This window comes from Triplophysa dalaica, chromosome 13, assembly GCF_015846415.1.
Source record: "Triplophysa dalaica isolate WHDGS20190420 chromosome 13, ASM1584641v1, whole genome shotgun sequence".
NCBI lineage: Eukaryota > Metazoa > Chordata > Actinopteri > Cypriniformes > Nemacheilidae > Triplophysa > Triplophysa dalaica.
In genome coordinates this window covers 18,933,683-19,483,063 of record NC_079554.1, presented here as the reverse complement: position 1 = coordinate 19,483,063, position 549,381 = coordinate 18,933,683, and the positions used below count along the sequence as shown (strand labels likewise).

Genomic DNA, 549,381 nt, shown 5'->3' with positions numbered 1-549,381 from the left:
GATATAAACGTGGAAATAGGGGTTTCACTTCACAGAGAATAAATCAGTTCCACAGCATGTCTCGTTATCTCTGCTGTGTTTATTTAAAACAGTACTCTTTCTTTTAAATGAATGGAATAATTTTTTTAACGTTGTGATCGTATATGGAGCACAATGTTGCAGATTAACAATACATTTTCAGTGAATTAATCACAAATCCCTTCAATGAAAAACAGAACAATTCAATTCAATATAAAGGGACACATCCCCACACAGCGGTGATCATGTACCATTCTACATAGGGATGGGTACCGAAACTCGGTACTTTATCGGTCTCGGGGCTAAATTGTGAAAGACCGAAGTATCGATAAGCCCTGACGTTAACGGTCCTGCTATCGGTACTTGCGAAATTAAGAAAAACATTTCCTATTTATTATTGCTAAATAAACGTTACATAGCATTTTAACTGACCAGCCATTTCTAATTTGAGATAATATTTAAGACATTTACCTGCATTTTCGTTATTCGCAATCTCGCACTGCACGTAAAATGTACGTCTGTTCCACACTACACGGAGCTCGCGCGCACACAACACGAAAGCTCGCGCATATAATAGTGACGATGGCGGAGAGAAACAAACGTTCTAAAGTCTGGCTATATTTCAAGCGAGTAGACACAGATAATGCTCGTTGCAATAAGTGCAACAAGACTTTTGCTTGTAAGAGTGGTAACACAAGTAATCTGTCTAAACATATCTCTAAAGTGCATTATGTGCAGACAGAGAGATGCAAAGTTTTCGACTGCCTGCAAACTAATAGTTCGTCATCCACGTCCTCAGGTGCGTATGCTAGCCCAGCAGTCTTTCTAAATAACACAGACAGAATTTAAACATTGCATAAGGTTTCTTTAAATTATTATGTAATAATTGTATAAACACACATCACATAAAAAATAGTTTTTTTCTGCAGTAGCCTAAATAAATCTTAAACTTAAAAACCGCTTTCACAGTACTGAATTTAAAATGGATGAATAATAATAAATTATGCTTAAGAAATTATAAAGCAGAGCTTACCTAAAAAATTAATTTGTAGCGATGAAATACATAAACTTTTTTGTGTTCATGTAAATTGCAAGAGGTTCCAAACCTGTATAACGTTTAAGCCCAAACAGAGTTAACTACATTGTAATTTATGTGAATGTAAAGCTGCAGTTACAGTGAACCAAGCCACTCCAGCATCTGGTCCAAACAAAAGAGAATTCCAAAGCCCCTTCACACTGAGCAGCATGTGTGTGTGTTTGTGTGTTTATACATATTATGTCCCTATTTATCATAAGTATTAAATGCACAAACACACAAATGAAGGAAATATGTGCTGCACTACACACATCATCACAAAAGAGAAGATCTCCAGCCACAACACATAATTGGAAAACCATTTCTTTATTATTATTCTTAAACAAAAACAACAAAAAACATAAACAAATTTAGGACCACATGCATTTTATCTAAATTCTCTATGAATAATAGGCGGGTATCATTCATCTTTTACCTGAATTAAGATATGTTAGGTCAACGAATGTAAAGAATACGAATGTTTTAAATAGTGAAAAAAAACTCCAGCTTTAGTTTCGTCTTTCATAAAAAAAACGCAACAAAAAGTACCGATAAGAGTACCGTTAAAGTACCGGACCGATAAGTGGTACCGATAAAAGTAGTAGTACCGTTAAAACCTTAACGATACCCATCCCTAATTCTACATGAATAAAGTAATTAATCCATAAAACACATTATAACAATATATTTTATACACATTACCTGCACAATGGAGATATAAACGTGGTAATAGGGTTTCACTTCACAGAGAATAAATCAGTTCTACATAAAACACAAGACAATGCACAAATTAATTGCGGTTTTGCCTCGTAATACAAAGTCAAAATAACTCGACATAAAATAACACACTCGACGCCAAACAAACATCAGAAGATACCTTACAAGTTAATTGCAGGATACATCCACAATAAAGGGATTGTTTTTGTGTTTTAGACACTTTTAACTGTTAATTCTCTGACTGCTCAGAACATACAGCTTTCCCACAGCATGTCTCGCGCTATCTCTGCAGTGGGCGGTCCCTATTCCATACACTAAATGCCATCATGCATCAGACAGATGGCGCTGTCCCCATTTATGCAGTAATTTAACAATTTACACTCAGTCACATTTGCACTTTAAAAAACTAATGAAATCAGTAAGTCATTACAAAATGTCATGTGCTTGATTAATGAAACAAGCGTACGACTGAAAACTGGGCGTACGGTCGTTTCCACGCAACATTTGACATGTATCAATATGGACATGACTGGTTGTTACGATCAAATCTCACGACAGGTCTCAGCTAGTGTATGCAAGTTTTGTGATATGGTGAAGGTCCTACACGCACTACCCTTTTGATAACTGAAAAGGAATATTGACAAATAGAAAGATTTTTTCGTTTAGAATAACAAATGTAAAAGTAGATTCCGATGCGATTTGGTATTTTTATTACACAAATAAACATTTATTTTCTAGTCTAATTATATTATAATTTAAATGTTTGAACGGGTACGTTTGGTTTTCTCATCAGACTTTAGACTACATCCAAGATAATTTAAAACAATTAAGATGCACAATTAAAAGTAAAAGATAAAAAAACTACAATAATCAATATAATTTCAAGCAATGCATACGTTTACCTATTTGCAAGGTGATATATTCCTCTGACAAATATCCATTCTAAAGAAAACAGATAACACGCATGCTTTAAAGCTTTTTATTAGTGCGATATTCTCTGCGATAGAAAAATAAATGAAACAAAAATAAAACCAAAATTTACCAAACATAATTATCCAATAAAAAAATCAAACCTCAGATGGAGTACGGGTCGCAAACGCGGATGAACAGTGATCTCTTTAAAACAGCTTTTTACTTCCCTTGATTGCGCTATTTAAGGTTAAAGTTTCAACTTATAAATTCTATTTACTTTTGCCCAGAAAATGTTTTTCCATGTCGCAAAATCTAAGGGGGAAGCGTCTACACCCCTAATTGGGGGCGATGTGTAAATTATCATCAGCCGCATTTATCATCATTCATATACGATGAGCTTATACGTATGTTTGATGAATCACATAAACACTTTCATAAAATGCTTTTTGCACACGGATCTGCACTCTTTCTTCATTAGATTGATAATTGATGCAAGGCATGTTTTTACATGAACTCATTAAACAAGTTAAGCAATTCAACTCTTTTATAAGCTACAACAACTCGTCACCGGTCAAGTTGAAATATTTTGCATAGCCAGTAAAACAGTAAATTATTTAATAATTGAGTCATTTATTTCATGTGCAGCTGATGAAAGACAGTATGCAATGTACATTCAGTAATTCAGGTTATTTGTAACTATGTAAAATATATTATATGACAAGCATTTTCCTGTTTAATCGGGGAGTCTGAAATGCGGACAACCAGCAACAGAACCTAAACTTTGCAATGGGCAGCGAGTTGTTGGTGGATGGTGAGTGGTGAACCCCACTCCTGGCCTTGGCAGGTCAGTCTCAGAAAAAGGTACAAAAACTCAAAACATGTTTTTAGAAGCCTTCATACTCAATACTTAAGCAGTCTTCAAAATAGCAAAATGAAGGTGTGTATATAAGGTGCATAATGCTTATGTAATGCAACTGGCAGAAGCTGTGGAATCTACATTAAAACAATACAAAAGCTCAAGGCAGATTCACAAACTGTAATGTGTATGGTCAACAACAAGGAGCAAAGCAATGTTTGAAACGAAGCAAAAGGATTATAAATCCAAATCAAAGCAAATTTTAAAGACTAGAACTACGATACAAAATGGAAGATCGACAGACAGACAGACAGACAAAACAGCAATGTAAACAAAAACTGTGACATTGGTTTGAACCTGTGACCTTGTGGACAGAGCCCCAGACAGATGGTGCAACTGTGCTTTGGACGACCTGAGTTTACCTCATCTTTACCATACCGGTCAATTTGAATTTATTTATTTTTATTGAATACTTGAAATATTTGTAAATCTACATGACAAATGTACAGTGTCAAGCATCTGTTTCAATTTTCATTCTTTGACGGAGGTACCTGTCATGGTTCCACTACCATGTCATGTTTTATTCTTGTCTCAAGTGGAGCCATGGCATTGCCTGATGGTTTTATGTGGGAAAGACTTAGTTCTTTCTCGTGTCTCGTCATTGTTCCCTACATCTCGTCCCTCGTCAGCCTCTCCTTAGTGCTAATCCCCAGCATCTGTTGCTCGTTATGATCCTGTGTTTGTCTCCTATAAAGAGTCCTCATGTTTCATTGTCTTGTTGCTCGTGCATTGTAGATGTTCATGTCGCTATACGTCTTACCTGTATGTGATACCTGGTCCTCGTCTGAGTTTGGATGTTCCTTGTTCCTGGTTCGTGTTTCCCCGTGTCAAAGTGAGTGTTAGTTTAGTGTTTGTCCCCAGTGTTTGTTTTGTTAGTAATAGTTTTAGTAAGTCAGTGTCCCTGTTTAAAGTATATTTATCCCTGTATTGTTTTCTCCCATCGTGGGTTTTGTTTTGCCTGTTTTGTTTAGTTTTGTTTCTTGTAAATAAATATCTGTTACCACCTTTACCATCTGTGTCTGCCTGCAATTGGGTTCTTCCATGTCATATATCAACAGAATGCATGAGCCAACACAGAACCCAGTAGGCAGCATGGACGGTACGACGTCGTCCTCGTGGTCTCGCCAAGCCCACTTGCTGCTTGGATTCCGCCAGGGGAGTTACGGTGACCAGGAGTTCGCCAGGGCATTCTCGGCGGTGGCGGAGGTGACCGAGTTTGGTGAGGCGGAGTTGAAAACGATTTTCAACTGCTGCCTCACCCGGCGCCTCACACCGTCGGAGAAGAGGCTGCTGGCTCCCTTAGGGTTTGCGGACATGGTCAGGTACGTGACCAACCGGAGCGATCCCGGGGGTGGGGTTCCACATGGGACTTTCAACCCACGGTCGAGCGCTGCGGAGGGTCTCGTCCTGGCTACCGCTGCCCTGGGGGACTCAGTACCCGCTCGCTCGAGCTCCACGGCCGCCGGTTGTTCTGGTGGAGTCCGAGATGGGTGGGTGGCTAGAGACTCGAGGTCGACGTCGCGGGAAACCACCTTCCCGAGTCCTGTGGTCCCGAGCCCGGAGGGCCCCAGTCCGGGGCTATCCGGTCCGGTGCTATCCGGTCCGGTGCTATCCGGTCTGGAGCTATCCGGTCTGGAGCTATCCGGTCTGGAGCTATCCGGTCTGGTGCTATCCGGTCCGGTGCTATCCGGTCCGGAGCTATCCGGTCCGGAGCTATCCGGTCCGGAGCTATCCGGTCCGGAGCTATCCGGTCCGGAGCTATCCGGTCCGGAGCTATCCGGTCCGGAGCTATCCGGTCCGGAGCTATCCGGTCCGGAGCTATCCGGTCCGGAGCTATCCGGTCCGGTGCTATCCGGTCCGGTGCTATCCGGTCCGGTGCTATCCGGTCCGGTGCTATCCGGTCCGGTGCTATCCGGTCCGGTGCTATCCGGTCCGGTGCTATCCGGTCCGGTGCTATCCGGTCCGGTGCTATCCGGTCCGGTGCTATCCGGTCCGGTGCTATCCGGTCCGGTGCTATCCGGTCCGGTGCTATCCGGTCCGGTGCTATCCGGTCCGGTGCTATCCGGTCCGGTGCTATCCGGTCCGGTGCTATCCGGTCCGGTGCTATCCGGTCCGGTGCTATCCGGTCCGGAGACCCCGAGTTCCGGAGGTGTCAAACCCCAAATATTTTTGGGGGGCGCCGTGGGGAGGTGACGGTCCGAGCGTCCAGCCCGGCCGCAGAGTCCTCCCAGGTGCCGGAACCAAGCCCGCTCCAGGTGCCGGAACCAAGCCCGCTCCAGGTGCCGGAACCAAGCCCGCTCCAGGTGCCGGAACCAAGCCCGCTCCAGGTGCCGGAACCAAGCCCGCTCCAGGTGCCGGAACCAAGCCCGCTCCAGGTGCCGGAACCAAGCCCGCTCCAGGTGCCGGAACCAAGCCCGCTCCAGGTGCCGGAACCAAGCCCGCTCCAGGTGCCGGAACCAAGCCCGCTCCAGGTGCCGGAACCAAGCCCGCTCCAGGTGCCGGAACCAAGCCCGCTCCAGGTGCCGGAACCAAGCCCGCTCCAGGTGCCGGAACCAAGCCCGCTCCAGGTGCCGGAACCAAGCCCGCTCCAGGTGCCGGAACCAAGCCCGCTCCAGGATCCGGAACCAAGCCCGCTCCAGCAACCGGCGTCAAGTCCGGCTGCCCAGGCGCCGTCAAGTCCGGCTGCCCAGGCGCCGTCAAGTCCGGCTGCCCAGGCATGGTCCAGCCCTGCCGTCCTGCCGGGGACAAGAACATTTTCCCCCAGGACTACCCCTGTCAAGCCCCCTGGGGCTCCGCGCCCTGGCGCGTCCCCAAGGGCTAGGACTACCCCTCCCAGCCCTACCCCTTCTGGACAGTCCCCTGTGTTTCATCGTAATGATTTTTATGGAACCATCTGGAGCTGACATTGCTCTTAAGTTATACAGGTTAAGTTGTGCACTTTTCACCATTGTTGTCCTCTGTAACAGTGGTATACGAATAATACATTAAATAACCTTGTCTGACAGTAATGTTCACTTTAAAGGCTAAATTACACCTTTAATTTATTGGATGATGAATCAGTGTAAAAGACTGGCATTAGTTGAGCAGAAAATATGAAACATGTTCAAAGAATTATGTGACATCTTGAGTATGTTGTGTGAATAAACTAAATGCCATGTATGAACCTGTGAATCTTAATAATAGAGTCTTATTAAGCATTACTTGATTTTTCGAGACTTACAATAAAGTGTGTCTTATTTTAGGCCTGCAGAATTAAATGATAAGGTATCACTTGCTTGTCTACCAGAAAAGGACTATATTGTACCAGATGGTACTGAATGTTTTGTGACAGGCTGGGGAGAAACACAGGGTAGGTGACTTTAACAAGTTACAAAAAACATATCACTCACTTCCGTTTTTCTGTGGAAAACAAAAGGATGATTTTTGTGTCTCTTCAGCAGAACAAATAGGCACTGGAGCTGTTAACAAAGAAAACAAAAAATAACCAACTGATTGATACTTCAGTAATAAATGAAGTAATGTAATAATTAAAACTTTCAGATTTGTGTGGACTGAGGGTCGATTATCTTTCTTGTTTGTCCTATGAATTTAGCTTGTCAATTGTGATCAACATTTTGCTGCTTAAAACTATTTGTGTTCAACAGAACCATAGAAATGCAATGGCTTCACCTTTTTTTCGTTCCTCAGGAACGGGTGGACAGGGTTACCTGAAAGAAGCCGCTGTCCCAGTTATTGAGAATAATGTCTGCAGAAGTCCATTATTTTTGAATGGTCATGTGAAGGAGCACGAGATGTGTGCCGGAAAAATTGAAGGTGGAACAGATACCTGTCAGGTCAGAAAACTTTGAAACTTCTAAATTCCACAAAGAAGATGAAGATCTTGTCTTTAACATTGACAGAAACAGACATTTTAGGTCACAGTCACTTTAAAGGAGTGATTGGACGGGCACTTTCAACAAGTTGGTATGATTTATTAGGGTTTTCATGAAATGTCTGGAACATATTTTGCTTAAAAACACTCAAGGCCCTTCTTGCCTCATCAAAACCAGCTGTGCTCATGTTGTGCGTGGATGTTTACCTAAAATCGACTGAATGCTCACCTGCAGATCTCAGCCGAATAAGGTGGATTTTAGCTCTTGTCATTGACAAGTTATAACATTACACACACAACGTGAGAGCTATTATGCTGAGACAGATTTTTCAGCCTAAGGACGAATGATTTGAGACGTTTAAAATGAAACTAACCCCAGTGTTTGCCTCTGTCATTAGCAAAACGAACAGCTTGCTGCTGTTAAACAAATTAACGCACTAAATGTATTAACTGAAACATCTATTTAGGCCATGCCCCGATCACGTCAGAAGAACAGTTTGCAAGTAAAGTAGCTTGAACGCTTAAACTTGTAAGGCTTTCATTCACTTTTCGATTATGAATTTTGAATAGTCTGAATACAATGACATCATCGCTCACAGTTTTACCATAGCTAACAAGTATCAAAGTTGTAAAACTTGACTGATGGTTAATGCATTTTCTTCTCTCTCATTTAGGGTGACAGCGGTGGTCCTCTAGTCTGCAAAACCCAGAACAAGTTTGTTCTTCAGGGAGTGACATCATGGGGTGTTGGCTGTGCAGATGCCATGAAACCAGGAGTCTACGTCCGTGTCTCTAAGTTTGTTGAATGGATAGAAAAAACAATTAGAGGTTAATGTTAAACGCAAACATGCGCTCGCCTACTGACGTACTGTATATGAATGAAAAGATTTAAAATTATAAGTTGAAATACTTGTTCAACTGTTTTACATACATTGGGGGGCAGTCGTGGCCTAATGGTTAGAGGGTTGGACTCGTGACCAGAAAGTTGCCGGTTCGATCCTCAGGTCAGGCGGGTAACGATTGAGGTGTCCTTGAGCAAGGCACCTAACCCCTACTTGCTCCCCGGGCGCTGCAGCGATAGCTGCCCACTGCTCTGGGTGTATGTGTGTTCACCACTTGCTGTGCGTGTGTTCACTACTCTCTGGATGGGTTAAAAGCAGAGGTATATTTCGGATATGGGTCACCATATCTGACAAACAGGTCACTTTCACTTCACTTTCACTTAATTAAACTTACAAATTTGAGACGGTGTGTAATTGTGCATGTAATTATTTCGTCTGCAACTGGTTAATATGAAACAAACATTCATCTGGCAATATGTAGGTATGAAATATGTCCCTGAACCTTCCCCATGACTATGTGCTATGTACATTTTCCATATATATTTATATACAGAGTATACATCTTTCTATATATTTGTTAAATACACACAGATCAGGTATAACATTATGACTACCTTCCTAATATTGTGTTGGTCCCCCTATTGCTGCCAAAACAGCCCCTGACCCGTTGAGTTCTGAACCCCGTAGGTTTGCTGTGGTGTCTGGCACCAAGATTTTAACAGAATATCCTTTAAATCCTATAAATTGCAAGGTGGGGCCTCCATGGATCGGACTTGTTTGTTTAGCACGTACCAAAGTGTGTTTGATGGGATTGAGATCTAGGGAATTCAATTCAATTTTATTTTATTTATATAGCACTGGTCCCAATTTCCAATGCTGCAAAGCAGCTTTACATACATCATAATAAAAATAATACTGGGGGAAAATTAAAGAGAAGGCATATTATCAAGACACCTGGTTTTATTGCAAGTTTTTCTCTATGCAATGTTCACAGTTTTCGTTGTTGCAAAGCAGCTGTAACGACATCATAATAAAACATTTAAGATACATGGTATTATTGCAAGTTTTTGGGAGAGGCCAGACTCAACCAGGAGAGCCAGTTCTCCTCTGGCTTCTTAAAAATAGCACTGCTGCAACTGAAGAAAGAATAATTACTGTAAATTGACATTCATTGGAAATATTTCGTCGGGGTGGGTAGTGAATATTTGTGGCAGAGCAGATTATCCTGCTGAAAGAGGCCAAACCCACGCGGAAATACCATTTCCAGGAAATGCATTAATGCTTCAGTAGGTGGTTCACGTCAAAATAACATCCACATGGATGGCAGGAGCCAAGGTTTCCCAGAAGAATTTTCCCAAAACATCTCACAGCCTCCACCAGCTTGCCTTCCTCCCACAGTGCATCCTGGTGCCAAGTGTTCGCCATGTAAACGTGATGTAAAGGAAATTGTGACCCATCGGACCAGGCCACCTTGCTCCATTGCTCTGTGGTGGCCATTTCGTCAAGGGGTAACCTGACTGGTCTGCGCCATCCATCCCCATATGCAACAAACTGTGATGAACTGTGTATTCTGAAACCTTTCTATCAGAACCAGCATTAGCTTCTCGAGCAACTGCAGCAACAGTAGCTAGTCTGTAGCTAGTTGTACCAAACAAGCAAGCATTGGCTCCCCATGTGCATCAGTGAGCCTTGGCCGCCCATGACCACTGAACCATTGTCACCAGTTGACAACCTTGGACCAATTTTGATAGATACTGACCACTGCAGACTGGGAATATCCAAAAGAGCTGCAGTTTTGGAGATGCTCTGATCCAGTCGTCCAGCCTGTTCTTAGTGCTTGACCATTTTGTTTATGCTTCTAACAACTTTAAGGACAAATGTTCACTTGCTGCCTAATATATCCCAGTCACTAACAGGTACCGTGATAAAGAGATGATCAGTATTATTCACTTAATCTGTTAGTGGTCAGTGGTCAATGTCTCAATGTTTTGCCTGACCGCTATATGAATCCAAAAAGTATTGTAGTCTTTATTAATAAAATAAATGTATTCATTCAAAATAAATGTAAGTGTTAAATCCATTTAAATGAACAAGGAACCGACAAGTAATGGATGGCTCAGAATTGATTGACAAACATTATATGACCTGGTCCATGTCCTTATTATGATAATGATTGACAGACTGGACTGTGATGTTTGTTATTACCACATTCACAAGCTCTGTGCTCAGTTTGCTAGTCAAAGCTCCAACATGGAAGTTCAAAAAGCAGGTCTTGTATTCTGTCTTTTCCTCTTCTCAGGTAAGACATTTAAGTTTTCATCTATGTTATTCTTTATCTTAGTATAAAATTAAATAAATTATAATTTTTATGATTGATGATGCTCATATTGTCTGATGCCATCATAATGATAAATTCTGTTACCTCCAGTTTTCCTAAGGGACTGCACTGAACCTAGAGTTAAGATGATGGTTCAGGGTGGTTTTGTGCAGATTATAAGTGACATTTTTGTCCATTTGCCTTTGTTTACTTATGTCCGTCCAGTACCAATCTTAATGAAGGTTATAGTTCATGGACATTTTATGACTTCATGAGCCATTTTGTTAAAGTGGAAAGATTCCCTTCCACCACACACATTCAAAGGATTAGAGAAATGATGTCCTGTTTCTACCTCCAAAAGATTAGGTACTCAAGAGGATCAGCAAAACAGTTATTCAAGATGTGGCACCATTTCATTGAATATGTTAACCATTAAAATAAAGGCCTTATTATGGATTTTTTACTTTTACATTTTATCTGATTATAATGGAAAGCACGAGCACAACTCTTTATTGGTGAGTGTTAGATGTGATATTTATTTTATTTCTTTAATCAATTTTTATTAGGATACATATGTTTTGTAAGCAAACTCAAGCATAGACAAAAAATAATCTCTTGGCGGCCATGCACTATTCTTGTTCATTTTTTATGATTATCTTGAATAAAAAATACCATATATTTTGGCTGATATCATGCTAATTTACAGTAACAAAGAAGCGAAGGTCTCTAAAAACATATTTGTTGTAAAATTGAATGAGAAACTGAAGTCTTGATAAAATATCATGACCACGACAATACAACCCACCCACTAAAAGGTACTTTGAGGAAGAGATAATAAGTGTTATTCGCTTTGTCAGTAGAAACTATGACAACAAAAAATGACTGACCCTTGTTTGATGGAGGCTGTTTCTGTCACACGCTCTTGAATCTGCTCTGTACAGCTGCAGAAGAGTGTATGCACTGCACTGGAGAAGACTACAGAGGCAAGATCTCCATCACTGAGAGTGGATACACCTGCCAACGCTGGGACTCTCAGACACCACACCAACATGATTACATCCTTTTATTGTGAGAAACTAGCACTTACTGGGCATTAATGAACTCTCGCCAATTTAGTACAAGTACACAAAACCATTTTTTTTTGTAGTTTACCTGAGAAGAACTTGATGGAGAACTATTGCAGGAACCCTAGTGGAGAGCCCAGGCCCTGGTGTTATACCACAGATCCATCCAAACGCTGGGAGTTCTGCTCTATTCCTCGATGCAGTAAGATTCATTCCTGTCAGACTGAAATCACTGTAAAATAATAAATCAATTATCGATCATCTCTTTCCTGTAGAGACTGAACCCCCCACAATTGTACAAGAGCTCACCTGTACTTCTGGAAATGGACGATATTACAGAGGAACTATTTCTGTGACTAAATCAGGGAAAACTTGCCAGAGCTGGACATCTCAAACTCCTCACAAACATGTCAAATCTCCAGAAAACAACCCCTGCAAGTAAGAGTCAATGAGTTTGAATAATCAGGTCGTTCCACATAAGATTCAATAAACAAATTTCCTTTTTGGGTCAAATCATTCTTTAAAAAATAATTTCATTTCAGAGGTCTTGAGGAGAACTACTGCAGGAACCCTGATCATGAAAAAGCTCCATGGTGTTACACCACAGACCCTGAGACCCTCTGGGAATACTGCAATGTGCCCAATTGTAGAGATCAACCTAGCCCTGGTCTGTTTTAATGGAGACCTTGTTTGTCTGAAACTTTTATTTTTGCATGTTGTTTCAAAATCATATGTTTTATATTCAAAGAACAAAAGCTCTAACAGTCACTCTATTATTTTCACCTGATTTGTGTTTTTTTATCCTAACTTTAATTCTCTTGGTCTTGAGGTTGTTATAGCTTCTTTATTTCTAAATGTAATACTGAACTAAATATGTATTGATGAATCAAGGATGTGTATATTCAGAAACATTCATACATTTTACTTTAAGGAAGGACTCACTCCAGTTGAAATCTACAACTTAACCAATCTAAACACTTGAATTATGCTGAATACTCCATCAATTTATCAGGCAGACAGCTCATAGGACTAGGATGTTTGTATGGTTGATATATGACAGATCCCAGTTAACTGGATTATCCAGAATAATGCTAATGCACAGACCTAAAAAATGATTGTCATTGTCATGAGAAAACAAGTTTTTTTTAATGCTTCTAGCACATCAACTTTGACAAATGTTCACTTGCATCCCAATACAACCCACCCACTAAAAGGTACTTTGAGGAAGAGATAATAAGTGTTATTCGCTTTGTCAGTAGAAACTATGACAACAAAAAATGACTGACCCTTGTTTGATGGAGGCTGTTTCTGTCACACGCTCTTGAATTTGCTCTGTATAGCTGCAGAAGAGTGTATGCACTGCACTGGAGAAGACTACAGAGGCAAGATCTCCATCACTGAGAGTGGATACACCTGCCAACGCTGGGACTCTCAGACACCACACCAACATAATTATGTCCTTTCAATGTGTGAAATTACAACAAACTAATAGAGCGTTAATGAAATATTGTCCCCTTGTTAAAAATACCCAAAACGTGTGTTTTCGTAGTTTACCTGAGAAGAACTTGATGGAGAACTATTGCAGGAACCCTGGTGAAAAGCCCAGACCCTGGTGTTATATCACAGATCCATCCAAACGCTGGGAGTTCTGCTCTATTCCTCTATGCAGTAAGATTCACTCCTGTCAGACTGTCAGAAATCACTGTGTCAAATATTCAATCCATCAATTATGGATCACCTTTTCCTTGTAGCGACTGAACCACCCTCGATTGTACCAGAGCTCTTCTGTAGTTCTGAAGATGGAAGATATTATAGAGGAACTATTTCTGTGACCAAATCAGGCAAAACATGCCAGAGCTGGACATCTCAAACTCCTCACAAACATGACAGATCTTCAGTGAACTACCCATGCAAGTAAGAGTCAATGAGATGGGTTCAGGGAGATTGAGGTTCTGGTTATTTACTCTCTCACATTGTCACTTCAGTTTAGTGTCACTTCACTTTAACTTGAAGAATGATTTCATTTCAGAGGTCTTGAAGAGAACTACTGCAGGAACCCTGATCATGAAAAAGCTCCATGGTGTTACACCACAGACCCTGAGACCCGCTGGGAATACTGCAATGTTCCCAATTGTAGAGATCAACCTGGTCTGTATGGAGTAGCATCGTATAATTCAAATATATTGCATACGTTAGATTCTGGTTTCCTTCCCTGCACTTACATAAACCCATCACAATAAGTTTATCAATTTCAATCTTTTTTAAAAGCTACAACAAATCACTAGTCAAGATCTAAAATACTAAGTTGAAATAATTTGCATAGCCGGTAATAAAGTAAATTATTGCTTTAGTCATTTATTTTATGGGCAGCTGAGGAAATACAGTTTGAAATGTACATTCAGTAATTTAGCTAATTTTTAACTATATAAAATATATTGTCTGACAGGTATTTTCCTGTTTAATCAGGGAGTCTGAAATGCGGACAACCAGCAACAGAACCTAAACTTTGCTTTTGGCCGCAAGTTGTTGGTGGATGTGTTTCTGAACCCCACTCCTGGCCTTGGCAGATCAGTCTTAGAAAAAGGTACACCAACCTCCCTCATGTGTCTTTGCGATTGATACTGTTACAAATTGATGATCTGCAAACGCTCTGGTTTTATACCAGGCATTGATATTAGGCAGGTAAGTAGTGTGATGTAATATGTTCTGAAAAATGTACAATACATTCTAGAAATAGAAATACTTAAGAAACATTTAAAGACCTTAAACACAAATTATGTGAAAATAATGCAATTAAGGAAATTGGCATAGTTGCAAAGTTGTGGAATCTAAAAGAAAATGTTACAAAAAATTGAGAGCAACCGTAACATGTGGAGAATAACAAAGAGCAATGAGTTCCAGGTTTTATTAATCCAAAACTGGGCAAAATTTAAATGAATAGGAACAAAAACACATAACGCCATTAAAAGAACAAAAAAAATGTATGGATGAGTATGACAAGTTTTAACAAATTAAAGATGGAAAATCGACCAATTTGTCGTTTACCAAGAAGTTTAACACTTCTGAAACCCAACTACGTGGTCAAATTAAAGATGGTTAACTTTTGGGTATAAAATTCGGTGGTAATTTGAATTCATTCCTTTCATCACAGAATGGTATTTTAAAAATGATATTATAATCAATTCCATTTATTTATATATATTGCTTTACACACTGTGCATTGTTCCAAAGCATCTTTACAGGAGCAAATAAACAAAACAGAAAAACACAGAAAGGTATAACACAGCACAGTGCATAATATTTATGGACCAAGCAGGATCATTATAATAGATAATATCTAAAAAATAAATAAGTATATAAGTAAATAAATGCAGTCTCCTGGGGCCGTTTCAATAAGGAAATTCAACCAACACCAAGTTAAAATCTGAACTCTGAGTTGATTTACTCAGAGAATCGCTACTCTGAGTTTTCAGTTTCAGACCAGCTGATTTGAGTTAGTTCAGTCCACTCTGAGTAAGTTCACTCTAGGTTATGCGCGTGCAGCATGGCGATGAAACACCATCATCAATTGCGTGAAGATAGCACGATTCAGCATGGCAACGGCACGTGACAAAAAGCGCTCTGTTAATTTCTCGCCAATGGAATTCAAGGTACTGTTACAAGCGTACGGTGAATATGATCAGATATTGAGAAAAAAGAGCAACACAGCCGCAGCAGGAAAAGAAAGAGAGTTGGCGTGGGAGAAAATTTCTTCCCGTGTTAATGCGCAAGTTTATATGTCAATCACCTTTATATTTACTTTATTGAAACTGTGAAAATGGGAATTATATTTAACTCTCTCTCTCTCTCTCTCTCTCTCTCGCTCTCGCTCTCATGTAGGTGCAATCCTTTTGCAATAAAAAGATCTTGGCAGCAGCTGAATTTGAAAAACAATAACATTATTCATTCAGGAAATTTAAAAGAAATAAAATGCTCCTGCTAGTAGGATGCCTGATTGGGAAATGTTAAATATACTACTTAAACTGGCCTCAAAAGTTAAGATAAAACGTCCAAACGGGGCCTCACAATTCTCTCCAGACATAAATGTAACTCTCTGTGAATTAATACAGCTTCCACATCTACGGGTTCCTGAATAATCGGACATGCCATTTTTTAGGTCTCTGTGACTAAATTGAGCGCGATTAGGAACACGAATCAATAAACAAATGGCGTATGCCGTTTCAACACCGCTCGCGCTTCGAAAAGGGGTGGAGATTGTAACATCCCTAGGTTTGCGAAATAAAACCTGCTCCCGACCAGGTTAGGTTCACAGAGTGTTTCTGTTACTCACTCGGAGTATAAGATACCTCGATTTCTAAAATGGGCTTGAGATACCACGTTTTCTGAAACCATAAGCCCTGAGTATTCCGTTTTCTGGGGTTGACTGACTCTGAGTTTGCACTTACCCTGTTTTCTGAAACGGGCCCCTGGTGATCAAACCAACACTGCCCTGCTCATTATATTATACGCTACTATATAAACTAGTACTTTTTTCCTACTTTTTTTCGTTGTTGTTGTTGTATTAACTATAAACTGCTATAAAAAGGACTTGAAAACTAGGTTTTAACAATAAATACATTATCTGTCATAGTGCCGACAAAATTCATTTCTGTGGTGGAACTCTGATTAATGCACTGTGGGTCCTAACCGCAGCCCATTGCCTTGATGGGTGAGTGGCCATTTTTTATCTTATAATTATTTCACCATTTAAGGGGATAAGAAAGCAATGGTTTGAAAATAATGTTGCTTTCGAAGCAAGATGTTACATTTTTACCCACTACTACACAGGTCACAGATCTCCAAGATCTTCCTTGGAATCCACACAAAACAAGCCAACGAACCGTCTAAACAGGAACGAGATGTTTCTAAGATTGTTAAAGGACCATCTGGTTCTGACCTTGCTCTTCTCAAGTTGGACAGGTCAGAGAATTCCCTGTTGTCCATTGTTGTCTGTAACAAACATTCATTTCAATGTTAGATAATGTCTACTTTCAAATTTGATTGTAAAATCATCTCTCCAACCATTATGATGCTCTTAACTTCATGTAAATATTTGTCCCTATTCTGTTCTGTGATGTACTAATGGCAACTTATGAGACTATTTTGAGCTATATTTAAAGCAGAACTATTTAAATAACATAAAGAAGGCAAACTCATGATGAAGCGTGTTTTATTTTAGACCTGCAGAAATAAATGATCAGGTATCACTTGCTTGTCTACCAGAAAAGGACCATATTGTACCAGATGGTACTGAATGCTTTGTGACAGGCTGGGAAACTACACGGGGTAGGTGACATTAAAAATTAGGCGAATACAAAAGATGTGACTGCAAATCTGATGTTTTTGTACATCAAAGGACTTGAGAAAATTAGTTTTGTGAAAATAGACAGAAGTCAAAGCCCATACTCTCTTCAATTCACACTTTGAAAAATGTACCGTGAAATTTTTAATTTGTCGAAATGCAGTCAACATTTACTTTTATTGTGCGTTACACTCTACGCTACTAAAATCTGTTTTGGTTAAACTTATGAACAATATACTGTAAAATCGGAAGGCCATTTAAATAAAATATTTAATTTTTTGTTGATTAACTTCTGTAGTTATTTCAACGTTTCAAGCGCTTCTGTTCATCAGGAACTGGTGGAGAAGCTTACCTGAAAGAAACCAGCATCACAGTGATTGAAAATAAAAGCTGCAACAGTCCATCGTTTTTGGACGGCCGTGTGGAGGAGACCGAGATGTGTGCTGGGGATATAAAAGGAGGAACAAACAGTTGTCAGGTCAGAAAACATGCACTGAAGTCTAAATCTTACAAATGTGCATTGACAACGTGCCATAGATTATATACACAGTTTAACTTCTATTGACCAGATTATCTGTCCCTAAACAATATTTGTAAGCATCAAAATACACCCCACTTTGGCCAAAAGGAACGGAAACAAAGCACATATGCATTTACTGTACGCACAGCAATCCCAAAATGGATTTGAAGTTTTTTTTAACATAAAACTTACAATAGTCAAAAGTGGTTATAGTCTCTCAGTAAGACCATGAACTGATGGCTGGTGAACGTCTGTTAAACAATTATAGCTAATATTTGTTTTATTTGCAGTGGCATTTAGACGTGATATTTTATGAATGTGTGCATTTTCATCTCTCTAATTTAGGGTGACAGCGGTGGACCTCTTGTCTGCAAAACACAAAACAAGTTTGTTCTTCAGGGAGTAACATCATGGGGTATTGGTTGTGCTAATCCCATGAAACCAGGAGTATACGTCCGCATCTCCAAGTTTGTCAACTGGATTGAACAAAGCGTGAAAGAAAACTAATAAAGTTAATAAACTTTGATATTTTTCCTATCTAGCGCCTACACTTTTGAACAGTCTTCCCTGTACTGTCCGGGAGGCAGACACACTCTGTCAGTTTAAATCAAGACTAAAGACCCATATTTTCAATCTTGCATACACTACACTTCCAAAATCTAATTCCTCTTAGGGTTTAGGCTGCATTAATTAGATCAACCGGAACCAGGAACACTTCCAATAACAACTGATGTAGCCTACTTGTTGCTTCAAAGAGTACAGAACAGTACTCAACTCCCAGCCAGTCTTGTCTCATTGTTCCATGGTTACCATAGCTGGCAGGATGCAGTTCATGTCCAGATCTGATGGTAGTGCAGAGAGAGGGAAGCAGCAACCTGACATGAGCTGAGGTGATGGAGCTGGATAAAGGACGGGGCGACTTGACACGTCTTCACAACAAAATTTCCACTGCTATTAGATTATGAATGATAATTTTAATAAATATTTTTTTTTAGCGTTGTTGTGCAAGCAACACTGTTGAGCTTATGCATAGGCAGCAGCTTTTGCCAGAGGGGAACTGGAATTGGAGTTTTTTTTCTCCACAGGAGTTCTGTGTTCCTCACCACCCTTTGCATACTGTTATGCACTGTTTGTCTGGTCGGGGGGGGGGGTGCTGCTATGATATAGTATAGAGAAGAGTATTTTAAAGTTTTAATTAATTATATTGTTTATAGCACATTTATATTTAGTCATTTAGCAGACGCTTTCATCCAAAAAGTCTTACAAGTTGGGTAAACAATGGAAGCAATTGGGGCAAACATTAGGATAACAGAAAGCATAAGAGCATTAAAAACATGTCTCACAAAGCCTACTACAGTGTACGGAGCCACGTTTAGTTTATCTAAGCTTAAATAAGCATGCAATGATTTTTTATATTGTAGAAAAGATATAGAAATTAGAAATGATCAGTCAGGTGCAGTCGGAATAGATGTGTTTTCAGTCGATTCTTAAAGATGGCGACAGAATCTGCTGAATATAGCATTGTACAGTCTGTTTAATACTTAACCTGTGTTTCTCTCTCCTTTATCTTGAATGTTTCTCATAACCACTGTGTGTTTGTGTGCCTCCGTGTATATGTGTGGATGTGTGCATCTAGTATATGCAGGAATAACCTTACTGCAAATGTTCTACTTATAGTCAACATGTTTCTTGTACAGCTGCTTTGAATGAATCTAAATCGTAAAAAAAGCGCTTTATAAATAAAGCTGAGTTGAATAAAGTTACGTATTAAAGTAAGCTGATAATGGTTTAGCCTAAACCCAATCATATTCTCTCAAATGTCATTTAAATGTACAGATAATGTGTTAGAATAAAAATGTGCATTAAAACAATTATTTGGTTCTGTCTATACTGTATCATCTTTTATACAGCACTGTATTTAAACTTCTAAAATCCGACAAAACAGAGACACTTCTGCAAAATTTAGCAAATTTAAAAGCAACACTTTTGCATGGGATGTGATGAGCGTATATTCCTGGCAGTTCAACACCACAGTGTGGTTTCCTTTGGCGCTGTTGGACCAATGTCCAAAATTGCAAAATTTAGTTTCTTTTTTGTTTGTGTATTGACTTCACTTAGTTGATAATTAACTTGTTGATTTGAGACATGGATGGGAATTTTCTTTTTGTTGACAGGGAATATATATCTATACACTTCATTTCTTTTTCACTAAACTGTTTTGGTTTGCTCTGTCATAATTTACTGTGTAAACAGTAGAGAAAAATATTGTTGCCCTATAAATAGATCTTAAAGGAACAAAGATTTCACTGCATCCCCTTTTCAGTTTTCATTCTTTAATGCAATTTTGGGACAATAAACATTTTCACATGAAGGGAATCTCATGACATTCACTTAATAAACATTCTGGTAAATCGGTGAGGTCACAAACCTTAATGGTGGGCTCAGAATTGATTGACAAACATTATATGACCTGGTCCAGGTCCTTGTTAGGATAATGATTGATTGATGACTGACTGAACGGTGATGTTTGTTCTACTCACATTCAGAACCTCTGTGCTCAGTTTGCTTGTCAAAGCTCGAACATGGAGGTTCTAAAGGCAGGTCTTTTATTTTGTCTTTTCCTCTTCTCAGGTAAGCCTCTAATCTATCTTTCCTAAAATAGTTTTATTTCAATTACCTTTAAAGTGCATAGAATAAAAGAGACAATAATTTTTTCTGGATGTCCAATCTGATGAATTTTGTTACCTCCAGGTGTCCCTAGATCCCTCACGGAAAGTACAGGTAAAGCCATAAAGAACAAAAAAAACCAGTTTGCTCTATATTGTATTATACTCCATAATGTTTTTCCATTTGAAAAATCTCTGTAGGTTAGAGTAAAAGCCTTTTGTTTGGGATAGTTCTGCATTGTTCTTTTTACTAAGTTTAATCAGTTTTGCTTTTTTGTGACCTTAACATATACTGTATTTTTTTGTTTGAGGCTGTGCAGAGAAATGGTAAAAGATGCACAACTTTATTCAAAGTTGACCTTCTACAACTTCCTTAAGCACAACTTCTTTATGCTCTTTTTGCCATGATTTTTCCATCTACAGATGCTCTAGAAGCATATATTAAAACAGACGGGGCTTGGATAGTAAAAATCACCAAAACACGGTACACTGTGAATACAGTGGAAGAATGTGGCATCAAGTGTGACAAAGAGACTACTTTTACATGCAGGTGCAGTTAATACCATATTTAAAACAGTTTTGAATATGTACTATCAATTACGGCTCTTTCACGTCAACTAGTGAAGACTGGTCTGATCTAGATCTAGTCTGATATTGAAATGCTGAGCACATATTTGTGTATTGAAGGTCCTTTTACTATATTGAGAAGGATCAGGATTGTGTAACGTTACCTGCCAACTCTAAGACCGACCAACTACTGCGAAGAATGAGCACTACACTATATGAGAAAAAAGGTATGATTTATTCCCCAATAACGATTTAATTGCAAGACCTTTTTGGATATGAAAGTTTCCACAATGTCTTTTCAACATGCATTACTTCTGTTAAAATTTGATTAAAGCACATAAGAATTTATTTACAGTAAGAATGGACGAGCTATGTTAACATCCCCGAGTTAATATATAACCTTCCTATATTTGTCGAAGTGTAGTTTGGCCTATGTCAGTAAACAAAGAAAGGAGGATCACCTAAAAATCTATCGTCCCATGAGGAAAGATCAAGTACTCTGTAAAATTTGTTTTTCGTTTAGAAGAAATGTATTTCCTTACAGTATGGACACTGGCATATCAGGCATTCAGGATGTTTGTCAACTTTTAGGTAACTGTTATGAGAATATGTGACAAGTTTCATACTCAAAAAATGTCATTTTTAACCGAAATGGCTCTATAATAGAAAATAAATTATTAAAAAAATGTCTGGTCTAGTCTGGTATTTAAAAAGGTGTTATATTCAAATTATATAAGATTGTATTGTTTTACAATGAGTTTTTGAAATCATGTGTTCTGCTTGGTATTTCTTTACACAGAGTACTTACAGGAATGTGTCAATGGAATTGGCACAGACTACAGAGGGACAAAATCCAAAACAAAAACAGGAACATTGTGTCAGCGATGGGAGGGAATGTTCCCCCATAAGCCAAAGTATGTCCTGATGTCCTTTTTTGAGTTTTTTAACTCAAAAATTAAAGAGAGAAGCTTCAGAAAATAAAGGAAAACACATTAACCTGTACCTTTATTTATCTTGCAGCATAACACCGAAGACACACCAAAAAGCTGACCTAGAGTCCAACTTTTGCCGTAACCCAGATGGAGACAAAGGAGGTCCCTGGTGCTACACCACAGATCCTGAGAAAAGATGGGAAAACTGTGATATCCAAGATTGCACAGGTACATGCAGCAGCTCATTTTCATCTAGTTGTCACATCAATGGAGGACTATCTAACTTAAATTTACTCTTAAATATCTGTAGAGGAATGCATTCAATGCAGTGGTGAAAACTATAGAGGCAAGATCTCCACCACTGAGAGTGGTTACACCTGCCAACACTGGGACTCTCAGAAGCCACACAACCATGGCTACATCCCTTCAGCGTGAGAACATTAAACTTTTCATACCTCACATTGTCCCGTCTCTTCAAGTAGACATTTTCAAATGGTGTGTTTGTTTTGAAGTCTTCCTGAGAAGTACTTGGAGGAGAACTATTGCAGAAACCCTGATGGAGAACCCAAACCCTGGTGCTTTACCACCAATCCAAACAAACGCTGGGAACCCTGCTCTATTCCTCGATGCAGTAAGCGTCATTACTGAGACACTAAATTGTTTATAAACAAATAATTTGACACCCAACCGATGTCTTTGTACATTTTAGCCACTGAACCACCCACAATCGTACCGGAGCTGACCTGTGCTACCGGAGATGGAAGCTCGTACAGGGGTACCATTTCTGTGACCATATCAGGGAAAGCCTGCCAGAGCTGGAAATCTCAAATTCCTCACAAGCATGGTAGAACTCCAGACAAGTACCCGTGCAAGTACGTTAAGCATCAATGTCAAAGTCTTGATGAACTCGATTTAATGGACCTTAGCAGAGAGACGAAATACACACAAATAAAACTTTTATTAAAATAAAATTTTCTTTAAAACACAATAAGACGTTTGAATAAATATAGTTGTATTTTAGACATCTCAATTTCCACATTAGACTATAGCAAAACAAGTCCACGGCACGTACCGTGTCAAAGAAATGGCAAATAAACTTCTAACTTTACCATTTATTTATAATTATAAAATATTTATGTGTGAAACACCACTCTCGTTTTTAATCTGGTGGATTTAAAATTTTAATGGCTGACTAAAGTTAGCTTTTCATTTTGTGTGGAGAGTGAGGAATAAATTGCGCTCACACATACCTGATACGCCTTTGTAAGTAAGCAGTAGATCTTCTAATGTCATATTATTACGAAAATGATTTAATTTTAATATATTGTACAGGTGGTGTATTCCAAGCGATGGCGTGCGAGAATCTTTCACGTGACATCATTTAATGGCGGCCTAGCGTCGTGCTCTCGATGTGAAATTGAGAGCAGAAAGTTTGCAGCTATGCGAGATGTGGGCTATAAGCAAATCAAACAATGAAATTATTGTTAGATTGTTAATTGTAAAAATTTCCATAATATTGTACTTTGTCGCTGCAAAATATTTCGGAGTCAGCGTTCTGAAAGTCAAAAAATGTGAGGTGGCCAATTAAATGAAAGAGTTACTATTTAAAGAGCTTAGTGGAGACCAATCAAGTCAAAGAAGACATGCGTGTCAGAGGCTCAGCGTTCAAGATTTTATAACTGTTTAAATTTCAAAGCCGTTTAAAAATGAAAAATGTTGAACGAATGGCAGTATTATACACTGATGCAAACTATAAAATCTAACGTTAATGTGATTCGTAATTATCAATGTGACTAGACAAGAAACAATAATGGTGCCGCTTTAGGGTTCGATTGGGGATAAGATTAGGAATGTGTGCATGTTGTTTATGGATTTAATGGTTACAATCACACTTGTAGTCGTTTATTTACCACATTGCTAAGTCCCACACATCCCATTTTTGAATCACAAATTTTTTCAATTAAATGAAAAAATGTATCACAGTATTTTCATTATCGAGTCAGTACATTCAAGGATCATTCCATTGCAGAGGTCTTGAAGAGAACTACTGCAGGAACCCTGATAATGAGAGAAGTCCCTGGTGTTACACCGCAGACCCTGAGACCCGCTGGGAATACTGCAGTGTCCCAGTTTGTGGTGATCAACCTAAACCTGGTCTGTGTCCATGACTCACGAAAAATAGAGAGATTCTGATTTTCTTTCCCTTTCATTTATTATTTGCATCTAAAATGTAACGTAAATCTGCGATTCCCAGAAGATCCGATCATTCCTGTAGGAGAGGAATGTTATGAAGGAGATGGAAGCTCATACCGTGGTGTCATGTCCGAGACAATCAGTGGAAAGAAATGCCAGTTCTGGACATCCATGGAACCTCATAAACATTCCAAAACACCTCAGAACTTCCCCAAAGGGTAAGAATAGTCACACATACATAATCATTTACTGTGGTACAATTTATTGTTTACAGTTTATGGTGGTATCGAAAGACTTCGCCAAAAACAATTGTTTGTTCCACTGATGCAGAGATCTGAGGAGGAACATGTGCAGGAACCCAGATGGTGACCGAGCTCCATGGTGCTACACCAATGACCCCTCTGTTCGGTGGGAGTTTTGCAAAATTGACCGTTGTGGTAGCAAACCTGAACCGCCTCAGTCTCCACAACAGGAGCCTCCAACCAAACCATCTTTAGCTGTGGCTCCTGCGACCGACCAATCCGTTACTTTAGGTGGTTTATCTACATACAAGCCTTAAAACATAAAAAGTACTATAGTCTTGTTGTTCAAGAGACGTTATGACAGGGCGTGTTTTTTTTAGATTGTAAAATTGGCAATGGAGCAGATTACCGGGGTCCTACATCTACAACCATAATGGGAGTGACCTGCCAAGCATGGAGTTCTATGACCCCTCATCAACATGCCAGTTTTACCCCTGAGACACATCCAGACAGGGGCCTCGAGTCGAATGTAGGTTTATGAAGAATTTAAGATCTGAAGGATTGTAAAGGAAATGTTTAACATGGCCTTAATTGTTACTTGTTAGCAATGCCGAAATCCAGATAATGATGTGAATGGACCTTGGTGCTATACAACAGATAGAAATCAGAAGTGGGAACACTGTCAGATCCCAGACTGCGGTGAGTATACGTTTCAGTTGAAAATATTTGGAAATTGATGGAAATTCCATAAATTATTATTACCTAGTTTTAAAAGGTTAGTTCATCCAAAAATGTCATTCAATACCACATGGCTTTCTCATTAATTTATTTAACATTTTTTGGGTGCGTTTTCTTATCTTAAATAAATTCTTCATTCTGAAAAACACGCCATTAGGGTTTGAACGATATGAAATGATGTAATAATGTTATGACAACATTTCATTTCTTGGTGAATTTTTTTCTTTAAATATCATGTCTTGTAATGCGATATACACGGCATGTGTATTTCTATCCAATCAGAGAGTCTGAAATGTGGACAACCAGTGGTAAAACCTAGACGTTGCTTTGGGCGAATCGTTGGGGGATGTATTTCCAAACCCCACTCCTGGCCTTGGCAGATCAGTCTTCGAACCAGGTACACAAAAACTTCCAACCTGTTTCTCTGTGCTCAGCACTGTTACATAATCTAATGACACAACATTTCAGAGCTTTTTTCATTGAAGTAATTTCCACTAAACGGTAAATTAGGGCAGGATGGACTAAATGCTTATATTATCTAGATGCAAATGTTGTCAGTTTTGGTGCACACTGTCTTAAAGATATCCTTACGGCTACCAAATACAAAAAACTACAATTTCGACTACATGGGGATTTTCGTTGGATGAAAAAAACTGTAACACAATATTATTAAGACTAACATTTTGCCGAAGATTAGATATTTGAACATGCTTTCCTGTTGCTCAGTGGCAAGAGAATTGCGTTAACAATGCAAGATTGTGGGTTCGATCCCAGGGGATTGCAGATATCTATGTATAAATGTATAGGATAATGCAATGTAAGTCCCTTTGGATAAAAGCATCTGCCAAATGCATAAATGTAAATGTACAGTTAATAACTATGCTTTTCTGTCATAGTGCTGGAAAAATTCATTTCTGTGGTGGAACTCTGATAGATGCACAGTGGGTTCTAACTGCAGCCCATTGCCTTGAGAGGTGAGTGGTGTTTGTACAATAATGATTTTTATCATTTGAGGAGGTAAAGGTTTGGGAAACCAGCTTTAAAAGGCCATTTCTAAATATATACTAACCATCATACAGGTCTAGGAGGCCATCAGCTTACAAGATCTTCCTTGGAATCCACTCAGAACGTGCGTATGAGCTTTCCAAACAGGAACGAGATGTTTCCAAGATAGTTATGGGACCACCTGGAACTGACATTGCTCTTCTCAAGTTGGACAGGTCAGAGAATTCACTGTTGTTTGTTGGTCTGTAACAGTGGTGTGGTCAGTTTAAATAAAATACAAATATTAATCGATATGAGATGCAGGTGACTTAAAAATCAAAAAATGTATTGGATGCTAAAAAGTGTTTTTCCTTGCATAGCACATGTTAAAGGAAGAGTTCACACCGGAAGTGGAATTCTGTGATTATTTACTTACCCTTTTATAATTTTAAACCGGTTTGATTTTCTTTCTTCTGTAAAACAAAAGATATTTTGATAAATGTTAGTAACCAAAAAACGTTTATTGTACCGTTTGGTACACAAAACCAATGCATGTCAATGGGGACCAACGGTTTTCTTTTACCAACATTCTTCAAAATATCTTCTTTTGTGTTATGCCCTAGAAAGTCATACAGGTTTGAAATGACAAGAGAGCGTGGAAATATTGTCAGAATTTTTGTTTTAAATGTGAACTACTGTATTTAAGCAGAAAATACACTTCCCAAATCTGTTATGTGTAAAACGAAATTCAATTCAAACATTCGTAGCTGCAGTCTTATCGATATTCACCATACAATTTGTTTTTACTGACATTAAGAACTTACAATGAATTGTTTTTAATTTAGGCCTGCAATAATAAACGATAAGGTATCACCTGCTTGTCTACCAGAAAAGGACTACGTTGTAGCAAGTGGCACAGAATGCTATGTGACAGGTTGGGGAGAAACACAGGGTAGGTGATTTCAACAAGAATTTATTGTTAAATATTTTTCATATTTTTCACTTAAGACAACAAAAGAAATCATTCACCCAAAATAAAAATCTGTCATTATTCACTCGCCTCTATGTTGTTCCAGAAGACAAATGACTTTTGACCCTTTGCATTCTTTTCCATACATTAATAAAAACAAAGGGGACTAGAGGTTGTCAAGCTTGAAAATATTTGTTTTAATGATGTGGAAATGGTGAAAAAAATGATTTTGTTTTTCAGGAACTGGTGGAGATGGGACCTTAAAAGAAACGGGTTTCCCAGTGATTGAGAATAAAATCTGCAACCGTGCCTCATATTTGAACGGCCGCGTAAAGGACCACGAAATGTGTGCTGGAAACATAGAAGGTGGAACGGACAGTTGCCAGGTTAGAAAACGCTTCAGTCTAAGTTCCGCAGATCTGTTAATACAGCGACCCATGAATGATATGCAAATCCAGATTAAAAATCATTTCATTGAGTTTCATGAGTTTGAGTTCGAATGAGTGACAGTATGTGAGCATTTCCTTTTTTACTCGTTCAGGGTGACAGCGGTGGTCCTCTCGTCTGCTACAAACAGAACAAGTTTGTTCTTCAAGGAGTGACTTCATGGGGTCTGGGCTGTGCTAATGCCATGAAACCAGGAGTGTACGTCCGTGTCTCTAAATTTATCGATTGGATTGAAAAAAGCATGAAAGAAAACTAATAAAGGTCCACTTAAATACAAGTACATATTGTGCGATTGATTAAAATGTGTGAGAATTAAAGTATTGAAAGCTGTTTTAAAGTTTTGCTAACCGTTTGTGAAATGGCTTACGTCAGTCTACATGGTTACACTGTATTTCTTACTTACCTAGTCTAAATTTTGGCTTTCCCCAGTTTTATTATTGCTCACAAATTGACTTGAAATGTAATTGGATTAATTCAATCCCTAAGGGTTTTCCTACATTAAAGAAAAGGTAAAAATTATTTAAAGAAAGTCTCTTTATTTGTATTTCACTACAAACCTTTCACATGGACAGAAAAACATGTTTTTTTAACCAGTAATTTTCAAAGCAGAGTGACAGAATAGAACAAAGAAAAATGTTTTAAAGTTCATGATCATTTAAACATGTACATAGCCTTGATAGGGAGTTATTACTTTTGATATCTGTGTACTGTGTATATTCATTTTGTATTTGTAAAAACATACAAATACATATTTACATAGAAAAAGTATAATATATATATATATATTTATGATGTATACATGTATGTGCGGTTAATCGTTTTACAGCCCTAATACAAATAACGGAAAAGCCGTTTACTTTCGGTTTTAAAGGGGTGATATGTCACGGCTGAAACAAATATTATCGTTTGTTTTAGATGTAGTTCAATGTGTATACATGATTTAAGGTCAAAAACTGTTATTTCAACATACCGTGCATGTATGTATCTCCTCTTTGTTCCGCCTCTCTGAAATACACTGATTTTTTACAAAGCTCATCGCTCTGAAAAGAGAGGTGTGCTGTGATTGGCCAGTTTACCAGTGTGTAGTGATTGGTGGAATACTGCAAACGTGTGACAGAAATGTTACCATATTTGGTACATCATCTTCCAAAGAAATTGTACTGACAGGTACACAAACCTTACTTGCCTTACTTGACATTTGGGCGGTCTTAGTCAAATCATAGAACGAACTGACTCAGATTTGTGGGGTGTGGTTACACGAGGTGTTTCTGGCAGGTCTGGGAGAGCATTCGTTTTACATAGAATGCATCTTTCGTCTCCACACTTTAACTTTTGCAATTTTACGTGTCTAATACATGCATGGGCAACTTATAACACAGAAAAACACGAATTCGCGCCATATGACCCCTTTAAAGTAAAAAACGATGTTCAAATGTCAAGAATAGGCAATTTCGTTTAATCATTTGTAAATATATAATCATATATGTTATTCAAATGTACATTTATATTTCATTTGTAAAAAAAACCTGTCAAAATGATTCAGAATCAAACATTCCAACGAGTTATGTAATAATACTTTACAATCCTTAAATCATCAAAAAAAAGTTTTTTCAAATATTTGTTCCCAGTGATTGTTTACATTTTTTGAACACATGTTGGTTAATAACTATTATACAATAACTTCCGGTCAGAACCAGTTTGATTTAATAGCTAAGGTTTAGCAACACTACTCGTGTGCGTCATCATTTGTACAGCTTCACCCGCTTCCCTGGGCTCATGATGTTCCAGTCCAAAGTATGTGTACATTGTGGAGTGAGAGTTTGTCTGGAGTGAGAAGCCGCTTGTTTGAAACTTGTTTGATGTTGCTGAAATTAAGTGTGATATTTCAATTGAATCAATAAACAATAATGATGTGACAGAGGTTGCTCCGTTCTGTCTGTAAACAATCAGACGGATGTAACGTCTTTTTTGGATGTCACATCATACGGCAGCAGATTCTCAACCTGTTGACTCTTCAGATGGTTTTCTTTGTTCCTGTTTAAGAAACGATTTGCGCTCATGAGGAAATGTTTTATGTGTCAGACATTATTATATGCAGGGAGAATTACTTCACCTCTTTGGATTTTCGATGTCATCGATGGTTTCTGGAAGGGGCATACCTTTGGTTTCAGGTAAGAGCAGAACCAGTCCACCAGCCACAAACGCGAGAGCACCTGATGGAGAAAATGTTCACTTCATTTTTTTCACTCTCATGTCATTCCAAACCTGTGTATGATTCTTTCTTCTGCAAAACACAAAAGAAGATATTTTGAGAAATGTCGCTGTGGTTTTGTGTCCATACAATAAAAGTCGCTGGGGTTCAGTGTTATTTGGTTGCAATATTAAAAAAAATTGTATTTTGTGTTCTGCAGAAGAAAGTAAGTCCTACCGGTTTTGTTTTCATTTTTGAGTAAATATCAAATACTTTGTTGACACTAAAACGAAACACAAGTAAACACCCGCATTAACATGAACATCTCTGACTTAAACAGATGTGAAGGGAACACTTGATAGTACCGAAAATAATGAGAGGCAATTCTAGCCAGATGACAGCAAGCCGGTAAAGCAGGAATGGAGCTACAATCCCTCCAATGTCACATAACGTAGAACAGACTGATACACCCAAATTTCTGCAGGGAAAGACATGATATAGCTTTGCTGAGCAAAAACAATCATCCACTGTGAAATATACCGTGAATGAAGGTTAAACACGGTCAGTATTGGGTAACTCACCTGATAAAAGTGGGATATAGTTCAGTGTTCACAAATACAACCATTTCAAAAGCCATAGTGATGCCCAAACGGCCGATACAAGCGACAATGGTTTTAAACCAGAACATACCTGCAGATCAAAGCGAAAAGACATCCTGTAAACTGAAAAAATGACACTTTACGGTCTGGTTTTAGCACGCTGAAATGTTTTTCATTCTCTTAAGAAGCTTGTGATATAAAGGCGTATGCCTAAAATTTGTTTTGTAGACAAAATGTTATTGTGCATATTCCAATGCTTTAAAATGTGAAGATGAAGATGCTATAATATAACAAAGTTTGATTTATTTTAGATTTTGTCACAAGCCAGTTACCATAATTTCCCTGCTGAAAAAATAGAACCCTGCCCAAAACTCAAAAAATGCAATGAATTTAATGGTTAAAATGGGATGGGTGGATGTTGTTTTTTTCAGCAGGGTCCCTCTGTATTATTCTACAGTTTTAAGAAGTTTACTATTATTCTAAAATATGGGTATAAAATTACAGTAAAAAGGTAAATGAATAGTGTTTAGAACGCTGCTAAACTTTAGACTTTAGTCTTAACCATCCCTGCGGTCTAATCTTTATCCCTACAGTTTAGACATTGCCTTGATAATATACACATTACATTAAAACATGTAAACATTACACAATTGTATCTTTTCATTTTGTCAATGAAAAACTGACTTACGTCATACATTATAGAGGGTTTTAGTCATGATGAAGTAAAAGATTTTTGGTTCAAATGCCTGAAATAAGGTCAGGTTAACAAAAACTCAATATTTCAGGTAATGTTCTACGACATAAAACTCAACAGTAGTACCTAACTTATGATTTTAACCTCACTTTATGTGTCCTGAAAAGCCGGTTGACACGTTGTTGGAGACATTAAATTTCATCATGCATGAAAGAATCTCCAAAATAATGTAACATTGGCCCAATTGACAAGCAATCTGGATGGAGATCGAGGAACATGCTTTTAATAAAACTTAAAAAATTGTCAGAAGTTTGTGGTGATGTTGACGTCAAGCAACTATAGTGCACCTTAAACTTAGCTTTTCATTTCTGCCAATTGTATTAACAGGCAAAATTAATTTTTGTGTTCATTTCTCAAGATAATCTTGGACAAACATGTAAGCCTAAGCAACATCTGTTATCACATAGCTTTATTTTTGTGATAATCCTAAAGCTTTTTGTCAATGAAACCGGTGTGAGCTTTGGCCTACAAAAATATGTCATACCTGCGGCACCCTATAACGCAAAAATATCAGTGATCATTTCAGTCAACTTGATTTACAACAGTGCGACTTACTGTCGGGAATGAATGCCGTGATTAAGCAGGCTGCCCCGGACACAATATTCGCGGCTGCAAACGGAAGGCGTCTGCCGACCCGCTCAATAGTGAGGAGGATGAGGAACGCTGCTGGGAATTCCACAAGTCCAGATATGAGGAAGTCTAAATACACATTTCCTCCTATGATTCCCAACCTCATAATGAGACCCTGATAAACCACAGCGCTGGTGAACCTGCCAGAGTAACAGAGATTTAGAAGAGGTTGAGGATTTGATGTGATTTCATGTAAAATGTCTGTGGGTTTAGGATCATACGTGCCAGTTGAAACTCAAGATGAAGGTGTATTTTCTTAAATTGGGAGTTTTGATCAAGTCCAGAAAGGAAGCAGTAGAGGATAAATCTGCACTGTCATCTTTTAAAGTCTGATGGATAAAATACAGGTGTTAAAGGGGTCGTATGGCACGAATATGTTTTTTTCTGTGACTTTGATGTGTTGTCGTCCATGCATGTATTAGACACGTAAAATCACAAAATTTACAGTGTCAGAACAAAAGATGCATTTTATCCAAAAGCGAATGCTCACCCAGACCTGCCTGAAACGCCTCAAGTAACCACATTGATGATTTGACTAAGACCGCCCAAATGTATACGCAAGAAAGGTGGGCATACCTGTCAGTACAATTGCTTTGGAACCTGATGTTCCAAATATGGTAAGAGGCGTTATATTACCGTCACACGCTTACGGTTTTCGACCAATCACTATGCACCGGTTAACTGGCCAATCATAGCACACCTCGCTTTCAGAGCGATGAGCTTTTAAATATCTGCAAGTTTCAGAGAGGCGGAGCAAAGAGGAGACACAAACATGCGCGGTATGTGGAAAATTCAGTGTTTTTGAACCTAAAATCGTCTATACACATTACATTACATCTTAAACGATTGATAATATTAGTTTCAGCTGCGTCATATCACCCTTATAGATGAATTACACTTTTATTTTTTGTTTGCTAGAAGTAATATGAATGTATGCCATACCTCAATATTCTTGGACAGTGTCTTTTTGTTTTCTTTGGCTATCTCTTGTGTGATCTCCAATGCTTTGGCTTTTTTGTTTTGGGAGAGAAGCCATCTTGGTGATTCAGGGATAAACCTGAAATTAAAAGTGCAATTTTAATTAATTTCATGGCACTAATTGAATTGAAGATAGAAAATCTTCAGACTTCAGATCAGAACACAACAGAAGATATTTTGAGAAATGTCTCTGTGATTTTGTGCTCATACATTCAGGTCAACGGGGCCAACATTCCTCAAAATATCTTCTTTTGTGTTCTGTAGGAGAAATGACGTCATACAGGGTTGGAATGACATGAGAGTGAATACACGATGAAGGATTTTTCTTTTTTGGGTGAACTATCCCCAAATATATTGCACATAATGTTAGTGTCCACATGCACACGTCTCACCAGTAATATGACAGAAAGCAGATGTAAGGTACAGTGAAGGCCACCTGTATCCAGCGCCAGTTTGGTATGATGTAAGCAAAGAGAGAAAGTACTAAAATGCCGATGCTGAAGAACATCTGATAGGTCACTCCCACTGTTCTCCTGTACTCCACTCCCACAAGCTCTGTGACTAAACACAAGAAAACAACAGCCAATGTGATGCCAGGATATGTGAAACGTAAAATATTGAAAAAAAATTCTGTCATCATTTAGCCACCCTCATGTCATTTCAAACCTGTTTATGACTCTTTCTTCTGTGGAACACAAAAGAAGATATTTTGAGAAATGTCACAGTTGTTTTGTGTCCATATGACAGAAGATAAAGGAATATTTTACCCCAAAAATGGTCACCATTAACTTTCCAAAGTAGGAATAAAAATGTTATGGTTTGGTCAACAGCGACCATTTTTAGGTGAAGTATTCTTTTAATGGGGGAAATATTGTTTAAAATACTCTTATTTTGTGTTCTCTTTTAAGTTCTCCTGAGAAGTTTAAGGAGAAACATAGTTGAGACAAAGTTGATACCTTAATGAAACACAAGAAATCAAATCTCCTGAGGCATTAAAGATCAACATTTTACTCCAGGATGTGTGATCACGAATGAGCCTGAAATTCTCAACAGGACAGAGAAACACACGACACACATTGTGAGTTAATAGAGATATAACAATATCAAAATCTCACTGTACGATTATAGGAAGAAAGTCCACGGTACGGTATTTATTTTAAAATTACAAATGATGAATTGGAAAAGTGCCATAAGCATCTTGATCCTCTAACTTACACCTCTAACCAACAGTTGCGATAATGGTATGAGAATGACCTTAAAATTCCTTGTATAAAATAAAATAATTGCACCAGATGGACCTTGCCAAAGGTAACATCTATTTTTTTTCAAACATTCTCTATATTATGCTCAGAAGACCTATCGTTTCATGCAGTCACGTGACCAGGATAATATTAAGACAATTTTGCTATTGCGACAACGATAATATTGTTACATTCCTATTAATAATTTAAAAAAATGTTTTACTCAGTACGTATCCAACCATCCAGCCACCCTTCACCCCGAGGCCATATAAAGCTCTGAACACCAGAAGGACGATGTAATTGGGGGATGCGGCAACCAGAATTCCTGTTACTGAAATGAAGAAGTTTGTCAGCAGGAAACTCTTCATTCTACCGATTCTAGAAAAGACACAAGAAGAAGTCTCACTTAGACATGCATGATTTGAAACATGTATTTCATATGAAATAACGAAGGTGGAATCATAGTTTCTATGATTGAAAATGGCTTTTAAAAAAACATTCCTTCCTCTGTTTTCTACTGCTTAATGTAATGACGTTAATGAATGTTAATGTACTGCTTAATTTCATTCATCTGTTGTGTCCATGTGGGGAAAAAACTAACTTGCTCTGTCTTTTTATTGAGTTTGCCTATTGTGCCTCTATAGAACCCATCACCCAGCGTCAGAGTCTGACCTCACCAACATGCATCATGTTATGATAAATGTATTAATTTAGCAGATGCTTACATCGTACAAATGAGAGAGCATCTTCTCTCAACAGGTTTCACTATTATGAGAATTTACTCCCATTCTGAAACAAAAGCGTTGAGTGATGTCAGATCCACCGTGTCGGGTGTGATGGGAATCACGATTGGTCTTGGCACATAGTCTGGGTTTCAATTCATCCAAGTGTTGAATAGAGATTAGCTCAGGCTTTGTACAGGCTTTTACACTTGGACTTTGTAAAACATTTATTCATAGACGTCATTGTTCAATCGCAGGGTGGGTTTTCTATGCATTTATGCTTCCCGGACTGCTTCAACAAAATTAAAAGCACACAATTCTCTACGATGGCAAAGTATTAAGATATTTCCAAATATAAATTACAGAAAAACCCAAAACAGTTTTGCAACATATTTGTGCATTAAATTCTGAGAAAAAAGTGAAATCGGGTCATACTTGTCAGCCAGGTATCCAATGGAAATGCTTCCCACCAAAAAACCCACATTGAGTGCTGCCTGGAACATGTCAACATACCAGGCGTCCGCACACACTAGATCAAACTGTAACACACATCAAACATTGACATCTCACTCGGTTCCTTCCAATTACTTTAAACTAAATTATCAGTTTTGTGATCCACACGCTTACCTCAGTGACAAAAGACTGTCTCCCTTCATAGTCATACACCCAACCATCCGTGCAGGCCGACACAGCCGACCCCAAACGTCGGGCCGGGCTGGTCTCGCCTTCAGGATGGTCACATGTAAGATCGGTGGAGTTCCAGTCGATGTTGTATCTCTCACACTGACTGTATCCCACGCCTGCCGAGGTGTTCACGAGGGGCACGGTGACCCTTCGCGTGTCCTGAAGACTCCAACCACAATGCTCGCCGATCTGACTGACGCCTGGGTCACGGCACCAGTGTTCGGGGGTGAAGCCCTGGAACACAATTCCAACGTAAGCACAAGGGAAAGGCATGGAGACCAAACAGAACAGGGCAACTATTCGTTTTTGGCATCGACCGAACTGGCCGATCTCCTCCAAGATGTCGTCATATGTGGTCATGATCACTGGGAAGTGCAGGAGGACCTGAAAGCGTCTGCAGCTTTGAAACACGGTATATACAGACTCGGCTGATCAAAAGTCGAGAGAGAGGGTAGACCTTTGATCCATTCATGCAGGGACTGACCAATAATGCCTTCAGACAGCGCGAGGCCCACCGAGTTACATTTTAATAGAAGCGGAATCAGATGTTACGGAGTTTAGGGAATTTGTCAATATGTTATTTACAGTTTGTAGAGTATTGATAGAATGCCAAATATTGTGTTACTAAACTATCAGAGGTGTCTAGACAGTGAATTACAGCAATAGGAAAAAAAGCAATTTTACTTTTCAAAGCACATTTTAAACCCTTGAGTTCTTCCACATCTGTATAAATTTATTTGTTCTGATGAACACCAAGATATTCGGAAGAATGCTTCTGAACAAACAGATCTTGGCCACCATTGACTAACATACAATACAAGAAACATTTCTTTGTGGGGAACATTAAAGAAGAAATTTTGAAAAATGTAGGAAAGCAAACCGTTCAGGAGCATTTCTGACAACCATTGTAATTTTTTCTACTATGGCAGTCAATGGTGGCCAAGAACTCAATCATTCGTACTTTCTCGGAGATAAAAATAAGATAATTTTGATCTTTATTTGTTCTTTTTTATTTTACAAGGTTAACAAAGACATTGATTTCAATAAATACTGCAATGATATTGTTTATCATAAATTCTTTTGACCACAATCATAGTGTTTTTATATTGTGACAGCCTAAGCTGAAGAGCTCAATTTATGGAAACTCTGCAATGTTTTGAGGTAAAACCCAAAATCTTTGGATTTAGGCTAACATGATATCATGTTTTCATAACCCTGTTATCATGGCCAAAAGTAACCACAATCGCAATATCTATCAAAATATGTTTTAATAAAAAACTTTTAATTAAAATTATATTTAATTTGGACTATTTGTGTCGTCTCAAGTCATCCCACAAACCAGCTGCCGGTTAGTTCTGTGAATAATTTTCTGTAAACCATCAGATCAGTAAATGATTCTCCCGTTCATACAGTGAAGCTACAAACACAAAAATCACAAAAGAACTCATGCTGAGGAGCTGATCGTTTTATTCAAACCAAATGACATGATATCTCAGCACAGCCTTATTAAATATCAAAACCAAATGCTGTAAAACAAGAAAAATACCTTCAAATCAGTTCTAGAGACTCATACCATATGATAACCCATACAGCATTTGTAGACATTTTCATTAAATAAACCCGTCAAGACCAATATTTAGCTTGATTTTATCCACCTCTATAGGACGGATAAAATCAAGCCCACCAAAGTGCAAAAGACAAAACCTTCTCATAAGCAGTGGACAAACACAGAACTGGTGTGGGTATATTTGGCAACCATGTATGTGAGGAATACACTGATGGGTGGAAATACAAGCCTTCTCATCATTCAAAAGACAACCTGAGTAATGCATGTCGAGTGAATAATGTCTCGTTCCTTGCTTTGGCAAATCATTTTCCGAGAGCCTTCAATGCCCGCCGACTGACTCTTGCAAAGTTACACATCTCTCTACATGTTAAAACTGATTCAGCATAAACTTAACAAAACATTCAGCAAATAAAATAGACATTTGTCTGCGTTAATAAAAGACTCGGACATACAGATTCAGTTGCGTTCGGCTAATGTGAACATGAATGCATTTCAGCCAGATAATAATGTCATAAAGCGGTGATAAAATGACTCTTCGTGCAAGTGCAAAAGTGCTTGAGAAGCATCTCCTGCATTTAAATTGATGCGATTTTTTCATAGGCACTGATTTATTTATTCAAGAAAAACAACTAAATGATAAAGTTAAACAAATCTGAACTAACTACCACATAGTGCCGAAAAACATTTCTCTTCAATTGTGCCGAGAAAAGGTGATGGTAAAGGAACATGCAATGTCATTTCTTTTTGTAATGCTTTAAGCAAAGGGGGTTAAACCATTGCAAAAGACACGGATGATTTCCTTTAGACAAAGGTTTGCGTAAAGAATGCGTCGATGCAGAATGCAAAACCGGAACGTGGCGATTTGTAGATTTGCAGATTTGCAGATTTGATGCGAATATGAACTTGCAAAGCGAATCAATCTCCTCTTGCTGCTACAAGGCTCAAGATATGTGAAATACTGCTTCAGATTGTGTTTACACAGGTCTTCATCCTACCACAATCAAAATCTGATAAAACAGTGTATCTGTCCAGTGAGCTGGTGAAAAAAATAACAACAGTTGCCAAAATCTTTAAATAACAATAAAAAAGTCCACATAGTACCTTTGTGGGAGGACGAATGAATTCACATTGAACAACTCTGTACATCATTCATCTCAACCAACTGAAAAACAAACGCAAATTAACAATTAAATGACAAAAACGAGGTTTTGTCAGAAAGGCATTGACTCCAATTCGTGGACGAATCAACCATCTGCTTTTGATAAATAAATTTCCCTTTAGAAATGGAGCAACCGAACGCATGGTGGCAGACATTCAAAAGTTCAGTCGGGCTGCCCGGCGCCCTCAGACTTTCAGTAGATCCTCGTCGCTGTCATCAGGGTCTGGCTGTGGCTTCCTCTGGCTTCTACCGCTGCGTTTCATCTTGTTCCTGCTCATCGTGTCATCCAGCAGTCCGACCAGGTCTTCGTCGCTCTCCGCTTTGAGCAAAGCCGACTGCAGGCGTGAAGACGAATGCTGGGCCACTCGGACCCCCGGGACCGTGAGCACCTCCTCTTCGCTGTCCTGCTCATCTAGGGAGAATGATCGCAGAGCATCGGCGCTCACAGGTTTGGTTGTGATGTGACCGTTCTGCTGCGGCTCCCGTGTGGGGGTCTCCGTTTCTTCCATCAGCCATTCCATTTCATCTTCGCATCCATCTTCATCCACGTTTACCTAAAGAGAGAGAGAGAGAGAGAGAGAGAGAGAGAGATGAAGAAAGATGAGATAGAGAGTTTGTCTGGTACACAAACATGCACATTTAAATTTTTAAGCAAAAAAATATATATATGAAACTTCACCCTGGAATATTTGTAAGACACTGGATTTCCTTTCTTGCAGCAGCTGGACACTTTCTGAATAACATATTGCCTGAATAACATTTAAAAAAGAAAAAATTATTATGCATATTAAAAAAACATGCAATAACAAGTAATTGCATTTACCTTCTGTCCCGATTGTGCAGTAGCAGAACAATCAAACAGATTGTGACCACAATCAGCAGCAAACTAAGTACCGACCCCAAAGCCTGACTCCTCCCAGACAAGCCATCATGATCCTCCCCTCCATCATTAATGTGCTGGTCCTTGGAGCTGGATGAACTAATATCACGGTTAGCAAAATAAGATAAATGTATGCAGAAAATGTATGTTCAGGCTTAGGCGATACTCACAAAAAGTCACAAACAGTGGACGTGTGCCAAACAAACAGATATTGGCAGCCGTCTGTCTCGAGCAGGAATTCTGGGATACCCTCTCCTGCTGTAGGGCTGCAGTCGAACAGGATGGTCGAGGACACCGTCTTGGTTTTGTCACGGCCACATGTAGATTCAGAGGGTACGAGGACATCAAGATTTCCACCTGAAGTCAAAAATAACCCGTCACGTCGTACATCGGCGCTGCCAAAGTTTGATGATTAGCATCGGCAAGACCATGGCTTTGATTCCAATGAAACGCATAAATGTTCTACACGTCACTCGACTTAAAATGTCACGCAAAGAATTTCAACGTTGAAGATTAAAAGAGTTCCTCTGACCTTTAAGATAATACTTGGCTTTGTTGGTGGAACCGATTTTTCTGCGGTAGCTGTCATTAATCTTCACCTGACAGATATTGGCACCGAGGCACTTTGAAATGGAGCCGTCTGTGATCCCTGACAGTTGGATTTGGTAGATATAACGGTCTCCGTTGGGCCGAATGTCTCCTGTGGCGTTGTGTAAACTGGGAAAGATAGCAATGGCATAACTTATCTCAACTAAACTGACTGGTTCCTGTTAGGTCAGCTTAGTTTAAAAGAACCATAAAGGTATAGTTCACCCAAAAATGAAATTCTGTTTATTTATTCACTCTCATGTCATTCCAAACCTTTATGAGTTTCTTTCTTCCGCAGAACACAAAAGAAGATATTTTGAAGAACGTTAATAACCAAACAACACTGACCCTTACTGACTTCCATTGAACGAGTCATTTCTCAAAATATCTTTAAAATATTTTGGGTAAACTATACCTGTAAACCGAGTTTCTCTGACAATGAAAGAATGTTTTCATAACACAATATGGGATAATTTGACCTCTGATTCTAGTGCTTCGACAGGGGACAGAGGTCAGATGATCATATAGTGACTAGATTAATGAGACAGAGACACACCGATAATACAGTGCACCCAGGCTGAACGTGGCTCCTGTCTCGGCTACTTTGATGGTTCCGTTGACCATCTCCACCTCCATTTGCTTCACAGCACAAGCGGCACTAGTCTCCCACTCCAACCAAAACTCACACGCTGCTTTATCCTCCCTGAAACATAGACACACACAAATAAAACCAATGCATTTCACTCGCTTCAGAATTTTTTTACAGATCTCAAATTTGGTATATACATTTTCAACTGAGTCGCAGCGGCTAAACTCATATAGACTCGAGGCAGATTCCGGCTTGTATAATTTCCAGAAAGTATTCTCTCCTCTTAATCTCAAAATTTCCTGTCGTGTCTATATTTGAAGAGCTCTTTTCCAAAACGCTATAAATCCATTTTAAAAGTTTTCATGAATTTTTTTTTTTACCTAGACCCATACATTTTGTCAATATTCAATTTATCCTGTTAAAATGGTCTGTTGGCGCAGTCTGAACATGTTAACTCTTTCAGCGCCATTGACGAGTCATCTCGTCATTTTAAAAAAAACGCTTCCCCGCCAGTGACAAGTTTTTACGGCAATCAGTGTTTGTACTGTTGTACAGCGGGTGGCGCTATTACACACAACTGGGAAAAAGTACAGAATCCCAGAACCTAGAACATATATAGGTTTTAGCGGTTTTTAATGGTTGTTCTGAGTGTAATCTGGGCAGAATCTTTGACAAAAAACGTTAATTATCTTTATCTTATCGTTTAATCAAAATGGTGCATTTTTGAAGAAACCTACCCTCATATACGGAGTGATAAAAAACGAACAGATGAAGATAGAAGAATACGGTTTCTTTTGTTTAAAAGCTGACACTCTGTTCTTTCATTTGACATATTGTTTGTCCATATATTCTTTACAGAAAATGTACTGTGAGCCATTAAAGTTGGGTGAAAATAAAAAAAAAATTAAAACGTAGGCGGCAACTTTTTTTTAAAGAGGCTGGGATCGAATGAGTTAAACATTGATTGTTAAATGAAAAAACAATAATGTCGATTAAAAATTCAAAGTTTATTTTTATTTTTTCGAAACGCTACAAAAACATAATTTTTTCCAAAAAATGTTGGCTTATTTCTTTTTTAAAACAAACAAACAAGAGAACATGCAACATATGACATCAGGGACTCATACTATAAATTAATTTAATCAAATAAATGCAAATGCATGAAATAAATAACAGCTAAATAAAATAAATAGTAGCAAACTAAATAGTAAAATAAAATAAATATTTTCAATTTCATGTTTCAATATTTTCCACCACATACAACAAATTTTAAAATAACACGCATACAAGTACCACTAACGAGCGAATTCTGATTGGTCGAGAGGACACATCGCAATTAGGCTAAAAACAGGTTCAGCACTTATATCGTTTTGGAAAGAAACTGAATCTTCCAGAACATTTTAAACAAGGAAATATAGCGATTTGGCATGAAACATTGATGGAGCAGTGAATGGGTTTAGTACAAAGCAAAATGGCATGACAAACTCTGACTCATGACAAAATTTGGCGTTTAATGCGTTTTGGAAAAGAGATCTTCATTTATATATCAAAAAGTGACAAAAAAGTCATCAGACTCACCGCAGAAATTTGGGACGGCCCAATGTGCTCCCGCACTTCAGCTGTATGATAGTTTTGGCTGGCCGATGACTTCCACACACATCGTCTCCCATGGAATAATTCACAAGAATCCTTCCGTCTGGAGGTGAAACGAGCCGGCTTGACATCACCAACAAAACCACAATTAGTTAAGAAGTGGATTAAAAAAACACACGCACCGTTAATGGTCTCCATCGTCTGTGTGTACACGCGACCCAGAGTCTCTGTTTTCCCGTTGTGAAGCTTGCGACACACGCTGGCATCCTCCGGGCAGCTGGCAAGCCCACCGTTAATCGACTGGCACAGATTAAAATACCACCTGTACAAGTAAACAGAGAGTTTCATGCATTTGACTTGTCCATGTCTATGCAGTTTTTCTGGCGTGATGATGACAAAGAAAACTAGATGCTTACGATTCATCATTATGGCGGAATTTCCACGGCTCGGTGAGAGAGGAGAGGGTCTGCAGGTAGTACGTCTGGTGTTGTGCGGCAAACTTGCAAGCCATCTTCTTCGGTGGGCACACCACATTCGTCCTCCATTGGAATGAGGCCGAGCAACCCTGGGTTTCGCTCGTCAGCTGCGGTGTCCCACGGCCGGCCGTTCGGTCACACGAGAACAGAATAGACGACTGCCTCTTTCCTCTCTGTGCTGTGATTTACAAACATAAAAACAGCCTCAAAACCAAGCCCAACCATTTCTCTGATGGTTTGTTTAAACAATTTTAAATCTTCTGTTTTGTGACTTAAAGTGTTCAAATGCTTTTTAGGGTGACTGGACATATCTTATTTAAATAAATAATTTAGATCATAAACACACTTTGCCCAGCTTATGACAGAGGTACATACCATCAGAGCAGAAGCCCCATTTCTTATCTCTGTTGAAATCACTTGTTGTGGAACACCACTTCCTGCCATTTGTTCTGCCCTCAGTAGTGCACTCAGTATAAGACTTGTTCAAGAATTTAAAGGGGAAGATGCACACTTCATCCTTATCCGTCACTGTAAGATAATGTTTTTTTTCTTCAAATAGATGTTTTGCAAAAAACGTCATCTTAAATACAGCTGTTAGATAGTCATCACACTTGATTATGAAATGAAGCAGTCGTGTTTGTGTGACCTTGAGGACAGGGGTCTCCAGCGCTGTACTGCATCATCACCGCCTGCTCTTCTCTCCTGTAGCTCATGTGCTTTAATTTGCTGTTTCCATACGAAGCCGCTGAGCCGCTGGAGATCAGACACACCGCGCTGTCCTTGCATGCTTTGTCCGTCAAAGTGCCACATACGTTGATCTTATAAGAACTTTCAGGAACCTGAACATAGAAAAACAGAAGCAGAACAGAGCATCAGGCGTCTTCTCCTTATTAGTTATGATCATGTATTCACTTTCTTTTCGCATTGTAAGTTAATCAAATGGATTGGGTATTACTTTGGCCAAACTAAAATGTGGAAGTATTTATTATTTTTAGAGAGACCTCAAATAATGCAAAGAAAACACATTCATATTCACTTTTAAGCAATACAACAGTTATTACACTAATATTGTATCATGATTTTTTTATGTAATAGCCTTGATTTTTATCACAGATTTCATGTGTCTCGTCATGCTGTAAATCTGTCACATTGCTGTATATCACTCTTGAGGTTTGATTTTGTTCTGAAACGACAAGATCTCTTCATTTTCTGCGCGGCTGTATGTTCTACTTTAAACTTGCTTGACGGTGCAACCCAAATATGAATATTCTCCCATAATGAAGTCTTCCCTTCTTCATTGGAACACAAATTTATAATCTTATATTAGAAAGTAAACATGTTAACTTCCAAGGGGATTCAAAATCTCTAAATCGCTAAATCTTACAATACGTGAAAGAAAACAAAGAATAATTTGAGCTCATTTAGCAAAATAAAACAAATGCATTTAACAATATTTAACAGTAGCTTCAAATCTCATTGTGATAAAATATTATACAACAACTAGTCACAAAACACAAGATAAAGTGGCATACATTTTCTTTTTAAAGTTTAGATAATAGGTTGAAGTAAACATTTGGGTTGGCATACTTGTGAGTAAATTACTCAGAAATTGTCATCCCTCAAAGGTTTCAAGCAAAGATTTCATTACCTGAACGACCCCTGACAGCTTCGAGAGGTCAAAGGTGTACTGCAACTGGGAGACGGTGAGGCTACAGCCCTGTCGAGTGACGGCTTCGGGACACACCACAGGAGTGGCCCACTCGAAAACATACATGCACTCCTGAGCCCGAATCATCTGAGGAGAGCCCTTCACACAGAGAACCAACACTTACAGACACACCGCAGAAAATAACATCAGTTAACAGTTCACCGCTACATGACACACAAAGACTTACCAGCTCTGCACCTTTCTGACAGGTGAAAATGATTTTAGAGGAATAGTTGGAGGTGGGGTCTGAGGGGCAGACGGTTGTGCTGTTGAATGTGATGGTGACCTCTTCGGTTTCCTTGTTGTACTGAGGAGGGGATGTGATTCGCCCGATGTCCTTCAGAGGAATAAAAAAAAAAAACGTGACTGATATTTACATTAATACACTGTGTCTTATTATTTCAACAGGTTGTCAAAATATTTAACAGTGCACAAAGAACCATCCGACGTTTACTCACAACTGGGTCTCCATCAGCAGGGTCCATACACACGGCGGCCCCTGGTGGACAGTTGACCCCTGGGATGGGGTTAAGGGACTGGCAGATGTTGATGAAGAAGTCAGGAGACTTTTCTTTGTCCACATCATCATCTATCGCAGTATAGTAACCAGTGAGATGTATCAGAGGACTCAGGTCAATCTGGTTGGTGCCGTTCCAAACCGAGCATTTCACCTGCACAGACAGCACTCTTATGGTGATGGTTTCTCAAAGCCACATCTGAAAACCTTTGCGTGCCTTAAAGGTCTTACAAAGCATTGCATGACCCCATTACCTGTTGTTCGCAGACCAGCGGGGTGTGCCAGGAGAAGAAATGAGTGCATGTGTTGTCATCAGAGTACACCAACACGGGACCATCGGTCCCTCCTCCCTCCGGCTTGCAGACGAAGCTGAAGATGCTCTTGTGTTTGAGGGAGGGGCTGGCGGCACACACGTCTCCGCTCTCATAGGTGAGCTCCACCACCTGATCCCTATACACCAGCTTCCCGGAGGCTTTTCCAGCACTCGTTGCTGTCTGTGTTTCCTTGATGCACACACCTGAAGCAAATATCAATGGCTTTACATTACCACAGATATGAAGGGGAGGCCACATGGGCTGTAGCTGACAGTGCACTTATCTAGTTGACTATTTCAGTAAATCCATTCAATCCCGATATGCACACATATATAACATAAATCACCTGTTCCTGAACCACATCCGACGTTCAGTATCTCTCCACAGACGTTTAATCTGAACATCTTCCTGTGGGCCAAAGGATCGTAGACTATATATCCTCCATCTCGATTGAGGCCGTTCAGATCAAACAGATGACCTGTGGAGACCAGAGCTTATACGGTTTGTGTCAGAAGATCAGAACAATTCAAAAACAGCAACAAATATTGTACAGCCAATGTGACACTGAATGTTAAATGTGTACATTTGGATGCGTTTTAATAACAAATAGCATATCTTTTCTTTATGCCAGTCTGCGCTAGACACGACTGTGTGCAGCTGCCTAGTAAACTTCTATCTGCATATTATTGACATTTATTTTAGTGGTGGGCCGTTATCGGCGTTAACTTGAGAAAAATGCCGCCGTTAATCTATTCTCAAAGTTGGGTTGGGAGCTGGGTCTATACTACGCAAGCTATGATGACTTTCACCTTGATGTTTTAGCGTGGATGTATACCTAGCTGAATTGCACTGTAGGGGGCGAGAACGAGATTTTTCAACTCGCGTGATTCGCGCAATTCATGCATTTGCGCTGCCTCATCATTTCATGACCAGGGTTTCATTCGCGCGATTCACGCCTCAAGTAGGTCTATCGCGTCCTTGCATTGACTTAACATGTCAATCACTCGCGCTTGAGGCGCCATTCGCGTTTGGTCTGAACACAACACAACGTTACTGTGAAATAACCACATCAAACGTGACGTGCTTACATGGATGCAGCTATGAAGCCGCCGGGTTTGCTTGAGGGAACTTTTATTTTTAAGAAGCTTCCCAATAGAAACCTCGACAAGACTAAGGTTGTTTGCACCTTGTGCAATGCGGAATTGGTTTACTGTAAGAGTTCTTCCAGTCTCAAGTACCACCTAAACGCAAATCATCCCTTAGCTAATGCGGAAGTAAACACAAGTACATCTTATTGAACATCATTTATTTTCATCACCAATTATCATAGTAGAACAGCTTTCTCAAGCAGTTTGTGATGCATTTTGGAAACAGGAGATGAGCTCCTGGTCTAATGCGCCACCTGGCTTGAGAAACCCGTTCTCAAAGACTTACTTTTAGTCATTATTTGGGTAGCACACATATTCTGAATGCCTTCGGCAGAATTCAAATGAGCCATTTTAATCTAGATTAATCTATGCCCACCACTAATTTATTTATATTAAGGTAACATTTTACATTTGTTGTATAGTAATGTTTTGGATGATAAGAGCTAATTGAACACAATGTTGGTTTTAGTTAGTACCCTATATATGCTATACATGCTACATACCAGTAGTATTAAAACAGTGTGAAATTTGAGGACCTCGCACATCAGAGGACCTCAAACATCAAGTTCACACACGGCCTTAACTCCCCTTGTGACGGGCCTAACCAATTGTCCCGCGAATAGCAAATAGAAACATTTTGACATTAGAGATATAAAAACACAAGCGTCGATAGCCTTGTTGTTAGCGTGTCGACATATAGTGCACCTGAGTGCGATTTGTGTCTCAACGGTCCTTTGCCATGATCTCTGTCCAAAGCTTTCCTGTCTGCTTTCTACTGTCCTAATGAAGGCAAAAAGCCTCTAAAATATTTACTAAAAAAACAAGGAACTAACATGCACTGCTATAAGCAGAAGATGACTCAGCAGTCATGTGTTTGATGGTGCATGCAGCGTGACTGTGTGACTCACCCGTGGCTGGATTGGTCACTTTACAGTCGCCGTGTTCAGTGCTGTAAAGAGGACATGCTGCAGATGTGTACCACTCGAAATTAGACACACAATCATCCAGCGGTGGGTTCAGAGAGGGTTCAGAATCCTGACAGTGAGACAGACATACACAAAAACCTTTAACATCAAAAAAATACTTTAAGACACATGTCTTAAAAATAACTGAAAGCTTAAAGCACTAAAATTATATTTATTAACAAAAACTAAAATAATGAATATTGTTTAGCAACATAAAAAATAAACAAAATAATTATTAAATGAAAAAAAGCATATACCATATTACTTATATTAAAGCTTATTACTAACTTAAAAATAAAATGAACATTAAACAATTTGTAAAGCCAAAATCAAAATTATAATAACTCTGGTTGGAGGAATGAATAAGGAACATTGCAATATATTTAGCACAATATAAACGACAAGGATTGATTTTTTAACATGAAAATATACATTTCATGAAATAAAAAATAAAATAATTTGCTTTTCATATCACTGCATTGGTGCCGTTCAAATGCAGCTCGATTTAAAATCTATTTAAAAGATATTTAAAGCATTTACAGCATAGAGCATCATTTTCATTGGGGCCAAAAAGAGCATCAGCACAGGAAAAATGTGTCTTTAACATGTCTATATACGAACCACTTTGTCTGGATCGCAGCTGAAGCGAATGATGGTGCTTCTGTTTCTCTTGCCGTCTGCGCAGGCTTGTCCGTTTGTGTACTTCAGGACCAGAGTGTTTTTGTCCAACTGTGGACCCGTTTCTGCCTCACCCAGACTCACATACTTGTCTCCGTCCTTCAGACAGGCGGCTGCACTGGACGGGCAGTTCCACAAACCTGAGACCATTACATAGAAGATATAAAACTGACAGCTTTGCTAAAACACATGATATGAAATGGATCATTCTGACCCTAAATGCTGATTGGACAATGATTTATACGAAACTGGTATTAACTTCTTCTGCAAAACACAAAAGATAATTTCAAGAATGTTGGTAACCAAACAACACTGCACCCCATTGACTTCCATTGTTTCTCATGAGAAATTTCTCAAATTATCTTCTTTTGTGTTCCACAGAAGAAATAAATCATGTTTTGAACAACGTGATGATGAAAAAATTACAGCATTCTTTGTGGGGGGTGAACTAAAGCAACATAAAAAGCTACATCTCACCAGTCTGTGGCACCAGAGACTTGCACACGTTGATATAATATCGCTGCGCATGATTGGTCTCTTCAGGCACGACCATCCAATTAGATTTGTGCAGGGCCAATGAGGATAAATCATAAGAGTGTCCGTTTCCATCACTGCCAGAAAACAGATATTAAGCGTTAAACATGATTCAGAAAGGTACTTTGTGTATATGGAGACACCAAATAAGAAGTTGTTCTTACTTATATGAACAGGTTGTGGTTTTGAACGAAGGGCAGGCCAAAGCACTGTGCCAGTCGAACAGATACGTGCAGTCTGCCGTCTCCCGAATAAACTCTGGCTTCCCCTGATGAGAAAAGATACAGGATTAGATTTATCTAAGAACAATATTAAACTAGTCAATATTCTGATTCACTGCAAACTCACAGGATTCTTGCTGTGGTCGCAAGAGAAGAGAATGGCCGTGGATCGCTCGTAGATCTTGTGACAGGTTTCTCCGTGCGTGTAGTTGATCATGATGATCCCGTCATCAAAGGTGAGGTTTTGATTGGCCAGCCCTGCAAATACAAAAACATGAAACGTCACAAGTTCTCACCAGCCTTCAATTGATGGTTCACCCTAAAATGAAGATTGTGTCATCCTTTATTCACCCTCATGTCATCACAAACCGGTGTGATCTTCTTTCTTCAGCAGTACACAATGGAAGATATTCGGAAGAATGTTGGTAACTAAATGTCACTGGACTTCCATTGTATGGACACAAAACCACCACATTCCTCAAAATATCTTCTTTTGTGTTTCGCAGAAGAAAGAGTCATATACACATTTTAAATGACGTGAGTGAATAAATGATGACAGAATTTTAACTCTTCAATAATATTTAACATATCAATCCTATAGTGACACTTAAAAAAAAACTCACCTGTAATTCTGTGTTTCTGATCTTCTACCTGACAGGAGGACACGGGTTTATCGGCGCCATGCGGGCAGACGGTGCTTTTAATTGGTCCGCATACTGCTAAATGATACTCATAATGCAAACCCTTCACTTCATAGTCCTGTCCAGCCAGTGGTGTCAGATTGTACTCATAACCACTCTTCGGATCATTGACTTTACAGTTATCACCTGTAAGGGGACAAAACGTAGTCAAACCAATGAGAAAAGCTCTGTATATGGTTCTCTGACCTGATTGGCTGTTCATCCTACCTTGCACTCTTTTGATCGGACAGGCCTCTGATGTTCTCCAGATGAACACATATTCACAGCCGTCTATGCGATCGAACATGGGCGCACCCTAATAAACAAACAAAAAAAAGTTTTGGTGTCCTAAATACTGAACATGTATTAACAAAAACGCGCCACTGTTGTATGTCTGTCCACATGCTTACGGGACTGTCGTCACACTGGAAGATGATTCGGGTGGAGTAGCGGCCCGAGCTGCACTTGTCGCCGTTCTGATACACGATGCTGATGGAGCCGTCCTCAGTCACCTGCAGGCTCGACTGCACGTATCCCAGATTCCTCCCTGTGCCGTTGATCTGACCACACGCTCCTATCGCAGCAGCTGGCAAAAACAATTGTGTATCACGTGGCCAGTCGTAACAGAGGATAAAACGGGAAGTGACATCATGATGTCCTGCAGTCACTCACCAGCGCAGCCCAGAATGCGAGGCAGCGGTCTGCACACGTTGATATAAAACTTTTGAGACTTTGCTTGATCTGAGGTGTCCAGAGGAACATAAAACTTGCCATCCAGACTGAGGTCACCTAGGTCATACTCTCTACCTTGTGAATCTGGAAAAGCAAGATTAAAAAAAGCAAGACGTCTCAACTGTTCTGCAGCTTCAAATGAAAATAAAAACAATCAAGAGGTTTCCAACTTTCTGAAGCTTAAAAAGAAAATAAATTTGCCACTACTTTAATTCATTTTAAATGTCTCTACATAAGTGATAAGGATAAGGATAAATGACCCTTTTTATTTTGGGTGCACTTTTAAACAAATAGCTTTACCTATGACTTGGCAATCCACAGGGGCGGGCTCACATGCCAGAGCGGTGGACATCTCAAAGAAGACGTTGTGCGTCACATGTGTGCTTGTGCTTGTGCTTGTGCCTGTGCTTGTGCTCAGCTCTTCGTGAATAAACCGCAGAGATGCTGTAGCAGCATTTTGGTCACACACAAAATTAATGATGAAGGTGTTTTCAGTGCCTACGCAGAAACAGAAAACAATGCACATCGATAAGCATATAACACAAAATATATCACAAGATTGAAGTTATATAAACATATCATCGCTGTCTGCCTATCGCCTATATGCATAAGCGCATCATTAGCATAATACAACAAAAGAACGCACATCAACTTGAAAAGGGTGCTCGACCAAAACAAATCAATTAAAAAAATACAATTTAATTAGTTATATTAAAAAATAATGATATCTTTGGAGCTCTGGTGTGCATCATCATTATCATTACAGTTTTTCCTTTTTTACATTTTGGAGATATAATATCAGTGCCTGACAGCAGTATTGCTTGTTGTTATGGTTTGTTATATTGAATGTTATACGTTATGACATTTTTTGTTAAATCAGTTTTGTATGTAAAGAACACAACACAACTCATAACGCACCTGTTTGTTTGTCCAAAACCCCTTTGTACGTGAGAGTGAGAGAGCCATCGGTGGAGAACTGAAGAGATTGTTCAACCCCGACCTGACTCACAGGTTTCCCTTCCTCCATCTCACATCCGGCCACAGGTTTCCCATCAGCACTTCCACACTTATCCACAGCGTTACAGATGTTCACCTACAGAAGAAATGACGGTTTGTGACTCTAACTCATCAGTTTATAGTCCTGAGGAAAATTCTAAGATGTGGTTTTCATCAGGAATTTACAGCGGGATTTTAAATTCGGATCAAAATATAACTATTTAAAGTTTCGACTGCACTCTGACACGCTAAATATTCTCTCAAGATGGACTCAAAATCAAGAGAAACAATGAAAAGCGTTTCATACTACAAAGTCTTTTCCATCTGCTGTGACGGTGTATCCTTCTTTGAAGGCCAGGGACTGAAGGTTGAATTCAAAACCAGTGTTGGGATCTTTCACTGAGCAGGTCTGTCCATGATCATGTGAAAAATAGAAATTAAACATTTTTAGAAACAAATTGTTCTTGACTGCATGAAAGACAGACATGAAGGATGCCAGAGTGACGGTTAACCTTGTTGGTTTCCACAACCGTTGAGATGGCACAGGCTGCTTCGGTCTCCCAAACAAAATCAACAAGGCATTTCTGTTTCCCTTCAAATCGCAGGCCGGATCGCTAAAAACACAAAACGAAACACTCAGCATTCTCCAGACACACATTATAAGGATGTGTCACCTACACAAGTGTCCTCCATGCTAAAACCTGTCATGTTGTGCCTATCTTTTTACTGAAAATACATTTTTTTCCGTCACATACTCCAATTAAACAGTAAATTCACAAGTGTTTGTAGATATTGATTTGAAAAGGCTCATACCGTTGTCCCTTTCGAGCAGAGAAAGTGTATGCGTGTGGTATAAGTGCTCATCACGCCGTCACCCGCCACACATGCAGAGCCGTTCGTGTAAGTCAACATCAGCTGGTTCTCTTCCACAATCACCAGCCCTTGATTGGCAACACCAAAATTACTGACCTCCACCTTCTCAGACAGGCCTTCCTGCACCGGCAACATACACACATTTGTTATGACATCACTAAACATTGTTATAAGATCATTACGCAGTTGTGCAAGGAGTGATGTTACCTCCAAAAATGAACTTCATTTTTTATTGAATAGGATGCTGAAACGACAAACCTTTTCAGTCTCGAATTTCATCCTGCAGACGGAAGCTGCCCTGTCGCAGCCGGGTACGGCTTTGAGCGGCCGGCAGACGTTGATGTAGTATTTCTTCAGCACGCTGGGTTCAGAGGTGTCCAAGACCTGCCAGTTCCTGCCGCCATTAGATACAGACAAACTGCGAAGTGGCGAACAAATGATACGTTCAGTACAGACAACGCCAAAATATATATAAGCTCCAAGTTTATTACAGTTTACTAAAATGATTAAAACATTTCTGTTCATTGAAATCAAATCAAATATGGGACTAAATATGATTTCAATAACTAAATGAACAGTAGAAATGACGCTTTAGGAATAAACTAAGTAAATAAGTTTAAGTTGAGGCACTAAAATGATCAGCTGAAAATAAATAAACTAAACTTATATCTAAAACTGAAATAAAAATAAATCCAACTCGTACAGGAAAACCAAAAAGAAACTAATAATCAAGAGTTAAACTACAATGCACAACATAAAAACACAAAATATAAAAGCTAATTAAAACAATAATAAAAAAATACAAATGAACAACATTAATATTTATAAAACTATCATAACTTTGATGCACTCCAAATGCTAAAAACTCGAAATGTTCCCTTAAAGGGGCAGTTCGCCCCCCCCCGAAACGGACATCATTTACTCCCCCTCGAGTTGTTCTAAATCTGTAAATTTCTTGTTCTGATTAACACACAGAAAGATATTTTGAAGAATGTTTGTAACCAAACACTTCTTGGATCCCATTGACTACCATAGTAGGAAAAAATGGCAACGGTAATCAAAAGTGGCCCAGAACTGTTGTACATTCTTCAAAATATCTTATTTCCTTTTCCTTTGTCAGTCAATGGCGGCCGAGAACGGTTTGGATACATGAGATCTTCATAATATATTACATTTACATTTATGCATTTGGCAGACGCTTTTATCCAAAGCAACTTACATTATACATTTGTTTCTGAATATGTGCAATCCCCTGAGATCGAACCCATTACCTTAGCGTTTCAAGGCGCCATGCTCTAACCAGTGAGCCACAGTAAAGCATTTTAGAATATAAATATAATTAATACAGATTTGGAACAATTTAAAGGCGAGTAAATGAAGAAAGAAGTCAATTCTAGGTGAACTGTTCCTTCAAAAAAATAAAAAAAAATTAAAAAAAATATTTTCAGAAAAACAAGCTTACCTGGACAGGTCATACTGCTGTAGTGTGTTTGGATCCGTCACAACACACTCGTGCGGTCTTTCCGGACAGGCGTAGGATGTGTACCACTTGAAGCTGTATGTCATATTGTCTTCATCCTAATATGACAAGACAGAAGCCATGAAGAAACAATATCTAAAGGTTTCCCAGGTACAGAGGTCATAACAAAAGAAATTCTTTAATGCTTACAAGTTTTTTTCCTGTGAACACAGTCAGCACAAACTATTTAAGAGCAGGTGACGTACCTGAAACTCGGGTTTGCCCGGGCCGGCCCCTCTGTCACAGAGGAAAGAGATGAGTGTGGAACGCTGCGTTTGCTGCGGGTTGTTGTACTGAGAGCCATTTGTGTAGGTCAGCTGGATCCGTCCGTCATAGTACGAAAGTTTGGAGTTAAACTGACCGAGATTCCAGGAGCTCAGCCCACTGTAGAGACACATTGAGAGATGTTTCGTGGTTCATTACGCTTTTCAAAATTGTCACAAAAGAAAAACCAGTACAAACGCAGGATGAACTTGCCTCTGGTCCACCTGACAAGCTCCGGCGGTTTCAGGACACTTGGCAGCCTTCACGGCGCCACAGACGTTGATCAAGTAATCATACTTTCCGCTGGACATGTTGTAATAGCTTTCGCTCGGTTTCCGCAGGGGCGACAAATCAAACAAAAGTCCTGCAAACAAACGTGAGAACGTTTAATTCTCTTAAAACATGCACGGGTCAGGGTTGGACTGGATTAATCGAGTACCTGCTTGGGGGTCTTCCACTCTGCAGTCATCTCCTTGTGTTTGAGAGAGGACACAGGCCGAGGCGGTGAACCACTCAAACTCATAGGTGCATCTGTCACTGGACACGTCTCTCAAGATGGGAGCGCTCTCCAGATATCCCGGCTTACACTTCAGAGTGATGATGGTTTTAATTTTCATGTTCTGTCTGCACACGTCTCCGTCTGTGTATATGAGGCGAACATCGTCACCTTCAGGTGCTTTTTGGGGAGAAGCGAGAAATTTTCCCAAACTCACATGTTTTCCATTTCCTGAGAGAGGAGAATTGAGTTAGAAAGTGACGTTTTTGAAAGAAAGATCATTTTCTTTCATTACATAATAAACATGTTTTTAATGCATGGAACAAGGTTCCAACATAATATCTATAGTCATATTTTTTCACACAAAAAAATAAAGAAATCAAGGAATGAGTTAGGGGCTATTCAAATTTCACCTCTAAAAAAAAAGTGCAGGAAATATTTGAGCCGCCCAGCTTTATATTTTTTTCAAACGAGCTTGGGAGCTGGCGCTCTCCTGCCGTCTGCCGTTGTTAAGCAACCATGGGCCGTATTTGCCGTGAAGATTAGTTTATGCGCTAAAAATCCTTTGCTATAACTCTACTAAATTTATTTATGATGTGATCATCTGTGTCTCCATCTTCGTTGAGCATTTCTACGCTGTTTCCAGAAAAGCTGAAGCTGATTAGTTCATGTCACACGACCTGCAGTGCGCTTGCAGCATTCTGAATATAAAATTTCACAAACTTGTCCATGCAAAAGATGCGAAATGTGAATGACCCCTTAGTGACCCTAAACGTTTGAACGGTATTGTAAACACAGACATATAAACGATCTCTGCACTGACCTACTGCACATATTGCTGCATCCTCAGGGCATGAGTTTGTCGCCTCGTCCAATATAATTTTATGGCAAACGTTGATGTAAAATCTCTTTTTATCAGACTTTTCTGCTTCAACAGCCTCCCAGTTATGAGATCCACTCGATTCTAGAAAAAAACACCCACACAATTACGTGCTGAAAATTTGGGAGACGTACATTAAAACACAGAAACATAACATTTCAGAAGGAAAAGGAAAGGATCGTATACATCTGATCACATCTGTACAAGAGATCATTCCTCAGCTTTAACAGACCTGGGAAGCGTGTTAGAGACGAGAGGTCGTAGCGCTTCTTATGGTCTGTGACTCGACAAAGTAGGTCTTCCTTCTCCTTAACACACGCGTACGCTGTCTGCCAGTCAAAATAATACGTGCAGTCTGACTCTCCCGTGAATTCCGGCTGGCCGTTCCCTGAAAACCACAAGTCTGGCGTCAGTGCGGAAGATGTGCAGGAAAGCAAACGTCTGACATCACAATGCAGTTCCTTTCTTTTTAACCATGAGCGTCACTCACCAGCTTCTGGATTGCACTCAAAGTTTATGATGGTCATTCGCTGAAATCCAGTGCTGCATATGCTGCCGTCCGGATAGATTAGCGTGAGGTCTCCATCTGAATACCTACAGACACCAAAATAGTTTTCTTTACAATGCACTGCACATGCAATGATAGCAATGATCCATGATATGGAGCTGATATGCAAACGTGAGGGTTTTTCCTGCATAGAAAAATTGCCTCCATCAAATTTTTGCAGACTCAGATTCTTGCCGAAATTCTATGTCGGGTGTCTTCACAAAAACAATCCGTGTATTCTGTCAACAGACTGTCATTTGTAAATGCAGATGCGGCATTACGCCGCAGAGGAGCGCTGTTTAGTTTATTTGGAGGCGGTTTTGGCTAGAAGGGATACAGCTACCTCCACTGTGCACGTGCACTTCAAGACAGCGTCATTTTTGTCACGCTAACAACAGTTAATTACTATTTTTATAAGGCTAGGTAGGTGTAGACATAAGCTTATGTAATTTACTATATTTTATAGCAAGATTTTGCATCACTTTCTAGCAACAACCCAGTAAGGCCAGATTCACATAAAATGACTAATATACACGCGGAAAAGAGGTAAGTAACGTTACAAGAGCTAAAAGGAGCTGTATCAGCAGAGTTTCACGACTCCTTTGAACCGATTCGTTTAAAATGTTAAACTTTTCAGTCACTATCGCATATATAAGATAAGCGAATCAAGCAATGTCAATGTGCTTTGCTAATTTAGATAGACTGGTTCATTTAATTGGCTTTTGTGGGCTGAAAAGTTAGTTGAAAAGGATAAAAAACTTTATTTGATAAAAAAAGTAATGTTTTGTATAACACAATAATTGTTTTTTCATCTCATTTTTATGTTCAATATGTACAGTGTTTGGTTAAGCCACTTAAAGGGACGGGAGGCCTACAAGTGTGTGTTTGCACAATATAAGGATGGCACGCCTCATTTTGAGCCAGGAAAAACCCTGGTCCTCATATTTTAACATTGCTGAATTATTCATTACAGATGTGAACTATATCCTGCCTTTAAGACTGATGTAAACCTGAGACAGAGAGACATTTGAAAGGTTTGAAAATGTGAGCTAACCTCAGCGTTTGGTTCTGGTATCTCCCAGCGATCTTCTTCACGTCGCCAGATTCTTTGACCTGACAGGACGACACGTAACCCTCAGTATTACAGTCACCAGCTATGGTCTCTCCACACACGTTCAGATAGAAGAAGTACGAGTCCTTGCCACTCTTGGCCTTGGCCACATAGGGTTGATCTGTAGCTACGGGAAGAGACAAAAATAACATGAGCAACCATTAGTGTTCCATCATAAATTACAGATTTGTGGTGAATCTTCTGATGTAAACTCACAGGTTTGTGTCAGGTGAGTGAGGTCGATGGCGATGTCGTGCTGAGCGCTGGTCAGTTTGCAGTCGTGACTCTCCAGGTAATCTCTGTGGCAGGCGTACTCGGTCACCCACTCGATCTCATACCGACAGTTTGAGTTGCTTATCATCTTAGGGTTATTTCCCTGAGAAACCAGTGAGATCAACGTCCACCAACATGACACAACATGGCAAAACACAAATTCAATATTATAAGTCTGTACTAAATTGTGACAAATTCTTACCGCTTGCCTTGTAGAGGGACAAATGAGTGTTATAGTCACTGCCGGACTGTGGCCCTCACAGAAGTCTGGGATGTCTTTGACACCCTCGTACCGCAATCTCAGTCTGAAACAGAGAAGAGGCTAAAAGTCATTGGTGGGGAAGATGGGAAAGAGCTTGGGTACACTTGGGTCTCTGGAATAGGAACTGTGAGGTTGCAGGTTTAAATCCGTAAAGGGCAATAATTGATTTGCAGAAACAAGAAAACTATTACACACTTAAGAACGAAACACAATAGGATATATGAATATATTCCAAAACATCACATACTTGTCATTGGAGAGCAGCTCCAGCTGTTGGACCGGCTGACCCATGTCAAAAGATCCTTTGCTGGAGGTGTGACAGGCGGCGGAGCCTTCAGGACATCGGCTTCCATCTCGGTCTGGACAGAAATATTCAAGCTTTTTAGTATATAAACATGGCTAACTTATCAAAGTCATAGCTTTCAAAAGACTTGTTTCATTTAAATAAGAAACTGAAGAGGGACTGTGTGTAAGTAAAGCTTAGTTTGTCACTGCTATTAAAAAAAGGTAATTGAAGGTAACCTACTTAGACTTCTGCATATATTAATGTAGAAATCTACGTCATCGTCGGGGTCGTCGACCAGATAACCGTCCTTGAGTTTAATGAGAGGATTGAGGTCGTGTTTCTTCCCATCAGAATCAAAGACGTAACAGGGGACCTTAAAAACAGATGTCAATAAAACACATGGACTGGTTGGTAAAAAACGCTCATATTAGTTTGCGGTCCTTCTGAAACCTCTGAATCTCTGTATTGCATGATTTTTGCCATAAATCACTATTAAGTGTTATCCTTTATGTTGTGACTGGGTTTTGCTAATATCTAACTAATAAAAAGTGCTTGTCTACTTTGTATTTAATCATTTAAAATGTACAGTGTATTTTCAATTTACTGAAAAACCTGTGAATTTGGACATCCAAGGTTTTGGAAGGACAATGACGATTGACTGGTTTGTTGTAAAGCATTCAGCATAAGATACACTATATAATAAATGTCTTTAAAAACCCCAGACTCTTGCAGATGCTCTCATGTCTCATCACCTCCACCCACCTCTTTATGTGGTTTGAATTTGTCTTTTCTGCAGGCGACATACGTCCTCCATTCAAAGTAATGCACACACTCTGAAACGGTCACAAACTCTGGCGTGCCCTTTGATCAACACAAAAAACAGACGTCATTAAAAATGTATTAAAATTACCCTCCAAATGCATAAATAAAAAGTTATTGGCTACATTATTGAAAACTATATCATGCAGCACCTAACAACTCAACTTCCTGTTTTTCTGTGGTTACAAACATGTCACATGACCTCGTCTTATTGCTTAGAATGCAAACAGTTTTAGCTAGGTTCCATTATGGTTGGTTGCATAATGTATGTGAACAAATTCAGTAAATCTTTTAAATCATGTGACCGACTCAAAAAACATCATGGACCTTTGCGTCTCTGAGCAAATTTAGATCTCATACATAATGCAGCTGCCATTAAGATGAATGACGGTGCTGTACTTCTCAAGTCTTAAAGACCTCCTGAAGTGCATCAAAATGTGCAGCTTTGCTCAGTTTGTTGGGAGTAATTTCCAATGAAAAAGAAAGGGCGGGACACACCAAAAAGCTCTACCCCCTTCTAAAATAGCCAATAGTTAGCTTGCCTTAGCCTGGATTCTGATGGTGAAGCTGAAGTGCGGATAAATGATGTCAAATAAAGCATTGCCCCATATTAGAGGAAGTCAAAAGACGAGATTCTATCTTCTAAATGCGAATTGAGCTTAATATTCAAAAGCTGAAAAACTTCCCTTTGATTTAGTTGGTACTTTTAGAACCGACGTGATTTAAACACATCACTGTCTCATCCTCACATAAGCCAAACATGAAATACGAAAATATCCACTTCTCCAGTTAAAAAAAGGAACAATGCAGATTCAGCCGCACCAGCTCTCGCTTCATCTTAACAGTGTAATATTTTTCTTCTTGCTCAGCAGGAATCTGAAAGGAAACAAGCGTCACAGCAGGTGCCGCTGAGGAAATCTCACCATGGTTTTGCCGCATTGAAAAGTGATGCTGCTCTGAACGGGACTGCTCTTGACGTCGCATTTCTTCATGCTGTTGAAATCGAGGACGGCGGGCGAGACCTTCTGTAAGGAGAGCTCACCTATGGGGATTAAAAGACTCTTGTTTGGTATCTGTCATACCTTGGTAAATGTTCTGAATTAAACCGTTATCATTATACCATATTACATTTAAAATGTAAGTGAAAGCTTTTAGTGTAAACTGGCACATTATTGGACACACTTATGGAACAGAGATAGAGGTATCACTGTTAAATACAAGAACTCACATATATAAATTACTTGGCGAAGTTTGCCAATGGGCCAAACGACAAAGTTAATATATTATAGCTTGAGACAGTGTACAGCCGGAATCTTATAGGTCACAATTTCTAGAAGTACAGAAACCCAGAGAACACACAGCAGGAGTGACCTACTAAAACAAAACACAGTGCCAACTGGTTGTCTATACATGCCAGCCAGACCAACTGCAGCTCGAGACCTCCAGAGAACATTTGACATGCCATATCTTTACGAAGACTTTGTTTGGAAATTGTATACAACTGTACTGCTTTCTACAACATACAACCAAAAATGCTAAAAAAAAATTGTTGAGTTTAATGCATCGTATTGTTTAATTCAGTGGGTGGCATAAAGTTCTCAAAAATATCAAAATGCTTCTTTTCAAATTTTCAGTCAATAAAATGTAATGGTAATATGTAACGCTTTAAACTAAAAGAAAAACATTATTGAGCAAGTATATAAAATAATAGGTGTTCAGGGTGTCGTACCTTACTTATAATAATCATTTAAATGTTGAGCTTTTGGGTACGGTTTTGGGGGAAATGTCAGTTTGACGCAATTTGATTTCAAAAAGTTTGAAGATAAGATAGTAAGTAACTTACAACTTTATGTTTCAAACATAGATGGCAACTGGGAGATTAAAAATAACAGATGTAAAATAATCAAAGGCTAAAAGATATATATAGTTCATTTGAAAAATCTTTATGATAACTAGCAAATGTTTATAATTTTCATGTCACATGTAAAAATCTAAGCGTTTAGTTTACTGGCATTTGGTATTTTTTAATATAGTTTACCTATGCACCATAAGTTAAATGATAAACTTACAGGAATTTCCATTATTGTAATTTTCGACTACATCACCTGCTGCTTGATAGCTGTGACCTACTTACAGCAAAACACAAATATACTGCCGCAGTAACACAAGATAACATCAGGACAAACATGTATACACACTATATACACAAACCTATGGAAATGCGCTGAAGAACGAGAAAAGTGTCTGACTAAAAATGTAACAAAGAAAATCGGACATCAAGCTGTCAATCATCACAAAACAACCAAGACATGTGAGGCAGAAAGACAGGTTCAACTACAATGAATATAGTAATGACACAGTCTTCACAGCATGAGACACAGTTATAAATAGACACTTCACATGTCTTTTGCGAAATAAACTTCTGCCTGCACTTTACATGAAATAAAATCTATAAACACATTACACAATCTCTGCATGTACTGTACAACACACGACCTTAGAACACAGCGGCATGATATTTATGTTGTTTGCAAACATTTTGTGCAGTCACTTGACATGCCATGCAACAGTCTCAGTGTTTGTTCAAACCACAAATGAAGCCAAACCCATCATGTGAATCTAGAGATAACACAATCACACTCTGAGCTGCTATTGGTCAGGTTCAGTTGATAGGTGCTTGTCATACAGAGGTCAGCTGACTTGTTTTATAAGACCAAACAATCCAGCACTGTTTAAAAGAGATGACGCTTAAAATATCAAAGTACTGTATTCGATTAAACAACTATGATTTATGCAAGGATCAGAAACTACTGCAAAGTTAGAAAATAATCACTGTTTACTCTCCTTAAACGTTTAAGAACAAACCGAAGTCAAAACTTCATGCTTTTCAACTAAAAGAGTCGACAAACAATACACTAAACTCAAACCAGAAAGAAACTGATTTAACTCTGATAACAAAATATAATATCCCTGATGCTGGACAGGGTTTTTCAAGCCGTAACACTGGAACGGTATAACAAAGGTAAGTAAAATATGACGCAGTAATACTAACGGTTATTATCACGGTAAACCATTAAAACCGGCAATCGTTACATCCCTACACACTACGCTAATAAATGAATGCAGGTATTTGTGGTAAAATCATTCCTTAAGAATCAATTCCCCAGTCAATACAGGTACAATACAGGTACTACTTAAAACCAAACTCTTCCTTGAATACCTGACAGACAAAAAAAAACAGGTAGTGGTCTAGCTTTTGTTAAAACCAGTTACTTTGTATTGGCACCTAATGTATTATGGCTCCTGTATGACATATCGCTCCTTTGCTTTGTAAGTCGCTTTGGATAAAAGCGTCTGCTAAATGACTAAATGTAAATGTACTTATGTACCAACCATATAATCACACTAAATAAAACCTTTATAATGAAAGAAACATTGCTAAATTAAAGATGCAGGTCACACAAAAGCCAAAAAAGGCACATGCAGTCCAGAGGTACACCCTGTGGATGCTTTCGGTGTGTTTTGACAGATTGCACTCACCTACGGACTCTTTCTGGCCACTCTGTTGGTTTCGAGCACAAACAGCTGTGTCTTTTCCACAGTCTGTATCTGGTGAAGATTCACAAAGCTTCAGTGTGTAACTCACATTGCTGTCCTGGTCAATGGCCTCCCATTTGTAACTTCAAAAGAAAACACACACAACCTTATACGAGATGTTCCATTCATTCTTACTGCAGTGTAATGATGGTTTATAACATGCATTATATAGATATAGATTACTGCTATTAGATACCTTAAACAAAGCATACACACGAACTGACGTCTCATGTTGACATCCATTAATACAGCCAGGCTAAAAGCTAGCAGTGACTAGTTCTCAAAATGTTCAATTGCTAAGCTTTGGAGATATACAGGCACATGAGTTTGATTCCTAGAAAGCATCTGCTTATGCTATACAGTAGGAATGAATAATAATAACGTTACCTGCACAGATCCTGGAACCATGGGCTGTCATCCGGTGCTGCTGCTGCAGCTGAACGGACACACTTAAGCAATATCAACGCACAAATAACAGTGGTACACATATGGCGAAAAAGTGCCGATTTACAAATACGTACACGACCCATATTTTACATCGGGATATATATTAGTGCGCACGGACCGACATGATACAGCAGTATGTCTGATTATTAATCACTACCGTGTAGCAGGAACAACTCACGGTCACATGACGAGACGGCGCGTGGTACAGATTACGTGGACGGCTTGTCGAGGACATGGGCGGGGTTTGGCGGCCTGCGAAAGCAGATTGAAAGCGCATTTTTGACGCAAAATATTATCAAAAATCGAACGAACCTTTTTGGGGAAATAAAATGTTTGATAATAATGTTAGTAGTATGCTGTTTAAATTAAAATAGTTGCGCTGTTGAACGTCGGAGCCGCCGTGCGCCCCCTTGTGGAAGAACACAGTACTGTATTAAAAAAAAAACATTTATTTCGTACTGTGATGATATCTTGTGCACAGTTTTTGACAATTGGTTATGTTACGAATAAAATATGCCAAAGCAACGTCTCTTATGTAAACTATAATATATTTACAATACAACTAAACATTTTGGAAGTAAGAGAGCTGTATCGTCTTGAGGTATTACGGAATATACAATGTTGTGTGTTAAGTCAGGATGGCCGAGCGGTCTAAGGCGCTGCGTTCAGGTCGCAGTCTCCTCTGGAGGCGTGGGTTCGAATCCCACTTCTGACAAAAATCTTTTTTCAAAGTCACTCTTTAATGAACAGTTTGTAATAGAACAAGAAAGCTTCACAAACTTTGTAAAACAACCAAAGGAAAACAATTCTTAAACCGACAATAATTGTACATTTCGATAAACTAAAGATCCTGTATATTTTCATTATGCATACACATATCTTTTATTTTTACACATTGTTTGTTTATCTACTTATAAAGATCAGCCAAAAGAACGAGTAGTCCACTTTTTCATTATTAAACTAAATTCTATCAGCATTTTGTAATACAAAGATTGATAATTTAGGATCTTTAAGATCGAATTGTATTTATTACTTCAAATAAACAAGGCTTTAAAACAACATTATCTATAAAACAAAACAGATGCAGAACGCAAATGCGGCATATAGAACATCACAACTAGAAGGCCCAAACACAAAACATATAAACTAAAGCAGTCCATCCTGCCATTCGTAAACAGGAATTCTTTAATTGCATCACCAACCGGCTTTCTGAAAGACTTTTTACATCAGTGCACCTAAAAATGAAATAAAAACAGCAACAAATTAGCATTATATAACAAAAATGCCAGGGAATGTTAGAAAGTTTTAAATGGTTAAAGCTTGATGTTATTTCAAAGTCAATTCAAAATGGGATATTTTAATGGCACTGTTCGATATTCAATATCGGTTTGTAGTGTTTTCCATTTACTCAAAATGTTTAAATAACTTTCAAAGGTTCCTATAGTGGCCAGCAGGTGGCGACAAATGCGCGCTTTTGCAAATGAGTCATTGAATCGTTCACTCAATTGATTCTTTTAAAGCTTTTCGGGCCGAAATAGGTGACCACCATTTTCCGTAATTAAAGTATTCTTACCTACAAATGTAACGAGGCAACAATAATAAAACCAACAACAAAATCCTTTTCCCACAATACGTTTATAGTGTATTCTTTCAGTACATCGAACCAATGAGAAGACCTGTTTTCATGTATATTTTATGGACACTTATAGATTTGCCCACTTACTACATTATGACACTAATATGATTAAAAAGGTCTTTATGAGAAGTTTCTTGGTGTTGTGAGTGTGCACTAGCAGTCAAAATTTCAGTTTTTTTAAAGGAATGAATTAGAAAAGATTCTGCAGGTGAACAGTTATTTGCTTTAAATTGTTTTTTCAGACAAATATAATTAATTATTTAATGCTGTTTTAAAAGCATTGTATGTGACACATTACTAAATATTTTATTTTTCAAAACTCCAATTATTCAACACGTGATGCTAAAAATGACATTACATTTCAGTACTTTATTTAAAAAACCACAGTCAAAAAATATTTTGTCGACCCAAATGTTGAAAGTTTCAATACAATTTAGACTACATACCCTAAAGGGACACTTCAACTAAAAATAAAATTATTTTCATCCTTTGCTCATCTATATATCATTCCAAACCTGAATGACTTTCTCGCTTTTGCAGAACACAAAAGAAGAACAACCTTGATTCTATTGCAAGGACAAAAAACCACTAAGACATTTCTCAAAATATCTTCTTCTGTGTTCTGTTTTGAATGACATGAGGTCAATAAATAATTATGACAATACGCTTATTTTGGGGTAAACGGTCCCCATTATGACCTTTACAAACAAGCAGTGTTAAAACTTTCCAATGGCAATGTATGTACAAACAGAAATGTTAAAATTAATAAGTTAGACAGAAAAGTTAAATGATAAAGTTACTCACAAGGTTTGATACGAGACTCTGAAGTAAGCTTTGCCTCCACAGGTTCAAAATCCCCCCTGACATCCAAATGGTCAGTAGCCTCTTGAGATGACTTTCCATCAAACATGGGTTCATCTGAAACATTCATCTTTGAAAGAACCTCCTCCAGGAAACTATCAGCTTCACACGACTGCCCCGTTAACTCCATCTCTTGCTGAAATCGGATTCCCAGCATACTGTCAATATACGTGGCGAGCCCCGCGTCTACCAGTAGTTTGGCAAGATTTTGGCTTTCAGTTGTAATGTCAACCTCCCACTGAGTCTCAGACACGTGCTGTCTGAAGCGTATGTGAAGGTTCCTCCGACACATACAGTTCTGAAAGAAGATGACGGCTTTATCAGACCAGTCCTGGCCGTTGGGTTTAACTCCCCTCAGCAAACAGTGGTAGGTGACTTTGGGCAATCCAGCAAGTTCCTTTGGAAGTTGTTTAAGCTGGCTGATTTCTTGTTGGGACAAGACCGCATACCGGCCATAGTCGACCAAGTTTATAAGCACTGAGGTGGAATCCCACTGCACCAGCTCTGCTCTGCACCATTTTTCAGACATTTTCACCAGACAGCACGCACCTGGAATTAAACGAGCATCTGGAAACGGCACCATCACCTCCTGAAGGTTCTCAAGCAAGGCCGACACGGTCTCGAGGATTAAAAGATGATCTTCAAGAATAATGTAAAATTCAGCCGGGGTGGTGACTGCGGCTGCAAATCCTTTATAGTCAGCATTCATTTGGACCGGTGTGTGGAACAAGGTCTGTGTCTGATCTGCGTTGTTTACACTTCGCTCTGTACAAGTTTTTGAGGAGGCAATATGGTCAGCAAGCAACTCTTTCAGATTGTACTTGGGTTTATTTTCGTTTGTCTGAGATGGGGTAGCACACCTGGGTACTTCAATTGCATTTGCCTTACATGTAAAAACATTTTCCGGTGGGATCCTCTCAGTTTTGGTTGCTGACGTGTCACATTTTTGTTTGGAGATGACCAGTGTTTCTGGTTTTGAGATGGTCTTTGACCTCTTACATTTGTTCTTCAAGGACAACTTTGGCTTTTCAAACGTCCTTGCGTAGGTGACGGCTTTTATTTTTTGCTTCATTGCCAACGTCAGATTGTTTTTAACCTGTACTGGTTTGGTTTTTCGTTGGACTGGGGCGTCAGATTTAGTTTTGAGGATGTGAGCATCGTCCTTTTGGGTTTTGATTTGGGACACTATTGGGCTTTTGTCTGGCAATGGTAACAATGCATCTTTTCCTTGATCAAGCTTGTTGCCACCCTCAAGAACTTCAACGTTGACTTTCCATGAACTTCCATGCTTTTGAACAAACTCGACCATTAAAGGTTTACCGACTGCTTCCTTGACAAACGCCTCGTTCTGCAAGGAATGAGATTTTGCAAGGACACAAGGAAAGCTCAATCTGGGCTGAGATAAAAACACATTAGTAAGCAGACGAATGTTCTTCCTGTCAACGGTTGCTGTATTTCCATAGTCGACAAATTCAACTTGCAGTTGTTTACAGGATAACACTTTGGTGATGATAGCTCTGTACAAAGCCATGTCTTCCTCAAACTCGGCAGCAATGAGATCGTCTACCTTCACTTCTGATGTCACACGTTTCATGTTATCTGTAAAGACAGCGGAGTTTAATTCCTCGCACATTTGAAGGATCCTTGGTTCATCGTCTTCCATCTGGATGAAAAAGCGACCTGAGTCGCAATGAGAAATGAAGCCCACACCTGTAGAACCTGGTTTTATTTTGATATCAGGAAGATCACTAAGTTTTGGCAGATTTACTTTAGGAGAGCAAGGAGTTTTGCGCTGCTCTGGGACCGTTCCTTTATTTGGTGCTTTGTTCTGTTCTGTTTTTGGAGGTTTCTTCGGTTTTGAACTTTTTTTGCTGCCTGTATTGACCGTTTTACGGCTGCTCTCTCGGGAATTCACTTCTTTGCTCAAACCATCTGATAGGGAATCACACGCAGGTTTGCTGACACATGAATCACATTCTTTCACGCCATAAGTTGCAATGAGCTCTTTGACTTTTTTATTCACATGCACGTCTCCATCATAAAGATCACACACGAAATGTCCGCTCTTGTCTCTTGTCACAATTTTGGCCTTAAGGGAATGGTTAAGAACGGCCGTCTCGAGCCACGCGTGGACTTCTGGCAAATGTTCCCCATCGGTAACATCATAAAGACTGCATCTCAAAGCCTGCATAGGTGTCATCAGCAACTCGACGGCTCTCCTGGGAATCGGCATGACGTAAATTTTTTCAGAAATCTCCTTGTTGCCGTAGTCTACGAAGAACACGCTCAGATGCTTCGGGGACTGAACAGGTTGTGCCAGAGCCCTGTACCAATGGCCGTCGTAAAAATATCGTGCCAAGCAAACATTACCGCTGCAGTCCTCGGACGTGGTAGACAAGAGCTGACTTTCTTCAGCAACTCTCTCCATTAGCTTATCAACAATCTCAGTGTTTCTGTTTAGCTGAAAATAGATTTCCCATGGACTAGAGATACTGGTAACGTACACCAGCTCCTCGCTTCCTGAACTCACATTGAATGATGAGTAAACGAAGGAGCGAGGGTACACAGATGATGTGAGCTGCTTTGGAGTGTGCGTTTCCACTGCAACGCCTTTTTCCAGGAGGTACGCAGTGGCCTGATGAAAGGGTTTGCGGATGTTGACAAGATTAAAGAGCCCCTTTCCTTGCTCATAAAGCTGGGAATTAATCTGGCACATCATTTCGGATGAATCCTCACAGACGAAATCTTTGAACAAATTGCATGCTTCTGCGCTCCACGCATCTCTTCCAACAGGTTCGGTCTGGTTTAAGCTGCACCTGAACCCTTGTTCCTGAAGTTCAAAGAACTGTGACGCAAGAGCTTGGATGTTCGGCATTCTTTCCTTGAGTACTACACCATAATCGACCAGAATCACAGAAATTTCTTTTATGTTTTGACATAACATACAGGCTCTATACCATCTGTTATCCCGTTGACATTTTACAGCACAACAGACTGACGGCGACTCAAACGGAACCATGTGCGTTTGGTAAAACGTCTGCATCTCCCCCATCATTTTGTCCAAATCACCTTTTGTGCTCCTGTCCTGGCACCAAAAATCAGAAGGAGAACTTACATGGGAACAAATGACATTAACCTCACATCCAGGTTTGAAATGAATGGGCTTAAAGATCTCTGTGGCAGTGACTTTTGGTTTTATCGTCTCATTGGCAACATCAATTTCTTGTTTCCAGTCTGATTTACACCAGCTCACTTCATAAGGATCCGTTTTATTTTTTTTCTTGTTCGAAGCCTTCTCCTTGTCTTCACGTTGCCTCTTAACATTCACAGACGGCAATGTTGGGTTGTATATCCAACACTCAGCCATGTTTGCTGCTGTCAAAACGGTCGCAATACTACTTCCACCTCCTTCCTCAAACAACTCAACAATGTATTTACCATTTCTTCTGTGAATAACATGAACCCGCAGGGTTTTGTTGGATGTGACTTGCCTGAAGAAATCTGAAGTTACGGTCGGCCAGCTGTCCTCAAGCGGAGCGATGTGCGCTAAAGCACAATTCATGGCATATTCTGGTTCAAGAGCAAACTTCCTGGGGAGTTTCTTTATTAACATGCCAGGCACCTTTTCTGTGTTCCCAAAGTCAATAAAAAAAACCTCAGCTCCATTTTCCAAAGTGTCTACTACAAGTGCTCGGTAGTAATGCAAGTCATTTTCATACATGGCACAGCAAAGGACCCCGGGCACTGGGTCTTCATAGATCTCCTCGTTCAACTTTACTTTGCTGAAGTATTCAGTAATTTCCTTCATCATCTCGTCAAACTTGCAGTTCTGTGCTTTGGTCCTAATCCAGAAACTTTTGGGATTCTGGACGTACAATACATAGCCTTCAAACAGAGAACCGTCCTGTATCACATCACTAGAAACCCAATCAGAGGTCTGGATCTTTTTAGTCTCTGCTGCGTACCATTTCGAAAGAGGAAAGCTTGGTTTGCACTCGCTTTTAGATGCTTCAACATCTTCCACTTGCTCCTCTGGATGATTCTCAGTGACGTTCAAAGTGACCAGGTAGAAGCTCTTATCTTTGCAAAAGCCGTCGACTGCAACCTCTAAAGATTTCCCAAGCAATGCACTCTTGAGAGTCTCCATCTGTTTTTTTTTAACAGCGTCATCATGTTCGCCCAGGCAAGAAAGTGAACACGGGACAGCCATGATGGGTGTGGAGAGGAATTCTGATGGCAGTTGAAGGATTCTTTCGACTTTTACTGACTCGCAATATCCACTGTCGACGAACATCACTCTGACATGGGAGCTAACTGGAAGGCACTGCACGACCCCTCGGTGCCATTTCTCATCCTTTCCTTTGACTGCACAGAGCAATCCCAGATTTTCAAAGACCTTGTTGCTTACACTACCGCTGCCTGACTCGCATTCAAGCACCAATCTTTGGGACATTTTCTCTGCATCTTTCCCCATGGATGTTAAACGGCAGTAAAACAAACCAGCGTTTACGGCAGCGGTTACAACGGCTTCTACTTTCTGACCAACTTTGAGCTTTGGGCCATTAAGAGACAGAATCTCTTCGAAGCCTGGTAGGTTTGAGGATTTGAGACTGTATTCTTGACCCATTTGCTTTTCGATCAGGAGATCTGGAACAGACTCGTTGCTTTGCTTAATTGGTACATCAATGAGCATCTCAACCAGTAAAAGAAACGTACTGGTGTCCACATGTTTTGCCAGTTTCAGTTTTAATAAGTCACTTTTAATGTCCGGCACTTCAAGAATCAGGACTTGGTACGGTAAACGGGCATGGATATATCCATTGATTTGGCTGCCTATTAAGGAGGAGAAGTAATTCTCTGTCAAACTGTTCCATTGGTTCTGGACTGGTAGTATGTTGGCAAAGAAACCACAGACGATCTTTGGAGGGAGCATCCGAAGTGTGTCGGATAGCATGGACAAATTATTGGGTCCGACAGTCAAAACATCTCCATGGTCCAGCAAAAACACGTGAAACAGACCGTTTTCTTTGATTTGGACTCGTCCTCGGTACCAGTGACCAGATTGTGGATCTTCTACCAGGCAAAGTTCTCCGAGCTGAACAGAAGCGTTGGTCTTCACAGCGTTCTGAATTTCGACTTGAAGAATGTTGTAGTCTAATTCACAGATGGTCATATATTGACCCTGGAAGTGGACCAGCGTGTCATCAGGACTGCAGTCAATGTGTGTTAGCTTCAGCTCCACGGGCCACAATGCACATGGAGCGAGGAAATTTGAATCCTCTTTTGACCTAAAATAAACACAACAAAGGAATAATGTTCATTTTTAAATCAATCATGCACGTTTGAAACTGTTAAAATGACAGCCAGGTCAAGGAAAAAAAAAACATGTATTGTGACTTGTGCTTGTTGACATTTCTTATGAATAACAAAATAGCAGGATGATGCTACAGTATGGCAAGCAGAGACATTAATAAATTGAAAATAAACATAACTATTGTGTAAGACTTTCGATTAAACAGTTTGTGCATCACTCTCTGTCACTTAATTATTCATTCAGAGCCAGAATGTCTTTACATTATATTGGATGATTTTATCTAGAAAATAGCAAATTACAAAAAAACAGCCAGGGTCGCAAACATTATGACATGTGTATTCAAACTCCAATTTTCAACCCTTAAAATATATCACTAATTCTACAATTGAGGCCAACGGATCAGACACCAATAAATGGCCTCTTCCTCGCATCATAGATATTAATATCAACAAGATGCGACACTGCCATTACAATGAACAATGAATGCAACGTTCAATATTGCAGCTCTAGTGAAGGCTGTCCCGCCTTCCAGTAAAATGAGCCAATCGTTAATTATTGAAGAGGCTCAGAGGTGATATATTTTTGTATGCAAAACCAAGCAGCGAGTTAGGATTTTAGGACTTCCGGTTCCATCTCTCCAAAGACTATGGTTTTTTTTTTAAGGGTTTTTGGTAAATCGCTTATTATAATGTCATTATAACCCGCTTGTGATTTTTTAAAGCCTTACTAGGCTCTGAAAATTTTAAGAAGTCTGCAAGTGTAGGTTGTCTTGTTTTAAAAAAAGCGGTCTATATCCGACTATTTTAAAAGACAGAGTGACAAAATAACAGAACGATTCATCAACTGAGGTCATTATGACGGGTACTAAATTATAAATTGGTGCAACCTACTGAGAAAGTGGGTCGCACCAGTGGGAAAAATGAGTCTAGAGCCCTGCAGAACATTTAATTATTCGCAGTTAGTGTGATGCAGTGGAGCGCAAGTTAAGTTTCACTTTCGCCGGACATAAATGACACATGCTTACGTGTCTTAGGTTTAACTCAAAACGCAGTACATGGATGTTAGCATTTTCAGACGTTTCAGTGTGAATAAGCAGCGTTTGGGAAACGCTTGAAAATGCTAGTGTGGACGAAGAGCGTTTTGAAAACGAAAACTAGTTTAGACAGCATCTAAATGAACCTCCATTGAAGCCATGGGTGGTGGTCAGGCACGATGGGGTTGTGTTAGGATCCCACTTCGATTGCACAGCTGGACAAGGCGAGCGCCTCTCTCGTGTGTCTTGTTTTTGATTTGGCAACGCTTCGCACTTTGAAACCATCTATACAGCAGTAGCGAACCCTCAGGTTGGGGCGCCTTCTAGTGGCATACTGCTGGCTGACAGTACAGTAAATCAATGGGAGAGATTCATTTTGTATTTTGACTGACAGTAAAACTGACCAATCATATAATTTCTAAATGGGCGCGCTTTGTTTATTGCTCTCTTTCCCCCATCTGGGGGTTTTTCTCCCCAGTCAGGTAAACCGGAAAAAGCACACGAAGTTGTTTCGGCAACCACCAAAAAATTGCAAAAGGAAAAGAAATGCGGAAAACGTCATTCAAAACAGCATGTGGATGTACTTTGTTATCAAGTAATTTGATCAACAAATTGTAAGTTATTTATGATTTATAAGGCCGCCGTGCCTCAATTCATTCTGGGTGCTGATGTGCACATTTGTTGCTTAACGTTAGCTTTATTTAAGACAAGTGATTTTGACTGGGGTCAGTCTTAAATTTAACATATTGTGCATATTTCCTATTATTCTAAACAACAGTGTTATGTTACGTCAGTTCCATACGTTTAGTTCAATGTAACTTTAGCGGTTTAATACTAATATTTATTTTAATCTTAGTTTATTCCCTGGTGAATCTCTGTTTACTGTCTGCTAGTGTAGAACAGGTTTTCTTTGCTGAGAGCCTTCTCATGAGGTGTCACTTTTTAAACTCGCATTGTGTACTTTAGTATGTGTTGGTTTATTATGATCAGACTGGGAGGCAGTGTCTGTGTGCTCCATTATTCCGTTGAATAGCACATACACGCGACACACCGATCATAATGCAACTGTGTAATAATGCTGTCTATTTGTATTCACTTGTTATTTTGATGTTAACTGTCTTGCTGTGTTCGGCTTTATGCGTTTCAAGTCTGGAGTAGTGTTGTCAATATATCATGAAGTAAGTGTGACGGTATAATAATGTAGTCTCACTTCTATATGAACGCAGAGTATTGTGGTAAGTGTGTGTTGGGGTGGGTTGCGCGTGCGCAGATGGCCAAGGGTCAAACGTCACGGTTCTCTACTGCTATACAGTACCACACACAAGTCTTATTAGCAAAATTCATTATGAATTCTAGAACTTCCGTGTGTGCATAGATGCATAGAAATGAGTAGCCCCGATATTCTTTGTGCATCATGAGATCCACATATGCAGTAAAATGCTTAAGTATAAAACATACAATAAACAAAGTAAAATTATAGATGCAATAACAGATACAGAGGTAATCCTCACCTCTCCATTTGACTACAGTTTATGAATCCAATCTAAGCATGAAGTCCTGATGAATGTTCATGCACATGCCTGTCATCTGGAGGTCAACAGACTGATGAAAAAAAAACAGGGTCTTAACATAAACAGTACCACATACCACTGTAGCTGTCTATTATAATGATGTTTTGAGTTAAAAACGTGTAAGATGTTAACGTTAACGCAAAATACCTTTTATGAAAACTTAAAGTTAACAATGTTAAACTAATATTTTAGCTCAAATATACCCACTTTTGCAACTGCATTCAAGCTTACATCTTATGGTCCATCAAGCCTATAACTTTGAATCGCACATGCATCGTTTTAGCACACGAATGACACGACTTTACTGAGCACTTGACAGCGAGCGACTGCAACTTGATAATTATTTGCTCAGACGTAAAAAGTATTAATTTCTTACGCATTTTTTAAAAAAACACAATATTTATTTGGGTAAAAGCGTCGCTATTTAGTGTTTATTGGTAGAAAACTTCTTTTTTTACCTTTTAGTGCGCCATTGCAAATCAGCACGCAAAGTCGTCTGTAAATTCAACGTGCGTGCGCTGAGCAGCGCGCACGTGCTTGAACAAGCCAATAAGGATTCAGCTTCTCCAATACGTGAGAATCCCTTCTAGAAATCCTAAATATCATGACAAGTGTATATTTACCGTCTATTGTTACTTTATTAAAATAAAGGGAATGTTTTTCTTATGATTAACACAGAGCACAAACGTCAGAGCTTCTTTGCAAAAGAATAGGTTGCGGTTTTCGTGTATTTTATTATTCAAATGTGGTGAAGGTTTGTTTATAAATGCACTGTAGTGTGAATCCATGACACTACATAGGCACATATGCCATCAAAGTGTGTAAAAAAGTTAGGCTACTAATATTTTGCAAGAAAACGTACAACTGCGCTATAAATTAATAATGCGACGTTTTAATTGAGTCCCTGCAATACCGGCAGGCGCCACCGGGGGCCGCGGCACACAATGCATTTTGTTCAACAAGTTGCAAAGCAAGCTGCATTAACATGCATTCATTTGGCAGACGCTTTTATCCAAAGTGACTTACAAGTATGAGAGCATGTAAACATTTTGTGTAAATACTACCATTAGTTTACAAGGCCAATTTTTTAAGTTTTGAAGGATGCTGCTGTTCAGGTGGAGGCTAAACTATACTTTTAACATTTTTTTGGACAGGACATTATGTTAATGACATTGTATTTTGGAAATTAGATTTTTGGATCTGTCCATAATAGTCTTCTCTCGTCATGTATCTGTCCATCTGTTTGATTGTGAAGTATGTGAACGTCGGCCTAAAGGCCTGCATCCTTGAGTCTTGCCTTCAGATGGCTGATGGAAGTACTGTAATCGTAATGCACCAGAACATGGTTTGCCAACCACCAAACAACACATGAAGTATCCAGCGGTCGATGTGTACAATCGAGGATTTCTCCACAGATCCGAATACTTCATTTTTGTGCACATGAATTGAAACACGAGAGTTAGAAGTATAGATGATGGTTGAATGTTTTATTTGGGGTGAACTGTCTCTTTAAGGACGGGTTACATCCTGTGTTTTCTTAGTAGACTGCAGTCTATGGTGGCTGCTTTAAATGAGGCTTTGCCATCACAGCAAGAACTTGAATTACTGTATAAAACACTGAAAACATTAGCAATTACTTCCAACAACAGTACACAGTAGTTTGCAACATCTCTGTGAAATGCTCGGTGAACATAAATACATTTTAAACACATACATAAAAATATTTCAAACATGAATACTATAGTGTAAAATAGATATTATTCCTCCACTGTTCTAACCAAATTGTTGTGTAGTGTATATAGTTTTGTGGAGGAGGACTCTGATTTGACTCTATACCTAAGCTACAAGTGTAGCACCGGATTTGAAGGAGATGATATCTCTCTTGGTTAATCATTAAAAGCCAGAATCCATTGGCCGTCTTCTGTAAATAAGATAAATGCCCCTAAGGTACTCACCTCTGTGACGCACCATTTCAGAGACAGCACAGCTTTAATTAACACCACAAGGTGTTCACTTCCTTATTCTGGGATTAATATTATATTTGAATGATTTAATATAGTGATTTTACTATGCTGTGAACCTTTGTGGAAGGGCAAAACGCATAGTTGACAAATTGTTTAAATGCTTTTTGGAGATTCATCTGGAAGTTTTGGAGATGCGATCATTTCAGGAATGGACAAATGCACCGCGGTGCCAAACGTTATAATAGGCTGTGTGGATTCTGAAATGTTTTAACAACTTCTTTTTTTTATGCGCGGGGCAAGCTTTTGTTTTCACTTGGTTTTAATTTTGCATTCCGGTATTTCTTTTTAATTTCTCCTTGAACATGCCAATGAAAAGGAACACGGGGAGTCCATTGAAGAATGGCACGTTTTATCAACTGCAACCCAAAAGAGCTTGCAGGAGCGCAGATGACCTCCACGAAACAATCACCGTTGACCAAGACGACCTTACAAAAAACGTGTTTTTCAAAGCCAGGCTTGAGGAGGAGGATTCTGGAATTAAATCAGGTGCGTAAATCATAAATTGTTATAAATGTGGCTTTCATTAAACCACAGCTATGCTGCCATTGTACCGTTCCCAGTGTCGCCAGATTGATACGTTATGAATAGTTTTGGCAGGCGTCACAGTTTTGTATAAACCGTCGGAAAGATATGTGCGTTATATATTCCACAGAGGCTGATGAGAGCAATGGAAGCGTATCTTCTGAGGAGGATCTAGATTATTCCAAGACCTTCTCTTTAAAAGAAACTGTGCTAAAGAAAAGCATCAGTCAAATTATCAAGGACAAGAAGAAACAGACTCATCTTACTTTACAATGGTATTCTCTAGCCTTTATCAATCATGTACAAAGAGCAAATGTTTTATATTGTTTTGTATTTTGTTCCTCTTGAACTGGAATCTACTGTGCTGAAAATGTTTTTGTCCCTCAGGCTCGAGGAAAACTACATTGTCTGTGAAGGTGTTTGCCTGCCTCGCTGTATCCTCTACGCTCATTATTTAGACTTTTGCCGGAAGGAGAAATTAGATCCTGCTTGCGCTGCCACGTTTGGGAAGGTAAGAGGAAATAGTATTATAATATCCAACTCTTATAATTTAATGCTCGCCATTATCAGACATCAATTGAATACAATGAAATACATTTCTTGTGTTAGACTGTATAGAGATTGATAATCCCTTTGATGCTAGGTTTGAGTTCTAATTGTTATTGCAGACTATTCGACAGAAATTTCCTTTGCTTACAACACGGAGGCTTGGAACTAGAGGCCATTCAAAGTAAGAGGAAACCAAACACAAGGACACTTTTGGTATATTTGTGATACGTATAAGTTCTTTACTGATGTCCACGGTTTTTGTTCAGGTATCATTATTATGGTATTGGAATTAAGGAGAGCAGTGCGTATTATCACTCGGTGTACTCAGGAAAAGGCTTGACACGGTAAACTCTGACCTTTATGTTTTAAGCATCTGATGTCATTTGGGGGGGTTTAGACAAACTTTAATTTCATATTGCATTAATTCTTGCATACATTTTTACATGAATCACATTATTTTAATACTTTTAAATTTTAATATCAGTTGTTTATCATGTCACCTTTTTATGCATTTGCACAGATTCTCTGGAAGCAAACTCAAAAATGAGGTTGGTAGCTTTACTATGAAAATCAATTAGGCTATGCTATACATTATACGTGAAATTCACTTTTTATACAATTTTATGTCAATTTTATGTCTGATTTTAATTCTTACAATCAGGAAGCACATCAAGACTAAATAATTAGAAAACAAACTTTTTTAAAACCGTCGTGCTCATACATCTTTTTTTCCTATATAATGTCAGGGAGGATTTACCAGGAAATATTCACTTAGTTCTAAAACGGGGACGCTTTTACCTGAATTCCCGAGTGCACAACATTTAGTGCTTCACGAGTCTGTTTCAAAAGAAAAGGTTTGTTCATTTCAGCAATCTTTGTGTTTATAAGAACTACTTCCAAGTTGTTTGCTGCAAATTGTTATGTTTGTTTCATTTTTTAGGTGGACACATTAATTATGATGTACAAAACACACTGTCAATGCATTCTAGACAACGCCATTAATGTCAACTTTGAAGAGGTACTTTCTAAAGCTCCGTTCGTGTGATAATCTAGATTCATTCACACTAACAATTCATTTTTATTGTGCACCAGATCCAGAACTTTCTTCTTCACTTCTGGCAAGGAATGCCTGAGCATCTCCTGTCCCTGCTGGAGAATCCAGTCATTGTGGACATCTTCTGTGTGTGTGACTCTATACTTTACAAAGTAAGTTTCTACGATTCACAGCCGTAACAATCATTAGTTTGAATCACGTCAGACATTTAGAAAACTGTCTGTTCTGTATTTCACAGGTTCTGACTGATGTTCTCATTCCTGCTACCATGCAGGACATGCCTGAGAGGTTGGTCTGTTAAACTACATACATTACCCAATCCGTTTGTATTCGATTCGTTAAGAATTCGGTTTTGTCAAAGTGGTTTTGAGTGAGATTAAGGAAATACCTTCAGTCTTTTGGCAGACATTCGAAATTTTGCCAAGCACTGGGAACATTGGATGGTGTCTTCGTTGGAGAATCTCCCAGAAATCCTTTCAGACAAGAAACTGCCCATCGCTCGCCGGTTCGTGTCCTCCTTAAAGAGACAGACCTCCTTTTTACATCTTGCACAGGTAAAACGTTTTTCTTAAACGGACGCATGGTTATTTACCGTTCTTTTGACTGAGTGTGTCGTTCATGCGTTTATATCTATTCAGATCGCAAGACCTGCACTTTTTGACCAGAACGTGGTGACATCCATGGTGAATGATATTGATAAGGTGGATCTGAACAGCATTGGTTCTCAAGCGTTCCTTTCCATCACAAACGACCAAGATTCAGACTTCTACTCTGAATGTGAGTTTTCATGGCTCGGCTGTTTAAACTTAAAAATGTCAAATGTTGAGGAGGCGCTTTCATGATGTTTCTCGTCTTTTAGATGACTCGGTTTCATTGTTTCAAGAGCTGAAAGATCTCTTGAGGAAAAATGCCACCGTAGAGTCTTTTATTGAATGGCTGGACTCTGTGGTGGAACAGAAAGTTATAAAGGTTTGTCGTGTTCCAAGACATTTACCCATAATTCCCAAGATGATATTTCATATATTATCTTTCCTTTTAGCCTAGCAAGCAAAGCGGTCGGTCGGTTAAGAAGCGAGCTCAGGATTTCCTTCTGAAGTGGAGTTTTTTTGGCGCACGAGTGATGCATAATCTCACTCTAAACAATGCTACCAGCTTCGGTAAGCCTTCCGCATACAGTACACACACTTCCAAACTGTAGTCGTCCAGCTACTTTAACATACTCCATGTCATTTTAAAGTATTTCCTTATTCTCTGACTAGATGTAATTTATTCACCTCCTTTAACCCGAGAACCACGGTAGAGAATGAGCTGTAAAATGTATTCAGCCAGCCTGTACAAATAAGTCTTTATCTTTGTAGCGCGTGCCCTGATTAGGGATCGACCTTTCTCAGGTCTCCTAACATTTGAAGACCCCACAGGTGTTCACAAAACCAAACACTATCACCTGGAAGGCCAACCATTTGACCTCAGTACTAGTGAGACAGATGCAAAACTCTAAATAAAGTACTCTACTGCAGTATTTGCTATAATAAAATAGCATACTGTAGGAAATTACACTTATTGTACTAAAGTATAGGTACAGTATACTGTGTGTAGTATTCTGTTGTAGTAACTGCACTGAAATTTTTTTTACATGAAAAAAATATGTACATCAGTTGCACGTAATAAAGATTATTTATAATTACATCACGTCAAGTTGCCAAATGCATGTTTTTTTAACAACCATAATTTTTATATGTCAACGTTTTAGGTTTTCATTTGGCGTTCACAACGTAAATGTTTTTAGTTACTATGACATAAAGCTTTCTTTTATCTCTAACAAGATAATAAATAAACAGAGCTTAACAGAAACTAAAATGTAGAAATGTTACCATCCCCTACCTAAGCAACATGTTAGGCCCTATTCACATTTCGTGTCTAAACCCGGGGCGCTTTCTCTCTTCAAATGACTTGCGGTGCGCACACAGCACTCCAATAGGTTGAATAATTTCCATCTTGATTCTTGGATCGGGACTTAGTTCTGTCAGCCACCCTAGTGCTTTGAAAGGCAGGGGTGGAGTGAGCCATTGGTTGCAGTTTGAAACCTAACCACTAGATGGCGCTAAATGTTTTGGACCTTCAAGAAATAATCTTAGCAGTTTGTTTTAAAACAAAACAATATAACCTGGTCTATTTTCACTGAAAGGTTCATTCCACCTCATTCGGATGCTTCTGGATGAGTATATCCTGCTGGCAATTGAAACACAGTTTAACAATGACAAAGAGCAGGACCTCCAGAACCTGCTGGAGAAATACATGAGGAATGCAGGTGACTTGGACATTTCTCTGTTGGTGAAAGAAATTGGTTATGCTCATAATTAAACACAATTAATGATGTTTGGTTTTTGACAGATGCCAGTAAGGCTGCATTCACCGCATCTCCAAGTTCCTGTTTCTTGGCCAATCGAAATAAAAGCAGCATGGCGTCCGGTGATTCCGCCGTCAAGGACGAGAACCCTCCAGAACATGATTTTCTATCACTTGGGCCAAATAGTGTTGTGTACCATGCTACCGATCCAGACAGCTTTACTGTATCTGGTACTTTCAAGCATCATGAACATATTCTTTACCATAAATGCCACTTGGTCTGACACGTTTTTATTTAAAAGATCGGTGTCTCACTTATTCATACACGTAAAAAAGATCAAGAAAACGTTTGCTGTTACTATATGCTTATTGCTTATGATTCTGTAATATTTTCAAGGACAAATGGATTACTCGCAGACCAGCGGTCCCCTGATGACGCCTCCCATCTCCCCAGCCATGATGAACCGTAGCAGCGTGATCAACCAGGGCCCGATGGCTGTGAGACCTCAGAACTGTCCCATCCAACCCCAGGTGTCCTGCCAGGCCTTCACAGATACCATGTATCAGAGCCTTCCCATTACTAGCCCCGGATCATATCCCCACTCCACTTATTACCAGACGATGTTTAGATCTCAAACACACCCCCCGACGTCAGCGTACCAGGTCCGAGCCGAAAGCGGACGCTACACGTCCTTCTCTGGAAACCAGCTGGCCAAAGACTGTTTCGGCAACAGCTGTACCGTATCTCCATACAACACCAGGGTGTCGTCTACTGGATACACGGGTGACACCGGGATAGACACTGAGGCCGTTCAGCTGCTGGACTCTGGAGGGTTTAGTTTTGGAGGAGGTGCTAACAAAGTGGAAGGATGTTCAGGTCCAGTTTGCTCCAGCACAGGACACAGCGGTGAGAGAAACTTAAAGGAAAAGTTCAATTAAAATAAATATTCTGTCATCGTTTAGTTACCCGAATGTGGTTCAAAACCTGTATCTGACTCTTTCTTCTGCGGAACACAAAAGAAGATATTTTGAGAAATGTCTCTGGTTAAGTGTCCATACAATGGAAGTCCATGGGGGGCAGTGTTGGGTATCAATGTTCTTCAAAATGTCTTCTTTCAAGTTCTACAGACGAAACAAAGTTTGGAATGACATCAGGGCCAATAAATAACGACATCATTATTTTCATATTCTCTTTGGTTACAAAAATGCTAGTGTTTTTAATGATATATTAACTTTAAATTAAAGTGATAGAAAATCTTTGAAGAAGTTTTACATCGACACAAAAAAATTGAAGTGCTAAGAAAATTATGATCCATCGTTGTTTGGCAAGAACTGCGTTAAGATTCCTGAAAATGTGCTTTGTTCAGGGTACTATGGTTCCGGTGGGTATGTGGATGCTCAAAGGATGAGCACATTTATCGATCAACACGTGTCGGTGATCAGCAGTGTGAGCAGCAGCCGCTCCGTTTCAGCTTACTCTGAGGTCCACGACCCTCTCAACATCCTGGATGACACAAGCAGGAAGACAGCCAGACCCTTTTATACCGAACTGGCCTCTATGGGCGCGCACACATCAGGTCAGGAAGATATAAAACATTTGAACGAATAAAACATTGACAGTTAAACCTTATATCTGTTTCTTATTGATATCATTTCTCTCATATTTCAGGAGCCTGCGTACCCCATTCCTGTACCATCAATGCACCCTGCATGTACGGAACTGCTGCTTCATATCACTCCCAGAATGCATTGCTGCCTCATCAGGGAACCAACGAGATTCGGGATATGGTTTCTTCCTTGCCTCCCATCAACACTGTGTTCATGGGCTCATCCGGTGGGCCGCCCTGACTGTCCTCTGTACTCACTGAAGGTGGGACATGTGCATATCTGTAAACCAATAACAGTACATTTTATTTCCATATACATTTCTGATTGATAAAATGTATTTATTATTTATATTTTGTTTAACTTAAGTGGAAATTTTGTCATTATTTATTCACTCTCTTGTCGTTTCAATCCTGCATACATTTCTTTCTTCTTCGGAACACAAAAGAAGATCTTCTGAAGACCGGCACCCATTCACTTGCATTGGTTTTGTCTCCATACAATAGAAGTCAACGGGTGGCTGTTCAGTTACCAACTTTTTTCAAAATATCTTCTTTGGTGTTCTGCGGAAGGAAGAAAGTCATACAGGTTAGAAATCAAAAGAGAAAATTAATTTAAGCAAGAAAATGATGAGAGATTTTTTTGTGAACTATCCCTTAGTAAAGTTGGTACGTCTTACAGAAAAACACATGAATTTCACTTTTTCACATTTACAATTTTGACATGCGATCACGTTTTTGCATGTGTAAAATTCATTTGGCTTTTCTGTAATCGAGAATTGTGTAACATTTAATTTGTTAAACTTCAGTTCAAACTGCTGAGCCCAATAAAAAACTAAAAACATTTTTAGGCCTTAGGTATACTGTACCATAACATACTGAATTGTTGGCGGTTTATTGTAAATTGTTTTCAAGAAAACTTCTGCCTTGTGGAGGTCAGGGTTTTTTTTTTATTTAGGCTGCAAACATAAAAAATCTATAAAATCTACACTGTGAACATCTGATTTTTCAATTTCTCCATGACACATGCGTACAAAAAAGATCTTTAATTATGTGATTCTGTAGCCTTCAATTTCAAAAGATTTCTTTCTTGGAAAATGCATTTATTCAGAAAGGACGTTCCTAAAGCAGTAATTACTAATAGAGAAATAAAAGCAGTAGAAGGACACTATAAATAGAGCAGACGTATTAAATGTTAAGTAAGTCTCATTGCGACAGAAAAAGAATGAATGTATGACTCTCTCCCTCATAGCCCTGATGTAGATTAGGAAAGAGAAACACAATTGATGAAGCCGTGGATGTGAATCTCTTGTTATTGGAAGAGATTAGTTGATTTCTTCATTGTTCAAAAGATACATGCTGTTAAATGTGTTGACTAAAACCAGAAGGCGTCTACAAGCTGGGCTCACCTCGTTTTTTTTAAGTAAGCTTTGTTAGTCTTTGAACAGATGGAGGCTAATAAATCCATAATCAGCAACATTAGATCGGCCGCTTTATTTGTGTGCAGAAATGATATCGCCGTAGACCTTCACTATATATTTGTACGTATTGAACTGGACCATGAGGTTTCGTGCATTTGTCTCTGCCGTGTGTAAAGACCTGACGATAAATGATAAAACTGGCCACATTGTGCTGGTCTTTATCTACTCGAGGGTAAAATCCATTTCAGGCCATGGACAGGAACAGATGGCTTGAAATGTAATGATTACAAAATCCTGACGTTAAAATAGTTTAATTACAAAGTCAATAATGCCTCCAACAATTGCCCGGGCTTTAGTGTAAAAACAACAGAAGGCTGAACGCAAACTTTGGGACAATGTTTAACCAGAACTTTGCATTAGGCAGGGAGTCTCCATATGCACCTATGGCAGAACAAAGATCAACAGATCCGGTGCAATTATGCCTTCTTAACATCAGTGTGTGAGAAACAGAGATGGATTTAGTGCAATAATGTGTGCTTACCCGAGTACTGTCACAATCAGATTTACCACTTATGCTTTTATAATCAATGGCGGCTCTTCAGATGTGCACTTTCTGATTTTCGTGTTGTGGATTTACAAGCCTTGTTGAATCACATTAAATCATTTCTCTGCCATTTAAAAAAGGAAAGCATTTGTGATAAGGCTAAAGTTATAAATCATAATTGATTTATTGTTGCTTATTAAAGGTTGGGTTTGAGCAGCTAAGAGCCACGGCTTTATTCAGACAGAAGTTAAAGGAATAGTTCAACCAAAATTGAAAATTATTTAATTACTGATTGACTCTCATTTCTGTATGGTGTTATCTTCATCACAAAAGAAGATATTTTGAAAAATGTTTTGCCAATATTGATTTCCATTATATGGACACAAAATAAAATGAGAGTAAATCAATTACAACAACCACAACTGAATAATTGTTTTTTAGTTAAATACACCTTTTACACAAATTATTTTTTGTTTGGAAAAAATGTACAGTATTTGTGATCTTTATAACAAGAATAAATAAAAAATATATGTTTGCTTGAGCCTAAATAGATGATTTTTTTTGCTAAAACAAGACGTATTCTTTTAATGAACCACTAGAGTATCACTAAAGATCAGAGTTTTCAATAGAATCTTTAACACCTTGATGAAAAGAGAGGAGACGAATGGACCCCTGATCCTTGAAACATACAGAACCGTATAAAACTCATCGTTGTATGTCTTGCAATGCTTATGTCTTACAAAGATGCTCAAATAATCATTCTTGTTATTCAAAGTCATATATTGTTAACTTATTACATAACATTTAAATTTTGTCAAATAAATGTATTTATAGAAACGTTAAGCTTTTTATTTTGATACAATATGAATTAAATTAACTACAACAGTAGTGCTCAACTTCAGTGCATTTTTGCTCGATGGCTGAAAAAAAATGATTTTGATGTCAAATAATATTTGAAAGACTTGGATATCAGATCGCACTGAATATGAGCTGTTTTCACATATGACACGAAACAGTTATGAAGGTCACAGAGACCATCTATAGCACACAGCACACATGCAGATTGTATTTGGACAGAAATTGTCGACATATCCATCTGTAAGATCAACTCGGCAGTGCGAGGACTTGTTTCCTCAGCACTTGAAATTGTACGGTTGGGAGGATGAACCTGTGTGGCAACACATCCATGAAGAATTTTATCAATATGTACAGTTTGCAAAGGAAGCGTTTGACTACAGTTTTGCCATTAAGGTTTTTGTGAAAGTGTTATCAGAATTTCAATAGCCAAATTAATAACTTATACTGTACATGAATTATATCCCTCCTGAAAAAAAATGATATAAATGGTTTCTGTTACAAATATTATTATGAATCATCAGCTGTTTACCATTAAAACCTCTACAAAATTCCTTTAGGTGTGTTTTCACTGCTGAAAAAAAACGTAGAAACCCAATAGAACCATCACAGAAATTCAGGTTTCCATTAGAATACTGTTACAACTCAATAGCTTTTCCCATTAAGATCATTACAAATTTTATTTTATTTTCAGCAGGTTCTACAGTATGTAAATGTGTTCTATCGGTTCTCATTCGTCAGATAACATGCCACCAATAGAACCCAATACATTGCAGTAGAGACCATTATAGTTTTTTATTAAAACCAATACAACTCTCATTTTTAACCATTAAATCCATCAGAAATATTCTGATGATGATTTCTGCCCTGGTTAAAATTATGGTTTCTACCATGCTTTAAAAAACAATAGAATCCCAGCTTCACAGAAATTCTAATGGTTCCTATTAAAATACCAATTGACGAACCATTGGCTTCTTCCTTTAAACCCATTACAAAATTCATGATTGAAGATTTTTCCAATGTAATCTATCACATACCAGTAGACACCATCATTTCTATAAAATCTAGCACAAATTCACATTTTAACCATGAAATCCATTACATTTTCTATTGGCATGGTTCCATTGTTTTTCAAAAGGTATTGGATATATAAACATGCTTTATGGTTATCCATTTTAAGTACACTTATTTTTCTATTTAAATACAAAACTAGCACTTGGCCATATGTGTCATTGAGCATCATGTATGGTACAAGCTGTTTTGTGTGTCCACATAGGGGCAGTGTAGTGCAAGAAATGTGAAATGATCATTGTTTTCATTCTACAAGACTTTTTCATCTAAAAAAATTATTATGATTAAAGCTGTTTGTATTTTACTATTTTCTGTATTTTGAATGACCCATACAGATATTATGAAATATATACTAGATATATATTTCTCCCACCCTATAGCATTGAAGTGTGCCTTTGGCAGATTGATTGCCATCAAAACTGTGTTGAAACATTAAAACATTACTCTGCTTGTCTAAGCGTTCTAGATCAAGTTTGGGACTTTTCAAGCTGACAATCCAAGTTTACTAATTCGTGGATTCAGTGTGAGATCTTTTTCATCGTTTTTCTAACATCTATGGTTTTACTAATTATTTCATTCGGCCCTTCAACGGTTCTTCTCACAAGTCCCCGCACCCCGAAGCTGTCTATCAGCTCATAGGTTTGACTAACAAGAAGCCTGAGAATTCCACAACTGCATGTGCGCTAACCTGGAGTGAGCAGCAGGCTGGTGTAAGAGCATTTGGAGAGCAGTGACAGACATTGTAGGCATTTCTCTCATTGGTGATAAATATCTGGGGGAATCTCTCATGGGTTTTCTGGCACAGGGCGTCCTGCAGCACGGCACCAGAGAGAAACACAGGGCACGCTGTACATAAATACTCACTGTAGGTGATGTGTGAGAGTGAAGAATTATAATCCAGTGAGATGGATGGATAAGAACACTTAAATAAGAGCGCTGGGATAGTTTGTGAATCACATCCCTTAAATCTTGCAAGACACAGAATGCTCTCTGAAGTACACTCGCTTTATATTTTCTATGAACATTTCATATTGGACATTTTTGAGAAAAAAACATTTACTCCTAAGAGCTCTTCACTGAAGAACAAACACATTCCTGTTTTGAAAAGGTTAAATAAGGTTAAATAATAAAAATCGTTGCTATCCTTCTGTAACCTTGTTGTCCAGATTTGCTGTTTTTCAAGAAATAAAACAATGACAAACAATGTACTTTTTCAATTATTGCAAACTGTGTTGTCAAAGTTGACAAGCACTTTTGAATACTCTGCATTGGTTAGATATTTGCAAAACCCAGTGAAAAACATAATGTGTGACTATAATGATAATGATAAAAATTTAAGTTTTTTATAAGGTTTCAGAAGGTCAACAGTTAAGGCAGAGCTCAGCAAAAAACAAAGTATAATTTTATTGCATTTAGTTTTTAAAACATTATTATGATGTTTGTGGTACCACAATAACATATTTTTTGATTTCATTCTCATAGCAAAGAATTGCAGGGAGTATTATAGTGACTTACAGTTTGAGTCTTTTTTATTCATTTGTCTATTAAAAAAACAATCTGACTGCTTTACTTTAAGAATTAATCTCTAAAAACAAAATTTGATCTTGTATTAAAAGTGTTCATGTTCCTCCTGGAAAACCAAACAGAATCCTTTGATTTCTTGCACCGTACAGTATGATTTATACTTTTCACATGTAGATCAACAATTGCCTATTACTGCTGCCTCCTGCACGTGAGTTTTCTTTGTTAATCTGCTTTTTTCTGGTTATCAAAGGTCAAAACAGCTTAACGTCCTTTGTATGCTTTTCACTTTTCATCCCCTCATTAAATGCAATAATAATGGCATATACAACACTAGATTTCCTGACCGTGCAAACACAATCTTAATAGCGCTCTGTGCTTTATATAAACACTGAGGAGGCAGCTGGTCTCTCTTCACGTATGATCTCCATTAGACAGAGCTTCTATTGCAGATGGAGTCTTTACACGTTTATCTATTAGCCGGCTCAACTGAAAGGAGTCTATTCATAACATGATTTTAATGAGGTGAGACGCCTATTGAGGGCCACTTAATGCAAATGAAATAAAGTGTCAAACGGGTCAGATCACGTGAATGGGTTTTGACACCTTTCAAAACATTTCCTTAAAAAATGAATAAAGCTCATTTGCTGAAGTCTTCAATAACTTTTGCCATTTTTATGAGATTTATTTTACAAGTCAAGGTTTTCTGTTGGTATTCCCCAGATATTAGATTTTCCTCTTAAGAGTTTTAAGAGACACCAGTAAGATCTCCATTAAGTCTCCAATCAGCAATAACATTTTTCTCTGTGTGTCTAGTTCTTCGATGTTTTGCTTTTGCGTTTGGATTGTGTATGGCAGGCCAACCCCCCCAATCTTTTTGTTACAGGCCTTTTGGCTCACTGATTCGTGTGTTCCTTTTGTCATGTTGTCCCATGTCTCTATGGCAGCCTAGATGAGGTTCAGTTAAGGCAAGACATGTGATGTCTGTGTGAGACGGCCAGGTGTGACGGGACTCTTTTCAATGAGCTGTTGAGATGTGCCGAGACAAATCTCTTCCAGACAAAGACTCTAATATAAAGATGAATATAAGTAACATTGACTCCTGTGCGTTAATACACACATTTATTCATTTTGTCATTCATTTATTCAAATAAACCATAACTGTGTCTTATGGTGTGATTGGGAAATGTAGAAAAAAACTAACAATTAAAATAAATCACTCTTCTATTCTCTTCTATTTTATATAACAAATATTATAAAATGTACTATTAACAGTTTGTTATTTTTTTATATGTAAATGGTTTGCCATTAGTGCTATATACTTTCCATGATATAAAATATTCAATTTAAAATTAAAGGCAATACATTAACATATCAATCATTTAAAAAAGACTGTTAATAATATATTTTACAACATCAATATTTATAATATACAATAGAATAAGAGATTTATCTTAATTGTTTGTTTTTTCCTACACTTTCGCTGTCACACCATAAGACACATAACTGGCCAATCAAATATTCAGAGACTGGTTTAATAAAAAATATGTAAAAGTGTACTTTTGGCATTTAATCGTCCAGCTTTTTGAGGTTTTCACCTGGGAAGCTTTTTAAACAGCATTAAAGGAAATTCTATATACTATTATTGTGTGTGTGTATATATATACATATATATATATATACTGTATATATTGTGCATAGTAAATATAGTTTACTAATATAACAAATTACTATGTTGGTACAATTATATTTGTGTCTACAAAAGTACATTCAAACACTGAAATATAGACCTTCGGATTGAAAAGATTTTGAAGATCGTGAGAAACATTTTTGTTGATTGTTTCTAAATGTTTTACTGAAACTGGACATAACCCTTTATGTCTGTTTATTTCAATAGAAGCAAGAAAATCAACCTGCATTGTAAAAACACAAAAGTTTCAGTTGTATTTAAATGTTTTTATTTGGCACACTTGTCATTTATCAGTTGTGGCAACTAAATTTGAGAATACTGAAAGAAATTGAAATTAAACGGAGTGCATTCTTTAAGGGAGTAAACGTGTCCCAATGTTGCAAATTTGCCGATATTCAATTTGAAACTTAGGAAAGTGTAAAAAAAATAATCTTGACACTTTTAGGTTTAAATGGAAAATCTTATTTGATTCCATTGTGTACTGTTTAATCTCATAATATATAATCCGCAAAAAATCCCTCCAGATGAACTAAATTCAGTTTTTTGCTAGAAACAGTAACAGCACCGTGCAGATGCACAAACAGAAAACGATTTGCTTGCTTTTATACACAACATGTAATTAAATAAAGCATTTGAACCCTCTTGTCGGGAGCAGCATTTTAGTTTGGCCTTGAGGAAACAGTGCTCGATGTCTATGTGGAATTAACAGCTTTCTGAAGAGGAACTTTCCCTTTCTTTGAGCCAGCATGAATAAATCTCACAATAAAATGGAAAAATAAGCATGAGGCCTTACTAAATGCGCTCACACTTCAATGACAAACGGTTTGTCTCATATCGTGTGTTCTTCTGTGTTCCTGGAGTTTAAACATCAATTGTAAATTTACTGTAAAGGCGGAATCTTTTCATTTGCCACACGATGGCTGCAGGTGAAGTTAAGAAAATATACATTGTTTAATTCATTTGTATAGATTGTATAATGTTAGTACCTTAACCTGTTTAAGTGAAAGCCAATAAGAGATGAAGGTTAAGCATTGTGTTAGGTCATGGACACAATGGAACACTTATTGGTGTATAAACTGTACGTATGTATGTATGTATGTATATATATATATATATATATATATATATATATATACACTATACTGTACTGTTTATATAATAAACTGTAAATCACTTCGGATTAAAGTACATGCCAAATGCATAAATGTCAATGAATCAGAACACCCTAGCAACCATATTAAATTCACTTAGCAACCGCCTAGCAACTCTTTTTTGCAATTTATTTTTCAATGTCTATTTGAAAGTCATCCTGTATTATTTGACCTCTCTGCCTTTACTGTTTTGTCCTTTTATTCTAAGTTTCATGGAAACCCAGGAGACGAGACAGAGATGTCTTATTCAAGTCAAGAAACGTCTTTTTTTATTTAGTTGGGCTTTATGTCCCTTATGATGCCGCTGAGCCATGAGCTCCTGACTACATTGTATGAAACCATTATACATTGTTCTCTTGGTTTTAAGTCCTACAGGGTTTTTTTTCTGGACAGACCTTTCAAAAACGTAGGAACATGTGTATATACTCACCTGAACAAAGCAGACATAGTTTTTGCTATGCAGTTAGTCAAAGAAATAGTTCACCCAAAAGACATAATAACAAAGATTTTCAATTTAGTATATCATTTCTTCTTATTAAATGTTTCGAGGCGAACGGGCATATGGCTTCATTTGGGTGTTCTATATAATGTAAGGTTTGGTACAGTAAGATATTACCTAAAAGTTTAATGAATGATCTTCCATCTTCACTAAACCTTTAAGAATATTTCACAATACACACACACATTATGCACAAACATGCAAACATTTAAGAATAAAGCCACCACATTGCAACTGTTATCCCAACAAACAGAGAGAAACAGTCACATCACACATTTTTTTTGATTCGCACCTGTGTAGTCGTGAATTAGAGGAATATGTAGAATGCTGATCTTTCATCTGTTAATAAGTCGGTTTGCAGAGACGTCGTCTTTTTCATCTCACCGGCCGTCCTGCCTTTTGTCCTGCCAGTCTCACCTACAGCAATAGCACTACATCCCCATTCAATTAAAGTCTTTGAGAAGGGAGGAGATGGCAAAGAAAACAGACCTATTCTTCAGCAGGACATTGAAAAGGCTCTTCATTAGGGGAGATGTCTAGATGTTTAATTAAGATGATGCCCGGGATCAATGAACAAATTCTGAGATTATCCTAAATAGAGCGAAACTAAAATGTGAGAAATGTTTTTCAAATGGTGTGTTTATGGCCGTATAATGATGCCTTTTATAGCATAAGAATGAATGACCTGTCTGACTTGAAGCTGATGAATACCTGGGCCCTCAGCAACTGTAATGTATTCTTAATAAAGTCTCCGCTGCCCATTGAGGACGAATTCACACGTTCGTATCCCCGGTCATATCGGAATACTGAAGAAGGATCGGGGTCTTAATGATACGGAGAAGATAATTAATGCAAATACCAGCACTAATGAGCTAATTACAACCTTCACAGGTCTCAGATCAGTTTGCAAAGATTATTATGCTAACGACTGATGAACCTCTTTAATTAATGCAGATAGATAGATAGATAGATAGATAGATAGATAGATAGATAGATAGATAGATAGATAGATAGATAGATAGATAGATAGATAGATAGATAGATAGATAGATAGATAGATAGATAGATAGATAGATAGATAGGCTGTGAAACAGACAGACAGACAGATGGACAGAGAGACAAAGAAAATTGAGACAGATAGACAGATAGACAGAGATAGAAAAAAATAGAAACAGAAACAGAGACGGATAGACAGACAGATAATAGAGAAAGACAGAGAAAGAAAACAGAGACAGACAGTCAGGTAGACAGACGGACGGACAGACAGACAGAAATAGAGACAGACAGAGATAGAAAACACAGACAGATAGACAGTCTGTCAGGTATATAGAAAAACAGACATACAGACATAGAAAATAGAGACAAACAGACAAAGACAGAAAACAGATACAGAGAGACAGACAGACAGACAGACAGACAGAAATAGAGACAGACAGAGATAGAAAACACAGACAGACAGACAGTCTGTCAGGTATATAGAAAAACAGACATACAGATAGAAAATAGAGACAAACAGACAAAGACAGAAAACAGATACAGAGAGACAGACAGACAGACAGACAGACAGACAGACAGACAGAAATAGAGACAGACAGAGATAGAAAACACAGACAGACAGACAGTCTGTCAGGTATATAGAAAAACAGACATACAGACATAGAAAATAGAGACAAACAGACAAAGACAGAAAACAGATACAGAGGGACAGACAGACAGACAGACAAAGTAAATAGAGACAGACAAACAGTCAGAAAAACAAACATACAGACATAGAAAATAGAAACAGACAGACAAAGTTAGAAAACCAATACAGAGAGACAGACTGACAGAAAATAGAGACAGACAGACAGATAATAGAGAAAATAGAGATAAACAGATAGGCAGACAAACAGAAAAAGAAAATAGATATATATAGACAGATATACTGACAGACAGATTGATATAGAATAAATGAAACTGGAACTCTAAAACATTTTGATACAGTGATAAAATAACAAAAAATGTGCTTCTGTTGGAATATTTATGGACCTTTAGATAGACAGACAAACAGACACAAAGTTAGACAGACAAACACACAAGCAGACAGACAGATAGATAGGCAGACAGTCAGATCAGATACGAAGACAGATGGACAAATTCATAGACCGATAGACAGATAGACAAACAGATTCACTCAACTCTTCTTTCTCTCATTTTGTTTCTTGTGTGTCTTTTTCAGCTGTTCTAGGGTTTCAGGGCTGTTTATAACTCTGGTGTCTGTCCGAACGTGTGGAGGCCCTGCCACATGACCGGTGATTCATGGGGACGCCCATAGAGCTGTCAGTCCAGAGCCAGGTGTCAAGAAACTGGCAGAGCGCCTGAGTAAAGAAAAATATATTGACCTCATCCTGAAATACTGCAAGATGATGGCCCTGCTGGTCACAGGACCCAAGATACTGACATGTAGTGCTTTTCTAGGTTCTGAAACGAAACTTGATCATGTCAGAGCACAAGTCACATTGAACACTTATGATGTGCTCACATGATGACGGCCATTTAAGAAATATCATACCTAGTAGACGTAATCGGATCGTACAAAAGTACAATCGGGGTCAATAATAAATGGAAATAAATCATTCACGTGCAAAGGTTCTTGTAATCTTTCATGAGAAAGTGCTACAAGCAGCAATTGAAAAGTCCTTCAATATATTTTCTGTATGAATTGCATTTCCAAAAATCTAAACTCTGTCAGCTGTCAGACATTTTGATGGTGTCAAAATGAAAAACGTTATGAATTGTTGGTCAATTATTGAACGGCCGGTCACACCGCACGCATCATTCTGTTTGATGCAAATACAGAATAAAATGATGTCAATGTGACTTCATTAACGTTTTTATCTTTTAAATCTTTATATGATTTCTTGTCTTTTCACTCACTATAGATTTTAGATTTGTTAATGCAATACATTCATGTTTATTGCCAGTGTCTGGTTTTATTGAGACGCCACAAGAATCAGAAATTCTCGCCAAGACGAACCTGATCCATTCTTAACAGTTCCCAAGCCCATTACTCAAATGTGTTTCCCAAGCTGCCATGCTCCAAAAGTGTGCATACTTCAGGACCTTCATTACTCAATTTAGCGCCCGGTATTCACACTAACACACTGTATTCAAACAAACAGCCTGCGTTCAGATCGAACAGACTTCATCACCCCCGACTCATCCAACTAAATCTCCCGCAAATGATCCTCCAGCTGTCCGTGACATAAACCTTTGTGGCCCGGATCCTGGAAAATCATTTTAATCGTACGAGTCTGCGTCGATGATCCACGGTCACCCGTTCACCCCTGAGGTCTCGCTGAAGGCTAGAAGGCACGATGGTTTAAGCTATAAATTCTCAAGATTCCCCACAACATAGCCGCGATGCTTTAGAGTTTCTGCAGCTTGTTACAGGAGATGCCTGGGATGGTTTTCCCAGTGTATATTTTCATTTACTCCGAGTGCTTGGCACACTCTCTTCATAAACACAAGCCTAGGTACACATAGATAGAATAGTTGCTTTGCACTCCATGTGATGAAAGACGCTATTCATTAACATACCTCATTTACATAGCGAAGAGGCAATATTTCGGGCCCTGGGGAGCCACGGCAAGATAAACGGTTTCTTAAAGAAGCATAAGAAGTTACTTTCAGAAAGTAGTTTTGCAAAAATCATGAAATTTCAAATGGTTTAAAGTGTTGATAGGGTGTCTCCAATGTTTCATATGAGGAATTTGTTTAGGTTTTAATTCTTTACTTAATGATGCATTGCACCCAGATTCTGAAAATTGTTCCTTTAATCAAATTATTTCAGTACAATGTAAAGCCATTTTATAAAATATAAAGGAGGAGATGGGTTTTTTTCAATTTGTAAATACAAATACATGTAGTATTTTTTTTCCACTGAATTTTTTCCCACTAAATAGAAAACAATATTTGTATAATTTTTATTATTCTTAATTGTATGATTATTTTATATTTGTCTAAGTACATGTTACATATTTATGTTATACATTCTTACATATTTATTTAAGCCTAAAAACTGCATATCAACATGTGCACTAGTCTCTCTGTTTAATGAACTTTGCTTCATTCAGAAATGTGACCCTGTCTGTGAAAACCCAGATAAAGACATTTTCCTGGTTTACTGTCTTCTGCATAACGTAAAGAACATAAAAATATAACCTCGATAGCTTTAATTTTGACTGAGTAAGGCCATGTCAAATATTGAAATCAATGGTTGAGAATCCAACTTCTGTTATTATTTTACCGAATTTCGGTAATAAGGTGCTTAAAAGATTCTTCACAGCGATGCCATAGAAAGAACCAGAAAGAACCCTTCAGTGAATGGTTCTTTAAAGAACCATCTCTTTCTTACATTTTTATAATCTGAAGATGTTAAAGGTTCTGTATGGAACCATTTAGACAAAAGGTTCTTCTAGGTGATTGTGGTGCACCTATAAATAAACCGCAAATGTGTCCAAAAATGTAGAAAAACAAAACAAACAATACATCTCTACTAAAGAAACATCTCTCGTCAATATAAATAATAATAGAAAATTATATTTTATTAACAGTAGTTTCAATTTTTTGCAGTACATGGTACTTGTCCAGTACTAAAGGAAAATGAAAATACTATTGAAACCACCATATAATAATCATTGCATTATCTATATTCTTCATTTTTATAGCTATGACAAATTTGTTGCTCCTTATCTCATCATTAAATGATGCAACCTAGCCTGGTTTTCACAGACAGGGTCCCGAATTTATTTAAGAATGAATAGCCTACATGACAGGGATCCCCTGCTGCATGGTGGTCCAATGTAAGCTTAAATATGGGAGGCCCAAATTGTGTATGCCATTCTCTCCATGTCTATCATGCACCTTGTGTCCAAGTATGGTCACTATGAGGAAACTGTCACTGGGGACCTTTGTGGGAAATTAATGGCGACAGAGAAGGGCAAAAAAGACAGAACAGGTGCCTGTCACCAGCGGGTTCAGACCGCAGGCACGGGGCTGATGTAGGTGCTCTGATGGTATTTACCTTACACCAGTCTGATATTGCTGTCAGCAGCTATCTCTCATCTCTTCTCATTACTCTTCTGGCTGGCCCTGCACCAAACAAACAGTCACACGTATCCAACACATTTAAATTCGGAACATTTAATGATTGGAAAGTCAAATGTATCTTCTCACTGTGAAAACTATCATTTCATTATCATTAATACACAAAGACTTGCATTTGCTTTCCTTTAATTACAATATATCCAACATCCTTATACCATCGCTGTCCTTCCAAAATCTTGGATGTCCAAATTTGCGGTTTGTCAGGAAATTTACTTAATTGATTAAATATTGTGTTGTCAAAGTTGGCAAGCACTTTTTAATATTTTTTATTAGATGTTCGCAAAACCCTGATGAACAAGGGTGACTAATGATGATTAATGGCAAAAAACATGAAATATGGAGATATGAGGTTTCAGAAGGACAGAAGTGATGTGTACAAGATATTGAAAGATGTATTATCCAAAGCAACTTAAAGGCATAGTTCAACCAAAAATGAAAAATCTGTCATGAATTACTCACTCTCAAGTTGTTCCAAACCTGTATAAACTCCTTTGTTCAGTTGAACACAAAGGAAAACATTTGGAAGAATGTCAGTTACCAATCAGATCTCGTGCCCCTCTTCCTTTGTGTTTAGCAGAACAACGAAATTTAAACAGGTAAGCACTAATCTGAGGGTGTGTAAATGATGACAGAATTACCATATTGGGTGGAGTATCCCTTTTAATTGCATTCAAAGTATACAGAATTTTTCATTTGTTTTTGCATTCGAATTCAAAGTTATACGAATTGAGCTATAAAGAAATAATTTAGTGCGTTTACATGCACAGTCTCATTCCGATTATGCTTAATAAGCTGATAACATGTAAGGTCATGTATATGCGTAAAACGGTTTTCATTTATAGGGAAAGCTCATAAACAGTGTGCAAAATAGAAAAAGAACATTATTTGCCCTTTACTGCGATTTCGTGCTGCACGTAAACGCCTTCACGTTTTTCTCTCAGTTTTGTTTATGTGCGCATGTCTGTCTCAAACGGAAGAAAATGTAAAATAATGCATAAAAGTCTGTTCTCGAATCGTGCAGTTGATGTAAAAAACGGCAAATTAAAAACTATTGTTGCATTTGCAGGTACTGCGGACATGAATAACTTTTTTTTAACTTACAGTAAAGCCAAATAATCAGCAACATCAATGACAGTGAACCAAGCTAAATATTGTCGTATTCTTTGATTTAATAATAATGATTCAATAATTTGATAAAGTTCATGGTGCGAAGGAGTCTCCATTTTGACAAATATCCAAGACACATTTAGCTTCAGGTTGAGTGTACAGTATCTGATGTCCTACATCTGTCCACAAAAGCCCCTATAAATACAACACAAGTGTGACTGAAAAGACGACACAATCAATCAAGTGACATCTCATCCGGAGGAACACATCCATAAATCTTGTAACACCAAAACAACAGATTTTTTCCTAGAGTGTTTAGTTTATAAAAAACATGTTTATGGTCATGTAGATTGACAAAAGAGGAGCATGATTTTTTGGGTGAAAAAAATCGTACTCTTCAAATGTGTGGTTTGTAATGTTTTTACCGTTCAGTGCTGTCCCAGAGCCCTTATATCCCTCCATAAAGATGCAGAAACAAAAATCTCAATGGAGGGTTCAGAGACCAAGGACACATCTGCCCATATTGGAGCCAAAGCCCAAAATTAAATCATCTTATATTGTGTCGTCCCAGTCACTATTGAGTAAAAAAAACCTTTTGAGCCCAAACAGACACATACGTGTGTCAGTTGTGAAAATCAACCAAACCGGATAATGTTGATGCCACATTTGTGTTCTCCAACACAAATAGATTTGGCCAAATAATTAATACTCAGCCCATCCTCATCCGAATGAATTTCTTCCTTTTCTGTTTTAACCCATGTTTTTTTCAAATATGGACAAACTCAACCATTTGGTGTATTTAAACCTATGACCATTTAACCCAAAATGATGGGTTGCTTTAACCCATGGTTTGGTCACATTGGACATTTTAGGTCATTTAAACCAATATTGTACAACGTTGACGTGTGTAAATAATGACACTCAATAAATATTGATTTTGACTGTTCCTTTAAGAACCTGCACACCTCAAAATAAGGGTGTCCATCACCAACCGGTCCCTTCAGAACCCAGCTCCATACTCCCTTCACTGCCAGCTGTCTCTCAGATCACAGGACCCAACGATGATGGACGGCACATGACCATGACACTGTACCCCTGCGCTCCTCTAACCTTACCGTCAAACGCCTTTGTTGGAAGAGAGTGTGTGTTGTTACAAGCGAGCCACCCTAATTTTAACCGCTAACGGGTGCAGCCCTGCTGGGATCCAAGTCTCTGCCAGAAATAGCCCAACAACTGACAGTCATGGGTTTGACAAGGAGCCAGGATTACAGGCAAAACACATTTGAGTCGGGTGGAATTTCTTGCCCCTAAAAGTGCAACACTGATATTTTCTTCCACATTTTTTGCCCTTTTGTATACCGTAATATTTACAGTAGGGAAGGAAGGAAGCGGGAACCGGCGAACATTCAAAGAAACTTTAATCAAAAATAAACTAACAATAATACGGAAGTAAAAGGCCAGCAGCCACCTCACGGTCGACTGCCTGCTCCAAGAACATAAACACAGACTTAACACATGTCCAGAACCGGTCCTCTCTCGTCATACACTCTGCCGCTCATCCTTTTAAGCTTCCGATCTCCACCGTGAGAGATACGGAGCCGGTGCAACGCACAGCTGACACTCATTATCACTCGCGTCACCAGCCCCTCGCCATTCCCTCACGGCTATCGTCCCGCCTTGCTCGTCACATATACCCACCCTGTCTATTGGTCCTGGTTACGATTGCAGTTTTAGATGAAAAGTTTGGAGCAATCAGAATAAGATGGTAGTCATACTAGATCTTTGCGCTAAATTGATTTCCATTCAAACAATTGGAGGGAACGGAAGCTCACTTTAAGTGACGAGTATATTGTATTTTAACATAAAAGCACTTATTTGTTAAATTTCTCAATTGTATTATTTGTTTATATAAAAAATACATGGATTATTTTCAACCCAGTGTTGGGTCAAAAAAAGAAAATAGAAGAAAATAACTATGGGTTAAAAAAGCCAGCATAGGTTAAATTACAATCCAATAATTGGCTTCATTCATTTTTGAGCCACTGCTGTACTGAAAATAGCATAGCATTTTTAGAGTTTATCTTTTGAAATAATAAGGAATAAAATATATATATATTCACAGGGTGAAGCAATCCACACTGTCTACATTTCATTTGGACCGTATTATTATTTTTTTTTTTCTGACTTTAAATCAGACACACAGTTCAAATATCCTAAAATGACTTTCCACACTTAATCTATAACCACTATAGACATTATGATAGTGACCGGAGTCTGCGGACAATACAAATGCTTTGGGCCGTGACCTCATATCCTGTTTCCTGTTACCTGCTAATTGCAGTCGTGTCTGAAAAATCTATGACCCCTCATAAGGGAGACTTTGCAATTACAAGCCATATTTGTTGCCATAACAACAACCTCATACACTTGCTGATGCTTTCTGTCCAGTATCCATACAAGTTAGCAACTAGTTTAGATTTATTAAAAATAACCAAATAAAAAGTTTTTTAATGATGAGATTTAGAAAACCCTTCCATTTCTTTGAGCTTGACACATGCTTCAGACTGTACATTTACATAAAATCGTATGGTTTTTGGTTCCATTATTATTTTTTGTTAAAAATGATATTACAAAACGTGTCAGTAAATAAATTACTTTAACATAAATTAATTTGATTATCAAATTTTACCAAGAAATAATGTGTTGTGGTGTCGAGGAAGCTGGGAGAAACACGTTATGTGGCCAAAACTGTACTTCCGATAGACCTTTAATTTATTGAGTATAATTGATACACAATCAAATATTAATATCAATTAATCTTAATGCAAATTAAATATAAAATAAATTGTTTTATTACAACAGACCGAAAGTGAACTTCGGGCCAGGTGCGTACATCCTTTGAAACGTCTTATTAGGAAGATTATATTGGGTGATGCAAAAAAGAAACAAGAAATGATTATGATGTTTGTCACACTCTTTTCTGTTTATACCCTGTAAGCAACAACAACATGACCTTTAGCTCTATGTGCTGGAAACATGATATACTTCCTAGAAGAACATACTTGCTTCCATGAAACAGTCCGTAGTACTTCTAAATTCTGGTCCAAACAAGAATCTCAAGCTACACTCTTTTATAAACTAGTTAATTGGATGTCTGTGCTTGTATATGGAGCAATTTTCAGCGCATTGTTCAGGAGCACAACATCATTTCTTATAAATAACAAAAAACACTCGAACCGGAAAACGTCCCCCTGAACATCAGTCCTTTTAAGTACCCTAAAACGTTATCATTGGATGAAGCATAATGCTTGTAGAACATATGCCACTTGATAAATCCCAATAAAATATAACCAGATGCACTTCAGTATACTTCCATCATGTTTTATCTGTGTACGACAGGAGGCTGCAGAGATTCACTGACAATTTTCTGTTCTGAGGTACATTGGCAATCCATGCTCACTTGGTCTCCTAACCGAGAACAGTCGATGAACCATCAATACTTTTGATTCATTTTCCTTAGTTTGTAGTTGCTAAAACTGTGCGTATATGCATAATGTTGACATATACAGACTTATAACACAAAACTATCATTGTACTTATCTTGGACATTTGACGCGAATGATCTGACGAAAGACACACAAATGCATGACTTTTTCCGCAGCAGTTAATTACTTTTTTACGTGAATTGTACAATTTCTTCTTTGAAGAATCTCTCCTGTGCATTGTTTCTCTTTTTATTGAGAATAAATGAATAGCAGATCTCACATTCACTGATAATTCTTCACATTACTAGATTCACATCACACTTTATATGTACAAAAATAATAAAGACTGCTTACCAGCACACCAGTTCCTGAACTTTCAAGGTCTTCACTGTGGAAACTCAGCATGAGTCTATTCTGCACCCACTGGGACAGCCAAATAATTCCACTGAAACATTTAGCTATTCAAATATCAGTTTAAATAGCTGGCCTTGCGATTCTCAAAAGTAAGAATAACTTTAAAATTGAATGGAAATTGCATTTAACAAAACATAATGACACTTGTATACGCTATTGAATTCGACATTTGAATATCTGTATTATTATTCTAAAAGAGGCAATGGAAAGTGTTTTAAACAGGATGTTGTAAGACAGCCAAAATAATAGAATAATACACAACATTAATAGAAGAATGACAACGATAAATAATCAGCTTCTGACACGCATTTAAACCTGACCATGAATTAAACAAAGTGCTATATTTTGGCACATTTCTATAGAGTTTTAATTTTATTTTTAAACTCAGAATAGAGAGAATGTTATAATAAAATAATAGTAATAAACTTTATTTTATATAGTTTACATATAGAGGGTATGGACGTGTCGTCACCGTAGCGAGCCCTCCTGGGTGGCAAAACTCTCAGCAAAATGACTGTCTATAATATCAGTAAACGCAATTCCACACAACATGTCAGTGTCCAGTAACAAGTCCTAGAGAAGTCACCAGAATCAGAGGTAAAAGTAATGTAAATCAAATAAATATAGCGGAAAACTTTAAGGTGGAAGTGTATTTTTAATGTAAGTTCCAATTAATACATTTCTCATGACAAATTATGTTTTTATCAACGCTCATATATAGGTTGTTGTTAATACGTCATAGGTCAAAGAGCATACGGGTCACATGACCATAAAACATGGCGGACGCAGTATGTCGAAATGTATACAGGTTAGACAAAATGGTCTTGTTTTTGGATTGTGATACTGGTTCCTTGGAAATAGATAATATTCTTTAAATGCTTATTCTACTTGTAAAATACCATAAACATAAAGCAAAGTTCTTGTTATTTGACTGTTTTCCACAGATTTAATGATTTTCTATGATTATTTGATAATATTATGATAAAGCTGTTAAGACGTCTTGGCTACTGGAAAAATATGAATGTTTTAGATTTATAAGTGATGTGTTCTTTGCATTGTGATATTGTAATTTACCGATCGTTGAAAAAATAAAAAGAATATATAGAGGGTATGCAACGACGTCACTTTCCAAGGTGAACACGCCGGGGCTTTAGTCATGTTGGGGGGGTGGAACTACAGAACATGAAATGGGTGCTGCAACGATGTGTCATGCATTCTGACTTCTTTACAATGTTAACATGCTGTCTTCTTATGCTTTACATGGTAAACTTGTCAAAAAACGAGTTGGGCGTATTACACTCCCCCAGCAATCGTACAGGTTTCGGAAAGTTTTTTTTGAACAAATAAAACTGTTTTGTAACATATTTTCTTATTCCTTTATTGGATAATTCTCCCGGAAAAGCACATGGCAGTTCAGGTGTTTGTTTGTTCACTGCACTGGGTGATGAATGTTATTAAGCGATGGATATAACGCTGGATTTGGAGATCGTTTGAAACTGATATATGGAGCTGCCCAGCACTAAAAGATGCTGGACATGAACCGATGCTGTGAGTGAAACTGATGTCGACGATGTGCTTAAGTTCAGCCTACCCCTCCCCGCACGCAAAGTATGATTTCGGAAGTAATCGTACAGCTGAATCTATCTTTTATAAATGTGATCAAACTAAATACTCTTCGAAGATATGACGTATGCAATACTACTATATAGGTACTCAAGATTAATATGAGATTGGCAGACACCCTGTGAGTTAGGGCTGGAAAAATCTCTTCTGTGTGTATTTTTGTCCTCCTTTTTATTTGTTTGGCCTACATTTCTATTCATAAATAATTTTTAAGATGTCAAGGACTCCACTTGTGTTGTCAAGAGTAATGTGAATTTTTTTAACTTTCCATGCATAAAATAAAGCAACGTATATCTTTCAGACACAATTTTGTAAAGCAACTCTTAAAATAACTGTACAAGGCGGACAGTTCCAGTCCTTGATTTTGATTGGTTGAGCACATCTGGTGACTGGACAGCCACCTGTGACCTCATCACTGCACTTGCATTTCTTGGCAACCTGATGAATTGTTTCTGAAGAACTACATTGCTTGGCGGAGGAATAATAGTTTTTTTACACTTTACTTGCTGTATGTATATTTTGTTTAAAAAACATTGCCACGTATACAGAAATAATATTTTTCATAAAAACTGTAAACGCTGTAAAACCACTGCAATCTACGGATTCTTGACGCTTATTGCTTCACAATGAGACTGACGCTCACAAGGAGTAGGCCTATGTCTAAACCACAGCACAGCATTGAGCGACTAAATGGAGACCTGTAACTTACTGGAGTCAAATACACAGCTGGCACTGTGACCTCGGGGAATGAAGAGTTGATCTGGTAAGCGTGGATTTCCCCATTTCCTTCACAGTCGTGGCCGACCGTCTCGTCATCAAGACCGAATACGGCAACAGGTGTCTCTCGCTTCCCGTCCCTGTCACTGAGTCATTTATCGATGTGTCTGCATTTACATTCAAAACAATGAGACTATTCTGAATTTAACTGAATCTTGAACCCCGATGACATGAGAAAGTCCCATGTAGGCTACACGACATTTGATAGCTTACTACTTCGTTACGGCGAAGTCCGGACTTGGCGCCCAAACTGAAACAGACAATGCCCACTTTGACCAAGGATGGCAAAAGAGCTAACATGCAAAATGAAGTCTCGCTTAAACATTTAACCACCTTCATTCGGTAAAATACCTTGTTGTTAAGATCAAAAAGATAGAGTTCACCCAAAAAAGAAAATTCTTTCATCCTTTAATCTGCAGAAAATAAAAGAAGTGATTTTGAACAACATTGGTAACCAAACAACACCGTTCTTTTCTCAAAATATCTTCACAGAAGAAAGTGTCATAAACAGGTTTTGAATGACATGAAGGTAGAAAATGATGACAGAATATTTATTGTTGGGTTAACTATCTCTTTTAGTTAAATGTAAGTAAATTGACTATTTACAGTATAAATTACTGAATGCATAGTTATAAGTCTATTTGGTATATTTGAAAATATATGATCCTAAACTATATATATATTGTCCAAAAAATATGTAAGACTTGTGACATCTAAAGTCTGACCTTTGACCATTCAACAACCCCCTAAACGGTAAAATAACAAGTTCTGGTGGTCTCCAAGCAGATCTAAAATCCTTCAGTGGCCTGAAATGGTTTGTGCATACATTGTGCTCTCTCTACGGCTGGGACAGGTGCCACTCTAGTTCTCCTAAAACAGACACTGTTTCATGTTGCACGGCAGAACCCCCTCCCCTCATCTCTCAACAGTTGCCGTGGTCACATTGAGTGCAGTGGTTCACTTCCATGTCACAATCCCACAATTCACCAGAGCTCCTGCTACCTCATCAGCAACACATGGACCTCAACTGTTCCCCTGACCACAGTGCAACTGTAATCATTTCTTATGTTTATAAAGAAGTTCACTTACAAACTAACTTTTGTCATTGCTTTCTTACTTTTGTCTTGTTCAAATCATTAAATGTTCGGTTCAAATCTGTGCAAAAATGGAGGGTTGCCAGATCGTTGTGTTTGAAATTAAACTGGTGAGAATCCACAAATATTGCACGCTATCAAAAATACCCTTTTGAAAGAAACCTGAGCATGTGTCACCATTTTGTTAAAACATTTCCACATCCTTTTCTCAAGTGCATGTTTACATTCCTTCCTCTCTTCAACTTGCCTTGACAATGTCTTTGTGCTCTTTTTCTCTCATACCCCCCAGACCTCACAATCCACCCCCCGGCCCATCCCTCAGTTTGAAGATTACCTGCAAATTGTTGGCTGGGGCCAAGGGTCCTTTCTGTCAGCGGAGGCACAAAGCCAGCAGACTCCTTTATTCTTACATGTTAGAGAAAAGAGCTTATGTTGAAAACCGGGGGCCGGTTAAAGCTGTAAGTGTTGTGCCCTGATCTTCTCTTCTTCATCAGATGTGTTGAATGCACTGTTGTTTCAGCAGGATAGGTTCTATTAGCCGTGTATTAGCACTCAACATTTCCTTGTCCTTAAGCTGTTTGGGTAGAAATAGAAACCTTGTCAGGTTACACTGTCTAAAACCCTTATTGTTTGAGAGCTGTCACATCAGAAATGGAGAGTTCTTGCACGCTGAAACTTTATCTGCGAACAGGTGTGAAACCGCTAAACTTGAAGTGAGACTAATAGATTGAGTTGAATTAGATACAATCAGTAGGGATTTTATTACAACATCTATCTGAATACATTTTCAGTTTTTAAAGGAAAAATCTTAGCCATGCCTAGTAGTATACATTTTCTGCTGAATCTTCTTGAACAATATTAAAATGTGCCATAAAAAGTATAAATAAGCAAACAAACACTAACGTGAACACATTTTTTCTTTTCTCTTTTGTGCATATTATATGCACCACTCACGAATGGACAAGATGCATGACAGAAATTTATATTCATAATTTTGTTGTAGAAGTTATTCTTCCCAAAGAAAATTAAGTGCAAAGACAATATCTTAACACGCTCATTGGTCTTTTGGTGTTAAATAGAAAACCATTTGCCTCATTGTTTGGCAAACACACTAAAGCAGACAGACAAGTCCCTCTTAATTCAAATCATTCACCAATTATAAAAAAGCAGAGCTCTTTGGAAATACACAAATATGTGCAAATGCCCAGAAGAAATCTATCTCAGATAGTAAATGCAGAACTTTTTCTGTTAAGAGAATCAGTTTACACCCCAGATACTTGCATTAGTGTTTGCTGAGAAATAACCGGAATATTTGACCTCCAGCACTCTGGACAGCGCTAGTTTAACTTAATATGTGAAAGACTCCATGAAGTGAGCAGAGTGCCGGAATACCGAACATTCCCGTGAAATTCCCAGTAAAATCATGATGAGCTTTAACTATGACCTCAGCTGCTGTGCTGTAGTGTATCGGTTACTACAGTGGCATCGTCTTTGTCTACGAAAGTATCAGTGTTTTCTCAGTTGCACTATATTGTTGATTTTAAGCGTTCCATTGACAGAAAAATGCCCCTTGACCCCGGTACAAATTGCGTTAAAACTATTTGACCTTCGACCTGGAAATCTATGGAGCCCTGGGCAACTGGGCAAATTGAACCACGGCATTTTAAACTGTGATGGTGACACACTTTAGAATTAAAGTAATTGAATTGTACATTTTTTATTATTAAATTAAAAGTTGCTATTGTTACAGTCAAAGCTGAAATTTTAGGAAACGTTTGAATGACATCTGTATATTAATTTGTTCATTGCAAGCGGTTTGTTTATCTTACATATTGTGTTTTTGAGATTATTTATGTATACTATCACTGCGGTTGAAATTGCAAATAAATAAATCATTTAAATCCATAATAAAGATGCACTGAATAGTAATCTGAAACAGATTCTAGTCTTTTAATTGGGAGCTCTTGGTCTCTGTCTCACATAGAGAGACCTCAAAACCCCTTGTTTGATAATAATGTACGATTGGAGTCATTCTTATTGATTCATTCTAGCCTACCTAGTACATAAATTAATTTGCAGAACACTTGATAATCGCGTAAACGTTAAAAACGAACTGAGAGGTAAATAATTTGTTTCACTGTGTTTATTGTCATTTTTAATAATACTTTTTTAATGTTGAATCAAATGAATCGAGGATCCGAACTGCTTCGTCCGAAAGAACCGATTCTTTGAACTGACTCAAGCTCGCGAATAAAGACAAGAGTACAGAACATAAAAAGTGCTCATTGCGCTTCAGGCGAACGTGACGCACGCTTCTTCATTTTCCGTCTGCGCTCACTGAACCTCCGCATTATTTCAAATGAAGCGTCTTCTCGTGCCGTTATTTAGTTTTGATAGGTGATATTAACAGCTAGATTCGCCATGAGCTGCCTGGATGTAATGTATCAAGTTTATGGTCCACCCCAACCTTATTTCGCCGCAGCATATTCACCTTATCATCATCAGGTACGTTCATTTATAAGTCTCATTGTGATTCTATTGTAGGAACTTATGTGTGCATTTGTTAACATATTTATTGCATTTATTGCCTTTACAGTAAAAACTTTTGTTTTTGTATTTTCGTGGTTTTAGTTTTATAGCTTTAGGCAACATACTGTCATATTATTCACATATCTTGATGACAGTAAGTGAAAGCAAATTTTAAAAGTTTAGATAAAAATTCAATTAAACTTAAATTAATGACGAGTTTACGAATTTAAATAATTATCTTATAATAATTTATAATTGCATCCATAGTTATGCCCCATTTGTGAGTCACTTTGGATGAAAATCTAATGTAAATATTTTTATTAAAGGTAAAAAAGTTTTGTTGACAGTGTTGTTCAGTACTTTCCAGAAGTCAATGTTTATTTAGTTTCTCTTTGTAATGTTTATGTTAGACGTATTCTTAGTCTATAGATGCACATTTTAATATTTCAATACAAAAGCTTGTACTTGGTCTGTATTTTCAGAATTATATAAAAAGAGAAGAAATCTTCATATTTTAATATTTTGAAATATTATGACAACAAAACGAATGGCCTGGCATACACATATTCATTTCCCGTCTGCCAATATACCAATACTTTTTAAAAACAATTATTAAAATAAGGCAACTATTAGACTTTACTGTAAATTGATTGTGCCATTTTTAACATGTTTACAGAAATTGGCGTTTTACTCTAAAATGCAAGAAGCACCAGAAACGGTCAGTGGAAGCAGCTCGTCTTTTTCCAACATCTCCGGGCCACCCATTAAAGAAGAGGACTGCGCCCGGGAGAAAGATCACCCGCCCGAGGCAGAGTACATCAGCTCCAGATGTGTGCTCTTCACGTACTTTCAAGGAGACATCAGTTCGGTGGTGGATGAACATTTTAGTCGGGCTTTGAGTCAGTCCAGCAGCTACGCATCTGCATCCAACCACAGTAAAAGTGCAAGAGGTGCATCGTCCTGGAGAGGTGAGAATCTATAGATTTATATTCTCATCCTTTCTGAATTATTAGCAGTGAAAGCACATGGGAAGATTTTCTTATATTGTATTTCACATCTGTCTTAAAACGTTGACATTCAGAAAAATTGATACGAGTATTATAGACATAATACAAGCACACAAACATGTTACAATAATAATAATACTCTTAATCGAAAAATCTTTTATCGTTTTAATTTATAGATTTGATTCATCATTGACTTGTATTTGTATTTGCCGTCATGCAAATTATCCAAATGTGTCTTTCCAGACGGATCATTCCCTATGAGTCAGAGAAGCTTTCCTCCCTCGTTCTGGAACAGTGCGTATCAGCCGTCAGTCACAGCATCTCTCAGCAGCGCTCTTGGTTCTTCTCACACGGACCTCCCCTTCCCCGCAGACCCGTACTCTACCGCTTCCTTACACAGCCACCTCCACCAGAGCACCCCGGAGCCCTGGCACCCGTCTCACCACCATCACCCTTACTCGCTCAGCGGGGCCATCGGCACCCAAGGGTCAGCATACCCCCGGCCCTCTGTGCACGACATGTACGGAACGCACTTTGACCCACGTTACGGCTCTCTGCTCGTGCCCTCGGTGCGGCCACATAGACTTCCCCCTGCCACGGTATCCGCGTCCGGACCCTCACCGTGCGATATCAGCAAGAGCGAGCCGGGGAGCTCGGCGTGGACGGGCGCTTTCACGGCAACTAGCTCCGATATGGGCCAGAGCTTGAGTCTGAATATGGATGCAGGTGTGAATGGCAGTAAATCACTGATAATATAGTTTTGGAAACGGATGTTTACGTTTAAGGGTGAAATGTGTCTGCCATTAACAATATTGCCAAAGTTTATGATTGATTCTTTCCGTCTGTGTTTGTTCGTGCAGCTTTGGTCTTGCCAAAAAAGATTTTTTTTAGCAGTTTTTCTTTCATAAGTGCAGTTTTTGGTTATAACAGACCCAACCCGGTGTGCAATAATGTGCTGCCCCATTACTTCATTATTCACTCTTTCAAATGCTTTCTTGCTTCTGGTCAGCTCGCTCCCCTATATTTGCTGCTTATTTTCTTTTTCTTCTTTCCTTACGCTTTCCTTTTCTCCTTTCCTTCCTTCTCTCAGGTCTACAGAGTCAGGATAAGAGCAAGGACCTGTACTGGTTTTAGTGCCCTGCGGCCACTCCTTCCTCATCTGGCTTGTCTTTTCTCTGGCTTGTAGAGACTTTTCTGTAACAGATTCTCATCTCACTTGCAGCTCTGCGCTACACACTCTGCAGCGAGACCATCCGCAGCTGAGAACAAAGGCACGGTGGAAATCCCGGTCTAAACCTTTCTGAGAACCATTCGGATGAGTGCAAACTCTCTAGAAAAGACAGCACAAAGAGAGGCCCTGAGAGCTTTCCAGAAATACACGGTGATGTGACTGGCAGCTGCTCTCGAACCCATTCTCGAGCCTCCCCCGACCTTCTGCGCGCTCGGCAAAACAAACCCTGAACGAGATAAATAAATTGGAAAGAACATTTCTTAATGGGACATTTGAGAGCGGAGCTTGAGAATGGATGTTTTTTTAAGAAATGACAGTTTTTGGAGAGAGCAGCATTCCGTATCCCAGAACAGAGAGAGGCTATTTGAAGCCACTTGACTCTATCTATATTGCTTTCAACACCTGTCATTGACAACTGTTGTGGAACTAGGGAAGACACACACACACACGGTGGCAGTTTGTGTGGTGTTTGACCGAGCAAGCACCCTGGATTTCATAAAAGAGGCGTTTTGTTGTAGCCGGACGCGCAGCAAAAGGGAACAACTGGTTTGGTTTTTTGTGAGACGTGTTGTGCCGGCTGTCATTGCTGTTGGAAATGGACAGACAAAAAAAAAAACGCTGTATATACTTTGTGTCTTTGTCCAGTGCCACAGTATAAGATCAAACCGCATGTGTGATCATGACGATATGCAGGTTGATTTTTTTCATTTGTACTTTTTAAAAGAACGTTCTCATCCATTTTTAGTCGCCGTCAAGGTGACATCTCACCACGTGTTTGAATGTATCACATGTAATATATTACATTCTAAAGTATTTTTTTCCATGATGTTGCATTGAGGAAAATGAGGTGTTGTCTGTTTTTATCTGTTCATTCAAAGACATAAAACATGACGATACGCACTTTACTGTGTATTGCTTCTGAGGTAATTCATAGAAACGTTGCATTTTGGTTTCAGAATCAATTTGCAAACTTTTAAATCTTTTAATATGAAGGTTTTTTTTGCTTGGTTTGGTTGTTAAGACGAAAGCGAATCACAGTGGGCTGTGACCCTTATGACAGAAAATTCTGTCATTTACTCACCGTCAAGTTGTTCCAAACCTGTGATGAACACAAAGATACTTGGAAAAATGTTAGTAACTGATATTTCTGGGACATCATTGACCACGACAGTAGGAAAAATGATTGTATCCTTTCTTTTGTTCTCATGAACACAAAATGAGATATTTAAGGAAAGCAGACAGTTCTAGGGCACATTTGACAAACGTTTTAAATTTTTTCCTATATGGTTGCTAAGATTTTCCCCCAAATATCTTTCTTTGTGTTTTAACAGAACAAAGAAATCTATACAGATTTGGAAAAACTTTGGGGGAGTAATTCATGATGGAATTTTTTTTTTTTTTTTTTACCTGTTTTGTTTTCCGTTCAGGGTCTTTTTTAATGACTTTAGTCACCTTTATCATGTGCCAGCGTCTTCACAACTATACAGTAGGCATTGAGTGAATTCTAAAGGCGAGCGAAGTGCTTACAGGGCTATTAGACAGATATTAAGCAGTACATGTAAAGAACAACATTGACCTTCAACAGAATAAACCGCCGTTGCCGCCGGCTGGTGTATTATAGATGTAGTCGAGAGGCGACACAAAAGATGCTTTTTCAGTATCAACATGTTCAGTAGCTTTTAGAAAGCTTGAAAACGGTGTAGAAAGAACTTAAGCTACGTCTTTAACCATAAAATGTTTTGTTCATTGAGTTGTGAATCCGAAGCATGAATCACACATCCATCTGATCCTTTTCTTTCGGGTTGTTGGGAGTGAATAGCGGACAGCTGTAGATTAATATTGGCAATGAGAGACGAGACAGCAGTGGCCAGAGGTTGACTTTGCTGAAGTATAAGAAACAAATGCTACTTCTCAAAAGTGCCACTTAAGAGTAGTGAAGGGAACACTTAATAAAATTGGCTGCAAAACTGCAAAAGCCAACTTTTTGAACCACAATATAACATGAACAACCCTCACTGTGGCGGTACCCCTAAGGGCTCCTTCTTGTATATCCACAGGAACAAAACATAAAAAAATGTAGAAAAGGTAAATGTTGTACTTTGTGGGTACATCATTTATGTATAAATGTTAACAACATTTTAGATTTTGTACTTTTTTTTAATGGGGGATTATTTTCTTTTGTTCTGAGCAACTTGACCAAATATGTGTGCATCTTTTTATTATTTAAATGCATGATCTTTCGCATGACTTTTGCACTCCTAAAGCAACGCTTTACCAATTGAACCAGAGGAACACGCAAATGTGTTTACCTGTTTATCACCTTACAAAGTTCAATGTATATGTCCTACAAAAGAGTATTGTTGATAAGAAATGTCCCAGGTGAAACAAAGTGCTCTAAAATACACTTTAATATATTTAAAGCGCTCTATTTTCATACTCTAATTTTGTAATTAATATCCACAAAAATAGTATTTTTAAGATAAACTTAAGATCTAAGTGTAAGGAACTGTTCTATTTTGATAAACTATAATTAAAAATACTAAAGACTATATTTTTTGTATATTAAGTACAAACTTATTGTGTGAAAGTGCCGCCGGGTGGTTTCCAGACAGGGTTTAGCTTAAGCCAGGGCTAGGCCTCAGGTAAATTAGGATATTTGGGTCCTTTTTAAAAACATATTTTACAAAAAAACATGACTGCATTTTAACTGATATATTTCAAGATATTGAAAGTTGTTTTCGATCAAGACACCTTTAACACTTAAGTTAGTAACTAAACCCTATCCGGGAAACCGTCCCCTTCAAGTACATTTATGCGAGTGTACACATAGTCAAAAAAAACTATGAACACACAATTACGTAAAGCTGTTACATTATCCTTGCCTGGTAACTCCAGGGCTAATATTAGCGCAGCTGGAGTATGTAGAATCGCACGCACTGGGTTAGCACATCACCGTATGCAATTACGTACAGAGCGACACTCGATATCCACCATTTACTTGACTGGAGGATTTGTGAAGTTCATGTATTTGTAATTGACGGGGGTTAATTAGGGTTGACAGGGCGAGCTGTCAGTCATTCCCCCAAAAAATCAAAACACAATCTGTTGCATGTTTTTGTATTGCCTTCGAGGAATTTGTAAGCAGTTGTCGTGCGCACCGTTTGCCGGACAGAACAATCATCGAACATGTGAAAGGTCAATGCCACTGCACTTTAAAAGCAGATCAACAGTTGGTTGGTATTTTAATCAGCTTGCATCTTGTATCAATGAAGCGGTCGTGTTAACCAACAATGTGATAACTGTTGATGATTTGCCGATTGACTGCACATGTAGCCGGTGATATAATTATGTGTGGGGCGTTGGTGTTAAATGTTAAAGGGTGCAGATGACGCAATGTTAAATTACACATTGTATTCTACCTTTAATCCAAACGTCATTACTGTAAAATCATTTTTGACGTCTTTAATTTTTACAGTCAAATTGGCTTCAGAAGTCATTTCCACTTAGGCTATTGTGTTTATTTGTTTTATTTTTTTAATTGTTTTTAAATGTCTTTAACTCATCAAATAAGTTAAGCAATTTCAATATAAAACAACTCACCAATGGTTAAAGTTTTAAATAGAAACTTGAAATGACTTGTAAAGTCAGTTCGATTGTACATAAAAATGTAAGGCATGCAGCAAAAAATGTGAATACACAAATGCACAGAATTGAAAGTGTCAAAAGCATCAATATCACATGATTTTTTTTTTAATGGTTCAGGCAGATAAAAGAAAAATACAACTTCAAATTGAGACAAACTTTGGGGAACAGCACCTGCGGTCTAGGACATCTGTGTGAACTATGACTTCTGAAGCAGTTGGTTGACAATAATTTTACATCACATTAGTTCTGAGGAAATATCTAAAGATTTTTTGTAAATGCCACTTGGTTTTAACATTTTGATCTAATGAAATGAAATTTTTATACACAGTTTCAATGTCGAAATACTTTGTCGATCGCCTCGGTTCATATTTTGCCTGTTATGTCATTTTTTACACGTATTTTGGATATCATCTTACAAAGAACACTGTGGTCCCAAAAAGTGCTTGTGAACATTGTTTACTGATGCTATAGCTCTCATACTTCTATCTAAATTAATGCAGAATAAAGGATCAGAGGCCTGTCAAAAAATAATTCTGCTTAAAATAATCTCGGTATATCTCCAGTGTTAATCCAACCTCAATGTGAACGTAAACACATGTTGGCGAGATCAAAGAGGGAGTCGTGTTTTTATTTAGCCTATGAACAAATGCCACAACGACTGACAAGCTTTGCACAAACACAGACAGAGCTTCCGAATATCCAACACACTCAAGCACAACTAGGTGCATTCTTATTAAAGAGAATTGCAATCTACAATATCAAATCTACCAATTCCGGCTATTAACATTTTATCATCTGACGTTGAATAAATGAACCTGAGAACTCTATAAGGCCTCAGGAACGATTGCGATACAGTTTGGTTCTGAGCTTGACACCTTAGTATCTTGAGACCTCTCAATTGCGTTAAAAGCACCCTCATGACAAGCAATTCAGCGTGTCGCCTTTCTCGCGTGTGGTCTTTTTTAGAAGTTACAAACAAAAGCTGTCAGGGTTGTGGTTTGTGAGACGATGACTGAAAAGTGTTCAGAAGGAACTTCCCATTGCGGGCAGAAGAAACAGAGGTTGTATGGCGTGTGATAATAGCCTGCCGAGGTTGTTGTGGAATGTGAGCCGCGCTAATGCTGGAGCTGAAGGCCAAACGCTACAATACATGCGGAACGTGCACAAGTGCTACATGGCTGTCAATTTTCACACCCGTGCTGATGGTATTTTTCACATTAGTCAACATAAGCAGTGAATTTCAATGCGACTCTCAAAGTCGGGGCGCTGCATACAGCTGGTGCATACGGTTTGTATAGATAGAAGCTGTGCATAATTAGAATATTGTTCATTTTTGTGGTATTTATCTTGAAGATGAACATGAAGAGGGTTGTAATATGACCAAGACAGGTTTAAACCTGTGCCGTTTGTAGAATACACTTTGTTTCAAGGTTAAGAGTACCACGGTTCTTACATAACACTTAAATATCATATCAAACTTTAAATATCATAAAACATGTTCAAACAATTATGAGCATTTCACATTACATGACATTACAATTTTAATTGAGGATGATAAAGTATCTTTATGGTTAGGGAATGTTGCTGATCCTCTCTCTAAGACCAGCAGGTTTATGGAACCTTTGGCTCCTACACCAAGGTCTGGAGCTGTCAATCCTTAGAGGATGACCATCAAAATACTCCAGAACAAACAAAAGACCAAGGCGCTGTCTTTTGGGTTGGTTGGGCCTGAAATGGTGAACAATTATTATTTACTTAGAAAGGAACATCAAATATGGAAATTATACAGTCAAGTAATTTAATATAAATAACTATATATTTGAACATTGTCCCATGCTGCAGATTTTCTACACTTTTAAAAAATAAAGTTGCTACATAAAGTTCTTGTGATGTCATAAAAACATTTTTGGCTTTCTAAGAACCCTTTAGTCCACGCTTCTTTGAAGAACAATTTCTGTCTTGCCTCTTTAAAGTTTAAAGAACGCTTTTCCACCACGAAAGACTTTGAATTCTTTTGTGAAACAGAGAGGTTCTTCGGATGTTAAAGGTTCTTTACGGAACCATGCAGCCAAAAAATGGTTCTATTATTTTGAAGTTATGCATATGCTGTACATAACATATCGTTTTTGAATTTATACAATTTACAAAATGCATAAATCCCTGGCAACTAAATAAATGGAATAGTGAAACGGTATCCCATTTGATGTCATTACTGTACCACCAGTACAGTACCAGCAATAACACGCTGTTTGATAGCGAATGCTTTAATTTTAGCACTCTTAATAAATAAATGGAATTGATTAAAATAAAACAAAATTTATTGAAATATTTAATTTAAATAATCATGCTATACTGGAATAATTACAACGGTATCCGATTTGATGTCATACCACCAGTACAGTACCAGCAATAAGATACTGTTTTGATAGCTAATGCAATAATTTTAGCACTGCACCTTTCATGTGCAGAGATGAAGGGTCACTTTTACTTTTAAGATGATGTTGTGTCTGAAGTGTTAAGCTCAGATATCACATTTCACCCCACTCCACAGCGTTTGACTTTTCACCGAAGCCGAACATGCCTTACAGAAGCAAATGAATCCAAAGGTCTTGTCCTGAGAATTCCTCACATAGCTAATGTGCTTTGTTACAGTTATTCTGATGAAGCTTACAAAGCCTCTGCTTTAAAAAACTGACAAATTGGCAAAGTGAAAAAATGACAGGAAAATGGCACATAAGGAGCTTTAAAAGCAGGGTAAATGGGACGAATAATCAAACCCCAGCATGCTTCAACATGTGACAAATCTGTGATTTAACCTAAACGGTATTTGCTTCCATGGCTGTGTTTAGGTTTCCTAACATTTCCATTCATAAATGAATCTGTAAGCGCGCTTTACCCCCTGGCAGTGCGGCAGCAGACTTTAAATGAAAGTGAAGAACAAATGTAAACACGGGACATTTGATCAGACCCAAAGTTCTCTGCTGAAATACATGCATCAACAAATCTATGCCAGCTTACATTAACCAACCTGAGTACATTTCACCTCTCTGAGTGAAAATATATAACATTTAAGAGTGGTTATGTGGTTGAGTTTAGGAAACCAAATGGTTAGGTTCTCACTGCCAAAACTGATTGAAGCAGATTGACTTTTATTGAGTTTTGTTTACGTCTCTCTGGGATTAATTCAGCGACCTGTCATTTATGTAGTGAGGGATGTTAACACAGCATATAATTCTTTCCCTGTATGAAGTTAACATTTAACACTGTTCCTGGATCAGCAATATCAAATAACCAAAGTACCAAACACACATTTACCTGTAGAGAGAGAGTGGACTAAACTGACATAATGGCAATTACTTTTACATGAATGACATTCATCAAATTTAGCATATATCGTCACTGAATAAACATCAACATTTTTACATCAACTTTATGTCTTTTCAAACCTGTATGACTTTCTTTTTTTTTAGAATACAAAAGTAGATGTTTTGAAGAATGTTGGTAACCAAACAACTGTCCCCAGTTGACTTCCATTGAATTGACACAAAACCGCTGAGACATTTCTCAAAATATCTTCTTTTGTGTTCCACAGAAGAAAGAGTCATATACAAGTTTTGAACGACTTAAGGGTGATTAAATAATGAAAGAAATGACCTTATGGCTGAACTATCCTGTTATAAATATAAATAATTTTTACATATGTCTTTGTGTAAACATATTTATATTGGACCTTATACATATATCACGATAAAATTATTGTGACCTCTAAAATGATTTCCGCCTATTGCCTCAGAATTTACGGCCCAGCTGGGAAGCAGATCACATCATACATTCTGTCACATTGAGCGCTAAAAGTAAAGACAGCGCTTAAAGTAGCTTGCACACAGATTAAAGGCGCAGAACATTCCAGGACATAAAAAAATGAAAAGGCAACATCACACGCCAATGCTATTCCTATTTCAGGCCTAGTGCTATGCATTTGGCTTTTTTATGGCATTGGTTTTTTTATGGTTGGGCAGTTGCCTTTTCACACTTTGGGCTCTCGGTGTTAATACTGTATGTCATCCCGGTGATTTCATCAAAGTTACTCTGGCCACCCCTGGGAAGTGATGAGATTACCAAGATCCATTTCTGAAGACTTGGAAGAACACTGGAAGTCTGGAACACTCTGTGTCAGCATGTCATCGATTCCTGAAGTGTACGGTTGTTTGCTTAGGTGGTATATATCTTTCTTTTAAAAGTGGAGACCTAATTGTACCTTACAGTGCATAAGGCCCAATCTGCTGTGCTTTGAGAACGAGATGTACACAGAAAGAAAAGATAGAAAAAAGGAGCCATATGAAATATGTATTTTTCCCCAATTTTTTTAAAGACAAATGTGGCTTTAACCACACATTATTTCGTATTTAAACAATGTTTTTTCGATTATGTCAAGGCAGTTATGCAAAGGTAGAGTTATTGTAGGTTGCGTTACAGTCCTAAATAAATTGCACTTTCCCAAAATAAAGAAAATCACAAATGAGCTCTCAGTTAGATCTCAATTCATTTTACAAAGACATCATCGACATTAAAAGGAGAGCAAATGGAAACTTTGCCTGCAGCCTATCAAATATTTCTTCCAAGAAAAAGATGCCAAAACCACACAAATGTCATCGTTAGAGTTTCAGAAGGGATCTCAACAATGTGACAAATTTGTCGAATCTATACAGTCAGAATTTCAATATAAAGATCTCAATATGAATGAACTCAAACATCAATCATTAGATTGAACCAAATCCAGATTGTTTTACCTTTACAATCTACATTCATTATACACCCCCATACTCTTCAAGTATTTTGACAATTGTCTCATTTGATTGAGAGGAAAGACTGAAGCGTAAAATTAAGTGTTCAGTGTTTCAACGTAGAAACAGAAAGTGTCTTTCAACAGTTTCTAGTTCTTTATTCTCTTTGTTCAAAAAAGTGGATACAAATTTAACAGGGCAGACTTACATGTTTGTTTAGGCTGTAGTAAAGATCAAAAGATCTTGTATATAGCTGTAACAAAAGTAGAACCACTGTCAGTCCAGATATAAACCAGTTTTGTTTCAGTGTTCTCAACAGTGGTGCATCTCACACAAAATCAAGATTGTGTGTCAACCTTCTACAACATCGACAGGCCTTCATCTTCCAACGCTTCATTCATGCCTCATGACCTTAGGACTTGCAGTGATAAAAGCAAATAAACATTGTCTTACCTGGCCAGGTAACTTGAGAACCCTTAACTTCCTGCTGTGGATGTGTTAAGAGCTCAGTTGCAGCCACCCCTGCCATTAGAGCTTGCCCCAGGCTGAAGGGGCTTTTCGTGATGGGGGGCAACTAATGGACCTTAGCTACATGAAAAGCTGAAAAACTAAAAGCAGCACCTGAATGGAGAGGAAAGAAAATAGAGGAGAGAGAAAAGAGAACTAAGATGAGAGGCGATGCTGTGAAACTGAACTAACAGCCTAGAGAAAGTAAATGTGTTTGGTTCATTAAATCAGCAAAACTGTGCAAGAACACAAATTAACTTATAATATTGATTTATATGTGATCATAAACATTATTTAACATATTTCTTATGTTGTTTAATACACAAAAACAAAAACAGAAATGTTGCCTCGGGATTAAACTACGGTAAATTTATGCACTCATTTTTTTAAGCACTTAATTAATAATAAATAAATAAAAATTAACATACATAATAACGTAAAAGATAAACAAATAAATAATAAAATAACAAAAGCACGTAGTAAAATTGCTTCAAAACATCAAAAAAACATTTTTGATTGCTTCAAAACATCAAAACAAAATTGCCCTAAAAACTAAAAATAAGAAAATAAATGCTATTTCAAAATATGAAAAAATACAATAAAGCTGAACTATAATAACTCTGGACTCACACATTCAATAAATAATTACTATAAAAACTTTCTTAAGTATCACTTGACTATAAAAAATTAGGGAAAATTATTTCATTTATTCACCCTGGTGAAAAAATGTAAATGTGAACCTATATATGTCTCTTTCTATGTGTAACACAAACAAACATATTTTGAAAAATGTCCCAGTGATTTGTCTCCATTCAATGGAAGTCAATGGGGGCAAATGTTGTTATGTAACAAACTTTCTACAAAACTTTTCTTCAACTTTAGAGTTGTGTTATCCATGGCAGCATAGTGTAGTGTAGTAGCTGTATAAATTAGGTCTGTAGGTCATGTCCTGCACGTGAGCACAAGTTTATGTCAGTTCATGATAAGGTCGTAGTGACTGACTGCATGCAGTTTGTCAGACTGAGTCATGCAACAGTTGCTTCACATGTATAACTTACTACTGCAGTCCAGATGACTGATATTACGATATTAGCATGAACTGTACAGCAATTTCATCAGATCTGTTGCTGAATGCATCAAAGTCACATTTATGTGAGATTATCCTGAGACGAGATGATGTAATAAAACCAAGGGATTTAGTTTAAAACCCATCATAATGATCAAATGAGATTAAGTGCATACATAGTGATTTAAGAACCATTTCAGACCTTCATTTGAACTTTGCATATGGCAAGAATGACAAATAAGAGCTTTTTGGTCTGAATGTTATTGGAGCTTGATTTGTGTGTTTGTGTATTGGTATCATTTTCCGAGTTCTCCGTGTCACATTGCAGAACATTCACTGAAAAAAATCTGTTGGATTAACATGAAAAACATTATGTACATTGGTTGCACATAAGAAAGTTATGTTTACTCGGCTTAATTTCATTTTGTTCAAATTGCCAAATTTATGTTTGTTAACAACATGATTTTTATATGTTGATATTTCATACTTTCATTTAACATTATCAACATAAATATTTTAAGTTAATATGACAATACCCACTATTTAAGCAAAGGCAACGCATTTCTACAATAGTAACAACAAAACTGAAAAATATGAATAACTCCTTTAAATTTCAAGGGTAAATCAACATTACTGAACTTCACTGAAAAACAAACATTTAAAAAAGAAAATAACTCTTAAAATGCAGTCTTACGCAAAGCATGCTGGGAAATATAAATCCTCCGCCTAGTGGTAACAATTATATATGTTAACACAAAACAAATCATTTATGTAGTGTCAACATGAATGCATTAAGTTAGATAACTGAACATAAAAAGATCTTGTGACCAAATTTTACAAAAATTGTGTTGATTTTACTTAAATTAATAAAATTGGACAAGCAGCAAAACATATTTTTTTCAGTGTTGTTGAAAGGTGCCACATCAATCCATTTGGACACCGAGTACAAAAGATTGTAACATAGCTGTGTGTCTCGGCTCTCAGAGTTCACGTAATTTGAGGATTGAAAAACACCAGCGGACAGACAAGTGGTTGTCACACACGAAGCCTCTGCCTGTAGCCAGGCTGTGGCCAGGAAAGCAGCACCCACGAACAGGTGGGCATAGCGCCTGTCAAGCGGACAGAGATTGATGCTATGGCTGAAGGGACTGCTGGGTATTCTCTTTCCGCACGGACAGCTGTGCTGTACCGAACAGAGATGTGTTATCTCTTACAGCAGTGGGACACACTGGAGCCCTCTTCTCAAGGCAGTTTAAGTCCAGAAATGCTCATTGTGTGGGCTGAGCAGCATAAACGGATACTTTTTTAAAATAAAACATCACAACATGTGTATCTCTCTATTTATTTCTATATAAAGAAAGCAAATTGCGACCCGAAGTGGCGAAGCCTATTGCTCTTGAACTTTCTGGAAGCTTGGCAACTATTTTTGTCCTCGCAAGTACAGCCATTTCCCTAAACTTGTTTAAAATGGTTGTAGCTGAATATTAAAATGTATCTGTAAAGTCATTAAAATTCAGTAAATTATAGGGTGTTTTTTTTCACATAGATACAGTTGAAAGGGCCTCGCTCTTCTGAGAGAACGCTTTTTATTTATTTCGCTGTGCTACTTTCCATTGTTTCCACGGTTTTACTTCAGGGTTGAAATAAGTGTAAATATTGTCGACCTAAAGCGAAATTGCCTCAGACACAATTTATATATACAGTCTCACTGTTGGCTAAGAATAGCTATGATCCCCAGGAACCTTGAAGCACATGGTAGCCTATAGTGATTTTTACAAAGCGTCACAGCATGTGCTTGAGGAAACAGACTCAAGGATCTCAAAAGAGCGTAAAAGCAAGTTCCATCACTTCTCTTCAAACGTGTTTCTGATGTTTTTAAAGCCTCATCTAAAAGTCCATTATGAAGTAACAAAGAAAAAAGACAATTAATACAGAGAGTAAAGGTACACTAGCCCTCCTGTCTTAAATCAAACTTGGTCTTCTATAGAAGAGAAAAAAATCTTGTTTCTCTCCTCCTTGTACATCAGGTTACTTTGAAGATTTGGAGACCTCACCTGAAGCCCACCCCGGTCAAAAACCATCTTGGCTATTGATCGTCTTACTCCCCCTGGAAAGAGAAGTCTTCATTTATAAAAAAAAATGTAATAGTTGATCTATCGATGTATTAAATGAACAGTTTACCCAAATATGAAAACTCGGTCATCATTAACTCACCCTCAAGTTGTCCAAATCTGTGTAAATGTAATTGCTTGTAACCAAACAGTTATTAGCCATCATTGTCTACATCAGTAGACAAATATACATTTCTTTGTTCCGTTGAACACAAAAGAAGATATTTTGAAGAATGTAGGTAAGAAAACAGTTCTGGGGCACTTTTGACAAACATTGTTATTTTTCCTACTATGGTAGTCAATGGTGGCCAAGAACTTCTTGGTTACTAGCATTTAATATCTATCTCTGTTCTCATCAGAACAACAAAATGTATACAGATTTGTAAAAACTCGAGGGTGAGTAAATGTTGATAGAAATTTTATTGGTGAACTGGACCAATAAGTCGTTACAATATGAATATCTATTGAATCTTCACCAGGGATGAAAAGGCCTTGTAACCCTTTTTACACAAAATTTTGAGATTCAAAACTGTTCACTTCTGAGAAAGTAAAAATAATCTGCAGGCTTTCAAATTCAAACATCACAATTAAAAACATGTGAAAGTCCTGCACAAGGTCATAAGGCCGAACAATTTGGTACGCTTAAAAAACTGCAGTCAACTCTTCGAATGACTCGAACAGCACTTCGTAAACAAACAAAAAAAAAAACATACATGTTGAAAAGCGGTTCCGATGAATACGAAAATGTAACCTTGCCTTTCTATAGTAAAATCTGCCTCATTCTTTTAAATTGCTCTTTTAAAAAAGGGAGGAGTGTTTCTTGGCCTGTTGTCAAGCACTTAACATCACTCCATGCTATAAACCCAATCGCAATACTTGTGCTGACGGCATGTTCTCAAAAGCTGAAAAGCCAGACATTAGTTTTAAAGTATTCAATAGCCTATCCATCATATACAAAGGGACTACCAAGGTCTTACATCATTCATTCTTTGTCCTCCGGAGATAAAATCTCTCAGGTATTTCAGCAATCCTTTTATTAATTAAATGCATCACAAATGCTTCAATACCACTATAAACTTGGTCCATGGTTTCTTTTGGCTTTGCTTTTTCTACCGGAGACATAATTACGACTCAAAACGTGTGTAAAAGGGCTATTTCCGTTCATTGTCACACCCAAAATGCGTTTTGACTATTAAACTTGGATATTTTAAATTGGCATATTTAAAATGATCCTGACCAAACGAATGAAAACTCTACAGTGTGGTGTCCTTTAGAAATTTCTGTAATGTTTTTCGAAAGGCACATAAGTGTTAAATGAACAGAATGTGGATTCTTTGGTTTTGGAAGAATTCAGTATAAGTAAAAACCTCATGCACGGTTCAAATGTTGTAATAATATGAGTAAACCCTTGACCTAACCGAAAGGGACCTGGATATTTGAGTTATGATTTTTCGTCATTGATAAATCAATCTACAGCTACAGTATTTGATGATGATGTCATCCTTATGAACAGGGGTTGCGGACAATTTCTGTGTAAAAATGAATGTAGAAATGTAAGACGTCAAACAGCGGTTGAGCTTTCAAACTCTGTGTGGGGGCACTGAAATAAACACGAGGAATTTTGTGCTATTAGTATGATTCTTGTAGACTGTATTTTTGGGGTAATCTCACACAGGTATAGTTCAGCATCTGTTTTACCTTACAACCAGATGTTTGTGATATTACTTTTGTCAGCTTTACCTGTGTTTGTGACATACCAAACATTTCAACAGCAGACATATTGTCAAATACTGTTCACCCACTGTTTTCAATTAAACCCTTCATTTGTGATTCAGACGACTGCTTAGTTAAGAAATAAGACAGCGCCATCTAGCGTTCCAACATATTTTACTGGGTTTTCAATAAGTGCGACTCAAACTCAGTGTTATCCAGTGAATATCAGCATATCAGCGAAATGTATTCTTTATAAAGAATGATTTAATCATATTTTAAATATAATATGCTCAAGTTAACATAGGAAAAACACGATATATGCCTATGTTGTTTTTGTGTGTGGTTGTGACTTTGTGAGTTACGTTTTCGGTTTTGACTTCATGTTTATTTTGTTTTGTTATAGACATTTCTTCTTACAAAAAAGAGAATGTATGACATTGCAGTAAAAACAAGACAAATATAGACGACATCATTCTATGTAACACTTCAGTAGCATTTCCCTGTAGGTTTCTCCCCACAAGGGGGCGCAATGTTGAGGGAAATTTACCATCGTTATTCCCCAGCCTGCCATACTATATTATGTCAATGGGATTATGATACAAATAAACAAAATATATTTGTTGCTTCAAGTTGAAAACATAACCTACTTTAATCTCCAAATCGTGGTCAAATTTGTTGCGTTTTCTTCGATACTAATGTAAAACGCTTGAATTAGATTGACAAATAGCCCATCGAACGTCAGGTGAAATTCTTAATATGTGACCCTGGATCACAAAACCAGTCATAAGTAGCACGGGAACATTTTTAGTAAAAGACAAAAAAAACATTGTATGGGTCGAAATGATCGATTTTCTTTTATGCCCCAAATCATTGGGATATTAAGTAAGGATAATGTTCCATGGAGATATTTTGTACATTTCCTACCTTTCCTAAAAACTTCATTTTTGTGAATGGATGGCCTGCCACAGTGCCCCTGATTAACAACTTCAAAGGCCATTTTTTCAATATTTGCACTCTCATATTCCAGAGTTTGGCTGTATCTCAGCCACATATTGTCATTTTCTAACAACTCGTACATAAACAGAAAGCTTATATATTCATCTTTCAGATTATTAAAAAAAATCTCAATTTCGAAAAATTGACCCATAAGACTGGTTTTGTTGTCCAGGGTCACATTTGATGTTTGCATCTCTGTCCCTGTGTTTGTCGTAACGACAGTCATTAAACCCTATGGTGGTGGACGTTAAAAACAGGCCTGTGTTCTCCGGGGACCGGAGTCCAGTCATATTTAGGTAATCCACTCTGTCAAGTGTCATGTTGTGGGAATCCACTGGTCGCTCCCTGAAATTACAATCCTTTTAATGCAAAGTTTTCTATACAATATTAAATTAGACTAAGTATATAATTGACTGCTTTAATGATAGACTATGCTTTATCTAATAAAAGTGAGGTCCGTAGTAATATTGAAGGTCTAGTCTAGTTATATTAAACAGCAGGCATAATACTAACAAATAAATCGTAATGTTTTGAGAATAAATGCACAATTTCGCTGACGTGAAAATACTGCTGACGTGACGTAACATTCACGTCAAAAATGCGACTGTTCTCAAAATATTATGACGACATCATCGTTTTACGCGTAATTTCAACCTTTTTCTCGAAATATATTTATTAAAGGAATAAGATGTAAAAATTAATATGTATTATAAAGTGTGTTTTTTACCATCCACACTCAATATCCATACTTACTGCAACGTTGTCTACACAGGGCAGACCCGTCTGACTGGTTTAGTAGCCGCTTGGTGCCGCCTGTGTGAAAACACGGAAGAGTTCATTCAAGACGTTTGGGGAGAGCGTGGGTTGCTGATCCACGAACCACGATCCACGCACACACGTACACGAGTTTTTTTTTCTGTAAACATGCTGTCGTGAAGCTTCTCCAATGCGTCCTCGCGATTTATTTTTACTTTACACCGGTTTGAAGCGGAGATGTCTGGATTCTCATTACTACATGGACTGATCTTCGTCTGCTCGATTTACCCGCTCGCGCTTGCCGAGAAACCGGGTAAGTGAACAAAAACAAGGCAGATGATCGGACACAAAAGGGCTCGCGAGTGATGTTTGGTGGTCGACGACGACTTTCTGCTGTTTGTGTCACGTGCGGCGATACTTAGTATCGTAGAAAACGCGCATGCAAAAGTTAAAATGTTTCAGATTCGTCATTTGAACTCTTCCTCGGGAAAATATTCTTGGTTTCACTACAGTGTATAAGTGTAGGAACCGTTTGTTTTTGCCTGATGTATTAGGCTACAATAGTTGTACTGCAAATATGGTTATTTTGGTGAAACCGTATGTGTGTATAGTATTAGTGGTTACTGTTGTTAAATGGTTAATTTGAGTTTGAATCTGTTTTTTTAGATGCAAGACTGTTGTTAATATGCGAGAGGTTTGTCTTTGCCCACCTTTATCGTCTGACATATGGTCAATGTGTGAAGTTGTCTCTTTTGAACTCAAGCTTTAAACGTGAAGCAAAAACTTAACAGGTCAAATTGTAGATTGATTATAAGTATGTTTATACATGAAGGAAGATTTAGTGCTTGGAAAACTTTGGCTCATCAGAAAATCTGCTGACTACCCAACACAGAAGATACAGCAGTTGACAACAAACATACTTTTTCCTCAACTTTTAACTTCTTTTTGTTTACTTTCCTACCCTCAACTTTTAACTCACAGTTGGCCTGTATTTTCACCCAAGTGCCTGAATGTTTTCAAATGCAGATTAAACGGGGCTTTGGCCATTTATCTTTTGACCAATTGTTTATAGGTGATTTTACGGTTTTATTTATTTATTTGGCATACGCTTTTACTCAAAGCAACTTAAAAATGAAAAAGCACTAAACATTTTGCCTTAAGAGCAAACAATAGTGGGCTACAAAGCAATATTTATTATTAGTTAAATTCAGGAAAGATGAAGAATATAGAACATGGAGGCTTTTTTAATATTTAACGTTATACAGCACAGTTCACAGTTAGATTTTATTAGAAGGAACGGACGCTTCTAAAGTAAAGAGAAGATTCATTTCTGGGGGTTTCAAGCTAAAGTAACCAGTCTGAAAGAGAACTCTTTGACTACCCGAAATGCACTTAATAGCTTATATATAGCTTATAATAGCTTATAATTGTGTCATAATTTTTGAAGTCGAATGTCCTCAGCTAGAGTGAACTGATACTTCGCGTTTGTCGAGAGACATTTGCATTGCCTGTACATGCAGAACTCTCTCTGTTGTTAATATTTTGTGTTCCACCCTGAGGCCGAAGATGGCCAGGTGTTCCTCAACATGCTGAAAGGTCTGATTGTAAAGTTCTGCCATGTTAGAATGAATAAGAAAAGCATGAGTGGATAGCAGTCCTTCATTCTTAGTCATTATAACCTTTAAGTGGTGTTGTTACTCAGCCAATGTTCACAATTGATACAATTTTTTTTTTAAATCAAAACAGCCATGAAAAATTTATAAAAGATGATTTGTCTTGTGAATCACATTTCTGAAAAAGATGGTATTTAGAAAATATTGGAAACACGATATGGGTGGAAAACATGTCTATCTTTATGTAGGCACTGAAAACTAGGTCCCACAAATCTGAAAACCAATGAAGGGTCAACAAATAAAACCTTGATGTTAGTCAAGGACCATACAGCCTCAGAAGAAAATAAGAGACCATTCTATATGTACTGTGGCCATTCCAGTCCATGCAGTGTCTGTTGAATTTCAACAAAATCAAACCTCAGGAGTGACATTAAGTCATACAACAGCAATGTGAAAGAATGACAACGTGACAAGACACATGAAAACGTTGATAAAAATCTAGATTATTTTTAGCCGGTTCCTCTGGTTTTCATTTTCTGCAAATAAATGCACATAGAAACAAACAAAATTTTTCCTTTGCCGTATATGTTTTAGCTTAGTCTATGCTCCGTGGCAGAGCCATTGAGAGAGAGTTGCGCCAACGGAAGTTCAAAATTGTTGCGTGTCACATGATTCATGGAGCCTTCAGATAGTTCCAGGAAGTATTTTTTTCTCTATTAATGCTTAATTTCTAATTTTTTTAATTCATTAAATGACTCGCGTCTTTAAATGGGTTAACATTACTAGTAGTAACTTCAGGGAACAATTGGTTTGAGAGCCTCCATGAACCGCCATTGCTGTATAGTTCAATAGTTCCATTGGAGTCAATGGGGTCTACTCGACTCTCTGTCTCAATGCCTCTGCTCAGTGGTTCACAAAATGATAAATGTGTGATGTCATTCGTCTGCCACCTGCCCCAAGGTGGGTCCCTTCAGCTTACATTTTCCAACCACTAATTTTACACACAAACCCTGCCCTACATCTGGACGGAGTTCAGTCGCGACCACAAAGGCCACTGTGTGTCCGTTAACGTTTAACACTGACGTAACACTAGCTCAGGTCAAAGAAAGCGTTTTTGTCCCTTCCTGGTTATTTCACCTTCCCTTAGAAACCAATCGAGCTATTTATATAGTTCATACCTTATGTCTTTTGAAGAATGTCTTCAATGTCTTGAATGACTGTTATGTGCACACACATCAGCGTCAAATTCTTTCAGGGCTGCTGGAGGCCCAGCTGTCAGGTCGAAAAGGAAGAGTTGTTGGTGCCATCACAGGTGTGAGTGCCTTTACAGTGAGAGACAGTAGCATTACGGGCCGTATCGTATGAGTAAACGGGGACCGAAGTGTGAGATTTGTATGTGCACAAATGTGCATATTCATGCACAAACCCCCCCTGCGTGGGATCTCGGCGCCTCGGGCATGTCCACTGGGTCTGTAACCAGCAGCTGACTGTCTCTAACACCCACCTTTGTCCCGTCTCGTTTCTGGAGTGAATCGGTATGAATGAGTTGTTTGCTTTGAATAACGAAACGCAAGTTCAGGTCTATCTAAGTAAAGACTTCTTGTGTTTTGACTTGTCTTTGGGGCCTAAGGCATGTACGTGTTGAAACACTGTTTTAAATTAACTTTCTGTCTGCTTTTGTGCGACATAATATTATTCGATTTATGTTGCGTCGGCGTGTATCGGCTTGTTGGGTCTGTTGCGTGTAGAATTAGGTTGCTGAAGAATTAGGCATTAAGCGATAAGCCATTTGATAACAGAAATGTTTTGATATTTAGAAGAGTCCAGAGTAGTTCCTATCTATATAATTTTATTTTCCGTTAGGTGAGGGAAAAACTAATTTAGTTTAAAGTATTTTCTCTAGCATCAAATGGGATGTAAATTTGTCATACAGTCGACTATTTGTCTTACGGTTGGTCACCCCGTCTCAAGCATCGCCATTGGCTGAGAATTAGACATATTTATTAGCCACAAGCACTCGTGTCATTTTAAACTTTTATGTCAGTGTTTCTTCTGCAGAACTGAAAAGAAGATATTTTGAAGAATGTTGGTTACTGAACATTGGCGGAACCCATTCACTTCTATTGTAAGGATACAAAACCAATGCAAGTCAATGGGTACCACAATTGTACTTTAAAACATCTTCCTTTGTGTTCTGTAGAAGAAATAAAGTCATACAGGTTTGAAATGACGAGGATGAGTAAATGGCTTTCAATTTTACTATCCTTTAAAGAAAAACGTTCTTATTTTCCTTCTAGATGATGGCTGTGGACATTATGTCCTGGGTCAAGAGAGTGGTGTGCTCTCCTCCAAGAACTACCCAGGAACCTATCCAAACAACTCTTGGTGTGAGTGGCGAATCCGCGTGCCCATCGGTCACACCATCATCCTCAAATTCGGAGACCTCAACATGGAGAAGAAGGACTGCGAGTCGGACTACTTAGAGGTTCTGAAAGGATCCATTGGGACAGAAACCGGTGAGGCAAATGTATTTATTCAATAAACATATCATAGGTGTTGCTTTGCAAACATCGTAAAGTAATTTTCCAAATATGATGACTAAAGTAGGAAACATATCAGACTTTGTGTCTGTGCAGTACAAGTTGAAGATGATAACTGTTTTGCCTGGGCTTCCGATTAATGCATATGCCTCATTTCCACTGAGTGGTACGGTGCACTATGGTACGCAATGTTTTCCGTTTCCACTGTGAATGGTACCAAAATAGCGAACCGTACTGTACTACTTTTTTGGGACCCTTTCGTAAGGGTCCATATCACAGTAGTACCAATTGTACCGGAACCTAATTGGTGGAGCTAGTCTCACTGCAGAGCGCTGATTGGTTTTCAGAGAATCGTCACTTGCGAGTACTACAAGGGTAACCAAATAGTATAGATGCCAAGAGGCAAAACTCAATAGATCGTTCCATTGCAACACCAACTTCTATACTCTTTTGGGGAACGACAACACAGGAAGCGCCATTGTCATTTACAGATTGCTTTGTTGCGTGAGAATGACGTCGAACCCTACTTTCAAGCCTACCTGTTGTCAGTGGAAACGCAAGCCTGATAATGGTTACCGTAACGAACCATACCATAATGTACTGTACCGAACCGTACCGTATTTCTCAGTGGGAACAAGGAAGATTTATTTTGTACTATTAGGGCCTTAGATGAGATCTGGTATTGTTGGCTATTTCGTTGATGCTTGGGTCAGTACAGGAACAATCTCTGAATGGGAACAATTTTGTTCCTCAGTTTTAATAAAGGTTTACACATAGAGGCCCTGTTTACAAGGCATAGCTTAATCGAAGACTATGCCCTAGTTCAATTAAGTCACTTTTAACAAAAATGCCTCCAATTAAAACATTACTGACATGCTTCTTTAGACAAACAATGGCACATTTTAAGATCTGGCAGGGCAATATATTTTCAGTGAAGAAAATTCAATCTTTAATTTGAGTCTGGGAATAGTCTCTTACGCATTGTCTGTGAAACCGGGCAAGTGTCTTTTAAAAAACGTTTTATGATTAAATTACATTTTCCCTGAACAAATTTTGGACAAGAACATTTTGTGTTCTATAGGCTGCACTTGAACTTCCTGTGCATTATGGGAGTTTGTTTCACAGACTTCACACTCAGATCATACGGTGCTTAGTCAGTCTGTACTCCTTGAGGTCACATTACTGTGAGTAAACCTGAGGACCACAGTTTATATCAGGGTGGTAACATGTTCTGGCAGTCGTCACAGATTGATACGTTTACTGTAAAGCCGGAGGAAACCACAAAGGCCAATTTATCAGAGGAAGTGTATGGGAGAATACTTCATGTTGTCAGTTCCTTTAAACCCTGCATAAGTTCCCAGTTTACTAAAGGATGATATCACTTGTTATCACTTGTGTTCTTGTATAACCCAAAAGCTAGATGCAAGGTCACAGATTTTTTTGACATTGTGTTTGACATGAAGGGGCGTTGGAATATGTCTAAAAGTCTTATGTAGTTTGGTTGGCCTCATTCTACCCGTACATCAATGTGATTCAGTAAATTATGAATTTCAAGGAATTTATACTTCAGAAAATTAAATTGGAGTATTTCCCATGAAGTAAATGTCTATCTTCTTTAAGCCCTATCAGGTAGAACCAAAAAAAAGACAGAAGAGACAAGCACACCTTGTTTATCTGGACCCAGAGATTATTGACATTAGAGACACTTCTTTCCTGTCTGCATTTGATGGTGTTATGGTGTGTCTCCTTTTTTCCTTTTATGAAACCAAAGTATCAATAAAGTTTCAGTAGAACAAACAGGGCAGGAGAAGTAACCTGAGGACATAAAAGTTCTCACACTATGTCAGTTTTCACCCCTGCAAACGGCATCAATATGTCAGAGTCGAACCTCAAACACGTCTACTGATCAAAGGGTGCACTTCGGGATGACTGAAATTCTTCTCTGAGTGACTCTTGAACAGCGGTTTGGAGTTGGGGGGACTGAAGCTTTGTAGTGGTGAAATGTTTGACAGATGTGTCAGTCACACTTCTGATTGTTTTCACCCCTTTGCTACATTATGAAGTTTAGTGATTAGATATTCACAAACTTTGTAAAAGCTTGTGTGTGCTTAATCTGTTCTTCAGTCAACAGATGTTTCTTGGAACGACACACAATGTTTTTATTAAGCATGAAGAAAATATACATTTACAATTTTATTCGAAACTGTTCAGCAAAACACAAAAAAATGCGAAGCATACAAAACTTTGGAAAGAGATATTATGTACAGAAAGAGGTCTTTTTATTCCTCTTTCACTAAACTACCATCTCGGTATTCCCACATCTCTGGTTTCATCAAAGTTTTTTTTCAAGAATATCTGTCGAATAAAACTCTTGATGTAGCTGCAGATCTTCTGTTTCAATTTATAATACACCCTACACTTGTGTCCAAATACAAATACCCTATTGTATTAACTGCTTTGTTAAAAAAATTAGGTAATATTTAGACTTTAGTCTTTTGGACTCCTCTTTAGTTAAAGTGAAGCATTCAGTTTGGACATTGTTAATATATTGTTAGTGTTAATATAAGATTACATTTTGAATTAAAGTCATTTAAATAAACATTCCACTATGTTTTATGTCTTCCAGTCTACTGGAAATACTGTGGCGGTCCCATGCCTAAGCCTGCCCAGCTTCACACAGAGTCCAGCGAACTGACCGTCCGCTTCCGAAGCAGCCAGCACATCTCAGGAAGAGGATTTCTGCTTTCATACTCCACAGACAACCACAAAGGTAACGTCACTTGAAAATGAGAAGAAAATATCATCTTCACAGAGCCGACACCCCGTCTGGACTCGCTAGCTCCAGATCTCAAGAATCTACTGTTTGTATAGTTAGTAGGGCGTCACGATTATAAATCGCCTTTTAATGTTTTAAGTTTATTATTCACCAAAGAAAATCACAGTTTAAAAATGTCCAAAAACTGTGTGGGTTTGTGTCCGGGCATGTCACAGGAAGTAAGTCTGTCATCCTTTTGTCGCACTCGCGTCCTGTTGTTGTTGTTGTTGTCAAGTTAGCGTTCCGTTTCCCACTCCATTTTTACACTCATTGTATGTCCTCCTCTGCCTTCCTCCACAGAGCTGCTAACATGCTTGGACAGAGGCAGCCATTTCCAGGCTTCAAAGTACAGGTGAGAGCATGTGTGAATGTTTATGTCTGATCAGGATATAACAGCATGAAAATGTCAGACATCTTTGCAACTATGCTACTGTCCCTTTGCTAAGCCCCCATCGCTTGAACCTATACCTCACTCAGATGAGCTTTACATCATTTATCAAATCCTTAAAGTGATACTTCTCCCAAAAAGGTCATCATTTACTCACCTTCGAGTTGTTCCAAATCTGTATAAATGTCTTTGTTCTGATGAACACAGAGAAAGATATTTGGACGAATGCTTGTAAACAAACAGATATCCCCCCATTGACTCCCATAGTAGGAAAAAATTCTTCATCATTTTTTTAGCACAATTTGAAAAGACAATTTGAAGAATGTAGGATAGCAAACAGTTCTGGGGCCCTCTTGACTACCATTATAATTTTTCCTACTATGGGGAGATCTTCCAAATATCTTTCTCTGTGTTCATCAGAACAAAGAAATGTATACAGATTTGGAACAACAAGAAGGTGAGCAAATGATGACAGAATTTTCATTTTCAGCTCAACTATCCCTTTAAGATTGATTGACATCTGATAAGTTATGAGTTTAGCTTCTCACTCGACTATTTTCAACACACAAGTGTTTCCGAAAGCTTTATCTTTCGGCTATATATAACTGATGGCTGTAAGCAGATGTTTCGCTTTGTTCTCTCCCCGCGTAGGAAGTTCTGTCCGGCCGGATGTGGAGTGGTGACGGGAGACGTTTCTGGGGACGTTTCCCTGGGCTATAGACATGTGAGTACCGTCCCATTGTTTCTTCAGGTGCGGTCGGCATGCGACGGCTCATTTCACCAAACCACAGAGGTTATTTATGACGGCGACTTGCGTCCCGCACGGGTTTCAGATGCCGTCGTGGTCGTCGTAATGCACAAGCAGGAAAAGCGGCTTCCCCAAGCAGATCTTTCCCACAGGTGCTCAAACCTCCCGGGGCCTTTACTGGGAATGTAGAGCGGGCCAGAAGTCGGGGGTGGAATGTGCTAATGGTTCGTCCTATTGTCTGCCGGGCATTTGTTGTGACAGGGCTTGTGTGCAGCTGAGGTGTGTGTGTGCGGACTGCCCGAGGACACTCGGTGACGGATCATTTGTGCTGGCTCCATTGTTCTCTCCGGTCAGTTAGTGGGCAGTGAGGTCTGAATAAAGGCGTTTATGTAATTGTGCATACCTCTCCAGTGAATCGGGGTCGCAGCTTTGGGTTACGTGAGGGGTTGGCGGAACCGCAACGGCTGGTTTGATGTTTTTTGTGTGGAATGAATCATGTGCTCAGGCTTTGAGCCATAACTCTAGGGTTGTTTCTGAAAGCTTACCATTGTGGTTAGATTTCTTCCTGGTTGTGAAAACAAAGCTGGCCGGCCATTTATATGTGTCAGTGTCACGGGACGCTGCGGTTGTATTGATTTGGCGAGGGTAATTGAAAAGTTCTTTTCAAGAGTCCTTCGGTGGCTGTTGAGAAAATGTTATTAATGGTCACTGTGTGAGAGAGAATTGTTGTGCAAAATATGAGCTTGAAAGATTGAGACCTCTAGAGAAAATATGTGAGAGATGTGATGATAGCTCAAGCACGCGATTAGAAATACTGTGTTCAGCATACAATAGGATTTATTGCGATATTCAAATTCAACAAATTTACTTGCAAAACATTAATGATATGGGCTGGATTGATTGAATACGAGTGTTCGATTTTCTCAGACATTCAGAGCTATTATAATTGCCTGAAAAATATGCATTTTATTTTATCATTCATTTTGATCTTGTATAAATCTAAGATATCTATTTCTTTTGTGGTGAATGTAAAGGGACACTTCACCCAAAAATTTCAATTGTGTGATCATTTACTCGCCTTCGAGTTGTTCCAAATCTGCATAAATCAGAGAAAGATATTTGGAAGAATGCTTAACCAAACAAATCTCCCCCCCATTGACTAACATGGTAGGAAAATAAATTACTTGATAATTTTTTTTGTTCTGTTGAACACAAAAGAAGACATTTTAAAGAATGTAGGACAGCAAACAATTGTAGGGCACTACCATTTGACTACCATTGTTTTTTGACTTCCACTATGGAAGTCAATGGGGCAAGATCTGTTTATTTATAAGCACTCTTCAAATACCTTTGTAAGAACTCGGAAGTGAGTAAATGATGATTTTTGGATGAAGTATCCCTTTGATGTGTTGCCCAAAAAAAGAGGCTTGTTTCTGTCATGACGTTAAAATTCAATGAATCAACAATACTGAAAATCTGCAAAAAAACATTATTTTCACTTTAACAGCCATTCGGCTTGTGTGTATGGGTGGCATCATGCTGGTATTCGATGTGGGAAAACTTCAGTCAATCAGGGGTGCAATTCCCAAACAACGACATAACTCACTGGTTGACCGCCATAGTATAATGCATCGTTGGGAAAATTTACGATGTAGTTACGATTGTTTCCCAAAACCGCAATAACTCTGTCGGAGATCAATTGTTTGAACCAATTTGGTTCAGCAATCTAGTTGATGACGCCACAGGGGAAGTGGAGTAATGACGTCTACTAATAAATACGTTCAGACTGAACTATGCTGGAACTACGGAACTTGCAACCATAGTTGGCTATCGATGCTTTTGGGGAAACGCACCCCAGAGTGCGACCATCTATGCATTTAGTTTTACTTATCATACATTCCCACACACTGAAGTCATGGTTCGGATGAGCTCTTTTTGCATTTAGTATGAACCCCAATCACGCATAACAGATTTTCAAGAAAGACAACAGAGACACGACTCTGGGCTTAACGCACACCCGAATGGGCCTTGGCCAACAATGGAGCACAGGGGTTTGCATTTCCACCCTGCTGCTGTCTGCTTTTATATGCGAGCGTGGAAGGCTTTAGAAAAACCGGAGCGATTGATTACTTCACATTGGCTTTTGTGAAGACTGGGTGGAGCTGAGGATTCTGGAATTACACTGCAGTTAAGGGAGTGGATCTGCCCGCCAAAGCTTTTCCGCAGTTGCTCCAAATACATGTGCATTTATTCTTTGTTTTACATATAAATATCACTTCTAGATTGCTTAAGACCACAGTGAATAAAATGGTTCCTCTTTATGCAAATAAGAGAAACGGATTTCCAGTAGGGCAGTTTATTCTCACTAATCTTGTTTTTTTTGCTTTACATAGAGTATATCATATTATAAGGTGAATAAAGTTTGTTTAGAAATAAAAATGTTAAATTAACTTTATTCAGCTTTCCCATTCAGTTTAACGTTTTAATCATTCTGACGTTCTTGTTGCATGAGCTTGAATTCATTTAGAATACTCTGCTGTTGTAAAGTCATAAATCAAGTTAGAGATAGCCGATAGCGCTGTATTTATGGTCTTGACTGGAGGAGACATGTTCGGGTTAATGAAGCATCTCTGTCTGAATGCAGAACAGCTTTTCTGTAGATAAGATTCAATGAATGTTCTGTAAACTCATCAGAGTAATGATTCACTAATGATCTCAAAACAACACAGCAGACCACCCCAGACACTCTGTCGTTCTGCAGCCCATTGTTTTGCTCATGTTTGACTCCTTGAAGGCAAAAAAAGTTGAAAGCATTTTAACTTCAATGCCAAAAAGTGCGGTTTGTCGAGTCAATCCAAACTTTATCTCCCCCGTATTAAAAGAGGCCTAAACATGAATATTATTATATATGCACCTTCACTTCAACATCATTTTTGAATAATATAGTCACATCACTTACAATAAGGCTATATTTGTTAAGATTTAGTTAACGGATAAGCAAACCATGAATAATAACGTTACATCTTCAAATTCAAATGAAAAGTTGTATTTGTTAACTTTAGGAAATGCAGAAATTAAGGAACACGTACAATTGTATTGGCATTAACTAACATTAACAATGATTAATAAATGCTACAAATCTATTGTTCATTGTGAGTTGCTGTAGCGAAAACATTAATGTTAACAAATAAGACCTTATTGCAAAGTGTTACCAAATAGCTGGTGAGCTTATTTGGCGTAAATGAGTCCGACCAGAACAAGAATCTGAGCACTTAATCGAAATATGCTGTCAACATATTATGTTGTCAAGTGAACTCCATGTTTGAAATTTAATTGGATGTGATTGCTGAAAGACCTTTTACTGTCACGGTTGGGTTACCTGGTCCAGGCTATTGAACAAAGGTTAGTTTTAGCGAGGAATGTTAAGTATTTCTACTGCCTGTTACAATTACTCTAATTGAAATAGAGCCCCCTGACTCAAAAATTCCAAACGTATCTTGGCTCTAACCAAGAACGCATGGTTTGTGTTCAATAGAGGTCTCTCGGTATTTACGGGATGCCAGAATAAATTATTATATCCTATTGGATATAGTAAACAGTCGTGTCCTGAATCCTCCTTTTTATCTGTCTGCTGATATATTTACTGTAAGAGGAAGACCTATTTTGTACAGTAGATGCATTATTAAACACAAAGATTGTATACAATTCATACCTTCATGATTGTTTCTCCATTTTCCATTTCAGACGTCTGTTCTGTGTAAAGCAGCGGTGCATGCTGGGGTTATCATTGATCAGTTTGGAGGACCAATCACAGTAGAGGGGCGCAGAGGGCTCAGTCACTACCCTGCTGTAAGAGCCAATGGCATCCAATCCAAAGAGTAAGTCCATGTTTTTGTGTTCTTTTGGAAAAACAGCCTCACATGTGATGACAGCAACTTGCCACTTCATGTTTTTGTTATTAGATCCATTTGTAGAAGTTAACATTGAGCAAAACTTTTTCATTGACAGGTTGGTTTTCCATTGGTCAGAAAAACGGATCAAATTTTATTACATTAGTCAGTTAAAGTCAGTTGGCTGACTAACCAGTTCTAACCATTAGATCAAGGGTATGCTGTGAATTCTGTCCTGTTAGCGTGATGAACGGTCAGGGGTATTGTCTGGACAGTGGCTGAGATGTGTCACGAGGGATGGGGGCGGGTTGAAAACGACACTTAGATTGCCTCTTATTAGAGTCTCTGAGGACCGTTTGAGGGGTGATTTACTAAGAGGACGACAGGCTTTATTCATTCATTCTGGTGGTTGATGTTAAGGGTTGTCGTGGTATACTGGTGTTTACAATAATAATGATATTAACATATCTAACTCAATTATTGATTTTGTGGTAAAGGTGCAGTTTGTAACAATTTTGCAGTAAAATATCCAAAAACCACTAGGCCAGTGTTATATATTTTGTTCAGCTGAGTACTTACAATATCTCAAATGTTTTCAACTTTTTGTTAATAACGAGAAAATCGCCATTCTCCTGTAAATGGCGATATATCCGCGTTACCCTTTGTTTCCGTCTTTAGTGACGTAGAAACCACATGACAACAGTGTCATGGACAAATGCGGAAGTAGTGTCTTGTATCTAGCAATCCACTAGCTTTTTTCGAGCGTCACTTATTTATGGACCACAATTATTCGCAACATTTATAAAACTTTACCTCATCCGCTAACATGATTTCTCGTTCCCGTATGACTGATGGTAATGTAGTTGAAGACAACAGATCCCATCATTTCACGCTCCTTCACAGCGTTATTAAGCTTCGGCATTGTTGTTGTTTTGATCAACAAAACAACCTATTGTGCGCCATCTAGCAGCGGTTTTTACAAACTGCACCTTTAATATAAAATATATCACTGCTGTCCTTCAGAAACCTTGGATGGCCATAATTTGTGATTTAAATAATTTGTCTTAAATCATTATTATTTGTCACCCTTTATGTTTGTCACTGGGTTTCGCAAATATCTAACCAATAAAAAGTATTTAAAAGTGCTTGTCAACTTTGACATCACAGTATGTCATCATTTTAAAAGTACTGTTTTTTTCGAATCCAGACATATGAGGTTTTAGAAGGACAGCGATTATATGTTAAATTTTTTAATTATTCAATACTAGTGTCTGGTTGACTCTCCGACATAGTTGGTGAAGGTTCACTTTCCTGTAAATAAATAAGATTGCATAAAATTGAATTTGCCTGATAGCATTACTTTTTATTGTTATGCTATGTTCATTCAAACAGGTTTCAATGAACCTCTCAAAATAGTTATGAATTTCCATGAGATTGCGTTGGGCTTTTTGCAATACTTGAAATAGATTTTGTAATATTCCACATCATTAATACTGATGATTGTTTAAATTCAACCCCTGTAATGTGCTCTTCGATTATTGTAGTTCGCAAGCACTCCTAAATAAAAACCACATGAAAGATTTATGAAACGTAACCCAGTTATATTTGCGCGAGTGGATTAGTGGGGCATTTCACAAACAGATTGATCAATCAAGCTAAATCCATAATTTCCTTTTAAACAGATTATGTTGATGATGCAACAGCCCTCAGGGCCTGACTTGAACAATACAATACAATACGAGTTACAGTAATTGCATTACTTTGGGTTTGAAGTGAAGCTGGTAACACATGTCATTGTCCGTGCCTCACGATATTTGCATCATTCGGTGTTGACTGGAGTTTGATTTATTGATTTTAATTATTACATTTCCATCACTATTATTTGATCTGCCAGACGTCAGTTTCTTATTTTTTTGGGCTGCCATACAATCCACTGTATCCCGTATTTAATCATCCTGGTATAAACCACATTGCACCCGGAGCTCTGCATCTGATCGTTCGAATGCCATAAAAGTAATTTAAAAGTAATCACATCCAGGAAGTGTGAAAATGACAGGTTTTTAAGTAATGCCTGACAGAAAGGCAATTTTCCGGCATGCTCCTCTGTAATTAACACGCCGCCGCTCTTTTCACGGCCCCAGCTGTACCCCGAGACTCCTGTCAGACGGGTGGGATGCAGTGAGGGAGGTCTGGCCCGCAGCGTGACTGTGATTTGGCAAAAGGAAACAGAATTGACAGTGGGGAATCTCCCTGTCGGCTTCAGTGGGCTTGGCCTTCACATGACAGGACTTTAATGAATCACTTTAATAATGATCTTTTGAGTCTGAAAAGCTCGGTGTTGATTAACGTCTTTCTTTTTTCTTGCAGTGGATCCTTGTCTGAAACCCTCTTCACGTTTGTCACAAATGGTAAGATCGTCTTGTTAAATGATTGTTGTAAAATGAGTTTGGGAACAGAAACGGTTGATCTAAATGTGACATTTTTGTCGTCAAATTTGTCGTTAATTTTTGGCAGAACTAAATCTTTAATCCTGTTAATTCCGGATCCGTGTTGCCATGATTAGTTTTCCCACCTGCTGTCTTTCCAGCTGTCGACATTGTGTAACAGTTTTGTTTGACCAGCATATTGACACCTCTGGTAAAGAAAGGAAGTAGAGTATGAGGTGTTGGCGGGCCGGGTGTTTTGTTGACCAGTTTGAAAAGGGAAATCCGTATTTATGGTTTATCAGAATGAATGGAAGGCGTGGGAACATCTTATCACCTGAATTGGCTTTTCTCTGGCTGTTTGAATCTGGCATAAATCGACTTCCTCTGGATGATATGTGCCTGCACAGACTCGTTTCATCCGGATCAAGTTCACACGCCACATGCCAAATGCAAGTGCCAACAGGAGTCCCAAATGTTTACATTTACCTCTTACTTTATTTAAGTTGTATTTCAAATAAATAAATATAAAATTTAGTTTGATAATAGTCTTGGATAATCTTTTATTTTTATAAAAAAAAGTTTAATTATAGCTATTTTGTTATGTGCTTTTTTCATTTTTGTATTTATTATGTCACTATTTATATGTATTAAATTTTATTTCAGTTGTTGTTTTTTTATTTATTTTATTTATTTTATTTCCAGACATCATTTTAATCCTCCAACCTAAATTTATTTGGGGTTTATTGCTAGTGCAACAATACTAATTTTATTATGTTTGTTTGTCCAATAATATTGGCCCTATATTTTATTTGATTTCAAGAAAAATGTTAATAGTTTTAGTTTTAATTTACGATAATAACCCTGCTGTTTCTGACAACTTGGATGCATTGACCGTTTGCTATTTACAGGCATTAGTCAATTAATATGGACTCATGTATGTATGTTTCCGTTCGATATCACTCTAATCTCTTCTGGTCCAGAAGAGGATCTGTGTTCGGAGTGGATTTTTAATGAAATTGATGAGTATCTGGTGACTGAATGTTGATAGATGTTTGGACACAAATCAATGTATGTCAATTGATTCACAATAATCTTATTAGCATAAAGCTTCAGTCAACAATGACTCGTGCCATTAAAAGAGAACCCTACCGTGATCTCCAATACTCCAGTTTACACACTGTCTTTCCAACAAAGCTTGCAAGACTTTAAACATATCAATGCCTTGATTGGTGTACTTCAAATTGTTATTCCGTACTTTGAGTTTAGGACCCCATTGTTGTTCAAATGCCTGACACAAGTATGCTAAATGATTCAAACTGACTTCAGTAACCTTCTTCTGGTATCGTCCTCGTCCCCCTCCTGATGTTCTTCTGCCCACATGTTTGTCATCTGTTACGTGATCGTCTATCAAATCCGGACAAACACAGGATGTACATGGCCCATGTGTTTTTCCTCTCTTTTCTTCTATTGCTGTGTTCATAGCACATACGTCTCCTTTTAACTGTACACATGGTGGAAGTTTTAAGACCCGAGTGCTTCCTGTTGAGTCAGCGTACAAGTAACTGAGATTTTGCTCTGCATGTGTGCTTTATTATGCTTGTAAACACAATTCACGACTAGAACCTATAAACCCTCTTTTGATGTTCTTTGTTTTTTTTTGATGAATAAGAATTGTTGGTTTGGAATTCAATAATAAGTCAAGATTGTAAATTAAAACATGTCGCCACATCACAAGATCACAGAGATGTAACCGCTTTGACCTTTTGAAATCCATTTATGGCTAGATGTGTTCACAATATGTTACGATTCTTTCAATTTTTACGTACATTATCATTAAAACTTTAGATTTACTACAGCATTGACAGTGTGTATGTTCACAGACGAATCACTTTTTTGTTTCACTTTTGATGAAAGTGTCTTCTAAAAGCCTAAATGTAAATCTTTAAGAATCGGCTGAAAACACATCTCTTCCGTCAGCACCTGGCCAATCATTTCTGACTTCTATATCTTTTCTACTCTAGCTATATATAAAAAAATAAAATAAAATCATAGCTCTGTACACTGTAGTAGGCTTTGTGAGACATGTTTTATTGCTCTTATCCTTTTTGCTGTCCTAATGTTGACCCAATTGCTTCTCAAGTCCCTTTGGATGAAAGCGTCTGCTAAGTGTAAATGTAAATCGAATGTAAATGAATCACAATTGTGTCACACACTCATGTCCAAAGCCACAAAACACAAGATACAGATACAGAATGTGTTTCATTTCTCCTACAGACTGTGAGAAACGGGCGGTTCTTCAGACGGTGGGAGTCATCACCAGCTCCTCGTGGCATAATGTCACCTCGGATGGGACAGAAGTTGACTGGTTCCCTAACAGCACCCACCCGTCCATCTCTGAAGACCCCTGGGCCGCCGAAGTTGCTAACAATCCACTGTGGCTCCAGATCGACCTTGGAGAAAAGAGAAAGATCACAGGTAGTGCACATGTAAACCTCAATGACACGTTTGTATTTCCGTCTTAAAATTTCCAACTTACTGCAATGCATTGTAGGACTGCCTTCTCGATATAGGATGCATGAAGGTTGAGTTTTCCATCTTTGCAAGCTCCGACTACTAAAATTATCCTCAAAAAATGCATTTCTCGTGACCGGCATTGGACTTCCGAGCATTCCATTGATTAACATCCCCCACAAATACTGGTATCTATGTCTTTTGAACAGTTCCTGGTATCGCATGAAAGCACAGAAAGACCCTCTCTGTGTCCATTCATCACAAGTACAAACCCTCTTACAAAAGCACATTTAAATATAGGAAGCCGTTTATTTTGAGCGTGCAGTCAGGACAGGCGAGCTAATTCCGCTCGGCTCGAGGAGACGCGGTGTACTCGAAGCAAGAGAATGCTCACTTTGTCTCCTGTGTGGGAACTTTGCTTCTGGACGTGATGACCTTGAGTGAACGCGGCTCAGCTCCTTGTAAAAACGTTGTTATCTTTGTCGTAAATCTGCAAAGGTAAATAAGGCTCAGGAAGAAATATTTTTATACTCCAGGACGAGTCATCATTCTGTGTTTATAAGATGCTACCCAAGACGTGCTATTTTCATCGGTGCAAATAAAAAAGATAAAAGGGTCGGGCTAAGAGAATACAGTAAATGAGAACATTAAACGGGGATTTGAGTCTTTTACTTTTATTTCTCTACAGTGCTTATGCAAATCTAAAGATTTTTCACAAATGTGAGCACCCTTTTAACTCTAATGGATTTGATCGGCTGTCAATGTTTTCTTGTTCATCTACTGTGAAAATAATGTTGTTCTTCTGTTTCTTTATTGTCATAGTTGTGGTGTGGACAAATTAGATTTTTATAGTTATCCTTCTTGTGAACGAGCCTAAAATGATTTTTCATTGGTTTTCTAATTGTTTGCTATTTGTTTCGTGTTGATGTTTTATTGGTGTCACAAGATTTCTTTCATATCCTTAAAGAAGCTGCTTTAATTTTTTGCTTTGATTTCTTGTTTGGGACATGCACACTTCTTGACTGGCCTTTGAACTCTTTTGCCTTCGAGTAACTTCCTTTTACAACTCAAACACACTTTCAAGTCATCACACTTCAGTCCCGAAATTTCACACATCTTCTGATGGAGGTGGTTGCCTCACATCTGCGATGTTCTTAGTCGTTCATAGCAGGTAATAGCAAATCTTTGGGTGTTTACATGTCGTCATGGGAACATGCTGCTTCAGTGTTTTCCTCAGGGATGTGGTCGGCTCTAAAGTCTTTAGCGTCCGATAGGTCACATTGCTCAACTGACTGGCCGCTTTCATCACTGTTCTCCGTCCTATTAGAGTAAAATATCTGCTTTTGTTGTGATTCAATTTTTGTGATTAAATTATGTCTTTGTTCTACAGGTATTTTGACAACAGGCTTGTCTATTGGGGACATTGAATATTTTGTGAAAAACTACAAGATTGAGTACAAAGAAAGGAACCGCTGGAGGACTTTTGTCCAGTACAACAGCTCTGATGATATGGTTAGACTCTGTCTTTAACTTTTTTATGATTTTTTTTTCTTTGAAGCCGCAATCCGTTACTGTTGCATATTTATTACCATCTCTGTTTGAAACCTAAATTTCAGGTGACTTTATGTACTTTGACAACTCAAATAATCATTATTTAATTACCAAAAGTCATCATAAGCTTAACATTTTGAATCCGTGCAAGACAAGGAGATGGATTTAAACACCGCTTTTTTGTACTTAACCAATTTATATCTCTTTTTAACCAAAAAAAGTAATGCATGCTAACATGGGAGTCATTTTGATTGAATGTTTTTTAAGTATATCTGATGTTTTTATAAAATTGTACCAGCACTGTATGTTTAAGCATGTCTTGTAATATACTACAATGTTCCATCTCAGCTTTTTGACGGAAATTCGGACAGCTTCCTTCGAAAGCGCAACACATTCCATCCGTCCATCTTAGCTCGAGTTCTTCGTGTCATACCTCAGCGGTGGCACAGAGGAATTGCCATGAGAGTTCAGCTCCTAGGTTGCCCTTATATCAAACCCACCCCAGGTACGTGTGTGTGGACATACTTGTATGACTTACATAATTTTTCCTCGATTAAACTTTTGAAAACTATTTTAAACTTCTTCTCTTTAAACTAAACCACAGTCTCTTTGTAGTGAATTCTTCTCAGGTGACACAGGAAGCCCTGCCAACGCAACCCATTCAGAACATGACCAAACCGGTTGCTTCTCAGGCTGATCTGGGTACGACTGTCCGACATGAACTTATTAAACATTAAAGAAATCCAATTTAATTTTTTGTTCACCAACCGGCCTTTTATTTTTCCTTTTCAGTTCATCTGATTGTAATAATCGTACCCATTGTATTGCTTTTCATCCTTATGTTGGTGGGGATCTGTGTGGTTAAAGTGCTCTACAGGTAAGTCAGGTCATGTAGTTTTTATAACACATTACTGTTGTGTTTTGTCTGTATTTTGTGTTGTCTGTCTTAAGAGGGAGGAAAGGTCTGATATGTTCACTGAAGCATGGCAGGCTTATCTTGGTTCAGTACTCATCTGTTAGAATAGCTCTGTTATCAAACACAGCAGACAGCATCAGCATCGCATATGCGCATGCACTGATTCGCTTTCTCTAACCGATACTGAAGCCACCGGTGCCAATAAAGCAGCAGTCGTAGGCTGACATGAGCAATGGGCCTGTTTCGATTCCTCAGCAACACATTGCCAGGTGTTTATGTTCAGGGTTGCAAGAGGAGGAAGATAAAGAAGGGTTGAGGGTCAAGGGTCAGTGTCAGGAGATGTGCCAGTTGGATAAGTCCCTGGAGAGAGAGCTCAGTGTAGGGAAATGATGATCAATGAGTGGAGAGCTTTCATGAAGGTTTTTCAGGGGAATAGAAGGGCTTTTCTTCTGCTTTTTGAGTGATGAGGGCCACCTGTGTCTCTGATGCATATGTTTGTCATTGTCCCACAGTAAGAAGACAAAAGAGGACACGTACGGCTCCGCGGATGCACATCACACGGGTAAATAAAACTCTGGAGAGCACTTAAAGGGACAGTTGCCCAAAAGTAAAATGTATTTTGTCTTTCAAATCACATTTCATGTTATTCCAAAACTTTATGAATTTCTTGCGTTAAAGTAGGTTCATGTGAACAACGGTCAAAGAAGCAATGCACACACTTGCACAGACAGAACCACGTTTTCTGTCTCGTTTCAGCCTTTAATTATTCTGATTGTCTTCATGATGTATCCATTCTTTCCAATATACTTTTTGTTCCGCTCTTCTCCGCATGTATAATTAAAGGGCTTAGCTGCTTGACAAGCGTGAAAATAAATCCGCCTTTTCACGGCTGACAGTTTAATGATTCTCATCTCCAGGCTGCTGGAGGCAGATAAAACAGCCCTTTGCCAGACACCAGTCCACAGAGTTCACCATCAAATACAACACTGACAAGGATCCCATCCAGACATTGGACCTGGTTACCAGCGCAATGGCAGGTAAAGATTCAAATGGTTGGCAGTAAGAATTTTGTGTTCACTTTAGGCCACTTCGCAAGATGTTTACACTGGTCCAGAAGCACTTCTAGTGTTTTAAAGAGGTCATTTTTTGCCTGTTTTTCAACTTTTGTAAATGTTTTTTTTTTATGCGATCGACAACAAGTATTCATGTTTTGATTTTTTCGAAAAACGCTTTGTATTTCATATATTTTAATGATATTCTACACCACTGTCTCAAAACTCAGAAAACAGTTCTGTTGACTTCCTGGTTCTATTAAGTCCCTCCCTCTAAAAAGCTCTTTCTGTTGTGATTGGTCTCCTGCTTAGAGTGTGTATTTGAGATGTCCATTACCATATCCATGTTCCAAGGGCAGGGTTCATGTCAGTTTTGGGGTTTGTGATGTCACTAACCCGAGAGGAAGCTGCTTGTAGTCCCGTTCATTGTTGTCCTATTTATGTTAAAGAAAATATATCCCTTTGCACTGAACTTTGAGCATTGTAACTTAGCATATGTTGTTTGAATGGCTATATTACACACTAGCCAAGGTTAAAAAGTGAAATCCCATTAGAACACCCCTTTAAATCTCACATATATAATACAATCTTAAAGATATTTGTTTAACATTTTGATTCAGTTATAAATGTTTTGTTGGTTTTACTTTGTTCAAACATTTATGTAGAGTTAAAAAAACTAGGACAGGACGTTCTTCTGGACAAGCTTTACATAGTCCGAAGTGGTCTATATAACTTTGGGAAGAGGGATTCTGGACCAATGAGATTTCACTGTGAGCAGAGTCATGCAGTGTAAGGGATAACGAGATATCTCGTGGTAAAAGAATGCTAAACGAGTTAGCTTGTAGTAGACCAAAAATGACGAAATAAAAGACATTAAAAGGATAGTTCACCCAAAAATTTAAAATTCTCAGCCTCAGGTTAATCCAAATCTGAATAAATTTTGTTGTTCTGATGAACACTGAGAAAGATATTTGGAACAATGTCAGTAACCAAACAGATCTCATCCCCCATTTACTGCCATGGTAGGGAAAATAAATACTATGGGAGACAATGGGACATGAGATCGGTTTGATTACTAACACTCTCCCAAATATCTTCCTTTCTGTTTAGAAGAACAAAGAAGGGTGAGTAAATGGTGACAGAATTTTCATTTTTGGATGAACTTTCCCTTCAAAGTTTCAAACCATAACCTGTTTATTTTTAATAGAACTGTATTAGATCTAATAAAGTGTTTAGTTCTTCCTGGAGCTGTAGTCTGATAAACTATGACCGGCACACTTTCTTGAAGACTTTTTATTGACTGTCAAAGATGCAATTTATAATGTTGTTATCATTCTGCACCACGCCAAGAAGAATATTTATTGAAACAGTGGCAACAGGCTGAATGTTGGAAAGATGAACGTGCCTGCTGATATTTAATAAGCAGTTTTCCTCCCGGTTTCCTTCAGGGCTGTAATTAATGATGATATGAGGTTTGTGCAAGACATCAAAATTACAGGCACTTATTCAACCCGACGCCTGCGTTTCAGCCCCAAAAGAGCAAATACAAAAAGATTTCCATCGATTTTATATTTTTAGATCATTTTATTAATTACAGTTGGACAGAAAGCGGACAGTTTGTCGTTTCTTTGTTAGACATTGAGGGGTACGTACTTAAACGTCTGTCTTTTTTTGTTCCACAATTTGATGCCACTGGAGTTCTTTTGTTGCACGCTGCACATTTGGTTAACCAGACACCTTTAAAATATCAGCCTAAACCAAGTCGTACTTTATATTTTTTTTATGAAATCTTGGGAAGAAAATCAAGAATAACAAATTCCCAATTGTATAAAATGCATTTTTCAGCATTAACCATGTTCCTCTCTAAATGAATCTTTCTCTCTTTATCTTCAGCCGAGTACCAGCAGCCGCTGATGCTTGGCACGGACACGGTGTCTAGAAAAGGCTCGACATTCCGGCCCATGGACACGGACGCCAAAGACATCGAGGCTACATCTCACTATGACCACTTGCAGACAGGAATCCAGTATGCCCTGCCGCTGACCAATCAGGAGCCGGAGTACGCCACGCCCATCATCGAGCGCCACGCCTTCCGCAAAGATCCCTTCCTAGCGGATCCCAGCTACTGCGTTCCTGGGGTGGTACTCAACAAAAGCCCATCTTTTCGAGCTGTGGAGGGGAGTAACTGTAGGAAAGTGATCGGAGGGCTGGCCGGAGGATATCAGACGCCCCAGGTCAAAGGGAATTGCTCTGACATCTACGACAGCCCAAAAATCCGGAAGCCTGTTAGACAGAATGGAAGTTTGAAGTACCAGAGACCCCAAATAAAAGCCCCCTTGAAGGAGTGCTATTCAACTCCAAGAGACTGCGTGAGACTGACCTTCACCGGTCCCAGACCGGACCCGGAGGGCAGTAGATCGGACCCGGAGGGCAGCAGCTCGGACGGAACCTGAGCAGAGCTTTACTGTGACGTGTCTGATTTATCACCGAAATCACCTCCGGACTCCTCTGTTAACTTATTTGTATGCCAGGGAAGCTTTGTTTTATATTTTTGAAGTCAGTGGAGCCCGTTTGATTCGTATTTTGTTTTGTTTATGTGACACGCATCGTCTTAAATCGTTGCTTTTTTATTTCTCTTGTTTATTGGAGCATTTTGGGGTTTTATAAATGCTTCGTCAGGACCGGAGAGAGCAGTAATGTGTGGAAATATGCAGAAGTTTGTTCCCTCAACTGTGAAAGTGAGCCAGATGTTTATGTACGTATACAATGTGATAATTTCATTGTTATTCGACTCGGGTCTACACGTTAAAAGGATAATTCACGCAAAAATGATAATCATGTCATTGACGCCAAATTTGGATTTCTTTCTTTTGCAGAACACAAAAGATATTTTGCAGAATGTAAAACATAGTCCCTCAGTGACCTGCATCGTATGTATCTAAACACTTTCTCAAAGTATTTTCTTTTGTGTTCCACAGAAGAGTCATATACAGGTTTGAATGACATAAGGGTGAATAAATGACAGAATTTTTATTTTTGGGTTGGCTGTCCTTCTAAGGTCTATAGACAGGCTTTCGAATCCTATAGCATTGTTTAATCCAAAGGCATTTCATCTCTCCTTTATGCCAACGGTTGTCCTGATGTCTTTGCTTTTGGACATCGTCTCATTTCTAAGTGCTAAATGACTGTTCCATTACCACAAAGCATGTTATTTGGTCCTGCTCTCATTGATTTAGATTGTGTAAAAGAGTGCACACGTATGTACATGTTCGAATTGTATATTTAGATAAGACACAAGAAGAGAAGAAATGTTACTTTTAAGCATTTGATGATTATTTAACATTCTTGAAGATCTGGGCATCGCTGCTGTGTTTGAGGGACAATCCGTGTTCAAGATTACTGTGACGGGTCTTCATTTCTGTGAAATGTTGCTGGGATTTGCATTGGGATCGATGGTTAAGATTTGATATGCCCATGAGGATCTTGTCATGCTGCTGTGTTAAAGTGCGGAGAATCTCAATGACGCGTTCGTTCTTGTCTTCAAACCCGAATAAAAGCACCAGCAGTTGAACCTGCCGTGTGAAGGTCTGTTCGCAATAAAATGTGCACGTCGGCATTTTGTGAGTTTTTGGGAAGCAGGATGTCATCCCAGAACCCTGTGTGTGTGGTAATGAAAAGAATGTCACAATGTAGTGTTAGCTGATAGTGACCCTTCTGTTCAAACCCCAAGCATGTAACCCGGTCACACAACAGAGGCCCTGCCGACTGCCACAGATGTCATCATAAGGCCATGTGTATATAATGCTGGCATATGATATAGGCTAGATAAGAAAATGTAGCCTATAGATTAAATAAAAGCATCTCTCATAATGCATGCATTTAAATATGCTTTATTACGGCCATTGGCTTCATGGAATCAACATTAAAAATCGTCAAACAGCACTTGAACGTTTGCCAGTGATAATAGCTCAATTACTGTTAACACGTGCTATTAAAATCCGTCTCGTGTTTCGATCACAAGTGGTAGGTGGAGACAGACGTATAAACACGTGGTATTGACGTACGGCGTGTGGGAAGTTTCGAGACGACGAGTCATTCGTGGTTGATTAAGCGCGAAACAATACGTTTCCGTAACCTTTGGCTACTAAAGTTGATAATTTAGACACAAAGGTATGAGTCTTGAACGGATATTGACATTCAACATTAAGTACGCGCATAGGATTCGTGTCAAAAATCGCCCCTAATCGTTTACGTTTGACCACATGCGCCACCTTCTGGCGAGACGCGGGAATTCAATTTGCGCGAGCTCAGTTGCACAGTTGGTTCATCGGTTGTTAACTCGTTTTTATTATGCGGTATTAAATAAGTGCACTCGATAATGTACACTTTGGTTTCGGACACCACCAAAATTTCGTTATAATTTAACGTTATTTATATTTTTGCGCGTTCAGTCAACTGCACGTGGGCCGTTAGGACAACTTTGACACTTTTTAAGTGATTGAATTGCTCTCGTTCATTTGTATCAGTTTGGGGAAAAGTTTACGGTGACGCTCTTCAGAAGTTCATACGGAATTGAAACAACGTGAAGGTAAACGTGACATTAATTTTGATAAAATTAATAAATTATGAATTATGATATTTTTGCTCTTGTACCGCCTCCCACTGTTTGAACGGAGTACTGCAATATGTGAGCCTGGACATCAAAACCAGTCTTAAGTAGCACGGGAACGTTTGTAGTTATAGCCAAGAATACAGATTTTGATTTTTTTTTACAAGAAACATTAGGATATTAAGTAAAGATCATGTTCCAGGAAGATATTTGATATATTTCCTATTGTAAATGTATATAAACTTTCTTTTTGTGAATGGATGGCTTGCTACAGTGCCTCAGATGAACAACTTCAAAGGCGACTTTCTCAATTTTTTGCACCCTCAGATTCCAGCTTTGTAAACAGTTGTTGATCCGTCAGATAGTGTCCTATCCTACCAGACCATATATCAAAAGAAAGCGTATTTATCAGCATTCAGTTGATGTAAAAATCTCAAAACTTGAACCTTAAGACTAGTTTTGTTGTCCAGGGTCACATATGTAAATACTAGATTTATGAACGCACAATACATTTTTCATCGTGGGCAAATAAGTTTATTGAATCCAGTCATACGTCAACTACATCTGGAACATTGTTTCCAAATCTCCCGTGTTTCAGAAATGTATGACATTGGAAATAAAAAGCAGTGTTACAAAGATAAATGGAGAAATAAACCAGATTAAAATACTTTGCTATGGTGTCTGTGCTGTGCCATGCACTGGCAGTGTGGGAAGAACATAGCCCCCCGGGGGGACGCATTGCACCCCAATCCATAATCAGTAACAAAAAAAGAAAAGCAACACCATCAGCCCACCAGTCCACATACTGATAAGAGAAGACCATGTGGTCATCTGCTTAACATCTCAAAAACACCTGTGAAGATACAGTGGGGTAACAAACAGCAGAATATAACAGTAATGATCATGAATAATTGATGTGTATTGTATACAGGCTACATATAAGCATTTTTATTGCTATACAGCCCATGTTTATTTAGAGCGTGAGAGTTTAGTGATATGTTAAATAACCGAATAATAGGGAAGCAACACTGATTATAGAAATCTCTTCTAGCGAGCTATACAGTAGTGATGTTACAATTTACAGATTTGAGGCACTAGAGTTTACTTTACGCACACAGAATAGGGGAAGATGGTCGTTAAGAATCCTCAAAACAAGAGCAAGGTTTTTTGCAAAACAAAGAGGATATAGGTTTGGATTAAATTAATTTAAATAAGTCATTTTGCTATCTAAAAATGCAAACACACCCACTTAACTGGATAATAATCGGTAGTCTTTTCCAAAAACACTGTAAATACAGTATGTAAGTACGTTCAGCGACACTGTCAGGTCAACCGGACGCTGCTCGGGTTAGTCGTTCAAAAATACTTCACAGGATACGTAGGAGAAAATATCACAATGAAAATCTATCAGAGGTTTTTGTATTAATTTCACCTTAAAACCAAAAGAAAAGCTAAAGGTGTATTTCTTTGTCACATGAGGAATAGAAATCAGGGCGAAATATAACCCGGATGTTTCATTAAAGTTCTCTCCACTTTTTTGCTTGAACGAATGTGGAGACTGTGTGTAATGTAAATACATGACGCGTGTACATGCGCTGTTTCTGTCTCTGTCATCCCCAAACAGGAAGTGACATCGTTCTTGTGTCGTTGCTTTAGTGGAGTACAGCTAAGCAGGTTTAACAGCACAGGCTCACACTAGACTAAAAGTGCAACATTAAAACTGTTGATGTTTTGTATGAACGAACACTTTCGTTATATCCATCTCACCTAAGGATCAGGTTTACTTCAAAATTCTGTTGTTTTTACTCTCATGTCCGTACCTGTATGCTGTATTTTTAAGAAAACGTTATTCAGTTCTTGTGACCGAATAATAATCTCTTTAGAAATCACATCAGCATAGATGTTTTCGGGACACTTTTACAAAGAACTGCAGAATTTTTTCAGTTTGGGTATTCTGTTCCTTTAAGAAGGACCTCTACATCAGCTGAGATTCAACTCACCTACTGAAGGTCATTATATGTATGGAAAAGATACACAAACAAGATTGAGAATATGATTTTTCCCCCTCAACTTTCTTTACAACTAAATCAAGTTGGTGACGTAAACATGCGAACAGTCCTCCATGTCCGCTGAGTAACAGTCCTCTCTTCTCTGAGTGGTTCATTTCCAGTGAACAGAGTCAAAACAGTCTGTTCTTCATACGGCATCAGTATATTTTTATGTTACAAATTGTACATGTGCAATCTCTTTCTGTTTCTCACGTCAGGTGCTCCTCTTCAATCTAAAGGACTTTTCTTTGTATCTGGAGACCTAAGAAGAACTCTCTGTTGATTCCTCTGTCTTGGAGATCTTCTCTTCCGAAGGACTCTCACTTGACAAGGTTGTATCTCCATTTTCTGTTCTGTTGTTCGCTAAGTGCTTCCCTACAGCTGCGGAGGAAAAGAAGAGGGTGGTTTATTTAATGATTCTGTTTGAAGCTATGTTTTTTTTTTAACTATTAAAGCTGCAAATTGAAACGATTGTTCAAACAAATCAGATATGGGCAAGTTTACTGTCATTTAACTGACTTAAGAGACAAATAGAGAATATCTTGATTTATTTAATTGTGTAGCTCTCATTATAATCACTCGCCTTGTAAGGAGGTGGGTTCAGCACTGCCATTGTTCTGATTGGCTCCTGGTCCCTCCTCCAGTTCATCCAGGTACAAACGGTACCGATGGCCGCTGTCGTCTTCATACTCCACGTTCTCGTCATCCGAATCCACCTCCGGAGCCACATAAACCACCTCAAACTCGATCTCCCCCCTCTGGATAGAAAAAAAAATCTTGTGAGTTTCTAAAAAATTGGGTGTGAGTGTTTGTTATCTTAGGTAAACATAACCTTTGCTCCGAAGAGAGTTATCATTCTAGGGTAGTGACTTGTTTGTTATATCGTGCAATAAGGAACTATGATTTAAAGCGAAACGGTCCTATTTACACTTCACGAGAGCATTTTAACATTTGGTAAGCATTGGGTGTGGGATGAATCCACAGGTCTAATGATAAATGATAGGTCACACGCTTTTCCTGTTGTGACAGGCCGCTCACAGAGCAGCAAACTGAATCGAACAACAGCCGGTTTGCTCTGCGTGTGTCATTCACCTGCTGTGAAAGGATGGTGACTGCCTCTTTGTGCTTGGCGTCTCTCAGGTTGATGTTGTTGACTGCTAAGATGGCATCGCCGACGTGCAAACCTCTGCAGCGTTCTGCGGGCTGGGTGGGGTGAATTTCCGAGATTAGGATGGGAACTCCGTGTTCTTTACCGCCCTGGGTTATTCCGGGGATGCAAATATTAAATTAGGACTTTGATCTTGGCGCTTATCCATTGATGGCTCATTTAATATCATCCAAAAGAAAAGGGTGGATTGGGTTTACTTTATATACAGGCAAAATTTGAACTCACTGTTATGGAGATTCCAAGCCCTTCGTGATCTTCTTTGGTCAGAACAACTTTGCGTATAGGACCAACTCCTTGTGTCTTCTTCAAGGAGTCCGTGTCCTGGAGAAGACAACATACAGTAGGCTTTAGATATGACAGTCATATATTGTACTCTTTATGGTAAAGCTGCTTTGCAAAAGAGGCAGAAGTTTTTGTAGGTCTTAGAAAATATATACATATAATACCATACTGAAGGTCTGGTAACTTTGGCCGCTTTCTCTGGCCAAGGCCTGCCCAAGAGGCCTTTTATCTGACCAATCACATTTTGTTTTGTGTCGCATCATGTTTAGAGGCATGGAATTTAAGCGTTTAGTCTATCACAATGAATTCTTATTGCAACCATTGTAAACACGAAATCAACTTCCTGTTGTTTCCAGGCAGTTTAAAAAAAGCGACACGTCTCCCGGAAATCTTAAATAATTTAACCATTCAGATGACGACTTTGAATATGAAGAAATGTTTCCAGAAAAGTGTGTCTTTGACGTTCAGCCAATGGTCTTCAGCTGAGACTAATCCTGTCGTCACATGCTCTCTGAAATTTGTTAATTCCCACTTCAACCTGGAATTCATTTATGGAACGGTGCTTTTTAATGTTACCACATACTTGTTCTTCTAAGTTTTAATGCTACTAAATCACTAGTAACAGTAATGTTTTAATGTTATTAATACTTTAAATGTTAACAAATCTAGACGTTGAAGTGGGAATTATCGAATTTCCGAGAGCATTTGAAGTAGGGCTGGGACGATAAACAATATCATATCAAATCGTGATCAAATTTCTTTCGATAACGATAATAAGATATTGGCATTTTAACTCGATATGCATTAATCTTACACTCTTACAGACAGCAGAAATAAACACAACAACAGTAACTCATCGTGCAGCTTTTAGCATGCGCGTCAAAGTACAAAGTCCATTCCATACCGCACTTGCCAAAGATAACTCGACATGTGGAGGAAAACATGACTGGAAGCGGAAACGAACGTGAAACTAACTTTGAGGTTTATCAAGTGTCTTATTTTCCTTTGCAATCGCCGGTTTAACAAAACAAACTTGAGTCGCAATTACAACCAAGTTACTTTGAAACTCAAGCACAAACGTTTTTATATCTAACGTTAACATATCTGCTAACATGAGCTGGTGAATATGAAACAAACCACATTGAAAGATTGAACCTTTTATGTAAGATGCTTGCATTGAATGTACTACAGTTTATGTGAGATGCCTTTTTAAAAGAATCCCACTACTCGAGCAAGACATTATTGCAGCACAATATTGTGCGCAGGTGTTTCGTTAATAAACTGTATTTAAAATAGATTATTTTACATACATTATTATAAATGAAAATATTTATTTTTATGAATTATATATCGAAATAAATATCGTTATCGATCAATATAGAAAAAAACGATTGAGTTTACATTTTTGCCATATCGCCCAGCCCTTATGTGAAGGTAGCATAAAAAAATATGAACTTGGCTGTCTTACATGGCCCACGGGTGATAGCAAGGGCTTGTTGGGGTCGTTGCGCCCCCTGCAGGCTCGGATGACTGTTTTGTGGCGGTGCAGGTGAATTTCTGCTTCAAGCTGGTTCCACAGTTTATCATGAGCTGGTCCTTTCATGTCTCGCCCCAGCAACTGTATCTGCTGAACCCTGAAACAAAATGAAATGCACTCCGTTTTCCAGTGACGCCAGAACTTTTGTTCAGGGGATAGTGGATGTATAATTCACGAGGATAATTGGATAATTTAAGCTAACTGAGTAAACACCAATAGATATTGTCTTACCTCCCTGCCAGCTCTTTGTCCAAGTATTTGGCTGCTAGTCTGGCTCCATAAACCTCAGCCTGTAGTACCGCGATATGCCTGCGGAGGGCCTCGTTCTCTTTCTTCAGCAACTTTACCTCAGCTTCCAGCTTGGCCTCCTTCACTTTCTCTTTCTTACTGGCCTTTAGTTCCTTTTCCTGTGAAATACAAACGATTAGAATGAGAGAAGTTAAAGGGGTGGATCGCAGGAGTGTCCAGGTGGTTTGTTGACAGGTCTGACAGCAGAAATCACATCAAATCCACATAGATAACTGTCGTTCTGATGAGCTAAAGAGCCCAAGAAGGACATGCAGTTGGAAGTCTTGAGTATCAACCTCCCAGAAAGTACAAATGACAAACAGGGAGGATTGGTAGACAAACACAAACTTTCTGTAGGTCACAAAGGCACATGTGATGTATTTTGTGGTAAAAATGGTAACAAATGTAGATTTGGTAACTACATATTCGCTAATAGTGTGACACAAATCCAGGCAATGAAGATGATATTACATGACATCTCTTCAGTTAAAACATACTCAAATCTCTATTAAAGGGATAGTTCATAAAAAAAATCATAATTTATTGACCCTCATTAGATTCATGAATCTTAACTCTGTGAATCACAAAAGAAGATATTTTGAGAAATGTTATTTGGTTCTTCAAAATATCTTTTTTGCTCGACAGGAGAAAATCATAGACGTTTGAAAAGACATAAGGGTAAATAAAAGATGGAAGAACTTTCATTTCTTGGAATATACATTTGGTCATTATTTACTCATCCTAATGCCATTTCTCATGCAAAGCAATCACATGACCTTAATGAGATCACTAGTTTCCATGAACTTCTTTGATGAACTATTCCTTTCTAATCCAAAACACAAACAGAAAATTAAGCTTTTGTGACAGATGGATGAAATGGACAGAAAGAGCGTTAACAGCAAGGATGGGATGCACATGCACTCAAAACAATGCAAACTTACCATCTCCTCCACTGAGGGAACATGCTTCAGGTTGAAAAGAGAAAGAGAGGATCAAAGGTTAGCGCAGCAGTGTTAAAACGCAAAGCAGGTTACAGAAACATCTTCAGTCAGTCTTATGATAGCAGGATTATGTTAGGAAGACTTGACCGAGGCTAAACATCTGGTTTGACCAAGACCCACTTAGATGGGAAAAGCCGTCAGAATGACATGGAAAGCGATCGATCGCATTTCCTTTTTAAAAAAACTGTCACAACGGTCAACTAGCGTTACGACAACCAAAGAAATTTCGTCCGTAGCCATGTGTCCACAATGTTTTAATGTTCTGCCATTATTGTTGACTTTTTAAAATACCATGTTAAGTTGAAAGTTGAAAGTTTTAAAACGAATGTCGACACTCCTTCATTCTGTTTCTTTCCATCATGCTCTGAAACACTACAGGACAAGTCGATTTTGAAAATGCACATTTTCTATACTCTACACACCCAAAAGTATGTGGACATCCTTTTCTAATAAGTGAACTTGCCTCTTCCAGTCACTCACAATGTTGACAGCTAGATAAACAACCGCACTGCCATGTAATCCCTGCAGACATGCAGTCAGTTTGTCAGATTTCTGCCCAGGGCTGATGTAAGGGACGGTGAAGTAAATAAATCTAGAAGTGACAAGTCAACCACGAGAACCTCACGGAGCGTGAAGTGCATGGCTAACTGTTGGGTGCCTCCAATTTTCTTTTACCTTGTATAGGTTTGTGGTTTTAAGGATGAGGGCATGTCAAACAACGTCTCCCTAATCCAGCATAAACCAAGTAATAACTGAATCTTGACAAAAATACTATAAAGTACTAAAACACATGACCTGACACCAACAAAATTATAGGAAGTGTTTTCCCTAGTTTAAAGCTGATTCTAACAATGTTTATACGGATTGTGTATTATAATATTATGTGTATGATACGTTAGTTGGATTACATTAATAAATATTTGTAAATACTAAAGTATACTACAGTATTTTTTTCATGTGGGCTACCACAAATTATATTTATTATATACTGGATAAGATAAAATGATAAATAAACATATTGTATTTCTAATCCATAACACGGCATATTATTTACAAATGATATCAGAGTGTGTAACAGAAGCTACATATATTCAAAAATATTTATTTAGCCTAAGCCAGTTTGGAAAGCACTAGTCTAGACCATTAAAAACTTTGTTATACAATTTTGGTTTGTTTGACTAAAGCCACAGTTCTGTGTAAAAGTCAAAGTCCTGGTTTGACAAGATTCGCTTCTAATAAAGGAGTGGAAGATCTTGAATGGCCTGGTGAAAACCCTGTTTTCAAACCCGCTCTAAACTAGCTGGGATAAACCATGCTCAAAAACTCAACATCAATGCCAGACATCAATCCCTTTCCATAGGCTAAACGGAGGCAAATTCCACCATCAGTGTCCTAACATCTAGAGCAAATCCCTAGCAAAGGGATGAAGGCGATTATTGCAACAAAAACGTTATAAACTTTAAAAGAGATGTTTTATGATGAGGTGTCCACAAATACTTTTGGCCATATAATGAGCCAATGATTCATTTGTCCTCAGCATGTGTAACGTGTCGTCTCTTTGAAATCTTTCTGCAAGTCACTTTGTGCGAATTAATCAAAGCATAAAACCTGTGGCTATATAACATTGTTTCTGTTTAGCTAGACAAATATAAAACCGTAGCAAGATGTTGCACCCACCATCCTGTCCATGATGGAGTCGGAGTCCACCGTCTGACCGGCTTTGGCTTGAAGTTTGAGCTGCATGGCATGAAGCTGCAGAAGCTGTTCGTGGACCTCTTCCTCCACAACTGCCTTCTCCGCCTGCACATCCGTCAGCTCTGAACGCAGGTCTACCAGCTGAGCCTGAAACACACACACAAAGTATTAATAACCAGCCTGCCCAGATTCATGAATCATGCCGAGACAGAGTGCTGATTCAAACAGCATCTGAGTGTGATGTAAGTACTACACCATCTTTCCTCTCTCCAGAATGGTTAAAGTATGACTGCAACCTTAATATTAGCTCATCCAACATTAACCCAAAGGGTGGAACTGAAAGAGGCCAAATGCAGGAAGAAACAGAATTAAAAAGTTAAATATGAGTCCATCACACGGTTTTAGGGTAAATGAAGAAATTAAATAAAGGACACTTTATTTGATCAAGTTCTTGCAGACATTTGTAAAAAAAAAACAGGCAATTCAGCTTTGCATGAAATATTTATTTACATTTTAATGCATTCGGCAGACACTTTTATCCAAAGCGACTTACATTGCATGACTATACATTTGTATACGAGTATGTGCAATCCCTAGGATCGACCTTGACCTTGGTGTTGCTAGCACCATGCTCAAACCACTGTGTTACAGGAAAGCTGTATTTGCTTCCTCTTTCCAACATCTTCTCTTCCAAAGAACATATTCTCATCCCACGCACCCATCAACAACCACAGACGGAGTAAATAATGAGATTCTGACACCAGTGCCACTGGAAACAGCTCAGCCTCGTAGGTAACGTGCCTGCGTCAAGACAGACCTAAATCCATCTCATAGGAAATTCACTCAATTATTTATGTTCCCGGCCTGCATCGTGCCGCCTTCATATTCATCAGTAACACGGCAGAGAAACTTTGCTTTTTATGTCCCAACACTGAAATGGAAATACTAAAGAAGAGAGGTGATGAATCTGAATCCAGTATCCACTCGGAATACTTTAAATTCACACTGCAGCCCGTCCAAATAGAAAATGTTTATTGTTTACTTCACTTTAAACCAAAGCTAATTCAGTTTATCACTATGTGTGCTTTTTGGGAGTCAAACCATCGACCTTGTGATATAGAGGAGATTGTGAAATGTGCTTTTAATTAATAGTGTTTATGCTCCTCTTGAATTAAATATAAAACAACATTTTGTGACTCAACAAAACAAGGCTCCGAAGTGTATCAAGGGAGTTCAGTGTGTGGGATGCAGCAGTCAACTAGAGGAAAAAGCGTCTTCATTGCACACAGAGACATTTCATACAGTCGTCTTCAGAGATTGTTTTCTATTATGACATTTGGGTGGAAAATTACTGTATATGACCTACAAATATGTGTATACTTTTATCTAAAAAAAATGTTAAGGCGTCTCCCAAATTCATGTGTGTAAATGTAATACCAGGGGTTCTGAATACTCCCCACGCTAATCTTTAAATACCATGGAGTGGTACCAGCACTTTACTAGAAGCTTTAACCTCACCATCCGGCCCTCCTCATGCAGCGTGAGGGTTTTATCAAGCTGTGTGTTAATCTGCTCTGCTCAGCAGTGAAGTGATGTCTGTTTGTTTGACCTCTACACCTGCCAAATCAACCATTCAGACAGACATTCAGTCAGCCACCCACACTAATATACTGTGGAAATTGAGTCATAGTACACTGATTCATTCCACAATGGCAAAAAATATGGATCTCCCTCGGTGAAGAAAATAAAGCTTTTAAATTGGATAGGGAGCTTTGATCAAAACCCATTAACAGATTTTAAAAAAGCGTCTGGCAAAACCAGATTACCAGAGCTGGTCTCCTGAGACGGCTGAAACACACACACAGCCAAGATGCCAATTATCCAGACTGGGATGGAATATTATAGGACAGCGGGGCTTATAGTAAACTTTACGGCAACTATACTTAGTTCAAACATGACTGGCCAATGACATAAGGGTGACAGGTGAAATATCATTTAAAAGGCAGTTGTTTGTTGGTATTAAAGTCATATAAAAAATAAGATGGATCAGAATCTGGCTAAACAGGTTTAACAGGTTTAAGCTATAGATCCTGTAGTTTGGCAACTATATCAACAATGTTTGCGTACTGGTCATGTTTATGCCCACATGCAAACAGTATGTGGTGGATGATGAATGCGGCACCAACATTTTTTAACCAAATGACTATTATGGTTATGTGCGTGACACTAAACCATGACAGCATGTCTTTTGAATTGAAGTGTTCAAAGACAGATACAGGACATTGTTATGCACACTTGCATTATTTAGCATACAAAACTCAACCAACTATTATCTACCATCACTGACTTACCCGGACAGTCCAGGATCTATAGTGTGTATGATCTGTTTTAAAACACTAACATGATGCATTAGACATGAACCTTAATGGTTGGGTTTTTGATTTTCATGTGCTCATTTAGCTGATGTTTTTATCCAAAGTGACTCAAGATCTTTTCATAGATACAAAACTTAAGCTGTTCTTAAACGATATAATACAGGAATAAAGAAAGCCACAGAAAAAAATCTATGGGTAACAAAACCTTTTCACTCCAAAAGAAGTATCGCAATAGTACCACGGTGAAATCACATGCTAATGCAACGGTATTTTGATATACCGTGGTATGAGAGGTCAGATATTAGACCATGTTTATATATGTATATATATATATATATATATATATATATATATATATATATATATATATTAAAGAAAAATCACATTGATTACCATAATGCGTTTATTAACTGTTGTTGTTACTATTATTTTAACATCGTAGATCAGTTTCATGTATGACAGCAGCCTAACTAACCGCTCTCCTAAATGAATAAATGAATATTTTACGTTTCATCCTCAAGAATATGATCAGGATCTTGTTTCTTACCTCCAATTTGTGGTTAAGCTGAAAGATGGTTTGTGCTTTATGACAGAGCTGAGCGAAGCACGAGCTTAGACTGGTCATCTTCTGACGGCCCTCATACGTGATATCAGCCTGATCCGGATCTATCTCTCCCATTAACAGATCGACATCCACAAACGCTTTATCGAACTCTTTTTCCAGCACCTCAAGCCACCGGAACATGGACATGCCAGAGCCGGGAGCCGTAGCGGGACCGACGGAGAGGGCCGAACCCGGAGACGCGGCACCGCCAGCGGACGCGGACATATTCGACGCTGACACGGATCCAGGAAGAAGAGGCAAATAAACTCAGATTTCCTTGTTTCTCGGCGGGCTACGACTCTCTTTTTAAGTTACGTTAACGGTGGGATTGTTCACGGATAGATAGTGAAAGTGTTCGTGATGAGAGTGGTGTTTGCTGAGGGATTTTCCGTTCTCTCATCCGACCAGGAAATCCGAAATCGAACACAAGTCAACAGCGCGGATCGATTCGTTTGGTCTGCCACACGATGAGCTTCGTCGATGAGGAAAGCAGCTGATAGGCGAGCGAATCGATCGCTGAGTCAGTGAACCGCAGTGCGAATCGAAGGAAACCTGCGTGTTTTAACTTTGGGAATTTCGTGGGAATTTTTCGTTTCTGTTTTAGTTTTTTTTTGTTTACAATTCAAACTGTTTGTAAAATTATATTAGTCTAATTATAAAAATATTATCCATAAGAAGATTTCATTACAAAGGATGTGAAATGTTACAATGTGTTGAATTCAGGTTCCGTTATAAACGTTTAGGTCTAATTTATGTGTAGCCTTTGATTCACATCCTGCCAGCTTTTTGGGCTATAAAAATTAATTAAAAAAAAAAATTAAAAAATTATTTGTTCATCTTGGCAAATTAAGTTTATTTAGTGGAAGAGAGGACAAAACTCATCCAGAGGAAATGCATTTCTTTAAAGATTAGACTGAGAATAGTTCTATCAGCACTTTTCTCAAGTTTTCTAACAAACAGGACGATTTATGCTTGTATGTCAGTTCCTTCTCGGTGTCAAGTGTTGTTTTCTAACCAAGATAGTGATCTAAGCCATTGTTCCAAATAAAGCAGAGGAGTCTTTTTTTCACAACTGGGCATCTGGATGAGCTATTTAAACCCTGGGAGTTCAAAACGCTGCTTCAGGATAGTGTGTAAGGCTTCCCTATAAGGATGATATTTAACCTTTTTCTTTTAGTTTTGCTGTACTCTCAAAATGCCCACATGTGTCCGAAAAACTGCTTCTGTGAACAAACATCCTCTGTGCAGTGTTTCAGGGTTCAGTCTGTACAACTGGGCATCTCAAAAGATCTTAGGAAGATAAACCTGGGATACAGTCATCTCAAGGAGCTGAAGGTAATTGTTTATTTCTTTAGTCATGCACATCCACGTTTAACCATGTAAACGATGTTGATGTAAACTTATTGTGAATAACTTATCAGGCCACTTTATTCTACATTTGAAAAATCGTAATTCATGTTATTTTAAGTATTGTTATTATTATCTTTTATTAAATGTGTTCGGATTTATTCATTCCATGTATGCTTTGACCATAGGCCAGAGATTTCTCTGGTCGGCCGGGTCTTGAAGAAGTCATAATTTCATCAGGTGAGGTCGAGAAGATGGATGACAACATGTTCATATCTCACACTGCATTAAGAACTCTGGACCTTCAAAAAAACAAATTGAGACACCTTCCCAGAGGTCTTCCCCCTGGCCTGGAAATCCTTCATGTGGGACACAACAGGATACACAGCCTCCAAGAATCTTCCCTGGTGGGTCTCAAAAAGCTACGGATCTTGCACCTCCAGAATAACCAGATAAGCACTCTGCGTGCCAGTACCTTATCATTACTTGAAAACCTTGAGAGTCTCTACCTCGATGTCAATAAAATTAAGTCGATACACGGTGCCCCCAGGTTGCCAACGCTAAATATCCTTAGCATGGGAAGCAACAGTATCTCTTCCATACCTTCTGCTTTTTTCTCTTCAATGCATCTTCTCAAGATTTTAGATTTGTCTTCGAACCACCTAACCAAAATCCCTCACGGTCTTCCACAATCTCTGATTCATCTAAACCTGGACAGGAATCAGATCCAATCACTTAGAAATCGTGATATGTATCAAATGCACAACCTTGTGACTCAAGGTGTCAGCTTTAATAAATTAATATCAGTGGATTGGAGTCTTCGTCTGCCTAGCCTCTCTGTGTGTGAGTTAGCGGGAAATAAGTTACGAGAACTTCCTGGCAGTTTGGGATCTAAACTGGAAAACCTAGACTGCAGGCAGAACAATATTCAGGAAGTCACCTATCAGCAACTGGCGGGGATGAATCAACTTAAACATCTTTTTTTGGAAAACAACACCATACGCAATTTTGAAGCCGGTGCGTTCAGGAACTGCATGCAACTTTCTAATCTTGCTTTAGAACAGAATCTCCTCTCTGCTATCCCTAATGGGTAAGTAATGTCTGTAGTTAATATATGGGTATGCATATATATCGATGTATTTTAAGATGCCCTATAGCATTTATAATTAAATGCAGGATAATCAATGAGATGAATAATTGAATACAGTTTAAAAAATACTGACAGCATCAGTTCTGCATCTTTTCTTCTGTACAATGTTTTAAATCCTAAGGAATATTGAAGCATGTGATTTGACTTAGTGTGGATAATATGTTCTGCTTTATATTTATAATATCGTTACTCATTCATTTTACAACAGATCTGTTTTTTATATTATTGTAGAAAGTGAAATAAAGAAAACAAACGTGAAACAACTTCAAAAGTTTCATTGATGTGTTTCTCTTCGTATCCTTTTCATTCCAGGCTTCCTGAGACACTGGTCCGTTTGGATCTGAAGGAAAACAACATTGACACAATACACGAACGTGAGCTCAGACCTCTCCGGAAACTACAGGTGTTAAACCTCCGGAACAACAAACTCTCCTCCCTCCCTGCTCTGAAACTGCTTCCAAAACTGAAGGTTCATTTCTGGATGGAAACCCGTGGCAGTGTAGCTGTGAACTGCTTAAGATAAAAAAGACACTTTTAGCAAAACATGTGGAAATCAGCCCTGATTTCTGCAGAGAGCCTGTCCATGCGTCTCTTGAGGAATGGCGAGCTTATTTATTGGCACAAGACACCTGTCCCTGATAGCACACATACATCTTGCTTACGTCTATTTGACGTCTGCATTTATATCTTACAGACATCTACAATACATAGTTTGCTCATCTGCAGTACGTCTCAGAGATGTCTGCTGTCAGACGTCATATAGACATCTAGAAGACCTCTGTAAGATGTTTATGATTTAGAATGGATGTAAAGCTGCTCTTTCTAAGATGTTTAGCAGATGTTTTTACACAGCAGATCTCCAGATCTTTAACAGACATATAACAGACGTTCAGACGTCTCCGAGACATATTGCAGATGAGCAAACTATGTATTGCAGGTATCTTGCAGATGTAAATGCAGACGTCAAATAGACTTGAGCCAGATGGATTGTGTTATCTGGGGTGAGAGGCAGACCAAGAAGTTATTGCTGGAGAGCAAAGCCGAACACAAAGATAACGAAGAATAGGATTATGATTTATAACACTACACCTTATATTTAACATAACTACGTTGTTCCTATAATTCATGTACAGTCTTGTTTTGCTGCCTGTTTTGTCCTCATTCTCATCAGGATAAACAATAAACAGATTTTCACTTATGAATGTAACTATTGTGTCAAAATGAATTACACTTCTTTGTTTCATAACTGGGTCACTAGACTAAAGATATTTTAAAGAGGGTTAACTTGGACAACATTGGACCCCATTGAAATCAAATGTGTAAACTAAACCTGTAACTGTTTTTTGTCAATTTTCCTATAAAGTTCACAGCCTCTGTTATAAATAGGTAAACTAAAAAATAATAAAATTCAATAATACACGTGTAAAAGTCGTTTTAATCCTCTATTCAAACAAGTTCACATCTCCTTTAATAAACAATTTTCTCGTTAAACAACGTATTTTCTTTTGAGTAAAGTAATAATATGTTAAATCTTTTTAAAGTTAACAAATATATTTCGTTTTTATTTATCAAACGCAATTCCAATCATATGATTTACGCATATTACGTATTACTCCGCGGCGGCCAATCACATCTCACGTAAGAACCTCTCAGCGTAGATCTTAATTTGTTCCGAAATCAGCCTCCGAACGTCTCTTCCCACAGTAACCAATTCATGACGAAACTCGTGAGCGATCCCAGAACAGCGCTTAAACAGAACGAGCTCGCGCTCACTACGTCGTCCAATCAGACAGCTCCATGTCACAGCAGCGGGTTCAGAGGGGAAAGGTGGAAGGATGAAGAAATGGCAGCCGGCACGCTGCGGTGTTGGCAGTGACCAAAATGACTAATTCCACGACATTTCTTCTCTCGGATATATTTAGCACGAGGTCCTGATTTTAACCCCAGTCTATATTTTACCAGGAACTCGTTTGAAGACTTCAAACAATGGCTGTACTGTACGAGATGGCGTGGCGTGTTTTGTACGCGCTGTTGCACCTTCAGCGCGCTCTGATCACCTGGTTCCGAGTCCACATCTGGAGGTGGAAACGAGCCGTGGTGGCTTTATTATTGACCCTCGCACTCGGCTTTCACAATCAGAAAAAGACTGGACCGGTGGGCAAAAGGGTCACCCGCCGGGTGCGCTGGGGAGCGGACGGTCGGGCGTTAGAGAAGGTGCCGCTTCACGTAGGAATATTAATCGCTGAAGATGAGATCCACTACACTGACGTTGCCAATCTGGTGGTCTGGTGCATGGCGGTGGGCATCTCATACGTCAGTGTGTATGATAATCAAGGTAAGTCTGGGATTGCTGTTCATGGGATGCTTACGAATGAATTAAAGGGAAGTGAATTCCAGACAATCACATGAATGTGTCACACGGGACTTAAACACTTATGACGAACGGGCAAAGGGCAAAGTTACGTTGGCGCATCTGACCCCATGGTGGTTTGAGTATGTTCATGAATACTTTTTCTATACAAAATCTCGTTTGACAAATGCATATTTTGTTTTGTGTTCTGGTCAATGTTTGGTTTCCAAAGTTCATCTTTATATTCTCTATAGGTGCAATGATTGATATGTTAAATATATCTACAACAAACTTGTTTTTTAGTAAATATTGAAACTTTTTTTGATATTACAATTTTAGAAGGGATGATCCAATACATTTCCCAATAGTCTCTTTCAGCCCTGTATGTTTCAAAAGGAAGTAAGAGACTTCTGTAGTGTGTAATGTATTGTATTGCTTGCTTACAACCTTTGACAGATATTTTGTAACTGTCTAGGGTGTGGTATGTTTACAAAGCTCTAAATCACATCGCAAGTGTCTTTTTCTCTGCTTAAACATCATAATTGGGCTTTTTTTGGTCAGGAAATTACTTTAGGTTTACAATATTTGTTTAGACTACCTAAGATAAATGAATGAGAAATGTGTACTCTTTTTGACAATCGTAGAATATTAAAAAGTGTCCAATCTGAACACCCTGTTATGATAGGAATATGGCTATAGGACCGAATTATTTTGGTCTCCTAGATAAGGATGATCATAAGGTTTGTTGAATCTTATTTTTGGACGAGGTAAATAATGCATTCAGTATTTATCTGCTGCCTGATGGCATGCTGTATCATTTTCAGTTTCACTGATCTAAACCACATTGTCTTTTGTGGTGCTTAGTCAGAATTCATTTTAATCAGGTTTCTCTAAACACTCCGCCTGTGTTCCATAGGTTGGACAAACAGAAAATACATCCTTATTGGTTAAAACTGTGTTTGTGCTGGTTGGATTGTTGAGACAAGCAGAGTAACACTTTTCAAGGGAGGTGAAGTGAACTCTATTTAAAAAGTGCCACCATATGATATGCTCCTCATTTAGCCCTTAAATGTTACGTCTAAAATGTTGTTGTAGAAATGTGAGGTCGCCATTAACATTAAGGTTTAAATCATTAATATAAGAAGTTTCCAAATACTTTTTATGGTAGTTCCCAACTTTTCTCAAGTGAATTAAGAGAATATGAGGAGTTCCCATGAAATGTGAGTGTGTGTATTAAATGTTTCAGAGGTATCTTATTTCTATTTACAAACCCATTTTTTCCCCAGGTGTGTTCAGGAGGAATAACTCCAGACTGATGGAGGAGATCCTGAAACAGCAGCAGGATCTTCTGGGAATGGACAGTTCTAAATACTCGGTGGAATTCCTAAAGAACAAAAAGGATAAACAGGAGCATCAGGGTGAGGCTTGAAACTTGGCGAAAAGACAAGTTACTTTTAGGGCACGTTGTGGGAAGACTCCTAGTTAGAAGCCAAACAGGATGGATGAGAATATTTCAGGTTTTTTAAAGATCAGAATCTGGCTAGTTGTAGTCAGGTTAATCTGCAATAAAGACAGGAATATTCAATTTTCAGTATACATAAATACATTTCTATGCCCGCATTTGTCTGAAAAAAGATGAATGGCAACCAAGAGCTCTAAGAAATCAGTTTCATTTGCCCAAATGTGCCTTGAGCAATTCAACTGTTGAATAACCAGAACGTTTGGAACCTAAACCACAATGACAAGTATACATGAGAAACCACCTCTACTTATTGTCATTGGTAAATGATACAAAATGCTTGAGTTGACACGTCCTTAGGCATGAAATGGTATACACCACCTGTGACCTAGACAGCGTTTCTTTCCTAATAAAACAAAACATTTAACCATGTTAATAGAGAAACTGGACGGACATTTTTGAAAACGTTTTTAAATAAACGGTTTTCATCCTAAACTGCAAAGATAAAAAAAATCATTGATCTAATTTCATATCTCAATGTAATCTTAAGGAAAGAAACAGACACACTTTAAAATATCCCTATGTCATCTTCTGTCGCATAGTGTTGTCTTGCCAGTCAGTGGTGAAGGTTTTATCACCAGACGATGGCCAGCTCAGTATTGTCAAGGCAGCCCAGCAGCTGTGTAAGGCCGTCGAGCAGAAGGAGAAGACGTCCAAAGACATTGATGTCACACTTCTTGACTCATTACTCAGAGGTGAGGTTACAGTGCACCTGTCTGCTGGACCAGCAGCACAGACAAGCATTTAAATAAGAGAATATTCATCTTTGCTTGATATTTAGATGTAAATTGATGTTTGAAAGATTGTTGACAGCAGCAGGTCTATTCACACCGCAATGGCTAATCATTTTCACTATCATTGTTGAAAAAATTGCTTTGTTAGTTTCTTATTATTGAACAGAAAATATATTTTGGAAATGTAGGAAAGCAAACCGTTCTGGGGCACTTTTCTTGACAACCATTGTCATTTTGGTTATAAGCATTCCTCCAAACATCTTTCTCGGTGTTCATCATAACAAATAAATTGATATAGTTTTGGAACAGCTGGAGGGTGAACAAATGATGATTTTCATTTTTGGGTGAACTGTATCTTTAAAAAGCACCTGGTTAACAATCGGAGTACTCGTATAGTACTGATGTCTGTTGTTTTTCTGTGCAGAGTCACATAATAGACCCGACCCAGACCTGGTGTTGAAGTTCGGCCCTGTTGAAAGTACACTTGGATTTTTGCCCTGGCACATTAGACTAGCAGAGATTATGTAAGTATGTTTATGTGTGCATGTATTTATGTGAGTGTTCCTTTGTTTACACAATACGGGCCTGGCCCTTTTGGGGTCATTTTTACTCAAGGGTATCATGATGATGATATAATATGAAAGCAAAATTCTTGAATCGCACTGTAAATGAAATTACAATGGGTCTAAAACTATTCCTTGGTATATTTATACACTTATACAATATTTTACAATATCTCGGTTAAAAGTAAACATGTGAATTTGTGTTAGAGCGATATTGTTTCTTTAAAAGATCGATCACGAGATGGATACATTATATTTTGTCTAATAACTGGCGTTTTGCCTGGAGAGAGAATACTTAAATCTTGTAGTGAGATTATCAACACAGATTAACAGTTAAACCTGTCTGCACTGGCTCTGCATTAATTTGCATCATACAATAATTCTATTGCTACTGCAATTGGTTTATGTCCTTGAATTTCTCATTAGTTAGTGGTATGAGATATGATGCTAGTCTTGCCATCAAGATAGAAATAATTGATCAAAACAAAATTTTGCATTTTGTGAATCTCTAATAAATTTTCGTAGTTTTCTGAACATCCGCTAGATGGCAGTGTTTCACTTTAAAACATATTTGTTTCATTTTGTTAGCTACTAACAGTATTCATCCCAAATCTTAAATAAAAATAATGTTTTTATTTGCAGAAAATGAAAACTGTCATTAAAATCTCCTCTGTATTTTATCGGACCTCAAATACTGGAAAACAAGTTTATATTCACTTTAATCAATACAACAGTAATATTTGTACAATACATTTAGGAAATGTAAAAAAAATATTTTTTATGCAATAAGCTATTTTTCACGTGTCTTGTTATGCTGTCATTCTTTCATATTGCAATGACTTTTTCACTGCCGAAGTTTCAGTTGGTTGAAATTCAGTAGACACTGGACTGGAATGGCCACAATACATTTAGAAATGTTTAAAAAGGCAAAAAAAATTATCCGGCTGTATATTCCTCTTTAACATGTCACATTCATGCATTTAATATTCCTTATTTTTGTTTTATCTCCCATGCAGCTCCTTACCGTCCCACATCAACGTTTCTTACGACGACCTGCACGGTGCTCTCCAGCGTTACACGAGGTGCGAGCAGCGCTTGGGCAAGTGAAGAACCGTGTGTGGAGAGATGAACAGAATGAAAAGAAAGGGGTGGAGGGGATCCATCCCTTTCGTCATGTTTACAGTACAAGCACTGGAGCCCCAGCGTCAGCAACCTACTGCTGCTCGTCCCCGTCCGGATCATCTCCGCTCTTCTCCTCTGAGGCCTGCCTGGTGTCTCTGTGTGTATGTGGTTGTACTTGTGTGTGTGTGTGTGTGTGTGTGTGTGTGAACGGTAAATCTACTCATCTAAAGGACCCGAGCGCCACCCTGTGTCACGCCAACCACCAAGCCGGTCGCAATATGGAGCTCCGTTAGCCATATGGTGTAAATGTACTCACTTTCCATTTACGTAGTTCTGGAAACTTGGTGTACCTTGACGGACTCGTACGAACCACGTCTGTGCACTGAACTTAAAGGTGGTTATGTACAATGGTACGTCCCGCATAACATGACTCTGTGATGCTCGCCAAGAGCCCTCGGAGGTGAAATTGTTGAACTTGCAAAATGAGAGCTTTCCAAAAACTGGCTTTTAGTCTCTCAACTCCTCTGTGACGATGCGATGAGATTTTCCCATAGATGAATCTTCTGCATGTAGACTCAACATTATACTCCCATTACAGCTTTTCAATTTAAGTGGATTTGGTTATATTTGTGTTTATTTGTAATTGATGTTTGACTGTGTGGGTGTGCAACAAATGACAACAATAAGCATTAAACACTGATATTTGTAATTCCAAGTGCTTAAAATTGATAGTTTCGAGTCGTCCCCCTAGAGCTCTTACTGTTTGTAATAGCTCACAGTGCTAATTATGTTTTTATTTGATTATTTTTCGATTCCGACATCTGTTGAAACTATAAGTTGTTTTATTTTCCCCAATCAATATCTCTAAATCAAACACGTATGTTTTATATTGACATTCTTTGAGATCCATAATGGCATTGGCTTTGCATTATGCACGCATCACAACGGCTCATTGAGGAAGTCTTAAATGTAAAATTTGTGTCTTACTGTTGGCAGGGTTGGTTTACTAGCGTCCAGCGTGCATGTACAATAAACGTTACTGAACCGTCTCTTGCATGAGAAGGGCATTGATTTTTCTGCGGTGGAGTCAAATCCAAAGAGAATTCATATTCTATTACAATTTCACTCGTACTTCTGGTGTTTTAACTGATGTGTGTTTTTAATGTTGTCAATGTCTTTTAAAATCAGGCCCAGTGTATGAAATATAGTGGCATCTAGTAGGGAGGTTATGAATTTCAGCCAGCAGCTCACTCCGTCGCACACACTGTCTTTCACACCCCAGGATAAGATGTCGTCACATTTTCGCTTCTTCGCCGAAGAAGAGCAGTTTGTCCGTTTAGGGCTACTGTAGAAAGAACATGGTGGATTCCGTGCCAGGAGACCCGCGGTGTATGCAGATAGAATTAGCTAATTCATAGTAAGACATAACATATCATGATGTTGTCACGATGTCTTCATACAGAAGACACAGTAATGTCTATATATTACACCCTATATTATAAATGATACTGGATTTCTGTTCATAGATCCTACAAAACATTAACACATTGGACCTTTAATCAGATCATAGATGCATAAAAGGTCTTGTGTGTCAAGTCCTCATCATAATTTCTTTACAATAATTTTCATCCATACGGACTGCATGTTGTTAATAATAATAATAATAATTAATGTTAATTACTAATAAGAAAAAAGTATAATTTACCAACTAAGTAATCCAGAGGGTCCAGCCAAAGGCAAAAAAGCATAAAACAGAAAAGTCATGAAAAAGAAAAAACAAACAAAGCTGTCTGCCCTAGATAAGCAGTCTTTTATAAATTCAGATGATGTTCTTTATAATTGGAACAATAAAGCCAGTAAAGGATGGAGGGTAAGACACACCACCTATTCTTATAAACACCAATGCCCAAAATCATCTTAAGTATACATGTAGGTCAGACATGTTAGGTTCAAGAATGATCATTGTGAGGCTTTATTGTCAATAATTTGTTTACTCTTTTTTTTTAATGTTAAAATACACATTTAAATCCAAGTGAATTAATATCTCATTTAATTATGGATCAAAAGTATAATAAACAAAATAAATTGGGAAAGAACATTTGTTTATATTTGAGCTTTTCAGTCTTAGGTGCATGTTGAAAGGTACAAAATAATTCAGTTTCCGCTCATCATCTTTGAGCATTTTAAACACGACACAGTTACCAATTCAAATCTTAAACCAATAACTTTTTAATTATATATGTTAGATTTAATAAAAAAATAAACAAAAAAAAAAGTAAACCGGAAGTGGATCTGGACCAGTGTTTACATCTTGTGAAGCAGTCTATATTTACTCCTCATTTTCATCTCAATCGAGCTTGTGCTTTAAACTGCATGTATGTTGCTCAACATGAACATTCACACAACAGAATTATTTTTTAAGTATGCATATATCACATTCACTGTAAAAAAAACATTTGGTTCAACTTAAAAAAGAAGTAACCTGGTTGCCTTATTATTTTGAGTTAATGCAACTTAAAAATATTAGTTGACACAAGTTTACATCAAATTCACTGAGTTAACTAATATTTTTAAGTTGAATTAACTCAAATTTTAAGGCATTATGGCTTTTACAGGGATGTTGGGCCCTTCAAAGACATAACATGTAGTCAGTTAAATTCAGCATGTGACGTAGAAGGTTGTTAAAAGAGGCGTTCTTACCTTTTAGAGTCTGAATAGCGATTTTTTCCACTACAGATCCAGCAAATTACAGAAGGCTACTCAATTTTGGTGTGCCTTACATTTTGAAATGTTTTAAATTGAAGGTCATTGCGCAGATGAACAACCCCATTAAGTAGCAAATATCATTGCATCACGCTCAAAAATGACTTGAAATACTGAATTATAACAGTAGCAAGTCATGAAAACTAATAAAATGTAAGCAATTAGAAAGCTCAACGGTTTCCAAATGGACACAGATCACATGATTTTGCTCTCGATATGTTTAAAATGAAAATCAAAGAAACTAAACATATCAATGCCAGGAGATGAATATAAATATGAATAGAAGATTAGGAATTTATCTGTGTCCGGTTCACTGACCTTTACTGTGTGTTGTTGTATAGTGTTCTCTTTAATAATCCTTTGTTTCTTTTGTGTATGGTTGTGATAAAGAAAACGGCCCATTGGAGCTTGAGTCAGTCAAAGAATAGCATTGACCGTATTGGATCAGCTTGCTTACACCTTGAATAAAAACAAATCAATTGATCACCAGAGCGCATTGAACGGTGGTGAAAAAATAAGAAAATACCACAAAATAAAGACTCATTGTGGATTAGTCAAAGCCTGGATTATCATTGTGTTGTTTTAGGGAACACACAACAGACGGGATGCATTAGAGGTCACATAAACCCACTCAACACCCTTTACTGTATGATGTCTGCAGATCCTTGTTTTTATTGATTTCACTGTGTGGCTCTTTACATACAGACACTGCCAGGTCTTTCTTTTTAATTGGGTGTTTGTCTTCTCTGGGTACTCAGTTACCCCAAAAATAAAATTAAAAGGGTTAAAAGGAGCTGTGATTCCTAAAATGAAATAAGTTTGAAATATGATGTTTATGAAAATAGGGTAATAACAAGGCCGAGTGATTTTAAAAGAAGAAATTGTCTGTCATGGACTGTGACTGTAAAAATATATTTAATCTATTGGAGTTGCAAATATGGGGTTTGGTATTTGAGCTGAGCTCACTGGGATGTTTTGCTTATGCAGATCTGGCAACCCTGTTCAGAGGAAACTCAAGAATACAGACAGAACAATGAACGTCAGCTTCAGGGAAAAAATACGCAAATGCAAAGCTCCTTCAAGGAGAGAAGAACATGATCCAATCATCACAATGCCAGCTACCTCCTCACCAACATCCGAGGTAGCAGCATCCATTAAACACGTTGGCTGCTTAACACAAGAATTCCCTGAAGGTTACTATTGCACCTGCTGTCTGTACATTCCCGTCTGAACGAGCCAACGACCCCTTCTGTGCGGTTTAGGCACAAAGACTGTACTCCATGCTGCGGTTTCTCACACATGCAATGTAAGACTGAATCCTGTTCAGCATGCTGGCCACTGGTTTCCATGACAACAAAGGGGTGATGTGATGGTTGGTCAAAGCTTCTATGAAAACAGTACTTCCTCAGCCTAACACTGGCTGATATTGAACTGACAGCTTATAAACCTAAAGTGAATATTGATTGAAATTCACTTTGACCCCTTTTTGCATGCACATGCACATTAAACAGGTGTGTTTCGAATACAAACAATGTATTCATTTTAAACCAAAGTATCATAGCTGTTGTTCTTTTGGCACACTAACAAGCTTTGAGCTTAGATGTGTAGCTCCGTTGGGAACCGGTTACCAATTGCCTGCGCTTTCTGTTGAATTCCCGGTGCACAGGGTTTTGAAGAGTTTTCAGTGTTTCCTCAGATTTCATCCGTTGAAAATATATCTATCCATGAGAATTAATATTTGTTCATGAGTGCATTCATCTTTTAACCTCTTTTTCCTTTCTTTGGCTCTGGGAGATCAAGAATCAATAACAGCCTTTATAATAAGAAACACTAATAGCTTACACTGACATATAGAAGAAGAATAAACAATATAATTATTTTCCATACTGTACAATAAAATTTTTAGATAAATATTGGCCCTGCTGTTGATAAATATTGGGGAAAACGTATGATTATTGATAATTTTTAGGTATTATTTAAAATTATTTATACATAATAATAATAAATCATAGTGTAATAATGTTTAAAACAATTGCTACTATCTATATCTATATCTATATATATATGTATTTGATTGTACATTTAATATCTGTACTTACACTTATTTCAGCATTTTATCGTTCTATTTTATTGTCAAGCTTACATTTATTGATGAATTTTATCCTCATATTAATTATACGCTTACATAAAATGTTGCTGTATGTTATTTTTACATTCCAAACATCTATTTATCGCAGCATCCCTTTTTATCAGCGTCGTTGGCTGCAGCGTAACAGTGTAAACAGCGCCCCCCAGCGGCACACGTGTACCTCTCACTCAAAAGCGTCCCGCCTCCAGCAATCGCGGCAGTCCAGCGCTGGCGTTCAGAAGATGCACACCGAAACCCCAGGAACCCTCTGCTCACAAACCACACAAGAAAACGGGTGCATCCCCGTGCATGAATCTTAAACATCCAGCGACCTCTCGGACCCTTCGACATCCTCACCGCATCATCTCCCGGAGATACACCTGTTCATTTCCACCTGGATTATGGAAAGCTGAAGCTGGTCGGAAGGAATGATCACTGCTCTCTAACCGCTGTAGTTTCCAGCTTTAGATATGATTCCCGAACACCAGAACCATGTTGTCACCACGATTGAAACCATGCCAGAGAGCATCACGGCAGCTTCACCGTCTGTGTTTCAGAGGATGAAGAAAGTGTTGAGCAGGTAAGAGCAACTACATGATGGATCACATTTTTAATATTAGGCGTGCTGTGCATGTTTATGTGAACGTTTGGTCAGGTTAATAATGCATGCTCAAACGTGTTTGTTTTATTGTTTTTTTGCATTTTAAATCCACCTGTTTTGATGGCCAAATGAGAGTTTTAATAGTGAATCCCAATGTGATGTTGTGCATTGAAGCATCAGAAGGAACGTTTTGACTAAACTGATTGATGTCTTTTTTGGACTGGCATCAGGCTTACAGAGGTGATAAATCCTTATTTTATCTCAAAAACAAATGCATAGTCCAGGTTGACAGACAAGTGTGTGTTTGTGTGTTAACCCACCTGTTCCGATGACCAGACTAATGCCCAGTTTATAATAGTGAATACAAATCTGATATTGTTTGCATTTATGCATTGAAGCGAATGTCTTCACTGAACTTGATTTGTCTTTATTTGAGCTTCATGACCTAATTGCAGGTTTTCCAAATGGTTTGAGATGAGTAAGAACAACAAAGGTCTTTTGGATAAATGAATCTTTGACAATTAGTGGGACAGTGATCTTTTGTAAATGCCATGTTGCATATTGACGCAAACATGATGCACATTGTCCTTCAAATATTGTTTTTCTGAGCGCACGACGCTTGCACGCATTTCTTTCTGTAGAAGTCAGAAATCACTTCATCGCAGTGACTGAAAGGTCTTGTGGAGAAATGCACACTACGCCTCTTTTGTTTTGGGGTTTGTGCGTCCATCCATCACAAGCGTTTGCTGGCGCCGAAGGAATTTCTTCCAAGAATTCCCATTCAAGTGGCCATAGAAAACCTGTTGTGTACTTAAACACAACTGACCCGATACAAGTGTGATCCAAACAACCCAGGGTTGAAAATCTGCACTTGATTTTTGTTCTGAGTTCATTCGTTCGAGTAGGGGCGGGTGTCAGGAACTCTTTATTAAAGAGCAATATCACTTTTTCTTCTTGTTTAACAAAGCTTATTTGTTGTTCGTTTATATTTATCTATTTTAACACTACATATTTGCGGCCGCATTAAACAACACTTGCCTCTGAGACAGTTAACAGCTATAATAACCCATTATAATAAAATGTACTGATGTTAATGTATAATCACATCCCGTTTATGTTAGATGATCTGAGAAATTTCTTGCAGATGCACTTCTTGACCTCACATTCGAGTTATAGTTTGGTTAGTCATGCTGCTTGGAGCCATAACGGTGGCATTTCACTTCTACACACTTTATGCATGCACTGTAGCATTGCATGACTTGTGAATTGTTTTGTTTGTGATCCCGTGTGTAGTTTGGGCGGACGGATGCTGTTACTCCAGTTGTGTGTGTGGTTATGAATGGAGAATAACAGCTGGTAGTCCTGGGTCAGCGTCAGGCAGCCTGTGCTCTCTCTCCTTGCCATCTGCTGGTCCTTTTTATACCCACCACTTGCCTTTATTTTCCAGAACAATGTCCCTGGAGGTAGACCAGTGCAGGGGAAGATCAAGTTGCACGCTGGGTGCTTCTGTGCCCATTGTGAAACTGTCAAGAGTGGAATCTGCTCTTGGGGTGAAAGTGAGCCTTATTCTTATTATTGGGGAGTGATCTTTTAACCATCTCTGGATGCAACTGTGTAGGTTTTTGTGTAGGCATGTAAGCATCGCTAGTCTATTACTATTGGTAAGTGTTGGGTTAGTGAGCTGAACCCTGAAGTTCGGTGCATAACTAGTCCGGCATTGTTTGCGATACGGGAGTGAATGATACTTCAAATCATGCAGTCAGATCAGATCAGATCAGATGAAAAAGGGTGACAAATTCTCTTGGATTGAGGGAGGTGTTGAGACATTCTGTATGAGGGGATCAAAATATCAAATAAATTTGGGGCGGGCAGTCTAGGACAACCTAGAAACCATATAAGTTAAGCCACTGACCATCTGTTTGGTTACTGACATTCTTACAAATATCTTCCTTTGTGTTTAGCAGAATAAAGAGATGCATACAGGTTTAGAACAATCTAAGGGTGAGTAAATGATGACAGAATTTTCATTTTCGGGCCGAACTATCCCTTTAAATCTCATTGGTTCTTGTGTGTCTCATGAGAAGTGGTCATGATATTATGTAGGGAACCTATAGGAACCAATTGGATTTAAAGTTGCTGATATGTTAAGATATTTACATTTACATTACAAATAAGCTAATAAAATCGTTTTTTTCTATGATTAATTTTGACACAAACCTATGGTTTCGCTTCCTTTTATTAACACTCTTTATCACTTTAATGATGGATGTGCTTTTTAAAATAGCGACCTATTCATGTACACAACGTGACAGATATTTGAATTAAAAATCTTCATTTGTGTTTGACTGGTAAAGAAAGTCATACAGTACATATTGGAAATCATAAGAGTGAGATAATTATGACAGAATTTTCAGATGAACTATTGCTTTAAAGGTCCAGTGTATGAAATCCCTTTTGAAACACTACGGTGGCTGACACAGGACAAAGATGTCGCCATGTTTTCACTTCTTTGCCGAAGGAGATAACGTATTTACCGAACACGCTCTGTTTTTATCAGTTTGTCCGTTTTGGGCTACTGTAGAAACAACACTGAATACGGGACCGGTGGTGTATGTGGATACAAATAGCTCATTCTAAGGTAATAAAAACATAACGTTTCAATATGAAACTTCTTTTATACACCTCTGAAGACATATATACATTATATTGCATTTCTGTCAATAGATCCTACAAAAACTGACACAAAGCACCTTTAATAGTGTCACTTTGATACACACAGGTTTACAAATTGTAATGTATATGTGCTCTTGTGTCTCAGATGTTTGCTGTGATATATTAGAACAGTCTGTAAATGTGCTGGAGTGGAAACTGTTTGGTGTTTTTAGTAAAAGAAAAATGGATAAAAGCTTTTTCCATCCATGTGGGCAGACATGCAGAGAGATTTGAGCTAAATCTGATCACTTTCAGTTTTTGAAGAAGCGGATTCGGTTCACATGGAAAAGTAATATTACAGTTAATTGTGTTTGTGTGTAGATGAGAGTTGTTTAACGGGGAAATTGCCAAATTTTTAATGTTTTGTTCTTTTTTGAAACTGATCAATTTAACAGTATCGGTAGTTGATGATTTGCATAACCAAAGGGCACAGGATGTTGTGACATTTTGAAAACATTTCTTTTTAACTTCAATGTTACAATTGAACATTTTTGTTTAAACTTTTGACTCTAATAGCCTTCAAAAGAAGAACACAAACTTTTAACCAGACAAAAGCAAAACTGTATATACTAGTTTGCTCCATCAGTATGTGTAAGCTCTTTAGTCATACATATCTAATGCTCAAATATAATGATTGTTTTTATCCATGAATTTTCTAAATAACTTTTTACAAGAAGGCAGAAAAAATAGTAAAGCACTTTTTTATCTTAGGTGCCCAATTGCAGTTATTTACTTGCAGTCCTTAATAGAAAAATAATACATTTTATGAGTCGAATGTCACATTGTTCAATTTGCGACTTCTGCATACCTGCAAACTAGTCGCTCTTTGGTGAAATTCGCCGCTATGTAACCAAATATGCCATTCTTGTGAATCGATCCGAAGAATTTTTCCCATCTTTGGGGGGTCCTTTGCGATTTATTAGGTGCAAGTCCTCGGGTACCATATTTGGAACAATCAAGGCACAGACACAGGCAACATCATAGCAGATGCGGCATGAGAAGCACATTCTAAACGTCATATTTGCGCCTGTGAAAAGCATTGCTGAAAGGGACAAGCTCAAAGTGTTCAGGTCGCCCGTGTGATCGAAACGGCTATGTTATGAGAGACATGTGCCAATCTCATTTTCAAATTTGCACTTCTAGAGCTCTGCCCTTCTAAGTGAGTAAGGCACTTGGGTGCGATTGATATTCGTCCCAGGTTTCAGTCGTAGAAGTTGTGGTTTACAGATTATATTTAATATTTATTTTAGAGACCGATCAATTGGCTTCACTATACATTAATATGTCAGGAGCCGACAAGATTACTTTTGTAATCTGCTTTTTGAATTTAGTTTTTTATGAAAGCTCTTAAAGGTCCAGTGTGTAATTTTTGGGAGGATCTATGGATAGAAATGCAATATAATATACATAGCTATGCCTTCAGAGGTGAAGACGGGCATGCGCTTTGTATTCGATGGACACGTATCCTTTGTATTAGGAAAGATTAAGGAAGGTGCATCTCAGAAAACTTAGACAAATAAAGATCATTTTAGATGTTTATTTAGGATTTGTAGGATTAGGATCGCGAGATGAGGGCAATGTACTTATTTTTGATTAAAATCTCAAATTCGATCAAAATCCATATTTTCCAAAATTGAATGTTTGGTAAGAAAACGTGAATAAATTTAGTTTTTTAAATAATTTAATTTAATTTATCTATCAAATCTTTTCGACATATTCCTAAAATATTTGTGCTTTCTCTTTATTTTGACTTGTGGTTTGATGAATTTATGTACTATTTGAACAGAAAGTTTTTTTTATTAAATTAACTCTTTTAGCACGTTTTCAGGGTTGTTAAGACCTCATGCTATCTTTGAAGCAAGTGTCTCCTTTTCTAAGCAACCTGGGAAATAATAGTTGGAATGTTCATGACTCGTGGAGGAGGGGGTGGACAGATGTTATTGTTCTGGTGCACCCAAGCCATTCACAACAGTGTATACTTCCCGGATCTCCCATTTCCTGTGGTTTCTATAACAGAATCATGTGAAATGTTAAATGAAACATGTCAGTCATCCTTTACAGACAGAGATGTAGGAAAAGAAACAAAATTGTCTCAGGCTAAATAGACACAGATTAGGATTATCAGATGAGCTCCAAAATGTATAAGTGTCGGATGCAAAAAGATGTGAGATCTTCCTCAAAGCTGAAAAGTAATTGATCCACTGCTTCTCTCATATGGATCAGCCATTCAAAATAACAATGGCGCGTATCTGATGATATCTGTTCCCTAAATGGCTCTTTCGGAGTCCTGTGCCGCGATGCAATTGGCTGTTTAATCATGTGTCGGTAATCAGGTCATAGAAGCTCTCATGGCTCGACTTGGCAGGAGCTGTTAAAATTGAGTTAACATTCAGTCTCCGTTATGAAATTCTCCCGCTGATAATGAGCCTCGTAGTTTTGTTCGTAGCTTAATGCCCGCTTATTGCTTTGTGGAACATTTATGAGCAATTTAAGCCGGGCGTCCAAATCAGCTTTGTTCGGGCTTAGCGGGACACCCTTCCATCAATGCCGTGCAACATCTTTATTGCCATTTTTTTAAGATAGACGTCAGGGCCTGTATTCACAAAATAATTTATCTTAACACTAAGAGCTCTCCTAAACAGCAGTTTTTAGTCAAGAGCTTCCACTTAAAACCTGTTTACAATCACTTTTACTAAGGAACAGAAAGAAATCTTAAGATAAGAGGGCGGGTTGACCTCATTGCTATGGATGATGTCAGGAAGCTTACTAACTATGACCACAGTGATTGGCTGATAGAGGATGGGTCTCTGTCATTCATTTAATCATAGAAATATTATACAATGAGGTCTCATGCTTACATATTTAAATAAAGTGAAGAGTTCATCTACAAAAACAGATAACTACATTTTTACTGTTTGTTTTTTATTGTTTTTTGATAAAGTAACAATATCTTTAAAAAATAAAGCTAACAAATACAATAAAACACAATGAACAACTTGAATTTTCAAATGATAAAAAAAAATGAGTTAAAAAGACTATATGTTCCTATAAAGTAAATGTTCAGCTAATTGTAACCATTTTGCCTGTCTCACAAACATTTAAAAGATATTAATAGTCTTTATGTTTAAGCTCAATGTCATGAAATCTTTCTGAATGGTTTACATTTCAAGGTAAACTGCCGGTGTTACAGCCATTTTAGGATTGTTGTAAAATGGTCTTGGTGACTTAGGAGTCCTCTTCAGTTCCCATAACTTGTCACAGGTTCAGGTTTAAAACGCTTTGTGAAATACTCTTAGCACAAAAATTGTAAAATTAGGACAGACACACCCATTATTTTTAAGAGTTTCTCCTAAATCAGCAAGTTCGTAGCTTCTTTTAGCCCGTAAGATGTTTTGTGAATACAGGCCCAGATGTATAAGAACTCCTAGTTTATCTTGTGTATTCTTTTGCCTTTGTGTTAATATGTTTCTACTTTATCGGCCATCAGATTGAGACTAAGAAAAATGTCTCAAGAATCTTCCAACAGAACTGCTGAAGTGAAGATGGAAGCACTGGGTTCTGATTTGTCTTTGGTTTCTGGTTGTGTTTGGGACATCAGTGATGTCTTTTCATGACAAACCGAACAAACGTTTTCCTGTCTTTTAGTTGTTCATCAGAAAGTTGCAGCAAAGTCAAATATGAACATTGGATTGATGGATGAATCCCTCTAGTGAAATGCGATTAATTGAGGTGAATGAGATTAAACGAGTGTCTGGTTTTCTCCGTCTGTGAATGAAGGACACCATGGATTCAATTTGCTTTCACATGAAGGGTGTGAGGAATGCAGTATGTCGAAGAGAGAGCGTGCTTTTCATTATACGACCTCCCCTCATCTAACCCAAAGCAAAAAACATTCCCAGCCTCTGCTATTACAGCTAGCCGTATAAAAGAGCCTTTTTTTAAAAAATTGACAAAAAAGTCAAGATGTATCATTTTACATGATCGTTTTCCGCTTTCTTTCTATGACTTGAACATGATGTTTTGCTACATTTTAGGTGAAATGTCTTCCAGATAAATGAGCTCATGCTAAGCTTTGTGAACCGCCTTGACATGTTCATGCTGACATGGCCGGTCATGTGTTCATGTGTTGATGATCATAACCAGTCTTTGAAGTACGGGATAATGAACAGGTTGTTATCGCAGAAATAAGCCCCGACAGTGTGATGAGGACCCGACACAAAGCGGAGGGTCTTGTATCACACTGAAGGGGCTTATTTTACGATAACAACCGGCTGTTTGTAGATTATCCCGCTTATTACACGGCTGCTTGGCACATGAGAAAAAACTGGACATGAAATGTGAACTTACAATATTTTATTAGCTCATTTTTACCAAATGCAGACCTTCCGCAAGGAAAAGCCGCTTACTATACATATCGTCAATATGTTATTAAAAGACATATTTATATTTAATTACTCAAAAACCTGTCAAAATGATTGGCCGCATCCGGGTTACCATTTGTTATTCGTTTTGAGAGGTTGTTATCTGGGAGCTTTAAATGTCGCGTCTGGCCAATCAGAATCAAGCACTCACACGAGCCGTGTAATAAGCTTCAATAAATGGTTTTGGGTGAGCTGTTTTGTAGTTTTCAGGATGTTGTAAACTAAAGCTGCTTATAATTCACTCACGGACAGACAGTGTGTGCATCAGTGCGACGAGAGCTTGAATATTATTCATGCATCACTTCCCTCCTCTTGAAACCTCTCGAGTCGCCCTGACTGATGACTTGACTGATTTCAGTTATTTCAGTGCGCTAAAGTGGCATTTTTATGGTGGATCTACTTTTCATGGAAATTTGTTGTCATATGAAGAAAGGCATCTGTGCATTTGCACCACATAAAATGGATCCTTAGAATTAAACTTGTTATAAAAATGTAAATAATAAAAAGGCAATTTTAATTTTTTTTACATAAAAGAGTTCAGCGTACAATACGTTTTGACACTTTTCAGAGGAAAATATTTAAATTGTTAACAGTTGTCTTTGCATTAGAGAAAAAAAATGAACGTTTAAAATTGCGCAAGAGAAATTGCATTCTTTTTTTTTATAAATGTTTAAATGTGTTTTTGTTTTATACCCAGATAAAAACGTTATTGCTCTGATTTTCCTCTTTTATAGCCTGGAATGTAAATTTTCTTATCTGTTTTCTCCTAGTGTTTCTAGTCTCTTTGTCTCTTCGCCTCATCTATTTGTCTCATCTCTTCTTCTCGTTTCTTAGTGTCATCTCTTCACATTTTTACGTCTTGTCTATTTCTCTCATCTTGTCGTGTCTCGTCTCCTTGTCTCGTATCTTCGTCTCGTTTCGCCTATTTTTGTCTCTTCATCATCAGTGGTTTTTTTTTTCATATGCGATAACACTCCACGTCCATAAAAACAATATTTATCATAAAATGGAAGATTTTTTTCCCTTTCTACCGTAACGGTTTCATTCTGTTAGTAGCACATTTGAAACTGCACCTTCAAGACATTAAACAGGAAAGGTAAGACAGATGTATCTTGTCTTGGGGGTTAATTAAAAGGACCGATCTTCCCCGTTTGTGTTGACGCAGGATTGCTTGTTCATTTCCTAACACAGCACACTTTATTTCCTGTCGCCCAGTGTCCAATAAACAAATGTTATGACAAAGGCATTTCATTGGCATTAGTCAATATCCTCAAGTAGCATCTACAGTAAGTTTGTGAGATTTTATCGATGCATTTAGGCAGCTGTAAAATCAAACGCCCCACTTTGTAATGTTCTGAGATTTGGAATATTAGAGCATTCGTTTCAGCTTAGAAAAAATACTGCCTAATGTAGTCTCTTAGGAAACTCTGAGATGTCAGTCAAAGGTCAATAGAGAGAGGATGTGTCCCTGTAGATGGCAGGACTCCAATTTTCCGGCTCTGTTCCCCCTTTTAACAGTGTCTTCATGACTGCAAGTGAGTGATGTAAGGCGAAGAGCATCCGCACATAATCAAGGCATTGATCGGACTGGACCCTTCTTCTCTGTGCTCTTAGATCACACTTGGAGAAGAGAAGATGGCTTTTCTCACCCTATATCTTAAATGTCAAAACTAATGGACATGGAGCTTTTGTGTACCTATTATTCTGAATGCTTTCAACATTTTATATTGGCATGTTGTGTATGCCATAATATGTGTCCATCGTGTCCTAACGGGGTGAGAAGTGCTGAAATCCAGTTGTTGTCCAACTTCAAAAAGACAATAAGACTGGATGAATATTGTATTCTTTACAGTATTTACTGAATGCATACAGTAAAAGTGTGCATGATCAGTTTTTTTCCCCGAAAGGTTTTAGTAATAAAAAAGGAACGGAAAGGAACACAATCCCATAATGCAATGCACTTCTTCTAGTGCAACAAAATAAAAACCCTTTAACAAATTTAATATTATTTAAGTAATACATTATAGTTTATTATTTGTTTGAACAGAAATGTATGCATTGTTACAAAATGTGTTTAAAAGACTTTTAAATATAATTTTATCAAAAACAACGTTTTGTTATATGTTGTGCAGCATGATGTCACATGACTGTAATTTAGCATACTATTTTTTTAAAAGTGTTTAATATATTTTAGCATTATTTTAAACCATTACAAATTGTTTTAACAATACTATTTTTGAAAAGACAATTGTATAAATTTTACTATTTCCTCTATTGTGGTTTACTGATAGTGTTAACTAGTATTGCATACTTGTCATAGATGATTGAGAATCTAGCTTTGGAACCAATAACCTATAATAAAACTTAACGTCATTCTGTTTGAAAGGTTAATTTACATTCATCTTTTCTCAAAATCACGCATACAACAATGTGCTCTTTATACTGTATATCTGAGTTATGTTAGTCTGGACTGATATTTAAATCGTCCTGTGATGACATCACCAACCCTGTTTCCCCAAGATGCACCTGACAGAAGACCAAGCACCTTTTAGCATGCACAGCGAGCGATTCAGCCTCCACGTCCCAGCCGAGTGGCAAAGCTAAACTAAGCAGCCCCGGATCACGGACGTGGCTTTACTGATGAATAGGAATCTCTAGGGGAGAGCGAGGGGATCGGATCATTGACTTGTGGGAAGTCATTAGCCCACCTGGCAAACCTTAAACCACATTATTATTCTTAGGGTGGTGTTCTCCTCAGCTCTGATGCGTCTGATGGAACGGGTGCATGCAGCCCTATCACTGGTTAATGAGGTTTAGGCTTGACTAACTGCGTCAGGCTTCAGAAGCCACTTGTGAGATTACGGGTGCTTTCATGAGTAAGCGTGAAACATTGCCCGGAGCTTCAGATTAGAAGAAGAGAGAAAAGAAGAGAGGGAGAGGGAAAAGAAAACTTGAGGTTAAAATAAGGTGGAGAAATATTAAGATTTAATTGCATGTTAAAGTCCTAGTGTAATAATAAATTACAATTCTTATTTTTTCATGAAATATTGCAGCGGTTATAGTAAAAAGCTTATCAATGTGGGTCATTTTCTTATAAAATTAATCGACACTCATAATCTTCTCGTCTCAAATAATTACATTTTGATTATTAAAATATTATATTATATCTTCAGTCAGTATAAATATGTTTGTTTTTTCCAAAATGTGCTATAAATCAATCTTGTTTTGAGGACGAAATAGATGGTGATAAACAAGGTTAAAATATGGAATGATGAAAATGTTTTTTTTTGCATTGAAGATCCTCACTAAACTTGTTCATTATGAGCTTGTTCCATAGATTTTCTATGCGGATGATTGGTGTATGGATGTGTTTGTATGAAAAAGGAAATATCATCAGCTCGGAAACAAAGAGAGATTCTGTGTATGTTCGCGAGAGGATGTCAGCCCACACATCAGTTCTGCTGCTTCTGGGTATTTTTAGGCCTGAAAACATTCAGGGAGTCTGTAAAATGAGGGTCATTCCCTGTCAAATTATAATGAGCCTCTATATCACTGTGATAAAGCGATATCTATTGTTACAACGATAGTTTGTGTGAGGAACGGACGCAAAATGAAGTTGTTATCGCCTGATCATTTTCCTCTCCAGTGAGCTGTTAATGGCTGAATGATTTGAGTCAGTAAGTGAATCAAATGAACCCATTGTGATTCAAAAGAGTCATTAGCAAAACAGACACATCACTTTTGTCAGTCCAGGTTGATCATGTAATTATGTAGTAAAAATCGATAGAAATATGTGTTTCATTTGTTTCGGATGGGAAGGCTTTTCGCAGAGGAATATAAAATGTCTCAAACATTTACTCACCTTAAATGCTAAAGATATTTTATAGAGTACGTTTTTTTTATTAGCGACATGTATCATGGTTACGGAATAATAAGAGAGTAATCGTCATTACGAAAACATGTTGTGTATTTGTGAGGTGAATGTGGGCTTCAAATCCTTAAGTTTATAGTCGTTGGTGTTATTAGGGATAAATGGGAAGCTCTTTCTTCTTAAAGGGACAGAAACAATTAAAATTCATTATTGTCATTATTTACTTTATTTGCAGATCGGTTTAAAGTTTTGTTCGGATGAACACAGAGGAATGTATTTAAAAGATTTGAAGATATTTGGTTGTAGATCAGTTCTTGGCCACCATTTACTCCCATAGAAGGGAAAATTGCTTTGTTAATGTATTTGTTCTGTTGAACAAAATATAAGATATTTTGAAGAACGTGGGAAAGCAAAGCGTTCTGGAGCACTTTTGACTACCATTGCAATTTTTCCTACTATGGTAGTCAACAAAAATACAACAAAAAGATTGATATTGAAACCAGACAAGACTCATATGAGGTGACAAGACACCAACTAGGGTGCAATTTCGTAAATTTCTTCTCTATATCGCCATATCTGCTTAAAGTTAAATGTTAAACAGACATTTCTTGCAAAATTGTACTTGACAGCTCAGTTTAAAGCATAAATCTCACCATGCGTATACTCACCATGAAATTGACAACTGTTCAAAAGAGTTAACCTCCTTCCCGCCTCAAACAACCTCTCTTCACTTCCTGTCAGAAGTAATTGTGGGAGGGAAGGGAGACTTTATTCTGCGATTATTGATTAGCAGTTGACAACGATCAACTCTCGATGGACGCATCCAACCCGATGGGTCCCGTCCTACGTTTTCTTTAGACATATCAGAAGCCAGTTCACTAAGATATACGTCGCGACATGGGAATAACGAAAATCGCTAATTCCGTTTCATGATCGACTTTACGCTATTATTTGTTTTTTGCACATATTTTTTTATAAGTACTCAAGTTTCTACTTTTAAATGTGTTCCAGAAATATGTGATTCTTCTTATGACCCAGGTAACATTTCAAAACAATAATCGCTACTGTTATCTGCTGTCCTCTGTCGCGCTAATACGTTTTGATTCATAGACTTCTGTACGTGTGATTTAATATACTCCACAATGTAAAAAGTCTCAGTTTATGGAAATGGTCCCTGAAAGGCCTTGTCAGCTGCTAAATTCGATTTGCTAAGTTCTGCCAGCGTGAATCAATACCGTGTGGCAGTCACTGAGGGATACGCTAGTGTGCGAATTAAATATGCCTCTTTTGAAGCAGGTAGAGAGATGAAGGTCTCCTCCAGCGCATACGTATGGTTCAAGCTGACAGCTCAGTGCCGGTTTGAGAACTGATGGGATTTTGGAGGTATTGAGCCTTGAAGGCAGTCGGAGTGTTCGGCCTTACTACTGTGTCGCCGTCACGTTGTCTTTGGTTCATGCACAGATCGTGGATGCATCTTTTCTAGGACGGTAGCTTCCAGTTTGATGAAAGAGGCGTTGCTTGTTGGAAATGTTGCCAGATTGCTTCGCCCGAAGACATATCTGACAGTTTGCATCGTCATGTTCCCTACCTTAAAAACTACACCGCCTTTTTAGAACGAGAGTCTTGTGGGATGATATCTGTGTCGCGTTCACAGGTGGATGAAGTCGGGAAGAAAAATTAATGGAAACATGAAACCAATTTGCATGTAGCCATCAGTGTATTAAAAATGTTTTTGAAAAATGTCCGGTGAAGTTGCAGATGTTATTTTGACAAAGGTCCAAGCTCTCTGTATGCGTAATCTCTCCTCTCCTTAATTTTTAATATGATAGTGCTCCCAGCCTCCCACCGGACCAAAGTATCACTGGTCGATTCTCTGCCGTACCTCCTTCTGTCCGATGCCCCTTAGAGATAGTAGCCGTGTTCTGGAGGTAGCTGTGGAGATTTTGAAGAATGATCATCCCTGCGGTGCTGGTTGACCAGCAGCCGTATAATTCCTGCGTACCTGGCTGACTCGTGCTTTGGGTTTCCAATTGTTGGCGTTTTTCATGAATAATACAACTTCACGTATATAAGCGTCAGTAGTCTGTAGGGGTCCGTATGTGAATTGATCTTTTAGTAAATTATAATAGTCCTTGTGCCCTGCGATGGGTTGGCACTCCATCCAGGGTGTATCCTGCCTTGATGCCCGATGACTCCTGAGATAGGCGCAGGCTCCCCGTGACCCGAGGTAGTTCGGATAAGCGGTAGAAAATGGAATGGAATAATAGTCCTTTGATAGCAGATATTTGTCATATGCCATTCCTTGTATTTCCTTTTGTACGACTATGTGTACAGACTATGTGTGGGCGAGTGTCAGCATGTGCAGATTGTATGTTAAGACCGTGTTATGAAAGCGTTGCCGCAGGGAGAACCCGCATGGCCCTTTTCTCATCTCTCGATTCTCAAACCTCTATGTGGAAAATGTGGCATAACAGAACAAAATCATCGTTTCATTACTTGATTTGTGAAATAATATACGTAATTCTGAACCTGCTTCAGAATAAAGTAAAGTAGGCGAATTAGGGAGTCTTTTCATCAGATGAGAAATATAATGTTGGATTTGAATAATTTACAAGGACAGTATGCATGAATAACTCCCTATTACAGCGTGAAGGCAGGTAAATTATTCATACAATGAAGATCTTGGATTATATAAAAACAGATGAATAATGTTGTCCTATGAAAACATTTAAGGTAAGGAAATACTGTTAACTGAGAGGAATTTATCGCAAAGTGTTAGCATCTGTTAGCATGCTAATCAGAAACGGCACTTATATATCAATCCAAATTTTTTTACAAAAAGTTCTGCATTTGCGTTCTAGAGGCTATGATTTAAAAATACTTTAATTGTAGGTCTTGTTCAAATATTTTCGTAAAGAAATACTTTGCTCTTGACAGAAAATAATTGTCATTTCTCGTGTCAGTAAATTGAAGACACAGGACTCTTACAGCATCAAGAGCATTTTTAAAGTTCTTTGTTCACATACAGATATTTTCAATATATTATTCAGCTCTTCTTTCTTTATTATAACCGTCTGGAGTGAGACACTGAGGTAATTACTTGTCTTCTAGCGAGGAATGAAATGGATTCACCCTTCGGAAACATTAAATTGTACTGAATTCTTTAGAGCCCAACACTTCTGAATGGCACCTTTGTCAGTCTGTTTTTGTCAAGCTGGTTTAATTCAGTTGTGCAGATTTTTCCAAAACATGTGATTCAGTCGACCACTGCATGTTTCTCATTAACCATATGAGCATTTATCATTAACTTATATTTGCATGATCTTCGTTTTCCTTGATGCGTAGATGTCTGAGTCACACTGTGAACGCTGTTGGAGTTTCTGAATTCGTTATGAATCGATGATGTCACCTTGTCTAATGAAGACCTATTTGAATAGTAAATGATAGTAAGTGCTTTTTTCAGCTACGGAATGCATAATGTATCCGGACATAATGATAGTAATCCTAAACATAATTGTGGTATTTTTATGTAAATTTTTTAGATAGTAATCATGTTCAACTCTAATCGTTAAAAATGTGTTACGATTGCACATTGGTGACCTATTTCTACCCCTCTCTTGGCAGCTGATAGCCGGATGTGGAGAGGAGTCAAATAAGAATATAATGTGCTTGCGCGCTATATTTTGCTCTTCTTGGTTATGACACTTTATCAGGATTCACACTTCTAATTAAGTTAGATAAAGCACTGCGGTAAAACATTGATGTCTCCTCATCGGGTTGAAAAAAACTATCACTTTCGGAAGTTCTGTTATGCATGCTGGAGTCCAGTTTGGGTATCATGTGAGGTTTATACCCCAAAGATGCCCAATGGCATCTATAAAAAATCTGATTTTATATATAAGAGACCATTTCAAAATGATTTTCTTTTTTTCTTTTTTTCTTTTTATAGGTATGTGTTTTGTTAAAATTATAATATGTGTTTCACTACTACTAATATTTCTTAAGGCTTCAAAATGTGACTTTTGTGTTCTGTGACAGCTCATGACAATTTTCATTTTTGGATGAACTGTGCCTTTAAAGAAGCAGTACAAAATGTTGATTGATTGACATCGCAGAACTGCAAAACAGGCGAGTGAAGCTCATTTCTCTGATTTGAAAGCATCAGCCCGGCTTGAGTTATGGCCCTGTATGGAGACAATGGTTTTGTGTGTGTGGCTTTACATGAAGGGTTATTTATTTCATGACTGCGGCTCTGTTCGGTGTGAAGTGACCATTGAGCTGTTTTCTGGCAACATGGTTGTCGCACACAATGGCTCTCTGCTGTCCGGCATGCCAACTGAACACAGGCCATGTTGTATGCGGCTTTCTTAAATGTGGTTGGTTTGATTTTGGTGGGAATGTTCAGGTTTCTTCTGACGGGAGTCATGTATGCTCTATTGTGCTGTGTTCAATGCCCAGCTGCAAATTCAGTTTATGATGCAGTATGCGTCAGAATGATTTTCTTGGTGTCTTTGATTATTAAGTACAATCAAACTGGATTTTAACTGGAAGTCTTTTCAACAAATTTTATGTTTTTGCATCAACTCAAGTCAAGAAATGTCATCTTAAGTTAGAGGAACTTGAAAAAGAAAGTTGAAATGACTTGTTAAGCCAACTTGATTAAAATATTAAAATTTTATAAATTCTATACTGGATTTATACCATAAATGCATTTTTCATTCAGATGAAACTTGATATATGTAATTTCAGTATACCCTGCCCTATGTGATGAGCAATAGTCTATAATACATTCTTATTATTCAACCGATTAACTGTGTATGAGATCCTGGACATGTGGAAAAACTTGTAATATCAACCGACCATCTGTTACATCCTTTAGGTACTTGACCTTAACAGGTCTTCATCTGCAGGTCATCATAGCTCAGCAGGCCGAAACAGACTATACTTCCATCACTTTTAACATTAATCTCTGTATAAGTTTTTTTTACAACGGCACACCCAATTGGATTTCTTTGCTGTCCAATTTATAAAGAAAATCGATTAATTTTATTCTTTGCTCTGTCCACACAACAGCTCTGTGTGCAAGGATACACAGAAGGCAACTGATTCGTCGTTTCAGGTTGAGAGTGTCTCCATCCAGGACGGCAACAGGGTTTTCAACGTAGCAATCAAGTCATGGTCGCTTTAGTTCACGGTATCTAAGCCCTCGGTAAAATCCGTCTGTGAGGCCAAACCCTCACTAAGCACAGCTAGACTACCTCTGGATAAAAGAGCTTTTCTCCCTTTGTGAAAAAAATCACTTTGTACTCCCTGTAATCCCTTAGTGAATTAGTTAAATGAAGCATGGGCTCTCTGATACATACAGCAGAGCAGAGCAGAGCGAGGCCAGCCGGGGTTACGGAGACCCCACAGGGAGTCGACGCTGGTTTCAAGCTTCTTGTTGAAACGGAAAATTATGAGCAACATCAACAGTGCAGATTTCAAACCATTACGTCTCTAATTGCATTTTGAAACATCACAGATTACAGCAGAAGGTCATCTCCAAGACAGGATATTAGATTTCTGTGTCGTGAGCACATGAGCACATGTAATGGGTGCTCTCCAAATAACTTGTGGAACAAAAAACAGAAGAAGCAACAGAAGTGGAAAAACATGTTTTCTCCCAGAATCCTTTCTGTCTATTATTGTCATTTATGTGTATTGTTGATTATAGCTTCGAATTGTCATCTTTTGACTGTTTATTATTACTATAGATGATTATTATATTATTTTTGAGAGATTATTAGCCAATCAGACCAATAATAGGATATCTTATTTATTGGTTGTATAAAAATGTATAATCTGCAATAGTCCATTAAAATGATTAATCAAAATAAAAGCATTAAACCATGAACATTGTTTTTACTGTATAATATTTTCATGTCTGAATGTTGTAATCGTAATGTTCTAGATTGGATCATAAGTTTAAATGGCATTATTCATTTTAAATTTAATTATAAATATACATATTCATTTATATATTGTTCAATAGAATACGTTTTATCATTATGTTCTTTTATATATTAAATATGATTCAATACAATTTAATCAGGGTCAGGGTTTGGCTGATCGGACCATTAGTGTAAATAGCATTATCATTTAATTATTTACATATTTATTAATTTCATAATTTATAGATTGTTTAATAGAATATGTTGAAGGTTCATGGGTTTTAATATGTTAAATTAATTATAGCAATAAAAAAATAAACAAGGTCAGGATTTGGCTGAATGGACCATTATTATTATGCCGTTATTTATTTTTAATTTATCACATTTATTAATTGTATAAATTACTTTTTGTTCAATAGAATATGTTTAAATGTTTAATAGAATGTTTAAATTATTATATATACAACTGCTTATTTTTATATTATATTTTAATACAATACAGTACAATAAAATACAATATCTGGGTGTGGTACAGTAGAGACTTTATTGATCCCATGTAGACCCAAAAACATGTTAGAGGTTGCCATGTATTCTGAAGAAGTTCAATCTCAATGTGTTCATCAATATAAATGATATATATTTTACCAGATTTTGTAAATGCGAGTAAAACAAATTTGTGGTGCTGCATTAAACTATGAAACACTACTTGGTAATGAATCATAGACTGAAAGGCACTACAATAAAGCACAAGAACAGTGAGCAGTAAATCTCTGCCTCTGCCGCTCCACTCCTTATCCTTTTTTAACCTAGCAGGGTTCTTGTCTTCCCCAGGCAAGGAGCTGCCTTGAATGTGAATGAAATTAGTTCTTGATGTATATTTACCCTAGAGGAGACTTTCGTATAGGTCATCCAACTGATCTTTATTGATCTGGACCGGAGTAATTTGAGAGAAAATTATGTTTGATTGGGCCTTCAGAGTTTGTATGGAGTGGAGACCCGATGAGGAGATGCCCGAAGATACAAGTGAGGAAAAAATCAATGCTTTAACATTCTTTTCTAACAGTGGCTCCGTAAATAAGGTTTGTAGCTTTTCACTTGCCACTTTCAAAGACGGTCTGCCAGAGTAGATTTCCAGATAGATAGCACGTTTGCTGGAATGAATTTAAAGCTTTTTTCCACAGTTAGTTCAGAGAAGAATGGCAATCGACCTTCGTTGTAAAATGGAGCCTATTGATCACATAATCTATTTGAGCTCTCCATCAATTGATCCAAGTTAGAACGTTAAAGCCACTTCTGTGGTAAGACTTTGTGTTGATGTGTGAATGAGTTCAAGTCGCCTTAACTGTAAGGTATGGAAAGTTAACACCATGACAATAATGACATATTTAGATTTTACATAAGAGAAAAAAATCTTTCACGCATTTGCCAAAAAGTATGATGAGAAAAAAATGCCATACATCTTCTCTTTACTGTAACATCTAACATTTAAATCTTTTACGTCCCGCTTTGAGTTCTGAGGTGGCAGATGATCAGCGTCTTCGAAACATTTACATTTAGTCATTTATCAGACGCTTTTATCCAAAGCGACTTACAAAGAGTTTAGGGAGCAATAAGTGATATGTCATACAGGAGCAATAATAAAATAGGTGCTATTACAAAGCATCTGGTTTGATCAAAAGCTAGACTACTACCTGTTGAGAGAAAGAGAGAGGGTTAGGTTATTTTTATTTATATATTTGTCTGTCAAGTATTCACAGAAGAGATGGGTTTTATGTAGTTTTTTTATGTTGTAAGAGATGTGGTTGACCGGTACGAGTTAGGAAGAATGTTCCACCAGGAAGGATTTGTGAAGGAGAATCAGCGGGAAAGCGATTTACTGCCCTTATGAGAAGGCAGGCCGCTGGTTTGCAGAAATTATGGTTCTTGATGGAGTGTAGGAGTTTAGGAGGGTGTGAAATTATGCTGTTGCAAATCCAGTTATAGTCCTGTAGGCAAGCATTAGTGACTTGAATCTGATACGGGCTTCAACCAGTAGCCAGTGGAGAGAGATGAAAAGGGGTGTCACATGAGCCCTTTTGGGCTGTTGGAAGATGTGCGTTCTAAACCAGCTGGTGCGGTTTAATAGCCTTTGCAGTAAGACCAGCAGGGGATTTGAGCCACATGCTCAGTGAGATAGGGTCTTACCTTTCTAATGTTGAAGAAGGCATATCTGCATGAACGCGTTGTATTTGCAATTTGATCATTGAAGGACAGCTGTTCATCAAATATGACTCCGAGGTTCCTGGCTGTTTTTGGAAGGAGTGAAACCGTATTAGAAATCATTCAAAACTCAAAACCCTCACATTCAGATTGTAATCTAATTTATTTCCTCCTAAGCCATTCTGGACCGAGAAAGTTGAATAATAGATGCATTGCCTCGAATCTAGATGCATAATGATAAGCCTCCTTGAAGGTGTGAGCGTCTCGGCAGACTTCAGTTTGTCAGTTATGTTTAATTTGCTTCATAGGCTACTGGTCTGTGAAAAAGAGAGCTGGCGTTGAAAAACTTGAGACATTTCTTCATTTTTATTTTTCATTCATCAACCCCCTTTATGTTTATCACTGGGTTTTCCACATATTTACAAATATGAAGTATTTAAAAGTGCTTGACAACTTTTGATTGTTTTCTTAAGAACAGCAAATTTGGACATCTGAGATTTCACAAGGACAGCGACAAAATGCTGAATAATTGAAGATACATTAAAAAATCAAAAATGCATATTACAGTGGGTTTAACTAACCCAGAATATGGTTATATTTGACCCAACAATGGCCAGCATTTCGGATTGAAACAACCCAGCATTGCATCATTTATAACCCAACGCTGGCTTCAAATAACCAAACAGTTTTTAAATGTGTAAAATGATTTTCAGTGAAGAAATGTTGTGTTAAAGATTTTTACTTGTTACTTTTTTACCTGTTACCTTTTCTTGTCATCTCTTGACAAACATTTATCATATTTGTCTCAGACGCCTGTGTTTTATGGCCCGGGGAGCTCCACACAAGATGCATTTCTGTGCTCATTGTGTCCTGAGCTGTTTTTCGGTTTACCTCAGCAGAAAAATTGTTTACTGGTTTTGCTCTTTTGCACATCCGTATCACATCACTTGAGGTTAACAACGCACCAATACAACACAAATCCGTTCATGTATGTGGTGAATACGCAGCCAAGATGAAGAAAAGTGACACAAACACAAATAGTTCTTCATGACTTTGAGAAGCCATCTGCTGTCTGTAGAGGACTGAAGTGACCGGTCACGAAATTCAGCATCCATCATGCCAGGTGACACTTTCTGAAAATACCACCAGAAACTCTTCAAAATAACATTTTATTTCTTAACCAGATGGTTGGTGAAAAGAGAAGTTTAATCTTTAGGGAAAAAATGTGTCAAAAAACCTTTTTTTTGATTAAAAGTTAAAATAAAGAATCTTTGTGTCTCATTTTTGGACATTTCTACCTTTTTTGTATATGTGAAGGGCAGGAAAGCTTACACGATGATCTTAATATCAATTTTGTTTGGTCCTTGTCGCTCTTTCAGCTCTATAATGAAACAAAGCACCTTACAAGAGCTTTAAACCAAATTCATATAAACTCCCGTCCAGGTAATGCCTCTCGGGGCAATGTTACATAGACCAAAAAGAGAGAAAAAAACCCTCTACATATTTCATCTTAAACACAACCGCTTCAGATGAAAGCAAATTGGTTTCTATCTAAATGCAAATTTTTACCTTTTTGGTGATGTTGCGGAAAGAGAGCTCACATGTGTGTGTTTTGGGCCTTTCTGAGACACATTAAAGCCCTCGACCACGTGTTACATTTTCAATATTTAATCTACACCGTCAGCGACTGATGGGTTTGTTCTTAAAAAGTTTAACACTGACACAGAGGTATTAAATAATTTATGCCGTGATATTTGCTGCAGTATTATTAACCTGGGGTTTTATGTATAATGGTTGTTTAATTTGAATAAGAATTTTGTTGAGTCACTGAGTCAGGATTGAATAGATAGAAAGTTTTACAATATTATACCATATAGTAAATATTAAAATGTCATAAGAATCAAATGAATTTTTGCACACCAGTCAGTATTAATGCCTAGATAGATTTTAAGCTTTGGTCATTTTGATTAAGTTTTTTGAATTGTATTGAACTACATTATTATATATCTTATTTTAACATAATGTTGGAGTTAAAATTTGTAATGTGTGAGGAAAATGTGACATTCGAAAGCTTTTGGTCTTGAATCTTGTGGTCTGAAAATGTCTACAAATCCTCTGGGAAAGAGATGTGAGACATCGGATATCTGCTCCATCAGTTTAATACGGCTATTGTGATATTGAGCATCGCTCATTTTCCAGCAGAACCAATGAGGAACTGAGGACTAATCGAACCTTTATTGATCTATAACATCTTAACGGTGCATTTCCATATTCCATGATGAAGTTCAATCAAAAATACAAATTCTGTAATTTAACATGTTGTTCTAGACCTGTATATGACTCTTTAGTTTGTGAAACACAAAAGAGGATATTTTGAGAATTGTCTCAGTGGTTTTGTGTACAATGGAAGTCAATGGTTTGTGTTTTTATAACGCGGCGTCTCTTTCATCTTGCTGTTAGTTCTATTTGGAACTAACCTGTGTGTTGGCTCTGTTTGTTACCCATGTGGTGGGTGTGTGTGGTGGGTGATTTGGTATGCGCCGTGTTCACTGAGGAGTCGAATTGAGTTTTTGAAGAAAGGTTAGGTCTCCTGCTTTAAGCCCAGTTGATTGGCATTTCATTCCCTCACGCGGTTCCATGCGCGTTTCCCCGCTTTCAGAGCTGTGATCTGACCAATTGGACTGTCACACTCGGACACACACATATTCACAATTAAACATGACCTGTCACATCCGCAGACCTGAGACCGGCCCTTTCTGTTAACCGCCACCTGTAACTAACCGTCAGCTGATTTCAGGTCTGTCAAACCGATTTGATGAAATACAGGAAGCTTGTTTATGAATCGTGGTGACAGCAGGTGTGAATTTACCTTTACAAACTTGAAGTGATAGTTTATCCAGGAATACAGATTCTGTCATCATTTACTCACCGTAATGTCATTTCATTCAAACCTGTATGACTTTCTTCTCCAGACACAAAAGAAGATATTTTGAAGAATGTTGTTTACGGGCTCCCATTCACTTGCATTGGTTTTGTGTCCATAAATAGGGGTGAATGGAAACCAATGCTGGTGGGTTGCCAACTGACATCAAAGAATCTTCTTTTGTGTTCTGCTGAAAAAAAGGTTTATTATGAAAAACACAGACTAGAAGTTACCTGCGGGCACGTGCGTTCGTCTATATCTTTACAAATGAGTTACAAACAGTGTCTTTCTTAGCATCATACTTGCATAAAAACATGATTTTGTCGTTATATGTGGTGACTTGTGTAAGTGTAACGTGGTGTTGTCACATGGATATTAAAAATGTCCTGTGGTATATTCTCTTTTTATGTTTTAATGATGTCATGCTGACTCCTGGTCCTGTCCGTTCGCAGGGAACTCATTCTCACGCTGGCACTGGGTCAAGTTCTGTCGCTGCTCATCTGTGGAATCGGTTTGACCAGCAAGTACCTCGCGGACGATTATCATGCCAACACTCCTGTGTTTCAGAGCTTTCTCAACTATATCCTGCTGTTCCTGGTATATACGACAACACTTGCCGTGAGACAAGGTAAGACAGCCGTCCTTACAATGCTATTTGTGTGGTTATTAACTTTGTTGAATGAAAAGAGTATATACGGAAAGCACCTTTTATGTGAAGACTTTCCCCCATTTAACGTTTCGAGCTAATTTAAAAACTGACATATATTCTATTTTTAGTAAGGCTAATTTATGTTCCTGAAAACTGTATGAATGTCCTGTAAAGGTCATATTTATTTCCAAAAGGTTACATTTACATGATCTAAAGTAAGTGAATGCAGGCAAACATTCTGTTCTTTATTCTCTGTAAACGACCATTTGTTTCTTAAGAAACCATGTGGGGAAGCATAATCATTTGTGTAGTCTCTAAACGTTTTCATTTCACGACTGGATGGTGACTCAATAGAGATGTTGTGCTTCGTACCCTTGTTATGTTTCTCTTTAATTGAATCTTGTGTTAAAGGATCAGTTCGGACTTTCTGTCATATATCCTTGGATGTCTTTGGTCACAATTTTTTCATGGAACACAAAAGGAGTTATTTTTAGCAGGACGTCCAAACCGCTTTTTTCCGCAGCGAAAGTAAACGATTACCGAAGACTTAATAGCCTGTTATCTGTCACCTGTTCCGTATACGGGACACCTAAGTTTGCATCAATATTTTGCATGTAATTTCTAATCGAATCATGACAAACCATATATCATTGGAAAGGTCTACGACTCTAGAATACAGATTTGTGTTTTTTAAAATAATGTATGTAGGGAGAGTAATTGATTCTTTTTAATAAAGAGTGTGCTTAGATTTTTTGTTATCCTTTTGCGACCCGTATTTTTTTTATGTATTTTTTAATCAAAGAAAAACAAAAACTTTTTTTATTTATTTTTTACTATAAACCTAACAACATACCTTTAATTTTTTTGTGTGTGTGTTTTTTAAGCAATAATTAGCTACGAGATTGAGACCAATCGTAAGTCTGTATTCCAAGGAATTCATGAGTTACCGCCATTTTAGTTTCAACATGCATTTTCATGTGTAGGCTCAAAAAGGGCTCCGACAGTTTTTTTATAAACAGATTTTTAAAGTCCCTGTGAACAGGAAGTTGCGATCGTTTTTACTTGAAATTTTTGACGCATTTCCGAGTGAAATGGAATTTTGAATGAGAAAATAGTGGGGGTCGCTTTCGTTTTTCTCTACGAGGATGTATGAAAACAGCCGTTGCGTTTTGAAATGGAACTGGCAGCAGACTGACAGGTGAAGGGGCGGAGTTAACAGATGCCCGTCCAAGCCGTCTAACATAGGTCATCTAAGATGGATTGTCACTACAGGACAGAAGTGCATTTTCAGATTTTAACTAAAGATTATGAGGGCATCCCATTTTAAAAAGGGAAGGACCCACATTGATATTGATATTTACAATAAACGCTGCACTATTTTATAATAAAAATGCATGAGTTGTATGGTTCATGATGCTGTCTGATAAACATCTTCTTTAATAGAAGAAAGTTAGGATGAAAGGGTGAAAGTAAAATGAGGGAAAGTAAAGGATGACAGCGTTATTTCTGGGTGAACCGTCCCTTTAATGTGTCCACATGATGATTTCTGGCATACTTTCAGCGGGCTAAGAATAGATATGGAAAAGAGCCGTGTTCTGTGCCGAGAAATATGCCAACTCACAGTCTATTAATAACACAGGCGTGAAATCCTTACTTTTTGCAGAAATCAGTTGGTTTAAGATCAGAACTAGATTAATAGGGAAATGTCAGGAATACTTAACCCATGGTCTGCGACAATCCGTGGCCTCATATTTTTGTACAACGCTTGTATGACTGTATATTTGATCGTTTTCCCAGATTGTAGCGCGTGGTTGTCCATGCGAGTGCTTCTCAGAAATTGGTTATTTCAAGCACGGCACCCCGTGCGAGCCGCAGGGTAGACACGTCCAGGCAGCTCCTTGCCAAATTGGCCCGCTCCCTTTGTTCCACCCCAGTGACCAAGCATTTCTGTTGGAGGCCTCAGTAAACACAGCCACACGCTACAGAAAGTGGGCAGGCTTCAGGATAACAAGAGAGTAGCGTGATCGCTGTCAGTCGGCCCGTGTCCACGAGCTCCTGCCAAACAGCGATCCTTATCTTCTGCAGTCAGACAGCGTAGAAGCTGTCATCTTACAATAGCCATGGTAAAGTGAAACTTCCTTTTCTCATTACCGTACCTTCCTCTCTTCTCTATTCACCTGTTCAGTGGATCTTGTAGATGCTGTGACCCCTGCTCTCAGTTTAAATTGGATTTAAACCACCGAGGTGTAAAATTGTAGGAGAACTTTAGGGCACTGTCCATGAATACAACCATAGATCAACTATTTTGAAAGAGTCAATATACATCTGCGTATTTTAAATATGATTTTGTGTTATGAATGACTTGATATTGAAATTATGCGTTTATAATAACGGATCGTAATTTAATAATGATTTATTTCATACCTGACAAGTATGAGTGTCTTGTCTATGTTTTAGTTGTAAGATTCCAGTTGACCGCCAGCATAAGTTTTTGACGTGTATGATAACAGGCATAAGGTGTGAACGTTTATTTTTGGGTGTAAACGTTATAAAACCTGCTAAAATGCTTTGTGCCTAGTTTATTTAGCTTATTTTAAGAAACAAGTTTATTTCATGACTCAAATACATCACGTTACTCAGAAACTGACAAATGCCCAAATAAAAACATTACTGGTGGGCATCTTTATACAATACAATGGCACTGACATAATTTAAGATGTTTTAAGGCGAGTTATTTTCAGTTAAGACTGCTCAAACATTCATTTTAGTCTGGGATTAGCCTTAAACCTTGTCTGTGAAACCAGGCAATAGATCAGGCTTAATATGTCTTCATTGTCTCTCTCTCTCTCTTTTGCACAGGTGAAGACAAACGTGATTTTCGGTACAAATGTGATTAGACAGTAATTAGAGATGAAATGTTAATGCTGATAGCTGACAGGAATGATTCAAGCAACAGTTTTGCTCCGCCATGCGTTATTAAGCCTGAATTATTTTACAGCAAATTCAGAACACTGCGCTCCGCAGATCTGAGCAGATATTAAATATACATTGACTACCTTTCAATACGTTCAGAAAGTAGCTTGAGGCGGTCAAATGACCACCTAGAAACCTACGCAAAACTACCAGCATTTTTACTGACTATATTTCATCCATTATACTGTGTATAATATACATTTGTGCATGGCCAAAGGAAATGTGCAATATGCTTTTGTATGCTGGATATTAGCTTCTGGGTCAAATCCTGACCGATGGCAAACCTTTCTTGGTTTGTTAGTGCTCTGAGATGATCACAATCTTTAGGCTTCTGCTTGTCAAGTCACTTTATGAGGATCTACTGCAGGTTCTCTATATGGGATTGACATCTGGGGAGCTTTTGAGCAATAATTTAAACTGCGTCAGATCACACTGCATAATAATCTTAAAACAATGTGAATAGCACCACAACAGCTTAAGCAGGGACTTTGCAAAACACAGCATTTATGACACTGCCCATACTTTTGGCCACGACCATACATATACAGTATATACACAAGTGTATGTGAATAGCCTACTCATTGTGAGAACACACATTGAGTCAGAATAGCTCTTGTGCCAACAGGACAATGTCTGCCCAGCATATTGCTCTCTTTCTTTGTTTCAGGAATAGAAAACAAATGAAATTGCGTGCCAGAACTCCACTTATCAATCTGTCAGCGCTGCGGCATGGCTACCAAGTGGACACCGGCAAAGTGATTCGAGAACATGGCAATAATGATTATAAAAAAAAATGAGGATTGTGTGTGAAAGTCAAGTTTGTTTGCTTCAAAATTACATCTACGCTTCGTTCAAACTCATTGTTCACTTTTTTGTTTTGGCAGTATATGACCTTGAAATTTAGTTACTGTAATATCTTCATGTTCTGTTGTCCCGTTCATCTTATTTGTCTGATTGAAATAGTTGTTTGTTGTAGTTGAAGATGAGACAAACATGAGAGAATTGTTCAAGTATATTAAAATTAAAAATGTGGAATTGGATTAATTCGAGGAGAAATTTATTTTTATTGCAAACTTTTCATATCTCAGATGTGACATTGTTGACTCTTCTTTTACACTTTAATAGAGACATTTGTGAGACTTCTGATTATGTTTCTTACAAGACCTAGTTGAGACGCAGGAGATGCAAGTAAAAGTTCCCATGTAATCTCATCGATGTCTTCGGTGAAATAATTGAGATGTTACAGAGATCTGTGATGTTCTAAATATATAAAAGATTTTTAATCATAAAATGTCTTGGAAGTATGCATCAAGTATGCCACTTGGAACAGAGCCTGCTGTATGTAATATCATTTACTCAACAACACTTGGTCTTGAGCTGGAGGGCGTGTCAAGACACAGCCACGCCCCCACGGTAACATTATTACTATCATAATCTGACAATAGAGCTCGCTTGTACAACTCATACAGTAATTGTAACACCATCCTAGAGAGCTGCATTCAATAACCACATTAATTCATAAATTCTATTGATTTCATTCTGTTGAGATTTGTTTCATGCTGACGTATACATACGAATAGAGAGTTTGTGAAGTGCATATTGCGTTTATTTCAGTGCTTGATTTCCTGGTGGATTGCTACAGTAAAACTACTTCTCTTTGCTTATGTTTTCACAGAAACATGCTTTTGCAAAATTGTTTTGGATAAGCATTTATAGATTTTGTAACTCAAAATGAAACTTCTTCCATTATGGTGCTTGATGGGAAAGAATGCTAATGGTTTTATTGTCGTGAGGTCACATGAATCAAATCAACACCTTTTTTTGTCATGAATCCACATTTGTTGATATATAGCAATTTCACTAAATTGTTACTTTGTGTAACATGGCATCATTTTGTAATCCACAAATCACTCAGATATGTCCAAAGATGTAAACAAAATACACTTCAATTGTGTTATAATATATATCATATATGGCATGGCTGTGTATAGGCGGTTTCAGCCGCAACAACATAAACAAACATTATGTGGTTCAAACGTAACTAAAATAATTTATTACAATTAACATACAATCAATTATTAATATAAATGAAATATAAAATTGTTATATTATTAGCCACTAGGCCGACCGATAACCAAACACAGATCGGAAGTTAACTCCAGGTAGGCGTGTGCGTCCTATGAAGTCATAAGTAGATTTATCTCCTAAGGTATCTAGTGCAAGGAATGCTGGGTAAAGTGTGAGGTCATTGCACGTGATTACCAGTGAAAGCTTCTTCATTGGGTTTTTAGAGGCCAGCTGTATGCACTTCTTCTTATTGACACAGATTAGAAGTGTTGAGACAGCAAGAGCGAGGAAGGAGATGAATTGTTTGCATTGCTACAATGCTAGGCTCTGTCCTGGACAGATAATCAATAAACTGTGTTCACACAATGATGCCGTGAGTATGAAGCCATACACGGCCACACACACTTGCATTGCATCTTTTTGCTTGCAAGTCTGTATAGTAAAGCATACAAAACCAGTCGTAAATGGCATGGGATATTTGCAACAATAGCCAACTCATTGTATGGGTCGAAATGATTGATATTTATTTTATGCCAATAAACGTCATTAGTATATTAAGTAATATGTTTTGTAAGTGATCAAGTTTTTTTTTGCTGTACAGCATGGATAGCGATAGCACTCCTATCATGCTCAAAATGACAAAAACACGAATTGACACAAAAGTGCAGTAATTTCACCAGAAATGCATATAATTGGTGTATACTAGAATTTAATTTATTTATGTTATGTGTTCAACTAAGCAATAAAAGCTGAATAAAATCTTGCGTAGTACAAATATTCTACAGTGTTTATATTGCGTGAGGAAGGTGCAAGCAGGTGGTCCAGAAAGTACAAGACGGCAGCGCGATGGATGACACTGGGCTAATTATTGAGTTAGAGAAATACAAAGTGATTTATGACCGCAGGAATGTTTTTATAAAAACCTGAATGCTAAAGAAAAGGTATGAGAGGCCACTGGATGGGATGGTAAGTTATTTTGAACTCTTTTAACAGGCTAGGCTAATATAAATTCACCCTCCTAACCTCAAAACTGCAGATAAAATATAATTTAAATAGTACGACTTGAAGTCTACTAAATATATAGAGTAACAAAATCCCTTTGCTTTAAACTGAGGTTATAAATCACTATTTTTCTTACGCATAACCTAAACTCCACACATTTTTTCTTGCTCAATTAAATTCTTGTTCAATTCAATTCATGTCCTTTTTTTGTTTTAAGTTTTCTTGAAATTTTGTCCATATCTTGTTCGTATTCATTTGTTTGTCTAATTAAGGATCATTCTAGTCCGCAAAAATGGATTAGCACAAAATCATTTGCAATTCAAGCTTTTACTAAATCTAGAAATATTTTACAAATTACAAAAATATTAACACATGAATGATTTGTAAACATAAACAAAAGGCAAAATGCAAAATGCATATGGGCTTGTTAAGGTCATATATTTTCTCTGTGAAAAGTAGATATTTCTTCATATTTTCTAGCAAAAGCATGTTATATTTTAAATATTTTTTTTTTGACTGGTTTCTATATTTTTATTAGAAAACAAGACAAAAATACTGCTCTTTTGACATTGCAGCCATCCTAAAGAGTGCAAATTCTATTATTAGATTTTTTAGCCCTGGTTTTTGGCTTTAAAAGATTCACACGCTTTTGTAAATGTGAGATTGACACCAGCAGCTTTCATTCACACGTCTGAGGACATACGGGCTTGGTGGGTGGCGGTGTGAGTCGTCTGGTGAAAGATGTGTCTTAGGACACCGTGGTAACAGTGTAGGTTTTGTCAGTGTTCTCCTGAGATGGGATTATTGTATGGTCTCTCAAAATGACCTGTCTTTAGGAGTCATTTTGTCTTGCTTTCGGACCAGCATGTGGTCCGCTGTCAGTCCGTGTAACAAGCTCTTCGATAATATCTCTGTCACAGCTGCTATGCGTGAGAGTCGATGTAATGGCACACACCATTAACATTCTCACGAACCGGAGGAGGAAATGGATCAAACAATTGAAGGGAAAAAAGTGATGTCACACGCAGTATGGTGTGAGGTAAATTGCCGGCGTGATCTAGCTTTTTTAAAGGGGTCATGTGGCGGAAAACGTGTTTAGCTGTGGTGTGCTATAAATTGCCAATGCGTGTGTTAGACACGTAGAATTGCAAAAATGATAGTGTCGGAACAAAAAATTCATTCTATCTAAAAACGAGTGCTCACCCAAACCTGCATGAAATGCCTTTTGTAACCAAACCCCCACAAATCTATGTCAGTTTGTGGTATGATTTGACGAAGTCCGCTAAAATGTATACGGAAGTAAGGTGGGCGTTCATGTCAGGACAATTGCTTTGGAACCTGATGTAAATAATATGGTAAGAGGCGTTGCATTTCAGTCTTGAATAAGATGCACTTGGACTGTAAACATTTATTTACACACAAGAATTGCAGGTTGATATCATATTTTTCCATCATATCAATATTTAAGCATATTTAAGCATAAAAAACGTAGATTTTTCTTTCCAGAGATATGTCACACAAGATGAGAGTGAAAGTTGTAATTGTATATCTGTTTTGTTTATTTAAGGATGATGGAAAACTGGGTATTAAAGGAACAGTTCACCCAAAATTGAAATTTTTTCCTAACTCAAGTTGTCCCAAATCTGTACATTTCTTTGTTCTGATAAACACAGAGAACGATATTTGGAAGGATGCTTGTAACCAAACAAAATCTTGGCCACCATTGACTACCATAGTAGGGCAAATTGCTTTGTCAATTTTTTTGTTTTGTGAACACAAAAGAAGATATTTTGAAGAATGTACGAAAGCAAACAGTTCTGGTTCACCTTTTACTGCCATTGTCAGTTTACCTACTGTGGTAGTAAGTAGTGGCCAAGAACTGTTCAGTTACAAGCATTCTTCCCTTTATCTTTCACAGAAATGTATACAGATTTGAGGGTGAGAAAATTAAATGGATGAATTTCAGTTTTCGGGTGGACTGTTCCTTTAAGAACGGTCTTCAACATTGTGTTTCCAACACCTGACTGAGTGTGCTGGAGTGTTCTTGCTGTCAGGATCCTATAAAAACTCATATTTTTTTCAATAGCCTTACTGTGTCTAGACAACGTTCTTTTAATAAAACGTGTGTACTGAAAAAATAGTCTGTTGGGTTTCATTTCTCGGGGTTATACTTTATATAACCTTTTTTTTTAACCTACATTACAGAAAAAGGTTTAGAGTTTAATAATATAGATTTTCATGATTTCATTTTGACCTTCTTTACATGTGTGTTTTTATTTTATGCTGTGGTTAAAAATACTTGGAATAAGTAACATATAAGATGATGATCTAGGCACATCAAAGTGTATTGATCCTGAAGCATGTTGTGTAAATGATGTTAATGGTCAAAACTGCTTGTTTACCTCCAAACCGATTTATCTTTTATTTTCGATTTGCCTTTTTGCAAATGTTCGTTGATATCCCCACCGACTATGTTTAAATAAACGAATGAGGTAATAATTGATGTTCGCGCTTTTCTTTGTTTTCTGACAGGAGAGGAGAATCTACTGGCAATACTGAAGAGGAGGTGGTGGAAGTACATGGTTTTGGGACTGATTGATATTGAGGCCAATTACTTGGTCATCAAAGCCTACCAGTACACCACACTGACCAGCGTTCAGGTGAGTCACACCTACCCTCATCCCCCCCATGGACCACCCGATGTCCATGATGTATACGACACAGAAAATAAAAGACTTTCTTGTTGCAGTAAGCCGTTATCTTCGGACGAAGGACCAAATATGTAAATGAGGGATTGCGTGTTGCCAGGGAAACAGAAGGAGATAGCGATTGGATGAGAGAAATTAGTTAGAAGGCAGTGCCTAAAGCCCTTCATCGGATGAGTCTGACAGCCATTTAAAGCTCCGCTGTCTGCTTAACATTACTCTTGTCTTTTAATCTTCATTAAAGAGCAGTTACTGCCGAAAGAGTCTTATTCACATCACCTTCACGCTAATGGGGTTTGATGAGGGGCCAAAGAACATCTTAATGATTTTTGGAGATTCCAGCAGAGAAACTTTAGATTTTTTTACATTTATTACTCTTTTAACTGTTCTGTGCCATCAAATGTGGCATAATCAGCACTTGTGTGGATGTAAAGATCATCATTTGTTGGCATCTCTATAGTAAAAATGTTTTTATTTTGACTAAAATATGAAATTACTAAATTATTCTGTGCTTTAATCCAAATAGTATTTATTTGCAGAAAATGACAAACAGGTGAAAACAACAGAAAAGATGCTCTGTATTTTTTTAGAGCTCGATTTCAGCAAAGAAAAAAGTTCGTATTCACTTTAAGGCAAAACGACAGAAATATTTGTACGTGTATTTAGAAGTTCAAGTAATTATTTTTCATGTAATTTTTATCACAGTTTTCATGCGTCTTGTCATGGTGTCAGTCTTTCACATTCCTGTTGGATGACTTCGTCACTCCTGAGGTTTGATTTTGTTGAAATTCAACAATAACTCCAGTGGAATGGCCACAATACATCAAGAAATGCTCATTTTTCCGCGGCTGAATATAGTATAAGTGAAACAAAACACATTTTGCTTGCATTTGAATAGTGCGAATGCGTCTGAATTGAGAATCTGAATCTAATTGTGTCTATTTTTAACTCCGCTATAGTATTTCAAATTACTTTTACATTGTTCAAAAGAGGCATAAAAAATGTAACAACCTTCTGACAGGCTTTTATCAGTTCCCCGTGTGTATCCACACGAATCGATTAGGATTTTATACCGTGCGCATCAGGTTTACAACAGGGTTGCGTCTTGCTATTATCGATTTGTTTGGATAAGATTGCTTGGCATGATAATATCATTATCCTCCTATAAGCACAGGTTTAATACAGGCGAGGAAGATCTAAGTACTAGCGCAAAAAGACAAGCATTTGGCATACGCTAAAGATGCAGAAAGACTTGAGGGCTCATTCAAATATAATCTGTATCGAAGTAGTTTTGCTATGGGTTATCTTGCCTAGGGCACAAAGTGAGCCTGGACTGTCACCGGTGTCCCACACATACAGGTTTGTTCATATTTAAATGATGAGAAATATTAGAAATCTGGACACAGACACGCTTGAATCTAAACTTCAATCGTAATTGTTTTTGATGTGCAACCAGATATTGCATGACAAGTAGAGGTTAAAAACTGTGAGGAATAGTTGTGTAGGATAGGAGGGCTCTGGTTTTGACAGTGCAAATAAGTAATATTACACATGATATTCAGTACAAAAGTGCAGAATGATGTTTTAAAAGATCATTGATCAGTATTTGAAGTGACGATAGTATCTTCTTAATTGAAATTGAATTGAAAGCATTTATTGTCATTATACATAGTACAATGAGACTTTTAAAGAGCAGCTCCGTAAATTTGAACTCCTTCAATGTTTTACATTTCTACTAAACGCCAAAAGCTTTGATTTTGATTTATTAGAGACTATGAGTATGTAAGTGTTATATTTCAACAGAAAACAGAGTACAAGAAGTAATCTTATTGTTGTTTCTGAAGGCAAGACGTGCACACACAGACCATGTGTCTACGAGGGTTAAGCAAAGCCAAATGCGTAAATTAGTTTTGTAAAAGTAGAATTTAATAAAAATGCTACTCTCAACCCAAGATATTGCAACTCACTTATAAATAAGCCAGAGGCTTTAACATAACTTGTTTATTTTCATCTTTAAAATAGCAAGAAAGTCTTGCGTTCCATCCTAACATGGACAGAGTCAGACGGATGGCGCTTACCCTCACGCTGGATGCTGCACACTTGACGTGAGAGGAAATTCTTCATAGCTCCTAAACTTTGGTGCCGTTTCTCCCCGGTGACTCACAAGGAATATATTTAAACCTTTTATATAGGCCGTAATGAGGCTACGCATGGGCTCATCAATATTTATAGGGAGTTATGGAGAAGCTTGCGATGGAGACTCTCTTTTAAACATTTGCCCATTAAGGGTAGATGATGACTTGTTATAGATGGTCATGGTGCTGGCTGAGGTTTTGAATGCAAATGTTCAGACTAATTTTGCTTATATTATCACCCACGTCTCTCTCTCTCTTGCTCTGCTGTATGTCTGCCAAGCTAAAAAAAGTGTTATTTTTAATGAAAACAGATTATTTGCTTGCTACAACACTATTGAATTAAAAAAATGCTTGAAGTCTGCATCTACTTTCTTACGTTTTAGTATTTAAGGTTATGTTTGTAAACATAAGTTAATGTATTCGCCACCACAACATAAACAGCAATGGGCAAAATTTTAATACTTTTGATTTAATAACTTGTAATATATTACTATAATAACTACGTTGCAAATTTTTCGTTTAAAAGAAACAATAAAAAAATAACAATTTTATAATTTTGCTGAACATATCAGTTTGACAAGTTTTGACCATGTGAACATAAGTACTCAAAATTACCTGCAACTTTGTTTCAAACATAGATGGCGATAATTTAAATTGAATTAAATATTTTATCAAAAAAAGAAATTTGCTTAATAAAATGTTAGCTTTAGCTGTGGTTTTCAAATTCTTTCAATATTCTGTAATTTCTAATATGTATTTTGGGTGAAATTATGACTTTAATGAAAGATTGTTTTGAATTGTCTTCCCCAGCTGCTGGACTGTTTCGTGATCCCCGTGGTCTTGCTGTTGTCCTGGTTCTTCTTGTTAGTCAGGTATAAAGTGTGGCACTTCGTCGGTGTAGGTGTGTGTCTCCTGGGCATTGGCTGCATGGTGGGCGCAGACGTCCTGGTAGGCAGACAACAAGGCCTCGGTAAGTCCCCTCCACCGCGACTTCACCGTACCCTATCCCTCGAGTGGTGTTCTGTTTCACATGCATCCACAGTCCAAACATTACATCAGCGTAAAGCACTCGCCAATCCTCTCAAGAACACTGAATCCTGGGGATTGATTCAATCTCTGCTTGTTATTAAATATGAATGAACGCTAGGGTTCGTCCGTGTAATTTCACGCGCGGCTTTCCCCGAGGGGCTGGTCTAATGAAAAGCATACTAATTTGCAGAGATTCCGCTGTTGTTAGAAAATAATTTACCCGCCAGCGAGTGGATATTATTTTCATCATCTTGAACAAAATTGGGATGCTTTGTACGCTGCAACTACTGTAGACGCACTTGGTGAGCTGTGGGAAATTAGTACTTTTTGCGCCTGATGGGCTTTTCCTCCTAACAGAGAGATTAGAAAGTATCAAAAGTGGTTATTTTACAGCAAAGTCAATATTTGAGCGCCATGACAATAAAACGAGTCGTTAAAGGGATGGTTCACCCCAAAAAAATATTCAGTCATCATTTATTCACTCTCATATCATTCAAAATCTGTTTATGACTCTTCTGTGGAACACATAAGAAGATATTTTGAGAAATGTATCAGTCGTACAATTGAAGTCAATGGGGGACGATGTTGTTTGGTTACCAACAATCATCAAAATACCTTCTGACAGATGAATGCACTCATGCAGGTTTGGAATGACACGGGGGTTAGTAAATGATGAAAGAATTTCATTTTTGGGTGACATCTCAGATGTCATAAGAACATACTTGATGAACCCTGGATTTACAGTATGTTTCATGTGCTAAGAAGAAATAAATATTTGTGATGTTTTCGTGATGATTGAATTCATCTCCGCTTCATACAGGTGATCATAAACTCATGGGGGATCTTTTGGTCCTTGCGGGGGCGACACTCTACGGCATTTCCAATGTATGTGAGGAGTTCATTGTGAAGAACTTGAGTCGGGTGGAATTCCTGGGCATGATGGGTCTCTTTGGCTCCTTCTTCAGTGGGATCCAACTGTGAGTATATTACTGTAAACATCCCAGATTTAACCCTAAACTCCCAAATTTTACCTCAAACAATTTGGAATTATAACTAACGACTACCATCTCTCTTCAATTCCCACACCATTGTTACAATGTAGTGATTTTGAACGGGTTGGGGGACTTTTGTTTTAGATTTTCATTTTAGACGATCCTCTACGCCTACAGACACCTGCTGTCAGTATAAAATCATGTTCTCCAGCTTCCCCATCCATTTTAACATTTACCCAGTGTGCATCTTCAAACATCATTCTCCGCCAGAGCTTTCTGTATCTCCGGCATTCAAAACCACGCTTCCCCTCGACTTCCAAATCCAAAGCCAGCTGGAACGTTTCCGTCTCTCGTCTTTTTATCCATCTGTAAACGAGGCCCATTTGGATCGTCCGCGCCTCTCTGCGAGGGTACAGCAGTCCCAGCTGGAGTCGTTTTAACCAGTCGCTGTCATCCAGCATCTTTGTTCTGCCACACCGAAGCCTGAATGTGCTTTAACGTCTACATTTGTGCCACATTTACATAGACGCCAGCGACGCTGTTTATCCATGCCAGCTGCATCTATCTAGGCATAATTATACTGAAAGGCTTTCTTATCTGAAAGCAAGCTGGAGATGTGGACGACAGTCAAGTTCTGCTTCATGTTAGAGCTTGACTGCTTCGTAAAAGGCTAAAGTGGCGTGAAAAGGCGCTGCAAATAATCATCCGTCACTTTGACGGAGTGAATCTGTTTTTTGTCATTGTTATTTTTTAAATAAATTTGATGTTGATGTACACAATAAAAACATTTTCAATTATTAAAAATAATGTTATTCTACCATTTATGAGTTAATGGGATAATTTACCCCATAATACAAATTCTGGCATCTCTTTCTTCTGTGGCAAACAAAAGAAGATATTTAGAGAAATGTCTTGGTGGTTTTGAGTCCATACAATGAAAGTCAACTAGTGTCAGTGAATGTTTTGACATTCTTCAAAATATCTTCTTTTGTGTTCTGCAGAAGTAAGTCATACAGGCTTGGAACGACATGAGGGAGAGTTACTGATGAAATAATTAAATTTTGGGGAATTAGTCAGAATTCTGCAAATTGATGTTTTTTGGTTTAACACAACCTCTGGAAATGAAAACTCCAATGAATCTAGAATATTCTCGTCTGATGTGTGACTTCATCATGTAGTTTGAAATGCAGACACATGCGGGGATCTGTCTTCTGATGTTTCTTCAGACACTAGTCCACCGATGAGACTTGTAACCTTGGCAACAGTTCATCGGTGCAAACCTGTGATGACTTTACAGTGGTGTCACCGGGGATTCTTTCCTTTACGGCTTTAATTGTGTGTGAGGTTGGGATGATCCGATGTCATCGTTAGTAAGGCTCCGGAGGAACATGTCAGTAGGATCCCTGTGGGGGTCTTCTGGGAGATTGTCCATCCTTTGCCGTGCCCGTGGCTCAGTGGATTCGTCACTCTTCCTGTTATTCAGATCACCCACCTGCCAGAATGAAGCATGCTGTCTGGACTTTGGAACCTTGGCTATTTATCTTGTATTGACGTTCTCATTTTTCAAAGCTCAGCTGCGCTCACCTGTGGCTGATATGAGTGTTGTGACTTTTTTCAGGGCCATAATGGAGCACAAGGAGCTCCTGAGGGTCCAGTGGGACTGGCAGATAGGTAAGACAGCTATATACACCTGTTTTTTAATACTAGTCGGATCTCACAACAAAATGTTTATATTCCATTATTACACTGGAAAGATCCATTGGAAATGTTTTGCTTCATAATGTGTTGTGTAATGCGTATTGCCCCATCTGGAACATTTGTACCAGCGGTAATTTAACTCAATTGCACAGAAACATATAGGAGAGGTGTATTATTAGATGCACTTGGGGAAACTGTCCCGGCTCACCAGAAATCAATGACGCCTCTTAAACACACTCAATGTGTTGTGAAGTCCTATGGCGGTAGGCACGACTGACCTTCTGCTTCTCTCCCTGATGCACCGAGGCCGGATCAGTCGCTGAACGTGCTTCTCATTCCAATATACATGTTTTGCTGTGGGTGGGATGGTTGGTATTGAAGTGAGATCCAGTGTGGTGGGTGGGCTACAGCATTTTCTCCATTGAGAAACTGCAGAAATATGATAAGACACTGATAAGCGATAAATACACAAGTGTTTAAAGTGTTAGGGTCACTTGACAGAGATGTTTTTTCATGATCTTAAAAGCAATATCTTGTGGATATGGCATATATCTGAATGTGGTAACATATTAATTTCTTTCATTGCGAAACGTGTATTCAATAGAAATGTTTCTGAAATGGATGATTCCCAGCAAGCAATAGCGGTTTACTTTAGACCTCATATAGTCCGGCTGCGAGTTACCCACTTCTAGCCCAAATAACCATGAATTTGGTAACATATTTTTTTTCATTATTCACAAAATAATACCAATTCTTCTGTTTGTGTCTTCCCATAGTTTTGAAAAACTAGCTAACATCTAAAATGTAAAAAAAATGATGAGTATGACCCTGAATTTTGTAACAGAGTGATATTGTTGTTTATTGGCCTAACACAAGTTGTTTATGGTTGCCAGACAACAAGCCGCATTAATGGGATATTTAACTGCTTTAACTGTTACCTGTTTTATAATTACTTTTAAATAAGACTTTGCTTTTCATCCACAAAACTATACCGCTCTCACATAAATTGCTTTTTATTGCCCATGAAGTTTCTTAAGTTTCATTCAGATTGATGTTCCTGGTTGGGCTTGATGAAGTGTGCAGGGGCTGTGCCAAAGGCAGCATTGGGTTGGATCCCAGGAGGATGCCGGATTGTCACATTAGCAAGCGTAGAGTCGCTCGAGGGGCCAACGTCATTAACTGTCAGGGCTGTTGCAAGGAACACGCTTTGTGCCAAAAGAAGAAATATGCTCAGACGAAGCTGTGATGCCCTTGAAAAATACCAAGGACATTTACATTGATGCATTGGCAGACGCTTTTATCCAAAGCGACTTACATTGCAATGTCCTATGCATTTAAACATAGGTATGTGAAATCCCCTGGGATCAACCCACGACCTTGCGTTGTTGACGCAATGCTCTTACCACTGAGCTGTCCTTGAATGACTCTGAGCAAATTGATAGTAAAGTATAAAGGTTGGCTTTCCTGTAGCTCAGTGGTAAGAACAAGGTTGTGGGTTCGATCCCAGGGGATTGTAAATACCTATGTAAAATGTATAGGATAAAGCAATATAAGTCGCTTTGGATAAAAGCGTCTGCCAAATGCCTAAATGTAAATGTCTAAATGTAAAGGTTTAATGGTGACACTTTACGATGTTGTATTTGTTAACGTTAGTAAATGCATTACCTAACAACAAGAAACATAGCATTATTGATCTATGTAAACGGGACAGTTCACCCAAAAATGAAAATTCCTTTATTCACCAATGAGTCGTTGCAAATCTGTATAAATGTCTTTTTTTGGTTGAACACAGAAAAAGATATTTAGAAGAATGCTTGTTACCAACAAGCTCTTGGCCACCATTGACTACCAACGGTAGGAAAAATTACAATTGTAGTAGAAAGGGATTCTTTGGTTATTGATTAAAAGGCTGTCACTCCGCTCACAGTGTCATCATAAGTTAGAAGATGTCAGATCTGCTCTGAAATGTTTCTGAAAATGAGCTGTCTTTTAATATTCATTGTTTTTTAACAGAATCACATAGTTATATCCAAGCCCAAAGATAGCTTTGAACGTCTGTGCAGCAGGTGACAGCTTTTAACTTTGCCAGAACAACCTTGTGTGACGTCTCAAATAATATGTAAAAAAAATCATAACATTGATAAGTCCTTTCTGGACGTACTGTAAACTGCTTTGTTTTTGCATTATTTTCTTAGATACGCAAGTATCAAAACACCCACCACTAAACCATGGAATCATTAACCAATATAATGATAGGTAGATAGAAAATATTATGTCTTTATAAAAGAAGGTACTTGTATAAGGTATTAATTGATTTAAATGGAAGGATATAATAAAGTATAAGAAGGCAAAGGTTGTGGGTCACTCATTTTTTTATACAAAAAATGTTGAGTAAATGCAAATCACTAGCAAAAAGTATTTATTACACTGAATTGTGTTTTTTTGAACAAGGTCGCATTGAGACTTGATGTTTTTGAGCATATGCATGCTATTATTTAAAGCCAAAAATGGTGCCTAAGTGTATTGGTCTCCAACAAATACAGCACATTAAACTGGGACAGGAGTTGATTTTAATAAAAAGAAACGACCTTCACCTTAAAAACTCAAAAAATCTGTATGTGTCTCAGTCAGAGAAAACTGTGACACAGCGTGGCGGGCTGCAAGATAGGAAGCAGATTTTGTTGGTGCTGACTGTTTTTTTTCCATTTCAAAACAAATGATCATTGTCAGTCTCCATTTCTGCTGCATCTCCATCTGCGGAAATAAAACTCGTGTCCTTCAACAAACGCGTTTGGAAATGAATGACCTGGGAACACGCGAGTGAATAATTGAATTTTTCCATGCCATCCAATTCCATTATGATTGCAGCAGATGAATTATGGGCAGAATATCACAGCTGCTGAATCTATATTCTCAGTGACGTATCAGTCTGATCGCCGGCAACAGAAGAATATAGCCTATAATGTAGCATATACTGTAGGGAAATGTATACAGTATGTACTACCATATGAGGACAGGATCATACAGGAGGTATTGAACTATTTAAAAATAAAAGAAATATTTGAATCATTATTAATAAAACAAACATTGTCAAGTTGTATTGCTTATTTAATTAGCAACATAGAAATAGAGCCGAATCTTTACAGTAAAGTTGTATTTGTTACATCCTTTAGCTAACATCAATAAACAAAGGACAATACTTCTACGAAGCGGTGGATTGAGCTGTTGATTGCAATTCGCAGCCTCACCACTAGATGCAGCTTAAACGTATTCATTGTAACTTTAATTAACATGAACAAAGATTAATGAATGCTGTTATTCCTTTGTTAGCTAATGCATTCACTGTAATAATATTAGCAAATACAACCATACTGTAAGGTGTTGGCAGCAATTATTTACTTTACAGATTTAAACCTTGCTGTTTATTTCCAGGTATAAAGTAGATTTGGTTTCCGACTCTATGTACAGATGCAAAAAGCAGATTCGCTGATGCACTTTTCAACTGTGTGTCCTGTCAGGTCTGCTGTATATCGGATTCAGCGGGTGCATGTTCGGGCTGTATAGCTTCATGCCTGTGGTGATCAAGAGAACCAGCGCCACGGCTGTGAATCTGTCTTTGTTGACAGCAGACCTCTACAGCCTCTTCTGTGGCTTGTTCCTGTTCCAGTACAAGGTTAGAATGTGCTCTCTTTTCGTCTTTCTCACCCTCACCGACACCTTCGTAAAGTCCTCTGAATGTTCCTGTTGCCAATAGCAACAGTGAGGTCATGGGTTCCAAACTCGGTAACATGCGTGCGTAGTTGTTAAAAAATATACTCTGGATTGGATAAAAGTGCAGAAGGAAAATGTATTACTTTCTTCAGTGGAACACAATAGAAGATATTTTAAGAAATGTGTCTATACAATGGATGTGAACGGGGGCCAATATTGTTGGGTTAGCAACGTTCTTCAAAATATCTTCTGTCAAAAGACAATCATAAAGGTTTGAAATGACATGATAGGATTTTCATTATTGGGTGATCTATCCATCTTTAGTGACCCAATATCTGTATTGCATCAATGTTCAGTGGATGTCTGGTCCAATATAGTTTACGCTTCCCTTTGCCTTAATAACAGCTATGCTGAATTGCATGGAGACAGGTTCACAATACAATAATACACCTGCTTTAAAAGAAAGGATTTCAGATATTCTTTCACCAAGACGATTTATCAGAAGATTTCTGAGGCAATTTCCCCTCAGGGGAGGATCCGGCCACAATGCGAGACTTCATTTTTGAAAAGCACCATTATAGAGAAAGCCTTCAGTGAACGGAGCCATTAGTCATGCATTACAATGAGCACAATGTTTTTAACTCCTTCCTTTTGTCTAGTACAGAAACGTTTGGAGGACAAAAAAAGTTCGGGCTCCTTTGAACTTATTATAATACTATCACACGATTCGTTTAAACGGCTACTGTGCCTTTAAATACTTTGTGAAAGTATTAAGAGTGTAATTCATATTAATAATACAGTCAATCACTATCAAGGCAGTAAAGAAATGACTTGAATGATACAAGACTACACTCCACCCTCTTTTTCAGAGAGCAAAAGCTGCAGTTTCTCACAGGAAATAGTTAAAAGCGGCTCAACAAATCCCATTCGGCCTGAGCAGAGAAAACAAAAAGTATAATGATCAGATCTAAAAGCATTTTTGCCTTTGTTTTCAATGTCCTTGTCTGGAGTGGCTCAACACAGCCGTCTGTCGCTTCTTTCACTTGCACAGACAGAAATGAATTTTAGTCATACATTTTCGTTGAATACTGTATGTGTGATAGAAAGTCATGCTAAATTACATTGATATAAGATGATCACACGCAGTCTGGGAAGTGATGCAAATGTGCATTTATTAGATTTGTATGCTGTTCACATCAAATCAGAATGATGAGTTTCTTCAGTAAGCTTTGACTCCTCCCACTTGTCCACGGTGATACCATGTCAAAAGGACTCAAACGAAAGCATTTCAAAAAGCACAGAGGTGAGGTACTGAATTAATGTAGCTATTAAATATTAATTTCGTCATCAACAACGAAACCTGGCATAGATCTATATTGCCATTACCAGCGTTGCCATAGAAACAAACCCTTTGAGTTTTAGGACGTGAACTGTTGTCATCTTGTAATTATGTATTATTTCGGTTTCAAATGTGTCTCGTCCACTTTATCATTAGTTCCTGTAGCTCAGTTGGTAGATCATTGCCTTAAAGGCAGCGCGAATGTTGTTGATTCCCCCCAAAAAACATATACTAATAAAAAAAAGGTATAGCTTGAATGCGCTGTAAATCGCATTTATGCCAAATTAATAAATGTAAAATAATGTATTTTCCAAATGTAACAGTAGTTTAGAGACGCATATACCATTTGTATGCCCGTATATAAAGAACGTTGCTTCAGTGTTTGTTAATAATACATAAAAGTGAATTCTGCGCTCTATGTCCTGTAAGTTTAAGGCTGCAGGGATTACAACAAGGCAAGAGACGCCAGGAGACATGCAGAGACTCAAAATGAAACTCTCTAGCCCTGAATTGAATGCCAAAGTCATGTGAAATATGCAGTCAGAGGTCTGTTCCATTCTCTGCATGTGTTGTTGCTGGTCAGCAGTGTTCACCTGAAGGCTCAGCTCACCTTTGTCTTTTAGTTCTCTGGCTGGACTTTTCTGTGCTTGTGTTTGAAAACCAGGTGAACCTTATTCCTTCACACGCTCACGGGGAAAGTCAATGCCTTGAATGTAAAAAAATACTAAAGTCAAAAGTCTGAGAATCAAATCAGTAACAGTTCTATTGGTGAATGCATTGTGTATTATAAATGGAGAATGAGCAAACACATCTTTTATAATATTCATTCAAATGTTTATCATTTTTTGAAAATCCATTTAAATATTTACAGGTAAAAGGTACCAATGAGGTTTCATTTGTTAACAGCATCTAACGATGAACAGCATTTCATATCTTATAAAGTTGACGTTCACTTGTACCTTTACTTAATAATGTACTTAATATATTTATTGATTATATATAGATTTAATCCAAAGTTTCGTATTTGTTGTGCAATGAACTTACATGCACAAATAATGAAAAATGTATTAATTAACAAATAACACAAACAAATATTAGTAAATGCTATGCAAGTTTTCATTGTTGCATTAACTGCTGGTAATAAATAAGACTTTACTGTAAAGTGCTATCATGTACATTTTTAAAATATGCAATTGTTTATTGTCATGATGCCAAGCTTTCTGACTTTGATTCTACATAAACTGCATAGAATAGTCAATAGTCGATACAATTTCGTAGGGAATAACTTGCAATAATACCATTTATTGTAATGTCTTAGTTTTATTAATCTATTAGTATTATTATTTCCTATTAATTATGTTTGAAAAGCTGCTGTGCAACAATGAAAATTGTGATAAGCGGTATATAAATAAAATTAAATTTATAGCAAATGCATAAATTCATATTTTACAATTTACATCCATTAACTAATGGTAATGTTTACTATAGTTATACGTTTTTAAATTGTACAGATATGACAAAACATGAATCATTAACATTAATCTTAATTATGAGAAATAAATGCTGTTAGAGTATTGTTCATTTTCTTTCATTTATTGGATTTATTTATGCAAGTAGTTTTGCCATTAATAATACTATTTTTATAGTTTTTTCTATTATGTTTTTGCTAATGTTTTGAATCCCCAAAATTACAATGTGCTTTCAGACTTCTGAATCCCGCTTTATTTCAGCAGCAGAGAAAAATAGCTGTTCACCCTCTCTGAATGTGCTTGCGTGCTTTTCACATTGATTTGCTGCCGCAGATGAGAGTGTGTTTGAAATTTGAATCGAGCTAACACTGATTCCCACAATGACCTCTGATGTTCCAATTCAGCCGAGTGCTGACAGAGGCAATTCAGAAAAAAAAACTATAATGACTTCAGATGGAGTTGTGCTCTTGACAGGTTGCTCAATTTCCCCAAATCCTGATAGCTTGATGTCTGACAGATGGATTTTCTCACTACAATTAAGGCTTTACTGATTTTCGCTTGCCTTTAGATTATTTAAATGTGCCTTATTCCTGTAAAAGGAGAAAAAGTTGTTTTTTAAAAGTGTTTTTTTTTATTATTGGCATCGGTTTGGTTTCTTTTCTGTGTGAAATAATCAGAAGAACTTATTGTGAATGCGTGCACTCGCTTCCAGAGCAAATTGTTTACGAATCTCACAGCAGGAAACCAGAATCAGCAGATTTGCCAATGTTAATGTCAATTATAAAACGTAATTTGAAGAAATGGATTGAAATGCCTCCTAACCTAAAAGTGGCCGTGCAACGGTGTTTCATGCATTCTGTCTTCTTTACATTGTTAAACGTGCTGTCTTCTCATGCTTAACATGGTCAACTTGTCAAAAAACGAGTTGGTCGTATTACATAGTATTTCTGTGCTCGATACACCCCCCAGCGATCGTACAGGTTTCGGAAAGTTTTTTTCGTATGTTTTCAGAAACATCCGTGAAGCTGTATCTATCTTTTATAAATGTGATCAAACTCAATACTCTTCAAAGATACAAAGTATGCAATACTACTCTATAAGTACTCGAGATTAATATGAGATGGGCAGAAACCGCGTGTGTTAGGGCCGCTTTAATTCCCATAGGTCAATATAGCTTGAGTAAAGTTTGGTGTTTCATCCAAAGATATGATAAACGAAAAAGCTGTTTAGAAAAAATTTGCCTGACAAATTTAGTTTGTTTACCATAATATTATATGCACCTAAACCAAAAGCTTTTTAGCAATAATTTAGTCTAGCAATGAAAAAAAAACATTTATTCATGCAGTTTGTATGCTGCAGGTGAAAGCTGTTATCTATGAAAAAGCGGTTGAGCGCTTTTGCTGCAAGCCTTTTTGTCTGCTTTAATGGTTGTGCTACATTTCCCTTCATTACAACAGCAACCAGCAGCAGGAGAGATGTTGTATGAGCCATAACCTGCAGCACATTAAGGCTTTTAAATGCCTGTGTAAAAAGAGTCTCTTTTATGGAAAGTTGTTAACAGCCGACTAATTTTATTCATTGAAAGCAAGCGATTGTGAAACTTGAATGCTCCAAAAACTTGCATGGTGAACACTGTCTGTTCCCGGCTTTTTTAAAGTCATTTCGCATACTAATAAAATGATTAAAATCTGATTTAAGTCTTTCATCCAAGCATTGGTCATTGGGGTGTTTTTGCAAGGTTTTGGAAAGTAAAATACTTGGACTCGATACAATGCAATGTTCTCTTGAAAGTGTTTTTGCCTTTGTTCTTTTTTAGTTTGAATTTAGAGTTTTCTTAGTTTAGACGTATATGCTGCTTTATTCAAAGCAGAGTTTCATTTCATCGTATGTTTTAATCCAAAGTTACTTACAGTACGATCAAGCGCTATTCAATTTATCAGTATGTACGTACCCTGGATTTGACCCATGCTCTTTTAATGCAATGCTCTACCAATTGAGTTACCAATACAGTTCGATTTTTTTGACTTCGCATTCGGGAAACCACTGATCTAAAATTACTTTTTTTCAAATAGCAAACTTGCCATTGTGTACTTCAAACTGTTTAAAAGTAGTGCCATTGGCAGACCTCCACCTCTGGGGGGAGCCACCAATTAAAATAATTAATACAAATACTAGCTATGCAAACTGACTTTGTACGATTGCAAATGTGTGTACGAATAAAAATGTTTTTTTTAACACAGGGCTATTTAAAGGGACAGTTCATCCAAAAAATAAAAATGATGTCCTCATTTACTCACCCTCGAGTTGTTCCAAATAAGTTTAGATTTCTGAGAAAGATATTTGGAAGAATGCTTGTAACCAAACTGTTCTTGGCCACCATTGACTACCAATGTAGAAAAAATGACAATGGTAGTCAAAGGGCATTCTATATCCATCACAATGTCTTCTTTTATGTTGAATGGATATGGATAAAGGAATTTTTCCTTTATGGTGAGGGTGAGTAAATTATGACAGATTTTTCATTTTGGGGTGAACTGTTCCTTTAAGGCAAAAGGTAAAATCCATCTCGGCTGCAAAAAATAACTTTCATTTTGAAATATGGCACTCAAGTTACCATGCATAGTACAGCATGATTTATTGAGAAAGTGCAAGCATCATTTTTTACAGGTTGTAATTACATAGCCGTACTTTATTGAAAATTCCCTTTCTCCCCTAACACTTTGGTAAAAGGGGAACCGTAGCCGCTTTATCATAGTTTCGCTGGAATGTAGCACCCTTCGGTATATTCAAATTAGCAACCTGACACAACAGCAACGGAAGGAGAATGTATTCCTTTCCAGCAAATATTACTCTTGCCAACTCTGATACCCGAAGACCGCTGAGGCTGCGCTCTCTCTTCCATACGTTTGGCAGAGCCATCTGCCTAATTTGTGTCCTGTGGTCTGCATTGTTACGACTCCCACGTGTCACTCTTTACTAAACCGGGAAATGGAGACGCAGGATTTATCACATACCAGTAGTCTTATGTGTCTCTCTCATCTGCTATGAAGATGCTGAGAATAAAAGATCTGCAGTGATGATATCACACTATTTATAGAAAAAGTTTCTTTCACTTTTTGCTCAGCATGAGTAAACAATCTTAGCATTTTGTTTGGCCGAGCTTTTTATTTATTTTATGACTAGAAACTGTCAGAGCACTCACTTTGCACAAAGCATGACTGAAATGATTGATTTATCGGATTCTTTGTTTTTCTACTGGAGTGGCTCAAGGCAAGAAAAGGCAAACTGCCAGAAAGTGTCAAAGTTTATTTAACATTCTCCGACTTCAAATGTCTATCGTCCATCACTGCAGGGGTTTCAGAGGATGTGTGCTGGCAAATATTTATGCCTTTGTGCACACATGTGTTTTTACAATACATGTGCCTCTGCTCAGCCTCTGTAGAGCCATACCGATGGTCTCGTGGGTCTCATTAGAGCTTGTAGCCGTCTTGTTGACAAGGGTTATAAGAGCAGTCGAAATAAATGTCACTTCGTTCAGCTCCTGGGGGACAGGCCTGAAGTCCATGTGTAATTGTTAGACACATCAGAGACACCAAAGAGGGTCATCATGTGACCCAAGGATGCGTCGCATCTAAACCAGGCGGGACTAGAACGTTTTAAGTGCTCATCCACACCTCAGACTTACAGATGAGAAACTATTGTGCTCATGTTTTTATTCATGTATTGTCAAATGGGTTATTCACACATATATTTCATCCACTGGTATATTAATTGAGGCGTTCTATATTAATTGAAACACTTCCAGCCTTGAACATTGACTACATGTGTCAATTGCATCAATGTGCTGTTTCATCACTAATAATACATTGTCTTGTTTTTATAGAAGTGAAATTTCTTTGTCTAAATCCTTCATGTACACTCTTAAAATTGAAGGGTGCTTAAAAGGTTCTTCACAGCGATGCAATAGGACAGTGGTTCCCAAATGGGGGTAGGCGAAATTTTGGAATAAATAATGACGATCAATAAGTCAATAAATTATGATAATAGTATTGGTTATATGAAATTAGGACTACACAAATATGCATAAAAATTAATTAATAAATTTAAAATGCATTTCAATTTATAAGAGTTATTTTTTGAGACCCGGACCCGGAATCAGGAGCAGTGTCTGGGTGCGAAATAATGCAAGTTAGGATAGGTTGCGGTTAAATGTTAAAAAAATGTTGATTTCATTAACTGAAAAACACTGATTTACCTTTAACTGTTATGCATAATACTTAAGAGAATTACATAGTTGCGTAAAGCTACGTACAGAAATGTTTATAAGCAATAAACCTGCTAGGGGGCATCAGATATAATAACTTTCTGACTCTCTTGTCACTGTATTTTAATGCAAAATGTTGCGTTCTGGTCAAGGGGTATTTGGCTTGAAAAAATCATAAAAAGGGGTACTTATGCAAAAAATGTTTGAGAACCACTACCATAAGAGAACCATTTTTGGTTCCACAAAGAACCATCGAGGTTTTTTAAAGAATCATCTCTTTGTCCATCTCTTTCATAATCTGACAAACTTTTTTCGCTATCAAGAAACCTTTATACAAGAACTTTTCTGTTTCGCAAAGGAAATCTTTATGGAACCATTTAGACACAAAAGGTTCTTCTGTGGCATGGAAGAACCTTTTGAAGCACCTTTATTTTTAAGAGTTTACGACACAATACAATGCTTGTTCTTACGGGATTGTTGCGCCACGCCGCATCCTTGTGCGGACAACATTTTAAATTATAATGGTATCTAATGTGTTTCTAACGTCTTTTGACATGTCGCATCGCGCCGGTAGCGTCCAGTGTAAACTGTATAAAGTAAAGAAATATAGCCTTGGAATATTTTTAAATCCTCTTCTGAATACTCTACTCTTCTGAATACTCTACTCGTCTGCTAAATGACTAAATGTAAATGTGAATAAACAATCCATGCAAAGTGAGTTAACCCAAGTGATTGTTTGGATATTCCTTTAAAATATTTTTTTCAATTAAGTGTTGTAATATTTACCAAGGCTTCGTTATTTTAAATATATTATATTATATACTGTATACAGGCATTCTTTATAAAATAAATCGTTCACACTTTTAACTTTTATATCATCAAGTTGACCCTTTATATTTATGTGTTTCATCTGTTTTCAGTTTTCAGGGCTTTACTTGCTGTCGTTCCTCATCATTATGCTGGGACTGGTCCTCTACTCCTCTTCCTCTACCTACGTGGCACAGGATCCTCGCGTTTACAAACAGTTCCGCAACACAGGAAATGCTATTACAGACACGCCCAACGTGGGCCCACACGAGCCTTCAGTGACCTATACGAGCCTCCGTCAGGAAATGGAGGAGGAGCCTCGTATACGGGTAGCCTGAAGGGGCGGGTCTTCTTTAAATCAATCATCCACTGCCCGGCCCACAGTCTGTTGAAAATAATAATGATCACTGAATGATGTAATCAACCACGTAGCAAATGAGTACACTGTGATCATGAACTGTGAATACTGTAGGTAGCGGTGACTTCTGTATATCTGAGTTATCAGATCCATCATGTATAGAGATATCACCACCCCAAGAACAATCGATGTGTTTAGAAGAATTTGTGCTGACTGTTTGTCCAAGTACTCAATTGTGAATGTTTTATTTTCTTACTCGAGCGCAAAGGGTTCATTGTAATTGACGTGGTTTGCATTATTACTGTTTCATAAAAAATGTGTGTCTAGGAGTTTTAAATGACGACAACGTTCCTGGAAAACGGCATTCTGAGATTTAAAATGCTGATTTGAGCCAGTGCCTTGCATATGTAATATTATTGTGGGTTACATCGATCATGACCTCTAAAATAATGCCATCAGTATTTGACAACTTGTCATGACTGTATTTGTATATGCTAAAAATGAAAAATAATTCCATCTGTCCGAAATACAAAAAGAGGAAAAAATATTTCTACCCTTTAAATGTAATTTCATGTTCATTTTTATATATTTGGCATATTGTTTGATTGAATCCTGCCAAGATTGGATATCTTCATTTGGCTTGAGTTAAAGCAATCGATTGTTAACTTGTAAGAATTTTAAGGCACTTGTTCTTTTGTTTTACTGTATAAAACCGATCAGTTTTAATTTGGGTTTTATTTGGATTAAATCCAGAATACATGTGTAAAGTTTTTCTGAACAGATATCTGAATATTGTTTGCTTTATTATTATCATTTTGTATGTTTTGGTTGTCATTTTAATATTGGAGATTCTAAATGTGTCTGACTTGCTTAAAATAAAAAATATTTGTCTTAAACTTGAAAAACATGAATTCCCCAAAAATGTATTAATCACACCTAATAATACAACTATTGGAGATTGTTATTGTGCAAATTGTGCAGTTAGCCTATATTTCTTGTAAATTTAAACTTCTGTATTTTAACTAGATACAATGGTTTAGCCCATTTAGTTAATAGCTAAATATTTAATGATAACAATCAACTCAGTTGAAGAATAATTTAAGAACAAACGATTTATAAATTAAGCAGTCCCTAGTATTTTGAATATACAATATTTTATCAAAAATTTCCAAACATTATCTGGTAAAAAGCAACATAATTATTAAAGATATTAAAAGACAGAACATAAAATAAAGTTACATTGCAAAAAATAATCGGTGATTGTTGGCGGGAAACAAACAGGTCGAGCGTTCGGCTCATGAATATTTATTAATTAACGTCGTTCTTAACAAATTAAATTCTCGCTTCTTTCTCCGTTGCTTCAGATAGGTTGCCAAGCAACGCATCCATGATACACAGTCGATCTAATGCGATTAATTACCGCGAGAGTCGTACCAAAGCAGTGCGTTTGAATCGCTCTCGCGGTTCTTTGATGTCACCCGACGACCAATCTGCGCAATGCCGCAAGACTTCGAACACGCCTTTTCATTAGCGATTCAGAACCCTTTGGCCTCTCAGGTGGTTTCTTCCTAACCTTTCACCTCTTTAATACCCGAGAGGTGGCTGGCAGCGAGGCGGTGACACTTGCACAGGTATGGCAGACCTCAACACGACCTGGGAGCGGGAGTTGGTGGAACAATTCTCCGGCCTGACTGCTGCCACCGACGTTTCTTTTGAAAGCAGCGACCACAACACGGGTTTATTACATTTAAGCGACGAGGTTCTGGTTCTTATATTGAGATATTTGGAGCCGATGTCGCTGCTCAGGCTCGGCAGCACCTGCAGCATATTGTTCCGAGTTTGTTCCTGCAACTCCCTGTGGACCCTACACTTCCAGGTAAATTAAGCTGCATCTAAGTGTTACTTAATGGCCTATATTTCTCTTAAATAAAAATGGATTAATACATTTTTGCATTGATACACGTAAAAGTACAATCTTGCCTCACATTTTTATTTTGTTAGTTTTTTTAATGCGTTTTGCATTCATTTTAATGATCTAAATCAAGATTTGTGTTATTTCTTTAAAACTGTCAATTTAAATTCGTCCATACATTAACAGAAAGTAGGATGAAGTTCGAACATACATTATTATTACGTAGGCTAGGCTATATAAGGGAGTGTTAGAAATTTAAATGCACAGTATTTAGCAAATTCAATGAGTAAAAAATGTCTATAGGACTGTAATTGGGCCATTTTACAAAAACATTTTTACAGGAGCGCACTGCGTCATTTATGCGTTGCGTCGCCAAACTTTGTCACCCCCTAAAGGCTGGGTTATACTCTACGCGTTCGGTGGTTCGCTTGGGAGCGCGCGCCAAATATGACGTCACAGCGGTGTTAGCAGAAGTTCGCTTTGGGTGAACGCGCGCTCATTTCGCGTGGTGGCGTGCACAACATTTTTTTGTGACTCGAGCGAACAGTTAACAAGAAAGCTTTGAAGAGATTTTGGTAACAGTTACGCCTTTTCTATATGATCAATTATGTCTGTTTTATATTGTATTCAGAATAAAACAATATTTATCAACATTGCTCTTTTGAACTGTTCTTATATCTTCTCGTTTTATATAATGTAAAGACATCCAATGAGGTAATCTAAGCACGTTTAGCAGTCCCTAACCAACAATATGTAGAAATGTGTCTGCATTATGCACAGAAATGAAAGAGTGAACAAAAAGTTTGATGTAAAAATTTATTAAATCCACAAACAATAGTTCGAATTGCATTTCCTCGTCCATCACACGCATCTGCTTCACAAGAGCGATGTATTCTACATCTCCACTTTTTGTGGCATTCCATCTCCATTTTCGCCCTTTTTTTGATGGTAGCAACAACACAAAATCTACGTTTCCTTGTCGAGCAGCTGCTCGCGAGATGCCATCTTGAATGATCTGATATATCTCCGCAGGATTCGTTTGGGGTCCGCCTGTCACATACCGACGCCAGGTGTCCCGTGACCTCCAAAACCGCCTTCCGCTTGGTTTTTATGTGGAGGTCTCTCTTCAGAAACATCCACTGTAACCGCGCGCTTCAGGAGAAACTCTTTGTGGAGATCCCGCTCGCGCCTCATCGCTACTGGATCCAGTGGCTCGTGCTGGAGGAGAGCGTTCCCCTGCCCTCCGTGACGCTTCCCTGCGAGGATGTGGAGAATCTGTGGGGCATCACCAGAGATCTCTTCCAGGACAAGATTCAAGGTGCAAAATTGTGATTGTGATGATTTTTTTTTACAGTATTATGGTTCTTAATGGTAGGCTACCGGTAATGGAAACTATTCAACTTTGTTGTTTTTATTTAACAGGGCAAAATGTATAAATTCTAACTAAGTCTGAATGGATTCCTTTTGCTTTCTTTATACAGAGAAAACTGAAGATTGCGAGACCCTGAAGTTTGAATGGAGGGAACTCTATCATCTTACGTTGAAGCACCACAGCAGCTTGACGCTGGTCTTCCAACATGTTCTCAACCAACACCAGAACAATGGTGAGAAATTGAATCAAACTTCACATAGTTGTTGAACAAATAAGAATTTCCATGTAGGGCCCACAATGATATTCATTTTTATAGCACAATGTATTATAAATGTAGGACATCTCATCTAGCCCTAATCCTTGGAAGTGTTGATGGATTGAATGCGGTCGATAAGAGTTCCCTCTCTCGCCTTTTCAGCGATGCACTTTACACTCTGTAAAAGGGCACTCAAAGGACTATACACTATTGGTTGCTTTCAACATTATTTGTATTTTTTTTGTCCCAACCAAAGGACATCATGATGTCTGGAAATGATGCTTAGTCTGGCTGACCTTTCAGATGTCTTTTCTGTGTGCTTTTCTTGTTGCCCTCCAATGGTAATGGAGTGTTTGAAGAGAAGTGTTTTAATTCACTGTTTTGAGCTGTTGAGTCACATCAAAGTTCAGTGATGGACCGGTGGTTAAAGAGGATTAATATAAAATTACATTTTCTATATTGCTTGGCCTGATATTTTTGTGATGCTCCGCTAAAACTCAGTTTATTTATGGAGCGTTGTTTTTTAAACAAGTGTTCACCAAAGTGCTGTTCAAGCAAAATTAAGAAGAGAGTATAACATGGAACAAACAGAAAACATTTTATAATAGTAGACTATAAAAGTTTAATTGGTATTGTGTGTTTTATCTGTATTAAAAGTAGGCCTGTTCAACAATAAATCACGATTTATCGTATCCAGAATAAAAGTTTGCGTTTACATAATAAAATGCGTGTCTGTAAACTGTGCATCTTAATTTTGTATTTATAAACGCATACATTTATATATTTAAGATAAAAATAAATAAATATTTATCAATTTAAAGGATGTATAAATGCAAATCATTTTCGAAATGTATATGTTTATGTAAGCGTGTTAATAAATATCCAAAAAACAAACTTTTAATCTGGATGTGATTAATCGTTGAACAGCCCTAATTAAAAAAGCCAATTGATGAAAATAAACAAATATATATCATCAATTGTTTTATTTCTACAGTGGGTTTACGGAAAATTCTTAAATGCATAAACAAACTAGCGGTTTCTCTTTAGCTAACCATTTGTTGCACATCTTACAAGATCACAAGTTTTACACAAACACAAAAAAAGTGATTTATTGAAAGAAAATATAAATTATGCTTATAGAAAAATATACAAACAAAACGCACAATGTTTAAAATAAAATTTTGATATAGATATATCTTTACTAGATTTGTTTCTTAAATAGTGTGTGTTTGATTGATAAATGATAAAAAAATGAGGGTTCGGCACACCAAATACGCTTTATTTGACCTGATTGCATGTTAATGCGAACTTGTGAAAGTGCGCTTTATTGTCATGACAAATCGTACATTTGTTTTGCCAGAGTATTTGCAGATGTGGTGCGTACAAATATAAACTTTCTATCTCCTTGTCTGTAGACCACTCAGAGCTGGAGTCCATGTACCATCAGTACATCCAGTGCAGGTTCCAGTGGCTCTTCACTTACTGGCTATTTCGTCAGCCGGCGCCGTACAACAAGCAGCTGCGATCCATCTTCCTGCAGTGGAAGAAACACAGCAAGAGCAAGGTGGCCACCTGGGGAGAGACTCTTTGTGATGTGAGGTATCTGGCCTCCCTCCATCCCATCACTAGCGATTACTGGAGGGGCAGACTGGCCCGAGGAGATGAGAGTTTGGGTAGGACATGATGTTGGAAGAACCTTAATTGTGTAATCTTGCAGTCGCTACAGTGGTCTTTTTTTATTTAGTAAGTATGCTACAATGTTCTCTCCTGAGGAACCTGTACTGGCAGGTCGAATGGGAACAGAATCTGTCGATCAAATATTACCGCTCTTGGAATATCTTCTCATGTTCTGCCTGTGCTTCTTTCTTTCCATCAGGGATTCAGACCGTTGAAAACTACTTCTCCATGTGCAAGTCTCTAGTGGCCTGGATCTTGGGACGTGACTGGGGCCGACTGAAGCGAAGAAAGGTGCGGAATTAATAGGCAATAATATTGCAATCTAAAGCAGATGTGACTTCGAAAATAATTAAATTTTTCTCACAGATAAATCTTGAGTCCCTGGTGGGGATTGTTGCAAGTTTTAATAAATTTGTCACGTTTCTTACGCCGAATAACTTGTGAGTGTTCCCTGCTCCGTCCTGACGTTCATCTCTCTTCTGAGTTGTGTGGATGTGTTCTTGAATACTGCCGAAGTGTTGTGAATCCTCATTTCATTAGCCGGTGCAAACGATTTCACAGGTCACAGCTTGAGCAGACGCTCTTATCTAATGGCTGTCTGAATGGATTACAGATGTATCTGTGCATGTCCCACTCAATTACACTCCATGTATGCGCACGCAGACTCTCCCAAGATTCTGCACTGTTTTACCCCAAAAGTTAGCATCCAAGGACAAAGATCAGGTCCAGCCAAAGTTTATTTGTTTCATTTTTACAGATGGCACTGTTAAAAAAAAAAACTTTATATGCTGGGTTAGATATGTTTTGCTAAGGGTTTTTTTGCTGGTCCTTAGCTGGTCTAAGATGGTCATGCGCTGTTTCTTCACTAGCTCAAACCAGCACGTGACCATCGCAAACCAGCATCAAGAAGTACCTAACCAAGCATATGCATAACAACATATCTAATCAATTTTAATGCGACTACACTTCTATTGATGTACCTGCCTGTTCCCGGATGTGCACGTGCTTGATGGGAACAAAGGCTGACGAAATGTTCAGTGTCCTTAATTCGCATGTGAAAATGAAGCTTATAATGTGTTGTTGACAGATTTATGAAGACACGCTGGAGGGTGTGTATCTTCTGCTGAGGCGAGAGATGCAGGAGAAGGTCATCGAACACGAGCGCTTCTGGCAGGTGGCCAAAGTCCAGATGACCCGCGTTTGCACGCTGGAGGAGACGGCGGTGAATTACGTCAACTGGAAGATGATCGAGACGCTCCCGTACTACAAGTGAGTTCTGCCTGATTTTCTGTTCTTTATCCCTGAGAAAACAGTACAGGGATTGGGATGTTGAAGCAGGGATGCACAGAAAGCTAGGGATTTACCAAAAGCCTCTTGTTTTATTTTTAGGTGTTCTCCGTTTGAAGGCAATATAAATGTTCCTGTAGCTTTATTTGGGTAGGGCACTGCATTAGCACCACAAAGGTAACGGGTTTGATTCTCGGGGAACACAAACTGATCAAATAAATCCGACATAGTTACTTGACTATAATAGCGCAAAACCTTGCAGTTTGTAAGAGTAAAGTGTTATTTTTGCTGGTTTCCTCTTATTGTCTGTCAGATTACTGCTTTTTGTGGAACTTGATGCTGTGTCATTTGAATGGCAATCGCTTTGGTTAAAAACAAGTGAGGAAAAGCTTGAGCTTTACGAGTGCTTGGCTTTCACACTTGGCTTTGAAGCTGAGAGAACGTGCGGGGTGGAGATGCGGGTACCGCTGGCAGCTTCAAACAAATAGCCTGCAGTAACTGATGGGGTGAGCACCGCAGCCCTCGATGGGATCTTTGAAGTGTTGGTGACTGATCTCAAAAGTCATGGACTGAACTCTCATCTGAAGTCAGCCAGAATCGAGTCTATCTGGTGTACACTTAGAACAGTAGTGTGCAGTGATAAGTGGGATGTTTCACCAAGGGGTTGTTTTGCTCAGAAAGTGATTGGAAGCTTTCAAGCACACGTTTGGCGAAAGGAATAAGGGAAGCAAGATTTTGGCTTAATTTATTATTTTAGCAATGCATCATATCAACTTGATAAGTAATCAGTGTCAGTATTTATGAAGCAATCAAGACCAAAGCAACCATTATAATGATGGAGCCCTGAACGCAAAGGAGATTATTTTCAATCATTGAGATATGTTAAGTATTAAAGGGATAGTTCAGCCAAAATCTCAATTTTGACGTTTATTTACTCACCCTCAGGTCATCCCAGATGTAGGTGACATTTATTTTTTCTTGAGTAGAACCATAAAGAAGATTGTTTGGTATATCCACAGCCCTCTCTGCTTCATATAATGGGAGTCTATGGGGTCCACCTGTCTTAAGAGTTCCTAAAGCATATAATTCCTAAAAGCGTTTCCTGGCGACATGTTGAAGTTTCGTTAAGTGAATTGTTTGATAAAACTGAACATCATTTTTGATAATATTAGCCATAATGTGCAGCCTCTCCACACTATTGCCATCTTCTTGTAGTATTTGGTGGCGGCTGGCATACCAGCATCTGTTACGTTTAGCGCCACCTGCAGTAAGGGAGTGTTGAGGCTGTACAGTATGGCTAATATTATTAAAAATGACGTTCAAATTTATGAAAATATCGAGTGAGTCACTTCACGAAACGTCAACATGTTGCCAGGAGACGCTTTTTGGAATTAGGGCTTTCGAAAGGAATAGTTCACTTCATTTAGTCGTTGAGTATTTGTCATTTGGCCATAAACAAGACTTTCCGATAATCCACTAATGACTTTCCATGATTTTGGAAGTGTTATTTAGCGCTTCTAACTATTGTCACTAGAAGTCAGTGAGTGCGTTTACATGCAGAGTCTTACTCGGGTTATGCTTAATAATCTGATAACAAGCAAGGTCATGTAAATGAATAATAGTAATAGTAAAATAAGGCATAAAAGTCTGCTCTTGAATCATGTTCTTGATATAGAAACGTCAAAGTGAAAACTATCGTTGCATATGCAGGTACATGTGAAGAGATATAAAAATACAGCATCAGACTGTTTTCCCGCTGCATTTTTAATTGCTAAACAGACTATTGGCGATGATGTCACTGCAGGCGAGAAACCCGGCAAGTCTCAAACTTCCAGGTTTATTGCCGGTTTATTACAATGCATGTACATTTTTGATTGATATCCATTTTTTTTTTGCATTTAAACGCACTCATTGCAGAAAGAACGATGCAGGTTGTTTGGAAATGTCCAAAAGCTGTTAATGACACTGTCTGCTTTTAAATTGTCATCGCGGGTTCTTTTTTCCCAAGCTAAAGGAAGAGCATAATTTGACTAGTCGATTCCCTTCAGCTCATGCAAATATTGTGTTTGTTTTTTCTTCAAGGCTGTATCTGATCTCGGGTAACTCGGTGTACCTGAATCACGTGCAAGGTTTCTTGCGTAGAAAGAGGCTGATTCGCGACTGGATTTACCTGGAAGAGAACACCTGGGCCCGACAGCTGCTCCCCGAGCATCTCTACACACTGCTGGAGTTTGACACAAAGATCTCTCAAGGTTTGTTCAGTTAGGGATTGGTTGTGATCTGTCGGACTCATTAGATGGATGGAGTATAAATTATTTTCTCTTCTCCGTTTAAAACTAAGCATAGCTGTTGGTTTTGTTTTCTTGCAAAGCCCTTAAGTCTTATTTTGCTGTCCTTTGTGTATTACTGTATGCATTAGATCAGCTCATTAACTTTTAACATCAGATGGGGGTTTCATATCAAACCTACTTGTTTTTGGTATATTCAGCACAAATGTGGCGTTGTTAATCTTCAGTCCCCTGTTTCCTAGCAGAGCAGTCTACAGCCCATAAAACATTTGAATTGTGTTCTCTCTCCCGAGCTCAAAATAAGGCCTTGAGCCAAGTAGAACGTTAATGAAATGTTAGACACTATATTTAATATAATGGGAAGTAAAACAAGGCTGTTAGGTTTGGATTTATAGGCCATTTAGCATTAGTATTTCGTATCGAACAGAACGAATAACACTTGAAATGCATTCAGCTTGTGTTTTACAAATGCAGATTTGGCGGTGATCTCTGAAGTTCATTCAGAATGAGGTCAGTAAGGTAGTTGAACCGTATTAGAACGCAGCGCTGGGTAATTTAGCTCTTTCTGTCTGAAAGCCATCCATCATACGAATGACGATGTGAAGTTTTCGATGAGGATTTATGAGGAGGTTGTTCCATCTGGCTCTGACCCGCCGGGGATGGAATGATGGTCAGTTTATTTGCGGGCTTAGACTTCAGGCAGTTTGTCTTGTTTACCGTCTGGAAAATATGGGGTTAGTTTTGGTTTCACTCATTCAGATCTGCTGTTTCAGGGATTTTTCAGCTCTTGTCTATTTGGTGATAAACGTTGTTTCTCAGTCGATTAAAACACTAGGCAGACTCAAAACAAATCGTGTGTATAACTGTTTGTTTTTTTTCATATACAGCCGCGGAAAAAATGTAGACCATTTTTCTGATTTTAAAAGTAATATTTAGTAGTTTTGTGTTAAGGTAAAAGTATCATTTTTGTGAATACGAAAATTTGTACTAATATTAATATATTATATAATACTAATATAATCTTATTTGTACATGTATTTAGCAAAAGTTCAAAATGTTTTCATGCGTCTTGTCATGCTGTCAGTCTTTCACACTGCTGTCGATGACTTTGTTGAATTTCATCAAAATCAAATTGAATACAAACTCTGGACTAGAATGGCCACAATTCATCTAGAAATGTTGATTTGAACCGAAAATTTGTCTCTTTAATTTTTCCCGTGGCATTAGTGTATAGTCTAAAACGATAACATTTATGCTGTAAATATAAATCATTTTTAAAATGCACTGTATAGTTTGTTTACAAGATTTGCACGATGTTTTGATTGGTTGGATAGTTCTTGAATATTGTACTTGTTCATTTTATGCCTTAGGGCATCAATGTTCTTGTCTCTTTACAAGTTTTGATTGTGATCTTAAGGTTATGTGTGGAGAAATCAAACTTTGACACATTTTTTTGGCACATTTCCTGTTTATTGTGTGTAGGGGACCATTTGCAGTCTCTAATGCATTGTGTAAGTTGCATTCACAAAGGTGACAAATGTTTGAAAGTATTCATATCTTTGTGTCTGTACAGAGAGTTTGCACGGGGACTCACCGACGGCCCAGCTGAGTCGACTCATGTGGCTGTACCTGAACTCAGGTCAGGAGATCTATCTGCAGGCGGTGAAGGGAATGGTTCTGGAGTGTGCTCATGCCAGCCTAAGCCATCTCGGCACACTCGCAGCTTTTGAACTTCTTGTGGCATAGCATCATTTAATCGCCTACAATTTTATTGACTTTTATATGATGATTTTTATTTTTTTAGTGCTTCCCTTTTGTGGGGTGTTTTTAACAAGATTTTACACAATTTTTACATTTTTTAAATTCTCCTTGTATTGAGAATTGGTAATTATGTGCTGATTTAAGTGCAATAATGAAGAGATGCTTAAATCTTGCTGTTATGAAATGTCAGTTTTAGCTCAAATGATCATTGGTCTCTTTTTTTTATTGAAACAATCAAATTGTATTGTACTTGAGCTGATCTGTGTATCATGATATATTGCAAGGTTGCTGATTTACTATTAAAGCACCTTCACACTATACTAAAGTCTGTTTGTTTTTTTTCAAGTGTGAAAGCTGACTTTTAACTTGCATTCTTTGAGACTATTTTAAGTTTTTAACGGGCATTAAAACTGCTCTTTTTTTTTCCAACAAACTGCTTTGTTGCATACTGTATCCATCATTCTCAAGGACAAATATCTAAAGCTATTTGCATGGTCAACTTTCAAAAATTAAGTCAGATTTAGATTTTTGATAGTTTAATACCATAGTCTGTGCTTTATTTATTAACAAAAAGATTAAACAAACAAATGTAGAAAAATACTTTATTTGACCTTTGTACAAATGAAAAAGCATTTTACAAAATGGAAAAATATTTAATACCTTTGAGAATTTGTACATAAATAGAACTTTGGCATTTGTAAAATCTAGCTGGAAAATGAAAAGCTTAAAAACTTCCAAAGACAGATGACAAATGTATACATACTCCAAAGCCAACCAGTGGCTTTCAGTCCACAGTAAGTCGGTCATGTCAATCAATGCACTTTCCTATTTTAAAACGTTTCAAATGCAAACATCCACATCACCACATGCTATCAAATACACTAGTGTGTAATGCACAATGATGGGTCCTACACACGTTCTCTGTCAGATTATTAGCAGCTCACTGCCTGAGAATAAATATGCATTGCTTGAGAATATGGCTTAGCCTAACTGCACCTTCACGAAATAAAATCCTGTGACACTTCTGTCTGACAGTTTTTGAAATGTCCATAAGAACCTTTCACACTGTGGATCTGCTGCATAGATTCATAAAGGCACAGATTATTACAATATCTGTGAAAGTGTGCAATGCTGGTTAATGTGAAGTTGCATAGCCCAGTATACAGTTGGGTTTTATCTACTCCTATAGCTTTAATACACGGAAAAGAAAATGATGCACATGCACATGACAAAACCCACATGCTAAATATGTTATAAATACATTAGTCAAGATACATAAGCAGAATTAATATAGATGTTTGTATATATATCAGACATTCGTCACCTTGGTACATTCAGAGTTGGTGCATAAATTGACATGACCGCTGGATTTTATACTTTATGGACAACAAATTCAGCTTGGGGTCGACATGAAATTACTGACACAAAAAGTTAAAATCCCTTCTAAAACAAAATCTCAACCAAAATACCTGAGTGAAAAGGTTTTGCATTGATTTTCTTACATAAGCTGCTATACGGAATATATCTGATCCAAACTATAGCAAAAGTGTTCAGACAAACGTTTCATCTGCTGAACATTCTCCCGTCTTTGACTTTGGATCTAAGCGCGTGTAACGTCTTCTTAACTGTGCCGCCGTGACATTTCTAAAAGACCTCAATATTTCAGTCTAATTAAAAAAAGTTAAACGATGTCCTGAAAGCATTAACCTGAATTCCTCTTCCGTCATTTATTTTAACATGAAACGCTTTTGTTTTTACGGAAGACCAAACTGTTCACATCGCCCTGACCTAAACAAACACGCAAGTACCAAACAAGCACGCAAACACACTTCATATGCACAAGATTCTGATCAAATGTTGGGAATGGAGGACGGTTTAGCAATCTAGAGGGCCGGCTTGAAAACGTCGACCTGCGACCTGTAGCTCTTGTGGAGATGATCTTCAGCTTCTCTGGGAAAATGAAGTTCGTGACTCGTCGAAATTTGGAGGTACACAGTTCACAGAAGGAAGATCACAAGGCACTTTAGAGAACACACGATGCTCCACTTTCCCTTTCAGACCAATCGTATCACTTATCATCTAAACTCAAAAACACAGTGTGTGGAACTCACCACCTTAAATATAAAGACCACTGATGTCTCCAGCATGAATAAATAAAAGCATACAACACATCCTTGTAAACTGGATCTACAGCTTGGTCCAGCCTTTAGTAGTCACAAAGAATTAAAAGTTTTTTTCATCGTGTTGATCTTATTTACAGATCGGCCTTCGCATCATTGTGTCACACAGTTGTCGCCCATGTCCTGCGCGTAACGGTCCGAGATCACCGTCCGCAGCTCATCGATGTCTTTCCTCAGCTGACACACTTCCACCAGTTTTGCCCTCAGGCCGTCCTCCATCAGAGGCTTCTCGTTCTCTTCTGCCGAGCAGCTCATAGCTGGAAAAAGTAGATCAAGGCACAATTAAAACAATTATTTTAACTACTTCAACAACTATTTTTTTAATTATTTTAGAGATAATTTTGCTTTTACTTTGATCCCCTTATACTTTTGTTTTATTTTATATTTCAAGTATTTGGCACATTCTATAAAGATGAGACAGATTTCATTTTATGGCATGCGTAAACCGTGTATAACCAAGACAATAAAATCTTGATTCTAAACGCAATAATTAAAGAGAATTTCAGGCCTAATTTCATTATTTATGAGAGCATTTACAAATTAAAAGCCTTTTTCCTTAGAATTAATATTGGTTGATCGCCAAGTTTTATTACTTCAGGCCCTCATCACTCACAAATTCTACCCAATATAATATTCTAGAGCTTGCCCTTACTAAAAAAAAAAAAAAGAGTTATTTATTATAAAATATTATATAATAAGTCTTGTTTTGTCTAATTCTATGATGTCATCTTGAGGTGCTATTGGAAGTTTGTTAAGTCCTCAAAAAAATATTTTTGCCATATAAAAAGGAAAATATTTAAAATATATATATTTTCATGTTGTCTACTGTTAAAACAGCTAAAGCCAGGTAAGGTCATGCTCTGTGCTTCAGACGGCAGACTGATGGTTGACCTTCATATGTCTTTAGTGTTCAGTTGTGTGTTTAAGCATTTCTTCTGGCGTTTGTGTCATTTCCTGATGTTGTTTGATTTTGAGAGTCTGAAGCTCAAGGCACCAGATCTCTTTACAGACAGACGGAGAGAGAGAGAGAGAGAGAGAGAGAGAGATATGAACGGATGACGGGAGATGTGCACAGATACTACTGTCTGAACAGTTCTAGTGTCATTTAGTGCTTTACAGAGTAAATCACACTTGAGAAAGCAGTCTGTTCCACAGAGAAACCAAATATATACAGCCGAGGACCATTTCAAGGACTATTAATAATTATAATTAATATAACTATTATAATTTTCTGGATGTACTATTAAAGGAAAGTTTAGAATGGTCTCATTATTTTTTTCTGTGGCAGAGAATATTTATGTGCACTTAGGATGTGTTGCTTTATCTTCTTAAAATGTGATATACGTGTATTTACATTTGATGCCGAGAAGCAGGGCCAGGTTGGGTTCTTTTCCTTGAGCTCTTTGGGTGAGAACACTACAGAGACCCTTGAGATCCAGCAGACACAGAGACATCTCCTTCAACAGCGGCCCAGCCTCCTTCAGAGAGGACCCGGCAGCCACGTTCGATGAATCCTCATCCGTCCGCCTTCGGTCCTGTGAAAACAATCAAATACAGAACAAAAAATGTGAGACACAGGCAACTGAATTAAGAACGAGTTTTTAAACCAATCCTCAAGACAGAAAGTGAGGTAAAGGACCTCAGCAAACTCTAAAGATGATTAAGCTTTGTGTGTGTGTTTGGCCCGATACGGATTACCAGCGTTCCTGACAAACTTTCCAGGTGCAGCATTCAAATAAGACATCGGGTCTGAAATGTGAAGCAGCTGTGAAAATTGTCCGAATCATTGAACGGTCAGAGGCAGATTTGACAGCACTTACACAGCGGGACAGAGCACAGCAGAAAGTGTGCCGGCAACTACTGTGGACTTAAATCTGTTGTAGGTTTCTGTAATTGGCTTACACCTAACCAGACCAGAAAAGATCAGTGTGTAATACATCACGACAGACTACGACTGAATGAATGTGGAGGACATAGCGGACCAAGATATTATTTAAAACATACTTGCCTTTTATGAAATGAACATGGACAACATCAACAGACAACAAGGCTTGTATATCAAAATAATAACAATCATGTGCATGTTGCAAAGGTTTGTACTAATTGAAATATTTTGATTATGGCCGTCGAAAGATTAATCCAGTTTGTTTACATAATTTATGTCTGTGTACTGTGGATATTCATTTTAAATTTATAAACACATACACATACATGTCTATATATTTAGAAAATGAATTTATTTATATTACCCATAATTACAATTAAATGTCAACGTTTATTACTTTTGTAATTTAGATTTTTCTTCACTATATGTGTTTATAAACACAAAATTTATATTCACAGTACACAGACATAAATTATGCAAACACAATCTTTTATTTTGGATGCGATAGATGACGATTAAGCGTTTGACAGACCTCATTTGAATATTTCACAAAGTTATGTATTGTCAAAGTTATTTAGAAATCACAGAGACTGGCACGCTAATGTTAGTTGGAATGTGTGATCAGACGTTTAGAAGTTGATGATTATTTTGTTTCCAGGTTATATTTTGTTTCTGTTTTTTTCTGTTTTAACTCGTCATTGAAATTAATTTTACAAACATAAAGCATTATATTGCATATTGCAGTACTTGGCTAGTTTTGCATTGTTTTTCCGATATCATGCAGTCCTGCATTTTGACAAATATCAAAAAATCATAAGCAAACATCCCATACCTTTTAATATCTGAAACACACATAACCTTTACCAAAGAACATGTTTATCAGTAAGCAACGGAGAAAGTCATTCTTTCAGAGAAATGCATTTATAAATCAAACCTATGCCGGATGTCTACAAGTGATTTTGTGTACTTGAGATTCTTTTGCACGTTAACTAAAAGTGTTAACTCATAAATAAAAGGCTTTAATTCATTTGTACACAATGTTAACATCCAGGGTGTTTCAGGAAAGCTGTTCACTATTTTAGAAAAAAAAGGAAAAATCTTTGTTTGCATGTGAGACGAAACAACAATAAACATTTGTGTATCCTCTTTATAAAAGACTACAGTGGTACTAATCTGTATGTGTTTTCTACAAAAAAAGAAGAGTAAACTTTGTTTAAGTACTTAAATTATAAAAAGTAGATTTACAGTATGTCTGTGGATTTGTGTAAGGAACCTCCAGACGGAGGGCCGTAAGAGAAAAGTCCTCGCAATAATCGTCTTTTGAGCGTCACAGACGTCTAACATCCGTCTCAAAAGTCACAGTAAAACTACGGCTTGTCACGCACGACCACATCTCTGTGAAAACTGCCACTCTCTCTCACCTTCAGACGGCTCTCTGAAAAGTCACGTCCTGAATTCTGAATGCTGGACACTTATTCATGAAGCTATGAACAACGAGGACTTGCTTTCACTTCCGAGTTCATAACTTCAGCATTTACCTGCACACCTCCTACACTCTTTATAGACCCAAGAACCTTGTAAACTGGTCAAAGCGGCTTGTGATGCGAGATGGATGATGTGCTATACCTGCTGAAGGTTCGTGGAGAGGTTTTCCAGCTCCTCCTCGCACACCACGAGCTGTTTCCGGAGCTCTTGCGTTATCCCTCTCTCCCTCTGCAACCTCTTCTCCAGCGACTGTCAAAAAGTCCAAACGACACGTTAGGCATCTCAACTGAACCCGGCTCACATGATTACCCAACTCAACACGAGCATCACCAGACATACACCGTCCCATTATCTCCTCGTCCCAGAATAAGAGCGACGGTTTTGAGTCACACATAATGATGCAAATCATACCCCTGACAACAAAAGATGAAGATTAAGCCTCTCACCGTCAACTCCAGAGTGAGCTTCTCAACCTGCTGCTTCTGATTGTCGATTAGCTGAAAGGATATAAGACGCAGATGGAATTAACTGTGTACGTTTGTGTGAGATTGAGTGTCTGGAAGTGCATTATGGGAAATGTGTACCATGCTGTTTTGGCTCTGTTGTTCTAGCAAGCGAGTGTTCTCTCGCTCCAGCTGCTTCAGGTCCAGCATGGGCAGCCGCACACCGTCCTCCAAACACTTCTCCACTTTTTCTTGGAGGCTACACGCAAACACATGTTTGTCGGTCAGAATGCGAAAAAAAAAAGCGAATTGCTTCTGTATTGACATTTGATGAATCTGAGGTGATGAACTCAGCTTCTCAGTGTTTTAATAAGACCTCATTTTTCACCTCTGAACAGCCGCCATGAGCTCTTTCTCCCTCTTGGATTGAGTCTCTATGAGGGCGTCTTTTTCTTCCAGCAGGGCTCGGTTCTCCTCCAGGTTCTTTTCCAGCCGGGCGATGGTGTCCTCCAACGCTCCAGCCTTTCCCTGCACCTCTTCCAACTGTAAGCCACAACACAGAGTTGAGAATATTTATACACATAACTTCATTTGTTTGACTCGATTTATGGGTAGTTTTGTCGTACGCAACTTCACGGTAAAAGTCAGCAGGGATCTCACATCAGTTAGGACAGGAAGTAAACCGTCACGTACCTGCTGAGCCTGCGTCTGGACCTCGTCCAGCGAGGGAAGGTCTGCCAGGTATTTCTCCAGCGTCTCGATGCGTTGCTGCTTCTCTTGATTCTGCTCCTGCTCGCGCTGGCATTTCTTCTTCAGACTGCTGATGTAGCGGTCGCGGGTTTTCATCTGAGCGGATACACAAAGCGTCTTGTTAGCTTCGACGGGGGAAGTGGAACACAGTCCTTTAACCTCTAAACTGCTTTGTTTCAAAACCGTGTGAAGTCCCTGCGGAGGACACGCTCGAGCTAGTTGACGATGGAATTTCTAAGAGAGCATCACGTGTCTCTATGTTTCACAGAGACGGCAATCCCATCATGCACTGCAGCCAATGACAAAACAAGCGCAAAGATAACCTAATTATTCTTAGTTTTCTCCTATTAAAAACCTTTCACCTTCTCTTCCAGTTTCTTGATGTCTTCTGTGTACTTCTGTGTGTTCTGTTTGAGAAACTCGCTGAGGTGAATGACCTCCAGCTCCGCCGCGGCTAATTTCCGGCCCAGCTCGCTGTTCTCACAACACATCGGACTCACACGCTCGGGTAGCTGAGATTTGGGACTTTGACTGGATACGAGACTGTCGTAGGGAGAGTCCTAAAAAGAGAATCAGTAGCATTAATAGCAGGTACTGAGAACAACAACTACATACTTTTATACTAGACTAGTTGGTCAGTTAGTCTTAAAAGGAAAGTATCTTTGTTCTGTTGAACACCAGGGAACATATTTAGAACAATGTAGGAAACCAAACCTTTCTGGTCAAAGTATTTAAGATTTTTGCTATGGAAGTCAATGGTGCCCCAGAACTGTTCGGTTTCAAATATTCTTACAAATATATTCATTTGTGTTGAGGATCAACAAAATGTATACAGATTTGAAACAACTTGAGGATGAGTAATTGGTCACAGATTTATGGTCATTTAAACGCCTGAATAAGTACGAATCCATACACTCCAATCAGAAGTGTGTTTTAGGGGGCGTTCATGAATGATGTGTTCTTTAAAAACAGCCTGACGGTGTTCCAACAGAATGCAGGGGTCTCAAGAGGCATTTTTTAAAGTTGGCACAACACAACGACCATCCAAAGACGACCTTCTGCATGAGCTAACATTTAAAAATAGTGCAAACAGTGCAGTCCTTTAGTCAGGCAAATGAAGGATATCACACATATATCAATAACTTTGATGTACTTATGTTATTCTAAACATGTTTTGCTTTCTTTTTTCTGCCGAACACAGAAGAAGAGATTTTTTTACGAATGCGAATCAACATTGGAACCCCGCTGACTTTCATTATTCCATTTTTCAAAATATCTTCTTTTGCATTCCACATAATAAAGAATTATTTACAGGGTGAACTATTCCCTTAATAACATAAAAAAATACAATATTCTTCCTCTTGAATTTTGTTATACAAAGACATACCTTGGCTTTGAGCAGATATGAGTCATCATAGCGCCCCCTCTGGGTCTGGAGGACTTGTTGCGCCCGTAACTCATTTTCCCTGATCCTTGCATGAAGTTGAAGAATTTGTTGCTTTTGTCTAAAATTCCATTAAAAAATGCGAATCAGAAAGATCCGAAAGTGACACATTTGATAAAAATTCAGTCAGTATTCCCAGTATTCCGACAGATTGTTTCCTGGTACCACACAAAGTAAAATCGCTGGAGGCTGATAATATGTGGCAGACAGTTTTGCTTTAGTAAGAAATGTTTTTACAGATATAACGCTCAAAACATGCTTGATGTACTTGGTTTGGACATTTTCTGCCTTTCAGCGAAATTAGACAGGCATTGCTGTTAAACATTAGTAGATCAAGTTAAGAATACTAAACACAAACAGGATCAGAGAATTGAACACAGTGCCACCTTGTGGGCTGTTAAAAACATTTTAATGTCAATGTAAACAAACAGACAGAGAAAAAAGACGCTGGTGCTTTTCAAGAGCCGGCATATATGCAAAACTAATTTTCAACAATATTTTATATTTGATCCTTAATGCATCCGCTACTGCTCACAGCTGGATGTTTGTCTGCTCCATCATGTGTAATTCTTGGCAGGTATGACGGCCTGACATTTTGACACGGTGTGTGTACGTGTGAGTCTGTCTGCTGTGTGGCATTTGTGCCACTGCCCCGTCTGCCACAGCTAACCTGAGAGCAAAGCATCATGGGTGGCAGCATTGTGCTATAATTACACCTGCTCAAGGTCACAGCACTCACTGTGAGGTCACCGTCCCAACCACAGCTGACATCTTGTTAAATTATTGAAATAATATTGTCGGTTACTCTGCCACCTGCCTAGAAACAAGAGCTAATGATGGGAAGAGGAGGAGGACGTGACTCATGCGGGTGTGAAAACTCACACACGATTTTTCTTGTTTGAATAAAATCTATGTTTTTATGTCTACATATTGTGCAGTAGCACCTCCGGCGACCCGAGTTCAAATCCCGGTTCATGGTCCTTTCCCAGCTTCCGATTCCCTCTCTCTCATCCCATAATTTTCCTGTCTCACTCTCCACTGTCCTATCCATATAAAGATGCAAAAGGCTTTTTTCATATTAATGTGACTGATGTAGCGTGGACATCAGATGTTCAACTCTCAGTTTTAATGTTGATTCAATTTTCTTTTTAATTTGTTTAAATGTTAAAAAATAAAAGGATGTAAATGAGAATGTATTTTATAATATTGCAAATAAATATTGTTAATAATCATTAAAATAGTGCCGTTAGCCCTAGATCGCATTCATACTTTTCCTGATCGAAAGTGACCACATCTTACTTTTATTTTTTGTCATATATTTTAATTCAATAATATTTTTTCTTTAAATATTTCACTCTTTCAGGGAATCTTTGGTTTTGTAATATTTATGCAACAATTATGTATTTATATATGTCTGGATATATATAATTATAATATTCATACAATAATTATGATGGTATATTTTTTCCCTTTTATATACAGTTATATTATTATTATCATCATTATAAATTTTTCCTGTTCCCATTTATTTCTTCAGGCTGTCAGGAGAAAAACTTGTGAAATGTGTGTTCACATAGCAAGTGTGACAAAAGTGTGACCCATTTTCCTACAATTCTAAAAAGTTAAATAAATAAATGAATACTATTTAATGACTACAAATACGGTATAAATATTCAAATTAATATTTATAAAACGCCTCCAAAATGTCTTTGTTTACTCACCGGTCGATTTCCAGTTCTCTCTGCCTCAGGAGTCCCTCCTTAATTTTTACTAGAGTATTGACAGGCAAAGACGTTCCACTCAGCGTCTACACAACACAAGAATTACAGCATTAGAAGAACACTTCATTCGGTACACATGCAGAGTCAAGCTAATGTCTACTTCTGCTAAACACACTGTAATGATCGTACTCAGTCATAATAATCATCAACCAGCGACAAACTGCCATAAAAGCCCTTCTGTATCATATTAAACAACTTCAAGAAGACTTTAAAGATCTCTCACACAGATCATTGTAAACGTTTTACAATGGTGTATCCCTCCGTACAATAAACATCCATCTCACACATATACCACAGTCGTATAATACAACAATATTGTACAAAATTAAGTATAATTCATCAATGCTTAAGATCCCGTGTATGAAATTTAGCGGCATCAAGGGGTGAGGTTGGGAATTGCAACCAACGGCTCAAGCTCTATCAGTGGTCCTCCTAAAGGGGGGGCGTGGCCTACAAGGGGGCCTCAGGATGACTAATAATTTTAAATTAGACCAAAGAGCATTGAAATACATTTTAAAACAACTTTCTTATTGGGTAGAATTTTGTTTGAATATTGTTGAATACTGTTGGGGGCCTTGGAGTCAAAAAGGTTGAGAACCCCTGCGCTATATCAAACAGGTTTCAATTTTAAATAATAATGAATAAAAAAAATTCGTAAGTGTTGTTTCCATCTCACAGAGGAAAACATGAGGACGGGTAAAAATAACAAATGAGTTACAAACCCATCTGAAGTGGTCGCTGGATGTAAACCAATAACCACAGAGAACCATTACAAGCTATTAGATGTATTCAACTCATGCACATCCACTCTTTAAAATAGTCTTTATTGTTTCGGTCACCTCGCCTCTGCAGACTTGAGATGCCGTCAGGCTCAGAAATGCACAGCCCATGAATACTGCACATGTCACTGGCACGCTCGAGCCTACAAACATGCCTTTATTTGCCTCTGGAGAGGTTTAAGTCCCACCAGCGAACAACGTGCTGATAAGAAACAGGTGCCATGTTCTTTTGCCAGCTCTCAGTCACGGGTGATATTTTTAACAGCCGACGCGTCGTGTGGTAGACTCTCATCTATACTCTATGTGATGTGTGGGCTGGAAAGACGAACCAACTACAAACTAAAGCTTGACTGCAGATCACATGACCTGGATTGAATGAAGAGAAGTCAACTCGGCATCATACAGATACTAGTCACAGGTTGATGTTTATAAAGGTCTGTCTGATATGCAAGTTCACGCTTAAATAACAATTATGTCATTTACCACCCTCGTGTCATTGAAATAGAACACAAAAGAAGATATTTTGAGAAATGAGAAGCGGTTTTTTGCTAGTCAATGAGGTTAAGCTGTTTGGTTCCCTTCATTCTTCAAAATTCTTTTGTGTTCGGTTCCAGAAAGTCATACAGGTTTGGAATGAGTAAATAATGAAATCATCTTCATTTGAGGGTGAACTGTCCCTTTAAATCTTTTCTTTAATGCGCACTCTTTAAAGGCATCCTATATGTCTGCACTATGTCACCAAACCATGTCGGGTGCCTTATTATGAGGAAAATGATGACAAATGACTAACCGATACAAGAAGATAAACCCTGATGAAAGCCAACAGAGAGAGAGTGTCTGTCCTGCTAGAACGTGGACATCTAATGAAAATAAATGCCTGTGTTTACCTTATTATATGGCGTGACATAAACTAAAAGCTTTATGAGTCAGGGGTTTGTCTAAACTTTTTCCTCCACCTGCTCCTCAATACTCCAGACTCCGGTCGTCTGTTTGTCTCTCTCCACACGGCCTTTTAACAGTCTGAGACACAACAGCTGCTGGAGGAACCCACCCCATTCATTAATGCAAACGCATGCCAGATAATGAGAAATGCTGCGACTCTCCTGTAAACTCTGTTTGACAGATATGAATCGCGTTTCATAAGTAAAGCCTATTTCTTTAAATCCCACGAAATGGGAAATGTCTCAGTGGTTTTGTGTCCAAAACCAGTGTTGTTTGGTTACCGACATTCTTCAAAATATCTTCTTTTGTGTTCTGCAGAAGAAAGTCATAAAAGTTTGGATAACATGAGGGTGACTAAATGATGACAGAACGTTCATTTTAAGATAAACTAAGCTAAAGAAACGTTTTTGTTTTCTCCCTGTAATTGCGAAGTCTCCTCAACTATGACATTTAAACCAATAAATTCTTAGAATATCCAAGACTCTTTAAAATTGTGGCTTAACTTGGATGCCCTTTGTGATCAGGATAATCATATCCACTCCCTAAATTGTATCAAAGAGCATAGTAAAGGTCCGATGGCTTTCGGCTAGTGTACTCCACAGCTACTCTCGGTCACATAGCACCGCTAATCTGGTGTCAGTTCCCTGAACTCTTTCACACCTCGTTCTCTCTGCGGCCCTCCAGACAGCTGTCCATCAGCTCCATGACACACCGGGGCAACAAAGAGGAGACACGGTGGCTGCTTTCGATGGGGCGCTACCCAGAATTGACTGTGATTTGGAACGCAGGGGTAAATTCAACAGTGTTCTGTTTGTGTATCTGTATCACATGCAGGAGAAATCTTGTGGTCTTTTGTTTAAAACCACCAGCACATAAAACTACGGAAATGTCATGAGATTAATGTGACAATTTTGTCACATTAAAAAGCCTAAATGTTAATACATTATGTAACAAATTATTCAAATCAAGTAGCATTTTAATTAAACATCAAACGCAGACAAAAAAATAAGAGACCATTTCAAATTTTCATTTAATCAGCATTTCGATGTATTGTGGTCATTCCAGTCCATTGTATGTTGTATTTCAACAAAATCAAACCTCAGGAGTGACAAAGTCATCCAACAGCAATGTGAAAGACTGACAAAATGACCAGACACATGAAAACTGTGATAAAAAACATGATTGTCAAATAAAACTTTTACTAAACACATGTACAAATATGACTGTTGTCACATCAAGATTATTAAACCAATGTTCGGTGAAATGACACGCGCACAGTACAACCCAGGGGTTTTACTCCTTTGGTATCGTTTGAAAAATGAATTGTAACCATTTTTCCCTCAGACGTTCTTCCTTTGGTAGTTCAAATAAGACCGACTTAGTGTCACACCGTAGAACACAGATTCTAAACATGATACACACGCATCACGAACGAGCGACAGTGTTTGAGGAAGGAGAGATACGTTTTCGCAGCAGTCTCAGCAAAACTAAGGCGGGGACTATGTATAGTGACGTAGATACGCAGGCGAACTACTCCACGTCTCGTTTGTGTGATTCAGAGTCGACTCGCTATTTTTACAAGCAAATAACCTTGTTATTTATTCACCTTCGGACTAACAACTTGGCAGATATCTTACTTTCAAACACGGCAACAGAACAGACTGTATGAAATGTCATTTTCATGATCTCATGCTACGTACTCTTTAAAAGTAAATACGAACTTGCTTTCTTTGCAGTATTGGACGTCCAAAATAATACAGAGCGTCTTATCTGTTATTTGTCCTGTTTCTCCAGTTTTCATTTTCTGCAAATAAATGCCAATAGAAACAATATTTAGTATTTGAAATTTGGTAAAAAATACTGTTAGTAGTTCAGAATAAAACAAAAATTATCAATTAACCTATTCACAAACCTATAAATAATTTTGAAATGATCTCTTATTTTTTTCCGTCTGTGTATGGCGTTTAAAAGTAATGCATTTCAACAATCTGATGACAAATTTTGGGATGAACATAAGTGATGAGATGAACTAGACATGTCCCTGTGAACTTTTGTGCAGTTCGTTGAAAAAAACTATGCAATCGCTACTTGGTTCCATCCAATGCAATGACATTCAGTCATTTTTAAGTGTAACCCAAGTGTCCAAACAACCCAAAGGCACCTCCATGTGTGTGTCCCGCTCACAGCTGTTGGAGCCAGAAAGCGAGCGTGCTAAACTAAACAATGAGGTGAGACCTGGATGTATTGCACCCAACGAGCAAACTTTCCAGCGTTGGCCAGAGGCCACGACACAGGTGATTGGACAATGCGTATGCATGCACATGGCAACTGGGCTCTTATATACCATAAACGCTCAGTAAATGAGGTAAAGTGAGCAAGGTCACCGGTAAGAACCGAGCTGCATTTCAATGAGCTTGTCCATAAAGACCACCATGTGTTACCTTTACATAACCAAACAGCATTCAGAGTCTTTTCACTGGGATTATAAAAGGAGGAAAAAAAAATTAAACTAATTCATTGTTTATTCACTGTCAAGTCTGTATATGACTCTTTCTTCCGTGGAACACAAAAACAGATATTTTGAGAAATGTCTCGTGTCCATACAATGGAAATCATTGTTTTTTGGCTACCATTGTTCTTCAAAGTGCCTGCCCTTAAACCTGGCATTAAGAGATGTGTTTCAGTCAGGAGGTGGCGTGGTGACGGCCTGGACCTCGCAGATAACAGTTACCGTAGCGCCCTCTCTGTTCTTCGGGTCCACACTGCTGCCCTTTTCAATAATGCTCTCTGAGAGCTTCCCTGACTCCTGAGAAATGCAGCTCCATATAAGGAAGAGCCTGTTTTCATCTCAAAATAGATCTCAAACAATGACCAAAAAATGTTCAATTCCGCAGTAAAGTTCCCAGCACCCCCGGGGAAAGTTTTAACTATAGGTTAAAGAGGTTTACAGAGCATTATAAGGAGCTTTTATAAGCAATCTTCTCAAAGGAATGGGTCATTTAGAGCACGCGCTGTTCTGGCCGCAACATCAATCGAATATCTGTATTAATCCTCCGGCTGTAATCTCCGGTGAGACAGAGAGACGCTGGGTACAGTTACAAAGTAAATTCAACCCGACCAGAAACAGTGAAAACAGCTGATGCACCAAATCAACTGGAGGAAATATAGACAGTTTGTGAATATTTCTGTTTTGCAATTATTTGTACTTTCAAAAGATTTATGAAGTGATGACTAAATTCCACATCGATTTCACTCAATTTCAACTGTGCGTGTGCTTTACAGTACACAGAATAAAATGGATGATTCCATTAGAGACTGAGTTTAGCATGCTATTCATATCTGGGCATAAATCTACGTCTATATAAAAGATGGGAGAAAAAATGAGAGATCAGAGCCCTCCTACGCATCTCGTCCGCCCTCCTCATATACTCCACCCCTTCATTTGTCCTGCCATAAACTTCTGAACCCGCATCACTGACAGACTTTCCTCTTCTGGATGGGAAAAACAACACAGCAGGATTGAACCTCAGTACTCCGGCTGTCCATCTTCAACTTCAGGTACACAACATTTTCTTCTTTCACTTCTTTCAGGTGATTGATGTGCAAAAGATGCATTTATTGCACGAAACGATGCAGTTATTCAAATTATTAAATTATATAAATTGGATACAATGGATTTATTCATATCACTGCTGATGTGTTTAATATACATTTTTTGTCATAAATCATTATTATTAGTCACCCTTTATGTCTGTCAATGGGTTTCGCAAATATCTAAACAATAAAAAGTGTTTGTCAATGCAATATTTAATCATTTAAAAAGTACCGTTTTTTAATTTCCTGAAAAACTTCTGAGGTTTCGGAAGGACAGCGTATGCATTTTTAAAAACATACATTTGGGAAAAAGTCATATAATCAAAGGGGATAATAAATTATTCTACATGAAGAAAATAATAATAATTAAATTCAAAAATGCATAATATGAAGCTATAAATTGTATGTTTAGGGAGGGGCGAGATATTTCAAAGTACTATATTACTTAAAGTCCTTATAGAAACAATATTAAATGTGCGTTCTGAGTGTGTCGCACCATTAATTTTTTTGTTATTAACCACATTAACCAAATTTGAATGACCCTGAGCTCGTGATTGAGCGGACCACTCATGCTATGCCACTCTAGTGTAGGGGAGGGGCCATGCAAGACGTGTTTTTGTAGGCCAACCCGGCAGTTAGCGCTGCAGTTAGTAGTGCAGTGCTTTGTTCACAGACTTTTGAAAGATCGCAAAAAATAAACTCTGTGATTAACAAAGGTTTATGATGTTTACACGTTTTGTCTATCAAATCTTAACAAATTAACACAACATTCGATACTTTTGAAGCCGAAATACAATCGGCAGAAGTAAAAAGCTAACACAATGCTATAAACAGACTACTCGTGAGGGGGACGCTCGATATCAACGTCACCACAACCAAGCCTCCAAAAACTATTTCAAACTTTATTAAAAATGTGTTCCCTGGTAAGTAATAACTTTGTGAATGAATCCGCATCTAAGTTTCACGAGATTTGTGCCATGTTGTGTTATTTGTGAGCTTTATATGCGCGATGACATGGAAGTAGACGCTTTTAGCAACGTGTTAGTTAACACAAAAAGACCTTGAGAAATCACTAGCCGGTTATAATAGGGGTGTTTTATGTCATAGAATAAAACATGAAAATACTTAGAGGTTTTGTTTACCACAGGCCTTATTTCGGGCGATTTACCAAAAAAACATTCAAAAGACCCAAAGACTTTGGAGCGATGTAATCGGAAATCCTAAAATGCTAACTCGCTTCTGTTTACATACAAAAATACCTCATCTCTGCGGCTCCCTATTGCATCATCGAGCCACAGTTTTAGTGCCGCCAAAAGGAACTAAACATGTTTAAGTTCACAATTAATTCAGTGCTATTTAAGAATACTGTATATTATCATCAATTTGATTATTTTGTTACATTTTTCATAATACTTTCAAAGGAAAAAGACATGAACGAGTGAACCAGTGTATGAAAAGGTGAAAGAGAAATAACAATACAATGTGTTTCTCTATTCTGTCTTTAAGATAAATAACAACATTCAACCCTCATCATGCAGTACATCTAATGTACACGAGTAAGAAAGTGTAAAAGATAATACATCATAGCTATAAAATCAAAATGGACTAAACAAATCATATAGACTCATATGTTTATATAAAATTGCCTGATCGGTGCTGGCTCACAACTCAAGTATTTTATATTCATAACTATAAACGGTGCTGCCTAAAACGTCCAGCATAGAGAGTCACAGATGCATCACAGTTCTCTAGTTTAAATCTTTTCGTCAAACACTGTAGCCATGCAGAGCAGAAAGGGATAACAGCACATAGAAGACAGCAAGGGCAGATTTTCCATTACTTTAACCAGAAGCAAATCTTTTTGCAATGAGGATGCATAAAGAAATATTTGATGCTAGGAAGAATTTATAGTTGCATGGATGTACATCAGGAAAAAAAGTCAATATTTCAAAGTATTGCAATAGTTTGCAATCATTATTCCCTTGTGACTATTTATATCTGTAGTTTTGCGAAAAATGAGACGGACCCCCACAGGCATCATCCGAAAGCCCTGTGAGGGGTCGCCCTGCCAAAAAACTGCACCGCATTGTTTTGTAATGCCATCATGGAAAGTTCAGTGTCGGGAGCGAGTGCGCTTACTCTGCCTCCAGTGGATTTATTTGTACGGGGAAATTGCCAATCGAGGGTCAAAAATAAACGCACATAAACATGCGCAGGCTTGGGAAAATCTGTGGCCAGCTTTAAAAATAATTTCCTTCTTCGGTCTGATTCCATCTCATTTCTACTTGGATCGTTTTTAGTTTTTTCCTCAAAATCTTGACAACCCTGACTTTGCATGATGTGCTGGTGTTGTTGCCAACTGATGGCTTGAGAGATAAAGAAAAAAACAAATCAAATACCCGTTCACATCTGTTAAAATATGATGATGGTTGACTAGCTGTGTCCAACAATTGCCAATATTACCTGAATTACATTTGTTTTAACCTACATGAACATGGCGTGCGTTAGATTCAAAGTCAGACATTTGCATGCAAACGGATGCATTTTTCATTTATCTGAACATTTTATATTTGTAAGCACCAACTCTTTTTCGATTTATCTAGCCATTTTTGTCTTATCTTAACACCCCCTTTAGAAATGAATCCCATCAGAGTCAAATCAACTCAAAACCAGCCTAAATATACAGACTTCTCAACTTGTTGTTCATGCAACGTTTTGAAAATGTTATCGTGAATGACCATATATGAGGAAAGATAAGCCGGATGTGTAGAGGGCATTGACCCCCTGATAACCTTTCAAGAAGATGTTAATGACATTATCATTCTCAGTAGTGACGGGGACACGACCCTCGAGCTGTCACTAGGGCATTGGAATGCTCGCGGCTCGTGGTGTTGACAAACATTTCTCCCGAGCCTGTCGTCGCAGATGGAGTGTTAATCTCCACTGGGTCACGTGTGCCCGTACCGGGCGCCAGAAAAGACTTCAGACTCTATGATCATTCACTTATCTACTGAAGCTTGTTCTTTACTGTATAAAGCCACTTTTAACAACATATTGAACCAAATCCACATCTTGCATGGCCTCATTTTTATTTAAATCAAAGTGAATATGTTGTACAACTTAAAATCCTCCAATTATCAACAGAGCATTCAAGTGTCTGGAATATTTAATGAAAGAAAACTTAAACGATTTAAAGTTGGGATGTGCAAAATCACATATTTTCTTTCATTTGGTTGGGTGTAAAAACTAGTTAGGTAACGTCTTAAAGGGATAGATCATCCAAATATTTTTAAATCTGTCTTCATTTAGTCGCCTTCATGTCATGTATGACTATTCTTGAGAAGATATTTAGAAAAACGTTGGTAACCAAACAACATTTAAAACTCACTGACTTCCACTGTATGAACACAAAACCACTGAGACATTTCTCAAAATATCTTCTTTTCTGTTCCACAAAAGAAAAATCATGTCTGGGGTCTAAATAATATGAGGGTGAATAAATGATGATAGAATATTTAAGCTTGTCCTTATGACCTTGGCGTTGCTAGTGGAATGTTATACAAGATGAGCAACAAGAACAAGCTGACAGTTTTCAAGAAAATATATTTCCAGCATACAACCATATCCCGTCCTGCAGAAATAGAGAAAGGCTGCATATCCAAAAACATTCCGGTCCTTCAACAGCCTCGTAGCAATAAGTTGATGGTTAAATAGATTCAGGCACCATGGGGTTACTGAGTAGGGCTGGCCTCAATTCAATGGAATTTTGTGACCATCAAAGGTCAATCCTAAGAATAACCTTTAGTCCGCATGCGGAACAGATAACGGCACACAACAGCCCATGAGAATACAGGCAACGGGATCACTCGTGTCCATGACATTACTCATGAGATGATACCAAATTCATCTCTAAATGAAGATCTGTAGAAAGCTCCCTGCAGATTTCAGACAGAATTGAAAAACAGTCTGAAAGCGAGAGATAAGAAGAGAGATCCTCTAACACGAAGACTTATAATCGAGGACACTTCATCTCTCGACAACACAGGCTTTTATCTAATCTCTCCGGAGGCGAGGTGGTAAATCCTAATTTGGGTTGTTTTGATACACGTGTAAAATCATCCGTTTAAAACATCATTCGAGAACCATTTGTTTGGTTTACTCGAAGGCTGATAAATGAAAAAAAAGCTCACTCCTACACAGTAAAACAGTTACGTAAAAATCAAGATGTGAGACAGAACTTTTGCATTCCTACTGCTATTTCTCTTTGCAACAAACTTTTTATTGAAGTAATTTTCCCTACGTTGGTCAAAACCAAATGAGGATCATTATTATAAAAGGATATTTTTATCATCAAAAAGAAACATTACTATTTTTTATTCAAAAGGGATCATTATTCATTTTGATTATTTTAAAACAACAAAATCTCAAACGTTTAAACCAGCCGGTTGAATTCTGCATGACTGCCACCGTCTGACCACTGTGTGCACACTCATTCGTTTCCTTTCTCCCATCAGCACCCGCATCCACAGACTTCCTCTTCCGTTACCACGACAACCTGCATCTTTCCTCCCCTTACGGCTCTCCACTCCACCTTGCGGTACTGCCGTCCCTCCTCTCTCTCTCCTCCGCACCCCATCCCCTCTCTGTGCACTAAGTTTGTGCGTGTGGCCACCTCAGCATGGAGAAGGTGCAGCACATGACGCGGGCGGCCATGCGGCGGGCGTCCAACATGGAGCTTCCCCAGCAGGCCAAGCAAAACATGCAGGATCTCTTCGTCAACTTCTGCCTCATCCTCATCTGCCTGCTTCTCATCTACATCATTGTCTTGCTAATGTGAGCGGGAGGGGACGCTAGCCATTTTGGGCCAAGGACTGCATAGAGGGGCCAATCACGTTGAGGGAGGTCGGGATGGGCAGGGCTACTTATCTATGTCTTTTATAGAGGGATTTAAGAGTGGGGTTGTAAACTGCATGATTTTTGCCAAATTAACAGTTTTGAATAGCACAATTGGAGTAGCAGAAGATTTATATCGGCCATAGATTAGTGGTTACAGAGAAGGGTGGTTTATAGCTTATAAACTGATATTTATCTATCTTCACATGTATTGAATTATAAAAACTGACATACACATATACCCTGCAAAACACAATGCTCTGTTCTAAAACCTGGCAAGCTACCTACAAACCTTATTCAATAAACTTACAGCAAAGCATTCTGGGATTGCCTTCTATGTGAAAAATATATAGGACTTTACAATTTGATTAAAATAAGGGCTTTCTAAATCAGCCCTCTATAACTTTATATAGTCCACAATGTGAGTGCACAAAACCTTTTGTGGCGTCTTTAACCATACTTGGCTATACTAAGTGCACTCATTCAATCCCATGATGCACACGGTCGCACCAAAAGAATGACCTTGTCTAGACAGAAGATGGCGTCGGCACCATGTCCGGCACATTCAGTATCCGAATACAAGGTCACTTATTTTCATGAATACCTTCAAGTGGACTATGTTAGTGAAGTGTTAAAGGGAATAGTCAACTATTTGGAACAGCCATCGAGTCAAAAGCGATATCTAAACATACTGCTTCTGTAGACAGCTTACTAGGTTTTAAAAAAGAGCAAATATGTTTCAACTATCTACATTTAAAACACACTAAAATATTTAAAAATGTTGCACTATCCGTATACAAAGGTGGATTTTAGTAGACAACAAAACCGCTGCTGAAAGGGCATTCTGGCTGATACACCGTAAAGAACTTCAAACTTTACAAACATTGTTAATGATAAAATAGAAATAAAACAGGGAAATGTTCATGTAGCTTATAGCAACTTCACCGGCGTTGGAGCTCCAGTCTCTGGTTCAGGGACAAATGAAAGTGATTGGGGGACCAGCGTTCACTGTGAACTGATGCTGCATGCATGTGTCTCCATGTCCTGTCACCACTCCGTCATTGCATGTCACCAAGAGATGACGTCTGGCCTTCCTTTATGCACTGTGCAAAGCTTTAAGTTCACTTGCTCAATAAACACGACATGATCTGATCACGTGTGTGCGTTTAAAAAGTGTGCTGCTTTTGTGTTGATTTTTCCACTTTACTAATAGAGTTATTCCCGAAAATTGAAAAGAAAAAAAAGAAAAATTTATGATAAACTGACAGGAAGTGGTTAATTGGGTAAAATATCTCATTCCAAAGTAAAAAAAACTAACTTTGACAATGAAAAAAGCCTGTTTAGAGGACCATTTAAGGAGTAATTCACCTTTAAATGAAAATTCTGTCATCATTTACTCACCTTCTTGTCATTTCAAACCTTTATGACTTTCTTTCTTTCTTCTGCAGCACACAAAAGAAGATATTTAGAATGTTGGTAACCGAACAGCACAGCCACCCATTCACTTCTATTGTAACCAATGCAAGTTAATGGGGGGCTGTCAACAACACTCTTCAAAATATCTTCTTCTGTGTTGTGCGGAAGAAAGAAAGTCATACAGGTTTAAAACGACAAGAGGGTGAGTAAATGATGACAGAATCTTCTTTTCGAAGGTGAACTACTCCTTTAAGATTATTTATTGTAAATTTCTTAGATTCTTCCTGCAATGCAAATGATTATTGCTTATTACTCCACATTACATTATTTCCTTATGCATGACGGCTTTCATGAGATTCATATGTCAATAATGAACATAACAGCAGTTATTACCATTCTTAAAAATTGAAAGTGTTCAAATAATGTTTTCTATCAGCTCATACTAGTATGTCAATCATGTTTAGCTCTTTCCACGGCATGTGAGACATCGCGGCGCAATTTTACCTGCTCGTCCTCCTCACCGCCGAGTGCACAGTCCTACAAGCACCTTTCCGAAGACACCACGTATATCCAGTAACCTAAACCGGGACGGTCAACTCTTCATCTGCTCAGTATGGATCTGATCACTAACCGGGGACTAAACCTGCTGCTCAACTTCCTGCTCATCGTCGTGGCTCTACTGCTCATGCTCATTCTGGTCAAGCTAATGTGACCCCGTTCTGATCGCCAAAATGACCAGCGTTCAGACTAGGGGTGTAAGAGAGGTGAAATGTCTTTTTTATTCTCTAAAACCATTATGAAGGTGTTGTAAGCGATATCAGCCAGTTGGACAACTTCCAACATCAGTCCCTTTCTCTCTCCAAAACCCAAACACAAAATGACTGACAGAATGAGAATACATTTTCTGTAAACACCTTTACAGAGACAACCGTGGTTCGTCAGGACATCTACTTCAGTGATGTAGAAGATATATATTATGTGTGGTAGCTAATTACCAAAAAAATCGCTAACAGCACCTTCTACAGCCTCAGCATTTTCAAGCGGCTTATTGAAAGTCTACAGTAAATTAAAGATTGATTTCCAGCAAATCACTTGCAAGAAGCAAATAAAGCAAAAAAGTGATCAAGGTAAAAAAGAACAATATATATTTATATTTCAGTCGAATTGCTATGACACTGCGCCCTCTTGTGGCCAAAATTACAAACCACATTAATACAACATGATCAGGATTAATTCAGGATTTCTCTCTAAACGGGATGGAATTAAGTACAATGTCAAAAACATGAGGCCTAAATATCTAGGTGACCTCTTTGCTTAAATCACTTTACACACCAACTATTTTTTTACTGAAATATAAGCTCATAAACTGAATGTCTATTCAGTTGGGGTTTATTTCTCACTATGAAAAGCTGTTGTGATATGCAGCCCAAATAAATAAATATAATTAATAGAAGGAATATATGATAAAAACACTGTTTTTCTTGTAATGTAATATACTATAGTACGTACAGCTGTACTTTTTATGCATTGATCACAGTATTGTTAATATACATCTAAAGAATAGCTTGTATTTTACGCATCTATAATTTAATACGACTCTTTTAATATTAGAATCACAATTAATGAAAGAATAAAACAGCAATATTAAAATTATAATTATGTAATATTTGGTTTGTTGTTGTGATGTGGAATGTTGGGTTTCAATATTTGATCGGTGACCTAAAGATACTATAGAATCCATAATGTTATTTCACATCATAGGGTTTCTTTTTTGTTTTCTGAAACCCTTAAACATTTTAATTTGTTTAAATGGGGTCCCAGATTTTTTATGTGGTCTCAGACTCCTGGACCCCACTGTATATGTGAATTTTACATTATTAAAGCGAAGATGAAATTGAGAGAAAGTGTGTTTATAAATTTTAAAGATTGTGACAATTTGTTTTTGTTGGCTTGACAAGACATTTACAATGTAGTGTACCAGTGTTCCTCCACCAGAGTGCGCTGTGATCTTTTAGAAATCAAATCTTCATGCTCCCTTTTGTAAACCATCAGACAACCCCACTGCAATTCCTTGCATATTTTTCAATCCTTGCATTCCTGTCAAGCGTTCTTTCTCTATACTGACCTGTGTGAGCTCTGCGTCCTGCCGTAACCTCTCTCTTTGATGCTGTTCCTGTTGCCACGAGCCCATCCCGCATCCGTCGGGTCCCGGGCGGTACTCCATCTGCTCGCTCAACCACATCTGAGTTCGTACGGCCGGCTGGATGGGCGATCCTCCCACAGCCTGGTGCCTGAGTGAGGGACTTCTCTGCCCCGGCCCCACCAAACCGTTGGTGGGGGTCTTGCTCTCCGGTAAGGCGCTGTAGGTGAGGTCTAACGTGCTGGGCTTGAGCGGAGAAGAACAAGACGAGTCTGTTTTACCCAGGGTGTTAGTGCTGCCCAGGTCGTATTTATTTGAAAAGTCTGAGTTGGTGGATAGCTTATGCAGGCTCTGGGAGAGGAAGCTGTCTGAATACAAGGGGTCCTGACGGTAGCCGTAGAGCACGCCGCGATCCAACGACCCGTGCGGGTCCACGCGATGTGATGGTCTCCCGGAAGGGGTGGCCTTTTCTTGTCCCGTGAGGCGGTTGAGAGAAGACCAGCGACGGACCGGCCGGGGGTCTTTCATGTCCAGGGGGCTGTCGAGGGGAGAAGGGAGCTGGCAGCTGCTCCAGGGGCTGGTGGGGGCAGAGGGTGCGGTGAGCTTGGAGCTTGAGGGTGATGGCATGACGTGAGCCGTGGGGATGGAACCTTGAGGACGCAGGGGCTGGAAGGACAGCGTGCCGCTGGAGCTGGAGTGATCTGAACAGAAAGAGAATAAGAATTTTAACTTAGGAATATTAACACACAGACACGCTGGTTAGTTTCAGTTTCTTTTCTGACAGCTGGTGGTACAACAAAATGTACCTTTATTTTAAATATTTTACACATTTTGCTATACTGGATACAAGCTTTACTTTTAATGTTTGAATACATATTGTTAAAAATGGAAAATACAAAGTAAATAAAAAATAATAATAACAGATGATAACTTCTTTATTCAAAATGTTGCATCAGGGCAATTCAACCGTTTAAGGAGTACCTTACATATACAATTTAAGTTTTTAAACTACGTTTATTCAAAAACAAATATTCAGGACATTTTACAATTATTATTCTTTGGGATTAATAGTGAGGGCAGTTTCAAAGAGCAAAAATGTTTTGTCTATTTTTTTCTAATATGTCCCTTTCAGTCCATATTGTATCCTGACCACCAACAGCTTTTTATTAGTTTATTCAAAGTCAACCCTTTATTACGAAAATGGTTTAGTCAATTAGATGATGCGTCATAGAAGAAAAGTGGGTTTGTAACCCCTGATGCAACATTATGCCACAAGGGGTTGCATTGGGCTAAGTAAAGGATTACAACATATCTGTTAAAACAACAACAACAACTCTGGTGATAAAAATGATACAAACTGGAGTGCAAAATAACCTATCCTTCATCCCTTTAAGAAAGACAAACTCTGCCAGGCAACATGTCATGATAAACACTGACTAATTTGCATTGACTCACACTGGAAAATCAGAAAACTTTCATTGGATTTTTGTTCAAGGTCGTACTGTGGGTACCATGGGTACTTGACGAATAAATCGTACATGAATCCTATGGTGTAACAGCACAATTTAGAAAACACAACGTTTATTTGTTTATTTCGCTGAGTTTATTCTAATTGAATTACAAATATGTCTACAATGCTCAGATACTGTGAGATGGGTTTGGATATGGTCACTTGATCAACCATCCTTTTGGAATAAGACTCAATTTGTTACCAATACTGTCATTATGTAACAAACCTTATTTGTACAAATTTCTTTTTATCATTTTGTCATCACAACAGCCCTGCAGTTATCAACATGATATTTTAGAAAAGCACATTTTCACCCTCTATCCTTATATAGTAAAGAGGTTTCTTTAACTCCTTTTTGCGTGCCGTGTAGCACACTGGGCTGGATGGGCCATTCCTGAGAGGTTGGATTAGGACGCTCAGAATAACCTCATCTGGGTTTAATTTACACTGTGGTGGAGGAGAGAGAGTCAGAGGAAAGCAGGACTGCTGGAGCCCGCGGCTACGGGTGCTCCAGTCCCAATTCTCAACTCATGGATGAGAGTCTGCTGTCTATACTCTTGAACAACTGTGACAACCGTGTCGCGATCAGTCTGAAACAATCAACCACAATATAGATTGTATCATAGATCAGACCAGATATTCATAACATTAGTTGTAGTTTATGATGTTTAGAGGTCTAGAAGCATCAGGGTGGGCTGTGATAAGTCTTTGCCTTTATAGGGTTGAAGCTTTGTTTGTGTAGATCAATGAACGAGCGCAGTACACTTTCATCTGATTTGGGTTTCTTGCTGTGTTTCTGTCAGATTCAATACGATTTATGCTGCATGTTTGTGAGATCCTGAAATGTGGGTCACTGAATATCTACAAAGCTCAGTTCCTCCTACTGGGATCAAGCCATTAATAAATCATCAAACGCTTATTTCTCACCAAACCACCTGCTCTTTTGGGTACTTTTTTATACCTGTGGTATGTCTAACAAACACATTTGGAAAGATGGATGGATTTCTGATGGATTTCTTTGTTCGTTGAACAGAAAGACATTTGTAAGAATGTTAGCAATGTTACTTGCTTACATTCCTCCAAATTTCTACAGGTTTGGAACAACAAGAGAGTGAGTAATTCATGACAGAATTTTCATTTTTAGGTGAACTATCGCTTTAATAAGAAAAAGTAGATACTGTGGACATAAAGACAGACACCTGTCTCTCATAGCATGTTTTTTGCTCTGCAAAAATTATTAAATGATTATATAATCACACAGAAAAAGTATCTACTTAAAGAGATAGTTTACCTAAATGAACATTCCTCAGTTTATTCACCCTCATGTCATTCAAAACCTGCACGACTTCTGAAGAACACAAAAGAAGATATTTTAAAGAACGTTGGTAATGGTAATCAAACAACATTGGCACCCATTGACTTTCATTGTATAGACACCAGAACTATAACAAGAACGATACAGTGAAACAAAATTATTGAGATGAGCTTTTTTTCCAGTGCAGAAATGATAAAACACTGACAGCCTATCAAAAACCAAAAAAAAGCAAGCGCATTAAAAATGTTGAAGCACCCAAGCTAAAAGTAAACATAACATCATCAACATTGGTGTGGATGCTAATAGAGTTAACGTTAGCGCTCTTGGGTCAAGGGTCAATCTTCCAGTCTCTCTTGTGAAACCATCATGGAAGTGACTAAAACTGCAACTAATCGTCTGAAAAAATGATTTTGGTCAGTATAGGTAGTCTTGCCCGTCATGACCACTGGGAGGAGGGTGAATTTGTATATAACTAATCCGTTTAGATTATATTAAGCCTTAAGATTCTGCTTAGTTAAGGGCGTGGCCACTTAAGTGTGTGCATTTGTCCTGATAATATAACTAACAATATTACTAATACTAATATCACTTAAATAAATGGTTATTTGAGTATTTTTTACGAAGTTTCAGGTAATCTACCTCAACAGTAAGCTGTTAACCGCTGTAAACGTTTAAATGTCAACAACCAATACGTCGAGCTTGGCAGGTGTGTTTTGTTTCAGCAACAGGCACGTCAGCTCCACCCAAGTCCTGCCTCTTTTGCCATTTTCAATTATCCGGGAGTGACGCGATGCAGCGATACTTAAAGCCTAATTTTTACTCTTCACAAACCAACGTCACGGACACCACGTCCATATTTTATACAGTCTATTGTCTTTACCCATAGAAATAATACACAAAGACAAAAATGATTGTTTGGCTAAGACTCTTCACTAACTGTGCTTGCTCAGCTTCTGCGGCTACGCTAGTCAAAGACTCCTGACTTTGCAGTGTGAATTGCCGCAGACACAAACACACTTACAAAATATACACACACTTTGAGTTAACATTCCGTGACAACACACATGTCACTTCAGCACAATGAACATCAGCCTTCTCACTGTAAAGACCGCTAGCGGCCTACAACGTTAGCATAACATCCACAAGGACACAGTCACAAAACATGTCGTCAAATTAACGTGTGTTATTGCAGCCGCTCTTCTCTATGTGGTGTTCGACCTGTGACAGCTGGTCAGAGCGGGATTACACATATTTATTTATATATAGCAACACGAAAAGAGCACCTGCTAACAAGTGAAAGTACACAGATGGGTTATGTAACAGTATGAAAGTGACTATGATTGGAAAGAGAGAAAAGATCGACATGTTTTCCCAGCATTCCTGGGAACGTGGTTTATTTTCCATGTTGTGATGCAGTTGGGTCACAATAGTTGACTAGCCATTCAACGTTCTGTTAGATTTACTGTGGGATCTTCATGTTCTTCATATATTTCATATGTATTCATATTATTAACGCATTGCTGCTTGTTAATGTTTGAAGCCTACTTTATTGTTTCCAAAAAGAGTTGAATTGAATCTTCCTGTTGAATCAGATTCAGAATTTCCTTTATTGGCCAAGTATGTGTAAGCACACAATGAATTTTTTGAGTTTTTTCATAAGCTTTTGGTACTTAAAACATATACACATGGCATGAGAACAGGAAGAACTATATAAGTAAGTAAAAAATAGGTAGTAATAATGGCTGGAATACACTACAAGACTTCTGAACTGATTTTTTTCAGCTAGACATCATACAACTTTTTGAAATTTTCAGATAGAAACACACTAACTGATCAAATCTGCAGATTGTCACAGACTTTCTGAGCAAAAGTCTTATAGTGTTTTGGCCTTAAGGAATAGAAAAAGAGAAAACATAAAATGATAATAATGTTGTACAAGAAATATCAGACAAGAAAATCTATGTACAGATTTGTGCAACTAGTCTGAAGACCCTCAGACTGGCTTATTTACTTACAAACCCCTGCATTTGATTCGGTTGTGCGACTTATAGCGTTTTTTTAATGCAAGAGAAATTTTCCCCCTAATAAATTCATCTGGTCTGGGTAAACCATATAAGCCTGACGCCGCTAGTTGTGACTTGTTCATTTTCTAAATGTAAAGCAGAAAAACACTACAGCAGAAACATGGAGACTGGTTGCTCAACAACAAGCTGCTGAGAATCATTGAGCAATAGGCACATGATTCTGGATGAGTACACATGCAAGTTTATCAAATCTAGTGTATCAAAACACTCTCTGATGTCATATGGATAAGTGTGTGCCGGCTGCTCGTGGCCCTGGTGGTCTTGCCACGTTAGCACATATTTAGCAGCCGCTCTTAGATTTCACTGCTATGCCCGTCACTATTAGCCTGGCGCCAAAAAGACGGTTGCTAGGGACCAATGTGGAACTCCAGGGCCCTGATCATCCATTCTATAGACGACCCAGGGCCAAGACGAGTCTAATAAAAGATAAGGCACATTATGAAGTGAGAACATGATGGGTTCTCAAAAGTAGTAAAGGTTTCTCGTAACAGCATCAAGGAGACAAAAATGGCCAATTTTATGATAAGTTTTAATCAGGTGGTACACAGTTCTTAAGAATATTTAAGGGCACAGAGAATATGACCTCACACTGCATCCTATTGGCTGTTTAGATCATTTGATAACCACCCACAGCCAGTGGTACACATGTAAACAACCCTGTTGTTATAATTTACAACATGAATTATGGATGTTGTTGGGAGACTGGGTTGAGACTCTTGAAAACACCACACTAGTTCTGTCAGCAGTCAGTATTTCCAGCCTGCTGTTGCATCATCGACTTCCAGGAATTCCACAGTGACACGGTAAGAAGTTGATGTAACTAGTATGAGAGGAGGGAATCGGTCAGCCCCCTGAAACATGAGCGGACCGGCACAGAACTAAGGCTCTGTCAGCTGAGCTCAAATGCTCTGACATAAACTGTCCTGTTAGTCTTAAACTCTTGTGGAAGCTTAAAACTTTTTTGTTGACAAATACTTCGAAACAAACATAAGCTTTCCTGGCCAAATGGATCAACCATCGATTTAATCATTTTAACCTCACACATTTCTGGTTTAGATATATTCCAGTGTTTCCAATCACGAATTAATGTTATAAAAAGGTTGCCAGAATTTACTCACTTGGTTCGTAACAACACAGTATAAACACTTTTGAATATCCTGCCTACTTTTTATGAATGTAAATAGCTACAATTTTGTTCTACAATGACAACTATAGCCGAACAAAAGGGTCAACGGTGGTCTATAAAATGAATGCTCTTTATTGGAATATACAGAGTATATGTTTTAAGCATATACATATTTTTATAATACTTTTAGAGTGCTTGACTGCCCCAGTCCCCGTTCAATTTAATTATATGGGAAAGGTGGAGCAGATCACCTTTATATCATATGTGTCACATATGAAAGACAGTAATACTGGATTGAAATAAAGTGCTTTAACAGTGATTACATAATCATTTGATTTTGGGGTGAACTATGTCTTTTAAAGGACAATTTAGACATAATAAAGTAAACAAATTAGCCATAAATGCAAATGTATGACGTTAAATGTCAAACTCCTTTGCCTAAGACTAAACAATACATTTAAAACCAAGCTTTTAAAGATTATATGGATTACACAAATTACTGCATATGTGCATGCTAATATGGGACCCTGGACCACAAAAGTAGCTTTCATAAGTAGCACAGGTATACTTGTACCGATAGCCAACAATACATGGTATGGGTCAAAAGGATAAATTGTTAATTTATGCCAAAAATCATGAGGATGTTAAGTAAAGATCATGTTTAGATGGTTAAAATAAACCTGTTCATCAACGGCCTGCTACACCTAACAAACCATACATCAATGGAAATCTTATTTATTCATTTTTCACATGATGTATAATTCTTCTCAATTTTGGAAAATAGACCCTTGTGACTGATTTTTTGGTCTAGCTGGGCTTGTCATATATCATGTTCTAGCTCTAGCTTGACAACAGGGCTGATGTTAGGGAACAAACAGCCAGATGCTGTGTGGAATATCTTGTGCGTAATCTCCGCCTGCCATTAAGGCTAATGCTAGTGTAGTAAAGATGCTAAACCAGGGCTCAGAAACACACGAATCAGCAGTGCTTTAATGAGAGATGATGCTGTGTGTTTTCAAACTGGAGAGGATAATTATCAGCCCGGGGAAAAGAAACGCTGAGCCACTGTTAGGTGTGTGTGTTTGTGTGTACTCAAGGGGACTTGGAATGCTTACATGGGACTTGTGTTCTTATTATGAAAGGAAGCAGAAAGCAATCACATAGAGTAACCAACAAACAAACAAACATAATGGTGCATCAGGCATATCAACAATGTTCCTTCATCCTGTAAACTGCTAAAAAGCTGATTCTTAAAGGAATAGTTCACCCAAAAGAAACCATTATTGGCATTATTTATTCGCTCTTATGTAGTTTGAAATATGTATATGACTCTTTCGTCTCGGAAACACAAAAGAAGATATTTTGAGAAATGTTTTTGGGTGCATACAATGCAAGTCAATGGGGACAAATGTTATTTGGTTACCAGCGTTCTTCAAAATATCTTCTTTTGTGTTCTTCAGAAGAAAGCAATACAGCTTTGTTCCATTCATGTAAGCTAGTGCATTGGACATAATAAACTATGAACTGAACCATTTTTTATCTTTAGGCATTCAATTACAGAGATTGTTGTTATTTTAAAAACAGTTTATTTATATTAGGATTAAAGTTATAGTTCATACAAAAATACAATTTCTGTCTTTGTTTAGTCATGTTGTTTCAAATCTGTATACATTTCATTGTTCCGATTCAGAGAAATATACTTGGAAGAATGCTTGTAACCAAACAGTTCTTGGCCACCATTGACTACCATAGTAGGAAAAAAATATTTGTTGTATTAAACACAAAAGAAGATATTTTGAAGAATGTGGATCGCCAAACAGTTCTGGGGCACTATTGACTTTCATTGTAATTTTTCCTACTATGGTCGTCTATGGTGGCCAAGAACTGTTAGGTTACAAGCATTCTTTCACATATCTTCTCTGCCTTCATCAGAAGAAAGAAATGTATACAGATTTTGAGTAAATGATGACAGAAATTGTATATTTGGGTGAACTGTCCCTTTAATTCATGCAAGCCAAGAACTGCAACTAATGCTTGTGACATTGATGGACCTTCAGTGAAACAAAGAGAACTCCAGCAGATCAGAGCACACGCATGAGAATATCATGTAACAGCATATTTTATAATCACTTAACGGTGTGCTAGGACCTAAAAGACAATGCTGCTTAGGTTACATCAGAACAAAACTAGACACAAGATACACCTTCAAGGGCACATTGAGCACAAGACGCTTGGGAAAAGCTTTCCGTTAGCATTCCCAATCTATCACCTTTGCTCACGGCCATTAACTTCCACTTCCTGTTTATTCCAGCCAATCAGACGCAAGTGATGTGTGGTAAAGTCACGTGACTGTTTCACATAAAACACCATAGACAGTTCTATCACACACTTTCTCAAATAACGGGTTCGGTGGCGAGACAATCGATTGTTTCCTCTTAAAGCATTTATGATGTGATCATTTCCTGCCTTGTCTTTCCATCCCGTCGCCATCATCAGGAACTTTTTTTAAGCACCAGCAGCACTATGACCGCATGTGTATTGATCTATATCCATATCCAGTAAGCTAACGTCTGTTAGACCCATTGACTGCACTGCATCCTGTTTCCCTTTTTCTCTGTAATTCGTTTATCTCCTTCCATTGAGATGAAGGATGAATGATTCTACTCTCCACCAAGATAAATGATGTAACATGGTACTAGCATGTACGTGTTCCTCATTCATCATACATGCTCTCTCAAACCCTCTCTCCCAGCACGGCGTGCCTAGTTTCATCCACGGGTTGTGAGGCCATGCACACTATATCCAGACATGGTAATACATGAAATAAGTACACTTAACTCTTAAAAAGATGTTATATCTGGAAAGTAAATACAATTGTATTGAGTTTTTGTCTGCTTACACACAACAAACACAGACGGATGGAGACAAGGACATCACTCAGGGTCTACAGCTGGAGCCCGATGACAGACGCTTCGACCCTGAGGGGCCACAATAAAAGAGACCCGACGTAAGCCTCCAGGTTCACATCCAGCACAAAAGTGCCATCAACACTGCCGTAATGGCTCACATCTGACTCCCAAACAGATGAAAGAAGGTCCACATAGAGGAAAGTCTATGTACACGGTCCCTTCACAGAGCTAACAAACATATGGAACCGTTTGGTTTAAAGTGGTGAAATGGCCCTGCCGGATAAGGATAAATCGGGCTGGTGTTTGGATGAGAGAGGATCTCAGAGTGTTGAACTCATTCAGTTCTCACTTCATTCACTGCTAGAGAAATTTCCCCTCTTTTAGAATCCAAGGTCTTTTTGAATGACATCAAAGCATTTGAACCTGAGAATGACAACATTGACCAACTCTGCTTCCAATTAAATCATCAAATACAGCTGATATTTCTGTTGTTTTTGTCTACTTTATAAAACAATTTGAACAGATAAGTTTGTCTAAGTAGATGATATTTACAGTTGAAGCGCAGAAGGCAACCCTGTGGTCATCATGACAATATCGACAATAAAGCACAGCGTCTCATACATGAGTGCTTATGGTGTCTACTTAAATAAGCAGAAAGTTAGAATATAGAACACAAAAAACATTGTTTGCAAAACTAACATTTTCTACAGAAATGTTTAAGAAAGTAAGAACGGTACCTTCAGTGATTCTACAACGAAAATAAGTCAACCCTGTTTGAGTCGTGTACTGATCTAGCAAACATGAGCTGTAACAGCCACAAACGCTGAGCTTAACAGTGTGAAATGTGACTTAAAGACGCCAAAACCCACAATAAGCAGAACTCGCTATTACATAAAATAACTGAGAAATATCTTTCCCTTTTAAATGGAAACCACTTTGGAAAAGTAAACCAAGGATCTGCACCGAATACGGGGAAACAGCCACTTAAACTAAGACGGTTTTCTTCCTCTGCTAAAGCATCAGATCACGGTGGATTTAACAAATCTTTCCTTGTTTCTGATCTTTATGAGTTTAGATTTCATACATGTGTGTTAGTGTAAGCATTTGTTTTTCCCTTCCGTTCTCTATTCTTGAAAAGCTGCTTTGATGCAATGCAAACTGTAAATTCTATTGACTTAAAAAAGTTCAGATATCAAATTGCTGTAAAGTTAATCGCACAAACGTCACCCCTTTAGTTCTGGACGTCTCACACACATGAGAATGATATGATGTGAAGTTATAAAACAGACTGCCTTTTGAGTCAGAGCTATGAAATTCAATAAGAGGTGCTAACCTACTTTCTTGAGGCCGTCTTCAGTACATAACTAGAGGCACGACTCGGTCTCAGCGGGTTGGATGTTCCCGGACTACATCTTACTGCGTTGGAAAAGCTCAAATCTCTTATCTGTTACCTCTAAGGCAGAGGATTATCTCTTTTGCAATGCAAGCAGGATTTAAAGAGCAAAATGACTCATTTTTCCATGCTGTAGCTAATCAAACTATTGCCATGCTATCACACATTAAACTTATTGTAATTACAGTAAAGATAGATCAATTATATTAATCCAAATTCTTGAAAATAACAAAAAATATTTAAGAGCTAAACTGGTACACATACAATAACTCATCTTCACATGACATTGGTGTGTCTTTTCCACTGTTTCAGAGTTAAAAGCCAAAGACATTACGAATTAAAAAGGGCAGGGCAGGAGTTTCCAAGCGTGACGGTGGCCGCACAATTACAAAATCTCACAAAAGACAGCTCTTTTCTCTCTCCCTTCATCCATACCAACAAACGTCCGTCTCATTAACCGTTTACATGCAAACTGCCCCTCCAGCATTTGCACAGCAGACGTTTTAAGTTGAAGTTATGATAGAAAATCCTATTTGGGTGAATTTTAATCAACGCTCAGCTTGACTCTTAATACAGAATTGATTAACTGGTGTTCAAATGCACAGTAAATCCAGATGGATCTGTCAAAAGCTGAAATGGTGTGTTATTTCGGGATGACCATGCATTGGCGAGCTGCTTGAGATGGTTGACACCAATGAGTTTTACGCCCAACTGTATCTGGTGAGTAAATAAACGGTTCTATCTAAGCTGCGCAAATGTCATGGGATCCATTCACAGGAGACACACAAACTGATAAACTGTGTAACTTAAATGAACCGTAAGTCGCTCCGTATCAAAGCATCTACAAAATTCATAAGCAGGTATTTTTTTATATAACAACATTCTTCAAAATATCTTCTTTTGTGTTCTGCAAGAGAAATCAAGCCATACGGGTTTGAAATTACATGAGGGTGAATAAATATTGACAAAAATATTATTTTGAGGTGAACTATTCCTTTAAGCAAATTGTGTTGGTCCCTTCTATGAAGAAAACATTAATAAATGGTTGTGTCCAACACATCTCTCATTCACGATTTAAGCCGTCATTAAAACGATGGGTTAGGAGCAGCTGGCATATGAAACATGTTTGGCAATGGGGGGGTTTGGGTACATTGCACAGAAGGCCAGGGGCAAACAAACCCCCCTTTACTCACAGCTAACTGCATTACACTACTCTCAGTCAAACGCTAATAAGCTCGTCCCAACTGGCTACTCAGACTGTGCCAGTAGCTAATCTGGCCCAAATCTAATACATTGCGACATTCTGACCTCAGGAATAGGATGTAAGGTGAAGAAGGGGGGAAATTTTGTTGATACCAGAATTGATGCTTCTCTTAACCATAGTGACAAAAGTAAAATAGATGTTAAGCCATTTTTTGGACCAGTATCTCTAGTAACATCCCCAACAATATGCACGTCACTGTTCTTTGTCTATTTCTGGACGTGTCAGTAGTATCTAAATCATGCTTTCCTGCAAATCTTCGGGCACCTCTGTGTTTATTCTTGGCTGATAAGTCATGCGACTCAGGTTTCCTTTCCACACAGCAGATCCTTGCATAGCAAGATGACACCTTACGTTCTGGACACCAGCTTCGTTGTGTAAGCGCTCGATAGAAACGCTTGTACTGCCTGGCAAACATTCAGAGGACAGATGTTAAGGACGGTGCCAAGAAAAGTGTTGGATTTGTGAAAAAAGTGTCTCTGATCTCAAACCAGGGTTTATATGCTATCAAAAACTTTCATTCAATTGCTGTTAAATAATCATTACTCTCAAAGTAATGAAGTATTAGGGATGCTGTTTGTCTTAAGGAGACAATAAGAGTGATCTAGCCAAGCCCTTTAAACATGACAATCTATGATCAAGCAAAATTTCTTTAGACAAAAGCGAGAACGAAAGCACCCCAGATGGAGACGTCACCCCCCCCCCCCCGGGTAATTAGGAGGAACGCTGCCCTTATAAAGGTATAATTAGTGACTTGTGTCGGGGAGGTGGCCTGGTTCACAACTAAAGGAATTTCCTGTGCCTTGTTCTAGGTCACCCACTGGCAGCTCTATGGAGAGAGGGAATTCTGAAAGATCCTTGGCTAATCTCAAGGTGGATGAAAGTAGGTAAATTGATATTAAAAGGGACACATCTCGAGTGCTTCATGAACTAGACGTGTGCCACAGGAAAGCCTGACGCTTCGGAAGAAAATGATTTCGAAAATAAAGACGTCTTGTGGGGAAGAGTCACTCGGTCATGAGACCCCCAGTGACCCCAGGGTAAGATCACAGCTGATAAGAATTAAAGTAACAGTTCACCCAAAAACGTCAAGCTATCATGCTGCTTTGTCATGAATTACTTAAATAGTGCTTTATGGTCATTTTAGTTACTTAGTGAAAGCTGAACAACAAATCTTTTAAAATGTAACAATAAACAGAACGATACATTTTTGGTTTAGTTATGCTTTTAAGCAACCTTAAAGATGCAATCCGCAACTTCTTTTGTGAAACACATGATAAGAAAATCAGCTATTGAGTAAGCACACAAAAAAATGGTCTTACCCGGATTTGCACCAGTAAGCTTATTATAATGATTTATAAGTTGAGCCATCGGATACAGTTTCACAGGAAGTGTCAGACTCAGACTGATGTCAAAAATATGTAAAGTAATGCGCAATTGTAGATCTTGAACAGATCGTCCATATGAAGGCGAAAGTTATAGATTGCAGCTTTAAGAAACCATAAAACAAATTCAACTGCCATATATACCTGTTAGATATATTTATATGCGAGTTAGATATAATTCCAGTAATCTAAATCCAACATATTAATGTTTTGTGACTTCTCTATAGGCAATTGCTAAATGTACTGAATTCGTAAAACATTTGAAGCCAGATGGGCTTGAGGTAGCTGTGACTGTGCATTTGTCTCCAAGCATCTGAGGTCACTTGTCCTCAAAGTGACTGACAGTCTGAGCGTCCTCGATGCAGGACGTGTCCCCGGGCTCACACATGTACTGCACTTTCTAACCAACCGTAATGAGGCCGTCTGCTAATTATGAAGTGAACAGGAGGACAGTGAACAGCACACACACAACACAACACTTAACATTGCGTTTCAACAACTGCATTAGTTTTTATACAGTTTTAAACAAAAGAAGCAAGGAGCCAGCCAACTATATCATTTAAATCGATCCTGAGTAATTTAAAAATACATATAGCGCCAACCTATATCCACTGAGAGGCTAAGTAGCAGGGGTTATCATCGTCGACGCGTTGAAGTCAGCTAAATACACACCTGAACCCCAGCGAACTACCACAACCCAGAAATGCGTTTCCAAATATACAAAATAAAAGTCAAATATAACGTGCACTTACAGTAAATACTACTAAACCTAATAGTAGACTACTAATAGCATACATTCTTACGCGAAAAAAAGGAAAAAATAAATATTAAAAGGTAATTTAAGTCCACAGCATTGTATGAAATAGGTTCTGTAAACTGAAGTATAGGCTTAATAGCCAGAGCTACACATTTTTGTTTAAATCCCTCATCTTTAATCTGAACAATACATACAGCAAACTAAATATAGGATTCTGCTGTCTGCACATTTTGGTGAATGTTGAATTGAGTGAAAATTAATGGTAAGCTAGATGTAGTGGTTTTCAGTGGCTCTCAAAATAGCACCCATTTTCATTTGGATTACATATGTGGAACTCTTCTTGAAAGGAAGGTTTACAGAAAGACTTCGAGCCATCTTTGAGAACAGCACGGCATGGCCAGATTAAAACAAAGAGGCTTATTTTGGAGAATCATTGTACGCTTTTCTTCATCAGATCTTTTCTGCCCTACGTCAAATTCTGTAAAATCATACATGTACTGCGACAGCGAAACAGTTATAATAAACTTCAGCCTGGTTGTAATTTATCTGCTAAAAAACAAAGATCTCATTGACACAAAATAACCAGAGTAAGTTCTTCCCTGCTGACGGACTCACAGGAAAGTAACAAAGCAGCATTATTAGCTAACTTAATAAAAACTGGACAAGTGAGCTATATTTATCTACCTATTTGCTGCATTCTTGTACCCCAGCTATAGAAATGCTCTGCAGCCCATCAAAACATTGCTTTTCTAACTAGGACCATTTGGGTTTGGGGTGGGACTATCTGTTTGTCTGACCAATGGAAGACCGCAGGAGTACTCAGGAAACTTTTTTTTAAAACAATCATGACAATAGTTGCACAAAAACCTCACATCGAAGACTTAAAAGAGCACATTTTGCTGCGATTCCTCATAATGTCTAGCAGTGTGGGGGTGGTCATAGCTGTTTTCTCTGCCAGGCAGGCGGTGATATCACGGATCCCGTCCTACACAGAGATTACAGATATTGTTACGGTAGATCTGTCCTACTTCTGTGTTCAACTCATGCTGACTTCTCCCATCCAGATCTGACTCTCAAACGAAGTTCTTAGGTCATGATTGACAAAAAAGAAGAAATTCTGGCTTCTTGCATCGTCCTGGGAAGTCATAAGTGTTTCCAAATCACGCAGGAATGATGACACCAGAACAGAATGAATAGCTTTCGGCTCTGTACTTTGTAAAAATTTTAGTCCTCTGCGTAGGCTTATTTACCACCCTAATGATAATAAGATCAATTAAATTGCGTGCCGCGATCAATAGGAGCATGGCCGTGGTCCGTCTCCTCGGGGCAGTGAGCCAGGCAGCCATCAACTAGCTGTGGACAACAGCAGCGGGTGAGGATGGAGAGATGGGGATGTTGACCATTTCCCGCTAAAATGTAGGGCAGGACGGCGAGCCTCCAGCTGAGAGCTGACACTGGAGAACTCATGATATACAATAGAGAATGAAGCTCAAATCCATCATAGCTCCAGGCATCAATTATCAACCTATGACTGCTTCTTTCTTTATTTGTTCATGGGGTTTCTATGGATACAGTTCTTCTTCAAGTGTGTGGATTATTAGTCATGTGTGTCACATTAGCAGGGAGGCAACAGTTTTGGGTAAAATAAAGGCAAACTAACGGATCTCCTTTACTCAGCATTTTATAATCTGTACCCATAAGCCCTTGCACACACTGGCCTACATGCGTTTTAGTGACATGAAGCTTGGCCTATTTCTACGGGCTATTATGAATCGTTGCTTGCTCATAATAACTTCTCAAAAGGCAAAGTGGCTCATTTCAATTCAACATCCCAAAAGACCCTTAACTGGATCTTTTCATTTATTGGTCAAGGGTAAATTTCAGCCAGTGGTTAAAAATCCTATTTGGTTTTGTCTGACCGAAGCAAACCCTACAAGCAGTTGGGTCATGAGTTTTAGCTGCTTTTGTAATGAACCTTCCTGAAAATGTCTGACTACAAAACCAGGTGTGATTAACAAAGAGCCAATCAACACACATTTCACACTTCAACAGACTCAGGCAAACCAACCACAATCAATTTAAGTGTTACCTTCTACGCTGTCAGAACAGGAGGTTCCGATGCCCGTGTCACCACTGTCTGAGGCGGCGCTGTGACGTCGCCCGCGGCTGTTAATGCCAGCGGAGGAAGAGGAAGCTTGCCATGCCGAGTCACAGCCTGGTACCCATCCAGGAGAGGACGTGCTAGAACCTAGAAAATAGAAAATAGAAAACAGTTGACACAGGGTCACTATAGAGACAAAATTTACAAATAGAGACCCCTTTAAAATTACAGTGTTCTCAAGGGAAGCAAAACAAAACCAGCCATTCAAAAATGATTTTTAAGATTTTTTTTATTTATTTGAGTTTTTAATAGTGTAACAAACAAAGAAAAGTAAGAGAAAGCAACTCAAAACAGCCTGTACAAAAATGTAATTTAAGAAACTTTTCTTAAAAGATTTGACTTCAAAAATATGTTGTTTTTCATCTATTACACAAACCATAACTCAAAACAAAATCCGCATTTATCCGTTTTTGCATTGGATGATGTGAAGGACATAACAAGGTGAAGTTCGGCAAACGAAATGGTCAGTCTTGCATGAGGGCTTGTCCCCAAATCTAGTAGTCTAATCTATTCTGATGTGAAGTGTAATCCGTTTAGACACGACTATTTAGGATGTCCTCCATAACGCCTGCTGGGGAAAGGTGGTATATTAATTATCTGTCGGTGAAATATATCTATTTGACCCTAAGAAAGTGCTGAGCTAAATTTTTATATTTTCAATCATAACACAGAACTATTACCTAGAAATCCAGAAAGAACAACTGTTTTCAAATGTTTAGCTGCAAACATTCACCGAAAGGTGCGAAAGTTAAAACTCCTAACTTTTGCTTACAGCTGCTGTAAGCAAAATCTAATAATGTACATGCAACTATGCATTTGCCATAAATCTTGTAGAAAACCCGAGCTTTTTTGCAATAAACCACACAGGTAATTCAAAATGTCAAACAATACTTGAGATGCATACATTTTTTTCTAAAACTACAAGTTCACGGGTCGAATGATGCCAAGAGCCAGCTGAAATCACAGAGGTTTGTCATTTCTGTGTTGAAAAACCCCAAGTTCATACCAGTTCGTATAAAATGGATCTGGACAGAATAGTTGATCTGTAAATATCCCAAGTAAACAGATCTTGTTGTTGATGGGGTAACAGTCGTGCATCTAAACCACAATGAGTTGCGCAATATAATATGAAATATTGATCACACTGGCAGAGAAACAACACACAAGTTATATTCATGTTTCATGTGCGTTTACAGTTGATATATTATGATAAAAGAAAAGTCTAAAAGAAACAATACTACGAAACATACGTGTTTGTTTGGATTGTACTGTGGCAGGCTGGCAGCACTGTGCAAATTGTAAAACAAAACACACAACTAAGAATAATGTACAACAAGTATGAAGTTTTAAAAGCATGTAAACATGCATTCAGTTAACGTATATATTTAGTGTATATAATGAAAGAGATTTTAGACATCATCCTGGTTTTGATACATAGTAAAAGTATACCAACCATGTTATCGGTGAATTCATTACTACTAGTTTTACCATATAATTTAACTACAAAGGGCTAAAATGTGGTTCCTGTAGTAAGACTATTATAAATGTGTGGTAACTCTGGTTTACTACAAATACCAGTTACTGTAGTAAAACCATTGTTAATTTAAATAAGACAAGAGAGAACACTGTTATACAAACATTTCTTGAAATCACACACTATCCTGCATATATAACAAATCAACACATATCATACTGTGCATTACATTATGCACTGCATATATTAATGTTTTATTAAAGGGACAGCGCACGTTAAAGAACCCCGTATCCACATCCGTTACCTCACTGATGTTACAACAAATTATAATACTTACATTTCACAAAACAACAAAATACAGTGATGACATTAAAAAAGGATCGGTTACCGTGGTATAAACCGACGCGTGGAACAACAATAAACGCACCGTTACACGCGCCAGGCATTCAGCTCAAACATGGCTCTCGTGTCGTTCGCATTAACATATAAACGGCTCATTGTGTGTCATGTCACAAAGCGAAAGGCTCTTACCTATTTTATACGCGTCGAATCCATCCTCAAAATCGTTTCTGGCCCACATTGCGCGCGGTACCGAACGCTAAATCTCGATGGGATAGATCCAACACCGAGAGCCGACACGAAATGTGCGAACCCGCCAAGAAGGGGGATTTTCTAAGTGAAACCGCATTCCATGATGACTGGAAGATATCCTTCGAATGTAATATGAAATAAAACCGATACTGGATATAATTATAGTACAGCGCAGTGCAGAAAGGGTCGCAAATCTGAGTTATGAGTTATGAACTAATACGCTCGACTCGCTGGCAGCTGCATTGTACGTGCGCGCTCCCTCCGGAGATCCGCGGAGACACGCAATCAAAGCCTGAGAGAAACTTAGCTCCGCCCACTCGATACAGACCCGCAATACTCCAGTGACGGAGGGACGCATCCAGAACCACCTAGACCGGTGGTTCCCAAATGGGGGTGGGGGTACAGAGAGAAAATGAAATTTAGGAATAAAAAATGAAAATCAATAAATCAATAAATTATGATAATAGTATTGTTATATGAAATTAGGCAAATATGCATAAAAAATGTATTCATAAATTTAAAACGCATTTCATTTTATAAGAGTTATTTTCTGAGACCCGGAATCAGGAACTGTGTAAATTAGGAGAGGTTGCGGTTAAATGTAAAAAGAATTAGGAAAATTAACACCGATTTACCTTTAAATGTTATGGCTTAAGAGATTTTCAAAGTTGGGTAAAGCTAAGTTCAGAAATGTTTATAAGCAATGAACCTGCTTGGGGGTATCGGATATACTAACTATCTGACTCTCATTTCACTGTATTTTAATTCAAAATGTTGCGGTTTGGTCAAGGGGTATTTGGCTTGAAAAATCCTAAAAAGGGGTACTTATGCAAAAAATGTATGAGAACCACTGACCTAGACGCTCCGATTAAACATGTTCGTCAAAGGGTATGAGTTGGCAATGTAGATTTTATGTTAGTTCGTTAATTTATAGACATTTCATAAGGGTCGTATTTTAGCCCCAAAAAAGCTTGTTGACCCTGGAACAACATTCTAGTCACAAAAACTCACCCCAAAATCAGAGGGATAGAGCCGAAGGAGGGAATGATCTTCAGTGTGTTAACTAAAACATTATACACTAAAAACAACAAAAATATTGGTTATATAAACACTAGATTCTATAATAATATTGATATAGCTCTCAAATAATATTCCACATACTGAAAGGACAGGGCTTTGTTATGAGGGTCTGGCGCACCAATAGCTCTCCCTCATATAGCTCACCATTCAGCTGGCACATTCTTGCACCGGGAAACTAGAACTATTTACGTTAGGTTCTCTGAAACTCTGTTTCCAGTCCACACCTGTTTGACAGAGGTGTCCAAGCCGCCCAAAAGGGGACATTCCTTCCTAAACATTCTTTGTAGTCTTCATGTCTATTAATTTTGCAGTCTTCAAGTGTGTGAGTTGACAAGACTCTTGCAGTTTAGTAAAACTAACCGAAAAGCTTAGATGATTCAATTGTCTTGACTCCCTACCAGATAGCCTACTAGAAAATATATTTTGTTACACAGTTTGCATTTCTGCAATTTGCGCAACACATAAATGCACAAAATCTGACAACTGATTTTTTTATATTTTTGCAATAACATCTGCATTGCTTCACACGTGGCATAACATCCACACATTCTTTCATAAGAAACCAATTCAATGTGCATTGACATCATAGATCCTAAACATGTTATAACACACGTGAAATCTTTTATCTCCGAATGTTAAACTGCCTAGTTGAGTCTAATATAAACAAACAACCTCTGACCCATGACAAGCCATTGAAAACAAGAATGCATAACTCTATTATATAGGTTTAATAACCCATGATCTCTCAATTAACCAAACACCTTTTCAATTAGCAAAAGCATTCAAGTCCAATTACCCAATTTGAAAAGGCAGTGAAGACAGGATTTTGATCTAAGAATAGAGAAGAAGTTTGATGATAACAATGTTTGGGCAAATGAAAAGGCCACATACTATTGTGTTTTCCAATAAGAAAAGATGCTCGCAACTTTTTTCCTTGTTAAGTGTTGATAAGATCCTTTTCACATCGACAGCTTACAACTCCACTGTGCGCTGCTTAAAAGAGCGGAGCTCAGCTGGACATCCCAAAGCTTTGCCCAATGGTTGCAAAATCCCTTCTTTTGTGTAATTTATCTGATTACTTATATACATGTGGCACAGATTTAACAAAATAAGAACCGAACAAAACTGAAAATGACTGGAACTTCATTTTAAACCAATGAAATGTTTTTTAAAGGGATAGTTCACCCAAAGCAGAAAAGTCTATCATTCTTTATTCACCCTTATTTCACTCCAAATTCTTCACTTTTTTTGTGTCTGCGAATCCTAAATTAAAATACTAACCTATCTAGAATCCTCAAGCTGCTCTACTTTCATGCAATGAAAGTCAATTGTGACTACAGCTTTCTCCAGTCCCCATCCACACTCATCCATCCATCCATCCATTTTCTACCGCTTATCCGAACTACCTCGGGTCACGGGGAGCCTGCGCCTATCTCAGGATTCATCGGGCATCAAGGCCCCATCCACACTCATTCAATTTGAATTCTTAGGTGAATTATACCAGACTAAGATTACATAGATACATTTTAAGGGCCACCTGTGTATGTGGAAGCTGCAGTGAGGTGATGTATGAAGACATTCCAGCAGACTGTAGGGAATCCTGGCACCGAGTGACACAGAGGCCCGTCTCCACGACAACAGAAGCTCTGAGCAACAGTTCTGGCCCACTCGCTCGGCAGACAGAGCAGCTTCACTTCATGACACAAAGAGAGCTCACACTCTATTGCAAACAGTCGTGGTCTGTTGCTAGCCAAAACACACTATACACATATCAGCTAAGGCAATCATTGCTAAAGTTAAGATTAAGGGATTTAAACAAACATCAAGCCTCCATAAATAAACTTTGACATGAGATGAATTTAGGGTCTGGAATATTATAGAGACTTGAATTTGGGCTCTTTTGATTTGGGTTAGTAACAAATTGCTCAGAAAAATATTAATTGGCTATCAAAATACGCACATCAACTTAAAATGGGTGCTCGACCAAAACAAATCACATCAGAAAAATGATGAAAAGTCAGCACAACAAAACTCAAAAACATGACATTTTTGTTCTAGACCTTTGGTGTCACGAATTTTCATACATTTCCATAAAAACACCCATCAGTGCCTCTTAGAACATCCTACAAGGAATACACTGAATAATAACTCAAAACACGGTTAAGCACAACTTTAAGGAATAGTTATTAGTTTCATAATTTATCTCTTTGGCCTCATGTCATTACAAATAAAATAAAATAAAAACTTAAAAGAAACTATGCTGGTATGCAAATAATACTGGACCCACTAACTTCCACTGTATGGACACAAAACCATTAAAACAGTTCTTCAAAATACAAAAATTACTTTTTAATAATAATATAGAAGAACAAATCATATCATAAGACTAAATCAATTATGAAAAAATGTTTTAATATTCCATTCCATTTTCTACCGCTTATCCGAACTACCTCGGGTCACGGGGAGCCTGTGCCTATCTCAGGAGTCATCGGGCATCAAGGCAGGATACACCCTGGATGGAGTGCCAACCCATCGCAGGGCACACACACTCACTCATTCACTCACGCACTCACACCCTACGGACAATTTTTTCCAGAGATGCCAATCAACCTACCATGCATGTCTTTGGACCAGGGGAGGAAACCGGAGTACCCGGAGGAAACCCCCGAGGCACGGGGAGAACATGCAAACTCCACACACACAAGTCGGAAGCGGGAATCGAACCCCCAACCCTGGAGGTGTGAGGCGAACGTGCTAACCACTAAGCCACCGTGCCCCCCCATGTTTTAATATTATATTATATTATTATATTATTTATTATAAATTACAGTATTATAATTTGTATTCAGTTAGTTTCCATTTTAATATAAGCATTTCAACCTGATTTCCCAAAAAATATATATGTTTCATAAGGTGGCTTACAAAAATGTATGATTATATGAATAAAAACAAGCACGAAGGTCCACCCCAACTACAATCGTCACTTGGGGTGAAATTAGATCATACAAAAACATGCAAATGCCATACGAATTCACACAAATCTTTAAAAACAACTATAATAGTTATAAAATGCATGGGGTTGTGTATGGCAGGCAGTAAATGTTTGGTGCATTCATGAAAACGGGTAAGAAAACACCATTAAAATGAATTTGGCAGATTAAAATCAACAACAGCGTTGAGTGGTATAACATACCATGCTATGCATAAACATCCCTCTCATTATGTTCCAACAGAGATCGTGTTTTTCCAGAGCAAAGCTCATCGTCCCTCTTGGAGATGAATGGACAATGTTGCTACTCAACGCAAACAACACACTTCCTCTCAGAGGACGGTTCACCGTGCCAAAACTTCAACACTGACAGTTTAACGCCCCTATTTTGCCACCAGATCTGGGGTTTGGTTGGGGACAGAACCAAATAAATAATCCCCTGAGGGTGAGAGCGAGTGGGACTTAAAACAGGGCATGAAGAATCAGTGTTTTGTGCATGTTATCAGAGCATTGCAGACTGCACCCAGCCCCCACTTCCTGTCTCACTGCCAGGAAACCAATGGCTGCACTTCATCACACTGGACCTGCACATGCATACGCTTTCTATAGCAACAACATCAGCTTATATTCAAGCAAAGCCAAAGTACTTTTAGTTTTGGCCACATTTATCGTAAAGCAACATATATTTAGCAAATATATGGATGGGTTCCTGTTTACAATTCTGACAGGCTACGGAGGAAAGTACAGAAAACCTTTGAAAAACAACCAAATTCAATTTAAGATAAACTGCAAATGCAACATTATTGTTAGAGTAATAAAAGCAAGTCATTATGTAAAGGGTTCCCATTCTTACACCTTTATTCCAAATCATAAGCCATGAAAGGTCAACCGCATTCATTATCGTGCGTCTCACAGCCCATTACAAATTCAAATCCTTTCAATTGTCAACATAAATATCAATACTCCATATCACAAGGCCTGGAAAGGGCAAAATAGTGACAAACAGTCCAAATAAAAAGGAATATATAGTCAAACAAATGTAAAACTTACAGTTGTTGGTCGTCATAGGAAATGCGCGGTATGCAGAAGTAGCGCGAGGAAGTGGTTTTTGCTAAGCAAACCGTAACGTGTACTGCTTTCAGCCAATGATGTCGCATAAACACATCAGACAATGTTTTTTGAAAAGGTGTGGCAAAATTACTTTCTTCCAAATGTGAGCATTTTGTTCAAAGATTTGATTCATTTTGTGAATGAATGTGCGAGCACCTGTTTTGATTTGCTTTAATAAACTTTCCACAAATGGGGAGCAAAAGGAATATGTTGTGAAAAACTAATTCAAAATGTTTTTGTTATTGAAAACAGATTCTGTTTGATGACCAAGAGCACCTTTGACCTGCAAAGGTCAGACCAAAGGCTTTAAGTGGCTCTTGTTAAACACATCACAGCAGGAGGCGTCTGGTCTCAGCAGGCGTGCTGGAAAACACGGTTAAACATCAAAATGCTTTTCCATTGAGGTTATTTATGAAGTGTTTGTCAATCTAGAGCAGATTTGGATTCTTTCAGGGAACACTTGCATGTAAAGAAACATTTTATTTAGAGATCCTCATATCATTCAAAACCTGTATCTGACTATTTTCTACAGTGGATCACAAAAGAAGATATTTTGAGAAATGTCTTAGTGGTTTTGTATCCGTACAATGGAAGTCAATAGGCATAAATGCTGTTGTGCTTTAAAATATCTTTTGTGTTCTGCAGAAAAAAAAGTCATCCAGGTTTGGAATGACATGAGGGTGAATAAATGATGAAAGAATGTTCATTTTGGAGTGAACTGTCCCTTTAAGAATGTGAGTCATAAGGATGTTGCAAATTTTACAAACTTTCACAAAGTTTGAATCAGTGTTTCTTGGTCAGCAATTGTCGTTCCGTCTAACAGGCTGTTAGTAACAGTGCAAAGGATGTGTTGCCCAATATCACAGATCACAAGCATGTCTTTTCAAAAGCATCAAACTTTTTATTTCACATTAAAGGTGATGCGTGTCATTTTTTGGAGGATCTATTGACAGAAATGCAATATAATATACAAAACTACATTTATAAAGGTATATAATGACCTCACATAAAGAAGTATTATTTTATTACCTTGGAATGAGCTATCTACATTGACATCGTCAAATATGCGAAAACGTGATGACATCTGTTATGTTGCAAGTATTTACAATAAGCCCGGGGTGTGAAATTCGCAACCCCACTGCTAGATCCTGCTAAATTTCATACATTGGACCTTTAAACACAAACTGCAATGCAGACTATGCAAGATTAAGGTATAAAAACTCCCACAGTTCTGAGAAACGCTTTGATTGACGTTTGTCCCCCGCAGCATCCGGGATAAAAATCAGCCAAAAGAAGCCGGTTTAACCTACACTTCCAGGTTTATGTAACCTAGTTACAGAGGACCTGTCAGAGCAGCATGTTTAGTTAGTGCAGGCATACGATCATAACGCCTCAAAAATTCACCTGTGCCAAACAGCATTTATTTACAAAAGATAGTTTGTCATGATTTAATCACGCTGATAGACTGTGACTCATACTTTTCAATGTCACTGTTTCATTACTTACCCCAAAGGTGGAGTTCCAGTTCTGGCTTGAATGGAAAATAACAGGTTGTACCAAACAAAGTACCAGCTCTGCTGAATTGGATAGAAAAGAATAGAGTTTATGTAGTAACATGTGTTTCTGACATGTGCCGACACATCCACTGAGACTTCAAAACTGTCTAAACAACCTCATCTATTTGGAGTTATTTAAAAAAAAAGAAAAATACAAAAGTCTGAGACCACTAAGACCATTTTCATGCTACACTTTTATTAGTTTAACACTGTCATTTTTATAATGTTGTCATAACTTAACAATATGTTTATTACAAATTATAGGAGTCCTCTCAACCAAAAACATTATTTATGTGCATTTGTTGTGTCACTTTAGCAGCATGCACATTGTCAAATATACACATATCTTATAAGTGACATAGGAATATTTAGCAAAATTGTTAAACTTATTTATCCAAAAAAATATTTTCATTAGATTTGAAATTCGTTTCTTAAATTATAGTTCAGGTTTTAGATTTGTGGACCCCTCTGTTTATGGGTCAATAACGAATAAGGATATCCGTCATGCAAATTTTAAAATACAAATAAATAATAACTATTATTCTGAATTAATAATAATGTTGTGTGAACACAAATTCAGGTAAAAATGTTAAATATAGTGATTTACATGTTTTTCATCTATAAATTGGTCATAGCCTATAGAAAACTCTTGTGGTGTGACGTGATTGGATGTTTAACACCCCCTCAAATCTTTATTATTTAAAGCGTTTAGAATAAAAGTATTTGCATTTCTTAGAGTTTTGGCGAATTATTTCATATTTTGTTCTTTAATTTTGTATTTTAAATTAACAAAATAATTTTTCCAGAAAAAAAAAACTTGTTTCAAAAATACCATTCACTTAAGCATACCGTATAAGGGATTAATCTTTCAGCCGCAAAAATGATATACATTTTATTTTAATTTAATACAATAATTGATGTTACTGGCACCACATGATAAGTGGCCGTCATACATCATTGACCTACATAGCTTTTATTTCCCACACAGGGCGTTACTTTTCAAGAATAAAGCAGACCCTTCAAAAAGATTAGTATCGATCAGGGGACTAGACATTATGGCAACACAAACCTAAAAAAGAAATAAAACCCCAATCCCCAAAACACAAAAAGCTCCCAATAGAAGAATGCCACAGAAATGATGTAATGGTGAATTTGGAGGTGTAAGTGTCCTCGGTGGCACATTTACAGACACCAAATCAATAACGTTTCATTATTGAGAGACACTGATCCATCTGCAGGAAGTTTAGAATCCATTAACGTCTCATCTTACCTCTCTGGACCGTACAGAACACTGCAGCTCTTATGACTATAGACCTTGACCCTGTCAAACAGAAGGTTGGACGTCACCCAGTAACTCTGACTGGCAAAGGAACGGACCTCATAGCTGAATTTATGGCATAACAGAAGCTTAGTATGTTCATATATTAACACACACACACATGGATATATGCATCAGTGGATTTGGAAAGCTGGCCTGATGGTTATTGCACGTTCTGGAGCTTATTCTGGTGATGCGAGTTTGAATCCAGCGCACTAATCGCTCAATCATTGCTCACCTTTACCTATGAATACGACACACATACATAATATATACATAGAAACATATGGTGCATTATTTTGGTATGACATAAGACATCATCTTTTTACACTAATTTTTGATTCTGACCTTGGGAAAGGCATCGTTTCTCAGATCACCTGACGCAGCAGATCCTGTGAAGCAGGAACGGGAACAATCCTGTTATCATCTACTGCAATACGTTCGTTCCCAACCTCTCAAAGGAATGCAATCAGTCACCATGACAACAGACAGCATCGCTTCACCATGGTGTCATGTACCATTCCCTAGGGTTCAATCGTTCAAGTCCTAAAACATTTCTAATAACATTTGTCAAGCAGCAAACAGTATTTTCAGAGAAATACAACTTTGCTTGTGCTGAAAGTCGCCATTAACCACGATTATTTTTGCCAGTCGGTTGAAGACTTTTGTAAGACAACAAACTGTTGCAAGGCATTTGTAAAACTCAACTTAGTTTTGGTTGCAAGAAACCTTCATTAATATTATAAAGGCAGGCTACAGGGAGAAATTATATATAAATTAATATTTTTTTAAAGTGAACTACAGAAACTGAGATAAATAAATCGAGACATAAAAATGTAAATGATATTTACTGAAAGGGACCAAAGAAAACTTCAGTGACATACAAGATCTGGCTTAGCCGTTAGGTGCACACATTGTGACATCACGATTAAAAGAATAACAGACAAGAAACTATTGTGTTACATTACACACCGTATTATACATGAAATGAATTTGCTGCTCTCAATTCCATTCAACATCCAGGTCATCATCGTCATCATCTAAGGCAGATGAGCTGAACAAAGAATGACCACTAAGGAGTCCTGCGGGACCCCTGGAGCCCAAATCGAAACATCTCCTCTTCATTGGGTTCCCAGCGGTCTGTTCGGCCTCTTTATGTATACTAGAAGTTTCTGTCCTGGTGTTCCCTGTCTGTGGTGTGATGGTCCTGATTTCAGTTGCTTCTGCCGTTACACTTTTCTGTGACCCAGTTATGTGCGCTAAAGAACTGGTGCGTTTGTTCACTTCTTCTCGTGCATTTGTCGTCGTGTTGTTTGCACTGGTGCTCATGGCGGTTTGGGCCTCCGTTGGAGTTGGTGCTGTTTTATCACTGGGCTTTTCCTCAGCTGAAGCGGTAAAAGAGAATCTGGAAAGTTTGACTAGGGTGGAGCTGGCCACCTTAGGTTTTGGATGGTCCTGTTTTGTCGGGGATTGTGGACGATTGTTGCTATAGGTATCGTTGTTCTCACCTGGAGAGAAGCTGTTCGTTCTCAACAGCAGCTGTTTGTGATTTTCCGTTTCCCCTGATCTACCTTTTTTCGCTCTGCTGTCCTTACTGGAAACCTCTGAGGAATGATCTTCAGGTTTGTTTTTATCTCCGAGCAGGTTTTTCTCTTTTCTACTGCTGCCCTCTGCTGGCTGACGCAGGCAAGACTGAATTCTCTCATCCCTCTTCTCTTCACGCATTTGAGGTACGACAGGCTCTGTCCGTTCCTGAATGTTGTCTTTTAGAAAGATGCTTGAACCGGTGTCACCGGCAGACTGATCTGCATGAGTCAATCTATTTCTGGGCTTAAAGGTGAAGCTCGTGAATTTGGAACGAAAGTTTTCCGCACTCTCAGGCTCCTGGTCCATCTCTGGTAGACTGATGGCAGGGCTTTTCCTTTTAGAGGGTTTCTTTCCCACCATGGGTGTGCTGTGGGAGGGAACCATGTCTGTAATAAACGCATTCTCTAAATCATTTTCTGAATCTCCTGTTCTGTCCTCGCTCAGCAGGAGAGACGCTTTCATGTCTTTCAGTCTTTTGCCTCTGAGCTTTTTGGAGCCCCTGTCTTTTACGGTAGCGGGCTCGCCTGCCTCTTCCGTAGAGACATCCACATCGTTCTCCCACGCAGAACCCTTGAGGTGCGCAGAACTTCTGTTGCTAGGCAACTCCGACATGTGCCGTGCTGCCGCACCGTTCTGAGTGGAGGTGATGATGGGGGAGGTGTGAATAATGGTGCCGGTACCAGCCGGGGTGGACAATGAGTGGAACCAGTCCAGACCTGGGTCTGAATCAGCGGTTCCCTCACCCTTACTGCGGTTTTCATGAGCCGCACTGTCATTGGTGTGTTCAGAATGTGGTTCAACATCTTTAGGAGAGTCCGATCTTGTCTTCTGTAGCCTGAAAAGGTTTATGAAAATTGTGTCCATTAGAAACTGTCTGGATTTTTGGGCACTTTTTCTGTTCGCTTTTAAACTTAAAGGGAAAGTTCAACCGAAAATTAAAATTCTGGCTTCATTTACTTACCCTCAAATTGTTCCAAATCTGAATACATTTCTTTGTTCTGATGAACGAAGAGAAAGATATTTTGAAGTATGCTTGTTGCTTGTTCTTGGCCATCATTGACTACCATAGCATGACATAACCAGCATGACATAAAAATGACAAAGATACTCAAAAGTGGCCCAGAACTGTTTGCTTTTCCACATTCTTCAAAATATCTTCTTTTGTGTTCAAAAGAAAAAAGAAATTTAGAAATCTTTCTCTGTGTGACAGAGATCTTTTGGGTGAACTGTCACTTTAAATGCACATAATATCAATAAAACAAAGTAGTTAATAATTTATATGCTAAATAAATAAATAAATAAAAAGACACTAATAAACATGTATTAAACTATTTTAATAAAAAGACATTTTATTTCATTTATTAATTATATATGGAAATATATGTTCAAATAAAGATAATTGTTTTATTATTCTCTCCTAACCCAGTCTTATCTGAAAAATGTATAGAAAACCAGTTGTAAGTTAATTTTCCAAAAATGTAAATACTGTCACCTTTAAAACTCAAAACTTAGACCTCCATCAAAGGTGATACTAGTGGCATAAAAAAGACACCTCCCCTCTAAAACTCGGCTGTATTTCCACATACCGTGCATGTTTGTATCCTCTTTGCTCCGCCTCTCTGAAACACGCTGATATTTTACAAAGCTCATCGCTCTGAAAAGCGAGGTGTGCTAGGATTGGCCAGTTCACTAGTGCGTAGTGATTGGTCGAATACTGCACGGAAATGTAACGCCTCTTACCATATTGGGAACATCAGGCTGTGCCGGCGACGGTACAATGAGATTTACAATACCACCCACCTTACTTGCATATACATTTGGGCGGTTTTAGTCAAATCATACCACAAAGTGACGTACATGCGTGGGGATGTGGTTACACAAGGGGTTTCAGGCAAGTCTGGGTTCGCATTCGCTTTTAGATAGAATGCATCTTTAGTTTCGAGACTTCAATTTTACGTGTCTAATTCATGCATGGGCAACTTATAACACACAAAAGACACAGAAAAACATGTATTACCGCCATATGACCCCTTTAAACTAATAAAATAAAAGGTAAAATTTCAGTTTTACCTTGACAGTCTCTGGAGTTCTTTGTGAAGGATATCGGTCAGGCCGAGCCTTTCCAGCACAATCTCACACTGTGTTCTGTACTGCTCACATGGATTATCAGGAAACGAGGTGTGCAAAGCATTCACGTTGCTGAGCAGAGCGCCCCCCTGTGGTAAACAGTCAAAAACACATACTCAATCCTTCATGATGCGGTACAAGTCGGGTAACAAAGTGGCATACGTACATACCTGCATGGAACACTCCATAACAGACACGACGATCACAGCGTCCTCCACCGTCACAGTCTCTCTGAACATCAATCTGGCGTGAGCTGAAATACACAGATGAGAGGAAGGAAGTAATTCCTTAATTTTCCTGAGTTTGATATGAGATGGAACGATTTGTGTTTCCTTATGTTGGTAAGTAATGAGATGTATGACAAAAATTAAATATTCAGAAAAGGCAAAATTAGAGAATGAGGGGTCTGACCCTCAGCGAGGCGGAGGAGACTCTCCAGCATGCGGATGGTGGTCCGGGCCGCATTGCGACCATCGTTCTGTCTCTGAAGCTGATAGTAGCGGCTCAGAATGACGTTTGCCTCCTGTGTTACACGAGGCTGAAGGCTTTTGATCAGGCAGAAATATGCCCTCATCTTCTCCATACTCCATAAACATGAAGACTCACTGGGAGCTCCTGAGGAAGAAAACGCGAGGCGAGGGAAGACAGATAGCAGAGAAGAAGATGAGGAGAGAGAGAGAAGCTAAGATGAATATTTTATAAATATGCAACAAATGGCAAGTCTTCACTATTTACTTTAAGTTCGTATCAAAGAGATTCAGAATACAATTAAAGGCCGATCCAGGCCTTTAGGGAAAAGACCTTCATGTTAAAGGGAAATGACTTCTCAAAATAACTAAGACCGAACTAGCTATGATACAGATACACACACAAAACATAATTTCTTGTCATTTGAAGCAAGAATGTGTGTAAAAATAAATACATGGTCAAAGGTGTTGGATACAATTGTTCGAGCAAGATGGTATTCAACTTTCTTGAATTTTTTTGTCTTTGTGATTTTTCTCAAATCCATAAATTTTGCTGAAATTATGTCCGCCAGACAAAGTGAATTTTTGAAGTAAAATGCCAAATTTAAAGGGAAACAGAGAGAAAAGGTAATAGCACACATCTCATTCAACAAACAGCATGAAATGAGTAACATAAAAAAACAGTGTTTGAGTAACGAAGTCGAATTCTTAAAATGTTAGGCAAGCATCACGTTTACTGTTGCTTATACATTATTGTTTATTATACATACACTTGAACTAAAAAAAATAAAACAAATGTTAAAATACATCATGACTGAATTGTATGTACCTTTATTTTGTAAAATGAAGGAGGAGATGATATTGTCCCATTCTGGATTCTTTGTGTCCAGCAGAACCAGCACAAGGTCAAAGCGACTCAGGAGTGGACTGGCCAGAGCCACGTTCACAGAGACGGACACATTAGGGTCATACTGCCCCTTTGGGTTAGTTGCTGCCAGAATAGTGGTCCTTGTGTTCAGTTTGCACACCATTCTAGATAGAGGAAGAGCATTTATAAAGATTAAAGGGTTCTCTAAAAACAAAAAATCTTTATTTTGCAGGCGATCACATAGAACATGCTTTTTATGTTCGAAAATGCAAGGTGCGCCACACTGACCCGCAGCGGTTCTTTTAAGTTGCTTGGTAACCACCAAAATAGTTGCCCTGTCAGTCAAGGAATATATCACGCGCGCTCTAGTGGCTGTTTACTGTCATTTTATCAGAAACTTTAAAAAGGTACAAGCAGAGTGCACTTCCTCTGACCTTGGTCAGTTTCTCCTTCATTATTGCAGTTAGGGCTATAACGATTATTTTGGTAATAGATTAGTTGGACGATTATTTTTCCGATTAATCGGATAAAAGTTGAATTAGATCTTTTGCTTATAATAACTAAATCAGAGATGGGAAAAGTATAGACAACTGAACTTATTTGCTCCCTTATTAACACACCAAGGCTGAGTTGATTTAGGTGTGTCATATTAGAAGGAGCACGAAGGAGAGAGAGGCGGTTGGCAAAGATTTTTTTTTGTGGTATGAATAGTGAGATATTTGTCATTCAAATGTAGTGAAGCACACTAAAATCCATCCAGAAAAAAATACGTAGGTTTAGTAGAGATACTCAAAGTGTACTTAAGTACAGTACAAGTAAATGTATTTGAACTACATAAACCCCCAAATCTTTAGCTTTAATGTACTTTGCAAACGCCACAAATTGGGTTTTACTATTGTAATATTTTATTTTGTCAATTAAAACACCCCTCCGCTTTAAACTTTAAAACTGCGCGGCTTGAAGAGATGCATGCAAAACACGTCTGACTTAAAAACTGCGCAACTTGAGCCGCACGGAGTGATGCATGCACAGAGAGACACGTTTGACTTAATTAAATGAATATTTAAATGAAATCATGAAATTGTCATATCCTTTCTCCCTGCGCTCACCCGGCTTTGGCCACGCTGATGGTTTGCTGCTCCATGGCTTCATGGATGCTGGTTCGATCGTGCTCTTTAATGCTGTTGAACTCATCGATGCAGCACAGACCTCCATCAGAGAGGACGAGAGCTCCGGCCTCCAGATGCCATTCTCCAGAATCCTTCACAGCAGCCACTGTCAGACCTGACCAATAATACACAGCTTTATTTATACCACACCATTTACACTGTTTTATGGCACACTGCAGTATTTTACAATGATGCAAACATACAAGACTTGGTTTGAACACTAGGCCACGGTAAAAAAAATTGATTCTCAGATTCTAATCGCTTTTCAATTCAATAAAACGATATCAATTCAGGAATCCCCAAATCGATTCATGTGCATGCACCAGACTATATAATCAATCTGTAATTCCATTATCTTCCTGTAGATGTCACCTTTTCCCCTTTACTTAAATTAAAAACAGAGGGAAATGGAGTGAAGTCCAAAGAAAGACTTAATGTGGGCATGTTTTAAAATGTTTTGAATTTTAAACACTATTTTATTTCTTTATTAATAAGTTAATTCAAAAATGTACCATGGCCCGGGATGCGTTTAGGTAAAATTATCCTTTTCATTTCCTTGAACTGCTAACAATATTTCTTCTAAATTTTAAATTTCTATTTAAAAGAAAATAAAAACAGGAGAAACAGGACAAAATAACAGAAAAGATGCTCTGTATGTTTTTCAGACCTCAAATACTGCACAGAAAATACGATCAGAACATCAAACATAACAGTGAGATTTTTTTGCATTTAAAAAGTCAAGGTGATAACCTCGATTTTTAACACGGTTGTCATGTGTCTTGTCATGATGTCAGTCTTTCACATTGCTGTTGGATCACTTTGTCACTTCTGAGGCTTGATATTGTTGAAATTAAACAGACACTGGACTGGATTGACCACAATATATCTAGATATGCTGGATAAATTAAATTAAAATGTCTCTTATTTTGTAACGCAGCTGTAACATTTTTAAACTATGTAAATTAATTAGAGTTAAAAAAAATGGCTACTGGTTTGTCATACTGGTTACAGAGACAGTAAAACATGTAAAAACCTGCATTAGTGGATCCAATTCCAGCAGTAAGCACAGAGCGTGGTGTAATCTTTGCAGCATACTTCAGAAACTGTGACTTCCCAGTCCCCGGATCACCCACAAGCAGCAGATGAGACTCCCCTACAGAGAACACACTCTGAGTCACAACTCTGACGTATCTATTCACAAGAGTTATACATATTTTAATCGCTCTTCAAAACTGTATTTCATAATACGCAGAGATGTCAGACCTCCCATTATTTGGAGTGTGAACACATACCTCTCACCTTGGTTCCAGAGGCAGCTATTCTCTGCACCCCACCAGCCAAAACCATAGCAACGGCCAGCTTGACGACATACATACCAAACACCTGAGGGCAAAGACTCATCAGGATTTCGTTCCTGCCTTCAGAATGTCAAGAGAGAGAGATTTTACTTTGTAAATCCACACTGAACGCTGAGAGCTTTCAACAGAGCTAGACTGAATTTCTTGGATCTGTTTCTGTTTGTCAATTCTGCCTGAAGTTTTTTGCTTACAAGCATGTTAAAGCAGTTGTTAGGGCATTGCTATCTGGTTGTATAGTAGATCATGTTAAAAGAGCATGAGTTTCTGTTTCTTTATGTATTCTGCTCATTTTTAGCCTATTTTATCATCTGGTAAGTGACATTTCTATGCCAAATTGTTCAGAAAAGTAACTCTTCCTTAACAAGCCAAATGATTTGAGATGGCATTAACGGCGTGTTACGCAAGTACACTAGACAAAAAGTGACACTAACAAGGGATTCAAAGATTGTAAGTTTCTCATTGACCTCACAAATTAAAGTTTCTCTCATAAAGAAAGACATCTTCAATCTCTTCTAAATGTCACAGAGAAGAAGCTTATTTACGCCATATCGTTCCTGCTAAACTGGCTTTGACAGATTTGGTCATTTCCCTTTTCAAGAGACAACTGCGTACCAGCCAGTGGGTCATTTTTGTGAGCGTCCCAAAATTCTTCAACTTCCTTGTGAATCTCTTCCAGCACCAGCGCGGTGGTGGACTGCTCATTATTGACCTCGATGTAGTTCGCTTTCAGCACGATCTCCACGTCGCAGCGACAATCCTGAAACAACGGCTTCCAGCGCTGACAGACAACTCCATACACGGTGACGTCATCACCTGCCAGACACAAATGACATCATCAAAAACACAGGTGATGTGTCACCTGCAGGATTTTACTATAATTATCTGTAAAGTCAAAATAGTACACACGTGTTTGGAGAATATATAACATATGATAATGATCAAGCACAATCTTAAGATGAGGTCACACTGCAGTAAATACTACAGATAACACATCTAACTACAACATTTACCTGATTTGCAGCGGTCCACAAGATCATCTTCCAAGACGATGATCATGGATCGTGGGATACTGCCTACCGAGAGTTTCTGCACCTGTTGGTCATTGTAAAATACAGAAATGGCTAATTGTTATAACAAAACCTTAACACTGTAAATTTAAATATATTATGTTCTTAATATCTGACGTTGTAACGGTAACAAAACGGATCAGAATGGATTCTGAGTTGTTTTATGCATCACCTGCTCTTGGATTTTGATTTCCTGGTAGTCCTTGCAGGCGGCTGGTGAAGCGTCACTTCCTGACAGGCAGGTGAATTTGAAAGAATTACACCCATCCTCATTGGGGCAGTTGGTGGGGTTGGTGAAGGTGTAATATTGCTCAAAATCGGCCTGCACCGAGAACACATGCCTGCACTTATTGCACATGTAGTCTCTCTCGTACTCCAGCACTTTTGTCACGCTGGTGCGTATGACCGTTCCCGTAACGGACAGAAAGTGGCCCGCGTCTCTGGCTTTGGGTATGTGATCTCTGGTCAGCTCGGGACACACGGGTAAGCCTGCGAACATGCAGCAAACCTGTTCATTACAATTCACTTTCAAAATACGTAAGGCCTCAGCAATAAATCGACAAAACAAGAATATGCTACTTATTATATCATACTCATGTCATCATCTTCATGCACAATGCAAAATATACAATAATTAATAATATACAATTATTGTACTTAATACCATGCATTTTATTTTTATACTTTTTCCTCTATAAAGTAATTGATTTTATATACTGTTATATATTATCTATACTGTTTTTCTTATTGTTGGTTCTAAACTGTACTTCCTGTAAAGATTCTTTACAACAATGCAAATCAATGAGAAGTGCTATAGAAAATGAATTGCATTGAATGTCACAAACTAAATCTGCCAACAGACAAAGTAAAACGAATCTATACAATTTATTCCAAACTATAAAGGAAAAACATTTGGATTTGGAGTGAAACGTTTCCACGAAAGGTAAATGCAATGATCATATTAGCAGCTAGGGGTCAGTGTAATTCCATTAGTTTCAATGGTGCTCCTGCTTGAGAGTGCATAATCTACGACTGCTCAAAAGCACTGCATATTCTTTTAATAAATAAAAAAAGAAGTTAAAATGTCTTACGATGTATTATAAATCAACTTAATATTTGAATATGACCTGGCAAGGCATGGTTGCATCATAAAACATAAAAGAAAATAAAGAAGTCAGTTACTCAGGCAATGATGCATTATTTTGTCTCTTTCCTTCAAACCACAGCCAGATTAGGGTTTATGAGTCACGTCTGCAGGGCTACAGATGACGAGCGTGTAATTACAGGTGACGCCAATTGTCTCGTGGAGGATGAGAAAATGCATTTGGCTTCATCACAATGCAATACGATACATCCCACATACACGGGGGATCAAACACATCCCGCCATTTCAGCCTACACGACATCTAAAACTATTTTTGTGTTCTTGTCTTGGGTGTCATACTGCACTTTTAATAGATAGGCAGATTCAGGGCAGGGCGATATATTGGAAAGCACGATAAACTTACGATTATTTAGTTGGCAGCATATAAAGTAACATTGCTTTTTAATTGACTGTTAGGTCTCCTAAGAAGTGTGCAATTACATTCATTTGATTGAATCAACAAATAACTAATGCAGCGATTTAACAATTTTATTTACAGTTAAAAATGTTCATCAAGTTCTGATTGTGACTTTCTATTAAAAAAATTTAGCGACAATGTTTGTATTGCTATGTATAGTTAAATGCGCAGGAATATAAATATGTATACACTAATTATAACGTCCTGGTAAAATAACAAAATAAATAGTATTAAAAGCATGACTTGATTATTTAAACTTGTTTTGTATACAGTTGATTTCTTGGTTTGAAAACTTAAAGGCATAAGTGTCAAAATAAATCTGATTGTCAAATCCTGATATCTATACCGCCCAAGTCGGTCAGCCGAGCCCGGTCTCGCAAATCTCTCTATGAGAACAGTCATGAATGCACCTGCACATAAAATATTTCTCACTGAGTAAAAGCATCAGATCACGTGTCATAATTCTTTATTATAATACGGCCAATGGACTTCAGTGCTTTTTCTGGCTGTCTGTCCTATTTTCAGCCCCCTTTTATATTCACAGCACGTTGGATGTGCGGTTGAAGTCTGCACTCTGGCTATTTATAGCCCTCCTCCGTCCACAAAGGCAAACGGGATGAAACATCCAGGGAACGGGGAAAGGTCTTATTATTGCTGACACATTCCCTATAGACGTGTGTGTCTTGGCTACATAGCCCCCGATAACATTTACATGTGATGTCAGCAAATGTCCTTTCAGGTGCTGCTGGCCCATACAAAAGTTCCAGCCATGTTGCTGTTGCCTTTCGTTTGGCTTGAAATCCCCGCTCATTTAAATCAGTTACTCTTTTCTCCGACAGCCATGTCTCTGACCTCTCAGGTGAGGCGTCTGGATCGATACACTTCCCACAGAGCTGTTGCTCATCTTGTTGTTTACATTCACACATAGCCACTTTCTCCAAGCTTCATTTGATATCCCTCCAAACCCTGTTTCCCATCAGCCAACATCCTGATACATAATGAGACTGTTGTTACAGCAGATCAGCATCTCACGTGCGAGCAATTTGACACTAGATCAGAGGAAGCGACCTTGATAACAGGTAACCGTTCACGGCGGGACAAATGAGCTGTCTGCCACAGTGGGTTGTGGCATAATGGCTTCTAGTGTCGCAAACTCGGATCTTTGAAATGCATTGACAAACTAACAGACTGCACCTTTAAGGTAGCGTACATTTAATTTATTAAGAAAAAAGTAATGCTGAAAGACATTAGAAACCATGACGGATATAGTAATCGATCGGACTCGCACAGTTAACGTCCGGTTTTGTGTTTGGCTAGTGTCTAATCCATCCCATCCATCCATTTTCTACCGCTTATCCGGGGCCGGGTCGCGGGGGCAGCTGTCTAAGCAGGGATGCCCAGACTTCCCTCTCCCTAGACACTTCCTCCAGCTCTTCCGGGGGGACACCGAGGCGTTCCCAGGCCAGCCGGGAGACATAGTCCCTCCAGCGTGTCCTAGGTCTTCCCCCGGTGGGACATGCCCGGAACACCTTACCGGGAAGGCGTGGAGGAGCAGCGGATCTACTCTGAGCTCCTCCGGAGTGACCGAGCTTCTCACCCTATCTCTAAGGGATCGCCCGGCCACCCTGCGGAGAAAGCTCATTTCGGCCGCCTGTATCCGGGATCTTGTCCTTTCGGTCATGACCCACAGCTCATGACCATAGGTGAGAGTAGGAATGTAGATTGACCGGTAAATCGAGAGCTTCGCCTTGCGGCTCAGCTCCTTCTTCACCATGACAGACCGGTACAGCGACTGCATTACTGCAGAAGCTGCACCGATCCGTCTGTCAATCTCCCGCTCCATCCTTCCCTCACTCGTGAACAAGACCCCCAGATACTTGAACTCCTCCACTTGAGGCAGGAACTCTCCACCTACCTGAAGTGAGCAAGCCACCCTTTTCCGGCTGAGAACCATGGCCTCAGATTTGGAGGTGCTGATTCTCATCCCAGCCGCTTCACACTCGGCTGCAAACCGTCCAAGTGCATGCTGAAGGTCCTGGTCTGATGGGGCCAGCACGATTATACTAGTGTCTAATAATATAACTATTTATATTGTATTTAATTTGTTAATAATCGTTTATATAATTTACATTTACTTATATGACACACACTTTTATCCGAAGCGACTTACATTGCATTATACTAATTATGTTATTGTGTAATTGGGTCCTGTAGTTTTGAGGCATTTAAACAAACATTATGGTACATTGACATCTAGCGTTTGAGCTTGGTGTCGCAGTCTAAATTCTAAATATTGGAAAAACAAGTTTAGCCACGTAACCTTTCTTCTCGGTTTCTTTTGATTGCTTTCATAAATAACCTAAAGGCACTCAATTGTTTGTGAACGTGTACCAGACGTTAAGCTTGGGTTACAAAAGTCTGCATGTTGTTAAAATAAAACCGTCTATAATGGAAACTAAAGTGTTGTGTTTTTTCTTTCATCCTTATTCATTCGTTCTTTAATGGACGAACTCTTTCATCATTTACTCAATGTCATTCCAAACCTGTAGGACTTTCTATTTTCTGCAGAACACAAAAGCAGATATTTTGAAGAACGTTAGTAACCAAACAACACCGGCTCCCATTGACTTCCATTATATGGACACAAAACCAGGCATTTCTCAAAATATATTCTTTTGTGTTCCACAGAAGAGTCATAACCAGGTTTGGAATGACATGAGGGTAAATAAATTCATTTTTGGGTGAACTATCTCTATGTAATAATGTGGGTGTACCTGAACCAGCTCACCTGATATTCTGACATGCAGGTGGTGTTTGAGTTTGAAGGTCTCCTGTAGTGGGGAACAGGACTGAGATATGTTCAGCGCTGCTCTCTGCAGGGCGCTGTCAAATATAGGCAGCACCTGGCTGGGAAACGCATTGAAACACTCTCCAACCTCCATGTTATCTTCAAATAACGTCATGGCGTTCACTACAACAGGATTGTGGCGGTCCTCGCTGGTCTCCTGTAAGATGTGAAGGATGTCTTGCTTGTGGTGCTCCATCACATAGGTCTCAAACACCAGTCCTATGAAGGACACCTGATCCGGACTAAGCATCGTATTGAGAACAAACTGAGTTCGGATTTAAGCAAATGAATCTCTTTGGCATTACCTATCCTAGAAGAAGGAGTTGAAAATTTTAAATAAAATAAAAGCTACATCCCTGACAAAACTTAACATTTTAACCATAGTATTATTATTTGTAAACCCATTGGAACCACAAACGTGCTGATATCTTATTTCATTAAACATAGTTTAACTTTGGCATTTGTAGTAAACCATGGTAACCACAAATGTATCATTTTTGACAGTATACATATTTGTATTAAAACTATTGTAGTAAGTCACACTTTCACAAATAATAACATTTATCGCAAGGTATACTATCTACGTAATAGACATATAACCTTACTGAAACATATACAAATTAAGATGTTAATTTTCACCATGTTTACGTTTTCTCACGATCATGTTTCAGTTGTATATGTAAATAAACCTGCATTTATAAGCACGTGCAATTTGGTTTGACTTACTAATGTGTTCAACCAACGTTCAATCCAGCCCCGTTGTGCTAAACTACTAAGTTACACAGTATAAACACTAAATAAAATGCGTTTTCTTCTTCGCGACATTGTAGCGCAGGTCGATATTAATAAAGAAAGAAAACAACATTGACACATGGGTGTATTTTTCCTGTTTTTAGTTTTGGCGCGTTGTTCTTCGGGCTTCTTTATCGTAGGGGCTGCCTGCAGAAAAGCCTCGGATAAAAGAAAAGAAACATAGCTTTAAAGCTTTTGTATTATTATAAAAACCCAACGTAATACTCTACAATTTTGTTTATTTTGATAATTTAATATCTTTGTTGGGTGTAATAAAATACACAACGCGAAATAATGGGGACATCCCCGTTTCTGGATGAATGGTATGACCCAAGCGGAAAACAGAATAAGGTCCCAGGCGAAGCCGTCTACGTCATCACATCTGCCCGCACGAATAAAAGTCACTAAATTGTTACAAAATAAAGTTGCTCAAATAACAATGTATTTGTATAAATTTAAACAGAGAAAATTAACAAGCTGTCACATTATATATTGTGAATCTGTGAATACATAAAAGTGAAAAAGTTATCCTTGGCCTTAAAGTTAGCTTCATATTTATTTTTATATTATTTTATATTCCTCGTGTTATGTGTAAACTGTCCTTTAACCAGAACAAATTCCTTTTGTGTGCACACTTGGCGAATAAAGTTTGATTCGGAAACTCAAATGTTTCCTCCCTTTAATATAAAGACTTATGGAACCATTGTAAGCTTTGTATATGATATGATACAATTATATGATAAAACTTTACAGTCACCTCTCACTTCTGCATTGTAGTTTGTCACTGTATGGTTAACGTTCTTCGATCAAGAAAAAGCCAAATGACCATAAAAGTGTTTATTTTCATCTCTCAGGGCAATATGTGTTGATGTTTATGAAAATACAGGCATATTAAATCATACGTTCTCAGCGTTTGGCTCATTGAATGGTAAAAGTTCCCTCACATGACAGACACACATCATTAAATGTAACAAATAATTATTTATTCTTACGCATACACCAGTAATATAAATATAAAATATGTATTTCTTTTAAAATTAGTGAGACATCATTATATCTGTGTTGAGACATCCATACAAACGGTTTAATCCTACCAAAATTGAATATGCAGCTGTAACAAAGTCATTACGGTGGCATTCTAAAATTAGATACTGTAGAGACTATAACTTTATCTTTTTTTAAACAAATAGTAGTTAGCAGCATATGCACCACTCTATAGAAATTGCGGTTAAATGAAATGTCAAACATACCTATCATCACTGTAAAAACAAGAAACGCATTCACAGTGAGGAACTTAAAGAACAAATGAAAGAATGTGTTTTTAAAGAAGATATCACTTTTTTTGTCTTTTTTGTTTGGTTCGGTTGACATGCTTTAAATGCAAAGGTCAGAAGGAGAAGTACTGAGCAAACCATTCTTGTCTCTGGGGGTCTGGAGAGGTGCCGGGTGAATCTTCTCCTTCAGGAGGGCTGACGACAAAAAACAGAGACAGAAGAGAGAGAAACAGGAAGAGAGTGAGAGAGGCAGAGATTTCCAAAGGGGGTGTAAACTGCAGGTTTTCTCTTCAGTAGAGACAACTTATACTATTACATTATATTATGTTTTCATATTTTACAGTATAGTATTATTTTTAAGTAGAATGATGTGGTACCACAATAGTAGTCCTTATCATAAGGAAGTAAACCTCTTCACACAAGAAAACCCATCAATAATAAATGTAATACTATTTTGCTTTATATTTTTGTACCTAAACAACAGACCCCTTTGTTTATCGCCCGAAATTCGTATCAGTAAGATAAACGTGTTTGTTTCTTTAACGAAGTCTTTACTTAAATGATATGTTTTTTCCCCTCAGTAGACATAATATTTCTTCATTCATTTGGGACCTGCAGCCATTCCGGCTTGTTTCTTTCATATAATCTTCCCGCAAAGCTCATAAAGGAGAATTCAATTTCACTCAAGGTGAAGTATGAGTCCGCAGCGTGTGTCCACGGTATAGACAACCTCCGGCTCTCTGCAAGGTCCTTCATACCAGAATGAACTTTCAATCCAGATTAATTTAGCCCTCAGCTGGACATTTATATAAACGTTTATTTCTCCCGTCACCTCTACTCCTGAAAACCAAGCATCTCTGCTGTCAGAGATGCAAATGGCAGATAAATCGCATAAGATGCGCTTGAGGCTCATTTAAGGAAATTTGATCTCTGGCACTCTGACCATCGGTTTTCCTGAGAAAATATGTGACCCTGGACGACAAATCCAGTTTTAAGGGTCAATTTCACGAAATTTAGATTTTCACATCATCTGAAAGCTGAAAAAATGAGCTTTCTATTGATATATGGTTTGTTAGGATAGGACACTATCTGGCGGAACAACAACTGTTTGCAAAGCTGGAATCCGAGGGTGCAAAAAAGCAAAATATTGAGAAAATCGCCTTTGAAGTTGTTAATCTGAGGCACTTCAGCAGGCCACCCACGCACAAAAATGAAGTTTTATACATTTAGTGTAGGACATTTATAAAATAGCTTCATGGAACATGATCTTTACTTAATATCCTAATGATTTTTGGCATAAAAGAAAGGTCTGTAATTTTAACCCATACCTTGTATTTTTGGCAATTACTAAATGTTTTCCTGTGCTACTTAATTTATTCCCCGCCAGCCTCTTTAAAAAATGTTGCCAGCCTACGCCAGCGTTTTTTTACATTTTCACCCAACTTTAATGGCTCACAGTAAATTTTCTGTAAAGAATGACCAAATGAAAGAACAGAGTCTCAGCTTTCAAACAAAAGAAACTGTATTCTTCTATCTTCATTTGTTCGTTTTTTATCACTCCGTAGATGTGGGTAGGTTTCTTCAAAAATGCATCATTTTGATTAAACAGCTGAGATAATTAACGTTTTTTGTCAAAGATTCCGCACAGTTTACACTCAGAACTAACATAAAAAAACGCTAAAACATATATGTTCTAGGTTCTGGGATTCTGTACTTTTCCCAAAGGTGTGTAATAGCGCCACCTGCTGAACAACAGTACACACACTGATTGCCGTAATAACTTCTTTTGCGTCTTTTGCGGGGAAGCGTTTTTTTTTTTAAATGACGAGATAGGTTGTCAATGGCGATGAAAGAGTTAAGACTATTTGGTTGTCCAGGCTCACATATTTTTTTCTGTTTTGTACAACAGTGATTTTTTTACAGAAATTCCTAGAAAAAATTATCAAAATAAATTTTGTCTCAACTTGAACTTGACTTAGACCAGAAGCTTGTGACAAATGACTTGAGACTTGACTCAGCATCACATACCGCTTTTCCACCCGGGCTGGTGCTTGTGCTGGAGCCGGTTCTCGGCTCATGATATAAAACACAATCCATTATTAAAATGTATAAGATGTTTTTTCAATACGCAATTTAAAAGGAAGCGATTCAATAAAAAGTGAAACAAAATATATAAAGTTATGAAATTTAACATTACTCTCAGTCAAAACAATTTCACAAGGTACAAATAACAGATTTATAAGGCCAAAACTGACCATTAGACATATGCCCAAAATTAACTATATATCCTGTTTAACCGCAACAGATATCAGACATCAGAGCCAGCGGTGAGTTTCAGAAGGACTAGCCGGAGATGAGGGTTAGGGCGTTCAGCGGAATACATGAGTGCCGAGCACACAGTGGTTGCTTCGATCTCACAACTCTGAAAACATCCAAGGTCATTTTTAAACAGACACCATCTTTATTTCACAGCTTTCCTGTAGCTCAGTGGTTAGAGGATGGCGTTTACAACGCCAAGGTCATGGGTACGATCCCAGGGATTGCACATACTTAGACACAAATGTGTAGTATAGTGCAACGTTAGTCGCTTTGGATACAAGCCAAATGCGTAACCCTAAATGTTATTAACCAACCACAGATTTGACCTTTAAACACATTAATTCTCGCCTAAATGGTTCTTAAATATACATTTATTAACAATAATACTACAAACATTGCTAAGCTTTCTTGCTCGCCTTTCAAACTGCAGTATCCAGAGAAAGATCCACCTATTGACGTTGAAAGTTTCCTAGTTCAAGACCAGCAAGATTTTGGTACTAGGATCTTTGCACCGGCTCAAGATATTTTTTTGAGTGGAAAAGCGCAGCCCGGATCCCAGTTGGGCTCCTGGTCCGGCACCAGCCCGGGCGGAAAAGCGGTAAGTGATTTGTAAACACATCTGGTTACAGCCGTACCATGTTTTTTGTAATAAGGGAAATATAAGAGTTTCTTAACTCCACATGAGTTTTTGGCAGACTGGCTCTACAGTGGAAAAACACTTCAGAAAACACAAATTTGTAGCTATAAACCTTGCACATTAAGGTAAATCAAAGAATTCAGTCTATTGTTTAATGTACTTATTGAAGTGCAAGTTAACTGAGATTTCTGGGGCACCATTGACTACCATTGTAAAAAGAGTCCTTTTTATGTTCTGTAAAAGAAAATATTTTGAAGAATTTAGGAAAACAAACAGTTCTGGGGCACACTCGACCACCATTGTAATGGAAGTCAATGGTGCCCCAGAAATCTCAGTTGCTAACATTCTTCCAAATATCGATCAGAGTGTTCAACCAAACACATTTATAGAGGTTTGGAACAAGTTGAGGGCGAGTAATTCATGACAGAATTTTCATTTTTGGGCGAACTGTCCCTTTAATGTCAGTAATGTACAAAGCTGAACAAAGACATTAAAAACACAGCATACAAATAACACTGTTTGTATTATTGCTGATATCTACATTCAACCAGTGCTTGAGCAGTCAAACTTCTGATGCTGTTGGTGTTCTTGGCTCAAAACCGCATCTCTATTCTCTTATATCTCCAATGCAATCAATATGGTCGCTCCCTGATGGCTGAGCTGCAGCAAACTCAATTTAACGCTCAATCAAGCATGTATATCAGCCTGTACAGAACAAATGCAACTACCTGCACCAAGACAAAGGATGAGAAAGGTAAATGCCTTTATAATAGCACATCTGAAACTGAGCTGAAAACGGGGCGACTGACTCATTAAGTAAAGTTAAGTATGCAAATGAGCGTCTAGAGATGAATTTTAAATGCAAGAACTTTGTAAATCTGATGTAATTGTGGATGCATATTAGACCATGGAAGAGTTTCTCCTTACATAAGGAATTTTTTAAAGGAATACTTCCCAAAGTATGAAAATTCTCATAATTTTCTCAATCATTAGTACTTTTCTTCAGTTGAACACAAATAATTTTATATTAAAATGCCATCATGTTATCTTATATGGGATCCAAACTGTTAAAGCACTTCCATTCATCATGCACAACATGACTCAAGTGTAATAAATGTTTTCTCAAACGAAACAAAATGTTTATGACAGAAAACACTTGTGAAGGTTCACCCAAAATGAAAAATTCTGTCTTTATTTTCTCACCCTTGTTGTTTCAAACTTATATAAATAATGGCGGTACCCATTCACTTTTATTGTATAGACACTTTACTAATGTCAAGTCAATGGTTACTGCCATTGTTCGGTTACCAGCATACAAAAAAATCACTTTTCACAGAAAGAATGTCATACAGGTTTGAAATTACAATGGGGAGTAAACGATGACAGAATTTCTTTTTTGGGTGAATTATCCCTTTAATATTTTGAAGTTAGATAGGCTAGTTCATATCATTAGGTTATGTACAGTTGAAAGAAAAAGTATGTGAACCCTTTGGGCTTACTTGGATTTCTTCATAAATTGGTCATAAAATGTGTTCTGATCTTCATCTAAGTCACAACAATAGAGAAACACAGTCTGCTTAAACTAATACCGCACAAACATTATACATTTTCATGTTTTTATTGAACACAACATGTAAACATTCATAGTGCAGGGTGGAAAAAGTATGTGAAACCCTAGGCCAGGGTTACTCAAATCTTACCCTGGAGGTCCGGAGCACTGCAGAGTTTAGCTCCAACCCTGATCAAACTTGCATACCTGTGATTTTCTAGTGATACTGAACAACTTGATTAGCTTGCTCAGGTGTGTTTGATCAGGGCTGGAGCTAAACTCTGCAGTGCTCCGGCCCTCCAGGGTAAGATTTGAATAGCCCTGCCCTAGGCTAATGACTTCTCCAAGAGCTAATTGGAGCCAGGAGTCAACCAACCTGGGGTCCAATCAATGTGATGAGATTGGATGTGTTGATTAAAGCTGGCCTGTCCAATAAAAAACACACACCAGTTTTGAGTTTGCTGTTCTGAAGAAGCGTTGTCTGATGTGAACCATGCCTCGCACAAAAGAGCTCTCAGAAGACCTACGATAAAGAATTGTTGACTTACATAAAGCTGGAAAGGGCTACAAAAGAATATCTAAAAGCCTTGATGTCCATGTGTCCACGGTAAGACAGATTGTCTACAAATGGAGAAAGTTCAGCACTGTTGCTACACTCCCTAGGCGTGGTCGTCCTGTAAAGATGACTGCAAGAGCACAGCGCAGAATGCTCAATGAGGTGAAGAAGAATCCTAGAGTGTCAGCTAAACACTTACAGAAATCTCTGGCACATGCTAACATTTCTGTGACAAATCTACAATAAGGAAAACATTAAACAAGAATGGACTTCCTGGGAGGACACCACGGAGGAAGCCACTGCTGTCAAAAAAAAACATTGCAGCACGTTTGAAGTTTACAAAAGAGCACCTGGATGTTCCACAGCACTACTGGCAAAACATTCTGTGGACAGATGAAACCAAAATTGAGTTGTTTGGAAAGAACACACAACGCTACGTGTGGAGAACAAAAGGCACAGCACACCAACATCAAAACCTCATCCCAACTGTGAAATATGGTGGAGGGGGCATCATGGTTTGGGGCTGCTTTGCTGCCTCAGGCCCTGGACAGATTACTGTCATCGATGGAAAAATGAATTCCAAAGTTTATCAAGACATTTTGCAGGAAAACTTAAGACCATCTGTCCGCCAACTGAAGCTTAACAGAGGATGGACGATGCAACAGGACAACGACCCAAAGCATAGAAGTAAATCAACAACAGAATGGCTTCAATGAAGAAAATACGCCTTCTGGAGTGGCCCAGTCAGAGTCCTGACCTCAACCGATTGAGATGCTGTGGCATGACCTCAAGAGAGCGATTCACTCCAGACATCCCAAGAATATTGCTGAACTGAAACACTTTTGTAAAGAGGAATGGTACAAAATTTCTCCTGACCGTTGTGCAGGTCTGATCTGCAACTATAGGAAACGTTTGGTTGAGGTTATTGCTGCCAAAGGAGGGTCAACCAGTTATTAAACCCAAAGGTTCACATACTTTTTCCACCCTGCACTATGAATGTTTACATGTTGTGTTCAATAAAAACATGAAAACGTATAATGTTTGTGCGGTATTAGTTTAAGCAGACTGTGTTTCTCTATTGTTGTGACTTAGATGAAGATCAGAACACATTTTATGACCAATTTATGAAGAAATCCAAGTAAGCCAAAAGGGTTCACAAACTTTTTCTTTCAACTGTATAATAAATAAATTGATGAAAATTGTGTTCAACTAAAAAAGGAAATCATACAATGTACATCTGGGATGGCATGAGGGCGAGCAGATTATGTTAGATTTTTTTATTTGGGCAAACTATTCCTGGAAAAGGATGGGCTATTAAATAATTAGTATTAGTTATAAATGATTGTATTATTCAAAATAATGTACCTATACTATAAATTTACTTTAAAACAGGTTATAAAAAGAAGCTTGTCAATGTCTCATCAAAAGTCTATCTTACTGCATCACCTGCAACTTATTTAGATTCAGAGCAGAAACACGCCACACCGCATCAGATGTGATGACACGTCCTGGGTCAAGAGCAGCCGCAGTAGTGACAGATCATTAGGTGAACACAGCAACACATGCACACAACCACTGTAACAACATGCCAGTTAAAGCAAAGAATGGGCAGAAGTTTATTTGAGAAAAAAATGAAAATATATGTATATTATAATAGTATATTATAATAGTATATTATAAAGCCAGAAGCAATGTAATTGCTGCATTCAAACAGATACACATAATGTTTATTGCTTTTTTAATAAAAAAAAAAAAAACTAAGGCACAACAATAATGGCACAATAAGTGCACACATAAGTGCAGTGTAGTGCAAAGATCACGTGAGATGTTGTAGGACAGTCAAAGACACTTACACAACACATAAGTCGTATAACTTCCATCACAAACACAAGACAGGGACACCAACTCCCAGCATGCACACATGCTCCCATTTGCATTCCAACGCCATTTCCAAAGCTCATGTATGGGGCTTCAGAGAATAACATTATGCACACATGTACATCAGGGTTAAACTGAGGTATCTCTTTCAATTGCCTGATATTAAAAACAAAATCACAGGTGTAATGTTCGGAATGCATACTATGCAGTATATTCTGTATACCGCCACCCACTGTTGTTTAAACAGTGTAGTATGTCAATGCAGAATGCATTCTGCATTCACAAAGAATGCAGTATGCAATAGCTTAAGTAAAGCAAGTTGCATTGTGGAAACCATTACCCAGCGTGCTGGGAAAATGTAGATAATCTGAAACCTTCATGCACACAGAACATTCACATACTGTGCACAGTATGCACACTACATAACATAGTATGGTAGTATGGCATTCCGAACAAGTGTACCGTCGACAGCCAGAAAGAAAACTAATGCGCGAGCAATGTTATTAATGCTTTGCTTGGCAATTCAAATGTATTGTAAGCAAAAGCAGCACATCATTTAAAATGGGAATCTTAACATGAACCCGTTCCAAGACCGGACCGACACATTCATTATTCAAGTTAATTACCCGTTTCAGAAAAGATTGGAGCCATAATTCCCGATTTCATGCACTCTATTCCCATTTCCCGATTACAGAGCCTGTTGGATGCGTGACTTTGGCGAGTTCTACTTTAGGCACATTAAAGGGATACCACAGCCACCTCTGAGCTGAAATAAAACGGAAAGTGCTGCAAGTGTTGTTTGTCCGCCGGCCTGTGGTGCAGAGAGCGAGGCGTCCGTTGTGATGAGGTGAGCCTCACCTCGTCAATTTCTTGGATTCGGTGAGAGGGGCAGGTGGGGGCAGGGGTTTGCTCGTATTAGGCTCCAGTTGGTGAACGGGGGAGTTGGGTAAGGGTTCGAGGCGGGTGGGCTGGGGCTGGACACTCTCTGTTCCTGAGGCCTCCCCATTGGCCCTAAGATTGGCTGAGCTGCTGAATCGGTTGGATGATTTGTCGTTCTTTCGCTTTTGCTACATGGGATGACAAGAAAAGCACCTTGAAGCTCTCAGACACTTTCAAATGAGTTTGATCTCACCAAGGCTCAACAATAAGGCATGACCCGGTGGCACAGATGCCAGGGAGAGAATATCAGACAAGTTGAAAGAACCATCTTTGTGTTTTCGACGTATTTAACGCAGAAAACAAATCTAATTTGATTTAAAAATCTGCTTAGAATACGGAATTCCTAACTTTTGACTCTCTATCACCATCTTTGTATGAAACTTTAAATGCAAATTTTGATAAATTGCAGGTTACTCAACACGATCTCACGGCAAAATTTAACTATTTTACGAGTTTGTTAATTTGGGCTAGTTCGTATGAATTTGTACAATCTCATTCGTACACATAAGTTCAATGTTTCTAGCACCAGTGATATAAGGTTCAGGTGAGGGGTTAGGGGTGGGGCTTACATTTACATTTAGGCATTTGGCAGACGCTTTTATCCAAAGCGACTTACATTGCTTTATCCTATACATTTTACATAGGTATTTGCAATCCCCTGAGATCGAACCCACAACCTTGCGTTGTTAACGCAATGCTCTTACCACTGAGCTACAGGAAAGCTGTATTGCTTTTTTTCTAGTAATCTTACGTTTTTGTACAATTCATACTGTACAAATTTATACCTCGTAAAATAGCTACGAATTCTCACGAGATCAGCCTGGGTTACTTCATGTGCATCTTTAAGCGAATTGAAGTAAAAGAACATCCGACATTTGACTCCAGCTAAATCGTATCCAAAAGCACAAATTATAAATTATTATATCAAATTATGTTAAATTATTTATAAATGATTAAAAACAGTTATTATACACTTGATTTGGGTGTAAAATAAAAAGACATATTTCAAATGAATGTTAAATGTGTGCTTTCCTGTGGCTCAGTGGTTAGAGCATGGCACTAGCAACGCCAAGGTCATGGGTTCAACCTTAGAGGATTGCACATACTCGGATACAATGTATAGTGTCATGCAATGTAAGTAGTTTTGGATTAAAGCATGCGCCAAATTAATAAGTGTAATTTGTTTATATCTCATTTTTGTTAATTTTCAAAAATTCTTGACAAGGTCACACTTGGGTAACATTGTGTTAAAATAATCTCCTGATAGTCTTGGTGAAAATAAAATAAAAATTACATACAAATATAGACTATAAAACAATATATATATAATTTTTATAATATATAGAAATTATAGAAAAAGATACAAATGAATTAATTCCCATGCAAAAGTCAGTTTATGTATTTCATTAAATTACATTAAACCGGTACAATTATTTTTCTTAAATTTTTCTGTAAATTCTTTATTCATTTTAGACATTGTTGAGGCCTGAGAATTCATGAATGTGCAAATGAATAAATGCATGTTTATTTACCTTATTCCTGCCTTTAAATTATAACTAGTGGTGGGCATAGATTAATTATTTTTAATCTAGATTAAATGGATCATTTGAATTCTGCCGAAGGCATTCAGAATATGTGTGCTACCCAAATAATGAATAAAAGTAAGTCTTTTAGAACGGGTTACTCAAGCCAGGTGGCTTGATCAGGGGCTCATCTCCTGTTTCCAAAATGCATCACAAACTGCTTGAGAAAGCTGTTCTACTATGATAATTGGTGATGAAAATAAATGATGTTCAAAGCAACTTACAAAGAGTTAGGATACAGGAGCCATAATACATAAGGTGCCAAAACAAATTGACTGGTTTCAACTAAATCTAGACCACTACCTGTTGAGAGAAAGTTTTTTTTTTTAACCAATTCCGCATTGCACAAGGTGCAAACAACCTTAGTCTTGTCGATGTCTTGGGAGGCTTCTTAAAAAAAAGAAGTGCTAGTCCCTAAAGCACCCGGCAGCTTCAAAGTAATTTCACAGTAACGTTATGTTGTGTTCAGACCAAACGCGAATGGCGCGTCAAGCGCGAGTGATTCACATGTTAAGTTAATGTAAAGACGCGATAGACCTACTTGCGGCGCGAATCGTGCGAATGAAGCCCTTGTCGGGAGATGATGAGGCGGCGCGAATGACGCGAATTGCGCGAATCAAGTTGAAAAATCTTGTTCTCGCCCGGTACAGTGCAATTCAGCTAGGTATACATCCGCGCTAAAATCTCAAGGTGAAAGTCATCATAGCTTGCGTAGTATAGACCCAGCTCCCAACCCAACTTTGAGAATAGATTAACGGCGACATTTTTTTTATCGCGCGATATGAGTCTCACGTTAACGCAGCACGTTAACGCCGTTAACGGCCCACCACTAATTATAACTATACTTCATTTATTATTAGTAAAACTTTCCATTAACAATTTTTTTGTAAAACTTACATTATCATGAAAAAACAATCCATACGACAAAAATACAAATGTTTACTTTCACATGTGAAAACATTGTCAGTGCACCATCAACTGTGGCCTAAGCCGGGAAAATCATGAAAAATCCTTATTGTTGAGCCCTGCTTACTTCCTAATAAACGGCCCATGAAAGTCAAGCTGGCAACACTCAGCAGAGGAATCCACAGCCAATCAAATCAAATGAGTCCAAAGAGATGCATCAGAGGAAGATGCTGTTGAAAATTTTGACTGAAAAAAGAATGGCTTGGAAAGCAAAGAAGAACTAGATGTCTAAACAGGAAGAGAACGCGGGGAACAAGAGACGGGTAAACACACACACACACACACACATGGAGACACATAAATATGTGCACATGTAATCACAATCACTTGGAAGTTATATAACACAGATTAAGAAGACAGTAAAATATCAGCTAAAACAAAATGAGTTTATTTAGAGTCAGGAACTCCTGGTGTGAAGCAAACTTCATCTAGAAATGAGGATGTCATCATGCTCATAGTTAACCCCAGCATGTGTGTCTGTGTCCAGCCTATGACAGCACCTCAGCAACACTGTGTCTTAACCAGGCGGCACGTATCTCAAACGGTCACAGTAATCAGAACATATTTGATGTTAAGGGCCAATGAGATTTCTCTGTAGGTGGAGCTATACAGGAACCATGTGACCACCTCAAGCAGACGATTAGCAATCAAGGGATGTAATTTTCCGCCTGTCACGTAACGCCAGGTTCAGACACGGTGCGAGAAATGACAGCATAAAAACATTCTTGATGAATGTCGATCCCACATCGCTAACATCTCCAGACGTTGAGATATGAAAGGTCTATTCCAAAACCAAGTGCGATGCCATGATACAGCTTGAAACAAAAACTGCAATGTTTTATTCTTGAAGCACTGGATTTGACCCCAATTTGGATATGCCATGAGTGCAAGATGAGTTATTAATCCAAAAGTTCATTTAGTAAATGTATATTTTATTACACATATGATGCTGCGCATAAGATATTGCCTAGGAATTTGTCCCCGACTGTCTTATAAACTTATTGTGCTAAGACCTGCTGTCTAGGTAGGCAGCTCACTAGATTTTGGAACAAAACCGAATACCCAAAAACCAGCTTTTAATATCCAGAGGTGGGAAAAACAAATCTTACCTTAACAAGAGGGTTAATGACACCGACGTTGGGGTTTGTGTTGAAGATTTTGTTGAAGTTGGTCTCTCTGTTTACAAGCTCAAGCTGGTAAAACTTTTTATCATCCTGTAAGAAAAAGAAGATGCTTTCTTCTTATGAATGGCCTCTAATCTCAACTAAAGAGAGTGTTTATGGCTTCATGTTAATCGCATTTCAGATTCAGTTCATTGCAGGGCAATGATTTCATATTACTTTGTAATTATCTTTACATTAGACTTAATGTCAAATGTAGTTTGGATTTTGGTGCAACTGATCAATTCACTTTTGAAAGCATAGCTGGTTACGAGAATATGTGACACTCTTAACTGTCATCTAATAAAATAAAAAACGGTTAACCAGATTGTATATGCAGGTCCTACGATTCACTTCGACGTTTTTTTCAGCAGGTTTGTCTGTCCTGAATTAGAACAATCCTTCCAGTCCTGTGAGACTTTAAACACGACAGGATGTTGCTCAGCTGGGCACCCTTGGAAGGTTGGTTTGGAACAAGATTCACAGATGAGAAATGGGATTTTGGGACAGAGCATCTCTCTCACCACCAGCTTCTTGACCAGCGATTCTCTCTCGGACACCATTTCCTTCAGTTCGGCTATAGTCTGCAGGTCTTCGTGTCGACTCTCCCGGTTACGGAATTTGTCCTCCGTTCCCTCCAACCTGAGAAGCACAGACGTTTCCTTGAGATGAGAAAATATTATTTTAACCCCACAAATCAAAAGTTCTCTTTCTTTACAGTGACTCGGTTATCTCGCGGGTTAGTGAGGCACGACTGAGAGAGAAATCGGAGTGTTCTGACGCTTCAGCTCAGGAAGAAAAGAAAGCTAAAGGCTTTGTGCTTTAAACAGAGAAATAATTGAAAGTCATTGATCAGAACAGATCAATGTAATGATATCAGCATCTACATTTGACATCTTTCAGTGCTCTTGGGATTTGTGGGGTAATTAAACGCATCAGTTTCATTCGTTCTTTCATTTACAAAAATTCTTTGTGTCACCGAAGATCAATATCTCCATTGTTTCGGAGTCTCTCAGGAATATTTCTAAATTTGGGAAGAATCTTAAATCATTATTTAATGGGATGCTCCCCAAAGGAACTTCGCCCTCCCAGCACCGCAAAAAATGAATTTCTTAGTAGCTTTGCCTTGTTTTTCAGGGCAAATGACAAAAATAAAATGATAAAATGAAATAAATTAATAAAATTAATACATTACTAAATTAATAAAATAAAATAATAATCCTTGTTTACTTGATAAGAAAAATTAAGTGAGTTTATGGAATGTTTTCAAATGGAATAAGCAAAATAAACTTAAAATTATGTTTAGTGAATAAAGTTTATTTTTTGTACCTTATATATTAAGTTTTATTTTGTACCTTTTGGCAGATATTTTTGCTTATTTCACACATGAACTAAATTATTTTTTATCCTTTTTTAAGACACCTAGGCCAAAGATCTTAATTCATTTTTCTTCTCAAGTGAATGTATCTTGATTTAAGAAATTATAAATCATTTTTATACGACACAATCTTTATTCTGCTCTCTATTCCCTTTCCAAGCACATGCCTATGAATCTAAGTACAGTTTTGAATTTGACCCTGCATGAGTCCCTGTGTGATACTATATATACGCATAAAGACGCAAAAATAGTTAAAATGAAAAATTAAAGGCAACATCACTTGATACACTGGTGATATTCTTTTAATATAAAGTTGACCGGACCTCGGTTAAACTCCCGACCTAACCTCAATCCATCCAAAAATAAATCATTAAAACGTTAATAAGGTCTCAAGTTCAACCGAACTGCCCTTAAATCAACACAATGTCATCTAAATCAATTTGACCATTTAATGTCATGAAGCATGCTGCCTACAGAGTGCACTCGATCGATTACAGTAGCCCTCCTATGCAACACATGAGGAGCATCACACACCTGAAATATTCATGAGGCTTAAATAGGTTGAAATGTAAAACTGGTTGGAGGACTCGATTTGGGGAAACTAAGCTGTCATCATAATTAATAGTTGAGTGTCATTTCAATGGATTTGTGTTATGTTTATTTAGCTGGAAGTAAATCAAGACTCCTTCGGGGACACCGAAAGACCTCACGGCACGGTAAGAAAACACATAGTGATACGAACTCTGACTGCCTCTCACGAGGGCTGATACCATTGTGATTAAATAAAAACATGCTTTAAAGGAATAGTTCAACAATTCATTCACTCCCATATTGTTCAAAACCTGTCTAATTTTTATTGTGTGGAACACAAAAGAAGATATTTTGAGAAATGTCTCCGTGGTTTTGTGTCCAAACAATGGAAGTCAACGGAGTCGAGTTATGTTGGGTTACCAAACGTTCTTTAAAATATCTTCTTTTGTGTTCTGTAGAAGAAAGAAAGTCATACAGGTTTGGAATGACGTGAAGGAATAATCATTTTCATTTTTGGGTGAACTATCCCTTTAAAATAAAAGTTCTGCATGAAGAATGTAAAATTTAAACAAGACTCAACATCCTTCTCTTGGTATTATGTGGGATTTGGGCCGTCCCAGGCCATTACCCATTCAGATTTTAATTAGCATCATGTATTAAAAATCCTTTTAAGGGGCGCTTGTAAATACTGAGCGGATTGTGGGAGTTGAACTATTTTTATCACCGCCTGTTCGATAGATGGATTTGTTGGTACTTTCATTCAAATTAACCTAAATTAGGTCAAACCTGCCATGCAGCAGTCAAAGAGTTCTTCTCCGTTCCCCAAAAACTCACAGAATCTGAAGGGCGGAGATCTTGTCCTTCAGAAGTTCCTGGGCCTTGTTGAAGTCCGACAGCATGTTCTGCGTCTCTCTATGGTGGAGTGCGTTCAACTCGGCCATCTCTCTCTCGTGTTTCTTACACAAGTCTTGCTCATGAGCCCTGTGAACACAACGCAAACAACTCATCGCACTCTGTCCATCAACCTACACCTCTCCGTTTGATGAAGAAATGTGTCATTCACAACAATTTTGCAATACAATTGAAAGGGATAGTTCACTCAAAAATTACACTTTTTTCATCGTTCACCCTCATGATGTCATTACAAAACCCTTATAACTTCATTTCTTCTGAAGAACACAAAAGAAGATATTTTGAAGAATGTTGGTTCAACAACATTGGACTCCATTGACTTCCATTGTATGAACACCGAGACATTTCTCAAAATATCTTCTCATGTGTTCCAGAGAAGAAAGAGTCATAAACAGGTTTCCAATGGCATGAGGGTGAATAAATGATGACATTTTTATTTAGGATGAACTATCCCTTTAGGGAATCAATTTCTTAGTCAAACGTTATATATTTCAAAAGCAAAACAAAAAGTCTGTTTTTCTAATATTTTCTAATATTTTATTATAATGTGAATAACCAATGACATATCTTGGATTTGGTTGGTTTGGGTCCTTATATATATGAAAGATACTGTCAGAAGGAGGCCTGTCAAAAAAGTGGGCGTTCACAGTCGTGCTTTATTAAAGAATGACGCACTTCCCTTGATTCCTCTGTTACATGAATATTTTATCTCACTTTCATACACATGATTCAGTCTTAGCAAATCACATTTATAAAGCACTGTGTTTAGTGAGTGATGGATTGTTTTAAACATAACACATCCTTCTACACATTGATATTTATTTAGGTCACACATTTCTCTCTGCAAAATGAGTGGTTTTGATTTCTGTGCCATAAAACTATTTACAAAACACATCTTCATCATATAGCTGCATATTCTAAATGACGTTAAGAGCGATAAAGCAGAATCTCCACTCCAGAAGGACCCCTGGGGGACGAAGCTGCAATTTATTTGTCATTTTTATTTCACCACCAGGAATCGTCCACGTTACATAATTGAAAGTGAAATGGGCTCTGTGCGCTCATCCTGCAAGCAACGTGATCTTGAAACAGCCTCCAAGAGCCCGGCCTATTTATTTATTCATACAAGGATGCAATATTAACATTGGTCCTCAATAATGAAGAAAATATACAGACGTAGAAACAATTGAAAGACCATTTCACAAGTTAATGGTCAGAAGTTTTTCACATTTTTTAAGGTATGTGTTGAGTGTTTAGGTAATTCCTTCTGTCAATTACTAACAATATTTATCCCAAATTTCAAATAAAAATATTGTTGCTATTTGCAATTATTTGCAGAATTTGAAAAAAAAAAACAGGTCAAAATAACAGAAAAGATGCTCTGTATTTTTCAGACCTCAAACACAAGTACATGTTATTAACTGTCATTATTTTTCATGTTATAAATTATATTATTATGAACGTTTTTTGGTGTCTTGCCATGATGTCAGTCTTTCATATTGCTGTTTGGTGACTTTCCTCAGGTTTGATTTAGTTGAAATTCAATAGACAGTGGACTTGAAGTCACAATATATTGAAATAACTAAATGAAAATTTTGATTTTTTCCATGGCTGTATATACAAAATTGCAACAAAAACAAAACGAACTATCAACAGGTATTGTTCTGGCTTTTGTTGAAACTAGTAACTTTATACAACCAATTGTATTATTGCTCCTGTATGACACATCGCTTATTGCTCCCTGAACTCTCCATAATTCGCTTTGGATAAAAGTGACTGCTAAATGACTAAATGTACATAAATTGAATTCAGGTTAATTGTATAGTGTTTTCTTGGATTAAAACAGCTATACAACACAAAAAATTCTTGTCAAAAAGAGGCAGTCATCAATAAGACATGTGGGAGTAAAATTGCAGACAGTTCTCACTAACACTTTATCCAGGCAGGAACCCAATGTGTTTTTTTCCCTTTAATTCTTTATTGTTCATATCACCACCCTTCCTCAACAATCTGGATCAAAACAATTGGATTTCATTCCCTTTTATCATTGCCAATGACTCTCACACAGAATCGAAGTGGAATATAACATTAGGGGTAATTTAAGGACTGCGAGCTGTCTCCACTGAAGAAAAACATCTCAGAAACTCTTAGACATGCGGTGGAAACGTCTGGTTGGACCGTTTTTAGCAAACAACGCTAAAAAAATCGAATTTGATTTTACTTAATTTAATTATTTTAACTGAATTAAAATGTAACTTAACTGAATTACCCATTTCCACACAATTGAAACTATTTATCTGACCTTAAACTAAATGAATTGTACAGACAAGTAAAAAGTAAGTTCATTCAACTTACTTTCTTCAATTTTAGCTGAACGTAATTCATTTGTGGTTGTGTCACATTTTTTTTTAATAAACATTTTTAGCACGTGTAATGTACAGTTCTAGTAGGAAGTCCCAGAGAGTTTGCAGCATGAACACTTAAAAGTTTCCTTATCTCTCATGCTGCTTAACAATAACCATAATGTAACGCTTAACATTTACTCTCTAAATCCTCCTAGAAGAGCAACATATGCTGGGAACTCAATTCCCTGTGTGGTTTCCGTTATCAATGAAAATAAATGATGTTTTCCCAACACAATTGGAGTAAGCTATGTCAAAAAGTCACCTATTTATGTCATTGTTACACACGGCACCTGTATTTGAATAAGAAACCAATACAAATAAGTTAAATCAAACTATAATGCTTAAGCAAAATAAACAACCTTTAAAATTATTTCATTATTAATTAGTGGTGGGCCGTTAACGCCGTTAACGCAGTGAGACTCTTATCGCGCGATAAAAAAAATGTCGCCGTTAATCTATTCTCAAAGTTGGGTTGGGAGCTGGGTCTATACTACGCAAGCTATGATGACTTTCACCTTGATATTTTAGCGCGGATGTATACCAGCTTAACTGCACTGTACGGGGCGAGAACGAGATTTTTCAACCCGCGTGATTCGCGTCATTCGCGGAAGCAGAAGCCGACTCATCATCTCATAACCAGGGCTTCATTCGCGCGATTCGCGCAGCAAGTAGGTCTATGGGCTCTTTGCATTACATTTAAAACACTCGCGCTTGACACGCCATTCGCGTTTGGTCTGAACACAACATAACGTTACTGTGAAATTACCGCATCAAACGTGACGTGCTAACATGGATGCAGCTATGAAGCCGCCGGGTTTGCTTCAGGGAATATTAATTTTTAAGAAGCTTCCCAATAGAAACATCGCAAGACTAAGGTTGTTTGCACCTTGTGCAATGCGGAATTGGTTTAAAAAAAACACTTTCTCTCAACAGGTACTGGTCTAGCTTTAGTTGAAACCAGTAACTTTGTATTGAGATCTAATGTATTATGGCTCCTGTATGACATATCGCTTGTTGCTCCCTCACTCTTTGTAAGTCGCTTTGGATAAAAGCGTCTGCTAAATGACTAAATGTAAATGTACTGTAGGAGCTCTTCCAGTCTCAAGTACCACCTGAACGCAAATCATCCCTTAGCTATTGCGGAAGTAAACACAAGTTCATCTTATTGAACATAATTTAATTTTCATCACCAATTATCATAGTAGAACAGCTTTCTCAAGCAGTTTGTGATGCATTTTGGAAACAGGAGATGAGCCCCTGGTCTTATGCGCCACCTGGCTTTAGACACCCGTTCTCAAAGACTTACTTTTAGTCATTATTTGGGTAGCACACATATTCTGAATGCCTTCGGCAGAATTCAAATGAGCCATTTTAATCTAGATTAATCTAGATTAATTTTGGAATTAATCTAGATTAATCTAGATTAAAAAAATTAATCTATGCCCACCACTATTATTAATGCTTTACTTTAATTGTTTATCCAATACTCACCTGATCTGCTGGTTGGCTTCACTGCGGATCTTCAGAACCTCTTTGCCCTTCAGTTCGAGCTCCTTGGTCAAAGTGCTGATGTTCTCGTTCAGGGTGTGAATCTCGTGGTCCAGATCGGCGATGTGTTTCTTCCTGCGACTGACCTCTTCTTGCAGATCAGAGATGCGACTCAACAGCTCTCGTTCCTGCAACACACAAACATGCACTTAGCTGCAGGTGAACTAAGGACAGTTTTATATGAAGTAAAAGGCTCTTCCTAAAATATAAATATTCAGAGTTTTCACAAATGTCCGTTTTCTTTGCACTCGAGACTTGAGGTTATCAAATATTGATGGTTCAGGTCTCCTCTATGTTCTTTCCTACTTACCAAGCATTTTCGGGGTTTATATATATATATATATATATATATATATATATACATACATGTTTTATATATTAATAAAACTGAAGAGCCAGAAGTTCTGTATTTAGCGCTCAACAGGGTTTTAATGCCCCGATTTCATCTTTTGAGAAATGACCGGAGCTAATGGGGATTCGACTTGGACTGTACGACACAGGAACATTTCTGGTTATTGCACAAAGATCTTTAAGTGCTCAGATTCTTTTAAATATGGGCGAACGGTACAGTGTTCTCCGGCGACGTGCTTGCAGAAAACTTTGAAGTGCAGAATCTGTTCGCTGAAAGTGATTTTGCAGAAATTCATCTTCCTGCACTGAGATGATGTATGACTTGGAGAGGAAAATGTTGAACAAAAACAACACTCAGAAGTCTTACATTTATCGATATAGTGAAAAATAAAGTAATGGAAAAACACATTTGTTTTATTATGCTTTTTAAATTGGCCATATTCCAGCCATTTACTGAATGTTAAGTACGCTTCTATAAAAGGTTCATTGCATCAAAAACATATGTCATCATTTAGCTTAACATGACCAATTTCTACCCTTATATTTCACAATTTAAGACTATTTCAAAGCATAAAAATTATGTAGATTACCTCTGTGATAATTGGCTATAATGGTCCGCTATTCAAAAAAGTTCAGGTTCACTTATACTTTATTTATGTTTTTTTTGTAATTTATATTTATGGATTTAGTATATGCTTTCACCAAAAGCGGAATTATGTTGTAGCTAAAAAAATCTGAAAAAATAAATCTTAACCTTTTTTAAAAGTAAAAGTTAAGTTAAGTAATAAAATACATTTATATTTGCACAGTTATATTTTGTCTTTAAAATGCGATCTAAATGCATTACAGTCTGCGCCTTCAGATTAAAAGGATTTTAGCAACATAAAACACATTTTAATTTAAGTGCTCCTAAATTTTGAATGCTAGTGTCACAAACATTTTGTTATCCTTATTTTGGACTGAATACTTACTAGGTGTTCACATTTTTCTCAAACATTTTGTGTCGTACCAACACCAGACACACTCCATCAAACTATATGGCGTATTTAGCTTGTGTATGTACAGTGCGGTTCTGAACTGTAAAGTTTATGCACATAAAGTACAGTTGAGGTCAAAAGCATTAAACTACACTTGTGTCAGGGGCAATTTTCCACTCCACCGACGCTGTGACATTTAAACTGCTCTCTCACAGTCCGACAAAGATAAAGCTCCTCCCGGTGAACACAACCAAGAATTTTCTGCAGTAAATGATTCTTGCTTAATCAAATTACAATCTGCTCATCCAACACAGAATGTCTGTAAATATCATTTCACACCACAATTAGCTTAATAATGGCATGAGTGTGTGTGGCAAAACATAAACTGTGGCCCTGAGGAGCTTCCTATACAGAGCATGAGAAAGATGACATTCAAACAACTGATTCAGCAAAAGTAATAGATAGCAAACATGGCTAACAATACTACTTACAAAATACAGCCACGCAAGAACAAATTAGAGACCATTCCAAATGTTCATGTAATCAGCATTTCTAGATGTGTTGTGGCCATTCCAGTCCAGTTTATTTGAGGTCTGAAAAATACAGCGCATCTGTTCTGTTATTTTGACCTCAAAATATGTGTTTCTCAAGTTGTCATTTTCTGCAAATAATGCAAATAGAAACAATATTTCTAATAGAAATTTGGGAGAAATATTATTATTAGTTCACAGAAAGAAACAAAAATAATAATTTTACCTATTCACATGCTTATAAACAGTAATTTTTTTCTGCGGCTTTACATATACCCTAATTATAACCTTCATGACAAATACCCATAAAGGTAATTTTATATATTTAATGTTTGTTAATTCGGATAATAAACTAGCATTTAAGTAAGGGATAATGTACATGCAGCCAGTTGTTTTCACAGAAATAAGCCCCGACAGTGTGATCAATTATTTCGCGATAACAGTCGGCTGCTTGTACATTATCTCGCTTATTACATGCCTACTTGCCAGATGAGAAACAAATAGACATAAAAAGAAGAATTTGAAATAATTTATTGGTTAATCTTACCGAATGCAGATATTCCGTGAACAAAAGCTGATTACTTTCAGTTTTAAGATAAGAAACGACGTTCAAATGTCACGGACAGATAATTTGGTTTAATCATTTGCAAATATAATGTTATATATGTTATTAAATGACATATTTATATTTAATCAAAAAATCCAGTCAAAATGATTTGCTGGATTCAGGTTAACATGTGCTATTAGTGTTGAGAGGTAGTTGCATAACGAACCTGCAAATGTCAGAATTAAGCATTCCAACAAGTCGTGTAATAAAGTATAATAAACACATACATAAACGGCAACGCTACTTTTAAGTTTGTCTCTAGTTGCATTAGTTCAGTGAGCTCATGATTGACAGGCGAGGTTTCATGGAGGCTCAGGTGTGAGTGAACATCATGTTGATGAGTCTTTATTGCTTGACTGCTCTGCGTTTATGTACCGGTGCTGTCAGGGGGGCGAGTGGTGACATTTACTTTCATGCCTGTACCTCCAGAAGATCACTGGATCAGCACCTAAAGAACAGCAGTCTAGTTTTTCTCATACCGTGACTTAACCTGACCTGACAGTCCATCCCATATTGTACATACTATACTCGCTGTTCTGGTTTCCAAATCAGGCCACAGTCCTGTGGATTTACAGTATGCATGAGAGCCATGATAAATATAGATCACCTGGAAACATTGTTCAGACCTGACAGACCAGATAAAACAAAAGATACAAAAGCACAATGGCCCTTTTTCTCTTTGAGTGCTTTTTCAGATGCAAATGTTATTAAACATATTAATGTACTCACTATCATGTCAAACCAAACCTTTACGACTTTTCTTGTTTGTAGGACATAAAAAAGATATTCTGGAGAAAGTTGGTAACCTAACAGCACTGGACCCCATTGACTTCCATTGTATAGACACTAAACAAACATTTATTTAAATATCTTCTTTTGTCACAGACGGGTTTTTAAAGACACAACGATGAATATATGATGACAGAATAATGATACAATATTTGTAAAAACAATAAAAGAGTGTTGATGTTAAACCTCGGGGATCAGAATTGTTTGGTTCCTGCCATTCTTCCAAATATCTTCCTTTTTGTTTAGCAGAACAAATACGTTTATACAGGTTTGGAACTATCAGAGGGTGAGTAAATCATAATTTTTTGGGTGAACTATACCTTTAACCTAAAAAAGCCCCGGACCTCTCTAGACACCTTACTAACGGCGTAGCAACACCCTAACAACCACCCACAAACAACATCTTAGGGACTTCAAACTTAAAAAACTTAAACTGTTTTTCATATGAGCATCAGAAACGAAAGCACATCACCATGGCAACAACCGGCTTTCATCTGTTCCTTAACAATGATTGCTCTTACCTGCTGTGAGGTCAAAAACACCTAGCTAATGCTTATGGTTACATAATTTTACTGCATATTAAACCAGCTTCTTCTGACTCTGGCTGCATTACTGTTCTCATTATCCTGGACTTGACTGCTACCTTTGATACAGTATCTCACCATATTCTAATTTCTCGTCTATCATCTATTGGTATCAGGGGAAGGGCTCTGTCTTGGTTTACTTCCACTCTCACTGACGGACAATTTTTCATCGATCACCACAATTTTGAATCTTCTCTCTGTTTACTCTCACAAGGGGTTCCCCAAGGTTCTGTACTCGGCCCTGTTTTATTCAATATCTATCTGCTGCCCCTGTACTGTAGTTATTCGGTATTATCCATAGGCACAGTCTCAATTACCATTGTTATGCTGATGACGTGCAAATCTACTTAAATCTCTGCTCTCCCACTTGGCTCCTTAAATCCCACAAAAATGTAAATGAAGCTTTAATTAACGGCATGATCACTTTTCATCTTGACTGTTGCAACTCGCTCCTTGTTAGTCTGCCCGCTAAATCTATTGCAAGGCTTCAGTATGTGCAAAATTCTGCTGCCAGAGTTATTTAAAGTGTCAGGAAATTAGAGCACATTACCCTTCTACTTGCTGACTAACATTAATTACCTATTTCCGTTCGCATTCAGTTTAAAATGATCTTGTTACTATTTAAATGTTCACATGGGCTTGCACCTCACTATCTCTCTAAACTCCTGCACCATTGCTCTCCTCCTCGGCCCCTTAGGTCTACTGATGCTAAATTGCTTACCACACCATGTTTTTGTCTTTCTTCTATGGGTGGTAGAACGTTCAGTAGTGTTGCGCCTAAACTTTGGAACTCCTTCCGACTTATGCTTCCCAAACTCTCTTCTATTACCTCCTTTAAATCAGAGCATTTCAGCAAGCATTTCCAACCCTCCTCAATCTATTCTTTTATGGTTCAGTTCATGTGTGTGTTAACGATTTACCCTTGTTTTTGTTTTTACTCATGACTATGTCAAATCTGATTGTCTGATACTTGTATCATTGTCTGACTTGATGTTATCCACTACCTTTGAGCAGCACCTTTGAGCCTGGGAAAGGCGCTTTATATATAAAATGTATTATTAGCTTTAGTTTTAGAATAAATCCATTTATCCATCACAAGCAAGACTTTATAAAGTTCGCTGCATCTGTACAACAGCAGTTTGCACATCATGTCTAAATAAACCTCGCAGCCCTGGTCATCTAAACCTTCTCCATACGGTCACATCAGCTGCCCACTTGTCATCGCTGAACTACCGAGCGAGAAAAAACAAAGAACTCATCTGACATCCGTGGGTGGCCCTTGAGTCGGAGAGACAGACTTCAGAATGCTCTCTCTCCTGCGCAAAAAGGGCCGTGTGGAGAACTTTCAACTTTTATTCTTGTTGAAAGGGTATAATTTGCGAGGGCTGAAGTAAACGTGTCTGACCTTTTCTGTCAAAGACTGAGGCACCTTTAAATGTCTCCCGCCAGGAGACACGGTAACATGAGCATCATTAATTCTGGCCGGACCGGGAGGCTGATTAGCAGGTGTCTGAAAATACGTTGAGCTGTACTCGCATGAGCTTGCAGCCGGGAATTTTAGTTTTATGCTGTTCAAAAGCTTTATGGGCGAAGGGGAGCAAAACAGGAGTTTGCTTCCTATCAGTGTTGAGGTTTCGGGGTTGTTTAAAGCACCAGACTTTAGATGGTTTTCTTAGAAACAAGAAAATTAAAAGCTATTTGTCAGTCTTTAAACGACAACAGTATAAAGTTTTGCCGCAGTGTGAACCAGCTAAGCTGGTTGCTATCAAGGTAAAACTCTTTGGCCAGCTTATCTTGCACAGCTCATTAAACCGAGCTCTCAACGGAAAACAGTTAACAATAAGATGAGAATGGAGAGAGAAAGAGTGTTCAGGAAAGAGAGAGCGATAGATAGAGAGAGAGTTTCGGTTATGCTGTGAAAGCAGAAAGCAATGTGATTCTTTAGGAAAAGGTCATTGTTACGGATATCAAACTAGTTTTTAACTCTGTACGCTGAACATTTCTGATAAGTCCAATTAAACGTGGAAATATGTTTCTGTTAATTTAATGTATGATTTAGGGCTGTATGAATGCAATCTCATCTGAAATCTTAGGCAACATTTGAAGTTAACTGCATAGTTTTATCGTCCGGAAAAAAGCATTAAAATTCCTTTTCTAATAACGGACAGAATTTAAATTTGGGAGAACTATCACATTGTGATACTTAATGTTTTCAATTTAAAGGGATAGTTCACCCAAAAATGAAAGTTTCTCTTTTCTCATTTACTTACAATGTCATTTTAGAGCTTTTTTTAATAAACAATGAACAACATTGACCCTTCGATGAGACATTTATCAGAATATCTTTTTGGTGTTCCACAGAAAGAAAAGAGAAAGTTAGATTAAAGAGATAAAAAAATGACAAAATTATAACTTTAAAGATGCAATCTGTAACTTGGAATCTGTAAATATCTCTGTTTAAAACATACAATTGCACATTACTTTACGTAATATGTGGAATGACGTCAAATGACAGCTCAAATAAAAAAATCTGATGGTTTTTACAGAAAAAACTACAATTGCAGCTTAACAAATTAATATCAAATGATAATTTAAACTTTTATTATGTACATCATATTATTATTTGTATTTTAATGTGATAGATCACCCCAAAAAAAATTCTGTATCATATACTCACTCTTTTGTCATTTCAAACCTGTATGACTTTCTTTCTTCTGCAGAACACAAAAGAAGATATTTAGAAAATTCTTGTAAAGTGGACCCCATTCACTTGAATTGGTTTTGTCCATACAATAGAAGTGAATGGGGTCCAGTGGTGTTCAGTTACCAACTTTCTTCAAAATATCTTCTTTGTGTTCTGCAAAAGAAAGCAAGTCATACAGGTTTGAAATAACAAGGGTGAGTCAATGATGACCGAATTTTCTTTTTTTGTGAACTATCACTTTTACTCTTGATATATTTAGCTATATCCTATTACAAATTTAATAACCATTTTTCCACTCCATATTACAATGACAAAATGACAAAAACTGCTTTCAATCAAGACAAGTCTGACTGTAATGTCATAACCAGTGGGGGTCGGCAGAAGTCTTAGGGGAAGTGAAGTCTTCTAAAAACATTTTCTTACAGCCTTACAGTATGATGCTGAGAGTACGTGAGGGCACAACACAACTAAACTGAACAAAGTCAACCGTTTCCTCAGGAAAAATGCACACTGGCAGGCGTATACATGGGCTTGTGAATGCACGTGTAAACATTTTTATACCACGAGTGTGTATCACAGTCTGACCCATAAATGCTGTCCTCACGCGCTTATTTGTTAACAGCTACAAGACGTAGTAAATGCTTAGCAGTACAAGGTTTGCTCACATCCAGAGAAGCTAAACATGTTGTCTCCGAAATTTTATCTCTGCTTAGCAAAGATCACGCCCAATTTGTCCTTTACTAATATCTGCGGAACAGAGAACAAGTTCGCAGATTTGTGGCACAGAAAAATATACATGTACTTTATGATCTCCACACATTAAAGTTTAAGTTCAATTACATCACTAAAGGGATAGTTCATCCAAAAATGTATATTTTGTCCTCATTTACTAACCCTCAGATTGTTCCAAACCAGTATAAACGTCTTTGTTCTGCAGAACACAGAGAAAGATATTTGGAAGAATGTTAGTAAACAAACGGATCTCAACCCCCATTGACTCCCATAGTATTTATTTTCCCAACTACGGCAGTAAGTGGGTGGTTACAGACATTCTTTCAAATATCTTCCTCTGTGTTCAGCAGAACAAAGACACAGATTTGGAACAATCTGAGGGTGAGTAATTGACGACAGAATTTTCATTTTTGGGTGAACTTTCCCTTTAAAACAAAGGCTCGTTGTACCCATGGGGCACTGGTGGCGAGTGGTGAAACACCCGGGGCATCCAAATGCATTCAAGGTGCAAAAGCAACTTTTCATCAACACATTTGGACACTTTCCCCCGAGTCTTCTGTATAAAAGACCGATGTTTAAGCCAGCAGGCGCTATGCCAACCATCCAGCTTTTCTTTTGTTCATCTGTCCCTTTACACACCAGCCACGTAACAAGAGGAATTATGTAGACCTTTTTCTTTCAGAGAAGCCAACGGATGACAAAAAAGTTTGATTTCTTGGAACAGTATCCACTTATGTACTTCCTGTTAGTCATTGTCTCAATAGGGCTGTATAGAAGACAATTAAAGAATGATGGGAATGTAGTGTACTGCACTATATTACCGTATTTCTGTCTACACAAATTACTAAAAAGTTAATACTCCGCTTTGAGGGAAGCATACTTTACCTGTACTCTGCTCTGCTCCAGAGCCTTCTCCAGTTCCTGCTTGGCAGCTGCTGTTTCTTGTTGATGGGTGTGACGCATGTGTTCGATAGCTGATGCGTGGAGGTGGTTCAGTTCTGAACGCAAGGATGCTGAAAGGAGGGAGAAAAAGCGAGGAAAGAACATGGAGATGAACTGCCGTCTGGAGTCAAATTAAAAATCATTCGTCTCCAGCACCCCTCAAAGCTCAAATGTCTCGTGTGGAAATGGAAGTGTCACTCTCTGCTCCACCTGCAATTTCCTGTCGGCGTGCCATCATTACCTTTTTTCCATTCATGCCAAATTTCAGTGAGATTTCGAGCTATAATTAGATGATGTCCTCGAATGGTTTCACCCTGAGGGCTTTGATTTTAACAAAGTACCGAATTATTATATAAAACAGCATGTCTTGGAATGACCGAATATGCAATGTACAATATGCAAAATTATTAATATAGGATGTCTGATTTCTAACTTTCATTAGGATGCAGTGCTTTCATCAGCCAAGAATTCATTGCTCGAAACACGTTGTAGTAGGTATAAATCATGTGACTGGGTGTTTTTGGTGTTTTACCCAGCATGGCCTTTCCCTCGTCTTCCAGCTCGAAGCGGAGAGTCTGCAGTTCTTGTTCTGACTGTTGTTTCAGCGTCTCAATGTTCTGTCTGTGAGCTTCTCGCAGAGACTGAAGCTCGAGGTGATGTTGCTGGCGGAGACGCTCTTCTAAATCCTGAAACAGTGTGTGGATCAGTTCATTACAATACACAAACACACATGACAGCTCGTACAAATCAATAAATAGTTAGAATTGAATGTTCTTTACTGTGGGATTCTAAAGTCTCAATCCACTACAGAAAAGACTTTTATTATTTTTCAGTAATTTTGATCATTTTTAAGTGTATTAATATTCAATGCATTTCGTATTTTTTCGTATAATTATATTTTTAATTCAGATTAAGCACCCGCAATAAGAAAAATTATCCATCATTACCCATCATTAATTCATATAATTTTATTCCTCATGTCCTATTGACAATATTGTATTGTAGCAAAGCATCTGTACAGAAAAAAGACAATAAACCTAGAAATAGTGATAATATAGAAAGAACTCATTTTAAAAACATTGTATTACAGACCACTTCAGAAGATGTAAACACTGCACTCCCGATTTCATGTTTTTCAGTTTTTAAAAAAGTAAATCTGAAAAGATATTTGTTTAACATTTTGATTGGGTTAAAAATGTTTGGTTGTATTTAGTAAAACAATTGTGTAGTGTTAAAAAACTGAAACAGGAAGTTCTTCTGGACCAGCATTATTTATGTCATCCGAAGTGGTCTATAGATGGTTTCAAGCAACAACATAAACAAACGTTTCTGCGCATGCACACGTTCGTGGACTGCCCTTAACTTTCGACGCACATTCGCAAATAATAGAGTGCCTGTAGATTATTTTCTGATAACAAGCAAAAGAAATCGAGAAGAACCGTTGTTTGGCTAAACTTGTGTCTACAATATTTTTAATTAAGACTCCGATACCAAGCTCAACCGCTAGATGTTATGTGGCCCACAAAAAATGAATAACTGTTCAGTAGTTTTTATTAAAATGAATACAGTTAATATACAATAAAATATTAATATAAATTAACTAACAAATAAATTGTATTCACATTATGATTTGGCAGGTATTCATCTTTAACCATCCAGCAGAAACCATAAATAACCAGCTGCATATTTATTTATCTTCGCTTTCGTTGGTCTTTTCAACCAGGAAGCCCCTAAAGATGAATCACACTTCCACAAAATCAACACAGACTTAATATCAACAACATTACTGGCACACAACAAACTCTACCCGCAATCGAAAACATATTTGTAACCGGAATTATTACTCAATTACTAGGCACTTAAACCATTTTGCAAGCTTGTTAAGGATCTTGGATAGATGGCGTTTTGCACCACGCCAGAATAACGCAATCACAGCACCTTAAATTAGATTAAGCCCAAAGATTGGGATGAGCGTGTGGTGATACATTGACCCCGATGAGGGATAAAACAGGGCACCTGCCTCCACTAAAACCCGCTTTACAGTCTGTGATATCCAGTGGTTATACATTTCTAATATCTTTTTCTGTGTCGCGTTGCACCTGTCACATCAGGTGTAGACATGGTGTTACGTGGCTACATAAAACTGAAAAGGTCAGGTCATGTCTATAGGAAACACACTGATACATCTGTTCCCACTCATCACAACAGTGGGTCATTTTCACCTCTTCATGTGCTACTAGAGTCATGCTTCCTTCTTTGCTAAAAATAGTTTTGGGTGTCTAATCGGAGTTATTTAGGGATTTAACACTTTCTCGTTCTTAAACACATTCAACACTTCATTCTCTTGTTTCCATATACAGTATACTGTTAATGAGAAAATCCCCAACAAGCAAGTAAACAAGCTGAAAACTCTTTTGCTTTTGTCCCATTTCCAAAATCTCAAAATCTTTTCTGTCTAAACGAACGGCCAAGACACATCATTTTTTTCCGTTTTCATTTGAAAACGGTCTGGTGTAAACGGCCCCTACGACAGGTTAAGCGTATGTTAACTCCTCCCCTTCAACAGTCAGTCTGCTGCAAGTTTCATTTAAAATGAATGCAACAGCTGTTTTAACACATCCAATCAATACTCATTGAAAAACGCAAGACACGCCCAATCATTTTCTCCTTTGAAAATCCTTTTTAATCGGAAATGTTTCAGAATACAGAAGAAAAACGATCGCAACTTCCAGTTCATGGAAATGATTTCAAACAAGGCACAACATAAATAAGATAACAACAAACTTAAATAAGATAAAACAAGCATTAAAATAAGTGTAAAGGTATTTCTCATTCATATTTCAACATTGTTGTGGACAGTGGGAGAGTCTTGAAGTCTAAAAGGTTGAGATCTACTTATCTAAGGTTTGATATCGTCGCTGTCATTCTGAAACCTTGTATGTCCAAATTGACTGTTTTCAGGAAATGGAAAAACGTTCTACCTTTTAAATGATTAAATACTGTGTTGTCAAAGTTGACATGCACTTTTAAATACTTTTTATTAGTTAGATATTTGCAAAACCCAGTGATGAACATTAAGGGTAACTTACAATAATGAAAATATGGAGGACAGCAGCAATTTGTGTGGTATACATCTATAATCTATAAAGTCACTAAATGTTAAATATTTTTATATTTATTAATAACCATACCATATACCGTACATACCGCATACCACACACTTAAAACCCCATCAGATTGTCTCAAAAAAATATATTGGGAGATTATACGGGGAGACATTTTGTTGATCAATACTGGAACGGAGATGGATTTAATGCGGTTTAATACCTCGAAAATTGCCATGGCAGGATGAGTCGGGATACAAAAAGATCTTGTGTGCTTTCTGTAACTAGATTGATTTAGCTTTGATGAGCACATAATCTCATTTGTTCTCTCATAAAGATCTGGGAACTGACTATCTGTTTTCATTTTACTAAATGGGAAGACTTTGAACAATAATTCTTAATGCTGCTTTATGTCAACCTGAGCACAAAAAGAGGACCTAGAGCACAATCGGGACCTAGAGTAAAGGACACTGCCATACACCAAAGGGCGCCATAGAAGTCGCCAAGTACTCTCCTCCCAATTCCCCCTTTAGACGCACTGACTCATCAGGCCCGTATGTTCTCGGTCGGCGGGCTGGCAGCGACGAGCATGGTACCCACTGTGGGAATTTCTCCCGCTCTTTCCGGCTAGCTAAAAGTAGTGCTGTTTTTTCTCGATATCAGCATAAACCACAGGAGGCAGGAGGTGGAACTTTACGCCTGTTGGAGCAAAATATCAAACTGAGAAATCACATTTGCCGCAGTCTCTGAGGACAGAACAGCGAGGGGTAAGACTGACACCGTCTCCGGAGTGCTGCCGAGCCCATTAGAAGCAGAGGAAGGCTCCGACTTCAAAAGAGCACGCTGAATATTGAGATGTGAGGACGGGATCCCACCTTAAACAGTCAGCCGTGACGTTTTACTGAGAATAAGTATGATATCATCACACGCCGGCCATGGCGAGCTCAATCGCCGATGCTAATCAAGCCAAAAGTCAATAAAACAGCGGCTTTGAGAAACGCCATCATCACATCCTGGAAAGTTAATACATTTGATTTCATAACCCTTCTGTTGGATCTCGCTATTTGAATGACACATCGAGGGTCTTATCTCCATTGCATGGCCGCTGGGTAAAACTCACATCGAGGTTTCACTGCAATTATAATTAGTCTTGAATCTATTAACTCTGAGAAACTCATCAGCATGTCAATTACATCCATGTCTGATGATCAACATCTTATATGCCCAATGACTTTCCTGTAGCTCAGCGGTAAGAGCACAACGCAAGGTTGTGGGTTCAATCCCAGGGAATTGCACATACTTAGAAACAAATGTAAAGGATAATGCAATGTAAATCACTTTGGAAAAAAGCGTGAGCCAAATGCATAAATGTAAAATATTTCTGGTATTAACACAGTCATTTTTAATAGGTATGTGACCCCTAGCAATAATTATGACCAATAGAAGATAAAAAGAGTTATTTGGCAACCTGTTTAAAAGGTCCAAGCCAATAAAACAGTGCAAATGATAGAGGTTAGATTTCACTAGTAGGCAGGCCTCAGATCTGAGTAACCAAAATGGGTTTTGTTTTTTTTACGCCATACGGGGTCAATTTGAAACCTCAACATCTTTTTGGTATAACCGGTTGACCAACAAAGTTTTCCGTTCAAGACGTATTGACAGCCGGTAGGCATGGTGCGTATTGCCAGTTGTGTCTGTGTTTGGGACAATGGGGCCACGTAAGTGATAGAGGTCAGTTGGTCTTATTACACCTAATATGTTCAGAGACCAGCTGTGACATGGTTCAATGAAAGACATTACGCAGCAATTTCCTGAAATAAACAGAAAAACCATTTGCTAGACATTACTGCCAATTTCAACCAGACAAATGTGGGACATAAACGTCTACGAATTGTTTAGAACTGCTGTAAATCAGACCATTGTAACGGGGAGAATGGTCTCCTGACCCAAAAAATCCAAAAGTTGCCATTGGCACAGGGTTGCCAGATCCAAGTAACGAAACTAGCCCAATGGGCTAATAAAACAAGCCCAAAAGTACCCCCCATTACACCAGCCCAAATACCAAATACGTCACTCCCATAATTTAAAATATGTCACTACCATATACTTAAAATACATACTTTACAGTCACTTATGCCTTACACACATTTCAGCTGGTGAATCACCATATAAACACTGTATCCATAAATAAGTTCATGTTACCTCAATGACAAATGAGTTAAACAAAATCTACACCATTAACCCGACAAACCTGCAGCAACAGTGGACAAAATGCAGACCTGGCAACCCAGCAGTTTCAGTTTCTCTCCTCCAGTGTGGTCAAGAAGCCAGGTACAAGATAAAACAGACGTGACAGCAAGCACTCGGCCATTACTAAAACACGGGCTATTCCAGGATACCGGTAAACAGATGAGAAGAGGATTCCGCCTTGTATCTGTGACAGATCTGCCACATCAAATCTACCAATGGCTTGGCTCCGAGTCATAATATACACAAATATACGTGCCAAAAACATTGTGGATTGCATAAAACCCTGGAACACTGAAATAAACAAGAGAAGAGCGGGCTATCCCTGTCCGTGTGCCGTTACCTTGAGGTCGTGGTGGCGAGCCTCCTGCATGTCCTGTACGGCGCAGCAGTGAGCTTCCTGCATCCGCTGCTCTCTGCACTGGTGCTCCATCTCCATCTCCTGCAGCTGCTGGCCCAGGTGCTCCCGCTCCTGACTGAACTGAGCCTGCAGCTGCTGCAGGGAATGCTGGGATTGGGACAGCTGCATCTCAAGGCTCTGTTTCAGAAGGGAAATCTGCAAACACGTAGACAAAGAAAACAAACTTTAAGACGATAATTATGTTGGAGACCTTGTTGTTTGTGAATCATAATGAGAACATCTGTTTGCCTGTAAAAGTCTGTAACGCATGTGAATTTCCATTTGTCTTCATAATGACATCACGCACATCTCTCACTTGCAGAAGTACTTCGCCCACTCGAAAACTTTCTCCCGTGCCCACCAATGTATGTTAATGATTCGTCTAATATGTTAGTGAAGAGAAACCCAAGCGGGTGATCATAACAGTGACAAACAGCAACTATTATGGAATTATTGTGGATGGGTGAAAACTTTCAGTTACACAATTTGCATAATATGGAAAGCTAAAAGTAACAGAAGAGGAAACTTGAGTCTAAGAGGCTCAAACTTGGACTCCAAAGCATTCATGAGAGGACGGAGCTATTGAACGATTCCTTTAAAATCCATGAAGCGAGGAAGAACTTATCTAACATCTTAAAGGACCAGTGTTTGAAATGTAGCAGGATCAAGCAGTGAGGTTGTGAATTGCAAACAAAGGCTTCCTTCGCTGCATACCCCTATCTATCGAAGCACTACGGTGGCTGACAAAGGACATACGTTTTCAAGTATTTATGAAACACAGTCTGTAGAGCAGTTTGTCCATTTACTGGAGAAACAACATGTCAATTCCTTGCAAGGGGATGTATGTAGATAGAAAAAGCTCTCTCTAAGGTATTATAAACATAATTCATTACGTAAGGTCTTTATGCACCTCTGTGGACATAGTTATGTATATTATGTTGCATTTCTGTCAAAAAAAAATGACACACTGGACCTTTAAGGTATAGTTCATTTTAAAAGAAACATTTTTCTTATGTTGAACACGAAAGGAGATATTTTGAGAAATCCCTCTGTGGTTTTGTGTGCATGCAATGGAAGTCAACAGAATCCAATGTTCTGTGGTTACCAACATTCTTCAAAATATCTTCTTTTGTGTTCTGCAGAAGAAAAAGTCCTGCAGGTTCTTTTTTGTGTGAACTATCCCTTTAATTTTTTCTTTCTAAAATCTATTAGCGGGTTTGTGAAGCGTTGCACATGGGTGCCATTTGCCACTACGAGAATGATTCTGGAATCAATCTGGAATGAGGTGAGAAGTCGTAGATCGGCAGCAGATTCGCCGTCATCACACCAGCGAGTATTTTGGAGCGAGAAGGCGTTCGTTTTGTGGAAGCTCCAGCCCACTCATTGGCCCGATAGCCTCATTAGTAGAGCCGTTTACAACTCGAGGTTGACAGAGAGACAGGTTCGCACCGCGCCAACAATCTGAGACTTGAGTAGGCAATGAAATGATGATGAGCTTGTTGTAACTTAATTTCCATGCATAGCTGTAAAGTGCCTCTAAATAGCTTTGAAATCACAGCTCAGATCGCAGCCAGTGCGTTAAGGGTTGTCAAAAAGATGAATGGAAGACCTAACGTAAAAAATATCAACTACATTTTTATATTTATGGAAGAAAATGCCTGCCGGTGCAAAACTTTTGTCGAGGTCTCCGGCATTTCAGACATTGTTTTCCCTGAGATCAGGCCGCATTAATCTAAAATGTGTCTCTAGGGTGCGCCACCTATCAAAAGGTAGATTTTCTAAAATCCCATTTCTCATTTTTTGTCATAAGCTATTGACATTATATGCACAGCTCTGCAAATTTAGAAAACGCAAACATCATTCCCATTTGTCCCATTTGTATCTATTTCTAAACCTCCAAACCCATATCCCCCCAAAAAATCTGACGCAAATTTGATAATCAAATGAAACATAACTCGATACTCCAGAGTCTTCTGAGCTATAAAAGAGCAACCTTTGAGCGATACAATTTTCCTCTGGGTCAGCAAGCACCGTTAAAGGAAGACAAAAAAATAAATGTCACACAGAGGAATAGTACTTTACATTGATGTAAATCAATAGCGCGCTGACGGGTACGCTCGGGACATTTCTACAACCACAGTAATGGCTTCTCCGATAGGCTCTCGAGCTTTGAGAGTTGATTTGACACATTTGGAACTGTGAGAAAGAAAGAGGTCTCGGCCGCCTGCAGATCTCTGAAACAATTCACAGATCCACACTGAGGAGAATATAAAGAGAGCAATAAAAATCAACCCAGATGAAAGGAAACAAATCACAAAGTAGCATGAACGTGGTTTAGTAATCGGCAGCGAAAGATTAAGAGGTTCTTCAACCATTTGCACAATTAGAGACTTTTAGTAACATTATTGATATAAAAGTATTATAATATAATGTCCCACAGAGCTTAGTATGAATGCAAAAATGCTTTAACTATTTAATTTATGTTTTTTATTTAAGTATACCAAACTCTTATACTAAAGAAAATACAATACCATACGATCCTATAAATATAAATACTGCTCGATTAAATAAGCAGATCTATATTAAACTAGATTTTATGTTTTCTGATAAAAGGACAAAATTATAAAATCTCTTAAAACTGCATTTGATAATCATCATCATCATCATTCGGTGATTTACATGTTGCATTTTCATGAGAAAATACAGATCAACTGTATAAAGATGTAAATGTATAAGAAAATAAAACGAATGTAGTTAAAAACGAAAAAATTCAGTGGCTTTTAAATGAAGTAATTCATGAAAGTGAGTAATCCCGGTGAGTCCTGAAAGTGAGTAATACCTTTAAATTCCGGTTTAAGCAAACACCACTGCCAAATTCATAATGTAGATCATTTATTGATTTTTCTTTTACTGTTTTGTGCTCTGAATTCAGTCATATCTGAATGCTACGCATCATATAATTCCTGCTGTTGTAAGGGAATTTCAAGCGAGAAAATGCCTCTCAAAGAAGGGATGTTAAACATTACTATACCATTTTCAGCCTGTATTATTGCTGTAATCTGTAATATTTTGTTTTTTCAGAACTGTCCATAGCAGATAAAATATGAGAATAAATAATTGCTCATAAAGTAAAGTGCAAATACCGGAATGTAATTCAAGCGAGTTAATGAAAATCTTGAAGCAAAATCGAGCGATTAAAGAAGAAAATGATCATTTTGGGCATCTAGAGGATAGTTCATCAGTGAGTTTATCCTGTGGCCTGTGGTTTAATTACAGTGGAAAGTGATCGAGAGATTTCTAATCTGTAATGATTACTGTAAGAACAACCAGAAAATACGATCACGTGTTATCTCAAAAGATAAAAAAAGAGATATTTTAGACTTTTAACAGCTATCCTGTTTAAAATACAGTTATTAGGACTTTATATATGTGATTGTGTGTTGCAAAGTTATTACTGTATATTTTATAAAAGTTTACTTAAAAAATATTGGCCTTACTTAATTTTAGAAACTGGAGCTAAATAAAAATTTGAAATGTTGCCTCGGCAATAAGCTGAAATGAGTTTCAATGAGTTTCAAAATAAATTCAATTTATTTACCAAAATGTAAATTATTAACTAAGAATAAATCAACACTAAACATAAATTGAATGAAAAATACAAGAAACTTATATCAATATAAAAAAAGATAATTAATAATAAAATAAAAAAACAAAATAGCCAAAGTAAAACTGCAAAAAAATAAAAGCTAATTTGAGAATACAAAATATATATAAATATATATATATACATATATATATATATATATATATATATATAAAATCACTAAAAACAAAACTAAAATTACTATAATATCGTACTTTTAATTGATCAATGTTTAAATGAACAAATGTGATTATTGAGTAGCATAAATGGTTCATCATGCAATAGTGTGTGTGTTTGTGTGTGATGTTTTAACCTGTTCCAGCAGGTCCTCCACCTTCCTCTGCCAGCTCTCTCTAGCTGTGCACATCTCTTGATCTTTACTCTGTGCTAGCTGGTTTAGAGCTGACCTTTTCTTCTCCTCGTGCTCCTCGCGCAATTCCTCTCGCAGCTTCTTGCATTCCTGCCTGTGGACAGCACACAAAGATACACACCAATGATCAAACCGCGCTCATGCGGAAACCAAACATGTTTCCTTTGTCTCCTCATGGTTTCCTAGTATAAGGACACAATGATACTACAATATGTAGGTTTAAAAATGTTTTTTACTGCGCTTATTTTTTTCACTTTGTGCATATTATTTCAAAGGACAGTTGGGATGTTGGGGTATCAACTACAGATTTTAAAAGGAAATAAAAGCATGCGCCAAATTGGGTTTCATACATTTATAACATATAAGCACATAAAGTGCTTTATGTTGATCATTAATGGGCTACACTGAGCAGACCAGTTAATGTACCTTCATCTCTCAGCAGAGGTCACGGGAGAGGTTAACTGACACATTATGAGTAATTTTGGGATGTCATGATAGTGCCGTGCCGGCCTAAATTACTTTTTTGATTAATTGCATTAATTCATACCAAGCAGAAATGTGAAACTGCACAAATACATGCCAGTCCTGAACATCTTAGACATTCTGGCGACCTCTTTTGAGAGGAAAAAATCTTCTTAATTGCTTAATAGAAGGAAACAGAAGCTTGAATAAAGGTATAAAGCATCTTGAAGGTCGTCTGAGACCGCACATATCATGAGGTTGTGAAATGATTAAGATGACAGGATTGGGATTAATTCCATCAATCATTTTTTGGATTGTTATTAATTTGCTTGCGTTTAACAAAACTGTGTTATTGATAATAGACAATAATGCTTGTTAATAAATCAATCAATTAACTTTGAATGTACGTTTGAAAAATAAAATCTTAATGCACAGATGATGCACGCATTTCGGTAATAAATGTCTTCTTCATCTTCTGTGACAACTTTATTAACCTTTTTTTACGTCAGATTACCTAAAAAGGTGTTTTTATATTATACTGACTTCTGGGGAAGATTTTCTGTAGTTAAATCCCCACACATACACTATATATCAGAAACACAAACGCAGAGCCCCTATGGTGGATTAAATAGCGCTTCTGAATTATGCCGCGTGTGGCTTAGTCAAAATAAACTTTACTCTTGTCATCCTAAATTATCTTTGTGCAAAGCTTTGTTGTCAGTCAAGCAAACAAACCACCTGTACACAGTTTTGATTTGTTACACACGGCATACAAACACTTGAGATATCCAGACGGTGTTTCCTCCAAGGAAAGGATCCATCTGGGGTTTACATGAACATTGTCGTGCGGTACAGCTTTGAGTAATTTCATAATGCAAATTCAAGTATTGATAAAGATGTTCGTAATGACTTCACAAAAATGTACAGCCTGCGACTGACAGATTGATCTAATGATGAACAAACCTTTGCAATGAAATGTCTGCCAAACATTTATCTTTGGACGGTGGCTGAATTTCTCTTTTTGCATGAATTGATGATGTTTTTTCTCCTTAAAATGAAAACTCTGCATTTATTTACTTTTGCTACAAAGTATGACTTTCTTTCTGTCATGCAAAGAATTATTAAAAAAAGAAGCAATTCCCTTACTTATCTTGAGGATGATTTTGAAACCATTCTGCTAAATAAGAGCATTTTAATGTTTTGGTACATATATCATATCTACTATGGTTTTCAAACGATTAATCACAATTAATTGCATCCCGAATAAAAGTTTGCGTTTAAATAATATACGTATGTGTACTGTGCATAATCATTTCGTATTTATAAACACAAAAACATACACATACATGTATATTTAGGAAATGTAATTATTCATATTTACCACTTATTGTAATTGAATATAAACATTAATTATTCTTTATAATTTATATTTTTCAGAGAATGAATTTGTAACAATTATATTGAACCATCTGTTTTTTATTTTATATGTTTTTGATAAGAGTCTAAACATGAAAAAATGTCAGTCTGTGAAAAAAATATATTTAAAAAAAGGGAAATAAACATGCGTTATAGATGTGACAAAAAAAGGACGCGTTTTTAGACAGTTTAAAACAGGATTGCACAATCCTGAAGCAATAATACCCAATGAATGGAGAAGGAATTCCTCTTTATAGAACATAAAATAGTTACTTTATATACATTTTCATGTGTCCATTTATGAGGAATATGTGGCGTTATGGATTTGACAAACCTGAAAATGGCACTTACCTGACTATGAAAAATCATGCACTAAAAATAAAACAAATGCTTTACAAATTTGAAGAGAGATCTCACATGGGTATTTGAACCACCAAATGTTAAAATCTGTGCTGTACCATAGTAAAAAACCGCTGATAGAAACGTATTTTTTTGCGGTAAGGTTGACATTTTCACAGAATTGCCTGTTTACATATACAATTTAATATGCACAATACACAGACATATATTGTGTAAACACAAACTTATATTCTGGATGCGATTAAGCACAATTAGTCGTTGAATGTTTTATTGTAACGTTTTAGTTGGACTTTTCTTCATGGACTATCACCAGAGTGTAGTCAAGTCCTGAGACATGAAGATCCAAAATAAATCATTAGTGGAGGACTGTTATGATAAGTAAAAAATCTCTTGACCTTAAACAAAATATTACCAATACTTCTTTTGAGCAATACTAAGTACTATGTTCATATGCATTCCCCAAAATATCAAGTTCAAGTTTGAATATCATGCTCTGGCCCCAACTACATTTTAGCCTCTATTTAACTCTTTTGTCATTCTTTTGGAAGATATTAGAGTTGGAAACTTTGCCAAAGTTTAAACATACAGTTGCTAAGATGACATTTAATACAAGACAGACTTGAACAAATGACTCATTTGCCTTATTTGAAGGCCCTTGATATTAAATGTTGGTTGTAAGCGCTGTACCTGAGTTGATAATTAATTAGGCAGGCAGGGCTTCTGAAGGAGTGCCAAACCACTTACAGCTCTCTGTAGTGTTATATGGTATATAAGACAAAGAGGATCTGGCCAAGGAGGGAAGATTAAATAACCGAAAAAAATGAACAAACTGTCTTGTTGTCGAAGACCACAAAGAGAGAGTTCACCCAAAAAGAAAAGTCCTGTCATCATTTACTCACTCATGCTCTTTTAAACCTGCATGATACAAATTTTCATAATCTGAATTCTATGCGGGGCATTTTTTTATTGTCATTAAGTAAAATGACACTAAAAAAACAGTCTGTCAAGAATAACCCAAACCACATATACACAGTAGTGGCCAAAAGTGATGCCCAGAGTGCATATTTGTATACTATATTTCCTTTAATGCCCCATCAAATTCAATTAAATCATCAAAACGTGAGATAAAACAGAGAAACAAAATTGTTTAAGGCATTAACGAGAAAACTGTGTTGCATCAGGGAATTTGGATTTTAATCTAAAATGATAGCAAAGAATAGCAAAACAAAACGCTTGCAGGAAATAAAGAAAAATATTGACTTCAGTTTTATCAGTTATTAATATTTTGTAGATTCTCTCTTGTTTTTCACTACATCAGTCATTCTCCTGGGTCATGACACAAAAAGTATCCAGCAACTTTGCACGGCCATTGAAGAGGAGAGGACTGACATTCCACAGGCCACCATCAACAACATGATCAACTCTATGTAAAGGAGATGTGTTGCACTGTGTGACCCCCCCCCATACAGAAAAGACATTTTAGAGCGGCCTTTTATTGTCGCCACCCTAACCTGTTCAATAATCATGCGGTCTAAGCAGCATCTTTACATGCCACACCTGTGAGGTGGATGGATTATCTCGGCAAAGGGGAAGTGCTCACTAACACAGATTTAGACAGATTTGTGAACAATATTTGAGAGAAATAGGCCTTTTGTGTACATACAAAAGTCTTAGATCTTTGAGTTCAGCTTATGAAATGCGTTTATAATTTTGGTCAGTGTATATATTATTTCCAAAACCTAACTAAGGAACAGTATCTCATTTATCCACCCTCAAGTTGATCCAAATCACAAACCGTCCTCGGCTTCCATTGGCTACCATAAAATTGTTTTATAAATGTTTTATTTGGAAGAATGTAGGAAAGCAAACAGTTTTGGGGCACTTTTGACTTCCGTTGTAATTTTTCTACTAAGGTAGTCAACGGAGGCCAAAGAACACAAGTTTTCTACCAAATTTCTTTCTCTGTTTCCTCAGAACAAAAAAGGTATACAGATTTGGACTCGAGAGCGAGTAAATGGCGACAGAACTGAACTGTCCCTTTAAAGCACACTAACAAAAAGCTGAAACCCAAACACACGAAGCGTTTACCTGAGAGTCTCTGTCCACTTCAGCTCCAGCTCCAGGGCCATCTTATCCATCTTCAGCTTCTCTTCCTCTTTGGTAGAGATGAGTTTGGCATCGTGCTGTTGTTTCTGAGTCTCCATCTCCCCCTGAGGAACAAGTCAGATACGGAACATTAGCTTTTGTGAGCGATTAAGCTCACGACCCATAATTGTAAAGTCTGACACGCGGCGCTCAGGACGAGTTGCTGGACTCTCCATCACAACTATCAATCAAACCAGAGCCAAGAGATGAAAATCCATTTTCCATTTCTCAACTCGCTGCTATTCACCTCACCTCACACAGACCCAGACACACATACGCAGGTTTAATTCATTATGCATGGCCACTGAAAGGACAAAGGAACTGTGGAGAGCACTCTTTAATGGAGTGTCTTTGTCATACGGAGCTTCGGTTGGGCCAAAAACGCAGGTGGACATACGTAATTCAGCAGGGCACATAATACATATTTTAAAAGGATGATCTCATTGCAGGTGTTTGGGAACAGAAAGAAAAATATCAACAGAGAGAGAATAAAGAGAACAAAAATGTAAGGCTTGGTTTGGAGGACGGCTTGGGCACCTGCTTTAATGCCAAAGCATAAAAATAGCATGCTTTATCCATTATGAAAAATCTTAGAGGCACGGTTCAGCCTAAAATAAAAGTTCTGTCATCATTTACTCACCATCGAGTTGTTTCAAATCTGTACACATTTCTTTGCTCTAATGAACACAGAGAAAGATATTTGGAAGAATGCTTGTAACCAAACAGTTCTTGACAACCATTGACTACTATATGTGAAAAATTATTGTATTCAATTGTATAAAATTATTGTATTCAACTATGGTAGTCAATGGTGGCCAAGCACTGTTTGGTTACAACCATTCATCCAAATATCTTTAAATTTATACATATTTGGAACAACTTGATGGTTGAACTGTTCCTTTAAGTCCAAGCTGCAAAATCTGAATTATCTTTTGTGTGGATATTATATTCACCTTATTCTCCATTTTTCGATTTCATTAAAACACAAATGCCAATTATGAAGAATACTAATATTCTCGATGCTTGTCTGAGAAAACATCATTAAAAAAATCTTTCTATCTGCCTCAAACCTTTATCCCTGCCCCAAAATCAAGCCCATTTTGAAATCAGAATATATATTTTTTAAAGTTCCGCTAAGCCAATATCTACATATACAAGTTGGCTCTGCGTCTTAAACTGGCATAGGGTACTATTTTTGGAAAAAATGACATCATCTTTAATATAAAACTGGCAGCACTTTAAAACCCCCTCAGTTATGAGACTTTCGAATCTTATTCTCATTTCTCATTAGTTTTGGAGAAATTGCTTTTGGAGTTTAGACCTGAAGGGCTGTTAGGAGGTTGCTGGTCTCCCTCAATCTTGCTCTTGTGGCGTCCAGCTCTTCTAGAAGTTTCTTCTGAGCATCCTTCAGACTGGTGATGTGTGAATCAGCGGAGCCGAGACCCTGTTCTCCCTGCTTCACCAGCTCCTGGAGTCGACTCACCTGAGGAACAGAAGAAGTTGACGTTTTACGCAACATTATGTTCTTTAAGTACTTTAATAATGAGCTCCCACTTCTTTTATAGGTCACACCTCTCCAAAACTTAAACCTGGAACCCCTTTAAGCACACTCATTAACCTAACATTTCCCTGCTCGCATATAATAAATCTACGCAATATTCTCGATAGCTCTCCAAACCAGGAGTAGACTACACAGGCAGCATCTGAGGTTGAAATACAGCATTTATCAAACAGACAGCACTTTTTTTTAAAGAATACATTTAAGTACAGAATATAATACACAGTACTTTAATGAAAATGTTGACAGAGGTGGTTGCAATGCATTCTGAGATTGCGTTATCCCTTTGTGACACTGCATTAGACTTTAGCCAAAACAAATAAACCTTTCTGAGGTAGCATAATTTTGCTACTTATTGCTACATTTTATGTGACGTTTGACTCTCCTCGTTTCCCAATATTAAACATGATTAAAAAAGTAAAACATAATCAGCTATGTTCCTTCTCAAAGGGCCCCATCTGGAGATTTTGTGAAGCTCTGACAGATTCCTGTACCGAGAACCCATTAACACAAACTCGGACTAATGGAGATGATAAACACATGACACTGAAATTAATCACATCCTCCCTCCACATAAGATACTGAATATGTTGTGTGCTAATTTTAAGCAATAACCATCAGGGATTAAGGATCACTTTCCCAAAAATGCTATTTCAAACGACGTTTTGAAGAATGCAACATGCTATTTTTTCATGCCTTACAATGAATGGAACTGGAGTTGTAAACGTTAACAAAGATTGAAAAAGTACCATAAAAGAAAGATGGCGTATGTGACTTATGTACTATATTTCGATCTAACCTATGTAAGCTCTCTTCAGTACACCACCAAAAGTTCGTAAAAGGGCAATATTCGGTTGTTTCACACATTTGGGTCAAATATGGAAAAACCCAAAATGTCAACCAAAGATGATGGGTTGTTTTAACCCATTGTAGGGTCAAATATGATATTTTTGCGACAATTTAACCCAACAATTGGGATTATCCACTTTTCACCCAATGATAGGTAACAGGGGCATATGGCAGGAATACATCTCATTCTCTTTGGTTTGTTATAAGATGCTCATGCATGTATTAGACACGTAAAAAATGCAAAAATGTAAGTGTCGGAACAAAAAATGTATTCTATCTAAAAGCGAATGCTCACCCAGACCTGCCTGAAATGACTCGTGTAACCACACCCCCACAAATCTACGTCAGTTCGTTCTATGATTTGACTAAGACCGCCCAAATGTATACGCAAGTAAGGTGTACCTGTCAGTACAATTGCTTTGGAACCTGATGTCCCGAACATGGTAAGAGGTGTTACATTTCCGTCACACACTTGTAGTATTCGACCAATCACTATGCATTGTTTAACTGGCCAATCATAGCACACCTCGCTTTTCAGAGCGATGAGCTTTGTAAAAAATCTCCACGTTACCAAGAGGCGAGGCAAAGAGTAGATACAAACAAGCAATGTATGTGGAAAATACAGCGTTTTTGAAATTTAAATGGTGTATAAACGAGGGGCAACCTTCGAATCTCTCTCGGGAAGCCAACACGGAAGTGACTTTAATTGAAATTTATCGACTTGCCCCTGGAGACTGGCTCCAAAAGAGAGCTCAATCTCATTGAGCTTCACGTTAAAATCGGCTACTTTACCTCAGAAAAAAAACATGGTTACAGCCTGTTACAAAAAATATTTTGGTGTAGATATCTACCTTTACCCTTCCTGACAACTGTTAGGAGGGTGATTTTTTTTAATAACTCATCTGTTTAACTTATATTTAGCCTTAAAATTCATAAAATTAGGTGCTAAGAGCACTGTTGCAAGCTTTATTTCCAAGTTGAATGTATAGAAAAAACCTGAATGATTCAGAGCACACATTACCTCACTGTTGGCCATGTTGAGTTTGGCCGCGAGTTCCTCACGCAGACTCTCAAGTCCTTCTCGTAGAAGACGCTTCTGTTCCTCTAGGGACGTCCGCTCCCTTTCAAACTGCTCTTCCATCTCCTGTAAACCCAGTAGAAAATGTTAGTTACAAATGAATTTGTATGACTTTTTTTCATGTGTTTAGCAGTGAGTGAGGAATAGAATCAGTCAACCTCTAGCACATATATTGCCATACAATTTAATATACAGAATCCCTTTTTTAACACCGTGACATTTTGAAAGCATCACCATGTGGAACCTTCATTTTAATCTGCCGTGTCAGTTCACTTAATATCAGTCTAAGGAAAGCAGAGAAATAATGTGACAACATTTGCAATGCAAAGACGAGGCATGAGAAGAAATTAATAACTATATCTTTCATAATAAGATTCTGAAGCTTTCCGGGAAGAAAGAAAAACAATAATACGGAAAGTAATCATTGCGATCCGGTGACATTTACAGAATAAAATGGAGTTTCCACTGTGTTACGCCCACCACAGTATGAAAATACAATGTGTATTATGACAGTGTTTGAAATGCGGCTCTGTTCAGATATTCTTCAAACATGCAGCACAGGTTGTGTTTGTTTTAAACAAACTTTAATATTAAACTATAGCAATTAATTCAGCACTTTATAACATGCAAATCAAAACTCAATTTAAGATCTGTGGTTCTATTATTTTGAAGAAATTGACCCCGAGTATGTTCAGTGACTATGATGTCAAACTCATAATTTTTCACATTTTAAAATAAAGCAGTCTTCAGTAAAAAATACAAATAAATGCCTGATAAAATGTTTTATGTATTTTCAATTTAGTGTTGTGCATCAATTATTTAATAGTTGAATATTAGGATTTAATATAATATATTACATTATGATTATATATTTATTTAGTAACATTTAATAATAGGATTCAATATAATATTACATTATGATTATATAGTTATTTAATAACATTTAATAATGTTTGGATATTGTAATACACTTTATTTTAGATTTCATTTATATTCATTATTTTAATTCATATTTTACTGTATATATTTATTGTATTAAATTAAAATAATAATACTCAACAGCTATTGATTCTTTGCGGAGGTCTAACCCGAAGATAACAGTACAGTAAAAATAAAAATGTATAGTCATTATTTACACACCGTCAAGTTGGTTCAAATCTGTATAAATGACTTTGTTCTGTTGAACACAGAGAAATATATTTGGAAGAATGTTAGTCATTTCAGTTTTGAGACATCATGGACTACCATAGTAGGAAGAATTTAAATAGGTGTCAAAATTTCCCCCGAACAGTTTGCTTTACTAAATTCTTCAAAAAATCTTATTTGTGTTCAACAGAATAGAAAATACATGCATAGAATCATTTTTCTACTATGGTAGTCAATGATGTCCCAGAACTGAAATTACTCCCATTATTCTTTCTTTACTTTTAACAGAACAAAGAAATGATACAGGTTTGAAACAAATTGTAAAGTGCATAAATGATGACAGAATTTCCATTTTTCGGTAAACTATCCCTCTAAATTTGGGCCACATAATGTTTGTTTATGTTGTTGCTGCTGAAATCTTCTATAATAGTTTAAATTATTCACAGCGCATAACAAACAAATGTTTACTGACAGCACTGCCTACTTTGCATACTACCTGTTTTCTAAAAACAACCGATCATGAAATAAGACGACGGAATAAAAGAAGACAGCAACACATGTTGACGAAGATGAAGAAGATGAGATTATCACCTCCACATCTCCCACTTATCCAGAAGAGCAGCTGCGAGTCCACATCAAATCACATTCACTTCACTTGCCCATCTACACACACATTACTCAACGACAAAAGCTCTCTGTGTGCACCAGCGTGAGCGGGCCTCTAGGAAAAAAGCTCCTAAGTAACTCGGTTTAAAAAATTAATGGTTAGCGCAGACAAACAAATGGGCTGGTATACCCGCCATCTACATAATTCACTTTAGCTTTAGACAGCATGCCCACAGGATAACCAAAGTGCGTTCGCTGTATGATGCTTATCCCTCACAAACCTCCGAAAAACTCAGACCAGCTCAAATGTAATCGACTGAAAAAGAGCTTTGTCTGTAAAAAAATACGGAGTTTTTGCTTTCGGATGGAAAGCATGTCTACGGTATATCCATATTATATCTAAATATATATTTTTCTGACCATTATGGAGGAATCATTTATTTTAGATTAACTAATTCCAAAACTAAACATCAGTCAGAAAGTTTCTTCAAAATGTGCAGTTCTTAGTCCAAGCAAACACTGCAGACCAAAACGTAAACGCATCTTTCTGTGCAAGACTACATTCACAATCCCCAATTCTGAGCCCCTAAAATGAAACCTTTGAAAGTATTATTTGTGTCTTAGTGACATGAGAGAAAGGCTAAAACTGGCTCCACGCTGTGATCCACGTCAAATAAAACGAAACTCCTTTTGTGATCTCCCTCCCACGAAATATAAAACATACATCGTACTCTGGGTGAGATGATTCTTCAGCGGCTCTATCTGAAGGTTTCCTAAATAAGAGTCTTTCATCCCAGGAGTGAGTCACCTGCCGCGCTTTGGACACATTACAAACTATCAGTGCTTCGCGAAAGATAAAGAAAAAGGAGGAAAGTGGGAGAGGAGAGTGGAAGAGCTGCGAGCATCGTTCGTCACGCCGTTTCTTCAGCAGGCCGTGAGTCAGCGGCAGGGTCTAATGAAGGCGACTGTCATTGATTATTCATCTGAGCTTACATTTTTAGACCGTATTTCCATTTCTGAGAGCGGCGGACGCTACGGTGCCGGTGAGATAAGCCCAAAGCCGTTCCGCTGTAATGAGATTAATTTGGAGCCGCGGCCTCGCCAGGGACGTCCACCTGCACAAAGGTTTGCTGTGAAGGGCGGTACAGGTTTGACGGAAGCAGATAAGGGAGGAGCAGAGTGGTTTTAGAGAGGTGGAATCTGAGGACGGGAATACATTCAGGGAATATGTATGTTCCAAAAAGTCTCTTTCTAAAGACAAAAAACGACAAAACCCGCTCATGCAAATGCTCGTCCACATTTAGCCACCAATCTGTTGTGTGATTTATAATAAAGAAAAGATTAAGCGTTGGTGATCAAGTGGGAGATGGACATGTCGGTATGCTGGAAGCTGCCAGTTTGGGGGGAGGCTGACAGATTGTGTTCTGACTGAGTCAATCCAGCGCAGATTTGTGTGCTTTCGCTTCATATGTTATCAGCTTGCAAATCAAAACAGACGGTTTAGTCATGATGTTTGCCATTTGGTCGCCCGTCTCTGCCGGTGAGCGAAATCACAGTTACGGTCTCACTTTATGTCACTGGGTTACGAGTGGGCCCACACAGAATCTGGGCCGGAAAGACTACAGCCATCACGAGCATCATTACAAGAATTTGGTTAATAAATGTTTTAGCTAATTTCAACATTTTTAACAATTAATGACAAAACTTTTTATGCTTTAAAAAAGTCATCTTATTCGATTTAATGTTATATATACTGTATATACAGCCATTGAAAAAATTAAGAGAAAATTTTAAAATGAGTTTTTCTTTATTAACTTTTCATAGGTAGGCTATGTGTTGAGGTAACATTTTATGTTTTGTTTAATTTTGTGAACTACAAACATTACCTCTCCAGAATTTCAAATAAAAATATTTTTCTATTTGCATTTATTCTAAGAAAATGAAAAGAAAATAACAGAAAAGATTATTTTGTAGTTTTTCAAAAATCAAATACTGCAAGAAGACAAGTTTGTATTGCCTTTTAAGCAATAACAGTAATATATGTATTTAAGGAAATTCAATGTGACAACCTGGATTTTTATCATAGTTTTCATTTGTGTTGTCAAGATGTGAGTCTTTCACAAAGTTGTTGAATGACTTTCTGAAGGACTGTCACTCCTCAGGGTTTGATTGAGAGACTGGACTGGAAGGGCTCTTCTAGAAATAAAGAGTTTGGTTCCAAAATGAGATAAAACATGATTTTCTTTTTCAAAAATCATGTTTTTTTCTTGTGCAATCCAATTAATATCAATCAAACTGCAGTTTTATTTTAAATCAAGTCATAATAACAAAAAAAAAACCTAACTAACACAATAAAACGCAATTAAAACGTAATAACATAATAAAAACAGCGTTTTTAAAATATTTGTTATTTTTTTGGAACCAAACCCTTTAAACACAAATAAAATAGGAATGGTCTCTTTATTATTTCTGCAGCTGTGTATATATGTGTGTAAATATACATATACTCTTTATTCTATAGATTTAATATGTTTTTTCACAAAATCTAAACAAAAAATGTCTGGGTGATGATCAGTCTTTTATTGTTTTCTATGGGAGCGTAAAGAGCAAGGTGAATCAATAAAGATCGAGGGACACGCGTGGGGCACCTTTAGCCGCTCAGAGAAGGCAGGGTGGATTTAGGGTGTAGGAAAGGATGTGAGAGAGTGTGGGAGACACATTTTTACTGTTCTGCCTAATGAAGCAAAGGCAGCAAGTTGTGTGTTGCACTCTTCCTTTCTACCAAACCCCCTAGAGCTGCTGCACCTGCCCTTTTCTCTCTCTCTCATATACAAACACACACATAAAAAAATAAGAGCAAAATACAACCAAGAAGGGTTTTATAACCTGATTACATAGGAGAACATTTTCAAATGCCATAAACACTCATACTCAATGATCTACATATTGGAGCTTAAAGCGGCCGTAATACACGCGGTGTCTGCCAATCTCATATTAATCTTGAGTTCCTTTAGAGTAGTATTGCATACCTCGTACCTGCGAAGTATTTGATCACATTTATAAAAGATAGATACAGCTGTACGATTATTTCTGAAAGCATACGGCATGTGGGGGGGAGGGGTAGGCTGAACTAAAGCATCAGACATCAGTTTCACTCATCGCATGCGGTTCATGTCCGGCATTTTAAGCACTGTGACGGCTCCATACATCACTTTCAAATGATCTCCAAATCCAGCGTTATATCCACAGTTTAATAACATTCATCACCCAAATGGCGCGAACAGTCAAAAACCTGAACTTTGCGAAAGTATGCGCTCTCTCTCTCCTGCACACAAATGAAAGTGACATCTGCTCCTTCTCCTGCTCTCCTTGATGCCGCGTGATTTTCCGGGAGAATTGTCCAATAAGGGACTAAGACAAATTGTAACAAAACAGTTTTATGTTCGAAAAAACTTTCCGATACCTGTACGATAGGTGGCGGAGTGTATCGAGCACAGAAATACTACGTAATACGCCCAACTCGTTTTTTGACAAGTTGACGATGTTAAGGTTGAGAAGACAGCACGTTTAACATTGTAAAGAAGTCAGAGTGCATGACCACCCCTTTAAAAGGAGAGACCAACTAAAATACAAAATATTTTATGTTTACTCAATCTCATGTCATTCCAAACCTGTATAACCTTCTACCGCAGAACACCTTCTATGGACACAAAACCACTGAGGGATTTCTCAAAATATCTTCTTTTGTTTTCCACAGAAGTAAGATTCATTAAAGCTTTGAATGACATGACATCCTTCACCGGCTTTCATAATACTCCTTGTTCTTTTTAGAGCTGCTCTTCAGATTGAACGTAGTGAGTGAAGCGCAGTCATTCTCAACTGAACAGTGCTGCGAGCACTTTAAAAGATGCTTGTGAACATGGGCTGACAGCATGTGTGTGACGACCGATCTCACTTACGGACAGCAGTCTGTTCTTCTCTTTCTCCGCGGTGCTCTGGGTGTTCTCCAAAGCCACCCGGTGTTTCCGTGCAAGCTCTTCCAGCGCCCGGCTGTGGGTGTCCTTAAAGTGACCCGTGTCCTCGTCATATTTGGCACGGAGGTTCATCAGCTCCTTCTCATAGTTCTGTTTTTCCTCTCGAAGAGACTGTTGGGAAGCACAAAAAAGATAAATATCTAGTAGAAGTCGACTGCAATATAAGGAATATTGTGCCATGACTGCACGAGGATATGCCTAGCAAGCCTCCTCACAGTCTAATAGAGCATTTATGAAAACTAAGCTGCAAAAAACGAGCAATATTCACGTTCATGCGCACATTTAGCAAAATAAGATTCACAAAACAGGCACTAACATAACTGTGATATTTATAATGATTAATTTCATGTTAATACTACACATATAATAATATTATTATAGATAACTCCGAATCTGGTTGACACTCCATAGAGACTGTTTCTCAGGACGTACATGCCTGGCGCAAAGTTAATTTCTAGTTTGTGTTTGGTTATGATACAACAACTGTATATTTAAATTATATCAATATTAATTTAAGTTAATATTCAATTGTATATATATAGTACTCAACAGTTACTGTTTCTTTGCGGATGTCTACCGGGAGTTAAGTTTGGGCCACGTAACGTTTGTTTATATCGAAACTAAAACTGCTAACCACTAAAACCGTATCGCAGGTTTTGGTTTTGGACCCCGTTTCTTCTTTTAAGCTACAAGGTCAAACTGCCTCCCTACACCTGTATTTTGAGTCAGATTTACTGTCCAGAAATAGACGATAGAAAAAATAAGAAGTACAAATGAATTTGACTGTTAGCATTCAGATGCCACACTAAAATAGATATCGCAATTAAACTCTTAACGTAAATTACTATGGCCACAACAACTGTGAACTGAAAATCTAACAATGTGATATATATACTAAATACTAAATGTGGAAACCCGTCGAAAACGGATAATATTAATATTATTTACCCCTAATATTTTACATCGAGAGTGCAAACCAGCCGCCCGCAATGGATTTCAGTTCTCATTTATAAGAGCAGCAGAAGCGTCGGCATAGCAGATTTCTCAACAATGCTTTCCGGCTCTATTTATTGAGCGTTGCCACAGTAACATCTAACTCAAGGCTACTTTGCTAACAAACGTCTCAACTGTGATGTGGGCGAAAGAGAGACCGAGAGAAAGCTAAATGTAAGACATCTTTAAAAGAAGTTTTCTCCCGGGCATAGCAACGGAGCCACATAACTCGACACAAAAAATGGTTTTACGATAGTTAAAGTGCAGTTTTAGTATGTTTTTTTGGCACACCGATGACCATTTCTATAACCGCGCGCGGTGGTTATACTATGATCACATTCCAGCTATTTTTTTTACAAATAGGCTTTTTTTCAAGTTTGCAAAAGTCGGTTTCTAAAACTGCTGAGAGGAATATTTTGAGAGCAAAAAACAAGACTTTTTCTGTTTATTGGGAACTCTCAGCGCATTAATAATGAAACAAAACCTAAATACAACAGGACAGCCAAAATGCCTGCTGAAACAGATGTATTTATGAAAACCCCACGTGAAATAAATAGCCATGCCATTCTTGCAAAAAAAATATTAACGTCAGAATAAAAAGTACAATTCCTCCTCAGATCTAAGCAACTGTCCAAAAGGGGTCATATTTTCTGAGCTCTTGAGCATCCTTCGGCAAAGACCGTGGGTCTTTTGAATTAAATTTGTGGGGGGCTACATTTTGTTCTGATAATGGCCAGTGGAACACCTAGCGTTTAACACGAGAGATGGGCTTGAATATGCTTAAATCAGAGGAACAGATGCCTTAGCTATTAAAGGGATACTTCACCCAAAAACGAAAATAACACTTTTTAGGAGAACACACCCCAACTCAAGACCCCATTCTGCAAAATATACTGCAGTGTAGTGTATATTCTGCCGGTCTGTCATTTCTTTCAGCTCAACACTTGTTTTGTTTTGCCTCCATTGGAATGAAAAGCTCTGCGTGCAGGTGCACAGTTTGGTAAAATCGCATCCCTACCTTCTCTAGAGAGACGAGCTGCTGTCTCTGTCTGTCATCCAGCGTCTGGCATTTATTTTGCAAAGACCCTCGTTCCTCTTCCAGACGTAATACTTTATCTTTCAGTCGGGATTTTTCGGATTCAAGATCTCGTATGACGGCCTCATGGGTCATCTGAGTGGCCTGCAGGCTACCGATCTGACCTGAACAATAGTCGCAAGAGACAAAAATCTTGGTTTTTGAGATGTCAAACATGATTTTCCAAAAATCGCTTTATAATCCTTATAAGATTTCATTTAAAAACAAGGTATGACATGTTTAAAGGCATTCATTTCCAAACTTTTTACACACAAAGTTCTACACACTTAAAAAAAAAACATTTTTACAAAAAAAGGTTTTTCCCATAGCATGTTTTGCAAAAAAGCCATGATGCATAAGCAAGTTTTTATTAATCATACATAATAAGACATTAATTAATTATATCTTAATAGAAAATTATAAAAAAATGAAAATGCAGAAAATTACCTGTACGGTAAGAACTAAAAAAGTTGTGTCCACAGCATGAGAATATTAGGTTTATAACTAGAAAAATATAACGGAAACCTATTAACCTTTTAACCATTTAAAAGGTACTGGCAGATATGTAAATATATTTGTGTGTGTTCAAGAGTCTTTAAAAAAGTCATGGTCTAAAATTCATCCACTTTCTCTTCATTTTTATTAAACATGAATATTCTATCACTCATTGTTTTGTCATTTGAGAACCTCTAGTAGAACATCCATTTGTTTATTTTATTTTACTCTATTTAAATTGCAAAATATAATGCACTCAGACAAATCGAGACGCGTTACAGTAATTTTAATTTCAGCAGAAAAAGCAATAAAATACATGCATAATTCATTCCGATGTCAAAATGATGTTCTGTCCATGTTAGAGAACACAATTATCTTTATTATGATATATTTTGTGTTTGCGAAATATATGTTTGATAAACAAAATTAACTGGCATGATGTTTCAGTGGTTTCATGAGAACGATCCATTTTTTTTTCCAGTTTTTGGTACCCTGATATCTGATCAAGAGGAATTCATGACTTTTAATCGCCTACCCGTCAAACAAAAACGTTCCACAATACCAACATACAGTAATATCGCATCCCATATTTCCTCCACATTCCCACCCCTAATCTTTAATTCATTACTGTAGTTTCTGATGTAATTCCTTGCGCTTCTGTTATTTCACCCAGATAAAAGAGAAGAACTGTGTTTGGCATTTAGGTGTCAAGGGCCCAGCTGGGTTCTGCCCCCCTCAGGGAACATTCCAGAATCTGGGTGATGAGCACAGACACACATCTGCTGTTGCCGGGATACCAGGAGGAGATCTGTCACTCACAAACGTCTCTGTCAACACGAATGGTTTCTGAAACTAGAACCAGCCAATTTAACTCATATATCTAGTTAACCTTTACCTAACAGCGCTGCATGAGCTTAACGGGCAGTTTTTCATCTCTTTATTTCTAAATATCAAAAGTCTTCACAGCCAATCAAAAAGAGCAACTTGGGCATTCTGCTTTAAACAAAACTAAAGAACAAAGGTTGCACGTGTTTCAAAAGACACTGAACATTAAAGATGATCAAAACGCTATACTTTCACATTTCAATCCGCGTTGCTATGACGACAGATACACTGCACGTTAATGCTGCACACACCGGTAATGGATTAGTAGCTTTTGCAGAAGGTAAAACATGAATTAAGAAATTCATGTTCAGAGGTTATGGAAAGGTTTGGAGATATCTTACTGGCTTTCAGGAGGATCTCAGTTGCCTGCTGTTGGACTCGGTCTCTGGAAGCCTCCAGCTCACACTCAGCCTCTCTTTGCCGGATCTCCACGATCTCTGTGTTCTTGGTCACCTCCTCTAACTGTTTATGCTGCTCCTGCACACCAAAAGATACACATTTATTGTTTAGTAAGAACATCTTACTGACTTTCAATTCATTCATATCAGGCTAATGTTATTTTCTATTCTTTATCTCTACCTTTAAACTTAATCCTCACACATACCTGTTTACTAGGATGATTTAGTGGATTTATAGGCCGTCTCGGATTTGTGTTATGTTACACTTTATTTAAGTGCTTTCCTTTGTCTACCTTTCCCTTTCTTTGTCGCTTTTCCATTTTCATTCCACTCAACGTCTTCTCATTCATTCTCCTCATTAATTGTGCATGCACGCGTTATATTTCTCTCTCTCTTTCACCTCCGATATCTATTTATCTATAAAGAGCTTTTCACCGTTGCCAGCATGCATTCTCCCTTAATTCTTATGAGTGCATGATTCAAATGAGTTAAGAGGCTCTATGCATGCATGCATGACCTGTAATATGGGAGACTTAAAGCAGAGTAAATAAAACTTAAAGCAAAAAAGTATATACAATTTCATAATTTTATTTAACTACTATATTCAAAATATTAAAGAGTAAGTAACATTAGATCATGAAAATGACAGTTCATGCAGTCAAGTCCGAAAGTGAAGGAATAACGAAGATATTGGCTTGTAAAAGAGGGAGTCGACTCTGAATCACGCAAACAGGACGTGACCTAGTCCGAGTTTCTAATCGCCTCGTATCTACGTAACTAGAAATGTTTTTTGCTGGGACTGGCGCGAAAAATGGGCGCTAGACGCTCCTCCCCCAAACACTGGCGCTCTTTTGTGATTCGTGTGCACCATGTCTAGAACCTGTGTTCTATGTTGTGATATTTAAACTTCTAAGGAAACAATGACTACAAAACCCCAGGGATGATGATAGACGTTCCGTTTGCGGCACATGCTGAATGCGTTTGACCAACCACAACAGACTACACCATCTGACCAATCACATGACACTAGGGTAGCGGATAGGAGGGGATTAGACGGATGAATCGCGGTACGAATCATTTGAGAGTCAGCTATGTACATAAACCTTTTGTTGGACACTCCATAAACCAAAGTAGGACCTTACAAATCATACTTACTCTTTAATGAAATTACGATAAAACTGAAAAAAAAAACACAATCTGGTAATCTTCAAACAGCCCAGTGACCTTCAAGGTTGTTCAGAACAGATTTTGTAAGTGTTTGCTTAGCTACTTTGCATAATTCCTGAATCGGGCTCTAAAAGGATGCAGATAGCGTGTGCTAATAATGCTATTAGTGGACACAATTCAATCCTAATGAATTCACTCCGGTGTATTACATAAGGATGTCGACAGTCTTCAGTCATTACGTTCTTTACGGCAGCACTGAGTGTTAAAAATGCACTAAGGCATTTAATATTCATGAAATAATGCACATTGAGTTTCAAGGTTTATGAGGGAGAAGTAAACAGCCAAAGTGTTCACAAGAGGAGAAAAAACTATGCAGCAAGTTCATGTTTTCATCTATGCATCCGTCGATACATCCATGCATCCATCCGTCCATCCAAGTGGCTTTTGATTTGGCCGTGTCTGATTTGCAACACTGCGCTTGCAGACTGACCCCAGATATTTAGGAAAACATATCAACGATTATTTGCCACCTCTTGACTCCCCCCCACAATAAAATCTCCATGTGATGTGACACGGGCACTAGAAACATCTTCCACCTGAGCGGGTCAACATTTGATCAGCGTGTTTAACAAAAACTGACTAGTAAAGACCCCGGGGAAGCAGATCGGTATGAGCTGGAGTCTGAAAATGTCAAAGTGGCTCAAGATCGATTCCATTAAAGATCTGCTCCGAGTGTGTGTGTTGAGCTCAAGGTACAAACCCAGCACTTTCCTATTAAACAAGCATTAATCTGTCATAAAAGAGAGAAGTTACAATATGCGCTATTCGTTTAGCCACGATTTTTTCCTTTGAACTAGCAAATCATAAATCAAGCTTGTATCTTTATGATTACACTCATAAATAACACTCGGTAGTGTCCTACATTTCGATGCCGTGGTCCTATCATTTTTCTTTCTTTCTCTCTCGCTTTCATTCTTTCTTTCTTTCTTTCTTTCTTTCTTTCTTTCTTTCTTTTTCTCTTTCTTTCTCTCTTTCTTTCCCTCTTTCTTTCTCTCCCAGAATGTGAACCACTATGCTTTAATTTCTTTCTATGTGCCTTTTGATCCTCAAAGAGCTGAAAGGCCTGATGTGTTCAGGACAAAACCAAAATCCTAAATTTGTTTCAACATGTGTTTACAAATGTGCTTTTGGTGCCACATGTGAACTTTTTGAAGTCAACACGAAAGGATTTAAGACCCGTTTTACTACTACAATGTGTCACACGTTGTCTTCTGAGCGTTCAGCACCAATCCCACAGCATAACACTGTACAAAATAAAATAATTTACATCTTTATGTGAATATGCACCAGCGGCATTTACCTTAATGCTATTCTCTGCTGTGATGAGCGAGGCCTGCAGTTTATGCGATTTCTCTCTGCTCTCTCTGGCCTCGTCCTGCACACGCTTCAGCTCGCTGCGCAACTTTCCCAGTGTCTTTTGCAGCGCCGCTTCCTGTGCCTGAAACTCCTTCCTCAGCTCCGCCTCCGTCTTCTTCCAGGCCAGCAGGTTCTCGGCGGTCATCTGTTGAGTGCGCTTCATGGCCTCCAGTTCGCGTTCGTAGAAAGCCTGGGCTTTATTGAGCTTGGCCTCGTACTCCTCCACCAGACGCTTCTTGTCCTGTTTCAGTTCCTCCACCCTCTCGCTCAGTGAGTCCACCTCGGCTTTATGAAGCTGTCCCAGCTTCTCCTGGTCTTTGCTGTAGTGGGCATTCTGGCTTTGGTGTGAACGAAGAAGTTCTTGGATCTGCAAAAGCCAAGATTATTTATTCGTTTTTGTTTGCACAATACTATTTTTTCCTGATACAAACCTCATGATATCGCTTGACAAGCGCAGTTTCATTCAGTATATCAATGTATTTTGTTTTGAAAATGCGAGATGATTCATCGATATTTTTGGTGCGTTTTCTTGGAAGAGAAAGACTGTATGTTTTTAAATGTAGAAACTGAGAGGAACAACATTGTAGTTGTAGTTTGGAGAACTGTGTTTGGCAGCATCTGCCAAATACTAAAATGTTTTACTGCACATTTGAGGAGTACAGGGGTGTCACAGCATACTGATACCACTAATAACCGTGATATTAAAAACCACAATACCTTGTAAAGATTCACTTTGGTTACTTACAAACTCTTTTTCTACTTCTGTGCATTTCTATTTTTATTCATGATCAAATAAAAGACAAAACACAAACAAAATGAAAGAGTGACAGATTGATAAAACAATTTTACGGGTAGCATCATTATTTAAAAAAATATATTGTGACAATATCGCCATTGTGATTCCTTATAGCCGCGATAACCATGAAAATAAAATTTTATATGATGTTAGACCTAATAAGAGTGTTTTTAGAGGTAGATAAAAACAATAAATAATGCTTATAGGCTACAAATCATTAAATTCATTTTTTTATCAGTGTAGCCTAGAGGTCAAATATCTGACCCTGCCAAATTTGATGGTTTCAACAGCACAAATTTAATATACAAGAGTCATACAACCTACAAATGAATAATTATTAAGTTCATTATCATGGTTTAAGATCCACAGACCTCTTGTCGATGGGCAGAACGCAGCTCCTCCAGAGCCTGTCGTTTCTCTTGTTCACACTGCGCTTGCAATTGTCCGAAAGAGCGCAGCTTCTCCTCGAAAGAGCGCCGCATTTCCTCCACCTCACGCGACATGGTGACTACGCGCTGCGTGTGCTGCGCCTCCGTACACAGCTGCATGTCCTCTACCCGCTGACGGTACGTCTCAAACTCTGTCAGCGCCTGCTTCTTCATTCGATCGTGAAGTTCCATGGACTCCTCCAGGGACTGAATGCGACGCTTCAGGTCCATCTCGTCGCTGATTTTGCTTTTGTACTGCATGATCTTCTCCCGCGTATCTGACAGGATCTGCTGCACCTCCTCCTCGTGGGCCTCCTTCAAGGTTTGGATAGCTGCTTCGTGCTCGTCGTTCTTGGTGTTGAGGGCGTAGATCACCTAGAGGTCAGAGAAGATGGAGAATTGTGAGATCGACTTTGAAAAGCGGTCAAACTATGCTACGTCAAAGAGATTATTTAAAATTGAAAATACACATCTAAGGAAAGGGACCCATGTTTCCTCAGTGAGTTTAACTTACTTCATTGATTTAAAGCTTGAAAAACGTTGTGCAAGACAAGCACTATTAAGTAAATAGTATTTTGCTGATACAGGGCATTTGTGCTTAATGCATTATATATGTAAAGCCACACAGGGGAGGGACAAACATAAGCTAGCTTTGATGTTCAGGCTTTTAGATTTCCGTCCAGTGCAAATATGGAAAAAGTGATAACTACAAGCTTTTTCTATAGTATAATTCCTGGAAATTAGTTTCACATAACAGAATGAAAATTCAGACAAAATATAAACATCTGTATTTTAAATTAACATTATGTTGTAGTCAAGAGCCAGATTATACATTAGACAACACATGAGTTTGTCTCATGGCAACAATGGCAAGTTCGTGGGTTCGATCCCAGGGGATTGCACATACTTAGAATCAAATGTATAGGATAATGTAATGTAAGTTGCTTTGGATAAAAGCATCTGCAAAATGCATAAATGTAAATTTCAATTTCAACAATGTTAAAGGTGTTCCTGTAACTTAACCGGATAAACATGACACCATCTGCTTTAAGGTTATGGGTTTGATGCACAGGAAACACAGACTGATGAAATCAATTCCAAATTGCACTGTAAGTTACACTTCAAGAAAATATAAAATTAAACAAAATTAAGAAATGAATCTGTATTTAAAGGCGGGATAACATGCTATGTCATGCATCCTGACTTCTTTACACTGTTGAAAGTACTGGCTTCTCATGTTTAACATGGTTAACTGTTAAAAAACAAGTTGGACGTAGTACTTCTGTCCTTGATACACTCCCCCAGAACTCAACTTGTTTCAGAAAGTTTTTTTAAAGTCCTATTCCTTTTATTGGCCTATTCTCCCGGAAAAGCACGACAAGGCGTTTGCCCACGTGCCAACCGACGAGCGAGACCCGCTTAACATCAAGATCGTCTGCGCTGTGGGCTTGCAGCTTGTTACTATTGCGATAGTGAAGTTTAGGTGTGTCTGTCTGTTCATGCCATTTCAGTGATGGATGTTATATAAACGGTGGATATAAGGCTGGGTTTGGTGATCGTTTGAAAAGCGGTCCCAGTACTAAAAGATGTAGGACATGAACAGCACGCAGTACTCAAACTAAGTCCAATGTTTTTTTTTTTTGGCAAACGGGGTGTACGTGCATGATGTAAAAAACACAAAGGGATTAATGCGATGATGTGTTGTGTGCTCGTGCCGTGTTGTAGTTCCGTCCCACTGCCTGCCTCCAACAGCTCATGTTTTTCCAGAAATAATTGTACATCTGTATCTCCCCTTTATAAATTGGATACTACATATATTTGAAAACTATATACTTTTTCAAAGATACAGCGTATCCAATACTACTGCATAGGCTCTCAAGATTCATATGAGATTGGCAGAAGCTGAGTGTGTTACCTCACCTTTAAAGGGATGGTACACCGAGCAGTTAACTTTTACTGTGAGTGAATGCACATACAGAGATTAAAACTCTTATTAAGTAACAGATTATTGTGATGAGGATTCTTATTCTCTCTTATTGTTAACAGAAAACCCCCAAAATAAATACAATCTGTAATTAAATTCCAAAAGGGAAAGAAAGTTAGAGAGATTGAGCGACACAGGGGTGAGAAAACAATAACAAAACATTAATTTTTTGACAAACTATCCCATTATCGCATTTTATCTTGCATTGTTTTGTCCATGCTGATAGGCCCATTTAATTTTCACCACGTACAATATTATACAATATTATAGTTTGTTGAATATAGTTGTTTCAGTCAGCACTTTCGCTGCTGTTGAAAACCACCAGTCCAAAAAATTTAATTATCTGACAAAAACATTTTTTTATTCCACTAACGTGTTCGCTAATCCACTGTTTTTGTTTAAGAAGCTTATCGCAAACAGTCAAATACAGGCAGAAACACCAGAGAACGTTCTCAAACAAGCTTCAATTTTTAATTCCCTCCGTTTCCAAAGAGAGAACATGAAAGTCTCCAGCAATGGGTCTGAGATTGCCTTAATGGAAAAAAGCTCTACAACTTTAGATCAGACGTTTTATTATTATTTATTATACAATAAAACCACAAAACACTTTTTGAATTAAAAAAACAACAACACATAAACAGCTCTCATAGCTCTGGAACAAAAACTATTCGCACTGTTTATTATTGGGACACAAATTGACCTTCGGCTCCAATCCTCACGCTTTGTGTGTCTTCCATTTCATTTCCATAATTGTCTAGACATCTAATTAGGTGAGAGCCGGCCCGGCCACCTGAGTACGACACAATAGAGTTATCTGCAGGACTGTAAAAACTGGGACTCTAACTGTGTTCCCACCAAATGCAAATGAAGCGTCCAGCGCGAGTGATTTACATGTTAAGTCAACGCAAAGACGCGATAGGACATCCACGTTTAACCACTCAGAGCTTAATTTGGTAGTGACGCGATTATGACGTAGCGATTGGTGGCAGAAATCCGAAACAAGCCCCTCCCATGACGTGAATTTGCGTCTGTAGTGAATTTCATGCGGGAATGAAGCAAATTCTGTAAACTCAAAATGTTCAAGCGTCCAATTACGCACGAATAGCGCGATTTATTAACGCAAGTTGTGTATGGAGGGAATGCTCTATAGACACATGTGCTACACATGTGCCAGATCTCCTCCAGGATCAACCACGGAGCACATTATCACATGACTCCCCAGTTCTCTTTCATCACACTGTTCACACGACAGAAACTACAATGATAAGAGCAACTGTGGAGAAGAAAAATGTAGGTAACTTAACTAGACTGTGTTTGCTCTCTATCATTCAATGTATCTCTATTCCCGGAGCCCAACCCGAGCGATGTGTAAAGGGGTGTCTAATCTGTTGTGGATCACCTTAAGTGCATGAACATCTTTACAATCTGTTTAAACAGCCCTCAAGCTCTTGTCTCCACTTATCGGTACCAAAACATTAATTCCAATGTGATCCTAACACAAGAGTTTTGTGTCTCCCGGTTCTATTATCTTGCCAACTTTGGCTTATTCTTCAAGAAGCCACATTCACACCCTCAGCATGCATCTGGAAGAACTCTTCATGGTACGACGTGTGAAGAATAACGCTAGCAATCTACCCGTGCAGTATCTACAGAGGGAGGAAAAAACACTCATGCAAGGCTGCTGGCGAAATGGAAGATGCTGTTGAAGAGCACATAGAAATTCAGGAGGCAGACTGCCAGCCTTCATTTTATACCCAGGATGTTAAACACTCACCCTGATGTGCACTGACTGATGGTCAGAAAAATACTTCTGGACCAGTCTACCCATTTCCATAGCAAGTGGAGTACAATTTTGGCTGTTATGTAACGGAGTCTGGTCATATTTCTCAGGATGTTTTTCAGTGCAATCTTGTACAATACTAACAGTGACACATGCTGTGAATAAATGCTACAGTCAACATGTTTGTGTCCAAACAAACTACTAGGCAATACTGTGATGCTATGTTTTTCTGACAGCAGGACTCTTAAAAACGCTGGCAGAAAAGTTGTGCATATGATACCTTGTTTTGACCCGAATCTGAGGCACATATATACACAATCCCAGAATGCACTGCAGTGACAAAAAATAGGTAGCACTGTAAAAACTAATCATTTTCTAGGGACGTGTATTTACGTTTCCACAAACGATTCATTTGTATAACAATGCAGAGAAGGGTTAAGATCACTTTAAAGGGGTCATATGGCGCGAATATGTGTTTTTCTGTGTCTTTGGTGTGTTATGAGTTGCTCATGCATGTATTAGACACATAAAGTTGCAAAAATTGAAGTGTCGGAACAAAAGATGCATTCTATATAAAAGCGAATGCTCACCCAGACCTGCCTGAAACGCCTCGTGTAACCACACCCCACAAATCTGAGTCAGTTCGTTCTATGATTTGACTAAGATCGCCCAAATGTATAGGCAAGTAAGGTTTGTGTACCTGTCAGTACAATTGCTTTGGAAGATGATGTACCAAATATGGTAACATTTCTGTCACACGTTTGCAGTATTCCACCAATCACTACGCAATGGTAAACTGGCCAATCACAGCACAGCTCGCTTCTCAGAGCAATGAGCTTTTTAAAAAATCTGCGCGTTTCAGAGAGGCGGGGCAAAGAGGAGATACAAATTACAACGTTTTTTAACCTTAAATCCTGTATACACATTGTATTAAAACATTTGATAATATTTGTTTAAGCCACGTCATATTACCCAAGTAAGGCATTTTTGCCCCAGCTAATCAATGATAAAACATTGACAGTCAAACAATAATTTACACTGTAACTTAAAAGGATAGTTCTTTTAAAAATTATATAATAGAAATAAAAAATAAAATAAAAATTCTGTCATCATTTATTCACTTTCATGTCAATGAAACCTGTGCATGACATGTGGTTTTGTGGAAAGAATGGAAGGCAATGGGGGTCAGTGTTATTTGCTTACTATCGTTCTTCAAAATATATTTTTTTGTGTTCTGAGGAAAAGTCATATCGGTTTGAAAATACATGAAAGTGGTAATTTTGGGGTAAAGTATACCTTTAATGTGAAAGAGCCTTTACTGGAGTACAGAAAAGTAATGACATGACACAATTTTTTACCAAAATAAAATTATTATCCAGAAGAATCATTAAAGAAACCACACTTATGAAAATAAATCATGGTGTTAACCATAGCAACCATAGTATTTATATTAAAATCACAACAATCCCAAATTAACTAATATGGTTTTACCGCAATAACCATGGTTTAACTTTTGTATCTGTAGTAAAACTGGTCATAGAAATGGCAATTAATCTGCCAAAAAACATGGTTTCTACACTTTAACTATAATTCAACTGAAGGGCGAAATAAAATGTGGATCACTTCGAAGGACCTATTTCTGTCTTAGACTTGTATTATAGGATGCTTAGACCATCGATAGTAAACGTTGCAGAAATAAACAATAGAAATGGGAGGGGTTCTATAGTTTTTTCAGCAGGGAACCAATCACAGCTAAAATAATGTGTCCTGAATGTGTCCATTTGGCAGTCAATGAGATTTCTGCCCACTCAGAACTGGAATATGCCAAAATCCACCGACTCCAAAAATACTGGGTAGTTTTTATCACGTAGTACGGTTCAAGATTCATTACAACTGTTCTACCATCAGTCAATAAGACCAAGACCGTGATAATGATAATTACTGCCATTTGCAGTGGCGTGGAGAGAACACCATATTGTTCAGCGTGTAAAGAATGTCTGTGAATTGGTCCAGATCACCTCAGAGCGACAGAGGGGCTTATTGTTTAGCGTCAATCAGTCAGTTTCACAAGCTGTGCCTCTATAAAAGATTAAAACAGCGCTATGCTCTCCTCAGTCCTCACTGTTATCAACAGCTTTCTAGCTCTGGCGTACTACATAGGAATCGCCTAAAAAAAATCCCTTTTATATTCACAGTTGATTCTGTTCTCTCTGGCACATGGGTCCAACGATATCAGTTTATAGTTTGCATACTTATGAATATGCATTGAGTTAGGAAATAAGTTCTAATGAATTTGAGGGATAATTAGTGTAATGATATGGATGGGAAAAGCACAGCACACCTTAAATGAGAAGTAATTAAACGAGCTGAAGAAGAACGACCTGGCATGGAAACTTGGATAAGAACAACTTGGTGCTGAAGACTTTCTTCTATTCTGTTTATTAATCATAATTTAAGGCTCAAACTGAGTCTTGCTGCTTACATTTTCTGGGATACAAGGGTCTGCTGGCTCCATGAAACCTGGAGGTTATGCCTTGTTTGGTTGAGCAGGTTTTTCCTAATACAAAGCTGGTTGTCGCTAAAGTGATCAACTTTCTTATATGCAGAACACAAAAGAAGATATTTTAGAGAAAGTTGGTCACTGAAGCCATTCACTTCTATTGTCTAGACACAAACCCATGCAAATGATTGGGTACCGCCGATGTTTGGTTAACAACATTCTTCAAAATATCTTCTTTTGTGTTCGGCACAAGTGATACAGGTATGATGATAGAATTTTTATTTTTGGATGAACTATGCCTTTAACAGTGTCATAATATTATGAATTGACACAGTTTCTGATGCTCTACAATACTAATTTTGGTTTCCGTTATGTATAAAGCAGAAAAGATAAGCATCAGCCATGAAGCTTTGGATAAAGGCGTGTGCTAAATGACTAAATCTAATCTAAAATGAAGCTGCGGTGGTCTTAAGCATGCCATTATGATGTCACCCAGACATTTTGATGTCACACATTTATACATAGATGTAAAAATACAGAGACCAGCCAAAGTGTCTATAATAAATCACTCAACAAACTCTGTGAATGAATGCAAGTTATAGTAAACGAACTGTGTCAACACTTCACGCTGTAATGACAGAAGGAGAAACGTAGCAGATGTTGGACCGTATATGAATCGGAGACACAAGGTGTTAATAACACCAGAAGTGATGAACTTCTGCAGTGTAGTGATGCTCTCATAAAATTTTTAACTTTTGCTTTTAAAAAACATGAACACTTTATAAAATATTCTGAAACGTTCAATGAATTTATGTCTATTAAGAGAATCTTCATGTTTGGTCATTTGAAAATCTTTCTAGTCAAATGAAATGAATATTCTATCATACTGATACAATGACTACTTATGAAAAGCTAATACTGATACATTTCCTAAAAAAAATCAGGCCTGAAACACAACAACAAAAAAACACTGTACATGTGAAAGGCAATCAATGACACATGATTTATACAACAATACCCACAGAGCAACCAGGCATTTCTGGAGGTTGAAGAAAGTGAGAAAATGTGAAACTTGAAAACAGCAGATGGCCAAAATGTCAGCCAGACATCATGGAAGAAGTGCAAAAATGATTCTCTGATGCTGCACATCTACTTTAGGTTCACTGGAAGGATATCCTTTGTGCATATATACTGGAGATGGTTGTCAGATTTAAAATACCTCTTCTTTGATTGGGTTGGGGTGCATTGACTTCTGTGCACTGAAAAGTGACAAAAATGAGGTGTGCTATGATCGGCCAGTTAACCAATGCGTAGTGATTGGTCGAAAACTGCAAGCGTGTGACGGAAATGTAACGCCTCTTACCATATTGGAACATCAGGTTCCAAAGCAATTGCAATTTACATTTCGCGTGTTTTCCAGCTGCGCTGGTATCGAGATGAAAAATCTAAATTTTTTCAGAAAGGCGCAAGCACACCTCAGGTCATGTGACAAGAATCAGAGCCAATATAGTCCAGCTCAATGAAAATGGAGAAAAAGTTGATCACAGCATAACTAAACCTAGTATCAGAGATATTGTAACGTATTTTCGGTGCATATAATCCATATAATCTTTGTTTTTACCTCCTCGTCTCAATGGCTATCACGACCATCGTTGCTTAGCGACAACAGACACCAGGAGACTGCAAAGTCCATGCGCTTTGGGGAAAACAAGAAGAACGCATTGCAGCTCGCGTTTTCCGCGTGGTTTTTGAAGCAAAATGTGAATCGAGCCTTCCTTGCGTATACATTTGGGTGGTCTTAGTCAAATCCCACGTAGATTTGTGGGGTGTGGTTACATGAGGCGTTTCAGACAGGTCTGGGTGAGCATTCACTTTTATATAGAATGCATCTTTTGTTCCGACACTTTAATTTTAGCAATTTAACGTGTCTAAGACATCCATGGGCAACTTATAACACACCAGACACAGAAAAACACGTGTTCATGCCATATGACTCCTTTAATGTTACAAGCTCAACAAATTATTTCACAATATTATAATCCTTGTGCATGTTCACTGTACATACTGACCTCTTGTTAACAATACCACTCTATCAATATCGTTCCTGCACAGAAAGTTCTAGCCGTACCGTGCGTATTAAACACAGACAGTGTTCAAACAGAGGATTTCTAAACATCTTCGAATGTGCCAACATTGTGAAGTCCGGCTCTCAAGCACAAGTGTTTGTTTTATCGGACACTTCCAAATTTACATTTTCAGCCTTCACGGATCCTTTCTACAGGAATAAAGTTTACAGCCAAATAAACTTCTATATCTCCCGGCTAGTCTAAACTTTCATAGTCTGGTTCGATTTTTGCCAAAGTCAGAACAGGCAAATCTAATGAAGTGCTACAAACTTTTTCCAAAGTTGCTTTCTTTCGCATGCACACGACGCACATTTGAGCTTGATTTTTAACGTATATGAACAAAAACCTTTAAGAACACAGAGCCAATACCCACCCTTTAAAATAACCCTTGCTTTATCGGTTTCTTTTATTCATTCCAGGTGAGTCAATGTGTGCTTTGAAATAACAAATGCCTTTGTTGTGCTTGAAGAAAATAGGTGGGTCACTCCCTTAGTTCCCAAGCTGTTATCTGCAGTCTGTCTGCAAAACATCTAATTTGGTTCATGCTCCTCCGGAGGACAAAAGAAGACCGAGATGGTGTTTAGACAGGGTGACAGCACCTGTTCAATGCCCTGGAACGATTGCAACACAAGGCAACTTTAGATGAGATCTAATATAGGCACCTAGGGTTGTCTGCTTTGTTCTAAATATCCAAGACATTTTTCACCACGAAAAGAAACCCACAAGCCATTGCTTTCTAAAAGCAAGTCAAGCATAACCATACGGCAAGACAAAGATGGTATATCTGCCCTAAAATGAATCAGCTTCATAATAACCCACGTACCGACCACCGGGGAGTTGAATACCTCTCCAGTGTCCAAACTCTAAACCTCCTGTGGAGAAATGAGCCATCATCTTGCTCGGTTTACTCATAACCGCCTTACGTATCTTGCACACTTCTCCAACAGGAATCTGGACACCACCGGGCATTACGCAATATCGTACAGCCGACGACAAACCACTAGAGAAGCAAGATTACTGCACTAATTAGTCTGCGTTCGCAGCTCTGAAAAAGTACCACCTGCTTTCTGAAGAAGAGTAGAAAAAGTCAACACGCTGTAAGAAAAAGTGCTTCTGAAACTTTCCAGTGTCAAATGAGGGCGTAAGAAAAATAGCTCGGACTGTCAGTGTGGTCAGGACTTTGATTGGCAGTAAAAAGAATAAAAAGAAGGCAATGAGAATGTTTTGGAGGGGAACTTAAACCTCCAGGAGACATTTTAAAACTAAAATCCACATCTACATCTCATAGAAAAAGGCATAGTGAAGGGGCTCAAAACACAGGCGTACATTTGACGTGTCAGAATCATGTGGTAATGACCAATAAGTCTTCAAGGAATAATTCACCCAAAAATGAAAACGTTATCATCATTTGCTCACCCTCCAGTTGTTACAAACCTGTATACATTTCTTTGTTGTGCTGAACACAAATGAAGATTTTAACCTAGCTGGTTTGGGTCACCATTGACTCCCATCGTAGGACAAAAGACATCTAAGGTTAAAATTGTTTTCCATAACCTAAAAGCAATAAACACACACGCACAAATCCCGTCCGAGGTTGTCATAAATTCACGCATGAACGGGTTAATCTATCTGGACAATCAGCCTAGTCTGTAGGTTCCAGTTCCTATTACTCTCTACAAGTCCCTTGTCTCACTTCATATGGACCCAAGGCATTACTCCATCCTCTACAGATCTACATCACATGATCCGCAGGGATGTCCACCTCGACCGGTCTGAATGTTTGACAGACTGGATGTTATTCGAATCCTCCAGTGGCTTCAACCATCCTGCCAATCCGCTTTGGGAGGGAGCTCGGGGCGATACAAGTGATCGCCTGTAAATCCTGGTTCAATCCTATCAACAGGTGGCGGTTTGTGAAGCTACAAGACAGCGTGTCAGAGAAAGTGTTCGGAAGCCCCGAGGTACCCCGGGGAATGGCTCACAACACAACCGCGCTGTGCCGAAATCAGGCTGAACTATATGACAAGACTCATCTCATTGTGTGGAAAAATCTGTTTTGAGTGTGCTGTCTTGTAGCTCAACACATGCAAGCACATGGAAATTTGAATGTTATATTTATTCAACCTCATGTCATTCAAAACCTTTATATGACTCTTTCTTCTGTGGAACACAGAAGAAGATGTTTTGAGAAATGTCTTCGTGTTGTTGTGTCATTTGGGGCCAATGTTGTTTGGTTTACAGCATTATTCAAAATATGATCTCTTGTGTTCTGTAGAAGAAAGAAATGCATACAGGCTTGATGGTGAGCTAAATATCCCCCAATAAATGAGCTGCTTTTGATAAAAGTGCCCGCACCAACATAAATATAGACGTATTGACCTGTTTTCATGATCGTGTTCCCCTTTCCCTGCCAGCGAAGCAAAATCAGTTCTTCTAAGCACTCAAAGACATCAGAAAAGCCACATTTAGTACCATGCTCACTTCGAGCTCGCTGGAGAAAATAACAGGGAACAGAATGTTGGCCAAATTGGAGTCTATAATGAACAGTGTGGTGTATTGGAGGTGCTTAATCCATGGGTTTTATTCCAGTATGGTGATCAAAAAAACACTACTGAGGATTCCTCTCGCCCGGTGCCAACAGGCTGAATCGCAATCTGTCCACCTGCACATTCCTGGCAGGGACCCCGGTAAAAAGTAATGACGCTGAACAAGGTCGCTTTCTTCCAATCGACTGACCCAAAATGCTGTCATACCTTTAGGCCTGCAGGTAACGTTATCAAATTGCGGATGGCACTTTTATGTGCGTAAAACTTCTCCATTGCTTCTGAATTATTTATCACGAGATCAATAAAGCACTTATCCATCTCAAAGACGAATAACAGGACAGCTTTAGCTCTCCAGAGGAGGAAAACTTTGTATCCGGAAATGTTTGCGGAGAGACCACCTGACAAACCGTCCGGAAAATAAAGACACATATTTTCTCCGGTGCCTTCCACGGCACAGAACAATCTCAAATGCAGGAGGTATGAAGGCCAGGTCCCAAAACAGAGCAACAGGTGCATCGACAGTCCAGAGCATCTGTTTGCTGCGGCTCTTTCTCTAAACTCCCTGGAAGCACCAATGACTGAACCTCATTACAGAGTCCTGCAATGACACAGGCTAAAAAAAACACAGAATTACAATTAAGAAAGTGAACTAGCGGGGGAAAAAGCACAACGTTTTTAGCTGGGTTGACAATTGTGCATTACACATAGAACACTGTGTTATGGTTTCAATGGTCGCTGTGGACTCTGAGTATTGAATTTTAGTCTGAAAAGAATTAAAAAGTACAGAGACGATTCTGAGCCACGGTGTGTTTATAACTTTATATACTAACAAAATTAAGGGTGAAAATGATGGTGGGTTTGTGACTTGCTATCTCTCTACAGAAAGGCAGAAAAGGCGGATCATAAAAGGAGAAATACATTAATTCTGCACGTTACAGTATATAAGAAATGTTTCAACAGCAATTTCAAGCAACACCTCATTAGTCAGAGAAATGAAATAATCAGATCAGATTTTTCACCTTTGCGCAAAATAAGAGATTCTCAATAGAAGTTGCCAGTGGTTACTATAGCAACAATTGACTGTTCAAGTATTTTCTGTTATGCTGAATCCTGAATTAAACATTAATAAAATACATTTACTAGCAAAAATATGTATTGTTTAACATGTTATTATTATTATCATGTTTTTATTATGTTAGCTGTATTTATTTAAGCTGTTATTACTTCCAATTCCAAACAACCCAACAGCAGTTTGATTGATATTGATTGAAATGCACAGTTAAAATATATAACTTAAGAAAAATGTAAAATCAGAGTTTAATTCATATTTTGAATTTTTGTACATGTCTTTGCGTTTATGTTAACTGTGTAAAATGATTTTCAATTATGTTGTGTTTTTGCCTTCTTTTTCTCCTATATAGGCCTATCACTATTTTCAATTTATTATCTTAATCTCTCTTTAGCTTTGGTTTAGTTTTTATTCTTTCCCAGTCAATCATTTTACTGCCTCAACTTGAACTTAATTCAGTTTTTTGCAAAAATATTATCTTCTTGGTTCAAATTGATCAAATAAGATTCCGGCGTATACTTTATTAAATCTCAATAAGCAGAAATGTTTTAATAGTTTAGTTAACTTTACAATAATCATCCTGCTGGTCTCATTCTTCACTTTATCATAGATTTGTACTCTACAACGACATCACAAAAAAAAACTTAAAATAGTTCATGTTTGACTAACTGTGTTTAAGGTAACAAAAATAAAAAGCGTCTGGGATCATACATGCGGGTACCAAAATCCATGCTTTCACAAATTCAGGGAGAAATAACATAAAACAGGTCAGGAATTTAACAGGAGAAATACCAAAAAAGCTGGCCAGCGGAAGATGGGTGTGAAAAACGGGAGATTGTGAGAAAACAGGAGTGGTGACAGGTTTAGTTAAATTACAAGTGGAACCCTGCAAATTAGGCTAAAATATACATGACAGAAAGTTCAAACAGCGTTCCTTATATTCTAACAAAATGTCGTATAATCCAATCTTACTAAAGAGATAAATCATTACTTATTAATACTTCGCCTAATTATTTTTTTAAATCGGTTCAAACTTACCCTGCAAAACCAAGTTCAACTCCCAAGTCAACACAATGAAGAGATTTTTAAATCAGAAACCTCATGACATATAAAAAGTCACCCGTTCCCCTCCCGATGTGAATAATCGCTCAGCGCTGACAGCAAACCCACTCAAAACCAAAACTTCAACCATTCGCAATAAGTCAAGCAGAGTCAATCCCTTCAGGAATCATCGAACGACTCCGTCACATGTAGAAGTCATGTGACCACACTCGGTCACCATGGCAACTACATGATCATAGTCTTTGAAAAGATTCAGGATACTGGGCTGAAAGCAGGGATGATTTGCGTTCCTTATAGAGGGTGCCATTGAGACAACAGTTCCAAAGAAAGAGTCAAGAGCGTCTGGGCTGGCTGCTGGGGATGCTTTGACTGAACTAAGATCAGAGACGGCAATCTTCTTCTGGTGGTTTGCTCAGACCTGTTATTTATAAAGCACAGAGCTAATGATCCGCCTCACAGAGACAGGGTTCGTCTTTGATGTGAACCTCTTTGTTCCGGGTTAAAACCTACTTTCCTCTGTGTATCCTGCTTTGAAAGACTCTGCTCGGATGGGCAAAGATGTGACTGAGAGAAAATGTACCTTGGGAGAAAAATGTTGTTTAAAGCTCCAAATGGCAGTGCACTTTATGACATTACAATGAGCATAATGAACTAAACTTTTTGTGTTAACTTTGAGCTAACCTCTTCTCTTGTTCAAAAGTGGACAAAGATCTGCTTTTACCAATCTCGAAGAAATTGCAGAGAATGCACATCTTCCGAAAGCACCTAGCAAAACCACAACCATAAAAAAGACACCGATAAGCGACCTATATTCTCCTTCATTTTATATTTTTGAGTTCTGCAAGAACTTCTAGGTTGTAGGTTATCAAATGTCAGAGGTGTAAAGAGTACCTGAAAACCACACTTGAGTAAAAGAACAGATACCTCGGAGTGAAAATACTCCGTTACAAGTCACAAAATAAAGTTAAAAGTCTACTTTAACAGTACTTGAGGACTTTACTCGTACTGAATGTAGATTCAAAGCAGCACAAGTCCTCAACACTTCATCAAATCGAACACCTCAAAATTGCAACAAATCAAGGTCGACACCATTGCCTACGTCTATTACAAACACCCAAGTCTCAGTTAAAATTATGCGCTCATAAGAAAACAAATATCCTTCAAAACAGGGTCTCTTCAGTTAAACGGATAAATAAAATAATGTTAAGTAAAACAACATAAGTCAAAGCCTTTTTGCACTGGACATTCTGGTTCTGGCCTCATCGCATGCGCTCTTCCACATAAAACACCAGCGATGTCAACTACCTGATAATGAATAAAGAAGCCATGTTGACAAGTTTCAGTTAGTAAGGGAAAAATTCACAAGATATAGTAACTTCAATGCCCTGTAAATGGCAATACTGCTTCTTCTGTAGCAGAAATAAACTGCTGCAAAAAAAGTTAGGTGACATCCAAAATGTACACTGCAAAAAGTGACATTCTTACTAAGTGTCTTTGTCTTGTTTTATAGTACAAATATATAAACATTCTTAAATCAAAATACAATTACTTGACAAGAAAAGTGACCTAAAACATTTGGTCTTTTTTAATGAAAAATAATATAAGAATTAAGTAAGTTTACGGTAAAAACAAGCAAAAGATCTGTCCATGGGGTGAGAAAAATAAACTTGAATTAGGTACTTGAGAAAATGGTCAAAATATAAAAATGAAAGTTTATTTTTCTCAACCCGTGGACAGATTTCTTTGCTTGTTTTTAACATAAACTCACTTAATTCTTACATTTGTTTTTATAAAACAAGACGAAAACTACCGACATCAAGAATCAAATCGTGCTTTTGTCAGGTTCTTCCCAAAAGAAAGACTACCGCTTACCAAAAACGTCCAAATCATTTCATTAGGAAATAGGCCTGTTGTCAACACAGACAGAAAATGGCACTTGTCAGGCCCTTTCATGTTGGCTCTAATAAGGGACTAGATGGAGGAATAAATATTTCTAATGCGTTCAAAGTTCAGCACTCAGTTAAATGGATTTTGCCTGTCAGGGAAGAGAACATAGCTGTCTGAAAGCACGCTGAACTCTGTGAACTACAGATGAAAGACAACAAGCCAAGCAGACAAATGACAGAGACTGTATATTCCCTATATTGGAAAAAAACGACTTAAGCTCATGTAATATAAGAGACATCCAGAATATGACAGGCAAGTTAGTTTTTGCTCCGTTAGACTGTAATTGCCACATGTGATGAAAAATTAGGAAATTTGCACATTTTGTTTTCTTTCTGATTGGCTGTTAGCTCGGAGATGAAAAGCAAGTTATCGTGACAACTAGCCACAGCCGTCTCAGCTAGAGAATAAAGTTGGGTACCGCACGGATCCAGCACGTCTCATTCCTCCAGTGTAATTTTCCTCTCTTTTTCTTTTCTTTACATACAGTAAAGAGCTGTGATTGCGTTAATGTAATTTTGCGGCCGATAATTGCTTGTTTGCTTAATTCAGATCAAACGCACATTATACATAATGCAGCTGTTACTTAATGCAATGATTTAATGTTTCTCTGAGAATTCTCCTCGGTGATGCAAAACATAAGGTATGAAAACTGTCATCATAGAGTCAGCAATGATGCTTCACAGTGGGATATCTTGAATGAATAAAGCTTTCCATAACTATAAGAATGTTTATATTAATGCAATGTTTTTGGTTACCGAGGTCCTGTGGCAACACAAAACAAGGTATCAGGACATGCTACTGTATATAAATCACTGTCACAACTCATTTTCTACCTCATAGATATATATATACTGTAATATAATGATACTGAAGAGATATTTTCTTCCCAAGGCCCCTGCATTTTGCTATTATAACTACGCACAAAATATATTGTTGTATTTTAAATAAGCATTGTTTCATTCTTTTGTCCACAGCTCTGTCAAATAGCCAATCTAATTCTGGGTCACGACCTACCCGTTGAAAACCCCTGCATTACAGCACCAAAACACAAAAAGACGAAGGTGTGTGTGTACATTTATGTGAGGAGCTATGGGGAATGAGGTCACATGACTCACAACACTCAGCAGTGCGCCGTATTCTCTGCAGGATAAAGCTCACCACTCACTCGTATGGCGAACAGGTCTGCAGTAAGCCTGCCAAACCTATAACAAGTAAATGACATAAAGTGTCTAAAAAACTAAAGTGTTTAAAATTTAGTGGCATCTAGTGGCAGGTTTGCAAATTGCAAGCAACGGCTCCCTTTCGAAGCACTACGGTGGCTGACACAGAACTAAGATGTCATCACGTTTTCACTTCTTTGCCGAAGGAGATAATGTATGGAAACGTGCTCTTTATAAAGCTCTTAAGACATGGTTTTGTAAATTGTATTGCATTTCTGTCAATAGCTTTTCCAAAAAACACAGATTTAAAACCTCGCTGGGACAATTGTTTTTATGAGTGGTCGAACCACCTCTCTGAGTCCAATGAGAAAGATATACTATGGAGACGCTTAAAGCAAATTGTTTACATATAGGAAAAAATTTAAATTTAGATTACAGAAATGCAGAGACAATAAAAAAACTGAAGTCAATCGTGAAAGGCAACCATTAGGTTGCCCAAGCGAAATATGTAGAAAACTTGACGGACTGGATACGTAGCAAAAAAACATTAACCAACAAGAAAGTTCCTAAATTGAAAGGATGAATTAAATTGAAATATCACACGTTTTTCTACACAAGCATTTGCATTAATGCTTTAACAAAAATATAAGCTTCACATAGTATGTGCAGTGTGAGCATCTGTGTACATCTGTTGAACTCCAGGTATTTCTTGAAAAAATCACATTTGGCAGGTTTGTGATGTCACCGATTCATCACAAAGCAAGGTGTAGTTTGTTGATGCATGGGGGTGTGGCCTCAACAAGGCATAGATGATAATTGACCCCTGTTGACAGCTAGCCAAATTTTGTTCAAGATAAAATCACGCTTCAGGCACAGAATTTGGTGTAAGAATCGCTGGAGGAAAGACAGAGGATAAGTTTATATCTGCCTATGCTCTAAAACCCAACACAAACATCACTTTCTAAACGAGTGATATGCGCCTGCAAAAAGAACGAACAAAGAGAAATCATCCTTTGAGATTCATGTGGGCTACACCGGAGTTCTCTGTATTTCTTCACATCAACAATCTCTTGCTGCGGGCTCTGACGGAGGAAAGCATTATTCAGCATCACATCAAGAGGATTCGGCAACAAATGCCAAACCTGAAGGTGGAATGCCCATCGAATACCGTGTCTAACTTGAGTTGCTAAATCCGGAAAGAATCCACCGGGATGAAAACTGGAGCTGGAAAAAGTGCCAAGATGCAATTAAGTAGAAGGTAGGAGGGATAACGTGGTTTGAGATCTGGGCTAGTAACTCGAAGAGTGTACGATTGAATCCTACATGCTAAAAGTCGTTGAGCTTCTAACCAAAAGAATTTAACACATCTAATGAGATGTTACTGTATCAACATTCTTATTGGTTTTAAAACAAGATCCCAATCAACCAATAAAAAATTGTTGTATTCTTGTAGTATTCTTGTTGTCGAGTAGTCGTTTGATTACGTGACTTAATTTAAGGGCCTGCAATATCACAATTTGACCGCTACGGCACTGTAGCGCTAAAGAGTAATGCAGCCTTCCCGAATGCTATCGCAGTAGAAGGACACGCGAGAATTATGGCGGAGTACAAACGAATGCAAACAAATAAAGTGTGGGAAACCTTTGACAACTTGAAAACAAAAAAATGGGGTTGTGTGCAATGCATAAAGCCGAACTTTCTTTCACGACAGCACAACCTGCATGCTGGACCATTTAAAAAGGAACCATCGCGGAGAAGGAGAGAGGTGGACTGTTCTACATCTAGAGCTAACTAACTCTGTTACTCTGTTCTTTCATTGGACATATTGTTTGTCCAAATATTCCTTAAAGAAAATGTTCAGTGAGCCATTAAAGTTTGGTTAAAATGTAAAAAAAACTCTGGCGTAGGCTAGCAACTTTTTGTTTAAAAAGGCTGGCGGGGAAAGAGTTAAACTGAACTGTTGTCATAGAAATGCTGCCTAATGCTTCTGTCAAAAGATTTGTTTACATTAAAAAAAAGGTCTGTAATGTACCTGATTCATTTATTTTTATTTAAATGTTTGTAGAGAGTATTTGTGTGATTCGAGTTGGACAGAATCAGCAAACTTATTGGTTCAAGTTCATTAAAACAAATTTCAAAAGCTGAATAGATTTTATTCATTACGTAAATTATCTATAACTCAATGTTTTAACTAGTTGCAAAAGCTGAATAATCATTAAAAACGTACTGATTACTCATTGAAATAATAGCAGATTAGTCGATTAATCGGTATAATAATCGTTAGATTAATCGACTATCAAAATAATTGTTGTTTGCAGCCCTACCCACAAACCTCCTGAGAGAACAACAATCCATGTCTTCGTTTTTTTCTTGATATCTACTCAAACAAAGTATCCTGAAAGGCACTGCTAGTTGTTTTGTATAAAAGAATACATTTACAAAATGACAAACAAACTGAGAAGCAAATTATCATGAGATATCAAGTCATTTTTTAAATGAGGTTTATGCAAAAAAGAAAGGAAAAATATTGGTGTTTTGCATTTGAAAAAGTGTATTGAACTGTTTTTCTTGTTTTAAACTTCACAAAATGTCTAGTAACAGTCAAAAGTTTGGAAAGCTTTACAAAAATGCTTTATAAAAAATATCAAGGTGCATGTTCAAATGTTTGAAATTACTTTTGTAGTCAAAAATATAATTGTACTAGCATATCAAACTGTCTTCATTAGAAAACAAAAATTGTATTTAATTTGATCATTTTTTAAAAATGGATGAGCAAATAATGAAGAAAAACCTGACAATGAGAGTCCCAAATAAAAAACTTCCCAAGGTAAGACCTCAAGAAGCTGATTTATAAAATGCCAAGATACCAATTATGCAAATTACTTCGAAAACGCTAAAATGTAAAATAGTTTGGATTTGTTTTAGATGATTTTAGTCACAACATAATTCCCACAGTTACAACTTTCTGACTTCATAGATTTGATGAGTTTACTAGTATTCTAAAAGGTGACAAAACTAAAAAAACGAATGATAGACGGCTACTGTAAACATCTAACTTTGCTCCAAGCAGATGTTTTCTAATCTTGTTTTAGTGACGTTCAGATATTTGGCAGACAAGACATATTTTGCAGTAAAGGTGTGTCTTTAATAATGTATCAACCCTACAGGTGATTTACAGTACAGATATTAAAGACACACTCAGGGTTAAGTGCCTTGCTCAAAGGCACAACGGTAGAAACCAATGGGTTGAATCGCCTGAAGATGTGAACCAACAACCTTTCAATTACCACCATTCTTAAGCAACCAACATTCCAGGGAAGTAATATCAACCGCCAAAGAAAACAAAAAACCTTCTTTTGCTTCCTTTGCTTAATCCTGTTTAGACCAAAGCCAAAAACGTACCCAAAAACCAACAGTTGATTTGGGTGTCAACTGCAATTGTAATCTTGAGGCTCCTTTAAAGTAGACGCCTAGAAAGAGGCGAAAATTCACTTAGAGACATAAAGAACCGATAACAGCATTGCCAACACCATTGTGACACGCACACGGACAGAGAGACAGCTGCATTTGTTTTTAATCTGCCCAACAGTGCCATTACCCAACGGCCTCATATTCATTTACAAAAGCGATGGATCTTCATCTGAACTGAGTCTGTCAGATCTCAGAAGCGTTTACCTTCTGCTTCAAAACACCTGAGGAAAGCAGAATATCTTAATAGTCCAAGCGGAAGCAATAAATTGCAAAAAAATCTCCACTGCAGCCCGCTGTGCCATAGAGTGTCACTTAATGTGAATGAATATAATTAACAGACTTAACTTTCCAAAGTTCCAAGATATCTATAATTACACCATAATGGTTCGGCCAATGCCCACGTTTATTACGTGCTTACATTTGCTTGCCACACTTGATGTTTTACGACTACACCGAAGCGATTAATTTTAGATTAAATCAACAAAGGCGGTGCTTTTAAAATGAATAAAAAACGCAGACTAATCTACAGGTCATCTCAAATGAAAGGAATCTCCTGCAGTGTGTAACTGTTGGACACTCCTTTCGATCAGATATTACAGCAGAATCACTTCATTAGTATTCATAACCGGCCCCGTGTCCAAACGTGTGTACTTTGAAAGTGCATACTGAATTAGAAGTACCTACTTCACCACTGAAACAGTAAAATATTTAGTATGTGTGGGTAAAGAATGGATATCAAGAGTTTGGTTCCAAAATGAGATAACTCGGTTTAAAAAAAAATCAAAATCATAATTATGTTATCATGTTTTTATTGTGTTAGTTAGCTGTATTTATTGGTTATTATCGCTTAAATCAAAACAAACCAACCAGAGTTTGATTGTATTAATTTGAATGCACAATAAAAAACATGATTTTTGAAAACAATGAGTCATCTCATTTTGGAACCAAACTCTTCATATATTGAGAATAAACTGTTTTCATGGTCAGGTTGCTTAACCTATGACATACAACAGCAACAGTGAAAATAATTTTGTGAAATAAAGTGCAATATAACAACAAGAAACTCATTTTGGTGCCTTATTCATTTATAACCTGTATGACTTTCTTTCTTCAGCAGAACACAAAAGAAGGTATTTTGAAGGACCCTGGTATTGGTAACCAAATTACATCAGTCTGTATTGACTCCAAACCACCAAGACATTTCTCAAAATATCTCAAATAGTCAAATACAGGTTTTAAACAGCATGACGAACAAATGAGACACAAACCCCTATAACTCTTTGAATTTGGTGGCTCCCGCGCCTTTAAGTTTCAAAGTAATGCGTACTAAGAAATCTCGGCTGTAACAGCAGACCACTGGGTATTTCTCGCAAATTGTATTTTGGATGGTTTTCTGATCATGGCACAACTCCGGTGAGCCACGTTTCTTTTAGAGAGTTTTGCATCACTTTGTTGCTTGGAACCTTAGCAAACAAAATGTACTGAAGACAGATCGACCAAACCAGCCAAGGAGAACCTCAAGGCAATGAAGGTATAAAGATACCTAAAACAAGTACAAAGAAGAACACTCATTAGATTTAACTGCAGACGATGCTGGAAAACAATGTTACTTAACATACTTCAACTTGACTGCAGGCTAAACATAGTTCTTTTCTAGCCTCAATTCACCAGAGCTACAGGCTATCAGCTAAAAATGTGTGGAGGACTTGAATGAGCTTCTTATCAGTGATTGTGCGTTTACCTTGAGGGCTCTGGCAATTCACTAACGCGAAAAGTTGATTGCCCGCTCGAAGCCGAATCAAGCGAATTGAAAGAAATCATCACAGAGGCCGAATGAAATAACAGCGAGAAAATCAGAGCCTGGATTTCCCATGATCCTTTGCACCTGTTCACACGGGTAGGGTATGACCACACGGGTACGGTATGACCACAACAGAACTTTGCTAATTTGGCTAATAGTTATTAAAAAACATTTTTGCAGTAAAATAGAAATAACTATTTATCAACATTACCTGCGTTTAAAAACATTATAGAAAAATAAAAACTCTGTATTCTTACATTGTTACTGAAACATTTACGCACAGATGCAAAATCCACAGAAAAAAGTATGCCATCTGGGATCCTTTGACATCCTATTTTCAACATACTATGATTTGGGAGACACTCATTATAATCTTGCCTTGAACTATACAAAAAGGAAAGAGAGAGAAAATGCCAGAGTGGATTTAAGGCGTAAGGTGTTGAAGACAACAAATATTATCACCCTTTGATGTGACAGTCAAATACATCCTACAGTGATGTAAAATCTCATGCAATGCCTAAGCGTGCCAAAAGCAAAAGTGAAGGGGAGACCCCGCATAAAACACAGAAAAATCAGTCTGACAGCTCTGATGAATGAAGAGACGCCTGCCGTCCACCGGGTCTCGTTGATCAGTGGAGGTCTGAATGAGGCGAATCAACCTTCACATCAGACACACTTCCTCCCACGACAAACCTCTGCACAACCAAAAAGCAATTTCTTTATTTCCACCGTATAAAGAACAAGAAACGAATTTGTGCCGCCAGCAGAAGACGGATGAAAGTATTCTTTGATCTCCAGTCTTCCCAACCCTGTCCTGACTGCTTTTACCGCCCCTCTATCCCGGTCGGGTGATGACAGAAGAGGCTGCGCAGAGGAGACAACAGGAACCCGGCGGCACAGGGCTTTAGGGAGTTTAACCATCCTCTCCTGTCGACACTGACCTGCTACAATAATGCACACGCAGCTTCTTCATCCCCTGGGCTTTTCCAGCCCAGGAAAAAACCCCAGTGAGTCTGTTGCACTGACAGAAACATCGATTTTTTTAAAAGCCCTGACGGAGCCAACACGAATGCCTTTCTCTTCATCGCACAAGTGAGACGGTGGTTAGGTACATGTCTGAGTTCGTCTGAGACTTGAAAATGCTCGCGTGAAAATGGAACCCATGTCGTTATTTATGTACCTTTATGTTGTTACAAATCCCAATGATTCTTTATGCTCGGAAAAGGAGACTGAGGTAGAATGTTAAAGGGATTGAATCTCGGTCACCATTCGCTTTTACTGTATCGAAATGAAATGAAGGTGAATTGTGAGGAAGGCACAGAGGAAGAAAGTCGGTTAAAAAAGAAGCCAAAAGCCTCATTGACTGTAAGCATAACTAATCTAACAACTGCAGATGGTTTTATCCGCATCTAGATGCACGGAAAAGGTCAAAGCAAAAAGAAAAGCAAAATCTCTTTCAATTCGCTTCTTCCACACGGTCCGGGGAATGTTCATTAAAATATAAAACAGAATCTTGAGCATTTTAGATGCTCAGAATGGGTACAAATGACCATGCGGCTCAAAGGCAGCAGAAGAGAAAGCCGTGCTAAAACATTCATTTCCATGTGCTTTGAAGTAGATCACAGCTCCATTTATATGAACATATAAAAACGACCATTTACTGGCATGAAAACACAGCCGTTTTAATATTGCGACGAGGCTGTTAAATTATGCAAATGTGGGGTTAAAAGATCCAAGCTTTCAGAGAATCATCTCCGCTGATTATAGCGCATGACAGAAATGCAAGCGAGCCTGACTTTATTGTTGGGGATTTCAAATCAAATGTATATTTCATTTGTTTTTATTCATTTGGTAAGTAGCCATTCAGTTTGTCAGATTATGTACTGTACTGTTAGCTAGTCTATATATGATGTATATAATACACAATCTTGACCTTGACTAACTGTACATTTTCCATTATATATGCAAGTAAAAAAGGTTTAAGGAAATAAATATTAAAGGTCCGATTTATGAAATTTAGCGGCATCTAGTGGTGAGGTTACGCATGGCAACTAACGGCTTACTCCACCGTTCACCCCTTCCTTTCTAAGCACTACTGTGGCTGACACGGGACTAAGATGTTTTCACATTTTCGCTTCTTTGCCAAAGGAGAAAACGTATTTACGAAACGCGCTCTGTCGAGCAGTTTGTCCTTTAAGGGCTACTGTAGAAACAACATGGTGAATTCCATGCGGTGCATGTAGATAAAAATAGCTCATTCAAAGGTAATAAAAACATAACACTTCATTATGTAAAGTCTTTATACACCTTTGAGGACACAGTTATGTATATTATAATGCATATCTGTCAAAAGATCCTCCTCAACATTACACATTTGTCAATACTAGGCCTTCCCACACAATCTTACAATGCTACAACAACTCACCTCCCTATTCAGTCTGACAATAAAATATTCATATTTCCACTAATACAGCGACTTTATGATCCATTTTACCCATAATGTGCTCATCTGAGTGAGGTCAAAAAGGCTGTAAAAATTCAAAACAAGTTCTGTGAAGGTTAATATGACTTTTCTGCTACATTTGCACAATTACAGCTGGGTCTTATCATTTGGCTCAATTTATTTTGCTTCCTTTTATTCTACAGTCAAAGGTGATACGTTTAGGAAATTGGATTTATAGAGGAAAAAAAAGATTTACTTCTAGCAAAACGAGGCTAGCAGCAAGTTAAATGGTCATTGTAACAAAGAAATCTCCCCAAACAAAACAGAAGAAAGAGACCGTGAACTGATGTACAGTACAGGTAGGTGTGGCAGTTGTGGCCATACTGTAATTTTTTTCTAATATAATAAATATAAAAATGGACATACAAGACAACGGCAATAAATGTGCATGATTGTTGCTGATTAACTAAAAACACATAAAAAAAGTTTCATATGCCTTAAGGCTCGATGTTGCTAGACTCGCTACAGTATATTGGTGCAGAAGGAAGTAACACTCCCATAAACTACAATTCCCTAACAAGGCTACTTAGTGCTTTGAGCTACTGTAAGCGTGCAGTGCTACTTCTATGCGTTATCAAAACAAGCAAGCCGTTCCCTTAAGAAAACACTGCTTACACAGTCCTGCACCCTTGTGCCCTGGGCTTCTACCATCTGCTGTGCAGTACCGCCTGCGTCTCTCCAGATAATGCAAGAATCATTTTAACCCCTGGATCATGACACACGCAAGCTCTCTCCCACGCCATGAGTTCACACTGACTTCACACAAGAGGCTGCATGGAACGAAAGCACCTTCCGGTAGGGCAGAAACGACTACACGTTGGCCCCTGACGTGCTTTCGCACTTTACAATGTGTGTCTCAGGATCAGATAAAATACAGAATTGTGATAAAAAATGTAGGAAACGTGACGTCAAATGTCTGCTACTGTACATGGAAAGTTAGTCATACCGGGCCTCAATTCTCCATTATGTATATGATGTGATTATGTTACATAACACATAGGAATCCATCTCAGTAATGGTTTGATGCAATCTATATGCAAGGGATATGGTCTGACTCTCATTCGGAAAATCACAGCTGTATATATAAAGACTTTCAACGGATGCATTATATCGTGCAGAATACATTAACAGCTTGACTAAAAATCATAACGTCGGGCACCATTTTTCTACTTTATTGGGAAATAGCATTGGTTTGACAGTTGTGCAGTTGTTGTGGAGTTAGCACAGTTTGTTTTACTCAATATCTCCATTAACGTTTCTTTCAAGTAAAATCGAATTAATAAAACGAAGGAAAAGGTGGAGGGCAATTTACTACAGGCAGTTACAAAATTAGTACAAATTTGTTCCCTTCAATATCACGCGAATCATTTCTGGCCTCGAGTATAGGCTGTAAAATTGAAAGTTATTATTTGATCAAATTTATTAGAAGGTGGGTTATGAACCTTCCAGTAAACTGTACACCCACAAGATGACAAATTAGAAAAACAAACTTCTAAAGATTTCTGCCACCTCTCAATGAAGACGATCATAAGAAGACTAGCTAAAAACACATTTGTGTGAATAGCATCTATTGTTTTGCACAAACAGTCTCCAGGGGGTAATTGAATTGCTGCCTAACCCTTTAGGAGATTATTGATACCCGATAGGAGGCCTGGGACCATCTGGAGGTTCTTGTTCTGAGACGGGAAAGGCCAGGATAGATCCGGGAGACTGTGTTCAGTTTCATTACGTCAATCAAATTAAACTGAAGTTTCCAACATACTAGTCCAGGTGAGGATGGGAATGACATTGAGCTAAGGCACTTCATCTGAGAGGCATAAAATGTCTTCTTTGGTGCTTTGCAGAAGATAGGATGTCATACAGGTTTGAAATGACAAGAGGAAGAGAAATTAATGATAGAATTTTCATTTTTGGGTGAACTATCCCTTTAAGAAGACCCTTTTTTCCAAAGCAATGCATACATTTTTTAAACACAGTTAACACTACAATAAGAATACACTGTGTTACAGATTAGTACTAGTTGACATAGAGTCATTTGTCATATGTTGCTACAGTATTGTCTATATTACAAGTTTCAATTGCTAATCAGATCCATGCAAATATCGTAAATGAAAGCAAATCCTCTGCATGCATTTTTGATGATACATCAATTCTCAGGTCTCACATAAAGCTATAACACCGTGACCTGGGTGCCCATGTTTAATGACAGTCTGACGGCTGCATCGATACCTTGCCTAGTGCTGTAATCTCATTTATGGCCTTCTTTTGACATCATCTTAGTCAACCTAACTACACAAGATCACACTGTACATAGACTCAAACGCCTTTGCGGAAGAACACAAAAGTTTTGATATGATTCTTCACAACACCTGGTCCCTAGAGGCTCTGTGCTAAACTATACTCTGATTGTATACTCTGGTCTCTCGCTCATTAAATATAATTGGTCATATTTCACAATTTTTTGTGTGAGAAAATAAAACCTTGTTGCATAAAAGAGAAGGAGGCCTCTTTTAAAAGAAACTGACTTGGTGCTACAGGAGAGATTGATAAATGAAGTCAAGACTCAATAATTATGTCACAATTTAAAAGCACTGAATAACTTTATGATGTCATTATGCATTTGCTTGCATATCACATAACGTAACCTGGTTTAAATCCAGCCTGGATTCATTTGGACCGGGATCTCTCCAGCTCCCCTCCAATTACGCGCATAGCGCAACCTGCGTTACGCATCTCCACAAAGCGCACAAGATTACCTTGGTCAACTGTGCTATCTTCTTGCTCATCTTCAGGTGGAGGTCTTGTGTGTACTCGAGGGTTAAACCCGACGGGAAGGACGTGTTGGTGGATGTTGAAGTGCTGTTATATTTCCCCGTTCCAGTCGATGCGCTGCCAGCGGGGTTGTAGTAATGCTGCCAGCCCGCTCCAGTCGCCATCTTCACGATATTATTGTACTTTGACTGTAATATAAAAAAATGAATGGTAAAGGCAGATGGCTGACGATCTACTTCTTTTCTCCGATGCCGACAGATAAAAAATAAATACAGTGACAGTCAAGGCGTTAATCCGTAAGAGTCATTATTTTATCCGGATTAAGATCGCCACATCGTCTGCTCGCATTGCAGTCTGTTATTAACAAAATCAAGAGAACAGTCTGAAGCGAGAGACACCGCACATTCTGTCGATTTACTTGCCGCTTTTCAGAAATGGACACGGTACATCAGGTGCACTGAACATTTCTGAAGAGCCGCGCGGCGCGTTTAAAAGGCCGTCCGCGCGTCCGATGCGCGCGTTAGAGCGCCGGGTTACTGTAGAAAGCGAGAGCCGGTCCAGGTGCGATCCGGGTTCGAGGCATTTCTGTCGGACCGCGCGTGTCCGCTGGCGTCTGTGCGGTGCTGCTGCACTGCTGCTCGAGAGTCTGTTACCATGGATCGTCTCAACAGTTTACATTATGCCAGTGACGTCAGTTCCGTTGTCCCGCCTCCCCTCTGTTCTCTTCTTACGGAGGTGTGATGCAATTTGAAGTATCTAAAAAAAGGATTTTTGCTTCATTCTTTCTGAAAATGTCCTGACAGGGAGGTGAACATATATTTTTTCTTAAAATGTAAAGCTATTGGCTCAATCCCTGCTTTAGGTAAAACAAATTATAATAATTGTGCAAGTCATTTGATGTCAGTTTAATGCCATTTAAAATAGACTGTAATACTGACTGACTTATTCTTAAACATGCTGAACGTTATTTGAATGTGCTATTTATTTTAGGACAGGAATTGCCTGTTGATAAAAAGTCAGGATATATTTAAAGGGGTGGTCCACCCAGAAAGGACATTTTCGTCATCATTTCCTCACCCTCTTGTCATTTTAAACATGTATTAAGTGCTTTCTTCTGCATAACACAAAAGAAGATATAAGTGATTGACTTGTATTGGTTTTGTGTCCATACAATATATGTCAATGTGGACCAACGTTCAAACTGATGACAGAATTTTCATTTTGGGGTGAACTATACCTTTAATGGTTATAATGAGTATTGTATCGGTTTTAAAGGAAACTATAATGGTCTTTGTGTCTGTATTGGAATACAGTTTAATTCTATTGATGGGATGTTATAGAAGAAGGGAAGCAAAGGAACACTTTCAAATCATATACACAAGGCCAAAATTACATTACATTATTACAACGATTGCACAAAACGTGGTTATTGATGAGACTTTTGAAAAAATATTGAGGAATGAGTCATTTAGAAAAGCAGTATTGCAATAGTCAGTTGATAAACTTTATCCTGTCATTCTACAATTTCCCTGCATTTTTCAGGATATATGATACTGAATTGGTTTGTTTTGGTTCTTGTGGTGTGGATTACACCTATGGTGTTGTTAGCTTCAGGAAGCCATGTTTATTAAGAATGCTAAATAATATCACCTTCGTGGCATAACAAAATGGTTGGACGCGTTCATGCATTTAGTTGATAGTAAGCTCATTAGAAAAAATTGTTTCAAAGCCTAAAAGGAGAACTGAAGTTTGAAAAAGTTTGGATTTGGCACAGTGTTCTTGTTGTAACGCTTAATGTATGCTGATGTTTGTCGAAAAAAAGCACAGGGAAACACTCTTCCAGTCTCTCTTTCTCCAGGGCTTCATTAAATACGAAAGAGTGCACACACTGCTAGCGAAAAAATGTTGCCTCGCCACACTTCTGTTCCTCCTTGAGTTGGAAACACATTCCACCCAAACGGAAGCACATAATGTAAAACAAATGAGAAATCCAAAGGAAATAATATACTGCAAATTAGAACTACTACGCAGACGGAAAATATTACACTTCATAAACTACAAAATAATAACACATACGCCATTCTTCTGCTGAGTGGTGCATGCAAATCTCACCTCTTCACTCAAGGGGTTTGCACATAAATCACAGTTACAAACATTCACTAGTTTGGTTGTGATCATCCTGGTTTTCTGCAACCTTAGACGGTCTTAAAAGGTTCATATGGGATTTCAAAAGGAAAAGTGCAATGCGTGGGACATACAAATACATCATATATACTAGATATCAGAATTTGCCCCAGTTACAAATAATGGTATGATTCTTCTTTTCAATTTTCATTTATTTCAGATGAATCAGACTGTCCTTGACACAAAGGGCAACGCATTCAAGAGTTGCTAGGCGATGTGTTGCTTAATCTCTCAGCCGATGAAACGTAAGGAGAACAAGATGACTAAATATAGCTCATAATAATGTTTTCCCTGTGCATGTATTTCAAAGATTTCTAGAAGATATTTTCTGTACAAGAGCCGTGTTGGATTTTTAATGCATACCCGCTGTAAAGCCAATGGGTAAAGGTGGTCTCCTCGACTAGCCAGGGTGGGATTTTTTATATATCGAAACAAATCATATCAGCATGGAAATACATTAACAAAAAGATTCCGGAAAGATATGTATCGATCACACTCTTCATTATTCACAGGAGCGTGTGATAAAATAGATAACATAAGTGGCTCCATTTCTATCTGAGAGAGGCGGTAAACCTGGTATCCTCCTCACCTGTCGAGTCTCATCAGAGCATCCTCACTCCTGTAATCAAGCAGAGTGGCTATTTCCCTGTCATCTACAGCGAAGAAAATTATACATACAAGAGCCTGATAAGCAGCATTCTGAGATCCTGTCAGGGCAGGTTGCCACTCAGCGTGGTTTTCATTTCCCACGCAGGTGGTCTGTGAAGATTTCAGCTTTGAAAAGACGAACGCTTGTATTTTAGTTCTTTAAACGTTAATTGTCTTTTTGTTTCTCATTATTAAAGGCAGTTTTTTAAATCGCTTTGTTGATTTTTATTATTTTAAGTTGTAGGCAGACTAGAGTCATCTCCATTGGTCCACGTCTAATTCAGAGGGGAAATGGACTCATTCCAGTCCGACTGTGAGAAGGCATGTCTGCATTGGCATCAAGAGAGGTTCTATACTCTGAGAAAAACACATAAGGTATATTTTAGTAAAAAGTCAGATGGATATAATATAGGTCCAATTAGGACAGCTTAAATTAGGCCTACCAAAGAACTATTACGCTACAGAGAAACAGTACTCAAATAAAGCATTTAATATTATGTATTAAAGCAATAATGTCATTATTTTGAAGTGCGTTCTAATTGAAATACTAGTTTAATATACATTTTTATGATCATTATGAAGAAAAAATATATATTTTCCCTGTCCCCCTATATTTTTTACTTGTGGATTTTGACGCATTTCCGAGTGAACTGATGAGAAAAATAGCGTCTTTCGTCTTTTTTTGCTGTTTGATTGGACGTACAACAATAACCGTTCACTTTGAACTGAAACTGGCAGAAGACTGACGATTGAAGAGAAGGGGATGCTCCGCCCAAGCCTTTCAACATTAAGATGGATAGTCATCACGGAAGTGCATTTTCAGATTTTAACTAAAGATTATGAGAGCACACACATTTAAAGAAAAGAATGACCCACATTGATAAACTATTTACAATAAATGCTGCAAAATTTCATGTAAAATAGGCATTGCAATTTAGAAGTTCACTGGGACTTTAAATTGTTAATGGATTTAATCAATTAATTTATGCACCACAAAATTCTTAAAATTCACAAAAGAAATTTTACTGGGAATTCAATGTTATTTGAATGCATTTTGAGGAAGAAAAAAGTGCAAGAAGTTCAGTTAAATATTTCATGTATATTTCATCATGCTGATCATAGGTCCACATCAGTCATAAATAATGGACTGCATTGCTCTTACAGTTTTGGTGTTGTTTCACTTTAAAACATGTAGAGAAAGAATGGTATATAGCTTTTTTATTTAGTAAGGACCATTACATTTAGCAAGACCATTACAATTAAATAAGGAAAGACTTTTAAATAAATTAATAGAATCAAGATATTTAATAAAGATGAGGTTTTGTGTGCAAATGTGTTTTATTTAATGTGCATATTATTCCTTAAAAACTCATAAACCCAAGTATTTCATTAAATAATGAAGGAAATGTGAAAACTGCTTTAGGTCAGCTCATGTACAGTAGATGCACACACACATGTTTCTGCTGTGGCTGGATTAATTCATACATATTCATGTTTTATTTGTGATCTCATGGTCGATCCACGTGACTCCTCTTGGCACATCATCAAACAATGGGGTGATGAGAGCTTCTCTTCTGCTTAAATGCAAGTGCTGAGGCTTTGCATTCCAATGCAGTTCTGGTGTCTCTCCAGAGATCTGGAGTCAGCATCTATAAAATAGGAAGAGAAAATAATTGAAGTAATGTAAGAAAGATTATGAAATGAAAGCTAAAATAATGACTGGCAAACTTACATAATTGTTATACCAAGAGGTCCATTGCACTGAAATAACATCGTGATTTGATAAAAGTGGTCGAATTGGCCAAAAGACCTGATCTGGGTTTTAAGCAACGTCGAGGATCTTAACCCCATCAACTGATGGCTGAAAACGGCCATTATTTAGCACCTCTCCCCAGGGTACTGAAGAAATTGCACAATTCATTTAAAGTCTCGGCCGAGATGTCACAGCGTGTCTTGACATCAGTCCATTCAATTAATTCTGTCCACAAAGAAACATTACCTGCCTCTGGCACGACTCCATTTTCAGTTTCACCGTCATGGACTGATTGTGGATAGTTGACAAATTAAATGGACAGGCACGTTTTAAAGGTTTTAGGGTTATATTTATAATACATAAATTATAGTACATAGGTTTAAATGTACAATATATGGGTAGTCACTCACTACAGTGAATCATTTTCAGGGTTTCTTTATCATCAAGTCAGTAATGGATACAAAAAAGCAATACGTCGAGTAAAAACATGATTTCAAGTTAATTTAATAACCTTTAACCTTTTGTGACAACATGCCCCATAAAATCACTGCTAGAGAAAACAAGCGTCTGGTCTGATTAGACTTAAGGTTTATCCACATGATACTTGTATTATACGTATCGTATACAGTACATATCCTTCCGAAACATCGGATGTCCAACGTTTTTCAGCTAATGGAAAAAAACACTATACTTTTTAAATAATGAAATGCTGTGCTGTCAAAGTTGACATGCACTTTTTTAATAGTTTTATTGGTTTGATTTTTGCAAAACCTAGTGACAAACATAAAGGGTGACTTCTAATAATGATTTATGACACAAAATAAAAATCACTAAATATGGAGATACAGGGTTTCAGAAGAACATCAGCGAAATACATTATGCATGTGACATCTTGCCCCAATCCCTACTCTATGTAAAGTTTATTTAACACTAATATTAAGATCTTATTGGCTTTTTTGAGGTTGAAAAATGATTATAGATGATATACATCTAATCAGGTTTCCCAGTTATTTTGAGGTCACAAATGTAAATGCATAAATAATGAAGAAGAAGGTTTTTTAGTTTTAGTTGAGGGATGCTGTTTTTGCTTGTAAACCCTTGAAATATTCACGACCCATGGTTTAAAATTATAGCATATAAATGCGCTTTTCCTCTCAATCGCAAGAACAGTGAAGTGTGTTTCAGGCCAAGAGTGACCTGAATAAATCTGGAAAAATCAGTCACGTGGGCCCTGAGGTGATGCACTTGTTGACCGTACACAGAGGCGTTCGGCTGCCCTGGACACATGCACGCTCCTAAACCACTGCGGGACATTTAAAACACTAGCAGAAAACTGAATGAGTAATCACCAGTCATCCCGCTGAAGGAAAGTAGGAAAATTATAAATAATAAATACAACTGAATACAATTTTCAAAGTTGAACATTCTTCTGCAGATGATGTGTAATGGGACCTATTGACATCTAAAATGAGCCTCAACTTCAGCTCCTATGACCCCTGTGCCTTGAGACTGCACAGTGATATTAAGCAAACAAATAAAAAACATTTAAAGCACAAAATATTTATTTTCTGTAAATATGTCCAAAAGCAGAAGCGGTTGTTGAAAAAAAGTTTGGTCTCTATAATGCAGTGTAAGGTCTTTGTAGACCGCACTATACCCTGCCAGTTGAGCCAAGCAGTTAAACTGCCACCTTAACAGTTGATTTGTATGAAACAGCTCAGCAGACGGCCATAAACGCTGTTCCTAAAATGAAATGAGCAACCGATGAGGACACCTGCATTTGTTCTATGTCGCAGAAAGTTAAAACAAATTCTCAACCCGAAGCAAAAGTTACGCACCTGCAGGTTGCACAACAGACAGTTTTTCCCTTAAATCGCGAAAATACTGGACATGTCACTAGAACATTTTGTTACCTCAAGTATGTATTTTTACCTAGTGTAAATTTCTTTGTAGCGCAAGGAGTCTGCTGGTTTTTTATACCCATCATGCTTTGCAGGATGCACTGTGTCCATGGACCAGGCAATCATGAACATGGTTTAAAGAGATAGTTCACCCATAAAATGAAAATTCTTTCTCCCCTGCAAACCTGTATGACTTTCCTTCTTCTGCAAAACACAAAAAATATATTTGAAGAATGCTGGTAACTAAACAACATCAGCCCTCATTGACATCCATTATATAGTCACAAAACCAGTGAGACATTTCTCTAAATATCTTCTATTGTGTTTCACTGAAGCAAGGGTCATTTATAGGTTTAACATAATAAATTATGTCAGTTTGAATAAAAAACATCAGCAAATGATGCAAATGATGCAAAGTGTAAAAATATTTGGTGGTAAATGCTTCATCTAATCCTCTAATCTGTGCATTGAACACAAACACAGACTCTGAAAAGCTTGCACAGGTTTAAAGTGATGTACAAAAACCCAAATGTATAGCATTCTTAGCTCAAAGCCATGAAAAATTGCAATAAAATATTAAACTCATTCGACTATTACACCAGCTTTACCCCCAAAGAGAAATACAAGCACATAAACATTTTGCATACAAATACAGACACTATTTTATTACTCCTGCAGCCTCTTTCTATTTATAGCATTCTCATGCAGATGTTCTGGAACATACACAATTTGTTTAATTCTAAAATGAGCTTTGGATTAAAGCCTCAGTAGGTATATAACACGGTTTTACTCATTCCTCCCCCCTCCACACATCTGTCCTCTATCATCACGTGTTCGATAAGAAATCAATCCATTTTACTCTCATATCATCTTATTTTCCATATGACGGATAATGACGGCTCCTCTACAAACCCAAATCACAAATGCAAATCCCCTTTAATTCCCAGACAATCCGCACTACTGCAGAACCAGATGTTTGCTGGTTTTCAGGCTGGATTTCGTGAATAATCACTGACAATCTGAGCAATGATTCACTTCTCATGCTGTGAATGGATCAAGCTTTGAATCGAAATGAAAAGGTCAAAATAACAGTAGTTATTATCACAACATCACATATAGGAAACATGGAATTAAAACGTTGTAAATTAAACATGAGATCCTGTTTATTTGTATGATGTAATGTATGTAAATGAAGTTATAATTAACAGTGCATTAATAATGATATACAATAATAACAATAATAATTATGTTTTGAAATCTGCACGGTGCAATATTAAAAATAAAGTAACAAATCATATGAGGAATGTCTCACTTGCTCTAAAGGACGGAGAGAAAAAAAACATAAAATCAATAAAGCTGGAAATGATGATGTTTAGGATGACACTTGGTGGAACAAAAACAAACTGGAAAAAGCTCATTGTGGCAAATAATGTCAAGATTTTGGAGATGTGACTGTTTGAATGTGTTACGGGTCAAAACAAACGGGACTGATAATAAAAACAGTCTGGAAAGCATGTATTGGTATTTGAAATGAATTAATCAGATCAAAGTTTTTACAGTAAAGGAGTGAAGAAATAATTTCAATTAATGAAACAACGATTCCTTGCATGTGAAATAAAATAACACATGGCACTGCTTCACAATAAATAATTTCATAACTGAGCATAATAATTCTAACAGATATCAAGATATTTTTTTTCTATTTTGTAAGGATTTGCTGTCATCTAGTGGTATAAAGGTGTTTTGGTTTGCAACTGGCTCAAGTCAAAATAGACCTTCAATTTTACTGACAATATTCATGCTCTTAAGGAGTTTTAATAAAATGATATAAATATATTATTATATAAATATATTATCTAGCTTATCTTAAAATTTGCATTAAATAAATCACGAAACAGTTGTATATTGTCTTCAGTACAGACAAGCTCACTATGAGAATGCCTTGTAGGAATTCTTCAAAAGTTGCATAAAGTAAATACACTATTAGTAAAAGACACTGTAAGCAGATGAATGAAGGTAAAGAAAAGCTCAAACTGTATATTTTCTGTCGTTCTATAAGCTACCTGCTAAAGCACATTATGGCAGAACAAATACATTTGTCAATATGAATTTTTGATTGGTTGTAATATTAAAAAAGGTTCCCAGCTTTGTTGTCCCTTCTAACTCACTCTTAATGGCTCTTAAAAGCTCATTTAAAAAGAGCTCAAAAGGTTCTGGGTTCAAATGTACTCAGCATTATGCCCTTCAGCACAGGTTTCTATAATAAGGCTACTGTAGGTTTTCTTGGCTAAAGGTCTCCAACAAATGAATAATTATCTCCATTAGCAAAGTGTGGAAGTAAATGAATCAAATCATGCTCTAAAACTTCTGAAACTTGGGTGCATTTATGCAAGCAGGCAAAAACTGCACTCATCGCGTGACATATGACTTATACATTTTCCTTTTTAAAAGCCTCATTACATCATATAATAGGCAAAGAGGTTTAAGCCTCATTAAACTTAATTTGGATATTTTCTGCTGATGCATGCATGATATTAAAGAATGTTCCTGTTTTTGGTACAGAGTTCCAGACGTCTCCGACTATATTTTAGCATTCTATATTGTTTTTTTGTTTTTAATATGAGACTGATCAAATGACACATTTTCAGTGCTAAATGATGCCTTTCAATAGGCAAGAAAAATAACAAAAGGGATCTCAATTGTTTCTCATGGACAACATAAAAACAGGGAACATATTTGCTTAAAACAGCTATCCACGTTTATTTTCGTAACTGTTCTTCCAAAAAATCCTAGAAAATACTGTGTAAAGAAGAACCTCAGTTAAGTCTCCTGAAAGTCAAAGCTGTGCTTTGTGCATTTCGACTGAAGCTTTAAATCATTTTGAATGAAGATGTGAGAAGGACCTGTCATGTCATTTCAGATGTGAAGTCCTACTAAATCTCTTTGCATCTCCGGTAGCTCGATTTCTCACTGCATGAACACAGCGTGCTAAGTGACCTGCAGATGAACTGAAAGCTCTTTGAAGGGAACGTGAGAGGTTTGGCGAGTCAGAGTTCTAGTCGTTGCACAGTCTTGCGTAATGTTTGGTAAGAACCTGGGGTTACATCATCCTAAATCAGGTTCTGAAGTTAAACCCTAACGTCTTGTGAATGGAGAATGAATAATTCATGTTTTGTTTAATTTTATATGTATGACTCATGTGGAAGGAATTGCGAAGACAAAAATCACACTCAAAACACCCTACAAGGGCAAATGATGGCAATGAAATAATGGAAATGTGGAAACTGCATGTGCGATAGTTTATCATTCATTTTCATCTCAGTAATATTTAAACTGACCCTGCCTTTGGGACAGAAAAAATGTCAGCTGTACATGTAAATTAATGGCAAAATAATTGGTAACAGACATCTTTTAATTAAATTTCTTGCAAACTGCATCTGACCATTTGGTGTCTGATTAATCTGATTAAACATGCAATTTCCTTTATATTTTTATTAATTAGACTTATATATTTTTTGATTTATGCCACTTATATATTTATTTTAGAATGTTTATATAAAAATGATTCATGTGGCTTCGAAAATATCAGAAAAATTAACAGTTATATTATCATTTAACAATTTTTTCAGTGGGACATCCCAACAGTTAGTCTTAAAATGTACATTTATTATTCAAGTTTATTTAATGAAAAAATAAGTATTTAATAAAAAAGTATATTTTTAATATACACTTAATAATTTTCGGTTAATTCTAATAGAAATATTTTAATTACTCACATTAACCTACTTTTTTTCATTTACAGAATTTAAACAGTATATTTAAAAATTACTGCTACATTTTTTGAGTGTAGATGTAGAAAAATACAGTGTAGATGAGTTTTTCAATAAAGATGCAATTCATGCCATGGCCACCAGGGGGTACACACTCCCCACAAACTGCTAAAATATGTCCAAAAACTGGATGAAGTTAGAAGTTAAATATAATGGAATTTTGTTGCCAGCAATCTGAATATTTGCCCCTCTCTCTGCCTTTCCGGTAAATGTAGAAAGGACACAAAAAGTAACAGTATTCTTTTAGAAGATTACTACCTGATTAACCTTTGCTGTTTTTCGCTTCTTTACAAATCAATGGGATATTGATTAAGTTTTTCGAGAACTATCTGGAATTAAATCGGATTAAATCAAGGATGTGAAAGAGTCCATCCAAGGATTTAAGGCAGACTTTTATTTATTCTAATCTCAACACTTGTGTTTCTTTGTGAATTGCAAATGTTCATTTACTTCGGACACATTTTGTCCCAAGTTATATTAACGTTACACATTTATTGTGCAAGAGCATTACTATGTAAAACTACAAAAAAAGCTTGACATCTTTTTATTCCTGTTTGCTTATGCCTCACAGTTTCATTGTCAAGTCCTCTGTTTGTTGATGGCATGGTGACATCAAGGCTGGATTACTGTAAATCACTTACTACTCGACTGTAAGCCTCTGTTATCCCACTGAAACATGCTCAGACCACCGCTGCCTGCTTGTGATCTGTCTCCTTCACCTCTCACGTTCAACTCCTCCACAGCACTAAATCTGAGATGCAAGACACTGGTTCTTCCACACAGGGGATCTGATGGATCCGACCCATCCTGCATATAAGCTATGATGAAGAACCCAGCCACACACAGTGGTCTGGAATACAGATTGGATGATTTTTTATAATTTTGCCAAACCCATTCTTCTTTTTTACACAGTTTTTCACTCATTCAGCCAAACTGTGTCTTGCATTTCTTTCAGTAGGGTGGAAGATTCAATGGTGTTATATCCCTGTAAGGTTATACAAAGCTAAATATTGGGAATAAATCCTAGTCCAAACCAATAGTACAAACCAACACACTTCTGTTTCTAGATAAGTAATATTCTCATAAATATCAAACGTTTTGCTCAACGAAAAACTAAAGGTCTCACAGTATTCAGCCCGTTCAGAAACGGTATGATCGCATGTCATGCAAAAGATGCAGGAACCTCTCCATGCTTGCGTCTTCATCATCTTAAAATGGCTGCAAACAAGTTTGTCAGAGGATCAAATGAGAACACAAAGTTCATTTAATGCTGGGAAAGGAAGATGAAATGTTAAAGAGCTGCAATGGTTTTTAACACTTCGTTGAAACAGATGGAAACACTTCAGGCTTTCTTATAAAGAGACTCTCGACCACATAAAATGATTTTATAGTCCCAATGTTCTTTTTCTTAATGTATACTGGAGAACGCAGAATATTTCGTAATGAATAACACGGTATAATAGTCCAGGCAAGTTTTTCAAAACTTAAAAAAACGGAGTGTGACATTAATAATGTATATTGATTTAAAAAGAAAAACACTATTCTCACAGTTTAATATGGTTTTATCTGATGCACACACCTGACCTGAAGTTAACTCTCATATTAATATTAATTTATATTAAAAACGTACTGTATATGAATTGAATGAAGTTTAAATTAAAATTTCTCAGAAGTTAGTCTATACATTTTTTGCAGTGGTTTACCGGAAATTGAGTTTGGGCTACATAACATTTGTTTATGTTGTTGCCGCTGAAATTGCAGAAACTTGTTTCAAATGAAGATTTTTGAACACATAAATGTAAATGAATAAATAATAACTATAAACATATAAAATGTTGAGTTGATTTATCAATTCAGTTTTTCAATGAAATAATGATGATAATCTAATCCATCTATGCTTGAATTTGCTTTAATAAAGCCAGATAAACATAAAACATAACAACATAAAATCTATAAAGATAAGAATGGAGGTCAGTCCCACTCTACATCAAACATCATCAGCTGTATCTTGAAAGTCAAAGCTTCTCCACACACTAGTCTCATCTGAGCTCATTTTCAGCTGTCATGCCGGGGTGACATCTCATAGCCTGCCATTTTCAAAGAATCTCAAAACATTTTTGATCTGTACAGTTTCATTTATTCATCAGTACTGTGGGACTATACTTCATAGAAGCAAAACATTTGAAGATTATTTTTCAATTATACTGATTGTATACTGATTGGGTGGTAATATCTGGGACGATATACAGCTGAGAATGTTGCTATCACATATAATGTTCCCGTTAATTTCCATAATTTAGAAAGTTAGATTTACACCGATGCCTTTTTTAAACACAACAAGCATTTCTTTCCTTGCCATGGTTGCTAGATTTGCCCATCGTAGTCTGCCCATCACACCCTGACAATAAAATACGACTGTCAGATTATGTTCCCCCATGTTTAAAAAGAAAGACAGGGATCGGACCATGGCAAAACTCTCTGTCTCTCTCGCTCAGAAAAGCTAAAAGAGTGGCGAAGAATTCATTTAAAGTTTCACCTCTCACTATTTAAGTTTTCTTTCTCTTTTTACCATCCACATGTCTGATATTTCATATCTCTTCTGACATCATTAATTCTCTCTTCAATTTTTCTATTTCCCTCAATTTACAAATTCATCACTTTCAAACCGATCTAGATCTTATTAGGAAATTCTTCACGATTCATTTCTACAACACAAGCACATCTAAAGCCAAATTATACGGTTTCAGATGAGTTTGGACAAGGGCAGATTCAGCCTCAGGAAAGTTTCAAATCTGCATAAATATGGCTTTTGACATTGAATAGGTTTAAGAGCGGGATAGATAGCAATTCGTTTTTTTAGAAACACTTGATTTAATCTTGTAAATGGACTAAAAGTGAAAGAAAAGGAATACTCCCCTAAACTCTAAGGGAACAGAACTCTTTCTGTGGTTTTATATTATAAATATTTTCTATATGGGGAATGAAACCTGAATATTGAAAATTATGAAAATTTCTATTTGAGATGTTTCAAAGCATTGCGGTGTTAAGATCTTAGTCTTAAGTACAGTGTTGATGTTAATAGTGCACCTGTGTGCCCCTCATCGTTGCTCAGGGCAACAGCAATCAGCCAATCACGAGGGCAAATATAAAGACAGCAAAACACCTGCAAGTGATTAAAGATAATCAGAGAGAACAAGAGGTTACGGTGTATTAGAAAAATGAGACACAACTAATGCTTTTGTCCGGATGAGCAATGTATGAACTGTGATAGACGTCTTTCAAAATAAAATTGTCAGGGATTTAAGTTTACTAAAATTTTGAAGACACAATGACTTTTATTACAAACATAAAAACTCTTATTAACTTTAATGTAGGGCTGTCAAACAATAAATCACATCCACAATAGAAGGTTGTGTTTAAAGTCTGCGTGCTGTGCAAACATTAACATTCATGCATATATTTAATAAAAATGTAAACATTAACAGACATTAATTTGTAAACACAAATAAATACACGTATTTCCAAAAAACGTATTCATGCATGCGTATGTGTTTTTAATACAAAATGAATATGCACAGTACACAAACTTTTAGCCCTAATTTAATCCTGTATCATCCTAATCCGTCCAACTGTTTTGTAATTATTACTTACTTTGATTTTCAAACAGAACAGCCATAACTCTGTTCTCCAGTAGCAGACGTCTGTCTCAGTTAAAGATAATGACAAGAACTTATTTTCAGACAGCATGCTTATAATCTGTTGACTTTCTCGGCACTTCAGGAGAACTGATGAACTCATTGTGAACCCAATTAATGACTTTTTTCCTGCCTGTGAGAGTGAAATTAGAAGATGTGAACACTTCAGTGTACTTGCCTTTGATTGTGGTCCTTGGTAACAGTAGCCATTCATTTGCAGCACTTATGTGTAAGGTGCAAAGCGTACTTTACTAATAATTGTTATTTGGTTATGAAATCTTCACACAAGACCTTAAATACCACTAAATACAGACGTCTCTGATTGTATGGCAACAGGGTCTGAAAACATTGCCGAACGGAACTGATTTCAGACAGCCTTCCATTATGTCAGGTCTAATGATCTAGAACAAATCTAAGCAAGGTATAGAGATAACCAAATGAATATTTAATGACTGCTTATTTCTCAGTTAACATGGAATCATGTAAAAAGATCTGCTGTGCCGCAGACTTACTTCAACAATTTATAAACAAACTTATTTACATTTACATTTACATTAGCATTTGGCAGACGCTTTTATCCAAAGCGACTTACATTGCTTTATCCTATACATTTTACATAGGTATTTGCAATCCCCTGGGATCGAACCCACAACCTTGCGTTGTCAACGCAATGCTCTTCACACTGAGCTAAAGGAAAGCTGAAAAAAACTTATGATTTATATGTCAGAAAAAAAACATAAAAAACTCACCAAAGGTTTTGTGAGTTAAGATCCTTTCTGTTCTTATTTGCTTAATCTTATAAGGCATTATTAGGTTTATCACATGTGCAAACAGCACAACTTTATAAAAAGTTTAGCCAATTCTTGTCATAATAAGAGCTACCTTAAATTCACTATTGCATAGCCATCTGATACCCTCCATACATATTTACTACACAATCAATAAATTAATTTGTCTGTCTGTGTACGGAGTCTAATATGACCCGTTGATGCGGTAAAACGAAATAGGAAATTGTTTATTCTCGCTTTCATTTTAAAAGCTCTGGGAAAATGGTAAACACAGTTCAGTTAACAGAAACTCATTAGGAGATGGTTCGGCTCCGCGCAGGCCTTTGTCTGGGAGACTACAGATTTGTTTTTCTATAGTGTCAGAGCTGATGTGCATGCTAAGCAGACCAGGTTGAAGTGTGCAGAAGAGAGAACTTATGGTTCACTCGTACTGCAGAGAAACCTGATTTTCATACTCACTGTTTGAACTGCAAGTTACAGTAGAGGCTGTGAATCTTATGTTTGTTTTGAAATGCTCACTTGAGTATTACATTATATGATAAAAGTCGGCGCACACTGATACAGACAAGAGCAGTTTCTCAGATTGTGAGCTTATTGCATGAGAGAGGTGGTATTTTCCAATTCAGTAACCATTTTAGTTTTTTACTACTTGTCTTGTCTATTTAAAACTTTTTACATCAGGAGGCATTAAGCAGGAACCTAAGATATTAAAAAACTATATAATAAAAACAATTTTCTTAAGTAAGTTTGCTTAAAAAAACAAGCAAAAAATACCCGACAATGGTATGAGAGCAATTTTTTTTTACTTTATCTAAGTTTTAAATGTATTCAATAAACTTGATTAAAAACGTACAGTAATTCACTTCAATTCAACTTAATTCAAACTTTATTATTTTTCTCAAGCCACTGGTTTTGATCATTGAATTTTGATATTTGATACATTTGATACATTTTGACTTTGAATTTTTTTATTTAGACATTTACAGGCAAACAACAGGATAAAATATACAAACCCTGATCCGAGAGGATTACATTTAAATGAAAAATTACTTATGTTGTTGTCATGTAATAGCTGTTTCTCAATATTTTCTGTCAATTCAGAAAGTCTGTCAATTTGAGTATACCTCAGGTCTTTGAATAAGATTATACATATTGTCTTATATCACATATTTTCTGTAATTTATCATGGTCATACTTTCTCAAAAACTTATACAAAGTTATAAATTAGCCATGCTAAAGTTGAGAGTATAGTATCTTGATCAAAGGCACATCAATGGCAGTCAGTAGAGATGCTGGAAGCGTTTTCAAGCATGCTCTTCTCATTCATGTAGTGGTGCTCTTACTGAGCTTTCTGCTCTCCTGGAGTATGATTCATTAATGTGAACCTGCAGTGGTAGAGCCTCTGACATGCTCTTCACCGGCCTTTATGTTTTGATGTGAAGCCATTCAGCCAGAGGCGTAGAGCAAATCTATTAGGCCCCTGTGAACCATTAGACGGGACCCTGCCAGCAAATAGTGATACATACATAAGCATTTTTACTGCCGGTGAAACAGTATCAATAATGAGAGGGAAACTTTTCTGGTCTTACGGTTTCCTGTTTTTTTTATGCGTTGTCACTGCTGAAATAAGTTTTGATCGTTTTTATACATTTATGTCATTTAGAAAAATCGATTGGCACATCTGGAATGAACTTGAAAGAAAGAAAGAACCGGAAATCAGTAAACATTTCACTGACGTAAAAGTATTTTAGATATTATATTATATTTCCCTTGAATTAAAACACTTTTATTTATTGTTTTTAAGTAAAATTATGGGTTTTTTAGGCAGGACACACTGTAAAAAATGGTAATTTCACAGAAATTGAGTTTACATACTGTATGTCTTAGAGATTTGTGGGCTCTGCATGTTGGCTCTGACAAAACTGCTTTTATTTTGTCATGACCGACCAATATTGCTCAATTTATTGCTTGGATGCAACAACATGACCATCACAAGAGTGAACATTATACATGATCAATAAAATAATAACCGTACAAATATTTTTAAAGTACATTCTAGAAGCTAAAATCATCAAAGATTTCTCTGTTTATCAGTCATGGTTTGATTTCCTAGAGTTCGAGAATTGTTCTTTGAGAAATATGGAAAACAAATTTTGACACCTCATTGTAATTCATTTGCGACAGCTATAATGGTATGTCGCCTTGTGTGCATCTGCTTGCTCGGCAGCTTTTCAAAGTCAGACACAACCAGCTGTTACCTTTATCTTCAGAGAAGTGTTGTCCACATTCTGTATCCATTCTAATCTGGACTGATCAGACCGTGATTAAAATGCAAGACTTTCACTCTCCCTGTCCACTAACCCAAAGCCCAAATGCATCAACAAAAGTCCTCCTATCAGTTTGGGCAGAAGGTGGAGTCGATTCTTCATCCTACTGAGACAGAAGAGGCTTAAGAAAAGGTGCAATCATATTAGAAGATAATAAATAAGGAAGAGAAGAAACAAGGTGGAATGATATCCGCAAAAAATCTATTCATAATAAATGAATGTATTAAAAAGCTGCTTGACCAAAATGTTCAAAAAGGTCCTTAAATGTTGTAGACAAATGTAAATTGGGTCTAAGCGTGCGGTTATAGATTATGAAGGTTTGTAATAGCTTTTGCAGAATTAACCCACCTGGATGCCGAATCCCATATTTAGCTGATGTTGATGTTTCATTTTGAAATGAAGGTCATTTTCAGAACACTACCTCTCATCAGATCACTGCAGAAATGAATGAATCCCACAGGTGTCCAGTAAATGACGCTGAAGGGCATCTCAGGGAGGCGAGTATGTTTTATGTTTTGCAGTGCTGGATGACATACTGACTCTAACCCCGCGTGCACACGACAGGATCAATAAGACATTAATATTGGGTCTCGTTTTCAATTGCACCTCTGTTTTCTCCTTTACGCCTTCTGTTATTTATTTTGTAACTGCTGAAGGAGAACTTCTCCTTGTCTAGCACATGTACACAGAGTTCGGAAATGTAATAGATTTCCATTATTTTCATCCCAGTTCATTGAAAAAGTATGTTCATCATTTACTCATCCTCATGTAATTTTTTAAACCCGTTTGATTCTTTTTTGTCTGCAGAAGACAAAAGAAGATATTTTGAAGAATGTTCCATTGACGTACATAGTGTGGGCACAAACCCCACTGAGGCATTTCTCAAAATATCTTCTTTTTTGTTCCACAGAAGTAAGATCATAAACAGGTGAATAAAATGACAGAATTTGAAATATCCATTTAAATTGACCCTCATACGAATTTATGGTGAAATTATAAGATTTGGAACAAAAAATCAGAGAGGTCACTACCCATTGTTGGAAACTTATGTAATGGGCAATCCCTGAGGCGAAAACCAAACATATATCAATTTAAATTATAATGTTTAATCATCTGGACACATGTGTGCTACATTTACATTTACTTTTATGTATTTGTTTCAGGGACCGCAGGGACAAGCTAAACATTTTGAACTGAAAAATCTGGCACCATGTGACGCATGACACATGCTCGCGTTTTATTTCATTGTATTCCTATTCCTACAAGAAATATGCTTCAATCTACATCTTTGTAGAAGGAGGGCAGCACTTATCAGGGCACATTAAAACTTCCATTCATCTGTTTCTATAGCTAGATCTGAAGATATATAAAAACGAATCCATCATCTATCATGGCTATGAACAGTAACGTTTTTTTATGCGGAACCACACTAGGATCTCATTTAAATCTCGGCTGGAAAGAACCAATGTGAAGCAAACTTTCTAAAGGTAGCCTTGTTCACCTTTTCCAAACATTTCTTGTGTTTATGAATCTTGTTATGTGACTGTCTAGCTTAAATGAACAGAATAAATGAACAGCATGAAAAGTCAAATGACAAAGTTTACGACCAAATGTTAGCACAAATCAAGATTAATGAATAAAAATGAACAGAATAATAAGATAATAGGGAGTGCTGAATTTGTGAGTCAAATCTAAAAGAATAAAATGTAATGCATAAAGTAATTCATTTTGACCAAATATGTTGAAAAAACATGATAATAAATAATAAAAGAAGTAAAGAACATGAATTTCATTTTGTCACATTGAATGATTCATTTTAAAACATTTACATTTAAAGAGTTACATTCTAAACTAAAGAGCACAGTGATGTTAACACAATAGCAAACAGTAGTAATAAACAAAAAAATAAAGGATAAGTGAGAAAAACAATAAATACTTTTATAAGAGAGAGAGAGAGAGAGAGAGAGAGAGAGATCAATGACCTTACAGGTTATAAAAGAAGAAAAAAGGAAATATGAAAGAATTCAATTTTACAAGTTGCACTTTAAAGTTGAATGGTTTCAGTGGACAACAGAACAACGTTTAAAGGACATAAAAAAACCTTGTGTAGCATTTCCATAGAGCCAATATGTGAAAACAACTAGAAAAATAAAACAGAATTCCTGGGCGACTCAAATACAAGTATATCAAATATAAAAAGAAAATTATTATAATTTCAAAACATTCAATTTCTTAAAGGGATACTTCCCCCAAAAATTCTGTCATCATTTACTCGCCCTTGAGCTAAACACCCAAAATTGCTTTTGAAGAATGTAGGAGAGCGAACAGTTCTGGGGTACTTGTGACTCAATGGGGGGCAAAATCTATCTTGTAATAAACATTCTTCCAAATATCTTTCTCTGTGTTCCGCAGAACGAAGACATTTATACGGATTTGGAACATATCGAGGTGAGTACATGAGGACAGAATTTTACATTATGGGTGAAGTTTCCCTTTAAATTTTTATTGTGCGCTAAAGTTGAATACTTTTGTTGGTCTGTGCAAAACGGTGCACAGCAGCACAATACAACAGTACAAAAAATCACAATTAAAAAGGATCATTGAAAAGCTGAATTGAACAGCATTCAATTATGTAAAATAGACATCATAAACACACCTGAAGAGTCTCAGAGTCTCAGTATGCAAACACTTCTCATCTTTTATTCTGAGTCAGTCCACACAAATGAATGGTGAGTGGACTATAAGAACATTTTAACTGAACTGTACCCTCCACTTCACCCTGAATTTACAGCAGCGGTCGGCACTCAATTAAACAAGCCGACCTGTTCACCAACACATCAGCGCTGACCTGAACACTGTACAATAACTTCATGACTGTGTTTTATGAAGCGCGGACGCTTTGGAAGTGTTTACCTTCACACTCTCGAATCGATCTGCCTTAGATTGACCTTATCATCACCTGAAATCATTCTCGCTGGTAATATCCTCATGCCCGACCCTGGTTTGTTTTCACAGACAAATCACCTCACTTCCGACTTACCCCTCTGTGCCGTGCTGTGTGTTTGTGTGCAGTCATGCCTGTCAGTGGAATTAGATGGTCATATGGTGAAGGCTCTACGCTCTCAATGATGGATGCGTTTCTATCGTACAAAGAGTCTTATTTTCACATCAGCCCCCACAGAGGTGAAACCTCGGGTCTGAGACGATGAGAGACACTAAAATCATTTTGGGACCTGTTGGGAAGACTCTTAAAAGATATGCTACATGCCACAGCGATGTCATAGATGCTATTTTTGGATTTTCCACAGACACCATTTACTTGAAGGATCTTATAAAATGCATTTGAAGAGTTTGGTTCCAAAATGAGATAAAAATATAATGTTTTTATTATCATTATTATTGTGATAGTTAGCTGATTTTTTTACTATTTTAGTCCAAAGAATATTTTCAATTATGAAAAATTGTGAAGCAGATGGATGTTACGGGTTCTTTTAAGGAAACGTTCACCTTGAAAATGAATATTCTTTACATTTTATTTTGGTGTTTACCCAATAAAAGTCAGTGGGGACCACGGTTTTTGGTTACCATAATATTTTTAATAATTTCTTGTATTTAGCAGAAGAAAGAAAATCACACAGGTTTAAAATGACAACAGGGTGAGTAGATAATGACAGAATTTGTCATTTTGAATGTGCACTAGTCCTTTAAGGAAGCGTTTAACTATAACTTGCTCATCTATGACATCATAAAGCATCAGGAAATGATCTAGGATCATATATTTTCCAACTTTAAGGTTCCAACCATACCCCGCAGTTCTACCTTAAAAGTCTTGTACCTAAAAGAAGCATCACAAACTTTTGTGATGACTTGGCCTGTGTGAATGTGAAATAATGTGTGTGGTAGACAGTTCTGACGCACACACTAGCTGCTCTGCTATAATTGTCTTGGTGGCAGTCGAAAGCGCCATTATTTCCATTTATCAGCCTGACACTATAATGCCAATAAAAGAACATTAGTGTAAATCCAGTGACAGGTGAACTCCAGCGTAAAGTACCTTTACAGACACCGAACTTTCTTCAGAACAAGTCTCATATATAGCCATCGTAACATCAGAGTTACGTCCTTCTCGCGGCGTAAGCTCAGCTCAGAAAGCAATACTGCATTTCACAGTTTCATAAATGTTTATGTTCAAAGGAGAAAAATAGAGTTTTATGTATACGCGAATCTGAAATAATATCTCTGTAACACTGAAGTATGGGGGTTCTGTCACAAATGACACTTCTCAAAACAAACTCAATGTTATGAAAAAATGAAGGGTTTATCCCGAAGGGACTCCTGTCTGGATGTTTAAATTGCTAGAAAATATATGGAAGTTAAAGTTTAAACAACATTGGATTGCTTGTCAACTGTCTGTCTGGAGTCTGGCACAGGTAAGAAATTACTCTAAAATAAGCAGTTTGACATCACTTCTTGCACACGTTTTAACAGCCAGATCTCCTCGTGCTATTTTCTGAGACATACTCACAGGCTTCAATTTGCAACTGTGTTTTAATGCGACACCTTTAAGAACTGATTAACAGTGTTTCTGTGAATAGATGCGAGAAAAAATAGTAGTAAAAAAAAGAGATACCTAAAAATACTTGACGCACACTTTTACCTTAAAACGGCTTATTTTGTTTATGTGAGGATGTGTTTTAAACAGGCACTTTGAAACTGCTTTCGACCATCAAAGTAGAAAGATTTTTACTCGGCGCAGATCATCTAGGCCTACCCTTAGTATACTTTAAAGTTATTTTAATAAGTATACTGTACTTAACTCAAGTTTATGTATATTTGAGTAGTATACTTGTACAGTACATGCATTTCAGTGCAGCCATGTTGGCCCACTTTTTGTTTATTAAAGTGTACTTCTAAGTATACCTTAAGTGTTTGAGTACACAACTATGTTCTAATTTGTACTGCAACTATACTACTAGTGATTTTTTTTTAATTTGTTAAATACTTTTTTGTTTATAAAAGTTATATGTAATACTACATAAGTATACTTTTAAGCTAACTTTAAGTAAACTTAACATCATACTAATAGTTTAATATTTATGTTGTACTACATTATATTTTGTTACTGTGTTGACATCGTTTAGGTATACATTTGTATACTAGTTAAACCTGTCAGACAGTACATCAATAGTAAATCCCTATCATCATTGTTTCCTAATAAGATCAGCTTTTAGTTCCACACATTTCATTTACTCTGTTCCACCCAAAATAAGATTTATTCCCAAAAAAGTTTTTAATTGCCCACTCCATTAAAAGAGTAAACACAACAACAAGCAAATATAAAACATTCTTAAATATATACTGTATCCATCAAAAAATGTGCTGACTTCTGTCAGTATAAGTTTAGTGTTATTAAGCATTTTGTAAGATGTACACAAATAAACAATAATTAGTTATTTAAAAGAATAGTATACTTGAATAAACGTTTTATTTTAAAGGCAGAATCACTGTAAGTAAAGGTGAATATAGCATTACTGAAACAGAAAATAGTGCCACTAAAACATCAGTGGTGTATTTTCCTTCTTTAATCAACCCATTGACTCGACATGATTGAAAAAGGTTATGTTTAATCAATGGGGTGAGGCCGAAACTTCTTTCTATCACATTATCATCACAGTGTTTCATTTGTGGACATTTATCAAATTGTCCTGCTTCGTTTCAGAGGCACATTGAAACGATACGGCTCTTACCTTCATCAGCATCTCCCACTACATTTCTCCTGTGAAAACGTGACAATAAAAGCAATATGGGCTGTGAGACTGAGAAAATATAATGTGTGAAGCCTTAGCAGGGCTCCCACTGAGGCAAGTCATGAGTTGCACCGCATACACAAAATATGAGCTCACAGACATCTCTAAAGGAAAAAACATGTGGCATGTTATTGCGTGTTAAGATCGAATATACGCTCAAAATCAAAGTGCATTTTGGGTAGCTGAATTCAAGAAGCATCCTCAATTAAAGCTGAAGTTGTTTGATAAACACGTATATGCAAAGGAGGCATAAACGCATTTATAATCCCACTTTAATTTGCTATCACTGCAGGTGTCTATTAGAGGTAATCTGCGTCCAAACAAAATCTCAATTAGTGGGACCTTTGTGTATAATTTTCAGCCTGCGTGAAGTCCTCTGCTGCGCACGGTGAAGAAAAACAACGTGTTGGCTCTCAAAGCATCTGTATTTTGATGTGAGTGCAGCAGGGTTCTCTGCGTGCTTGTTTAATTGATTGTCTTGTTTGGATTTTTTGGACGGCTGGAGATCTGAAGGCAATGAACTGTCGGTGTGCTGGGAGGAAACTGCCAACATGCTCAACTTTTTGTGGGGGTTTCAAAAGCAGGGTGGAATGATCCGATCGCAAGCGGATAGCAGTAAAAGCAGACTATTAAAGGTGCTTTGAGATCCAATCATTCCGAACAAGTTTGTAGAAAGTCGGAGACGCATGTGATCGCTTGAAACCTCACGCTTATGGAAAGGAAAAAAGTGATTTGAATGATCATGAGGGCCTGCTAATCTTTAAAAAATATGCAGATAGGAAAATATTCAGATTTAAAAACGAAACAAACTATGATTGGCTGTTTTACCTGTCAGTTAGATGAACTTGCTGTCTAAGTGGGCGGTTCTTGAGAAGCACCATGAGAAGCAACATTTTCCACAGGCTACACTGATGCACTTCAAAGAACAGACTAATTTAATGCTGCGTGACACGTCGAGGGCAGAGAAACAGACAAAGTTGGATTAGTAGTGACATGCCCCAAACAGGCTTTTATTTCAAACAGAAATATGAATTAAAAGGGTGATGCACAAAAGAAAAGCGCCCGGGGCTGTTTAAGTCCATGAGGGTGCGGAGAACATGAACCGTGCTGTGTCGTCATAAATCAGTGAGATGAGTTTCTGTAAGTGCAGGAAAGTGCTATCTGTTGGTTTTATATCCGGGTCAGTGTAAGTGGCTACCATCGCTGTTCATAGGCACGTGGGTTTGAGGCCAGATTTTATCTGAGCCAATCGTACGAGCTGTAGTTGTCTTGTGACTAACTACATTAACTCTTTCACCGACATTGACGAGTTATCTCGTCATTTAAAAAAAACGCTTCCCCGCCAAAGACGAGTTATTACGGCAATCAGTGTTTGTACTGTTGTTCAGCAGGTGGCACTATTACACACCTTTGGGAAAAAGTACAGAATCCCAGAACCTAGAACGTATATGTTTTATCGGTTTTTAATGATTGTTCTGAGTGTAATCTGTGCGGAATCTTTGACAAAAAACGTTAGTTATCTCAGCTGTTTAATCAAAGTGATGCATTTTTGAAGAAACCTACCCACATCTACGGAGTGATAAAGAGCGAACGAATGAAGATAGAAGAATACGGTTTCTTTTGTTTAAATGCTGACACTCTGTTCTTTCATTTGACATATTGTTTGTCCATATATTCTTTACAGAAAATTTACTGTGACCCATTAAACTTAGGTGAAAACGTTAGACAACGCTGGCATAGCCTGACAACTTTGTTCTAAAAAGGCTGGCGGGGAATGAGTTAAAGACAAAAGGGAAAATATTGATCAATTTATGTTGGACACAGACAAAAATATAAAAACAATAAATGCAATACTAAAATTAATGAAATACTTACAATTAAAGTTTCTTGCAAAAAACATTCTCTGGTCTTTGCTAAAGTTTGCAAGCTTTGTGGACCCATATAAAATGTATGTGAAAATGTATATATATAAATAGAATATTATAAAGATATTATTTAATTATTTAATATTTAATGACATTATTATTTAATTCAAGTATTAATAATTTATATTATTTATTGCTATGTATTTATTTAAAATAACTTTACAAATATTATTACATTTTATTAAAAACATTTTTTTATGATTTCTATATTTATTCATCTTCATTTATTTATTTAGAATAACTTTTTCAATATTATTGAATATTATTGAATATTACTTAAAAAGATTTTTAATCTATTCATATTTATTTGATTGCCAACAAAACATAGACATATGACTTAGTTTGACTTACCACGTGCAGTCCATGTCCAACATCTTAGCACTGGACCGCACCATCTATCAGTTTCAAACAATCTACAAATCCAGTGTTATATCCACCGTTTATATAACATCCATCACTGAAATGCTGTGAACAAACAAACACACAACTTCTCTCACTATCGGAAGAGTAATGAGCTGTAACTGCTTGTCCTAACAAAAAGAAATACATGATACAAAACACATTTTTAAATAAATATACATTTATTTGTATAAAAAAATTGTTGAATTTTTTTAGTCAAAATTCAAAAGAGGTCCCGCAGACCCAAACCCCACACGAGTGTTAAAACCTTTAATGAACAGCTTCTTCCAGGTAGAACTAACCTCTCGGGTGAACTCATCACACACAGGTAACAATGTTTTTTACATGGTTTCATCATATGACCGATGAACACTGGAAACAGGAGAAACTTTCATTACACTACATGACCTTCATGGTATTATATACTATACACTATGTCCAGGGCCTAAAGGTCACCATTTCATTCTCAAGCACATCCATGCAATCTCAGCTTGTCAGATCATGACAATAAATCTTGTAACCGAATCTGAGAAAGACACATCGTCCTGTCCTAAATCCAACGGGAATTGAGACATTCTGTGTGACATGGGTATATCTTGAACTTCGTGCACTTTTACGTCCTAGTGGTTCATGTGACCTTCATAAATCAAATAAAACAAATTTTTATAAAAATGTAACTTCTTGCATGTGTGCATTACTTAATATATTCAAATTATTTTAATGTTGAGATTATATTGCCTTCACCTCATCCAGAAAGGCACAATCATCACATTCATTTATTATTAAGATGTGCAATGGGGTGGAAATGTCAACACAAATAAAGTCAAAGAATCAATCTGCACTTTTAAATGAGTTTATCTTCTAAACGTGCACCCAGTTAAATAAAAATATCTGTGCACATATTCATGTATTCAGTTCAGACTTCATGTAAATCAATTAACAGAGAAGACAGAAGCCTGCTGTCACACTGGTCGATGAAGTGTTCATGCAAAGATGCCCATGGCCTGTAGAAGTGCTTCTCAAATGAGTTCCATTAAAATTTTTAAATGGGTTTTCAGCAGGCTCCGAGGGTGGCCAATGAAGCCTGTTCCCGGATTTTACATTAAACAGGTAGTTTCGCTAGAGCTACAAAAACAAAAGAGGTAAACAACGAGCCGTTTAGACCCATTACGCCCCGCGAGAATACGGGTGACAGCTGCCACGAGGGAGTATACGGAGAAACGCAACTCCCTGCAGGATGTGCTTTATCCCAAACTCATCCGTGGTCTCTCATACAATCATACACAAACCAAGTGGTTCAGGCAGACTGGTTTAAGGGGCTGTCGAGGCAAACATCTGCTGGGTTACCGGTCAGCGGAGCTCTACTACTGAACTGTTCTATCATTTGAGATTGTGGGTTTGGCCTTCGAGGGCATGAGGGCTCTAATGAGATCGCTGCAATGTTATAAAAGAAGTGACCCTTCATTTTTGTCAGCTGTGACGGCTTTTTTGTCCCTATGAACTTGAGGCTTTACCAGCCTCACAAAATAAAAGTTAATTCAAGTACCATTTACGTCTATTAAATTAAATAAGAAAGTACACTTTGGGTGCTCTCATGAAATAAACTCAGTTAAATGAATTCAATTGAAAATAGATTCACAGAAAAAAGAATACTGACCCTCTCTCGTTCTCTCAACAGGAAGTGGTCAACCTTTTGTTGAAACCAGTAACTTTGTATTGCCACCTATTGTATTATTGCTCCTGTATGACATATCGCTTATCGCTCCCATAACTCTTTACAAGTTGCCTTTCCAATACTCAAGAACACAAGAACAGAGAACGCATGAAAGGATGTGTTCTTGATATCAAGGATGCCTAGAAGGCCAAGAATCGTCTTGAAGTCCCAGAGGTCACTGCGTTGCGTCCATCCAAGTTCGTTCTTCTGAGGTTGCCTCGCAAGACCGTTCTTTACGTTCTTGGAATTGAGAAACGGCCTATATATTCTCTGTTTGTTCTGTTGTCTTGTCTCATCATTGTTATAGTGTATCTCCATCATATCTCTTGTTTGAATATTGTAAAACATATCTAGTATTTTGACTTACCTTGTCTGTAGTCTGTGGCAAATGTGACAAATTGATACTTGTTAATAATATAAGTGAAGCATTTTTGGCCTACTATATACTCAATTATACTTCAAAATGTTTCGATTACATTTCTTACAGTTTTAAGTGATAAATCCTCAGTCATTTATTTCATTTTAATTATACATTTAAATCTTAGTTTTTTTAATGCATTTAAGTCTATAACTTTGTATGTAAAAATATAAAATATAAAGTATTCTTAAGCATATTTTGCTTCTTGTTGTGCGTTCTCTTTCGATTGAGACTTTTTCACAATTTTTTTTAGTTAATATAGAATTTACTTCAAAGTGTACTTTCCTGACCAAGAAAAAGTAACTTTTCAAATCTGAACAGATTTTTTTGACTAGACATCTTACGCTTGTAGACTTTGTTAAAGTTTCAGATAGAAACACACTAACTGATCAAATCTGCAGACTGTCACAGACTTTCTGCAACAAGTCCAGACTGCAAATCTGAGCAAAAGGCTTAATGTATTTTAGCCTTAGAGTAACTAAAGCATATAGAGTTTGATAATAATAATAACATTGATCCCTCACAATAATTCCTTCCATTCAGCAGGAGCTGTGAATGCTACATGTCACGGATTCAATACCAATTAGCAAAGCAAACCAACAAGTGGATCATTAGGTTTAGATTGCTGACCTGACAGCATGGACGCATCTATATTCACTCGTGAACAGAATCGCCGTGCACAACCTAGTTTAAATTAATGCATCATCTGTCACTTTGAGATTGAAGGATTACAGTGTCAGACTCAACACTTCTCAGCGCTCAGTCAATTCAGCTCAGGCCTTTTGCCAACTGCCTTGGGCTTCCGAATGTCTAATTTTAGACAGACTGACATTGGACGGGCTTATCTTTATAAATATTCATCGTTCATGATTGCATAATGAGTGTAACTAATCATAATTAATAATTACAATTAGCATATTCGTTGGAGCGGTCTACACAATAAATAATCATGAGACGATTTCTGGTCGAGTGTTATTTGATGAAAATAAATGTCATCAGTTAAATAAAAAAATTAATAGAGAGTTAATTGAATAAAACACTTCAGCAAATAACTGCGGTGACTTGAAGGGATATACAGTGGATTTTTGACTAATTATCTGCAATAGATATTCAAAATCTATAATAATCAATAACAAAGATAAAACTAAAGGTTATTAAACAATGATGAAATATTTATATCATTAAACAATAATGCAAATATGTATAAAGTGTGCATAACTGGTCGACGATTTTGAAATGAGTGGATCAATATACAAATGTAAACATTTAATCAAAAGTAAATGTTAGTTTGCGATAACAACACTTATGTAATATACTAAGATAGTTTCTACATCTCTTTCGAACCACAGCATATGTATCCATTTTTTTAAAGTGGGATTCCAGAGAGTAAAAAGACTCAGTGGGTCGGATTTGGAAGCGTTAGACAGCAATATGATGATATACTTATCCATCTCGACTATGCAACGTCTCCCCAAGATCGTAAATCTCTGAATCACAATCTGTTCTGAAATACACTGTACAGCAACTGTTTGTTGATCACTGTGTAATTCCATTTCTGAGTCAAACGTACCAAAGGTTTCACTGTGTCTGACAAGATAATATTTTCAGTTTTTGTATTTGTACATCGTGATGAACTAGAGCTCAACAAGGAGAAACGCATAACATTGTTATTTTTATTCCAGTTTTTTTGTAGTGCAATATAAATGTGGAGCTAGAGAAAAGCAATCTTATATCCCCAAACTTGGCACATCAGATACCCGTGTGGTTGACATGGTTGTTGGCATCAGTCTTGTTATGATGAATGTTGGCATTTCCAAGCTGGCATCTGGTTCTTCTCACAAGACCTCACATAGAACCATCACAGAGATTGACATGTGTCAAGAAAGCAGGCCAAATCTCACATCTTCCAGGACAGCATCATGAGAAGAAATAATAAGAACAAATTCAGGGACCGAACAACAAAAACAGCACAACTGGACAACAGCAACTCTGAGACAGCCAGAGCTGAAAACCAGTAGTCCTGCCATCTGATCTGGTGTATATTTGTCACTTTAATCCCATGTCAAGATATGATGACAGTCTATGCAGCATGCAAGACATTAAAGCAGTTCGTTCCTGAACACCAAAACTCATTCCAGACTTCATAAGTTCAAAAGGTTCGAGATGAGTGTTGAATTTCTGCCTCTTTCATTTCAAACTCCCTCCTGCCACACTTTCAGATTCAGAAGCAGATTTATGAAGCAGATTTATGTCAGAATTCGTTTAGCTTGATTTTACTTGTCAATCAAACCTGCTGTCATACTATCATACCGAGGAGTTCACATGGTCACATCAGATGAGACACTTCATTTAATCATTTGATTGAGTCGGACTTTGTTAATCGCTTTCAACATCTAAACTGAGCTTGTTTACACTTACACTAGATTTATTGTACTATTGTATCAATTTTCCCAAATCTCTTCCCAAACCTGTCTTTTTAACCTGATTCACAAAGGTAAGCTTAAAATCATGATTTACAATTTAACTTCAACCCATGTAAAGGTAGGCAAAGAAAACTGCAATGTTAGGATGGCGATAGAAAGGCAAAAGATACAGATATCTAAAAATTCTTAAATCAAGAAAGATTTCCTGGACAGGAAAAGTTATTCGAATATAGAAGATATTTTGTCTTGTATTTTGTCTTGTAACTAATACAATAATTAAGTGATTTTATGTTTAAAACGAGCAAAACAATATGGCAATAGGGTAAGAGAAAATAAACTTACATTAAACACAATTTTACCTTTTTCTTAGATATCCATTTCGGGTTTATTTTTCTTTGCTAGTTTTATACAAACTTGATTCTTATAATGCTTTCATAAAATAAGACTAATTATCTTAGGACGCTTTCCTTGTCAAGTAAATGTTGATTTAAGAATTTTTTGAATTGTTAATGAAGTGTAAATATTGCAGGCCATGGTTTTTGATTTGGGCCTATGATGACTAGGTAGACTGCAAGTTAGAGTTTAGAACACTGTCATGGAGGCCTGTGTCAGAACTCTTTCTCATGTACTGTGTATTCTACTAATTAGCATTCACCTAATTGGTAGTTTTTCCAACAACACATTTTGGCAAGAAGAAGGTGGACTAACCTCCCCCTGATTTCCCTGAACAGTAGAGATTTCACACTAGGATCACAGCCTTGTATCAACAACATTCTCTTAAAGGATCGGATAAACACTCTAATCTTCAAGATGACCACCGTGATACAATCTCTTATCAAGGGCCTGCAATCAGATGTGCCTCTAATGAATCCCGAGTCGAGTCCAGATAGATCTGTGAAATGGATTGTCTCTATTTGTGCTCCACACTCACAAACAGCAATGTCAGAAAACCAATTAACCAATTAATGGCTGTATTTGTTGCTCTGCTCATTCGTGCATGAGCTCCAATGGACCGAGAATGAAAACAGAACACAAGTTTTCAGTTTCGGCCGACATTAAATATTTAACCCACGCGCAGCCATGTGAAGTTAAAATAATCTAAGATGACATGCCCCGAATCTTGCATCAGAAAATATGTGCGCTGTGGACTTTTATGTAATAGGCTTTATACCTAGTGGTGACAATGTGCACGATAGCTGACGTCTAGACTTGTGTTGCTGGATTATCTTGCATTAATGTCTTTGACAGAGTATGAAAGCTTATTTCTCCCACAACAGTATAGAGTTTCATTACTTCTTTGGTCATCTTACTGGGTAGCTTGGTACTAAAAAGCTGTTTTGTAAGAAAATGGACTGTATAGTAAAGGTAAAAAAACATAATTTAAATGCTGTAGCTTGTGCATCTACTGTACATAATTTACAGCTCTTTTAGTGTTTACCAGAATGTTTACGGAAGCAATTTTCAGAGCCCAAGAATATTACTGTATTAAAAAACAATTTTATCTTATTTTTATCTCACTATTAGGTTATGGATATAGCCAACCAATGTCATAAACAAACACCTTTGTTTGAAAGCAAGAAATAGTAAAATTTTGAAACCGTTTTGCATAATGAATTCTTTATTGAATTCTAGATAAGATAAAGCATTATTGTACCCCGAGGGGGGAATTTAATATAAAAATGTTACGACACATTTGTATCCCTGGGGCTTATTTTTTATTAAAACTAATACATTTTAAGAAAGTTACAAAAGAGTAAATACATTAAATGTTATAAAATTAGTGCTAATGATGAAATTGAGGATTTGTGGACACAAACTAAGTGTGATTTGTTCATCGAGGAAAAATATTTAGATTCTTCCAGTGTAAAAATCCTTTTTTATCTACAGATTTATATATCTGAGCGTGAAAAATTTACAAATTGTGCAGGTTTACATAAAGTACCTGACCTTTCATGCTCCATGTAGTTTTATCTCAGTATTTTCACACAGTGCCAAAAAACAGAGGCATTCTCGAGTCCATTCTATTGCTTTACACATATTCCAAAGCATTATCTCACTGTCCACACGAGTAGTTTACTCCCCAAATATAATCATTCACTTAAGAACCTGTCAGACGTAGCAGCTCTGGACCTGTGACCCCCTGGAACGTTTTCCTCTAAATACCATGTTTGGACACATCTGAGATCTGTAACAAGACCTCTGTTGCATAATGCACCTCAGAGCAGCTCACGGCATTGCAACAGAGATACAGAGCTGCACATTAACATCTGCAGAAATGGAGCCGTTTGGTTTGCTTCAAATGATAAAGGTTTGTGTGTAAAGAGGCGTTGTGCATGTGTACTTAGAATGAGATGTAAGGGAGGCCATATGAGGAGGAGGAGAAATATAAATATCTAACATTCAATACGATGACTTGAAGTAAAAATGCAGCTAGCCACACCATTCAAAAAGTTTGTTTAAAATCTGTACGAATATTGAAATATTGATGGCTATTTTGTTTAATAATACGTTTTAATAGCAACTTCCGAATCAAAATTATTCACAAACATAATACAAAAATACTTGTTTGCTTTCCACTTGACTATTACTTTTTTGAAGCCTGACAAAACAATCATGGATACATGAGGATGCTCACAATATTCCTACCGGGAATTTCTCTTGACATCCCTATTTGGGGAAAGCAATTCAAAATACGTCATTCTGCTATAAAACAACACTTATATTGAGCCTGTCTATAAAAAAGGAAACATAAAATAATTCAATAATTTTGGCCAATTACCAGCGTGAACAAATAAACACCTCAAAAAGCGTGAAAAAAAAGTGTTTAACTAAAACAATTATCTCATAATAAACTTCCAACAGCAAACTCTTGGAGTGTTCCTAAACGGTTCTTTGAGGTTCAAGTATTCGACTTTAATTGCAGACATTCGACAGCATGTCTAATTGCAGTCTCCTCTCCTGCCACTTGACTTTCGTCTACATTCGTCTGAGGTGATGGTAATTACTGTGACTACTTGCCTCAGGCTCGCTTCCCACTTGAGACACTAACAGGTGTGTGAACGCTAATATCCTCAGCAACGCTTTTACCGTCGGGTGCTCGAGTGGAAATGAAAGACGTTATCTCCATGTTCCACACATTAGTGGAGAACAGCCACAGGAGAAGAGATATCAGGACAACAATGGACTGGGGATGGAGCTGATGTCTAAATGTTAAAATCAATAAAGGAAGGTAATAGCATCATTTACTAATTTTGCGATCTCTGAGAAGACAACCTGAAATAAAAAACAACCAAATAACCCCCCAAAAAATGTGTTAATAATAAGTTCTTCTCCTCGACGGGCTACTGAGTGGCCAACTGCAACACCTGCACATCAACATCCTGCACAATTGAGCATCGCCCCCAAGAGCATAATCACACTCCATACCATTACCCTTCCTGCAAAGTTTCTCCTAAATGCCCCTTTGGGGTAAATTTTAGTTCCAAAACACTCATCCGAATGACACATGCTAATGTGACGGATTGATATTATGGCTAATTATATTTCGCACTGTACTGTAGGCGCACGCCAATTGATTTCTTAACCGTATGCTTCCACAAAGTAGAGATGAGAGAAGTGCAGTCTATTACTAATATAATTACAGTAAATGATATAATGTGATTGGTTATCCAAACACTTACATGCGTTTGGAGGGTATGCCGGTAGAACTTACTGCAACGCAGCTGTTGGGACAATAGATGGAAGTCAATATGTGTGTACAAGGCGACCTTGTGGTGATTTTGCTGACTAAGATCCTGGAAGGTTTCTTTGTAAATGTTTCTCGAGTCAATCCTGCTGAGTGTGCTTTATTTAATAGTGTTCTATTGAGAGTCCGTGGATGGCATATGGGGTTGTCTCCTCTCTTGTTTATTGAACAACCAAACCAATAGGCACTTTGTCTGAGAAGATGGTCTCACATAAGAAGAGAAGTGATCCATTGATGATTACAAGAGGCCTGCACAAGAATATTTCCCTCTATTTCTGAATTTATTTTCCTGAGACTATTCCTGCATTAGCTGTGTTTATTTGAGTTTTATTTGAGAGAGAGAGAGACAGAGAGAGACTTTTTTTGACTTTTTAAATCTCTTTGTTTACAAAGAATAAGAAAAACATTAAAAATGATTGAATAGAATGATAAAGGGAAAAACAAAAGAACATATCTCAATATTTCAGAGTTACACCACATCAGCAACAAAGACCAGACTGTATATCATACGAAACTTATACATACATTTGCAACTTCACATAAGCATTCATTTATGCACCATTTATATCTGAAAGTGTATCATCAACCAGTTTGTGGTAAGAATACTCTATGCTGATCCGAGATTTCATTAGTCCCCTGAAAATGGAAAGAACATAAGTTAACCCTGTGCCATTTAATTGACCTTTTCTGGACAACCAGATAAACATTGTTGCTTACCCATACACAAAGTTGAATAACACATGAAATTGCAATTTACTTCTGCTATATTTCGGCCCATAGATGAAAGACATAGGTGTAAAAATGTCTCCAAAAGTCTGACAATATCCTTGTAGTGTAAGGACTGTAGTCTGAAACAATTAAGAAACAAGTGAAAAACGCTTTTTTGTGTCCCGCAAAAAGGACAACCCTCCCCCACTTGTGGATCAAATTGTGCTCTGTGTCTGTTTGCAGCTATTATGTCATGCACTATCCTCCACTGAAGATCTCCAGACCTTTTCTCAATGGGAGGTTTGTACAGGGAGCTCCAGCAGCCTATAAGAACGCACTTGAGATGAAAAGCTCTTGCCATTTGGACTCCTTTACATTCTCAAGAGCCTGAAGATATATGACTTTAACAGAGAGAGAGAGATCATTACGAAAACAAGGCAATGGGTGTCTCAGGAATGGTGCTACAATGGTTCAAGTCTTACATTTAGGTATAATTAGAGTATCCTGGAGGGTTGAGGTCTCTGAGTCCCAACATCTCAATACAGGGGTGCCTCAGGACTCAGTGCTTGGACCGTTGCTCTTTTCCATATACATGATATCCCTAGGTTCTGTCATTCGGAAACATGGCTTTTCCTATCACTGCCATGCGGATGATACACAACTCCACCTGTCATTTCAAACTGAGGATCCGACTGTTTCTGCATGCATTTCATCATGCTTCTCGCTCTGGATAAGGGACCATCACCTCTGCTGAAATCACATCTCTTCCGTCAACACCTGAGCGATAAGTTCTGATCATCTTTTTCTTTCCTAGTCTTTCCATCCTTAAAAAATAACTTAGCTTTGTATACTGTGGTAGGATATATGAGACCAGTTTTATTGGACTTATGGTTTTTGTTGTCCTTATGTTGTTCAAATTGCTTCTTTGGTTTACCTCATTTGTAAGTCGGTTTAGATAAAAGCGTCTAATAAATGACTAAATGTAAATTAGGAAAACTAGAAATTAAGTAATTCTCTCATTTAAGCGACAGTTCACTCAAAAAAACGAATTTAAATTATTTGATCATTACTCGTCCTAAAACTGTTCCATAATAGCTATTTTCCTGTAGACATGTGCGTAAGAAAATGTCATGAAGGGTGTTCATGTAATTCTTTCCATACAATAAAGGTTAATGACGATCCAAAATTGAATATAAAAAGCTAAATATAATTATATATATAAAAAATATATTTTTTGTCCAGAAAAATTATATAAAACATATTTTAAAAAGAAGCAAAAACCCTCAATATATTTAGTCTTGCTTTAGAGAAACAGTACATTTAGTGAGGTTTAAGCTTGAAGAACTATTTGCCTCTGAGGATAAAAAGTAGCTTGTTTTCCCTTTAAACTAGTCTCTTTTTGTTGTTTTATTAACTCCATTGGATATTAAAGATAATTTTTAACATGTGGCAGGAGGACGTTTAATTCAACAACAACTTAAATTTGAATCATACACCAAAACAGTTACAACACTCTGCTGAAAGACACAACCCTATAAAAATGATGTAAGGAAATAATGTCAGAACTATCATTTTTAGGTAACCATCCCTTTAAAATAATTTCCTATTTCCAACAGCCCTCTGGAAGAAATCCCATTTTTCCAGTTTTAGTCCAATGTCAGCACTAATTTTCTGCCCAGGGCCTCTGATTCTACAAGGATTACTGTTTTTGGGATAATGGCTTAAAAACAAAAGCCCTTATAATCATGGCCCATTTTCTTATAATGCCACAGGAAAAGCTTTGAGGTTTTCTATAGACAACTATCTATTATACTGGTGTTTTAAAGAACTCAGAATTTATTTAATCTGTCAAAGGATGACATTGAGATCCAACACAGTGATCTATAAACGAATCACTCATGTCCACATAACCACCTCAAAAATTGAACATGGTGAAAAAAATTAAATTGCTTATTGTCAGATTCTTTAAAAAAGTGACATACAGTATATTGAATGTGCATTGTGTGGCCTTATAACCCACAAGCTCAGTACAGAAACATTTTAAAAGCTTGTGATGAGAAGAACCATACACCTGTTTTTTTATTTTGTTCAAAAGAGCCCTTGCTACTTAGATACATTCGAACGGCGCATTGAGCTCTATTTCCAGAATGGGCAAATTTCCACATAAAGGAAAAGTTTAACTACAAATTAAAAAACGTCCACTATTTTCTCAATTCATTCCAAACCCAATATGATTTTCATTCGTATGTGAGGAAATGTTCGAATTATTATTTTGTTTCCCTGTTGATAACAGCCTGCTGCTATTTCTTCTGAGAAAGGCTTTTAAGAAAGTTCACAGACTGCACTCGCTGGAGCAAAACAAAGATGCTACAACCCCTGAACGCAGCAATTAAACTCCTTTAAAGCTTTAGTGCTCATATCCATTAACATTTACCTCAGCCATTCACACAAACATAAAAGATTGTGAAGAGACTCCAGAAATCAACCACTGGTGAGAGTAAAAAAACATTTCAGCATTGTGAATGCTGCTGACGGCAGACAAAAGTTTGGCTCATCTAGCCAAGGTCCCCAGATGGTCCCCTAAAGGCCCTGTATAATCAAACGCTATAGTTTTTGTGGCGTTTAATTTATGTATACCGAGATTTATTTTACATATGTCGACTTACGGCAGACATGGCACCCCATCATATGGCACTGCTGCGGCTGCCATTCTGACAACAAAAAAATAACACGCATTGGTTGCAGGACCTAATCCCCCGGATCAGAATCAAGACAGGAACAAACAACCGCGGGGCGATGTTTCTCTCACTTGGATCAAATGCCACAATGCAAGTCTGTCATGGGCGATTTTTCTCAGACTGATGTCTAGACAGGAAGTAGAATTTGCACTTGGCTTGAGAACGTGAATCAATCTGTGTGCCAAGACTTATAATTATAGTCAGTGTGACCTCCAGACCCCCAACAAATTCAGAATGAAAGATTTCGCATGTGGCATGAATACTGCCTGATTATTAGCATGCCAGCTCTCCTAAAGCGAACCAGTATGGTTCACCTTAAAGGGGATAGTTCACATAAAAACAACCCTTATGTTTTTCAAAACCTTCCGTGGACCACACAGGAATAAGATAGATATTGTGAGAAATGTCTCAGTGGTTTTGTGTTTAGTTTTTTTTCTGGCTTTCAAAGCTACAATATTTGAATTAAACAGAAAACAATATTTGGTGACACTTCAGTCTATGGTGTAATTCTCACTATTAACTTGTTATTATAAGCATGCATATTATTGGCAAATTGGCTGGTTATTATTACTTATAAAGCACATATTCTGCATGACCATACTCTACATCCATGACCCAATCCATAAACCTAATAACTACCTTAATACTATTAATATGCCACAAAATTAAGAGTCAATTGGGTGAAAAGTCATACTTAATGGTTTGTTAATAGCAAGAATTGCCCCCTGTACTGAAGTGTGAGCCAATATGTTCTTATTTTTAACAGTTAACATTATGTACCTTAAAGGGCGGTTCACATTTCGCGTCTAAAACCGCACGGAAAACGCGAGCCGTGCCGCCTTCTCTTGCCAAATTACCCTGAAAAGTATAAATATTTCCATGTCGACGCCGAGAACCGCTCCTAGTAAAATGAGCGTGCCTGCTACATTTAAAACAACAAACTTGTAAAAAGACGTGGAATGTGGATCGCCCCTTAAGGGACAGTTTACCCAAAAACTCACCCTGGAGTTGTTCCAAATCTTTTTTCTGATAGAAAGAAATGTATAAAGCAATTTTTCCTACAATGGTAGTCAAGAACTTGCCAAAAACTGTTTGGGTTACAAGCATTTTCAGAAATATCTTTCGCTATGTTCATCAAACAAATACATTTTGACATTTGGAACAACTTCAGGGTAAGTAGATGACATACTTTTCATTGTTGGGTGAAATGTTCCTTTAATAAGGATGTTTTTATACTGTATATCTCAGTGTGGGTCATAGTCGTAGTTAAACCCTTTCATTTTGGTTTCTATAGTGTAAACTGTGCAAAAACCCTCTATCAAGAAAGACTCGATTTGTTCTGAATAAAGATGGCACTTCAGTCAAAATGTAATCTTGAGGCAGTGTGATCGCTGTCATCAAACTGATGGAGTTACAAAACTTTCAAAATATCTCTTTCTTTCTTCCTTTGACCACACAGACAAAAAAGTTATTTGTGTTCTTAACCAAAACATTTGAGATCATTTTGTCAGGAACAAGTCCCACAAGGAAAGCGCTCTAGAAAAAGAGAATACATTTATTTATTCTCTGCATGTTTTTCAGGCTCAGTACATAAACAACAGAAATGCTATTACAGAGAAGAGGATACAGAGAAGATGCCGAGATTATGTTTTGCTTTGGATTGTCTAAAGGGGACGAACTTTACAAACAAATCAAAGTTTCAAAGCAACTGCAAAAAAGTACTTTCCTTCCTGCTGTCGGTGACACGAGGAAATATTTGATTGGACCGCTAGGAATTTAAAGAGTTTATTAATTTGTCATCATTTAACTAGAGTGCATTAAAAGAACAACTCAACATTTACAAGACAGATTTTGTAATACATATCTGCCTATTATTATTCTCCTTGTCTACCCTTTCATAGTGGGTTTTAGCAGGTTGAACAATCTGGGGTTGATTTCCCAAGTCGTCCGTCTCATTTCAATATGCTCTAAGGTGCTACAAAATTTATTGCGAGAGAAAGTAGCACACTGAAAAAGCGTCCCCATTTACTCTGACCAACTGCATTTCGCTCAAGCGGTTCAAAAAGGTCCAAAACAATCTTCATGTACATTAAAGCATCTGGTCATGGCTCAAAAATAAAGTCTTTGTGAAATAGAAGTTCAGAGGCTACTCATGGAGATTAACAGTGGCCGCCCCATATTTTGAAGTGGTGAATTAAATATAGCCGAAAATGGCCATGACAGATACATCGTACAGCATTTGATCAGAAAATGCACCGTGACCTGATTACGGCCAGTTTTGAGTTTCAAGAGATTCTCACAGTAGGGTCTGACCTAAATTTACAGAGAGAGAGGATACAAAAGTCCTTCATTCTCTTCATCTATCAGTGAACTTCTCTTCATTAGGCCTGAGGTGATGCTGCGTTCATCAGGTCCACTGAGCTTTGCTGTGAAATCTATCGGTTTGTCATCATTTAACCCACAGAGCTTATTCTCTTTGCTGTCAGGTCATTGATTTCTCAAACAATAACCCTTATACACCTTTGCTTACGGTTTATGATTCTCGTTTACATTAAAACTATTGATTTATGTTACAATTATTTTAGAAGACATGTTCATCTATCCACTTAGGCAGACGTAGGCATTTTTTTTTTTAACTGAACACATTCTATAGCTGTCCACTTTAGAGACTTCAATGCTTGAAAGACTTAAATATCCTAAAAGCTTAACCTAAAAGGCTTAAATAAGACCATTGGTGCAAAAACGGCTATGAAAAGTGAAATTATTTAGTCCTGAGACTAGAACTCCATCTCCATTTATGCGTATACAAATAGAAAAAGTGAAAGAAGAAATGCAATATAAAGGTATTTTCAATTTTAAAACACCGAATCATTAAGTTATATTTATGCAATTCATTTAACTGCGGAAAATTAAGACACTATTCTAGATATTAATTGAATCATGTTTCCATGTATTTCTATGTATTGTGTCCATTCCAGTTCAGTGTCTGTTGAATTTAAACAAAATCAAACCTCAGGAGTGACAAAATAAATATACTTTTTGTTATTTTGACATGTTTCTCCAGTATTAATTTTCTGTAAATAAGTGCAAATAGAAACAATTTTTTTTTTCAATTTGGGAGAAATATTGTACGTTTACAGAATTAAACAAAAATTATCTGTTTACCTAAACATACCTATAAATAGTACATTTAGATAAACAAATAATTATTTTGAAATGGTTTCTTGTTTTTTTTGCGGCTGTATATGCATTTACATAAAAAATATCTATTTATATGAAAGGGCTTCTTAGAGTGGTTGATCAAATTATCAAAAAATAAAATTCACAATATATATCTCTGTTTCCAAGCTCAGTGCACTCAAGCATCTTAACACTGTTTAGTGCACAGCACAGAGACGTCTGGAAATAACAGAAACCTCTGTGGAAAAGGAAAGAGATAGGCTACTCCACGCTTTTGAGTCTGCTGAGCCGTGTGTTAATTATAGAACAACGCCTGAGGTTCTCAGCAAGTCCACACGGTCGCATCCACTCTGAAAAATAGCTGATTAAAAATATTTATGCTCTAATTAAATTCCCATCTTTCAAGCTGTATTAATAGACCTGAACAATGTGCTATAAAATACAATAAAGAATTACGAACCTCTGCCATCCAGCATCCATAAAACACGGACGTACTGTAAAACCTCCCATACTGTCTGTGACTCTCTAATTTAACCATTTATTTTATATTCCGTCCAACTTGTTATTCAGTTACGAAAGATGTAATAACAAAGCTATTGAAAGCACTAAAAATAATGGGTGCTCATGGCTATTCTGCTGTCCTTATAGAATACATTTGCATTTCATATGCAACAAACTCATAATTAGTCTCACAGCTGAAAACCGTTCCAAACATATTCAGTATCATCCTACACATGGCAAGTTGGTTTTGTCATTGTGTGGGTAACACTGTGAACTCTTTTGACACGTTTAGATGCTGTTAAGACCAATTTCGTTCAGTCTACTTCACAACATCACAATCGTTTCAAATATTCTATCAGCAAGTAATGTATGTTTACATTAATATACAGTATTCACTCATTATCTGTAAAATACACAAATAAGATCCCATTTATACATCAAATTTGATCACACTGACTTTTAAGCGAGCACAAGTAGGATTTACTACAGGATTTTCTGCAGTAAATGTTCTTAAAAATCCATATGCCTACTAAAGTAAGCCAATTGATTTCAAATGCCGTATTGACTGCCAAAAATGAATGTGCAATTCTTCATCGTCATCAAAAATGTTTTTATTGTACTGATGAAATTTCTCCAGAATCTAATTTTTCATGACGCCACTAACAACATCAGGATTCTGTTCAGAGGTTTCCCAATCCACCTTCCTAGCCTCGAGTGCTTTGTTCTCCTGAATCTCATTATGGCGGTCTGTTGTTTATTCACGGACATTCACACGCTTCTTTGTTTTCAGCACAAAGGGTTTTTCTCGAGACCCGAATCAAACAGGTGTTTTTCTGCACAAGGCCTGCTAATTACCCCCCTTGTAAACACCCACTAGCCCAATCATCATTTTCTACCCGTCTGCCTTTGAACTTTAACGATTATCTTTTTCCAATGTTTGGCTGTTTACATGCTGAGTTTACAACGGTGTTGCATAATTTAATATGGAACTTGATCTGCGTGCCACCGCCTTGAACCAGAGGGAAATCTTGTACAATACGAGCATTCCTTAATAAAATCATCCCTTTTTGCCCGGTTTTTGCCAACTGAAGTCGGTAACATGGTATTTTTGAATTCTGCACCCTGTTCCCCTGCAGTTAAGCCAGTGAAGGTCCTGGCAGTGTCAGAAAAATGATTCATTTATGAACTCTGCTCTCTGCTGTTCAGGTCCTCTGCTAGTTATTTGCATGTAGATGCAAGTGATAGAACGAGCCACCGCTGAGTGTTCAATGTCAGGAGCAGAATGAAAGATGGTAATCATATGGTGCAATTTGCATCACCCTCTGTTCATGGTTTCTTGGGCTAATGCTACATATGCTTCAGCATTGCCAGCAGAGGGAGACCTGACATACTTAACGTCTTAAAATAAGAGTAGGCTCATTCTAAGTAAGTGATAGATCTGCTATAGATATAAGTGAATCTAAGTGGATTTGCAAATGCAATAAAGAAATGTAGCCCGTGTGTTAATGACTCACAAGAATAAGTCACTTACCAAATGGCGTAAGGATGTAACGATGCAGAAAGGACCACTGAACAAAACACAACTGATTCAAAGGAGTCATTTGAATAAATCAAAGTCAGGTGCTTGTCTAGTTGACAATGTCAATTTATAGAGGTGGAACCATCAATACAAGCAAACGAGTGTAATAAAATAATTTAATTTAAAATATTGTGTTTTATAATATTAGGGCATATAGGTGCGTCTGAACGAATGACGAGTCAACTATCGCCTACTAGAAATACTGAGTCACTCCTACAGTGTGGAGACATGGTTATAGTTTGGTTCCTTTAGCATTTTGTATTGTGCTTTTTCAAATACACGTCAGCATCAATACACAGAAAAAAACTAGTTACAAGTCTGTGGGTTAGATTTTCAAATGTATACCTGCAAGATTGTCTTCAAAACTGACAATCATCGCTATGACTCAGCATGTACCTCAGAATCATACATCAACTGCGGCGCCATATTGGAAAGGGCAAAACACATCCATGTGAATGGGGAGCAGCGATTTTTCTGGATCAAAGCACAATAATGTTTTCATTTCTCAATTTATTTAAATAATAATAAATTATATATTATTCTTTTACATTTATTCTTATATGTATTATTATTATTATTTACCATTAACTTTGTAACTCTGACATTCAAACTCGAGGATTAACTTTATTTTGTCAAACATGGCACCTAATGTTGAATTAGAATGACTAACTTTTACGTACCAGCCCAAAGTTTTATCCACTGCATCGCTCCACCAGCATTTGCAGTTGTGCAGAGTATATTCCTTTTAAAGCTGTTGATGGGTCAAAACATCTTTAAGGAGATACCAAACCATCTGGCCCAGCATGCATAATGCAACATATATTTACTGGAACAAGACGGCAACATTAGTTCCAGTATGAACATTAAGCTTAAGTTAAAGTGTAAAGTAGACCATTGTGGGAACACAGAGGATAGAGAATGAGCTTAAATAACCTTAAGCTTCTTAAGATACTACAGCTGTGCAAGAATGTACAACCTGGCACAGGGGAGCAAGAAGTCTACTTTATTCTTGTCTATAAATCTTTGATACTCTGTTTTTTTTCCTTGAGTTGTGCCAATTAAACCTGACAGATCAAGCAACAAAACTATACGGTAGGGTGAAGGAATTTGGTTTTACAATAAAATTAAACCAGCATTATGAATGCAGAGTGCCTTGTCAATAATGGATCAACTCCAAATCTGTTAGGACATAGACACCCATTGTACAGGTTTAAAGGGGTGACATAACACAAGTGCAATTTCCCCCAATTTTGAACTCGCCTTTGATGTAAAAATACTGTAATTTTCAAAACTCTAAACCACCCAGTGTGAATCCCAGTGGGGGTAACCTGAAAACTGAAAACCTGCAACACTATCATCATATTGAGCTTAAGCAAAAAGGATAATCTATGCTGTTATTAAACTGCTTTGAAGTTGCTTTGTGTCTAACTAAATAACAAGTTTCCAAGGTAACCTTCGTGCAATCTTCTATGGGAATAACAAAGCAGTCCAACCTATTTTGTATTGCAGACATTGCCTGGTGCTGCACCAAAATCAATAGAGCTCGTGCTCTCAGACTCCACACCTTTTCATCCAAAGATCAGACTTAGCTTCCTAGTAATTGTCCAGAGGCTGGACTCTCTAAGGCTCGATTTTCATCTGGCTTTTTCTCCTACAGTAACCTGTTGAAGGAATTTTGTAATTAGAACTGAGGGTCGAGAGTGCATACGTGGCTCACGGACTCGCAACGCGCCTCGCAACCCACCAGGTACTAGAGAAAGTGCTCCGGTTTCAAAGGTGCTGAAAATGAACGAGCGCTAATTTGAAGTCCATGCTGAGCCATAAACTGTCAGACTGCAAGTTGCTTTTAGAAAAAGTATGTGAAAAGCTCTTCGCCAGATCGAAGAGTTCTGAGAACTCTTTTTTGAACCTTCAGACTGATATGCTAACTTCAAATGCATAATTTAGCCAGCAGCTGGCTTAAATATAACCACACAGAACATTCAATGGTGCATTGCTGTTATTTTGTTATTGTGAACAATGAGAAAAAGCAATGCTTGTTTGACAAAATAGTTTGCTTTAGAAATACATGTTTTTTAACAATGCAACATTAACAAAGCCTTAAAACTCGCTTTGCTTGTCAAACTGTTCGAAACAAACAAATAAGGTTTATTTTTAACTATTCAATTTGTGTTTCTGTATAGTACAGCATTGCTTTATCAGTATTTAAGCTTGATTTCAAGGAAAACATACTGACAAAATATTTAAGCGGAGTGCACTTGTTGTTTTGGATAAAAGCATCTGCATAAATGTAAAGCTTAGGTGTTTTACAATATACCGGAATGATCAATAAGTGTGATATTAAAATTATGATTATAGATATCGTGTTAATTCTACACATGATGATATCGTAAATAAATCAGCACCTGTTTAATTTTTGCCTTAAGACCCACAATGGTTACACAAGTTTATTGTTGGGAAATTTAACACAAAATAAGCAAATTGAAAGATGAATCTGACTGAAAGCATTATTTGTTCATTTTTAAAAAAACATTTACAGTGAATTAACATTGTGATTCCTGATAATACTGTTACAGTTCATTCTTTCAACCGCAATAACCTTGACGCAATAATCTGATATTGTAAAAACAATTATCATAATACTAAATTCTCAGTTCTTTCTGTAAAAAAATAACTTACATAAAGCCTAAAAATTTTTTTTATAAGGGTACACAGGGTTCCCATTAATATATAATATGCTTCTGCACAGATTGTACTTTCAAAAAGAAGCTTGCATGGAGTTCTACGCTGTTCTTTTTTTCCTGTGGGGTGTGAATCGTTGTCCCACAGGCAGTGTCAACAAAAGAACCTTTTTGAGGTTCATCTTTTCAGCAAATTCTTGGATGTTATCTATTAGATTTCACTTGTTGCCAGATACTCTGGCAATTTCTGTGTCAACACTGCAGATGATACGGTTTACGCTGGATGACCCGGGCCCATCTCCAGGTTGAGTTCAGTCAGTAATCCATTGGGCGAGTTTATCCGGCCGGAGTCTCTGGGTGTGAAACAGTGATTCATACACCCTGAAAAACACTTTGTTAGGCTTTTGGCTGTTTAGCTGCACTTAAAGTCAACAAGAAAGTCAGTTCACAACCATTTTTACGTCTGTTAAGTGGCCTAGTTGGGATGTTTTTTCATCTGAAGAGCTTTATTGTTATACAGTCAAAGGGAGAAAATTGAGTGGGTTCAAAAAATCTAATGGGCTCAAAATTGTTAATGCATGAAGTAACATTTATTATAATGTATTATTAAGGCATGTTTTCTAGTTTTTTGCCACACAAACACAAGCAGGAGGTTTAAAAGTAGGCCACAACTAGATTCCAGTGCAGATGAAAATGTCTCTTCATTCCCCAACAAAGTCATCAAATTGATGTTTGCAGAAAAGAAAACTTATTTCAGAGGAAGAACAAGTTATTCATTTTGATGAATGATTACAAAGACAAAATTATTTTCTTTGCAACCGTGTGCAAAATCCTTTAAAATAACTACCAGAAAGAAACAGAAATTCAATTTCCATTTCATGTTGACTTTAAACTGATAAAAATAATGAGATGATTCATCCTTGCTGTAATCCTATGGTGTTCCTGGCATTATCATCCAACATTTTCAATTAACCGTCTCTGTTCACTACAACTGAAGCATCATAATGTTTAGATCCCGGCAAAGAGTTTATGCTTTTCTTTGAGCGGCTTCATTTGCTGCAAGTAAAAAAGAAACACCTTGTTTCTTTTACAACTCTTCATCAATGAGTATTCCTAAATTGAATTAATTAAAAATATCCCAGTTAAACAGCTGTGATTCTAGTTTGTGCTTTTCTCTTCATCTGAAGGCATGAATTATAAATGCTGTCACTGTTTTATTATTAACTGCATTAATTGATACAAGTCTTTGATAATTCTCCCTTTGAAACACACCAAAACAGTTAAATGAAACAATTCTGCTGTGTTCACAATAGCTCTTTAGAAACGTTTCTCTTAATATTTGATTAAAAAATTAAGATGAAAGGCACATAAATGTCATTTAATATCCGCTTGCATGTTTGACTCTTATGTGAGTGTGGTGGGGGGCATTGACAATGGAGTTTAATTAAAAGGGAAATGTAGACCAAAACATTTCAGCGCCATCACTTCCTGCTTGTCTTCTTTACCCTGACCAAATGAAACTCAAACAATTATGCTATTTGTTCAGCTTCATGAAGACGCGTCGGCTGTTGACAGCTGTACAGTGTGCTCACCATATAAAGATATTAAAATAATCATATACCTAAAAATCAGGCTCCGACTTGTCAGCTCAGATCTGTATCTATACAGTATCTTATATACCATTGGTCTTGTTATTTGTGTGATGTAGGACATCTGTCACACACTGTTAGCCTTACTTATGGTCTGGATACTGTATATTTTCTGTATCCCTTACACTGTATAGATACTCTATAGAATACATATACAGTATGTAGACCGTTCAGCAAGAACACAGGTCCAGAAGCAACACCTGCTTCAGTTTTTTAACACTAGGTCAAAACACAACATTTAAATCTGAAAACATGTATAAGTTCACCTTCAAAAATAAAGGTTTGTCGTCACTTCCTCACTCTCGTGTCATTTTTAAACCCGTGTTTCTTTCTTCTGCAGAACACAAAATAATATATTTTGAAGAATGTCACTTGCACTGGTTACAATAGAAAAAATGGAAAAAACACAGTACTTTTTAAAGGATTAAATACTGTGTTGTCAAAGTTGACAAGCACTTTTTAATGCTTTTTTATTCTTTAGATATTTGCAAAACCCGGTGACAAACATAAAGAGTGACTAATAATAATGATTTGTGGCCAAAAGTAAAATCACAAAAAATACAGATAAGAGGTTTCAGAAAGACAGCAGTCTTTGCTACATCTACACTGCCCTCAAAAAACAGAAGTAACGTAAAATATCAAGTTTTCAGACACAGAGACAGAAGCTCTTCCACTTCAGACACTTTTATGACTGAAACCTCTGGCCCGTGTACCTCTAAATTCCCTGAACAAAGATCTTTCTGTCAGACTGGAAGTCTGCCGTATCCCATCTTTTCAGATGTGCCCTTGAAAGTGTGTAAAGCAGAGGTCAAAGGTGAAGATAGAAGCTGTACTTCATGAAAGATTAAGCAGCCCTCTCTTGTTTCTTATGCATAGTTAAAGTCAAGAGAAAGTCCCCCACTGCTCCGTGCATTTATCATCACTTTATTTTTATCCTGGGGGTTGATCTGGGCCATTTACAGCTCAAATATGATTAAATTTATGATTTAGTCGGGGAAGTGCCTGAAGTTCGTTCACACCTAATGGCATTTATTTTTCTCACACCCTAAGGGAGATGCACAGGGAGGAGCTAGTGAAGTCACATGTGCACCTTTTGTCAATCAAAGCACACAATAGAGCCATTTGTGGAAATGTGTCCGGAAAAGCACAACGTGGTCAGTCTCAGCCAATCGACATTAAATACAAAAAGCGTTTCATATCAGTCGCTTTTGAGTTTCTATTTTGGTCTGAATGCTGTGGTCTTATTTGATGGTGGTCATTCAGCTGAATAACTGTGTCCGTCTGCAGGTTTAATACCATCTACCGTCTAAAAGCTTATGAGATTTAACATCATTGATCTTTGGACAGACACAGCAGTGAAGAGCCACAGGTAAACATGTGCAAGTGTTAGGAAACGCTGGAATGCACACTTCTTGTTTATAAGGGGTTTCGGTTAATAGGCTGTTGGTATTGAATAAAACATGACCCGATGTCTGCTGGGGGAAACTGTATTTACCTGGTGAAACAGAAAGGAGGATGACATTTTTTTTGGCTTGTTATGCGTTTCTGAGTTTTGACAATGCCAGCTGTAGGGTTCAGTTACCAGACAGATGGAGCCCACACATCGGCTGTCACATGTGTGTGCGCATGCACCCACACAAACACCATGTGGACAGCAGTCACATCTATTGTGTTTCAGAGTTTTAATTTAGATACTTTAATGGAAGGCGCTGCCATGTGTCATATATAGAAACCTGCATGCAGCACATGGCCACAGACCAGCTATGTTCGAGAAGTTTATTTTCATTGAAACAGGAAGTTAGGCTAGACATATTGAGTGGCTCCGCCTCTTTGTAATAAAATTGTTGATATTGGCGTAAGTACAGCTAAAAATATTATATAATATATAAAAATAAAACTGTACCTGTACATTTTTATATTTACAACTTTTAAATGCAAATGTTGCAATTTTTGGAGCACACTGGTTTAGATATTCTAAAATATACACAATGCAATTGATTTCATGGACTTTAAAAGCCCTAAGTTTTATGAATCAAACACATCATACTGTTTGTATTTATGCTCCTATAGGCTTCCTATAAACATTTTCATAAGAGCGGCGCTAATCAATAAAGTCAATAGGAACAAAAATACATGTCAACACATTCTACGGTACGCTTGCTGGAGTCCATCATTTTTACAACCAAGAGAAATAGAGCAAATGTATTTAAAAAAAATCAATCTGTCATCAGGGCTAAAATAATTTCAGTTCACCTCCCATATAATAGTTCAAATTCATCCCCATTCAAAATCGATTTCATGCGTGTTGCAGTATTTTCCAAAGTTTAATCACTTTTCATTAATATAAAAATAACATGTTGGAACTCGTGGGTTAGCTGTGAATTATATTATTGTTCAACATCTTGACTTTTCCATTTGTTTTTCAGAATATTGTTCCTGAGAAAAGTCAAATCCGTAGCCAAAAAATTAGACACAGCAATTGCAAGCATGCATACTCTTCTTCAATACCTTAGTGAGGAAAATAAAATTTGGTGTCCTTCGATCTGAAAACCGTGACTTCAAATGCCGCAATTCTGGTGAGAAAAGAAATTCTGTTATTGTTCAGGTTTGGAGTAGAGTGGAGAACATATTTCCCAAAAGATGAGAGGGGATGAGATGTTGAGAGGCATGAAAGGAGAATGATAGTCAGAGAGAGACCAATATATTTTAGAGACAATAGCAGACAACTGTTTGAAAACATTCATGATTGATGCTAGTAAGTTTGGTGTCGAAAATTACCCTAAACATCTCACAAATCAATGATTTCTGACCAACATTCTTCTCCCACCACACAAGGGTTGACTGTAAAGGTTTATGTACGAATATCACACAAGGATAAGCTTCTAGAGTACATAACAGCACACAAACAAAACGTGTCCATTAATTATATATTTCTTTCATTTGCCGTTTGAATAAAACAAACTGTACTTTCCTCACAAACTTTAACTCTTACTTCATTAGATATATAATATAGGTCTTCATAAAGGTCCAATATCATAATGGCAGATCTGGCAGTGCTACAGCAGTGTGAACGGTAATTCAGAAGATGTACTGTTTGTCTTAAATACATCTTTCCTTAATTCTTCTGTTCTTGAATCCTTTTAATCTTAAAAGGAAGAACTAAGACATTAAGAAACATGAATAACATGAATATAAATAACTAGAAACCGCATTAGCATCCATTTCTATGGGCCGCTAGACGTAGGTCGTCCGCCATATTGGAACATAACCGTCTGTGTTGCCAAGTCTGCAGCTTTACTGTGGAATTAGTTTGCTTTGAAACTGTTGCTCCGGTTTGTTATGAGTGGAAGCATATTTATATATTGTGTAGCAGTGATTTTATTTTATCTTAACGTTAATCGATGAATATGCGCTTTATCATATATGTTTGTCCTTTCTCATACATCTAGCGTCCTGGATATCTTGATTGACAGGAGTTTCATCCAATCAGCAGTAACTATCCCATTCCATCACAAAACCTACTTTTCCGGTTTGACTAATTTGTCGTTTTGTTTTCTTACTTTTCGATTTGGTTTCTGACTTGTTCTTTTGTTTTCAGTATTTTCAAATGTAATGCATACACTTTCACCTTCATTCTTCTTTCAAATACGTTGTCAATGCATGTCTGCTCGATTGTTGGATTCAGCTTGCATTTAATTTTAAGATGGCGTGCCTAACAGCTGAGACGAGGACATATTTACATTTTTTAGTGAGTTAGAGGGACACAGAGACGGGGACCATCTGGTGAAGACTTCCCTCAGCTGGCTTTATCTCCTGCCTCAAAACACAATTATAACTCAAGCTACCAGTAGATAATGCCCAGAGGGTGGTGTCCACATATACAAGTTTAAATAGTTGTGAATGTCCTCTACTCCTCATCTTTCACAGCAGCATTTCCTCTCAGGCCCCATGAGTTTTCACTTTCTCTCCTGAGACGTGCTTACCTGCAACTTCTCACCGAGCGTGACGGAATTTCTGCTTCAATTGCAATCAGTAAGCTTTTCTGAAGAAAACGTGTGTGTGCCTTCAAGTAAAGACTTCATGTATTCAGAACCAGGGGGAAACAGGGACCGGAAAAGATTGAGTCCATCCCAGGAGTTCTTTGATGTGCTGTCACCTCCGCTGATGTGTCACAGGGTTCTGGACATATGTGCACAACCCAACCAAACAAAAAGCTGGAAACTAGAAAATTACAAATCTATGAAGTTGTTTATGCTCGTTTTAAGTTTGGAAAAAATATTCTATCAGGCAATACATGGATTCATTTTCACATTTTTAGTTTTTTCACAAAACACAAAAGTTTGGGGTCACTCATTTTTTATCACAACGTTTTTCAACATTTTAAAATAATAGTAAACTCATTAAGACTTGAATAACACAAATTTAACTTTAGGAAATATGTTGTGACTAAACATTTTTCATATAAGGCAAAGTATGTTGTGTTTTAATGTAGATACATATTGCCCAGAATTTGCAGAAATGTTCTCTTGGCATTTTTTATCAACCAAATTCTTTAGGTCTCACCCTGGGATGTTTTTTTTTAGACAGAGTTCACATATATTCTGGACTCTTATTGGCTGCTTTTTCTTTATTATTTGGTCCAAGTTGTTTCAATGAAATTTTAGCTTTCTAATAAAATGTATACATTTCTACATTTACATTTAATTGCATTAGACGCTTTTATCGAAAACGACTAACATTGCATGATACCATACATTAATTTTCCAATTTTTCGTATTTAGTATTTCCATTGTCCACAAAATAAAACATTTTAGTTTTTGAAATCATGAAAAATCTGCCCAGTGAGCCGAAACTTTAGTGTTTGTAATTATGTTACATGTATTAAAAAATACAAGTCATTTTCCATACAAAAATACAATTACCATTGAACTCAACTCTAAATGTTGTATTCTGCAAAAATGTTTGTTCATTTCTGTAGTCTGCACGCATAATTTCAGATTAAGTGAATAAAACATCCATAACCATGATCAGTTTCCTATGATCCTCCGTGAGCTGACTCTTATTTGACCGATTCAGCAAGTTTCCCTGAAGCACATAAATCATCTAACAGGTCTGCAGTATTGCGAACAATCTTACCGGATACACGTACTTGCTGAATCTTACTTGGCTATAACACAGAGATGAAGCGCTAGAGGTCATTTTTCCGAGCGGGTGTTTGCATGCTCTCAATCTCTAGGGTATTCGCCTCTTACCGACGCGTATTACTGTAAAATATAAATGAGAGAAGCTTCTTGCTGTCAAACCTTATCCCTCGAGGACCGTGTTTCTAGCACCTTCAGTGCGAAAGTACTTTCAATGCAACGTTCTCGACGAGCTGTGGGACATACAGACGCCTCACAAATGTGAACTACTGTACGAGTTATTTATTTTTATAAAGTGGGTGCTGTGGGTAAAAGAGAGTCAGAGGCAGTTCAAGTGCACGTTGATGTTACTTCGGAAGGTTCTGTAATGATAAACAATTTTCCTGAGCTGAAATGTGTCACCGTCTGCCAGACAGGTATGGGAGAGGAGTTTACATCAGACAGCTGTAAGCAAACTTTACCGTAGAAACAGCTAATCTTGGTTTACAATTTTTGTGCTTTATAATTTAAATGGAAAGTTTACCCAAAGATGTCATTTCTGTCATCATGTACTCTACCTCTTGAGAGCAGTCAATGGATCTCAACATTCTTCAAAATATCTTCCTTCGTGTTTTGCAAAAGAAAGCCATTCAGGTACAAAAAGACAAAAAGGTGAGTAAATTGAAATTTTTATGCATTTTTATTATTAGATGCTGATTTATCTATATTCATACCCACCCACATGAAGCTTTCCTTGCCACCATCTTGTCGATCATGTGGCATCACTGTCAGTGTGAATGGGCCTTCATCCTGTTTCCAAAGCAAGCAAAGAAAATCAGAGAGTGTTTAAATCATAAATTATTATTGATAATCATCACAATATCCCATTCCTCAGCCAGTGACCTTCACTCCAAGTTCTGCTTCAGTTTACTTATGTGTTAATTCTTCTCAACCATCGAGCTCAACTTCTGTGCCCTGGGCTGTAATATGTATGCAGGACGCTTTCCTCTCCGTCGCTCTCCTGGTGATGTGGTCTGATCTCAGGTTAGACTGCATTAGAGAGATCTTAATCCGCAGCATGAGGACGGGAGTTTTGGGGGTATGGTTGGTCAGCCAAGCACCATGCCAGGGCCTCGTGTCGACCTGATTTTATTAAAACCTTCCACCTCTCACATGGAATGATTTATGAGCTCTCACCTGGACAATAAACCCCACAGGTCAGCAAACAACAGACCAAAGCAAAGCCCTGCTCTCTCTGAACTCTCATCCGGCCCAGCCAATCGAATGGGAGTGTTAAGCAGGTGCATCTGAGCGGAAGCAATGTCAAAGTGTTCAATATCTGTCCACCTATTAGGGCTGCACGATTAGTCGTATTTTAATCGTGATACCGATTTATGCTTCCCAGAATTAAATGAGCATAATCGTTGTGATTTTAATGCTTTAAAAGCAAGCACAAAACTCCCGATTAGGTCGGGTTGTATCTGAAATTCAAAACACTAAATGTTTTTTACGCATTACTACTACTTTAATATTTTTTATGCAAACATGAAGTGTGACAAGCTATTTATAAACAAAAGATCAAGAAATCAAAAATGGAGTAGCAAGGTATCACCCCGTGGACACAGAATGTTCCTCTTTTGTTGTTTAGTGTTCAGATGAATGATTGCGCGCTTTGAAATGCGGTGTTAAAGAAATTCAATGGCAGTAGATTATATTCATCGGCTGTAAAGTATAGGCCCTTATAAACATGCTGAAGTGATGTTAGAAACAAAAGGTCTAAATTGACAAAATAATCGTGATTAAAATGTAGAAAATTTATTTTACCCATACCCGTGCAGCCCTCTGTCTCTCTCGCCTTACCTACCTATCTGAAACCTGAGAATACCCACTTTTCATCAAACTATAAGCGCTTGCTTTTGGGAATATTTCATATTTACCAAAAAAAAACCACAACTTTAATCCAAAGATAAATTTAAATACTGTCTTTCCACTGCATTTTGCACGGCTTTCTGATATTTTGGCAGCTTAGAATTCATTTCAATTTTCATATTTCTGGATCTTGCTCTGGTGAATTAAAGTGCCGCTACAGACTGAGCATTAATTCCCAACTGACAGCTCATCTGCTTTGTCCCGGTGCGCTTGTTCTCTGAGGGAGGCACAATTATTGGCCTTTCCATAAGAACAGCTGGCTGCTCTCTCTTTGATAATTAAAGCTCAGAAAATATCGAGCTCTCCCGCTGCTTGTAATCGAATCCATACATTTCATACTTCTTACCCACACTGCAGTGCATTAGGTAAATGTTTCTTCCTCCTCCATATGTTGAATTGAACCTTAATGGCATGTGTTACTTCCATTAGCTTTTATTTATCATTTTTCTATCAGTCGTTTTCACAGTCTGTTCTATCGGCTCAGAGTAATTCACAGGAAACAGAATTCAGACAGAAACTGAGCAAGTTAAAGCATGTCCTGCTGGCATATCATAGATCTCGGGTTCATATAGCTGAGCACAAAGGTGCTGTCATACTGAGATGTTTTGCTGATGCCAATGGGATCTTTTATAGAGCTTGACTTTCGTTTTGAGAACTTGAATCGTGTAAAAGAACGACTAAAAGTGCGAACAAAAGTAAACCGGAGTCAGCAAAGACTACTGGTTGAATGTTGTCACCACATTTCTTTTCGTAAATCACACTGATGAGTCAGATTGTTTCTATGAGTCATTAAATCAATTGAATTTGTAAAATGGTGAGCGATGTTGATATCCTCTGTGATCAAGCCTCAAGTTAAAGGGAAATAAAAATGAAAATTCGGTCATGAATTACTCACTCTACTCGTTCCAAACTGTATAAATGTTGTCGTTTGGTCGAACAAATAGGAAGATATTTGGAAGAATGCTCGTAACCAAACAGTTCTTGGCCATCATTGACTTCCGTTACAGAGGTAGTCAAAAGTGGCCCAGAACTGTTTGCTGTCCTACATTGTTAAAAAAAAATCTTCTTTTGTGTTCAACAGAATAAATAAAGGATAAAGTAATTTTTCTATGGAAGTCAATGGGGTTGAAGAACAGTTCGATTACTAGCATTCTTCCAAATATTTTCTCTGTGTTCATCAGAACAAAGATGTAGACAGATTTGGAACAACTGGGTGAACTATCGATTTAAGTGCAAAGTTGACTTTCTTTTCATATTTGTGGATAGCTTGAAACGTATAGCTTGAAGCCTTTCCCCTTTTTGACATGTTTTGTGAGATGTTTTGGGTTTCTTCATATTGCAACTAAACTGTGGCATATATTATTACTGTAAAATAAAATATATCAGGTCATACTGCCCAACCAAGAAAGATACAAAGATTATGTTTCTAAAATGTCGATTTTTCATTTGGAAATTCATATCTAAATATGGGATGACTTTATGCTATCTCAAAGTCGTGTTTTGAGACAATAATAATGTAATATTATCTAAAACCATCTTCTGTGTATGTAGTGAAGGAACTGGCACTAAACTGATTGCATTTCTAAATAAATTTCTTAACATTATTTATGCATCTGACACAATTAAACCTGTGGACAAAAACCAAAACAACCACTTTGGGTTAAAGTACCGTTGCATCTCCCAACCGTTCATTCATTCTGTGACTGCGCCACCTCAATTAATCTATTTGTCAGGCTTCGCATAGTGATATAATTGGAGTCTTTTATCTGGCTGGATACTCGGCGGGCTCATACAACCCTGGTCTATGGGGCTTTAAAGAAGAGAGAGAATGAAGGATTTCTGCCAAAACTGTTAAATAATGCATTCTCACAATATCTGGAGGACTTTTCCTCATATGTTATCTCAACCCATTGACTTCATTGAGGGGGTTAAAGAAAGGTATCAATTTTTTGACTTTCCACATAATGGGTGTTTATACTGCAACAAAGTGAGATAACACTTGACCTTAACTTCCACAAGGATCTCACTTGTCTGTTTTAGGTGTCATTGCGTTCAGAATAAAAGCTAATGTGCTTGCCGGTAATGGCTCTTTTAGCGTGTGCTGTCAGATCGAGTCGACCTTCTCTCTTCCGGCACGATGGTGAGCTTTTAGCATCTCTGCTTGTTAATCAGCCAATAGGGCTCTGAGTCATGATGTTGGCATTAAGGCATGAGGAGACTCTCTGAGCCAACAATACCACTCTCCATACCCCTGTTCCCTCTATTCACATTAAAAGCTTCACTTTATGAAGCTCGAGGTCACAAAGATGCGCATTAATGGAATGTGCTTCCATCACTAAAATTAAACATTACTGCTGCAGAATTTCAGGCTGAGTTTTTAGCCCGTCTCCCTTTGTCGAATTCTGTTCGGCTTCACAATGTGAAAAGGCCAAGCTGCACATCATATGAGCTAAATATTAGAACTATTGGACCATTTTAATCCTCGGGACTCTGATGGGCCGGGGCAGGAGACCGGGAAAGAAAGTGCAGGAAAGTTTAAGCGGCCAAATTAAATGTGATGAGTCAGGGTAGCGGGCGGCCAAAAATCCCTCCCTGAATGCCATTACCTGAAGTCAACTGTAAAATGAATGTCAAAACGGTAGAGATATGAGAGGGATGGAGGAAAGGACACAGTAGTGCTTTTTAGATGAAAAGAACAATGATCTTTTGTCTAATGTGATTCTTTGATCCAGCTTATAATGGGACAAGACAAACTCTAACTTCATTTTTCTGCATATTGGTGATTTTGATTTTATTTCTTTATTTGGTCGGACATAATACAGAGAAACAAAACTATGTTTTATGGTGTTAACTGGCCATCTATTTCCCAGTTCCCTGTTTTATTTGATAGATGTCACATATATATGTCAATTATATATATATGTCAATTTGCTCCAATTTGAAGTGTTTCTCATAATTTATTTTAAAACTGTAAATATCGGTAGGTACACCTGAGAAACTGTGATCATAATGGAAAGCCACTCATTCAAGACGTAAACAAAACACAAAAGCAACCAAATCAAAACATACCAACTATGGTTCGTCCTCCACTTTCTCAGTTGCATCAATGAATCACCACAAGAATACACCTACATCACTTTTACTTAATCTATGATTTATTTATTAATGGATTCAGATAAATATATAACAGCTAATAGACACTTGATCTTTAACATCAGCTGTTGTGGGACCACAGTCTACACTAATTCATATGACTCTCACATGATGCATTTCTCATACAGAAGCTTGAAGGGTATTGACTAACTTTTAATTTAACATATTTTGCATCACTCTCTTTCATTTTGACTTCATCATTCATTTTAATCTCTCATCTGGAACATAAAGTAATTTGATTTTAAAACGTCGGAAACTCGCTCTCGAACTTGCTAGAGCATTCTGGGCTACATTGACTTTTAATCTATCATTTCATCTGATTGCTTTTCAGGTCTCTTTAATTAAATACTTATCACAGTATTGCATTTGTTAGCTACACTGAGAGATAAAGCATCGGAATCAACAGTGACTGTGATTACAATTTGCCATTTGACAAAATAATAAGGGAGTAAACCAATCACACAAGATCAGACAATTTCCTCCAAACGGTAGAATACAGTATAAGAGAGTTAGACCTTTATCTCCTCTTGTACCTACAAAATAAATCTAGTGTCGAGATTAAATTAAGTTTGCAAAGCAACCTGGTCCTTGATGGACGAACGAAAGACTAGCTTTGATATATTGAATTGCAGACTCGCCGTCAGCAAACACAGTGTTGTAATGAACTCCGGACCTTGAGAGATAACCTTTTAGAAGTACAGCAGAAATATAGCCGGAGAGATTTTATGGCCGCGGATCTGCAACCTAGATGCTCTAAAGCACATTTCGGTGAATCTTAAGAGCTCTGGTAAAGCTTTCGGAAGAGTTAATCCAGTCGGCGACTAACAGGCTTCTGTGACTCGCGTTTCATTTTTGACAGCAGACGCTTCAATCCCACAAAACTAGTTTTAACGATTATATCAAATAAGGTTTCAAGTTTAAAACCAGATTATAATGGTGCCAGGTGTGCACGCTTCTCGCCTCTTGATTTTGCTCATGGCTCCTGCTGACCTCTGGCTCACGGATGCAGATTTTGGCTGCATTAAGCCTTTGATTTGATTGGAGTGTTCAACGTTTGCTACCCTGTTCTGATTGGTGGCGGTCATTCAAAGCAAAGTTATATTTTTAGCTCCTACTGTACCATTGCAAGTGGTGTCCAATAAATTGCGCAATGGACAGGGACCATACAACTTCTGGAAAATTTTACCAGCCAGCAAATGTGTGGGAAAACTGTATTCATTTTCTAGATGGTATTTACATGGTCCTTATTCAATGAATGCGTTAAAGAAACAAATCAAAAACTATGCAAATAACATATAAAACACTAACAATTTTACAGCAAATTTATCTCCTTTAATAACACATAAGGCTTCTGATCATACCAGACTGTGCTCGTGCAGTATGCTGTAATAATGCTCGGCTTACTAATACAAATGGATGACACATGCCTCTCCATTTAAGACCTGCCTCTCTGGGTTTAGTCTGTACAGCTCTTGACGCTCAAGTTACTTAAGAGCCTTTATCTGACCCCTTGTATGCAATTAGATTAATCTCATTTTCAGATGCACAGCCATTCTCTGGCATAGGCCTACATGAATTTTCCTTCATTTATGTACTAAGCTTAATGCACACCATCAGAAACAAGTATTTGTCTTTTATTAAAACATATTCGTCATGTGGTTCTGTTGTACAACTTTATTTAATTTCATGACTTGATGTTGGAATCGTATTGGTCACGCCCACCTTAATGCTCACTTGCTTTCCCCTGAATGTACTGAATTGTTAAGGTTATTGTAAAACCTTTGAATGTGTTTCTATTTAACAAAATAAATAGATGGCCTTATTATCTTAAGTGACCAAGAGTGCATTTAATCTATACATTTAGTTTATATCAGTATTGTGTGTTTGAAACCACATCCTTTAACAAACAGTTATGTATAACAAAGTATAAATCGGCTATGCAAACCAAACCAATCCCAAACTAACAATACACTGCACAAACTGTCCATTAAAGGACCCAAAAAGATATTCATCTTCAAAAGGAACAATAAACGACTTCCAGAATGATGTAAACAAGGACGTCCATGCTCTTGTTAGCAGTGTAAAACAGTGTAAACAGATATGCACAGCAATAATCCGTCATCTTAAAATCTTACCAAATGTTTTGACCAAAATACATAAGGTATATTTGAAGAGTTTGGTTCCAACATATAAAAAATATAAAGATAAATCAATAAACGTGTTTTTTATTCTGCATTCCAATTAAGCTGCCGTTGGTTTGTTTTGATTTAAGACATAATAAATATAAAAATACAGCTCAACTTACACAATAAAAACATGATAACATAATAAAAAACATGATTTAAAAAAGTTATCTCATTTTGGAACCAAACTCTTCATTTGTTTTAATAAATAGGAGCGCCTGCAAAAGAGAACAGCTCAAAAGAGAACAGCACGTGGATGACACCGAGGTGGATGACACCGGGGCGCAGGTCAGTAAGTGTGCAGGTAAATGTGCTCCCACTGCGAAAACATGTTAAAGTACAAAAAATAATACTAATACAACGATCATTACTATTAAATCGAATCCTATTTTTGATTGTTAAAGGACGTGTGAACGAACTCTTTAGACCACCGCTGCGCATGCACACATTATTAATGTATATTCCTACAGAATTTAGTTTAAAATACGGTAGTGAAAGTTTCTCTTATACATTTTTATACACAGTTGCCAAAGTGTGTTTTCACATCATTAGTGTATGAAAACATTTTGAGATGACAGGCAGCTTTGATCACTGTTGTCCTATCATATTTAATAAGACAGGAGGTGGACTGCCTAATAAAACAGTTCTTTAGTTTGGGAATGCTTGGTTTATTTGTCATAATTGGTAGTCAACAGTATCCTTCCAGCTTACTTTATTTTAACAGGAACATGCTCTCCTCTCAAGGAAATGCACAGAAGTAATTACACTAACAGTGTTGAAATATGAGAAACATGTAAAAGTTCAAAATCATTTCAGGCTTTTGTTATTGTAAAGGTTAAGTCGGTGTTCAACGGTCAGAGTTTGGAGCTCAGATTCTTCTCCAAGGCCAGGAAATCATAGATGATTGAAAATGATTCATCATCCCTGGTAAATTTGAGACTTCAGGCCTGCGGTTGTCATGTAAAATGAGTATTTGATTTTCTTTCTCTTATTATTTCCCCTTTCCCTTTAGCTGTAAACAGGTAAATGAGCTGTAAATTGGTGGAATAAATTATAACATTCACTTGCATGAGGAAGGAAATCTGTTTTATTGAAAACTTGAGCCAAGCGGAAACCTCCCAATATTTCCAGCAGATTATGTATTTTATTCAAAGTTTTTTTGTTCAGATTTGCCTTTGTTAAATGGATTGTTTTATGCTGTAATGTTTAAAACAGTCAGTTTGCTTTAACAAAGACCAAGTTTTCCAGATATGCTTTCTAAAGACTCCATTTGTAGCTTCAGGGAAAACCGCAGAATGTGACAAAGAATTTAGATGTAATCATCTTGCTTCAGAGACAAATCAATATAAGTTATTAAAATTCAGTTGAGTTTTGAGATTATGAATCCTGCCACATTTATTCACCGTGAAAGCTATTTGTGGGAATTATTCAAGGAGATGTGAAAATAATTATGTTTCCTTTGCCATATTAAACAGGATAAGAAATCTAAGAAATGCAAAACCTTCATCACACCACAAGATGGATGCTATGACCTTATTATACCACTTTATGTCAAGGTCTTTTGGTTATATAGTTTGCACACAAATCAAAATTGTTTTGTTGGACAGACAACACACTCCAGAATACGGCCAATACTGTCTTTGTTAACACATTGTCAATGATTAGGTGTGTGTGGCCCCTTTTCAGAAGGTTTTGTTGTACAGCTGCCACGCTGGCAGCCAGAGCCAATCCCCAGTGTCCACGGGCACAAAGCTTATGGTATTGTTTTTCATCCAGCATTCATGCGGTTTTAAAAAGGGCCCGTGCAACAGTTTCAATGCCAGTTATTGTACGTCGTCTTCACTCCAACCCAGTTTCTTCACAGGTTATGAGATTTACAGAGCATGCTAGGCTGTTGCTCTTCATATTGTGTAGGAGTTATCTTAGTGAATATTTAGATTTTAAATAGTTATGATCCAAAATGAACATTCGCCAAGTGCCAAAATGTGAGTAAAATTGTCACGCAGTCTGTGTGAGATGTGTGGCTCAGTTATGTCACAGAATGCCTTGGGTTAACCAATGAATATTAATGAGGAGTAATATTCGATAAAGAGTCTGCGTAATGAATGTGTCATTGTCGAGCCAACCATAAACAATAACATAAGGGTTATTTCACACAAAAATGTAAATTCTGTCATCTTTTCTTACCCTCTTGTCATTTCAATCCAGTATGATTTTATCTCTTCTGTAGAACACACAAAAAAGATATTTGGAGGAATGTTGTTAACAACGGTGGTATCCATTCAATGCCAGTAATTTCATTTTTGGCGGCAACTTTCCCTTTCAGCTTACATCTTTTAATGTGGTTTGGTACATAAACAAAGACACAATGACATTTGACATTGGAAAGTGAAGGAATCCAAGGAACAACTTGAGTCTTGGTGTTGTTTTCTTCTGTTGAAGGATGTGAGAAAATTCATCTCCAGTATTATTTAGAGTATACACTTTATAGATGGATCACGTATCGATTTCTAGACAATATTTTTTTATTTTACATAACTGCTGGCAAAGTACATATACAGGACAGTGTGTGAATAGTGAGTGGGTCGTCTTGTGTAGATATTCTTATATTCTCTCAAGGACCGAGACCAGAACGAACATTGGTTTAAAGTCTTACTTGATTATAGTGACATGTGTTCATAGAAGAGATATTTATTACCCTTCACAGCACATTTGAATCAATGCTGGTTTTCTGCTGGCCTGAAAACCGGCTTAACAGACAGTGGCTGTGATTTTGATTCCATCGATCTTTAACATTTCCATCCCGACAGCTTCATCAGATGACCTGGCACAGGTTGTTTGTCTCCACAGAAGGTCAGAAAACATGTTACTTGGGCCAATTGGATAAAATCACATTCAGTGCTGTTGTAAAGTAACCACACATTACAGTGGATCATTTGAAATCTATGTTAAAGTGATGTGTAGTGCAGCTTAGAGTTAGGTTAATAAGGATAAAAGTGTATATACAACCGCGGAAAAAAAAATTCAGCATTTCTAGATGTATTGTGGTCATTCCAGACCAGTGTTTGTCGAGTTTCAATAAAATTAAACCTCAGGAGTGACATAAAGTCATCCAACAGCAATGTGAAAGACTGACAGCATGACGAGACACATGAAGGTCTTTTGGAGTTTTTAGGTCTGAAAAACAGACATCTTTTCGTTTCTATTTCGTTTCTGCAGTTTCATTTTCTGCAAATAGAAACAATAATTTTATCTGAAATTTGGAATAAATATTGTTAGTAATTTACAGAATTAAATAAAACGATCATTTTACCTAAATACATACATATGAAAAGTACAGTGAAAATTTTATATTTTACAATATTTTGAAGTGATCTCTTATTTTTCCACTGCTGTATACTTTTATTTAATAATTTATTTTATGATAATGCCTTACTTTTCAAAACAAAAAAAACAAGAAATGATTGCAAAAAAACATATTTGAAAGGCAGAAAAATCTTTAGGTCGAATTTTTCCATTTCATAGCTCAGGAAATTTGATGGAGTTATCAGTTGTGTTTAAGTGAAGCAGCAACTTAGTTGTTATCCCTAAAATTCCTTAGGAGAAATAAAAATACTAAACAAATTGCAATTGTTAAAATGCATTAAAAGTATGAAGCTATAAAATAAATGTTGATTGTATAGGTAATATAGAAAGTTAGCAGTACATTTTCCTTTGTTTTAAAGACATTTCCATTAATGCTAAAATGTAATTTAATGCAGTGTAAAATGTAAAATACGGGTAAAACAACTGTAAAAAAATATTCCTTCATAGTAATACAGTATATTGTTCCCTATTTTTACAGATTTTTATTAGAGTCTACATTTCATAAGAAATATTTGAGTTCATTTTGAAATCCTCAAAAATATTAATATTTGATTGCAGACTTGTCAAATCAACGCTCAGTTTGTGACGATTTCTTCTGAATCTCTGATGTAGACATTTGTGAGATTTGTGGGTCTTTTTCTGAGGAGAAATATATGAGACACGTGAGACTTTTACAAAAGTTTCCATTTGCTTTCCATATATACTAAATCGTTGCGATATGAAAGAGATCACATCTGTCTTTTTTCCTTATTGAAATCTGACTTACGCACGGGCTGTGTGTCTTATCTCTTGTGTCACGCTAAAGCTTTTGTATATGAGGATGATTGCTATAGTGTGTGGGCTCTTACATGTGGATTTACACACTCTATCAAAATGATAAATACATGATGGCCCTTCCTGAATCTCTCTTTTGTGCTCATAATCTATGCAGCTCATGGTCCTGAATTCCGTCAGCGTGTTTCCTTGAGTTCCAAGAGAGAAATTGCATTTCATCGAAGATTGATGAGATAAAACACCAACGACAACCGTATAAGATGCTTTGGGTTGTGTTTACTGTACATTTTGTAGTTTTGGTGCATGTGTGTGTGTGTGCGCGTGCGAGCTTGTGTTGAAGAAGTGATTAAATGAGTTTTATTTTTAATGTGAAGATAAATGACCTCTCCCCTCATGACAAATGATGCTGGAATAGATGAATGTGTTTTAATCAGTAAGTCTGAAGCATTTAAGATATGGCTGTACATTTTATCAGTATTTGTGACCTTGGCTTTGTTTGTAAGTAATACAGCTCAATTCTCAACCGACATTCAACAGGCTATGGATTTGGATCTTTGTAATCTCTTGGTGGAAAAAGATTTATTTTTATTTATTTTCATGCTGTGTGGATTGGTTGGAGTCAGAGCTGGTCATTTTGTGCACGCGGGTACCATATGAACTGTCTTCTTGGATGCACGGGCACAAGCTATTTTTAGGTTAAATGTAGTTCAAAACATGTCCCGATCCTCCCAAAGCCACGTGTTATATGTAGTTGGGTTCATCCAGCTTTGAAAAGAAGCATGATGTGTCTCCTGTCTAATACTGAATGAACAGTTCTGTAATGTCAGACGTAAAGTTGTTGATGCAAATTGCCACGTGAAATGCAAGTGCTGACCATGCACAGACAAAATGCATTTTTAGGTTCTGTTTTTAGGTTTTTGGGCGCATCCCAGGCTACTTGGAGTTTTAACGGCGTCTGATTCATTCCACAATGCTATGCTGACTATCTGACATGGACTTTGTATATTGTGTTTCTGTTCATCACTAGACATTTAAGTGTTTTATTGACCGTTGCTCCATTGATTGTTTGTCTGACTTTTCACCAGGTGGCTTCTGATAACCGTATACACAGATTCTCCATTAGCGGCTCATTAGCAGACAGTAGGCCAGCAGCTTGTTAGCTTGTTTATTACGCATTTTGCCCCTAGAAGGAGAAATGGCTAATTTTCGGAGTGTTGCAGAAGAAATTAATCATCTTCACCCCAGACCAGCAGTCGTTTGTTTCTGTCAGGAAATCTTTACTGTAAACAGAGGGGCTCCTCTGAGCCTCCAATTAGGCCACACAATGGCCAGCGTGTTGACATGGACGGCAGTAAAACTAATCCTGTATGAAACAAATAATTAACATCTTTAATTTATTCGTTTAACTGTGGACATGTTTTTGCCTCAAAATTAGTTTGAGTGACCTGTGCGGACAATATATGGGCATAGACTTCTGAAGTGGACTTTCGCATATGTAGTTTGTTTTTTTGTTGCTCTCGCTAACATAAAGATAACAGGGGATTTAAATGGTTTTGGGCATGTTATAATGGTCATACCATTGCCTTATCCTCGGTGAAAACTTTTTTTTGCCATAAGGTCCATTGTCTTTGATGTATTTCACATATCAACACAAGACATGACACAAAAATGATATTGAGTTGAGATCATGTTCCATGTAGATATTGTGTTCATTTCCTACCTTAAATGTGTACTTTTTTTGCGAGTGGATGTCCTGTGACCCTGATTAACAATTTCTAAGGCAATTTTCTTAATATTTAGATTTTAAGAAAGGTTGTATCACACCCAGATACTGTCATATTCTAACAACTCTTAAGAATCTTATTTATTCAGCTTTCAGATTATGTAAAAATCTCCATTTAGACAAATTGCCCATTAGACTGATTCTGTCGTCCATGGTCACATTTATATTTATTTATAATATTAATTAATATAATAATTTTAAAGTTGATTAATATTTGGAGTTTGGCAAAATTGAAACCAAAAGAGCATATTTGTGTGCACTCGGATGTGCTTTTTTGTGTTCCATACATCTAGGATGATGGTGAATAAATTGGAAGAATTTTATTTTTTTTGGTGATCTGTTGCTTTAAATGCTTTCTTCACTTTTCCAAAGTGCAAGTTTAAAGATTACATAAATGTTTCCATTTACTTCAAATGTGTATTCAAGCTGCATTTATCTTTCATCTGAGAAGCTCTATCATGTTTTAAGTTGCGCTTATAGCTCAAATCAAACAATGATCTATACCGAATTGGCTCTATATAATACCTGTTAAGACCTGTCAGATTTCTGCCAAGGTAAAAATTATGGCCGCCGTTTCTGGGAACGATTCTGAAAATGGCAGTCTGTTATTAACTCGCTCTTTTTTTAACTTGGTTGGTGTTTGAAAGAAAACAAATAGAATCTGACAGCAGGAAGACGAGCAGGTGCTGGAGGCTATTTCATTAACTCAAAACAGTAGGTGATCACTATAAACTGCTTATCGAGGGACATGATAAAACCTGACGCTTCTGCTATAATCTTAAACAGCACTGTGAATAGGTAAAATTGTTAAGAATTGGGTGTTATGATGAGAAATTTGTTACGGTTCTGGGCTAAAATGTGCTCGATAGATTTGTGGATATATTTTACCATGTCCCCAAAAACCTTTATCCACGATTAAGCTTATTGACTCTAAGACCCTGCAATAAAGACGCACGTATGCTTATATCAGGACCAAATTATTGCCAAAAGGGAAATTATTAAGTCTATGCCAACAAACATCCCTTTTTCTAGCTAGTCAAAGCTTCATATTACATTTACATTTATGCATTTGGCAGGCGGTTTTATCCAAAGCGACTTGCATTGCATTGTATTATACTGTTTGTTTCTGACTATGTGTTATCCCCTGGGATCAAAGCCATGACCTTGGCATTGCCAGTGCTATGCTCTAACCATTGAGCCACAATAAAGCACATATTAAAGTGATACTTCAACCAAAAATGATAATTCTGTCATAATTTCCTTACCCTCGAGTTGTCCCAAATGTGTATACATTTCTTTGTACTGATGAACACAGAGAAAGATATTTGGAGCAATGGTTATAACCAAACAGATCTCGACACCCATTGACTCCTATTGAAGGAAAAATTACTTTATAATTGTTTGTGTTTTGTTGAACACCAACGAAGACATTTTGAAGAATGTAGGACACCAAACAGTTCTGGGGCACTTATGACTACCCTTTTTTTTTCTACTATGGTAGTCATTGGGTGTTGAGATCTGTTTGGTTAAAAGCATTCTTCCAAATATCTTTTTCTGGGATCATCATAACAAAGAAATGTATACATGTTTGGAACAACTCAAAGGTGAGTAAATGATGACATTTTGATGATGAAGTATCCCTTTCAAAGAATGATATTTGTTCCTCGGTGACAGTGAGTAAACTGGGTTTGTGTGATGTCTATTATCTTGTTTCAGCTTCGCTGCTGGCAGTATTGGGGTTTAAGGTCAGATGCGGCTGCTGGGACTGTTGGAGAAATCTGACTCATATGAGCTCCACAGTCGAGCTGGATGAAGCTTAAGACAGTAGCTTACCAGAGGTAAATAAAATCACACTTTGATGCATTTTCAGATGTCTTGTGAGAATGAACTGTGTACTCGTGTAAGCTTTCCCTGCAAACACAGCCACCTCATACAACACCTCAGTGTCATGTTTTGCACATAGAATTGATGAAGACTTGCTGCTAAAATGTTGGTAAAAAAATGACATTTCTTTTCATGTAATTTTTTTATATTATTATTTTATGTTTTGTGAGGTGGATAGAGTTATGTTTATTGTTATATGATTGGTCTGATATATATTTCCTACTCTTTTATTTTTTGTTATATTTCTCTTCTGATTTCCTTTGTTACGTATTGTTTGGCTATCCATGAGCCCCCTGCTGTTGTGTATGTTTTTGACTTTCCCTCTTGTATTTTCTTGGTCTGCTTATTTAAAAAATATCTTTAATCCAAGAGGAATAATGCCTAAACACAACTCAAGAAGGAACTTTGTTATGGTTTTAATGGGGAAAGCGAATGATTCATAACGATATTTAAATGGAAACCATTAGAATTTCTATGATCATTTCTATTTGGTTTCTATAAAAAAAAGTGAAATAACTTCGGCTTGCCAGGTGTTATTGCTACTCAGGGGTGCCGCCAGAAATTCTGGGCCCTATGGAAGCCAACATTTCTAATAGGAAAATAAAAAGGGGGTCTGCTCTTCTGGGCCCTAAATCAGCCTGGGCCCTTAGAATCGTCCTAACCTTCCACCCCTTTACGGCGCCCATGTTGCTACTATATATCATTGCATATCTCAAGTTTACACTCTTTTTTACCGCCACGCCGTACCTTCATATGCGGCATGGCTAAAAATGAGCTTTCTCCGTCTCAATGTACTAATGTGTAGCTCCGGCGTCTGAACTTTTCATTTTTGTTATACCCGAAGAGAAAAGTGCAAAGCCGAAGATCTCTGCGTGCAGCAGTTAAACTTTGCTGACTTCAGATAAATCCTTACAAATGAGAGGGGTAATTGCTTCGAAATGCCCTTTTCAAAAGCATCTCCCGGTACTTCTGCTGTGATCTACTGTGCCAGGTTTTTAAATACAGAGGAACAGCGGCGCGCTTAAGTAGTTGCGAATGATGCTTATTGCTACATCCAGGGTTAAAGATGCTTTGCGAAGTACGGCGGTTTAATAACAACACTTACTGTAATAGGCAGAAGCGTTTAAGGCTAATAGACCTGTTTTATTGTTCATTAAAGAAAGAGCAGAGTCGTCATTTCAGATCTTACCGTGTTCTGTCTCCCCAGTGACACATTTAGGGGCTTCTGAGGATTCCTGCAGACTTCTCTTCACTTCAGAGCGAACGTTTTATAAATATTCTGCGTAGAGACCTTCAGCTTTTGCAGTGACGTGTGGTGTGGATCAGATGTCTGTTCATTAACACATTTCTGTAAGTCTACAAATGTTTTTTAATTACAAAGTCTTAAAAATTACAAATACATTAAATTAAAATTAAATGTATAAACCATTGGCTGTTTACTATTAAAAACCATTACAACACCCTGCAAAGAAATCCAAAAGAAACCATCACAGAATTTCTAATGGTTTCCATTGGAAAACCATGGCAACCCAAAAGCTTCTTCCTTTCAAGAAAATAACTTTGTAGTGTGTTTTTTGGCCATTATACCAGTAGGATTTAACAACCCACCTATACAACCCATCACATACCAGTAGACATCATTACAGTTTCCACTAAAACCATTACAATTTCTTTAATAGTTTCTATTGTTGTTTCTAAGCAGGGTAGTGTTTTTGCGGGTCTTATTTCAATATAATACATTTTCATCTACCAAATACATCCCACACAGAACCCATAACCAGTAGAAACCCACAGAAACCATTATATTCTCCATTAAAACCATTAAGTCCATTAGGTTTTGTGTTATGGCTTCTAGCATCTCAACCTCAGAGGTACAATCCTGGCACAAATTGGGATGCACAACAATATTGAAATTTTCAATTTTTATACCATACACATTTTCCAGTCTCTGTACACCAAGGCGGACATTTATGGAGTTGTGCTGCATCACTGTATCATTCAGACTATCTGGCGATCTCAGTCTAGCCTCCTCTTCATCCTTATTCATCATCATCACATCATCCTTATGCATACATTCACTCCGTGCGTTTGTATAAATTGATGTTAAAGTATGATGCATGAGGATGAAATAGGAGTTTATTAGATTTCCACACAACAGATTTTTTGATGACTTCGTCGTGAGCCAGGTTTATTTACTCGGGGCGCAGAGGTTTTATTACAAACATTGATCATCCATGCCACGACACAATCTCCCGTAATCCCAATTGTGTATGCATTGATGGTGTTATAATCTGCGATATGGCAGACCGCGAGCTCCGGGTATCCAGATTACAGGGCTGATGGCCTCTGGAAGTTGCCGTAAGTGACTTGTTTAATGAAAGTATTGGGCTAGAGGCGGCTGTGACATTGATTTTAGGAGGGGGAAACGGAGGAGGCAGCACGCTGAGCTCTGCTGTGAAGACTAAGTGGCAGTCGAGGGAACACAGGAGAGAATTTACCGGGACGAGTTAACAGCTCACCTTGTGTTGAAACATCAAGGACGAGCACACACGCTTTGTGTATTCTGAGATTGAGAGCGAGGAGGGAACACGGTACAGGACAAGACAATAGCACAGGAGGGATTCTAGTTGCTTTCAGGAGTCTGCATAGATGTGTACGAGCATATGAGAGCATACAGCAGTACACCTCATAGGATTGTGATTGCGTATACAACTGTAACACAAAAAACTGCAAAAAAGGGTAAAGTAGAAGATTTAAATTAATCCAGTTGTATTTTGACTGCATTAAGGAAAACAGAAGTCCCATTTTGGTCAGGTTAAGACATCTTAAATATCCACTTAGCCCTTGTATTTATAGAATTCATGCAGTTGATATTCAGCCAATGTGTTTGGTTCTAGCGAACCCATGTTGATATGTACAAAATAGTTTAAAAAACGTATTTAAAAACCCTTATCACAATCAACATAGATGACATGTTGAAAATGGTTAATGTTTGTCAATGTATCAAATTACACTTTTACCAAAAATAATTCATGTTTCATAAATGTACTAAAGATATCTGTGATATGGGTGAAAAATCTTTGGAAAAAAACAATGACTCTTTTTAAGAAAAACTTTAAAAACACCACACAAGGGTTAACTTTTTTTAACAATTGTTTTTATAGCAAACTTTTTGAGGTTAGAAAGTTTTATGTTGATATTGGATTGGTCTTGATAAAATATTGATTACCATTAATATTAAAATAGTTTTTAAACCAAAAACCATGGAAATAAATGGCTTTCCCTTGATATTTATTCGGTGTAAAGCAATAAAGTTGATAAATGTAGATTTTAAAGTCCAAAAAACTTTTTGCCTCAATCCTACTGCAAAACTTCTGTCATGAAGTGATGCTGTGAAGTGCAAAAAAACGTGGATATCAATCGGCCTATTCCCTTGTCGCCGCCTTCCTTAAATCTTCATCATTTTTATGACCTTGGTGCTGTTTCTCACTTTGATACATACATTTCACAGCAACTGTCTTCCACTTTACTTTATTTTGACGTGCAGACAGCCTTGAGTTCCCCCAGACACTTTTATTCCACACCAGCCGAGCTCTGGGGACTTGTGCCCGGTGAACTGCATCTCTGACACATTGGATGGATTATAAAACTGACGGAAGTAAATCCTGCTCTCGGAGTCCGATTTACATGCAGCTTTTGTGGAGCGTCACGGCCTCTTTGCTGACAAACCCGATTGGCTTTACTTTAAAGTGATTGGCTTTCTGACGTTGACAAGTTCGTCCGAGCCTAGCAGAGTTCATAGGGTGATAGACAGTTCTATCATGCCAGTTGACACTTTTGCTGTGATAAACAAGATTAAATCTCACTCTTAGCAATGGAAATCGTACTTTTTGGTTCTGTTCTTGCCAACATCTGTTTCTTTGACATAAATATAAGAGACTAAATCCTTTCATTGTACTCTGATAAACAAGCATCACTTTAAGGTCTCGGGTCACGGCACCAACAAAATCTGTAGCAGAGACAAAATCGAACATGATTTTTTAATAATGACGAATTGCCTTTCCCGTCACTGGCTTGAAATATTTTTTACACAATGGCTGAGATAAAGTGTTACGTTTATGCACCTGGATGGTTTTATAGGGCAGATGGAGAGAAGATTGGAGGCGGAAAGAGAGGCTGGTGCAGTGACAACAAGTAAAAAATGAAGAATAATGTGAGCCTTAAAGTGAAATAAGTGCGATTTGAAATGGATTTTATGTTTTGTGAGCGATGAGGAAGGTTGGACGGGTGAGGCCTGGCCAGATGTTGTAGATAAATGTGATAGAATATTGACTGGATGACTGATGAGATAAGTCTCTTTTACAGGAGTTGAACTGTGATAGAGAAAGAAACTGCTGTGCCTACCTGTACCTCCTGCCCTTAAACCTTCTGCAGAACAACAGCAATGTTTTAGAGTGTACCAAACTAATAAATGAATGTGGCTGGTGGTCTTGAGTTACTCCAAATAGACTTATTTCATGTCAGGGATAATGCACAGGCAGCCGGTTGTTATTGCAGAAATAAGCACCGACGGTGTGATCGTGACCCAGCGTCTTGTATCACACTGATGGGCCTTATTTCGTGATAACAGCTAGCTGATGTACATTATCCCATTTATTACACGGCTACTTGCCACACGAGAAAAAAACTGGACAAGAAATGTGAATTTGAAATATTTTATTTGCTATTTTTTTATGAATGCAGACCTCCTCCAAGGAAAGACATTTACTTTCGGTTTTAAGGTAAGAAACGACATTCAAACATCACAAACTGGCAATTTGTTTTAATCATTTGTAAATATAATGTATTTCACAATATGTTATTAAAAGACATATTTATTAATTTGTCAAAAACAATTGACTAAATGATTTGCTGATTCCGGCGCACTGTGTGTTATTAGTTTTGAGAGTTTGTTATTTGGAAATAATGAACCTCCAAATGTTGCCACTGGCCAATCAGAATCAAGCATTCCAACGAGCCGTGTAATAAGAAACAGATATGACCTGCTTGTCTAGAGCTGCCATGAGGGTGAGAATGTTAGTTTGAATATGCATATCTCTTTTAGCACTGTGATTAATACCAATGTCACATATTCATTCTGTCTAAACTTTCAGAAGCATTGTCAGCATTCATGTATTTTCTGTCTCCGGCCGTCTCGTCACCTGCTTCTATCTAGTTCACTATGTGTAATTGCGAGTCGATCGTATTGAGGGCAAATCATCTCTGCTTATTCCACTGCACAGATACGGCATCAACAGATTATAATTCACTCCCAGGTTGTCATGGAGATGGTCGTGGTCGGAGAGCAAAAAATTTGAAGTACGTAACAAATTAATTTTAGCTGCATGGTGGTGACTAAATAGATTTCCATCGTCACGTTTATTAAAGACAACTCATGTATCCCATGACAACCACATGTCCAATGGTCATAGAGAAATGATTAAAAATCATTTAAGACGAAGTGTTTCATTTGTGTTACTTTTTCGAATGAAGTCTAATCTCAAAATTGAGTTTGGGCCCGAACTATATGTTTATCTGTCCAACCCCATGAGTTTGGCCTGTAATGTTGCATTGCATTGATTGGCTGATCATTGCTTTGGTCATTTTAATGGACTACAATACATATACACCATAAAAGATTACTTTTAAACTTTAAGTTCCAAAGCTGCTTAAAAATGTGAAGTCAAGTCACGCAAATTTAAATGATATTAAACTCACTTCAAAAATCTAGTTTGTACAATTTGAACAACTTCATTTACTAAGTTATAGACCTTTCAACTGGATTTATAAGTCATATTAATTTCAATTACTTTAATGTCAATTATAAGTCATTTACATTCAAGAGAATTTAAGGCAGCTTTTGGATTTATATTTTACAGTGTGTGGTATAGTTTACTCGTGATGAGATCCCTGGACCCAAGTAAAATATTCACTGGTCCAGGGATCTCATTACATCAAACGCATCGGTCCAGGTTCGCAAAATTTGGAGTCTTTTACATTCAGTTTGAACTTGTGAGTCTGTGAGCCCGTATTCATGTTTAATCTTAGCACAAAGAGTTGCTCCTAGTGACAAAATGTGGGGGTTTCCCCTTAGAATTACAGAAAAGATCCTATTAAAGAACAACTTTCTTCATAAAGGATCTAAACCCTTAAAATAGCTCTTAAGGTCCAAAATTTTAGGAGTTGAGATGAGGAATTTTAAGAGACTATAAGAGAAAATGGACGAAACACGAAAGTGAGAAGAACTGTGTTGCAATGCATGACCATTTCCATATTACTTTAAAGGTTTATCAGATTATTTATTGTCTTTTGTGTGTGTGTGTTCAACTTTGATTATCTTGGTTTTGGTTTTCTTCTACTGCTGCTTTGATGCAATGCAAATTGTAAAAGTGCTATAAAATTTAATTGAATAGCAGTGAGTTGATAAGACACAACACATTAGATAGATGTTTGAGACAGATCCTAGAGACACGCTAATGTATCCAAATCAACGCCAGAAATAGAAGAAATCACTACATTAACATATTAAGCAACGGAGAAATGCAGCTCTGCAGCAGAGATGATTTGTTTTTGTCACAACCTTCTATAGTGATCACACACATAATTACAGCACTTACAGAAACTTTTTGTGTCAAATACGTTGATATGAACAGCATGGTAAATAAAAAATAAGGAAAGGATATTTATATATATAGTGCGTGTGTGTATATGCGTGTGCGCGACTATGGTAAAATAGTGAAAAAAATATGTACAATTTCCAAATAACAACCATGTATTTAAAAGGGCACTTTTTTCCTTATTTTTTTCCCTTCAACCAACCAATCACAGTCTTTAAAAGACTGTGTCATAGCAACGGGGTCAGCCCCGCCTCCTCACATAGATAAAAGTTTTTGTCTTTTCCTTGCTCAGAGTTTCTCTCCGATTGGTCCAGAATCGTTTTTAAACTAAGACTCCTACTTAGAAGTGTTTAAGCTAAATTACGAGCTTTCTTACAGGATTCTTAGAAGCTTTAAGAATACAGCCACTGATCTTTTATGCATAACCCTGGTGCTCCAATTTTAGACATACGTTGTAAAGACAGACCAACTGATGATCTCCTGACCTGATAACTCCGTCAGTATCAACACTCTGACCCACTTTCACTGTCGGTTTACTCAGATGACACTGATATTAGCATTTAACCCAGATTTTTTACCATCTAGTGTGGTCTCAGGAGGAGACGAGCGGGAGAATGTCACAAAAATGTCATCAGACCGCCTGAAACTGTCACGGGATGAAAATCATAATCAGCGGCCAGATGTATAACAAATGAAAACACCAAAGGATGGTATGTTGCATCTAATATACTGTAAGAACACATGTTGTTTTTTCATCTGTCAAATAAATGGAAATGATGCCTAAAGAAATGCAAGAATAGCTATCTTTATAGCTATTCATAATTCACAAGATATAAAAAGGAAATGAAATACATTTAAATCTTAGAACTTCACTGGCACCATTTTCCCCACATTTTAAGCCTGTTAGGCGTTTTATGACTTTCTGTGGTATTTTCTGGTTGACCTGCATTGAAAGTGCTTTAGCTTTATTGCTGCATGTATATGGATCATTCTGCCTCATATCTCATTATACACCACATCCGAACAGATCTCTTAGTTTGAATCCCAGAAAGAGAAAGTGTGAAAGAGATAGAAGCTGAATTTTAAACTTGCCGATTGTGACCTTGTCCTAGATTGAGATGCAGGTTTATACATGAATTCTTGAATGTTGGCTGTAGTTCCTTTCCTAGGTTCGACTCACCTTTCAGTACATTTATAGCATAGAGTAAATGCTATATTTATTTTGTTCATGTGCCTTTGATAAGCCTTAAAATAATCTTTTGATTCTAATTATGAATTATGAAAATGGCAGTCTAGTGAAGGTGAGATATTTAACCCCTCACAGATAAGAAATGAAACAACAAAATAAAGAACAAACGCCCATTTCCTTCATATCATATTTTAGAAAGCGATACATTTCCAACAAACCTTGTTTTATATTGCGATACCATGGCTACTTGTCACACGGTCTAAGCGACTGGATTTTGTTCACAGACACATACATCAAACTTAAGTACAACGCTCAAACAGAGCAAAAATATCAAAGATAAAGCAAATCATAAAGAACTAGAACCTAAATGTCTCTGTGGAGTGTTAAAGCACCAAATGAGGGAAATAAGGCTCAAATAAACAAAATTACTGTGATGATAGCAGAGATTGGTTAAAACTTTCTTTCTGCTTTGCAAAAGATAAAACAAGAACCCATGAAACACTGAGATTTAAAAGGCCCTGTCCACACAAACACGGGTATTTTGAAGAAAATGGGCCACGAACACCAACTTTTTTGAAAACTCCTACCAGGGTGAAGATTTTGTTGGCTTCTGATTGGCCAACACGGCTTTAAGGTAATGTTGCCACCTGTTGGTTTGCTTTCGACTACACAGTATTGCTTATTTTTGCGTTTTCGTGTGAACAGTATATAAATAAAAAGTAATGCCATAAAAGTCAGGAAACTCTGCTAGTATTTCTGTCACTTAATTTTGCTGCTTCATATTTTACAACCTGGTTCTTATTTTCCATTTGAACCGTCGCTTTATATACACCAGGTCCTGTTTTTCCAGTAACTTCTCTGCTGGATAAAACCATAATATGAGCTTGCAGCTATGAAGGTTTTTGAAACAGTACTGTAGCTGTTCTGATATAGACTAACTTGAACCAACCTTGTGAAACCAGTATTTTTATCCAGAACATTCTCCCTTTAAACCTCTGCAGATGAAGATGTGAGCTAAAAGAAGCTGTAGAGGTTTAGTCAATTTCTTATTTTCTAGAACTGATGAAGTTTTTAAACACCTCGGAGAAAGTAATCAAAAGTTTGTGCCTAGTGTGTGATCTTCAGTCACTCGTGACGCTGTACTTTATGGAAAGCTTAGAGCAGCAGAAGCAATGTGTTTTTTTCTCGCATTAACCCATCAGTTTCAGAGGTTTGCTTTGAGGGCCAAATAAATATTTGATTCTTTAATTTTCTCTTAAAGGTCAGTTGTTGTTTAATTTTGAGAGAGAGAGATTCATATACCACTATAAATATCCAAGTTGTTTAACTTTTTTTATTGAATTTATGAAGTATTGCTTGCATTCAGACTTTATTTTAATGTATCATCCCAGCATCATGTTTTGATTCCTCAGGCATGAATGGTTCATGTCAGCTCTGTTGTACTCTCTTTTTTTTCTCAACAAAAGAAAAGTAGCTGGTCCACTCCTCTTCAATGGCCGTGCGAAGTGGCTGGATATTGGCAGGAACTGGAATACGCCGATCCAGAGCATCCCAAACATGCTCAATGGGTGACATGTCCGATGAGTATGCTGGCCATGCAAGAACTGGGATGTTTTCAGCTTGCAGGAATTCTGTACAGATCCTTCCAACATGGGCCATGCATTATCATGCTGCGACATGAGGTGATGGTCGTGGATGAATTGCACAACAATGGGCTTCAAGAACTCATCAAGGTATCTCCGTGCATTCAAACTGCCTTCAATAAAATGCACCTGTGTTCATTGTCCATATCATACGCCTGCCCATACCATAACCCCACTGCCAACATGGGCCACTCGATCCACAACAAACCGCTCACCCACACGACCCAAAACACGCTGCATGTCACGACAACAAACTGCAGCCAGGTCGAGACCCAGATGAGGACGATGAGCATGCACATGAGCTTCCCTGAGACGGTTTCTGACCGTTTTCCAGACGTTCTTTGGTTATGCAAACCGATTGTTGCAGCAGCAGTCTGGGTGGCTTGTCTAAGACAATCTTGGAGGTGAAGATGCTGGATGTGGAGGCCCTGGGCTGGTGTGGTTACACTTGGTCTGCGGTTCCGACGCCGGTTGGATGTACTGCCAAATACTTTAAACGTTTTAGAATGGCCTTTTATTGTGACCAGTCTGAGGCACACCTGTGCAATAATCATGCGGTCTGAGCAGCATCTTGATATGCAACACCTGTGAGGTGGATGAATTATCTCGGCAAAGGAGAAGTGCTCTCTAACACAGATTTACACAGATTTGTGATCAATATATGAGAGAAATAGGCCTTTTGTGTACATAGAAAAAGTTTAAGATTTTCGAGTTCAGCTCATAAAAAATGGGGTCAAAAAAAAGTGTTGAATTTATAAATTTGGTCAGTGTAAAAGCAGAAAATATCTGCTAAACAATATCCTAAAACATAACCAAACTATTGTTTAGAAAATGTAAGAGAAAGTCGCTACAAAATTAGCATCTATAATTTGAATCGAAGCTAGTGCTCCAAGAATGTCCTCGTGAACTAAAGCGAGTTAAAAATCGGCTACACATTTCATTTCGATGCTGAAACTGATGGCTTTCTAAAGACCCTGGGAATGAATGAGCTCTGATGAATATGCTTATGATTCAAATGGGACTAATTACATGAGCCAATTTGTTTTAGACATGGTCAAATAGATGGCCATCAACTTTATTATGATGTAGATTTTATACATGCGATGAAATCCAGCCTGTGTGAAAAATGTGTCATGCATTGGTTTATTCATCCAGTGATGGGGGTTTTAAAATCAAAAGATGTTTGTGGTAGAAGAGGTTTGGGATGAAACAGAATTTTTGAGGGCTTGGGCTGGACAGAAAGCTTAAATGGATGTCTTTTTACAGTTAAGAAACATGCATGAGATATTCTTTAGAATTCTTCTGAACTGTTTGGTTTTTCTTGCATATTGTACTTACTTTTTTCTTGTTTCAAACCATGATTATGTTTGATTTATACTTGAATGTTGCCAATGGGTCAAGAGTAATAAGCTTAGTTCCAGATATATTCTCTGAAAACAAGTGGAGAAGTCTTTAGCAAATTTGCTTATCAAGTGCATTTATCATGCTTTAAGGATGTTCTCCAACTAGAAAACAAGACAGACATACTTGATAAAATACTGTTTTGGCTCGCAGCCTACTTGGATCAGGTAGATGGACCGATAGTGACTTGAACTTTAACATCAGTGCTTTGCCTGCGGCTTCCCGACCACTTACCGTAAATCTCCCCTGAACGAGCGGCAGAGACACCGCTGACCCCGAGACAAGAGGCAGGCTGTGATGTATTTTCAATTCTTTTCCTTCTAATTTCCTTTAATTCACATTACATGATTCAATCAGCTTTGAAATGGAAAACAAATTGGTTTGGCACAGCATGCATGCGTGTTCGTGTAAATACCGAGCCATTGTTATCCCCGGCTGTCCTTTTTAATGGGATCTCTCTTTTAGTCTTCCTCATTATTTCCATCATATTATGATTCATGAACGATGCAGTTTGTCATGAACACCGGGCACATGCACAGAAACGACCAGAGTGACCAGAGTGGGATCAAGGTGCACAAAGACATTGTTAACTGCACTTTGTGTGTGTGAATTTATTTCGTGTACCCGACTTTTTCTGGATCGGACGCACAAAAGAACGAGTATTGAAACGGTTTGGGTTATTTTTACTGCATGAACAGCTCCATTCTCCAGTACTTTTGATTCAAAGTTAGAAAAACATTGCTCTTTCTCAGCAAGCTTTAAAAAGCAAAGTGATATTAGCTGGTCATTGGAGGTATGTGATTATGTACCATTACTGCACAGACAAGCAGTAATTTGTCTTGGTAATTGGCACAGGCACAAAGGCCCAATCACAGCATCCTGCTAGGACACGTTGGCATGGTAATTACAGTCGGACAGGATACTTGGCATCCTGGTAGCCTGGGTTTTAAGGTCAGGGTTCGAAAGACAACTTCTTGGGTTCTGGATGTATCAATGCACTCACTTGCAGTACAGCAACGTAAAAGGTAAGACAGATACAAAACCTTTGAATTTATTGCAAAAAAATATTTTCAAGGACAAATATTGTTTCTGCAAGATACATTTATTTGTGAAGGAATATGTCTTAAGATACACACTCAAATACTGGGTTATTTTCAGTACAGCATTGGGTTAAGAAAGGGACGGACCCAGACGTTGGGTTAAATTAACCCCGAAAATGTTTATATTTGACCCCACATCAGTTTAATAAATCAAGCATAGATTTATTTATTGCCCCAATACAGAGAAATATTTTTACTTTAAAGTATATTTATAAATATCTGTATTTTGTTAGAGATTCATTTAATTTAATGTCATTCCCTACTCAATTGGTGGATTTTTTTAGCTTAATAAAAAAAATCAGAAGACAAAAATGAATATTTTGTCATTTTTCTTCTCAAGTATGTATTTAAGAATCTTTAAATATTTGTAAAATGTTTTTTATTTTAAATCTTTATTTGCGGTGTATGACTATACAGTAATAAACGTATCATATGGTATAATGGAAAATAATTGTGGCTTGTGCTATCAACCTCCAAAAACATGCAAGTTTCGCAACTTAATATATTCCATAATATATTATAACATTTCCAGATGTATCGACATCGGCGAAAACAAGCGCAAACGAGATTTAAAAGCTCTTTTTGATTATATTGTGGTACTTTTTGTCATTTGTCAATATTATCTTCCCCAAATCCTTTTGTTAAAAATTAACTCTGAGAGTGTGTTGGTTCAAACCCGAAGGTTAATGTATAAACTATCACTATAACACAGTGAAATTGCTTTGGATAAAAAAAGCAGATTAATAGTACAAGAGGTGAAGTATGGTAGGAGCTAAAGTATCCCTCTGTTTATTTGAGAGTTAGCGAGGTTGAATCAGTCTAGACAGGTGAGGTCAGACATGCTTGTGACCTTTCTAAAGGCTGCATGAGGATACTAAACTCATCAACTTGATGATTAGGATAAAATGAGCTTTTCAATTAGATGCTTGCTTTGGCCTCTTCAGAAAGGTCGCTGGGCGGCCCTGCCATCACTGGCGTGACATCCACACACACACACTTCAAATCTCCACGCTCCTCATTCATTATTCAGCGAGTGGCGCTGTCTCTGAGAGAATGACATTAACCGCTATTGTGAGGAACGGCGATGAGGACAGATTTCTTGCTAAAGGTTAATTCAAACTAGAAGTCAACCAGTCAAATCAGATACGCAGTTTGTGTCCAACAGGCGGTTGGGGGAAGAAATGAGTTCTTATTCACAATAAACTCTACAGTTTGTCACATGTTCACACCTCTTATCGTTTCTCCCGATGCTCTCAGGTGGCTCGGAGCATCCAGACTGGCAAATTTAACCTATTATGGTACCATAGAAAAGATCAAATCTTTTTAGAGACGTCTTATTATTCTTTACTAGGATGAAAGTTCTTTGGGAAAATGTCAGAGTTTTGATTCAGCCGGAGGCACGGAATGCGATAACACATGTCTGCTTAAAAACCACCAGCTTCTCCTTCAACCTGGCACAACGGATTTTTGCGTGAGGTCGCGGGGATGTCCTGAGGGCACGTATGTGCAGGTTGGCAGCGTCACGGCTTCATAAAGCTTTGAGCTGGAAGGTGGATAAGATGGAAGGATCCACGCCAATCCAGAACTCACAGTCGAAGCTTAATTTCATGCACAGTAAGTGTGGGGAAAAAAGGGAGAATGCATCTGGTTTTAAAAGTCGCTCAACAAGGTGCACGATTTGAAGTTTTTAGTTACAGCTGTGGGACGTAAATGCCACCTTTGATTTCAGAACTTGTAAATTGAACAAAAAATGAGATATCCATATGAAGAGATCTTTAATGCTACTCAATAGTTCAGCAGATGATATCAAATGACTCCTTTAATCTTAAGGATTAAAAAAAATAAAAAATACTTTTTTAATGTGGAAGTCTTTAATGTGGAGTTCAGACGCTTTGACTGTGAACACAGAGAATCTGGAACTGGGATCTGTGTCCTGGAGGTCAGTTTCAGAAGGTGACTGATGTTTCCTCCTGCAGCGTGGATCTTCATAAACACAGTCCACAGCATCACACAGCGGGTCAGAGAAAGCAGACAAGTTCCCGCTGATAATCGATTACCAGCATGGCCCTTCCGACAGGCCTCTCATCTTTCTGTTTCATTTTTGCCTCTGGTGTCTTTTAGTCCCTGCGGAGTATGCATACTTCATGTGTGATGATAAACTGGTTCTAGGAACTCTACAGTTGGGCATCACATCACACATCATGTGCTGCTGGTGCTGGAGATTCGACAAATTCTTTTTAATGAGCCGGGTGTAAGTTTATTTTAGGTCTGAGTTTAAATAAAATGAAAGAAACTCGGTAATAAATGATGAATTATCGTCACTGAAATAAGTCGCACACAGTAAAAATTATTTAGATTTTAACAGGAGATTGCCACAAAAAATCTGTATTTTTTATTTATTTACAAAAATTAAAACTTAAAAAGTTTCATTGTAAAATGTATTTTTTTCCAAAAAGAGATGCACCTACATATGCCAATAATCGGTTTCAGTCGATTAAAGTCAAACTATCGGCTATCGACGTACAGGAAAATATAATGAGTTATAGAAAATATATAAAAAATGTTACGATACATATTAATACGCATTGTATGAATTAGTTACATTCAGAAAGTTAAATTAACTAAATTAAATATTAATTTCTTCAGAATATATATCGGCAGATATCGGCTATAATCTGTATCGATGGAGAAATTTAGTATCTGTGCATCTCTGTTTGAAAATAAAATATGTTTATTTTAAAGTGAAAATCTCTACAAGTTTCAACAAGTTACACATATACATCCATATATCAAGAACAGGGTTTCCCAGTTCCAAATGGTGTTCGCGAACCCCTGGTGGTTCACGAGGGAATTGCAGGGGATTCATGAAGTAGACTACACAATATGTTTCCATTACTTTGAAAAAGTTTAAATTGAAAGAAATGTCTAGAAATAACAAAAGCTACGTAAAATACTACTCATAAAACCTCAAAAATGTTCAAAGTTCATGATTTTGAAGTTTAACACGCAAATGTGCTAATAAATGATTTTAATAGGCTATTCACATCCTCGTTTACTTCCACAGGGTACTTCAAGTAAATGATTTGGGTCAAATGGTTCGGCCAACAAAAAGGTTGAAAACACCTTCTAGAATATTAATTTAAATGCACGTTTGCAGTAAAATATCATTAAAATGGTCAATGTCATTAAAAAGTATTTAAAACGGTAAAAGACAGTTTTAAACTTCAAAGTGGTGTAGGTTATCTGCGTTTTAAAGAAAGTTTTTGGTCAATCAAAGTGTTAAACAGCTTCTCTCTACTGTCTCGACAAATAAAACCAAATGAAATCACTTTTAAATTTGCACCTCAAAAATCAATGATGTTAAATTGATAAAGACTTTAAAAAGAACTTTGTGTCACAATATTTTCTTCCAGAAAATTTAAAAACACCCCTGAAAGGGAGCATATCATGAAAATTGCTCTATAACCAAATATAGAAATCATTTCATTCTTGGTGTCTTTGAATACAAATGATAGGCTTGGTCTTTCTGGTCAATTTAAAGAGATTTCAGGAATTTAGCTAATCTGTAACAATTGTTTTCACACTTCACATCTCAAACCACGAATCAAGATGATAAGCAAATTTATACCCTGAAAACTGACATAATTCACCTTAAAAAACAAGTCCAGAAGAAAGTCCTCACAAATATGTGAAACACACAAGACTTTTTGCAAGACAAAAATGGAAACATCAGCCAGTTGTGCCGTATCATTTGTCCTTGCTGTGACACAGTTGAGAACAGTGCTCTCCATTCAGATTCCTCCGCAGGCGAGAAATTTTATGAACGATACACTAGATTGTCATTTCCTGCATTTGTGGTGTTTTGTAAATACACGGCGCTGGCACGCAGCTGTGACCCTGATCTCTTTTCCCCGCGCTGCGCAGATGAACTGTCGTTATAATTCGACGTGGCCATGTGATGAGTGGTTCGGTTTTTACCCAACGACAGTGAAAGTCATACAAGCACAAAAAGGCAATACTAAAATACTTCATGTTAGAAAGATAGCTCATCAAAAATGAAAATTCTGTCATCATTTACTCACCTCTCGGATTGTTTTAAACATTTCTTTGTTCTGCTGAACGAACAGGAAGACTTTGTGTTACAAAACAGATCTCATCCCATACAACCATAGGGAAAATAAATACAAGGGAGTCAATGAGGGGCCGAGATCTGTTTGGTTACCGACATTCTCCCAAACATCTTCCTTTGTGTTAAGCAGAACATAGATAAGTAAACAGGTTTGGAACAATCCTAATAAGTCAAAAATGAAATCATTTTTGGCTCAATTATGCCTTCAGTGTGAAATAATAATTACCATCAGGGACTTTGGCTTGTGGAGCGGCTTACAATTGTACATTGCTTTTGTTATTGCTGTTGTGTTTAATTATATTTATTAACTTACGTTTCATAACAAACACTGTCGTCGAATGCTATGATAAACACAATTAACAAGTCTTAATTATATACTGATGTTATTTTCAGGATTAAGAATATGACACATACATAACATCAGTATATAATTAAGTATATTTAAAATCGGTATATAATTAAAGGATGACTAAAAAATAAAAATAAGGCCTTTAATGTTTAAAGCCGAGCACTGAATGATGTCACCTCCCGCTTGTCTCTTCTATTCCCACACTTTCCTTTTCACTGAGGTCTATATTAGCTTTCTCCAGCTCCAGGCTATTTTCTTTACAGTCTCCTATTTCTCTTTTACTTTCTCACATTTAAAGTGATAAACCATATTTACTCTCTTCCTGTTGGTCTTGCTGTTTATTTATTCAGCGTTTGGAAACCTTTCTGATTAGTGGAGTCCATTTTGGAATGCATTATCACTTCTTTATACCCGGTTCTCTAACTGATCAACGGTAAACAAAACTCACCGAACTGATGAAAGAGAAGAGATTCACGGGAAGGAATAAACAACATTTATTAAGGCTGGCATGAACGAGTTCAGACAGCACACATCAGGTGTCTGTGTTATTGTAGATATAATGAAGTCTCTTATTTTAACACTGTCAAGACTTCTGTTTGTCATTTTATGTGTCGACAGTCTTCCATCAGTGCAATCACTGCAACCAAAGAAAAACAGAATCTCTGTAGACACAAAACACACTGTGATTAGACAGATAGACAGTCACAGACAGACAGACAGACAGACAGACAGACGAATGGGGTGAATTGTATAAAGTAGACGCTCTTCACAAAACTGAAGCAGTGAAACTAGCTCAGATTGGTCTTTGTGGTCACATATACACTGAATCTAAATATTTGAATCTGTACAGTTTCTATATGGGAGTCACAACCGTATTCCACAAATTGATTCACTGCGGTTATTGCAGTTGAATAAAATTTTTATTTTAATTACATCAATTGATGATAAAATATTGCCCTAAAGGTTTTTTAGACATTTTTATACTAAACAAACTGAAATAATTTTAAGCTGGAAGACTACAACGATTATTTTTAAAATAAATAAAACTAAACCAAAAAAACACACTCACAAAGCAAAAAATAAATAAATAGGCTAATAAAATTGCGAAAATATTTCTGGAATTCACACTTAAGGTCTTTGCATATACAATTTTCGTAAACGATTTGTATATTTGGCTCTCATTTATACGGTGTCTCTGAATTGTTAAAAATGCCACTCAAAATGCGTGATGGACGCGAAAAACACAGAAAATCGAACCCGGTCCGAATTTTATTATGACAGAGAAAAACATCGGAGACAGTGTGTAAATGTGATTGACACAACATGAGGCCATATTTATTTTTTTACTTGCGAACATTTCGGACACAAATTTCGGACTCGATGTGCAATGGGCTCAATTTACAAATTTGAATATATGTGTCCTGCTTCATTGTACTGTACACTTAACAAAACATCTAGTAGGAATTTTTTGTAAATGTTCAATTCATTTAATACATTTGACTAATTTGCTTAATTCTTTACACACAGTTTTCTAAGTTTTATTTTTAAGTTATTGCAAAAAAAGCTAAGTAATTTGTACTTTGTGGAAAACTTGCCATAACTTTTTGTAAAAGTACATTTACTTAAAAAAAAAATGCAAACTAACTAAATAAACACAAAATATTAAGTAAACCCTACTAGTGTTTTTAGTGTAGTCGCTCTCATTGCAGTTCAGTAAAAACACACTTAACTCAGTTATATTAAAAGATCGTTTTATTCACAATTGAAGTGTAACAAATATAGTTTATCAAAATCTTTTGCTGCTCTTTAATATAATTTATTACATAAGATCAATGAGATTCATATAAATGATGGCTGGCATTGTGCCAGAATGAAATATGTACAATTAAGGAAAAAAAACCAAACGACAAATTCCCACAAAATAAATTGCATATATAGTAAAGAAAAAAATCGGACTATGTGCAATGGAATGATTATCAGCAATATTAAACAGTTACATTTCCGAGGTGGTCTTATGAAGAAATAACAAAATACAAGAATCACAAACTAAAAAGGCATCTGCTATGCAAGATCATCAACAATATTTAAACAGCGATTTTTTAAAATCCAGAATTCTGAAAAGCACATCTTCTATTCTGCCAGGAAACGTCTGCCTCCGAAGAGCAGCTGTTGATTCTTACCACTACGATGTAAACTCACAGCTTAAGGAATCACGTGAACTAAACAGACGACAGGAAGTGCTAGTTCGCGCTAATCCGCTCTACAGCTAAACGTCGTTTGGAGTCGATGTATCATGAATACAGTGAATGCCATGTCCTGTCTACAGTGTGTCACAGTGTTTTTTTGCATGACAGGCCTCCCTTGAGCTCCAGGCTCATGACATTAATTTCATCTATGGATCCTTTGCTGTTCGATAGCATACCAAAAAATACCATGCAAGTGTCTCAATGGTTCTAAGAGGTATTTCTTTTCGCTGTTTTTACGTAAAATACCACTTTATCCACCAGTATAATACATCATCCATGAAACGGATCGTCATTGGTTAAAGCTAAACGGCCACGCCTACTCACATACTAGTCAAGCAAGGTGGTTCAATTTTAACCAGATGTGAATATTTGTGAGCTTGGTTTTAGGAACACTGCAACAGGTCAACATGAGAACAAAAGACGAGGTGTGGCATCCAATAGCATCAGCAGCAACCAATCACATTGAAGCAACAGGAAACCTTTCATCCAGCATGAATTTCCATACAGACCTCATATCAGAGGTTTCACACATAGATTAAGAATCAGTATATTCCTCCATGAATCGTAATGGAGTCATTTCTTGTGTAATGAATGTAGTGTATGTATTGTTCCCATGGGATGTACATATACATATGCATACCGGCGTGCGAGATCCACCAGTGACACGTCCTCGTCTTTTTCTATTATTGTCCAGTCTAGTGGTCTGCTTTGTTTTCCTTCCGACGAAATTTCTCATTTGTGCAGTCATGTCCTACAGTAAAATCCTTATATATCTTCACCAGGGAGAACCCAAATATAATCATGTTTTTTTTGTGCTTTCATTTTAAAATAAACATTAAACAAACGATTTGATAAAATCATAAAATCACAACAACTAGGCCAAAATATGATTCACATTTGGTAGTACATTCATCATACAGATATTTCCTCCCCCTTTGATGGATGCTGCCCGTGTCTTCCCAACACCCTCCGAGAGATACAGAAAGATCTAAGTTCCCTGCCCTCTGCACTGAAAAACGTCGAAAACGTCTACACGTAATAAATTAACACATAGCACTCTTATTTTACATATGTAGGAGAAAAAGTCTCTGCTTCGATGGTGAAGTAAACAAAACACATTTTGTACACATTTTTCAGCGACGTTAAAAGCAAGCTAATGGGAAAAAGTAAAAACTCAAACGATTCTCGTGTCCACAGCAGTTCCAGAAAGAATGTTCGAGGGCCGACAACCTTCTCAAACTGCCCAGTAAAATAATGCCCTCAGACACACAAATGCAGACGGCGAAAATAAATCCAAAATTAATATTAAAATTTGACTAACTTAACGTTTATCAAGACTAAAAGGCACTAGTTCACTTCGTTTCACTACCTTGCTGCCACATAAAGCCCCGAACCAAAACAAAACCCAGATGAAACCGATTTTAAACAAAAGAAACACAAAACGACAGCAATAGCAATAACAAAAGTTGGGCAACGTTCTCACATCCTTGCTCAAATACGACGCCAAAAAGGAAAAACGACGCTTGAATTACCTATGGCTTTTTTTTTAAGTGTGAGAGAGGGCGGCGGGTAACATTTGGTCTCCTCACAGAGGAGATATGGTCATCGGTCTCTGCGACTCAGAGACGTGACCAAAGCATCGGGGACAAAGAGGGGATGGAGGCGGCATGCGGAATCCCATCGTCAGAGATAGCGGAGAACAATAAGCCGGGGGTAAGCGCTCCGGGACTGAGGCTTGTGACAGGAGACCTGAAGCTCCAGGAGGTCAGGACGTCTCCGGCCACAGGGGGACTCTGAGTTCATATCTCTCGCCCACTGTCAGAGCACGTCCAGGAAGTCACGTTTCATTGGAGCTTCGGGAAGGTTTGGGGTTACTTAAGATGATTGGTTAGCTCCGGACTCGGTTTCTTAATGACGGGAAGAGGATGGGCTTCCGTGTTGAACACCCAGTGCTCGAGGGGCAAGTGATCGTCATCAGAGAACAGCAGATACAGATACCTGTAAAAATTAAAAAATGAAAGTTACTTTAAGATGTACTTAAATCACTGAGATTGCTCATTTAGAGATTGAATAAAAATATATATTTAAAAACAGCGTGAACATCAAAGTATATGAACTCCATACATTAAAAATGGTATGGCTTGTGGATAGTTGAACCTCTATTTCCATGATGTTGTGTTCCCTAGATATTTTATGTTGTTTATAGTTTTATACTAGAAAAACTCGGCTCTGTGCAATCTGTGGTAATAATTATTATGAGCAACGTCACATTATCATCTCATATTAATGCCCGATTAAGCAAAACTGCATAAATAAATATGAATATCTCCCACCTGTCCCTGCCAGGTAAAAAGCTTCCGAGACAATGTAAATAAACGATGAAGATATTAAACTACAAAACATTAAGCTTCCTTTGGCTGAGAAAGCAACTTTTGTTAGTTGTGGCCGACAGCCACGGCTAGAAGGTGAAGAACATAAATTAGTCCCCAATGCAACAACAACACCTACAACGAAAACTGCTTAGAAGATGCATCTTTATTTGGAAAGCCGGGTGACACTCGTTAAAAATTACAGACTATAAAGTTTGCTGGATGCAGTGATGCTGACACTCGCTTCCTGATGAAGTTGTGACCTTGATAATACGTTTTCCAACCCACCCCCCTTCCTCACTCCCTAGGGGACGACCATTGGCTGGAGATTCATAGAGGGACACATTTGCTGATGAAAGACACTTCTCTGAAAATGAAAGATGTTGACCTCAGGTCTCAGGAAATATTTTAAGCGGAATCAAGCGTGGATGGAACGCTGCTGGACGCATGAACTGGATTTTTACAGAGACGGTTCCCCAAAAACAAAAAAATTCTGTAATTTCCTCACCACTGGAGTTGTTCCAAGCCTGTATTCATTTCTTTTTTGATGAACACAGAGAAAGATATTTGGAAGAATGCTTGTAACCAAACAGTTCTTGGTCACCTTTGACAAGCATAGTAGGAAAAATTACAATGATATTCCAAAGTGTACATTCGTCAAAATATCTTCTTTTGTATTCAAAAGAACAAAGAAAGTTATAAAGCAATTTTTCCTACCATGGTAGTCAATGGTGGCCCAGAACTACCATAATTGTTCATGGTTGCGTTCTATATCTACAATGGATTAAAGTCCCTCATAAATTCTGTCCCGTTTGTGTGGCTATAAATAAAGATAACAACCTCAAGACTGAACCGGCGACTATCAGGGAATCAGCTCTTGGCCTTCACCCCGCGAGTGCTTTTAGATGAACAAATCTGTCCCACTGTAAATTTATTTGGAGTTCTCAGCACAGGTTTTCGGGCTCGGGGAGCGAGTGCAAACACTGCTTTGACTAAAATAAGAATGCTTAAAATCATAGTGTTGCCCACAAACACATTTCTACCAACAGGATCCTCTGATCCCTGAGCCCGCCAGACAGTCTCGCTCTCTGGTAGAATCGTTACTTAATACGCACTTATTGTGCAAGAGGGCGGACACAAGCCCGAAGAAACAACAGCCTGAGAAACACAAGCAGAATAAGAACGTGGGAAAAACTACAAGTGGGGATTTGTGAGAAATACAACTTTCTCCGTGTGCGTGTTGTGTTGCACCCAGCCAAGAGGCCAAGTACTCCTCCAGAGTATAGAGAAGCGCAGTGATTTGTTTTTCAGACACAATCAAATAAGCTTAGACTATTTGGAAGAGAAACCAGAAAGCCAATTATGACCTCACAAGCGTTTGGCTCCATAAGGTATAAAAGATATTCAATCTCGTCTCTCATTCATTATGCTCATTCATCTGTGTCTCCAATGATGAATGTAGAACAGCAGGTGACTCCATGAAGGACTTCTAGCCATCACAGTCTTTCTATCTCTGTCACTTTACCTTGACGCTAAAGACTACAGCTCTGACAGTGACACGGGCTCCATTCACCACATCCGGAGACATCTGCTTACCTTTGCTTAGTCTCTTCCTCTTTCAACATGCCAACAGACCACTCGCAGACTTTCTAATTTACTCATCAAACTGCAAGATTTAATCTGACAGCCTGGTTTTTTTTGCCATTTCAAGACCACAGGTTGTTAAAAGCTTATAAAGCAACAGCTACTGGAATACCCAAAATGGCATCAATTATTTGCCTGCATCTATAGCCGTGGCAAGATTAAGAGACCATTCCAAAATTTCCATTTCACATCGGCATTTCGAGACGTATTGTGGCCATTCCTGTCCAGTGTCTCTTGAATTTCAACTGCAATGTCATACAACAGCAATGTAAAAGACTGACAGCATGACAAGACACGTAAAAACTGTGATAAAAATCGAGGTTATAATGTAAAAAAAAAGTTTTCACTTTTCCTGAATACATGTACAAATATTATTGTTGTTGCTTAAGAAAGTGATTATCAACTCGTTTTCTTTATATTCTTTTCGGACCTCAAAAATAATGCAGAGCATCTTTTCTGGTATTTTCACCTGTTTCTCCAGTTTTCATTCTATGCAAATAAATGCAAATAGAAACAATATTTTTTTTATTTGAAAGAACTATTGTTAGTAGTTCACAGAATGAAACAAAATGATCATTTTACCAAATAAAAATAAAATAAAAAATGTTTTAGCTGTATATTCTAAACATGTACTTATAAGCATAATATCTTAACTTTTATATATATATATATATAACTATTTCCCCCACTGGTCACACTGGTGCCACTCAATTTCAGTTAATCGCACCACCTTATAATTTGGTTGCACCCGTTTTTATAGTAATGACCTTGACAATACCATAATGAACTTCTTTAAAGTTATATATTGGCTATGAAATTATCTGACACAAATATAACCGGTCACTCTTCACAATCCTCCTTTGTTGTTCTATAATTTTGCCACTTCCCTTCATTTGACGGACCTTATTTTTACATAACGGTCTTTTATTTTTACCACATTAAATTAAATTGAATTAGATAGCTCAAAACTCAAAAGTATCTCTTCTCATTAATAAAATCTAAACACTTAATCTTACTAATCTTACAGTCTTGTTTAATGGTCTAAGCACGCTTGTGTTCTAAGGTATTGGAATATGACATCAATTATCCGTCAGAGCGTTTTAAAAGCATATGGAGCAGAGTCTGTCCTACGCAACACCAAATTAAATCAAACACATTCTATAGTTTGGTGAAAGAGGAAGTGCACAAACTCTCTATTCGCTCTTTCCTGGACTTTTCACAAGCGGTCATTCACCACTCATAAATTACATTAAATGTTCAAATAAATCTTCGGCGGGGCAACTCGCACCAATGCGACCCGGTGAAGTTTTACCTCGCATGTTATAAAAAACAAACGCATTTGCGACTGTTGTAGTCGCAGTCTAGATGCCTGTAATAAACTTTTTAGAGTTACAGATAATCTGTATCTTAAATACATTCTGTTTTACAAGTCTGGCCCTGTAAAACGTGTTGGACGAAGAGCTCACTTTTGTACACCGGGGAAAAGGTGACAACACTAAATCTCAATGCTTTAACAACCTGCTGAGAAAAACTGTAGAAAACATTCCACTGAACTAAAAACGTCTGTCACACGACAACTAAAAATAAATCTGAAATCTAAGTTTGATGAAGGCAGCGTTGACATTGTTAAGCACATAATGGTGACACTCAGCTCACAAACACAGAGATGAAACTAATGAGCCTATAATCTCAAAAGAAAACAGAGGACTGGAAATATTAGCAGCAGTCTGGGAGAAGATTATTTTCCCTCCACACTGTGTGGGTGAACAGAAGCTGTACATCATAAAATTGACATTTGTCTTTACGATGAGTGTTTGATTTGTGAACGTGTCAAACCTCTTATTTTGTCACACTTCTACACTCTTTTGAGTATTTGGCAAAACAACAGATATGTATTGACAGTTTATAAACACACAGATATTCTACAATGCTGTTTTCCTAATTCTGATCCCCTCTGCTCTTTAATTCTGCATGGAAATGACAATATTTCGTATTTTTGGATGAAGTATCCCTTTAAAGGTCTAAGGGGGAATTTTTGGAGGATCTATTGACAGAAATCAATATAATACATGTAACTATGTCTTAAGAGGTGTATAAAGACCTTATATAATTTTCACTACATGGAAATCACATGGAGCCCTGGAGTGAGCCGTTGGTTGCAATTCGCAACCTCACCACTAGATGTCGCTAAATTTCGAACACTGGACCTTTAATTTTAAAGTAATATGAATTTTTTAAGCTGTCTGCGTGTGTAGTACATACTTAAGTGTCTCAGAAAGGAAGAAGCTCTGCTGGACATCATCGTGGTTGGGGGTACTGCCGTAGACGTCCCGCACGCCGCTGAAACCACCTTCCACCCGACAGTGCGTCTCCAGAGCCTGTGACACACAAATAAACTCACCTGTCAATCTCAAACAAACTATTCTGCGACGGTCACGTATTTGTTTTGAAGACAATACAAAGTAAGAAAAACGAAACTGTAACATGTTTCTATGATATTTTGGTTCTAGGATATTTTTCGCCTGCTTTATGAGTATGCTTAGAAACATATTGCATGTCTTTCTTTGACAAGACTCATAATCTAAGAGCACAACTAGCGCTGCTTGAGTTACGCACTGACATTAAAGGGATAGAAAATTCATCATTTACTCACTCTCTTGCCATTTTAAACCTATATAACTGACTTTCTTCTGCAGAAACCTAAAGAGGATATTTTGAAAGATGTCGGTAACCGAAAAACAGAGGCACCCATTGACTTGCATTGGTTTTGTGTCCATGCAACAGAGGTGAATGAATACCGCCATTGCTCGCTTACCAACATTTTTCGAAATATCTTCTTTTGTGGCATGCAGAAGAAAGAAAGCCATACAGGTTTGAAATGACGAGAGGTTCATTAAAGTTAAAGCAAGCACTTTGAACAGAAAATTTCGGGAAATTTCCTCTCCAAACATTTTGATACGGAAAATTTAACTACAAAGAGTCTTGTCGAGAGAACATCAATACAGTATTGTGAGGAAAAATTTGACAATACTTTAAAACATTGATTTTCTGTTTCCCACCCCAAGTGCAAACCTCTTTTGAAAGGGCAAATAATGCACAGTAAAAATCTAAATTATTCCTGTTTATAGCAATAAATGTCAAGCTTTGACAAAGTAGTTTTTTGGGGGAGAAAGAAAGATAAGCATTTTATTCTGCAAATGTTGAGCAAGCACATTTTAGTGAAAGAGGAACATGTGGCAGAGAGATAGATAGATAGAAAGCGAGAGACAGTAGGAACACGCCTGAGGGAGCCAGACGCATCACATTGGCAATCTGGAGTCATTATGATACAATTACATAGCTCTGAGATGCGAGCAGTCTGTATTGTCTCTTATCCTGCTGTGCTGAAGTGCGGGGACCGTCTGAGGGCAGGGATAAATCCTCACCATGACTCACTGTGTCTGGCCTAAATCCCCTGCCTAATGTGTCGACATGTTTACCAGTCTCGCTCGGTGCAGAAAACATTACATAATAAGTGTTTCTAGTGCACCCTTTTAACCAAGTGCCCTCACCTGTACGGCTTCCCATCCCCACTGTCTGTATTTGGGGTCGTGGGTGAACCTCCACATGTACATGTACGTCTCGATGACCTCCGGCCTCAGAATGAAGTATTTCTCGTTTTGACGTGTGGCGATGGCCTCCACGCCGCCGTCGAAGCGGAATGCCTCCGGGCCCAGCTTCATACCTGTGACACGCATGTGGACAAAATCATTGTGAAAACTTCCATGTTAACAAGGGATTAGGGGATTATAAAATTTCCGAGATGAACCAAAACGCTTTCTGGATGTGGATCAGGGATTGAGGAATAATCTGGACCTTCTGTAATCTGTTTCCGATAAAAACACCTATGTAATATGAAAATGCGGCTGAATATTCTGTGTGGTTTATGAATGTCATGGAGGATTTGTGAGTGTGCGTGACAGGTTAATAATACTGGATTTATGGACTGTCTACAATGGATATGTGACTGTTATTGACAAAGAGATTCACTTTTGGTGAACGCTTGGTATTGTAAAGCATTTTTTCTGTAAAAAAAATTTAATCACAAAAACCTAAACTACGATATATGTCATGGTCAACAACCCAAAATAAAGCTAGTTTTGAGTACTTATAATTGCCTAATTTATTCAATACTGTATAAAGATATATGAAGAGTTTGTTCCAAAAGGAGACAACTTTTATTTCGTATTATGTAATATTTGTTAGTTAGCTGTATTGTTTGAGTTATTATGACTTAAATCAAAATAAACCAACTGCAGTTCGATTGATATTAATAGTAAAACACAATTAAATACATGATGTTTGAAAATAAATAAAAACCTAGTTATCTCATTTTGGAGCCAAACTCTTTATATTTCCACAATTTTACCCAATAAAATTCCACTACATTTCATGCCTTAACAGTCATTCTGTATTATTAATTAAATATTATTCACGTGTATTTTTGACATGAAAAAATAAGAATTTTTCTTTTAGCACAACAATAAAAACATTTGACAATTCCCACTCACTGGTTCGAGCGTACGACTCGTGACAGGTCCGGGCGATCTCAGCAGCCAGCTCCATCTGGCTACCCGTCTTATCATCAGGGGCTCCGTCTGCCCCCAAAGCGATCATGCCACCAGCGAAGCACGTCAGGTGACCCATCTTGTGCTCCAGGAGTCCGCCCTTCCATTCTGCGATATACGTCAGCCCTCCGCTTGACTTGCGAATCAAATTCTTTTCAATAGCCTGCGCACAGAAAACCACACAGTTTAACTCATTTTTTCTCTTTTTAAGCGACAGTTCACCCAAAAATCTAAATTCTGTCATCATTTACTCACCCTATTGTCATTTCAAACCTGTATGACTTTCTTCTGCAGAACACAAAAGAAGATATTTTGAATGTTGTTAACTGGACCCCATTCACTTTTATTGGTCTTGTGTCCATACGATAGAAGTGACTGGGGAACGAATAACAACCTTTTCCTAAATATATTATTTTGTGTTCTGGGGAAGAAAGAAAGTCATGAAGGTTGGAATGACAAGAGGGTGAATAAATAAGGACAGAATTACAATTTCACTGGAAGTTGTTTTTATGTCAGTTCTCCCACTTTGTTTACTCAACACTGTGTGGGTTGAAAAGAACATTGTTTGCGTTTGTGTGTCTGTCACAAAAGGGACGATGAACGCTTCAGCGTGATATCATTCCATCAAAAACGTCATGAGAACAATTCAAGGCCATGGGTTAGGAAGATCAGAGCAGAGATCAGGGTCACAGCTGTGTGCCAGCGCTGTGTTTACAGAACAATCACATACATGAGAAATGAGATCTTTGTCTGCAGAAATGAGACTCAGTTGCCAAAGGCACATTAGAACCGCAAATGCACACCTGACTCCCTCTTTTCCATCATAAGAAACAAATATTGAGTATATAGAATAATACTCATGTCAAAATAGGTAGATTTGTCTACAATGACCCAGTTTTTTACAAGAACTGATGCATGCCGGCAGTGTTGTTAAAGGGATAGTTCACCTTTAAAAAAAAAATTCTGTCATTATTTACATGCCCTCTTGTCATTTCAAACCTGTATGAGTTTCTTCTGCAGAACACAAAAGATGATATTTGGAAAAATGTCTGTAATAGAAAACCATTGGTTCCATTGACATTCAATAAAAGTCAATGGGGACCAACGCTTGTTGGATACGGACATTTTTCAAAATATCTTCTTTTGTGTTTTGCCGAAGGAAGAAAATCACACAGGTTCAAAATGACAACAGGGTGAGTAAATGATGACAGAATTTTTATGTTGAAGGTAAACTATTCCTTTAAACTGGCTTATTGAGATCCTCTGGATTTTTGTGTTAGATGTATAATGCTCTGGCTTAGTAAATAAATTATAGAATCTGAATTTCACATAAATACAAACACATAAAATAAAAACTTTATCTTTTAAAGGGATAGTCTATTCAAATAATTAAAATTTATTAAATTGAATGTTGGTGACCAAAAAACATTGACCCTCATTGACATTCATTGTATGGACACAAAACCACATCTCTCAAAATATCTTCTTATGTGTTCCACAGAAAAAAAGGTCATGACACGTAAATTGTGAAACTGTACATTTTTGTGTTTTCAACAAATATGTGTACGGACTAGTGATGCGCGGATGGTGGCCCACGAGGATGATCCGCAGGTCTTGTAATCAAAAAATACATTCTGATAGTCATTAATGATATAAATATTAACTACATTTCTCTAAAATACGAATGTGTTTTAAATGGATTTTCATCAGGCAGACGTTAAAAACGCGCGTGGCAGCGGTAGAGGGGTCTACTTCTTAAAGCAGAAATGGAGGCGAAACAGATCGGAGAGAAAATTAAAAAGGGAGAATTAAAAACAAAACAAAAGGAAAGAAAGAAAAGTGCCGTGTGGGAGCGTTTTACCGTAGTGGTTTACGAGGATGAATCATGCGCTGGGAACAGTTTGTAATATGCAACGACTGTGAGGGCTAGAAAATGTCCCGTTATCAAGTAATTCGTGTGTTGTGTGTTGCAGTGACAGAAACCCCGATATTCAAAGTCTGAAGGGAATATATTATTATGGATATACTATAAGGAAAAAGTAGGCTAATCTGGCCAAAGACAAACTTTTGTTTTATAAATAATAAATGTTCATTTAAAAGCATCTTAGGATCAGCGTATTATTTCACTATCAGCGATTGGCAGATTAGTTCTAACGTCACTGAATCTGATAACATCATGCTTAAAACAAAGAATAAGAGTAATTAAAGTGAAGATCGGGTGCGGATATCTATATCAGAGAAAATTATACATGAGTGCGGGTTCAGGATAATTTATTTGACGCAGCGGATGCGGGGGACATTTTAGCTCATCCTCGCATCTTTAGTATGGACCTATTATAAAATAAGCATTCTTTGTAGGTGAGCAATAAAATAAACTTTGCTTTACTTGGATGAGTGACGACAATTGTAAGTGTGTGTATGTTTGTAAGCCAGAGACACTCCAGGGAAACTCCCAGACAGGCAACCAGAGGGACAGCATTATCGTAGGCAGGTTCAGATGCTCCTCTCTAATGAAATTGAGGATTGAGTTCATGGTCTGTAACAATCAGTCTACACCAGCTTTCTCAAGCTATCATTGACAGCCCGAGCCGAATCCTGGTGGCAGCACACACACACTTTACTCTTTACAGAAAATAAAGTGGATAGCATAAGTGGATAGTACGAGGAAATCCAATTCACAACCCGAAGAGCAGAACACATTTCTTGATATTCATGCTTGGCAAAACAAAAATTTGCAATGCAAACACTTTTTCAATATTGACCTTGGAACTGCTGGAAACTTGGAATAAAAATAATACCCTTCAAACAATCACACAGAACAAACACTTCTGTTATTCTATTAAACAAACTGAGTCACAGCAGACATAATATTTCATTTCATGTGAATGAGTGGGGTGATACAAAAGTACAGTCTGTACATCATGTAATGCTGACGTGTACCTAGATTGTTATATTTTTTCCAAATGACAGTGGATTAAAAAACACCTTGAAAAACATGTTGCACAAATTATAGGGAATTAGTAACCCAGAACCTTTACATATACAAAGCAGATGCTTTTATACAAAAATACATCCAACGGTGAATACTTCATCAAAATCAATTCACGCGAAGCAGACATGAGAAGTACGACAGTGAAAGAATAGTTCAGCTGTGTTAAATGTTTTGAGAGGTTGTGCATTAACAGAAGTGTTCGCAGACGAGTTTCCTGAAATACGGGACGATCATCATCGAGGTACAGACTGTACTTCCATCCTTTCATTTTTAACCGTGTGGAATTAAATATGGCATCTAATGCAGAGTCAGAGACAAAGCGTGCACTAGAGGCTGAATACAGTGATGATTCATGAAAAAAACGAATCCAATTAAAATGTGCTAGAAACAAATTGTCATTAGCTTATTCGCAGCATTTTATTTTTATTTACAGCGGGATTTGATTCCTTTATTCGCCTTTCTTAACCTTTGCAATTACGCAGACATCTGCACGCAACCGTCCCGAGCACAAATCTGCTTAAAATATTAACTTTTTAATGAATAATGATGATATATTGGATTATTGCCTTAACACTGTTCGAGTTTCAGATATAAAACTACCAACGCTCGACAAGACGTGACAGCAGGTGGAGAAACAAGCACACCCCAGGCTTAAGCGTTCCGTATCTTCAAATTCCCGCTGACACACAACACTTTTGCTAGAAGGTACTAGCAACCACACTGTTGTGTAGTCAGCAACTGCCTGCTCATTTGATCACACTGCTAGCAGACTGTAGCACCTCTCCTATGTCTGTAATGGTGGACCTTACCTGCAGGGCATCATAGTAGAGTTTCTTCCCCTCGTCATCGCTTTTGTCTGACATGAGCCAGGCCTTCAGCAGGTACTCGTAGAAACTGTCCCCCAAGCCGCCTACAGAGACGTGATCTGCAACACAGCAGAAGTGACAGACGGTCTGTCAGAGTACAATAGTGTGCTGTGGGACTCCATTAAACTGAATAAGATACATCTTGATACATAAACAGGTTCTCAGTGCACACACACACACACATTTAGGAGACACTTGTCTGTTTAATGGTCGATGAATAATGACCCCAGTACAAGTCCTGAAGTGGACTGTTGACTTCGGTGTTGATTTGATTTTGCACAAGTGTTCAGGTTTGTACTTAACTTCTGCAACTCATTCCAAAGTGTTATGTTTAAGTTTATTTGTCATTTACATAACTGTTCACAATATGTCATAATTAGCTCGGGTATATTTGTAGCAATAGCTGCCAACAAAACATTACATGGGGCAAAATTAAAGATTTTTCTTTTATGCCAAAAATATCTGTTTCCGCTGTCGGGTTCATCTACTCCCCACAACTTCCTTACAGCGGTAAGCCAACAGAGAGTTTAAAAACAAACATGTTTCTGGCAATGGCGTGCTACAGAGCCTCTGACGGACAACTTTAAATGCGATTTCTCAACATTTAGAATATTTGCACCCTCAGATTCCAGATTTTAAAATAGTTATTTCTCTGCTATCCAAACAGACTATATAACATATGAAAGCTTATTTCTTCAGCTTTCAGGTGATGTTTTAATCAATTGAAAGATTGACCCTTATGACTGGTTTTGTGTTCCAGGCTCACATATGATATATCATGAAAATCCTTTGTTCAACACTCTCCCCAAAGTATGCAATACAATTATGAACATCGTAAAAGTAAGAAGCAAGCAAACGGAATCTGAAAAACTAAAGATTAAAAAAACCTGAAAAGAATTGAATCAAACATAATCATGACATAAAATCACACCCAACAATAATGTGAAAGACTGAGAGAATACAGACAAATGAAAGTTGTGAAAATAATCAATTTCGAACTTATCCTAAAATATGTGTAAAATCATTAGTAATGTTTATTTAAACATAAAATCAACGTGTTTTCTTTGCAGTATTTAAGATGTGCAAATATTGAATACATTGACCAGTATCTCCGGTTTGTTTACAAAAACAATATTTATTTGAAATTTGGGAGAAATGTTGTCACAGTTCACAGAATGAAACCACAACGATAATTTGACTTCAACACATACCTATATATAGTAAATTCAACTGAAAACAATCTTTCCAAAGCTGTATATATAGACACGTGAATATAATTATTAAAAGCTGTAAAAGAATGACAGATGTAGCTTGACATGAAAGAAACCGCGAACCGTTTTTGATGTGAGGCTAAGTCGACAAATCTAACCGCTAACCCTCCATTTACAATAATACACACGTCTGTTATGCAATCTTTAGCTCAGGTATCATACCACAGAATACCTGTGAGAATAAAGAGAAAACAAATGTGTGGTTCCAGGTGATACGCACACACGTGCAGGTCATTCGGTGCTGTCCGCTTCCATGTTTGTGAGAGATGAGAATCTGGGGGTCTGGGAGCAGTTGTGTGCATGTCTGATTGATGATCAGACTTCATGAATATTTATACATCATTAAACACTTGTTTGTGTGATAGATATGTCAAGAGAAATCGAGCTACGGTGCAGACAACCGTAAAAACACGCTTCCGAGTAGCACCGAGCACTAGTGTTTTGTCTGATATATAAGATCTATAGACAGGCTACAGAAAAGTGAGGGAGAAAGAAAGACGGTAGAATATAAACGATTGTCATTTCAGTAAGGTCAACCCTTGAGCTACCCTCGATGAGACAACTGACCCACATGGAAAGCCCTTCAAGACTGTTCTTTGGCGACTCGTGTGCGGCACAAATCCTGATGGCTATTTTTAAATGCACGTTATCATCTCGTCTCTCAGTGGCCGGCTGCCGTCTCTGATCATCTTTGCCTACGATCTTCTAAACAAACGCCTTTTTGTTAAAGCGATCTTGCTCCGATGCACGTAAAGAAACCTTGTTTCAGACCATTACATTCTGACAGCTCAAAAGCCTCTCGTTTCGCTCTCCGGCCGCGTTCGTCTGTCAGAATGCACTCTTGCGTTATTCTGACTACAAGCGCTGTGGTGTCTTTGTTCTCCTGCGGCTTTTCATCATCGGCGCAGGCACCGGCGTCAACGCTGACCATGAAGACTGCGCTTCTTCTCAGACTAAAAAGCCAATAAATCCCCCAGAGCGATCACGTCTTATGCAGGCCTGAGTGAAGTCGGATCTCAGCTGCCTCAGGACCAGAATAAAACATGGCAAACTGTTGACGCGTGCGAGAAGGAGAGTCTCTGTACTTTTGGCTGTATTGCATATTTAATCCTGCATGGACGATGAAAATGAAAGTGCGTGGAGACGTAACATTTTCGTTTTAGAGATACCAGCTCTAGATATACATAAAAAAAAATCAAAACAAACAGAAAAGGTAAGAAACAAAGACAGATTATCTTAAATCGAAGATTTGTCTCTCTTTGCAAACCGTTAATGCAGTAAAAGGAGTTTTAAAAAAAATATTCATGATAATTTATTCACCAAAATGTCATCCAAGATGTTTTTGCATTTTTTTTCTTTAGTCTAAAAGAAATTAAGGATCAGTTTCAGTGCAGCTTCAAAGGGCTTTAAATGATACCAGATTAGAATAAGGGCGAAACGATCTGCCATTTTCTAAAAAAAATTAAACGTACACGAATGCTCGTCTTGCTCTATTCTGCGATGCACGTTCATGACCTGAAATGTTTTCATCAAAAACCTTAATTTCTTTTTGACTTAAGAAACAAAAACATCTTGGATGACATGGGGATGAGTAAATTATCATGAACATTTATTTTGAAAGTGAACTAGTCCTTTATACGTCTAGTGTATGAACTTTAGCAGCATCTAGCTCACTCCACCGCTCGCCCCTCCCTTTAGAAACACTGTGGTGGCTGACACAGAACTAAGATGTCGTCACGTTTTTGTTTCATTGCCGAATGAAATAACGTTTTTACGAAAAACTCTGCAGAGCAGTTTGTCCGTTTAGGGCTACTGTAGAAACAAAATGGTGAATTTCATGAAAGGGGACTCGCGGTGTGTATAGACAGAAATACCTCAAGGTAATAAAAACATAACGCATCATTATGTAAGGTCTTTATACACCTCTAAAGACATAGTTATGTATATTATAGTGCTTTTCTGTCATTAGATCCTCCAAATAATTACACATTGGACCAGTCCAACCTCAACTCAAACTCAATAACCTAACAGAGGTATCAAACACACACCGATGATTTTGTGTAGTCTCTGTCAGTCAATGGCAAATAATGTATTCTCTGGGATTTGGAGTCTAATATCATCATAGGAAATCAGTAAGAGGTGGTGTTGTGTTTACAAAACAGCTCTCTATCTGAAAGAGAAGCACTTGAAAATCAATTCCATGAAGAGAAAGCGTTTCGCTGGACGTCTGATGGAAAAAGATGGCTGAACTAAATCATTGTAATCATGACTGCTTCAATTGGACATTTAAGGAAAAACATACTGTCACCTAGAGATTATTATAAATTCGTGTTTGGGTGAATCGCGTTACAAAAGGAGTTGTGTACAAGGAAATTGTACCTGACGAGAGGAAGGTAAGGCGCTGCCAAATAATATAGTGAAAATAAACAGTTTACCAAACCTATTGCATGCTGTTTAACTCACAAGAACATCATGTGATAGTTTCAGTCCATTTTAAGGCCCGATTCACATTTCGTGTCTAAAACCGGGCGGAAAACGCAGTTGAACAATTTCCATCTCGACGCAACGTTGACACCCCTACAACAATGTGCATACCGCACCACCCGTCTACATTTAAAATAACGAATATGCACGCGGAAAAGAAGTGAAATGTGAATTGGGCCTAATGAATCACAACCGCTTTGCATTTGTGCGTGAATTGTGTTTTTAACTTACGTTGGCCCCACTGTCCGCTGTTTGGGTTCAGGTAATTGGGGTACAATCCTTGAGGTTTGTCCAGGCGATTCAGCACTTTCCTAATATTCATTACCTGCAACGGCAAGACAAACAATGCCATGTCATCACGTAAAATTATTACGGCATGGCAAAACACGAGCGCAGCTATTAGAAACGCTGTAAATATGGCCTTATTGATACGGCTGATGTCTTCTTTGTGGAGACGGGACTCATAAATCCACAGACTAGGTCACTTTCACAGTTTGCACAGCCTCATTCAGAGAGTAATAGTATCATTTGTCTTGTTTCTATATTGCAGGTCAGGTCAGCTGATTCATTTCACAAGAATTAGATCTGAGGACTGCATGAGAAAGCCTCAGTGTTACTGCTTGGGTTGTGAGAGGAGGTCAAACCGGGTGACTGTGGTCACTCTTGTTACGTACTGCAGTTCAGATATAGTTCAGTCAATGTGGAAAAATGTCTTTAATGCGCCACAGAGGCGTAACGCATGAACTAGCGCTCACCTTTTCAGCAAATGAAGGCCTCCCGGAAAGTGCGCTGAGGTGCATAAACTCCAAATGCAACGTCCCGTACTCAGCAAGAATACTGCTTCCTCCTGACGCCCATGGCCAGTTTCTGCCTATCCCACTATATGAGGAGAGAGAAAAAGAAAGATATAGAAGTTGTGTCTGTATCTGTGATGCAATTTATGATGGTCAAAAACATTTTAATGATGAATCAAATGTCAACACATTCAGCCGTGGAAAAATTAGGATAAATCTTTCATTTCAACTCAGCATTTCTAGATGTATTGTGGCCATTCCAGTCCAGTATATGTTGTATTTCAATAAAATCAAACCTCAGGAGTGACAAAGTCATCCAACAGCAATGTGAAAGACAGACAGCATGACAAGTGATGTAAAAACAGGAATAAAATTATGACGTTAAAGATTATCACCTAAAAAAATATTTTTGAACTTTTTTCTGATCATATAACTGTTTGTAATGCTTGAAAGTGAAAAAAAAATGAACTTATCATCTTTGCAGTATTTTCTGCAAATAAATGCAAACTGAAACAATATTTGTAATTAAATATTGTAGTATATTTTATCTATGGTATAATATTACATTGTATTTATTGTAGTTATTATTTGTGTTTGAAACTTGGTTAAAATATTATTAGTGGTTCGCAGAATGAAAAAAAATCATTAATTTACCTAAACTCATACAAGGTACATTTAAAACCAGAAAACGGTATCTTATTTTTTTCTGTGGCTGTATATTCAAAGATGACACTATTTGGTTTTATTTTGCATTAAAATTAAAAGATAATCAAAATAAAAAATATTTTTTAACTTTTCCTAAAAACATGTACAAATATATATGTTATAATGCTTGAAAGTGAATATGAACTTATCATCTTTGTAGTATTTCCTGCATATAAATGCAAACAGGGACAATATTTGTATTTAAATATTGTAGTTTATGTTGTATTTATGGTATAATATTGTATATTGTATTTATTGTAGTTAATATTTATATTTATGATATAATATTATATATTGCATATATTGTAGTAAATATTTCTTATTTGAAACTTGGTACAAATATTACTAGAAGTTCACAGAATAAAACAAAATCAATTATTTACATAAACACATACCTTTAAATAATACATTTAAAACCAGAAAAACAGTCTCTGAAATGGTATCCGTGGTTGTATATTCAAATATGACCCCATTTGTTTTTATTTTGCATGCTGTAAACCTTTCGTACTTCATTTTGCTTTTACAATCTGTTATCAAAATGTAACTAAATAACTTTTTTCAGCTATCCACCGAATTCTCTTTTCTGCTGATAACTGGATGTGAAATAAAAAAATAAATCAATAATATTCTCCTATATGCTTTAACACTTCACATAATAAAATCAAAGCACTGGTGGATAAAATGATATATTAAATAAATAAGTTGGCAAGTGAATTCACTTTCACCGTTTTAAAGGCAATCTTTTTATTTACTTATGATCTGTTACAGTTCATGGATTATTTAAAATTAAATTAATCAGATGAAATCATTACACAGCTGCCATGCTGATTTCATGGCCTTATTTTACTTCGTGCTCATGATTTCCTTCAACTCCTTTTACGATCAGACGGTCTTTAATGACTTTTAGTGACACTGTACTGAACTAAAAGTTGACAAGCTGTATTAAACTCTAAAAGATGTCTCCTGGCCAGCTGTTACTACTCAAACATCCCCTCCTGAAGATCTGCCCTATGTTGGTCTTAGTGTCGACGGCAATTATTACGATTAATTACTTCTCTGTAATAGCACGTAATCACGGCTTTACAAGACCGACACCCTCCACTTTACTTTTACAGCTTCATTGTACAAAACAGACTGCGAAAGATTTTAAAGTCATTACGACTGTAAACTAGCAGCAGTAACGCTAGAATCAAACAAAAGAGTCATTAGAGACACTGACATGCATATTTTTATGCGTTATGATGCAACTGGAAGGCAAACAATCCAACGCATGTTTGTATAATTAATGAATGGCTTATTGTCGCAGCAAGGACGTTTTTTAGCCTGGAGTGCCAAATTCCTCAAATCATGAACACTAGAGAAATAAAGGCCTTCGCACAACAGGAAAGGTTCGCAAACACCTCCGAGAGTTGCTATAAGTGTCATCATATTTTACACTGCATTGATCTCTACAAACCTCTCTTTGAAACACATGTCTGGTCCGAGGCGAGAAAGAGGAATTACGCTAAAAATGAAAGCATGGCTGCGGATGATAATGTGCCAAACCAATTTGTTTTTCATTACACAGATGATCAAATCACGTAACACAGATTTAGAAAAACAGAGAAAAAGGATGCCAAACTAAACAAGAGAATGAACATATTTAAAACTCTTGAATGGTCTTTTCTTCGATCGAATCTTTAGTCCGCCCTGTATATCTAGGTTAAGAGTAACATTTAAAGTGTATTATTGCATTAGTGGTGCTTTTGCATAGCTTTTGGAGTTTCATAGTCGCAAACAATCATGTGGTGAGATAAAAATAATAAATCAATTGAAGAAAGGTGTAGTGTATTTATATATCATCCTAAAATAAATGTTTACAACAAAAATCTAAATGGTGAAATCTAAATACGAAACTTTGAAAAAAAAACGGGCAGTCAAACGATTAATCGCGATTAATCTCACCCAGAATAAAAATGAGTGTTTACATAATATATGTCAGTGTACTGTGCGTATTCATTTAGAATTCATAAAAACATACAGATATATGCATATATTTCAGAAAAACAGAACATTTGAAACATAATTTAAATTATAAATATATACACATAAATATATCAACATGTATGTGCATCTGTTCATAAATACAAAAGTAATATGCACAGTACACAGACACATTATGTAAAAACAAATGTTTATTCTGGATGCGATTGATCACGATTAATCACTTAAACCCCCATTATAATTTTAAATATATGTTTACATGTAATGTAATGTGTTCCCATAATGTCTGTTATGTCATGAAACTATTGTCAAGTTAGTGTTTTAACATTAAATGGCCATTCTTTGATTGTTGTTTTAGAAACAGTGAGCTGTAGAAACCCGGACTGACACTTAATGAGCAGTATGGGATACATAACAAATGATCTGACAGAGCACAGAGAAAATACCATTAGCCTGAATAATTAACCAGCTCTGGAGTGAAATAAGAACTCGACCAACCGAACACAGTCTCATGTATCCTCAGGCTGATAAAACAGCCAGCCTTTAATGTTCAACATCGACATGTTCCAGTGATGCTCTCCCAGTCTCCCAGTCACACAGACGGTTGATTTAGGTAGGCCATAGGCTACACATAGATGCTCTACCTTGCAGAGATCTATAAAAGGCATCTTACTTCACAAAACACTGATATTGATCCAACAGCACAAACAGAAATCGGGTTTAACTCTTGTTGTGTCGTATGAAAACAGCACTGACCTCTATTTTGGTCTATTCAAAATAACCCTTAAAATTAGGCCAATCACACCACATTTTTCTAAAAAAGATGATCCCACAAGTCTTTTAAATGTATCTCATAAAGTTTCGCTCTAGGCTCAAAGTCGACTAGGCTGTTTGTCAATAAAACACAAATTAGTAAAACAAAGTTTGTACACTTTATTATTTTCTGACATCTGCTTAATGCAAAGCTCAATTTAACAGCTGAACAATGTTCCATCATTGTGCATTTTGTCTGGGGTTACAAGAGCGTCTTAAAAATGGAACAAACAGAGCTGCGGCTCTTGAAGGGAGAGAGGAGATTAATGTCTCATGATCTGACCTCTCGATCCCTCCTCTTGCTTTTCGAGCGCACGACTAAAAGCTCCTGCCTCATCAATCCCGTCGAACGCATCTATCTGGCATAAATATGCTTGTTATATAACCCATTGGCATATCTGTAATAGATGAGTAACTGAAATAAAAGTGAACAATTGTAAAATAACATTTAGAGGACATCAATTATCTGGAGAGGAAAATGATGGCAGAACAGCACGCGGCGTGACGTCTATTCTAAACTCTGTTATTAAGCTTACATTTTGAACCGACGCTGAGCATCGCAGCGAGGTGCAACCATCAAGCAATTACCGTCTTGCCTTTTTATGAGGCGAATACATTATGTGAAAGGCACATTTACCCACCTCAATAGAAAATCAGTGTCGATTCACGCTCGCGGTTCGTTTGAGCGCTGCCTATTGATGCATGCGTGCTTATGTCATCCATGTGACTCACTGTTGCATGTAGCGTGCCTACGCGTCAGATCGCATTGTCAGAATAAATAGACTTTTACATTTTCCAAACAAAACAAGAGGGATGCTTAACCATGCAAAACTTGTTGACAGGATGCCAGCACAGGAGGCGGTTGCCAGTGCAGGAATATGTGTTTGCTAAGGTGTTTTGAAAGGAGTTTAGAGCATTGCTATGTGGATGTGGGGATAACTCATTTAGATAATTATTCATAATTCATCAAATATTAGAATAATGACTGTATTGTCAGATCTCACATATAATTTTAGCAGAATAATAGCTTTTATGAAAAATCTATCAAAATTGCTTTGCATCAAAAATCCATTAGAAGAACTTTTTAACTGTCTTTCATGTTCTTAAAAATAGAAACAAGATGGGTGCGGAATAAACTTAAATCATGCAAGAAATGCCCATGAGAAAGATTTCGCTGGAGCAGAGGATGTTAAAGCAAAGCAACAAGGGTCAACATTCACACACACACAAATGCGCACTATGATGTGATGGGCTGACTGGACCAGGGGTTAAGAGAAGTATGAGAAAGTACAGAAACTTAATTCCGCACTTTAACTGAGCGTGTCTGGATAAAGTCACTTAAAGACGGATACAGAAGTAAAAATAGAGAAATGCTTTAGGCTGCTTGACTTTAAGCAAGGGGAATAGAGGGAAAAAAACATGTAATGAAGCACTTATGTTTATGCATGAGGGAAACTTTCCCCTCTTGAATAGTTAACAAGAAGCAAATGTGGAATTTGCAGAAACGTAAATCCGCATCTGTGGGCGTAGGAGGAACCGTAAGAAGGGGCAGGTACGGGCGTGAGCGATAGACACACATCAAGGTTGTACTAGCCGTTCTTCGGGTTTCACTTGAATTAGAACATAAAGATCCCATTAGGGGCTATACGGTAATTTGAAAATAACACTGTATATAATTAAGCAGAAGTTTTGCAGACAAGACTAAGCTCCAAGTCGTAACAATTTATCATTTACTTTCAAGACCCAAAAAGCTGACTTCAAATATTTACAGAATATAACAAAGTTGTATTATTCCTAGGGTTATGCTTAACCAATATTGATGCAACACACATATATTTAGCAATGTGCATATCATAATTTATTTCTGCAAATTATAAGCAGTGACATCGTATGGTCTTTTGCAACAGTGCGAGAGCTTTATTAAAGCAACACTTTGTAGTTTTTCGACCTTAAAATGTAGTTCTTGTAGGGATGCATCGGTAAGTTCAGTTTGGCCGATAATGATAACCGATCATTCTTGAACATTGGAAACCAATAAACGGTATCTGAATATTAATATAACATTTTCTGAAACTGAAAATTATTTTTGTCCCCTGAAAATAATGTACCGAGCCTACTTTAAACTGGTTCAAGATTTTTTTAACATTTAAACATTTCTGGTAGAATTCTTATTTAATAAATAAATTAAAGATGTTCTTCCAGAAAAACCCAGAAAAGTCTAATGGGGCTCAAGACAGAAAGCATTCAGACAGCAGTCCGATTCAAACAATATGCTTTTGTTCTTATAATATACACGTTCATAAATATCTACATACTACAATGCATTAACAATGTTTCGCTAATAACAGTAAGTAAATGATCATGACAGAAAGACAGTACTGTACTGGATTTTAACTTTGAGCTGCGTGCAGCTGAAGTGGTTCTATTTGAGGAAATGATTCATAATTTATCCGCTATTATATATCTGCCTACATCTTATTATCGTCTGATACGGATAACAATAAAAATGAACATTTATCGGGCGAAACCGATATGACCGATAATTTATCGTGCATCCCTAAATTCTACTGCTGCTATAAGTTTTGTGTTCGAGTCGGTACACAAACCCGCCCATCCCCTGCCTACGGAGGAGTGCGACATGGCTTCCAATCAACGTTTCTGCATTCGCCGGTTCCATCAGCTTAGTAATCAAATTCAGGTGTATTGCGCTGCCAACGGGTGCCAGACAACTGCGCTTTTAACCCGAGAGCAAAAGTTCTATAGTGTCATTTTAAGGGCTTAAATTCATTCACTCAGACCATCAGAGTTGAACAAGTATGACGTATACATGTTGCAAATGCTCAACTTCTCTATGAAAAGATCTGTTCATTCCTTTACTGTTATTCTCTTTTCTCCAAAGAACAATGTTTCTATGTCTTCAAATGCTCATTACACTTTCAAATTCTGTGAAACGGATTGGCTCATGAATGTATCCTTTCAAGCGCGAACTGACATGTGTTTAAGTGATATAAACTGAAGTAATCAGGCATTAAACAATGGTAACAACCTTTCAAAGCGCTAGCAGAGATCAGAGGAAGAAGAAATGAATGCGCTGTTGCAAGGACCAAGAAGCAAATAATGACACTTTTCCCGCTGATGTCATTTCAAACACCGTGGAAGTCATGCCACCTTATAGTTAATTGAACAATTTGTGCAATGCAAAGCAGCACTAAACTTTAACGTTTCAATTTCATGCTACAATTGGAGTTTTTACAATGTGAGAATTGTAAGCACACCCTGGAAATTGCTTTTTTGAATGTCCATTTACATTACATTTACATTTATGAATTAACATGGTGCGCTTATCGACAGGTGAATGTTTGATCAATTAATGTGATCCTTTGGTATCGAACCCTTAACTTCGGGATTGCCAACACCATGCCTAACCAGTCGAGCTACAGGAATATATGTGCAAAAAGAAACAGACTGTAAAGGAAAAGTCCTCTACTGAGATTCTCAAGTCTTGCTCCAGCCCAATCTAGGTCAAGGTTGTGTGTAAAATTAGGCCTCTTCTGTCTTATTTCTCCTCTAATTTGTTGCCTGGAACTCTGGGGATTCGGGCAGACAGACGGCAAAATAATAACGCCGTACATGAGTCTAAAAAATTCAAACATCGGTTGGCTAGAAGCTGGCTTCCACCACAAGTGGGTAAATACCCACATCGGCAAGTCCATAAAGTTGTCAGGACGTTCAGAGCAATCTGTCCAAATATACTGCTCTAATTTAGATGGATGGGCTGTTTATCATCTCTTCCTAATAAAGGAAGGTTTCCTTTACGTGGGTTTCATAACTACCCCGCAAAATATCATTTTCTACTACATGAGATCATCTCAAATTTACACAATTAAAAAAATTCAGCGGAGAATATAAATTCAAATCAGAGAAACTCGAGATGGTTGTGATTCATGCTCTCATCAGACGCTGAATCTGATTATGATCTCCTCTCTAGAGCTTTTAACACGCAAGGCTAAATCAAGCATGATAGCGCCACTGAGGACTTCTCTAACAAACAACAGCTTGTCACCGAGTGTTTAAAAGCTCCAGCTACCTAATGTTATATTACTTTATGGGTGAGATTTTGCAATTAGCTCTAGCGAGTACGCTAGCATATCAACCTTGCCTATATTTATTGAAAACTGAAATCACAAGTGTGCAGCTACTCAAACTTCACTTGAATTGAAAATAAACCCAAGGACTGAAAAAATGATGCCACAATTGTCATTTGCTATCATAAACCCTGACATTGTAACATATGATATTTTACATTCATATTTTAATATAAAAAATCATATGAATGGTGGGAATCAAAAACGCTTGAGAGGGTCAGAGTTGACTTCATCCCACAATGGTTGGAAATCATACAATCCTATTCAAAACACATGTATTCATAAATGCCTTCAACCATGAACATCTTGCAAAAAAGCATCACACTTACACCATAACAATGCATGAACACGTTCTCATAATCACGACACCAGGTGGTCTAGCCGAAGAGAACAATGGCGCAAAGTAACAACATTAGCGGTGTGGACAGAATTAATGATGTAGCTAGTGACCCACATCGAAAGAGGAACTCGCCTTCACCGGAGGTGATAGGAGCACTCGTGCTAAGTGCAGATATGGTGGGAAGCTGTATTTACTGACAGGAACTAAAGGCAATTTGTCCCGTAGCCATGTTATTAGCCGTTCTATATAAAATGGTGAATGCTCTTTTTAGACCGTTTGTCTGAGAGCTTCAAGCATATTCTACACCAGTTTAAAGAAGAACCTGGATACTCAAACTAATCGAAAGAGCTTTGATAAAAGTGAATGATGTTTCAATTCTCTGCTATGTGCTGCCCACTAGGTTAGCATGGTCGAGTTTGCATCATCTTCACTAGCGATTCCAGGCTATAAAGAGACAAGTGTTGGGTAGTGAGGTGATGGCTCATCCAATCAACCTCCGACATGTCGCTTTTGTCAGAATCTCTGCGCTGAATACCACAATAAAAGAGTTATAGGAAGATATCTTTGGAGCATCAGCATCTTATTTAAAGCCCTTAAACGCTTAACATTACTGAGACAATGCTTGCTAAAATGAGCCAAATTCTACTCATATCGGTGCAAAAGCACACGATTCATAGAAACACTAATAAAAATAAGCAGAAAATGTCTTTCACACCAAAACAGACATGCAAAACTGTTTTTGACAAAGCTATGAATAGGTGACAGTTTTGAACATCAGCCCTTGGGAGTTAGCCAGACGTGCAGAAAACACATCCCTCAATGACATCCCTGTAAAATCATGTTTGTGCATCACTGACCTCTTCAGGTTGAGGAGAGCCCAGGGAATGCCGGTCGGGGTCTTGAAAGCCGGCAACAGCTTCTCTCCCAGTTCAACAGCTTTCTTTCTAAACACCTGGAGAGGGAGAGAGAAAGAGGAGGAGGTTAGATTAGCTTAACCTCAGCCGTACGAGAAACGTATAACCTCGGGCAGCCATAAACTCGCCATATTTATTTTATCAATCATATTTGCATGGTCTATAGAGTCAGCTGACAGACAGAGAGCATTGATATTCTGCTGAGGGCAGGAAACCTGGAGGCAGCTGATAACAGCAGATAAGATGAGGGCACACGGTATACACATCCTGCTGTAAACCTGCTGCCTGCCTGTCATCTTCTGTCTGCTACTTGGCCCTTCATTTTACTCCTTTGACATTTAAAACCAGCGGGGGAGGCTACAAATCCCTGGGCCGGCAAATGTGGTGCATTTCTGTCGGTGCGGAGATGGTATCAGACGGAGTCAAATGCTTTAAAATGCACGGCTTAGACAGTATACGCCTTCAGTTTAAGTGGCGGCATGTTAGTTAAAAGGACAATTTCACCTTAAAATAAAAATGGTGTCATCATTTATCTCTACTTACTGTATGTCACATATGACTCTTTCTTCTTTAAAATACTTTTTATGTTTTAGACATCCTGTTTTCAAACAATTAAAGTCATTGTGAGCCTGTTTTTTCACAACGTTTTTCTTCTTCGTTTTTTGTGTTCTGCTGAAGAAAGTCAGACAGGTTTGGAAAATCATGAGGAGGAATAATAAAAAAAACACATGGGTGAACTGTCCCTTTTAAGGTTGCAAGCAGGAAGATTATATGTAACCATACGTTAATATTCTCACGGTTGACATCATAACATATTGTATGCAACAGTTTCAATGACCCATTTGTTTCATAAACGACAATTTGAATGAACTCCATAGTGTTTTAAACCAAATCTTGTTTTTCATTAGTTTTTGCATGTATTTAATAAAATTAGTTGTAGGGGATGCGATGCTGTGCTAAACCTGCAAGCAAATCTGTCTAAGAGATCTCTGAGATCAGCTCATCCCTCTTGTAATTCAACCTGTGTGTCAGAAAGGCCAGAAAGAAAAGATCCCCTGAGCAGGAACAGAACGGAGCGTGAGTGTCTTTCAAAACACGATAGGAGAGCAAACGGGCAGGAATACCACTGCAATCCAATGACGTGTCAAGTTTGATAAAAGGGCTTCACTATTCAGCAGCCATAAAGCAATAATAGTTAAAAACTGGATTTAAATGAGAAATGTGTGCAGAGATCCTGGACACTCGTAACGTCAGACATCACCAGAAAGGTTAAGGCTTCTCATGTTGCCATAACACATCCTTATCACATCATATTACATTTTCTGATATCACAGCTGAGCCTGTCTGGAGATCTAAATGAGGACGTTCTTACCTCTGTGTACATCATTCAGTATGCACATTAACATGGAGGTCAACACCTTCAAGTGTGCATAGCTCTAGTGTTTTCCCTTGCGCCTTGACAGCCTAGATGAAATCTGTGCGCTTGTTCTAAACACTTCAAATGCAAGGAGAGCCGTTCACCTGTCCAAGTAAATTCACTGACGGGCATCTCTGCAAGTTGTCTGGGTGTGCTTTACGATTAGAAGGGGAGGAACCTCCACCTCCACCACCATGTTAAAGGGATACTTCACCCAAAAATGAAAATTCTGTCATCATTTACTCACCCTCGAGTTGATCAAAATCTATTTAAATGTCTTCGTTCTGATGAACAAAGAGAAAGATACTTGGAAGAATGCTAATAACCAGACAGATTTAGCCCCCTATTGACTCTGTCTGGTTACAAGCATTCTTCCAAATATCTTTCTATGTGTTCATCAGAACAAAGAAATGTGTACATTTTGAAACAGAATTTTCATTTTTGGGTGAAGTATCCCTAGAAAGTTATATAATAATAATAATGATAATAATAATAAATGTAGTTATTAAAATAATTATTAAACATGCTATTAAAAATATTTTTTTAAATCCTAAGTATTATTTAGATAGTTAGCAAGTTAAGTAAATTTCAGATGAATACACACTAGAAAAATGAAAAAGTCACAAAAAAATGTCCTCTTCTGTGCCACTTTGAGAGGTGTAAGTGCAAGCATGTACGAGGATGTGCCAGACACAATGCGGCTGTAGGCTGGGCGCTGGATGTACACTAAATAAGATATATTGCCTTGTCAGTGGATGGTGACTGGAGAACCTCATGGGCCTTTACCCAGATTACAGCGCCGATTTCAGGGAATGAACCAGACAGAGCTGCTGAGAGCACCTTGACCCTTTAAACCTCTACAAAACCTTCCAAACTGACCCAAAGAGCAATCTGGACTAGAGACGGAGATCAGCCGACAGAAGGTTTCCGAAATAGGCTATGAAACCAAAGCCCTAATGCTCAAGACAGCTTTGACAAAGGCTGGCGATTGTATTGCCGAGAAGCCAACCGAACTCATGGGGAGGTGAAAAATTGTCAATGAAAAATTAAATATAGCTTATCTATAATAACAGTAAAGGGGTTGAAAGAAAATTTGATTTAATTTGGAATCCAAATCAGGTCACATACAATCCAACCTAGACTGTTGATAATATGCAAATATGAAGTATTTTATTAATGCAAGCAAAACAGACAGTGACGTGGTCCTTGTGATTTTTGTATGTTCACTGGAGCACTTCACTATTCTAAAATGGGAATAATGATTTGAGACTTCATTAAACTGAGTGAATTTTCCACAGACACTTGTGGAGGCCCGATTTAGGTCTAAAAGATTAATGGCTCTGAAGGGGAAGCTATTACCAGATCAATCCCAGGTAAAACGGACAGACCATCTACCACACAAAACAAGGTCAACCTGCATTACCTGATGAAAATCACAAAGCCCAAAAGCCCAGCTGAACTCCTTTTAGCAAATAAAAGGAATTTACTGCATTTTTAAAAGGCCATGAATTGTTTTAACCAAACAACATTTGTACTTTCTATAATTCTCTCCATTTTTACTTTTTCAATTCTATTCAAGCTTTCTGATTTAAAAAGCAAACTTTTATAGTTCTGATAAAAATACTCCCAAAATATCACAAACACTCATTAATTTCATTATAGCATTTTCAAGTTTCATTTTTATTGTATTAATCTCAAACAAGCAAACAGAATTTACCAATGTGTTTGACGCAGTAATACAACTTTTCAGCATTCTAAGTGTTGCCAAGACATGATCACTATTCACAAAACTCAAATTTTCCAGAATTTACAAGCCTCAATGCTCAGATATGGTTATTAGCTGTAAAAATTAGACGTAAATAAATGAAAAAAAGTCCCCTTCTCTGCAAACCCACGTGACATCGTACATTATATACATTTTTGCCAAGACTTAAACTGAAAAGAATTCACTTGACCGCTTTTAGGTCTAATACTGTGACAGGTAGAACAAGAACAACTTATCATTTTAATAAACTTCAGGAATATGCAAATCTTAAGACAATAAACGTGGAGTCATTTGTTAAACCCTTTTAAATGCACAGCTGTGCACATCATTTGCCATTACTTAAGATCCAGTGCAGTACATCACACAAAGTAAGCAGGAGACATTTTTGAAAGAAGCACCTGAAAACAATTACTCTGCGCATTTATCTTAAGTCAGCAGAGCGAGACAGCTCCAGCCCACGAGGCAGAGCCTTTGGCTTCAACAACAACAAAAAGATGGATGAGAAGAAAATCCAACCAATAAGAAACGAAAGTGAACGGCCCCATTACACTCGCTGCTCCTCCGGAGGCCTTTGACACAATGGCCGGCTGGACATTGAGTAATCTGCTGGAGTGTGAGGTTTATGTCATTGTCATCTCATTAGAGGAAAATTGGCGGCCATCAACATTTGTGGCGGTTGGTTAAGTGTATGTGTAAATGCAACTTGTGTCATTTAAGAGATAAACTGTGACCTCTGTCTCCATTAGCTCACATTCTTGTAGTCGTTTTGTAAGAGTAATACACTAAAGTCAGGAGGAGACCGGATGAGAGAATCCATTATAGTGATCGAGCGATATACTGAAACATAATTATCACTATTGACTGATAATATCATGCCTGCTTGGCCAGTTGAACAATGCTAAATATATTTTCATGTCTACGGAAAATTGTATGGCAGGTATTCAATATACCATTGGCAAATGTGTAAACCATGTATGCATATAGTCAATATTTTAGCCAACAGCTATCCTGTCTTTTGGATGTTGACATAAGCTTTTGAAAACCCCCTCTGGTCGACCACAAGTCCATTCACAGCAGTATTGACAAGTTCAGCCCAGCCAGAACAAAACTGACAGCAGGACGCAAAGAACTATGGGGCTTTGATCTTCTCCACCATCACTGGAGAACGAGTAATGTTCTCTGAGACAGGCTTATACGAGCGTGATGAAAAGGAACCGGTATCTCTTAACGCAATATCTTTTTCATCTTTAGGGAAAACATTGTAAAAGTGATATATTAAACATATGTACAGAGAGAACCTTTTTTCAGCACCGCACTAAATGAATAATGAAGTCTGTGATATTTCCCCAAGGTTGGATCTGGAAATCTGAGGGAGAAAGAATCATCTCTTTTATACGAATGCAGTCCGTAAATTACACCCAGAGCTGTAGCCAAAGGCTGCGAGAGCTGCGAAGGCTTCCTTTTGGCTGCAGTACAAGACATGCGGCAATAATGGAAAAGCTTGCTCGCATCTGGTTTGCGTGTAGTACAATCCAACCATACAACACACAAAGATGTTTCTAGTATCTAGTGCTGGGTGAATCTAAACAATCTGAAGCTCACCTTATATTCCAATGCAGTCAGACTAACAAACAACGTTAACAAGAGAGACTGAAATCCATTAAGGAAATGCATTTTTCCTTAATAAATGAAATCTACATTAGTGCCATGCAGTGCATGCAGTGAACATTTGCAGTGGTGTGATTGACAGTTGAGGATTAAATTAATTTCCGTAAGGCTGAGCAGGCATCTTTATAATAGGATGGATATACGCTAACACAAGGCCATTGTGCTTAAAATACGAGCGGATGAATAGAGAGTTAGGTGGAATGGAAAGTGGAATTTATCAGCGGTGGATCCTGTTGCAACTTTTTCAATGGGACACTGAAGCTTCTAGACGGACTGCAGTGTCCTTGACACTGTCATATAAAAAAAGGTAAAAAAATCGACAAGTCTAATTATAAAAGCAGTCTTAAATGCCCTGGAACGATATTCTGCTATCTCTGTTGCCTCAACGTTTAGTTGTAAAGGCCATGTTTGGGGATCAACAGTGTGGCCACACCATTGCCATTCAGATGAAAATGAGGGGCTGAGAGAAAAGACGACAGAGCAGAGTGATAGATGGAGAAAGGCTTGCAGCATTGTGATGAAATAGGCCACTGGGACGCACCTGTGCTTAGTGATAAAGCAGAACGGATCATGGGAACGGAGAGAATGTAAAGCCATATTGACCGCGAACGTTATCCAGTGCTAGATCAAAGACAGAACAGGAACTGTGGAGTGTAATGCGGATACACACAAACGCACACTCCTTAAAAACTAAAAGCACTGACAATTAATTGCCATCACTATTGATGGGGCAAATTTAATAGCATTAGATCTTCCACACTGTATATTTGTAGCCAAAAGGTATTGATTCAATACCGACACCAAGTCACTCGAAGCTGGTATCATACCAAAGCCAAAATTTTGGTATCGACCCAATTCAACTATATACAGGTGATGCTTTCTGGAGCATTAAAGTACCCGAGTGAGATCAAGCACACAATCCCAATAGCACGAAAGATCAAATCAAATACTTTATTGCTGACCTTTACTTAAAGCTTCCACAAAAAGCGCACTTGCATTGCTCCTACCAGACGATAAAGAGGTCTGAAACCACAGCGATCAGATATGGGCAGTCGCAGAGAACCAGGAAAGAAAGAAGCTTTGCGTAAACCTGTCAAAACACTCTGTGAAAAGACATGTCAACATCACACTTTCCTTTCTCCTCTGTCTCTCTCTCTCTCTCCTGTCTGACTCAGATCAATGTGAACATGACAAAGAAAGAAGATCAGCCAAAGATCTGCCAAAGACCTACCAGCCTTCGAAGCTGATCGGATACTTATAAATTGTTGGAGCCCTGCAAAACATCCAACGTTTGGTAAGAGATTTAGGGGTGAGCTCCTTGACTCGGCCCAGTAAACTGCATAAGAATTTCTACCCGTGAGTTCACATCAAATGTTTCATTCTCGATGCAGCTACAATGATATGGATTTAAAGGATGGCTAAAATGACGAAAGTATCTCGTTCAGAGATCATGAAAACCTTGGAATTATATATATCTCTCTTTACGTGACCTAGGCCTATCTTTGCCATTTAGTGACCAAAACAGGCTTAAGTGAGCTCATCTGTATTAGAATTACTACTACTGTTCACTCATTACGTTTCACTTTTAAATCAACTTAAGCGGACACTTAGCTTACAAAGAAATCTGTGGTATTGAAACCAAATATGGAAAAAACTGTCATAAGAATACTCTGATTTCTTGTATTAAAAAATTCATAACGGAAATACAGCTCCTATAAAGTAAGTGTTTTAACTTTGAGAAAGTACTCTTTGGCATTACAATTTCTCCCTAACTGTCATTATACCAAATAAATCTGAAAATAAACTTTGTGACCTTTCTAGAAAAACAATTGAGATTGCCATTGCATTACTCTCATGCAGAATCTCTAAGATTTCCATATTGTGTGTTATAGCTGAAGAGAATTTAACCTTTAGAGAACCAATAAATGGCATCAGGAAACGTGGGAACTGAAGCAGTTATTCAAATACATCAGCAGCTGAAAATAAATAAATAAATAAGATTTACAGCTGTGCATAAATTTAACCGACGCATTGATTTATGCAGTCTGTTGGGCGTCTTTGTGATTGGCTGGGGAAAGCCGTATTAGTGTACCCTAGCGGCAGGGATTTGATCCACTTCAGGACAGGTTAAGTCATTGCCTTAAAAATGAAGCTTTCACTCAATAGTTTAAAGAAGCATATTATTTGTGACATTTTTTAATCTCTACAAATTTCACACAATTTTACACAACATTTGAACTTGGTCCATTGGATTTTGCCGAGGACTGTCAGCAGAATAGTATTGAATATCTAGACATAAATGGCACTGACACCTCAAACATTGTCAAATCCAGCTTTAAGTTATTTCTCGTAAGTGCTTGCTATTTACTGTCCATAGGCAAGGTCACATCATAAAACTAAATGTGCACTTGTTTACATTATCAGTCTTAGTTTAAATATAAATATTAAAACAACCCCAAAGTACATAATAATAAATAAGTTAACATAAGATAACATTCTGAGATTCAGACTTTGACACAAATGGTTACATTTATAACACTGCAAATCTTGTTGGGCCCAAACTAGAAACCTGAGCTTTCTATTTTCTCAAGAGACTTGCTCTTAAAGCTACAAAAATCAATGAACTGTAGCTAAAAAAACAGCCTCACTCAAATATTCAAACAAACTATTTGGCAAGTAAAATAATGCAAAAGTCGATAAAGTGACGCAGCTTAGAAATAAAAGAAACGCTGACCACAGAGCAAGGCTCCACATTAACGCTTGTCTGGGACAATGTTTTGTATGGGCAAGTGAGAGAGAATTTTACTTGCCCCACCGGTCAAGTAACTTGAAAAAAATTATATTAACAGTGCTACGAATTTTTTTTTTTCTGTGTTAAGAATAATAAGAATAGGTTGAGAATAAGAACAGAGCTGCATGTTTAGGTGAATTGCATTTGTCGTGGTTGTGCTTGTTTATGTGTGACAATAATAAATGGCGCACCACAGTGAGTCCATATAATATAGAGCCCTCTTATTTAAATATGTCATCTGGCTGTTCTACGTGTCTGAGGTGCACAGATTAACATACTGCACGAGTGATGGTCGAGGATTTGTCTGCGTCTGAACTGTATGAGGATATATATACATAAACTTCATCTCCAGAGTCGCTCTGAAAGTTTATTTACGAGCCTTTTACTGTTTCGAGTGAAGCTATGGTCAAACACACTAAAACTCAAGTGTCTTCCCAAAGACCCCTCAAAATAAATGTCCTGTTAACTTAAACACCCGGACGAACAAAATACTTATTTGCTAAAAGAAATTGTAGAACCCTTGTAGTAAACTGATAAACTGTAGTAAACACTGTTGTATACTTTAGCGGGGTTAAATTACACAATAGTATACTACAGCCACATGACAATGCTGAATGTCAAGCCATGTCTAAAGTAAAATATTTCAAGGGATCAAACACACGGATGATATAATAACAATAAATGATAATGACAAAGGTACTACTGTACCACAACCTGCCAAGAATCTTATGAACCTCGGTTTCCTAGACTGCTCAAGTTGTGATAATCCTTCCAAAACATCCAGCGACTTGTCAACCCTACCACATAAACCAATTTTCACCCTGTCAGGGTATCCCATGGTGCAAAAACGTGTGAATTACAAACCCAGGGAGCTACATTCCCAACCACGGAATCTCTTAAAACAATGCGGCTTTCAGATACATCATTACTGAGATTTGAGCTTTCGTTGTGTCATTCGAGATTTGTCTGTAACAAACAGATTGCAACAGTAATCTTGCTTAACCCAAATATGGCACGGTGCATTTGAAAATACCCCGGCCTATTAATGCAGGAGATTATGCTAGTGGCTTCTAACGGCCAGGGCTCAGTAATCCAATTATGTGAGTTTAAGGCTAAATGGCCAGAGCAAATGCAGCCGAAAATGCCAGAATGGAACTTTTAGTAGACCCCTCATCAAATGTTGACGTGTAATGAAAGGTTTTGTTCTTTAACACAATGAGCTGACATGGAGATATGCAACAGGAATAGTTTGACGGTGATAGCTGTTAAGACTTGCTTTGTTGAACATGTCTAGAGGGATGGAGATGCTGTAACAAATGGGGTCGAATTTGGGGGAATAATATTTCATTTGTCATCTGCAAAAACGCTCCAGAGCCCGAGGGGGGAAATCTTCTAAGCAACAAGTACCATATAAAATGCAATAAGAGCCAGATAAAAACAATAAACTGATCCTGCTGTGCAAGGGGGCCGGATTCAGCATGTTCGAATTAGAGGTTTGGCCAACTGTGAGCGATTGGTCTCTCCGCCTCAATGAGCGCCGGCTCATGTCCAATCAGACACCTGCAGAGCCAAGAGAGACAGGCCAAACGCTCAGAATGCAAACCTTTCACCTCGCAAACCCTCTCCAGACAGCCACCTGAGGAGCAATGCGTTTTTGAGAGATCTCAGACGACAACAGGTTGGTAGAGTCAGGCAACATTAAAAAGCAATAACAGAATTTATGCTGTCCAAAAACCTCATGTAATGAATCTGACTATTGTAACAAAGGCATGTGGACCCATATTGCTTATTGCATTTGTGACGGTGCCACTATAGTGTGAACAGCTTAGTAAAGCTTGTTTCAGCTTCGTCCAGTTCCACTGTGATATGAGTCAGAATCCTTCAAACTGTCCGTCCCGGCACCGCGTCCGAGCTTAAATCCCAAAACTGGGATGACAAAAGACTATTTCAAGCATATTAGAAACCATCATGCGAAGCCATTTCACCCCTTACAGTGCTTAATAATCACATACTATTAGGAATATGAAATAAAGTGGTGAAGTTTGACACAAGAGAAATGAGTAATTTACTGATCTAAACTGTGAAGCCCTGTATGAAAACTGAAGGGGCCAGATGTGAGAGCAGATTTGCCGATGCAAATTTTGCCCTTATCAACATGAAGACTCCGAGGTCAAAAGCAGCTTGATGGACAAGCCATTTGTGGAAAGGGTAAACGAAGGACTGTTTTTTCATAGAAACTGCTTGGAATAATTAAAGCATGCAGATGAAGCAGGACTTCATTTCCCTCGCCGAAAACAAGTCTATTTGTCATTTTAATGGATTTTTAGATTTCAAGGAAAGACATGCTTGCTTCTTGTACTTATTAAGACAGTTGCAGTGTTTTTCTTTTTTTACTTTGTCAATAAAGTTTTTCTGTTTTTGTAATATGAAGTATTGACTGCGCTTTTGTCTGGAGCAAGCTTTCATTTAGCACAGATAATAATAATGGACTAATCGGGCCTGACGAAGGTTTTGATTTAGCCATCAGATTCACAGGTTTGGTCTTATTCTGATATCAGTCATGGATGGGTGTGAAAATATAATCCTACTATAATTTTATCTACAGCTAAAACAAAGATATAATTTTTCTATGGCTACAGAACACCTGGAATAAACACCATATGGGTTACTCTCTATATATCTTTTATAAGAGCAATTGAGAAGTTGACAAATAAACCGTACCACGTGTCCTATAGTGTAACTGCATAATTTTTGCATCAAAAATTATTTTACATTATTAATATTAATAATTTAAAATAGCACAAGAGAGAGATTTATCTTCACTGTTAATTCTTGCTCTAAATCTTCACACCATGGGATACATGTATTTGTCAACTACCCAACTAAATATTTGGATTAAATAATAACAGATCAGATTTTTTCAAAATTGTTTTTTTTAATTATTCTGCCAAAATGCAATAATTTCATACTGTTCGACCTATCTGTAATCATATTAGCACTTAGACAAACTCCCAGATAAAATATGAATAAATGGTTATAAATCATTTGTCATGGATGCCAATGGTACAACACATCAATCTGCATACTGGTGATATTATTTAAGCAAAAAAATCAAAGGAAGCACAATTAAAATGAATGCTTATTAACAATGACAGATAACCTAATTAGGACGTCCCGGTGCTGACATCTGTTACCTATAGAAAACATGATGAGGCAGCAATCTGATGAAATCCACAGAGGCCAGAATCCTGTTCTTCATCTCACAGTGTTGATAGCCCTGCCTCTCGCTGCAAATGTACCAGAGACCGATAGAAGCACGAAGCCTGAGAGCATATCCCTCCTGAGGTTTCTCTTAGCTTTGCTTTCTTCTCCTGCTAGGCTTGTTCTCAACTTCATAATTCATAAAATATATAATATTCCTGTCATACACTTATGAGTCTAATATGTTTTCGCAGCTCTCGGATGCCACACGCTGTAAGAAAAACATAATTTCCTTTATGTATGGCCCCTATTTTACATTTCTGAACCCAACAAGCTAAACCTAAAGAAACTCCAGGGGGTGTAGATAAATTGACCTTGCTTTTAATAGGGGGAAAAGCCATCCCGCAGGGAACCGAAATGCCATGCGAGAGGGCGAGCAGCAACTCATCTTTGCTAATATAGAAAAACTAATTGATTTGGCTTAGGTTGCCCAGGAACATCTTTCATAACACTGATTAACTGCTTGACAAAGCTCACAACATTAATAACACAAACAGGCCATTATGTGGGTGAAACCCTTCAGCGTACCTGGTCGTTACCGGATTAAAACTCAAGTCTCAAGTGGCACTCTTTGCTTTTCAACTCGCATATTTTTGACACGCAATTTTTGCAGCTCAATGTGCAAGATGTACAACAAAACAAAGCAAGTTTTTGCTTTTGTAATAATGATCATCAGCATGAGTGACATGAGAGCCGACCTAACTAATTCTTGCCACACCGAAAGTCACAGAAGGTAACAGGCACGAGTCTCCGAATATTCATCAGCAAACGTCAATTATCTTTCTGTACAACAGTACACATTCATTCCTCTGTCAATCACGTCTGGGTGCAAGTGCATGTGCTGCTTCAAAAAGAACAAAGATCTTTCAGTAGAAACGGATCTCGCTTTGAACTGCGTCCTACTCTATCCGTAAAAGAGGAGAAAGAGGAGAGGTGCTCGATGGGACAATGAGAGATCTAGCTGTAGTTGAGGTGGAAGAGCTAAAATGAGGGGGAAATAATTGGCAGCTTTTACTTTTACATCTAATGCACCGTGTCAAAGAAAGGCCCGTGGAGAGACGGTACAAGATCACAGACCAGAATACCTGCACTTATCGCCACTTATCACTGCCGCTCACGTTTTTAAGGTTAATGTGAGAGGCCATGTGCTGCCTTTTAAAGCCTTCGCAGGGCTTTAAGCTTCAATAGAAATGTTTTTTTTTTTTTTGCAACAAAGTTCTGTGTTTATTTCTCATTTGTGACACGCACAAAATAACTACACCACAGTTTACACCGAGTGGTCCCAGCTAGGAGCTGGAAATAAAGCAAACTGTCTTGTTTTGTGAGCCAACATGAGGCCCCGTGTTGCAGGGCCCCATATCGTACAGAGGAAATTGCTTGTCATGCTCTATCAGAGGAGGGAAGATCTTTTGCTAATAGCAGGTGCACTGGCGTCTGGGGTATTCGCAGGAACGAGCGGAAAACAAGTCATTTACCTCCGAGCAAGAGAAAAATTATGCATTCACGATGAAGTAAATAATGTTGCTTTCATGCGACACTCCCTAAAGTTTCATTTCTCTGCTTGTTGCAGTCAAATTGCTGTTGTGGCTCAGCACAGCTGGCAACAGGCGTCGTGTTAATCGCCATATGACTTCCATCGTGCTAAAAACAGTGCCGCAAACCATTTGAATCCAAGAAACGGGCAAATTTGCGTAATTGAAAATGGCGAATTAAACACCTCATAGACGGTTCTTTGTTAGGCGAAGAATGGCATTTGCATTATGCGGACCGTACACAATAGCCGTGTCTCTCAGCATAGCGTGCCGGCATTAAAGATGCATGCGGCGACTTATGTATTGTTTAACACACGACAAAAGCGTGTGGCAGGTTTTTTATTTACAGTAGAGATGTCTCTTGACAGAAACGCACAACTCTGGACTTGTGGTTAAGATGATTAATTTCCTCTGCCTCATTGTAAACAAGTCAAATGCATTTTTAATCATTTCGGGGGAAAACATAATGACCCGTCGGCCCAGTGACTGCTAATGAGCTGTAATACACTTGGTAATGGAGGAAACCTCTCAGAAAGCACAGCACAGAATACTCACATTTGCAGCCCGGTCCTTTCCTAGACAATGTATGGAAAGAGGAGATGCAGAGGAGACTGCGGGCATGTATGGACCGTAGTTATGATGAAACTGATGTTATGATTCTCAGTACTGATGGTAAGGCTGTGCAGCAATTAATCTTGATTAATCGCATCCAGAATAAATGTTTTCGTCTACATAATATACGTCTATGGAAGGTGCATATTAATTTTGTAATATAAACACATACAATCACACAAATATTATGCATTTTAATATATTAGAAATATTATAATATTTACATGCAGATATTTATATATATATATATTTTTTTTAAAACATTTATAGATTTTTATTATATTCTTTTGAAATATATACTGTACATGTACATACATGTCTTTATAAATACAAAATTAGTACAGTACACGGACATTTATTATTTGATCAAACTTTTATATTAATTTTTAATAAGATTAATCGATTAATTGTTGCACATGCCTAACTGATGGCATAATTTATCCAGCAATACCCTGCCCGCAGAGCGCAAGAAAAACTTCAGAAATACTCTATTTATGTCTTTTAAGCAGCTTTATCAGATTGATACTGTTTGGAATATGCTTTGCAATTACAAACTATAAGGTTGTGGGCTTAATCAAATAGTTTTAGTAAAAAATTAAAACCTGTCGGAGCTGATGGTCAAGCGCTTCGTGATCCGACATACGACGCCGGTGGGTCCCAGGCGACCCGAGTTCGAATCCTGGAATCTCGAATCTTGTGATTCCCTGACCCCACCCCCTCTCTCTCATCCACTTTGCTTCCTGTCCTCTCTAAAAAATCACTGTCAGTCCAATAAAGGCAAAAACGCCAAAAATAAATCTTTACAATTCAAAAAAGAACTTCTACGAGTTTCCAATTTATACTTCAGATCAGCACGGCTCAACCGTATGGATTTTCAGTTCTGGCTATAGGTTCAGGCTTTAACTTAGTCAACATCAGCCCAAACTGGGATACAATTATAAACATGTCCTTTGCATTACCAAATACAAACTAAAACTTAACTAAACTAGCAACTTAACAGTTGATATGTAATTTCAGCCATTCTCTCAATTTCTGCAAAACATGGAAGAAGGCTCCTTGTGTCATGCCACAAGCAAAAGGGAAAGATATGTGAATCAAGCTATCAGTTTCCCTTCTGTGTTAAACAGTTCTGTTGTAATAGATTAAAACTAGTAAAAAGTGCAATAAGAGGAAAACAATCCGCTTAGGAGTCTCAATTCAGGTCAATATATGCAATATCATCTGTAATTGCACCCCAATGGTGCTACCATCTGTAGAACTGTATGTGAGACTGGAGTCCTGCATGTGAGATTTTAGTTAAAGCATTAAAGATCAAGAGCTAGAACTGAGTTTAATGGCAGTCACCCGTAGTGTAGCCGTCTTCAGGTCTGAAACTCCAGCTGTGCACATAATCATTTAATGACTTTGGCTTTGGAGAGCTCTGCTATACGACAAATCTGCAATAAACATATTATTTCAAAAATTTAATAAGGCATAATAGTGGTTCTTTCATCAAGGCTCTTCAGATAAATCTCTTGCCGTTTTGATTGCTTCAATAACCGTAATATGTGTGTGGAAAACGGGACTCTATGAACTCACACCTCCAATGCCAAGTTCACTTAGACAATGAGAAACTGACATTAAAAGAACATTTTCTTCTTTCGGTGAGTCAATGCGTTACCAATTAATTATCAATGTGAAGAAACATAAACTATAATAAAGTTGGAATGAATATAAGCATTTCTGCTATTCCTGATCTCTGACCATACTAAGCTATACCGTTCCTGCACCGTTGTGTACACAGCACACAAGCCCACAGATGAGATTGATGTAAAATGAATTACAGCACAAAAGAAAGAAAAAAGAAATCGATACGTGATCCATTAAGGAGTGAAGTGCTGTGTTCTGACAGGTGGCTCTGTCCCGGGATCTTCACGTCAGTGATGGAAAACAATCCGGGCGTAAATAACGCACAAATATATCAGACCAGGATTAATCCTCTCATCGTGAAGGGGAGCAAAAACGGAGCGGGCCTAAATCACAGCAAACGTCATCGGTTTCTGAAAGCTCTGGACGCTCTGAGGATTTGCATGAAGGCCGTCTCTCAAGACGATGAAAGATTCATCAGAGGGCCGTGGCTTGCTTTGAGTGCCAGCCAAGGCGCTGGAGTCATCATCAGGCAGAGAAGAAATCACATCGCTGTTTAATTTTAACCCTCCGTCCACCACCTACACAAAACCAAGCGACTCATTTTGTACGTGTGAATTTGAAGGGTAATGAGAAACAGGCTACGTCGTTCTCTATCTGAACTGACAGCTTTGATATTATTGATATAAAGGCTCCCAAAAAGACGGAACATATCTAAGGGACAGCAATAAAAAAAACACGACTACATCCTCCTGTGATGACTTAGCCATGCAGCTTTAGCGGATTCCTATAATGGGTTCGGTCTCCAAAAGATTACATTTTTCAAAGCCCGGTAAGAATTTAAGCCAGACACATTCACAAAGATCCTGCTGTGGCTTAACAATGTGACGGGGCTACCTGAAGCCCATCTTTTCTAATCAACATTTCTCAGTTCAGGGCACACATTATGATGAAGGCAGGTAGGAGGGCGTCTCATTATCCCGAGTGTCTGAGATTACTACACTGAAGGACTTTCATCAGTCCAGTGCTTGAAACCTGGACTCTGTGCTGCCCACTTTGTATTCAGCGATTTGGTATGCTATGCCTTCCAAGTCAATACACGGTGATGAAACGAACCTGTGCATCTTGCTGAGAGAACAATAATGTAGCGTTTAAAGATTTACATCACGGTTTAGCTATTTATGTCGAGGGAGCGTAGAACACAGAACTGTTAACTGAAGCAACGGTTAACAATCAACTGTTTGCTTTCAACAAAGAACCAAACAGTGTTATGTCATCTGTCAGGTTGACATGAAAGTCACATTTCATATTAAGACTGCACTGGAATATTTACAAGCTGAAAAGAAAAAGTAAAGTAAATAAAGGCAAAATAACCCTAATTGTATGCTTTAAACAATAAAAAGGCAAATGTAAAACATAAAACATGTTGCACTGATAAAAATCTCAAGAAAAAGTCAAATTTTTTACGAGAAAATTGTAAATAAAAAAATGTCATGTGATGAATCATTGCCTTAAAGGGACAGTTATGAATTTAGATTCTTTCAGTATTTACTAGTCATTCCAAACCTGTATGGTATTCTCTCTTCTGCAGAACACAAAAAAGATATTCCAGAAGAAATTACAAACCACAAAAGCAGAGAGAAAAAGAAATGGTGTTCGACAGAAGAAAGAGTCATAGACCTCTTCAGATGATGTAAACAACGCTGGTCCAGAAAAACTTCCTGTCTCAGTTCTTTAACACTACAGTGTTTGAACAAAATACAACCAACAGAATATTTATAACTGATTTAAGATGTTTAACAATTATCTTTACGGTTTCATTATATATGTTAGATAAAAAAAAACACGAAAAAAAAAACTAAGTGGAAATCTTGCAAAGTGGTCTATACCGATTTTCAAAGGAATGATGGTGAATAAATGATGACAGAATTATTATATTTGGCTAACCTATCCCTTTAAGAGAGCTAATCACCACCAAACATAAAGCATAAGGAACATATTAGTCATTTCTACTACTAAAAGCAAATGCTTCAGAAAATTTGTTATTTTAGGTAATAACTTCTAAAAGCTGCACACAAAACGTCTCCCATCCCCTGTAGGGAAACTTTACTGACACAGAGGGAATTCTGCAGCGCTACTACAGCTATTCAGTGGTAGCAAAAGGGAGGGTCACAGTGGAGATGAAAGACAGATGTTCTGCTGAAGGGTCTGCCTCACATCAACAGAGCCACTATGGTAATGCCACACGAGTACATGCCTGATGAAGCTCTCACAATGCTCCTGTCCCCCCTCCCCTGGACAAATCTCTCTTCTGCACCGCACAAATGAGAGCTTGTATTATCACTAAAAGTACATTCGCTGTCGGCTACAGGGATAAAGCCGAGAGTATCGTCCAAAAACGCCACTCTTTCTATTTGAATCAGATCCTTTGCATTCTGCCAGATGCTGCTGGGTAAATCTAATTTACAAGAGGGCAGATTGGAAATATGAGCGAAGTCCTGCATTAGCCTGATTCAATGAACGCTTGGAATTGCCTTAGCGTGTGCGCTTTAGGTCACAGTCCAGTTTCCGGCATCTTTTGGTTTCAAAAGGCTTTCAATTTATCAGAGTGCACACAGAGCTTTTTGGATACATGGGTACTTGGAATGAACTCTAAGTGGGAAGATGGAGTGTGTGTGTTTGTTTGACTTGGCTCAATGTCAGGGCAAACAGCCGGACCACCGGGAGAAGACCGACCTGCGGCCTTCAAGCCTCTCCTGTGAGGTGTGTTATGCCCTGCCAACTTTAAATGTCACATATTTCCAACAGATGCACACATAGATTCAGAAAAAAACAGTGTTTAAGTGTGAAGGACTCGAGTACAAATGTACGCCGGCTATAATTGACAGTCTGCCTGAAGGTAGCTTGCAAATCAAAAGCTTTGGTTAAAAGCACACACATTGATTGTGGCGGAGCATTGAAGAATATCTGTATCTGCACTCAAGGTTTACGTACCTCTTTGCCTGAGAGATAATAGGCGGACAGCAGCCCTCCGACGAAACGGATGTTCACTTCAAAGACGGAGATTTCAGCATTCTGAGGGAATAAAAAAGAAACAGGAAAACAAAAGAGGACGTGAATATTTAAGCTCATAAAAACACTGCAGCTGTCTTAGCTTGAACTGCAAACCATAAAAAAAGAATAAAGTGAGTGTACTTCAAAAAACACCCAACACACACACAAATAAAACAAAGAAAAAACAATAAAACTGAAACGCTGATAAGACTTCTGGAATTGACGGAAAAACAACCTAACAGTGGAGTAAAATTTAAGTCTAGATTTTTTTGTGGATTTAGAAGACCACGATTACTTTATATAGGGTTATTTTAATAATAAGAGAAAAATGAAGAATTTAACAATATTTTAGTATTAAAGCAAAATGGAATGCATCACTTTGAACATGTTATGGGTGTTTGTATGGATTCACATTTAGCAACCTAGCGCTGTGCTTACTGTGAATTAAAAACCGCCAGTCTCATTTAGCCTTTGTCATATAGCATTCAATAGTCTGACCACAGCAAGACATCTCCGGTCTTGCCTAATGGTTTATGAGGTAAGATATTTAAATCTCTGCCCCGTCTCCAGGCAACCAAACCATAACAGCCCATTTATCGCTTTCGCGTAGATGAGTGTTATCATTTACCATCGAAACAATTTCCTAACGGTGCGTGGACGGCACAGCAGAGAAACATTTTGCATCGCAGTTGTAAATAAACGTTTCGAACTGCGACTGGGCACCAGGTGTTTCCAAAGTGATCCCGTGACCTTTTTGTGCGTCTTTGAGGGACCTGTCAGAAACTTGTACCGAAAAAACGAAGACAAAGGCTTCCTTGTACATGTCAAATTTGGGAAAAAGGGAAGCTACTGTAAATAAATGGAAGTGAAATGCTCTGGTAAACAAAGTTCCTCGGTCGTTCAGACTGAAGATCCCACTGGTGTAAATTGTAAAACCTGGTAAACTCCCTGAGCTCTGCAGTCAGTTTGACTGAAATGTTTAAATCCAAAAATGGGTCAAAATCCCCCCGAATAACCTGGCAAAAAACTCACCGAGGTACTACAGACGTTCACTTATGAGTCACGTGAAATCTTTCCCCTGGCACTTGAATATGTAAAAAGTCTATGGGAATTCAAGAGTCAAGGGGGAATCGACAGATTGCAATTATATGAATTGCGAAGGCCTCCAGTGTGTACAAGTTAACTGAATCAGATATCGAGGAGGAAAACTAACACTTGAAGAATAAGATATGGCTATTTCAGTAGCTCCTTACAGTAACTGTAAGAAATCTGCGTAAAAGAAAATAAATGAATGCAACATGACACATTGTGCAGATGAATAGCCTGCACCATTAGTGAAGTAGCTATTGGGCAACAAGCCTCTTGGCTTCAGTGTCTAATGGCATGTGTCTGTCTGGTAAGCTTTTTTTCGTATAAAAGAGACGAGAGTTTCTATTTATAAGCTTTTGATGAGGTTCTTCGATCCACAAGCGGTATAATGTCTCTATCTGTTAGGGCTCTGAAAGGTTATCTCACCCGGGTTGTGTCCAGTTGGGATTTGTGGTCACTGAAGTATAGCTGTTTTTTAAAGCATGCAGCGAATCTGACCTTCAATGTTGCTGGCTTCTTACAGGAATAAAACAAACCCCGCAGTGTAAAAGAAAAGAGATCGGGGCTGTTGATAAAGCGAGCTACTCTCTTACTTCTGGCCCAGGGTATGATTTCACTGTACTGCAATCTGATCAAAACTTGTAAGACAACCGATGGTGCTAATAAGGATTCAGGAAGTTACCCCTAAAAATGGATTGACCTGATAAATCAAAACGTTGGACGGAGACACTAAAATATTGGGTTTGCCAAACCTCAAGTTTGAGCAAAGATTAATCATAGCTCTTAAAATAACCAAACAAATTGGAAAGCTTCAAGAAAACCTTTGACCTGATTTGAATCAGTACTTTGGACAAAAGCCTACTCGATAATGTAAGTCCGATCCACAGATAACCCCTAACGCATTTTAGCTGATGACAGATAACCCGATGACAGAAGAGGTCAAACAAAGAACGCACGACTAAACTTGGCAACGATGGCAAATGTTTCTCTGCTGAAGAGGATTTTGTACATCAGACATAAGTTGTTTAGTATTCCAGAGACGAGCTGAATATTAATAACTGATTCACATGGGCTTTTCGTTGGCTCTTTTATTGTTGGAAGTGCTTCAGGGTAGAAAGAAAAGCCTTTCAATTAAAAGTTGTTTAACACTCCTCATTAAAGCATTGGGATCTATGTTTTATGCTTATTTTTACTTAAATCGGAGCGTTATGATGTACGAGGATTTCCAATCCTAACTAATGGAAAGAATGCCAATTACTTCAATGCAGAGAATAGATAATATCAAATAGAAGAAGAAAAAAGTACTTCATCATGCACGTTTTATGCCTTTATTTGTTCATCAGCTTTGTTTAGCCATTTCTAGAGCGAGCAACAAGTCTTACGATGGCTTCTGAAGAAACGTTGGCTTCAGTAGAGACGTAACTGCAGTTCTCTTTGAAGTACTTATAAAACTGATCGGAATTGTATGTCATCAATGGACCAACAAATTGTTAAAGGGACAGTTCACCCCAAACAAAAATTCTGTCATCATTTACAAATCCTCTAGTTGTTCCGAATCTGTATACACTTCTTTGTTCTAATGAACAGCGAGAAAGATATTTGGAAGAATGCTTGTAATCAAACAGTTCTTGGCCACCATTGACTATCATTGTAGGATAAATTACAATGGTAGTCAAAAGTGCCCCTAAACGGTTTGCTTTCATACATTCCTCAAGTATCTTCTTTTGTGTTCATCAGAAGAAAATACATTTATACAGATTTAGAACAACTTGAGTGATTAAATGAATACAGAATTACATTTTTTGCAAATTAAATTAATTGCAAATTAAAGTCAATTGAACTTGACAATTTTCACAGAGAAATAGTTCATAGGATTATTACATTAACGAGCCAAATAGGCAAAAAGGATAAATCCCAAATATTTATTACTTAATATTTTTCCCTGAGATAAATTATAAGGTAAAGTTTTGTGCCAAAACATATCTTTTAATGTTTAGCGAAAACAGCATCTAACCTGCTTTTTACAACCTCATTTCGATTGAATTGTAGTTTCAGAATATCTAAAAGGCATCACTGTGTTTATGTTTTTATCTGTCATATAAAGTCCTGAAAGCTACTTTTTGGATAGAACATTAAGTACTTTTATCTTATTAAGTAAAGGAAAATGTGATTCTTTGTCCTCATGATATATTTGGGTCATATCGTAATTTTAAAAAACCAAAAACCGTCTGGACTGAACTGTTAGTCATAAATTCATGAATACAAAGACTAGTGTCAGAGAGTGTGGAAATTTAGTACCAACAAATGAAGCAAGAAATATTATATGATGCCTGGCAGATGTGGAGAGTCTGCTTACACATTACCAGACTCATAAGTCAGACCCCTATTGGCTGAATAACAAGCAGTGATGCAAAACGGCCTAACTCTCCCTGAAGGGCTAAGCGTGATCTGTTCCATCCAGTCGTGAGCGCAATTCACATTCATAAATGTGAAGTATAAAACCTTCACCAAAATGTCATTATTCTGATTGAAGCCATTTTATTATTGAAGTTATTTATTGCGAAGTAGAAGCCATAAGAATGAAAACCAATAAAAAATTCTAAAAAATGAAGGATGCGTCAAAAAGAAGCCTTGTCTTACCATGTTGAAATCCAGGTTTCTCTCCACCCACTCTGTTGCAGCCTCAAATTCGTCATACATCTCCATGATGTAGAGCGTGTCCAGTGCATCCACAATGGTGGCACCTTTGAGGCTTCCTGTGGATAAATATAACAACAAGTCATTTTAGAAGACATCATGTGGGTTTACCTTTAGGATTAGAACCCAGCTGTAGCCTAATGTAGCGATGGCTTTATGATAAAGACTTCAGAGATATGGTCACTAATACATCTGCCTGGAGGAAAACTCCAGCAAACAAAGCAAATACAAACCTTGCAGTGAAGGGAAGTCTGGGTTAAGATAAGGATATCCAAAGCGACTTACATTGAATTGCATTATACTATACATTTGTTTTCTTAGTATTTGCAATACCTGGGATCGAACCCATGACCTTAGCATTGTTAGCGCCATGCTCTAACCTCTGAGCTACAAGAAACCTTACAGACCATTTTAGATGACTCCGCGTTAGCATAAAACGTAACACGCTGTGAAAAAGGAACTAAAATGCTCAATAACTCTTTGGTTCTGTCGTTGACAGTTCAAATAATTTATAACCTAATGTGCATTCTGATAACAGGCAGATTCAACCACTATATCTTGAATTCATTGACTCACGTGCGTTTATTGCCTTATTTCAATTTGTGTTACGCAGTGAGTTTTATTGTAGAATTGAACCAGTTTCAGTTTGATAACAAAAATTTGCCGATATACGAAAACGTTGCAAACCAGTTTATGCTTTTATATTATAAAATATCTTGCTAAATACGTTGCTAAAACAGCTAAATTCTAAGTGAAAATGTTCACAAGGCAAGTAAAAATATTACATAGTAGAAGACACATCTCCTGCTAAGTGTCAGCAGCTTTAGTCTCTGGCCAGAGAAAACTGTGAAGAGCACAGAAAAGCTGTCAACAAAAAGAAGCCTCACTCGTGGCAACTGATTTTTAGCAAAAAGAGAGTCAAAGCAAAAAAACACGTTTGGGGACGAAAACGGTTCAAGTCTTCAAGCATGTGCACCAAACACCCATGATTATAGGACCCTATGATTTGCGCAATGCGGAAAACGTGAATGGAATCGCGGAATCCAGGCGTAAAAAAAACTGAATTTGCTGTCAGAGAATGGTACAGAATCTGGCAAATGTATTACTTCTTAATCAAAAAGGAGCGCTGAACAGCTAGCGAAATCTAAATTGTGTTGTAATTAGTCATTTTTCAGATGGGATAAAAAATGATCGGCTTGTTATGTTTCTGTATTTAAAGTGGTTAGATTGCATGTACTGCAGGTGTAATGCTCCTGCAAAGCTACTGTCAAACAACCTTTGCGGCGACCTGTCAAAATAAGAGTATAACTTGAATAAGCTATTACGCCCACATTTTACCACTAATAATTGTTTTTAATTTGATCCCTTAGTATTCTTTACTTTAGTAAATGGAAACTAATGTTAGTAAAATTATGAAAATAGTACTTATAAAAAATTATTACTTTGTTAAAAATAGTACTTAAATTTAAGTAGACCTGAAAAAAAAAGTAAAAGAGAATGTACTGCATGATTCAAAGTCTCCACTGTAGGTTTTTTTATATAACTTATAAGTGAATACTATAGTTTGCTGAAGTATTTATTTATGTGGGCAAATATATTACTCTCTATTGTACTATAAAAAAATGGAAAACAAGGAATCTAGGAAAAAAACAGGATTAAGTAAAAAATAAAACAGGTTTCATAAGGCCCTATGATTCTGACTGTATTTTTAACTCAAAGCTACAGGTTCACACAGAATTATGCACAGATTGGAAAGAAAAATAAATGCAGCAAATTAAGGTTCTAATGCTAATATGAATCACAAACTTGAAAAGACAAGAAAACAATGAGCATATGGTAACCGGCACTCTTTTTAACAACAAACTAGTAGATTTTACATTTGTAATGATTAATAACACAGCAGGTTGACGACTGCTTTTTTGCTTTAATTATTGAAGTCTGCCACTGCGAGCAGCTCTCGAAGAAATGCAAAGCGGTCCACCAGCTGTGTATCTCATCTAGTCGTCCTGGCTTGGTTTGCAGATACGTATGCTGTATGCAAGACACAACATGACAAAATTATTGTGTGCAATGTTTGTATGCAGCATCTTAAATCAAAAACTGCCTGCAGAGCACTCACACACCTTTATTTCGCTTGGCAAGAGCCATATAAGTTTACAATAGGTCATGTATGCTTTTCATTTTTTACAAGATATGACATTATGTCATGTTGTGTCTACTGTTTGTTAAGCTGTTTCGCAACATGTCGAAATTGTGAAAAGCACTATAAAAATTTATTTGACATTAAATTATAGTACAAATATTAAGCAAACTGAACATCAAATAAAAAACTGGGAAAATAAAATAAAAAAGAATGATGCTTTGTTTGGAAGTTGAAACTCAAAATTTACAAAAGTAAAAGTTGTAATGTTGACAAATTTGCGATTCAGACATATTTTTTTCAAAGTATTGGTAAGGTAAATGTGGATCTTATTATCAAGAATCCAAGAAAAAGTCATCAGTTTGGTTTTAAACATGTGGAAGCAGCAGGCATGACTTGTCATCTTATTTCCTCCAATCCATAAGTGAAAGAAAACAACAAGAACATGTCATGAGAGACAGGAAAAGGAAACAGGATGCGCTGACCAAAGAAAAAAACATCATAAAACTGTGCAAAGTGCCCTTGCTCCAGTTTCCTACATTAAAAGTGTACTTTAAGCAAAACAGACTTCTGAATCCCCACGTCATTAAAGCTCCAGTTTTATGTTTTGGGTTTGACGTGGCCTTTTCAACCCTGCTTTGGTCTAAAACCATTATTCTACCTTACAACTCTTCTCCCCGAATCAAAATCAGAAGTAACTGCAGGCCACACTTTTCAAAGGAAATATGAAAATGAGAGTGACATACTTTATTAAAATACTAGAGAACAGACACAGGTTTCAAAAACGGTGACAGTCTGAGAATAGGGTATTGACGGTCAACATGTAAGTTTCTAAAACATTTTTATAGCAGATCATAGCAAACTGGGTTTGGTAAATGAGCCTACTCAAGTGCAGCCGAGAGTGAAAGTATGTTATATGTGTTATTGGCAGATAGCACTCACTAGAGTTCAAACATCTTAAGAAGTATTACAATGATTGAAAAGCAGGTCTCATGGGAGGAGAACTGCAAACCACTAACAAAAGATGATGCACTGTTGGACCAGAGAGACAAGAAGTTACACCCACATATATTCTGGAAATAAGAGACTTTGTTTCGGATGTGGGTGTGGCTGCAAAATATGAGAATGCTGACCTTACCAAATACGGTCTCTATGGGGGGTGCGGTCTCTATATTTTCTTTGTGGTGGGGGTCCGGACAATACTTTTTTAACAAAAGAATATTTAATCAATAACGCCCAGTCGAATATGTATATAAAAAGTTAACAACTTATGTTTTATCAGGCCATTTATTTTATATTCTTATACCCACTATAGAAAGGCCTGGTAACTGAGAAAATGTGTTGTAAGTAGTGGCCTATTTTAATATTTAATAAAACTACTGACAACAAAATGAAAATGAATTTAACTGAGTGAATTTAAAGTCTTAAAGTCTGAGTGCGTGTGACGTCTACATCTCAGTTATGTAGACGGCACACACTGCACAATTTACACTACAGAAATAGTCTGATGTTTTGAATGGTTCATTCTGTGCAGATGGAACGAAGCCAAGCTGGGTGAAAACCTATCATCCGGTGGTGACTGAACACCCTTACGAAACAAAGATATATGGGAATATACCTCAAAATAGAATGCGATATATTACATAATACATTTCCATATATTTGAAGCTTGCGCTAATATTTTTCAATATACAGCAATATATGCATTGACAATATATGGCTTAATATTGAACATATACTTCGAGATGAAGACAAAAATAAATATTCATCACATTGCAAAAGGAGAGTGAAAATGTTTAAATGTAGGCGTTATTTCATGTCTTTTTGCTGAATGTTAATATAGTGGACGATCTGTTAGTGTTTAATGTTGTATCACTTAGAAATCTAGAAGTATTTCTAGTATTTGTAAATTTGTGGGGTTACCGTGGTGTTGAAGATTAGAGGATGTGGTTAAGATGACAATTTGCCAAACATCATTAGGATTAGATATTACTTTATTTAAAAAAGTAATGGCTTTGCGCTTTTCAGTGCTTTTAGTATGTTTTAATAGGTTCTCATTCCGTAAATACAGGATTATTGTTGCTGGAGCAGGAGAGCGATACCCCCTAAGGTAATGGTAGGGAAAACACTGATGATGAAGATTTCCTAAAAAAATGTACGTAAAAAACGTAACAAAGACCCAATCCCACCACAAGATTGTGAGTTAAAATTTCACAATTCCATTGATTTCCCAACCTCTGAACCAAGCCTTGAGTAAGCTGTATATACAGTACACACTTATCTACAGGGACGTCCATTGCACAAGATGAGAAGAGACTCTTGGGTACTAAACAAAAGTCTTATCAATGGCAATTACACTGGTAAATTACTAACAGGACACTCAATGACTCGAGATAAAGCCACCCGCAAATCTTTGCTGATCCCATGGGAACACTTTGATCTCAGGTGAGGGGTGATGGGAGTCTAATTCAAAGTAAAGAAAAACATCAGCTCAATCTTTCAACAAAGATTCAATCTCAACCAACATTGAGGAGGTTGTGGATCGAACGCGATAACAATCCAGTTCTGAACATACAATCAACTATTGAACAGTCTTCCATCCCAGTGCATGTTTTGGAATAATCAATACACTCCATGAGTCCAACAACTGCATTGTTCAAGACGCATTTTGGGTGGAAACAACAAACAAACAAACACTAACGTCATTTGTGGAGATTATTTTAGCAAGCCATGTGTGGCAGATGGTTACTTATTTTGGCTCTGAATGAGAACCATTATCATAAGAGAATCTGGCAAGTGACACAAGCAATATCTGCAAGGTGGTAAAATGCTAAAAGTTTGTTTGGGGATGGCAGGTAAATTGAAATAAACAACAAAATGTGCCCATTAGCCGACATTGCATTTTATTTATTTTATATTTTATACAATTTCATATGCATTGTGGACCAAATTAAACTTCTTTAAAGTATAGAAAGGCCCATCTCCCTCTTATAAGCATTTTGCTTTTAGTACATAAATGTACAACTGCTGCATGTGTATCTTCTAAAGCGTTGGGCTAGAAAAAAAGCATATAAAAGGTTTTATCTGTAAACTCTCTGGACTCACATAATCTCTATTCTGCGTTTCGAAGACATAACATGTCTTATCATAAGTAAGATTAAACTGGTTATTACAGTCAAGGCAAAAAGACTGCTCAGTAAGAAGCTGTTTGTTAGCACATCCCCAAGCAGCAGGAGAATCGACAGACTGCTGTGACACCGGACACTGGCTTGACACAACACAAATAAAACCCCTCCCCTACCGTAAACCAATGTCTATCAAAACCAAGCTAAATTTCTGCCCAACTGGTTGAGGGAAAAATAAAGACTCGGAGAAGGCTGAATGTGCAAACCGTCTGCTTCACCCTAAACACCTCAAGCCATTTAAATCAGAAGCTACCATTTGTGTTTGCCAGCAAGCAGAAAGAAAACACAAAAACACTGCAATGAATTCATGAGTCAGGGGTCAACAAGTACAGGCCCTGGGTGGGTCTAAAGAGTTTTTCCAGCCAGCTGATGGAAATGACACTAGCACCGTCTGGTAAATGATGTTTTTATGCCTTGCAAACGGAACCATATCGATTTTTTTATAAATATAAAAATATAGATTTTTGCGATATTGAACACGGTTGTTAAATCTTAAAAGAACTGACCTAAACAAGAAAGTAAGCTGAATACCAGGAACCATCAAAGGTGCAAGTATTATACCAACCCAGTTTCACAGGTTATAATCAAAAGACAGTAATATAGTAGTATATATTATTTGTGGAAATGCAGGGCATTCTAACATTTCAGCTTTCTAAAGCCTGGCTCAGACTACAGGAGTTTTAAAATCCTGACAGATTTAAAATCTGGTTGCAGCTCACACATAAGGAGAATCTTGCCAGATTCTCTTATGTACAATCCTAAACCTGGCTCAGACTACAGGAGTTTTAAAATCCTGACAGATTTGAAATTCTGGTTGCAGCTCACACATAAGGAGAATCTTATCAGATTCTCTTATGTAAAATCTTAAACCTGGCATTACATCTACATTTGAATCTCTTTTTCAAGCACTACAAAAATAGGTTTGCCCTTTCTAAACTTGCATTTATGAATGTGAAATGTCCAGAGAAGAAAACGTTGGGGGTAAAGTTGTGTTTATAAATAAGAATAAATGTAGCAAGTGCAAAAATAAAAATTAATTGATCGGATTTTTTTTTATTTCATAATTGCACATCAAAAGACATTTTTAAGACACCCAAATACAGGATAATATTAAGATTATCATACCAGAGGACGCCTCTTACGTCATCTCACCGGGAAACAGAAGTAAACAAAGCGACATCGCAGTTAATTTCACGTGACCTATTTGTCCTATTATGAAAAAAGTGTATTTCCACGATGGATGAAGGAAATGGAGCGGCTATGCAACAGGTCTAGAGTGTGTAACTGTACCGTTTTAACTGTAGGGCTACAACGGCGTATCCGCGGTGAAAAGCAGATGTTTCTGTAGCAATTAGTAGCAAAAGATTGATACTTTATTGTAGCAAAACTGTAGCAAGGTGTGTAACATTCAATACTGGAATTCTGAGTCTTTGTCGCTCTAAATGATTCTCTGTCTGTCAGTCCAAAGCCGCGGTATCGTATTTTAGCAGATGGTGCTATATGATTTTTTTACTAGGGCTGAAGTTATGACTGTGCTCTGGGCGAGCAGCTTAAGTTTAATGTTCATAAATAACGGAAGAAAACAATTGTCGCTGCCGAGAATGAAGATGAATGCCAACCTGATTATAAGATAAAGCAAAACAAACACATAAACGCATGTATGTGTGCCTATAGACAAATAACAATCTGTTGAACGAAACTACAAGCTGCGCGTTAGCAGTTAATTTACCCGGTACATTTAAAACCGACGCGACATCTCCCTGCAGCTCTTTTCCTTATGATATTTTTAAAGGCCTGTCAGTCATCTCCGTCAACTTTCAGATCTGTCTCTCATTGGCTGTAGCGAAAGTACCAACGTCATCAGCCCGATTTAAAATCCTAAATATCAAACATGTTTGATATGATCGGGGCGGCTAAGATTTCTCTCGGAGCAGATCGGGAGTTCTAAGATTCGATCTGTGAACGTCTCACATTACGTGATAATCTGGGCCGATTCTCGGGCCCGATTGCGTATTTAGGCCCGATTTTTTCAAAGATTCTCGGGAGGGGAAATCGGGGTAAAATCTGGCCGAGAATCCTGTAATCTGAGCCAGGTTTAACAAAGTCTCTAGGAAACCGAATTCCCACACTCTTGTTTTATGCTACTGCTGACCGAGACCGTACACACTGCTCAGTGTTTCCCCACTTTTGTGGGGTCATTAATACAATCGTAGCTATATACTGAAAGAACATCATGGTTCAACAGTCACTGGGATAAATGAGCACACAAGGGCTTAGAACCGGACAGACGTGTTCTTCGTTTTTCCCTCTTCTGCCACTTATCCGTGTTCTTCTGCACACTCAAAAGATTGTGATTTTTTTAACTGCACATCTCAGGCCATACACGATCACGGAACACAGAGATCACTAGGTCATCCGGGATACGATTACTTCCACATCACAACCAGACATTGGTGGACAATGTGGAGAGGAAAACGGGAAGGGAAGGATATCCCCATGCGTTTCATTAAGGAAGAGAAGTGTAAAACAGCCAGAGACTGTTCACATTGTACAATGCATTTCTCTGTTTCTACTGGTTTACTACACAAAGATAATTTTTTACCTCTGACAGATTGTCAGGAACATTCTCTCACAACAAATTTCATAATGTAACATACTGTTCAGCCTTTATTATTTGACATCAGTACATCAACAAACAACCTATTTGGATGCAAAGAAGACTATTCTATACTTCTTTCTATTATCCTATAGCCCTCATGCCCTTGTGTCTCTCCTAGACTACAGAGGGGATTTAAAATCCTTAAACAGTCGCTGACTGTGTGTGAAATATTCTAACGTTTTCTATTCCGCAGATTCAAAAGGCTTAATGATTTTTTCACGGATGGTTAAACCTAATTCTTCAGAAAACCTGCAGTATACCGCACAAGATCTAATGCACTAAATGCGACCGAGCTCAAATATTCCAAAGGCTACTGCACACCTCATAGAAACTGAACCAATACCTCATCTAGCATGGAACGGACTACAAAAAAAAAGAACACGTGGCAATAATCGTAAGTCCGGAACACACTAGGCAAGCATAATGTCTTGACAAAGCACTTCCATATGGTTTGTAATGTTCTTTCTTGAGCATCTGTTATAAAAAAGAACCACAGCCTCATTTTTCTCTGCAAGCTGAATCCCTGTGGGTCGTAAAGTGGCTGTTTGCGACCGCCCTGGTGATCCTGATTTCCAGTAAAGTCTTACGTTTAAGTGTGTGTTCCAAACGGCTGGTATCATAGGCTTAACTCTCACGTACTGTAAGATCCAGAACTCGAAAGAGAGGCACAAAACAGTCTTTCCAGCTGCCTGGTCAGGTACAAAACCCTCACCAGCGAATTCCAGATCATCTTTTATTTAGAACCAATGTACCATTAACCCAGCCTCTAAATTTATAATGCTAAATCTTGCCTGACAAAACGCAGCCTTGGCCCGTCATGTGTTCAGTGGTCTCTGTTGTGGCTGTACGCCTCGCGGGGCCAAACACTATTTGAGAAATTGACAAGCACTCAAAACTGCCAGGAAATGGATGGCCCAAAAAAAAAGTGAAAAGTCTTATGAACTTCACACATCACCAGGTCTTCATTCTGGTTGTATGAAAGCCAAATATATGAAGACTGTTTATTCTACTGGCACTTTCTAAGCTAAATTAGGAAGGTTAATCAAATCTACCCTTAAAATCCCCAGCGGTGCCCTCCAGCTGAGTGCAGTTGACTATGTGGAATTTACTTCACAGGAGTAGCACAAAGCATCAGATCAATTCATAAAACCATATCTTGATCATGATCTTAAGAGTTAAGGAAATGTTGGGTAATTTCAACCAATGGTTGGGTCGAACTGGACAAAATCCCCCAATAGCTGGGTTATAAACCATCTTCTAAGTTAATTTAACCAAACAGTTGAGTTTTTCCATTTTTTAACCAATGCAGGGTTGAAATAACCCAGACTGATTTATGCTGAAAATTGCCCATGTGATGATTTACATAGTCAAAATCTACCGTTTCAAGATCTGTCTGCCCATGAGAAATGTTTCCTTGCCTTAAAGAGAACACTACTGGAGAATCCTACTCAATTTAATAATAATTGTAATAATTATATAATTCTCTATAAATACAGCGAGTTAAATTGCCTGGCAACTGCAAAAGGAGGAGTTAATAGTGCATATACGCACATACATCACAACATGCATATCTAACAGTGAGAAAACAACTGTTGCCTACTCAAGAGTTATTTATGCATATTACTAACCACTCAAAGATGAAGCTTCCTTCATAAATCCTTTATTTTCAGACTAGTATGCCCACTCACAACCTGCGCTTTTCAGCTTCGAATATAAGTGGGTCAAGAGGGTGACATGCAAAGGCAGCACACAACGTTCCTTTAGAGGGAAGGAAGCCACATTAATCTGTCAATGCCACCACCAAGGATCAAGGTTTTGTTCAAAACTGCTCGTGTGTTGTGCGGCCAATGCAGTCAAACATTTTTACCACAAATCGTTGTGTTTGTCCACTCGAAAACAGAAAAGCTCGAGCACAGACCCAGACCAAGCTTGTTAACTCCGAGAGACCGGGGAGAAATTGAAAGCCTTTTGATGGAGGTCACCCAAAAAACACCTGCACAGCACTGATTGACAGTTTTGACTGCTGACCAATTTACTGTTGGTAAGAAACGTGGAGCCGACAGCCGCTGTGCGTGAATGAATCACAGTTTCATGGTCAGGGAGGCACTTCAGACACATACTCACCGAACAGATTGCTGGAGTGGCCCTGCTTAGAGACGGGACGCAGTTCGTTGGAGCCCCAGGCGTAGTGCTTGTAATTGTCCCAAGCAAATTGCATCATCTGAAGAGAGAGTGACAGAAAGGAGAGGTTACATTTGTGATTTTGGCCGCGTTTTGACAGAGATATTGAAAAGCGATATTTGAAAACACAGCTGACCTCTTGTCCCAGACATGAAAAGAAGTTTTGGTAATAATGTACAATGTACTATGGTTTAATTCTCGGTCAGTAAATATTTGATAGAATCAAGCTGGGTTTAAAAATAAAGTCTAGCTGCCATTGTAGCTCTCCACAAGGTTTGTGTTTCTGAATAAATCACATTATTTAAGTATCTAAAAACCACAGATGCGTAAAGTGATAACGATAAGTGATGCTTAAATCAACTCAAGAAGTAGAACACCAAAGACACAAAAAAAACTTAAAGAATGTTCCCAAACAGGTGAAGCATGTTTCCAGAACTGCCCATTCAACTTCTAAAGTTAAAAATGAGTCCGCACATGAATGGCTAATAGTTGTGTTCCCATAGAGCTGTGCATTAGCAACACAAAGATGGTGGGTCTGATCTCCAGGAAACACGCATACTGATGAAATGTACCTTGACTTACAGTGGATATTAGGGCTGTCACGGTTATGACATTTGGCTGACGATTCATTTGGGGCCGAAACCGAAAATTCATGGTCCACTTGGCCGAAAACCGAAAATGACTTTTAAAAATAGTTTTTATATAACTGTTTTATGCCACTAAAACCCCACAAATTAAGAAGATTATAGGGTGACCAAATGAGCCCTTTTTCCTGGACTCGCATTTGTCTTCCGCATAGGTCATCGAGGTTTATTATTTCAGCTTTTATTTGATAAAGACAGCCGTTATATTTCAAGGTAAGAATGACTACAATGAGCTACATAGATTATACGTCTTTAAGGGATGTTAAATGTTAATTTTATTATGCTTTTCTTTACTGAAATGTGAGAACCTCGATGACGTATGCAGTTGACAAATGCAACTCCCGGAAGATGCACCCAAATCCATATGGTCACCCTAGAAGAACATAATTAAAAACAATACAAAATACATTATTCTTCCTTGGTCAACGCAATATAAAGATTTTTACTAATCTAAACATTGCAGTTGTAGAGTTCTTCTAGAATTATTATTTGCATAACAGTAGTCAAGTTAAAGTCAAACTCAGTAGCTCTTGATAATACAAAAAAATATATATGGTGCAAATTCATTTAAATGAAAACCACATGCAAAACACAGAGGGTTCAAGTAAACAGGCTAAAAATGAGATTCAGGGAATTCAGCACCTGCAGGATGACGGTCCACGGGAGCTACATCATCACTTATTGACAGATCGTTCCGCTGATGATTCACATGTGAAGAGTTTGTTGCATTTAAAGTTCGGCTTTAAAACACCCACAAGTCAATGCACGTGATCGCAGACAATAAAGAAACATAAAGGGCGGGCACACGCAGTTGCACATGCGTGTCATTTTCTGTCCGCTAGATTTGAATTTTTCTAGTTATATTTATTCATTTTAGCCTTTTTTATGGTTTTCTTGCATCCTTATTATCAGATATTACAGCTTTTATTTATCACTAATTATAACGATTAATTCATTAATTTAATGAATAAAATATAGATGCATTAAGAAATGTGTAACATTTTTAAATAACTGGTCACATTTTCTTTTTAGTGACCTTATTAGAAAGAAACCGAGATATGAGGATGATATGGTCTTGCTGTGTCGATGCATGAAATCTGGAATCACTTTAATAAAACTTAGTGGATGAAGAATGCTGCAGATCAACCTGGTGTTCTAAAGATTTACAAAAATTGCGGTTTTCTGAAATAATTGTGATTATGACAAATAGTTGCTTTGAGACGATGATTTAATAATTGTGACAGCCCTATTTCTATAAAATTGTCTGCCAAATGCATAAATGTAAACATCATTTAAGACAATTTTGTTACATTACCATATTACATTTAAAATAAAATCGCTGTAATTGCTGAAAATACTTAGAGTTTTCTGCACACAATACAATATTATTGTACATAGACCAACAAAATTATATTGGATATGTGCACATGCTCATTACAATACAGATTCATCAAAAGAGTCTTCAGAGTATGTTCATTTGTCTATCACTTTGGTGCCAGTTACATATTAATGTATGGAGACATTGCCGTCAAAAAAGAAACAAGAACTAATGAAAACAGGCAAACAGGGAACGTTGTAAATGGCTCTGACATCGCAGACATCACATAGAGAGGATCACTGAGGCCTAAATAGTTGCAACTGGAAAGCTTTCAAGTCTTTTATTGACTCAATCTGGCCACAGCCAAAGTAGAGTTCTTTAATTGTATTTTTGTTTACTTACAACAACTACAATTCTTTAAGTGGAAGAAGAAAAAAAGATAAACGGCAGCAGTATTTGCTAATGATGAGCGCTGTGTGAAGAAAACAAGGATAAGCAGAAATAAACCGCACTCATTATTCACCATGACAAGATGATGATGATCTTACAGAGACAATGATTGTGGGGAAAAGGGTGAAATATGCACAGTCATTTGCGTGTTAAATAATCCAACTCTAGTTCATTCTTCCAGATCTCATACAAAGTGTTTTAAGACCACAGCGCTCGCTTGCCCCAGGGGTGCCAGTTAGCAGGTCAAAATAAACAGACCCGCTGTTCTCCCCTGAGAACATTAGACAGCACCAAAGAGGGGGGAAGCTTCTCGCGCACTCCTCAAGTCTGGATGAAGTAATTTGCAGCCGCGGCAGTCTTCAAATATCAGCCAACTGGCTCCGGTGAAATTAGATCAGTTTATCGACTGCTAGCCTAACTTTAAGTGTATCCTAATCATGTAACTCTCTTTGCTTTCAAAGATAGCCACTCAACGCCAAACACACTGATTGAAAAAGAAAAGATAAAGAATTGGTAACAAAGTCTTTCGCCGCAGGGTTCAGTCTCCAGATAAGCACAACTGGGCCACTCGGGTGAGAAGACGCCTTTATTCTTTTACCTTTCTAAACTGTTAAGGAATAGCATCAAGGCATTGCGGCTGAATTGTACGATCAAAAGAAAAATCTATTTTAGCTCATTATATTTTCAGCTTGCAGAAATGAACAGGGTGAAATGAACGACTGTCTGCGTCTGTTGAATTGTTTTTTTCGGTAAGCATGCAACCACGAACAAACAGCGTGACAGAGTAACATCCACTATTGATGTCAAGTTTGTGGACAAATCACTCTTTTGTTTATTATTTATTATAGATCTGAAACTTTTTATAACAACAGAAAGAAATGCTCAACACTGTTGCCTAAAATCTGCTGGTGCAACAACAACTCAACTGCAGCAAATCAAAACTAAACTTTATAAATAAAGGGAGAGCTGATGGACACTTCAAAGTCTTAAACATGCTTAAATCCACAAATGTGTGTGAATTAAACTTGGATCGACAACACACTGGATCAGTGTTAACTTGTTTTCGCTTATGGCCTGTTTAAAATGAGAGAAATAAAGCACTACATAAAACTATTTATAGCCAACTTTATGTGAATTGCTTTTTCCAAGAGGATTTTAATACCTGCAAACTCTAATATGTCTAGCATAATCCTATAATGTGTGAATGTGCCTGCCATCTGTCTGCAGTGCTACGGCTGAGCGATTCCCTTCTCTCAGACAGCAGCGGGCGCCGGTGACGTCAACAAGCAACAAGGTTATGGTCCGCATGTGATTACTGCGGAGGCTGTGCCCAAAGAGTCAGGTTAGAGCAAACAGTACACAGAACCCCAGACAACCTTGAGAGGCTTAAATACAAGCAGAGGTGAGGGTGAGGTCTGGATGCCCTGGGACTGACTCTGAGTGGCTTATGTCAGACACTGTGGGAAGGTGCCATATAACCTGTTATGAGTGCTTGGAAATAGGGCTGTCAAACGATTAATCGTATCCAGAAAAGTTTGGGATTACCTAAAATATGTCTGTTGTCTGTGCATATTAATTTTTCATTTATGAATATACATGTATATATTTAAATAAAATTTGTTGTTTTATTGAAATAAATACATCTAATATATAATTAAATTAAATAAATAAATATTTCTATATATATATATATACACATGTTTTTGCATTTATAAATACAAAATTAATGTGCACAGGACAAAGAGATATATTATGTAAACACAAACTTTTATTCTGGATGCGATTAATCGTGATTAATTGTTTGACAGCACTATTTAGAACAGATTTTTTTGAAGTTTATCAAAATAGTTTTAATGTTGTTTTTCACACACTGTACCCATCAGAACATTGTACTCTTTCAGTGGATAGACAGATATCATTTTGTGTTCCCCTAAATATATGACATAAACGTTTGCGAAAACATTAAGACAATTTATACTCTTACATTTTAAAACCAGGATATAAAAACTAACTATTTTGCCGTTTTATATTTTGACATTGTTTTTCAATTGCATTGGGTGAAATGGTTAAAGGTTTTTCCTGTCTAGAGGGAAATGACAAGGAAATGGGGTAGGCATGGCATCCAAGAAGAGATTTAGGGGGGGTTGTGTTCAGGTCAGATGAGAAACAGGAAATGGACTGTGTGATCTTGGCAGAATGAAATGGCAACAAAATGGGCTGCAGTTTGAACCCCATAAAGGGTGAAAGAAGGAGAGAATCCTGCAATCTGAAAGCGAGCAGATGCATGCAAGCAAAAACTAAACCACAGCCTGTCGTTGCTTCTCACTACCTTGTAAAATGCATGAGGTCTCACACCCTTGTCAACACATCTTTTACGCTGATATTGATCAAATTGGTCTTTTTACAAACTTTTGCCCTGAATACTTTCTTTTTCAACTGTACGTGCTGGCCCATAACTCTAAAAATCCACCCCTTCTATTAACCCTTCAGTTGAAACAAGTTTTTTTTATTACACAATGAGCAACCAATGTTCTGCAAGTACTTCAAAACAACAAGTCATGGATCTACATTTGTTCCCAGAAGCAACATTGACAGTCCAAATTCTTCTCAGAATTGCGCTTTGCTATGCGTGAATGCCCAGTAAGTTTGTGTAAAATCAGCCAGTCGAATCAATACCAGATATTGAAGCTTGTTAATGTTAACCGGCCAAAGGCAGAAAAAAATACGAAAACATCTCAAAAGCCAAAGTCTGCATGCCGAGATGCTAGATGATTTTTCAACAACCACCAGACCAGTATGTCCTTAGTGTTTCATTTTTAAGAGGTTGTGTCAAATTAAAAATAGTCCAACTGTGTGTCGAGACCCTACATTCTGTCCAAATTTATTGTGCTCAACCTGCAAATGCAAAAACCCCGGAGCTGTCCTCATGACTGATTAGGGCACTTGTTATTCAAGCATCTCACAGGCTAGTCATTTTTTAAAACATGTAGTTTTGCACAGTGACAAGGCATTGAGGTAAATATGATCAAAATCGAATCGGCTCTATCTGGGCATCAAGCCTGGTTTTGTCCAGCTTGTTTTCTTAACAAAACAGCCAGAAACAAAAGTCTCCTCTACTTTCACTCGCAGTGGCACTATTTCATTCATTCTTGAGTGTAATCTTTCAACGCATCTCATTTGACTTGCAAGTTCCCGACAGTAAAATAACTAACCATTCGGTGTCAAGTGTCAGAGACATGTATCCATTGCTTCACTTAAAGCATTTTCATAACATCTCGCCATGAATCCAACAAATCTATAAATTCATCTAAACAAGCATTGTCCTCTGATTTTAAATCCAGAAAGATTAAGTAGCATAATTACAAGTGCCACTGTGAGAAGAGAGAGTATTTGAGGGATTGTGCGCCTGCTACTCAGAGAATTAGGATTACAAACTTGAGTCTTTCTGCTTCTCTGCCCGGTTGTACATTCTTACACAGTCACAGATTCTTTAGCGGCTTATCGTTCGGTAAGATCTTCATCCCTTCTCACAACACGCACAATCTGTTCCCAGCAGGCACTCGGCTTTATTCTCATTTACAATTCGTTGTTTACCGCCCTGCTGGAGCCGTGTTTAAAATCAACTGAAAGAAATCAATGAGGACGACGCACCACCATTCATCGCGTGGTGTAACTTACCAAAACGCATCCACTGGGGTCTGAACAACCCAGTGGAGATATTAGTATTCCTTCGCTATGGGAGAGATGCTATAGATAATGGGTCAGGGGGAAGCTCTGGCATGCAGTAGTACCTCCATCCCTCAAAAAGAGAACCCGGAGAAATACAGCGCATGGCCCATGAAAGGTATTACATATTTCCCAGTCTACTGCATGGGTGGCATTGGCAGCCTTTGTGAGGAGGAAGAACATTGATTTGTCAAGGTCCTATTTCTCTGAGAAAATACCAGAGGAAGAACGAAATATGAATGACTAGTAGGGTTGGGTATCGCGAATTGGTTCCATTTAAGAACCGGTCCCAAATTTCAAAGAACCGGGGATTTGATAGGACGCGAGCATTTCAGTTCTGTTTATCGATTCCTTACTTTTTTAAATCACTTGCGACAGCAGTGAGCATTTTACCGCTGTATCTGTCTGCCAGGACCTGCGACAAGGCCCTCATTTCAATACGCAAATGCGCGGTTCATTACCATCGACACTATGTAGCAAACATTCAAAAGTTTGGTTAGACTTTGTGAAAAAAGATGATAGCATTGCCACATGCAATACGTGTGGTAACGATATTTCGTGAAAGGGAGGAAGTACCTCTTATATGATGAAACGCATCATTAATCTGAAGAAATGCACTGTGTTTAAGTCTCTCAGCCTCGAGTCCTCCTGCTACAACGCACCACATCACATACAGATATTAGCAGTGCCTCGCACTCAGGTACAAAATACAGATAGAGATGAAAAGACAATCAGTTTTGTTTGACTTACTTTATTTTTTAAATTGTTCTGTTTACAATTAAACAGATCTGGGAAGCTACAGGACAACATGTTCCAGTTATTTTAAATGATATTAATTTGAATGATTAATTTAATCACTTTTTAAAAATGAATAAATTCAGTATTTTATTCACAAATAATTGTTTAGATAATAGACGATCTAGCAACTGCATGTTACATATTTTATGTTGTATTTCTGTGTTATACTTAAATAGTTTGGGTTGGTAATTGTTTCTGATTATTCCTTAATGGAAGTTTTGTTTATTTAGTTATTTTACGAATTGTCACAGTTAACAGTTATGTGGCAAGAATAAAAAGGTAAAAACTGTTTTCTAAAAGTATTTGCTATTTTTTCTCTCCCTCAAAAAACGTTGGAATCAGAACAGAGAATCGATAAGAACCGGATTCAATAAGTAGAAAAGGAATCGCTAAAATCAAAACGATAATCCCAACCCTAATGACTCGTAAATCTAAACATGCAAAAATGAGATCTGAAACTGATCGTTTCAACAAAAAGGTCCTCGTTCGTTTAGGAAAGACAAACTGAGAAGGAACTTCCTGTTTAAATTTTACAGTTTACTCAACCTCAGGGCATGAGAGGTCTGGACAAACTAGTGTGATACTGATCTACAGAAAACCGCCAGTAGCGTAATGAACAGGAAATGTTTATTGAAGCTCACGGTGCATTTCAATTTAGTTTTTCCTTAACAAATATACATGAAGTCATTTTGGTTAAATGCGTTTTCAATGGATTATTGTAATTGCGCATGTTGGACAAGGACAGAACCTTATTTTAGCACTAGTATAAAAAACTAACACATTCTTTGGCCAACACAAAGAATGCTGGAAAATGTTAAAAGGGATAGCTCACCCAGAAAAAAACATCAATTATTCAAACACGTCCTTCAATACCTGTATATGACTCTTTCTTCTGTGGAATACAAAATACATTGTAGTAAATAGATATTTATCAAAAGAAAACAATGGAAGTCAACAAGGGGCCAGTGTTGTTTATCAATGCTCTTCAAAATGTCATCCTACGTGTTTGGTGGAAGAAATAAAGAAATACAGGTTTGGAATAAGTCGAGGCTGAGTAAATGATTAACTTTCCCAGCCTGTCACCTCATAAACCACGCAGATAAGGAATTCTTCCTACCAAACATTATAGCTATTCTTCATCAACATTTGAAGAACAAACTAAATTGTACATTCAATATGAACTTGTTTGACATGTCCCAGAAAATTGGCACCCGGAAAAAAATTCACTCATTGATGTGCCATAAATAAGACCTTAGCTAAAATCGGCATTGAATAAAAGTATCACGAGATTCTCCGGCAACAGCGATTTTAACAGATGCAGTTTTTCAGAAAGCGGAGAGAGGGTGAGCGAGAGTGTACAGTGCTCTTCAGGTTTAGTATTCAAGAGAGCACACTCATAAGTAGATGACAAGGCAAGTTTGATATGACTGTCAATAACTGCACAGTCAGCACCAAAGAAGGGAGGACCGGATAAGCTTCTTTGGAACTTGAATGCAATTTCAAAGGAAACATGCAGCTTCGTCTTTCAAAAACTTTTAAGCTATTTTGTGTTGGTAACTTGTTTAAGCGAAATACTTGCGCAACTGATTATCTAATTGAGTTTTATCATTTTTGCGATGTGTTTGATGCACTTTCTGGGAACGTAACATGATGAACCAAGAACTCATAAGACACACATCAACTCTGCATTGAAACTGGTGATGAAGTACATACGTCTGAGCACAAAGCAAGCCACATTAATTCGTTTTCATATTCTTTAAATTTGCTTGTCATTTTAGCAAGTAGATAAAATATCTTTGGGCGTTTTCCTTGTCGCTGTGGCTGTTAGCTTAGTCACTGGGGTTACAGGATTTGTAAAGCTGCTGTTGAACTACTACATTTATTGTGAAAACGGTGCTACAGAAATAAATTCAATTGTGAATTGTCTTTCTCGTCCACACTGCAGGGGGCTGTGGGCAATATTAGTCCAAAATATATAGCACGGAAACAAACATCAAATATCACTATGAATACACCACCCTTTTACCTTCTGCAAACTATTTCCACAATACTATGATTAGGCACACAAGAATCCCACGGAAGAATAGTAAATTGCAAGAATGTAAATTTGAATTCAGCAATAGCCTTAGGGAACGGTCTATTCATAAATGAGACCGTACTAAACTAGGTTTTAACGATAATTTAATTAACAAAGGATTATCATATTAGATATCTTACTCGGGTGACCTTTAAAGCTGTGGCTTATGTTGGTAAAAAGGATCAAATGAAAATTAGGTAAATGTTGACTAACTGTTCTGTTGTATAAACACATTGAAAGAGGCAGGCACACATGCATGCAGGGCTACAAACTGCGACTAAATGTTTGCATTTTGCGATATTCAACTGTGCAGGTTACTCGTGTCACTGATGTTTCATGCTGCAGCGGACGCGCACAATCCAGGTCGTCATTTACAAGTTTACTCACACAAAACGTGAGAGCATGTCTACGAGTCGCTGTCTGCTCAGCTGTGACGGATTTCTTGAGAAACGAAGCGTTTAAAACGAAACTAACCGTGTATGTCTGCAGGAAACGCAACTTATCTGATGACTTGAGACAGCGCTGGATCTGTTCACAGCAAGAATAAACAAAGTTTTATTTGACGTTATAATAACAGTGTCGGTTGTGTTAACATGTGGAAAAGTGTCCCTTATACACAAAAAAGTCATCGTAAGAACGTAGCACACGAGACCTTTCATTTTGCTGGGTAACACTGTAAACAATTAAATGTATACTTTTGACAAACACAATTTCTGCTGGTTCAAATAACTTCAGATTACAATCTCTCTATTTAGCACCAATCAATAACAAAGCTTCTCTGTAGACTGCCAATTTTTAAATAAGCATAACCAAATCTGCAATCATCAAGTTACTTGTCAGTATCAGTAATACAGTTATTTTGGGGAAAATAATTAATAATAATAATAATATTAATAATATGTTTAATTTATGTAGCTATTTTCCAGAGCTAAAAGCGCTTTACAAAAACGTGAACACAACTAGCACAGAAAAATACAAGAAATCATACAATACACATGTCAAACACCACAAACAATGGTACTTGATTTAATGGTCCAAAATCGGTAACGGTACAATTATCCGACCAAAAAGTCTTTGGAGTAGGAACATTACAACATAATTGTAGCAACTAAAGTAGTCCCTCATAGAGCGACACACTGAACAACCTGTGTCAAATTGTGCCTCAAGTCGAACATTACAGGACCCCGAACGGCACACGGGAACACGCAGAGCAGTGCAGAACCCAAACGACAAGCGAAAGAACTCCCGCCAGGTACACAGACACTCCGTCCGCTGCATCCACCACACAATAAACACTACCAGGCAGATAGGCCAGCTGGTTCAGGTAGGCCAGATGAAACACCATAAGAAGCGATATACTCCACCTCTGCACATTGAATATAATTGTGTAAGACATAGAACAAACAGTTTAAACAACACCAAACAAACAAACAGCCCAGTATGAAGCGGCAGCAAAATGTGCACAGTGTACTCATACATGAAACTGAAAAAATTATAACAAAATAAAATTGAATAATTGCATTGCATGTTGATTTAAGGTGTGCCGCCAAATTGTTTGCTTGCGCTCCTAAAAATTTCAGTCAGGTACTACAGTGCTCCTAGTAAGAAAAATTAGTCTGGAGCCCCGCATGCACACACAAAAGCCATACCTGTAGGGGAATGTGCACATTACAAGGAAGCGACAAATCAGGATGATTGCAAATGACCTAAACATTATTTGGTAATATCTGTTCAGCATAAAATATTAACTGAGATGAATTACGAATAACAACCTCAGGCAATGCTATGCTAATTCTGCCCATTGGGTCTAATGCATAAGCTGATGATTGACTTACACTGTGTCCACAAGAGTGACTGAAACTTAGTCTTTCCTTCAGCTGGAAAGTTGAAAGCCTGCAAACATGCGGGATGCTGTAATTAGCCATTATGAAAGTGCCACGCCTGTAATTTCACTTCTCTATACAGCCCTGTATATTATCCTGGAAATAGTATGTTGTTTGCATAATGACACTTAAAAAGCATAACTTAAAGATATGAAAGCACAATTATGATAAGATTGAGGTCTACGCTGTCCCAGGGTTCAAATTGTTCATTCACACAACGGCCAAAGTGTCATGTTGAGCTGATATGGGAAATGAAATGCGGTATCATATGACCAAGACAGAGTTTGAGCCACTAATGAGCTTCATTCAGTAATTCAGTCAACAGGGGTCTAATAATGATAATGAACTCCATCTAGATGTCCATCATACAGCAGACAAGCAGCAGAAAACATGTGTGCCCTTTTGACATCCATTTTAAATGATCTGTACAATGATGAAACACGTCATGAACAAGCAAAACATTGTAAATTTCTGTCATAACGAAGTCATGTGGATCGTAAAACACAACAAACTAGAGTCAGGTGATAACTATAACCATAGATTATCCTTTGCCGGACAAGATTCCACGTTGGTGGATGATAAAGCACTTCAGAACTCAGCACTTCAGATCTTTAAATCTTTATCGACTACACCACAACAACTCATAACCACGGATCTGTAGGCACTTCTTCGATTTTTTCTTCTAAGTGATATTTAAAAAAACGTCACTTTGGCCATCATCTTCTTGCTGCTCCACAGCATTACAGAGATGAAGAAAGTCACATTAGGAGTATTTAAAACAGAACTGTATCTGCCCTTTATCTATAATTGACTATCTGTGATCAACAACTCAAATGAAGTATAGGTCATCCAGCATCCAAACATCCAAAACACAGAAGTAAAACACAGCAAACGATAATGATTCTGTATTTTACAGCAACCAGTGTGAGCAAAGAGTAAATGATTTGCTGTGTTCAAAAGCGGATGACATGCAAGAAACACTAAAGCCTGTTTCTGCTCAAAACATCACCACAGACTTGAGAAGAGCAAATACAGGCATCACAAAATAAGTTACCCGAGACTGGGGAGCAGGTGATAGGATCCTTCAGTGGTTGTATTACAGAAATGTGGATGTAAAGGGAGCCATGCAAGGATCTCGATGGGATTAATGAGCAGAAAGATAAGGGAGGATGATGGATTTCTTTCAGATCCCAGCTTGTAAAGAGTCCAGGCTGGATTTCTGAATAAGAATGTGATTATTGCTTTGTCTTGTAGAAAGGCCCATTGAAGATTGTGTCAGATCATACAGGGGCAGCAGAACAGTATAGAAAAATTATTTGACTTAATTTAACCAAATCAAAGCAGAAATGATATGGACAATATTAAACTTGCAATGGAAGCAACAGCACAAAATAAAATGCACATATTTGTGTTTCAACGTTTGTGAACGTCATGTCCATTTTACAAAGTTTGCTTGATTTTATAAACTAATGAAATTCTCTTTTGCAATCAACAGCATGCTGTTAATAGAGCTTATCGTGTATTGAACCTATGCAGAGATGGTGAAAAGTATGAATTAGCATGCCATGGTAGCATATGAAGATAAAGTATTTGCCCAGTGTGCCCCCTATAAAGGTTTTCATAGCAAATTTGAGATTTAGCCACATGACCACATTGCTGCTACACATTACAAGCATACTGATGTTGACAGCCAATCAATGGCTGCCAAAGGCAGCTCTGAAGGTTAATGACCCAGAAAAAACTTTGCATGTACATAAGCAAAGTCCCCTGAAGGAAGTCACCGCACATTACAATAAGGCAAATGTTGTAGAAGGGGTAGCTGCCTTCCTGGTCACATAAAAAGCACCTGCATAACGCATGCCAGAAAACAGGTGCTGCTCAAGTGGGCAGACATGTGCCTCTCTGGCACTGGAGCAATGGCCAGCCTGGCAGGACCCTCGCTCACGCTACCACACATGCTCCCTATCTCTCTGTCAGGCACACAGACACATTGATCTCCTGCCAAAACCCACTCTCCGGAGACAACCCAGTCCCACAGCTGAAAACAGGGAGGCAGAGTTAAGTTACAACCATTTGCCTGGCACTCTGAACAAGAGTGGAACCGTGATGGCTGGACAATGACGTGCCTCCAGTTTCATCCTCTATAAATCTGAATCTCATTTCTCGAATTGTTATGTACAAAGACAAATTTATACCTGAACAAATGTATGCATCGCAAGACCATGTCTGTTTAAACAGACCTAAATAACCATTTCAAAAGAGGCACAGAATAACTAGAAAAAACAACAAGATGTAGCCACAATATAAATAGGAAGTTTATTGTGCAGTGCAGACAACCTTTTTGACGTATATCCCATGATTATGGCACTGCTTATGCAAGGCACTTGAGGTTTGCGTTTTTTTTATTACAAAAAAATACGCTGTAAAGACAAATACTGTTGTATTGCATACTTGGATCGTGCTGTCCTGCATTATTTATTTGAAAATTTATAAAGCTTAAAAAGAGCCTATTATGTTTCACAGTTAAGCCAATTCTCACAATTATAAATCTCTTCGTGGGCAGGGAGCAGATCTGTTATTATTTTCCCAAATGGTATCAAATGAAACCAGAAATATACTCACATTTTGTAAATAAGTCAGAGGTACCAAGGTTTTTTACTCTGACATTTATGTCACTGATAAACCTGCTATTTTGTCATAAAAAAAGGAAAAACTTTAACAGCCAGCTTTAGGATTCTCTGACTCTGACAACAAAAGAAAACCTTCTACTCAGTGAAGGGGAAAAAATCTATATTTTTGCTTCATCCCTTTGGCTTCACAGATAAAAAAGAGAGGCCAGTCTAAAAGTCCTCAGACTTTCTGATAATAGTTTCAACCAGAATGAAACAAACTGGACAGCACAGTCCCTATACAGATAAACACATCACGGTCAACTGCCGCTGTTCATCTCTACTAGATACAAGACATTCGCCTTTGTATTCTCAAAAGCACTTTGATGAGAGCAATTCAAAACCACCACAACACGTAATGACGTGACCTTTTTATTAGTGATGGTAAACAGAAGAATAAGATTTGACCCTCTCCAGCTGACATGTGGCAAACTAATGAAGACCTTGCGAAAATCTAATTGATTTCTTTCCTCCCTTCCAATAAAGAACAAGAGTCAGTGCCATTCATTATTTGTTTAACAGGCTGAAAAAGTGCCGTAAAACTGACAAGGTCAATTTTTTAAAATGAATTAATGACTTAGAACATTGTACTAAAATAAAAATGAACTTTGTGGTGTAGCTTTCTTAATATTTCTGTGCTTTATTGTATCATTTGGTTTTTATTGTTATGTTTTAATGAAAGCGCATTTGTCAGCCATAAAACCTTTCAAATGTTCTTTAATGGAATTTGTATGAGAAGCAGAGACAGACATGCCTCATAGGCTCTTTAAATTTGACATTCGAATATATAAATCATCAAGGTTGTGGCTGTACGGCTGCATTTCATTCTTTTCCAAAAACGGATACCTAAGAGCTGGATAATATTGAAATATTTTGCTCTATGTGTTACCATGTTCCACTACGGCATTCTATCATTATAAAAGAAGGGAAAAATACATTACAAAACTTATATTCATCTGCGTGTATGACCATGACTAAAAGACAGAATCTGATTTTAGACTGTTTTTGGTCACCCCTGACTAAAACCTAAGATCAGTTTCATGCCAACACCGTATCAGAATAGTGCATTTCTTTTTTACTTTCAGGAACACCTCATGCTGCCAACAATACTCTACAGCTGAGCGGGGTGAAGATAATACAGAGTCCCGTTCATGTAACAACAGAATGAGACAATGACAAGTCACTTTCCACCCAAGCCGATACCAGGAAAAAGAAACGTGGCTCACACACGCCCAAAAACTTCTCTACGTCTCCTGATCAATGTATCTGTCAGGGCTGATGCTGATTGCTCATCTAATCAGCATTGGACTCTACTTTGGAGTATTCAATTACTCCAAAACCGAGTATTCAATTACTTGAAAAGCAAGCAATCACAACTGCAGTACAAGAGTCTTAATTTTCCCCTGAAAGCGCAGTGATTGAACCTCCCCTGCGCTACTGTCGCGAGCCGTTACAAATGCATTTTAATCTGCTAACTTTAATCTGTGCTTTAGTGTTGGAAAAGACAGAAATGCAATTCATATAACAAATGCAATAAATCATGAATTCCAGCACTGGGTTTACGGTGTTCTTGTGTTACATTTTGATTCCTTTCACATCTTTCAAAGGTTCCCATTCAATTCATTGTCAAAAGCACTTTAATATAATTGCCATCCAGCCTCGAACAGGTCTCAAACAGGGATATTCAGGCCACTGTAGAACGTATTCCAACAACCACAATAGCGGAAAGAAGAAATTACCAAGAAAAGGACGAGACAGGCTGGGGACTAACCATGCCTACAGCATCTGTGTTCTTGCTCGGGGGCATCCATTACATTTCTCAGTACCTCAGGTCAGTCAAGCTGCTTCTGGCTAAAGCGAGATTGACCTAAATAATCGGAGGGCGGCTTCGGTCTACAGACGCCCACCGTGGATCACAGCTGGAGTTGTAAGGGTAAAGGTGGGTTTTGAAGGAGAGACGAAAGGTTGTATCAGGACCGAGCACTCTCGTCTCCATTAGATTTAACTACCATGCCTTATTTACAAGACGAAAAATAAAAGAAAGCACACTGAATTATTTAGCATCCCAGCACTTGAGCGTTCTTGAGAAAAGTCACTATGTGATAGATGGAAAACAAACCTGAAATAAGATCCACAACCAAAAAGAAGAAATGTTAGTTTGACGAGCAACATGCTGCACGTATAAGTATTTTCTTGGCACGAAGAAACCCTTTTGACATGTTTAGATGCTTGCTCAGGGCACAAAAATGCTAGACAGTTTTGCAGCCAAAGTCAACTGTTTTAGCAACTTCTTCACTCATTATGTTGAAAAACTGGAAGAATGGGTTTATGGTAAATTGAGTTAAATCACATACAAAAGCATGATCAAATTTACCAACGTAATGTTTTCAAAAAACAAACATGCAAGGAAACGAAATATTTTAGGGATAATATTCTTGCTTTGGCATGCAGGAAAGAGAAAAAAAATCTAAAGGAAGCACCTTTCAAAACAACCACAAAGTTAAATCAATCATACTCCACACTTTGTTCCACCATATAGATTTTAAACTTGAATTTACATAATTGAATGTTTTACTACTTTGCCCTCCTCATTGATAACATGTAATCATCTTGATGAAAAGTGATTTTTCTTATTAGCCTGAATTGTGCATAATTAATAATAAGTGCATTGAGGTCTGAGCGAATGTAGAGCTCAGTTATCTATAATGAATGAGAGGAGCTCAGAGCCCAGGTAGGTGTGTGACGTGGCCTGCGAACATATCCTGCAGCTGCCACCTTGCAAACAGGTTCCACTCGACAAAACTACTTTTGTGAAGCCTAAACAGTTGAGGAGTCGATGTTAAGGAGACATTATGCCCAACCTCAGTTTCTATCTGGCTAATACTAATGGCGAAAAGGGACAAAAAAAATATGGAATCAAAACCAATTATTACATCACCATGGCCTAGCTCTAATTATGTCTTCGTAAAAAGCGAAGTCAAAAGAGGCAAAAACAGCCTTTTAAATGTCAGTGTGGCCTATCCATTGTAGGAGTTGACAACTTTCGGCTATAAAAGCAAAAAAAAGAATTCCACACAAACATTTTTTTCATCACAACCTTGAAATCAATGTATTTACTAAGGCAACTCTATAGTGCTCAAAGGTCAGATTTTCTGACATGCTGAGGCAGAGTGCTCAATGCCATGTCTCACAAAAGAGACCGCACAATGTCCAGCTGTGACTGTTTATTTCCCTTATGCCAGCGGTCAATGGATGAAATCCTATTCGAGGGTGAATTATCACTGTTCTCATGCTGCGTTGTTGCATTAAGCAGAAGATATGATGGGCTTGTCAGATCCACAGGCACACCAATGCTCTTTCGAAAGAAACATTGAGGCATCCGCATACACTAATGTTCTTAGTGTAAAACTCTATATCAGAGATAAGAACTCCGCCAATTCTGACAAACTACAACAAACTCAAAGAAGTCCCAATAGCTACAGGTTTTCCAACAGGTCCCATTGATTTAGTTGTGATACCTTTTCTCTCACACTCTTTAATTTACCCAAATGACAGCTGACTGAACACATATTAACAAAGTTACTTACTCTGTTACTCTGGGATTGTTTGCTGCTCAGTCTGAAGGGCACTAAAGTAATGGGTTTCCCAATCTCTGGAGTTATGACCTCTGAACCCGTTGAGCTGAATCTAACTATTGATCTGCATTACAAAATGTGGAGGAAAAGCACCAGGAAGCTTAACACATAAACTGACATAACTAAGAAAGGCAAAAAAGCACAATCTATGTCAATTTAAAGGACACCATATGGACATGGACACAATGTCTGTATGCAAATAGCTGCCAGCAACGTTGCACAAACAATTTTCAAAACCAAAGGTCAATTCAACTGAAAGAAAATGTTACGCCTTAACCTGAATGCCATGCTATCAGTTTTCAACTACATCTTTACAACAGGCATCCTTGATTTGAATGAGCAAAACTGATTTCAATCAATAGCATAATTTACATTAATCAAGTCAACGCTACGGATTTGATCATACTGTGGGCGGCCTGATAAACTTTAAACCCAAGAAAAGACAGAATTGCCTATGCTTCTTTATAAGGCAATGTTTAAAGGTGATGAGTAACTGGATACCATTCATAGACTGACCTACCTAAAAAGTGTATACAATGTGGCTGTTGGTGACTTTAGCACTTTGAACTAATGCACCGTTTATATGAGCATTCTGACCCAACAGGTATCCCAGCCCTGACCCAATCAAATTGCGATAGTTTAGGGTGAGTCAACCTGTACGTAACTAAACCGTTCAAATGTGTTTAATAGTGGTTAAAGAAGTAACACAAGAACAATACTGTATTTTGTAACACAAAAATGTGAATACAGTCTTGTTGGCCATAGGGGATGTAGGCACTTTTGACGGTACACATTTGTGCATTCACAATAATGCACAGGTATTTTATAGCACTAATGGGCCTTTGAGCTGGACCTATGTTGTTGATTTGTATCTTCTTCGAAACTTTGGGGAAACAGACTTTTGGGATGAGGAAGAACAGGTTTGAAGAAATGACAAATACAGGTTCAACAATATACAGAGCTGGACAGAAATATAGCCTATTTGTTATGCATGTACACTGGGAGGAAGCTCTCATGTAAAAACACACTGAACATCTTATGACTGAAAATCCCAGAATAACAATTTAAGAAATACTGACAAAAAAAAAATCACGGAATAGTGATCATAGTATAGACAGTACTGACAGTACTGACTAAAGCCAAATGAACACTGACTGCACAAGGGAGCAAAGCACTGACTTAAATACATTAAACGTCAACTGAATTTTTGGGTAAAAACAGAGTTTACGGAGTAAAACAACAGGAATTATGACTGAACAAGAGAGGTAGGTACTGAAATAATGAGTCAAAGGACACAACCGTCTTACCCTCAACGATAAATGAAGCAGGAAATAATGACAATAGTAAAACAGGAAATAGGGACTAAAAATGCGTACAATCCTCAATTAAATACTAAAATGCAGTTTACTCGCAGATAATACAGAAATATTATCCGTCAGTTCTCAGCAACAATGCAAACCGGTGTGTGAAGAATGATGAATGAGCTCGCGCTCGCTCTTCTGTTCTGAGTGACGGGAGCTATACGTGTCAATCAACCGACCTGTGAGAACAAACAGGTTTCACAACTGATCGTCTATCAATTTACTCGTATTACAACACAATTGTTTTATCAAAATGTTTTATTAAACTGACACTATCAACACCCGAGTCAAATTATTCCGACAGAAGAATAAAATATCAATGACAACGTAACCCTAATAATAATAACAACAACATTACATGTATTACGCCACACAATCGTGCTAATATTTCACACTTGAATATTAAAGAAGCAAATAAAGCCTGACTGACGTTAAACGTTGAGTTACGTCAAAAAGTTATTTTCCCAATCATACCTAACATACTTTTTACGGAAACCTGTAAAAGAAATGGACACACTGCGAGAAACCAAGAATAAAAGAACGAAAAATACCTCTTTAATTTTGGCTCTCTTCTCTTTAATATCAGGATCTGACGGCTCGTGCCCTGTTGCACCGGGCGGCCGCAAGTACTCAACGAGGGGCAAACTGTCATCTTTTAGGGCTTTCGCCCGTACAGCAACTTTCTCCTTCTCGCGCTTAATGTCTTGATCAATCTCTTCCGGTCGTTTCTGTAGGGTGTCCTTGGCTTCGAGCAGTGCCTTTTCGTGGTCTTTTCTAATCTTCGCCAGTATCTTCTCATCCTTGCCCGTTCCGGGGTTCGAATCGCTGACGGTACCTGTGCGCGTATCTGCCTCCACCGAGGACGAGCGGAAGAAAACTCCGCTGAGGAGCTTGGTAGAATCCGGCAAGAAGAAGATAGCTCCGAAACACAGAGTAATAAAGCCGCTAAAAACTAAAAGCAATATAAACTTCTCCGTAAGCCTGAAGGAGGTCGGGCTGACAGACTTCCTATTCGGGATAACCGTGAAAGGTAGAAGAGACGCTACAGGCATTTTCTTCGGCGTTTAAAGCAGCTCAATATTGCGAAAAGTATATAAACGAAAGTGACTGTCCGAGACGCTGATCTATATTCCTTATAATAAGGCTTAAATTGATCTCGAGCTGTTTGAATAAAACACTGTAGTTCCTTGAAAGAAGTTGATCCCGGTATGCGCACGATGTCCCGCCGCCTCAACTGAGCACGCTTACGCCTCACACACATCTGTGTGAAGTCTCGCTGGTGGACGGATTATGGAGCGGAAGGAATGGTAGAGATAGGTGATTGACAGCTCGCATTGGCCAATCGCTTTGTGCCCCCGTGCACAAGTTCGCTGTGGGCGTGTCTTCCGGACTTAAAGTGCAGACGCGTGATATCTTGTTCAAACTCAATCGGTTTATTTAGCCACGATTATAACTCCTTAAAAAGCGTTATGGTGATATGTGAAGGTGTAAATACGGTAAATACAAACATTTAATGCGATGTTAAACAATTAATGTTTAACAATGCGACGTGGGCAAAGAGGGGAACACAGTACGAGACTTGATAAACTGGACCGGTTTTTCTAGCCAAGGATTTCCTGAAACGTGATTGCAAAATAAACAAAACGCTGTTAAAATTCAGCTTTGCCGTTTGTTTTGAAAGCACACAGCATGTTCTTTACGCATGCTGCCAACAAAATGAAGAGGAGACAGCTGCTTCGTGCCTGATGATATTAGGGTTCTGGGAGACTGATGTGTCATTGCTTTGAGGGCTTCATTGTTTTAAGAGCAAGATGCTTTGCTCTTCACACACAGAGAGCTGAAGGATTATTTGTTTTTTGATATTTTGAGGACAAATGCTCAAATTTCCTCTCTCAGTGAAATGTCAACTTTAGCGGGGTGCATTGCCATATCCACAGTGATGATGCACATTTAACATAAGTGTCTCCAAAGCCTCTCTGCTCAGCCTGTTTCTTAGGTTAGGAGTTTCAGAAGGGTGGATGTCTAAAGCTCAACACCTGCCGCTGCGGCCCCACCTGCTGTGCACAGGGTTCCAAAACCTGCTTCAGCTGATTTACCATATTCGATGAAACTGTATCATTCACAGTTTGCACATCATTTGCCATCAATTGCTGTGAAGCTTTATAAATGCGTGTGTTTTCTGAAACATGAAAGAACCTTAATCATACAGCTGAAAAAACATTTGCTTGATTTATAGTGTGCACAATAATACAGGAAAATTCAAATTAGTCTGTTTGTGCCGCCTTTGAGGAAATTTCTATGGTGGCCATATGGCAGCTGCGCACCTGCTCAGAAAAGCCAGGCATGCAAATGAAAAGAGCCCTGCAGCTTTTCAACAAGAAAATATACAGTAGAGCGCATCAGGTAGAGCTGTAAAATTCCTAACTGAAAAGGGAGCTGCGCGCAAGTAAGTAAAAATAAATGATGGAAATTCACAGATAATAAAATAGTAAATTCAATTCATAGAGCCAAATGTGGAGATGCAAAACTATTGATAATTTAAATGCTGTAGCATTCATTTGGCTGAACAAATAGGGTTTTCGTCTAAACAGTGAAACTATCAGTGTGCGTCAAAGATATAAAGTAAAGTAAGCGTGAAAGAAATTGAATCAGAAAGCACTGAGGCGAAAAAGAAATTTAAAATTCTTATGAGACAGTATTTTGGCTTTCCATTTTCAATGCCACATGCTTCACTCAGCAATAGCCATTGGCCAAATAAAGAGAGACAAGTCTCTCTCTGTCACATTCTCTCTCTCCCTCTCTCTCTGGTCATTTGACAGAAATGAAGTGATAAAAAGTGATTCATAATGTAAAAATCTGATTTTCCAAATGATGAAGAGGTCGTCGACCAAAAAGCTGTAACCATGTTCTTTTGCATTATCAACCCCTAGAGATCAATGAAGGTACTCCAGGGAGTCAGGATACATTAATGACATTTCTGAATAAGCTTTGAGGTTCACCTGATGTGGTAATTTAAAAGGCGATGTGTGAACATGTTTTATTTATATTTTTCATATTCCAGTTATTAATTAGCCATTGTTTGATTCGCCTGAAAAAGTATAATGCTGTGGGCCAGGAGGCTTCCTATCAGTCTGTAGAGGTGGAATACCCCTGACGCACAGACAAGATCATTGAAAAAGGCAGACTAGCAAGCCTTACTTAATAAACATTTACTAAGAAACCCTGCTGCATGTCAGCAAAATTGCACATATCCCCAGAAGCCCCCCTCTTCAAGGATATATTCAGATACACTTCATTTCCGTGACGACATCTTCCATACAAAAACTCCTGTTTTCAAATCGACCTTTCTATCATATAATATGGTTCCCTTTCTGTCGGTCTCTCGTCGTTGTGTCGAACCGACAGATGGGGTTCGCCCTTGAGACAATCAACTTCGACTAGCTTAGAAAAGGCCAATGAAATTGGCGATGCATTCATTCACCTTTTGTTCTACGGAGCCTTCACACATGATTGACTTCGAGACTTCAAACTCTACGCCGAATTACTGCTGAATTCCTACGACTTGATGCAATGGACTGTCCCTTCCTGCGGCGACTTCCCCTTGGCGTCTCGGCAGTTCCAGAAGTGTTTGAGTTTTTTCTCTAAAAGAGCAAATTTCTCCAGCATGGCATGTCTTGCTGTTCTCGTGGGTGCAATACACTCATCGAGGAGGGGGGACGGAAACTTCTGCCCGCACTGCGGGAGGTTCACGATTCAGACGTTGCGTGACGGGCGGCTGTGTTCCCACGGGACTCAGCCACCACCTCATCTACTTCCCGTTCCGTGATAGTAGTGGCTAGGCCCTGCCGTCCGCTACGGCGAGCAGCGAGGGTGATATGAGGATTACTGTGAGCGTTAAATCCGTCAGCCACTGGCTCGCGGACTGTTCACACCTCGTCTCTTCTGACCGTTCGCCAAAAGAAGGTCCCTCCGTCGTGTTCCTCAACCACGTATCGGAAACGGTGCCTGATGATGATGAGATGTCCCTTGCAGCATGTCAGAATGTTAGCCATGCTTTCCCAGGCCGCCGCAGGCTTAGGGTTGCAGTACACCGCACTGCCTCTCCCAGTGCTCGTGGCCGGATACATGGTGCCTCCGGGTTGAGGGTGGCTGTGTTGAGGGTGGCCCCAGTGCTGTGTTTCCCGGAAGTGCATGAGTAACTCAGTAAGACCTGGAAATGCCCCCTTTCTCGGCTTGTGCACATCAAACTAGTTCAGTCACCCTTTCTTTCCTCGATGGTGGGGCAGCTAGAGGATTTGTCGGTGGCTGATGGGGGCTCGACCTAGTCTCCCGTCTAAAGCGTGTAGGTTTTCGGCATCTCTGGTGTCGAGAGCTTACACGGCTGAGGGCCAAGCTGCCCCCTCTCTCCACGCTATGGCCATCCTGCAGGTCCAGGCCAAGTCGTTGAGAGAGTTCCGCGAGGGTAAGACCGACCCAGCGCTTATGCAGGAACTCCGCACCGCCACGGACCTCGCTCACGGGCGAGCAAGGTGACTGTGGGTGCCCTGGGTCGGTCGATGTCCACACTTATGGTCCAAGAGAGACACCTCTGGCCGAAGCTTTCACAGATGAGTGACGCTGAGAAGGTCTGCCTTCTCAACCCACCCATCTTGCGAGGGGGGGCTGTTTGGTGATACTGTCGAGCAGCAGTTCTCGACAGTAAAGAAGCAGACAGAGGCTATCAAGCATATCCTCCCTGCCGCGACTCAGCCGCCCTACGGCCGCCGAGATACCGTGCACCGCCTGCTTCCCACCAACCCTGGTCCTCTTCGACGCCCTCCGGCTCCGAAGAGGTGACCACCACCCCATCAGCAGAAGCGGCCCTCATGGGAAGACCCCAGGGAGATCGAGAATACCTTTGGGCCCAAAACCCCGCCAATCCATCTCTGGTTTTTCAATCCGGGACGGGTCCTACCCCAACATTCCACTGGGTGTTTTTCACAGCCGCTCTCACCCTCTTCATGATGATATTCGGAGTCCGGCAAGCAAATTTCAAGCTAGTCGAAGATGATAGTTTCTCAAGGGCGAACGCCATCTGAGGGTTCGACACAACGTCTTGTTCCCTCCATCAGGGAACTGAGGTTACATCTGTAACCAAGACGTTTTTTTTTCCATACCCTAGACTAGTGTGTTTAGGGGAATTATTTCCCATTCAAATGAGATGATCCACAAAAACAAATTGTTTGATTC

The 549,381-nt window shown here is 37.8% G+C and overlaps 19 protein-coding genes, 1 long non-coding RNA gene and 1 other non-coding gene across 34 annotated transcripts; 12 read left to right on the top strand and 9 right to left on the bottom strand.

Moving 5' to 3' along the window:
* The first annotated feature begins 6,512 nt into the window (after nt 1-6,512).
* On the top strand, nt 6,513-8,675 carry LOC130433969 (plasminogen-like). Its single transcript, XM_056763778.1, has 4 exons — nt 6,513-6,562; nt 6,881-6,987; nt 7,326-7,471; nt 8,184-8,675. Exons 1-4 carry the CDS (start codon nt 6,513-6,515, stop codon nt 8,340-8,342), a joined length of 462 nt encoding a protein of 153 aa, XP_056619756.1. The 3' UTR covers nt 8,343-8,675.
* Nucleotides 8,676-10,575: 1,900 nt separating this feature from the next.
* On the top strand, nt 10,576-18,119 carry LOC130434471 (plasminogen-like). Of its 2 annotated transcripts, none has more exons than XR_008908679.1 (15): nt 10,576-10,650; nt 11,610-11,736; nt 11,816-11,934; nt 12,008-12,170; nt 12,275-12,399; nt 13,073-13,199; nt 13,282-13,400; nt 13,484-13,646; nt 13,762-13,880; nt 14,199-14,316; nt 16,363-16,440; nt 16,560-16,691; nt 16,951-17,057; nt 17,372-17,551; nt 17,939-18,119. XR_008908679.1 is itself a non-coding variant. In XM_056764658.1 (15 exons), the coding sequence occupies exons 1-15, from the start codon at nt 10,602-10,604 to the stop codon at nt 18,098-18,100; spliced, it is 1,854 nt and encodes a 617-aa protein (XP_056620636.1). In that variant the 5' UTR covers nt 10,576-10,601; the 3' UTR covers nt 18,101-18,119. The 2 variants fall into 2 exon arrangements, 1 of the variants encoding a protein (XP_056620636.1); XM_056764658.1 differs by having other exon boundaries at nt 17,406-17,551.
* A 1,969-nt stretch (nt 18,120-20,088) lies between these two features.
* On the top strand, nt 20,089-27,851 carry plg (plasminogen). Of its 2 annotated transcripts, none has more exons than XM_056764655.1 (20): nt 20,089-20,224; nt 20,345-20,374; nt 20,683-20,809; nt 20,947-21,053; nt 21,626-21,740; nt 21,847-21,986; nt 22,069-22,189; nt 22,271-22,389; nt 22,468-22,630; nt 23,788-23,912; nt 24,013-24,169; nt 24,282-24,484; nt 24,574-24,722; nt 24,799-24,892; nt 25,214-25,328; nt 25,828-25,905; nt 26,011-26,151; nt 26,761-26,867; nt 27,126-27,271; nt 27,427-27,851. In XM_056764655.1, exons 1-20 carry the CDS (start codon nt 20,176-20,178, stop codon nt 27,586-27,588), a joined length of 2,448 nt encoding a protein of 815 aa, XP_056620633.1. In that variant the 5' UTR covers nt 20,089-20,175; the 3' UTR covers nt 27,589-27,851. The 2 variants fall into 2 exon arrangements, with proteins under 2 accessions (XP_056620633.1, XP_056620632.1); XM_056764654.1 differs by having other exon boundaries at nt 24,282-24,487.
* Nucleotides 27,852-28,767: 916 nt separating this feature from the next.
* On the bottom strand, nt 28,768-35,581 carry slc22a2 (solute carrier family 22 member 2). Of its 3 annotated transcripts, none has more exons than XM_056764659.1 (11): nt 35,075-35,578; nt 34,883-34,986; nt 33,949-34,103; nt 32,877-33,045; nt 32,449-32,563; nt 31,732-31,835; nt 31,432-31,646; nt 30,105-30,213; nt 29,889-30,001; nt 29,446-29,545; nt 28,768-29,366 (listed from the first exon to the last, which is right to left on the bottom strand). In XM_056764659.1, exons 1-11 carry the CDS (start codon nt 35,489-35,491, stop codon nt 29,279-29,281), a joined length of 1,689 nt encoding a protein of 562 aa, XP_056620637.1. In that variant the 5' UTR covers nt 35,492-35,578; the 3' UTR covers nt 28,768-29,278. The 3 variants fall into 3 exon arrangements, with proteins under 3 accessions (XP_056620637.1, XP_056620638.1, XP_056620639.1); XM_056764660.1 differs by lacking the exon at nt 28,768-29,366 and adding an exon at nt 29,761-29,806 and having other exon boundaries at nt 29,445-29,616; nt 35,075-35,581; XM_056764661.1 differs by lacking the exon at nt 28,768-29,366 and having other exon boundaries at nt 29,445-29,616; nt 35,075-35,581.
* A 994-nt stretch (nt 35,582-36,575) lies between these two features.
* On the bottom strand, nt 36,576-62,036 carry igf2r (insulin-like growth factor 2 receptor). 2 transcript variants are annotated; one of them, XM_056764174.1, is made up of 47 exons: nt 61,791-62,036; nt 61,347-61,486; nt 58,730-58,848; nt 57,750-57,848; nt 57,228-57,360; nt 56,949-57,060; nt 56,642-56,744; nt 56,383-56,542; nt 56,110-56,293; nt 54,999-55,102; nt 54,741-54,896; nt 54,452-54,592; nt 53,572-53,859; nt 53,346-53,496; nt 53,075-53,252; nt 52,812-52,927; nt 51,608-51,767; nt 51,290-51,469; nt 50,989-51,090; nt 50,784-50,885; nt 50,399-50,573; nt 49,781-49,978; nt 49,421-49,564; nt 49,159-49,334; nt 48,977-49,064; nt 48,692-48,895; nt 48,196-48,326; nt 48,012-48,115; nt 47,791-47,924; nt 47,257-47,453; nt 46,579-46,705; nt 44,869-45,000; nt 44,463-44,725; nt 44,150-44,362; nt 43,879-44,028; nt 43,632-43,790; nt 42,630-42,822; nt 42,359-42,511; nt 41,924-42,161; nt 41,690-41,829; nt 41,493-41,610; nt 39,882-40,028; nt 39,270-39,454; nt 38,908-39,094; nt 38,681-38,836; nt 38,537-38,606; nt 36,576-38,411 (listed from the first exon to the last, which is right to left on the bottom strand). In XM_056764174.1, exons 1-47 carry the CDS (start codon nt 61,931-61,933, stop codon nt 38,043-38,045), a joined length of 7,422 nt encoding a protein of 2,473 aa, XP_056620152.1. In that variant the 5' UTR covers nt 61,934-62,036; the 3' UTR covers nt 36,576-38,042. The 2 variants fall into 2 exon arrangements, with proteins under 2 accessions (XP_056620152.1, XP_056620153.1); XM_056764175.1 differs by having other exon boundaries at nt 38,681-38,827.
* Nucleotides 62,037-62,482: 446 nt separating this feature from the next.
* trnal-cag (transfer RNA leucine (anticodon CAG)) lies at nt 62,483-62,565 on the top strand. The gene has a single exon. It is a non-coding gene; the product is annotated as a tRNA-Leu (tRNA).
* A 23-nt stretch (nt 62,566-62,588) lies between these two features.
* tdrd15 (tudor domain containing 15) lies at nt 62,589-72,791 on the bottom strand. Of its 2 annotated transcripts, none has more exons than XM_056765379.1 (4): nt 72,724-72,791; nt 72,206-72,296; nt 64,291-69,635; nt 62,589-63,085 (listed from the first exon to the last, which is right to left on the bottom strand). In XM_056765379.1, exons 2-4 carry the CDS (start codon nt 72,211-72,213, stop codon nt 63,072-63,074), a joined length of 5,367 nt encoding a protein of 1,788 aa, XP_056621357.1. In that variant the 5' UTR covers nt 72,214-72,296; nt 72,724-72,791; the 3' UTR covers nt 62,589-63,071. The 2 variants fall into 2 exon arrangements, with proteins under 2 accessions (XP_056621357.1, XP_056621358.1); XM_056765380.1 differs by lacking the exon at nt 72,724-72,791 and adding an exon at nt 72,473-72,516.
* Nucleotides 72,792-74,591: 1,800 nt separating this feature from the next.
* rfx6 (regulatory factor X, 6) lies at nt 74,592-80,618 on the top strand. The gene is made up of 19 exons (XM_056763828.1): nt 74,592-74,775; nt 74,942-75,086; nt 75,199-75,322; nt 75,480-75,541; nt 75,627-75,704; nt 75,881-75,908; nt 76,107-76,214; nt 76,301-76,378; nt 76,453-76,566; nt 76,653-76,702; nt 76,809-76,968; nt 77,053-77,191; nt 77,274-77,383; nt 77,454-77,571; nt 78,600-78,722; nt 78,806-78,991; nt 79,158-79,667; nt 80,128-80,337; nt 80,430-80,618. The coding sequence occupies exons 1-19, from the start codon at nt 74,592-74,594 to the stop codon at nt 80,606-80,608; spliced, it is 2,706 nt and encodes a 901-aa protein (XP_056619806.1). The 3' UTR covers nt 80,609-80,618.
* A 21,698-nt stretch (nt 80,619-102,316) lies between these two features.
* LOC130434011 (uncharacterized) lies at nt 102,317-123,215 on the bottom strand. Of its 3 annotated transcripts, none has more exons than XR_008908633.1 (3): nt 123,107-123,215; nt 116,414-116,581; nt 102,317-103,338 (listed from the first exon to the last, which is right to left on the bottom strand). It is a non-coding gene; the product is annotated as an uncharacterized LOC130434011 (long non-coding RNA). The 3 variants fall into 3 exon arrangements; XR_008908634.1 differs by lacking the exon at nt 102,317-103,338 and adding an exon at nt 112,866-112,904; XR_008908635.1 differs by lacking the exon at nt 102,317-103,338 and adding an exon at nt 116,168-116,213.
* Nucleotides 105,069-108,364, top strand: vgll2a (vestigial-like family member 2a). The gene is made up of 4 exons (XM_056763833.1): nt 105,069-105,269; nt 105,970-106,261; nt 106,544-107,026; nt 107,391-108,364. Exons 1-4 carry the CDS (start codon nt 105,186-105,188, stop codon nt 107,432-107,434), a joined length of 903 nt encoding a protein of 300 aa, XP_056619811.1. The 5' UTR covers nt 105,069-105,185; the 3' UTR covers nt 107,435-108,364.
* On the top strand, nt 123,189-146,592 carry dcbld1 (discoidin, CUB and LCCL domain containing 1). The gene is made up of 15 exons (XM_056763829.1): nt 123,189-123,422; nt 127,020-127,238; nt 129,889-130,032; nt 130,378-130,429; nt 131,117-131,189; nt 134,958-135,091; nt 137,471-137,511; nt 139,804-140,004; nt 141,431-141,552; nt 141,940-142,096; nt 142,207-142,293; nt 142,384-142,468; nt 143,020-143,069; nt 143,425-143,544; nt 145,453-146,592. The coding sequence occupies exons 1-15, from the start codon at nt 123,347-123,349 to the stop codon at nt 146,010-146,012; spliced, it is 2,121 nt and encodes a 706-aa protein (XP_056619807.1). The 5' UTR covers nt 123,189-123,346; the 3' UTR covers nt 146,013-146,592.
* Nucleotides 146,593-148,197: 1,605 nt separating this feature from the next.
* Nucleotides 148,198-160,311, bottom strand: gopc (golgi-associated PDZ and coiled-coil motif containing). Of its 2 annotated transcripts, XM_056763830.1 has the most exons (9): nt 159,110-160,311; nt 156,170-156,334; nt 154,433-154,456; nt 153,435-153,610; nt 153,135-153,300; nt 151,610-151,705; nt 151,309-151,473; nt 150,800-150,974; nt 148,198-150,597 (listed from the first exon to the last, which is right to left on the bottom strand). In XM_056763830.1, exons 1-9 carry the CDS (start codon nt 159,389-159,391, stop codon nt 150,479-150,481), a joined length of 1,368 nt encoding a protein of 455 aa, XP_056619808.1. In that variant the 5' UTR covers nt 159,392-160,311; the 3' UTR covers nt 148,198-150,478. The 2 variants fall into 2 exon arrangements, with proteins under 2 accessions (XP_056619808.1, XP_056619809.1); XM_056763831.1 differs by lacking the exon at nt 154,433-154,456 and having other exon boundaries at nt 148,199-150,597; nt 159,110-160,307.
* On the top strand, nt 159,379-162,854 carry LOC130434010 (nephrocan-like). The gene is made up of 4 exons (XM_056763834.1): nt 159,379-159,423; nt 160,415-160,501; nt 160,702-161,603; nt 161,976-162,854. The coding sequence occupies exons 3-4, from the start codon at nt 160,768-160,770 to the stop codon at nt 162,184-162,186; spliced, it is 1,047 nt and encodes a 348-aa protein (XP_056619812.1). The 5' UTR covers nt 159,379-159,423; nt 160,415-160,501; nt 160,702-160,767; the 3' UTR covers nt 162,187-162,854.
* Nucleotides 162,855-163,470: 616 nt separating this feature from the next.
* nus1 (NUS1 dehydrodolichyl diphosphate synthase subunit) lies at nt 163,471-169,000 on the top strand. Its single transcript, XM_056763599.1, has 5 exons — nt 163,471-163,998; nt 165,300-165,431; nt 166,075-166,227; nt 166,691-166,790; nt 167,846-169,000. Exons 1-5 carry the CDS (start codon nt 163,650-163,652, stop codon nt 167,934-167,936), a joined length of 825 nt encoding a protein of 274 aa, XP_056619577.1. The 5' UTR covers nt 163,471-163,649; the 3' UTR covers nt 167,937-169,000.
* A 4,074-nt stretch (nt 169,001-173,074) lies between these two features.
* On the top strand, nt 173,075-223,589 carry slc35f1 (solute carrier family 35 member F1). Its single transcript, XM_056765325.1, has 8 exons — nt 173,075-173,422; nt 195,952-196,127; nt 204,723-204,850; nt 207,841-208,000; nt 208,880-209,036; nt 210,670-210,722; nt 214,268-214,422; nt 222,453-223,589. Exons 1-8 carry the CDS (start codon nt 173,313-173,315, stop codon nt 222,675-222,677), a joined length of 1,164 nt encoding a protein of 387 aa, XP_056621303.1. The 5' UTR covers nt 173,075-173,312; the 3' UTR covers nt 222,678-223,589.
* A 606-nt stretch (nt 223,590-224,195) lies between these two features.
* On the top strand, nt 224,196-233,445 carry si:dkeyp-114g9.1 (uncharacterized protein LOC555399 homolog). The gene is made up of 8 exons (XM_056765022.1): nt 224,196-224,573; nt 225,642-225,927; nt 226,091-226,213; nt 227,653-227,910; nt 228,114-228,205; nt 229,002-229,183; nt 231,284-231,453; nt 233,063-233,445. Exons 1-8 carry the CDS (start codon nt 224,331-224,333, stop codon nt 233,233-233,235), a joined length of 1,527 nt encoding a protein of 508 aa, XP_056621000.1. The 5' UTR covers nt 224,196-224,330; the 3' UTR covers nt 233,236-233,445.
* Nucleotides 233,446-234,902: 1,457 nt separating this feature from the next.
* Nucleotides 234,903-280,104, bottom strand: cep85l (centrosomal protein 85, like). 2 transcript variants are annotated; one of them, XM_056764096.1, is made up of 13 exons: nt 280,068-280,104; nt 272,812-272,970; nt 256,968-257,683; nt 243,159-243,244; nt 241,381-241,498; nt 240,356-240,553; nt 239,937-240,089; nt 239,632-239,786; nt 239,385-239,502; nt 239,247-239,297; nt 238,942-239,049; nt 236,785-236,965; nt 234,903-235,687 (listed from the first exon to the last, which is right to left on the bottom strand). In XM_056764096.1, the coding sequence occupies exons 1-13, from the start codon at nt 280,081-280,083 to the stop codon at nt 235,524-235,526; spliced, it is 2,223 nt and encodes a 740-aa protein (XP_056620074.1). In that variant the 5' UTR covers nt 280,084-280,104; the 3' UTR covers nt 234,903-235,523. The 2 variants fall into 2 exon arrangements, with proteins under 2 accessions (XP_056620074.1, XP_056620073.1); XM_056764095.1 differs by lacking the exon at nt 280,068-280,104 and adding an exon at nt 274,889-275,216.
* pln (phospholamban) lies at nt 248,349-256,953 on the top strand. Its single transcript, XM_056764097.1, has 3 exons — nt 248,349-248,497; nt 253,048-253,366; nt 255,307-256,953. The coding sequence occupies exons 2-3, from the start codon at nt 253,212-253,214 to the stop codon at nt 255,323-255,325; spliced, it is 174 nt and encodes a 57-aa protein (XP_056620075.1). The 5' UTR covers nt 248,349-248,497; nt 253,048-253,211; the 3' UTR covers nt 255,326-256,953.
* Nucleotides 280,105-283,832: 3,728 nt separating the features above from the next.
* Nucleotides 283,833-296,934, bottom strand: mcm9 (minichromosome maintenance 9 homologous recombination repair factor). Of its 2 annotated transcripts, none has more exons than XM_056763613.1 (13): nt 296,781-296,934; nt 295,995-296,364; nt 291,817-292,133; nt 291,588-291,669; nt 291,190-291,390; nt 290,512-290,637; nt 290,253-290,372; nt 289,160-289,334; nt 288,012-288,214; nt 287,127-287,330; nt 286,886-286,968; nt 286,659-286,804; nt 283,833-285,423 (listed from the first exon to the last, which is right to left on the bottom strand). In XM_056763613.1, exons 2-13 carry the CDS (start codon nt 296,302-296,304, stop codon nt 284,004-284,006), a joined length of 3,387 nt encoding a protein of 1,128 aa, XP_056619591.1. In that variant the 5' UTR covers nt 296,305-296,364; nt 296,781-296,934; the 3' UTR covers nt 283,833-284,003. The 2 variants fall into 2 exon arrangements, with proteins under 2 accessions (XP_056619591.1, XP_056619592.1); XM_056763614.1 differs by having other exon boundaries at nt 295,995-296,296.
* Nucleotides 296,935-297,807: 873 nt separating this feature from the next.
* Nucleotides 297,808-383,136, bottom strand: fam184ab (family with sequence similarity 184 member Ab). Of its 3 annotated transcripts, XM_056764350.1 has the most exons (20): nt 382,474-383,136; nt 355,712-356,143; nt 354,489-354,911; nt 351,905-352,040; nt 350,127-350,308; nt 348,041-348,226; nt 342,273-342,395; nt 340,166-340,327; nt 338,788-338,909; nt 334,405-334,555; nt 330,392-330,604; nt 325,230-325,383; nt 324,641-324,768; nt 316,425-316,609; nt 312,451-312,597; nt 310,232-310,349; nt 309,657-309,761; nt 305,918-306,126; nt 304,628-304,689; nt 297,808-298,315 (listed from the first exon to the last, which is right to left on the bottom strand). In XM_056764350.1, exons 1-19 carry the CDS (start codon nt 382,651-382,653, stop codon nt 304,671-304,673), a joined length of 3,375 nt encoding a protein of 1,124 aa, XP_056620328.1. In that variant the 5' UTR covers nt 382,654-383,136; the 3' UTR covers nt 297,808-298,315; nt 304,628-304,670. The 3 variants fall into 3 exon arrangements, with proteins under 3 accessions (XP_056620328.1, XP_056620327.1, XP_056620330.1); XM_056764349.1 differs by lacking the exon at nt 304,628-304,689; XM_056764352.1 differs by lacking the exons at nt 304,628-304,689; nt 305,918-306,126.
* An 84,339-nt stretch (nt 383,137-467,475) lies between these two features.
* On the bottom strand, nt 467,476-545,423 carry man1a1 (mannosidase, alpha, class 1A, member 1). The gene is made up of 12 exons (XM_056764428.1): nt 544,704-545,423; nt 525,535-525,631; nt 515,370-515,485; nt 511,581-511,661; nt 493,858-493,952; nt 484,976-485,099; nt 484,452-484,545; nt 480,409-480,524; nt 476,551-476,770; nt 475,552-475,724; nt 474,263-474,378; nt 467,476-469,985 (listed from the first exon to the last, which is right to left on the bottom strand). Exons 1-12 carry the CDS (start codon nt 545,202-545,204, stop codon nt 469,859-469,861), a joined length of 1,860 nt encoding a protein of 619 aa, XP_056620406.1. The 5' UTR covers nt 545,205-545,423; the 3' UTR covers nt 467,476-469,858.
* Nucleotides 545,424-549,381: the final 3,958 nt, after the last annotated feature.

Bases quoted from the DNA above. Each gene is read 5' to 3' on its own strand.
- pln (XM_056764097.1), top strand. From the start codon at position 253,212: ATGGAGAAGGTGCAGCACATGACGCGGGCGGCCATGCGGCGGGCGTCC.
- man1a1 (XM_056764428.1), bottom strand. From the start codon at position 545,204: ATGCCTGTAGCGTCTCTTCTACCTTTCACGGTTATCCCGAATAGGAAG. The intron at 485,100-493,857 runs GTCAGTGATGCA...CTCCTCATATAG, and splicing joins GCTCTCCTCAACCTGAAGAG to TGGGATAGGCAGAAACTGGC. The intron at 474,379-475,551 runs GTGAGGGCACTT...TGTGTGTCACAG, and splicing joins GGGGATGGGAAGCCGTACAG to GCTCTGGAGACGCACTGTCG.
- cep85l (XM_056764095.1), bottom strand. From the start codon at position 274,937: ATGTGGGCCAGAAACGATTTTGAGGATGGATTCGACGCGTATAAAATA. The intron at 243,245-256,967 runs GTCAGTATAGAG...TGTGTTGTGTAG, and splicing joins AGGACGCAGAGCTCACACAG to ACGCTGAGTGGAACGTCTTT. The intron at 239,503-239,631 runs GTGAAAAATGAG...GTTTGCGTGTAG, and splicing joins CTCATGGCGGCTGTTCAGAG to CCTCCAAGAAAAAGTGGAGA.
- fam184ab (XM_056764349.1), bottom strand. From the start codon at position 382,653: ATGGCGACTGGAGCGGGCTGGCAGCATTACTACAACCCCGCTGGCAGC. The intron at 312,598-316,424 runs GTGAGTATTGGA...TTGTGTTCACAG, and splicing joins GAAGCCAACCAGCAGATCAG to GGCTCATGAGCAAGACTTGT. The intron at 310,350-312,450 runs GTGAGTTTTTGG...TGTGCTTCTCAG, and splicing joins ATCTCCGCCCTTCAGATTCT to GTTGGAGGGAACGGAGGACA.
- mcm9 (XM_056763613.1), bottom strand. From the start codon at position 296,304: ATGCTTAGTCCGGATCAGGTGTCCTTCATAGGACTGGTGTTTGAGACC. The intron at 291,670-291,816 runs GTGATGCATAAA...AATGACCAACAG, and splicing joins AAATCAAAATCCAAGAGCAG to GTGCAGAAACTCTCGGTAGG. The intron at 291,391-291,587 runs GTAAATGTTGTA...TGTGTCTGGCAG, and splicing joins TGTGGACCGCTGCAAATCAG to GTGATGACGTCACCGTGTAT.
- gopc (XM_056763830.1), bottom strand. From the start codon at position 159,391: ATGTCCGCGTCCGCTGGCGGTGCCGCGTCTCCGGGTTCGGCCCTCTCC. The intron at 154,457-156,169 runs GTGGGTGCAACA...TTCAACCTGAAG, and splicing joins ACTCCATCATGGACAGGATG to CATGTTCCCTCAGTGGAGGA. The intron at 153,611-154,432 runs GTAAGTTTGCAT...TGTATTTCACAG, and splicing joins TTCCCTCAGTGGAGGAGATG to GAAAAGGAACTAAAGGCCAG.
- LOC130434010 (XM_056763834.1), top strand. From the start codon at position 160,768: ATGGATGACAACATGTTCATATCTCACACTGCATTAAGAACTCTGGAC. The intron at 161,604-161,975 runs GTAAGTAATGTC...TTTTCATTCCAG, and splicing joins CTCTCTGCTATCCCTAATGG to GCTTCCTGAGACACTGGTCC.
- igf2r (XM_056764174.1), bottom strand. From the start codon at position 61,933: ATGGGTCGTGTACGTATTTGTAAATCGGCACTTTTTCGCCATATGTGT. The intron at 54,897-54,998 runs GTGAGTGACGCT...TGTGGTTTTCAG, and splicing joins TGAGTGCAATCCAGAAGCTG to GGAACGGCCAGCCGGAATTC. The intron at 44,726-44,868 runs GTGATTTATGTT...TATTTGCTTCAG, and splicing joins CGGATGTGGTTCAGGAACAG to GTGTGTGCATCAAGGAAACA.
- vgll2a (XM_056763833.1), top strand. From the start codon at position 105,186: ATGAGCTGCCTGGATGTAATGTATCAAGTTTATGGTCCACCCCAACCT. The intron at 105,270-105,969 runs GTACGTTCATTT...ACATGTTTACAG, and splicing joins ATTCACCTTATCATCATCAG to AAATTGGCGTTTTACTCTAA. The intron at 106,262-106,543 runs GTGAGAATCTAT...GTGTCTTTCCAG, and splicing joins AGGTGCATCGTCCTGGAGAG to ACGGATCATTCCCTATGAGT.
- si:dkeyp-114g9.1 (XM_056765022.1), top strand. From the start codon at position 224,331: ATGGCAGACCTCAACACGACCTGGGAGCGGGAGTTGGTGGAACAATTC. The intron at 226,214-227,652 runs GTGAGAAATTGA...CCTTGTCTGTAG, and splicing joins CAACCAACACCAGAACAATG to ACCACTCAGAGCTGGAGTCC. The intron at 229,184-231,283 runs GTGAGTTCTGCC...TTTTTCTTCAAG, and splicing joins GAGACGCTCCCGTACTACAA to GCTGTATCTGATCTCGGGTA.
- dcbld1 (XM_056763829.1), top strand. From the start codon at position 123,347: ATGTCTGGATTCTCATTACTACATGGACTGATCTTCGTCTGCTCGATT. The intron at 135,092-137,470 runs GTAAGTCCATGT...TTTTTCTTGCAG, and splicing joins AATGGCATCCAATCCAAAGA to TGGATCCTTGTCTGAAACCC. The intron at 142,294-142,383 runs GTACGACTGTCC...TTTCCTTTTCAG, and splicing joins TGCTTCTCAGGCTGATCTGG to TTCATCTGATTGTAATAATC.
- plg (XM_056764654.1), top strand. From the start codon at position 20,176: ATGGAGGTTCTAAAGGCAGGTCTTTTATTTTGTCTTTTCCTCTTCTCA. The intron at 20,375-20,682 runs GTAAAGCCATAA...TTCCATCTACAG, and splicing joins ATCCCTCACGGAAAGTACAG to ATGCTCTAGAAGCATATATT. The intron at 22,631-23,787 runs GTACGTTAAGCA...ATTCCATTGCAG, and splicing joins CCAGACAAGTACCCGTGCAA to AGGTCTTGAAGAGAACTACT.
- rfx6 (XM_056763828.1), top strand. From the start codon at position 74,592: ATGCCAATGAAAAGGAACACGGGGAGTCCATTGAAGAATGGCACGTTT. The intron at 76,379-76,452 runs GTACTTTCTAAA...ATTGTGCACCAG, and splicing joins TTAATGTCAACTTTGAAGAG to ATCCAGAACTTTCTTCTTCA. The intron at 78,723-78,805 runs GTGACTTGGACA...GGTTTTTGACAG, and splicing joins GAAATACATGAGGAATGCAG to ATGCCAGTAAGGCTGCATTC.
- LOC130434471 (XM_056764658.1), top strand. From the start codon at position 10,602: ATGGAAGTTCAAAAAGCAGGTCTTGTATTCTGTCTTTTCCTCTTCTCA. The intron at 11,935-12,007 runs GTAAGATTCATT...TCTTTCCTGTAG, and splicing joins CTGCTCTATTCCTCGATGCA to AGACTGAACCCCCCACAATT. The intron at 16,441-16,559 runs GTGAGTGGCCAT...ACTACTACACAG, and splicing joins GCAGCCCATTGCCTTGATGG to GTCACAGATCTCCAAGATCT.
- nus1 (XM_056763599.1), top strand. From the start codon at position 163,650: ATGGCTGTACTGTACGAGATGGCGTGGCGTGTTTTGTACGCGCTGTTG. The intron at 166,228-166,690 runs GTGAGGTTACAG...TTTTCTGTGCAG, and splicing joins TCTTGACTCATTACTCAGAG to AGTCACATAATAGACCCGAC. The intron at 166,791-167,845 runs GTAAGTATGTTT...TCTCCCATGCAG, and splicing joins ATTAGACTAGCAGAGATTAT to CTCCTTACCGTCCCACATCA.
- LOC130433969 (XM_056763778.1), top strand. From the start codon at position 6,513: ATGATTTTTATGGAACCATCTGGAGCTGACATTGCTCTTAAGTTATAC. The intron at 6,988-7,325 runs GTAGGTGACTTT...TTCGTTCCTCAG, and splicing joins AGGCTGGGGAGAAACACAGG to GAACGGGTGGACAGGGTTAC. The intron at 7,472-8,183 runs GTCAGAAAACTT...TCTCTCATTTAG, and splicing joins GTGGAACAGATACCTGTCAG to GGTGACAGCGGTGGTCCTCT.
- slc22a2 (XM_056764659.1), bottom strand. From the start codon at position 35,491: ATGACCACATATGACGACATCTTGGAGGAGATCGGCCAGTTCGGTCGA. The intron at 31,647-31,731 runs GCACGTATGATC...TTACTCTGGCAG, and splicing joins TTCATCTTGAGTTTCAACTG to GTTCACCAGCGCTGTGGTTT. The intron at 29,367-29,445 runs GTGAAGTAATTC...TTTCTTAAACAG, and splicing joins GACATCGAAAATCCAAAGAG to GAACAAAGAAAACCATCTGA.
- slc35f1 (XM_056765325.1), top strand. From the start codon at position 173,313: ATGATTCCCGAACACCAGAACCATGTTGTCACCACGATTGAAACCATG. The intron at 173,423-195,951 runs GTAAGAGCAACT...GTCCGTTCGCAG, and splicing joins ATGAAGAAAGTGTTGAGCAG to GGAACTCATTCTCACGCTGG. The intron at 208,001-208,879 runs GTAAGTCCCCTC...CGCTTCATACAG, and splicing joins AGGCAGACAACAAGGCCTCG to GTGATCATAAACTCATGGGG.